Source organism: Caretta caretta, chromosome 2 (genome assembly GCF_965140235.1).
Source record: "Caretta caretta isolate rCarCar2 chromosome 2, rCarCar1.hap1, whole genome shotgun sequence".
NCBI lineage: Eukaryota > Metazoa > Chordata > Testudines > Cheloniidae > Caretta > Caretta caretta.
In genome coordinates, this window is record NC_134207.1 from 87387395 (window position 1) to 87874981 (window position 487587).

Here is a 487587-nt window from a genome sequence, read left to right on the forward strand (position 1 = left end):
CAGCCCTGCCCCCCCGTCCCCCTGTGGGCTGCACCCAGCTGCCACTCACCAGGCAGGAGAGCAGGGAGGGAGGCTCACCTGCAGCCTCAGGGGAGCAGGCAGGAGGTATGGGTGGCACGAACGGTGGGCTGGAGGACTCAGGAGGAGCAGGGGGAAGCCACACAGCTGGCAGCTGGCGAGAAGTGGCGGTTTCCCCTTCAAAGCACCTCTTCTCTCTGTCCGGCTGCGCGGCCGCACTGTGCTCCTCCCGCATCCTCTGTTCTGCGTTCGCGCTGCTTGCCGCCGCCCATACCTCCTGCCTGCTCCCTGCTCTCCTGCCCCCTATAGCTTCTGCCCCCACAGTCATCCCGCCCCACATGAAGCAGGCTACCTGAGTGCCCAGCCCTGGGGCTCCCTGTCATTGGGGGGCCCAGTGCTAGGGCACGGTATGTCTCATGGTAAATCTGCCCCTGGTTTTGGATGATGTTGTCAGTGTACTTACTAGATATTGATGAATGATACAAAAATTGTTGTGGATGGGGCTAGCAAAAGAGAATTCCTGGAAATGTTTTTTGCTTTTAATGAGGTTGTGGAGGGTTGACAGTCTGGGAACTACAGTTGTGATTCAGCAGAGCATTTAAGCACCTTCCATGGAACTTAAGCATTTGCCTAGGTCCCTGATTTAGCAAACCAACTGTGTACTCAGCAAAGCACTTGCATCTATCTCAAATAGATATGTGACTTCTGGAACAGCACAATCTTTAATATACTTATCCTTGCAAAAACCTTGGAAGGTAGGAACATGCCATTGTTCACATTTTACAGCTCAGAAACTGAAGCACAGAAAGATTGAGGGTCAGATTTTTAAAAACTCACTTTTAAAACCATACTTTTAAAAATTTGGGCCTGCCCTGTGCAAGTTCATCCAGGAAGTTTGTTTTCAAGCAGGGAATTGAACCCATGTAGCTGGGTTCCCAAACAAACGCCCTAATCACTAAAGTATCTTTTTCTCCATTGACTTCAATTAGATTTAAACAGGAACCTATGTATATGATTAAGTTAATCTATATTCATCAAAGCACTTCAAGCACCTTTTTAAGTGACTTACAATACTAGCCAGTTCCTCATATGCAATCACAGATAGTTTCTCAGAGGTTTCCATTAAAACAAAAAGACTTGGAGAAGTTATCAATACTGGTCTTGGTTGCATCAGAAAGTAGACAGGAATAGAATTAACATTTTGAAAAAATCTTGATAAATGTTTAAAATATTAAATACAATTTTGACTATGTGACTCTAGGGCCATGTATGCTATGAAATATCCCAAAGTATATTTTTTTTAATATCTGTATTGTAATATCTGTAATGTCTGTATCCACAAAAAGAAGAGGAGTACTTGTGGCACCTTAGAGACTAACAAATTTATTTGAGCATAAGCTTTTGTGAGCTCCAGAGAACACTTCAATCTCTCTGGTCACTCGATTACAGACCTAAACATCGCAATATTACAACAAAAAAACTTCAAAAACAGACTCCAGCGAGAGACTGCTGAATTGGAATTAATTTGCAAACGGGACACCATTACAAGGTCCTGATCCAGCAAGAGAACTGCACAAAGCCCTACATGGGGCTGTGCATGGACACATGGGCCTACAGACTTGGTTCTTTTTGCAGGATTGGGGTAAAAAACTGTCAAGTTCTGAGGCTGTTCATTGTGAGGCCATTCAGAAGAAAATGATTTAGTTTCCTGACTTGCATACCAGAGCTAGCAACTAACATGATGAACAGTACTCAATGTGTTATTATCATTAGCATCAGACTGGCTTCCTAAAGGTTGTCATTTTTATTTCCTAAAATACCTTCTATAGCCTGTCTGCCCAAGAATTTTGAAAATCTGTTTTAGAGTAATTCCAGTTTATTGTACTATGCCAGCAAGTTTATCATCTTACTAAACTGAAATAAGACATGATCTGATGTAGATGTGGCTACAAACACAACCAGTAATGTAGAGTACAAGCGTGTGGAATGAACAAGTAGTGTGTGTGAGAGAAGGGCATTTTGCACTTGTGTGTTGTTATTATGCCTTACTACTACATCCTGGCGTGAGTGTTGACAATTTACCGGGAATAGCTAACCCCGATTTGTCCTGGTGATTAAATTAAGATGCAATTATTTATTTGCTGGAAATTAGAGGTGCAGCAAGAGAGACTGTACTATTTTTCCAAAGCATTTAGTTGTCAGAAGTAATTAACTGATCATATTTTAAAAGATAATCATTCTAATGGACAAGAAACAGTTTGAGCTTTTTAAATAATTAGGATTTTTAATAGACAAATGGATATTTCTTAGAAGCAAACAGGTTAAGTACATTTTGGAGTTACAGGGGAAAAAATTAATGTCTGTTCCACAGATATCCTTATTTCTGCAAATGAATGAGATCTAACAACCTAAACATCTCTTCTTATAAAATAAGTTATTTTGCTCTTACTGTACTGCTATTCAAGATTTGAAAGCACTAACACTTTGGTTTTCTGGGGTCTGATTCATTTGTACATTACAGCTGCTTTGAGCAACAATGGTGGTGCAAGCTACTGCAAAATGAGCCTTACATGGCCTCTGAAAGATCCTCTCCATCTAGAGATCTTATCCACTGGAGCAAAGCAACAACAGCATCTCCTACCCCACCTCATTCCTGACCCACCAGCCAAAAAAGCATGTCCAAAGAAAAGAGGACATGGTCAGGGCTTTGCTCTGCCCATCTGAACCATGGCTGCTAGACTGGCCTTCAGGGCTCCTGGTAAGCAGCATAGATCAGAGAAGGTAGTCTTTTAGGCCTAGGTTTGGCCCACAATATGAGTAACTGAAGAAGTATGGGGCTGAAAAAGTGGCTTAAATATACCTTCCCCTACTTCGGGACTTGCACCAGACTGTCTGTGGCTGGACAGGAGAATCTAGGTCTTTCTGGTTTTCAAACAGAAGTGGAGCTGAACCGGAAAGTTAGGAGGGACTTGGGGGTTTTTGGTGGGAAATTTCTTCTCAAAACCTATGTTGAAGTGTTCTGATATTGGGTTTAGCCTACTTTACAAATGCAGGAAAACAAGAAATTACAGATCTCAGTTCTTGATTGGGATTAAGTTTGCTGAAGGAGGCTGGATCTGGGTTCTTAGATAATTTATAAAATACTCATTATCCTGCTACATGCTTACTATTATCATTACATATGAAAAGTTTTACTCTCTTCATCCCAGTAAAGCAACTTTTTTGCCCTTCAGCTATTTCCATCCTGCCAGTAGCTGTGCTATCAAAGACCTTGCCATTAGTTTATAAACCAGTATTTCTTCCAGAGCTGATATCGTCAGATTTTCCTAAACAGCAGATAATATTGAAAAGTAATATTAGCACTTCAAATATGACTATCTATCATACTTATATGGCACCTGTTACCAGAATGCCTCATAATTTTAAGGTATATATATCAACACTCCTGGAAGTAGGGAAATACTATTCCTCCATTTGTAAATTGGGGGTGGCGGGGCAGGAGAGGAGGGGAGGAACTCACCTCAAAAGTATTTAGCAATATTAAATCAATGGGAGTTAGGCACCTACATATTCTTGAAGAACTAGGCTAAAGCCTAGATCCTCAAATATTCATGTGCCTAACTCCCCTTGTTTTCAAATATCTAATTACCTTTGAGGATCTAGGCCTAAGAAACTTGAACCCAGATCACCTGAGTCCCAGGTGAGCACCCTAATCACTGGGCCATACCTCTTCCCTTACAAGTCCTCAGTGAATCTTGTGTGGAATACAGTCATTTTTATTAGTCTTGCAGTCTCATATCTCTAATATGATCTGAACCTTAGATTTTTTTCTACTAACAGAGCAATGTGCTGCTTTCACAGCTGAAGAGCAGAAATATTTTTATGTGCATGGAACTAGTTGCCAGTTATGACAGCACAATCAGATCAAAAAAGCTGCCCAGGCATAGAGGTAAACATCTTGGATTCAAGGTCAGAGAGCTCTGAGCTGTGAATAACCTACTTGAAGTTCAAGTAGGGAGAGAGATGGCAATAACTGCTGACATTAGAATTAACAAAGATTGATAATGTTCTATGCAGCTGGCCACTAAGAGTAATCACACTACCCCACATTCACTCCATCTCTCAGAGAAAAACCCTGCTGAGGACTGAAGCAAAAGTGCTAATTAGAGATGGGTTAACTATTCATAGTCAATTACTGACTCATCAAATATATCCTTTTTTTCCTATTGTAAATGGTCCATAAAGAAATTGAGGGACTCTCACATTTGTTTCTTAGTCTATATTTGACTTTTTTGCATGAACATATTTCAGTCTATCACTCAAAGTGTGTTGGTTGTGAGGATTTCATATTCTAGATTTACTGATATACCTGTGTAAGCAGCCACTTAAATAACGTTCTTGTTTCTGTTCTAACTGGATAACAAGGAAGAAGGACTCAGTAAGGTAATGAGGGTGTAAATCACTCATGGGGAGATAGGGTGCAATTTACACAGAGGTAGGGTTGAAGGCAGGATTACAGAACTTTGGGACTTAATATTTTTTTCTTTTCTGAGCCACACAGGCATTGCCTGCTATCACTGCTAGAAAAAATGGGTTATTGTAATATTATTGGCTGGGATAAGATCCGGAGTTTCTATGTGGTCACCATCAGATGAATTGTTTGTGGCATGCTGAGGTATTACCTAAACTATGAAGGAGAAGGCCAGACTCTTATCTGTGAACCTAATTGCTGTTAGAGCAGATCCTATCCTATCCTTCTTCATCTCACTTCATTAACTGCATTAAGGGCAGAGCTTTTTATCCCTGGTAATTAGGAGACCTTCTCCATCATGTGGCTTTTTAAAGCATTGTGATACATCCCATATACCGCAATATTTCTAATAATGCCTTGATTGCATTTACTGGTCATCCATTTTCTAGCACTTAACAACATTCACCACAGTAATAGCCACACACAGCTTAGTAATCGCTTGCTTTGTCCCAGCTGTAAAGAATGCAGCCACATCCTTTCCCCCCCTCCTATTTAATGAATTGTCTCTGTGTCAGTTGCCTCCTTAGGAGTTTCAGGAACACTATCCACCACTATGCTAAGTGTCCCAACCCATATAGAATGCTATTCCTGTGCTCTAGTACCACTCCTCATAATCACTGTCACACGTGTGTGTACATGAGTGTAATTTCTCAATCCCAACTATTTGCCTCCTAAAATCTGAACTCCTGAAACAACAAAGCGAACCTAGGCTGGTTGTGTGAGCGCTTAAAGTGTGAATATCCTTCACACAAATGCACACTTCCCCCTCTGAAAATGTGTCAGTAAAACTTCACTTGCCTAAATGCTCACAGAAAGCAGATAAAAAGGGATTCAAATGTAGTCAAACCCTATTTCATTTCTACACTCTGTGAACGTATGGAGATTTTTTTCACACTTCCTCCAATATTGATGACAGCAAAGAGCGTAGGTATGTAGTATGAGCCTGAGCATGTATGTTTATTTTTAAAAAAATTAAAAACACTGTCTGTTCTGTGGTGGTTCTGATAGTTATCCTGTCCTGAAATACTATATTATTGTGTAAATAGGTAGTGTTTCAAAATCTAATGACCATATTTCTTATTCCAGCTATAAAAATAACACGTAAGAAGCAAAGGAAAGTTTTTATAGATGTGAACAAACTTATACAGATAATATTGCAAAGTAATTTGTTAGCCTGTATCAAATACAGAGACTGAACCAAAGCTCATTCAAGTCAATTGGAGGAGAGAGGGATAAGGACAGGCGGAGAATATGGGGCAGAAGGGTTTATAACCATTAGTGTACACTGCTCCCTAGAATCTGGAATTGAACCCGAGTCCTTAGTTTTTACATTCCTTTGCAGTCACTTTCAGAGCTATTTACTATGTGAACTGTGTGTCTTATCCACTTCTAGTGGCTGTTCCACATAGTTCTACTACCAGTTACTCTGTTAGCTCAACTGGTAGAGATCTCTGGTGTAAATGTTGTTCTGAATTATACCTGATAGGTCATGCGCAGTTCGAGTCTAGGCTGAGGTACACGAATAAAGTCCACAACTGCAGAGTTCCCAAAGATATTAAGTTTATTATGCTCGAGCGTGGTGCCCCCCTGCTAGTCAGAAGGGAACCCCGAATGCAGGTTATACAAAGATTATATACCTTTTAGCAAAGCATGTTGCCCTCGTGCATCGGAAACCTTAGCCAATAGACAAACCCTTCCCTTATCTACCACCTATCCTGCTAGGTACATTCCCCATGCTAAACTATTACTTCAACTACACAACATGGCCCTAAAGCAATGCACCAGTAGCCTTTCTTATCAGGATGGGAGACTCACATCAAGGCCAGGAGGCAGGGAGTTAGGAACAGACAAAGAACAGAAACCGGGAGTCGAGACAGGCTGGAAACAAGGTGGGGGGGGGGGTTCCACAGGAATGCAGTATCTAAGGAACACTCCTCCTGGTGCATGATGTGCTTGCTTTTAGACAATGGTGGGCCCCAAACCAAAATGGAGTCACATATGCTAACTTTTCCTTAACAGTGTAAAGATCCAAAACCTGCTAACGACCAAGTTTGGAGTCAGTATGATTCTAAACAGAGTATCTATGTTTCTCTCTCTCTCTCTCTGTACATATATATTTTAAAGTAGAAAATTGCATTCAAAATATATGCACAAGGAGCTGAATTAAGGCAAGGACAAATTTTCTTCTGGTGTTTCCTAGCTCAGGAGTGTTTGATTTTTTTGCATTTTTAATGTAATACATATGTGTATGAAATTGAGTTTGGTCTAATTCTAGCACCAATAATGTCATAATTCACTACCACTAGGCAATCTTTACTTAAGAGACAGCCAGAGCAGTGATTTTTAGGACAAGATTAAGGTCCTTTAGCAGAAATATGTGGGAAATCTTGTTCAAAGCCTATAGGAGCTGTGCTTGGGTATGCCTCATTTCAACAGGAACTCTGGTGATTCAACACCTCTGAAAATCAGCCCCTTTATTTGGGTGCCTAAACGTGGACTGAGGTCCCTAAGTTTAGGTTTCAAAGTTTAAAAATATTCACCACTGCATTTTTCTCTTTCTTGCTTTGCGGGTTCCTTTTTCTGTGTGTGTATATGCCTTCCGTGACTGGCCTGGTGAAATAGCCTGGTACAGTCTAAGGATTTTAATATTCTACTTTTGACTTTAGGGTCTCTGTCTATCTTCTAATATTTTCTTAATTTACCCTTTCTAAAACTTAATACACTTCTAGTTTCGGCAGACTCCTTTTTCCCAAAGATAATGAACTTAATTATGTTGTGGTTACTGTCATTCCATGGCTGATCTATGGTTACTACTTGAGCCAATTCCTAAATGTTACTTCAGTACCCACTTCTCTTATGCCCTAGAACTATCTACCTCAGGTACTTATATGAACCCCATTACCAATTTTTGTGTTTATCCAGCTGTGCTTAATTAGCTTGTCTCAGATAAAATGTGAAGAAATTTCTGGACATTTGACTAGATAATATGCTGGTGATTGAAGTAATCTATTACTTCTGTAGTATATTATTAGTTGCCTCTGATGTCTCAATATTTCACACAATATTTCACTCCTGATCAGGAGGGCCAATAGTAAAATGGTACTAGTATGTTTGTTTATATTCCAGTTGGCTAATGAAGTTATCAGGTACTGAAGTAAACTAACATTCCAAAGCTATGTTTAAATAACTTTTAGAGTGGAAAAAAATAACAAATTCAACATGAATATTGGAACATCAGCATCAAAAGGTTTAACATTTTAATAGGATGATTATCCAAAGTGAACTTCTGAAACTTAGCTCATCATTAATTTTAAACATTGCTGGAAGACATCCTAGGTATAATTGCCTGAATTATTGAATTTTCAGGTTGTGGTGAATGAATATTCTTTTCAAATTAGGTATCTGCATAATTTCTATTTGGGTGAATACAAATCTGAAATCAAATAGCAATACAGCATACAGACAGCCTGATATTGCAATCACTCACATAATTAAATAGTATCGTAAGTTCCAAAGGGACTATTTTCATAAGTAAGGCTTTTCAGGATCGGGCCCTTAAATGGCCACTGCCTGCAGCCATTTTAAGGGCCCTGCAGCTGCTTCCTGTTACCTCTGCTGTTTCCTCCCTCTCTAGTATCCTTAAACTAACTCCCTGCTATTGCTGACTTCCAACCTCTTTTCTTCCATTCCCTGAAACCACCCCAATAAGATTTGGATTCAGAAATCCCCAAATACCAAATTAGTTATCAAACCAATTCAAGAGTGAATGCATTCCATACCCATATCTTTAAAAGGGAAAATCTGGACCTATGTAAAAACATTTTTACCACACTTTTTTGCAATGAATTACAATAGTAAGGAAGTGTCTTTTCTGAAACTAGTGTATACAAATTAAATAAACGAATAGGTCTTTTTTTCCATGTATTTGTTCCAGCACTGTAGCTGTCTAATACACTCTACTGAATAGGCACAGAGGCTTATCTTTTATGACCTTCCGGGACACAACATCTGAAAATCAAACTCTCCATATAAGAAACAAAATCCCAGAAATGAGCTATGCTGCAAAATCAAATGTCATGCTTCTTGTAATGTTTTATCATCTTAGTTTTAAATGTTGCTTGCAACACCTATGTAAACAGGTGATTGCAGTGACTGCATTAGAACTCAGCTATTCATGGAGCAACTTTAGTCAGGGGTGGAAGTAATTGATGATACACCATATCAACACTAGAAATAGAACTAGGTTAAGGATGCAATGTTAAATCACAAAACTCAGGAGCTACCTAATTATGGAATGAGTGGTTATCTCTCTGGAAGACTTCAGAATCAATCATTTTCCTCCATCCTGATGTAAGTCACATAGAACAACCATGGTAAATGCTGTCGATGCCTAATCACATTAACTCTAATTCATGCAACTGTGTATAGAATTATGTTGCCCTCACCATCAGATCGCTCTCTATTTGTAATGTGACTATCACCATAACTAGGAACCCAAACACTCTTTGAGTAGCTTTACACAGCAATGTTATGTAATGCATGTATCTTGTTTTAATTCACCAAGATACAAAACCACTTGAATATATAGGTTCCTGGCCCCTCCTTCTTATCTCTCCAAGCTCAAATAGTAGATGTCTGGTTTTGGATCTGAAGAACAAGGGTTGTATTCAAAGCACCCCAAGTAAATGTGTTGTGCATAGATAGCATTAATGGCATCCATTATTTGCGGACAAGCATTTGTTGCAGTAAAATCTCCATCAGCATAGAGCCTGTCCCCAATTGCCATGGTAGGATACACGTTCTGTACTTCTTCAAAGGGGAGACTGCAGTCTACTCAATCATCAACTCCAGTTCTTTTTTTTGTGTGTTTAAGATTGTATCAGTACTTCCACTAAGACTCCAATTCTGCACTGTGATCCTTATGAGGATACTGCTGCATCTGTACAGTGCTTTGTCTGCTTGCTATCAATTGCAGGATGAGGGCCTATCTTCTCTTCAGTGAGCAGGGGAATATTGTACTCTAGGTTAGCTGCACAAGTTCTCAGACCAGAGACAGGTGGTTTTTTCCCCCTCACATTCAAATGTCTTGTTTATAAAACTGGCTTGATTTAAAAAATAAACATCCTATTTATTTATTACATCCCACTATCTAATATCTCAAAATGGCACAGAGTTTAGCTTTATATCTATAGAGCATAACACTGAAATTTGTATAACTCTGGGCTGCCTCTGCAGGTTGTAGCAAAAATGTATTTGAAAAACTTAGGGGCTTTGAAAATGAACATTTGCTGGCCCTGTATTCAAATTGTAGATGAGCCTTTGAAGCATCTAATAAAAATATATTGCAAGCAGCTGTGAAATTAAACTGTAAAAACAGTGACCTCCATATCTACAAATGACATTGTGCTGTTTTGCCATTAGTCCCCTATCATGTGCTTCCCTAATAAGCTGATTATAAGTGTCTCTTTCTATGTACTGTAGTAATTATGTGATTAAATAATTCCTGTCAGATTTTGGCTCCCCAAAAAGGAATTAATATGCTAATGAAAATAAAAAGAAATTATAGAGAAAATTAACTAACTTGCCAACAACAGGAAGTCCACATTAAATAGCCCATTGGAATCAATTGGAAAAACTTTCAGTGACTTCAGTGGGCTTTGTCTGGTCTTAATGGAAATTCACAAACTATAAATAACCATAAGTGATTACAATTAGTGATATTCTGAGTTTCAGTATCTGGAGAGTCATCCTGCCTTTTGATTCGGATTTCCAGGCACAGTCATTTACTCCCCAGTTTGGTAGACATCTCAAAAATGAATGTCTATGGTAATGTAAATAAAAATGCATCACTGTAGCACCGAGAAGCCATTTATGTAGTTCATATTAACAACAAATTCTGTCTCAGGTAAGATTTAAAACCTCCATGCCTCTAATATTTTACCCGTTTGTGGCTATCTTGCTGGCTCTTTGTCATCCTCCTATAGGAGGAATCCTGCATAGTCCCATAAACATGACATAATTTAGGCTTTCAGATCTCAAGTGTAGAAGGTTCTATTGCCCAGGGTCCAGGATACGTGGGAATATGTTTCACATTTATACAAGGTCTCAGAATCTTTATCTATGTTAGAATTTTCACCTAGGTTGGAACATTAATTCCTTTACTCGTACAAACGCTGTCAAGGGCATTTTAATGAGTACACCAGGTCCAGAATTTGGTGGAACATACCAACCAAAAGATACCACTTCTCCAGCAACATAGTAATGCCAGATTCTATGTTGGGGAGTTGAGTATTAAGTGAGTCAAAAGCGCTGCTACTTAACACACCTTCCTACTATTTTGGTATCTAGATACTAATAGGTTCAGGGCATATAAAGCTACATTGACACAATGGATTGAACAAATTATATTCTGTACTTCATATATGTATATGTATGTGTATATATATACATACACACATATGACATAAGGCAATAGTTAGATACTTGAGTATTTGTGACCCTTAATTGCCTACTACTTATAATACATAAATCACACACTATAACAAAATAAACTGCAACTCACTATTTCATTTTTTAATCAGTCATAATTGTGACACTTCAAATGTAAATGTACTGACATCAGTGGGTCAGTAAATAAGATATCATTCTACTTTAATGTGCTTTTGAGAAGCTTGTGTGATGTGCAAGCACATGATAAAGGATGTACACACAGAGTGAATATTTTAAAAGGCTTAACATAAAATGCAGTTATAGTACATAAACAAGAAAAGCAATACATTCTTTCATCACCTTTTGTTTTATCAGTATTCAGGTCTCTTTGCAGCTCCCACATCTGAACAATAGCTGAAGTGGATCTCAAAAGGTGACCTGCAAATAGATTTATTTTAATCAATTACTTTATCAATCAGTAGCCTTAGAATTGTGTAAATGTTCCAGAAGGGTAAGCTAAGAGGGGCATATCCCAAAACTTCCTTTCCCTACCCACCTACCTTTTATTTTGGTCCTGTGACACCCATCTCTACCATAGGTGTCCAGATGTGCATTAGTCCATAACTATTTAAGGAAGCACTTAAGATATGGCCTAAAGCCCACTATAATCAATGGGCGTCCTTCCAGTGAGATCAGTGGGTTGTGAGTTGGGCCCTACAGTACATGATTAAGTCCTATTGACATCAGTGGAACAAAAGAACAGGCTTAAGTTTTCCTAAAAAAGGATGGCTTCTTGAACTGGAGCTTCAGTGATGCATCAGCACATACTCTGTTGGTGCTGTCCAATCAATCAAGAAACCCTGCTGGAAATTTGAGCTGGTCAACAGGGATCGGGTAAGTCTATTTGAAGTCTATTTGAAGGATTTGCATAGCTCCCAAAATATCATTCAATCTCTCAAAGGCTATAAAATATTTAATAATATTTGAAACATCAGCAATCCCATTGAAGTTCTTTAGTATTTGCAAAGTCCATGGTCATGTGACTACTCAAAGCATATAACATTAAATATGTGCACTGGGTTACTTGGGACTACTCACAGACCCTGTCTAGCAACACTTTTATGAACATGCTTAAGTCAATCACTTTTCAGCAAAACACTTAAGCTCATGCATAAAGCTACACATATGCTTAAGTGCTATTGTTGAATCAGTCAAGCTTGTGCAATAAGCATTTGCAGGAGTGAGATCTTTAACCTCTCTTCCACCACCACCGCCCCCCGCCCCTTGACATAGTGTCACTGTGCACGCAGTCCCAGATTGTGTTGTATCAAGCATAGTGTTTTAGTTAAGGCGGTGGTGGAATTTTCATTGAAAGCCCCTTTTAGAGGAGTTTATAACTCAAACTTCTTGTCTAACATGATTTCGTTTTATGCTTCTAGAGTGTGTTTTTAGCAAAATTAGATTTATACTTTGTTGGCTATTTGTAAGTTGGAGAAATATTTTTTTTATATTAGATTGAAATGTGTAAAAATACCAAACTAAGATGCTGCGCTCTCCTTAGAGGTGATTAGAATCCTCATGTGAAATCCTGGCCTTCCACAAATCAACTGCAAAATTTTCATTGACTTCATTGGAGTCAGGATTTCACCCCTCAGTTCCAAGGAATTCAATGAGAGCTGAGGCCTCTGAGCTGTTCTAAGGATGAGGCCTTAGAAAAAGAATGCTTTCTATTTTAAAAAATATTTGTTAGGTCATCAAAGCCTAGATTTTTGACTCACTTTAAACTTTATATGAAAAGGAATGTTATGAATGTTAGCAAATTGGCAACAAATATTGCTTTTCATAAAGTAGCTTGACATTTATTGTACATTATGAATATATTACAATGGTAATACACCAGATCCTATGGATTTCAGTATGGATGATTAGCATAATAGCTCTATAATATGCAACACATTGGCATTCTAACAGTGCCATGTTAGACTGTGTCAATGATCAACGCATTAATGGAGTTATACATAATGAAATGATGCATCATTTCAATAATCCACACACTACCTGCTTTACTTTAGGCAATGCTAGAGTATTTGCTTTGCTAATGTGTCAAGGTGTACTGAGAAATACTAGAAGTTCAGCGTCATGGTGGTGTTAGAGACATTCAGATCTTGCTTACATTGCTTAAAAACTGAGTTATGAAGCAAAGCTTAAAACCCAAACCCACACACAGAATCATGGAGCCAAAGTCTTTTCTGCTGATGGATCTCAGTGATGTTACACTGGGACATCTGGTCTTTGGTATATTGTTTTTAAAAGTTAAAAACAAATCCAAAGGAAATTAACTACAAACACATCATTAAAACATTTAAGGTTGTGGTAGTATTGACATTAAAAAGGCTAATAAGTTCTCAGTGGAGACTCCCTCACAATAACATGTAACACGTAAATAGATGTAACTCAGTTGAGTTTCAGCTCCCCTGAGCTGCACCCTCTAACTCCAGACGAATTTGGGGCAATGTGCATAACTATTTCAGAATCTGAGTTAGAAACTGGAAGCTCTATATCATTGGAGAGGGAGATTCCTGGTTTCATAATGGGGGACACAACATTCTGCTGCTAGCACTGGAATATTACGAGACAGTGGACTTTAAAGTCATGGCTGTTTTATATACAGCAAATCTATTTTAGGTAATTTCTGGGAATGTTTTTATTAGCTTCAATTTTTTTCTCCCTCTGAGGCCTGTACAATTGGTTCAATGGTAACTTAGGCGGAGGGACATAGGAAATGGAAACTTTTTTGAGAAATCTCTAAAACATTTATCAGTTACGGGGTTTCTTTATAAAATGTGGCAAATTCCTCCATGACATGGCATATACCTTGCCTGGCAATGAGGGGTGATATAAAGGCTTCATCAGTGCTCATTTGGAATAACTGATGTTTACCTTTTGCCACTCTTGATTAATTCAGGCTAATAAAACCTTTATCCCACACCATATCATCACTCGATTCAGCTATCCGAAATAACTAGGTTTAGACTTCAAGGTCTTTGGAGCAGGGACGGCCTTAACATGTTCTGGGCACTAACCTAGGTAATAATTAATAAATAATGATAGACTCGATTGTATTGGAGAACTTTATTTATGCCCCTGATTCCAAGGGAGTCGTACAACATTTGAACACTTTCAGATGGATGAAAGTCTGTTTCATGTCAATTGATAAACAAGAGTAATTGATCAAAACTAGAGCTGGGTGAGGACTTCAAATTGCATAATTTAAAAATACAACTTTGTGTTCAGATTCTTGTAGATAAATTCTGGATTAAAAACAAGACAGGTGTCACTTATGTGAATGAAAAAGGTGGGTGTCAGATTTGACACAAAGTAGCATGATATTGGTCTATGAAAAAAATGTAATTTGCAGTCCAGGGAGAGAAAATGAGACAGCATATGGGAATGACATATTTAAGAGAATATTGAATTGGCAGGGACATGTAGTCATTTCCACCCCTCTGCTTTATGGCCAGATAGAATTAGTTGTTCCTAAACCATCCCAAATAGATGAATACATCCCATAATAGCAATTTCATGACTTGCCTTCTCAGTTTGTTCCATTTCCGGTTTTTCTTGCTTCAGCTTTAACTCATTCCTTTTTTGCTCTTGTTGACTAGTGAGAATTTTTCACCCCTATCTTTGTTATAGCATTTCTTGACATATTTGCATATGTTGCATATTCAGTTTACTTTTTCCTCATGATAACTTTTATTTTCTAAAACTTTTATCTTTTTTAAAAAATTCTTTCCAATCTGTATGCCTCGTTTGTTTATTTCAACATGGTGCCCAAAGCTGAATATATTATTCTAAGGATGTTTCTTCATTAGGCTTGTGTAACACTCTAGAAGGTGTAACTTTAGCACTTATTGGGGACGGGATGCCACAGGACATTGCTAGAGAGCTTCATAACCTTTTGCCTGTTGGCAATTAGTTTGAATCCAGCCTAACTCACTAGGGATTACACATTTGTGTTCCCATCTAATGGATGTTGAGGGCCTCTATCTAGAGATCAGACTAAATAATCATAACAGTCCCTTCTGGCCTTAAAATCTATGAATCTACATGAGGTGATTTTGGAGGATCTCAGCTGCAACTCCCACATCACAAATTCATTACCACGCTTTCTACAACTGACAGACTCTGCAGAGAGGCCAAGAATTTCATGGGCCATGGTGACTGAACTATCCCTGTTATCCCCAAAGGAAGTCTTAGAGTTGAGGTGTGCCCACAGGGCAGTGTGTGTAGGAAGCATGCCCTGTAGATAAACAGGTGCCTTCTTTCCCCAGGACTTCATGAGCACTAAATCCATACCTGAAGTAGCCTCCTCAGAGAGCTAGACACCTGCTCCAATTGCTGGGTTTGTGGGAAAGATTCCCGCTTGTGAGACATATTAGAACTACTCACATGACAATGGCCAGGCTGTGAGGAGCACTGGAATTGTGCACCAAAGGCTCCTCATAGGAGCAAATGGGTAAGGAATAGGCAGGAATAAGGCAGCGCCATGACACTGGCAAATGAAAGGAGAATGCTGCAACCTTTTAAGGGCTGTAAGTAAACTTCTACTTTCATGTGACAGGGGAACCCTTGCGATATTTCTGAGACAGTGTATTGATTGGTCACTGCCCTTTCCTAAAGGCACAATCCTAGCCCTAATTAGTTACATCTTTGACCTAAAGTACAATAATGCATGGTCCCCCTCCCTCGCCCATTTTCATCTAAATATTCCTTACTGGCTTCTCCTGAATGTAATATTCTTAGTTCATTTCAGAAATGCAATAAATACATGCAGTTAAGGCATTAAATATGAAAAGCCTTAGTGAAGCGACTCAATTTATAAATGATTCAACAGGCTGTATGCTGAAAAGCATCTATTTGAAACACATTTATTATTAACTTTACAGTTTAGATGCCTTTCCCATAAGGCAGTCATTTATTAAATATTAATTTGTTGTAAGTCTGTCCAACGTGTTTGTTTGCACAACAACAAATATTGCCAAATAATGACTAAATTTCAAAATGTTCCAATCAGTAGCAATAGATAATAAAGTTCTGCTATGGTTCCAGGCAGAAATGAGGCAGGCTTTCAGGTTAAAGAACATATGTTGTGTAACTAAAGCAAAGAATAATTATGAAATGTAATAACCAGCGCTAAATTGAATAAGAGAAATATTGGTGGCTGTACCTTATAAATATTTATACTAAAGGAAATTTATAATTCTGAATCTTTAATCTGCTAGGGGAAACTTGCAAAATTCAAAAGGCCTTAGTCAGCTGAAAGACTGGCTTCTGCTTCAAGGAAGTAGTGCTGGCTGGCTTCCTGAGTTATGTATCTGCAAGAGCTGTTTCATAATCCTCTTCATAATTGCCAGTTCTTTCCAAGTGAATAAGTCTGTGCATTTACCCTGTTTGTTCACCTATATGCACTTGTTTCCAGTGGAATGACATTGGTGATTATTTTTGTCTTATTGCCTCATTTAACGTCAGCCAAACATGGAAGAATTTAAAGGAGTTGGCTGTTTCAAAAATGAGTTGGGGAGAAGGACAAAGGGGACGTGCTGCATGGAGATTACACGTATTCCAATCAAGGGAAGGAAGAAGAGGAACAACACCACAAGTGGAGTTTTGAACCCAGAACTTCCCCCTTTCCCTAATTTTCCAAAACAGAGCAATCAGGTGTGAATCTCATCCATCCAAATGAGATGGTGTGGATTCAGGAAATCTCCTATCCCTCCCAGGCATGATTGTGTTTAAATAATCTTGCTCCATGACTTTTCCAAGGTGTTCCACCTCTTCCCCCACAGCCTCCCACATTTATGCCTCCCTCTCCCCCATCAGAACCCTGGGAAAATCAGTCATCTTTTCCCCAAAGTTACCAGGACCAGCTGTATTATCTCAGCAAGGGTGGAAGGTTGGATCAACTGAGCATAGAGGAGATTGTGTGCAGCAGGAGGAGGACTCATTTCTATGAGCAATTCCACAACTCCCCTTGTCGAGATTTTGGTTGGTGGTTGATCTTCTGGTTTCTGACTAAATTTTCACTATCCAGGCAGACCTTCCACAAAAGTGGTCACTATCAAAAATGTTTCACACCTCATTAGGCCAAAGGTACATTTGGTGGATTGGGATTATATTTTGCAGTAACCCTTTCTTTACCAATTGACATCTGGAAATCATGTACATCGATCAACTTTCCAGAAGACTCAGCAAAACCAGGTAACGTTGTCTAACACTGGTTACAAAGAGATCAAACCTCAGTGCAATCAGATGTCTCTGGCAAATGCCAAAAGAGCAAAACACAGCACAAAAACTTCATTCCAAACCTATGGAAGGAACAGGTCAATACAGGACATTTAGATTGAAAACTAAAAATGACATGGCAAGGAGGAAGCCATCCCTTTTTATCCAGGTGGAGTCACTGGAGCGCCACAGAGCTGTTGGCACCAGGGAATCAAACCTGTGTCTGGATCTCCCAGTTAAGTGCCCTAATCACTAGTTTATTTCGTGTGTGTGTGCGTGTCAACTTCAAATGGTCTTGATTTCACATTGATGTGGAACAGGAAACTCTTGAAATCTTTTTTTTTTTTTTGGGTAGGATGGGAAAACAATTTCCCACCCAACTCTAGTGTGGCACAGTATTCCCCTCCCCCCAGCCCGGATATCTCTTATAGGTTTAAATTTAAATGTCAGGCTTTCTTCAAGGTCTAATAACTATGCTTCATATTTCTTGGGTTTTTTCCCTTTTATCCCATTTTCTGAAAATTTAAGTAACTCCAGTGTTCTGAACAATTTTATAAATTGCACATGTCTAGTATGAAAAACATGAAATATAAAATCTTTAATTTCTCCAAATATTTAATAATAAATGTTAGGGCTAGGGCAAAAAAAATCAATTCTCTAAATTTTCATTCTTAATCAATAGCCCACATTATGATCTCACTTATAACACTGCCAGCAACTGAAAATGCTTGAGGTTGCTATCCTGCATGGTAAATCCAGACAAGTCTGGAGAAACCCCTATGGATTTACAATTGTGTAAATGAGATTGGAATCTTATCAGTTCCCATTTCCATCCAGTACATATTACACAGATGCATAGTTCATGATCATTGCCACTACCATGAGATGTACATTTGCAGTGGAATATATTTTCAGTCTTCCATACCAAACTGGTTAAAGAAAAGGCACGTGAATCTAAAATCAAAGGCTATAAAGGGAAACCTGTGCCTGTCCTGAATAGACATTTTAACACTTGACTGTGGCATTTGTACAGTGTTACATGATTGAATTTGTCAGTAAAAAACATTTTCCTTAATTTTCATACCACCTCAAGGGAAGGTAATGTCTAAAATCTAATAAGGTCCTGATTGGGCAAAATGAGTCCATGGATTCGGGCTCACATAAGTTATGACCTGAAGGGGGAGACCCCCTGGGCAGTAACACAGACTAGGCTTTCTAAATTCTTTCACTTCCTGGGTAGGTAGGTTTAATTCCCCCTCCTATTCAATCACAATCAATTGTCCTCTTAGGGTGCATCCAGTGCTCTACAATGGAGGCAGGTTATTTCCCAGCTGACTGAATATCAGTAGGATTGTAAAGTTTTTCCAGCCAGAATTTCAGTCTCTCTCCTTGTTCACCGCTCCATTTTGGATGTCAGCTGTAATAACTCCTGCTGGTTGCATAATTTAAGGTTGTGATTGTGCACAAATGTGCAAAGTAGAGTAAGTCCAGAGGATTCATAGCTGAGAAATGCAAGAGGCAGGAAGCCATTTAAATAAGCTTCCATCCCACGGGAAGCTATCTTAGCTAGACAGCAGTGAGTGAGATTTGGAGGTGTGGCATGGCAAGGTCAGTAGCAGGCTGTGCATTCTGCTAAATACAGTGGTGTGCTGTAGATTCCACCCATCTGTGGGCTCCTGAAACACATGCAACTCAAACTGCCAAAGATTGAGAGAATTACCTTTGGTGAAGATTTACAGAGTATGTGCCCTAGAATGGAGGCACTGATGGTAGCTCCACAGTTAACGATGTGTGGAGAGTTGGACTTAAAACAGAACTCCCCTCTTGCACACTTTAATGAACAAATTTAGTCTCCAAATTGATCACACTGACTCTTTTAAGGATAATGAATTTTGTCTTTTCTTTTGTAAAACATTAACTTTTACAGATGATGCTTTTTAAAATGGTCCCTCTTTGAAATTTGATCCTGTTTTTCCTCACATTTTTTGGTTTCTCTAGCTAAAAACCAAACTCCTCTTTCTCTCTCATATGCACAGACAACTTTTAAAATAAAATACAGAGTTGTTCTCCTTATTCAGGGTCGCCTAACTGAGTCACACAAAGATTAGCTGACAGATCTCTTTCATCAGCAAATTCCATTTTCTATCACTGCCAGCCTGCCTCACTGACTCACCAGCTCCACTTTCCAAGAGACTGTAGGCAGCCAGGTTGGACAGCAGAGGATTTAGGGAGTGGCCTGTGATGTGACCATAACAGGAAACACTCTTCACATCCGGCTTACCTCAGGCAAGAAAAGGAGCAAATAGGTGGACTTTATATGCTGTACTCTGAAGGTCAACAACTTGGTCTCTTACAAAAGAACTAGAAGAGCGAGTTCCAAGGTAAAGGACACTTTGCAGAGAAGGCCTGTCCTTTGATCCCCAGTAGCATTACTAAGGACTGTTACAAGCCTTTCTTTCAGCTGAACTCAGTTGTTTGGAGAGTACCTAAAATAACCAGAATATGCATAACTCCATAGATTAATATAAACACCATTAACTGCATTCAGAAAGCAAATCAAAAGTCAGGGCATACAGAGCATTCTGTGTAGGTATATTCCACTCAATATGCCCTGTACCTATACAGTGCTTAGTTGTGTTTAAAATGTCAATTTCCCAGTAGACACATATGCTGTATGTCTTAGATGTATCTATAAATGCTGTCCTTAACCCTCTTCAAACCACAGTTCACAAATTCATGTTACATCTGGTGTTTTATAAGATTCTAAAAACTTGGCTAATCAGGGGGAAGGATGGTCTTGTGAGTAACGAACTAGACTTAGAATCATGAAATCTGGATTATCTGGTCTGATCTCTGCTACAGACTTCCTCTATGACATTGAACATGTCACTTAGTTTCTGTGTGCCTCAGCTCCCCATCTGTAACATTAATCACCTCTCACCTTGTTATGAGGACAAATTCATTAACATTTGTGAGTCACTCACACAATATATATAAGCATTTATATGATAGTATAGCTCATTGTAAATGATTGAAATTCTGATTACAAATATTTGCAACAAAATTTCACAATCTTGTGACCAACTTTAATAGGTGGTACAAGAAAACTTGCAAAGTAAGTTAGTAGGCTTCAATCATACCTTTAAAGCATACCTTAGTGCTGATGAGTCTGAAATGATGACTAATAGAGAATCACAGAATCATAGAAGATTAGGGTTGGAAGAGACCTGAGGAGGTCATCTAGTCCAACCCCCTGCTTAACGCAGGACCAACCCCAACTAAATCATCCCAGTCAGGCCTTTGTCAAGCTGGGCCTTAAAAACCTCTAAGGATGGAGATTCCACCACCTCCCTTTGTAACCCATTCCAGTGCTTCACCAGCCTCCTAGTGAAATAGTTTTTCCTAATATCCAACCTAGACCTCCCCGACTGCAACTTGAGACCATTGCTTCTTGTTCTGTCATCTGCCACCACTGACAACAGCCTAGATCCATCCTCTTTGGGACCCCCCTTCAGATAGTTGAAGGCTGCTATCAAATCTCCCCTCGCTCTTCTCTTCTGCAGACTAAATAAACCAAGTTCCCTCAGCCTCTCCTCATAAGTCATGTGCTCCAGCCCCCTAATAATTTTCATTGCCCTCTGCTGGACTCTCTCCAATTTTTCCACATCCTTTCTGTTGTGGGGCCCAAAACTGGATGAAGTACTCCAGATGTGGCCTCACCAGTGCCGAATAGAGGGGAATAATCACTTCCCTCGATCTGCTGGCAATGCTCCTACCAGTGCAGCCCAATATGCCATTAATCTTCTTGGCAAAAAGGGCACACTGTTGACCTATATCCAGCTTCTCATCCACTGTAATCCCCAGGTCCTTTTCTGCAGAACTGCCACTTAGCCCGTCAGACCCCAGCCTGTAGCAATGCATGAGATTCTTCCGTCCTAAGTGCAGGACTCTGCACTTGTCCTTGTTGAACCTCATCAGGTTTCTTTTGGCCCAATCCTCCAATGTCTAGGTCTAGGCCTATCCCTATCCTCCAGCATATCTACCTCTCCCTCCAGTTTAGTGTCATCCACGAACTTGTTGAGGGTGCAATCCATCCCATCATGCAGATCATTAATGAAGATGTTGAACAAAACTGGCCCCAGGACCAACCCCTGCAGCATTCCACTTGATACCGGCTGCCAACTAGACATCGAGCTGTTGATCACTACCCATTGAGTCCAATTATCTACCCAGCTTTCTATCCACCTTATATTCCATTCATCCAATCCATACTTTTTTAACTTGCTGGAAAGAATACCGTGAGAGACTATATCAAAAGCTTTGCTAAAGTCAAGATATATCATGTCCACTGCTTTCTCCATATCCACAGAGCCAGTTATCTCATCATAGAAGGCAATCAGGTTGGTCAGGCATGACTTGCCCTTGGTGAATCCATGTTGACTGTTCCCGGTCACCTTCCTCTCCTCCAAGTGTTACAAAATGGATTCCTTGAGGAACTGTGTCATGATTTTTCCAGGGACTGAGGTGAGGCTGACCAGTCTGTAGTTCCCCAGATTCTCCTTCTTCCCCTTTTTAAAGATGGGCACTATATTTGCCTTTTTCCAGTCTTCCAGGACCTCCCACAATCCCCACGAGTTTTCAAAGATATGGCCAACGGCTCTGCAGTCACGTCAGCCAACTCCCTCAGCACCCTCGGATGCATTAGATCTGCCCCATGGACTTGTGGATGTCTGGCACCTGTTCTTTCACCACTAAGGGCTGCTCACCTCCTCCCCCTACTGTGCTGCCTAGTGCAGCAGTCTGGGAGCTGACCTTGTCTGTGAAGACTGAGGCAAAATAAGCATTGAGTACTTCAGCTTTTTCCACAACCTCTGTCACTAGGTTGCCTCCCCCATTCAGTAAGGGTCCCACACTTTCCCTAACCACCCTCTTGTTGCTAACATACCTGTAGAAGCCCTTCTTGTTACCCTTCACATCCCTTGCTAGCTGCAACTCCAATTGTGCTTTGGTCTTCTTGATTACACCCCTGTATGCTCAAGCAATACTTTTATACTCCTCCCTAGTCATTTGTCCAAGTTTCCACTTCTTGTAAGCTTCCTTTTTGTGTTTAAGCTCACTGAAGATTTCTCTGTTTAGCCAAACTGGTCGCCTGCCATATTTGCTATTCTTTCTGCACATCGGGATGGTTTGTGCCTGTGCTCTCAATAAGGCTTCTTTAAAATACAGCCAGCTCTCCTGGACTCCTTTCCCCTTCATATTAACCTCCCAGGGGATCCTGTGCATCAGTTCCCTGAGGGAGTCAAAGTCTGCTTTTCTGAAGTCCAGGGTCTGTATTCTGCTGCTCTCCTTTCTTCCTTGTGTCAGGATCCTGAACGTGACCATTTCATGGTTACTGATGCTCAGGTTGCCACCCACTTCTATTTCCCCTACCAATTCTTCCCTGTTTGTGACCAGCAGGTCAAAAGAAGCATGGCCCCTAGTTGGCTCCCCCAGCACTTGTGCCAGGAAGTTGTCCCCAACACTCTCCAGAAACTTCCTGGATTGTCTGTGCACTGCTGTATTGCTCTCCCAGCAGATGTCAGGGTGATTGAAATCCCCCATGAGAACCAGGGTCTGTGATCTGGTAACTTCTGTTAGCTGTCCAAAGAAAGCCTCATCTACCACATCCTCCTGGTCTGGTGATTACATCCAAACTTTTAAACTCCTTAAAATAGAAGTTTCATTGAGGTAAATGTGCTGCACCTACAGGAAGAGAACACTTCATTCCTCTCTCTGCTGTAATCCCCAATTACCACTAAAGCTCTGTCCTCCACCAAAAAAACCTCATAGAAAGAGAGCCATAATTAAAAAGGATATTCTAATTTTTAAAAAATTGACATTATAAATCTTGGTTCCCTCATTCCTTAATGATGTACGTACACCACTATAAATAGGAAATATACCATGCATACTCTTCTGCAAAAATACTCTATGCAAAATCATACAAAACCAGTTAGCTGTGTCTCTTGGCCTACAGCATAAGTATCAACACACACTGTAAATCTGCATGTTTCTCTCATCGTCTTCAACTTAAATCAATTGTTTCAGAGTAGTTAAGCAGCATATAAAATGTTGTTCCATTTTGTATAGGTCTGTCAGCATTTTCTAATAAGAGGGAAAGTATAAACTCTCTTTTTTTTCCCCCTGCAACCACAGATTCTGTGGGAGGCAACATTATGCTATTTAAAGCAACATCCCAATTTTTTCCTGATGCTGAAAAGACACAATGTTTCCATTAATAAAAGTTGATGTTACTGTATTTATGCTGTACTTTTTGCTACTGTGTCTAATTCCTCACAGAATTTGTGAAAATGTCTTTGGTTGATATAGATTGAAATAACATTAACCTGCTTTCCACAGCTAAGGTCAATGGGGCTTTTGCATTCACTGAAGAGTCAAAACAAAACTTGTTAATTTAGAGTAGCTAGTATAAACACATAAAGTTATTATTAACTCTTGTGCTTCCAGGCACAAAGTGATAGAGAGCAAAGGTCAGGAAGAATTTTTCCCTCCCATGGTACTATGCAGGATTATACAATTGGTTGTACTGTTCTTAGTGCAGCTTACATATTAGAAATGTCATATAAAGTCTGTTTCCTTTCATAGTTTCCATCAGCATGCCAGTTGCTTCTCATGCTCTGATGAACTCTCCTTAAACAACTTCACACCATAAAGCAAACCAAAATGATTGACTTTCTGCTATCCTTGCATGTTTCCGTGTTTAAATTGCATGGATCCATTTGCATGAATCCACTGCTGGCAGTTGGAGTTATTCAACACAAACATAAATGTTTTTAATTTATTATTAAGAACATAACATAAGAACGGCCATACTGGGTCAGACCAAAGGTCCATCAAGCCCAGTATCCTGTCCTCTGACAGTGGCTAATGGCAGGTGCCCCAAAAGGAATAAACAGACAGGTTATCATCAAGTGATCCATGCCAATGGATCCATGCAAATTAAACACTGAAACATCCAAGGATAGCAGAAGGTCAATCATTTTGATTTGCTTTATGGTGTGAAGTTGTTTAAGGAGTTCATCAGAATATGAGATGAGTTTCAATGCATAGTATTAGAAGCATATAAAATACAGCTTTTCTTAAACTGTTCTTGGGTTGCAAGGAATTTGCTTGATAGAAGACCAGCCTGATATTTGTCTTACTCAATTTGAATGGTGGATTGCTGCATGAGCAGTTGCTTTAACACAGTCAGGCAGCTCACAGAGCAAGGTGCTACTCAGCCTGAGTGAGTATCAGAATCTGGCCCAAAATTGTATAATGGAATATTGATAATCCATTTTGATGTAGTTAGAAATGGTGAGTTCAAAAATCATATATTGTATCAGAAACTCCCTTTTAATAAACTTTTTTCTCTTGTTCTATTTAATTAGAAAATAAAGCTGAATGACTTAGAGCTATCTAGAAAAGGGCAATGGTAAAATATGCATATTTCCTTGTTTCCAGTTACAGGCAGGATTTTTAATTATGGAAATACATATCAACTTTTAGCAATCAAATACAGATAATACACAACTCAACCAAATATAAAAAGCAGAATTAAACGTAGCCACAGTAATAACAATATCTAACCTATGATTCAATGTATAATTGAATATATTTCTGTATCTTCCCCAGCTTTCAACTGTTTAATCCGAGCACCTTTTTTCAAATCTTTCAAATGAAATGTTTATTAACATAGAAATCACCACGCAAGAAATTGCTTGATAGCAATTTGCATAAATGAAAAGCATCTTTGTATTATAATTTACTCTACTAGAAAATTAATTTTTTCACATGTCTACCCCCCCTCTCATACCTCCCTCCTCCCCCCTCTCCTTTATTTGGAATCTCAAAGAATTCCAGTATATACACTTGGGGCAGCTGCATGGCCCAGCACATGCTGTTCTAGTTTCAAGTGCTTTAATTGCTCTCAAAAGAGCAATTAGCTATCTGCTCTGCCTGATAAACGAAATATATGTTTTTCTAACAATGATGTAATTGAAGCCATAATGTACAATTTGACGTAAAAATTTTTAAAAAAAGATGCCAAAACCTTCATGTTTGAGTAAAGAAACTTCAGTTTGCAAAACTTTAAGTACCATAAAGAGTAGCTTGCAAGGTGAAACATATTGATTTGAGATAGATAGATTACTGTGTTAGAGTTTTTAAACTGAATTAAATATAGTAGCAATCTACAAATGGTGCCAGGTTAAAATATGGTTATTATTTCTTTTCAGTTAGAAGAAATAAATGTGTCATCTCATCATAATGATGAATCTTGCTGTACTGCAACACACATCAAAAATGGATATCTGACAATGTACCTCTCAAATGTACCTCCTTTCAAGGGATATTGTTCGTTTTAACCCCAGCTATCTACATTCCACATAAATTTGGCATGCCTTCATTTTTATCGTTAAAAATATTTACATCAGGAATAAAGACAGTACAGAAAGGGTTCTTTACACTAAACAATAAACTTCCCGTGCTTTTTAGTTTCCAGTATGAATAATTGTTTTGTCCCTTATTTTTGGGTCTTGGCCAAATGTTCCAGGCCAGATGCTCAGCCAGACTTACTTCACTGAAGTTGCATTATACTTAGGTCCTTTTGTGTTTTCTTTCTTATCTCAATACCTCTCACCTTGCTTATACTCAAATGTGGCACATATGTATGTTTGTATATTGGAGGAAAAGAAAGAATAGTGTGAGATACAAAGAAAGAGTAGAGGACCATATATATATGGTACAGTTTCAGTCCTCTACTCTTTCTTTGTATCTCACACTATTCTTTCTCTTCCTCCAATATACAAACATACATACTCCCTTTCAGTCTTCCAGGTAGAATGCCTATGGGGTGGTTTTACTCCTGCTGTTTCAGTACACCTTGTTTATCGACACTATTTTAATTTTTATGTTTTGTTTGAGCCAGAAGCTCTGTTGGATCAACTAGAAATGAAACTTTTGCGTTCCTCAGTTCATGTAACCTACAGGAGCTGTTGCAGTGAATGATGTGTTAAATTAAGATGACAAAATATACATTTCAAACCAAAATATCAAAACTGGCCTCTAAAAGTGCACTCGGGCTATGCCTTATAGAAATTACTAGTGGTTTTGGAGGCCTAACCTGAGACTCCTTAAAAGCTCATGATTTTCAGAAAGGGCTGATTTCTTAATGTAATGCCTCCAAGGACCACAAATGGATGGTATGATACTCACCCTGAGATGTGGTGAAAGATCTTGCAGTCAATCTACTCCCTGTGATCTCTCTGACAGCATTGAACAGGCTGAACGATGGATGGACTACTGGTCTCATCTTTCAAAGACATATTGCATTTAAAATATTTGGGATGAAAACCTTCCTCACTGAAATAAATAGGTAGTTGCAGTGGGGCTAGAATTTCACCCTTGATTAAGAAATAATCCATACAGACAACAGGGTATTTGGTGAAGCAGTTGACCATTCAGAGGACCATGCTGGGGGAATGGGGAAATGTTTTGAAACCAAAACACAAATTACTTTGTGTAACATTTTACAATTAAAAACTTCATTTCTTAACAGTAATATACAATACACGGGGGGGGGGGGGGGGATGTTTCATCCATGCATAATTGTTCTGTGGTTAACACACACAAAAAAGATCCTTTCCTATGGGATTTAGGTTTCAAGCATAGTATAAATCTAGATTACTGGATATCACAAGGATCAATTTCTGTGTTGGTTCTTTCTGTGAATGGAGGAGAACCAAGACTAGGCCAGGACCTACATGATCCTGGAGATCTACACACAGAAAAAATTCTTGTTCATCTTAAAGCACTTTATAGATGTGAGAATTGTGAAAGAGTGGGACCTAAACTAGATTTCAGTCCCATTGATCTTAAACAGTTACTCATTTTAAAATGACACTTCAAAAAACCAAGCCAAAACAAAACAAAAAAAGCCCCTGCCCTTTGAGTTGAAATAGTTGAATTACCTCTTCAGTAGGTAATGATGCTCTGACCGTTTAGCTTTTACTGTTCCATTCAGTCATTTGTCTTTCACATTAAAACTGATTAGTGTATTTATTAGCTATACTCTAAAGAAATTCTCTGTAATACCTTTGCTAGTAAGCCCTTCCTTACCATTAGTTAATGATGAACCTTTGTTCTTATTTCTGACTTTACTTCAAATAGTCTTATAGCATGAATCCTTTTAATTCCCATCAGATGCTGTATACTTCAATGACGTCCCCTCTAAATCTCCTCTCTTCCATTAATACAGACCTAGTTTCTCAAACCTTTTTGAAAAACTGAGATCATCAGGTCTCTGTATTATACAATACTGGTTGCCCTCTGCTGTAACTTCATTTCTACAACAGCCTTCATATAATAAGGTGACCCGAAATGCCTATAGCATACCAAATGTGGCCTCATTAGTTTCTTTTATAATGCTCAAACGCTGCTTTTTTTCTACTTGTACACAGATCTGTGAGTCAAATCAGCTATTAGGTACATGCACCACCACTGAACTAGTGATTGTGAGAGCATAATTTGTCTCAGTATCTTTGTTAAACACCTGGTGCTAGGAGGTTTTTGCTTTTTATACAGAAGTATAGAAATTAGAATGAGAAAGGACTAGAGTATTCAGTCTTTCCCTTGTTGATGCAGCATTGGTCTTTACCATGATATAAGTGCAAAGTGTTGTTATGACTATTGTTGGATGTTGTTACAACTTCCAGTATATTGTATAGCCTGTTTCTAAGCATACCAAAGGAAGGGACTCCCACTCATTCCTTGGGAAATGTAAGAGAGCTCATGGCTAGCACTGTTTTACATATGCTATATAATTTTCACATTCTTTCACATTCAACCCATTACCCCTAATTATATCCTGGTGTACTACCCTAAACAATACTTCTTCCCCTCGGGTTTACAGTCTTCAAATGTACATAGGCTCCTATAATTTCTTCCTTTCATCACCGCTTAGCCAAGCTGTGCATATTTACTTCTTATAATCTGTCCTGCCAACCTCTTAATCATCTCTGTTGCTCTTCTCTGCACTCCTTCCAATCAGTCAATATCTTTTCAGTAAGCAGGTACATTGAACTGAACAAAACTATTACGGGTGAAGTCACAGTAGTCCATTTTAGAGAGGGATTATTACTTCTCTGCTCGGTGATGAGATCCTTCACAGCCCAAAAATGTACAGGCCTTGTTAGCTTTTTCTATTCTTATACTAGAGAATACTCTAGTTTAAACTCAGACCCACAAAATGCCAGACCCACTTGTACTCACATGGAATTTTGGTGAAGAGGTGTCAGAATCCAAACCTGGAGCTGGATCTGAACTTAGACACTAATTGTTATCTTCTATCATAGTATGTTCTATTCCGGTACTTACACTATGCCAATCACTGAGTACCTAGCATGTTTACTATGATATCTTAGTGCTTATGTAACTCATTGGTCAGTGTCTATTTGTGTCATCAAAAGGATATGAATCTGTTACAGCCCCTAGCTGGAGACCCTTGCTCTTCAGTATAAGTTGAAGGAGACCCAGGTTTTCAGCTCTTGAAGTCCTGGTTCAAACCTTGCTATGGTGGCCAAGATGATGGCCATCAAACCTATATGTGAACCAACCACTCAAACTTTCCAACAGGGTTATGAAATGTTTCAAATTTGGAAGGGATAAAAATCTTAATGAAATTCAAGATGCACTAAACTGTAGAGAGTTATGAATGGAAGAGAATGGAAAGATAAAAAATGTAAAATTACTTACAGGGGTGAGAAATGTTGGTGGACAATGTTTCAGAGCAAGGACTTGTAGAATTCAGGCCAAAGTAAGGCCCAAGGTTGGCATGCACTTTTGTACATATTTCTGTGGGTGATATTTTGAGCATTTAGATGGCTCAATACCTATTCACAATCACAAACATCCAATTTGCATAAGCCATTACTGTAACTGTATGTGCAAAAGTGCACACAGTATCTGACCTCACTTATGAGCATCTGGTTCAAATGTAGAACACGTGGCCTTAATGTGGCTGAAGTAAATTTCAACCAATGAAAATAAATTCCTCCTTATCTCTGCTACAGCAAGCACACAGAACATGTAGGGATGCCATACAAACTTGGAAAACCATTTTATGATTGGGGAAGGATTGGACCTATACAAACTACTCATGTACTGCAGGTGTCCAACTGTAAACTCCTTGCTTTCTTGTGGGTTTATCATCAATCAAGGCACTGTCACAACTAAGTACTCCTTTGAAGGCTCTCACATGGTGTGTTAAGTTTTCCACATCTAATAAATCACTAAGTAGCATATAATGTGAATTAGATGACACATACTTCCAAATTACAAATCAGTGCTGAGCATGGGATCACGAGTGCCAGGGAGCGGGCAGTCACACTAGGACATACTCACTCATTGTTTTTGGTTTTGTTGCTCAGCTATGTTGATATTGTCAGAATTAAATAGCTTACAGGGTTTTTTTTTTCCAAAGCACTATCGTTTGACATAATCAAAGAGAAAAGAAGTACACATATCCACTAAACTCTCTTTTTTAATTCAGAATATTATTTAAATATTACAAAACCATGAAATGCAAAGGCAGGGCCAGTGCAAAGAGCCATTTCTGTCTGTGGAAAAAAACAAACACATGCCCAAGTCTCCCAGCCATCTTGACTATAGCTCTGCTAGCCAGCAGGTTTTCTTTAACAGGATTTGTGTGGCCATCAACTTTCCACTGCTTAAAAATGTACTCTGTCATGCCTCTGTAAAACACAATTTGAAGAACGGAGAGAGAATCAAATCAGTAAAAATGGAATGGAAATTGGCAGCATCAGAAACCACGACAGTAGATTTTTTAGAAGTCTTAGCAGAAACAATGGCAGGCATTAAATATAAAAGAGCAACATGGTTCCCCTGGGAGCAGTTTATTTGTATATGAAGAGAGTAGCAGCAACTCTTCAGCCAGAAACTAAGTTGCTAAGTTTCACCAGTAAAATCAAAGCAGTTTTTTTTAAGGATTTGCATAAAATAGTTAAGAAAAACACAATTCAGACTTGCTAACCTATAAAGAATAATAGGCCAAATTGTGTTGGATGTGCACTGATCAGGATAATGAGGATCCTAATGAGATAAACCATCTGCTCTCCTCCAAGGTGGACCAGCTCTTCTGAATCTTGCAGAATGAAGATGGTGGCAGGATCCCATTTCCACCCTGCCCCCTATGTGGTGGCTAACATATGAGGGGGCAGTTCAGATGAGGAAAGCAGCGAACACAGTGGTGCCCTGTTTCTGACAAGAGGGCACAGGATAGGAGAGGGTCCCTGCACCCTCCCATGCCTTTGTGCAGCCATGCATGCACGAAGCCAATCTGGCCTAAAGGATTCTGAGCCACATTTTTCAGAATGGGCATTATCCAAATCCCAGTGAAGTCAATGGAAATGCTTTCCCTTGTCTTCAGTGAGCTTTGGATCTTCCCCATGTGAATTCATGCAAGAGTATATGTATCTATCAAAGAAATATGTACTGGAAAGGCAAAACAGAAGAGTTCATCTGTGAGTTGGATAGCATTAGTCACCAAAAGTCAACAACAACAAAAAATCCTGTGATGCATTTCCACCATAAATTCTACTACATGACGTATGGATAAGTAGTACTATGTTAATGTAGTTCTAGAATAAATGGTGTTACTGAATAGAGCTGGGTGAATAATTTGCAAGAAATAAGGGTAATTTCACTGAATACGTTTTTTTTCTTTTTTTTCTGAACTAACTAAACTCACCACAACTTTTATGAATTTGGTCAAAAAATGATTTTGTGTGAACAAATTCCAGCCCAAGGATTATTTAATGGTCAGTGTTTGCTTTTGATGGAGTGCTCAGATATTGAATCACAACTGATTGGGCACAGAGAAGTGTTTCTTTCCCAAGACTAACGTTTTATAAAAAAAACTTTGGATTTACCCCAGTTGAATTTTGTTCAGTCACAAAATAAATGTGTTTTTGTAATGAAATGAATCTTGGGTCTGGGCCTAAACAAACCTTCACTTACACAAGGGCTGGCGAAGACTGAATACTAAAGGGCGTCAGCACAGTCAACATACAATTTTATTTATATATATGAAATAGTTGTGTCTAATTTTTGTTCACTGTTTACCCAGTTCTAATACTGACTAAATAGTAACTGTTCTTCCTGTGGTGTATTGGCATGGGAAGGCAGTATCTTCCAAAGAACTCACTTATGCCACTCTATTCATTAACTTCAAGGGGATTACCCCAGTAAACCCTTGATCTTCATAACAGCTACTTTTCCCATTGTTTCTGTGAATATCTAATCCTAGATATTCTCAGGTCCTGAGAAGCTGATGTAAAATGGATAACACTTGATGAGTTTTATGCTTGCATAGGCTCAAGTCATGTTGGTTCCTATGTCTGTCTTTAGTTATAATTTTTGCAGAAAATAGTACCAGAAGGTTGTATAAGACTTTCTTCACTTTCTTAAAGAGAAGAAATGCAGAAGTGTAAACTTGAAAATGGAGTCTTCGAGCTATCCCCCAGAGAGACTGTGGGCCACATAAAATACATAAATAGGGACCAGAGAGCAAATCTTCACATTTTATTATTTTCTCCTCCCTACCTGCACCCTAACACCACATAGCTGTAATGTCACAGGATCAAAGCCACAGAGTATCTGAACAGGACTAGGTTCTCTTTAGAGAGATTGAGATAGATGTAATGTTCAATGACAATACACTTGTGGTCACCAAAATGTAAAAGGCTGGGAGGTTAATTTCATTTTGTTCAATAAAATCTATATAATATCTAAATATAAACCTAATGTTTGTTGCTGGAAAGAGTCAATTGATAGAAATCAGTAGCGGTAGCTAACCCGAAAACATTGATAGCGTCACAGTTTCTTAAACCAAAAAAAAAAAACCCTTATCGCTGATGCCTCTCTCTTTCTGTTGTTGATTTTTTCTTTACTGAACATAACCATCTGTAGTAGAGTGTGGGGTACAATCTCACTGCAATAATATTGTTGTTATATTACAGATTGGGTATTGTCTAATTCAGGTGCCTATGGAAACTGAGGATGAGTCAGTCTCCCCACCTCACCATAAAAAGAACAGGAGTACTTGTGGCACCTTAGAGACTAACAAATTTATTTGAGCATAAGCTTTTGTGAACTACAGCTCACTTCATCAGATACATGCAGTGGAAAATACAGTGGGGAGATTTATATACACAGAGAACATGAAACAATGGGTGTTACCATACACACTGTAACGAGAGTGATCACTTAAGGTGAGCTATTACCAGCAGGAGAGCAGGGGCGGGGCGGGGGGGGAATGACCTTTTGTAGTGATAATCAAGGTGGGCCATTTCCAGCACTTTACAAGAATAGTAGGAGGGGAAATAAACAAGGGGAAATAGTTTTATTTTGTGTAATGACCCATCCACTCCCAGTCTTTATTCAAGCTTAAGTTAATTGTATCCAGTTTGCAAATTAATTCCAATTCAGCAGTCTCTCATTGGAGTCTGGTTTTGAAGTTTTTTTGTTGAAGAATTGCCACTTTTAGGTCTGTAATTGTGTGTCCAGGGAGGTTGAAGTGTTCTCAGACTGGTTTTTGAACGTTATAATTCTTGATGTCTGATTTGTGTCCATTTATTCTTTTACTTAGAGACTGTCCAGTTTGGCCAATGTACATGGCAGAGGGGCATTGCTGGCACATGATGGCAGATATCACATTGGTAGATGCGCAAGTGAACGAGCCTCTGATAGTGTGGGTGATGTGATTAGGCCCTATGATGGTGTCCCCTGAATAGATATGTGGACACAGTTGGCAACAGGCTTTGTTGCAAGGATAGGTTCCTGGGTTAGTGTTTTTGTTGTGTGGTGTGTGGTTGCTGGTGCATATTTGCTTCAGGTTAGGGGGCTGTTTGTAAGCAAGGACTGGCTTGTCTCCCAAGATCTGTGAGAGTGATGGGTCATCCTTCAGGATAGGTTGTAGATCCTTGATGATGCATTGGAGAGGTTTTAGTTGGGGGCTGAAGGTGATGGCTAGTGGCGTTCTGTTATTTTCTTTGTTGGGCCTGTCCTGCAGGAGGTAACTTCTGGGTACTCTTCTGAGTCTGTCAATCTGTTTCTCCACTTCAGCAGGTGGGTATTATAGTTGTAAGAATGCTTGATAGAGATCTTGTAGGTGTTTGTCTCTGTCTGAGGGGTTGGAGCAAATGTCGTTGTATCGTAGAGCTTGGCTGTAGAAGCTTCCTGGGTCTTCCAGACAGAACAATGGATATGCAGCTTCCATCAACACCAAGGCCACTTCCCCAAACTGAGGGATTTTTAGAGAAACTAAATGTAGTGAGAGGTATTGCTTGCATTTATTCTTTTTCTCTGTTTTTATTATAAATTATAGCAATATTTAATGTAATTGCAGAAAACAGAAAAAAATACCATCCAAATACTAGTACCGAGCATCTGTTCAGGGAAATGGGGTCACTTTCCTTTTGGCATTCTAAAAGGATAAGAATGGCCATACTGGGTCAGACCAAAGTCCATCCAGCCCAGTATCCTGTCTACCGACAGTGGTCAATGCCTGGTGCCCCAGAAGGAGTAAATCTAACAGGTAATGATCAAGTGATCTCTCTCCTGCCATCCATCTCCACCTTCTGACAAACAGAGACTAGGGACACCATTCCTTAACCATCCTGGCTAATAGCCATTAATGGACTTAACCTCCATGAATTTATCCAGTTCTCTTTTAAACCCTGTTATAGTCCTAGCCTTCACAACCTCCTCAGGCAAGGAGTTCCACAGGTTGACTGTGCACTGAGTGAAGAAGAACTTCCTTTTATTTCTTTTAAACTTGCTACCCATTAATTTCATTTGGTGCCCCCTAGTTCTTATATTATGGGAACAAGTAAATAACTTTTCCTTATTCACTTTCTCCACACCACTCATGATTTTATATATCTCTATCATATCCCCCCTTAGTCTCCTCTTTTCCAAGCTGAAAAGTCCTAGCCTCTTTAATCTCTCCTCAGATAGGACCCGTTCCAAACCCCTAATCATTTTAGTTGCCCTTTTCTGAACCTTTTCTAATGCCAGTATGTCTTTTTTGAGATGAGGAGACCACATCTGTATGCAGTATTCAAGATGTAGGCGTACCATGGATTTATATAAGGGCAATAAGATATTCTCTATTCTATACTCTATATTCTCTATTCCTTTTTTAATGATTTAGGAATCATTAAAAAAGGCTTCCCCAAGTCTAGCTACAATCAGGGATAGGCCTGAGCCACAAAAATTGGCTCTGGAAAAGAACTTCCCTGAAATTGAGTGCTTGCTTTTCAGATCTTGGGTGTTTACTTCCTGTTCACAGCTGAGGGATTGGTTAAATCCATCTAGAATCACAATGCACTTCTGCTTAAGCATCCATCAGAACAGATGATTCTGTGATCACAAATTCACTATTTTTCTTTTTTGAAATACTCTAGATATTTCGCTTGGTTAGGCTTTGAAAGATGAAGATGGCAAATCAGGAGTATTCTGTATATCAGATATGCTGCTGTATGTTAAATCCTTTGCTTTTCACAGAGTACACTTCCAGTCCTGATTACAGTTTTCTTTACAATAAGTGAAAATGGCTCCATTCACTCCAATGGAACAAAGTTGTTTTTTTCTCCAATTACATTCCCTTCTAAGAAAAAGTCTGTCTCAGTTACACTGGGTATCAAAATTTCTATCAGGACATAAAACAGTATGTAATTATTTTTTTCATTTACAGATAAGCCTTTGCCAGACATGCCTGAAGGCAAAGTTAGATGCAGCTGCTAGAAGATTTTTAAGGACATGAAATCTATAAACAATTTATATAAGTGCAAATTACTATTTAAATAGATCAGGGCATGTTAAAAGATTTTTCTTTTAGTCGAAAGAATGAAACAAGTAAATTAAATACTAAACAGAGGAATTGTGCACATGTTTTATTTGTTACAGACAAAGCTGGACAGATATTTAATAGAACTTCTTCTTTGACTTTATTTTTCTCTTAGGAACACTTTCAGAATGAAGAGAATATGTCCTACACCCTCAACAGGTGTAATTCAGCATTACTTTGAAGTCAAAGGAGCTACACTGATTTAGCATGGTGGCGGATGTGGCCCTATACAAACAAGGAAAGGCCAAGAAAGAATGGTAGAGTAAGAAAAAATGACTTTCAGAGTTGCCAATGAATAAAAAGTATCTAGAGTGGAAACTTTTGTAGCCTTTTAATATTAAAATTAAATTGAAACAATATAGAGGCACTGAGCTAAATTCTGTTGCTGTAAAGGGTTACAACTCCATTGCCGTGAATGGGCCTGTCCCCACACTGGCAAATAATTTGTAAGCTTAAGATGTATTCTGTAAGCTTTGGCAGGTCAGATAAATTTCAAATTCCCCAAGGAGGTTAATAATTTAGATCTCTAGGTAGGATATTTAAAGAGTTCATGGTTTAGTCTTTTCAGTTCTCAGGAGAAGAAATACACTAGATGAAATCAGTGCTCAGAAATATTTAATTGGTGCTAACCTGTGAAGCTCCAAATCACCTAATATAAAGATAATTCGTTTCACACAGGAAGATATCTTCAGTGACACATCACTGGCCTTACCCAATCTATAAAGGCATCTTAAACTGCTCTGTTCTGGACGGTTAATGCAAGGGTCCAGATTTGCAATCTATTTATCTTGTTCAGTTTCATTTACCCAATGATGCTAGTTAAGAAATAGAAATCCAAGCCAAAGAAGTACAATCCAAAGGGGGAAGAGCCATGCATTTTTCATCACTTGGGGCTAAATTCTGCCATTTAATCCCAGCACTGCACAGAAGGTGAGGTGGAACTTCACCTTACTGGGAGGAGCTCGGGAAGACACTGTGCCCCACAAGCCCTCCCTGAGCCCCCAAGTACATGGGGATCCTAGAGGATAGTGCAGCCTGCTCCCCGTAATGTGCTCAGCATGTGGAGCAGGCTGGTGTGCAGAGGTAAGGACCATGGCTCTGCCTTGTTGTGCACCCCCAGGGCAAAACAGAGGGACATGTCCTCTTTTTGATTTAATTGATTAAAGGACGGCAAAGATCTCTAGACCTTGTGCAGATGACCAAGGGCAGAGGGAGGGATGTGGATAGTTCCTTGTGCCCTTCTACTCACCCAATGCAACTGCATATAGGCCAATAATGACATGATCCCTTAGTATCTGAAGTTTGTACGCTCTTCTCCATATGCATATGTAATTTCCATTGATATTAGTATAGTCAGTTACATGCACGTCTCAAGAAAATAATAGACCCCGCCTGTGGACAGCGCACTTCCTGTGGCCATCACAGCAGCTTTCTTAACCTCCTTTGAGGCTGACATCAGTGTGCTCAGAGCCTTTTGTCCTACAAAATTTTGTAAAGCAGCACAAATAATGACCTCTTCTTTCATCTGCCCCTACACTTTGTCATGCTTGATCTTGAACTAGGATCCAGTTAAATTATCCAAAAGCAAAGGTTTTGCTTGGAACACTCAAATGTTCAAAGCCTTAAAATCATCTATTTATTTATTTTTAAATCAGCTGCAGTAAGAGCAGGTTTATCAAATGTTCTTAATGAAAACCAGAAAGAGTTAAAGCATCAAAATTATTGACTTAAGATTGAGTTGTATTAATCATTGTCCTATATGTGACTGTTGCAGTTCAATATTTTGCAATAATAATAAAGTGCTGTAGCAAAACTGTCAAGACAATATCTGTGCTACCTTATCTTGTCTGACACTTAAAGTTTTAACTACAGTCATATAACCATGAGGAAAATATAATAAACATCTGAAAGAATGGAGTCTTATCTAGAGACATGACTATTCAAAATGCAGCACAAGCAAGCTACCTCCTGTCGATTATGAGAATATACACTTCCTAATTTTAGCATATTTGTTTATTAGTTAAATCCAAATGAATTGTACCAGTTGTGCCAACAAACCTGCGTATTCAAAAAAAATTGAGCAATATATTAATTTGGTAAAATTTCTTAGCCTTACAATGCATGCCTGTTAATTAACACTAATCAGATAATTTAAAATGGAAACATCTGGTTATGTTACAATTCTAAAATATTTGAGGCTGACACTAAGTTCACACAAAGTCACACTGATGATTCTTAGCAATTAACCAATTTCAGCTTTCGCAAACATTACTTCTTAACATTTCAGCTGAGCTGTGTCCTGTTTGCCTCAATTGACTCTGAATGAATTGGCTTCTGCAATTAGCAGGTCCCCTAAATCCACAAATACCCCCAACTAAACAGTGTGTGGTGGATTTCATGATGGAACTTACTAACTAGAGAGAGGGGATATATCAATGAACAAGGAACTTATTTGGTGCCCACTGTAACCTTTAAGTGAGTTGGTCTCTGTCCCACAAGCTGAAAGTGCTGCCGTCACTTCTGCTCCAGGACCCTCATCACTCCAAGGACCGCGGCGAGCTTTTCCGGGCACAGCCCTCCGGCTGTGCCACACTCTGTGCGCCCCACTTCTGGGTAACAGTATTACAGTCCCTCTGTACAGCCACTTCCTCCAGGGCAAGTGGGGATGGGAGGGGACCGGGTCTACCCACTGCCCCAGGTCCCAGCCCAGGGATCCTGTAGATGGCTACCACTTGCTGCGTCCCCTCCAACTCAATTCATTTCCCTGGGCCACTTTTCCATGGCCCCCAGGACCTTCTTCACCCTTACCTCAGGACTTCAGCCTGCCAGTCTTAGCGGCTACTCTGAAGTTCTCTCTAGCTTCCCCAGTCCCTGCTGGCAGCACTGCTCTGTCCAGAGTCCTGGCACTCCTTCCTCCTGCTAGGAGCCTGGTTTTCTCTCCTGAAGCTCCAGGCAGCTACTGAAGCTGCCCTTCTTATATGGGTCAGCCCAGCCCTGATTGGCTGCTCCTCGCAGCCCCTCTCTGATTAGCTGCCTCCTGCACATCCTCTCTAGGGCTCTATTAACCTTTTATGGGCCAGTGTGGAGCAGATGCCCCATCACAGCCTCATACATCTTGTCAGTGGGGATTGACCTCTCCTTTTCCTGGCCCCCTTTTAGAGAACTGAGTCAGAGGGTTTGGGTCTCCTATGTCTGGCACGGAGAAGAGGTGACTCCCCCCTCCCTCCACTATCCAATTTGTTGCTGGATACTCTCAGATATAATTGAATCAAGTTGCGGCCTAATTAACCACATCCTCGGCTTCCTGTTTTTCTTGTGGCATGGATGGACAATGAGTACTAGTCAGTTTCCAAGGAAGAGTTAGTTGAAACATCCCAATAGAAATAAGGTATTCTCATCCATTTTACTGATGATACCTGTTTTATGTAATGCAAGACATGATATCAAATTGAAAAATATAGTAAGAGAAATAGCTTTCTCTTTAGATTTTGTTAAATGTCTATTAGAACTGAAGTCACAATCAAAGTGAGAACACAGGGTCTGATTTTTTTTAAGACACTAAGGGTACATCTACACAGCAATTAAACACCCGTGGCTGGCCCAGGCCAAATGACACAGGCTTGTGCAGTCAGACTGTGGGGCTGTAAAATTGCTGTGTAGATATTCAGGCTCAGGCTGGAGCCCGAACTTTGGGACCCCGTGAGCAGGGGAGCATCCCGAAGCCTGGGCTCCAGCTCAAGCCTGAAGGTCTACACAGCAATTTTTAGCCCCAGAGCCCAAGTCCCACAAGCCCAAGTCAGCTGATATGGATCAGCCATGGCTGTACTGTGGATGTAGACATACCCTAAGGTATACCTGCACTGCAGGAAAACAACCCTGTCAGAAGATTCAAGCTGCAGAGCTATACAATTGCAATGTAGACATTTGGGCTGTACCCCAGGCTCTGGGACACTGCGAGGAGGGAGGGTCCCAGAGGTTGGGCTCCAGCCCAAGCCAGAATATCTACATTTCAATTCAATAGCTCCACAATCCAAGCCCCCAAAGCCTGAGTCAGCTGACACAGACCAGCCATGGGTGTTTAGTAAGTCATACCCTTACTAACAAGTGTGAAGCAGTCGGACTACTAATGGTTGTAGGAGCATGATAGTATTACTTCTGAGTATCCGATGGAGATAGAAGTGACAGCTTTATGGAGTGATAGGCTGTGATATCGATAGCATTGTAGGCAGTATGAAGTAGAAAGCAATGCACACACCTCCCACTTACCTTATTTCCATTGTTGTAAGGCTGCACTTCCTGCCATTACCTTAACTTCCATTAAATGTAGTTTTTGTTGGTTGAAAGATATATGAAGGTGAAGTTGAAACACAATCTTCAAACCAGGAATTTATAAATACTGTACTAATGTTCTGTCATGAAGTGGAATCAGCCAGAAGATAATTGAGCTCTGCTGCATCAATACAGAAAACCCATAAATAAACTGCTAAAATTATATACAAGACAAAGAAGTAACACCACACAGCAGTGATGTTCTTCCAGTAGTTTAGCCAGAGCAAGGCAATATATTTATCAAGTATAATAATAATATAGTACACTGTGCTTGAAAAAAGTACATTTTGTTCCTGAAAACTATATGGACTACCTTGTTGATATAAACGTTCAAGTTTTATCATTTTGAAATGGTGGCAGGAGACCTTTGGCTTCAGCCAGTGGTATCGTCTCTTGATCAGTATGTATAGGGAGCAGCTGGGAAAGTTTAGGAGGCATGGGATGTAATGCTTTCGGTGTGCTAATGACATCTATCATGCATGTGTGGGTTTGCGTGCGCTCTCTCTCCTCCTAATTTGCAGGTGTTGTTGAATGTCTTAGTGAGTGAGTGGCTGAGATTGGGGCATGGATGACAGCAGTCTCAATGTACACAAGACATAGGTGAGAGTGGTAGTTTGAGAGAAGTTGTATCAAAAATTATATCTGCCTCTTTATATTGCAAGTGTTTTCCAGCAGCTTGTTGCTAGAGTTCTCCATCTGGAGGTATTTTTATATCCTCACCTGCTGTTAGATGTTCAGTATCTAGAAAGGCTCTTTTCCTTCTCTGTCGGACCAGGAGAATATGAACATTTATTTCAGAAGCAGGCAGGCCTTGCTACTTTAACCCATACTTTTGTCATTTTAATATTTCACGACTGGGGAGCCTTGTGTGGCACTAAATCATAAATCAATCCAGAAACTGAAGCTAGTACAGAATGCAGCAACTTATTTATTAAGAATGGTATCTTGCCAGGAGCACACCACACCCCCAGTACTCTGCGAGGGCAGTGTGGGCCCACTCAGGTGGAGGAGTCTGTCTGCACAGATCAGACTGCAGGATCAAGGCCATAGTTTGAAATGTGCTTTGTAGTACTTCAGAATGAAAGGTGCTACATAAAAATATCTTAAATCTAGAATAAGGTTGCTATTGAAGTATTGCAAGTTCAGCAAAGGAAAAAAGTAATCAGTGGAAGTTGTAAGAAAATACTGTTAACCATAACAAGACTATCCTGGTGTTTTGTAAGAGGATTTCACTATCACTAACATGTATTGAAATGCTGTGCATTGTTATGTGGTGGAGGTATTAAAAAGGTTGTCATGGACACTTACCAAACCAGGTTTGCTCTTATCAGTTTCTTCCTGCATCTCCTCTTTTGTCACTTCAGTCTTTCATAGTACACCATCTTTGTTATCTAAAAAGAATAGTTCCGGGTTAGATGTGTTTCCAACAACCTGTGTGGTGAACACTGATGCAAAGAATTCATTTAGCTTCTCTATAGTTTCCTTATCCTCAATTGTTTGCTTTATTCCCTGGTTTGCTTTATTCCACTGATCTTCTCTCAGAGGCTTCCTGATATACTTAAAGAATTTCTTGTTATTTGGTTTTATGCCTTTGACGATATACTGTTCAAAATTCCTCTTAGCCTCGCTAGTTTCCCATTATTTTATTGTGAATATGATATTGAAATAACTGTAGTGCCATCATATAACATTGTAATGGGCCATAATGTGTAATGATTCCCCTAATGGTTCAGGTTTGAAATGGAATAATTTCCCTAGAGTCATCACACCAGCATAGCATTGCAATAGAAACCTCTAGTGGGCTCCTTAGTCTTGAACTGAAACCATTACACCAATCAAAATCTCACAAATGACCTTCCAATGCCATTGGAACGGAAGCTGTGACAGGCTTCAACTGAAATAATGTTACCAATGCATATTCATTGTCTCACATTGTACCAATATCATAATAGGGTCTCCATAAAGTTAATCTGATGTTCTCATGAGATTATTGCTACGATGTGAACGCCCCTCTGAAGTGAGGAAAGAGTCAGCATTGCATGAAAGTTATAAATATAACTATTCTCCAAGGTTGAACATCAAAGTGGGTCTTGCTGTAATAGTTTTTTTTTAAACTTTCCACTACATGCATATTAAGCAAATATTAAACTCACCTTGACCTCCTTTCACACACAATCAGATTTGGAAAAACATCCAGATGGCTAATGTGGTTCCTATTTGAATTACTAACATGCTGCTTTAGACTTTCTGTCAATAAAAATTTAAAGCCAACTCTTCTTTGCGTGATGCAGGACTAACTGTCCTTAACTATTTTTGTTTTTTTAAAAAAATCCTTACCAAAAACTGTTTTGCTATTACATATGGCATGAATAAAACAATATAAAATTCCCCCCTCATTATAAACAAATTGTGATATTAGATGCATTATTTAAGTATTGGTGACAGTTACACTTAATGGAAATGTGCTATTTTTGTATAAAAAAAGTGATGCTTGAGTGCTGCTTAAAATTAAATGTAAACTACACTGAACACAAGGAATTCCTTGCATTCCAGCAACAGTGGAGAGTTAAGTTTTGTCATGTAGGCAAAAATAGAGAGAGAAAAAAACCACTCAGGAAATTAAACACTTTCTGTAAAGCATAATTCTGTCCAATTAAACAGAGGACGGTGACAGAAGCTTTTGCCATTAATCCACAAAGACCTTTCTTGGTGAAACTGAACTCTCTGTGACCTTCACAGAAAGAAACCATGTTAGTACAGTGTATAATGGTGAAATGCTACAATTGCTGTGCATTGCCTTTTAAACCTGAAGGCCTGAAAAGATTTAAAGACAAACTGTGCCGCAGCAACTCAATAGTTTTATTGTTGTTTTTTGGTGAATGACAAAATAATACTCTTTAGTGGGGAAAGAGGGGTTTTTTAAGGTTGTAAAATATTTCATATTGCATAAGAGTGGCAGCGTATCCTGTTCATTGTATACTTGGAACGTTAAAGCCCAGGAGAAGACTACACTGCTTATCAGCCTGTCCTTGTCCCTTCTCAGTGAGTCTGTCAGAGAAGTCCACTGAAATGTAGTATTACTGTTTCCAAAGGGCAAAGCAGGAGTGCTAACTAATTCTGATAATTCCAGCGTAATTCAGCAGTGAAAATCTATGGGTTCCATGCTGGGGAGTATCAAGCTGAACTTTGATCTAGACTTAATTCTTATTGAGGATAAAGGTGATATTAGGTGAAACCCAAAGAAAAATAAGTACGTCTGCTAATGTAGTCCATTACATTTTACTTTACTGTTAATTTTTTATCTTTTACTTCCATGAAGGTTGTTTCTGAATCTCTCTTGAACTGTGTACTGTGAATCCACTTGTGTTACAATCTAAGTTCATGTCAACATGCATCCCTTCTGAGGAACGTTTGACTAAATGACGTACAATCTTTTTAAAATTCCAAAGTAAAATCATGGGTCTGACAAGATGCCTGCCAAAGTCATTATTTGTTAACAGTGCTTTTAGTCCCACTTTTTCATATTTGCATATTGTCTACTAAGGCCCTGACCCTGCGATTAGATCACTAATGCAGACCCTTGTACCCGCAGAGAGCCAATGGGCCTCCGTGGGGGCAAAAGAGTTTACACTAACAGATTTGATTGCAGAATCAGGGGATTAGACTGCAAACTGTTTGTGAGCATGGGCATTATCTTCTTAACAGTCTGTAACAGACTTGAAAACAATTCGTGCTATACAAATAATGAATCACAAAGAAAAGAGTAATAATTTAAAATTGGTTTATTTTGATATATATTGACTTGTCTTCCTTATATTATCACCAGGAGTTTACTGCAATTCTATCACCATCCAAACTGTCACCTGAATTACTTTCTTCTTTTCTCCTGACTTTCAGGTATATTTTTCCTGGGCAGAATATTATAATTAAATGTTCTCTGTGACTATATAATCAAAGCTTAGGTCTAAACTAAATCCAGAATATTAGCACTGAAATGCAGTCTCACCGACATTACTCCAGCTATTCTTTGACATGTTCAGTTTCTGAGGGGTGACATTTCCCGTTCTATTTTTTCTCTCTCTGTGGGGAAGAGTGTTTCCTCCTTGATCACATCTTTGAGAGAACTGATAACATTGTGGGTAGGATTGCCTTGACAAAAATGTCACATACTCCACACTCCCTCACATGCTGCCCTCATTCATAAGCAACTCTTCTCATCAATACCCATAAAACCGATACCTTATCCTCTTTTAAATGCCTCTTCAAACCACAGCTCTGCCATGAGGCCTAGAAATCACTGCTGCCTAGATTGGCCTTGGCAAGCTGTGACAGCTGCTTTTCTGCTCAACTCCCTGTACTGTATTACCTCCGTTTCCCACCCTTCTCCACTCTTTTGGGTATGTCTGCATGTGAGCTGGGAGGTGTGATTCCCAGCTCGACTAGACATATCTGCACTAGCTCTGCTCAAGCTAGCACTTAAAAATAGCTGTCTGGCTGAGGCATTATGGGCAGCAGCTTGGGCTGACTGCCTGATTATGTCCTCAAGGAGTTGGGCGGGATTGTATTCAGGGCAGCCAGTCCAAGTGGCTCACCAAGCAGCCACAGGCACATTGCTATATTTTAGAGCTAACGTGGGTACATCTACGCAAGTGGAAATCACGCTTCTCTGCTCAACTGTAGACATACCTTTTGTCCTCCTGTTGCATCCAGTCTGTCATGAACACTGTGAACTCTCTGGCTAGAGACAGTCTTTTTTTACTTTATTTCTGTTCAGTGCCTGGAATGATGGGACCTGACCCTTGATTGGGGTCCTTAGAACTACCACAATAAAAATAATTTAACATTTTCATTCATTGTTATTTATTTATTATCACTAACTGTCAGACACTTTAAACCTTGTGCACTGTGGCTACTATGGGAGGAGACCAATGAGGGCTTTTTCAGAGTAATTTATTGATGTTCTCACATTTAAGTGAGTTGCCACCTCTGAAATTTCTCAGGCTTCTGGTTTTCCACTATATATAACTGCTTCTCCTACCCATCCTCTTGGAAGACCTCCACCTCTTTCTAATAATTGGTAAAGTTACATCTTAGTACATTTTTATGTCAATATAAAGAGCTGATTTCCATACAATATTGTCATATCATTCCCCTCATCCTCCCTTCCCCTACTTCAATAGCTGTCCTAATGCTTGGAGACTAAAAAGGATCCAGTGATGAGGTCTTCTCTGTAGAAATTATGACAGCAGGGAAGGGTCCTCATCCGAACATCTTTAGGACATCGGAGACCCTCTTTTAAAGGTTTTCAAAATATTATAAAAGATTCTGCTCACAAAAATTTTGTATTAATGCAAGAAAAGCTTTCAGCAATGTATCTTTGTGTGTCTGTCTTTCAAAAGGTCCATACTTATGAAGACCTAACTCTCTTGAGGTCAGGCCATCCTCCTAGGACTCCTCTGTTAACAGCATTTGAAAGCTGCTCTTCTTAGCCCTGGTAGGAGGTTTTCTCCCTTGGAAATGGCTAACATATCCTCCTTGGATCTGAACTGTGAATAATTGTTTAGTTTCATATGAAAAAGGAGCTTGGACGGGGGTGGGGGGGTTGGTTTAAAAAATGTGCAGCATTTACAGGAGCCTTCTCAATCAAAGTGTTTCCAGTAAAACACGACAAAGGAGTTTAATATCACACCACTTTCTCCCCCCCCACCTCCAAATTCAAGAAACAACTGGTAGCTCGACAGAGCACGTAACTGTATATGAATTTATTGTATACATGTTTCAGGCTATAATATATGTCTTCTTATTCATTACTAGTCCTAATATCTACTTATATTGTTCAAAAATGAGATAAAATTAATCCAGGAAACTGTAATTCTTACAAATTATATAAAAAACTATGCCTCAGGGAAACTACTACCCATCAGGTAGTAGTAATCTCCTGGGAAACAAAACATTGTTCAAATGGCAAATCTAACAGAACCTCTGGGTTTACTGGAATGAGATAAATAAGGTGGTTTGAACATATGCCATATGATTTAAAACACAGGTTTAAAACAAACAAAAGGAAGTACTACTTCATACAATGCACAGTCAAGCTGGGGAACTCATTGTCGTGGGATGTTGTGAAGGTCAGAAGAATAATGGGGTTCAAAAAAGAATTAGATAAGTTCATGGAGGATAAGTCCATCAATGGCTATTAGTCAGGATGGTCCGGGATGCAACCCTATGCTTCGGGTTCCCTAGATCTCCAACTGCAAGAAGCTGGGACTGGATGACAGGGGATAGATCACTCAAAATTTCCTTGTTTTGTTCATTTCCTCTGAATCTGGCACTAGCCACTGATGGAACACAGGATACTGGGCTATACAGACCATTGGTCTGACCCAGTATGCCATTCTTACGTTCTGATACAGTATTAAAAAGGCAAGAACAGTATATGATCCCTCAGAACTGTTAAATCAGACCTCAAGTATACTTTACACCTTAGAGCCGCTCTTTGTCCTTTCTCCCTCCCTCTGCCCATACCCACGCCTTTCTTTTAAAGTAGTATCTGCATAGATCATTCTAAAATCAATATACATGACTTTGCCTTTGGTAGTTGGGTTCATACTCCAACCGTCCTCCATCCACAAGGCATGGAGGGGAGTGCCACTCTACCAAACTCCATGCAGAAACCAAGACCTACTCTCATACTAAGCCCAATTCACCGGAGATGCTAAAATTGCTCACTGTTCTGTACATGACATCAATCTTCCTCTTATGGTCATCCCTTTTCTTTCCAGCATTCTCTGGGTCAGCTGAGCATTGTCCCTATTCTTTCTTGCATCTCTGCTCTGTCGTGAGATAGCTACTAATGTGGACATTTCAGTTATCAGAGTTCATACCCATTTGCAATGAAGGGACAGTTCAGACCTCTCAGAGCCTCTGTTTCTGGTTTTTGTCAGACATCACTGCACCTCTGTTTTGCACTCATTTCACATTTTGAAGGCTATATTCACTACTATTAGGGTAGTACTCTCTAAAGTGTTTGGGTTCTTTTTCAGTGAAAGCCTAGATCTTGGAGAACAACATCACCACCTCCAAGGAAAACATATCAGTTCCCCAAACCACCATAATCTTGTCCAATTTAACCTCTAATATTCAGTCAGTCAGACCAAACCAAACAACCTCTTTATGAATTGTAATCCTTCTTAGTAAATGTAGTTACCTATTAAGCTTGGCTTCTGATGAGAGTTCTGGAGCTTGGTGCTGGTCCATCCAAGCGGCCATAGCCCCAAGGAGAGTTGCCTCTAGTTGCTCTTTAAATAGTATGTAACATGGGAGCAGGGTTATGCCCTGCAGGTTTATCCCCTTAATTCATATTGATACCAGTAATATGTAAGGAAAAAAGTCATGATGGTTTTGCTTGTCTGAGCACAGAGCATTGCTTCCATCCATCACTGTAGACCATCTTTTGACAGAGATATGTCTGATTGCATCACATACCATCTGTATTCAGGGGTGCTGGAACAATTTGTGTAGTGAGGGTGCTGAGAGCCATTGAACCAAACTGTAAGCACAATGGAAACCACTTCCAGCCAAGGCGTATGGGAGCACCCCCACACCCATAGTTCCAGCACCTATGTCTGTATTCCCACTGTCAAACACCTTCTCACAATGTGTCAGACTCTCATAGCCCATCCTTGGATTGTGCTCTCGTAAGACAAGCAAGGTTGTGACTGATCACTTCTGTAGGTAACTTCCTAAATGATACAGAAAGTGTTAATGATTCATTAGGAGGGACTCTCCCCTCAGAGACAGTACTGAACCATTGTCCAAGTTGGTTGACAGCAGGCACTGAGGTGCTAAATTTTAGCTGGAACAGAAGGTCAAACTCTTAAGCACAGAATCTTATGTAAGCCATTTTTTTAGTTTAAAATATGTGTAGAGCTTAGTGAATTTCATCCTTCGTGTATACTGGATATGGGCTATATGTGGCTTATCTTCCTTCTTACAGTAACTCAATCTCTTATTCAGTCTCCCAAACCTGAAACAATATGTTGTATTGAAGATTATTTGAATTTTTAAATGTGTATTTATAGATTTTTTTTATAATGTGTCCTAAGAGGGATCATTCTTGCTATGCATGGGGGTGTGGTAATGAGAGAAAACAGACCATATTTGCTAGGAGAGTTAGATACATTGGGGCTAAGAATCAGGTAAGGCCCTTAGAAATCATTGCTCAGACCATTGCACTTTCTAATCTACATAAATGACTTACATCCAGGGACCAACCATAAGCTTAATATATATATACTGTGATGCACACTGTAATTGAAATAATAGTGAACATACAGCAAGCAACTCAATTAATTCATAGGGCTATGGATTTATTTTAAGCAAGCTAACATTAGAAATGAAATATGCTGGTAAATATAAAATAACAATGAAAGTAAAAAATAAAACAGAAACAAACTGGGAATTGCTGACAGTACAAATATATGTACTGAAAATAAGGATGACTGAGAAGTAGGATATGATTTTAAAAGAAAAACTACTTAAAGTGTATTAAAATGTGGAGACGAAGATTTCATTGTGGTGTCTCTTAATAATCTAGAGATGATAAAAGCCCCAATCCTTAGAAAATGAGTATCTCCTGTAAGGTGCCAAGCACCTTCAGCTCCAAGTTAATAGGAAATGAGGGTATTCAGGACCTTACAGGGATCAGGTTTATAGGGTTGGGCCTGATTAATTTTGATGGACATTGTTCTAAATATAAGACATGGAAAGATAAAGGTTGATTTCTGGATTGAATAGGTATGACTGAGGGAGACAGGCTAAAGTATTAATGTTCATAACCTAACAAAAAAGAGGATTTGAATGAAGTATATAAAATCTTACATGACACAAATGTCAGCTGAAGTTATTGTAACTGGCTCAGTGGGTATGCAGTAATAGAAACATACTGAATGTAAAGAGCAGCAGAAGGCATTTTCACAGAAAAATCTCAGTTGGAGAATGATCTATTAGAAAGGGTAGAAGCAAAATCAGGTGGCAGTGGTGGATTAAATCTCATTTCTACTCCTTTACCTTAAATGAATAATTTTAGAGCATTCACTTGAGTTCATGGTGAGACAGCGTGTGTGTTTCTACATTTTGACTATTAGATTAGTGCTAATTTGCTTTGTGCTATCATGTTGTGTTTGTTGAGTGCCTTGAGTTCCAGAAAAAGACCAGCTGTGTCAAACTTGATTACAGAAGAACCAGGACCAAGATTGTCAAAAGCGAGTAGTGATTCTGATTGCCTCCATTTTTGGGTCCCCAGCTTGAAAAAGGGGCCTAATTTTCAGAAGGTGGAATCTTAGCACTTTCTGAAAACCACCTCCTTTCTTCTATCTAAAGTTGGGCACTCAAAACTAAGGTCCTCAGAATCACTAGATTCTTGCAAATCTTCAACCTGCTGAATATTCAAAAGGATTCTTGTTAATATATGAATTTTGAAGAGTGTTGTTACATAGATATTGGACACCAGGTCCTTCAAGGAAAAGGAGAAAAGCTCCCCTTTCTCTCTCCTACAGACAACATAGTTATCTCATTTATTTTTTAGAATAAAACAGTTGGGGCCATTCCACAATTCAGTTCTAAGAGGAAAGCTTGCATGTGGTGTACAAACAGGATGTCTTGCCTCATGGTGTAAAGATAGCAAGGTTTAGCTTGATCTCTGCAAGTAGTGATTAACCCAACTGTGGCTGTCAGCTGAGAGCCCCTGGCCCTGGTTCCTGCAAGGCCACTTGGCCTCATTTTCCCCAAATGCAGCTGCAGTGACTAGCCATACAGCAAGAGCCTCTCTCTCAGACATCTCAACTCTGGAATGTATATGGCTTTAAAAATTAAGGAGTTGGCTCATGAAATAGTTCCAGTATTTGCCACTACTGTTATGTGCCCACATTGGTCTGCCCTGTCTACAGGCAGGCTACCACATTTTGAACCAGATGGAGTTTCTGGGTGACAGTCATGCTCTTGGTTGGCCCAAGGTACAATAGTCAACACATGTGCATAGGCCCAAGCACACACCAGCATTCATTGGAGGGAGTACCAGCAGGATGCCACAGAAGATGTATTCTTTCCTCTTATTGCTTTGATACCTCTCAGTGCTGCTAATCTATTATGAAAGATTTTGAACTTAGTATCTACTGGGTAGCAATCAAGTACCTACTGGCATCCTAGCTGCTAGCAAGGAAGCTACCTAGGGACAGCCTGTGCATGACAGGTAAGAGCTAGGATAGTGCCTTTGTTGCAGCTTAGCTTGTGGTTGCTGCCATGTTGGTGGTTTTTTGAATTACATGTCAGCATGGTTTATATAGGTGACCTTGTGAACAGAATCTGTTTGAAAATTGATATCATTGTGTGGAGTTCATTCTCTGGACTCCTGAGGGGAAAGGCATACTAGTGATGCACTCCTGAAAACCATGGGATAGTTCCTACCCTATTCAGCAAAGTACTAAAGCATATGCTTAGCTTTAAGCACATGAATTGTCCCATTGATCGCCTTGGAACTATTCACATGCTTAAAGTTAGGCAGTTTTAATTCAGCCTTCTGTGGTAAAATACTTCTAAATTATCCAGTATCCGCTCTGAAGCACGTTCACTCTGGCTTCTTTTAGGTTCCTGGGGCTGCTGTAAGAGATGGGGGTGGTTTCCCCACTTAACTCATGGAAATGTCTGGTGTTCTTAAAGTGTTATGTGCCCTGAAATTGACGGGATAGAAGGTGAGCCACCAACACTGGTAAAACTTCTCCAGCAGTGCTGCTGCCAGACATCAGTACTCAATATATCAAGCTAATTCAGGAGATGGAGCTTTCAGAGAACCTGGCAGAAAGTAAAATCTGGTAAAAGATATTATTCTGCTGAACCTACAAATTGTGAACCAACCATGTAAACTTGAGAGGACTAATGGAAAGTCCAGGCTCCAAGAAATGTTTGGGCCAAGCATAAGCATGGGTTTATAGAACTGACTGAGTCTGATAAAAACATGATACACAGGTAAAATCTTTCCTCTGCTCATCTATGAGAAGCTGAGTTGAATTTTGCTGTGTATTTGCCTGATACTGTTTTACCAGACACCATCCATGATATAGCATTACGTATGGATGCTGTGGCTTTAAGAAACTAATGTCAAAGGTACTGCATAATACCTGACTGAATTACTGGAATGGCCCCTCCTGGGACTACACCTGACTACCATTTGGAAGTTCAATTATTACAGATTGGCAGCTGAACTGCACAGAGGGATTTCCTGCAGGGAATTTACCATGTGACAACTGTGGCCAAGAGACAGCACTGGCTTTCTTTTTTCTTTCGGAGTGTGATTCAAGGTGCTGGTTGTCATCAGGGATTTTTATGTGACAGCTCTTTGTGAATCACTTTGGGAGGCAGGCTCCCGAATGCCGAGAGAGATACAGCAGTGCGCATGCTCAGGAGCACAAACATAGGTGTCTAGGGAACTTTTTACTGAAAAAATTGAGTTTATGCACCTATTGGTTTCCACAGGAGTTCTGTGCATTGCAGTGGTCCCAAAACTGGGACTTAGGCACCTAACTCATTTTTTGGGTATTCAGGCCTAAGTCTCTTGCACAGACTGATCATTATAGCTTTAATGAACCAACTGGAAATGTGACAAGGACATGTCTACAACATGCAGCATCAGCATAATAAGCAAGTCATCCGGGTTCAAAAACTGAGCTAAAATTAACTGGAAAAAATTTGGTTTAACGTTGTTCAGTTCATTACCCTTGTTGGTTTATTCTAAAGGAGAAGATAATGCACTGTTCCACAGGTATGCTGTAGCTTTAATAAATAGGTGTTAGTGAAGATATTGATAATGAGGCTTGCATAATAGCCATATATGGTGTAGAACAGGGGTTCTCAACCTTTTTCTTCCTGAGGCCCCCCTCAACATGCTATAAAAACTCCAGGGCCTAGTATGTGGGGTGGGCCCTTGGGCATAGGCATAGTTTTGACTTCGATTTGTGGGGCAGGAGCCGGCACAGCAGGGTCCAGGAAAGCAGCACAACCTCCACCCCCGATTCACCTAAGCAGGCCACCCAGCCTGTCTGGGTTGTGTGTGGTGTGGGTTCAGCTCAAAAAGTTTAAAAACTGCTTAGGGTACAGGGAGTGGGGTAGCTGGGGGTTGTGCGTGGGCAGGGGGTAGCTCAGGGTGCAGGGAGGGAGTAGCTAGGGGCTGTGCCGGCAGGTGGGTAGCTCAGGGTACAGGGAGTGGGTAACTAGGGGCTATGTGTGGGCAGGGGGGTAGCTCAGGGTGCAGGAAGGGAGTAGCTAGGGGCTGTGTGCCAGGAGGGCTCCCCTGTGGTCACTGCTCCCCAAGGGCTCTGCTGGCCATAGAGCCAGGTCCCCCGGCCCGGGCAGCTCTCACCGGCTATGTGAGCTGAGGAGCAGCCGCAACCCTGGGCACCAGTAGCAGATGAGGGAATGCCGTGGCTGCCTGTTCCATGACACCAGCCAGAGCAGCAGCTGCCCTGCACTGCCCAACTCCGGCTTCCTGCCTCTGGCCAGAGCGTGGGAAGGAAGAGAAGGAAGGAGGGTGTGTGGAGCTGCCCCTGGAACTGCCCCACTCTGGCACTGCAGTGGTGGGGGGCAACCAGTGTTCAGGTTTCAGCCCCACAGTGGGCGGTGCCAGAGCTGGGGTTTCAGCCCCGTGTCGAGGAACTTTGGGGCTCGCGGTTTTAGTCCCACGACAGTGGGTGCTGGGGCCTGGGCTCTGGGTTTCAGCCGCGGGGTCCTGCGGCCCCCCTGAAAGGGCTCGTGGCCCCCTGGGGCCACGGATGCCCAGTTGAGAACTGCTGGTGTAGACGTAGTTGGCTGAGTTATGGTTAATAAAACTCGCCAGTCTGGACAATTGCAATGGTCCTCTGGTCTGGTTACATTTTTAATATATAAACACAAATATGACAGTGACTTCTATGTTTAACATTGTAGTCACTTATTTCTTTGTGTGAATGAGCTTTAAACTTAATGGCCTTTCAGAGGAGTGGCCCCTCGGACAGTACATGATAGCTCAAATCAACAACTGTTTGATTGTCCTGATGAGGGACAGTGTTAATGGATGATCTAATGGTTATGGCTACCACAATGCAAGCAGAACTGAATGGTGATGGAACTACTCAAGTCTTGGTTCAGCAGGCCTACACAAAATCTGTGCTATTCTTTGAGTCTTGGGAGACAGGCCAGTCCTTGCCTACAGACAGCCCCGCAACCTGAAGCAAATACTCACCAACAACCACATACCACACAACAGAACCACTAACCCAGGAACTTATCCTTGCAACAAAGCCCGTTGCCAATTGTGCCCACATATCTATTCAGGGGACACCATCACAGGGCCTAATAACATCAGCCACACTATCAGAGGCTCGTTCACCTGCACATCCACCAATGTGATATATGCCATCATGTGCCAGCAATGCCCCTCTGCCATGTACATTGGTCAAACTGGACAGTCTCTACGTAAAAGAATAAATGGACACAAATCAGATGTCAAGAATTATAACATTCATAAACCAGTCGGAGAACACTTCAATCTCTCTGGTCACGCAATCACAGACATGAAGGTCGCTATCTTAAAACAAAAAAACTTCAAATCCAGACTCCAGCGAGAAACTGCTGAATTGGAATTCATTTGCAAATTGGATACTATTAATTTAGGCTTAAATAGAGACTGGGAGTGGCTAAGTCATTATGCAAGGTAGCCTGTTTCCTCTTGTTTTTTCCTACCCCCCCCCCCAGATGTTCTGGTTTAACTTGGATTTAAACTTGGAGAGTGGTCAGTTTAGATGAGCTATTACCAGCAGGAGAGTGAGTTTGTGTGTGTATGGGGGTGGGGGGGATGTGAGAAAACCTGGATCTATGCAGGAAATAGCCCGACTTGATTATGTAAAGAGTTGTCACTTTGGATGGGCTAGCACCAGCAGGAGAGTGACTTTGTGTGGGGGGGTGGAGGGTGAGAAAACCTGGATTTGTGCTGGAAATGGCCCACCTGTTGATCACTTTAGATAAGCTATTACCAGCAGGACAGTGGGGTGGGAGGAGGTATTGTTTCATATTCTCTGTGTGTATATAAAGTCTGCTGCAGTTTCCACGGTATGCATCTGATGAAGTGAGCTGTAGCTCACGAAAGCTCATGCTCAAATAAATTGGTTAGTCTCTAAGGTGCCACAAGTACTCCTTTTCTTTTTGTTCCACCCCAGTCTCTCCTCTGAAGTTTAATGGCCCAGTTAAGGTAATGTTGATTTTTCACCACTGGTATTGGGAACCAGAAGGAGCTGGATAGTGATGAAAATGCTCAAGTCACACCTTGAGAGCCCTTTGGTGATCTAAGATGCTTCTGTTCTCTAAAGAAAGCTCCATAATAACATGTAATAGCATTTGAGCCCCAAGAGCATTCTCAGAGCTATACAGAACATAGAGATAAACTTTACCCTGCTCCAGGAGCATACAACCTAAGAATTTCACGAACCCTTAACTGTCTTGATGGCTGAAAGACAATCTGCAACTAATGTACAGAGTGCTTTTACTGAACTATACAGTCCCCAGAATTCCCATACAGTGTCACCGACATACTGTGCTTTACAAGCAATGACAGAGGCAACATTGTTTAGAAAATGTATTGTTCAAGCAGTTTTTAAATGAGGACCTTGAACACGTTCTTAAGTCGGTAGCTGTAGATAGCTCTCATAATAAACCAGAAAAATAACTGATTTAGAAAAAACAAAGACAATGTTGGAAAATAGACTGTTACCACTTTCAGACTGCCACTAAACCTGCAGTTCCTGTGGACTAAGCTCTCTAGTTCTTATCTCAGCTGTGCGCTGGAGGAGGTGTTTCTAAGGCTTAATGCCATGGAGCTATTTAAACAAAATGTTTTCTGTCAAAAAGAGTCACAATGGCCTTTTTTTGCAGAGGTTGCTGCACATAACGTCATTAATTTTAATTTTCACATATTTGTAAGTGGCTTGTGTGAAGACAGAGGAGTGCCTCGTCACTGCTGCTAGTGCCACCCCCTCCAAGTTCTCAGCCCTGTGCCAGTTGCCACCAGTATTATCTTCCCTCCACCAGCGTGTATAGTAGGCCTCTGGCATGCTATGTTTAAAAATCTCCAGAGCATAAGATGCTAAACTTCCATTTGCCCTCTGTAATAATCTATCATCCAGCTCTGGGCTGATGTACTCCAGTTCATTTCTGGGAAGATCAGCTACTGGGGAATTATAGGATTTCCCAGATGGCTCAGTGGGAAGGAATGTAGGTAGATGATCATCAGTCACAGAACTGGACAGCACAAGTGAGTTGCTAACTGATGATGGCCTTGGTGTTGGTATGTCTACAGCAGCCACAGGAGTGGACTGTGTGCTCTGTGTTGTCGTGGTTGTGGAATTGACACTCGTGGACGATGATGGCATCCATGCCGGTACAAAATTGGATGCTGTGTGGTGGCTGATATCCATGAAGGTGCGGAGGGGATCAGATGGTAAATAGTTATCCTGTATGTGGTCACAAATGGGAGAAGACTCTTGAAGGAGCCATATCTATCTTCTTGTACAGTTGCTCCACATGATAAAATAAATAGTATTTTTCTATTCACCTCATACAAGTACTGTAGTGCAATCTCTTTTTTGTGAAAATGCAACTTACAAATGTAGAGTTTTTTTGTTACATAACTGCACTCAAAATAAAACAATGTAAAACTTTAGAGCCTATAAGTCCACTCAGTCCTACTTCTTGTTCAGCCAATCGTGAAGACAAACAAGAAGTATGGGAGATAATGCTGCCTGCTTCTTATTTACAATGTCACCTGAAAGTCAGAACAGGCATTCACTTGTCATTTTTGTAGCTGGCAATGCAAGGTATTTATGTGCCAGATATGCTAAACATTTGTATGCCCCATCATGCTTTGGCCACCATTCTAGCATATTGGACATGCTTCCATGCTGCTGACTTTCTTTAAAAAAAATAATGCGTTAATTAAATTTGTGACTGAACTCCTTGGAGGAGACCTGTATGTCTCTTGCTTTGTTTTACTTGCATTCTGCCAGATACTTATTGTTATAGCAGTCTCAGATGATGATCCAGCACATGCTGTTTGTTTTAAGAACACTTTCACTGCAGATGTGAAAAAACGCAAAGAAGCTACCAATGTGAGTTTTCTACAGCTACAGCACTCGATCCAAGGTTTAAGAATCTGAAGTACCTTCCAAAATCTGAGAGGGATAAGGTGTGGAGCATACTTTCAGAAATCTTAAAAGCACAACACTCCAGTGTGGAAACTACAGAACCCAAACCACCAGAAAAGAAAATCAACCTTTTGCAGGTGGCATCTGACTCAGATGATGAAAATGGACGTGAATCGATCCGCACTGCTTTGGATCGTTATTGAGCAGAACCTGTCATCAGCATGGACCCATGTCCTGTGGAATGGTTAAAGCATATCTACCTCATCTGAGTTATGGTGTTTTGTACATTTGCAGAACTTCTTTTTTGTCAGGAAAGACCGAGACCTTTCCTGTTTGCTGCTGGTTGTCTAGCACACCTTATGTTCCCTTTCCCTACATAGACATACACAGCCTCTTGTTAAGGTTTCCCAGGAGCATAGTCCAGTAGACATTTCCTGTGGAAGGAATAAACTGCACCAATGCTGTGCTTCATCTGTAGCCCACTGAAGTGCATGGAAATATTCCCCTGACTTCAATAGCCTTTGGATTGAGACTTATGTGCACTCATTAATACGTCACATTCCTGTATGAATTAGAAACCTTTGTAATATGTTTACATACTAAATTATTTTAAACCTGCCTTTGTCTATTATTTTAGATGTCAATATTCTGATTTGGTAAACACTCAGAGGGAATATGTTCCAACTAAGCTAACTTTTTCAAAGCCCACACTTATGGGAGATATGTGAATTTGCATAGGGTGTTGGGATTCCCTCTGAGACCTTTTCCACTTGGCTTATCCAGAACACCGTGTCCAGTTCTGGGAGAACACTTCATCCAGTTCTCTGGAATCCAAAACACTCAGTTTGACTCTGGCTCTCATCATTCAGGTTCCTGTATTTGGCATACAGCAAAGCTGTGCTGAGTTGATCAGACTCAAGCATAGGGGGTGGGTATAGGGCATACCACACATCCAAAGTTACACAGACAATCTCTTCCTTTATATACTTTTACACATTAGATTGCATTTGCTATACATTAAGTCACACATTTTTGGATTGGATTGGTTACTTTGCAGGAACCAATCCCTATACAGCATGCTCTGTCCATGTGCTGTTCACGTGGAACTTGACCTTTACATTCTGGGTTTATTGTCCATAGTCCCTAGCATCAGGGTGTTGCTGCTTATCTTAGTTAGTGCAAACATCCTGACTCCAGCATACTGTTTGTCAAGCTCCCATTTACAACTTAACCTTCCATTCACCTTCCCAATTATGCCCACTAAGAAATGAGGCAAGTTACTTATGCCAGGCCTACATAAGCTATTCTCTTTCATTATTTGAGGACTTATTCTTTTATTTTTCTGCATCTTGACTAGTACTCTGGGGTTGTCATTCAAGTTTATTCAGAGTCAATATACAGTGGAAATAATCAGGGCATGAAAGAAGTTCAATGTCCTGCTCAAACCCTGAGATCTGTTCTGCAAAATCTTAATCCTGACATTGCAGTACATCGCTGATGTGTTCTTTCAGTATGCTCAGTACACTCAGGATTCAACCTCTTTCCAGTAGCTTGAAATTCCCACATTTTTTTCTTCTCTCACAGTATGCCAGTGATTTTTATCAATTTTCTGCTATCTCACTGGCATGTCTGAAAGGGGCATCAGGAAGCCGGATGTCAAGTAGATGAACAGCACATTAAGCAATCCACAAAAACAGATGAGTAGGGCATTATGCAAATCTAATAGCTGAGTACATGAATTTCAAGCTTCCATCTGGTAGCTTCTCACATAAAACACTTATTATGGTGATGGCTGATATAGAAATGCTTAAATAATCATTAAGGCAGGAATATTTTTTCAAGCAGTAATGCAGTTATTTGGCACTTACAGCTCATTGATTACCAGCAGTAACCACACACAGAATTAAGATTGCATCATGCTATTTACTGAGTTGTTGATGACGGGCACTGCAGAGAAAAAGCCTTGATTACTGTGGGTTGCTCCACATCTGAGAAGTAAGGCCTCCTGGCCAACCAAAGGTGAAAATTTATTTTTGGCCACTGCTACCATCTGGGTGTCCATGAGCAGTGAGAAGTCCAAAAGGACTATGAGATTGTGCATCATCCTTTCTTAGGTCAGAACTTCTGTCGGTTCCTCAGGATGTCCTCTGCAATTTATTCGTCCAGTCTGTCTGTTGTGATAGAGTGTACAAATCCACACCAGGCAAGAAGGAGTTAAAAAGCAGCTTTGGGCTTGGGCAGCCTGTTGCATCTTGCAAAGCATGCTGTTCTTGGAGGAGGAGCCTTAAAAGGGAGAAGCCCAGTTCAGAATGGGCCAGGCCTGGAAGGTGGAGAGACCTCTTCTTGGTAGCTCTCAGGAAGGGGCACCATGCAGCAAACAGCTGATTAAGAGTTTCTGTGAACCCTGAATGATAACCCAGATGGCACTGATCCGGGGGGACATATAGGGCAGTTTCCTGCAGTTATCCTTGAAAAACCTTGTGGAATTAAGTTTTAGTATCTTTGGAATGCATTGGATTAAATGCAAAGGTTATATATTATTATGGGCCACAGCTGTATGGGGGAGATGTGATGTGAGTGAGTATGTAAACTCTGTAGGGTGTCATGTTAGGATCTTCAGAGGACTCTGTTGAGAAATGTGCCACTCAAGAATGGACTTTGGGAACAAACAGGGTCACACAGTTTGCCTGGGGAATCTCTTGGGAAAGGTTAATGCAAATTCCCTAACTCCAGTTATGCAAAAACCCAGTCTTTTTAAGCTAGTCCCTGAGGAGAGGACCTTTATTTCCTGATTGATCTTGAGACTCCAGGAACAGATAAAGGCCCAAGCCCTGTGAAGGAAAGACTGAATTAGTCAGGCTTGTGCTAGTTCTGAGCTCAGGCTGTTATGAACTTGTAACTACAGGAAAACACTTTGGTGGAGTTTGAAGGACGGACTCCTATTACAGCCATTATTGGAGTTGGGGGGTGATCTCTATTAAGTTCATTAGCACATGTGTGGGTTCTTTCGTTGTTTTTAATGTTTCCTCTGTAGTGCTTTACCTTACGAATACATGTGATTGTTTATAAAGAGCTCTGTGGTAACATGTAACTGCTGGCAATTATAGCTGTTTGTAGCCTTCAGAGAGAAAGCAAAGCACAGACTCTGCCCTCTTCAGGCAGTCTGGCTTGCTGGTTTGCAGTATGGGCAGGGAACTGTCCAACCTGGATAAACCCCTGTTCCAGAGGCAGAGATATGAAGGTTTCCGCCCAAGAGGTGAGAGCTGAGGACCTGGGAGCCAAGAGTGGGTGCCCTCAAGGGACCATGGAGGGGGAATACCAATGCAGTTGCCCTGAACTGTGACACCAGCCTACAGCTCGTCAGGCATCTCCTGAAAAGAAGGAGGTCAGGGAAGTGTTTGGATTATTTTTAGGGCTGTCAAGTGATTAAAAAATGTAATCATGCAATTAATCGCACTGTTAATAAAAGAATACCATTTATTTAAATATTTTGGATATTTTCTATATTTTCAAATATATTGATTTCAGTTAAAACACAGAATAGAAAATGTATAGTGCTCACTTTATATTTATTTTTATTATAAATATTTGCACTGTAAAAACAAAAGAAATAGTATTTTTCAATTCACCTAATACAAATACTATAGTGCAATCTCTTTATCATGAAAGTTGAACTTACAAACGTAGAATTATGTACAAAAAAACCTGCATTCAAAAACAAAACAATGTAAAACTTTAGCACATACAAGTCCACTCAGTCCTACTTCTTGTTCAGACAAACAAGTTTGTTTATATGTGCAGGAGATAATTCCGCCTGCTTCTTGTTTACAATGTCACGTGAAAGTGAGAACAGGCGTTTGCATGGCACTGTTGTAACCAGTGTCACAAGATATTTACGTGCCAGATGTGCTAAAGATTCATATGCCTCTTCATGCTTCAACCACCATTCCAGAGGACATGCATCCATGCTGTTGACAGGTTCTGCTTGATAATGATCCAAAGCTGTGCGGATTGACATGTTCATTTTCATAGTCTGAGTCAGATGCCTCCTGCAGAAGGTTGATTTTCTTTTTCGGTGGTTCAGATTCTATAGTTTCCACATGGTAGTGTTGCTCTTTTAAGACTTTTGAAAGCATGCTCCACACCTCATTCCTCTCAGATTCCCTCTCAGGCACTTCAGATTCTTAAATCTTGATTCAAGTACTGTAGCTATCTTTAGAAATCTCACATTGGTCCCTTCTTTGCATTTTGTCAAATCTGCAGTGAAACTGTTCTTAAAATGAACAACATGTGCTGGGTTGTCATCTGAGACTGCTATAACATGAAATATATGGCACAATGTGGGTCAAACAGAGCATAAGACATACAATTCACTCCCAAGGAGTTTAGTCACTAATTTAATTAATGCATTATTTTTTTAACGAGCATCATCAGCATGGAACAGTGTCCTCTGGAATGGTGGCCAAAGGATGAAAAGGCATAAGAATGTTTAGCATATCTGGCATGTAAATACCGTAGCTGAAGAGATTGCACTACTGTGCTTATATGAGGTGAACTGAAAAATACCATTTATTTTGTTTATCATATTTACAGTGCAAATATTTGCAATAAAAATAATAATATGAAGTGAGCACTGTACACTCTGTATTCTGTGTTGTAATTGAAGTCAATATATTTAAAAATGTAGGAAAACATCCAAAAATATTTAATAAAGTTCAATTGGTATTCTATTGTTTAACAGTGCGATTAAAACTGTGATTAATCTGTGAGTTAACTGCGATTAGTCGACAGCCTTAATTATTTTTGTGTTGTGCCTTTCCTGTGTTACTTTTCCTCTGAGGCCTTGTCAAGGTTCCTCCCCCACTCTGAACTCTAGGGTACAGATGTGGGGACCTGCATGAAAAACCTCCTAAGCTTATCTTTACCAGCTTAGGTCAAAACTTCCCCAAGGTACAAAATATTACACCCGTTATCCTTGGAATGGCCGCTACCACCACCAAACTAATACTGGTTACTGGGGAAGAGCTGTTTGGACACGTCCTTCCCCCCAAAATACTTCCCAAAACCTTGCACCCCACTTCCTGGACAAGGTTTGGTAAAAAGCCTCACCAATTTGCCTAGGTGACTACAGACCCAGACCCTTGGATCTTAGAACAATGAACAATCCTCCCAACACTTGCACCCCCCCTTTCCTGGGAAATGTTGGATAAAAAGCCTCACCAATTTGCATAGGTGACCACAGACCCAAACCCTTGGATCTGAGAACAATGAAAAAGCATTCAGTGTTTTACAAGAAGACTTTTAATAAAAAATAGCAGTAAATAGAAATAAAGAAATCCCCCCTGTAAAATCAGGATGGTAGATATCTTACAGGGTAATTAGATTCAAAAACATAGAGAACCCCTCTAGGCAAAACCTTTAAGTTACAAAAAAGATACACAGACAGAAATAGTTATTCTATTCAGCACAATTCTTTTCTCAGCCATTTAAAGAAATCATAATCTAACACATACCTAGCTAGATTACTTACTAAAAGTTCTAAGACTCCATTCCTGTTCTGTCCCTGGCAAAGACGACTACAGACAGACACAGACCCTTTTTTTTCTCTCCCTCCTCCCAGCTTTTGAAAGTATCTTGTCTCCTCATTGGTCATTTTGGTCAGGTGCCAGCGAGGTTACCTTTAGCTTCTTAACCCTTTACAGGTGAGAGGAGCTTTCCCCTGGCCAGGAGGGATTTCAAAGGGGTTTACCCTTCCCTTTATATTTATGACAGGCCTGAAGAGAGATGGGGAGGAAGAAGCCCAAGTAAGAAGCAGGAGGTCTGAAGAAGCAGACCTTATCTGCTGCTACAAGAGTCCTGGACAGGAACCCAGGATAGAGGGAGGGACTGAGTTCCCTTACAAACCACAAAGGAAAGATCTGGGACAAGCATCATAAATCCTAGTGACCCTAGAGGTGGGCTGGAGCCCCTGGCACAAGGTGACTGGACTGTTATTAGACTTGACTAACACTCCAAAAGGGGTGAGACTTAAAGTGAGCTCGATGGATGGGTGAATTACAAGATAAAGGGGGCCACCAGCTGACCCGAACAGCAGGTGAGTGAGGCTACAGAGTGGGAAAACGTGGCAAAACTGCACCCAGCAACAAGGCAGCGCTTTGGCTGGTAAGTCACTTTGTCATACTAGAGGTTGCTGCTTTTGACAGCAAAGAAAGTTTAAAAAGAAGGGGAGGAGAATCCCAGAGCTGACTGGTGATAGCTTTCACTCAAGAGCCATAAAACAATCAGGTAATTTATAAGGTGATGGAACAATACATGGTTTTACAAGAAATGTGTACACAACATGTTAACAATTTAAGACATGATAAATTAAGATGAATGACTTTGCTAGTTGCCTGAATGAAGTTCAACCCAAAAATGTTCCTAAATGAATATAAACAAATGTTTGATGGCATGCAGGAGTTGCCCTGTGACTTTGGACAAGAAGATGGATTGTTTTCCTAGTAAACTGAGGAGTGTGGATTACCCAGTGGTATTCCTGCAAATATTGAATTTGGGTGCTTAGGCATTAATTGCAGTCACGACAAACAAATGACAGTAAATTTCTCTGGTAATGAGATACCAAGATTAAAACAAGGGAGAGATCTAGAATTTGTAATGAATAGCTGGAATTTACTGAATGTTTCAATCCTCAGTCTCATTGTGGCTCATTCTTGGTGTCAGCTAAATTACACAGTCCTGATTCTCGCTCATTTCAGATGACAGAATTATCCAAGTAAGCATCTGCACCCCAAACTGCCTATTGAGTTGAGGTGGCATGTGACAGTGAGACAGGCTCAGAAGAGAGAGAACTAGAAGTAGCCAGGGCTTCTGACATCTTGCTGTTCCAAAATTTCAAGGTCAGTTTGTACACTGATTAGATCTCCCCCCCCCCCCCCCCCAAGATAAGAATATGATGCTACATCTTTGTAATGCCATGCTTTACCTCATGAGGATCTCAGTGAATTGACCCAGTCTTTCTTACATATGTATAAACCCACAGAAAACCAAGCTTCTGGACAAAAAAGTCAATGATGGTAGTGATGGTAACACCTTGATTGTGTGATTGAGAATATGACTGTTAAGCATTTCAGTGGATAAGTGTAAGCCTATAATTGAAGAAACGAATGACCTTTCTGCTCAAAATATCTTAATTTGAGCTGTAACTGGGGAACTCCTTTTTAAAGACTGAGCTCTTTGAACATATTTACCAAAGACTTTTCTGTGTTAAAATCTGTCATTGAACATCTATTATAAAATAGCTGTCTTCATTCCACATCTCTTAATTCTTCCACACAAGCTAACATGCAAGAAAGGAGGGAACATATTCCCGTATGTCTTTCTTCATCTCTCTATTATGCATCATTATCTTTGGAAGAAGACTAGATGACTTTGGATGGGGTACCCTGGAATGCACTAAACAGGTCAAGCACAACAGGATACAAACCTGGTTCTCCTCAGTGATGTATGGATTCAGAGATATGTCCTGCAAAAAGAAGGAAGAGAAGGAATGTAAATTAAAGTTCGATAAGCACTGGTGACAGTTCATAATAATTTTTCTGTTTCAAAGAACAGACTGACCCACTGATCTTTTTAAATTCAATAAAAAGAACACATCTGCTGTTCCCTAGCCAAGAAACCCTGAAAATACAGGTACAGAAAACTTTCAGAAAGGAAGAACTCAAATGGGAATCAGAGGTTTCAGAGTAGCAGCCATGTTAGTCTGTATCCGCAAAAAGAAAAGGAGTATTTGTGGCACCTTAGAGACTAACAAATTTATTTGAGCATAAGCTTTCGTGAGCTACAGCTCACGTCATCAGATGCATTCAGTGGAAAATACAGTGGGGAAATTTATATACACAGAGAACATGAAACAATGGGTGTTACCACACACTGTAACAAGAGTGATCAGGTAAGATAGCTATTACCAGCAGGAGAGCAGGGGGAAAAAACCTTTTGTAGTGATAATCAAGGTGGGCCATTTCCAGCAGTTGACAAGAACGTGTGAGGAACAATGGGGGGGGAGGGGAATAAACATGGGGAAATAGTTTTACTTTATGTAATGACCCATCCACTCCCAGTCTTTATTCAAACCTAAGTTAATTGTATCCAGTTTGCAAATTAATTCCAATTCAGCAGTCTCTCGTTGGAGTCTGGTTCTGAAGTTTTTTTGTTGAAGAATTGCCACTTTAGGTCTGTAATCGAGTGACCAAAGAGATTGAAGTGTTCTCCGACTGGTTTTTGAATGTTATAATTCTTGACGTCTGATTTGTGTCCATTTATTCTTTTATGTAGAGACTGTCCAGTTTGGCCAATGTACATGGCAGAGGGGCATTGCTGGCACATGATGGCATATATCACATTGGTAGATGTGCAGGTGAACAAGCCTCTGATAGTGTGGCTGATGTGATTAGGCCCCAGGATGGTGTCCCCTGAATAGATATGGAATGTGCATTTGGAATTCTACATTTTAAATAAGTATCTCTCTTCCCCTCCCCCGACACACTCACAGACACAGTTTTTTTCAGAACTAGTTACTGTTAAAGAAAAAGGTTTCCACAATTCCTACTGGATAGACTAAGAAAAGGGGTATGATAGGCTTTTGATTTGGGTTGCTGAGTTTTGAGTGAATGGGGCTGTCTTTGCTCTCATTTCTTCCACTGACTAATAAATATCCCTGTTCAGCACTACAATTTCTGTTGATTCAATAGAAGCAATCCCATTCCTCCATAAAGGCTAACTGGCAGGACAGGGGAAACCATCCTCTGTCCTGACAGACAGCACAAAGTTTCTCTGGAACCCAAAACGCTGTTGGTTTTGTTCTTTAATTGATCCAAATTAGGCTGCTCCCTCCTCCACAGACATCACATCTAGAAGAGTCACAGCTCCACTTAGGAATTGAGTGTGTGAGAATATGGTTGCTTGAATTATGTGTGAAATGCTTGAGAATACTTTGTATTTAGTAATCAATTAATTCCTCTTGCTGGGTTCAGTGGTGTACTTCACTGGATAGAACAATCATGCTTTCCATGTCTTTTCTGCTCTCATGTGATGTTAGAATCATAGAATATCAGGGTTGGAAGGGACCTCAGGAGGTCATCTAGTCTAACCCCCTGCTCAAAGCAGGACCAATCCCCAATTTTTGCCCCATATCCCTAAATGGCCCCTGTTAGGGGGCTTATTCCTTCAACCACTTACTTCCCTGGTCCTTCTCGCATGAACAGAGAGCAACAATACCCGAAGTCCAAAGGTGCAAACAATTCGATGTTTATTGGGGTGAACTTCCAGCAAGCATGATTCCAGTTTCCTTCCTTAGTATCCTCCTTCCCAGCTCTGACACCACAGAGCCTTACACCTGTGTCCCTGTTGCCATTCCTGCCCTTAGCCAAACATGATTCCAATTTCCTTACTCCCATTCCCTGTTCCCATTTCCCCCTTTAGCAAAACATGATTCCAATTTTCTTACCCCCATTCCCTGTTCCCATCTCCCCCACCCACCCACACCCACTTCCTCATTGACTACAGATTATATAGTAAAACTTGAGTTCTGCTTAGCTATACCTTAACCAATCATTTTCCTGAAATTTAACTAACCAATCCTAACATATTGTAACATGATTACGTAACCAATTATATCCCACCACCTTAATTAGTTTACACCCAGCAAAATTAATTATACAGCAGACAGGAACAATCACAGAACCAGACAGAGATTATACAGACAAACAATAGCAAAGTGGGAACTATAATGACAAGACAATACAGAAGTGAGGATTTCACATCCCAGCTATTGATAAGTGAGTTCTTGCCAGACAGGATGCTATCAAACTAAGTTTCCTTTTACATTTTCTTGGCACTTCCCTTTCTCTGGAGGTGATAGGAATACAATTCTGTCCTGATAGTGCCTTACAGCCCAATAGCACCTTATTTCAATGTGACTAGTTTGGAATGTGAGGATGTGACTGTTCGCTTCCCAGCTTATGGCTGCCTCTGCTTCTTAGCCAAAGGCCTTAGCCTAAGAACAGGGCCTCAGACTGTCACAGTAAGAGAAGGCCCTTACACAAGCAGACAGTGATTTTGATTCTTTCTTTTATACCTCTATAATTAGCCAAGTGATAAGAATACACCTAAATTCTTAGAATATAGGCCTTTACAGACAGGCCTGAATATCTATATCCTAACAGCCCCCTCAAGGATTGAACTCACAACCCTGGGTTTAGCAGGCCAGTGCTCAAACCACTGAGCTATCTCTCCCCCTGTTACTATAGGGGGCATAGAAAAGTAATCATGACCATTTTTCTTTAAGATTGTAGATTTTATTATCTTTGATTCTGGTATGAAAAAGCCAGTTTTTTAAACTATTGTTCTATTTTTAATTATCTTTTGAGGGGCAGGGAACAGACTTGTTACTCCAAATAAATAAATTTGTTTCCCCTCCCCCCCCCCCCAACGTTAAACAGCTCCAAGATTTTGGTTCAGCTGCTGAGAAGAGTTGTTTCTCAGCCTGGGCCTTGAGTCAGTAATGTACTTAAATATGTGCCTAACTTTAAGCTTGTGAGTACTCCAATGGAAGTCAATGGGAACTACTCGCGTGCTTAAAGCTAGGCATGTGCTTAAATATTTTGTTTTATCAAGGCCTTGAAAGTTAGCCTCATTTCACCATGTTAATGATCTTCTCTTCTCTCTTTTAAAAAAATGTTCATGTGAATTTAGTGGTTATGTACAGTGCCAAATTTACAGTAATTAGGGATGAAAACTTTCACACAAGGGCCGCTGTAGTACAACCTACTTCACATTGCCCACCTTTAGTAGTAAAGGTATAAATTAGTCTCCAGGCATATACAGTCCTTTTGTTTCTTTGATGAGACTACCAGCAAAGATATGCATTAATGACAAAAAATGTGATGGGTTTTTTTCCCATGTGGTAAGGACACGTCTTCCCTCGGCTGAGACCATTAATTTATGTATGATAACTTTTGACCACTAGCAACTCAGACTGGATTTGAGACAGAAATCAGGATGTAAAAGGTAATATATCCCTTTATCAATTTTTGGGAATACTCCCAATTATATTTTTAAATGCCCCACATTGATTCATTTCCCAGATAACATACATTCCATTTAACAAAAGCTATACCTTTTGATTGCACTTGATCTTAGGGTATAATAAATGAAAGCTTTTAAAAAGACTATATGATTGGGCTAATTTAGTGGCAGCTCATGGGCATCCAAGTCCAGGTTCAAAGTATAGTCCCCTCTATTCCGTGCTCAGCAGGTGTTAGGAGCTCTGGAAAGCATTATTGTCATATCCTAATGTGACTTGCTCAACTTGGGTCATAGCCATGTGAAGATTTAGGAGAAGACTGAAGAGGAAGGATTCCAGAACACCACCAAAAATATTATATTAATAGCAGGAAAATGTTTTAATGAGAAAATACACCTACAGATGGCAAACACAATTCTGGGTTGTGAACTCACTAAATATGTTTTATTTGAGCTAGGCCAGACTTCCTGTATTCAAAAATAAAACAATGTAAAACTTTAGAGCCTACAAGTCCACTCAGTCCTACTTCTTGTTCAGACAAACAAGTTTGTTTACATGTGCAGGAGATAATTTTGCCTGCTTCTTGTTTACAAGGTCACATGAAATTGAGAACAGGCGTTTGCATGGCACTGTTGTAACCGGTGTCACAAGATATTTACGTGCCAGATGTGCTAAAGATTCATATGTCCCTTCATGCTTCAACCACCATTCCAGAAGATATGCTTCCATGCTGATGATGGGTTCTACATGATAACGATCCAAAGCAGTGCAGACTGACACATGTTCATTTTCATCATCTGAGCCAGATGCCACCAGCAGAAGCTTGATTTTCTTTTTTGGTGGTTTGGGTTCTGTAGTTTCCACATCAGAATGGTGCTCTTTTAAGACTTGTGAAAGCATGCTTCCACACCTTGTCCCTCTCAGATTTTGGATGACACTTCAGATTCTTAAACCTTGGGTTGAGTGCTGTAGCTACTTTTAGAAATCACAAATTGGTACCTTCTTTGCGTTTTATCAAGTCTGCTGTGAAAGTGTTCTTAAGATGAACATTTGCTGGGTCATCATCCAAGACTGCAATAACATGAAATATATGCAGAATGCGGGTAAAACAGAGCAGGGGACATACAATTCTCCCCACAAGGAGTACAGTCACAAATTTACTTGACGTGTTTTTTTTTAATGAACATCATCAGCATGGAAGCATGTCCTCTGGAATGGTGGCCAAAGCATGTTGCATACCTGGCATGCAAACACCTTGCAACGCCGGCTACAAAAGTGCCATGCAAATGCCTGTTCTCACTTTCAGGTGACATTGTAAATAAGAAGCAGGAAGCAGTATCTCCCAGCAATGTAAACAAACTTGTTTGTCTTAGCAATTGGCAGAATAAGTAGGACTGAGTGGACTTGTAGGCTCTAAAGTTTTACACTGTTTTGTTTTTGAGTGCAGTTATATAACAAAAAAAAATCTGCATTTGTAAGTTACACTTTCACAATAAAGAGATTGCACTTTAGTACTTGTATGAGGTGAACTGAAAAATACTATTTCTTTTGTTTATCATTTTTAGAGTGCATATATTTGTAATAAAAATAATAATATAAAGTGAGCACTGTACACTTTGTTTCTGTGTTGTAATTGAAATCAATATTGAAAATGTAGAAAAATATCCACAAATATTTAATAAATATTAATTGGTACTGTGACAAAGTTCCTCATTTGCCTTGGTGGGTCCTGCGCCTATTGGCGGATTTGCTCACCTCAGAGGTTCACAACAGCCCTCAGTTTGGCCACTTTTGCTAGTGGCTCAAACCTGCCATTCACTCAGCTAACCTCATCACTGGCCAGCATGGGGAAAAGGAAGAACAATCCCCGCAGTCTCTGCTGATCCACCTAGTGGGTCGGGAGATAGGCCAGGGACCTTCCCCTCTGGTGGGACCCACAGTCCAAGTCAACTCCTCTTATATCCAATAGGGGGGACGGGGATGGGGCGAACCCGCCCAAGTTCCAGCCCATGGGCCTGTGGATCACAACTGTCTACTGTGTTTCTTGTAACAGCTGTGTGACAGCTACAACTTTCTGGGCTACTTCCCCATGGCCTCCTCCCAACACCTTCTTTATTCTCACCACAGGACCTTCCTCCTGATGCCAGATAGCATTTGTACTCCTCAGACCTCCAGCAGCATGCCTTCTCACTCTCAGCTCCTTGCACACACCTCACTTACTGAAGTGAGCTCCTTTTTAAAACCAGGTGCCCTGATTAGCCTGCCTGTCCTAGTTGATTCTGGTAGCTTCTTAATTGGCTCCAGGTGTCCTAATTAGCCTGCCTTAATTGGTTCCAGCAACTTCCTGATTGTTCTGGAACAGCCCATTCTCTTACTCAGGGAAAAGGGACCTGCTTAATCTGGGGCTAATATATCTATCTGCTCTCTCTCTACTGTAGCCTTCTGGCCTGACCCTGTCACAGTATTCTATTGTTATAAGTGTGATTAATCACGATTAATTTTTTTGAGTTAATCGCATGAGTTAACTGCGATTAATTGACAGCCCTACTTTTTAATCTTTCCTCATATGGAAGTTGTTCAATCCCCCTAATCATTTTCATTGCATCTTTTCCAATTCTTTTCTGATCTCTGGGAACCACAAATGCACACAGTATTAAAAGTGTGGATGTACCATCGATTTATATAGGGCATTATGATTGTCAAGGTTCCTTTCCCACTCTGAACTCGAGGGTACAGATGTGGGGACCTGCATGAAAAACCTCCTAAGCTTATTTTTACCAGCTTAGGTTAAAACTTCCCCAAGGTCCAAACTATTTTACCTTTTGTCCTTGGACTTTATTGCTGCCACCACCAAGCGTCTAACAAATATAACAGGGAAAGAGCCCACTTGGAAATGTCTTTCCCCCAAAAATCCCCCCAAGCTCTACACCCCCTTTCCTGGGGAAGGCTTGATAAAAGTCCTCACCAATTTGCATAGGTGAACACAGACCCAAACCCTTGGATCGTAAGAACAATGAAAAAGCAATCAGGTTCTTAAAAGAAGAATTTTAATTGAAGAAAAAGTAAAAGAATCACCTCTATAAAATCAGGATGGTAAATACCTTACAGGGTAATCAGATTCAAAACATAGAGAATCCCTCTAGGCAAAACCTTAAGTTACAAAAAGACACAAAAACAGGAATATACATTCCATTCAGCACAACTTATTTTATCAGCCATTTAAACAAAACAGAATCTTATGCATATCTAACTAGATTGCTTATTAACCCTTTACAGGAATTCTGACCTGCATTCCTGCTCTGGTCCCGGCAAAAGACAACACACAGAGAGAGAACCCTTTATTTCCCCCCCCCCTCCAGCTTTGAAAGTATCTTGTCTCCTCATTGGTCCTTTTGGACAGGTGACACAAGGTTGTCTTAGCTTCTTAACCCTTTACAGGTGAAAGGGTTTTTCCTCTGGCCAGGAGGGATTTAAAAGTGTTTACCCTTCCCTTTATATTTATGACAATGATATTTTCTATTTCTTTCTTAATAATTCCTAACACTCTATTAAATTTTTTGACTGCCGCTTGACCTTGAGCAGATGTTTTCAGTGAACTATCCACGATGACTCCAAGATCTCTTTCTTGAGTGGTAAAAGCTTATTTATACCCCATCATTTTTTATGTACAGTTGTATGTATAGATTACTTTTTCAATGTGCATTACCTTGCACCTATCAACTTTAAATTTCATCTGCCATTTTGTTGCCCAGTCACCTAGTTTAGTGAGATTCTTTTGTAACTCTTTGCTGTCAGCTTTGGACTTGACTATCTTAAGTAATTTTGTATTGTCTGCAGATTTTTCAACCTCACTGTTCATTCCCTTTTCTAGATCATTTATGAACATGTTGAACAGCACTTGTCCCAGGATAGATCTTTGGGGGGATTCCACTATTTACCTCTCTCCATTGTGAAAACTGACCGTTTATTCCTATACTTTGGTTCAGATCTTTTGACCAGTTAATGATCCATAAGAGGACCTTCCTTCTTATCCCATGTCTGCTTAGTTTGCTTAAGAGTGTTTGGTTAGGAATCTTGTCAAAAGCTTTCTGGAAGTCCAAGTACACTATATTGACTGGATCTCCCTTGTACACATACTTGTTGACTCCCTTAAAGAATTCTAATAGATTGGTGAGGCATGGTTTCTCTTTACAAAAGCTGTGTTGACTTTTCCACAACATATTATGTTCATTTATGTGTCTGGTAATTTTGTTCTTTACTATAGTTTCAACCAATTTGCCTGAAATTAGGCTTACTATCATGTAATTGCCAGGTAGCCTTTGGAGCCTTTTTAAAAAATAGGTGTTTGTGATCCTAGGGACCCCTGTATTTATACCCTACACACTGCTGCAGACAGCCTAGGTAAAGGTGATAAACAGGTCTGTCCTAAAGAAAGGAATGTGTGTTTACTTCAATTTACATATTAGCAGTGCACAGAGCCATTGAGCTTAACCAGCAAGGGCTATCCTGTTACTTGAGTTGAGAGACAGAGAATTAACCAGAGAGACCCCAGAGAGACACAGGAGACTGAATCCCCAGAAGGCATTCCTGCCTTGTAAGTCAAAGACAATCCCTCTTGGGGTTTAAGAACCAGAGAGAGACTCCAGCTTTATCCTTCACCTTAAGAGACAGAGAAGTAAAGTGGTTTGATCTCTGTGTTGAGTCCTGGCCAATAAAAAGCTGGAAAGGGGGTGGCGTGAGAGAAACTATGTTGAACAAAGACTGTGCCTTGCTAGATTTAGTTTTAGACTTTCAGATAAGTGTTTTCACATTTATTTGCTTGTAACCATCTCTACCTTTATCTCTTTTACTTGATGTCACTTAATCCATGCTTTTTCTACTTTTACTATAAACTCATTCAGTACTGCATTTCATGGGGAAGGTGTATCCACCCCAGTTATATTAATAAGCTGTGATGTACAGACCCTTTAACAAAGTAGTGAACTTAATATCTTTTGTGAAAGCACAGTGTTAGGGGAAGTACATTGCAAAGAAACATCTCTGAGAAGCTTGGTGGCTGGAGTTCACTGATTCATACCTGCTATGTGAGGCTTGGACCAGAAGAGCCTTGAGGAGTTTACTGGTGAGGAAGACAGACTGGTGTGGCATGGAGCTAACATACAGTCTAATCACCAGCAAAACTCACTCTTGCTGAGGGAGAGAGGTAACACTGTGGTTCACAGCTCTAGGTATCCCCAGCAGCATGTTATAGCGTTACATTGCTACCTTCCAGTCATCTGGTACAGAGACTGTCTTAAGCAATAGGTTAGTAGTTCTGCAATTTCACATTTGAGTTCCTTCAGATCTCTTGGGTGAATACCCTCTGGTCCTGGTGACTTATTACTGTTTAATTCATCATTTTTTCCCCAAAACCACTTCTATCAACACCGCAACCTGTGATAGTTCCTTAGATCTGTCACCTAAAAAAGAATGGTTCAGGAGTGAGGATCTCTCCCTCATCCTCTGCAAGGAAAATAATTCATATAGCTTCTTTGCAATGGCCTTGTCTTCCCTGAATGCTCCTTTAGCAACTGTGACAGCTCTTTGTAGGAACAAATTACTTAAAGTATTAGCTTTCTGCCTGTAATAAAAAACATGTATTTCTCCCCTGTTTGGAAAGGGTGAAGGATCACAGATCTCCCATAGTGTGTATCTATGTGGTAGGAGAGGCATGAAAATAGTGTTATATGAATCATAGTTCTCTTAGAGATTCAGTTAAGCTCACACAACAGATTGTCATTTCTCCTGTGGGTCTGCTAAAATTTTTAAAGCTGTAAACAATTACTTCTGGAGAAAATCCTCCATCTTTTGGCATGAGATAAATAGTTTAACCTAACTATACAGTAAGGCATAATATAATCTAGGTGCATAGCATTCTAGGTATGTGGGTAAATCCCGATGTATTAAGGCATGAAAATATACCCATAATCTTTAACATTCAGGGTGAAATCCTGTCCCCATTGAGAGACATGGCAAAACTTCCTCTGACGTATTATTATCTTGAAGTATCTGATATGTCTGGGTGGTATAACAGGAATCATGCATTATATGCCACATATTCTTTCTCTCTTGGAAAAAAGAAAATTTGTAAAAGCTTTTCACATATAATATCAGTCACTAAACAAGTAGCAATAATGCTACAGTTCAGCTTTTTGGCAGAATGCTAATAAAAATAGGATAATCAAATATATTAATTCTTCATGAAACAAATTCTTAGTGTTGAGCATTTTCAAGAGAAACTGAATGGAACAAAGTAACTAGGATTTGAAATGGAAAACTGAAATGGCAATTAAAAACGTATTTTGGTAGACTATCTTAAACTACAACACATACTCTCCTCCCCTTCTTATACACAAAGATATACATATAACAGGCCAAGCAAAATAGTGAAATGTTTGAAATGGGAATATTTCCTATACCTTATGGTCCTTGTTAACAATAACATGGGAATATTCAGGAGAAAATGTTACATAGAAGAATTTAACAGCCAAAGCAAAAACATGCCATAGCAGATTAGTTTCTCTTCAAAGAGATTTTGTGGCTCATAAAACAATTAAACTTTTGAATTGTTTTAATTACCAAGGAAAGAAATGGCAATATCATTCCTCAGCTTCTTTTTTGCTTTAGTTAGTTCCTGTAAGACACAATATTTACAGTTGGTGACATTTCATAGCTGTGTGAAAAATAAATGTAGAATTAATAATGCTCTATGGGTAGGGCATGAGAATGGGAGTCAAAAAACTAGAGTTCCAGTCTGGGCTCTTTCACGGACTTGTGTAATACAGGACAAATTAGTTAACCTCTGTACTTCAGTTTCTTAGCCTATAAAATGTGGTTTATGGTACCCACCCTTAACTCCTTTACAAAATATATTGAGATTTTCAGGTCTACATTGTAATAATATTATTCATTTGTAGACAGAATATCTATAGATTCTCTGTGTTTTGATTGTTCCATTTCATGCAGTCAATTAACGTAGTTGCTATAAATAATATACTTAGAGGGATGCCAACAGTTATTTTAGCTCAGGATTCTTGGGGAATTCACCAGTTTACATTGCGTAATATATAGCTACTGTCAGTTTATAATATCTTCTGAAATTCAGTCATTTAACCTTATCTTATCTCCAGAGCTCTAAGGAAAGAGGGAATAAGCTTTTAAAGACCCAATTGTCCCTGGCCCTTGCACAAGTTTGCAAGTGGGGAGAAGGGTGCAAGAAGATTTTTCACGTGTGTCCTTATCCTGCTTAAAGGCCAAGGACAATCTGGGGATTGTGTGGAGTTGTGTTGCCCCAGAGAAGGGAAAGGAGGATCATGTAGCTTCTCCTTGAGCTCCCACTGGATCATGCAGCTCCACACAATCCCCTACTCAATATTGCGCCAGCCATGCACAGTCCAGCCCTAAGTGCAGAGTTCAGTAGGGTTATCTCCATGTCCCCCTTCCCCCCCTTAATTATGCTAGCATCAGGACCAACTGTGCACCAATTTCCTTTGGGGTTGCCAGCTAGTGCTGCACAGAAAAGTCTGCCTAGCAGCATCCTTTGCTATGCCTGGCTTTAGTGTGTACCATCAACATCACACTTCTCCATAAGCACTTAAATGTTCAACAAAGAATAAGAGGAAACAAAGTTGCAGTGTCTCATCCATTTGCTATATAATTAGCAGAATTGTGATTTGTCTGCATGATCAATGATGTTATTCCTATTATATAGAACAGGGGTGGTCAACCTGAGCCTGAGGAGCCAGAATTTACCAATGTGCATTGCCAGAGAGCCACAGTAACACATCAGCAGCCCCCCCCGTCAGCTCCCCTCTGCCCCCAGTGTTTCCCACCTGCCAGCAGCTCCACTGATCAGCATCTAATCCGCCATTCCTGCACCTCCCGCCTGCCATGATCAGCTGTTTTGTGGTGTGCAGGAGGCTCGGAGGGTGGGAGGAGGAGGAGCAAGTGCACAGCAGACTCAGGGGAAGGGGCGGGGGCCTTGGGGGAAGAAGTGGAGTGGGGCTGAGGCCTGGGGCAGAGCCAGGGGTTGAGCAGTGAGCACCCTGTAGCACACTGGAAAGTTGGCACCTGTAGCTCCAGCCCTGGAGTTGGCGCCTATGGAAGGAGCTGCATATTAACCTCTGAAGAGCTGCATGTGGCTCCGGAGCCACAGGTTGGCCATCCCAATACAGAAAAATAAACTTTAATAACTGAGTTTCATGCCAAGTAAAAGTTCTTGGCTCCTGTTACCAATACAGAAAAATTGCAAATGCACGCGCTATGGCTCTTTGACAGTTTGTATCTCTATGTTCCCACTTTTTATAAAACTATAATGGATTTTATACAAAGAATACCTTGTGAGGTTTCATTTGAAAACTCATAATTTGCTGTTCATTATTGTCCTGGCAAAATGTGTTGCAACACGATGTAAAATTATAAAATTCTACTCTGTAACATTACTGAGACATATTCCTAATTGAGAAAAGTAGGCACAAACCAGTTCGTAAAAGACAAAAAGCAAACTGATGCCTCAGCCAGGAGTCGTCAAAATCAAATGGACCATCACCTAGTTAAGCAGCCATTCTTTGGTAGGAAAAGGAGTGTGCGTGAGAAATTTACATCTCGGTAAAGAAAACAGCTGAAAGTTCCCATCCCACAGACTTTCTGTCACCCGAACCCCAGCTGGAGGTGATTCTCAAAGAAAAGAAATGCTATAAGAAAGGAGAGCAAACTCCCCAGATTATCTTTCTCTTCACCTTTACTCACAGCAGTAACAATGCCTGAAGGACAAGGAAATCAACATTGAACTGGGAGAGGGGTCCTAGCTAAAAGGATTCCAATCAGTAAGACTGCTAAAGCATGTGGTGAGAGACACCTTTGCTTTGAATTCATTTAGCTTATTAAGAATGGTATTAGTTGCATTTTACCTTTTATTTATTTGTAACCAAATTCTGAATTTTATGTCTTATTATTTGTAATCACTTAACATCTATCATTCTGTAGTTAGTAAACTTGTTCTGTTGTTTTATCTAAACCAGTGTGTGTGGATTGAAATGTTTGGGAAACTTCATTTGGGATAACAAGATTTGTGCGTATCATTTTCTAACAACAAAATGATGGACTTTATAGGAACTTGTATTGTCTAGCAGGGTACTGGGCAGTACAAGACACACATTTCTGGGGGAAAGTCTGGAACTAGGAATTTTCTGTATTACTCTGTAATATAGTTCATGGCTGGCTGGCTGTAGGACTCATACAGCATAGCTAGGGGTGATTTACATGCTGGAGGCTGTGTGTGGGCAGACCAGGAATGGTTGCTCTCACAGTGATGCAGTGTAAAAAGGCACCCCACGCTGGAGAATTAAGGGGACACAGCTGTCCAGCCATCCGGATTGTACCGTGGGTAATTTCACAAGCTCCCTACCATAAATACATTTTTTAACAAAGTATATGTATATTGCATTCCAGAGCATGACCAAAATTGCCCACTCCCATTGGAAAACCCATGTGAGGGAGCTCAGAAAGGGGAAACCTCCATGAAATTAATTGGACTACTTGAGAAATAAGGTACAACCCACTGTGAACAAAGGTGGCAGAAGCTTCCCCATAATTAAGGAAGCATAATATTTAAAATATCACAGTAGTTTATGTACTGTTACAGACAGAGAGTGTAAGCTTGAAAGCTTGTCTCTCTCACCAACAGAAATTGGTCCAATAAAAGATATATTACCTCACCACCTTGTGTTTCTAATATCCTGGGACCAGCATGGTTACAACAACTCTTCCTGATCCTGAGCAGTTAGCATTTGTCTTATACCTAGAAACATGATGGTTTATAACCGTTATACATACATATCCTATGTATTAGAATTGTGACTGTTCATAGCACACATAGTAATATCATTTTTAAGCCTTACTAAGCTCTTGGCCTCTCAATATTTTGCAGCAATGAGTTCCAAGGGTTAAAAGCATTGTTAAAAACTGTTTTATTTGTTTTAAATTTGTGAACTGTAAACCCAATTGAATGTTCCCTTTTACTTGTATTATGACAAAAGGTAAATGGAAGGACCCAGTGTAGTTTCTGTATTCTGTTTATTATTTTGTATAGCTCTATCATGTCCAACAGTATTAAGCTCCAGTCTGAAAGAAATAGTTCCAATCTTTTCAATCTCTTCTCATCAGGAAATATTTCCATGCCCCTACTTTATTTTCATCACCCATCTCTGAACTACCCACCTTCTATTTCTGATCTATACTGACCAGAACTGAACGTGGGGAGAGTGAATATTAACTTTCATAACAGCATTATAATATGTTCAGTATAATTTTCCATCCCATTTCTCATTTACCCTAATGTTTTATTTGCTCCTTTGACACGATGACCAGAGATTTTCATTTAGCGGCCCATAATGGGTCCCCAGGTCTTTTCCTCAGTAGTTATAGTTAATTTAGGACATGCATGAGTAGTTCAAATTATTGTGGCTATTACCTTGCACTTCTCCACAGTGAGGAACTACTTTTCAGATATTTTCTTTTCAAATGTAAATGTGCTTATTTGTCTGACTACCCATAGGATTTGACTCTCCTGTGCGGGATTGGGGGCCCTGCAAATTGCACCCCAGTGGACCACGGGGATTTCCTGTGCCACAAGGGAGATTTTCACCAGAATGAGGTAGATAGTGTTTGCATTGCCTTTCTCCTCTAGGCATCCTGATTGAGGAAGGCAGTTTTCAATTGCAGCTAGATCTCCACAGGAACTCTGTTGGTGGAGGTTGCTGGAGGAATATGCTGAATCAGTACATTTCCCTGCTGAACGGGCTTGTTCACTCCCCATCCAGCATGGCTTTCTTTTGTGCTATGCTGGCCAGCCACAGGCTCAGTGGCAAGGCAGAAATTAAAGTCACATTGCTCACACAGGGGACTCTCCATTACTGGAAGTGCTGTACCCTGGGTTATGCTGTCAGAAACTGGCATCGTCCAGGGCTGGATTAAACTCATAATTTATAAGGGTCTGGGATCTTAATTATTTTTTACAAGAGCTTTTCAGTTCACCTTTGTAGCCTTTTGTACCTTCTGTAGTGTTTTGCATTCGGAAGAGGCCACATGCAGTTTTGCTGGCACTGTCAATATTTAAAAAGACAGTGATTACCATTTCTCCACTGCCATATACAAATTGCTTGAGATTTTCTGTATTTTATGGAGCAACTGAGAGACACAGTGCTAACTGTTGCATGGCACCGTTCAGTGATACTGCATTTAAACACACACACAAAAGGACAGGATTCCAAAACATTACCGTATTTGTCATCCTTATGTTGTCCTTTTGAATCCACATTCAGCCTTGTCTTCTTGTTGTTAAACTGCCTCATTGCCCCTTTGATACATTATAAATCACTGATATTCTATAAAATAATGCAATATTGCAGAAGGCTTTTCAATCATATGCATTTTTATTGAATATTTTTCTATTTGTATATAAAAAGTAAAGTCAGATCGTATAAATCCATGTAGCTTTAATTGAGTGGGGCCAGTTTTGGTCCCACTAATTTCAGAAGAACCAGGATTTTGCCCATGGTGAATATTAAAAAAAATTCCAATGAACCCTACTGGATCCACATGTTTAAGGGTCTAAATCCAAGATGCATAGAACACACTGAACTCCCATAGGGGTTCAGCAAGAGTAGAAGGTATACGGTACCTGTCGGGATCAGCCCGCAGTTGATAGTTGAGAACTATGACACAAATAATGCCCTTGACAGGATGAACCCATGTAGGGGACTGGAAATTTTGACAGTAACTCTGTTTACTACAATGTTCATGAAAAGCAAATAGAAAAAAGGACAGGGACATGGGTAAATCAAATTAAACTTTTCATATGACCAGATGGATATTTATGGTAATATTAATAGTCACCCAGCTCTATTTCATATTCTTCATCCATGGAAAGAAAACAGTCAGCTCACAGAGATGAGGAAGGTGAATAAACAGAAAAGAAAAGAAAAGAAAAGAAAAGAAAAGAAAAGAAAAGAAAAGAAAGGGAGATTTTCCCAAGGCACGAGTTACAGTTAGGTGCCTAACCGCCATTGAAAGTCCACAGGTGTTAGGTGACTAACTTCTATTAGTGCCTTTGAATATCTCTCCCAAAACTTTTCTTTACATTTCATTTAAGCTTTTAAAAATTACAAGTCATGCCAGCAGTGCTGATAAACAAAGCAATGAAAAATAGACACTGAATTTCACACGCCTTAAATTGGAAGTGTCACAAAAACTGAAAGTGCTAGATTCAACGACATGGTATATTTTTTCTGGTTTATCCAATTTTTTATCATAAATAATTGTGTATAGTTGCAAGGGCTAAATTATTTCCTTTCAGATTAGAATTGGGGTGAGCCATTTTAACTCAAGTGTACAAACTTTGGAAGCTTTCTATTTTTGGTACTACTCCCCTCCATTAGATTAAGGATGAAGTTAACCCTTTGTGCTGATGGCTGTTGCAAGGTTCTCCAAACAAAAATCCCTTGGTGGAATTACCACTGGAGTATTAACACAGAGAGGGTCTGCACTGATCTCAGATAAATCAGCACAACGGCGAGGAGAGATCAGAGGCAGACTATGGGAAGGGACACAGAATTCATGATTATGCAACCTGCCTACAAATTGTAGATTTAATTCTGTTCTCTTCAATCCCTCTAGAGTTTCTTGTGTAAATCCCCCTCATTTGAACTGTGTATATATGTGAATTACACCCTGAAAGAACAAAATTAAGCTGCATAAATTACATATTATTAGTGGAGTTGCTGTTAGCTTTATAAACTGTACAGCACCAAAGAGAGAGCACCTTACAATCATGTAATTTTTGTTTTCCTGCTTACTATAGCTGCTTGATTTTGCTGATTATACATCCTAAGTTATTTTTACCCTACAACCTTAACAAGATACAGTTATTATTACACACAAAAAGCTATGTTAAAAAGCATTCAGTTTGCAAAGTCAGCTTCTCAACAATTAGGAAATTTCAGCATAAGTTTGCCTGTGCAGCTTTAATTCGGCTCCCTTGGGCACAGGCATTATGGTACAGTCTTTAATTACATGATTGTCACACTGTCTGGAGTAGCTCACAGTTGAGAGTGCCAGTCTCAGGTCAGACTATCAGAAAACAGGGCAGACCCCCCAAACTGGTGGTGTACTATATAACTGGATTTCACCAAACAAGTAACAACTGTGCAGTCCTAGCTTACCATATTAGTTTTACCGCGGAGTCAGAAACAGTCCGCTTTAGTCTCTCCAGTACATCCTGGCACCCAGGCGAACTGGACTAAGTGATAAAACATTATTAAAACCCAAGAATCACCACACATTAGGTCACTCCTGACCCCAAAGGGCCAGTCACTTATCCCCAAATCGTTGGATGCTCTTAATCTCATACCAAACGCAATGCTGTAGCCAGTTTCTCTAGTAATTTAGCTAAAGATTTATTAGTTAAGAAAATCAAATGTTATTGTGGTTAAAGCAGGTAAAATACATTACAGGCAAATCAGAGTCCGTAAACCCAAATGGTAGCAGAGGTGTAGTAATCTGTTGGTTTTCCATAAATCTCTCAGGGGTATTGTAACAGGGCCTCCTCGGTCCTGCTTCTGTCTCAGTCAATAAACCATACAGAGACCCTTGTGCTGGTTCAACACCCTGTGCAGTTTATTTATAATTGAGTCCTACCACCTTCACAGCATACCTAGCACCTTTACAAGCAGAGGGACAGCAATCTCTCTCTCCCTCTCACTGCCTGCTTTCCCCCTTTGCTCTCCCCCTGCTTGTAATCTCCCTCTCTCCCTCTCCTTGCCTGATTTCCCCCTTTTCACTTCCTTCCTGTGCCTATTTGTGGGCTCTGGCTAATATCCTAGCAATCTGTAAAATATTGCAAGTACCTTAATAAAGCAATGCCTCTTCATAGTCTCATGGTGTACTTATAAATAACGGTAGGCGAGAGCTTTGTAAAAGCAGTCATCAGTAGTATTTTGTTTAACGCATTTGATTGCTTGAAGTAGCAGCCACCTGCTTTGATAGTGATGAAAGCTAAAATATATTGATGCTAAAATATATATATATATATATATATATAATCCCCTAATCAGGAAGACAAAGAACACTGGGAATTGGGATTATGAGTCAAATGAATCATCAGTGATGCTGTTGCTTAGTAATAAATATGATAGCAGAAAGTTCATGGTTCAAAAATAGTCTCCTTTTTTTCCTTTTGTATTTATTTACCCTAAAATCGTTATTTACAGCTGATAATCTCTTGCCTTAAGTGCCTCAAAAAGGCAGTCCTAAATGTAATTCAATGACTACAGATTCATTTCATAGTACATAAATAAAATTAATCAAAATCAGGCTTTCTGTAAAAATGAACAATTTAGAACCTGCACCTGTGGCACATAATTACCAGCTCTGGACCATGTATCACAAGGGCTGTCTTGATGCCTCCCTTACTTTTAATGATAAATGGTGCCTCACAAGTTGCCACACTAAAACAAATCTTTTTGTTCATTTTCTCTCTCTCTCTCTCTCTCTCTCCCTCCTTCTAATGTGTTCAGGACATGCTAGAAATCTTTAGAGCTCCCAGAGGGCTTAATCAGAAACAAGAAATAAATCCTTACTGCTCTCAATGTTTTAGACGATACAACGCTTCAACTGATAACACTACAAAACAACAACCCAGCCTCTCCAATGTTCAGTTTACCCCCTTTGGTTTGTGCTGGTGGAAAGCCCCAGTGCCAACTTGTTCTTGAAGATACCACCAGTGTGGACTCCAAGTGCTGGGTTCCCGAGGAAGATGTTGCCATTAAGGAGCCGAGAGAGCTGGGCATCAGGTTGGGCTTATTCAGATGCCAGTTTGTTGTATAGATAATCTTTACTTCAATAGAATACATTGGGCTGGACCCCAGAAGCCTAGTTGACTCAGAATTCAGTGGGGCAGGATTTGTCCCTTAAAGGATAACTGTTTCTCCCCTTAATGGGACACTTACGTGTCATTTTTTTTATGCCGCAAAAAGACACAGCCCTTCCCTTATCTCCCTGAGTCATATGCTGCATGCCATCCTTTAGGATGGTGCAATCTGCTCTTTCCGTGCATCCCACAACTTGGTGCAGAGGGGAAATGAGGCCACGGCCTACCCACTTGGGCCAATATGTGCCTTTGGAGGTATATGGAAGAAGTACTCCCTATACTCCCTTCTGTGGAGAGACTGTGAATGTGACTGGGTTTGTAAGGGGTACATGTGCCCTCCCTGCCCTCAGATCCAAGCAAGGGCTACTCACAGCCTGACTACTAAGGCATATTTTAAAGGCTAATACTTTACTTTTCATTTCTGTTGCACTTTTCTTCCACAGTGTCTTAAAGTGCTTTACAGACATTAACAAGTTAACCTTCATAATGTCCCCATGAAGCAGACAAATCTTACTATCATCCTATTTTAGAGTTGTGGAAACCAAGGCAAAGAGAAGTTAAGGGATGTGTCCAGTGATACACACACACACACACACTGTAACAGAGCAGGGAATAGCATAATGTGCCCTAACCACAGGACCATCCTTCCTTCTAAGGAACTACGTCTCTTCCAAAAACATGACACACACCGTAGCTTTCTCTAGGCCTTCACTGTCTTGACACAAAGAAAATCACTCCCATAACATCTTGAGAAATAAATATCTCACTTTCTTTCTGACTTGTAAGCTAAGAGATCTAGAATCATCTAGCAACCTACTATTCCTTACAAATTATCTTTTCTTAAGGCTGCGTAATGCACAGTATCTTTTCCCCTATAGATCTAAAACATGCATAAATGAAATAAAGAGGAAAAACCAAAAATGCTGCCACTTTAAGAGTACGAAAGACAACTTTAAATTAATTACACAGAGCGTGATCCTGCACCATTTAACTGGAGTTTTGCCATAGACTTCAATGAGTGCAGGGTAGGCCAGAGTACGTAGTATAATTATCCTATGTACTGACCTTCCTTCTATATGGCCTTCATCATTTAGTAAGTGACAGACTATGACTAAGACATTTTCAGCATGCTCAGTGGTATCTAAATTCTTTGAAGACTGAATGTATGTGAAGAACAATATGTCCAGAATGGTTACTAATGTTATACAAGGACTGATTTTTGTCCTTTTAAAAAGCTATGACAGAATCTGGACCTTTGCCCCTAGTTCATCACAACAGAAAATGTGTGGTATTGAGGAAAATGCCAAACTTTCTGTTTGAAAAGAGAATGCAGAAACAGGCTGAGCCAGAGATGTGCAGACTGGTTTGTGAGCTGCAGTACCTAATCTAAGTCAATAAGGATTTCATAGATGGCTATAAATTGGTCCAATAAAAGATACTACCTCATCCATCTCATCTGTCCAATCGATGGCTATTAACCATTTTTAAGGGTCTTCATATCTCACCGAGCTCTCTTTGAGGCCTGGTCTACCCTTTGAGGCGGTGGGGGGATCGATCTAAGTTACGCAACTTCAGCTATGTGAATAACGTAGCTGAAGTCAACATCCTTAGACCTACTCACCGCGGTGTCTTCACTGCAGTGAGTCGACTGCTGCTGCTCCCCCATCGATTCTGCCTGCACTTCTAGACTAGACATGATAAATCAAGCCCCGCTGGATCGATCGCTGCCTGCCAATCCAGCAGGTAGTATAGACATACCCTTAGAGAAAGCAGTGAAGCCAAACCTTATTGCATATGTGTGGAGGTAACTGGAAAAAAACTGGTCTGGGAAGCAGGGATGATTGCCTAGAGGAGGCATGCTGGGATACTGCAAGCAGACTCAGATGCAGGGACTTGATAAGAGATTTCTAGAACACAGCAAGGGAGTGTGTGGTCAGAAAATGATGCTAACAATCTGACCAAAAAGAAGCCATAGGAAGGAGAATGCTTTCAAGGGATGTAAACAACTCACCCTTCTTGTTGAATTCTGTAGTTAAACTGAAAATGTCTTCTCTAGTTTAGTTTATGACAAGTGCAAATCTAGCTATGTTAAGCAAACAGTGTCGTCAGTTATAATTCCATTTTCTCTTTATTTAATAGAGCTTGCTTTTGTTAAGATTGCTGTTGTATGAATAATCTTCTGCAGTCCCTCTTTAAAGAGAAGATAAATGTGTTGCCTGCAAGGAGCAATACTGAATAGTATAGGGTTCTGGAACCTGCACCCCTTTTTCCACCTCAGTCAAGGGGACTGGATGGAATTGTCTGCCTCCAGGGAGTTGTGTTTCCATCAGGCTGTGATGGGCAAACACAAGAAGAGAAGCGTGAGGTGCTGATAGTTGGCAGTGAAAATGGTAAATTAAAAAGGAGTTGCAAAGGTCGAAAACAATTATTGTCCAGCTCTATCAGAAGAAGGACAGGAGACTCTTGATATGGATTTAATCGGGCTGCAACTTTATTATTAGATGTCTGGGACACCCAGAAGATAAAAGTGTACAGTGCAGGAAACTCCATGTTCATTCAATAGTTGTCCGGGGGCTTCCACCAGCCCCCCTTCATTTTCCATCCCCATCCTCCAGCCAACTCATGGCTGGGACCTTACCATCCACACCCCCTTGTAGAAGATTTAAGGTGGGCTATAAAAATGGGGGTTGGCTCCCTGCTGTACCAATGATAGGACCTCAAACCCTCTCCCCGCATTCCATTCCTTTAACTAGCACCCCCTTTTTAAGTCCTTTAAGGCCATTTATCTGGTCACTGGATGCCCTTCCCTATGAAGTACCTGCACGGGATGTCCATCCCACACTAACAAAATATGTTGCAACATATAGCTTAACTTTCTTTCCTCCTCACCATAATAGGTCCACCTGACATCCTCTGTGAGGAAGGCGAAAAAACCCATTCCACCAAAGCCAATCTGGTAGTGAGGGAAAAATTCCCTCCCAGCCTCCCCTAAAAAGGAGTGACTAGTGCAATGTTCACAACAGGTCCTAAACCAACCTGATATTCGCACCTTGAGGAGAGGAAGGGTGGGTACTGCCCAGCCTGCTGTGTTCAGAAAGGGCTTTCAACACCAGAGCTTGCACCTTTTGAAGTCTTCCACCCTTACGTTCCCAGGGAGGGAGTCAGCCTCGCCAACCTGGCCACCACCCACTCTTTTTGAAGCAGTTTCTGACCTCCTTTCCCCCTCCCCTCCCGGCATAAAGTACTGCTACCTTCCTCCAGCAAGCCCAGACAACTTCCCTGCTGCTTCAGGTTTGGTCGTTACTCAATTCCAGTTGGTGAAATAAGACAAAGAAAACTAGTTCAAAGCTACTGTAAGAAACATAACTTAAGATTGGATAAACTGATAGAATAAACATGGATTGTAGGGGGAGTCTTCCCTAACTTATAGTAGAGGCCACAGATTTCAGACCTTGCTTGATTCTTAAATATGAGCAAGATCTATACAGTCAGCCATTTTTGAAGAAAAACCTCTTCCATAGTGGTAGTTATGAGTGTTTCCTTTCAGGAAATAGAAAAGTACTCTTCTCATTTTTAGTCTGATTCACTGATGCAGAAAAGGGAAGTGAAATATGAAGCCCAGTATTTACTTATACTCACTATATGGAAGAAAGTGTATGAAATTGCAATTTGATACCCCTGTTGCTTTGAATTTCTGTTTTTCAGCTCTAACATTTGAAGTCTTTATAATGCACAGACACCTTCTGAAATCAATAGTATTCTGAGAAAGAATAATACCACGTATGATGCTTCACTAATTATGTGGGTATTACATTTCATCTGCCTGCCCTGAAATCAATAAAAGTTAGCCAACTTTAAAAGAAAAGGGTATTTTTACACAGATCAGCCATGCCTTAAAGCTCCCCTGGCAACTCTTCCTTGTTCTTTTAACTCTCACAGCTGCTTAGAGTTTTCTTGTCTCATCTTGGACCACGTCAGCTTTTTATGACTCTTCCATGTTCTGATTCTCTCTCAGTTCATGCTAAACAGCTATATTGACACATTAGAAATATACACACAACATGCATGCATGCAGATACATGGTATTTTTAAAGTCCACTGTTTACAGAATGGAATGGTCCACCTATTAAGCTAGTTGCGTGGGGTCAGATTTAAAAAGATATTTAGGCACCTAAAGATGGAGATTGGCACCTAGTGGGATTTTCAGAAACACTGATCTGCATTTTAAAAAATCTTTAAAAATCTGTACCCACTGCCTGAAAAGTTTAATTTTTAGTAATGGGGAGATTATAAAGCGTTATAGGCTCAATCCTATCAATGAAAAACATGTGCAAAAGAGACTCTCTGCGCATAGCTTGCCCCCTCCTGCAAAGAATGAGGGCTAAATTGCTTCCACAGGAGCAGCTTTCCTTCCCCTAAGCTCTGCAGAGGGTCTGGACTTTTGTCCAGGATCTCTGACCAGGGAAGACGTGAGCAGTAGGCAGGATTGGACAGGAGGAGGCAAGATAGCCATGAGGCTAGGGAATGTATATTATCCTCCCAAGCAATGATCTAGAGCTCAGGAAGGAAAAATTATATAACCTGGGGCTGTAACATATTTCTGTGGCCTCCAAACTGTAGGATCCACAAGAGAGATCCTGAGGATCCTTGCCTACTGTGGAAGCCCTATTAACATGACTGCATTGGAGCCATGCTGCCAGGGACTCTGTGTGCGTATGTGTGTGCACATGCCTGGATCGTATCCATACCAGAGACCTAGAACTTGTGCAGAGACTCAGGACCTCACATGGATGGCCCAGAACCCTGGGGGATCCGATCCACAGGGCTTGTAAGTGAGCCCCAGGGTTTGTCCATGTAAGCTCTGCCTTTCTCCTTACACTTAGGGAGAAGACGGACTTAGGAGGAATCATCAGAAGGAAAAGCTGAGTGAAATTTCCTCCTTGTTACTGCCTCTCATAAGATTTCCCATGAATAATGTAAACCACGTCTCCAAAGAACACAGTACATCAAGGCAAAAAGCAGGTCATATGGGTCAAAGGCAAAGTATTTTTGAATGTTTATTTAAATATAAAAAAGAAATAAATGGACTAAAAAAAAGCAGTACAATTTCATTATGAAGAGACATTTGATAAAGAGAGAGGCTTGCCAATCCACTTTTTTTCAATACTATATATGTGATGAAGGGTAGTTCAGTTTCCAAGCATAATATTAGTTGTATATATCAGTTCTTAGGCTAGACATTTTTCCATGGCTGAAACTTCCCAGTTCTGACGAGCCATCTGTCCAGTGTTTCTCTCCAGTTAACTGTTAATCTGAGCAGTTAATAAGACAAGGCCAGATTCTGGGAGGTGCTAAGCACTTTCATCTCCTGATTGACTGCAAAAGCATTCACCATAATGGAAACTGAGGGTGGTCAGTGCCTCAAATGACCAAACCCTAAAAGCAAAACAGTATGTTTTGATTATTAGAAATAATATCATCTGCTCCTAGAAATGCTAGAGCAAGAGATAATGCCAAAGACTTATTCTTAATTAGATTGATTTGTCATTCTGCAAAGCAAACAAACCCCTTTAATATTTGTGCAGTTCCACCCTACAATAAACATCACTTACAACCCGGCTGCCCACAGTGCCTCCAAAGTGTTCATTTTGAGTAGAACCCAGTTGACATATATCCCTATGTTAGCTATCCAGAATTACACTTGGTACTCAGAAATAGGACTTGAAAGTGTATTCATATATTTACACAATTTAAAGCAAAATATGGGAGCACATATATTAGTATCTCTTTCCCAGGACCCAGTTTGAACCATTTTGGTTTTGTTCAATAATAAGCCACTTATATTTTAGCCAACAAGCCTTTAGCACTATTTATCTGAAAAAGCAACTCCAGTTTACCAAGATAATGTAATAATGCTTTATTATTATTTTGCACAATGTATTTCCTGAGTAGAATATATTGCCATTTGGGGGAGCAGTTAAATTTACATGTCATAAATCATTGTCTGAGTGTGAAGATTTTATTAGAGTAGATTAGCTGGGATATTTGAGTCATTCCGTTTTTAGCTCAGATATTAAAACTTTCTAAATGTATTGGGAAGACAAAAAATGTGTTATGTTGGGGAGGGAAAGCCCATCCCATCCAACATATGTAGCTATCTTAACACATATCTTAATATCTTAATTGTGTAGCCTGAGCTGAGTGGAAAATTGGTTGTCAGAGAAATAATTTGGAATACCATTCCTTAGGATACATACAAAAAACTTCAATTTCCAACACATATTCCTGAGGATACACATGGAACCAAGAAAGAACTTTAAATTAGGCTAATAAAAGTAATAGGAGAAGTGGGATATGGTTAATCCCAACTATCTCTCTGTAACAAAATGCTGTTAAATTTTATCCTACCAGCCCGAATAAAATTAGAGGAATATTTTGAAGTCTCTTGAGGAATAAAGAAGAGCATGCTACTGGGAGAATATCAAACAAATAATTTAGAGTAGGCGGACTATGCATTTTCAGAGTATTAATTTGAGCCACCCAGGAAAATATGAGCATTTTTCAATTATCCATTTTCTAAATTACTGTATCTAGCTGTGGAATATGTGTGATGTTTGAATAAGTTCTGGCTCCTATCTGAGATTTTAATGACTAAATATTGAATAAAATGCTTGTCACTTATAAGGAAATAATTCTGAACATAGAGCCATTTTGGATAATAGTAGTATAATTAAGAAAGACTTGAAAGGCTGCCACAAAAAAAGATGGAGAAAAGTTGTTCTCTCTTGCCACAGAAGTCAGGACAAGAGGCAGTGGGTTCAAACTAGTGCATAGCAGATTTAGATTACATTTCAGCAAAAACTTCCTAACTGTAAGAACAGTAGGACAATGGAACAGACTGCGTCGGGAGAAGCTTCTTCACTAGAGGTTTTGAAAAGGAGGCTGGGTTGCCATGTGTCTTCCACGGTTTAGACCCAACAAATCCTGCATCTTGGCAGGGGATTAGATTTGATTACTCTTGTGGTCCCTTCTAACCCTATGATGCTATGGGTGTATCAGTTTATTTTAAACCTTGAGACTGAACCTAATAAATCACAGATTTCTATTAAGTTTGGCAAAAAAAATTATAGAATTCAGGAGCCAAAAATAAATCATATTCTTCTTACACGGAGCAATTTTATGCTCAATATGGCCTGTTTGAATATCTGGGATATCATAGTATTTTGAACTATTTGGATAAATGCTTCCACAGAAATAGCAAACAGGCAACACTACCTGGTGGTACGTCTGTAGAATTCAAAAGGCCAGTGATTCAGATCCATTTAACAATCTCTTAGCAGTAAGAAAAGGAGTACTTGTGGCACCTTAGAGACTAACCAATTTATCTGAGCATGAGCTTTCGTGAGCTACAGCTCACTTCATCGGATGCATACCGTGGAAACTGCAGTAGACATTATATACACACAGAGACCATGAAACAATAGGGTATTGTTTCATGGTCTCTGTGTGTATATAATGTCTACTGCAGTTTCCACGGTATGCATCCAATTAAGTGAGCTGTAGCTCACGAAAGCTCATGCTCAGATAAATTGGTTAGTCTCTAAGGTGCCACAAGTACTCCTTTTCTTTTTGCAAAGACAGACTAACACGGCTGTTACTCTGAAACCTCTCTTAGCAGTCTTTGTAAGAATAGGCCTAGGCACTTCAGTCAATTATTGTGTACCTCTCCTCTCTCCCTCCCCCTCAAAAAGAAAAACTTGTAGGAAACACCTATGTTCTGCCCCATCTAAAGATCTTTCTGCATCAGGGGAAAGAACGACATGTTATTTGATCAGACAAAATGGCAGAATATTAAGGGCTCTCCTGTTATTGAAGAAGTACCTTTTTAAATAAAGACAATTGGCCGCTGTGTATTAAATTAGGGAGCAAATCTCCAAAGCTAGTGCTTTACACAATATTTTAATGTTCAATTAAAGAGAGGTAGTGTGGTGGGTTGCCTGCCGCACACTAGCCAATTAGAGAGGGCCGTAGGGAGGCTGTACAAGAGGCAGCCAATTAGAGAGGGGCTGCAAGAAGCAGCCGATCAGGGCTGGGCTGGCCCATACAAGAAGGGCTGCAGGGCAAAGTGGCTTCAATAGCTGCCCAGAGCCCAAGGTGGAAAGATCAGGCTCCTAGCGGGAGGAAGGAGTGCCAGCACCCTGGGCAGTGCAGTGCTGCTAGCAGCAATTGGGGGAAAACTAAAGATGGCTCTGGGTTGGTTGCAGGAATTTTCAGGCAGTGGCCATGAGGCAAAAGAGAAGAGAGTGCTGGAGGCTGCCAGAGGCTGCCAGGAACTGGCCCAGGAAAAGGTACTGAGAGGTTGAAGGGGATACAGCACGCGCCTGTTATCTACAGGGTCCCTGGGCCAGGACCTGGAGTAGTGGGTGGGCTTGGATCCCCCCTCCTCACCACTGAGGAAGTGGCCAGACAATTGACTGCAGTTGCCACTGAGGGAAGTTGGTGGATAGAGGACTGCAGTTCCCCTGGAAGGGCGGGAACATGGAGTGTGGCACAGCCGGAAGACTGTGTCCAGAAGAGGACACCGTAGTCCCTTGGAGTGACATGCTTCCTGTAGCAGAAGTGACGGCAGTCAAGACACCAACCTGTGGAGCTGATCTGCAAGAAGACCAGCAGGAGGTGATAGTCTGGTGAGTTGCAACCCATCACAGGCAGGTAGGAATTAGAGTTTTTCTTATCCTTCCTTAACTGAAATATTAGCATATTTCATATTTTCAGGAAGTATACCTTAGTTCAAACCAACAATAAAATTTCCGTCATAACTGGCACAAAGAGTTTATATATATTAGGGCTGTGTTGATTAATCACAGCAATAACTCATGCAATTAACACAAATATTAATCGTGATTAAAACAATTAATTGTGATTAACAGCCATTTTAATCAGTAGAATACCAACTGAAATTTATTAAATATCTTTGGATGTTTTTCTACATTTTTAAATATATTGATTTCAATTACAACACAGAATACAAAGTGCACAGTGCTCACTTTATATTATTATTATTATTGATTACAAATATTTGCACTGTAAAAATGATAAAAGAAATGGTATTTTTCAATTCACCTTATACACGTACTGTAGTGAAATCTCTTTATCATGAAAGTTGAATTTACAAACGTAGAATTATATACAAAAAAACCCCATTCAAAAACAAAACAATGTAAAACTTTAGAGCCTACAAGTCCACTCAGTCCTACTTCTCATTCAGCCAATCATTCAAGTTTGTTTACATTTACAGGAGATTTACAGTGCAGATATTTGTAATAAAAAATAAATATAAAGTAAGCACTGTTTACTTTGTATTCTGTGTTGTAACTGAAATCAATATATTTGAAAATGTAGAAAACATCCAAAAATATTTAAATAAATGGTATTCTATTAATGTTTAACAGCGCAATTAATTGTGATTAATTTTTTTAATCACTTGACAACCCTAATATATATATATATAAACAATGATTAGTTAAAAGCTTTCATTTAAAGAGAGTTGGTGAATTTCATTAAGAGCTGTCTTTATAAAAATAGGTCTATCTAATAATGTTTGGGGTATCAGAATCCTTTATTACTATACCACTTTAGATCTCTTTATGATCAATTTAGAGACAATGCTATTTTTCAATCTCAGCCCTTTTGAGAGAGCTTTTAAACCTGTTCCCTGTGCTGTCAAATATTACCCTTCTACACAAATTCACTGATGCTCGTTGAAAGAGAGCCTTTCAATTTTCTTCAGCTTCAAAGAACTCCTTTAAACTTGGACAGTTGTTTGACAGAAACCTTGTTGCCTATAACCTTATTTAACATTTGTCAAAATGTCATTGTTAGAGTATTGTCTATTAGAATGCTGATGCCCTTTCACCCCGGATAACTCTTTGTTTCTATGGCTGCATTGTTAACCAAAGTGAAACAAAATCAAAATCCTTTTAATTCTCAAGTTGTTGTTCTAATTCTTCAGAAATTACAGTTTCTGGCTGAACACAGAGGTACAGACTGTCCCCAGTGCTCTGATAATATCACAAAATTGCTTCTCTTTGTACAACAATTTGTAGCACAAGTAATATAACATTATCTAATATATGTGGGCCTGACCCAAAGTGCATTCCTATCAACGAGTCTTTCTATTTATTTCACTGTGCATTGTATTGGACCTCACACTCCTGATTCAGCCAGGTATTTAAATATGAGCCTAACTTTTTTTATGATTGTCTTGAAATAAGACTGTTCACTGATTCCACTCACATGCTCAGAGTTAGGCATGTGTTTGGGTAACTTGCTGAATTGGGACCTAAATGAATACTCATATAAGAAAATAAACGCACACACATAACGTAATGATGTTTATGTTACAAAGTACTGTTGCAGAAGAGTGAGAAAATGGGCTCCCTTTGCCCCGTCTCCTACCCCACTTCAATCCCCATGCTGGGGCAGCCAGTAAACCAGTAACTGACCATATATTTATAGGTATACACACGATTATTTTTTTTAGTGATGGTGGAAGAGCACCACTTCTTAGTTCAAGCCCCAAACCATCCTTAGCTCAAGCCGAAATCACAATATAGAAGTACTACTGAGAACCCAACAAAGGTTCTGTGGTATTGCACACTTAGCCATGCTTTTACTGAAAAAGTCCCACATTGTTGAATGTCTCAAGTCTCTTTTTATTGAACATAATTCCTCAAATGTATTTTGCTGTGGTCCTCTGTTGGTTTTGCATTAGCAGAAAAAGCTTCATCACATGCCTAAAATTAGGGGCGGTGAGATGACACTGCATCTAATCAGTTTTGACATTGTCTCTTGGAGCTTTCATGTATCTTCTGTTCCTCAAAGCTTAAATAAAAAGCAACAACCACAGCAAATTCATAGCAAAGTATAAAAAGCTACTAAGCAGCTAATGTGGTATACTTTAGTCATGCTGACTCACAGGTTGAGCCTTGATTATAAATGTAGACATTTTATCTTTAATTGTGCAATCAGAGATGGGCAAAAAAAAATTGTGAAGACGTGAAAGCAAATGGAAAATGTATTTCTGCCAATTTTCAATAAAGCTAAACCTTGTGAAGCCTCATTAAACTTTTTCTACAAAACCAAAAGTCATTTTTCATAGGGGATAAATGGTTTTCTCTGCAGAAAATGTCAAACTTTCTCAAAGACAATTCAGAACGTTCGCTTGAGATAAATATATAAAAATGTTACTTGTTCCCCAGAACAAATTTGTCAGTTTATTGATGGTGGGGAGTGGGGGAAGGTTTTTTACCAATGACAATGGTATGTATTTGCCTATGACCACTTTAAAAGATCTGTTTTACACAGCTCTAATTGCAATGTTGCAACCCTTTTGAATGCATTTTCATGGTCTCAGTGGTATTTTAGTGGTACAGTGAATATAAGATAAGATTGTTCCTTGCACTACATACCTGCATACTGAGGTTAGGAAATATGACACTCTCTCCCTGCAGGGGTTACACACCTGGCAGTGCAAGGTGGAGAGAAGCTTCCAGAGACCCAAATGCTCCTCTCCCATGCAGGCAGGTGTGGAGGGGCAGGGTATAAGCAGTGCAGTTGGGCCAGTGTGACAGGGGATGGAATTTGCAAGTGGTTTAGGAAAGTAGCAGATTACTTCCCCCCGTATAAGAGGGGAAGGGAGGTCAGGCCTCCAAGAGTCACAATTCCCAACCTAATCTGCTCCTGAAGCAACAAAACTGCACACTGCCCCTTACTCAAAAGAAATTATAAGCGTATAATCTAGCCCATTAGAAGCATGTATTATAAAGCATAGGCAAATAAATAATTTGTTAGGCTTTTATTTTTTGTTTGCTTCATTAATGCATTATTTAAATTTAATATTGTTTTTGTTGTGTGTGTATATATGACTGGCCCCTGCTCTTTCTGAACAGAATCCTTTCAAAAGACCTTCTTTGTTCACTTTAGCCTCTCAGTAGGGAACATTGCCCCCTTTAAAATCGTCACTTAAAATATCTTCTGTACACAGTTATCTTTTAGAGCTAGGAGAAAGGTTTGTCATTTACAAACTTACTAAATAAAACCAAAATTAGAACATAACTGATTGTTTATGAGACAGTTCTGGAACATCAGGTTTCAAAAGACAGTGATTACAATAGTGAAGAGCTATGCATATTTGTTTGACGATAATCATAAGTGCATTCTATTTACTATTTTTGGTAAACATTCCACATGCAAAAGCCAGTCAATTCCTTGCCTGGTGAGGACAGACTTTTATTTCTCTCTCGTTAACAAGCTGTGGTGTACTAAAGAGACAGTACATTTGAAAATAAATCATTCCGATTTCAGATCATTTTGAATAGATTTCTTCAAAAGGTTGTATTTTCTTATTTTTCTCAGTACAATCAAGGTTTCTCCACTCATACCTGGTTGAAATCAGATCATCTCAAAATTAGTCTACTGGAGCTATGTTACTTGTGAAGGACAAAGAGGACATTACAGGAATTATTATTCTCAATATTTATAGTGCAGTAGCATCAAGTGGATTGGAGCCCAGTTGTGCTAGCTAGACATTGTACACTGTAAAATTAAAACATGGTCCCTCCCCCAAAGAGTTAGTATCTTACAAGAAGTATCATATATGCAATGTATAAAGGAAGTGCCAGCTACCATTATCTAGGCCTCAAACTAGTCATCATTACACGTCTGATGTTTTTTATTTTATTTTTTATAGGCACTGTGGCAAACAGGAGAGAATTGTAGACCTACAGATCAGGTCAGGAAAGGTGTTCCTTATAAACAAGGCATTGTGGAAGAAGGCAAATATGACTGGATATGAAGATGGGAGATGGGGCTAGAATCATTGCTGGAATAGAGGTAGCTGGGGACAGTTAGGATATAGATTTTCAGGCCTGCCTGTAAAGGCCTATACTTTAAGAATTTAGGTATATGTTTATCATTTAGCTAGTAATAGAGGTATACAAGAAAGAATCTGTGTAAGGGCCTTCTCTCACTGTGACAGTCTGAGGCCCTGTTCTTAGGCCAATGCCTTTGGCTAAGCAGCAGAGGCAGCCATAAGCTGGGAAGCGTATGGTCACAGCCTCACATTCCAAACTAGTCAATAGGGCTGTTAGAAAAGTGATCCGATCTATCACCTCCAGAGAAAGGGAAGAGCCTAGAAGATGTAAAAGGAAATGTAGTCTGATAGTTTTCTGTCTGGTAAGAACTCACTTATCAATAGACACAGCTGGGAAACCCTTATGTCTGTATAGATGTAGTTGTGAAATCCTCACTTTTGTATTGTTTTGTCATTATAGTTCTCACTTTGCTATTGTTTATTTGCATGGTCTCTGTCTGGTTCTGTGATTGTTTCTGTCTGCTGTATAATTATTTTTGCTGGGTGTAAACTAATTAAGATGGTGGGATACAATTGGTTAGCTAACCATGTTACAATATGTTAGGATTGGTTAGTTAAATTTCAGTAGAATGATTGGTTAAGGTATAGCTAAGAATATTGATATGTAAATTAGGGGCAAACAGGAAGTAAGTTGGGATTCGAAAATAAGGAAAAAGGAACTTGGATTTAAGCTTGCTGGAAGTTCACCCCAATAAACATCGAAGTGTTTGCACTGTCGGACTTCGGGTATTGTTGCTCTCTGTTCATGTGAGAAGGACCAGCGAAGTGGGAGAGTGAAGGAATAAGCTCTGTAATAGGGACATATGGTAAGAGACAAGGCTGGAGCAGTTGGGAAGGCCCAGTTATGAAGGGCCTGAAAAGTCAGAACAAGAAGCTAGAATTTGATAAAGAGAAGGAAGTGGAGCTAATGGAATGGTTCAGAGAGAGGCGGTGATCTAGTCAGAGCAACTGGTAAGGAAGATGATCCTAGCTCAAGTAGCCATCAAATTTTGATATACCAAGGCTGAGAATGCTGTAGATGCAAACTCAGAACATTACAGACAGGAATATTTGGTTTACTATCAAATTATTTTCCTGAAAACAGCTTGGTCACCAATCTGTTACATCTGGGACATGTCCTTCTGCATGGGTCTGTGGCAGTTCTAAAAGCTAAGAATAAAGAACCAGTGAGAAGAGTTCCAGCCCCTAATAAAAACTCCAAACTGATTCTTCCAAGGCTGAAAACATTTAATTTAACTTAAACATAAATCTTACCCTTTTAGAAACTTATTTATATATCCCACATATACTTGTTAACAAAACACTGTCTAAATTGAGGTATACTCTAATGGTGGACATATTGTTCTGACAAAAAGGAATAATAATAGTTTGGACTAACTTATATGCCACCATACATGCAAAATTAACTAGTTACTTAAAAGAAATTGGCAGTCAGGCAATTTCCACACAAGCACATCAAAAAGAGTTTGTATGAATCAAGCAAGCATTTGGAAAAGCAGGGCCTGTAAAACCCTATTCTTCCCCGCAGATTCTTCCCTCTGATTCATTTAAAAGGAAACGGGTTGTAGGCCTGGTCCTCAGCTCATATAAATCAGCAGGGCTCTGTTGAATTCAGTAGATCTATGCTGACATATATCAGCTGAAGATCTGGACCTACATTTTTTAGGAGCTCATCTGTGCTAAGGTCCTACAGGAAATGTTATTTTACTTCAAAGGTCTTCGTGGAAGAACACTGATATGGTCAAATTATTTTTTCTGCAGGCTGCATGAGAGAGAATAACTTAAGCATGTTAAATACAGATCCAAACCTGGCAGATGATCAGTCCTGTTTGTTTCAGGTTTATATCCTTTATTTGTGAACCTTCCCTGAATTGGACTGTGGATGGAATCATGACTCATTCTGAACTAAAATGTTCTTCTTAATTGCTTGTGTTCATTCTAAAGTTTTAAATGCACAACCGTGAAAATGAGAGTATTTTTAGGCCATGATAAGATGAAGCTTAAGGGCTGCACTCATGAACTGGCTAAAATTCACTAAAATATCCATGTTTATCAAACAGTAATTCATGGTGATAATCGTGTAAATGTTTGAAAGTTGCATCTAATTATTAACATTTTTTTTTCCTTTTGGCATTTTATTTCCCAGTCTAAAATCAATAAATAAAATTAAAAGGCAAAATACTTTCACCAATCCATTATATCAGAGAAATAGCCAGCAATGAGTTTCTTTATTAAGTATTGATGAGGACGGTACAACAAAGAATAATTTACAAATTCCCCTTGAAATAAAATAAATTAAATAATTAAATTTTGCAACTACAGTTTTATGCTTCAACACAGAGAAGTCTCCTCAAATCCTGAAGATATCAAGAGCCCTTTATAACCTTTTATAAATATAAATTGTTACTTTACAGATCACTTTACTGGCTGTGTGTACGTCTTTGCCCAAATACTGTACTTTATATAATGAACCCTCAATTCTTCTGGAGACAGAATTCCTTTTGCACACACAACCCTCAGATGCCTAAATGAATTACCAGGGTGTTGAAGTCTGTGGGAGTCACAGGTGCTCAGGCCCTCTGACAATCAGGCCAGTTTCCAAAGCTAAGCCTTTAGCCATCCAAGAATTTTTTAGACTTTGAATAATATACTCTATAACTGGGATGGAATAACTTTATCAAGGCTCAAGGTTCATTGAATACTTTATCTCTCTCAGGTATATCACTAAAGCTTTGTCTTTATTAGAAAAAGTTGTTGAATTTAGGTAAGGGTTAGCTAATATATTCATAAACACTTTCCAGAAGAGGGGAGTGTGATGCCCCCCCGGGATGCAACCTGGAACTGGGGTACAGCTGAGCCCTCTGTTTTACCAATCTGGGTTCCCTGTCACACTGTGACGTTGTGACAAGCTGCAAAGCCCTCCAAGATTGCCCTCACACCAACATCCACAGGCAGGGGCCACACCCAGCTGTGTTCATGAGTGCTCTGGCCGGCCACTCATGAACTAATAAGAGAGAGGCTACCACCAGTCAGGAAGTAGAAAAAATACCATGAACCAGATAAAATAAATAGTGAACAATCATGCTCAAAGTAAAGTTTGTGAACAATAAACAGGCTGAAATTTGTTTACCTAAAATATTTAGCAAATATTTGTGAATAATGACAGGTTTCAGAGTAGCAGCCGTGTTAGTCTGTATTTGCAAAAAGAAAAGGAGTACTTGTGGCACCTTAGAGACTAACAAATAAGCTTTCATGAGCTATAGCTCACTTCATCGGATGCATTCAGTGGAAAATACAGTGGGGAGATTTATATACATAGAGAACATGAAACAATGGGTGTTACCATACACACTGTAATGAGAGTGATCACTTAAGGTGAGCTATTACCAGCAGGAGAGCGGGGTGGGGGGGGGAGCGGAACCTTTTGTATTGATAATCAAGATGGGTCATTTCCAGCAGTTGACAAGAATGTCTGAGGAACTGTGGTGGGTGGAGGGTGGGGAATAAACATGGGGAAATAGTTTTACTTTGTGTAATGACCCATCCACTCCCAGTCTCTATTCAAGCCTAAGTTAATTGTATCCAGTTTGCAAATTAATTCCAATTCAGCAGTCTCTCCTTGGAGTCTGTTTCTGAAGTTTTTTTGTGAAGAATTGCCACTTTTAGGTCTGTAATCGAGTGACCAGAGAGATTGAAGTGTTCTCCAACTGGTTTTTGAACGTTATAAATCTTGGCGTCTGATTTGTGTCCATTTATTCTTTTACTTAGAGACTGTCCAGTTTGGCCAATGTACATGGCAGAGGGGCATTGCTGGCACATGATGGCATATATCACATTGGTAGATGTGCAGGTGAACGAGCCTCTGATAATGTGGCTCATGTGATTAGGCCTTGTGATGGTGTCCCCTGAATAGATATGTGGACACAGTTGGCAACGGGCTTTGTTGCAAGGATAGGTTCCTGGGTTGGTGGTTCTGTTGTGTGGTGTGTGGTTGCTGGTGAGTATTTGCTTCAGGTTGGGGGGCTGTCTGTAAGCAAGGACTGGCCTGCCTCCCAAGATCTGTGAGAGTGATGGGTCGTCCTTCAGGATAGGTTGTAGATCCTTGATGATGTGCTGGAGAGGTTTTAGTTGGGGGCTGAAGGTGATGGCTAGTGGCATTCTGTTATTTTCTTTGTTGGGCCTGTCTTGTAGTAGGTGACTTCTGGGTACTCTTCTGGCTCTGTCAATCTGTTTCTTCACTTCAGCAGGTGGGTATTGTAGTTGTAAGAATGCTTGATAGAGATCTTGTAGGTGTTTGTCTCTGTCTGAGGGGTTGGAGCAAATGCTGTAGAGCTTGGCTGTAGACAATGGATTGTGTGGTGTGGTCTGGATGAAAGCTGGAGGCATGTAGGTAAGTATAGTGGTCAGTAGGTTTCCGGTATAGGGTGGTGTTTATGTGACCGTCGCTTATTAGCACCGTAGTGTCCAGGAATTGGATCTCTTGTGTGGACTGGTCCAGGCTGAGGTTGATGGTGGGATGAACAACGCTTCCTCAGCTCTCGTCCCCTAATGCCCCTACTCAACTTGTGCTACACTGATGACATCTTCATCATCTGGACCCATGGAAAAGAAGCCCTTGAGGAATTCCACCATGATTTCATCAATTTTCCAACCCAGTGGAAAACTTCCCATTGATTTAAGTGGGCTTTGGATCAGACCTTTTAAGATCCCTGATAATTCAGCCTTGTCAATGCCATGGAGATATATAATGTTATTAGTTGGTCCAGTTTAAAATAATTAAACATTAAATATTCACAGCCATGAGTTTTAATGTTACATTTTTAAAACTGGAATTTTACGGACAGATTTTTTTTTAAATTGCTAATAAAAAGTCAGCATAGGAAGTAAACTCTTATATGTGATTCCATTTCTCAATTACTAGACTCTTCATATGGCTGAAGAAAATCACCCTGGCCAGCAACTCCAGATGTTTAAGTATGTACTGAAAGTTTCTGGAGCTCCTTTTCTAAGTATCTGAGAAACATTGTATCTTCAGCACATTGACATACAGATGCACTGAGGTGCATGAAGTGTGAGAGGCACAAGACAAAGACTCAGAACCTTTGTAATTTTTGCAACTATGTCTTTCTTTCTTTCTTTCACTGTTTAATAATTACTTCACAATGAGTTGATAATTCAGAACCAGTGTATGACATACTAATAACAAGTTGGCAACTAAAAGGTAATTCTCTGTCACATCAATACAATACCTAATGCAAAATCAGACTTTTATAAAACAAGTAACTTTGAAGTCTGGGTGATGCAGTGAGTTACTAACTTCTCGCTTCCGAAGGGACAAGTTCCAATGAAAATAATCTTTGCATTTGTATAGCACCTTTAACTGGAGGATCTCAAAGCTCTTCACAAACACAAGAAAATACTGCGTCCTGTAAGTGGCAACAGTTCTTTCTATGCAAGGCGTTGTGAGATAGATAGTTCAGCCCCACTGTCAGATGGAATGGTGCACCATTGTGAGGAAACATGATCTTCAGCTGCAGAGGTAGGGGAGAATCTGAGGTGAAAAGGTGGGTGAAGAAGCAGAGTGATAGGTGAGAGGAGACATTACTGAATAGCAGGGGAAGTATAAAAAGGGTGAAAGCATCAAAACAGCAACAGGTGAAAAGAGGCGGGGAAACAACAAAATATGGGGAAGTGGAGGAGAGAATGCTGCTAAATCCTATAAATGGGAGAAGAAAAGGTAAAGAGTTTTCTTCTCTCAAAGAAATAAAAAAGTAGAAATACAGTAAAAGGGGAGAAAAAATCAACAAATAGCCAAAAGAAAACAGAACAGAAGGAGAGGAAGAAAATGGAGGCAGGAGACCAAGAAGGAGAGCAAGATAGATGGAACAGAAAAAAAAATAATAAAAGAAAAAGCAGTGGGGAAAAAAAAACACATGTAGCTTTTAGATTAGCACTGTAATCTTCATGTGTATGGCATTCCCTATGTTTTTAATATAAATTTAATTTGGTTGTGGCAGCCATGATGCTGCAAAAGGAAAAAGTGCAATCTGAGTGAACAGACCAATGATTTCCACCCACCTTCACAAAACGAATTCACACTCTTCTTCAGGCTTGCCTCTCCTTAATAGCAGCTGTTCAATGTGTTTAGTGATGTTAAGATCTAGTCAAGTGTCAGCCATTCATTTAAGACCCGCAAGTTATGTGATTGTGAACAGAGACAATGCTATATGCAACAATTCAGGAAGGCTTCACCTAAATCCCTGATCACAGCATTTCTGAGTATACTACTGCAGACCACTATCATGTTGAAAAATGTCATAATTTATTATACCTATTGTAGGTAAGCTCTATGTAAGTAAATGTAAATCAATATTTTTGAATAAGCAATTATGATGCAGATTGAGCATCACGTCATCGTCCCTCCCAGAAGACTAGGATAAGTGGTGCAAGTAGATTTTAACTCTTACTGGTATGGTACCGACCCCAACCTCACAAAAAATGTTCCTTGACTAGAACCCTGTGCGGATAAAAATTTATATCCATGGATGTGGATATCCGTGGATAGAAATTGGTATCTGCTGAACCTCAGGGCTCTCTTGGGAACCGCAGCAGCAAAAGGAGCAGAACATGGGGGCATCGCTCCCAGGAGCCAGCGCCCCGCCCCCAACCCTGTCCTCCAGTGCGGCTGTACCCCTTCCAGCCCCACCCCCAGACCTGTCTTCTGTCGGCGCTTTACAGACCCTAGACAGGAGACACAGCTGTGTGGAAGGGCTGGGGGTGGGGCTGGGAGCAGTATAGCCATGACGGAAGAGCTGCTGGCATGGGGCGCTGGCTCCTGGGAGCAGTGGCCCCATGTTCTGCTCCTTTTGCTACTGCGATTCCTGGGAGATCCATGTGGTTCAGTGGATACTGATTTCTATCCGTGGATATCCGTAAACATGGGTATAAATTTGTATCTGTGCAGGGCTCTATAATTCATTCTTGAAAATGTGTGTTAAGTCTTAATGGTACGGCATACCTCACCGTACCAGATTACTTGCACCACCTGCTATGAGACTACCAACTGCATAGGAATCGAAAGAATGCACAACTGTCCTGAAGTGTTTGAACTTTGGCATCTGCCTGCTGTGAACGAAATTAACTGGTTTATTTTCTACACAAGGAAAGCACTTGAGTGTAGTAATGTTGCACTAGTTCCTTACAGCTAGTGGCTCGAATTTTAAGGTGTCACTAAAAGCAATGAGACAGATTTTTAGAATGGGAAGAGAGACTCAGACAAGGAAAGGCAAGTGTGGCCTAGAATATTTTATTTCTTCTTTTTGGGGCAGGTGGGGGGTGCTTATTTTGGTATCTCAAACAAAGATTTGGATTTGAAACAAAGATTCTTTGAGGTGCCAAGAGTTAGATGTTATCTATGAGATCTGAGCTTCAACCAAAACTCAGACTGGAAAACCACCATTTTGGGGAGTGTTAGGAATATGGACCTGGATCCAAATTCCACAGCTGCTCCTTATCTCTCTATATGCCCCGGATCTAACCATGCTTAAAATATGGATAATTCACAATCCAGATACAGATCTAAATTTTGGTCTAAAACTAAGCTTTCTCTAACCAGTGGGTTCCCATGTCATAAATGTATTTATTCATCCCTGTACCTGTATGATAGTATTAGGGAAAACAGCTCTAAATTTTGGTCTAAAACTAAGCTTTCTCTAACCAGTGGGTTCCCATGTCATAAATGTATTTATTCATCCCTGTACCTGTATGATAGTATTAGGGAAAACAGCTATCAGACATTGATCAGTATTGTCAATCTATCACTGTCAAAAATAAAATTTTGCCAATCCAGAACTGAAAAAATAAAACTTCAGAATGATTAATCGTAAATGTAATTAAAGTCTAGTTGGTCCTCATCAGTCCTCTTTTATCTCTATGAATATGGGTTTCACATATATTGGTTTGCAGCTAACACTAGACATTTCCCAAATATTTAAGGGGAAGGACCTCATTCATGATAGGCTAGGCTAGGTTGAACGTATGAATGTAGCTTTGCAGATGCTTTATTTGCCCTAAACAGTCCCAATCCTTTCTTTAAATATTTGAATAAGCATGATTAGCATTTTCATTTGGCAAGGGAAAATGTTGAAACTAAAATGGAATTTCTCTCATCTTGGGCATTACAGAAATTAATCTGCAATTATTCTTCAAGTTCCTATAGAATGTATTTTTCAAGCTCCTTTCATTGATTATTATTGTGATATCTGCATATATTTAATTCTGGTTGATTATGAAGTTGCAGGTCATGTAAGGGAATGGCCAGAATCTTTAATAGAAAACCTTTTTTTCCAACCTTTGATATTTTTTGTTACAGAACTTTAATCTGCTCAAGAATCAATGTAGTAGCCAAAGTAATGTATTTTGCATAAATGCCTAAGCGATAGCAGTTTTAAAATTGAAAAGCACAATTTGCAAGAAAAGTACTGTTTTCCTTTCATAAGTAAACCTGTAATTAATTTTTCAACCTACTATCAGACTATTTACTTACTACAGCTCTTGGTATACAGTTTTTTGTTTGGCTGGGATTCTTTAGCATGGTAAGTTTAACAGCTGCAACTTTCTAAAGAGTACATTCTTTCAAAAATCAGGTTTAGCAATGAACACTGCTGTGTTCATGATGTGTTGCTTTTGCTGAAAGCAAAATGAAATGGAAATGGGGAAAAGGAGTTACTTAAAACAAACCTGTAGGTGATCTAATTGCTTGTTCATCAGTTTCCACTGCACAATGAAAAGGATGTTGGAAGCCTAGTGATGTATTTTGTAGCAGATTCATAGGCTCATTACTTCTCACTGAAGTAAATAGTTAAGCTTCTGTTGACTTCAATGGCAGCAGGAGAAGTTTCATTCTTGTCCTGGCATGGAAATTTATCAAAAATATACCAATAAGGTTGTTAACTATGTCATATGCTTGAATACTGAAAAACAGTTGAATTAAATAAAATATTGTAGTTTTCTTCAAAACCATTTCTGTTCACAACAACCCAACATTAACCCAAATACAAAATGCTATGGGGAAAAAAAATCCATATTTAAGGACAGAAATCAGAAAACTGTATTTTCCATATGTGAAATAGAATGGCTGGTTAAATTTTTTACATATCCTATTGAAATGAAGATGTACAGAAGCATATGGATTCAAATAATAAAAACAGATTCTGGGTCTCTCCCTGCAGGTAGGTTTACTTGGTGCAGAACAATAACATAGGCATCATTTCCTAGCTTTTATAGCAGTAACTCTTGTGGCATTTTGATGACCCACATAAAATTAAGTCAAACTGGGAAGCTGTCCTGACTTCAGAAAAGCTTCAAGTTGTTATTTCAAAGGAAATTAATTGTTGGGGAAAAAACAAAAAAAAATTGCTTAATTGAGGGATGCGTACTGCAATAGCTATATGAATCTAGAATTAGCAGCTTAAGAAAATACACTTCTAAAAAGCCTGGATACTTAAGATACAACTGAACAGAGTCTTATTCTTTTACATGGACATCTGTCTCTTATATCTATTTTTTAAAAAAAAAAAAACAAAATTCAACTCCCCTGGTTGTGCATCACATTTATTTTAGGAATACACAGATCACAAGAAATAGCAGCAGATTCAAACCAAAATACAAACAAAGTAAAAAAAAATTAGCGCTGTCAAATGATTTAAAAAAATTAATTGTGATTAATTGCAGTTTTAATCATACTGTTAAACAATAATAAAATACCATTTATTTAAATATTTTTGTATGTTTTCTACATTTTCAAATATATTGCTTTCCATTAAAACACACAATACAAAGTGTACAGTGCTCACTTTATATTATTTTTTATTGCAAATTACACAATCTCTTTATCGTGAAAGTGCAACTTACAAATGTAGAATTTTTTTTGTTACATAACTGCACACAAAAACAAAACAATGTAAAATGTTAACGTTTATAAGTCCATTCAGTCCTACTTCTTGTTAAGCCAATCGCTAAGACAAACAAGTTTGTTTACATTTACAGGAGATAATGCTGCCCGCTTCTTATTTATAATGTCACCTGAAAGTGAAAAAAGGCATTTGTATGGCACTGTTGTAGCTGGCTTTGCAAGGTATTTACGTGCCAGATATGCTAAACATTTCTATGCCCCTTCATGCTTCAGCCACCATTCCGTTTGTAAGTTGCACTTTCATGGTAAAGAGATTGCACTATAGTGCTTTATGAGGTGAATTGAAAAATACTATTTTTATCTTTTTACAGTGCAAATATTTGTAATCAAAAATAATATAAAGTGAGCACTGTGCCCTTTGTATTATGTGTTGTAGTTGAAATCAATATATTTGAAAATGTAGAAAAATATCCATAAATATTTATAGCAAGTTTAAATTGGTGCTGTAACTGTTTAACAGTGCGATTAAAACTGCAATTAATTGCAATTTTTTTAATTGAGTTAATTTGTTTTGAGTTAATCGCTTCGCCAATTGACAGCCCTAAAAAAAATCCATAACAGCATCAGAGTACTTTAACAGCTATTCATAGAAGAACTGCCAATTTTTTGATAAATTATTTCAATTATTTTTTTCACCTTCTTTGTGGCAGGTGACACTTCACATAGTCATATGAATATATGGTATAATTTCCCAAGGCACAGCTTGAGCCAAAGGAACTTTGTGATCAGAGAAAGAGGGGAGGCCAATATATGTATTAAAATGGTATAGAGAGCTCAAGAGAATCACAGAGATGGTTTAGTATTCATAAACAGACTAAATCTGAATTATGTTAAAACTGAATATATATATATGAATATGCTTTAGAATTGCTCTTGACTTGTAGATCTCCAACAAGAGTTGTCACAGAAGACACCTGCTCTTAATAGACAGAGTAATAGACATTGTGTTCAGTGCAGATTTTTTTGTGCATGTAGAGATTGACACTCAATTGACCGAGAGTCTGTTACTTTTAGGGGAACGATTTGTAGTTATAGTATTCATTTAACCACAACTACACATCAGTGTCCTCTCTGCAGAGCAATGTTGACTTTTTAGGTACTAGTTATATATTTAGGGTTTTGTGAGAAAATAGTGCAGTACCAGAGAAAGCATTGATCCCATTCTGATTATATAGGGACAAATTATTCCTGCATAGTGGGCAGAAAATTCCGTGAGTTTAACTTGTGGCATTTCCACCCTGTTACATAACCAAGCCTTGTCACACTGTAGACCTGAGGGGATTCAGCCATTGCAAACCACAGATCAGTCTCAGCAGATCCCCAGATACCCGTTCCATCAGTACAGAAGCTCTGTGCCTCCGTGTTCTATGTGACAACAGTAAAGACTCTCAGATGGAGCCATTTTGTTCTAACACTGAACAACGAACATTCTTTAGAATAAAAAATGTCTGTTCTCCCTGATGCTACTCTGAATCTTTGCATCATTGTAGAGTTCCTGTTCAGATCTCAGCCTCTCCGACCTGGCTTCCTGCTACAGCTCTTGAGAAATAGCACACACATTCTCACATCTGCACCCTCCGTGTTTTTCCTGTGTAAGTAAACAATTATTTTTATCAACAAATTAATTATAGTATCAAGATGAGTCACCAGCTGCATCACCTATGCAGATGTGGTCAGCTCCTAGCCTTGAAGAAGGTTTTGTCCAACCAATTCATGTGAGAGAATGCATTCCATAAATAACAGTAACAGTGAATAGTCTTTTAGCAACTCCACAGCATGAGCTGAAATCGTATTTTGAAAAAGAATCATTAGACTAGCTAAGCATTCTGAGATGCTGTATTGTAATTTATAGTGCATTTATAGTTGGGACTGTTCAGGCTAATAAGCTCTCAAATGATTGTATAGCCTATTGTGAATTAAAGAACAGAAGTAGACTACATGAAGCATATCAGATAGGAGAGAATTAATTAACAGAAGATCCAGATATTACAGTGGAGGTGAATAACATGGTTTATTTAGCTAATTCTTTAAAAATTATTATTATATTATATAGTGCAGAAGAACAAACCGCATCCAGAAAAGCAGCTGTTCAGATTTATTTTAGAAAGGCACGAACAATGACTCACTGGTGCAGTATTTATTGAAATGTAATACTACAAAACTGTATGGATTGAAAGAGCATTGTAAAGGAGTTGGCAAATATTCTAAGGGGCTGATTCACAACAGTCAAGATTGTCATACTGATGATTTTTTACAAAGATAATCAGTTTAAAGCAGCTGTTGATATCCACATAACCAATCCAGTTGTTAGTTAAAAAATCATTAGGCTACACACATTTTTAAAAGGGGTACAAGTGTTTATTAGAGACCGTTATATGAGGATTAGTAAATCCATGGCATGAGTACGGAATTGTTACTGAAGTACTGCTATAGCCTATAAAACAATTTAAAAAACTTTTATTTTGATTTACATGACACATACCTAGATTAATAGTAGTCTGTGGGCTGCAATAGATAAAATATGGGCCTGATCTTCAGAGGTGTTGAGCACCAGCAGCTCCCGTGGACTTCAAATGGAGTTGTGACTACTCAGCATTTATGAAAATCAAGACACATTTATTCAGGATGGTAGGGTGTTACCTGGGACTACTGCTTATTATGCAAAACTATGCTTTCTGTGGTCGTGTTGTCCTCCCAACACACACTCTACCAACTGTGTTGGCAGTTTCAACCACTTGTTGCGTCTTCTCAGACTTTCTTTTTGATTTATTGTTTGTTCAGCACAGACTGGGAATCTTACCACTACCATAATACAGAAGAATAATACATTCCTGAACAACTGGGTCAGTAGTGGTGATGGTCTGATTCTTAATATGAACTGATTCCTGTGTTATGGAGCAACTTACAAGTTGAGACAATCCTTATGAAACTGATGTGGAATTTTGGAACATTAGTAAGGTAACACCGGAGTTTGTGGATGCCAGGACTACAATACATACTTCTCAATAGCATGGTTTTATGACATTTTCATACTAATTGCTCCATTCCCTACTGTCCCTATCATCAACATTACTAGATTCCAGGGGTGATGGAATATAGACTGGTTCTGCAGGGGTTAGTGAGAGCGTTGGCCCTATTATTGCCCTGTGCTGGCCATTTTACATTGTTAGACAAAGTCTCTGAGGCTAGATACAGCCCATGGCAATGAGCATCCCAGCCCGGGGTGAGAGACTTGGGGTAGTGGGGCTCACACAGACACTCTAAAAATAGCTGTGTCAACGGTGCTTTGAAGTTGCATCTTGGGCTGGAGTTCAGGTAGTGAAGCCTAGGGAGCAGAGTGGGCTTCATAGCCCAACCTCCAACTTCAAAGCTCTTTTTACACAGCTATTTTTACAGGCTAGCAGGAGCCTTGCTACCCTGAGTTTGTTGAGCTGGGCTGGGAGGATCACCAGTGTGGACATAGCGCCCTGAGCAACATATGTTAGATCAATTTAAGCGGTAGTGTAGACCTGCCCTAATTTTTTCACAACGACAGTAACTGGGCTTTACACAGGTGTAATGTGCATGCATGTGGGTGGAGCTGGGAAGTAAACTCCATCCCTCAACAAATCAGGGGCAGGGTGTAGCTGAGACCATCTGACCACTCCCACGACCCTACATAGTCATGGCCCTTCCAAACCACTTGTGATGTGTACGTCAGAGACATTTCATCCACATAAACATGGACTCTCCCTGCACCCGGGCCAGTGTGAAGATCCCCAGCAACGTAGCTGCACAGCCACAATCTAAGACTGTAGTGGTCTTGGAGGGCATGCCCTCCATTTCCTGGTGAAGGTGAAATTCACCCTTAATGTGAAGTTTAAGTAGGGCACAGGACTTTAGGCAAGACATCTGGACAGACCTGAAATTTCACCTTAAGCAATTTCTCCCAGCCAGCAGACACCACAATTATGGTGCCTTACAAGGTGAAGGGTCAATTCAAAATACACAGTAGAGGGTAAATCTTAGCTCCAGAGTGAAGTGGGGAGGTAAAACAGAGAAACATTTATCCAGTTCCTTTCCAGCATGTGGACTGGATCCTATCTACTTAATCTGAAAGGGCTAAATCACATCTTCTTACTGCATTTGAAACATGCTGACAACAAGGCTTTGTTAAGAAAAAGGAAACAGTGCCACCTAACTGCAGAAATTGCTGTTTTTCATCTTTAAAGCTGCACAGATTAATATTTTATGTTTCAACAGGTTTTTTTGTTCAGGTAGAACCAGTTAATTTGTAATCATTTTTAAAGGTGTGTGTTATCAGGGCCCAGCTTTTCTAAAGTTTCACTAGGGGCATAGATGCTGAAACTAGGGGTGCTGCTGCACCCCCGGCTTAAAGTGATTTCCATTATATACCGGATTTATAGTTTGGTTCAATGGCTCTCAGCACCCACACTATACAAACTGTATCAGAGGGAATGCAACAGAAGTGTTCCATAGTTCAGCGTTTTTCAAAGTTTGGGTCGTGACTGGGTCACGGCAGGTAAGGCACTGGGTCGCTCTGGTCAGCACCGCCAACCGGGATGTTAAAAATCCCATCAGCGGTGCTTCCTGGCTAAGGCAGACTAGTGCCTACCTATTCCAACACCACGTTGCACCCTGGAAGCGGCCAGCAGCAGGGCCAGCTTCTAGACAGGAAGGCCATGGCGCTCTGCGTGCTGCTCCCACGCAAAGCACCGGCTCCACACTGGCCAATGGGAGCGGGGCGGTGCCTGTGGGTGAGAGCCATGTGGAGCCGCTTGCGTACCTCCACCTAGGAGCTGGACCTGCTGCTGGATGCTTCAGGCACTGCACGGTCTGAGGTGCCAGGACAGGCAGGAAGCCTGCCTCTGCACCCTGGCTGCGCTGCTGACCGGGAGCTGCCGGAGATAAGTCCGTGCCCCAACCCCACGCTCCAGTCCCCTGCCCCAGCCCTGAGCCCCCCCCCCCCAAACCTGGAGTCCCTTCCTGCCTCCCAAACCCCTCATCCCTGGCCCCACCCCAGAGCCTGCACCCACACCACCTGCCCCACCACCACCTGCCCCAGCTCAGAGCCGCCTCCCACACCCTGAACGCCTCATTCCTGGCCCCACCCCACAGCCCTCACCCCACACCCCAACCCTTTGCCCCAGCCCTGAGCCCCTCCCACATCCCAAACCCCTCATCCCCAACTCTGTTGGGTCACAGGCATCAACAATTTTCTTGAACTAGGTACCCAGAAAAAAAGTTTGAAAATCACTGCCATAGGCCACACCACAGCAACTCAGAAATTGCTTTGCATTCTTGAGGCAACCTGTTTGTGCAGGAATTCCATTTAGTTAGCAATGGGCCTAAATGAAAACCCATAGACTTTGGCACGGAGCTCAGAATGCAAATACTCTCTGTTCAGCTGTATCCCTAATTGTCATGTACTGAAATGGGCATATTTTGGAAGCTGTATTTCTGAAGAAGTAACATAGTCTACCAAAGAGAAAGATCATGGTGATGATTAAAAAACAAACAAACAAAAAAAACCAGGCATAACTAAACAACAACAAAAGTACTAGTGATTTTGAGTGCCTTAAGGCATCTTAAAGGGACTCGCTTTTCAGAAGGTGAGGGCTCAACGCTTTCTGATAATCAGGCCCCTTTAAGGTATTTCTGGTTGTGCACCCCAAAATGAATGCATCCAGAATCACCACTCACTTTTTAATATCTTGACCTATATATGCATACCTTTTGCTTCAGCTGTTTCCAAAAGTAACTCCTCTTCTTAAAATCATCCCTTGTGGATTCAGGGAAGCATAGGCTAATATGACTAGCTGCCTCAGTAGTCTCCGTTTGCTTGTAACATTCCTACAACTGGAACAGTGTGTGATGATCATCACACTATTTTCTAAGTTGAGCTAAAATATTGCTAGTGAAGGGTGAACCCAATGTTTAGGATTTGGGTTTGATTCAGTGTGATGTTTACCCAAAGCTTGATTGAATTTTACACATCTATGGACTAACTTCCCCCAAAAGGTTCTTTCTGTCGCTGAAATCTTCTTGGGGAAACCAGGTATGACCATGAGAAGAGGCAATACAGCCCTCTGTCCCCTCCATTGATATGCCCTTATGGGAAAGTCCAACCGAAAATGATACTTTTTATTGTTTTTGTGTGTTATAGCATGTAATAGGGAATTATATCCCTGCTATCCAATTCTATAGGCTGTTTCAAAAAATCTGCAAAACAGATATAATTCTTTATCAAATTTCAGGATTTTAAGTACTCTACACATATATATATATTACATTTCTGTAGAACCCTACAGATTATATCCCTATTAAATTCAATAGGACTTTTCCCTAAGAGTGAGAATTAGGGTTTTAAGGGAAACTAAAGAGTGGCTCTCCCTACTTTGTGTCTTGGAGGTTACTCTTTCTAATCTCATTCTGGCCCCCCAAAAAAGAGAAAAGAATGACTTCTGGACAATTCCTTGAACTAAAAGCCCAACTGAATTTTGCAGGAATTGGAAGCCAAACAGTTGTTCCCTGAAGGAGAAAACTGCTCCACAAATATTTCCCATTGCTAGGGGAAGGGTAAATGGTGGGTTGAGCAAAGTGATCAGGCATAGTGGATCAGCATCTTGTGAAACTTCATCATCTTCTGGCTTAAAAATGGAATTGGAATTAAAAAACAGATTAATTCAATAAAAAAACTAGACTAATCACATGCATGTTAACTTCAATGGCTTTTACAAGCTTGTGAATTCTGATGGTGAACCAAAATATTTATTTACTATAGTATCTATTTTCTCACACATACTTGACTCAAAGGCCAATTTAAAATATTGCACACATAAGTACATGCACACATACATACAGTTTATGCCCAGAACTTCTGCATTGAAACATACAGTGGTGATTTTTATGACCTGCAGTTAAGATTGCAATGATTTTGGTCTAAGATTGTGATTGTATCTGAAAAGTCAACAACTCTAGATATTTTTCCCATACAAACCATATACTCATAGATTTTTAAGAACAGAACGGATCATTATGAACTTCTAGTCTGACTTCCTATATAACACAGGCCATGGAATTTCACCCAGTAATTCTTGCATCAAGACCAACATTTCTGGCTGAGCTAGAAAGATAGCCAATCTTGATTTAACTACTTCAAATCATCCACCACATCCCAAGGTAAATTTGTGCCAAAGGTCAATTACCCTCACTATTAAAAATATGCACTTTATTTCTAGTCTGGATCTGTCTAGCGTCAGCTGTACTCATTTTTATTATTATTATTAGACTCAACCTTTTACAGTACCAGTGTTTATTAGATATTGCATCTAGTCATGTCATAATATCATTCATATATAAAAATACAATTTCATTTTAATGTTCAATAACTTTAGATTAATATTAATATGTTGAAGATCTTATCCCTCTGTGCAGCAGTACAAGTCTATGTACTACTAGGATATACACCTACCAAAAGGACTAGGAACAATAATGAAAGCATATTTACAACCGCTATTCCAGCAGAAAGAAAGCTGTGAAACAAAGCCAAATTTCATTCCAGTAAAATACAAGTTACATACAACAAACATATGTTTTTAAACCACACAAAAGGAGGACTTCATACTCTATGCACGTCACCCTAAATGTTTTATCAACAATCCCACCCATTTCAGAACTAATACAACTAAATGTATCACAAAATAAGCTACATTGTTATAGTGGTTTCAGAGTAGCAGCCGTGTTAGTCTGTATTCGCAAAAAGAAAAGGAGTACTTGTGGCACCTTAGCGACTAACAAATTTATTTGGGCATAAGGAAGTGAGCTGTAGCTCACAAAAGTTTATGCTCAAATAAATTTGTTAGTCGCTAAGGTGCCACAAGTACTCCTTTTCTTATTGTTATAGTGTTTTCCCATAAAACTCTTGTAAGTAAATTGCTTTAGTACTTGTGTATATCTTGTAATTTTTAAAGTGTTTTCATCTCTGACACCAAGGCACAAAACTTTATTTTTTGAGCCAATATGTCAATTAAATTGATTTAAGGTGATTACCTCCATGTCAATGAAATTGTAAGTGTAACCCTTCTGCCCGTCAGAGTTGGCAGCAACAAGGGCCGGGTTCAATATCTAGGGGATCCATTCCAATAACACAATGCAAACTGGCTCGAGCCCCCACCCAGTGACCTGGGACAAATATATACCACCCCCGCTGGGCGCCTCCAAGAGGCAATACTTCCCCTCTCGCAAGCACATAGTCTGAGTGTAGCAAAAGCCTTTTAATAACAGAGAGAAACAATGTGGCATTATGTTGGGGAAACACCACCAACAGGATTCATAACACAACTCATGAGCAAAAAAAACCCACCCCAAGCAAATTGGGGCATGCCCTTTTCCCTTTGGTTCTTGAGTCCAGCAACCCCAAATCACCCAAAGTCCCAAAAGTCCAATGACCCAAAAGTCTCTGTCCCTGGTCAGGGCAGCCCCAGATTTTGAAAGTTTATCTGCGGAGCTTTACCTCCCAACCTGGGTGGAGATGGGACGGGGGTAAGAGGCACCTTACATGATCTGAAGCTGACTGCCCCATAGCTCCATAGCTGCGCTCTGCTCCGCCAGCCGCCCCACGAACTCCTTCGCTCAGCTCCGCGGCCCACAAGCAGCTCCTGCCATCCACGAACTGCTCCGCATCGAACTGCTTCACCAGCCTGTCCACAAGGCACTCCAGCTGTCCCGCAAACTGCTCCACAATATATCTTCAGGCTCCCCCACTACTTAACACAACACTCAGTTATTTCAGCTCTTAGGTGAATTCAGCTTGTAGTAGGGGAGCCCCAGTGCTAGTGCACTGTTAGCCCAAAGTGAGCTCAGCAGCCTATAACTAGACTTCTAATGAAATCAAAATTAGCTCTGATATGCCACAGTGGAGAAAGAAGGAAGTGCAATTAGCATATAAGGCCCTCACTAAGGGGCCTATGCCACCAAGTATTAATACTTGTCCCCAGCCTCTCTCCATTCACACAATTTTGGAACCCATGACCCTTGCCTAGCGAGTGCTACTTAGTTGATGGTGAATCCCTCCATCATAACAAAAGGCCACGTACAGTTCCAAGCACAGTTCCCATAATCAGGGTAATAACAATTTATTCTTCCTGCCCCAATAACAGAGACACTGGGGATCCCACAGCAGCCAAAGTGACCATTTGGGCAGCTATGGTCTCATTCTAGGCAGGGTGGGTGTGCCTATGCAAATGAGATCGGCCCCTGAAGTTCTTTTCCACAACTTGCCACACCTCACCACCAGATGTCAGGGTGGAGCTCATCCTGACACTGCTTACATTGCCACACCTCACCACCAGATGTCAGGGTGGAGCTCATCCTGACACTGCTTACATCAGGAAAAAAGAAACATAAGGGACAAAGCTTATTTTTGTACTACTTTGAAAGTGCCGGTGTATACATGGCATCTTCTGACTCATCAGATGTTCTCCCTGAATATTCAGAGTCATGTTTTCTCACTTTACCCATTGAATAAGTTTTACTCTTCTTTATTCCTGTTAAAAGCTCATGCAGTCTATGGTGCAATGTGTAATACGCTCCATGCATAAACGGCTGAGTAAGTAGTCAGCTGTACTGGGCATTCGCTGAAGTTTCCAAGAGACCTTTAAGGGCAACCCCACGTGAAGCACTTTGCTGATAATCTAATCTGAAGGTGACAAAGAACGTAACTTGACCTTACTTTCATCCAAATCACACTCTTGACCAGACATCAGAAAAGGTAGGGGCTGATGGAATGGAGATGTAGGGCTGCGTACTACCAAGCATACTGCTAGGTATTCTGAAGACACTGCACCCAGGCTGTCTGTCTATCTCCCCTACTTAACAAGAGGATGATAGAGCAGAAATCTGCTGCACCCCACCTGGCAGAGCCATTGCAACAGATGTGCAATTGCCCAATACTAAACTCTGAGTCCTCTCAGAGAGAAAATAATGGAGCCTTATCAACACACTCTGTCTACCTGTCCCTGAGTCAGCAAAGGCATGCTGAGAACAGCTCTGGTGCTATGTGTGTAGGCAAGATACAGAAGTACTGGGTGATTACTGCTTTCAAATTCTCCAGAAAGGTCCAGCAGGATGAGTGTGCCTATACTTCCCTTGTCTATGCACAGGAGATCCATCTGAGTAACAAATGCTGTGTCTGTACTATGGCCTGGTTTGAGGCCTGACTGAGAAGGATCCAGGTTACTAGCACTGAGAACAGTCACTAGAGACTTGTTTTGTTTTGCTTGCTAGATTCTGGATTAGATTGCTTCAAAAAGAGAGATTAGTCACTAGGCAGTGGTTTGTGATTTTTTTCTAAATTTGTTTGTTTTTATTACTGATTTGGCTAATATTTTCAAAGACGTGATACCTAGACTACTGTCAAAAAATCTACATTATGTGGATGTATTCTATCAACTTTTTATAATGCATGCCTCTCTGATTTATGTACAAATGAACATGTTAAATAACTTTAGCTGTGTATGTGCAATACAATATAGTGCACAGTTTGTTCTAAATAGAAATCGAAATGAAATCTATAGGGCCTTTCACATTTATTATAAGGCCACTTTACACCTCTCTAGCAGGGTAAAGTAGCCTTGAAGTGGCTAAAATTTAGGCCTGGTCTACACTTCAGGATTAGGTCGATGTGTGTTGACCTAGCTGTAGAAGTGTCTTCATTTAAATTTGGCTCCCGCTGATGTAAGTACCTCTCTGCACCGATTTAGTAACATCAGCTCTCCAACCAGCGTAGGGTCACGTTGATGTAATTAGATCAACACAGTGTCAAAGTAGATATTGCATTGCTTATGTCGACTGTTACTGGCTTTCTGGAGCTGTCACACAATGCCCCACATTGACAATACAACTGATACAATGGTCCTCTCCTGGAGAGGACACGCACCGCCAGCATGAGCCAAGTGTGCACACACATAAGCAATTTTATAACTGCAGTGGCTGTATGCCAATATAAGTTAGTTTTGTAGTGTAGACATAGCCTTACATTTGCACTCACTTTAAGGACCCTTTACAGTGCCAGAGCAGTGTAAAGTTGTGTTAATATGAACATGAAACAGGAACACTAGGTTTTTGTTAACTAGCCATCAACTGCTGAATAACTAACAAGTAATATTTTAATGACAATATACATTTTCAAGTTTGATTCTATTTTTCTTGGTACGTAAATTAGTATATCTTTGATAAGCACATCTTTAAATGTAATTAACTTATTTGAGCTTTTCTTGGAAGATTGTTTAGCTATTATGCATGACCATTTTACCTGTACTGTATATAAAAACAAAATTAGAAAACCTCCAGTAATACAGACGCTCCCTGACTTACCCAATTGTTCTCTTCCGGAATGCCTTGCGTAACTCGAATTTTGCATAAGTCAGAAACGTATATCCGACCATTATGCAAAAAAAACCAACAACAACAAAACCTTCCTATTTCTAGCTTACGGAACTTTTTCTATGAGTGCGGATTTGAGTACACCGGGTCTTGCGTAACCCAGGGAGCGTCTGTATATCTGGCACTAAGCATGGCTAGTTGGGATTACAGTTTTTTGACATTAGAGACACAATTCTGCTTTATGATTGGCCCAGTAGCCCTGTGGTCACCACTTCATGCTATCTTAGAAACTAAATTCAATTTATTAGCCCTGTCACCAATTTAGCAGCTTAGCAGATGCTGAAAGCACTGTAGAGCTAGCATACACAGTCCTTGTAAGGGTGCATTTCTCTTCTGTGGTTCCTGTGGTTTTGCTAAAAACACCAGTGGTCCAATCTAGCTTTCCTTAGCCTAATAAAATTATTGCTAGTTGTGGGCTTGAGGAAAAAGGGATGAATTTCTCTGATGAAGAGGCAGGAAAAGGCCTACTTTATGATCACAGCAAGAACAAAATTACTGATCCATATGCACCCTTTTCTCAGTCTTTCTTTCTGTTCTTGGAGAGTAAAATCTATTTGAACTTTTACCTTACTCAATCCTTTGAATAAGTTTTTGCTTTTCTTTCAAGATGTATTTTTTTCTGCCTTTTAGGCAGCCATCTAATCTGAGGATCTTGACTGAAATCATGAAATCGTCTCTTTGCCAACAGTTCCAAGCTTCTGTCTATACCAGATATTATGGAGTCAGCCAAGAAATATTTGTCTTTTCACAGACTGATAGCACTGTCAGGTTGTGTTATCTTTGTGTCAAAGATGCTTATATATAGTCTCACTCAGCCTCTTTAATCTGAAAACAATGGAAGCGTGGTGTTGTTCTCAGCAGGTTATAAAAGCAAGAAAACACAATACAATGGAGGCACAATGATTTCTAAGGCTATATCCTTGCCACATCAGATTGATATCTCATGGGAGACTGAATTATATTGCTTACCTTCTGATGACTAGTCAGGTTGCTCCCTTGAGGTTAGACATTGCAGAAGAAATTAACTGGCGGAATACACTATTAGTGATTGCAACGGCTTATAGCCCACATGGCCCATAGTTTGCACTATTGTGCTATTAATTGGGACTGCAAAATCTTGGGTCAATAGTGTCAGTTTTGTTTTTGCTCAGCAATTTGAATCTGTGAGCATAAATTAGCCTGTATATCATGACTGAGGCTTTGGTAAGACCTGTTACAGACTCAAACCCTAATGGTTGTATTTAGTTATCAGCTTAATTCTCTATTCAGAAAGATTCCTTTGGCTCTTATTAACAAGTGTTCATTAAACTAGAGATTCTGTCCCTGGTGTAAATCCACTGATTTCAAAAACAAGATGGATTTTATCCATTGTTACTAGCTTCACTACCCAGCCATTACTTACTCGCACAAGCATTCTTGCTTCATAACAAAAAATGCTATGTTTGGGACCAATGACTTTTAGAAGAGGGTTGCTCCAAGAAATCATCCATCCATCTTTCTAGGCAGGGCACCCTTAAAGATATCTTCCAGTTTGAAAGACTAACATTTCTAGTAGTATCACTCACTATGTCTTGATGAAAATAGAAGGATCTTTAACAATAGTGCCTATCCCTTAGCTTTCTATCCATCTAGCTAATCTGTCTCCTAATCATTTTGATGCACTAACCATGCCCTAGTTCTAGAAAAAAATACTTACTTTTCAAAAAAGTTAGTGATCCACCTTTATTAAGGTAATATTCTAAGTCTTTCTGAACTATTGCCAAAGCAACATTTAATGCTTGCATAGTAGTTCTAAGGAGTTAAAATTGTATAAAAGATATTTCTGATGCTTAAGATTTTTGTTTGTTTGTTTTAAAGAGCACACCTGACAAATGCAGTAGAACAGAATAGATTAATTGCTACAATGGATGAAGGGAAGGTTAAGGACCAGCACAGGATATAAGTTAAGAACAGGGAGACATCTTCACCAGGACCTCGATCTGAGATATGTTTGGGAATGTAAATTTTCTGTATGATTTTGGTAGTTAGCACAGCCATTCAGAAATTTGGCTTGATTTCAGAACAATGGCTTTTGTCTGACTGCCAGGACAACCTGCTTCTCATTTAAGTGCTGCAGAGAACATGGTGATTTCTTTTAGGTCAGATTGCTGCGTGACATAGTGAGAACCAATTCAAGATTACTGGTGGCATTCACAGAGCTGCAAACAGTGGAGCACCACTCCAGGGATCGAGAAACAAGCACATACTAGTGAGATTGCACCATAATGCAGGCTTGGGTGATGAGCAGTGGCTGCAGAACTTTTGGATGTGCAAGACCACCTTCCTGGATTTGTGTGCTATGCTCACCCCCACCTCCAGTGCAGGGACACCAGAATGAGAACTGCGTTGACAGTGGAGAAGTGAATGGTGATTGCACTGTGGAAATTTGCAGTGCCAGATTGCTACTAGTCAGTGGGAAATCATTTTGGAGTTGGAAAGTCCACTGTGGGGGGCATTGTCATGCAAAGTGTACAGGGACTTAAATCGTTTCCTGCTATGCAGGACTGTGACTCTTGGCAATGTGCAGGACATAATGGATGGATTTGCAGCAGTGGGGTTCCCAAACTGCAGTGGGGTGATAGATGGTATACATATCCCTACGTTGGTACCAGATCATCTTGCCATGGAGCACATCAACAGAAAAAGCTACTTTTCTATGGTTATGCAAGTACTGGTGGATCGCTGGGGATGCTTCCCCAACATCAGTGTGGGCTGGTCAGGGAAGATACATGGTGCTCTCATCTTTAAGAACATGGGATTGGTCAGAATGCTGCAAGCAGGGACTTTCTTTCCTGACTGGCAGATTACCACTGGTGATATTGACCTGCCAGTAGTGGTCCTGGGGGACCCAACCTACCTCTTACTGCCCTGGCTCATGAAGCCTTACACCAGGCACTCAACAGCACCAAGGTAAGAGACAACAACTGGCTCACAAGGTGCAGAATGGCAGTTGAACGGGCTCTGAGTAGATTGAAGGGGCATTGGTGGTGTTAACTCACAAGACTGGATTTCAGTGAGAAAAATATCCCAACAATTATAACTGTCTACTGTTTCCTGCACAATATCTATGAAGCAAAGGGGGGAAAGTTGCCAGCAGGGTGGAGTGGCTGTCTGCTGAATTTGAACAGCCAGACCCATGGGCTATTAGAAGAGCTCAACATGGAACTGTATGGCTCAGGGAGGCTTTGAAAGAGTACTTCAACAGTGAGCCACAGTAATGTGTACTGTGCTCTACCTGGCCCTGCAGTCTGGGGGTTGTTAGGAATTGTGTGGTGCTTGGTGCACATCTATGAATACAACACTGACAATGCACCTACTAATTTTGTGTTGCTTGCTGTACATTTATGATTATTACACTGTGTTTGCAGCTGATCTTATAAGGTGTGTCAAAGTGTACAATCACAAGTAATTGGGTGCTTTCAGTATTGCCAGCCATTCTGCAACATATGTTGGGCACTAATACAGATGAATTATTTTCCAAACAACAGAATTTTATTGACTAACAAAAACACTTCAAAAAATTCTGTGCAAGATAAACTCAAATGCATTAAAACCTTAACACATTTATGGAAAAGAGCTTAAAGAAAAGGAAGGAACATTCATGTCCATTTTAGCTACACAGACATAAACTGTGGCTCTCAGAGGTCAGCGTATATGAAGCTGTGGTTGGCCTTAAGGGCCCCTGGTGTGGAGTGGTAGGAGCAGGGATGTGGCCCCAGATGCCACATGGAATGTTGAGGGCGGGTGGGTAATAGGGAGGTGCTGTACTGCAGTTCTCCATGGACTGCAAAGGTAGGTGAGCCCAGGATTGTTGAACCTGTATGTTCACAAGAGTCTGCAGCATCTGCTTGCTGCCAAAGAAGCCTCATTATGTCCTGGTGCATCTTCCTCTCTGACTCCTGGGCCTTTCTCCTGTCTGCTTTTTCCTTCTCCATATAATGTGCAATATTCATCCTCTAGGCCCCCAGATCATGGTCTGATGCAGCACTGGCTTGCAGGATCTCTCTGCGTCCTCTTATTTCTTCTTCTTATCTGGCTCAGGTGTTCCACATGTGTTCGGGGGGGGCCCTCCAGGCTGCAATGGCAGCAGATACAAATAACTTCCACTTTACATTGTGACTATACTGAGGATAGTACCCTCTGTGTCTTTTAAGATTCAGAACTCCCTTCTCAAGCTCCCCTAAAGTTTTACACAAAACATGCTTATCGACACTTCTGCTTCAGAGTCCTTATGTATGATGCCCCTCACAGCTCCAGCTATGGTGAGTGTGGGCTGCCAGGGGTGAGGGAAATGAGAAGGGAATTGCACAGTTGCATGAAACTATGAGTGATGGGCAATGGCAATGAATACTGGCACTGTTTTCCCCAGGAGGTGGTGATTTTAGCTGATACCTCACTCCAGAGGGTAACAAAGGCACAGAGAGCACAGCTGCTGCTGGTGGTCTCAAAGCTGCCCTGGGCCTGTATGCTGCTAGTCTATTTATTGCACTGGTGACTGTCAAAGTTATCACCACCTGGCATGGGAAAGTGTCCTACAGTAGAGGAAGAAACAAGGCTGCCGTCCATGGAAACCTTCGGAAGAGGATTGCAGAGGACCTTCCTGAATGTTTCATCGAGATCTCCCAGGAGGATTCCAGGGACTTCCCTGCGTACATAAACAAACTGCTCTACATGTCCCCCGCTCCATCCCCTCGATGCCTAACTCTACGGGACAATAAAAAGGAGATAACAACTCTACCTCTCTTTGTTGTACTGATACTTCTGCTAGTACAAGTAAATTAATGAAAAGTTGACAACTGTGTCCTGCTATGTTGGGGGTGCCATCACTGTAATGGGAAATACATTTACCCACTTATCTAAGATTCCTTCCCCTACATTAGACAAGGCTGTGCTTGACTGCCAAGACTGAGTGGACTGCGGTGGAGTCTCAAAGAAGTCCTGGCTTACAGCACAGCTGGATCCCGTGGTTGCCTGTTCCCCATCCTCTTCCTCCTCCTCATCCACCTCCTTGCCCTCACCGTTCATGCCAAGGGCCTGTGGTGGTGTGCAGGATGGTGGTTGAGTCTCCACCAAGTATGAGATGCTCCTCTTTCTAAAATCATCAGTTCTGCAGCTCAGCACCAGATCGACAGTTGGCTTCCCTGACCTTCTGGTATGCTTGCAGCAGTTCCTTTGTTTTCATGTTGCACTGCTGCTAATTCCTGTCATACGCCTTCTCCTGCAATCTGCTTGTGGATGTGCACATCTCTATGGCTGGTCTGTAGCTGTGCTTGAACATCCTCTTCTCCCCTCAGGCTCAGGAGCTCCATATCTCCTGTCTAGTCGAAGACGGAATGCCTTTGGAGCATGTAGTCAGCATGGTCTGCTGGGCAATTGCACACAATAATGGAGAGCTACTGTGCGCTGTCCAAATCTGGACAATCAGAAAAAGGCATCTCAAAAAATCATGGGGCTTTAAGGGGGCACCTTTCCAGTCTCCGTGACCCCTGGGCAGTGGAGTTCATAATTGTGACTAGAGCAGTCAGTGTCAGGTATTGTGGGATAGCTGCTGGAAGATGGTTAGGGTCAATGTCTACATTCACACTGTATCAAACTCAGTACGTCAACCGTGGCTCAACACCACTTGGTGGTGGAGGTGGTGTTACTATGTCAGCATAATGGAGAACTTACATCAGTGGAAGACAAATTTAGGTGTAGACACACGCACAACTAGGTCAACACAAGGCAGCTTACATCAACCTAACTTTGTCATGGAGACCAGGCCTAAGTGTCCAGTTCGGTCAGTCAGTTTCTCCCAGTGCTTTCAACTCCCAAAGAGGGTGGAATCCAAGGCTCTGCTGCTAAAGCAGGCTCCAAAAAGCTGTTGCCACTCCCTACCCAGCTCTTAACATCAGCTTTTCTTCTTGGTGCCACATACAGCTCATTCCCCGCTCTCCTGGGCTACCAGTGTCCTTTTAAACTGCTCCTCCACTGGGAACATGCCTTGCACCTGTTTGGTTCGGGGGGGAGGCGGGGGGAGAGATTCCCTAGACCAATATTGCTCTACTCCCCTCCCTGGTTCAATATGGGACCTATAGACCCCATCATAGTCCCTTTTACAAGTTTCAAAGAGGACTCCCTGATAGTTGCCATTTGAAAATTAGCCCTTCAGCCAGTTTTGATGTAAAGTAAAACATTAGGGAAATGTTAGAAAAAAACCATCCTGGTCCTTATTTTAAAATGTCTTTTTTCCCCCCACAAAAAATGAGCAAATCAATTCATCTTCACTGAGTACTTTAAATCGCTTGTTTGTTTGTTTTTTACTTGCATCATTTGTAGAAAGGTAAGAAAAATCTGAAACTTGTAAATTTGAAAAATGAGTGAACCATGTTTTCTGTCAAAATAATCCCAATAATTCCCAGACTGTGACTTCACATCACATTTCAATCTACAAGAATTTTATTTCTTATTGTTATGAACCTCCAGAAACAGGGATTGAAGTTGAAATATATTCTCAACTTCCTATAGCACTGCTACCAATATTATCATAATAAATTATTGTTTGCAGTGTTGTAGCCATGTTGGTCCCAGGATATTAGCAAGACGGGGTGAATGAAGAAATATCTTTTTTTGGATCAACCTCTGTTGGTGAAAGAGACCTGAAGACAAGCTCTGTGTAACCTCAAAAGTGTGTCTCTTTCATCAATAGAAGTTGTTTCAATAAAAGATATTACCTCACCCGGCTTGTCTCTATAATAGATTAGAATAGTTCTAATAATTTTTAAATAGGTTCCAAAGTGTTCTTTTAAATAATGTTTTATTATTATCATTATTACCTGTGGTAATAATGATGATAATAATGACAGGGTAATGACAGGGTTTCTGTCAACATAGGCAGCTTTGTTGAGGAAATCGGTGTTCCTACACTGACAGAAAAGCCCCTTCTGTTGGTGTAGGCTGAATCTACACTGTGGGGCTATGTCAGCGTTGCTATATTGGTATAGTCTCCATAATATAAACCAATCCTAATTCATACCTGATTTGTTTACCCACTGTGGTTCTCATGGGTCATCTTTGCCACCTTCTATCTCATTCAGAATCCATGAGCCCAGGCTTCACGGATCCCCAGGCCCTTGATACTGGTCATCAGGTGTCCCCAGTATTACCAGCCAGCTAGTAATGAAGAACATAGACTCTGTGTGTTTGGAGTAACTCCTCCCTTGCTCCTTCACTTCAAGGCCCAAATAAAGCTCGGCTGCCACCAGCAGCTAACCAGGAGCTTGGGAGCATGTGTAACTCCTTCACATCACACTTTATAATAACAAGAACTCATTGGCTACACCTCTGCTTCTATTTGTCTCACTTGGCTCCACCTCTTCTGCCAAACCACACCCATTTCTGTTCCAAAATGCCCGATCCCTGTACCATCATCTGCCTGTTTGACATACCTTATGCTGATTGGTTGGGCTAATGGGCCCAGTGAAAGAGCTGGGGCCTGGAAATAACTCATCACCCAGCTACTCAATCCTCTACCTTCCAGCGCTGCAGCGTCACAATTTTTCTTTCATTATCTGTGCACCAGATGGGGAACCCCTTCTTAATATTGGTGCGTAACTGTTCACCAGCATGAGTAAGAGAGTCACAATCTGACTCTTTATGATTAGTATCTGTACTGTGAGGGAACAGTCGTGAGGTCTTCATATCAGTCATCAATACAAATTTATTGTGTTTTATCTAGAGGGTTAATTACTGCAGGGTCTTAATCATAGAATCATGGAAGTGTAGGACTGGAAAGGCCCTTGAGAGGTCTTCAAGTCCAGTCCTCTGCAAGGCAGGACTAATTATTATATAGACCAGGGGCTCTCACCCCTTTTCTTTCTGAGGCCCCCCCAACATGCTATAAAAACTGCACGCCCCCCCCCCCCCCCGTGCCACAACAACTGGTTTTCTGCATATAAAAGCTAGGCCTGGCGTTAGGGTGTAACAAGCAGGGCAATTGCCTGTGACCCCACGCCACAGAAGCCCCCGCAAAGTTACATCGCTCAGGCTTCAGCTTCAGCCCCGGGTGGCAGGGCGCAGGGCCCTGGGCTTCAGCCTTCGGCTTTCTGCCTTGGGCCCCAGCAAATCTAATGCTGTCCCTGCTTGGCGGACCCCCAGAAACTTGTTCACGGACCCCCCAGGCAGTCCTGGACCCCTGCCTGAGAACCACTGATAGACCAGTGGTCCCCAAACTTTTCAGGGTCATGCTCCCCTGGGGGGAACACAGACTGGGTAAGGGGGTCAAGGCTGGGACCGCAGGGGTCTGGGGCCAGGGCTGGGAGCAGAGTCCCGGTTGAGGGATGTGGCTGGGGGTGGGACTGGAGCAGAGCTGAGAACAGAGCAGGCTTGCGTGATGCTCCCTCTCCACTCCCCGTGGGGGTTGGCCTGGGTTCTCCCCTCCCACAGCATTTCCCCACATCCCTCTGACAGGTGTTTGTCTAACCCAGAGGTAGGCAAACTATGGCCCGCGGGCTACATCCAGCCTGCAGGACCATCCTGCCTGGCCCTTGAGCTCCCGTCTGGGGAGACTAGCTCCCGGCCCCTCCCCTGATGTCCCTCCTCCCCCGCAGCCTCAGCTCGATGCACCACCAGCACGGCGGCGTGGCTGGCTACAGCTGGGCCACGTGGCTGGAAGCTCCTGCCACTCTGAGAGGCATGGTAAGGGGGCGGGGAGCAGAGGGGCTGGATAAGGGGCAAGGGTCCCGGGGGGCAGTCAGGGGACAGGGGGCGGTTGGATGGGGTGGAGGTTCGGGGGGTGGGCGGTCAGGGGACAGGGAGCGGGGGGCGGTTGGATAGGTGTGGGAGTCCCGGGGGGCCTGTCAGTGGGCGGAGGTGTGGATGGGGTCAGGGGACAGGGAGCAAAGGGGGTTGGTTAGGGGGTGTGGTCCCAGAGGGCAGTTGGAGCCGGGGAGGTCCCAGGAGGGGGCGGTTAGAGGACAAGGAGCAGGGGGGGATTGGCTGGGTCAGGGTTTCTGAGGGGAGCAGTCAAGGGGCAGGAAGTGGGAGGGGGTGGATAGGGGGCGGGGGCCAGGCTGTTTGGGGAGGCACAGCCTTCCCTACCCAGCCCTCCATACAGTTTCACAATCCCAATGTGGCCCTCAGGCCAAAAAGTTTGCCTGTTCTTAAAAATCTCCAGTGATAGAGATTCCACAACCCCCCTGGGAAATTTATTCCCAGTGGTTAATTACCCTGACAAGAAGTTTTTCCTAATGTCTAACCTAAACCTCCCTTGCTGCAATTTAAGCCCATTGCTTCTTGTCCTATCCTCAGAGCTTAACAAGAACAATTTTTCTCCCTCCTTCTTGTAACAGCCTTTTATGTACTTGGAAACTGTTTTTCATGTTCCTCCTCAGTCTTCTCTTCTCCAGACTAAACAAATCCAATTTTTCAATCTTCCCTCATAGGTCATGTTTTCTAGATCTTTAATCATTTTTGTTTCCCTTCTCTGGACTTTCTCCAATTTGTCCATGTCCTTCCTGAAATGCGCCGCTCAGAACCGGGCACAATACTTCAGCTGCAGCCTAATCAGCATGGAGTAGAGCAAAAGAATTACTTCTTGTGTCTTCCTTACAACACTCCTAATCCGAGAATGATGTTTTCTTTTTTTACAACAGTGTTACACTGTTGACTCATATTTAGCTTGTGGTCCACTATGAGCCCCAGATTTCTTTCCGGAGTACTTCTTCCTAAGCTGTCATTTCCTATTTCGTATGTGTGCAGCTGATTGTTCCTTCCTGTGTGGAGTACTTTCCATTTGTCCTTATTGAATTTCATCCTATTTACTTCAGAATATTTCTCCAGTTTGTCCAGAACATTTTGAATTTTAATCCTATCCCCCAAAGCACTTGTAATAATAAATAATCTTAAATGTTTAATAAAACATCTAAAATTAAATTACTTTTATGTCCTTATTCCCACTGCTCCCATCAATTTATAGATGGAGGTAGAGTGTCTTTTTCTAGAGTGATATTGTCCTTTTAATGTTTTCTTTCTTAAAGCTTAGCATTGCTCATGAAAACAACAGAGCTCATACAAGCTGTTTGGCTGTTTAGTTTCAGTATTCAAAGTCAGTTTAAATGGTAAAGAGGAAGCTAACAATTAAATTGGAGATCAAATAAATTATGATAATAAATTATTGTAGTATACACAGTCTTTAATTTATCTTGTGTACACAGCATGGAGAGTCACAAGTCTAGTTTATTATATGGGTTCTTCAATAAAAGATATGGCATCTATTGGAAAAACTGGTTTCTTCTCTTAATAGACATCAGCTACTAATACTCACCCAGCAATGTATCTGCTCTATTACTTGCTGGGTCCCAAGGTAAGCATGCTATAGTGAATGGAATGGAGCATCAGACCATTGGTTTTAATCCCTTTATCATTATTTATTTAATCCACAGTGCTTATCCTTTTGGTGATTGAAGTTATTTCTCAGATAATATCATCAAAGGAGTGCACCACAAAATTGATGTTTTTTTTATAGAGGATGATCAGTTTTGTTCATTTAATAAGCATTGAGGCCACCATAAAATTATAAAGAACTTTAAAACTGTAATCAAGTGGACAGAGCCAAAAGGCATTTTCACAAATGTTGTACAAGTCACTTACCCACGGTAATGGGGAAAGACTGACAGAATAGCATATTGTTTGAGAGGGCTGTTATTGTAATGAAGTTCTGCATAAACAGGATAGTTAACAAACTGAACCTGGATTTTTTGTATGATGACCTACAACTGTTGAGTGCACAGCCTTTGATACCATTGAACAAAATGTAGCTTTTGAGGCAGTAAGTGAGAATGGACTTTCTCAGCCTGTCTTCTTGTTGAACTGAAGGGGGGGATGATTATTTAACAATGAATGTAAAGGGGTCATGGCAGGAAATTGTAAGAAAGGATAAGCACAAAGTCAGAGACCAGATCAGCTATTTCATTTAGCCCTTCAAGATCTTAAATCTAAAACAATAGAACCTTTGAAAGAAGAAGTAGAGTACTCTCCCAAACTGAACAGGTTGTAACTAGAGAAAAGCAACCATAAATTAGTGATGGTGTACAGTCATTCACTGAGGCTCAGATTTTTAAAAGTATTTAGGTATTGCTGCACTCAGCATGGCAATATCTAACTGATTTAGAAGCCTGGATCTCATTTTCAAAAGGGATTTGGACACTTAGGAGCCAAAATTCCATTGACAGTTGATGGGATTTAAACTCCTAGATGTCTAAATCACTTTTGAAAATGAGATTTAGGGCTTGTCAACACTGCCCACCACAGTGCGGACTATGGGGTGTGAATTGCTGAGCACACCAAAGTGTTGCAATCTAATTGCCACATGTGGATGCTGCTGGCACAAACAAAAAGGTATCTATTTTCTGTTAACGTAGTCTTCTTTTAAACAGAACTATGTTAATGCAAACTAGATATCTTTTAGTTGCACCAGCAGTGTCAACACGGGGTAGTTAGATCGCACCACTTTGGTACCGTCTGCAGTTCACGCACCCATAATCCGTGTCACAGTTGACGGCAACTGCACCTGTATTTCCTCTCTATGGTCCATCAAAGACACCCATTCTCGAGCTGGAAGCCTGCCATCACCTCTCCTGGGTAATAATGCCTGGATAAAATCAAACTCTCAGGCAAAATTCACTTCACCTACATTAAAAGAAAAATATCCAATAATCCAGTTTTGCATAGGGCACTAGTGGTGGAAATGTGGGGAGAAAGTAGATTTAAAGCTAGCCTATGTGGCCACTTGATGATTCTTCTTGCACAGAGGAATTTTCCAGTGGCACAGCTAGTCCTACACCATGTCACACTCAAATCCCCAGCAGAGGGGAAAATTTGGTATTGTGACGAGGGAAAGGGGCAGTACTGGATTTGCACTCTCTAGCTGTCAGAATAGCCTGTTGTGGCTGCTCTAAGATGAAGAGACTCTGGGGTCCCTTTAAGTTTCATTGTGGGTGAAAATGGCCTAGGGATAGATACAGGACTAGATGGCCTCGGGATGTTTTACAGCCACTTTAACTCCCACCCTTTTGGGTCCTGTGCTGAATGGAGGTTGGCCAGACCCAGGAACTGGTCCTTGAGCTGCTCTAAACAAGAAAGTAGTGAGAGTCGGCAGTTTGTTTTTTTAAGTGTTATGCAATTTAGCCTCTGAGGGATACACACAAAACTCTCCATTGGCCAATATATGTGTTTATGCAGATCAGTGGCCCAAACATCCCTGCATGTGGCATGGTGGCGGCACGGCTGTTACTCCACCACAAAGGTTGTTTGGTTTCTATTTCAGGATATTCTTAGAAATCAGAGAACTGACCTATTGCCAAAGGGAAACACTTGACCCCCTGATTCCTGAGGATGTTCCCAAATGAATACAATTGCATCTCTGATACCCAAGTATGTCCTCCAATGGACACTCCTTGTTACTTGATAACTGACTCTTCACGAATTCTTAAAATGGGTCTGTCCTGATCTCATGTATTTCTTCCTTCCATCTGTCTTATCAACTTCTGTCTCTGTAGGCTAGTTATTCACTGCAGGAGAAGGTTTAAAGAGAAGTTGGAATAGCAAATTGTGTCCCAAACACACAAACTTCCACCTTTCAAAAGGAATCAAATTAGAATGTAAAAGTTATATGTATTCATCCACAGCTATATTTCTGAGGAAAGTATATTCTGCTGTCTCTATATAGTCTAATCAGAAATGTGATCCCACCATTGCATCTCAGCAGTAATAAAGATTTCACCTAACTCATGCAGTATCATGAAGATATTTAGGAGCCTAGAGATGCAGATAGGTGCTTACAGAGAGTTTCAAAAGCACCTACATACCTAAATACATTTTAAAATATGACTCATAGTCTGTTAGGAGTTCATTTATGGCTTGATTCAATTTCCATTAATTTTGCTTTAGGAGCCTTCACTGGGAAGTGGATTGGCCCCTAATGAATGAAAGATCCATAGTGGTATTTAATATTCTTCATCTTCTTCTTCTTCATCATCATCTTCAGTTTTTTTATTGATCTGAGTTTCTCCTCCTTGGTACTAATTTTTATAATTCAAAGTTCAAATGTCCAAAAATGCAATAATTGCCAACCTACCAGATGTGACTGAAATCCTGTAATTTCTATTGCACTTTTGTTTTGACTTTCCATAAGTTATTAAACCCTAAAGACTTGGTGGGCAAGGGTGTGGGAGAGAAGGGAGGATGAACTGTCCCCCTACCTTTTTGCAGTCCACAGAGGAGTCAGACATAGCTGCAGACCCTGCACTTTTTGTTGTTGTTGCAATACAAGTTCTTCAGACTAGCAATTTCCAGATACTGCATGCCTACTATCTGCTTGGACAAGATTTTCCAAGAAGACATGCAGGTTATTTAATGGGGTTTCATAATGACAAATATCTTCAAACTCACACACATTCAGAAAAGGTCAAAGCTATTTAACCAATTCGGTCACTGTGACCTTCAAAGAGTTTTAGGTGGTTGCGACTAATATCCTTTCAATCCTTGGTCTCTCTCTGCTGAAATGGCTAACAATAGTGCAAATGCAGTGGGGAGTGAGAGCCAGACTATTTTTTTACATTCCTGTAACCTTTATTTGCCATGTGAGGACAAGACTCTTTGAATATTGAGCTTAATATATTTTCCTTTAGTACTGTACAGTACCTGTATACCATTAGAGATGCAACATAAATAAAAGTCACTTGGATTTAATAACCTAAAACAGGCCCCATAACTCAGCCAGACATCTTCAGTACCAAGCTCCCATTCCAGTAGCTGGCTCAAAATCATACATGAGTCATCCTGTCATCCCACACGCTCCTTGCTGTCATATGGTCTGGTAATGTCAGCCCAGCCTGTCTTTGAGACCTGTGTTTGCTTTTTGTTCAAAATAGTATGTGTTAGACCTTCTAAAACCAGACACCTCTATCTGATTTATAGATAGATGGCCAAATTCTGGTTTCAGTTACACTTCAGCTATATAGCTGAAGACACGTCTTAACATGTCTAGACAAGGTGTAAGCAAGGGCAAAATGTGGACCTGAAGTGGCTAGTAAAAGTGCAAAAAAGATGATGAGAAATAAGGTGGGTGAGGTAATATCTTTTACTGGACCAACTTCTGTTGGTAAAAGAGACCAACTTTCAAGCTACACAGAGTTCTTCAGGTCTACAGCTAAATAAAAGATGGAACAGATTGTTTAGCATAAGTAGCTAACACATATTCTAACAGACCATTCAAGGCAAAGTGGGCCATGACAGTAAACACCCCGACAGTCATAGGACAAAAAAAGGGAGTTAATGGGTTTCAGATTGCCGTAATAAGCCATAAATCCAGTGTCTTTATTAAGACCATGATTTTTAATGTCTAGTAAAGTTATGAATTTAAGCTCCCAGGCTCATCCTTTGAAGGTGTGCAGGTTTCCTTTGAGGACATGGACTGAGAGGTCAGATATGGAGAGACTGTTTTGTGAAAAGTGTTTGCCCCCATGTGTCAAGCTCTGGTTCCAGGCCTGGTAGTTGGAGTGGTGTTCAAACCTGAATGGAGGATCGGGACTGGGCTGAGGGCTTCACTGAAAATGGAGTCTGGGGGACAGGCTCTGAGGTCAGAGTTCATAGACAAGCAACATCCGTATTGTAGTTGGAGTCCAGATACAGGCCAAAGGTTGATGCTGGGTTGGAGTCAGTCCAATGGTCTTGGGGGTCAGGAGTCAGATGCAGGGCTGGAGCAGGTCAGTAACAGGGTTGGAGCAAGGACAGAATAGGGCACGTACAGGGCTGGAGTGGGCTAGAACAAGGCTCAGGCAAGGCTGGGCAGGAACAGGAATGAGACTGAGGACAGGCTGGAAGCCTAGGGGAGCCTATAACACCACGAGACAGCAGAAGTGCCCTGACTGAATAGTGAAGTTGCACAGACTAACTTACGGGGTCAGTGAAATACCTATGCCTGAGGGTCATCTGACTGGGACCCTCATCAGGAAGCAGAATACCTGAGTGATGAGTCACTGCAGGCTCTGTTGGAGGAGTCAGTCATTGCAGTTGAATGAACAGCTCTGGTCTGGGTGCAGGTTTGCTTCCCAACAGAAAATATGGTCTTTTATCGTTTTTTCTGTGTGAGTTCATTCAAGAGCATAGTGATTGGTTTCATCTATATAGTTGTTATTAGGGCATTAAGTACACTGGATGAGGTACACCACATGTTGTAATGGTCATGTGTAGGACCCCTGGCTCTTGGAAGGCTTATTGTGGGGAGTATTGATCATTTTAGCAGTGGAGCTACGAAGGCAGGGTTTGGATCTGTTATTATGGCAAGGTCTGGTGCTCCTTTGAGCTGGTGTGTCCTGGTCTGTGGGGAGCTTACCAAGACTGGGGGATTGTTTGAAGGCCAGAAGAGGAGGGGTCAGGAAAAAATTATTTCAGAGTGTTATCCCATCAAGTATGGGTTGTAGATACCCTTGTACTCCACAGGAAAAATGAAGAGCCTCTAAAGCAGCTTGTTTCTCATGAACATGTCTAGGAGTCTGACAAGGTTCCTTCCCCATTCTGAACTCTAGGGTACAGATGTGGGGACCTGCATGAAAGACCCCCTAAGCTATTCTTACCAGCTTAGGTTAAAAGCTGCCACCACCAAAGTGTTACACAAAGAACAGGGGAAGTGCCCACTTGGAAACGTCTCCCCCCAAAAATATCCTCCCAAGACCTACACCCCCTTTCCTGGGGAAGACTTAATAAAAAATCCTCACCAATTTGCATAGGTGAACACAGACCCAAACCCTTGGATCTTAAGAACAATGAAAAGCAATCAGGTTCTTAAAAGAAGAATTTTAATTGAAGAAAAAGTAAAAGAATCACCTCTGTAAAATCAGGATGGTAAATACCTTACAGGGTAATCAGATTCAAAACATAGAGAATCCCTCTAGGCAAAACCTTAAGTTACAAAAAGACACAAAAACAGGAATATACATTCCATTCAGCACAACTTATTTTATCAGCCATTTAAACAAAACAGAATCTAACGCATATCTAACTAGATTGCTTATTAACTCTTTACAGGAGTTCTGACCTGCATTCCTGCTCTGGTCCCGGCAAAAGCATCACACAGACAGAGAGGACCCTTTGTTTCCCCTCCCCTCCTCGCCCTCCAGCTTTGAAAGTATCTTGTCTCCTCATTGGTCATTTTGGTCAGGTGCCAACAAGGTTATCTTAGCTTCTTAACCATTTACAGGTGAAAGGGTTTTTCCTCTGGCCAGGAGGGATTTAAAGGTGGTTAGCCTTCCCTTTATATTTATGACAGATTCAAAGCTCCATTAATTTATTTTATTTTTTCCTCCGAAGTTAATGTTGTCATATACAAGTCAGCTGTTGGCATTTTTGTGTGTGAAGGGCTAGATGTGATGGTAAATGAGTAAACACATTTCACTAAGGGCTGTAGTGGTTGTAGCTGTGGCTACCTGGACCGGTTAATAGAGTCATAGATTCCCAAGGCAGAAGGGACCATTATGAGTATCTAGTCTGACTTCCTGTATAGCACAGGCCGTAGAACTTCCCCAAAATAATTCCTGGACTATCTCTTATAGAAAAACATCCAATCTTGATTTAAAAGTTGTCAGTAATGGAGAATCCACCACAACCTTTGGTAAACAGTTCCGATGATTAATTACTCTTACTGTTAAAAATGTATGCCTTATTTCCAGTCTGACTTTGTCTAGTTTCAACTTCCAGGCATTAAATCATCCAGGGGTTCCCAAACTTGGTTCATGGCTTGTTCAGCTCCCATTGGCCGGGAATGGTGAACTGCTGCCAATGGGATCTGCCGTGCGCCGTGGGTTGCCCACCACTGTTTTAATGTGTGCCATGTTAGTCATATATCAGTCTAGCTTTTTAATCAAAATGGCATGAAGTACCAAGTCAAACTCCTTACATAACTCTAAGTATATTACATCATCTCTATTACATTTATCAATCAAACTTGTAATCTTATCAAAAATATTATGTTAGTTTGAGAGGAACTCTCTTCTGTAAACCCGTATTGATTGGCATTAATGATATCACCCTTCTTTTATTCTTTCTTAATCAAGTCCTGTATCAGCTGCTCCATTATCTTGCCTGGGATCAATGTCAGACTGACAAGCCTATAATTAACTGGGACATCCCATTTATCTTTTTTTTTTTTTTTTTTTTTTAATATTTGCACATTACCTTTCTTCCAGTGTTCTGGAACTTCCCCAGTGTGCCATGTCTTATTGAAAATCAACACTGATGGTCCAGCAAGCTCCTCAGATGGCATCTTATCTGGACCTGCTGAACTAAAATGGTCAGACTTTAGTAACTGTTGTTTAACATCCTCTCCTGAGATGACAGTAGTATGGCAATAGGTTAATAGTGTGCAGGAGCTACTGCAGCAAGCTTACTGTGAGACTGGTGACAGCTGAGATTCTCAAAAGTGTTTAGACTCCTGGGACTCAGGCACTTAAATACCTCTGAGGATCTAGGCCAGCCAGACCGGTGAACTCTCAGTGATGGCTTTAGGTGTCTAAGGAGTAATGTCTTGCTTCTCTTTCCCACCTTATCAAAAATAGAAGAGGGAGATTGTTTTTAAAAATTGGAGTTCTTGATTATCTGCAATAAAGCAATGCCAATGAAAATTTTTTTTATCTCAGTCTTTGACATGAACAGACTTAAGGATTATTGGGTTAGAAACAATACCCATAACACTGCACTTCTTTTTACTCTTATATTTCTATGACTTTCATTCTTTCATCCTGAGTAAATTTAGAATAGTTGTACAAAGTACCAAGACAGAAATCACAGCCCCACTCTTTAAGTAGAACCTTGATGCTGTTAAACTGGCTCGTTACTTTAGAACTGTACAAAAATTATCACCACCACTAGATGGCATTGATTCAGCATCCAAACTCAAAATATAGCCTTGACGTGAGTACAGCTGAATCTCGATCCATCCAGAGGACTAATAAGAAACGATCCAGAAATATTTAACCCCTTCACTCTTCTGTGAGTATACACTATCCATACTGAAGATATTTTTTTCTTCTTGCCTATACCAGCGTGTGGTGTTGTTGTGCATTGCTAAATAGCTACCATGCTTCAGTTCTGAGGTGGATGCATTTTAGTGGTGGATAGTACAGAAAACACTCCTTCCTCATTTTGAAGTTATGCAATCGCTGCTGCTCATCCAAGAGAACAGCTGAGGTTGTCATGGTCCAGACCCAAAAGCAGCACTGTACATGGTGAACATCATAAAATATTTCCTGGATCCAACAGCTCCAGAAGTGGGAGGTATACAGTTGTTGCAGCAATAATTCCAAGAGCTGCTGGTCTTGCTTTCTGGCTGTCCATTGGTCCTGCTAGAACACTCTCCACTGCCCTGTTGCAGCTGCCTCAATCACCGTGCAACTCTTCAAAGGCTTGAGCAGATTCTTTTCTTTCTAAGCAAAGAGCAAGAACTGACCATGCATGCTGGCCTCCATTTTCAGGAAAGGACTGGGAAATAGCACTGGTTCCTGCAGACTTGTGGGATTTTCCAAGGATTTAAGGTAGGTTGACCTCTTCTCCTATAATGCACATGGGAACATTGGCATTTTTCCTCCTGACGAACTGCATACTGTGCATTACAAAAAAGATCTTCACCTAGTCTTCACCCCAAAGAAAGCATAATTGCCATTCCCATTCCAGATCACAAATTCTGCCAACATCTGAAGCCAAATTTGTTGTAGATTACAGGCACGCGGGATGAGAGGCAGGATATATATAATTCTGGAGCGAGAGGATTCTATGTGCCAAAGGGTTGTCTTGGTATATAAATGGTTTAGGAGTGATGGCGGAGAAAATAGGATTTCATAAGGTGCCAGTATGACTCCATATGTGAAGCTTTTTAATAAACAGTGATGTGTTACTTGACATCTACCATCATTTCTGGATTTTCAGGTGTGTGTGTTATTTAAAGGATTATATCTAAAAGTTTAGCCTGGCCTGAGCACATGGAACACATGGCAAGGTGTGTTGGCTAAAATTCTTGCTCCTTTAATCAAAGGAAGGCTAAATTCTCTTTGAAAAAAAAAATACAGTTTGATGCCAGAGAGAGGAAACCATCTGGCTCTTTTTTTCATTTTGTTCCACAATCTGGGTCAGTGATTTAAAATATTTTATTAATTCCATATCATATCATGAAAAAAAGTTCTAAGCAAGTCATCTGGTCATATATGACCTTTTCTGTTTCTCACTAGCTGTACACCTTATTGAATAAATGCAATTTATAAATGGAAATATATAAATATGGGAAGAGTACTGAAAAGAACTCAAGGAGCTCTGTTAACGAAAAAGAAAAGAGGAAAGGTTTGCTCAGCAAAACTCACCAACCCTGGGAGAACATACCAAAGAGATCAGAAGCTTCCTAATTAGCTGACCAGTAGACTAATTTGTGTCAGTACATGGAATTAAAAACCGCAGATATTGGCTAAAAAATATGTGCACACTAAGATACATAACCTTGCTGTGTATATCTCCTAATAGTGTTATTGGAAGTTGTGTGTGGAATGAGGGGAGAATCTGCAATTTATTCTGTAACCTCTACTCATGCTGAGTGAAATCAATGGAACTACTTGCAGAGTCAGACTATTCAAACTGAGTAATGATGACAGAATGTGGAGTCCAATCAGTACCATATTCTCTCCTCACTCAAAACACAATTTCCAGTAACACCAATGATAGAATTAGCTTGGGTGTCTTCAGACCCAGGGATTCGTTTTGGATCCGTCTCTAATATTTTCAGTTCTTTCCCTGTTCACTTGAAGAAGAGGCAGAGTTAAAGATACCAGTGGCAGTTTATCACTTAATTTTACTTTGTAATCCAGAACACAAAAAGGGAGAGACTACTTGTTGAAAGATTGTTGTTAAAGGATGAAACTCTACATTTTCCTCATATAGCATGTTAAATAGATTCCCAAAAAAACATTCAGGAGCAGATTTGGAAGTGACACATAAGATGATGTAGTGAAGCACCTTATACCCATTTACTCTCCCTTAGGCCTACTTACACTTTAGGCCTACTTACGCTTACATCTTTTGTGTATCAGCATGCAAGGGAGTTTGAGTGAAATTTACATACTGAGAAGCAGTACCAGAAGATTTAAGCAGGTGCACATTAACGTAGGATGGGTGCTGTCAGAGGTGAGGTTAACAAGATATCCATTTGGAAAGTTTTCTTATGTTTGACCTGGACAATTGTAATGGTCAGTTTTCTGGACAGCCGGTCATTCTTTTAAGAATCTTTGAAATTTGAGATCAAATAGACATTTCTGGAAATGTACATTGGTCCATCTCTACTGGCCAATGCAGAGTTATTCTCTACAATGTTTTCTAACACCTTTTCCTATCATCTTTTGCTAACTGTCTCAAGTGGGGTGGTTTCCAGCATTTACCTTAGAGGACTACTTTAAGTTATAACAAATCTCACAGTTAGGAAATTCTGCTGATATTAAGATTAAAGGCTCTTAATTTCATTCCAGTACCTCCATTTTTTTACTCTACCTATTGTTCTTTATTTGGTTTACATCCTTCAAATATTTGTGGACAGATATCCCCGCTTTCATTCTCTGTACTTCTCTGTACTTCCCCAACCAGTCATCATTTAGCTAAAGTTTAGACAGTAGAGCAATATTATAATACCCTTAGTTAGCTGAGTAGTAGTGCCTTAATCCATTAATAGTCTCACAGTTTCTAGGGTCTTTGCTGCTCTTTGCCACCTTTTGTCTCTCCAGTGGAACTACTGGCAGAATACAGTACTACACGACATACAGGAATCAGGAATCAGAATCTGTTCTGAATTCACTTTAATCTTTACCCATAGATCAGTCTTTTCAATCAGTTAATTAATGTTGCTGCTCATCTCTGAATTCTCTAAAATTTGTCTACATCTTTCTGGCCATTGAGCTGTCTTGAAATGAATACAATAAAGATGCAGTCTCACCGAACCCATATTGAGGTGGAAAAGACACCTCTTTGCACTGTGACATGATACCCTTAAATAGAGTATGTAGCTCAGAATTATGTTGGCTTTTGAATTTGTCTTCCTTGTTATTCTTCAGAACAAGTCTTGTACAATTTGCCAGCTAGCAACTATTAATGAGTTACAATAACCCCTCTTTTTTGATCAATTGTTTTATTTACTTTTTTTCAGTAGGGATAGGTCTTGTAGATCAGACTGGTGAAGGTAATTGTTTTATGAATTTGTCTACAAGTGGCCAGAACACTTACATAAAACCAGGAAATATGTCTGGTTTTAAATCAGTGCATAACCCGTGCATGGATCAGTGTAAAACTTCTATTTGACAAGATTTCTGTAATCCGGTGTCATCATATTTATATCTACGGAGATTATCTCAACCTCTATGAAGTCATTTATTGCAATATTGTTTCACCCTCAGCCTCCTACAACAGGCATTACTCTTTATCACTCTTCTACATGCAAAAAGGGTTTAGTCTCATTAATAAAAACTGCCAGCATCTTCTCTTAGTTGTCCCTAGCCTTTCGTCTATAGATTAACGCTTATCATTTCTCCTTTTACATGTATCACAGCTATGAGAATTTTTAGATTCTGACTTTCAATTGATCATTTTCACAGATTTGTAATTTCAGCTGCTGAAGCTTCTGAAGGATTGGGCATTTTTAAAGTTAAAAACTGAACAAATTCTCAAGACTGTTCTATAATGCTTGTTTTTTGGATGTCACTGGCCAACCGCTAAGTAGCATTGCCACTGTAATGTTCTTATGCCTCTGAGCCATAGCATCTGTGGCAGTATGTGGTCATAAGCTCATGATCTTGATTTTATTACCCAATATTTTAAAAACTAAAGTGGAAGCAATTAAAGAATTAGAGATGTCCTCCACTGCACAGGGCATCAAGAACATATCTAATTTTAACTGAGCACAGCATTCAGAGAGTTTGGGAAAAGTACATATTTGTATAAAGTGTATGTCAAAGGAAATGACTCCCTTTCCATGTCTTTAACGTGACACTGTTGCTGTACCAGAAAAGGAGGACTTGTGGCACCTTAGAGACTAACAAATTTATTTGAGCATAAGCTTTCGTGAGCTACAGCTCACTTCATCGGATGCATTCAGTGGAAAAAAATGAATCTGAATGCATTCGATGAAGTGAGCTGTAGCTCACGAAAGCTTATGCTCAAATAAATTTGTTAGTCTCTAAGGTGCCACAAGTCCTTTTCTTTTTATCTGGACCATAGTAGTTCTCCGCTGTTTCAGAATGTGACAGAGGGCAGTTGCAGAATATACAGATTTCATCCTAAATCTCTTTGTTACATCCCTTTGCTAAAACACTCCTTACATAAAGAATAGAGAGCAATAGAAGAAGAATGCCTGTATCTATCAACTATAAGTGCCTGTTAATGGCTTTTAGTCCACCCTCATGTGACTGGCAAACACCTTCATCTTTGTGCAAAAATTAAGCCCACTCCCAAATTGGTGTAACAAGCATCCATAAACTTAAGAACCGTATTCAACAGATGTGACTCAAGCTACTAGCACAAGATAATTGAGGCTTAATGCACTAAAGTAGGAAGCAATATTACATGTAGACATTTGCATTAGATCTCTGAGGATGCTTTTAAAACTCAGCTGATCTAGTAAAATCAATTAAGCCTACCTAGTCAATATGTATCCAGGACTAAAAAGAATCTCAAAGACACTCCGATGAGTAAAAGTTTTTGCTCTCCTAATATACAATATACACATCATAAATTCTATTCTAATTATCTCTCTCTTTTTTCAAGGACTCAACATCTCCTACAATGCCTATGCTGGGAAAAATGCTGAAGGAAAGGAAAATAATGTCAGCTGGTGGTGTCATCCCTCATGGAAAACATTCTGAGGTTAATTACCAACTTTGTTGCACTTACAAAGTTTGCTTGAAAGATGATCCATCCTGGGAAGACATAAGTGTCTTGTTTTTCTAAATGCTATTCAATTGTGTTGAATGCTGGTGAATGTCTGACATCTGCCCCTTTCTTCCTGAGATTAAGCCCTCTGTGTTCTGCCAATAACAAGTCTCTTTTTTCCATTTATTTCAGGATCCACAGTATCTGTAGTTTTGGAAAAGTTACTCCTAGCTGTTTGTTTTTTTCCTCCTTGTATTTTGGCACCTAGGCTATGATTGTTTTTATAAGCTAACAAATATGCAGCTACAAAATCAGGATAAATAATTTGAACAGAGGATTTAATATTAATTTTAATCTCGTACATTTTTTGCCAACCCTCCACTTTTCACTTATAGGGAAGCAGACAAACAAACTTGGCTTAAGGAAGATATCTCAACTATATTCTCAATATCCATCATCCCACAGCTTTCGCAGTTGCCATGAAATAATTACCAGTTTTTACCACCCAAAAGATCATGTTTGACTAGAGGTGAATTGTGATTTGGTAATGGGGCTATGTAATTTGTATCTTCAGCAAGATTTTCAAGGTCAATGAAAATTCACAGATTTTTTTAAAACATGCCAAAAAAAATCACTTTTACCAGATTTTATAAAAATGTCATAGTGTTTGTTTTTTTACAGCACTTTATTGTATAATGGACTAATTTTGTGCAGTCATAGGGAAATAGCCCACCATATCTGTAGCTGAAATCTTGTTTGTGTATATTTTAGAAGGACAGCACAATAAAACTTGAAGAGAGAAGGTGTCACTTCTGTGTTTAAATGGCTGTGAACTGAAACATAGATAATATTTGTAAGTATAATGGTTGAATAATTCATAGTTTAGAAGTCATGCATGGCAAGAGAATATTTCTCTTATAAAAATTTATTATTTAGGATCTATTGACTAGGAAAACATATTAGAGGTTTTTCCAATGGAAGAGCAGGGGAAATATAAATAAAAAGAAAGTCAAGGAAGGGTATGCAAGATTCACATATCAGGTAGGCTCATATATATAGGAGGCACTGAACAGAAATTCAAGATGGAGAATTGTAGGTAAATTCTTTTGAATATGAATGAATAATGAGATATGAAATAACAAGGTACAGAAATGAGAGACAGAGCCATCCCTTGGGTATGGCGAATTGGGGAGACTGCTCCGGGCCCTGCGCTTTGAGGGGCCCCATGCTTCAGTGTGCATGTGTCATGCAGAGAGCACTAGGCTGGCCCGGGCGAGAGATTAGGGGTGCCTGGGGGGCCAGGCCAGCCTGGGGGTTGAGGTTGGGGTTTGGGGAGCCAAGCTGGCCTGGGGGGGCTAGCAGGGGGCCAGCAGGGGGCCTGGTGCCAGCCATGGGGGTCGGCCCTGCACTTACCACAGGGAAGCACATGTTGTATTTCTTTTTCTTGCTCGGCATTGCAGGGCTCGGGCTCAGTCTCCAGCAGTGGCATCAGCAACCCCAGGCCTCCCCCTCCATCCCGCCCCACCGGCTCCTGGCATCACCCAGCACCTCACCGGTCACCAGCGTCCTAGCACCACCGGACCATGCCAGCACTAGGCTGACCCCATCCATTGCCCTTCCACCCCAGAGCCCTCACTTTTCCAGGACTCCCCAGCACAGGTGCTATCCTGTGACTCTCCATCATCTCTCGCCCCACCAGCACTGGTATCCCCTCCCCACACCAGATTTCACCTGTATAAAAAATGTTAAGGGGGCCCATAAAGGCTGATTTTTCCCAGGACCCACACCCAACTAGGGCCTGATGAGAGAGCCGGGGTGGGGGGGAGGGGGGTTTAGTAAGACCTCTGGACTATATAATTGAGTACAAGGAAAGAAAGAGTTTTTGCGCTCTCTCATCAAAAGATATTGCATAGTCACATATTAAAGCACATTTTACATGGCCTGCTTACATCTCTATTCAGCAACAATTTAGCTTTGTGGTCCATGAGGGTCAATGTCTTAGCATCTATTGATCCTCTCTCAAAAAGTAACCATGGCAACAGAATGCCAACAGCAACATTCTTCTCCACTCCCGTCAGTTCAAAGGCTGTTCGCTACCACAAGACGGGTTATATGACATCAAAAGACTCTATTGGGAATGTTAAAGGACACTTACAAACACATTAGGTGAGATAGCGCTTGCCTATGTGACGATTACTTTTGGCTAGAGTCTACACATCTCAGGCTTCCAGATTAAGCAGCACTATAATCCACATTGCAAAACAGCTTGTTCTAAAATAATACAAAAATGCCCTGATTATTTATGAAATATCCCTTTCAATTCAAAGACATAAACAACTGTAAGTAACAGAGAATAGTAGGCCACCACAGGCTTTTTAAATACAGAAACATCTCCAGTTACTTGGAATTTGTGACTAACTGTTGGAGTTTGCTGATGCAATACAGTGGTTCTCATCCAGGGGTCTGGGGACCCCTAGCAGGTTTTAAGGGGGTCCACCAAGCAGGACCAGCATTAGAGTCACTGAAGGCTCAGGGCAGAAAGCCAAAGCCCCACCGCATGGGGCTGAAGCCTGAGGCCTTGAGTCCTGCCACCTGGGGCTGAAGCCAAAGCCTGGGGCCCTGTGCCAGAGGGGCCCCCACAATGTAACTTTGTGGGGGCCCCTCTGGCACAGGGCCCCAGGAAATTGCCCTGCTTGCTACCCCTAATGCCGGCCCTGGCTTTTATATGCAGAAAACCAGCTGTTATGTCACCGGTGGGCCGTCTAGTTTTTATAGCATGTTGGGGGGGCCTCAGAAAGAAAAAGGTTGAGAACCCTTGCAACACAATATTCTTTTTAAGTTTCAATTTTATAGACAGCATTTCTCATTACTGCTATGAAACATAATGAAGGCCTGTCATTGGAGAGCTGAAGAGAGACCATACTATGTATAAATGTAATAGAATACTAGCTCACTTTAGTACTGTGACAGGTGGTAGATCCGCATTATGAATTATGGCATTGGAATTTTTAAATATATATTGTAAATTGGACAGACATATGGTGTTTTGATCATACTCTAATAACTTATGGAGATCTGTACTGATGAAATAACTTTACAATTTCCCAAGAGAAAATCTGGTGCTATTCTTTCTCCTGGACTCCATTATTTATGTGTTTTGGTTGAAATTTACCTCTGTGGATTTTAGTGTTATGGAATAAACTATTTTGTATTTTAGATATATACCCATACATGTTCAAATGCTTTAGTTACTAGAAGCCAACAGTACAGCACTCAGAGGGAGCCATAAAAAAACTCTCTAAAAGTGATTTAAAATTGTTTTTCTATTCCTAGAAATATTACAGGTTTAAAATATGATTTCTCAAACCCTTCCATGGCAAAAGCCAACTGCAGGGTCCTGTTGAGAAGCTGTGAATCTACCCTTACCAATGGTGTATAAGTGTGTGTGTGTGTGTGTATGTGTGTATACTGCATATACACAGACACACCCCATTAAAATAAGTCATAATTGCTTGCAATATATGCTTTGGGATATTTGTTTATTATGCAGCAAGACAAACTTCTTTCTGACAGTTAGATCTGTAAGTGCCTTCACTGTACAGTCCATAATCTCCTCCTTTGTTTTGACAGCACTGATTTAGTCATGTCTCGTATGAGACTAATTACAGATGAGATAGGTACATAGAGATATAATCAATAATAAGTAAGTCTGTATGAAAGTGTTCAATTTAGATGTTTGTCTTCTGGCTGATATAAGTTAATTTACAGTCTACATGTTATAGAGCAGAGAACATATCCTGTACAGTCCACTCCATTTTGTGTCAATGCCCAACAATGTGTCATTGCTAAAGAATGTGCCCTTTTCAGAACTAATGAAACCAGAGATGCACCACAGATACTTGAAAAAAAATAAATAACCATGATAGTGTTTTTGTAAAGGGGCAAAGGGAGGTTGCTGGCTCATGAGAGAATTTGTTTGGCGTTAGTACCAGCTCTAAATCGTGGGTGGACTACCTGCCTTTCCTTCGTAGGCAAAATTCCCAGTGACTCTAACGGAAGGTTTGGTGGAGAAAAAACAAAGGGGAGCGGAATCTAGTTAATATTTTACTGATGACAATAAATAATTCTTTTTCTAATAGCAAACGTGGTCGTGATATATATTTGAGATTAGAAAGGCAATATGTAAATCAGCCTTTTAAAGGAAAACTATCATCTTGAACTTTTTTTAATTTGATAATTTAAAAAATCAGTTTTCTGATAGCGGGTCTCTTTATTAGTATTTCCTAAATTAAAAAATATTCTTTGGGGAAAATAATCAGGATTTTTTTCTTTTCCCCCTTTGATGTTTAGAAGGCTCTTTTGAGCTGGAAAAGCACCATATTAATTACGTTGAGGCTCAACCCCTTCTCTTTCTTTCTGTGCACATTCCTTTCTGCTGCCTCTCCAGTTTCAATTTTGCTGCTGCTATGATTAGTAAACATCCTCTTGCAGTGTCTGTGGAAGATAGTCCATCATCACCAAGGCAGTGAAATTGGCTGGCCCCACCCCTATCCACCTGCTCAAATTGAAGAACCAAGTTGGTGATGTTTTATTTTGACAGAAATTCTATGAATCTGAGCAAACGTTATTTTATTGCACTATTTAGAGGTCCCAGTTCTTTTTAAAAGAAACAATATTTGCTGTTCTCTCTGCACTACATTAAAGCTCTGCCTCTAATAGTGAACAAAACACTTAAAATAGAATTAAGTGTGAAAATCTAATGGATGTATCAGAGAGAGTTCTTCAGTTCTAGTTCAGATCTCATGTGCACAGTTATGTGACAAAGCAAAGTTCTTTCACTAGCTTTGTTTCTTTACTGGGTATTTATACATTTTTGTGTTCTGATCTCATCATACATCGTTCTAATGAATGCCTAGCTGTATGTGGGATCCATTCTGATCCCGCAAGCAAGGCTCAAATAAAATGACTTTGCTTGAAGTGGAGATATTCTTACCCACAAATCAAAAGCAGGGTCCGGAACACCCAAACATAGAGGCTGCAGACAGTTACTTCTGGAGCTAGGGAGAAGGAAAGGTAGACATAGCCCACTTCTTGCTTCCTGTGTGGGTTTTGCACAAAGGCTCACTGGCCTTGTCCCTGGTATGTCTTTCCACACAATGAGCTGAGGAGAGATCTCTGTTGTGTGCATGGAAGTATGGATTTCCCATTACTTTCCCTCCCCATCTCCCCTTCATGATGCATTAGACATGGAATTTTTAAGCTGCTTTTTGCTCCTTCTTTACATGCATCAGGCCCCTGTGGATGTGGCTCTTAATCCATTTGATAGATTTACCCCATGGCCATGATGAATTGTAACTGTTTCAGTAATAAAGGGTCTGCAGAGCAAGTGAATTTCAAGTTTATTGTAGTTCTTATCAAATAAGCAGATACACAGGCTTCACTATATCTAAGAACTAATGTACATCACCTGCACAATATATATACACTCAGTCATCTGTATAGACAAGGCTAGCAAAATGCTTCAGAGGGTTTTCTGAATATTTAGTCTGCCAGCCTGCTGCACAACATAACTGTGAGTTCACTTTTGAATAGAGTAAAATGTTAATCATGCCGCGTCAAATTTTTCCTCTGGTATGATTCTACCGAAGCAAATGGAGTAACACCAGGAATGTATTTGCCTTGTTGGCTCATACTGCATACTTTTGTCTTGTTACACTGTCCACTGATAGGTTTCAGAGTAGCAGCCGTGTTAGTCTGTATTCGCAAAAAGAAAAAGGAGTACTTGTGGCACCTTAGAGACTAACCCAATTTATTTGATCATAAGCTTTCGTGAGCTACAGCTCACTTCATCCGATGAAGTGAGCTGTAGCTCACGAAAGCTTATGCTCAAACAAATTTGTTAGTCTCTAAGGTGCCACAAGTACTCCTTTTCTTTTTGTCCATTGATAGTATACTAATTTTCTTGCTATGGAATTTAGTGCATCTTCAGTCCTTGTTAAATATGGGAGGGTTCATTGCTTAAATGTGAGCTTGTACTGTTATATGAATTATAAAGCCAGATTTTTGATGGATGTATTAACAATAGCTTCCTTAAAATGGAAAGATTCATTTAAATAAAGATATCTTTCCTCTTAATCCTATCCTTTCCTGTCTTCTCTCTGATTAGTACAACTCCGTTGCCTTCCCTGTTTCCTAGACTTCCAACTTCAACATGATTTGCAACTCCTCTCTCCACACTCCCTGATACAGGTTTTCACGAAGTCCTGTCACTTTCTCACCTAAAATCTGCTTTCCTGTCTGCAATCTCTTCCTTTCAGTTCTTCAATCATTTCTTCGCTTTAATCTAACCAAGACACTGGAGCCAAAAATCTTTGTTTCTTGCTACTTTGATACTAGTATGTCCCACTCCTTGAATCCCTTCACTAGCTTCTGTACAAAGTGCAATTTTTTTGTCTTCATCTTCAAATCTTGGCTTCCATCTTTACCTCTCTCAGCGTTCATTTTCTTTTATACCTGCCCTTGTGCCCAATGCACTGCCCAATCCTTTCTCCTTAGAGCTCCCTTTGGTTTTGTGTAGACTGGAATAAGAGGTCATGGTTGACACTGTGTCAACCACAGCATTGCTGTAGTATGTGGACACAAGCTAATACTCTTTAACACATGTTAACTTGTTGTGGTCAAGTGTAGCATGGAAAATTGCTATTGAAGAACAGCCAATTAGATGGGTATTGAGGGAAGGAACAGAAGTATTGATGAAATGGACCCTCCTTAGACTTCCATGTGCAAATATGAGAATTAAGAACATAAGAACAGCCATACTGGATCAGACCAATGGTCCATCTAGCCCAGTATCCCAGCATCATTCTGACAATGACCAATGCCAAGTGCTTCAGAGGGAATGAACAGAACAGGTAATTGTCAAGTTGCCCATTCCCAGCTTCTGGCAAACAGATGCTAGGGACACTTCAGAAAATGATTTTGCCTCCCTGCCTCTCCTGGCTACTAGTCATTGATAGGGCTATCCTCCATGAACTTTTTTGAACCCCATTATATTGTTGGCCTTCACAACATCCCCTGGCAATGAGTGCCACAGGTTGACTGTGCATTGTCTGAAATACTTCCTTTTGTTTGCTACCTATTAATTTCATTGGATGACCCCTGGTTCTTGTGTTATGTGAAGGAGTAAATAAATAATACTTCCTTAATTCACACCAGTCACGATTTTATAGACCTCTGTCATATCCCCTCTTAGTGGTCTCTTTTCCAAGCTGAAAAATCCCAGTCTTTTTAATCTCTCCTCATACTGAAGCTGTTCCATACCCTTAATAATTTTTGTTGACCTTTTCTGTACCTTTTCCATTTCTAATATATCTTTTTTGAGATGGGGTGACCAGAACTGCACTCAGTATTGCAGGTGTGGGTATACCGTGGATTTATATAGTGGTATTATGACAGGTTTTGTCTTATTATGTCTTATCCATCTATTTGTGAATATCTTGTTCCTGGCTGTTTAGCGACTCAGACTGTTCCTTGGGCTAGTAAATTTTTCAGGTCTTGGAGAGTGCTGCAACGGAGGTGAAGTCTGTACTGATGAGCCCTGACTCCACAGTGTAAAGAAGTAGAAGCCATTGGCTAAGTCCTTTGAACATCATAGCTGCAGTAGAGTGACTGGGAGAAAGGAAGGAGAACCAGGCGCTGGCCCCAGAATATCTTTATAGCTAATGAACTGCTTTCTTATAGTTAAATCAGAAATAAAATGCAGAGGTAAGTCCCCGAGGACAAGGGGAAAGTTGCCAAGGCTTCTGGAAACTCCAGCTTAACACAAACTCAGGGCCAAGGGAAGGCTGTTGGCGGGAGAGATACAAGCCACAAAGCTGCCAAAACTCAAATCCAGGGTAGAGAAAGCTGGCTGTAGGAGAAACCCTGTTTCAGGGCTGAAGGAAATCCAACGTACTGGCTCAAAACTAAGTTACCCTTGTGTAATGATATTTTTATGGAGTATTAGTGATACTTGTGTAACCCTTCTGCCTGTCAGAGTTGGCAGCAACAAGGGCCGGGTTCAGTATCTAGGGGATCCATTCCAATAACACAATGCAAAACCGGCTCGAGCCCCCACCCAGTGACCTGGAACAAATATATACCATCCCAGCTGGGCGCCTCCAAGAGGCAATACTTCCCCTCTCGCAAGCACAGAGTCTGAGTGTAGCAAAAGCTTTTTTAATAACAGAGAGAAACAATGTGGCATTATGTTGGGGAAACACCACCAACAGGATTCATAACACAACCCATGAGCAAAAACCCCACCCCAAGCAAATTGGGGCATATCCTTTCCCTTTGGTTCTTGAGTCCAGCAACCCAAAATCACCCAAAGTCCCAAAAGTCCAACAACCCAAAAGTCTCTGTCCCTGGTCAGAGCAGCCCCAGAGTTCAAAAGTTTATCTGCAGAGTTTTACCTCCCAGCCTAGGTGGAGATTGGGGGAGGGAGTGAAGGGGTACCTTACGTGGTCCAAAGCTGATTGCCCCACTTCTCCATGGGGCTCTGCTCCGCTCCGCTTCACCAGCCATCCCATGAATCACTCCACTTTGCCAGCCGCCCCCATGAGCTGCTCCAGGCATCCGACAAACTGCTCTGCTCCACCAGCCGCTCTGCTCTGCCAGCCATCCTGCAAATGGCTGTGCTCCAAGAGCCGCTCTGCTCTGCCAGCCGTCCCGCAAACTGCTCCACGATATATCTTCAGGCTCCTCTACTACTTAACACAACACTCAGTGATTTCAGCTCTTAGTAAGTTTAGCTCTTTTGTGACTTCAGTTTGTAGTAGGGGAGCCTCAGTGCTAGTGCACTGTTAGCCCAAAGTGAATTTAGCTCAGCAGCCTGTAACTAGACTCCTAATGGAATCAAAATTAGCTCTGATATACCACAGTGGAGAAAGTGCAATTAGCATGTAAGGCCCATACCACCAAGTATTAATACCTATCCCCAGCCTCTCTCTAGTCACTGGGTTTTGGAACCCTTGCCTAGCGAGTGCTGCTTAGTTGATGGTGAGTCCCTCCATCATAACAAAAGGCCAAGTACAGTTCCATTGTCCTTGATTCACATAATCAGGATAATAACTGTTTATTTCTGCCCCAGTAACAGAGAAACTGGGGCTCCTACAGCAGCCAAAGTGACCATCTAGGCAGGGTGGGTGTGCCTATGCAAATGAGATCAGCCCCTGAAGTTCTTTTCCACAACCCACCATGACTCGCCACCAGATGTCAGGGTAGAGCTCATCCTGACTCTGCTTACACTTGCTTTTTGCGTGTGTGTGTGTGTGTGTGTGTGTGTGTGTGTAATATATAAAATACAATATAATTAAGTGTTGTACTTGCAGACTCCAGAGTACAGGACCCAAAAGAGAATCTGAACTCTAAAACGTAGAAATAACTGAGTTCTGTTCTACTGTGCAGATTTTGTTTCAGTCTGATTGAGCCCTGCTTAGTTCAAGCTGTTGTTATGAGGAAGTGATAGTTTACATCTCCCATCTTGTGTACTGGAAAATTGGCAGCACTACCTCATAATTCGTCACTTCTTGTGAGTCTGGGGACAATGTATCTTGAACTTCAGGGCAAAAAATTATGCTAAGATGTGAAAGCAAAATGTCGTGTTCCTCTGAACGGAATCAACTTTACAAATAAGATCAGACAGAAACCTTGTCTAAATATTCTACAGAGTTGGAGATTTTTTTATAGACATTAAATTGTATAACTCAACTTTGCACCCTTGAATGTTTCACATCTAAACTGTTCTGCCTTCTGATTAATTCTGTGTCTGTGAGGAGATGAGTTGTGATCCGTAATACATACTGACATAAAGAAAGCTTTTGAATCGACAATATTCACAATCAGGAAATCTCGATAAGTTTTCATTTCTGTCTTAAAGTTGCAGTGTGCATTCCTCCCAATGAAAGTATCATAATGTAGAATATGATGATGACAGGGATCTTTAGAAAGCACAATACAAACTAATCAGTCCTTTAACCGTCTAGCAATTGCACATTGGTAATGTGGTTAGTATCTGATCAATGGCTAAATCATTACTCTTTTTAACAGCAAGGTTTGGTTATTTACAAAACCAGAAATGATTGCTAATTTATGAGTCCATTGCTCATCACATATTTTTCATACAATTTAAAATTTTTCCAGGTTCCCCAGGAGAGGTGAATTTTAAGATATGACTAATAGTCTGTCTTGCATCTTGTGTTTCTCAGATACTTCTAGTCATTCATGATGTCGTGGTGTGTGTGTGTGTGTACACCACACCCTCTGCCATGTAGGATATCAGACCTTCTCAAGTATGTGTCGTAGATTACTTTTTATAAACTAATGCAGCTGACAGATTCTCCATTAACTTGAATTGTATCTTCATGTAGATTGTAATATACAATTTAGACTGTTAATTGCTTCGGGAAAAGAATTATGTCTTTCTACTTCCTTCTGCAAAGTGCGTCACATATTTTTGGGTGCTAGAAAATAATAATAATAATAATAATTAATTAATTAATAATTTAAAGAGTAAATAATTAAGAGTTTTAAAGTTTTGAGTAGATATAATTTTGACTAGTGATTATTATGACTCAGAAGATATATATTTGTAGTTCCTCTGTATAAAGATGCCTGCAAGATTGGGATAATGTTAGTACTCAGATACCACTGCCATGTAACTAGGACCCTGAGTTCTTCCAAAGAAATTAGCCTCAACCATCTTTCTTCTGTTTTGACTATCTTTTAGTAGGTTAAAAACAAAGCCTAATACTCTTCTTTCTCACTCTTTACAGGAATTGGGGATACAATACCAAGATCTGTCTCTTGCTTTCTTCACATGGGTTCCTAGATGGTGACTCCATGACTTTAAAAGAGTAGATTTCTCATCTTCCTGTCTCCACAATGTGCACCTAGCTCCTCTGTTCCTCCACCCCATGCTACACCTTTTAATTCTCTCCACCATCCCAGAACTCAAAAGATAACCTCTCTGACACCTCCCACGCTCAGACATGGCCCCAGAACCAGACTTTCTTTTTTCCTCACCAAAGCAACAGAATATCATCATTTTTCAAAAGGAAGTGTTTTTCCCCCTTTTCCCTTCATTATGCAGCCTTTACTGCAATGGGACTACTCACATGGTTAAAATTAGACACATGCTTAAATTACATTGCAGAATCAGGACCTTAACTAGATAACATATTTTAAAGCATTGTTCCTCCTAACAGTATATATCATTTTGTCTGGCCAGCTATAATTTCATTGTTAGGGACTCCCTTTAAAAGTCTTCTCGTCATTATCTGTAGGTGGCAGAATATACAATGTAATATACTGTGCTGGATCTGTCTAAGAGTATGTCTTCACTACCTGCCGGATAGGTGGGCAGCGATCGATCCAGCAGGGATCAATTTATCGTGTCTAGTCTAGACACGATAAATTGACCCCCAAGCGCTCTCACGTCGACTCCTGTACTCCAGCTCTGCGAGAGGCGCAGGCAGAGTCGACGGGGGAGCGGTAGCAGTCGACTCACCGTGGTGAAGACACCATGGTAAGTCGATCTGAGTACATCGACTTCAGCTACGTTATTCACGTAGCTGAAGTTGCATAACTTAGATCGATCCCCCCCAGTATAGACCAGGGCTAAGTTTCCTTTCCTCCTACTGTGGTATACGAGCCTCAAAATCTGCTACATTTTGTTGGACCCGCAGATACTGTTAGCAAAATTTTAGCAATTTCACTCATCTATCCAACAAGACAGATTTATAAGTAGAGAGCCAGTCATCAATTTGAGGAAAATCTCTCCCACTTGGGAATAGTAATGACCCTTGTACCCCACATATTCACATATTATACCCCAAGGCACATATATTGTGCCTTGGGGTATAATACTTTTGCTTTCAAAAGTCCCTATGTGTTTCATACATTTCTTGAGTACAGGAAGAAACCATCTCTGAGAGTCTTTATTCTGACTCAAAGTGGTTAAGTCATCATATCTCTAATGGAACAAAACCAGCTAAGCAGGGGCCTCTTCTGTTTTGTCACAAAAGACAGGCAGTGGACATACTGGTGGAGATTATCATAATCACATATTACTGAGCCAAGAGTAATAGAAGTGTTCCATTTTACATCATATCTTGCTTTAATATAAGCAGTTCAAGTTTCTATTTTGATTATTCTTTAATTTAGTCTTTTAGTAGAAAGCTGGTATTTAAGTATACATTGGACAAAATAATGTGAATCACCTTTGTAATTAAATAGTACATAATAAATAAAACCTAGAAATTCACTGTTCCAGTATCTTTCCAAGTATCAAAATTAGGCTGACTTGTCTGAATTCTCTGGATCCCATTTGTTCCCCCTTTTAAAGATAGGTATTATGTTTGCCTTTCTCCAGTCCTCTGGGACCTCAACCATACTCTGTGTATTCTCTAAGATAATTGCTAATAGTTCAGAGCTTGCTTCAGCTAGCTCCTTAAGTACCCTAGGATGAATTTCATCAGGCCCTGCTGACTTGAATTCATCTAACTTATCTAAATATTCTTTAACCTGTTCTTACCCTATTTTGGCTTATATTCCTTCCCCCTATGCTAATAATATTATTTCTGTTTGGAATCTCGTCACCACTAACCTTTTTAGTGAATACAGAAGCAAAATAGGCTTTAAACACTTCAGCCTTCTTGATGTCATCAGTTATTAGCTCTCCTTGCCCACTAAGTAGAGGACCTACAGTTTCCTTCAACCTTCTGGTGCTCCTAATGAATTTAAAGAACCTCAAATTGCTTTCTGTCTCTTGCTTGATGTAACTCATTTGGTGCCTTAGCATTTCTGATTTTTAGAGCCCTGCGCAGATCCAAATTTATATCCACGGCTCCACGTGTGGCCGCTGCTCCCTTCCACACAGCAGTCTGCATCTCCTATCTGCGGACTTGCAAGCCACTTGCACACACGAGTGTGACCAGGGACAGCTGCTGGTGAGCCTGGTGCCTGCCCCAGTGGGCAGGGTTAGGGCTGAGGCTGTGTGCGGTACAGACACACCGGAGGAGCTGCCAGCATGGGGCACTGGCTCCTGGAAGCAGCAGCCACACATGTTGCTCCTTTCACTGCAGAGGTTCCTGGTAGACCCCTGCAGCTCTGTGGATACCAATTTGTATCCTCATCCATGGATATAAATTGGTACCTGCACAGAGCTCTACTGATTTGTCTCTACATGGTGCACTGACTTTGAGTTCTAAATATTGCCGACTGATGGGCAAGGAAGATGATCTTAGCAAATGCATTTTTGAATGGACTAGGAGGGAAGCAATTTTTTCTTTTGACAAGAAATATGAATTATGGAGGAGTCCCCAGAACCTTTGTCATATCAAGCCAAGAAGCAAAGATATTTCTTAAGATTATACTCTAGTGCATATTTCTTGGATGCTATATTGTAAATATACTAGTTCTTGGAGGATGATATTTTGTTTAATAAGTCTTTTGTGATCATGAGAAATATATTTATATGACTAACTATGTCACATATTGTTTGAATTAAAAAATTGGTTATTTGGGTTCAACAGTGTTCACGAAGCCAGGCTTGCTGAGTTTAACTTCCGAAATTAAACCAGGAAGGAAATCTGCAGTTTCACCCTGAGAGAGAGCGAGGCTATCTCATGTTGTGTCTGGGCTTTGGAAATGAGAGTCAGGATGTTTTGGGGCTGCACTGAAAAGAAATAAAAACTCATATATGAACCATTATTCCAAAGACAGCATTTATGCATCATAGAAAAGCTTTCAGTTAACTAGAAAGAGAGACTGAAACTGTTGTGATCTGAAACACTAGGCTGTTAAAACTACTTAACATGAAATAATTATGCACCTGCTTGTAATTAGAATGATTCATTGCTAGGAAGATTGCATTATGGTGTATAACATGAATAAATGAGCTAGGAAGACATATTATCATGCAAAAGGAATTTTAGAAGAGTGTGTTATCATTCTGTAGCAATTGAATTGACATTGTTTTACATGCAAGTATAGGAGGAAATATATAATAAAAATGGAAAGGCTCATGGATAAAAACACTAATGTCAAAGTTCATTTCACATTCTATTAATGAGGGACTAAAACAGGCTCTTTGCAATATATAGCTGATGTATATATTAATGTTAAATAAAAATTACATCCATAAGATAAGCTGTTTAACACTCTATTAAAATATGCATCCATTTTTTAAGTTTTCACTTCAGGAATCAAACAACTAACAGTTAATGAAAATCAAGCCTAGTCATTTACTTCACATGAATGAGAGCTTGCACATCTGGCGCTACAGAGGCAATCTGTGTGCAGAAGAACTTTGCATGGTTCGAGCAGAATTTATTATTACTAAATGTTCATACTTTGAGCATTGCCTAGTAACATTTTCATAACAATTCTAATATAAAACACAGTACCAAAGGTTTGTTAGAAATTGTTATTGTTTCAGAGATTACTCAAAGCTGGTTTGCTGAGTCTGTAGTAATAGCAATCACCATATAACACATTTGAGGGTTCTTCTGCCAGTCCTCTTCTCAACTACCAGTATGGAAAATCAGCTTCATCTTTTGGCCTATGCCAACTCTATGCCACCTGTTGAATCCTCTGCACCAGGAGAATCTCCAGTCAACCAGATAAAATGTCAGAGTAGCGCAAAGCAATCAAAATGTAGGTGGGGAATAGGAACTAGCCCACTGACTGTAGTCAGTGGTTTTCATACTTATTGGATTGTGGGGGTTTTGCCACAGGTACATATATACATAAGTATCTGCAGGATCAGGGCCTAAAACTGAAATGGCACCCCAACCCCCTGCCCTAACCTTCATCCCAAACCCAGAGCCCCCTCCTGAGCCCCAAACCCCTCTCTACCAAGAGGGCTGTATCTATATCCTGGAACGGCAAATGATGCTGCAGGTTCTTAAGTTATGTCATGGCATATCCCTTTGGCCACTTCAAGATCTAGAACTTAATTGTAAGGAGTTTCTGGTGGCTGGGTTTCAGCATCTCAGTCAAGAGCTATAAAAGATCCTGTAACCATTGCACTAGGCAGGGCCTATGTATCCCTGCTCGAAACCATGGGGCCTTCTCCAGCCCATGCCCATTCCACCTCTGCTATGGGCTACCATGTCTGTCTACTTCACTGTGGAGCTGCCATGTTACCAGTGGCATACAACAACAATCTTAGTCATCGTCCATCTCCTAACCAATATGGCACATTTTATCCCTTGCTTCACCCAGGAAATGGTTTGTGTCTTCCAGGAGAACAACTTTCATCATCTCCACGGATTGCCAACATGCATCATGTCAGACCATAGTGCTGTTTGTTTCCTAGTTTTTGTGGGAATTTCTAAAGCTTCTAGAGATTGAGGCTATCCTCCCATCTGCCTACCATCCACAACTAATGGACAGATGGAGTGGGTCAACCAGATTCTCAAGCAATACCTGTGATGCTTCTTTAACTATCAGGATAACTGGTTGTCTCTGCTTCCACGTGCTGAGTTAGCTAACAATAATGTTCCTCATGCCTCTACTTAGCAAAGCCTCTCCCCATGTTGGTTTTTGTTGTTGTTGTTTTGCCAGCTACAGTTTTCATCCTTGCTTTCACAGGACATCCCCATGAACTCCCCAGTTCCTGCTGTCGCAGATCTAGCTACCCATCTCCACCAAGTACAAGGAACTCAAGGTGAAATTACAAGCAGCTAAGGAAGCATATAAACATCATGCTGATCAGGACTGCCAGACCATCCCTGACCTTGCCGTAAGAGATAATATCTGGCTGACCACACAAAATCTTAAATCAACTCACCTCTTGGCCAAACTGGACCACCAATATCTGGGCATTATCAAGATTGAGGCACAGATCTTAAGCCCAGCAGCAACAGTAGCTCACAGCATAGATGCTGGAATTCGGGGGCATAGAGGGTGCTGCCACACCCCTAGTTTGAAGGGGTTTCGGTCAGATTCAGGGTTTACAGTTTGGTTCAACGGCTCTCAGCACCCCCACTGTACAAATTGTTCCAGTGCCCCAGCTCACAGGCTGCTCAGCACCAGGGCCGGCTCTAGGCACCAGCAAAACAAGCAGGTGCTTGGGGCGGCATTCCAGCGCCGGCCATGCTGCCCCTAGAAATGTGCCCCCGTCGCCCCAGCTCGCCTCCGCTCCGCCTCCGCCTGCTGCCCCGAGCACGCCGCCGCTGCCGCCCCACTTCTTCCCTCCTCCCTCCCAGGGTTGCTGCACGCGTAACAGCTGTTTGGCGCAGCAAGCCTGGGAGGGAGGGAGGAGAAGCCGAGCGGTGGCGCACTCAGGGGAGGCGGCGGTGGTGAAGCGGAGGTGAGCTGGGGCGGAGAGTGGTTTCTCTACACCCCCCCGTTACTTCCTGCATCCCCCCCCTTGCTCACCTCCGCTCCGCCTGCTCCCCTGAACGCGCTGCCTCTCCCTCGCCTGAGAGGGAGGGGGGAGAAGCAGAGCGGCAGCATGTTCAGGGAAGCAGGTGAAGCGGAGGTGAGCTAGGGCAGAGGGTTGCGGGGGGGAGCCGCAGGAAGCAATGGGGGGGGAAATGCGGCACGCCCGGGGGAGGAAGCGGGGCTGGAGATTTGGGGAAGGGGTTGGGAAGGGGCAGAGTTGGCGCAGAGCCGTGGGCAGGGAGGGGGGCACACAAAAAAGTGGGGTGACCAAAAAATTTTTTGCATGGGCCGGCAAAAATCCTAGAGCTGGCCCTGCTCAGCTCTCACATTTGTAGATTCTGTCTCCTTGTGCTTACCTTGCTTCCACCCTGCTCCAACCTAGATGCTATCTTTACCCAGACTCGCTACAGCATAGATCCTGCCCTGCTGCAGCATAGACTCAGCCTTGTTCCGGTCCTGTCCCAGCCATGCTTCCACCTCGGAACCAGCCCTGCTCCTGCCTTATCTGACTTCAGGTAATCTGGTTCTGACCTTCAACTCCGATTCCTGAGTTTGACTCTGTTTTGACCCTTGGCTCTGGCCTTCAGACTCTCACTCTGGTGCTGACCTTTGCACCACCCTCTGAGCTTGATTCCTGCTTCGACCCCTAAGCCAGACTACCTAGGACCCAGTTTTCTAGACAATATATTATGCTCAGTGTTTCAATAAATGCAGATTTGCCCTTATGTAGGCATAGAAAAAGGAATGGTGCAATACAGAGGTATGTCTCAAGAAATCAAAAAGTTCTTTCTATGGAAGAAAAACCTATTGTCAACCACATGTGGAAGATGCTGAGAGCAGATGGATATTTAATAGCATTGTCCAGATGGTATCCCAGCGACTAATGTATCTTCACCATTTGGTTGTAGTTTACAATGCTGTATCTTATTCTTTAATATTTAATGTCAAGCATCTTGGATTTTAAAAGATTAATAATTCAAAGGCATTAAGAGATACTTAAAGCCCTGTAAACTGCCTGCAAACGATAGTTTTTTCTCAGAAGGAAAAAACCCTTGCAGTATGTGTAATTTTTTTCAGTGCTTAAAACAGAAAAAAAAAATGCTGTAGGTAGGGTCATGCTGTTTAATATGGCTTACAGTTTGCTTTGTGATTTGAGAGCCTGCTCCAAAGTTCATTAAAGTCCATGGACATTAGATCAGGCATTAAATATTAGGCACTTGAACTCTTGTTTTGGTTAGTACATCAAGTTGAACAATGTAATAAATACTTGACTTAGGTTTCACTGATATTATTTAGATCAATTTATTGTTTATACCTGAGGAGCCCTTCCTTTGTGCAACCACCTATGAAATGTATCCTTAGTCATTGAAATTCCTAATGTCTGTTTTTTCAAACACTGTGAGGTAGATAATTATAAATGTGTTTATAGATATAAAATTACGTACAAATTCATCCCCAAACAATGCCTGTGCATTCAGGAGGGTGTTATACGTATGAGTGAAGACAGAATTTGGCTGTGGAAGTTTTGTATAATTAGAGACAGTGGTTTGATTCAGATGTAAGTAACTACCTCATTTCAGTGTTGTCTAAGGGATGTATGCCCAAGGAACACAAAATATTAGGCACTTATCCATCAAAATCCTATTGTTTTAGCTCTTTCTTTAGGCCTTTCTTGAATTTCCATTATTTCCTGTGGGAACTGAAAAACATCCTTGAAAGATAATCTTATCTAGTATAGATTCTATATCTTATCTAACACATGTCCTCCATGGATGTGCTTGTATTTAAAAAAAATGGTCTGGAAGCCAAAATTAGTTCAACTTTTTATGTAAACTATTGTTTACAATATGTCCACTTTAAAATGCACATTTTACCGGTATTTCATGATTACCACTTAAATTACTGATATATTTTAAAATGTCCTTTTGTCATTAATACGTGCTGCACAACCTACTTGTGTCAGACAGCAGAAAATCTGACCCACTGGCAAGCAGAACTGGTCAAACTATATATCATAAATAATATGAGTTATGAATGTAGCCCTTTCTTTTGTTATCAAACCATTCATGAACTGAGCTTGAATTCCTCTGAAAATATTTCAAGGAGTCTGGTGGCACCTTAAAGACTAACAAATGTATTAGGGCATAAGCTTTTGTGGGTAAAAAAACCCACTTCTTCAGATGCATGGAGTGAAAATTACAGATGCAGGCATTATTTTACATCTGTATTATTACATCTGTAATTTTCACTCCATGCATCTGAAGAAGTGGATTTTTTTACCCACGAAAGCTTATGCCCTAATACATTTGTTAGTCTTCAAGGTGCCACCAGACTCCTAATTGTTTTTGTGGATACAGACTAACACAGCTACCCTTCTGATACCTGAAAATGTTTGTTATGGGTAAAAATTCACTGAATAATTTGTATCAATAAGTTAAACACTCTGAGTTGTCCACACAGAGTTCACTCTGACTTTTCATTACTTGTTATTTGTGCTGTGCTGGGTTTATCACTTATGTCACATGGCGCTGATTCTCAGACCTTTTCACAAATACTCTGGAGTTGTCTGAATAATTGTAAATAATAATATGGCCCCACAAAACTAAGCACGGTGCATTTATTTGCAAATCAGATTTTCTCTTACTACTCCCCAGCTCTCTACAGTTAAGTATGATCTGTACTTTGAGATGTCATACAAGGTATATAGGAATGATTATGAACCAGATAACCTCATCACTGTTCAGGGCAACTGCACCCATATTCCCCCTTTGTGCTCCACCAACGGCACCAACTCTAGGCTCCTGGTTCCTCAGTCATCACCTCTCTTGGGCAGGGACCCATGTCTCTCTCTCTCTCCCTCCTGCGAGAGGTTTTTCTCTAGGTTTTTCTCTAGACTAGGGTTTTTCCAGGCTGCGCAGTTCCCCACTGTAGCGGGGTGGTCACCCCACTCTGGCCCGGAACGGTTAAAGAAGCCTTGGGGCGGACTGTGGCTGGGAAAGGCTAGGCTGGTTGGGGAAGCAGCCACAGCTGTGGCCAGCTCAATTAGGGCCCAGCTGGCCCTTATAAGAGGGCTGGGGGCCAGGAGCTGGAGGAGTCTCACTCTAGCCCTGGAGTGGGAAGGGCTAGCTGCCTTGGAGCAAAGTACCTGAAGTGGAGCAGTGCTGGGGAAGGGCAAAGGGAGCTGGAGAGCTCCAGCCTGGTAAACCTCCAGGCTTCAGGCCTTGTTTATGGCCAAAAGGTACTGGGGCTGCAGAGGGGCAGCCCAGGGATAGACAAAGGCAGCAGGTCCTAACCGCTTGCCAATGATGAGTGGCCGTTACACTGCAGTCTGCCCCAGTGAGTGGGGGTTAGATGATGACTGGCAGTAACCACTGAGGCAAGGTGGGTTTAGAGGGTGGGGGGTTTCCCAGGGAGGGGAGACCCAGAGTGTGGGGGTTCTGCTGGGGCAGAACCCCAGGCTAAAGGGCACTGGAGTCTGGGAGGGACATGGATGCCAGCAGCAGGCGAGACACCAGCCTGCAGAGGGCGCTCCGAAGGCTGGAAAGAGTTTCCCAAGACGATCAGCAGGAAGTGCCACACCAGTGAGTCCTCACCTCGCTATACCCACCTACCTTGTTATAAATCCAGCAAGCCAGATTGACTAAATAGGCCTGCATCTGTGCTTTGCTTGCTCGTCAAAGACTATGAACATCCTAATTGCCAGCAATTATGAGTTACCACACAGGTCTTTATAAGAAAGTACATTTATTCCTTAGGTGAATGCATTACAGAGAAAACATATAAAAACAATAAAAGTTCCTATATCCATGCTAAAGGCTTACCAGAGGTCACCCCTCAGTCTTATAGGGCCTCAGTAGACCAAAGTCCTTCCAAACCATCCCAAGAAGGATTGGAGCATCCTTAGAGAGAAAGTACTGTCCATTTGCTGAACCAGAAAGAAGGCCCAGAGTCAGTGTAAACTTTGGGGAAATAGCCTAAAATCCTATCTTTATCTGTTGGTCTCTGGAAAATCTAGTTTGAAGTAGTATATGCATGCCGGTCTAGGTGGGATTACAACCTGACTGATTTAACTTAATCACCCTCTCCTGGTTTTAGTTCTTGTAGGAACTGTGGTAGCCCTTCCCCATAGAGTAGAAAACAATCTTACACAGACCATTCAAACAATGGACCCTAAACGTACCGCATGGCACTGCAATATTTGTCGCACCTTCCCTTATAAAGAAGTTGCATACAATTATACCTACATTTAATACCATGAGATCTTTCAAGGATAAAGCAGGAAATTGCCATATCTGTCACAACCCCCTCTTTTTACAGAACAACCTTCTTGATTGTTCCTGTTTGGAAGAGGGTTTTTCTCTTCTCCCACTTCATGGTTGTCCATGAAGATAAAGATTATGCTTCAAAACTTCGTGAATAAAAAAATGTTACAACCAGTGGAAGAGTCTTTATGCACTATGGACTATTCTTTTCTATCCTTCCACTGTAAACAGTATCTAAGAGGAAAAATAGTAAAGTGTGGGTCTGATTCCTCTCTCACTTAGGTCTTGATCCAAAGCTCACTGCAATCAGTGAAAAGACTGCAAGGTGAAATCCTGGCTCCATTGAAATCAATGGCAGAATTCTCACTGAGTTCAACAGAGCAAGGATATTGCCCCAGCCCCTTATACCAGATTTAAGGAACCAGGTCCATTGACTTCAGAAGAGCTATTCTTGATTTACATTGATGTAAGTGGGAGGGGAAACAGGCCCTATTCAGTATATAGAATAGTTTTAATTAGTTAACATTAAAAAGTCCCTAGAATAGTAGCATTTGAAGATGCCCAGGTGTATTTGAAGATGAGCATTAATACATAGCTCCCAAGTTGAGAGCACCCAAGGCATGTATTTACTAATCCAATAATATGCAATTTGTTGTGTCTTAATACTATATTCAATTATGAAATTTCCAATCAGTTTATTAGCACAGGATTTATGTGTATAGCACATTAAACTATTGACAAATTCCATGAGAACCCTCCTATCAGCACTTTATCTGATGTCAGGAAAAAAACGTGCCTGCAATAAGTAGTTTGTAGAAGTCACTAAAAGGTCAGAGATTTCAAGCTGTGAGACACGTTCAAGTTACAATCCACAGACGAAAGAGCTCTGGAAGGCTTGAAAAGTAAGTTCACCACTGTGTCTTTTGTCTAAAATCAATTATAATTTTCGCCCAGTATGATTTGTACTGACTGTTTCTATTGCAATTATAAGAAGATGTATTGATACACAAGTGTAACCAGGAGAGAAACAATCTACTGAAATCCATGAGAGGAGGGAAGGTTGAGAGAAGAAAAAATTAGAGCCTGTAGGACTTTTCTGTGCTAAACCAACAACCTAAGGCTATTTAAAAAAAAAAAAGAAAAAGCCAAGATTTTCTAAAATGGGAGCGTAGACTCCTAACCCTATATTTTAGGGGTTGATCCTATAAGGTGCTGAGAACTCTAGTCCCGCTGTAGCAAAGCAATTAAACATTGCTTCACTTTAAGTTTGTGAATAGTCTCATTAAAGTCAATGAAACTATTCATGTGCTTAAAACTGAGCTGGTGGTTAAATGGGTTGCTGGACTGAGGCAAGAGTACTCAACACTGCAATATCAGGTCTTTAGGTACCTAAATAAGTGAAAATAGTTTTGAGGTCAGTATATTGGAGAAATCTGTGTGCAGAAGTGATTAATCCTCTGTTTTTTGGGGAGGAAAATAAAACCTGTCCCTTCATGAAAGTGAATAAGAAGCCAGAGCTGGCCAAAATTTTTCATTCAAAATGTTCTTTTTCAATGAAAAATGGAGGGGTTTCTTTCTTTCTTTTTGCATTTTCATCAAACACTGAAAAACAAAAATATTTTGATTTTGGGCAACCAAAAACCAAGTGCTGATTTTCTTTGTATATTTTTGCTGCGTTGATAACTCTCACAATTTTATCTAGTGTCTTGTTGTTTTTCTTAAAGTCCCAGCTCCTGGATACATGTAATTATGAGAATGTGAGCTTCCATTTTTTTAAAAAAAATTAAGTTTCTTGTCTTCATGCCTTCAGAGAAAATCTTGAAAATGTGAATCATAATGGTTCAAAAGCCAGAAGGAATGACAAGAAACACCAACACTATGGTTTTAAAATGAGATTTTTTTTAAAAAAAGTCTCCTGATTTTGGGTGCCTGACATTACTTTTGATTGTTTGGGGTTAACAATACTGTTATCCCCTGACTTTTTCAGGTAAAAGAACAATGAAGCAAGAAAGAAGAAATGTAAAGTCCCTATGAAAAAATACACAGCATTTGTCTTCACTGACAATCTGCATTGAGCTATGAGGAAAAACAAAGCTGACGTAGGAGTGGTGCTTAAAAATTTAAAGGTGCAGCACCTATGACATCAGTTTCTCAGATTAAACCCCACACTGTGCTGACAGTACAAAAAGCAAGGAAAAATACAAAGTGAGGGCACTTTAGAACAGGAGTAGTGCACACACAGACACACACCCTTTAAAAATAAAATCACATGAATATTAAAAATTATTATAATGGAAAAAGACAAGTTCAGCATAGTCACAAGTAGCAACAGGGAGTATGTGACTATACTGATCTCTCGTAGTGCCAGCAATTTTCTAAATAGAGTATATTATCATGCAGTTACAGCTCTTTCTTTGAGGAATCTGGGGCACTGTCCTACAATATTTAGACATTTAAAATTCATGTAAAATGTATTTACAGTCATTCCACTCCGGTGTGCCCCACACAGCTCTTAATTTAACAAATTAGCACTTCCAAATGAATGATCCAAGTCAGACTGGTGCTCCAGCCTGCATACAGGGCCAGCCCAAAACATTTTGGCACCTGAGGTGGGGAGCTCAAATGATGCCCCCTTGCTTGGGCCAAAACTTTAAACTCTGGGTCCTAGTGGCCCCCCACACACATACAGTCTGGCACCTGAGGCAGCCGCCTCAGTTCACCTCATGGTAAGGCCAGTCCTGCCTGCATAGTATACACTTCATAGGGTGCCCCAAAGCTGCAGATGCAGGATTTCACTGATCACCATGGGAGCCACAATGGAGCACTTGGGAGCACTTTCAAAAGGGTCTTCATTAGTGAACAGATGAGAAAATAAGACAAGTAGCTGGGTCCTTGCTAGAATTTTGATCTTGAGCTGCTAGTGATGATATTCACTAATTTAGGGATAGGTTATGAACTCTTTCAACCTGATGGAGAGTCACTTTGATTTGCCACTATGAGTAAGGAGTTCAACAATCTTTCCTTTGTGTCTCTAATTGACAATTTAATTCTGGTTATGTATATGAAGTAGTCATAATGCAGACTGTGGGAGAAAGTAACTGCCAGCATACCCGGCACAAGCTTGCACAATACTCTGCACTGTATTAAAAATGTAATAGTTTGGTTTCTGCATAGCAACCACAGCACAGCAGCTGTGCATATAATCAGCAGTTTCTGTTTGCTCCCATTGCTGCCAAATTTTAACAAGGACAAAGGAAGGAGATGGGCCAAGCAGTAAGAATAGAGTGCTACACACCGTAAGAAAGAATAGGGATAAGAACTACAATGTAGGTGCATGAATTAGGAGTCAATGAACTGAGGTGGTGCTATATATCGACATCCCTCAGATAGTTGAAACCTACTTCCTTCTCTAATCACCATGCTGCCTATAAGGAAAAAATATCAAACTATGTGTATGAGAAGGACTGCAAGAATCAGATAATATACTAACAGCAGAGTTACTATGCTAATAACTGTGTTACACCCTGGAGTACGACCAATGTGAACTAGGTGTTTTCTAGAAGCCTGAGCTGCCTTAAACTGCGGAATTTTCAACAGACCTTTGAGCAGTTTAAAAAAAACTACTGTACAGACAGCTGGGCAACCACTCTGTAGCTGAACAGACCGCAATAGCTGGAAGTCAGTCATAATTGTTACTACCACAGCAAGACCATGATCCTATATTGTGGAGAGGGAGAGACACTGGAGAAATCTTCCATATTTACTTGGAATGCCTGATACATGAAAGATCCATGCTGATAGCACAGAAAAAGATGAATATTTGATTTCTTGCATAATAGAAAAGGAAAATACTGTCAGTGCCACCAGAGTTATCACAACATTGCAAAGTGCATATAACATCTACTTGAAGCAATAACACAATTATTAGAGCTGGACAAAATGTGTTTGTTTAGTCATAGAAAATGTTGGAAAAATTGTTTTCATTTCGTTCAAACTTTTCACAATGATTTTCCGTCTTTTTGACAAAACTGAAACTTTTTATTCAAAAGGAATATTTCTGTTTTCTTCAGGAAAAAAAATTGTTTTGAATTTTTGTTCCCCCCACCCACACAAACACACATACATTTTCTTCTCCAATAGGAAAAAAAAATTAAAATTTCATTCAAAATTCATTAAAAATGAAACATTTTATTCACATTGAATTGAAACCCCAATTACAAAATATATATATATTGTCAAATTTCAATCAACTGAGATAATCAGCCTGGAATTACACAAATTAGTAGCTGAATCCTGAGAAAACTAGCCAGACTGAAATAAACTATAATTTACTAGTTGAGTGACTTTGTAAAATATTTCAAAATCTATTGACTTGTTATATTTTATTACAAATTTAAATTCACTGTCTTAGAGGAATTAAACTAAGCTAATAAGGGGAATAGATGGGTATATTTACAGATGTTAAGATCTTCTCTGACCTCCTGTATAATACAGGTGTGCCACTTCCCAGGGTACCAGGGTTGTGAGGAACCTCGCTACCATCTGCCTCTTAGTGTGAGGAAGCCTTCTCTGTGCCAGCTAGGGATCAGCTCCCTGACTGCACCAGACATCGGCACGAGAAACATAAGAATGGCCATACTGGGTTAGACCAAAGGTCCATCCAGCCCAGTATCCTGTCTACCGACAGTGGCCAATGCCAGGTGCCCCAGAGGGAGTAAACCTATCAGGTAACAATCAAGTGATCTCTCTCCTGCCATCCATCTCCATCCTCTCACAAACAGAGGCTAGGGACACCATTCCTTGGACCTTACCCATCCTGGCTAGTAGCCATTTATGGACTTAACCTCCATGAATTTATCCAGTTTTCTCTTAAACCCTGTTATAGTCCTAGCCTTCACAACCTCCTCAGGCAAGGAGTTGCACGGATTGACTGTGCACCGAGTGAAGAAGAACTTCCTTTTATTTGTTTTAAACCTGCTACCCATTAATTTCATTTGGTAGCCCCTAGTCGTTATATTATGGGAACAAGTAAATAACTTTTCCTTATTCACTTTCTCCACACTACTCATGTTTTTATATACCTCTATCATATCCCCCCTTAGTCTCCTCTTTTCCAAGCTCAAAAGTCCTAGCCTCTTTAATCTCTCCTCATATGAGACCTGTTCCAAACCCCTAATTATTTTAGTTGACCTTTTCTGAACCTTTTCTAATGCCAATATATCTTTTTTAAGATGAGGGGACCACATCTGTACGCAGTATTCAAGATGTGGGGGTACCATGGATTTATATAAGGGCAATATGATATTCTCTGTCTTATTATCTTTTCCTTTTTTAATTATTCCTAACATCCCATTTGCTTTTTTGACTGCCGCTGCACACTGCATGGACATCTTCAGAGAACTATCCACAACGACTCCAAGATCTTTTTCCTGATTAGTTGTGGCTAAATTAGCCCCCATCATATTGTATGTATAGCTGAGGTTATTTTTTTCCAGTGTGCATTACTTTACATTTATCCACATTGAATTTCATTTGCCATTTTGTTGCCCAATCACTTAGTTTTGTGAGATCTTTTTGAAGTTCTTCACAGTCTGCTTTGGTCTTAACTATCTTGAGCAGTTTAGTATCATCTGCAAACTTTGCCACCTCACTCTTTACCCCTTTCTCCAGATCATTTATGAAAAAGTCCTGTGACTGACCCTTGGTGAACACCACTAGTTACCCCTCTCTATCCTGAAAATTTACCATTTATTCCTACCCTTTGTTCTCTGTCTTTTAACCAGTTCTCAATCCATGAAAGGATCTTCCCTCTCATCCCATGAGAATTTAATTTATGTAAGAGCCTTCGGTGAGGGACCTTGTCAAAGGCTTTCTGGAAATCTAAGTACACTATGTCCACTGGTTCCCCCTTGTCCACATGTTTGTTGACCCCCTCAAAGAACTCTAATAGATTAGTATGACATGATCCCCCTTTACAGAAACCATGTTGACTTTTGTGCAACAATTTATGTTCTTCTATGTGTCTGACAATTTTATTCTTTACTGTTGTTTCAACTAATTTGCCCGGTACTGACGTTAGACTTACCAGTCTGTAATTGCCAGGATCACCTCTAGAGCCCTTCTTAAATATTGGTGTTACATTAGCTATCTTCCAGTCATTGGGTACAGTAGCTGATTTAAAGGACAGGTTACAAACCATAGTTAATAGTTCTGCAATTTCACATTTGAGTTCTTTCAGAACTCTTGGGTGAATGCCATCTGGTCCCGGTGACTTATTACTGTTAAGTTTCTCAATTAATTCCAAAACCTCCTCTAGTGACACTTCAATCTGGCAATTCCTCAGATTTGTCACCTACAAAAGACGGCTCAGGATTGAGAATCTCCCTAACATGCTCAGCCGTGAAGACTGAAGCAAAGATTCATTTAGTTTCTCTCCGATGACTTTATCGTCTTTAAGTGCTCCTTTTGTATCTTGATCACCAGGGGCCCCACTGCTTGTTTAGCAGGCTTCCTTCTTCTGATGTACTTAAAAAACATTTTATCATTATCTTTTGAGTTTTTGGCTAGCTGTTCTTCAAACTCCTTTTTGGCTTTTCTTATTACATTTTTACATTTAATTTGGCAGTGTTTATGCTCCTTTCTATTTACCTCACTAGGATTTGACTTCCACTTTTTAAAAGATGCCTTTTTATTAAACACTCCCTTCTAGGTCTCACAGGCCCTGCTGCTACTCTATAGATTAGCAATTGGCACATCTCAATGTTTGAACCCCCTGAACATCTTCCTGGAGTGTCCAGCCACTGGTCCACTGGACACACACTGTAGTCAGACTCATGCTTCCAAAGAAACAGTTCCACCTCAGATCACTGCTCAGCTTAACGCACACCATTTATATATGTTTACAATAAAATCAAGTATACGTTTATTTAGCAAAGCATAGAGATTCAAATAGTAGCAAGTAGAAGTATTGGACACATGGTTACATATAAAATCATAACGTGTTTCAAAGCTTAATCCTTAGACTTAGTTTGCAAAATATTTTCATGTGTTGTAGAGTGTTGCTCACCCCAAATCCTTGCAGTGCTTCTTTCGTGAGACAATCAGGGTGTTAGTTTGCCTCCTCAGTGAAGGATCCAGTGTGTCCCTTTGCACTTCAAGATATACCAGAACAATCCCTTGTCTTTATTCATAAACAGGATACCCCCTGCCATTTGTTCCTTCTGGTAGATTTCATCTCTTGTAGATTTCACAATCTCTTAACTGGCACCTGGCTCAGTATGCAAATACATTGCGAGGCATGTAATGCACAATACACAAATGGCCAGACAGGGAGATAACCTCCTGCCTGAAAGGAACATATCTTAGGTATGACACATGAAGAGAAGGGAGTTACCTCACAAGTGGATATCTTAGGTATGTCACCCTGGTTTCCTGCCTTAACACTAAAACCTTGAGAATATACTTTTCAGTATAATATAATTCCTTAAATATTATTTGCACACACATTTCACAATGATTATGATGACCAGTGGACTGCTGATTCTTGGTAGGGACCTCTCATTCCACCCTGGGCCTTTGGTGAACTACTATACAGATATCCAACCCAGGGGATCCCTGTAGAATCCTATGCACCCAGTTTGTCCTCTACCAGATGGCACCAACAGGTCCCTGGGTCACAAAGGGCCATAGAATTTTGTCTAGTTACCCCTGCATTGAGCCCAATAATTCGTGTTTGATTAAAGCATATTTTCCAAAAAGACATCCACTCTTTCTTTGAAGCCACCAACAGATGGAGAATCCACCACTTCCCTGAGTACTTTGTTCCAGTGGTGAATCACCCTCACTGTTAAAAATTTGTGCCTTGTGCCTTGTTTCTAATTTGAATTTGTCTGCATGAAAAGATAGGCACCAAAGCCCAGATCAACAAAGGTACTTAGGTGCCTAAATACCAGCCTTAAAAACCCAGTAGCTTGTTCATTGTTAAAGTGTATCATGCGATTCAGAACTTGTTCATTCCACAGCAGGTCAGATAAACAGAGCCACCAATGCTTCATCAGAATGCATAGTAGAACCGGTTGTTAGGACAGAACATCTGAAACAACCCACAGTCACAACAAACACTGTGTGTGTATTACTCCACACTAGCTGATGATGTGCAAATAACTTCAAGGTCAGTTCAGAATAATAATTGCATGAATTTTGAAGAAAAAAAAATCTGAAACTAAGGCTGACGAAAGTATGAAATCATAGCTATGGTAACTAGGGACCTTCAAAAAAAAAGATACACCCAGTCAGATACAAAGATGAGATAAAGATAATAACTGAAGGTTATTAGAGTGTGACAGAGGGAGAGACTCAAAATAGTCAAAGCATGCTAAGTCACACACTTGATTACAGCTTGATTTTTAATTTACTTTCCTTGATATGTTGTTGTCTTTACGTTCTTACCATACCATGCTATAACATAACAACCAAGGCCCACTTGTCATTTCAATATGGCTATGATATATCTGTTCTTATTTGTTAGGAGGGATTTTGTGATATTTTGTTTTCTGTATTCTTATGGTTTGGGTTTTATGGCCCTGATCCCGCAATAAATTGTGTGCGGGCGTCCTGTGCATACACATGGCATCCCACTGAAGCCAGTGGGACTCCAAAGGCACAGGGATCTGCTCACCTAAAGCTCATTACAGAATCAGGGCCTAAACTGTTGTGTTGGTTTGTTGTGTTTTAAAATATAGGACAGTACTGAGGAGCTCTGTAAATCAATGATGATTGGGGTAACATTTCTTGTGACAGAGACTCAGCTGTATGCACAAGGGGGATTCAACACCAAGGCTGCTGGAAGACACACGTCATGCATCTCACTGGCTCTCCACCTTGCAGAATGAGGGACACGATTTGGGCTGCATAGTGTCACACCAGGTCTGGCCATTTCCTGGCCCAGATTAAGCAGCCATGGAATGGACTGTGGAGTACACTCTATTACCAAACTCAGACACAGGAAAAATCTGAATAATTCCACTAATTGTAAGTAACTCACTTTAAAGAGAGAGATTTAAGGTCAGACTAGTTTTTTTTTTAAAAGTCATGTTGTTCTCAGCCTGCAAAAAGTTAGTGCTGTGGGAACAGATGTGATTTTGGTCTCTCTGTTTCTACACATGGACAGTGCTGTTCTATAAATTGAGCACTATTACGTGATGCAGCTGTGAGGAAACAAACTATAGGAGCAGAAAGAGATCAACCAGGAGAGATTAATGGAAAAATGGACTCTAATGTGTGTGCAGAAATGTTTGGTAGTTTTCAATCTAGTCCAAAAACACAACATGCAACTTGAGACGCCCTGAACTGGAGAAGTAGAGAGGGTGTAACTAAGGCTGCACAGTGCACTCACGAGCTAGGGTGACCAGTATAGCAAGTGTGAAAAATCGGGACAGGGGTGGTGTAATAGGTGCCTATGTAAGACAAAGTTCCAAATCTCAGGATTGTCCCTTTAAAATCGGGACATCTGGTCACCCTAGACAGAGCTGTGGGGTGGATCTTACATGGCTCATGTTCATGTAATACATATTCGTAATCTTTTGCACCAAAAGCAAGATTTTTGCATTCTTAAAGATTAAATTAATGCTCAGATTAAAAATTAAACATGGGTCTAATGGCTTAATTGTGAATTCTATTCTTGAGTTAAGAACAATAAAGAACCCTATAAAAGCAACAAAGACAAGCCTTTGGGATGGAAAGACTTTGTTGTCCTCATCAGGATATCTGGTTCCAGACGCTATATAGTACTTATTGTTCTGTACAGGTTGGCTTGTACAGGCACCTTCTAGTCTCATGGTTCTGGTATTCTAAAAAATTACATTCCTAGCCTGAGTCCACAGACTTGTGCTAGCAAGGCTAATGCTAGCATGCTAAAAATAGCTGTGTAAATGTTGGGCGCAGGCTGGAGTTTAGACTCTAAAGCCAGTGGGGAGGGAGGCGTCACAACCCAAGCCACAGTGTCTACACAGCTATCTTTAGCGTGCTAGCGGAAGCCTCACTAAGAGAAGTCTGTGGATCCAGGCAGGAAGGTTCACTCCCAGATGCCGTATAGACATACCCTAAGGGACCAAATGCCAGCTGTGACTTGGCATAGCCTCCCCACCCCCACCATACCGCCTCTCTCCCCCAGCATGCTTCCTATCACAGCAATGGTGAGGCACTGAAGCTGTCTTTCCACCAGATGAGAATTCTTCTGCAGTGTGGGAATTCTCAACTTAGCAGCTGTGACCGCTTTCCCTTTTGTGCTGTGTAAGGGCAGAGAATTTTGTAGCACTGCATTTCTACACATTTTGTATGATTAAAAGTTAGTTAAATATTATTGCAATCTATTGATTGTAGGGGTTTTTTACTGGTTGCTCAGTTTTCTTCCCTCATACTTGATAGGGAAGTTAGCAATTTCCTACTGAGTGGAATTTAGAGGGGAGATTGGCTGTGTATTGGTCTTAAACATGGAACTATGTTTTCCTTAATCTCTTTCTCCATAACTTCCCCTGTCCCTACCTCCTCTTTGCTTAATTAGCTATTGTCTTATGTCTGTTTATTTATCTTCATGCCAGTTTAAACAAACCAGATCATCACTATGTTTGTCTAACATTTTAAAACTTATTTGAACGGAAAACAAGCTGTTGGTGCACAACACAAATAAAATACATAAAGGAATCCTTCTGAAGCAATTTTCAAGAAATTGGAATCTAGCTCCAAGAGTTCTACATTAAAAGTAATCATCTCAGGAGGCAGTGATGTTCTGGATTTCTCCTTTTTCAGATTACAAGCCAAATGCTGGAGTGAACTGGTTCAACTACACTGAATCTGATTTATGCCAGCTGAGATTCCCAGTCCTACCAGTTTAGATATTTCTAACCAGGTAACCCAAAGTCAAGAGGAAAGTCTATGCATTAGATTAATACATTCATTGCTTTCTCACTCTGCTTTTTGCCCCTTGTGAGTATTTTAAACTGCAATTGGTATTAAAATTTAGCTTTTTCTAAAATATTTTTTCCGTTCTATTCAGAACTTTTTTTGGCCTAAATAATTCTTTAAACATTACTGACTGTGACAGGGCACAGAAACCCTATTTTGGGTTTGGCAAACAAGCAGTTAACTCCCTTCTCAAGCCTCCAGAAGTCTACTCTGTAGAAACAGTTAGAGAATAAAACAGGACTCCTGGCTGATGATAATGAGGAGCTAAGGGCTTTCATCAGGGAATCTTATAAATACAATTCCCTGAGAGCCATAGGGAAGGGTTAGTATAGAGCAAATTAAACAAGGAGTTAGAGAATGACATTGGATTATAAGGGATTCTTTTTGTTTTCTGTTTTATACCCTTGTGAGCATTTTCCCCTTTTGCTTTTGTGGTCGTGCTGCTGCTAAAACCTCCTTAGCTCACACTGTTGAGTCAATAACCACTCAGGAAAAAAGTTTTCTCAGGTAAGATTTTTGTTGTTGGACTGGGCTGACTGATTTATGCCAGTTCACGATGGTCATTAACATCTGTTCTAGTACTAACACGTTGCCACTGATTCCATTTCAATGTTGCTATCCAGTCCATTTAGCTATTTATGTTTATGAACATTGCAGGAGTCTCTTAATATTAATATACTGAATGTGTGGTTTTCCTGGAAGGAGACTAAGGGCCTGAACTATTGGCTTTGAATCAGCCTCCAGAAGAGAAGCCTATCAATATGCCTGTCTTCCCTCTTATCCCTTTGTTTACTTTGACCACTGGCAACATGAAATTCCCTTCCCCCTCCTCCCTTCCTGGAAAAGGAGATCAAACAGAGCAAGTATGATAGGCCTCAGTGCTCTACGGTAGGACTCAGGGTTGAAGGACAGAATCCCTTCCTTACTGTTAATGGGTTTAATACAAAATTACAGGAACAGGTACCTCATAGGTTTACACAGTGTAATGATGCTCAGTGGTTGTAGCTAGAATGATTTCTATAGAGATATACTGTGCTATTTTTGGTCTACTTTTTAAAAAAAATCCCATTTATCTAAACTGAACACTTGAGAATAATTACTGTAAAAATTCCAAAATGTGACTTCCCAAGAATGTTTTACATGACCAATTGATATTTGATTTGAGCTGAAGTTGAGACCTTCATAGATTTTTGTTTTTGTTTTTTATCAATATTGTTTCGAGTTGCAAGAGCAAAGACAACAAGCATGCAGTGCTGACTCTATTTCCTTGACATTTCAGTTATAAGGTGCGGTTATTCCGTTCTGCATTTTAAGGATAATATTTAATGTTGTAACTTGGTAGAAACAAAGAGATGATTATTTGTGGCTAGCCCTAAATTACTCATCAGACACATTATCTGCTTTCAGGATCTTTCCTGGTTTCTTTTTTCTAAGAGAAAAGTTTAGACCTCAAAGCTGCCCCACTGTCTTCCTTTGAAAGAATGTGCATACCCTTGTTGTCAGCATTGCCAGTCACAATGCTTATATTGTTCATGTCTTTCTAATGGATCCTATACTTACTTTTAACTCATGAATAATTTCTATATTTAGTGATGAACTACACCATGGATTAGACAGCATCATTTGTGTAGTTTAAAACATAAATAGTGAGCCTGTAAATAATCCTCCAGTCACTATTGCAGTAAATATCACATTTTGATGCTACTTCAGTGAAAGTTTTGTCCGCCTTCCCAGTCTAAAGGCTAAATTCTGTACCTACATATATTGATCTCCCAAATTAGCAAACCTATGTGTTCAGTGCATGTACTATGCACAATGAGAAAACATGTGTGAAGCAGCCAATGTGAGTCACACATTGGCATAGTCTATATGAGGAGAATATGCATAGACCAATGGTAAGCCAGAGGCATATGTATATAAACATATGAGCTCCCCCCCGCAACCCATATCCCCATCTCAGATTTAGTACTCAGATTTCAGTGAAAGGCTTTAATTTATCATTCACAATATACCATTAACACTGTCTCACTCAGAGAATCCCTAAACTTTGACAGTCTCCAGACTCTTTCGAGCCTACTTCCTCTCGCCTCTGCTCTTCCTGTTAATTACATGCAATGTCATAAGATTGCATTATGCCATACCAAAAATAGCCCTCCATGGCTCCTGTTATGGACAGCATGTGGAGCTGCCTCCCACAGTTATGAGTTATGTGGGAGCCATAACATGAGTGGTCAGTTTCCAACTCACTTGACTGTTGTTGGGCTCTCAGGCATGTGTCTGCAAACAGCATCTGTCAGAATTTGGTCCCCCACCCTTATTTTCAGGGAAGTTTTAATATGGATGTTTAAACAAATACCATTTGAGGCAGAATGAAATGCTGCATGAGAGGTCTTAGCCTGGGTGCAGATGTTCAGATATGTAGTCTGATAAAACACACACATACAAACAAAGCTGCTATTATGACAAAAACATTGTTACTTTTAGCTTTGGAACAAGATTGATTTGCAGCTGCAAGACAATTTGTTCTTTCTAGTTACTGCTGCTGCTCCAAATTCAGTAGTAGAAGTCAAAATATTCCAACAGCATTCTGTTTGGCTGCTAAATGGCCATCATAGTGACATATTTCCTTTCTGCAAAGGTAAATATTGACAATGAAATGCTTGGAGTGCAGCTTGTACAAAAGTATTTAAAGTGAACATCCTTGAGTAGTTTTATATAGAGAGCTGTATAGTGTATTGCACAATTATAGACGTAAGGAGAAGAGAGAGAGCGATATAAAAATATGTTTTAAGTAAACTAGAGGCATCCAATATGCCTTTCAGTTTCCAGAGAACGTCCCCTAACAATAGCAATTGTACCTTTCACATTTACAAGCTATCCTGTAGCAAACTTTATATGCACAAAGGGAGCACATGTTCCAGTCATTTAAAGAAAACCTGATATGCTGTCCCGGGAAGTTACAGCAGGCCATAAAGACTGGTAAATCCTTCTGAATATTGTTTTTCAAGTTCAAAAACAGTTTTGTTAATGTTTATTTGCCCTCCGCCCGCCATTTTCATGCGCTTCTGCACTTTCTGATTTCACCTAAGACTGGATGCAGACATATTAAAATAGTGCAAAAAAGGCTGTTCTCACAGTATTACCAGCTCTGCCCAAACTAATAGGCGTCTAACATTCTTTGAAAAAGCTCCTTTCTGTGGAATTTTCTAATTAATCTTCAGCATGGAGAAGTTTATACAAATTAGAATAAGAAGTATACCTGCTTGTTACATCTGAATTATTTGAAGTTCACCCATCACCTGTGGTATGACATGTTCTGTGTTAATGCTCATGCCATAATGGTACAATACACTAATATGTCGCAACATATTGAGCTCTGTTTATGCTACAGCAGAGATGGCCAAGCATAGTAGCATGTATTGTAGACAATTGTATATGGACAGTATATTGTTTAATAAGCACTCAGTAGTCAGGTTTGCCAGGAGGCATGTCAATCTTATGAAATCCTCAGACATTCACTTGAATTTAAGTCTGCTCTGGCTTCTGGGAACATGTAGTTTCCAGTAGGCATAGCTAAGTGTTTGCATTTTAAATCCCACCCTCACTGATTAAAGTGCACTAGCATATTGGCCATCATACTGACTAGACTGATTAGCTTTTTGCTTCAGTCATGTGCTGGTTGGACTTGGCAATTTTGGTGATGTTGGTGCCTGCAACGATTCTGCATTTGGTGACTATTCAGTGCTGGAGCCTATAATGATTTTCCTGGCACTGATGCATGTTCTCTCATGCTCTTATCTGTCCTTTGCAGAAATAAGATTTTACCTTTTTTTATTGCATCAGTGGATGTCAGGGATGCCTCAGTTACATCTCCCACGGCTTTAACTCTATTACTTTATCTGCAGTTGCTCAATTTATGGCCATAACAGATCAGTTCCGTGAATCGGCTTTTTTACTTTTGAAACTTGTCTTTTCCTTCCTCACTGAAAAATCTGCCTAAGTCCTTTTGTTGTGTTCTCAAAGGTCCCTCTCTCGAATTAAAACATCCTCTAGTAAAACTGTGCAATTACTCTTCAAAATATCTTGGGAAAAGCACTAATAACTGGCATTTGCTTAAATTTATAACATCCATATAGCCAAATGAGAGCATGATACATCTCAATCTGTTTGCTAAGTACATGTCTTGCAGTTAATATTGAAGAAAATTTGCTTCTGAGAGTTTAGCTGCTGCTACTTCAAGAGATTTTATTGTTGTTTTAGTTCTGAACATGAAACAAGCTTTGCTTTAAACTTCTGTACAATATTACATATTTTCCTTGGAATAACATAACACTGTGCTTGTGTATCCATTTTAAAAACATGTGTTTTTGCAATTGTTTGTCTATATTTGCCAATCTGAAGCAGTTCACTCTGCTGACATTGTACCTACAGATTCATAGATCTCAGAACGAATCATTGTGATCATCCAGTCTGATCTCTTCTATAACACAGGCCATAGAACTTCCCCAAAATAATTCCTACAGCATATCTTTTAGAAAAACATCTAATCTTGGTTTAAAAATTGCCACTGATAGAGAATCTCCCACAGCACTTGATAAATTGTTCCAAAGGTTAACTAGCCTCACTGTTAAAATATTATAGCTAATTTACCGTCTGAATTTGTCTAGCTTCAACTTCTAGTCATTGGATTGTGTTCTACTTTTGTCTTCTAGACTGAAGAGCCCATTTCGTGTCAATACTTATTAACTGTGATCAAGTGACTCCTTAACCTTCTCTTTGTTAAGTTAAGTAGCTTGAGCTCTGTTGTATTAATGTAGATAGAATGTATAGGTCCAAACAGTCAAAGGTGTTAACATAATCCAGCCACTGTCCAACATTAAACAGTTTTAAACAAGTTTCGGGGTTTGGTATACAGAATCAGCCTGCTTTGGACCATGGCAAACACACCATTGAAAATTCTTTGTAATCTTCTATTGAAGATACAGAAAAAGAAGGAAAAGCAGAGCATTTGAAATGCAAAGTATTAAACAAGGCTTCTGTTTAACAACATTTCTTGTTCCCTTTTCCTTTAGTTGGAGAGGGTTTTTTTGAAGGAAAGCCCCTTGTTTGACAGTCTCTTAGATGGCATCAGAGGGAAAAGGGAAGAAGTTAGGTGAGGTGAGCAGAAGCTGTCGTTGTTGTTGTTATGAAGTTCAATCCCATTTCCTAGAAGACAAAACATGACCAAGAGGGAGATCAAAGAATAGCAAAGATCGAAAATGCAGCTTCAGTCTCTGGTGTTGACTTTCACTTGCAACCTTACCGATAGAAAAACACAGGCATGGCACACTATCTTATCAGCCATTCAGAGACCTGGCAAACTTGTATCAGAATTGGACTGTTTGGGGCATTGCTTTTCGATGACTCTTTCTGGTCACAGGCTTACAGCCATGTGTGCTGGAACTAGGGGTGCTGGGGATGCTGCCGCCCCACCAGGCTTGAAGTGGTTTTCATCATATACAGGGTTTACAGATTGGTTCAGTGGTTCTCAGCACCCTCACTATGCAAATTGTTCCAGCAACCCCACTTACAGCAGTGCAGCAAAATACACTGTCTTGGCCAGCTAAGTCTTAGACAGCAGGAAAAAGGAGAGGAATAGGAAAGAGAAGAAATAAGGTGAGAAAAGGGAAGAACACACAAGTCTCCCATCCCAGGTGGTGGTTGGGATTCAGCTGGAGCTGGTAGAGGTGGCAGTGTCATCTGGGTCCCTCTCTCTGGCAGGACACTTCTCAGGATTAGGATGAAGAATGTCCGGGTCCCAGGAGATGGTGATGATGGAGACCATGATGGTGAAGTTTGCTCCAGTAGCCAATTTTTCTCCCCAAAGTCTCTTTCTTTAAGGTTCCAAAAGGGAGTGGGGTAAACTACCTTATCCCCTCATTATTTTGTCCACCTGTTAGGCCTAATTTTCAACACATCAATTTTGGTTCATTGAGTTTTGGCTCCACAATTGTCTTGTTTGTCAAGCATGCTCTGACCACAGTCCTTGAGTTGTATCAGTAGGCCTTTTTGTTTGGATTAATTCAATCGCACCTTTTCCCATCAACATTTGTTTTTATATGTTATTGTGACATTTAATGAACTCACACACTTTTTACAGCTGAGCTCACAATTAGGGTAAATTTTTAGGGCCCAATTATCACAACTCCTCCTTCAGTCTATCACAATAAGACATGTCTTCTAATTCTTTAATCATTCTCGTGAGTCTTTGCTGAACCCTCTCCAATTTGAGTCACTGCTTTGCTGTTCTCTCAGCTTTACCTGTGAGATAGAACTTTCAAAAATATTGTTATCCATTTCATTTATGAACTAATTCATATTTGAACAAAAGTTGAGTGATATCATTGCTCATTTCTTGAACTATCGAATATGCAAGAAATATTGCCTGTCAGAGAATCTTTTATGTCTATTTTGATTTTTATTTTGGTAACTTTCGTTTCTAAATTTCCCTTTTTGAAATTATGTCTAGCTTCTCCTTCTATACCAACTCACTTAAAGCTCTGGTATGCATTTCATTAATTTCTCTCTCTAAAAATGGTATACAGATCACAAAATAATGCTAATTTATTTAATCTTAATCTAGGTTTGTGAAATTAGCAGAACCAATCTACCTAAAGGTGGTTGGAAAAAATTCCAATTCAAAAATTTTCACTAAAAATAGGGACAAATTTTATAACGCTTTTTCAAAAAGATCTCTATTTTTCAACCAGCTGTAAACCTGCCTTTTATTATACGAGTCACATAGTGCTCTGAGTTCACATATGCACAAACATATCAGTGGGTTTTATTGCCTTTAATTTACAAATATAAGTCTCCTAATGTCTCTATGTAACATATTTTTGGATCAGCAATGCCTGTCCTATATATCCATAATCTGTGCCAAGTTGTCTCTTCAGTGTATACTATATACATATTATTACAGCACTATACTATATACCTGCAGCTGCTAACCTATCACATGGAGAAATGTCATTGCATACACTTTTGTTGCTTTCTCTGCAAATGTACAATTTTGCTTTAATACTGAATCTACTCCTAGTGGTTTGCTGCATTTAAGAACATGAATATTATGCAGAGAATTTATTTTGGTTTTAATTTGATTTTCTCTAACCTTTAAGCAGCTTTGTTTTTCAGCAATCCAGGTTTTAAATTTATGGGATTGTCTTCCACAAGGTATATTATTTTAAGAATTGTAGTCCTCCTGGTGCCCAGGAAACAAAAATCAAATTTAAGGAATGTCCAGTGACAAATGAAAGACATAGTCAATTTGATCTGGAGGCATATCGGTCCATCCATAGAGAAAGATGTATTCCCCTTGTTCTGTGGCATAATAATAATCTTACGTGCTGCAGGATTTGTATGCAGCGTTTTGGAAGTGAAAAACAAACCACCACCTTCTTTCATACCATTCAGTGTGTTTCTCCATCTGACAAGTGAAACATGAAAAGGCTTTTTGAAATCTGTCCAACATCATCTTGCTAGACGATGAGGGAAAATAGTGCTGGGGAGGAAACTGAAATATTTATTTCATTGATTTATAATTGACATGCCTATCACCATCGTCTGAATAAATGAATTACATTAAGTACTAAATCACTAAGCTAGTTAACCAGAGGTAAAGATTTCACACTCTCCCTTCCCCCAGACCCACAGGTAAAACCTGAGAAAAGGGTTTTACACCATACTCTAAAGTTCCACAAATTCTGGCTGTGTCTGGCCAATGGGGGAATCTAATTCCAGAATGGAAACCTTCCACTGGAAACACCACACATTAAGTAGAGATTTATTCCAGCTCATGCTCCATTTATTATCAGTAGCCTGATGACTGGAGACCCTTGCAATTTATATCCTTGCTAGTGTAACTATAGATCTTACTCTTTTTCATATAAGAGTCTTATCCCTTTTTAACTCTTGCTATACTGTTTTCATTAATGTGTTGTGGGAAATAGCTTAATTCTTTAATAGTATGTTGTTCCAAATATAGAATACAACCATAACAGACATGTGAACAAAGTGAACCCTGGTGCAGCTCCATTGAGTCCCTTACCTCTGAAGTCAATATTTTGTTAACTGTAGGACAACAGTTCTGAAACATGCTGAAGCTAAGAACCTCTTTTCTAATATGCGGGTGGGAGGGAAAGAACTTCAGCAGTGAAATTAAGCACAACTGTGCATAATATGGGGGTGGAAGGATAGCTCAGTGGTTTGAGCATTGGCCTGCTAAACCCAGGGTTGTGAGTTCAATCCTTGAGGGGGCCATTTAGGATCTGGGGCAAAAATTGGGGATTGGTCCTGCTTTGAGCAGGGGGTTGGACTAGATGACCTCCTAAGGTCCTTTCCAACCCTGATATTCTTATGAAAATCAACTAAAAAAATCCCAAATGCTCTCCTCGTACCCCTTTAAAAGGCTTCAAAGGATGGTGGACTTCAGTTTGAGAACTTCTGTACTCACATCCAGGTCTGAAAGGATCCGAACAACCAACACAGTTCCCCATTGGGCACTTTAAGGGGCCAGATTTTTGAAAGGGATGCTGGGAGTTTGGCACATGAAAATCACTCACTTCCTGTGAGCTAAATGGGAGCTAAACAAATCTGTTCCCACATCACATAGTAGTAAACTAAAACACAACCACAAATTCTAATCTGAGCTATAAGGCAGGCACTTCATCCACTAAGCTTGTACCTTTGCTCTGTGAAACTTTTTGCAAAATGTCATTACAATGACCACAGAATTATAGCCTCTCAGATTCTCTAGTGATGAGCTCCAGAGAAATGCCTCTATCTAAATTAAAGCAATGAAATGGAGACCCTGTACAATCTGAAATGCCTACAGTCTGGGTATCAGAATTTTGGGAAAGAGAGAAAACACCTATGTTATATTTTTTCAACACATCCTAGTGGGAAATAACTCATATGTGCTTTTTTCCCCAACACAATTGATTTTACTGATAATGATTATTTATTTGGCTGATTATCCTGTTTGGCTTGCTTGTCTGAAGGGTAAACATCAAGCAGAAGTGATTTTGTGAACATGCCCACTTTACAAATTGCCTGATCGTCCTCCTATGAGTTTGCAGAGAAATAAGAGCTTTTTCAATTGAACAACTGTCTCCATGAAGAGTTTTGAACACAGCCTGCCACATCAGCCTGCTTCCTTGCTAAAGGCACCACTATGGTTTCAAGAATGATTTCATACATTTTCTTCTCAAACCTCATCCACCTTCAGTGGGACGGAAACATTGATGGAGTTTGGAGCAGGATAGCTTGAGACCATCCTTTGTTAATTTGTCAGCAAATTCCTTGCAGTAATGTGCTGTTATGTTCAGTGCAGTCTGGGATCCATTGTGTCTTCTGAACTCTGGTATTTCAACAGGCTGAATCATTTAATCAGCCCACTTTTTGCAGTTCTTTTTAAAAACAATCTAGTGGCTTGAATTGCCTCAAGAGCTCTCCACTCTGTTTTTCTCTGTCTAATATCTTAATGCCAGTTTCAAATTAATTTGACACAGGCATATCCATGATTCTACAGAAGCAGCACATCTTTACTGTAAAAATAAGTGCTTGAACTGAGATGGTAAAGTATAGTATGAACCCAAATGACATACCAATTTATTAAGTTTGAGACCCCAAGAATTCAAAATCTCCACTACAACTGAAGAGGCTGCCTATTTCAGAGCTCCTTCAATGAAAGGAATGACCTGACCAATAAGCATCTACCTTGCTATCTCCCTACCATCCCCCGCCCCCTTCCCAAATCCTGCTGGCCATGTTGAGCCAATTTCTCCTAAGGGACCATTTCAATGACCATAAGTTGGAACAGCCCTATTGCTTGGTCCCCAACCAATCCCTGGATCAGTGGAAGTAAAATATGGCTTAAGGCCCAGACCACACTCATCACAGTTAAAGATTAAGCCCTGGGTTTGCCAACACCTATTGTAGCGCTTCATTCTTCCCCACCACCCTTATTCACCTCCATATTTACAAATGCTCAGCACTCTCCTGATCTTTCCTCCAATTAGTTACAGCATGCACAACAGCCATTGGCCACTAAGAACCAGACTTTTATGTGTGTCATTAATAGTTACCATTTCTAATTAACTGTAATGGTAACCAGCCGTTTTAGTGGCAGCAAGAAAGGATTGTCAGGAAACAAACAGTATAGAGTACTCTGGCATTAAAACGTAATGCTAAGATGTGCTCCACAAAAGTGTTTGCTCAAAAATGCCTTTACACACACAGTTTTCATAGATATTGACCTCAGTGGCAAAACTTCCACTGACATCTGTGATGGGAGATCGTGTCCTAAGTGAGAAAAATTGGGACACAGAAAATAAAAGCAGATTCATAATAAATTGATATTGAAATATAAAAGATTAAATCAAATCAAGCAATTTAAAAATAATAAATCCTTGGGGAGAGATTGATTGCTGAGAATCTAGTTACACTGATTAATGAAAAGAAAAATTGCTCTATTTCAAGCAAACTGAAGTCAAATTCTGTACAAGAGTGACTTGACCATGAAAGGTCCCTATGGTGTTACTGTGTCAGAAGGCATAACATGTCTGTGGGCATTTTTTCCTTAATGTGGCCAAAGTCACCAGATCAATTCAGTTTGAGGAAATAAAGGCCCAGATTTCCCCTCCCCATGGAAAATCCAGAGGGAGGTGCAGAAGAGGACACTTGGGAAGGAAGACAGAGAACTTGATTTTCCTCTGAATTTTTTTGTTCCCTCCCATGCAAGAAGCCAAGTGTTTACCTTACAAACGCTTGATGAGCCACACACATCTCAGGGGTCCACTAGAAGTCACTATGACACAGAGACCTTATGACTTGAACCAGCTCTTGAGCTCCATTCTGCCACCTCAGCTCCCTGGAAGCATAGCTCCAATGGTATCCCCCACAGCTGTCCCTGGCCACACAATTTAAAAAACAGATCCCACAGTTTAGAGGGGTTCTGTCAAAAGTGCCATGCTCTAATAACTTTGCTTTGGATTCCTTATGAAGAGACTAAAGGGACAATGTGTCTGACCCCTTCCTGTCCTCAGGCCACACCCTCCCGGGTATAGTTTTGTGAAGGAAGTTGATCAGCTATGGCTGCAGAGAGAAGAGACCCATGCCTAAAGGACCATCACCATGCATGGATCAGCGTATCACAATCAGGCTCAATTCATGTGTCAAGGAGAGCAGCCTTTTGCAAGAATAAAGTCAATGTAAAGGGGGGGAATCATCTTTATCCAGAAAATTGCTATTTTCTTGCCAGTTGTAACACAAAAATAGCTCAAATAATTTATTTCCCCAAAACAGATGAAAATGTATTCTTGGGTAGAAACTTGAAGCCAGATTCTGATCTCACCAGCATAAATCTGGAATAACTCCATTAACTACCCTGGATTGACTCTTGTGTAATTGAAAGCAGAGTTGTGCTCTTTATAGGTTAAGCTTCAGGATGGAGCAGCTTTTATAGACTAATTGGAAACTTACTGAAAAAAGAGGATTCATGATGGAACATGCTGAAAGAACCATAACTTTGCACAGGCCAAAGAATCAAGACACAATAACACTACCCACCAGTCGCTCAGCCAAACATGTGGTTAGTGCTAGACAATGAATCTAAGGGAAACAAAATATGATTAAGCCAGCTCTTCAGAACCAGTTGGCAGCCAGGACAGTCAGAGTCAAAAATACCATTTATCAAGCAGTGGCATTTTCTTAACGAAAAACAAGCTATTTGTTAGCAAAAATTCAGTGCAAGAACTGACACCAACAAACCTTAGCAATTAGAAATGAAAGGTTTGAATAGCACAGTCCTACTTCACAGGAGTCATTTGTAATATGGGACCTACATTCAATGCAAGGGACATAGGAACATAGGGATTGCCATATTGGATCAGACCAGTGGTTCATCTAATCCAATATTCTTTTTCTGAGAGTGGCCAGAATGCTTCAGGAGACGGTGCAAGAAACTCTGCAGTAGATTGTTCTGGAATAACCTGTTCATAGCCAATAGCTCTCATCACCCAGAGGCTAATTTATGGCCTGAAGCATGAGCCATTTATAAACCTTCAAAACTTTTAGATTATTTATTTTAGCAGGGAGTCGGAAGGTCAAGGGTCTACCTTCTGCTCTGCCACAAATTATTGTGTGTGGTCCTGGGTAAGTTGCTTAACTTACAGAGGCCTCATCTGGAGTACTGTGTCCAGTTTTGGGCCCCACACTTCAAGAAGGATGTGGATAAATTGGAGAGAGTCCAGCGAAGGAAGTATGGGCTGGATGAATGCACTACAAGGTGGGTAGAAAGATGGCTAGATTGTCGGGCTCAACGGGTAGTTATCAATGGCTCCATGTCTAGTTGGCAGCCGGTATCAAGTGGAGTGCCCCAAGGGTCGGTCCTGGGGCCGGTTTTGTTCAATATCTTCATAAATGATCTGGAGGATGGTGTGGATTGCACTCTCAGCAAATTTGCGGATGATACTAAACTGGGAGGAGTGGTAGATACGCTGGAGGGGAGGGATAGGATACAGAAGGACCTAGACAAATTGGAGGATTGGGCCAAAAGAAATCTGATGAGGTTCAATAAGGATAAGTGCAGGGTCCTGCACTTAGGACGGAAGAACCCAATGCACAGCTACAGACTAGGGACCGAATGGCTAGGCAGCAGTTCTGCGGAAAAGGACCTAGGGGTGACAGTGGACGAGAAGCTGGATATGAGTCAGCAGTGTGCCCTTGTTGCCAAGAAGGCCAATAGCATTTTGGGATGTATAAGTAGGGGCATAGCGAGCAGATCGAGGGACGTGATCGTTCCCCTCTATTCGACATTGGTGAGGCCTCATCTGGAGTACTGTGTCCAGTTTTGGGCCCCACACTTCAAGAAGGATGTGGATAAATTGGAGAGAGTCCAGCGAAGGGCAACCAAAATGATTAGGGGTCTGGAACACATGAGTTATGAGGAGAGGCTGAGGGAGCTGGGATTGTTTAGCCTGCAGAAGAGAAGAATGAGGGGGGATTTGATAGCTGCTTTCAACTACCTGAAAGGGGGTTCCAAAGAGGATGGCTCTAGACTGTTCTCAATGGTATCAGATGACAGAATGAGGAGTAATGGTCTCAAGCTGCAGTGGGGGAGGTTTAGATTGGATATTAGGAAAAACTTTTTCACTAAGAGGGTGGTGAAACACTGGAATGCGTTACCTAGGGAGGTGGTAGAATCTCCTTCCTTAGAGGTTTTTAAGGTCAGGCTTGACAAAGCCGTGGCTGGGATGATTTAACTGGGAATTGGTCCTGCTTCGAGCAGGGGGTTGGACTAGATGACCTTCTGGGGTCCCTTCCAACCCTTATATTTTATGATTCTATGATTCTATGAAGGGCAACAAAAATGATTAGGGGTCTGGAACACATGAGTTATGAGGAGAGGCTGAGGGAGCTGGGATTGTTTAGCCTGCAGAAGAGAAGAATGAGGGGGGATTTGATAGCTGCTTTCAACTACCTGAAAGGGGGTTCCAAAGAGGATGGCTCTAGACTGTTCTCAATGGTAGCAGATGACAGAACGAGGAGTAATGGTCTCAAGTTGCAGTGGGGGAGGTTTAGATTGGATATTAGGAAAAACTTTTTCACTAAGAGGGTGGTGAAACACTGGAATGCGTTACCTAGGGAGGTGGTAGAATCTCCTTCCTTAGAGGTTTTTAAGGTCAGGCTTGACAAAGCCGTGGCTGGGATGATTTAACTGGGAATTGGTCCTGCTTCGAGCAGGGGGTTGGACTAGATGACCTTCTGGGGTCCCTTCCAACCCTTATATTCTATGATTCTATGATACTCTGGGCCTCAATTGCCCAATCTGTACAGCAGGGATTAAAAAAAAATGTACCTACCTCACAAAGTCATTGTTAGGCCATTAACTTTTGTTTGTAAAGAGATTTGAGGTTCTCAGAAAGCACTATAGATGTGCAAAGTATTATTGTCTTTTCTTTGGTGCAGGGACTGCATCTTCCCCTCCATTTGGAAAGCACCTGTTATGTTTGGGGCATTGGAGCAATGTAAATAATAAATAAAAATAATATTTCTTTAACAGCTGCTCCCTTAACTCCAGACAGCTATAGCGGCACAGGAGCTAGCGAACAGAGCTTTAAACAGGGGAGTTTCAGTGGGAATTTGTATTGTGGTGCTTGTTTGGGGTTTGTTTTTGCTGTGGGTCTTGGTGGTTTGGTGTAGTTTGTGTTTCCCAGATTAACAGGATTTAGGTGGGAAGGCTATGACAGATACAGAGGTAGCAGAGGGAGTGAACCATGTAGCGGAAGACACAATGAAGATGACTGGATGTGGAAGCTGTGGTATGTACATGATCCTGGAGGGGGTACCTGGTAAGAGTTTTGTCTGCATGAAGTGCCGTCTGATAGAGCTGATGGAGGAAAAGATCCGAGGTTTGGAGATGCAAGTGGAAAGTCTGGTTGAGTTTAGAAAGGGGTTCGAGCAGATTATGGAGCAAAGACATGAGGTATCTGAAGGGAAAAGCTCAGACTTACAGATGGAAGCAGGACTGAGGAATTCTGAGGGGAGACTGGGTGAGGAAAGTGGTCAGTGGAAGCATGTGACTAAAAGAACCAGGCAGAGGAAAAGATGGGCTAGTGAAGGAGAAATAGAGTTCAAGAACAGGTTTGCAGAGTTGGAAAATGAAGAAGGGGCTCAGCAGGTAGTCACTGAAGGTGGAAGGGCAAGAAAGAAGAGAAGAGAGACTAGTCCTATAGGAAAAGGGGAAGAGTCAATGGAGACTACACCAAATATGAGCTCCAGGAGGATACAGGGTGGGTTGAAGAGGATTACAAGGGAGAATAGGAATGGAAAGAACTTGCAGCCAGAGGGAACAGGGGATAGACTGAGAATAGCACCGTCACCAGGAAAAGGCAGGTCTATGTGATCGGGGACTCTTTACTGAGAAGAATAGACAGGCCTGTAACCAGAGCTGATCCAGAGAATAGAAGGGTGTGCTGTCTTCCAGGTGCTAAGATACGGGATGTAGACGTGAGGTTGAAAAGGATCCTAAAGGGAGCAGGAAAGAATCCCCTAATTACCCTTAATGTGGGAACAAATGATACTGCTAGATTCTCGCTGGAAAGTATTAAGGGAGACTATGCTAGGCTGGGGAAGACGTTTAAGGAAATCGAGGCTCAGGTAATCTTTAGTGGGATTTTGCCTGTTCCTAGAGAAGGGCAACAAAGGTGTGACAAGATTATGACTATCAACAGATGGCTTAGGCAGTGGTGCTATAAGGAGGGCTTTGGGATGTATGGCCACTGGGAGGCATTCATGGACAGAGGACAGTTCTCTTGGGATGGACTTCATCTGAGTAGGGAAGGAAATAGACTTCTAGGATGGAGGCTGGCACAACTGATTCAGAGAGCTTTAAACTAGGAATTTGGGGGAGATGGTTGGGAGATGTCCAGGTAATCTCCACGCCGGATTTTAGCATTGAGAGGGAAGAAAACGAAGTAAGAAAGGATACAGCCGTAGGTAGAAGAATGTATATAAGGAGGAAGAGCAGTGTGGATACCATTCTAATAGGTTATACTGGCTGTAGAATGACCATGCCTAATAGGGTACAGAATGTGAGAGAGGCCAAACAGCAAAAGTTAAGATGTTTGTACACCAATGCGAGGAGCCTAGATAACAAAATGGAGGAACTAGAGCTACTGGTGCAGGAAGTGAAACCAAATATTATAGGGATAACAGAAACATGGTGGAATAGTAGTCATGACTGGACTACAGGTATTGAAGGGTATGTGCTGTTTAGGAAAGACAGAAATAAAGGTAGAGGTGGTGGAGTAGCATTGTATATCAATGATGAGGTAGAATATAAAGAAATAAGAAGCAATGGAATGGATAAGACAGAGTCCATCTGGGTAAAAATTACATTGTGGAAGAAAACTACTAGAGCCTCTCCTGGGATAGTGCTTGGGGTGTGCTATAGACCGCCGGGATCTAATTTGGATATGGATAGAGCCCTCTTTAATGTTTTTAATGAAGTAAATACTAATGGAAACTGCGTGATCATGGGAGACTTTAACTTCCCAGATATAGACTGGAGGACAAGTGCTAGTAATAATAATAGGGCTCAGATTTTCCTAGATGCGATAGCTGATGGATTCCTTCATCAAGTAGTTGCTGAACCAACAAGAGGGGATGCCATTTTAGATTTGGTTTTGGTAAGTAGTGAGGACCTCATAGAAGAAATGGTTGTAGGGGACAATCTTGGTTCAAGTGATCATAAGCTAATTCAGTTCAAACTGAACAGAAGGATTAACAAAAATAAATCTGCAACTAGGGTTTTTGATTTCAAAAGGGCTGACTTTCAGAAATTAAGGAAATTAGTTAGGGAAGTGGATTGGACAGAAGAATTTATGGATCTAAAGGCAGAGGAGGCCTGGGATTACTTTAAATCAAAGCTGCAGAAGCTTTTGATTGCCTGGATCCCAAGATAGGGCAAAAAATTCATAGGCAGGAGTTGTAGACCAAGCTGGATGAGCAAGCATCTCAGAGAGGTGATTAAGAAAAAGCAGAAAGAATATAGGGAGTGGAAGAAGGGAGGGATCAGCAAGGAAAGCTACCTTATTGAGGTCAGAACATGTAGGGATAAAGTGAGACAGGCTATTAGTCAAGTAGAGTTGGACCTTGCAAAGGGAATTAAAACCAGTAGTAAAAGGTTCTATAGTCATATAAATAAGAAGAAAACAAAAAAAGAAGAAGTGGGACCGCTAAACACTGAAGATGGAGTGGTGGTCAAGGATAATCTAGGCATGGCCCAATATCTAAACAAATACTTTGCCTCACTCTTTAATAAGGATCTTAGGGATAATGGTAGCATGACAAATGGGAATGAGGCTATGGATGTAAATATTACCATATCTGAGGTAGAAGCGAAACTCAAACAGCTTAATGGAACTAAATCGGGGGGCCCAGATAATCTTCATCCAAGAATATTAAAGGAATTGGCACATGAAATTGCAAGCCCATTAGCAAGAATTTTCAATAAATCTGAAACTCAGGGGTTGTACTGTATGATTGGAGAATTGCTAACATAGTTCCTATTTTTAAGAAAGGGAAAAAAAGTGATCCAGGTAACTACAGGCCTGTTAGTTTGACATCTGTAGTATGCAAAGTCTTGGAAAAAATTTTGAAGGAGAAAGTAGTTAAGGACATTGAGGTCAGTGGTACATGGGACAAAATACAACATGGTTTTACAAAAGGTAGATCGTGCCAAACCAACCTGATCTCCTTCTTTGAGAAAGTAACAGATTTTTTAGACAAAGGAAACGCAGTGGATCTAATTTACCTAGATTTCAGTAAAGCATTTGATACCATGCCACATGGGGAATTATTAGCTAAATAGGAAAAGATGGGGATCAATATGAAAACTGAAAGGTGGATAAGGAATTGGTTAACAGGGAGACTACGGCGAGTCCTACTGAAAGGTGAGCTGTCAGGCTGGAGGGAGGTTACCAGTGGAGTTCCTCAGGGATCAGTTTTGGGACCAATCTTATTTAATCTTTTTATTACTGACCTCGGCACAAAAAAGTGGGAGTGTGCTAATAAAGTTTGCGGATGGTACAAAGCTGGGAGGTATTGCCAATTTCGAGAGAGACTGGGAAATCATACAGGAAGATTTGGATGACCTTGTAAACTGGAGAAATAGTAATAGGATGAAATTTAATAGTGAGAAGTGTAAGGTCATGCATTTAGGGATTAATAACAAGAATTTTAGTTATAAGATGGGGACGCATCAATTAGAAGTAACGGAGGAGGAGAAGGATCTTGGAGTATTGATTGATCATAGGATGACTGAGCCGCCAATGTGATATGGCCATGAAAAAAGCTAATGCGGTCTTGGGATGCATCAGAAGAGGTATTTCCAGTAGAGAGAAGGAAGTTTTAGTACCGTTATACAAGGCACTGGTGAGACCTCACCTGGAATACTGTGTGCAGTTCTGGTCTCCCATGTTTAAGAAGGATGAATTCAAACTGGAACAGGTACAGAGAAGAGCTACTAGGATGATCCAAGGAATAGAAAACCTGTCTTATGAAAGGAGACTCAAGGAGCTTGGCTTGTTTAGCCTAATTAAAAGAAGGTTGAGGGGAGATATGATTGCTCTCTATAAATATATCAGAGGGATAAATACCGGAGAGGAAGGGGAATTATTTAAGCTCAGTACCAATGTGGACACAAGAACAAATGGATATAAACTGGTCATTGGGAAGTTTAGACTTGAAATGAGGCGAAGGTTTCTAACCGTCAGAGAAGTAAACTTTTGGAATGGCCTTCCAAGGGAAGCAGTGGGGGCAAAAGACCTATCTGGCTTTAAGATTAAATTCAATAAGTTTATGGAGGAGATGGTATGATGGGATAACATGATTTTGGTAATTAATTGATCTTTAAATATTCATGGTAATAGGCCCAACGGCCTGTGATGGGATGTTAGATGGGGTGGGATCTGAGTTACCACAGACAATTCTTTCCTGGGTATCTGGCTGGTGAATCTTGCCCATATGCTCAGGGTTTAGCTGATCGCCATATTTGAGGTCGGGAAGGAATTTTCCTCCAGGACAGATTGGAAGAGGCCCTGGAGGTTTTTCGCCTTCCTCTGTAGCATGGGGCACGCGTCACTTGCTGGAGGATTCTCTGCTCCTTGAAGTCTTTAAACCACGATTTGAGGACTTCAATAGCTCAGACATAGGTGAGGGGTTTTTCGCAGGAGTGGGTGGGTGAGATTCTGTGCCCAGCGTCGTGCAGGAGGTCGGACTAGATTATCATAATGGTCCCTTCTGACCTTAGTATCTATGAATCTATGAACTACTATGACAAGTTGGGGTGGAAGCATAGGACTGTCTAGGCTTGTACTAGGTCACTTGAGGCTCAGTAAATACCTTTGCTGGGGTGGCCATTCAGAGTAGTGGGCATATCATGTTGGCTGTATTAGAAGACCTGCTACCATTAGACTTCCTCCAGACTTGTGCCTTCCATTTTCCTTGAGTATGTAGAGGTTGTGGCTCATACTTTTGTAACTACTATAAATACCACTGACTGTTTTTCTAGTTTGTTCAGATTAGCACCTGTTGTTGCCTTTCTCGAGTGACCTTCCTTACCAGATAGATGCCAATAGTTGAAAGCTACTAATAGACCCAGAAAGTGGGAGGAAAAAGGGGTATGGCTTTAAAGGATTGAAATGTTTTGCATTTGATTACCCTCCCCCCATAACATTCTGTAGGTTCTCCTGAAGGGTACCCATCTTATTTCCATTCTATTTTCAATTTGCAGGTCCCTTCATAAGCCTTAGTAAAGGTTGTCACTTTAGTGTCAGCTTCATCTCCACAAACCTGGTAAAAATATGTTGCATTGGGTTACCGAGCAGAATCACAGAGATGGCCATTCTGGAGCTCTGTAAAGAGCATTGATTTTTGATACATGGTAGTTAATGGAGCTAAACAATACCTCTTGGATTGGATAATTTTATAGTCTAATTCCAGGCATCTGATTGCCTCTCGCAGACTATGAGTCCATCTTTGATATATATCCAGAAGAGATAGCATCAGACTAAGGCTTTTCAAAACTAATTATTGTAGACTTGCCAGCCAGGTCTGATCATTGTGGGTGCTGTAGCTGGTGATAGCATGCTATGTTTTGGTTTATTTCTCTGTTGCTGTATGTCAAGGTTCCTCCCCCACTCCGAACTCTAGGGTACAGATGTGGGGACCTGCATGAAAAAAACCTCCTAAGCGTATCTTTACCAGCTTAGGTCAAAACTTCCCCAAGGTACAAAATATTGCCCCCGTTGTCCTTGGACTGGCTGCTACCACCACCAAACTAATACTGGTTACTGGGGAAGAGCTGTTTGGACGCGTCTTTCCCCCCAAAATACTTCCCAAAACCCTGCACCCCACTTCCTGGACAAGGTTTGGTAAAAAGCCTCACCAATTTGCCTAGGTGACTACAGACCCAGACCCTTGGATCTTAAGAACAATGAACAATCCTCCCAACACTTGCACCCCCCCTTTCCTGGGAAATGTTGGATAAAAAGCCTCACCAATTTGCATAGGTGACCACAGACCCAAACCCTTGGATCTGAGAACAATGAAAAATCATTCAGTTTTTTACAAGAAGACTTTTAATAAAAAATAGAAGTAAATAGAAATAAAGAAATCCCCCCTGTAAAATCAGGATGGTAGATATCTTACAGGGTAATTAGATTCAAAAACATAGAGAACCCCTCTAGGCAAAACCTTAAGTTACAAAAAAGATACACAGACAGAAATAGTTATTCTATTCAGCACAATGCTTTTCTCAGCCATTTAAAGAAATCATAATCTAACACATACCTAGCTAGATTACTTACTAAAAGTTCTAAGACTCCATTCCTGGTCTATCCCCGGCCAAGACGACTACAGACAGACACAGACCCTTTGTTTCTCTCCCTCCTCCCAGCTTTTGAAAGTATCTTGTCTCCTCATTGGTCATTTTGGTCAGGTGCCAGCGAGGTTACCTTTAGCTTCTTAACCCTTTACAGGTGAGAGGAGCTTTCCCCTGGCCAGGAGGGATTTCAAAGGGGTTTACCCTTCCCTTTATATTTATGACACTGTGTTTAATCAGTCACAGTTTGTTTACAGTTCATAACATAACTGCTCAGAGTAATGTCCATTATTGTGTTTGTTTAGGTTCTCTCCTGGGTCTAATGCTTTCTATCTTGATTGCCTGACTACCTTGTCATGAACATTAGCATAACATGGCTTGAACTACTGCTGGCATTTGGAATGGAAAATGTTAGGTTCTTAGTGACCTCCTTCCATGCTGAGAAGCTGCTTTGTATGTACCGCTGCCCTCTACCTAATGCAATATATCAGACCTGCACAAATACTTAAGAGGGTCCTTCTGCTGGCTGAGCTAATGGGCCCAGAGGTGTGGAGAATCATACTCAACTTGACTGGTTTCAGTTTTCATTAGAAACTGGAAACGAAACCCAGATTTGCTAAAAGATTCACAAATGTGTGTGTACCTTTCAAACAAAATCAGGCCAGTTTACGTTTTCATATGTAGGTGAATTCATTGTTTGTCATGCTTTTGACAAACTAGGGGAAACTAAGTGGTTCAGAATTTGATGAAACTCAGTAAGTTGGTGAATAAAAGAGGTCATGCTATCTTTACAGTGAACTGGCAGCTTTTATTTTATCACTAAACCTTTTGAGTATTTACACATTTCTATTGCTGAGGAAGTTTGAAGTGGCGGGAAAAGCATACACGAGTATATACTGTGCCTTTGTTTCATGGTATTGTCTGCTACAATGTGGAGCTTCCTCTCACAGTGTCAAGTGTCTAATATGGCAGATGGATTAGCAGCGGCTCATAAACAGATCCTCATATCTGGCACATTAGGTATTTCAATCTGCAACCCGCCAAGAACCAGACAGATGTTCTTGGGAATATCCCACATCTGCTTCATAGAAACAGAGAGAACTCTCTACTGGCATTAATAGTAATCATACTCCTTTGTAATAAGCTCATTACTTGGGCCACAGCTGCTACTCCTGCCAAATCCATACTCCAAGTGTGAATCTCCACTACATTCTCTAAAAATGGAAGGAAGATTGTTGGAGCTGGAATGACAGGATCAAATTGTCTCATCTGTGGCAAATGTTCCAGAATTATTTGCTCTACTAAAGTCCTAGTGCTTTCACAGTTTGTTTAGTGACTGCGGAGAAGGGAGAGAAACTAGGAATGTGTTGTTCAATGGGCAATCATTGCTATTTTTCCTCATATAGGCAAACAGCAGCATATTGCTAGCAATGCACGACTTGTACATTAGATAGTGTCTGAGTGAAGGTTTGCCAGCATGAATTCCAGGCTTAGCATGTCTCATTGTTTTATCGCAACTACAGCAAGTAACTTTGGCCGCACAGTTGAAAGCCTGAAAGAATCATGCATCACATGAAAAAGTACTATATAAGAGCCAAATATGTTATCAGTTGTAGTTTGTTGTTGTATTGTGTTCTAGCACTTTTATAAGCACATACTCCAAGTTGTCTTTTAGATGAGCCTACTGCACATATCCATGCATTTTGTCTGGGTGTGGTGGGGAAGAGAAAAGGATTTGCAATTCTGTTCACTTTTCTAGAACTCACATTCTCCTCTGATTTTCCTCTATTTCAAAATCCCCCTCTTCTTATACCATACCATATCACAACCACTATCATTCAGGCTAATGACTACTGGACAATAATCCCCTCTAAAGCACTCTGCTCCTGCAAGAGCTGGAAGTCCTTCCTTCTCTTTACCTCAAAGCTTATTGGACAGAAAAAGAAAAGGATGTCAAACTATTTTTGGTGTGGTACCCCCAGCCCCATTTTGGAGAAGAAGGATGTAATGAGAAGCCTATGAGCAAACGTAGCAATGGGCTAGTAAGATGACACTTCCCTATGAACATACAAATATTCACGATGTAAACAGATTAAATATGCATCAGATGGACTACATTTTCCAAACAGTCTGCCTAGATTGCACCATATAAAATTTGCATGCACACCTCTCATTATGGATGTTAATTGTATATTGAAAATGAATTTTGTAGATGGCCTGTGTTTTGTAGATGGCCAGCGTGTTTCTTGTTTGGCTTGTTGCAGCTTCTTTTTTGATCAGCTCTCAGCAAACAGGGGCAAGGCGGGGGAGAGAGTCAGGGGTGCACAACAGGCCCACCACAGTCCCAGACTGCACGCTGGTGGTGGGGGAATCTAGTCATATAGAGTGTTTCAGTTCTTAGGGATTGGCTTGTTTTGGCCTTGTTTTGAAATGGGATTAGCTTGATTTTTGGCTTATTGTGAAAGTTGTGGTGCTTATTTACCACGTGAAAGTTGGCAACTGTGATGACAGGTCCTAATTTGACATCCCAATCTGCTTCTTCCTCCATATCTGGGTGCTTGACCACTGGCTCACCTCTCAGTAGTTGGCTAAAGTACTGCCTCCATATATTTTATTGTTCTGCTGTCTTCATTATTAAGTTACCCTTGTTGTCTTAGACTGGCTGGTTACTGTTTGTTTTTTCTTCTGGACAACTGTCTAGTAATATTGTACAGTGTCTTTATATTGTTTTGTACTGTGGCGACCTGTGCATCTGTTGTCATTTTGTCTGTAAAATCTTGTTTGTGTTTCCTAGCAATTTTTCTGACCTCTTCATTACAGCATATTCCCTGTTCAGTTTCTGTTTCTGAGTTCTTGTTCTTGCTTGATTTAGTTTATTTGATTTTGCAGCTTTCTTTTATTTTCTACAGAAAATCTTCTAGATTTCTTTCTAAATCTCGGCATTTCTTCGCAGGTTTTGGTGAGTTTCCTTACATGTTTCCATTTGCCTTCTACTGTTCCATCATTTTCATCTTCTGGGGCTTGGTATATATTCGCTAGCACAATTCTAAACTCTTGTTATGTTGTCTGTTTTAGCCTGCTGATGTTATAACATGGGAATCTCTGTTGTTCAATTCCCTTTTTTGTTCTTATTTTTATTCTCAGTTTGCTTGCCACTAGTGTGTGGTCCATTCCTACATGTTCCCTATCCCTATTACGTACATTTTCTCAAGTTCATCTCCATTTGCACCAAATTGTAAAGTGATCAGTTTGATTGCCTGTTCTGTGGTCTGGTGACCTCTAAATTGCGTTGTGAAAAGTACAATGAGGGATAATAGCTCCTCCAGTGACCAGATAATTCATTCCATAAAAATCAGCGAACATGTCACCATTTTTGGTCATTTCACTGAGGTCTTATTGCTCCATAATTACATCTCTAGCAGTATTGTTGTTCCCTACTTTAGCATTCATGTTTCCATTTATTCTTTGCATGACCCTGCTATTATGCTCTGTAGCAGTTTGTAGAAGTTTTCTTTTTTCCCCTGACTAGCTTGATTTCTTTGGAATATAGCATTGAACAGTGGACACTTTCTGGAACTTTGATTTAAATCATACTGTTATAATCCTTTCTGAAACTGGTGCTCAGTCTATCAGGCTTTTATCTGCTCTCCGTTATAGTATCAGACCCATGCCATCTCTGTGTGAATCATTCAGTAGCACAGACTATAGTACAATGTGCCCAGTTGACAAAGTTATTTCTCCTGATGTTACACATCTCATTTTACTTGGGCTTAGTATACCTAATTTATATCTGTCTATTTATTTTGTTATTTGGACCATTTTATCAGGCTCATAAAGTGTCCACATGTTCCACATATCAATTTTGATTATGAATTTAGGAGAGAACAAATTCATCAGAGGAGTAGCTTGCTTGTGGATTTGGCTACTTTTTATCATCTTCTGTCTTCTAGATCTAATTGAATTAAGGTGAACCGAGTTTCAAGTTTAGGTAGTAAAAATCTAGAATACATTTTTCCTGCCACATCTAATAGGTCTATACAAAGCAGGATTTTTTGTCCCCTTTTTTTAAAATAGGAACTATGACACTAGATTTCTAGACAGATAGAATCCATCCAGAATGATTCATGACAGTAAATAATTTAGCCAAGATTGGGGATCACCAATCAAGAGTCTCCTGAACAACTTCAATGGAGAGAAAAATCTTCCTCTGGAGCTTTTCCTTATTATTGGGCTAAAATAAATGACTGGATTTCACTGTCTGTTGCTGAAGGCGAAAGTGGTAAATCAAGGAGAGAATTCCTCATTGCATCAACTATGGTAGAATTAGATTAATGATTCCCCAGCCAGTTTTTTTTTTAAAAAAACCTGGCCAAAATATGCTATCCAGGATTCATCATTAATATGGGGCTCCTAAACTGGAGTATACCTACCAGAGCAGAGGCCGCCATCTTCCAAAATATGGAAGAATTTTTAGTTTTTGCTGCTACTTCAAAATCATTGTGCACTGATCTAACATGTTTTTGGTTTTTATGATATAATAAACCTTTATAACTTCTTGTGGAGGCTACTAAATTCTGAAGTATATTAGGTGAGAGCTTTTATCTTATTCTATTAGCTATGAGTAAGGCTAAGATTTTGTCATGGTTATTTTTAGTAAGTCACAGACAGGTCCTGGGCAATAAACAAAAATTCACGGAAGCCATGACCTGTCTGTGACATTTGCTGCTGCAGCTCCATGGTTTCTCCTTCTGCCATGGTGGCTGGGAGCTGCCGGATTCCCCCCAATCCTCACCCCCTCATGCGAGGCTGTCACCTGTCACTGGAACCCTGCCGGGGCCCTAGGAGCTGCCAGCTCCAGTCCCCTGGCTCCAGGGCTGAAGCAGAAAATGTCAGGGATGTGACTTCCTAGACATAGCCTTAGCTATGAGCACTAGAGAAGACTTTTCCTTCACACCGTCCACATCACACCAAGAGTGCTTATTTTTGAAAGAATTTGGGGGATTATTAAAACCAAAATCTATTTGTTTATAGACAAGTGGTTGTAAGGACTTCACCAGCAACTACTATGATTCACAAATTTGAAAGGAATTTTTGGACTTAATAATTGTGTCTCTGGGAACTCTAACATCAGCGTCTTCCTCCTCTAAATAATTTCTTATGAATGGCAGGGGTCCATTTTAGTCTTTTACAAGCACATTACTCCAAAGGAGTAATTAAGGCATCTTCACCCATTAGAAATAAAAGGGCACATCATTCATAATTATAGAGAGAAGTTGGTGGTCATTATCTGACAAGAAAGTAAAGAACAATCCCTGTAGAAAGACCGATTAATGATAGGGATAAAAATATAATCTATAACATTACCACCAGTCAATGTAATAAAATAGAACCTAAGAGTTATGAACACCTTGGGAATAGAGGTTGTTCTCTGAAATGTTCGTAACTCTGAACAAAATGTTATGGTTGTTCTTTTAAAAGTTTACAACTGAACATTGGAATTTAATATAGCTTTGAAACTTTTACTATGAAAAAGAAAAATGCAGCTTTTAACCATCTTAATTTAAATAAAACAAGCACAGAAACAGTTTCCTTACCTTGCCAAAAAAAATTAAACTTTCCCTTTATTTTTTAATAGTTTATGTTTAACTGTTTAAAACAGCACTGTACTGTACGTTATTTGCCTTTTTTGTTTTTTGGTCTCTGCTGCCTGATTGCGTACTTCTGATTCCAAATGCAGTGTGTGATTGACTGGTCAGTTCATAACTCTGGTGTTTAACTCTGAGGTTCTACTGTATCATAGAAACAAAGAATCATAGAATATCAGGGTTGGAAGGGACCTCAGGAGGCCATCTAGTCCAACCCCGTGGTCAAAGCAGGACCAATCCCAACTAAATTAAGTTGTACGGGTAAAATATCCTCCTTTATCCCCATCATTTCTTCCGTTTGCAGGTATCAGATTAAATTTATCTAATAAAGACTTTATTTTTTTGTCTGGAGGTGTTAACCACCTCATCACTGGAGTTTAGAGAGGGAAGTTCCAAAATCTCCTCAATGTTTTACTCGTTGATACTGCGTTCATTTAAGGACCTAATCAAGCATTAAAATCTCCCAAAATAATTAGATGAGCCATTGAGAACTGAAAACTACCACATGAATTTGCTCATCCAGGCATTCCCACAGAGACTCAAAATAAAATGGGGAGGATATGGGGGTGAGGGAGGGGGAAGTAAACATTTACTACTAAAAATTTAGAGATTAGGAAAAAATGTAAAGTATAGGCTAATCAACTACACAAAGAGCAGTTTGGTTTCTGGGCTGGTAGAGACACAATTGAAGGGTTTATTTAATTTTATATGTGTATAAATAAACTGTTAAGGGTACTAAATTGTATGCTGCTTTTATATATCTAAAGATGGCATTTGATTCTATTAACCAAGATAAACTTTGGGGGGGAATTAAGAAGTATGGGTATTGATCTAAGGCTTTTGCATATTTTGGAGACTCTACACCAGGGCAATCTGGCTAGGGTAAGAACTAAAGTCAATAGAGAATGTGTTAATGCTTTCCCTACTTTTGAGGAGCACACCAGGGTTACCTTCTAGAGCCTCTTCTTTTTGATTTATATATTAATAATGTGGGGAATGTTTAAAAGGAAGATAATTTCTCAAATAAAGGGTAGATCTAGACCGGTGTTATATGTCGCTGACATGGCTGTTTATCACAAACTCCAAGAGGCCTCCACCAGTTATCTTGTTTTTCCTCTTATTATGATTCTCAAGACCTGGTTCTCAATTATAATAAGACCAAGATAATGATTTTGGGAGAGAAGCCTGTGCAAACCGAGTGGAAGATAGAAGGCTACTTTGTAGAACAAGTCTCTGCTTTTACTTATTTAGGGATAAAGTTTCATTATTTGGGGCATTGGTCCTCTTATCATAAAGACTTCAAACACAAGGTCCTTAGTTCTGCTCAAGGGATACTCTGTTTTATCCACTTATCTGGTGGGAATAGGGTTACCCCAGCACTAAGAATTTTTAATGCTAAAATAATATTGCAGATGCTCTATGGGTCTGAAATTTTGTTTAGGGCCCAAATTCTGGCCTTAGATTGTTCAAAATAATTTTTTGAGGATTATTATTCCAAATTCTACCCCTGTCTTGTTGTAAGTTGTAAAGCTTGTATTGGTTTTCTTAAATTTTGGTCTAAGATCTGTACTCTTCCAGATTATATATTGCCCTATCTTTGCCTTCAGAAGATGGAGAATTTATTATAGCTAGGTTGTTTTTTTCTGTTACTCACTGGCTATCAATATCTTTGAATCAGCATAATCGACTATTCAAGCAAAGTGACAGGTATTCCCCAACAAAACAATTTGGCTATGACTCCCGATTCTACGTTTGCTTTTAGGTTTTCTACTTTGAAGATGGCCCATGTTTGTGAACCATATTTGAATGCGTTGTCAAATCCTCTTTTACGTAAGGCATGTACTCAGTTAAGATTCCAAACCATGGAAACTGATGTCCTTAAAGGTGGATATGGACAACTTCCTTCACACCTTTGTGTTTGCCCATGTAAATCTGGAGCACTGAAAGACATCCCTCATTATCATTTGGATTGTAGAATTTTCCAGTTTGTGTGAGCATGCTGGAGTTTACCTCTTTTGTATAAAAAAAAAAAAACTTTATTGCCATCTCAAAAGATTGTTTTTAGTATTTTCTCAATCCCTGGTACTAATCACATCAGTGGCAATTTTTGCCATTTTAGCATTGTGCCATAGAAGAGAGTTTTTATTAAATTCCAATTGACATTTTAATGTATTATAAGTATTACATGGACATTGGTGTTTGGTTTTAATTGTGTATGTTTTTCTTTTTTGTTTTTGCAAAAGACCTATGCCATACGCGATCTAATACAATTGATTTAATGTGAGTGACATTTTTAAAGCTGAGCAGTAGTGTAGGTTTCTATAATGGCATTTTTACAGGAGTGAGTCATTAGCCCACACCCAACCGCCCCGACAAGGAGGGCCAATGGACTGCCTTTAGTCTGGGTCCTATATTTCCACCTGTCTAGCTGAGATGACCCTACCAGGAGTTATGTTCCCACCAGCATAGCTCTCTGGGTCACAGGAGCACACAAGCCTTCTCACCCTATCAAGGTGCAGTGCATGGGGAAGAGCTACAATCCTTATTGGACTAAAAAAATGAACTGATATGATAGTGGGACTTATCACTTACATAGAACAGATTGGATTATGAGTACATGATACTGGTGGGATGAGAATATGAATAGATCGCACAGTGAGGCACTTTATGTACCATAGCATTTTCATTTTGATCTAATTTTGGAGAAGCAGAATTGAGAAAAAGCCAGAAATGTCTGCCACTTTCTGAACAATGGAGTGTGTTAATGTTTGTACATGATGGAGCCACTTTCCAATTTTCACATGTGTAACATACATAAATACCTTAGCTATAATATGAAGAATACACGGAAGAGCAGGCTATATAACATTTACAATGTGGTTTCACTTTTTTAAGATTGGCATTATGGGATTCGATGTGTACTGTCTCTTCATGATTTCCAGTTCATATTTGCTTTCTTTATAAGTTTTAACTCAAATGCAGACTAAGGCTGAACTCTGAAAATCAAGGTGAGTTCTCTCTGGCACCACTAACAACAAATATTCTGTAATCGTAACTTGGTTAACACCAGGCAGAAGAGAATCCAGCTCTATGTCCTGTAGCTGTGTTGGCTTGGCAGAACTAACAGGAATAAAAACTAGTAAAAACTTAATAATGTAAGAAAATATGAATGAATACACATTGGGCCAAATTTTGCCTGTGAGGCATTGGACTCCAGGGAGGGCAATGCAACTTCAGCCTGCCTCACAAGATGTCCATGTCCTGCCACCCCTTAAAAGAGTACATAAATGGTGCTAGCAGTACAAAAGATAACGGGGCTGTGCCATCATTTGTTCCTTTTCCTTCCCATCCCATTTTTGGAGCGGATTGAACCCCTGGGGACAGTCGGAAGAGATCAGTCCCTGTACTTAGGAGGATGACCACTGCAAATGTGCTTGACGTGGACTCCTCTGAGGGGAAGAGTCTGTCCTAACAGAGAGAGACCTGGGAGTGGCTTGGGGAGGAGGAAAGGTGACACTCTCCCCTTGCAGGATCTGGCCAAGAGGGAGAAAGTGAGAGTAAGAAGGTGCCAGTTTATTTAATCACCTTTCAGAGTTAAATTTCACGTTATCAGTTAGCCAAGCCAAATAGTATCACATTAGCTCTATAGTGTTCATTGCCTCTTGTAGTAGTAATGCGCCGTGAACAGTTTGCTGAGTTTTTTGCAGTATGTGACACTGATTTTTACCAGAGATAAGCAGATGACGACCCAAAAAAAATGAAATAATATGGATGAAAGAAATGTTCACAGGAACCTGGTAAAATATGAATAGTTGTAAAAGTATTAAAGGTTCATCCATACCTGAAAAGAATGACATTCTGGGGTTTTATCATTTTACATCAGTGAGATATTTGACACAGGAATGCTTAACGATAATCATTGTTGGTTTCTGGTTTATGTTTAACCTTTATATGAACTAACCAAGAACATTTGGGAATCGTTTTTATTCTGAAATAAAATTAGGCAGCTGGGGGAAAAGTGCACAGAACAGTATTTGTGATGTAGAAATTGATTTGCAATGAATTTTACAGTTGGATTTTCCTCTGATACGGAATCACAGTGGAATAGCTTTCATTTATGTTCACTAGCCATGTGAAAGGCATTGGAATAACATTTAAGGGGTGAAATTTTTAACTCCAGCAGAGGTATGCACACAGGATAAATTGGGGTTAAAGGTAGCATAGAGCTCACCTTTGCACTCCCCTTGTGCTCCTGTGTTTTTGTCCCATCCTCCCAGCATAAATTAGAAGGTTTGTGGCAGACAGCATTCATTTGTTGCAGTGGTTCCACATCAGTACAGGATACATAATACCACATATAGGGAATAAAAGATATATATACTGTATGTATACAATAGATAGTGATGCACCTGTGCCACCCTGGCTTTTGGAGAGTTCCTGTATTCTTTATTGAATAGCACAGGCTTCTCTTTAACTAGCAAAACTTTGTGGGGGAGGGGGGGTTTGCAAGTGATTTATCGTGGGGGAAGTTTTCATGTAAAAGGAATAAAAGATTTTGAAAATTCAAAGTAACTTTACGAACACAAAAGATGGTCTGAGATGTTCGTAAAAGCTAAATTCCTTGCGGTTCACCCATGCCTGCTCAAGATGGTATTAAATACGCAATTACTAAAGTAAAGTTCCAGTAAAATATTGTGCTGGAAACTCCATTTATCTACTGAAAACTCTAAGACATTTTAATTTTATTGTGGAATTTTTCCTTTCTGAAAAAAAAAGCTGGAAAGACGCCTGTGTATATTTTCACTTTGGCTTTAACAGTTTTCTTGTCACAGGACCTTGGTCTTGTTCAGAAGCTCATAACACATTTATTTTCACTGAAACATCACAAACTGGATTTGGTTCTTTCCATCTCTAATTTCTACGACTCTGAGATCATTTAGTTTTTATGGGAGCTCTCTGTGAGGTTTATGCTCTCAATGATGTTACAGCAGTGTGAAGTCTTCTAGTTTTGCAGCTACACAAGAGGAAGAACTCATGGTCAAACCATTGTTTACAAGTGCAATCTGATGATACATTGCTAAAATCAGACTAATAATACGTGAGCAGTAGTTTCAAGGACTAGTTAGATCACTTGAGGATACGTCCCAAGTGATTCTATGAATTCCCAAATAGAGAGAGATTATTAAAAGAACACTGTCAAGGCAAATAGGCCTAAAATTAGACCTACCAGCTGTGTTTTGGTGTACAACTCATTTGTTCCATTCTTCTGAGCAGGTGAACTACAGAAAAATGCAGAGCCATGCTGTTTTGAGTACAGCAAAACCCTTCTTACTTACAGAATGGAGCAGAGAGAGAGAGTAGGACAGCATTCTGTCCACAGTGTGTTAGTGAAGGGGTTGTCAAGTAGAAATGTTGAATTTTATCACTGCTGCTCTCATTTGTGTGAACTAATCAATTTTCCAGAATGCAAAGGATTATTCATTTCTATAGTGGGGCAGCTGCCCCACTCTGGCATGGAAGGGGTTAAAGCAAGCCAGAGAGGCTGCGCAGAGCCCCAGCCAATCATGGAAGGGCTTACTGGGAGCCACTCAAGTGGAGGCTTGAAAGCAGCCTATCAGGGCCAGGCTTGGCCCTATAAGAAGGCTGCAGGCCAGAGAGGAGCAGAGTCTCTCCCTGGAGGGTAAAGGGAGAAGAACTGGCTCTTAGAGAAGCACCTAAGACAGAGCAGAGCAGAGCTGGGCAGGGTCAGCAGAGGCTGGGGGAGCTCTAGGCTGACGCTGTCAGACTGGGGCCCTGACACAAAGAGGCAGAGAAGGTGCTGGGAATAGGGGGAAGTGGCCCAGGGAAGCTGGCAGTGGAGGAGGGCAGTAAGTGGCTGCCACTAGAGGGTCCCTAGGTCGGGGCCCAGAGTAACAGGTGGGCCTGCCCCCCTCCCACTCCCGCTTTCCCCTCACTTGCTAGTGATGAGAGGGGCTAAGCCAGACTGCAGTTTGCCCTTGGAGGAAGGGGCTAGTCTGAGAACTGCAGTCAGCCACTGAGGCGAGTGATAGAAACAGAAGCTGCTGGTCCCCTGGAAGGGGGGTTGACCCAGCAGAGTGGGCACAGCCAGAGGGCAGTGTCCAGAAGTGGATGCCACGGTCTGGAAGTGACGTGGGTCCGACTGTGAGGATGGTGGAGACTGAGAAAGGAACGGAGGGCGAGACACCATTAGTGAAGGTACCCTGCTGAAAGAGCTAATTCCCTAGCCAACCAGCAGGAGGCGCCACTGTCTGCACCCTGTTACATAAACTCAAAGAACCGTGCTTTCAGTAGCAATCAGAATTCACAAAGCAGGAAATTCCTACCTTTCTTAGACTCCCTGCCACAACACATCTCTGATAACTGTGATGGACCAGGAACACTATAACTTCTCCACATCTCCCTTTCTTTATAATAAAAGATTGGTTTAGAATTTAAGTTATAATGTATATACACACAACGATTCATAATAAACATCAACTAAAACTATTTGCACTACTATGCTCCCTTATCAACTGCATTTAAATAGTCCTAAGTAGTATGCTAAAGATCAAATCTTTGAGGGGATCTGATCAGCCTTTCAGACCCGTTCTCACTTCTGTTGTATTTGTGTGTGGAGTTCCCTGTGGAGGGAGCTCACTTCCTGACAGAGAAGTGCAGGTTCCCAATTCTCTATTTGTTTCTTTTGCTTTTGTTCTCTGCCAAACGCTGAATTTGTTGTTGCCAAACTTTTATTTCAGCATCTCATTTTTGAAATTCCTTCAGGTCAGGCTGCATCAGTGCCACAGGTAAAAGTATCCTTAGTCGTCTTCCCATCAGAAGTCCTGGTGGAGATAGTCCAGTCACAAGGAGTGTTCACTGATATTCCAGAAATGCTTTATATGGATCCACTGATTTTTGCAGAAGTCTTTTTAAAGCCTGCAGTACTCTCTCCACCTCTCCATGGCTCTGTGCGTATGATTGTTTCAAAGGTAAATTGAGGCCCACTATCATATCTGAGGACTTCAGGAACTCCATTTCTAGCAGATATTGACTTTAGTTTTTGGATCAACTATGCCAATGAAGTCTGTATAAATATACCTACGTATATCTGGAGAAATAATTGACTACAATAATGTATGTGTGTTCTTTCCAGAAAAACAGAGCTATTGCTTCCCACTGCCAAGGTCTGTGAGGCTTTGTAGAAAGTAACAGGTTTGTGATTGTTTTTAGTTTTCCCTTGTTACAAACCTGGCTGCCCTCTACTAATGTCTGAATTTGCCTACTCAGACCTGGCTACCATGCAGTTTGTTGAGCACATGACCTGCACTTATTTATACCTTGGTGTCCCTCGTGGATTTTGGAAAGCATCTCTTTCTGAAGTACTATAGGGATTAAGAATGCATTGTCCTTTCAGAAGCAGGCCATCAGCCATGTGAAGGTCATTTTGGTCCTGACAATATGGCATTAATTCTACTGGAAGTTGATGTCTTTGCCCCACCCTCTTTGGCAGAATTGAGTCAGTTTCTGGCAAGTGTCCTCCTCAAGCTGTTTATATCTAGTTTTCTGAAGTCAACTGGCAGACGGTGGAGTTGCAGCCAGCACAAGGTCAATATAGACCTTGACAACTTTTTCTAAAGCCTTTTCTTCTTCCATTGGTGGTGGTTTAACTGGGGATCTAGATGGAGTGTCTGCTGCTATGAGTGCTTTCCCTGGTACGGGTTCAGTAGTGATGGACAATCTTACCAGCCATAGTCAAAATCTTTGAATCCTAGGTGGAAGGTCATCCAGTGGTTTTTAAACCAATAATGATACTAAGGGCTTGTGGTTTGTTCCTATGTTAAAATCCAACCCGAAAAGATATGCCCTGAACCATTCACAGGCTCAAATGACTGTTAGCACTTCCTTTTCCACTTGAGCATACTGCTGCTCCGTTTTCTAGATATGAATGCAACAGTTTCTGGTTTCCTTCTGGCTGCTATTGTGTGAGCACTGATCCTAACCCCTATGAGAGATGTCAGTAGTTTTATTTTACTAAATGTGTTCTGTTGTGTACTCCCTCAGGTCCACATATTGTGACCAAAAAGGAAATCTCTTACAAGTTTTGATAATGAGAGATATTTGGTAAGAATTTCCCAAAATGATTTACCATGCCAGGAATCTTTTTGTAGCAGAAACATCTCAAGGTTTTGGTAAAGAGAGTAATACCTTCAGTTTTCTGTGTCCAGCTGAATTCCCTGTTTGCTAATTATGTGTCTTACAATTTTTAGCTGTGCCTTTTCACATTCACATATCCCAGTCAGAGTAAGAGTGGCTTGTTGGAAGCACATCAACACTGCATGTAGTTGTTCATCATGTTCATTTTTATCTCTGCCATACAACAACAAACCAAAAAATGAGCTGCATGGCAAAAGATGCCCAGCAAACCTGACACGATCTGAGAGATTCTTTTTTTGGACATATTCTGGTGCTGAAGACACACTGGATGGAAGATGATTGAAATTATACCTTCCAAATAGGATGATAGTTAATGGTACACATTTTTTTTTATTTTTTATTTTTTTTTTTTATCAAGGGGGATTTCCCAGAAGCCTGATGCTGTAGCATCTAACTTTGAGAAGACTTTTGGCTCTGATAACTGAACTGATATCTGGTCAACTGTGGGAAGCATGTGTCTTTCTCTACACATGCTTTTTATTAAGTTGTGTAATGTCCACACAAATCCAGGTTTTGCCATTGGGCTTCGGTACTACAACCATCCACACACACCAGTCAGTAGATTCTTCTGTCTGGGAAATAAACCCCAGATCTTTTATTCTCCTTAATTCTTCTTTGACTTTCCCTCCCCAGAGTATAGGGAAGCATTGTGGGGCTGTGAGAGCAAAGGGAGTCACTGATAGTATCAGTTTTATTTTGTATTCCCCTGACAGCTTTCCTAGCTATGTGAAGATAGTTGGATACATCTTCTATATAGTTTGCTTTCTGCAATGAATTCCAGTTTCTCTACTAAGTGAAGTCCTTATATTGCCGGAAACCTTAGAAGGGAGGTTACCAGTTCTTGTATTATATATTATTTGTTAAAGAACCTTTTGTCCTTTCTCCAGTTTCCCAATGAACTGGCCACAAACTTCCAATATATTGTTACTAGCTCCACTTACAGTCTTATTTGAACTTTGCAGATCTCCATCCCGGGATCAATTATAATTTTTTTTAACTGCAATGACTGCTTCCCCATATCAATTTTAAATTTAAGGTTTCAACTGTTTAGTTTCATGCTTGTGGACCAAAGTGTTGTCTGTTCTATTGAGGATATATTCCCTAGTAGTATGGACTCATTATCATCTGATAACACTCCTCCTTGGATTGTTTCCACTATTCTTGGTGACCTGCATACTATTGCAAAATGTCCCATTTTGTGACCTATCCTACATTCTATGTCCTTTGCTGGACATTGCTGTCAGTTGTGGGTTGATGTCTTGCCACATTTTCCACAGCTTTTCCAAGTTTCCCTCCTATTAATGTTGTTTGGTCTGCTAGTATCTAGTTGTGTGCTGTTCTTACCTTGTACATTTGGTCTGACTGTTCCTTTCACATTTCTCTTTACTAGGTCAACGTTGCCTGATGCAGTCTTCCCTATGTTGCTATGTCACATTGCTGTTTCTTTATTGTTTCTTGCATTCTCATTTTGTGACATCTGGGTCTAACTGAAGCTGTGCTAATAAACTGATGTTTTGTATGCCAACAACTATCCTGTCATTTATTAGTTTTTCTTTTGAAGTTCCATATTTGCAATGTTCAGTGTGACTATGAACTGCAATAATCAAAGTCTCAGCTGTTTCCCCATGTTTCTTCCAGCTCTGGTTAAATTTGGTCCTTTCATATACAATATTTTGTCTGTCTAGGAAATGGGCATCAAAAGCATCTTTCACTTTGGTGTATTCTATCTTTTCCTCATCAGTGCCGGGTACAGCACACAGGATACCATCATTTGCATCTCCCATGGCAAATCTCAGGGTACCTTTCTCTGTTAAACCTGAAGCCATGTTGAACCACTCAAATCTCCGGATCCAGCAAGGACAGATGGTTCAGTTACCAAAATTAAATTTCTCTAACAGAGCCTATGCACTATGGACTCCATTACTGCACTGAGACAGGACAATGCCTCCTTCTTGTGCAGCTTTCACAGGTCTCCTCCCTGATTTTCAGCTGTTTCCACTCACTCAGCACTGGGAGTCTCTATTCTTTCCTTTACTCCTTCTTTACAGAGAAGGATTTACTCACTTCTCATATCTTGTAGTGCAAGGACATAAATACAAAGAACCATGCCACAAGCAGTAACTACAGAACTCCCTGACTGGGAAGTCTCCTCTCTTTATTCAGCTCCCTCTGCAACACATCCTGGTCCTCTTTGGTAACTATGTAGGACCATGAACCCTGTAACCACTCCAGACAGTCATTTAAGTCTTGATACTAGATATGTACTGAAAACCTGATAATCTTTAACTAAACATGTACTGAAAGGCTTGGAAAGAATTGAAACTTTCTGTCAATTGTCAAATTCTTCAATGTAATACTTTACAACAACATGAAGGTAAAGCAACATGTCATCCAGAAGACATGGGAAAGTGTGTATAATATTATCTCCTCTCAGAGTCAAATAAAAAGTCCTTGCCAATTACCTGCAAGTAACTTTCTTCTGACTATCCACATTCTCAAATTTAAGCCTTTTGTTTGTATGTCACTCTTCCGCTTACACCCTGGGCCTCACCTTTTTAAAGAGCTACTGTAAGTTACACAGGCTTCTAATGGCCCCAAGAGACCCAGATATTGCTGGCGTGCATTAATATCCTGGCCACATCTCCTTCCCCCAGCCAAACTCCCTACGTTCCATGCAGGGAGGTGGGTTATCTAGGCGCCACTACAGCATCTCCGGGTTACCTGGAAATACCCCAACAATGGTATTTCTGATATTTCTGTGGCCAACTGAGTCTGCTTGAGGGCAGATTTCTTCCAGCTGCTAAGCTGCCCTAACTCGTGGGTGAATCGGGCTGAGTCTTTGGAAGGTGTACAGTATACTAAGAGAGGCACTAATAACATCAGTGAAATTACTTAAAATTGTTTGCATTAATAAATTAAACATTTTACAAATGTTATTGAACAGGACAACTAAGTAATAGCCTCAGAAGAAGGTTTTACTTCTATAAAGTCCTCGTTCACCATATGGTCAATTAAAATTATTCAGGAAAACTGAGATTTTTTTGCTGTTACAAACCTGTAATAATGTGTATTATGATGATGAGCAGTGTTTACCGTAATAAGAGTAACATTCAGGTTAGGAGAGATCCACAGGAAGCATATAGAGTTTGGTTCTGTTACATTCCTAGGTCTTAAAAAAAAACAGCGTCTATTTTCTCATGTTACACTTGCCACATGCTGGGCTAATGTATTCTGTTATTTATCCTGTAGCTGAATTAAGTATAAAAAGACCCTCTTTCTTTTCTGTGTGTTGTAAAGGTAATAGGGAAGCAGTCTACTTGAATTCACAGTAGGTGAGCTATGCTGATTCTTATGGATGGTTAGCCTGATTAGTATACTAGCCTCAGTGAAGCTGTAAACTGTTACCTCAGTTTTAGAGCCTGTGTGAGATGCTTATTGCGTGGAACCATAAAAGCTAATAACTCAGGGGATGTCAATTCTGTCCAAAACAGAGTAAGTTAAACTATTTTCCAGGAGGGAGCCCTCTCACTCTATTTTTTGTGACTTTGGGGTGTTGCCATCTTGTCAGCTTTGAATCACTATTCACTCTACACTGGGGACAAAACAGTGAATTGACCCCAGGTGTATGTACTGTGCACATAAAGGCACAGAAAGAAAAAGCCTGAGAGGTAAACAATTTAACCAACTTAGCCTCTGAGCATTTGTGAGCACTAAGAACCCCCCCACACACAGAACCTCTGCCCTATCCTACCGCCCCTGTCCCCTGACTGCCCCCTGGGACCCTCTGCCTCTTATCCAACCCCCCAGACCCGGCCCTCTTACCATGCCGCTCAGAGCAGCGTGTCTGGCCACCATGCCGCCCGGCCGGAGCCTGCCAGGCTGCCCTGCATGAGCATGCAGCCCCGCCTCCCAGAGTGCTGCCCGCGCAGGGGCATGGCTGCAGGGGAGGGGCCCGGGACAAGTCTCCCCGGCCAGGAGCTCAGGGGCCGGGCAGGACAGTCCTGCGGGTTGGATGTGGCCCATGGGCCAGAGTTTGGCCACCTCTGGTTTAGAGAAATGGTATTTCAAAGTAAAAGATGGGTGGGAATGTATAACTGTGGGGAGGGCATTTCTTCAGAGCAAGATTGGCCCTGCAGCAGTGGTCGTTTTAAATAAATATGTATGGAAATATAGATCAACGGTGATTTATATTCAGTCCTGGATATGAATCTAATCTGAATATATAATATGAAAATTAGTGGTATATTTTGTGGGTCCAAGCAAATAGCATAAAAATCCAAAATTTGTGTGAAAGATTTACATAAGTTTCCTAGTGACTTCTGTCCCTCCCATCTAAAGTTCCACTTACTCTTCATCCCTAAGGTGGGTCCTGCTAGTCATAAGAGGCCCTCTGGCTGCCAAATTCAGCTGTCCTTGGTATCCTTCTAGCTAGAAGCTACCTAGGAACTGTCCCTGAACATTATCATGTGGCACGAGGGAACACCGGGGCCTCTTTACCCATGGTGTGTTGGTGTGGACAAATGTCATTATGGTACTGAGCACAACCTCTCTATTTCAAATTTAAGGATTTTTAACTGTGGATTGTAGCGCAAGAGGTCCCACCAGTCTACCAAAGAATTTCAGGGACCTTTTGGTTGCAAAGGATTCAAGGCTGTTTTGGAGCAAAAAACTAAACCAAAATATGAACAGATATAAATATCAGCCTTTTTCCAGAGGTCAACAGTTTAATCATGTGAAGGAAGGATGATCTTGTGGTAAAAGCACCAGACTGGAACTTTGAGATTGGGTTCAGTTCCTAGTTCTGCCAAAGACTATAACACTAGTCAAGTCTTAATCTCTAAAATGGGTATAATATGTCACTACCTAAGAGAACTGCTGTTATTTAGTGATTGTGATGTGCCTGAGTATTGTGTAAAGGGTTTGGAGCATATAAATAGATAGAATGCTGGCTTCTTCCCTTTAGCTATCAACTCTTTCAATATCTCCTTGAATAAAAGTCTTTGTCTTTTAAGATACTATTTTAATGCATAGGAAAGATGTGCAATACATTTTAATAGGTCCTTTCTGAAGATACTGTGTATATCTTGGGCATTCAGGAGTTAAACTTAATTTTCTGCTGAATTTGCTAAAATTCTAAAACAATTATCTTGTGCTGTGAAAATGTCATGTTAAAAAAAGACATCAGAGTAGAAAAATGGATAGATTTTTCTCTAGCACATATGGATTCAATTTCAGCTAGAAATGAATCTCATACTGGAAGCACATGAAGAGACCACTGAGGAGTCAGAACAAAAGAGCTCTTAAATTATAATCAGTCATTCTATCAGCCTGTGATTATAGCAAAATGTTTTTGTTGTAAAACATTTGTCTGACACATGCTTGTAAAGCTGCCAAAAAGGATGTCTTTCTAGAACAAATCAGACATTCGCCTCAAAAATGGGTGTTCTGTTCTGTTTAATTTTTTCATATATATGATTTGTTTAGTTAATACAAATGATTTAGAGCATCATTAAAAAATAGTAACATTAAAATTGCTCAAAAGGCTCAAGTAGAAAATAATTACAATTTTAGATATTGGCCTTTAACTTAATTTTCACAATGGGGGACATTAAAAATTGAATATTCACTGCCCCAGCACCTACAGTGACCACTTTATCTTCCTGTACTTGGAACTGGAAATAATTGCTGTACAGCAAGCATGAAGGAGTGGCAAATGATGAGTTTTTAGTGTTGCACCACCATGGCCCTGATTCTTAAATTCAGCTGAATTGTGAATTCCCAGATCAGGAAATGTGGTTATCCCACAGTAACTGGTTCTGAAGTTTGGATTTACAGTTCCTTAGCACTGCTGGAATGGTGCAAATCAGCTGGACTATACTAGCTAACCTGGTCCTTATTTTTCTCTATTACTATTCTGTGGTCCCAATGCATCTCTCTTCCAAATGAATGCAATGCAAGTGAGCAGAAGTAGATCTTCTGGTGCCATTCCACACTAGCATGCACTCCAAAATACCATGTTCTCACACCTATACTTTGTGCAATTGTGCTGTTGGGGGCCCTCCACAGGGGGCTGGGCAGGATCAGAGTGGCCGTTGAATACATATAAATGGTAATGATTGTGCTGACTGATCATACCATTTCTCGTGGAGGATTGAGAGACTTACTGTAAGCAAAGAAAGCCCAAAAAGGAAGTGAAAGTGTATCATGAGCTGTGAGAGGCCAGTCAGAGGCAGCAACAGAGTCAATACAAAGGAGCTTTAGCTGAGTAGGAGTTAAGTGCTGAGTAAGCCCTGCATCTTAACAGAAAAAGTATGTATCAGAAAGTGAAATTGCTACAGCAGACTCTGAATGCTCTGTAGTAAGCTTTTGGATGTTAAAGAGAAGTTGGGAAGGAGGAGAATGGCAAAGGTATAAAAACTCCTCCAAAGCCAAATTAGGATCTTAAAAATAAAATTAAAACAATATAAAATAATACAATATATATTAATATATGGGGCACCTCCTTAGCTGAGTTAAATAGTCATAGTGATGCTGATTTACACTAGCTGAGGATCTAGCCAAATATACAACAAATTAAAGACAAAATAATCAACTGGAGCACTTAAATAGAGACTAGAAAGATTATATGAGAGACAGAAAATGGAAGAATTGTTCAATCATGACTTTGTTTCTGTCTTTACAGAGGAAATGGGTAGAACACTGCTTGAGCTAGGAATCAGTCTTCGTGCAAGGACAGAAAAGAAGCAATATTTAGTATTGTACAGATAATAGAATTAGTTAGAGAAAAATTTGCTTAAAACAAACAGCGCACCAAGTTAAGAAAATATCCACCCGTGAGCATTGAATGGGAGAGAGAGAAGGAACCAATGAACCTTTTGAAAGACATAATTAAAAAAAAATCACTAAATTCAGGAACGATCAGGATAAAGACTTTTTCTTTTCTTTTTTTTTTTTTAAGGAGAAGCAGAGATGGGGGTGGGGAAGAGACAATAGCCCAGTGGCTGTAAAGAAATTATTGGGAGCTATTTTAAGGCAGGTAGTGGAGATAACATCTTGAGAAAATCAGTGTGTATTCAAGCAAGGGAGGTCACTCTAACCAACCTGTTGGGATTCTTTGACTATATTGCTGCCAGGATAAATAAGGGAAATTAAGTGGATGTAATTTAATTACCTTTTCAAAAGGTATTTAACACAGTTCCACACCTGAGATTAATGGAGAAGGTACAGAGCAATGGATAAGAGCTAAAGAAGGATGCGCTAGAGAAAATTGTCTCAAGAAGGAGACAACATAGGCTAGCAACACATGGGAATTCTTCAAGTGGGAAGAGGTAACAGTTTATAAGAGAAGTACCTGCGGGGTCCATTTTAAGACCTCTAGGGAGATACTGAGTTGTAAGTAATTTGGATGAAAGTATTAACAAAAGGGTTAGATTCTTCAGGGCAGTGTGGCCATGTTGTGCCACACTGCCAGCATAAATTTGTTTAAATCATTAAACTTGTTTAGCCATCCCATTCCCAGGTGATGCTCTGATGGTTTACTCTGACCTGTGGAGTTTTTATGCCACTCCCTCTTCCTGCTGCTGCATAACAAGGAAAAGGAAGCATGGCTGGAATGTCCCGGTACTATGCTGATCCTCAACAGTAGTAACAACTACAGCTAGTCAGAAAAGTTTAAATTTGTGGGAAAGGGTTGGTTTTAACTAAATGTTCATTAGGTAGGTGTCTTAGGTCCAGGATAGGATCTTTGCTCAGGGACACGGAGAGAGAGAGTCCACTCTAGAAAAGCCAATATCCCAGTGGTTGGGGCAGTCACCTGGGATATTCAGGGGAGGTCACTCTATTTTCTTTTGGAGGTGTTCAACAGGAACATTTTTGAAAGTTTTGACAGATGGGAAATACATTTCACACTTAGCTCTAGTTACAGTCTCCTGTGGCCATTGATAACATAAATTAGAACAGCTGTTGGGCTGCTCTAGCTTGGCATAGGAGCCAGGATCAAGGGAGGGTAAAGCCAGGCCAGCTTTACACACATGCACACATTCCTGAGCAGCACTCTGTGGATTGGCTGGACCCTATCTTTTAAAACTGGAGGCAAATACATTAGAACTTCAGTATGGAATTCAAAATTTAGGGGACATAATAGGGAAATATATCAGAACTTTTGATAAAGTTAAGAAAGCTATGCAATGTTACTGGGAAGGGTATTTGAAGCAAAAACTGGGTTCAAGAGACATCTAGACCTGTTATTAGAGGAGAAGTGAATTGAGGAGTACAATGAAGGAAGGAAGTAGGTTTAAGATAAAACAAACAGTAAACAAAAACAAGACCAGGCATATTGAGTTGGACAGCCTTTTCCTGTCACAGTTCCTAAAATGTTCATATGCTTCCTAGTCTGCTCTCTAATCATGTACTTCACTTGAAACGGCACACCTAGTTCTGGTGTTTTTCTTTCCATAAGTATGATAACTACTGTTGCTGCTCTCTGCCTTTCCTAAAGAGTAAGTTAGCAATTTCTGAGCCTAAAGGAACAACAAACAATTTATCAGGGAAAGCAATTTATTTACCTGAGGCTATTGGTCATGAAAATGAGTTACAGAATATCGATCTATGGGATCATAATCCATCTTTGCACTTTTTTTGTTCAGTGAACTGTGGAGCAAAGTATTATTTTTAGATCGTGCATGGCATATGTGAATTACATTTATAATATTACATACTGTACTGTATTTACACAAGTTCCAATACATTCCATGCAGCTCTTTCACTGAGAAGTCAGAAGTTTATCTGTTTTATCTCCTGTGTGTGTAATAATATAAAAAAAAGTTTAGTGATCAAGTTCCTATTAACCAAAGGCTACTTTATGAGTGACTTATTAGAGATGGTATCTCTATTGTTTGGTACTGTAATTGCAAAAGCACAAAAATCTTGATAATCATTAAAAATTGCAGAGGAATTTGTTTCATGGTAGTTTTTAACTTTTTTTAACAGTTTGCAGTACACAGCCTGCAACTCCAAACATTCAATTAAGCAAAGAATGCTGGTACACACAATTGACATAGGAGTAAGATTACGTAGTAAGGGACAAATTACCTACAAACATTCTTAATGGAGTCTGCCACATTCAGGGTATATCTGTCTGTGCACACAAAACCCTGTATTTGTGGTACAGAAAAGAGCATTTATACTTTAAAGTTGGATACCTGTTCACCTAACTACTGTATGCACAGATACCAGTATCCATATACAAATACATAGTAATGCACAAATTGATGGCACCGGTGAATTTATCCATTACTGGAATGTGACCAGCAGCACAGAGCATTCTCCAACTCTTAAGCATTTTTTAGTACCTGACTCAGATAGAAGAGTGCCACCTACAAAATCATCACTCCCTGTATATGAGTGTTCTTTGGAGCTCTTTCATCCAAGCACTGACCTGGTCCAATCCTGTTTGTCTTGTGGGATATGACAAAATCAAAACATGAGACAGGTAGAAAGAGAGCAGTGCATCAAATTGAGCTCCAATCCTATTCCTTCAAGACACAGAGAATTAATAAGGAGATGGATGAACCTCAGGACCTTTAGGTGTTCAGTTGGAATAAGGATCCAGAAGTTTTGTATGTTCATCCAAGCTTTATCCAAACTCCTGAGTTTGCAAAACTGGTCTGGATACATTGTGAGAATGGTTTCAGAGTAACAGCCATGTTAGTCTGTATTCGCAAAAGAAAAGGAGTACTTGTGGCACCTTAGAGACTAACCAATTTATTTGAGCATAAGCTTTCGTGAGCTACAGCTTCATCACATCGGATGAAGTGAGCTGTAGCTCACGGAAGCTTATGCTCAAATAAATTGGTTAGTCTCTAAGGTGCCACAAGTACTCCTTTTCTTATTGTGAGAATGGGCTTTCTGGTGAACTCTCCAGCCCTTCTAGTGATTAGAGCAGGGCACAAAACTTAGAACTCCTAGATTCTGTTCTGTATGCTTCAGAGTGATCTTGGAGAAATCACTTTGAGCCTGATTCTGATCTTAATTGCACTAGGGTAAACAAGGAGTAACTTTACTATTGTCAAATAAGTTATATGACATTAAAATGAGTCATTTGGGTCTCAGATTGTCAATCTATAAAATATTTATAACACCTTAACTGGCCTCCCACCCCTCCTTTAATGAATGTTAATTAATTAAATCCTCTGATGAAGGACACTAAATACATGAAAGGTAGGGCCTTGGTCTTGCATTGGAATCCAGTAACATGAACATATCAGCCACGGTGGAATACTCTTGACATCAGTGGGGCTGTGTGCATGAGTTTTTGCTAGCAGACGTGAGGGATCATGGGCCTCAAACCTGAACCCCCCACGGGGTACTCAGGCACTGCTCAGACCATGGCGACCACCTAGCAGCTCCCTAAACCCTTTGAGAGGGGGGCTAGTGAAACTCTACTCTTGAAGGGCCAGGCCTACAAAGCTCCTGAGAGGGGTTGATGTCCAGCCCCAACTAGGATGCACTATTTAACCAGAAAGAGGTACAAGAAGTTGTCCGAACAACTAGGTGAATTCCTGGCTGGCTGCTACTATGGACCATGCGTACTTGCCTGACTCCTGAGCCATGCCCCTCTGCCTGTTCCTGCCTCCAAGCCTGTTCCTGGTTCCTGTCCTCCTTATCCCAGACCCCCGGCTGATCCACTTTCCTGCCTCACTCTAGCTCCCTGTTCCTACTCCTGACTCTGATTCCATCTGTGACTCTTGGCTTGACGGCTGACTCTGGCCCTGGTTCTGACCTTTGGCTTGTCACCTGACTCTGACACTGGCTCCTGATTTAACCATTAGGCATGACAGCCAACGTCCCAATCCCTACAGTATATCTGTGTTTGCAAGATTGGGGCCTGTATTATTAAAGCTAATACTGTGAGAGCAATTCCCTGTGTACCACATTAAAAATGTGTCTCCACATGGTAGAAGGAATAAACCACACATGAACAGAAACTTTGTATGTAATGGATGTTAATGTTCCACATCACTCTTAGTGTTTCACAACAATGTGTAGGGGAAATGACTGGCTTTCTGAGTGCCAGATGCGAATGGATGTAGGGGGCCATACATAACAAATGTCTCAATGTTTTTCAGGAAGGTCCCTGATTTTTGTATGAAAAATTCACCCTCATCCTTCCTGACTCTTGTGACATTAATTATTAAGGACAGGAATTTAAAACCAAATGAGAAAAGTCAGGGGTTTTTTTGAAGCAGAAGTTTATCTTTTTTTAAAAGGTTTTCTTCATTCAGACCCAACTCTCTTGTATAGCTTCCTGCATCCTTTCCTCTTTGTTTCTAGTTGGAGCCCCTTGTCTGATCTTTGATTATTTTCCTTGATTTGTCTCTCAGGGCGTAGGTGGTATATGAGTGGGCAAGGCTCAGTTAGTCTGGCACAACAAATGAAAGTAAAAATAATCAGCTGAAAGGATGAAGTTCCTGCAATGTATAATACCCAGTGTTGAATGGCACATAAGTGTTAGCATATTTATGTTTCTTGTTTTAAGACACAGTGAGCCACGTGTTGAGCTGTGGGAACATAAGTTTGTTGCATATGAAAGCCTGCATTTGCATTACCAGATTTGGTCACTGCGCATGAAAACAAAGAGTCAGATTGGCTACTTAACTGAGGTATGCAAATACCAGATTTTACAGGTGCCTGCCCATTTTTGTACATATAACAGTTAGGCCTGTAGCTGAAAACATGGCAGTTTTATATGTGCCTAAAGAAAAAGCCCATGATTTCTGTAATTTAGGTATATCCCTATATCTATGCATCTACATCTTTGCTGAGACATGTAGCATAACATTTAGCCCGATGACACAAGAGATGTGGCAATATAATAGACCTGACCTGACCTGAAGCATCTCACTCATCAGATTGTTTCTTTGATTAGGATTAAAGATTTCTAATTTACTGGTATCTGATCATTTTTGATCTGCCTCCTCATAAGTGAATGAAAAATACTAACTTGATATATGCTGAAGTATACAGATTTGATGCACATCCCTTATATTTGCCAAATCTTAATGGGTTTTTGGCTCCCCTCTTCCTTTCCAAGCTCCTCTTAGGAAAAGTCCTAAATTTGTTTTTTTGGGCCTGGTGAAGATGAGGCAGTTTGAAATGTCAGAAGCAAAACCAATTGCAGTGGTGTAATGAAACAGCTGTGTTCACAAATAACCGGAGGAGAAGGAAAGTCTGCACATGGTGTTCAGAAGAGACCCCCAGAAGAGAAGGAAATAGCCACATCATGAATGTAGCAAAACAGAGGTTCTTTAAATGTAACATGCAAAGCTCTGCACCACGTGGGAGTTACACTATGCTGTTACCTGGTGTACTCTACAACGGTAGTGGCACGAAGTGCAATATTGGTACATACTGTCCTGGTAAAATATAAGAAAAATCTCTCTGTGGGAGTGCACTTTTGGACAGCCACTAGCAAATGTAAACTTCTCTTTGCCAGGTTATTAAAAATGTGGAAGGTGAGCCTGAGATATGCTCATGGACAGAACTTATTAACTCATGGACAGAACTCATATGCTCATGGACAGAACTCTTATTAAACCACCTGTCCTTTCTGAATGCCAGGGCAAAATGACAGGTAGACCCATTTACAGAATCCGAGTACCAAAGTTCTAATGCTGGTTACTGTTGATGACCTTTGAAATATATGGGGTTAGTAAAAATGTTATGACCCCAGATCAGAGAAGCCAGTTATATCTTTCTGTTTAACTACAATGACTCGTTGGATCAAAATAGTAACAAGAAAAGTATAGTAACAACAAAAATAAATTAGTTACCACAGTGAGAGGATCCTTGTTGATAAGCTACATCCAGGCCCATTTCATTCTCCAGTACTCCAGTGACAAATGGTTGGCGCTGTACCTTCCCAGAATGTTCCAGTCCTTAAAAGTGTTGTAACCACACACAGTCACTCCTGTCAGCAGGGTTTGTACAGAGTTTAATAAGGGATATACAGCTTGTTGATGTCGCTGATTTTTCTCATCCTCCTTTCCTATATACTGGTAGTGCTTGTCACAAGGTGCCTGGCCCCTGTGATTAAAATAAGTCCAGCTTCCTTGGGCCAGAGCAGGCGCTCTGAGTTGAGCCAATTAAAAGGGTGGAGTTGCACCTCGGCTATAAAGGGTCGGAGGGCGTTTCAGTGAGGGCAGAGCTAGAAGGAGGAACAGAGTGAAACTATAGGGAAAGAGGGAACGTAGTTCATGATGGGTAAGAAGACCTGGTGGAAAGTCTTGTTTTTCCTTTGGGTGAAGGCAAAGAAAGTCAGGCCAGCCCTTGCATCTCCTCCAGCTGCTCAGAGAGAAAGGAAGGGATAGAACCTCAGGGAGGAGCAGCTGTGCCCAACTTAGGACTGGGTGGAAGATTTTTTGTGTATCTGTTTTTCTGGAAAGTTGTTAATTGAATAAAAAAACAGACCCCCAAGAAAAGCTGTGATTGGATGGAAGAGACGGTGTGGAGTTTAAGGAGCCCTAAAGAAGGGGAAAACAGAGGCAGGGCACTAGAGCGGTACCCCCGGCCACAAAGGGGTATTCAGGAGGTGGCTGGCTCTGTTACAGTGCTAAATATTTTTGTAGCGACTGTATCTGTGCCCATTATCTAAAACTCTGTGGTACACCCAAGTCAGGGTTGCCAACCCTCCAGGATTGTCCTGGAGTCTCCAAGAATTAAAGATTAATCTTTAATTAAAGATTATGTTATGTGATGAAATCTCCAGGAATTTGTCCAACCAAAGTTGGCAATCCTAACCCAAGTACTTTAGTAAACAATCCTATTGGATCAGGAAGTCTAGCCATGCAGCCCCCAATTCCATAATCCCACTCATATTTCCTCTCCATGCCAGTCAATTATAATTATTATTATAATTGTTTAATGCTATTGCTGTGGTTGATTTTGAGCACCCAGAAGTGTGTTAGGCGATTCACAGAAACAATTAGACACAGTCAGTATCCTGAAGAGATTGCAGTCTATAATCAGACATGACACAAAAGTTGAAAGTAGAAAAAAAGGGATAAAGTAAGGAGATGCAAGAGATTTCCAATAAGATCATGTGGTTACTCATCAAGGCATATATTTACTGCAACCAAAGCTATCAATGAAGCCAAACAACTAATGCTGTTATATGGATCCATTGTTATATGCTAAGGCAGCCACTTACACCTCTTTCTCCTAATGTCCCAAGACAAAAATGAGTCACCTGGAGATTTGGCATCTTCATTATGGGAAATATTCCACTGATAGATTAATATGAGGAAACTGAAGAAATTAATCCTTCGTGTGACCTTATTTTGCCTCAGTGGAGTTACGTACCAAGGATGATTTTAATCCACTGAGCCTAAAGACAAAGAGAATGTGAGGAAAAACAAAAGAAAATTAAACAAATAGAGAAAAGATTGACACATAGTTACTAGCAAAAAGTCTTTGTAATGGCCGAAGAGCAGATTTTTGAATAGTGTTATAAGAGTTAGAGAGTTACAGTTGCATAATTGGCAGATTCATCCTTAGAACAGCATAATTTTCTATCGGCAATATGCAAGGCAGTGCAAATTTTAACAGTGAATTTCCAATGCGCCCAGACATTGATGTATCTATCCAGTCTGAAGCAAAATTCCTGGCACTAACTGGCATAAAAGCAATGCCTTCTGCTTGACCTCTTCCAGACAAATTGGTAATGTTCCTCTCAGACTCCCAAGCCTATGATTCAATGATACCATCCACTGCTGAACTTTCTGCTATCAGTCTATCATTACATGTTTAACCCATGGTTGTGAGGCAGCCATCCAGCTGGAGCTGTGGCAAAGGTTATTTTTAGTGTTTGTTAAGGTATTTCAGTTAACAGGGTTCAACACTGTGTCTTTGAGCTAACCTGGAAACATATGTCTGCTTAGCAAAGATACATCACATGTATTTGTTTCCAATGAAAAAGCCTGTGTGGCTTGCCAGTTATTAAGCAGCACTTTTTCTGCTCGTCCCTAAACCTTCCGTTAATACTAGCACGCATAGTGTGCAGAGAGCAGAATGATCAATAGCTATGTGAAATGAAGATTTGCCATTTATATTTACAGTCTATTGTAGGTCAGACAATGTATTCGCCCCTTCATCTCTTACAAAAAAATCTTGCCCACTGCCAACAGCATATAATTCATCTGTTTCCTGAAAAAGTCTTGTGGTTAGAGCACAGGACTGTGAGTCAGGCAGCATGGGGTCTCTCTCTGGCTGTGCCACAGATTTCCTGTGTTTTCTTGGGGAATGTCATTTAACTTTTTTGTTCCTAAATTTCTTCATCTCTAAAATGGGGTTAATAAAGCTTCCCTATTTCACAAATGTGTTGAGAGGCTTAATTCAACAATATCGTAAAGCACTTGGAAATTGTTGAATAAATGGTGCGGCAAAAGTGAAAATTATTTTATTGGTTTTGTTGTTGTTGTTGTTATAATATTTCAGTTCTTTGAATGCTCTGTATATTAGAGAGCAACCATAGTATGCTCTGTTTATTAGAGAGCAACCACAGTAATTTGTATAGGTATATTGAAGCTGTTCAGTATTTAATTTGAGAGCATTCTCCTCTTGTCATTCGTAGCCCATATAAACTGCTGAATTTAGTTTACATAATTAACAAACTTTGCAGATCAAATTATAGTTTTGTATTCACACAAATTTTACTTCATGCTTTTAATGGGCCATCTTCAGACCTGATTTAAGCCAGCAGAAATCCAGTTGCACTTGCAACAGAACTAAGTTTGATTCATTAGCAAATGCCCTGGAATGTTATATTGACATGGTACGAAATTGGCATTATGAAAATAGGAATATTAGATGTTGGAAGACCCTTTGGTGTAGGGATTATACACATGGGTTATAAGAAACTTGCATTCTAAATCTCACTTCATTTGCAGTTCTGTTACAACCCCATAACCCAGATAAGATGCACGAAAGTTCACAGGCCTTTTGTCAAGCCTGTGCCAATTTTCAAAAATCCATAGCGTCTAAGGCCAGAAGGGACCATGTGATCCTCTAGGCTGAACTCCTGTCTAGGACAGGCCATATAACTTCCCCAAAATTTTCATCAAGTCTGATCCAAGTTATGGTTTTCTTTAAAACAGACATTTGGATTAAGAAAACAAACCTCTATTGTGGGAGCGTGGCTAGATTTCTCTTCAACTTTCAACACCAGTGACTGTATGCTGATGGCGGCAAGCATACAGAAAGGTGTAGGAGTGAATGAAGAAGCACTCAGCTGAATCCACTCATTCCTATCAGCTAGAGTGCAGAGTCATGACTTGGACAACTGCTTCTCATCACCCTGTTCCTTATCATGCAGAGACCACAAGGCTTAATTTTCTCTTCACTCCTCTCTGACATCTACAAGAGCTGTCTCAGAAAGATTGTGAGATGCCACGGACTTGTGTGCAAGCAATATGTGGATGACACTCAACAGTATGTCTCCTTCTCCACCCATGAAGCTACCATCATCACCAAGATGCCACCTCATACGAGGAGTAATTCACTCAAATTCAGCCTAAGAATGACAGAAGTGAACTTATTGGGAAACACCTTCAGAAACTCAAGACTCGGGACATCAGACCACAGATTGTCAAAGCTATATGAAGATTCAGATCACGATGGGCTCTTCAGTGCTCCTGGGCATGGAGATTTTAGCAGTGGTGAGAAATGTCGTCTTCTGTTTTTGACTGGCCAGGAGACTTTGTGGCCTTTCCTTTTGGGTGAAGGACCTAGTCACAGTGGTCAATGCTTTTGTCTCCTCCTGACTTAAACAACCACTACCCTAACTTAACTGTTTACATGTTCACTTAAAAGTCCTGGTCAGGGTCCAATCATAGATTAGAGACTGCCCAATCTTGTACAGCTTTCCAATACAATAGGAGAGATTCAGGTTAGACTATTAGCCTTTTGGGACTGAGTTTTATGAGCAACAAGACCCCTGACTATGGATCTACTTGTTGGAAGAAATCAGATGGAGCCCACTCCTGACAGATTTAGAGTGAAGTCTAAGCTATACATTAGATAAACCCCTCCCCAAGGAATAACAGTTGTAAACAATTTAAAAAATAAATCCTGATTCTATTGATTCAGACATCCCTGTAACTAGACAGAGAGAGAGAGAGAACACTTTCTTCTTGACACTTTTGCCATGTTCACTATTTTATTAGGTACTTAATACACTGCCAAAGTGACAGATGAGGTACAAATACCACAGATGGATAGCTAACTCATACAGTCTTCAGAACACTATATATTCTAGTTCAAAATGCCTGTAAAAGGACTTAACTTATTATGTTTAGCTGAACATATTTGTAAATCTGTTTAAGCATTGATTTGGTGGGGTGTTGGAAAATGGTAACATTTAAAGGTTAATTATAACATCACAACTACGTGGCCGTAGCTTAATACAAGAAAATGGGACATATCCTCTTTTAGTCTGAATTTTTGTTTTATTACTGCCCTGACATCATGCAGTGTATTATATATACACCTGCATGTTCATCATGCCTGACCATTATGTTTGATTGTTGATGATTCTGGTACCATGAAAGATAGTGATAATTATACAAAATAGTGATAAATATGTAGGGCTGTTAGCATTTGGATACACCTATATGGTAAACTAACCCTCTCCTTATTTTACTTTATAAATGTCCCTGGCCCTAAGAATACTTTAATTAAATTTCATTTGTGTTACTGTCAGTTGTTCAGAGCCTATTTTAAAACAACACATTTAAAGCATATTGGACTAAGTTATGTTGTAAGTTACACCAGTATACTCTGGAAGTAAGTCCATTGCAATGAATGGAATTACTCAGTCTTACACTAGTGCAACTAAAAGCAGAATCTGGCCTGTTGTTTTCCTTTTATTCTTCTCTTTTTGGCTCTATGAACTCTATGAACTCCTGTATTCAGCCCCAAATAAATACAAATTCAACAATGCCAGCATTCGTGACTGTCTTTGTGTTAATTTGGTCCTCTCTTATTCTATATTTTAAGTCACAAAAATGCCAAAGGATATTTACCTGGCACCCTGACAAGATCTTAGAAAGACCCCTTCCTCCCTGCTTGTATATGGCAAAGTTTCTTGCAGAGCTCCTGGGCTGCACGTTGCCAGACAAGGGCACCTCTCCCATGTTTGAGGCTACAGCTTGGCAAAAATGCCTGTCTGACTGTTTTACTTTTCCTTCCCCTGCTGTACACAAATTCCTACCCTGATCTTGTTTTTGTTTCTTTTTTGGGGGGGGGGACTTCAGAATGAATAGAAATGTATGTTTTAAAATAAGTATCAGCTACTTGCTATGTCTTGCCTTTCCAACTTCAGAGTCCTATACCAGATTCCCATTTTCAGCTTCAGAAATATTTGAGAGGAGAAGCCAACCTCTCCCACAAGTGGTTTGTTTGTTTTTTTTCCCCAAGCTGAACATCCTACCACTCCTTCTGGGTAATTTTACTGCTTCAGAAAAAAAACCAACCACAGCATTCAGTGGTGATGTCAGCTGTCCCAGATGAAGCAGTTAGATCAACATGGCCTGAAGGAGATGAGTTTAATGGATGAATGGAAGGATATAAGCCCTTTTTAAACTATGCCTACAGAAAGCCCTGCTCCAGGAGACAGATTAAAGTATTTTCTGTATATAGTCAATATGTGAACAATGCTACATGAGTAGATTAATATGTCCTAAGGAGAAGCAACTTTTGAACTCCTAGAAAATAAACATGAATAGTCTCTAAGCAAACAGCTTTGCAACTTGCTCTTTAAGTACTTCATTTTATTCATGAAACTACAACTATTGATGTTGTTTTAAGATAAAAGAGTACATGATTATCCAATAAATAAAATATGTCCATGTTGGAGTTCACTGAAGTATGATGCCTGATTAAGTTCCTTGTTGGGACTTGGACTGAAAACTGTGGCATTATAATTTAACAAAGATTAGTTTTTCATTTTAGAATCTAATTGAAAGTCTTTGAAGCATCACCAGATGTTATGATGTTTAACTTCTAAATGCTTCACATAAATAGCTTCGCTGCTTTAGCAGTTGTAAAGTCCGAGCTCTGTTCTTTCCCGTTGTTTTTAACTCAATTTAAAAATGTCAAAAATAAAAAAATTAGTAAAGCTTGTTTGCTTCTGGTTTGGTTGGTTGGTTTTTGCTTCTGAAAATTTTGCTGTCTTCTACCAGCAGTGGCCACACCTCCTTTTCCCTATACACACAGAGTCAGGTGCACAATTGCTCACCCTCTCAGGACAAACGAATATATTTATCATGACACCTCAGTAATAGGGAGCAAGGGGTCAGAAATTAGTCTTACCTTACTGAAGACCTCTCTTTTCCTATTATATAACATACTCATTCAGGGTAAAAGGCTGAGATCATATTGGCAATTTTCTGGACAGAAAGACTCAGTTGACCTCTGTTCAGAGCTATTTTAATGCTTCTCTGAATCAGCCAGCAGGTGAATGGTGGAACATTTATCTTCCATAGTCCTCAACTCCTACCAGAGAGCTGTGGACATTGCTATAGCTTAATAGCATTCCAAGCCATAACAGACTCATGGGACTGTTTGAAATGACCAGATTGTTTTGGTATGACATATAAGGATGACACTTTCTGCCTCCAAAAGCTGCTTTTCATCTTAGTGAAAAATGCAAGGCAAATGACAGAAGTTTCACTTTTTTTGCAATGCAGCAAAACTACTTTTTTCATATGTCATTGCTGGCTTGAGGACAGGCAAAATGTGGGGGAACCAATTCTAGGATTTGAATTTGTGTATCCTCCTTCATTCTTTTGACTTAACCACTTAAAAGTGCTGAGTGTTATCTGGTTTCCCATTAAAACTGAATCTAGCCGAAGTTTGCATAAACTGTTCCAAAAGTTTTGCAAAATGTAGCAAACTGTTTGTCAAGGCTGCTCTGAGTTGAAAGTTAGCAATGAAACTTAATATGAGGCAAGTTTTCCATGGTTTGTGGTTTAAATGACAACTTTTCACATCTGTACTCCTTTCTAGACCCTGATCCTTCAGAGATTCATAAATGTGCTGAATGGGACTGTTCCACATGCTTAAATAGCACATGTACAAGTCTTTGCAGGATCAGGGCCTTACATAGAAATTTCCCACAGTACTCCATGGAAAACTCTTATTGACTTTACAGGTAAGAGGATTAAGCCTCTTGTGAAAATGAGGTCTCCCTAACCTGCACTAATTCTATTCGGTGAAAAACTTTATATGAAAAAATTGCTGCAGAATAGTTTTTATAAGCAACATATATCATTTTTTCCATAATACATCCTTATTCATATGATTAATGGCAATAATAACATTGTATCACCATGACTTACAGATCTATGAGGACAAGATCCATACTCCAAGAAGCTTACAGTATAATTTAGACAATAAACATTCTTTTGTCTGTTCTCTGCTTAAAAGGAATTTTGACCAGAAGAAATAAAAGTACCTATACATTTAGATTTTAAAAGTCTGTTGGAGATGTCATAATTTCATGTTAACAGTTACTGAACGGCTTTTACTTTCCTTCTGTGCACTTGTACTTTATGTATAGAACCTATATAGAGACACTGCTGCACAAAAGTTTACAGCTTGAGCAAACTGTTGCATTCATATAAGGACTCAAGATGGGCAGACTGGTTGTGAAAATATAAGAACTAGCCTTCACTTTAGTCCCAACACTTTCAAGCCAAGTTCTCAAATGTTGGGCCCCTAACTCCATACTTAGCCACATAACGAACTGACTTGATTTTCAAAGAAACAGAGTACTGGAAGTCGTTTCCCCATTGGAAGACTCCCTGGGAAGCCAAGTTTGTCAATTTTGACCTAAAAACAAAATACATTTTAAAACTCAAGGCCAGATCCTTAACTGGTGCAAATTGACTTACTTCCATCAATGTTAATGTACAGTATGAGGATCTGGCCTCCAGGATTTCTATAGTTTCTGATTTGCTGTGACTCCAGTCATACAGTGGTCACCATTAATAAAATCCTCACAATCTTATCTTTTGCCTAATTAAGATTACTATGAGTATTTGCAAACTCTGTGGTACAATTGATTATTTGCAACTGACAACTGATTGCAAGCATTGCTATTTTTAAATCACACTGCTACTATATGAGTACAATCATGTTTTTGATTCAAACAGGATTTAATTTTTTTAGAACTCAATGGATTCATAGATTCCAAGGCCAGATGAGACCATTCTGATTATCTAGTCTGACTTCCTGTATAGCACAGGCCATAGAACGTCCCCCAAAATAATTCCTAGAGCATACTTTTAGAAAAACATCCAATCTCGATTTTAAAATTCAATGATGGAGAAGCCAGCACAAGTCTTGGTAAATTATTCCAATGGTTAAATACACTCAGCATTAAAAAACTTACGCCTTATTTCCAGTCTGAATTTATCTAGCTTCAACTTCCAGCCATTGGATTATGTTATACCTTTCGCTGCTAGATTGAAGAGACAATTATTAAATATTTGTTCCCCATGCAGATACCTACAGACTGTAATCAAGCCACCCCTTAACCTTTTCTTTGTCAACGTAGACTCAAAGAACTCAATCTATTTATCACAATAGGTCATATTTTCTAATCCTTTAATCATTCTTGTGGCTCTTATTTGAACCCTTTCCTATTTATCAACATCCTTCTTGAATTGTGGGCATCAGAACTATACTCTTACTTTGCTTAAAAGTCTGCAGAGTTGTCAGTGAGGGGAGAATTTGGCCCTCTATATACTGTACTCTTTTATTATTGCCATATTACTAGATCAGTTAAAACTTTGTTTAATGGCTGATTTATATCTTTAGTTGTTTTAAATCTGAGCAGAGTTTTTAGGGGGTTTGATAATATATATTCATCTGTCCTCAAGAGCCATCGTGGATATAAACATTTTCTATCTCTGTTTTCTGAATGTGCATTGACTGATTAATATGTCAAATATCTATTTGTACCTAAGCCAAATAGATGTTTGCTTAGAAGTGACAGACTAACTTGTGCACCAACACACTATAAATCTCAGTCAAATCTACTGTTTGTTTTGCGCAAGGAGAAAATCCCATTTATTAAACATGTGCTTCTTTTTATGTTGTCTGTAAGATCCTGTTTCCTTTATTAAATGTTATTAAATATGAAATGTTTATTTAAAGCAGATATACTAAAGCAGAAGGCACTAGAAATAATAATACAAGTATATTGCATTTATAGGGTGACTTTCATCCAGACATAATGTAAATTACACAAAGTGCTATGGGTGATGGGAAGGGGCGTAAGGGTAGTTTTTCTGGGGTTGTAGTCAGTAAAATAAACCTGTTTCAGTTTTGAATTCTCAGGTCTGGTCTCCACAGAGAGGGCCAATGCTGTCTCAACTACAGCTTCCCATTTGGCTCCTGCTACTTTCAGTATTTCCCAACTGTCAGCTGCAATGTTAGCATCTCAAAGTGAATTTTAGAGGATGCCTTTCAAATTATGACACTGGGCTCAATTTACTCCTGCTGGGACAAGGAAATGCAAATTTCACCTCACGTACCAACAAGGGAACCTAAATCTATGCAGGATAAATCTGGGAGCCCAAAAGGTAGTGATTATATGACCACTCTCCCAAAAAGTTCTGCTAGGGGATACCAGCTTAAGGTACAGTCAGTGATCCATATGGCTCATTCATGAATCAGCCTAGTTGATACCCCTCCACAGCCCAGAGATCAAGGAACATAAATGTGGCTTTATAGCCACCTTATCCCACCCATCCTACTCAGGACTTGTGACAAGCACAACTCACTCATACCAGAGGATGAGATGTTTTGACAACTCACTCTTATCAGAGGATGAGGCATTTTGATTCAATCTGACTCAAAACAGGATAGTTAAAGGTTTCTGTGTTTACTTTCAAGGTCCTCCATTGGTTTTCTGGGTTGAGATTCTATGCTGTGCCACTAAGAAGCACAGCACAGAATTCATAGCCCATTGCAGGAAGGGGGCAGGGATATTAAGGTGCCATCCCCATCCTTGTCTGCTCTGGGTGCAGAAGAGGCCCACCAATGTCATTTAAACAATCCTGCACCAGGGTTCCTCAAAGTCAAAAGGCACTCTTATGGCTGTCTTACGCAGTGCCTATACTGGGCAAATTCTCCCCCAGCTGGAACTGGGCCACTCCAGCCCTTTTACACAAAATAAAAGAAGGCGCAGGGCTGAGGGTCTCACCCATGATACTTAGAAATCAAAGAGAGTCATTCAATTGAATTCAACTGGTGGTGCTGATTACTATAAGAGTAAGTGTTTATTTTATTTTTCATAAAATATTAGGGCTGTGTGAAATCAGAGTTTTCACATTGCATTTCAGCTTCACAAAAGAGCTGCGAAGTTTTCTGGGGTAGTTGCTCCAAAATAAGGCCATGATTCTATTTTTGAGTGTAAATAGAGACATTTTAAATTTTCATTCCAACAGCGGTCAAATTTTGAAAAATGAGAAATATCAGACTGGTGCATGTATTTATGATAAACTGCCATTTCACAAAACCTTCATTATCAGTGAAATTGGGGGGGCCATAATAATAGCTCTTTTCTGTGAAATTTTGTGGAAAAATCTTTATTATTTTCCTACTGCTCTTTTAATTATCCATCCAGCAACTATTAAAAAGATTGTTGAAAGTCTAATACGTATTCAGTGGAAAGTAAAGACAACTCTTTGCAGACAGCTTGTAGAATTAAACTGACCTAAATAAATCAGGTTTATTCTTCCCTGGTTATTTAAACAGACACATAGTCCATTTAGGTTTGAGTAACAGCCCTGTTAGTCTGTATTCGCAAAAAGAAAAGGAGTACTTGTGGCACCTTAGAGACTAACCAATTTGCGCTTATGCTCAAATAAATTGATTAGTCTCTAAGGTGCCACAAATAGTCCATTTAGTTTATGAATCTTTCATGTAGGCATTATAAATTGCATTCCCCCTCTCCTTCCTAGGGCACGTTGTCTTTTAAAACACTGCTTCATTCCCACGTTGCTTAGCTGAAGAATGATTTCATTTCATTTTGCTCCTTGCTGTCGTATGAGAAATCCTAATAAGTCTGCCCTTAGTTGAGAAGAAACGAAAAAAGAAATAACCCAAGAAGAACTTGTCCAGAGCAGCTGCCCTGAGCCATGTAGGATTACCTCGGGTTTCTGGTTTCCTAAGAAACAGGGATACTTCCCCCACAGAGTTTTGTTTGTGGGCGGTGGTTTTGAATTTATGCTAATTTAGCTGTCCTGACAGGAGAAAGAGCCATCTCACTTACACAGTTCTCCTCACAGCAAATGGTAGTAAGAGGCTATTACAGTGTAAGGTCATGCATTTGCTTTTGTGACGGGGTCACTTGATCCAGCAAGTGAGTAAATGCTGGTCGTTGTCTTTGTCACCAGACAGTAGGGAAGACATGTGCCTGGGATAATGGAGATAAAGGACTCGGGCAGCGTGGTTCTGACAGCCTACCACTCCTACACTCCATCTAGGATACCAATAATCGAACAGAGCTTTGTGCCAGAGATTTCCTCCAGCCATTCTCCAATCAGCAGGTAAAGCACGAAGGATTATAACGGGTACTGTGCCATTAAGTTTTGTCTGAGCTGATTTTGTTTTGCAGTCATGTTTCCTGCTAGTATGTGAGGCAGTTTGTTGATGTTTTCAGATCACTTTGCCATGTAATCATCACTTTATTATTATGCATTATGATTACTTTCCTGCCGTGGGGAACTTATGCAATTCACTTGTGGTGTTCTCGTTTAGAAATAGAAAACGCAAGTGCTTATTAAGTTTTTTTGTACAAGAGAGAGACCAAGTTTACTTGCTATCCAAGATTAGCAGCAAAATATTCCCTTATAAACAATACATAAATCTATCTTCTTCTCAGTTTATCTTTTACCATGCTATGAACAGTTAGAAGGGTTCATGTTAGGTGAGACAATTCATCAGAAAATTCAATCCACTTTTGGATTCCACGTTGGTTTAAAAAAATACTTCCTATGCTTTCCCCCTCCCCCTCCCCAAAAAAAAGATGAGGATCACGTCTTGCTTTTCTTGGGACGTTGCAGTTGCTGATTCTCATGCAGACAGGCACACAAAGTGAGGCTACTTCTTTAAAGATGTCATCTAAATGAGAATATTTGTTTTAAAAGGTTGTATTGCGATAAATCAGGTATTTCATACAGATTAATTTGTTTAGTTACATACTGTGCACTTGTCCACCTATGTGTACAGTTCTGACATAGCAAGACAGTCCTGACAATTTCAATAGAGATGCTTTTATTTTGGTAAATCTGACCTTTCTCTTAAATATAGGTGTATAGATTTACACTACTTTCTAAACATTAAAATTTATGAATGTTTCTATTGTCAGACAAAAGTTTAGGGAACACTAGCATTAGAAATGCAAAGTTATTTTATGGCTTAACTGAATAAAATGAAAACTAAAATATGAGGAAATAGTGGGTGTCGTTTATTGTCATTTTGATGTAGTTTAGAGTTGTTTAGAGTCACAGATCAATATTTTTCATTTAAGAATGAGCTCTCTGCGTTCTTAACAAGAATGCTGCTAAGTACTTCATATTGTGAATTTTACAAGATGCTATTCAGTTTCAAATTTATCATTTAGTTTAAATGTACATGAAAAGATGAACATTTCAAGCATCCTTCTGTTCTTTGTTTTTACTGTCCCTAGTTATCTGATGCGGATAACTTCTTTGTTCAATTTAAATGTTGCCTCACAGCAGTAATAAATACACAATTTCATTTTAAGAAAAGAAACTTATCGTATTGTTTTGGTATTCAAATCATAGAATGATGGTTTGGTATTCAGTTAGTGGTGATAATGTTGTTTGTTTTAAAAAAGAGCAAGTTAATTGGAATCTCAATTTTGATTTGTGAGCTGAGCAATGAAAAAGTGGTTGTCTCTTATCATGTCACATACTTGTGTTAATTGTTTCAAAACTTGTTGAAAGTTCAGCTGGTAATGTGTCTGAATCCAAATCACATATACATCACTTTGAGTTCCTGAAAAGAAAGACGATATTGGTGCTTTTGAATATTTTGGAAGCTGTTGCCATTAGCCAAAATTGTATATATGACTTTGTGATACAGTCTCCCGTTTCTCGTCTTTCACTTCCTGCAGCTGTCTGGGAGCAATAGCCAGATTCTGCCATATGGCCAGTCAGGGACTCCATCCATGTTTCCAAAGCATTTTCCAAGAGAGGTTTTATTAACTCAGCATGTAGCCCTGTGGAATGCAGAAGGCATGAAGGCAAATGCACTGAACGTTTCAGCAAATGGTAGAATAGTCTCTAGCTTAATTCCTGCTTCAACTTCTGAGAGTTCTGTACTGCATTTCAGCTTCTAAATGGAGAGCTCGGTTGCTATCCTGTAGCATGAGATTCTCTAGTATAGAATATTTCTGGTTTTGTTGATTCACAGTCTAACTTCCCTGACTCCAGTGTGCGAATTCCATGATTCCTGAGGACAGCAATCTGTAAAAGTATTTACAGACTGTATCTACAGAGTCAGAGGCCACCACATATCTTGTGTTTGATAACAAAAAATAATTAGGAGCTTAGGCCTTGAGTCCCCTCTATCCACCTGTATAAACCCAATGAAAGGAAGAGTGGAGTAAGTCAAGATTTACACTGGTGTAAGTGAGAACAGAATAAGGTCCTTGATTACTACCCTTTGACTTATTGGCTATTGAGCAGTAAATCCTATTATCTTGGGAATTGGGATGTTTCATTTCCATTGCTATAAAAATGGAAATGAAAATATCCAGCACTTTTCTTGCCTTGGAGAGATGACGTGTTGCTTTTATCAGAAAATCAGCCCAAATGAGCCCAGCGTGAGTGAAGGAATGCATAATTGCACAGTTTTATAGCTTTATGTCTGCCTTTCAAAAGAAAGAACAAGTTGCTAAAAGGGTCCAAAATTAATGGTTTGATACAGAGATAAGGAGCTTGTTCCTGCTCTTCTTTACATGAGTGTAAATCAGGAGTAATTCCTTTGACGTTAATGGAGTTACACCACTGTAAAATTTGTGTGAGAGAAAAATAAGGCCCAAATATTTTACTTTAAAGATTTTACAGTTGTCGTTACTCAGCACCTCTGTAAATCAGGGCTCAGTAGGCATCGTTGAATAATCTCGGCCTACTGCCCTTCCCCATGAAAAATTCCTGTTGACTTAAATGGTAGTTCTCCCTGGCAGTCCCATTCCCCCCTATGCCAGAGTAACTCAGTTTTTCAGGTTTCAGAGTAGCAGCCATGTTAGTCTGTATCTGCAAAAAGAAAAGGAGTACTTGTGGCACCTTAGAGACTAACAAATTTATTTGAGCATAAGCTTTTGTGAGCTACAGCTCACTTCATCGGATGCATGTACAGTTGTTCAGTCAGAAAGCTATGGTTTGCTCCCCTAGGGAAGTAGCCTTGAACCCACTGCTCATCAGAGTGATGCAGATTTCAACAATCCATCAGAGGAAACAGGCCTCCACATAGATGCATTGCTGTCCAACCCTACTTATCCTGCCCAGGTTTGGACATTTTCAGGGCCTGTCCCAAACACAGGCCCCCAGGACACCTTCTAACTACAAGTTTCACAGCACAGAAGGCAAAGCAGTGAAAGTTAATACAGCCTCATATTGCTCTGCATCGCCCATGGGTCTGAAGGGAGAGAATGTGGAGGATCCGAACTTACTCCCCTAAACTACCACTCCTGCCCTTGGCCTACCTCCTCCAGGCCTTTAATAAGGACTGCATGATTGGATCCTGGGTGCCATACCTCCCACAGAAGTCAACTGAAAAAATTGATGTCAGAATATGGTCCCTATAAGGTAAAGAAAATGCTCCTCACCTATCCATACCATTCATTTGAATTGCACACTTTCTTCCTTTTATTTCATCTGCAGAACTTCCCTTTGACATCTTTGGAAGTTCTGTACATGAAATGCATGCAGATTTTCTTAAGGGGAAAAAGGGAAGTGAAAATAGTAACCTCCATGAAGTCTCATTAGAAAAGTGTTTCCAAAGATAAATGTACTGATTTCAGTGTTTCAGTTCCAGTAGAGGGAGGGCACCCACAACACCCTTCCTGGGAGTAATGTAGGGAGATTTTCTCATTGTGCTCAGCCGCCTATGCTGGATAAGGTGAAGGAGCAGTATGGTTATAGCCCTGCTTCCACCTCATCCTCTCTGTCCTATTTGTCACTGCGTGTACTCAGGAGGGTGCTAGGAGACAGCCCCTGGACTCAAAGGAGCACAAGGATTGTGCCCATGCACAGCTGCTATGTATGTGATGCAAAGAGGGACGTTCCAGCAGTCATCCATGCAGCAGCCGGATTCAAAGCAGTCCTAACTGGGTCAGGTTAAAGGTTAAGCTTGCTGTATTTAGATTCAACTATAATGGCTAGACTGTGGTTTATTCCCTCATTGCTAGCATGGCTACCAATGAAGGACCCGATTGTGCTGACAATTACACCAGTGTAAATTAGAAGTAACTCCACTAAAATGAATGGATATGAGATCAAAATCAGACCAAAGTGGTTTATCGCCGTAAAATGAATTTAAAACAGTTTCTAGAGATGAAATCACCGTGTTATACATTCATTGAACATCCCTATAACAAATAAGCATTTGGGTGACAAATCCATAACTACTGACTTTATGAATATACTATGCAAGAAAAGAACAAAATGAAATGAGAAATGATGTTCAGCAGCACCCTCTTAGCAATCTGATTAGTTTGCACTTTAGTCAAGAAGAAAGTTCTGAGATCTTTCAACTGTTTCAGGGAAAAAAATCCTTCTCATTTTCTTCAGGCTCAGCATATCTCCTCCTCCCACTGTCAGACAGGCAGCACTAAACAGGAGAGTCAAAAAAGAACCTGAAAAATGACTTAAGTTATGCAGTTGTCTCAAGTTACTTGGCAGCAGTTTCCAAGATTCTTGCTCAGCAGGACCTCTTCAAACAGATTTGGGGGCCCCTGCAAAACCATTAAATTGGGGGGAGGGGCTCTGCATGGCACAAAATTTTCATGCAATGTTCTTCCCCCTCACTTCTCTGCCCCAACCTCCTATGTGATGTGACTTGGATGAGGGATAGGTATTGTAGCCTGAAATGATGCGTGTGGCCCCGGTGGTAATTAGTGAGATAGTGAATGGAGGTTTCTGTTAAACAGAAGGAGGAGCCTGTAATGGGTGTAAACCAGGGTTGTGACGGGGGTGGGGGAGCTCTAGTTTTTCTCACCACAGAACTATATGAAGCCATGCATTTTCCATGACAACAGAAGCACTTAGCGTTACACTATTATTGGTGGGCTGTGCGTGTCCTGAGGGTGGGGGCCCTGTGGCTGGATGTCTGGCAGCACTGATTGAGGGGCCTAATTTTTGGAGTTGTATACAAATGATGTCAAGAACGTCTTTTGCTTAGGTGCAACGTAAGCAACCTTAACTATTTTAGACATTTATCTCATTGTACCGTAAACTTTCTCAGAAGACAAAAATTGAAAAAAAACATGAAACAGTCTCTTTTTCAAGAACAAATCTTGAAACAGATTTCTGGGCCTTTCACAGGAATTAAAGTCCCAAGCCTATAAAATCAAAATTTAAAACTGCAGTAATCAAAAATAGTAAAAGAAATAGGGGTAGGAACTGGGAAACATTAAAGTTAAATGAGCAAAGGTTGGGGGAACACATACTTTATAGGAAAACAGCAGCTTTTGACATATTCCACTGACTCACAGTTACTAGCAGCTTCCTAAAATGGGTTTTAATATATATTTCAGCATGTTGCTATGCACTATTATTAAAACATTTAGCAGGAGGATGCATATAAATAAGCCAGACAATAGTAGACACGTTTTTCCTGTAGGCTTTAGAAATACCTACGGAATGTCCTCTGGGACTCTCACTAAGGAATGTGGTATTTATAGTCAATTCTTCATGTTATGGTTGAAACTAGAGTTGGCTTCTCTGGTTTCTTTTTAGTGTAGTGCTCCTGCTGATCTCCCTGGTACCTCCATGTGCAAAGCTGATGGAAAACATCTGGCACTGTCCCTTTGATCATTTTGTTTGGTTGAGCATTTGGCCAGCTGCCCCATTCATTTTTAACTAAGTCACTTATCTCTGATTACATGATGGTTGGAGTTGCCTGCAAAAATGCTGAGATCTGAAAGCCCTATGTAGGCACCTTTATATTGAGTCTGACATAGTTTAGAGACAGCATAACAAAGAGTAAGAAATTAAGAAGATTGCTGTATTGGTTTTTGCAAGACAGTTCATAACGATTCACTGTGAATGCTGTAAGGTGTGAAAATTATGTAGGAATGAAATTACAATATATTATTTCTTTAAAAAAAAACTTGCTAAAGAATTACTAGTTAAATTTGGGGCAAGGTTCAGTATATGAAACAGAATCTAATTAATATTTTAATTATACAAACACAGGGCCAGATCCTAAATAGTGCTGAGCATTCCCAGTGAAGTGAATGAGTCCCAGACCAATGGCACCAATCTTTTCCAATGCAGCACTTGTTTTCCACAATCTGTTTCAAGTGCCTGATAAATTGACAAATGTCCTGGATTCTGACTTCTTGTAGAATTAGCAGCTACCAGTTTTACCCTGGCAGTTTTATGCTCTGATTGGCCAGACTTCTCAACTGGGGAGTGAAGCAAAACTTATGGAAGTTAGCGTAGCAGTGGGAATAGTTGCCATTATCCTGCATTTCAGATACCATAGTGATGAGAACCATATAAGATCCAGGTAGTATGAAAGACTGGCAAAGCAGCTGGCCCATCAATCTGCCTCCCTTCCTCTTTGCCTTGTGACTATGCTGCAGCAGCTCTCATGGAACTGCTTCTAGATCTGCTACAGCTGCCAAGGCCCCTTAGAGAAGAAACAGCAGGAGTTTGAGCAACCAGAGGAGGGACAAGATGGTAGCTGGGAAATGGGGAGCAGCCACTGATGGTGGGAAGTGAAGTTTCCCTTTATTTGTGCTAACAACTCTCCCGAACAGGGTACCTCCCTAATCAATTCTCCTCTCCATGGGCACTTATAGCTCTCAGGAATATTGTTGAGGGAGGAGACCATATACCTCAACAGGAATTTGCACTAGTACTGTGTTTGCTACAGAGATACCATTTGCAATTAACACTGACGTTCCATGGATTGCCTGTGAGTTCCCAGGTGATTTAATACCAGATTATTTGAAACACAGTTCCTTTCCCAATGCACTGCTGCTACAGTTGAGGTCAGAAGCAGCACTCAAAAGATTCCCATCCTCTGGGGGTGAGGGTATCTCCTCAACTCAGGAATTCACTTCTTCTCTCATCCACAGAGCCTGTCTTTTCTCTCTACTGTTGAAGGAGGAAGGTGGGGTGAACAGTCATTGGGGGGTTACTGACATATCTGTTCTGAGGAGGATTTTCATGTTTGTGTGATGTATGACATTCAAACACTTTGAGGTTGTAGGATTTTAATATGTGTAAAGCCAGTCAGTGCTTGGCATGGGAATTTACTCAGTGTTTAGGAGAGGGAGAGGGAGGGAGGGGGAGAGAAGGGGAAAAGTTACATTGCTGTAGCGAAAGGCCTATGGGCATTTTCATATAGACTTTATCTGAGACTTTATAAATTGGCTGTAAAATCCCTTACTGTAGAAAATCGGTCTTGGCACATGACTGATTTTTACAAATATAACAAGCACAAATCCTTTTGCTGATGCTGGACCAGTACTAGGTTTACTGAGGTCTACAGAATTTGGGGCACAGAGAAGAGTTTTGCTAGATATAGGAGGAAAAAGGACCCGTGAATCTATCTGGAATGGATGTCACTTACCAGGTCAAACCTAACAGAAGCAAGAGGCTTCCTGGAAAGTTGTGTTTTTAAATGACTTTATGCCCAACCGAACACATTGGGCCACTGGTATAGTTGACTACACAGCTTTAGGGGGGTCATTCAGGCATAAAGCCTGACTCTTCACATTTTAGTGACGATAATAAAAAACACTGTCTTGTCAGCACATGAATTTTGGACGGGAAAGAACTCATTTACACCAGGTCTGAATTTGACCCACTGAGTGATGTTTTCCTGACCTGCTTCTTTATGCATTTAGCAGGCATCAATAACCATGCTATTACCTAGGCCACAAGGGTAGTGTGCTCAAACCCCGGGGGAGGAGATAGAGTGCGCGTGTCAGTCAACATCAACCTCTCTGACCAATTAAGGGATCTGAAGGAAATTTCATCCAGTTTCCTTTCCTGGACAGATGACGGTCATGATGGAAGGCCTAAGGGCAGGAAGGAATTTAAAAGAATTTAAGAGAAACTGAGAGGGATGCTGTCAGGCCTGGACAAGAATCACTGGTAGGGAGTAAATCTGCAGTTACTAGAAACAATAGTTGCACAAAGACTAGTGTCCTTTATTTGTATGGATTTTTTTTTTTAAGAGCACCTTAGAGTAAATATAAGGAACTATAATGTGATGTTGGAATGAGACTCCTCTAATGCTCGGAATGACTTTAATGTAGAGAAGCAAAGAGACACAACTATAACCCGCTATGTCTTCTTTTATGACAAAAGCAGAATCGCTCTTCAGAAACTTCCAAAAACTGGGGAATTCAAAGTTAAGGCTGAGATTTCATTTTTAACTCATGTTAGTTTAAAAATTAATGGCAGAATGAGTTCAGTAGGGATGAAGTCCTACCTCGACTTGAAATGCCCAGTTCGCTGTTTGATCTAATACTTAACAGATGGTAGAGTGGAAGATAAAATGGGATGTGGGCCCTGATTTTCCACCATAGAAATCATTGGAAGTTTTGTCATTGAATTCAATGGCAAGAGGATCAAGTCCTTGAATTGTTTTGTTCCCTTGGAAGATAAGGACCAGATTTTATAAGGGTATTTAGATGCCTAAAGATGTGGATAAACACCTGGTGGGATTTTTAATAGTGCCCACGTACCTAACTCCTGTGGTGCCCTAAATCCTTGAGGCCCAGATTTTCATAGGAATTTACGCATTGCTATGTTCAACATTGAAATGCCTAATTGACTTAGAAGCCTAAGTCGCATTTTCAAAAGTGATGTAGGCACTTAGGCCCAGATTTTTAAAGGTATGTAAGCATTACTCTTAAATACCTACGTTCTTATCCAGTACTTAGCGAAAACTCCCACTGACTTCAACAGAAGTCTTGCTGAACAAGGACTCCAATATGAGGGCTTAGGTAATAGGACATTTTAAAAATGTATAAGTAGGCCTTTCTCCTTTCCCCCTACTTTCCTCCTATGTATTTAATTATCAAATTCCCAAGTTTTAAAATGTGATGTAGCCCAGGAGCAAGGGTTGCCAGGTGTCCAGTTTTCAACCAGAATGCTTGGTCGAAAAGGGACCTTCTCTTAAAAATCCGGTCGGCAGTGCTGCGTGTCAGAGGCAGGCTAGTCCCTACCTGTCCTGGAACCGCGCTGCACCCCAGAAGCAGCCAGCAGGTCCAACTCCTAGGCAGGGGGCCACAGGGCACTGGTATAGTGCTGCCCCCAGCCCGAGCACCAGCTCCACACTCCCATTGGCCAGGAACCGTGGCCAATGGGAGCTGGGGGAGGCAGCGTCTGCGGGCGAGAGCAGTGAGCAGAGCCTCCTGCCTCCCCCACCCTCCTGCCTAGGAGCTGAACCTGCTGGCGGCTTCCGGGTTCAGTGTGGTGCCAGGACAGATAGGGACTAGCCTGTCTTAGCCCTGCTGTGCTGCTGATCGGGAGCCACCCAAGTTAAGCTCGCACCCCAACCCAAGCCCCAACCACCTCCCCTAGCCATGAGCCCCCCCCCCCAAACTGAGCCCCCTACTGTGCCCCAGAGCCTGCACCCCCAGCCAGAGTCCTCACCCCTTGCACTCCAACCCTCTGCCCCAGCCCAGAGTCCCCTCCCACACCCTGAACCCCTCATGCCTGGCCCTAGCCTAGAGCCCACACCCCCTCCCAAACCCCATCCACAGTCCCAACCCGCAGCCCCCTCCCACACTCTGAATCCTTCGGCCCCACCCCCAGTCTGGAGCCCCCTCCTGGACCCCAAACATCTCATCCCTGGTCCCACCCCAGAGCCCGCACCCCCAGCCCAAAGCCTGTACCCCCCCACACACACCAGCCCCCTGCCTCAACCTGCAGCCCCCTCCCATACTCTGAATCCCTCGGCCCCACCCCCCAGCCTGGAGCCCCCTCCTGCACCCAAACCCTCATCCCCAGAGCCTACACACCCAGCCAGAGCCCTCATCCCTTCCCGCACCCCAACTCCTTGCCCCAGCCTGGAGCCCCCTCCCTCACCCTGAGCCCCTCATTTCTGGCCCCACCCCAGAGCCTGCACCCCCAATAGAGCCCTCAACCCTTCTGCACCCCAACCCCCTCCCCCAGCCCAGTGAAAGTGAGTGAGGGTGGGGGAGAGCGAGCCACTGAGGGAGGAGAATGTAATGAGCAGGGGCGGAGCCTCGGGGAAGGGGTGGGGCTAGGGTGTTCAATTTTGTGCAATTAGAAAGTTGGCAATCTCCCAGAAGCAGAGAAGTAATGCTACTGGTAGTGGAAAATCTTTATTAAAATTGGGTGGGGGGAGAGGGGGGGGAGTGGAACGGAACTGAATGCATTCTCGGTAGATTTTTCTGAGACTTGACTCTTTTGGCCATTTTGGACCCAGGTCCTCTACAATTCACAGAACACATGACAGAGATCACAACTGTTCTGCTAACAAAGCAAAATTATTGTTAACTTGAAGATTCTTGAAGCACATTTGGAACTTTCTTAAAACCATCTGCTGACATGGGTGAATTGTTGCAATTTTAAAAAACAAACAAACAGTATGTATACTTCTATACAGTTTTCCTTCAATAATAGAAGATGTCCTGTGTCTTGAAAATACCACAAATAAAAAACTCTCTCTATTTTTAATCATAAGGTAAAAGATTACAGGGTTGACTCTGCAGCTGATTGCTGTGATCTGAGCTGTGTTTCATCACAGAAAGCTTTTCCCTCATGGACTCCACATCCTATGATTTTTGTAAGTGTATAATTTTAAAAGGAGGACCCTGGCAAGCCATGCTTGAGGTTAACTCTGTCACACTTGGATGAAGTGAGATAATACTTCTCACTTAAACAAGCCAAAGCAGCTTGTTTCACTCTATACTGTGCACATCTGAAGTTAATTCTGTCATACTCTGTATTGTAATGAGTGTACATAGTTTTAGCAATCAAGAAATTGAAAGTAAGCTTATTACCACAGGATGCCATTGGGGCCAATAACCTCGCAAGATATAAAAATAGGTTTGGACATTCATCTGAATAACAAGAATATCCAACGTCAGAACAGCTCACACTAATAAAAATTCTAGAAAAGATATTAAATCTCTTGCCTCAGAGTTTACGCTAATCTCTATTATTAGGAATTAGGATCTGAACTAATTTGTGGGAAAGATTATCCCATGGATGCCTAATGTAAGGTTTCTTTCACTTTTCCCTTGCCAGTGTCAGAGACATGATACTGGACTAGATGGAGCATATATCTAATTCAGTATGGTGATTCCTATATTCCTAGATCATTTTGAAATATATAGAACAGGCAAAAAAGTGTCAAACAAAGCAGTAAAAAATACAAAAATGTGCAATCGCATACCAAGCACTTTATTAATAGCAATAAATCTGTGGCCACTGCAGACTCCATGTTTGTTATCACTAGGTTGCACAACAACAGTGGGATGACTCAAATCTCCCTGTTCCAAAAGCACAGGCTCCCATCACTTGAGCTAAAGGAGAGTTTCTTGTTAGCCGGGTAGAGCCTATGGCTGCGTCTACACTGCAAGCTAGGGGTGTGATTCTCAGCGTGTGTATACAGACTTGCAGGTATTCAATGATATAAATCGTAGTGTAGCTGCAATAGCAGCGGCTTTATGGATTAGCCATGCCAAGCATGAACCTGCCTGAACCTCAGAGGTACATATTCAGTATGTCTAAGCCACGCTGACACTGCCCATGCTACTGTGGCTACACTACTATTTACACTCCAGCTCACTCTGATCAAGCCGGCCCAAGTATGTGTACACAAGCTGGGAATCACACCCCTAGCTCATAGTGTAGATGTAGCCTCTGACACACAGTTAAGCAGTTCTGATTCCATCCAACAGAGATCAGTGATTCCCATGTGCACACTCATGCACACACAATTAGGTGTCTCATTAAACTATTCAGAAGATTACAGAGTTAGTTGGATATATAAGTCCTGCTTTCATACTTGAAAATTTGGTAACGAGTTACAATCAAAGGATACTTTTTTAAACTAAGGGCTTGTCTGCACAGTGAGGTAATGAGCACTATGGGGGTGTGATTTTTTTTTTAAGAGTACTAACATGTTTCACATTAATTGGTCCATGAAGACCCTGCTGGTGCTCATTAAATGTTCCTTTGTATGCTTTCATGTAGTGCTGTTTTCTAGTACCGTAGATCAATAATCATGGTAATTTATTATACATTTTGTGTGAAATCATGGATGATGTCTGTAAACCTAGTGCCAAATACACTATTTAGTCTTTTATTATTATTAACTGGAAATTTAAACCCAGACTTTAGGGATGCAGATTTTAAACCGAATCCAGATAAAATATATTCAGGGACTTTTAAAATAAATCGATCTAAACATTATCTTAATGTTTGGGGATGAAAATGGGACTATAACTTAATGAAGAGGTTACGAAAATTCTAATTTTATATTGAAATAGTTGATTAGTTGCTATTTGGAATTTACTTAAAGCATATTTGAGTATGTAAATATGGCTCAAGGTAAAGTCCCTGAGTATGCTTTTTGAATTGTTTGTAATGTTTTACTAATTTTCAGTGGTACAGTTATATGTATATGTAAAGCTATATATAAAGAAATACCAAACTTTTATAAAACTCCAAGATAGTTTTACATATGCTTTTATGTGGCATTTTTATTTCATATTGAAATGAGTGGGAAAGAAACAAGCAAATGAAGGAAACACTGCAAACAAAAAGAGAACTTATTATTTATGTATTCAAAAAAGGACCCGAATTATATTTGTCTTAAACTTTTGAGAACTTATGTGGTAAATCAACATCCACCTTGTAACACAGTCTCCAAAATTTCACCTGCACAAAACATTCTCATTTAGCTGTGCAAACTGGGCAGTTAGAGAGCTAACTACCTGATCTGAATGCACAAAAGTGGATTTAATGCCGGCGACTGACTGCATTTACAAAATTTGTTGGCAAAAGTTTGTAGGCTGACTGGAAATGTGGCCCTCTATACCATTACTTTTAAAACAGGATGTTAGCGATTGATCTTTCTCTTTTGTTTTGGAGCGTCTCAGTTGATCGATGTCTTAATATTACCTGAGGGCCAGATTCTGAACTAGTGTAAAACTCCAGTGAAGTTCTTCTGGATTAACAATGGTGGTATCTGAGGTCAGAATAAGAACTGTTGGCTATACGTATACCTATAATAATATATATAAAATCTTTTGGTTAGATTGTTTTTGCATTTTCTGTGTCATGTAAAGAGTAGAATTTTGATTTCCCTAAGAAATAGTTCCTAAAATTTCTATGATTTTTAAACAACCTTAGGATGCATGTGTACATTAATTGTGGTCACCTCCATCATGTCTAACAAAATCTATTTTCTAATTAAGTATCATTAATGGAGGAGTACAATGACATTTAGATAAAGCTGTAAGCCAAATTCAGCCCTTATGTAACTCTATTGAATCCCAAAATGAGGGCCCATAAACTTTATTCTTGTCCTATCATTTAACTCCTTGGTTTCTACATGATTCAATGGAGTTGATACTGTGCTGCAACTATGCAAAAAACAAAAAAGACATTGACTACTGTAAATACGGATGGCAAATCCTTACTCTTCAGTTACAGGGGCATACCCATTGAAAGCATGCCTGTAATTCTATGGAGGCGGTAGCGTTACTAAGAACAGATTGGATTTTTGAGCCTGCCTCAAACCCAGCCAGCTGTAGTTAAAGCCGCAAAGGCTGACAAAGTACATTCCTAGTTGTATCAGCACAGGGGAGGGCAATATTCATTTATCGCCTTTGAGACTATCCCTGATGAGTTCCCATCACTGGGTAGAATTCACAATGTATCCAGTCCAAAATGGGACCTCAGGCTGTGCAACTGTTTTAATGTCAATAAATCAAATGCTGTGAAGATACATATTTGTGGGTGTGCTGTGAAGATACATATTTGAAGATACACTAAATCCTGTATCTAACTACATCCCATGACAGAGCTTCACTGGATATAGTAAAAACAACACTTGATAAATATGCTTGAAAGCTGTTAAAAAAATTACGTTTGTAGAACTTTAAATTAATTGAAGCAGTTTACACCAGGCACTGATAACTGCATACAGAGATGTGGTAGCAGAGAATGCTTTTTCTGAGGTCTTCATAGAGAAGATGTTTTCATACTTCTGCTGATGTTTGCCACTTGAATTTTCACTTGCAAAAACTGATATATTATTGAATTACTTTGTGGGAAATTGTTTTGTGATTTGGCTGTTTCCATATAATAGACTAGATTGTCAGGCTTCCTGGAATGAAGACACTGTTAATGAGTTTGAGCATCCTGCTTAGTCTGTATCTGTTCTGGTTTCTGAAAATTATTGCTTTACACTGTGCGTCCTCACAGCGGCTTAATATAAATATTACTTAAGCAACTCTTATACAAATATAACGTTGTCTCATTAGCATAGTCACTCCCCTGGTGGGAAGATGATAGGCATAGCATTTACTTCTCACTGTTTTGCTGTGATACCCCTTTTATTTGAAATCTCAGAACATGAATATTCAATACATAGGGCAATCTATAAAACAAGAATCCTGTTCCATAATCCAGTAAAATAGATTCAATGAAATATACTCTTAAGCTATTGCAGAAGCAACTGGGTAGGCATCAAGAGTAAGTAATACATAACATGTAGCCTTTTATATACATTGAAGAGAACTATCATATTCTTATGATAACTAGATGGATGTGAGGGATGAAAATTTTTAACCCTCAGTTTCCACTTTTCATTCGAAGACAAGAATTTTATAAGCTTGCAAGATTGCTGTAATGAATTGTCCTTTAGAAAGTGTAAACAAAGCAGCCCTCATTGTTTAAGGCAATATTCCTGATGATGAGCTGCTCCCACATTAAAACATCTAAACAACATCTAAAGCCCGAACACAAGATAAACATTTCAGTTGACAAAACCTGGAAAATCCTATTCAGAATCGTAACGTGATCAGCAGATCACACGGGTTCTGTTTGTAGAATAGACGTGGTTTTGTTCTATGCTTTAACCATTGAACTGATTAGATTATAGTGTAATCTTTGGATTACAAATTTGATTGCCATCAAACAACATTTAAGGCCAGATACAAAAATCATTAAAATCAATGTGAAAACTCTCATTGACTTCAGTGGGCTTTGGATCAGTAGAGCCGTACACAGATACAAAATTTGTAACCGCAAGCCGTAAAAATGGGTTCGCAGATATAAAGTGGATAGCCGCAGATTTCCAGGGTTTTCTATATTGGTCCCTAATGGCCTAACTTTAGCTCTGTTAAAATTGCTGCTAATATCTCCTTATCCTTGGTATGTATTACAAAATCTGTTTAATGCTTTATATTATTCATTCCATTATCTGTAAAAAATTAAGTAGGTTTTTATTGAATTCATGCAAAGATTTTACCTGATTTAATAGAGAATTCTGTCTTTTCTGTATAATACCATAGATTGGTTTAAAAATTCTATAGAAAGTTTATCATTCTGTATTAAATTCACTGGGACTCTTCTGTAAGGGTCAGGAAGGAAAAAGCAGATTTCCATGATATTTTTTTTTCTGTTAGGTTCAACATACAGACTATATATATATATATATATAGTATCTCTCTCTCTCTCTCTCTCTCAATATTATCACAAGTTAGCACTGGATTCAGATATCCAAATAAAACAATGAAGCAACACACGCTTTCCTTCCTATTCTGATTGCATCACTGGCTAATAAAGGCATTTTGTTTTAAAAACTTCCTTATGTGTCTCTCACAGTGTTGTGTGTCTGCATTCCTGTTCATTTGTATGCTTGATTAACTGAAATCAAATACAATGAAGTGTAGCTCCAAGCAGCCATAAAAGCCCAAAGTGAACAAATATAACAACGAGAAATCTGCATCGCCATCCTCAAGGGAATCATTGTTCAGAAGGCAAAGGAACTGAAGCGCAATCATGTATCTGCTTTCCTTGCTGTCATTTTGTCACTGTTCATGGGTTTGCTCTTTGGTGACTTACCATGCTTCACTCCTGTTTGATTAGAGGTGTGGAGAGGTAACAAAAGATTTGCTGTTTCAAACTTGGAAATGTCTCCGCTTCCCACACATCTGACCCCTGGCAGGCTGCTGGAAAGAGGTGGCTAAGTTTTAAGAAAGTATGTGAGTATTGTTTTCATCAAATTATGTGTTTAATATTTTATTCTGTACCTGTAAAAGCTCCTTTTGCCTCTCACTCCCTGACTTCTTTATGAATGCCTCTTTTCTGTTATTGAAATTAAACCCTTTACTTAGGACTTTAAGAGGATGTAGAAATAGAGTTTCACTCCTTCAAACTGCCACTATAACTCATAGGGATACTGATCGTTCAAGTGTTTCTGATCGTAGGCAATAATTTACTGTAATGAGAATATAGTTGCTGGGTGACTAAGGTGAGAAGACAATGGATTCGGAGTTTGCACTGATTTGGTGAGGAGCTATGCCATCCTAATGATGTTTTCTTGGATATATGTCTTGTATAAAATAAAATGAGGACTTTGCAATCAGTGAACGAATATAAAAGTAAGAGCAAAGAAAAATCTTTTGTAAAGGATATTTGCTATTGGTTAGTTTAAACATGAATTTACAAATGGAATAATAACTTACTGAAAGGCCATTTTTGTAACTGTTATTTTATACATTTGGATGATGGTATTAAGCAGGTGAGGGTTATGCAGTGTATTTTTAATGACACCAGCACAAGGTAAACTAGCCAACATTTAGCACAGTGAGCTGCATTTGATATCTGTGGAGTAGATCTTTCTGGCTAAATATAGTCTTGTGAAAGGCTACACTAGTGAGCAATGAAGTGAGGAGCAAACTAAAGAGGTATGAGGTTGATAAACGAATGCTCATACAAATCATTGTAATCAAGATGTGTTTGTAATAGATTTCACCTACAGTAACCAGTTTTGATCTAATGATTGATTTAATCAATGAATGGATAATGCACTTGTCAAAATCCAAACAGTTGAAAAGGACGTAATACTGAATTACATGAAAAAGCTTGTTTGGGGTTTGGGTTGCCAACCCTCCAGGACTGTCATGGAGTCTCGAGGAATTAAAGATTAATCTTTAATTAAAGATTATGTCATGTGATGAAACCTCTAGGAATATGTCCAACCAAAACTGGCAACCTTATTTGTGTCTAGAATATTAAGTAATGTTATATGGAAATCTAAACATGTGGCTGAAGCTTATGGGTATAACTGGGTTTCCCAACAAATCATACAAAGGAAAAAAACCAGTGTTTGATGGAAGAACTACTTATAAAAGGGTCAGCCTATACAGTCCTTTAATGGCCAGGGTGAGAAATGATTTATTACACTGTATTTGAGATCTCTCAAACCATATGGTATTAAAATAGGAAAGTCCTGCTTCCATAGAATTTCTGCTGACAGCTTCTCAGTTAGCAGAGCTCTCGTGCTAAGTGCCAATGTTTACTTAGCTGAAATGAGGTTATTTTGCATGAAGAAAAGGATCAGGTACTTTCTTGGATAGACGTTGTTTATGTAAACACTATTACAGAAGATCTTCTGAAATACTTTATTCTAAGCAACTTCTCAGAGTTTTTGTGAACGTTAAAGCCCATATCCTCAGCAGGGGTAAACTAATGTAGTGCCATGGAAGTCAGTGGAACTATATTGATTTACATTATGGCTGGACTGGGCCCAAATTTAATCCTGGTGATGTATCCCACATTCCCTGCACTACCTACTTGGAATGAGTGAGCCACAAGGTGCTTTTAATTCACAAGGAGCTGACGCGTGACTTTGCTGTGCTATGCTGTGCTGCCCTGGAGCAGAGACTTGTAGAGTTACAATCTGCCTTCTGGCTAGGAACAGGATAGTGGAAGTAATTCAGGGCCAGATTCTGCCACCCTTTACTCACAGAGAATAGTATTTTACTCTGTGAGTAGTGGCACTGAAACCAATGGCAGTATTCAGAGAGTAAATCTCCCTAAGTAAGAACAGCAGAATCTGGCAGAAGGGTATTGTAGAAAACAGAGTTCATAGAAGATACAGCAATGCTCCCAAGCTGGAACCATCAGGATTTGATTAAGCAGGGATGAAATTATCCAGATTTCTAGGTGCCTGCATATCTTTGACAATCTGCCACATGCACAGTAACCAGAACTACTTTCCAAACTTAGAGCCAGATTCTGATCCCCTTATTCATGTTGAATAGTACCTTACTCCACAATTAGTCACATTTTTTTGTTTCAGTGGGAATGCTTATGTAGTAAGGTGCTATTCCATGTAAGTACAAGAGGCTGGATCTGGCCCACAATTTTCTGGCTACTGACAATGGGCCAGATTCAGACACCCATACTCATGGTGAATAACACCTTAGTCTATGAGTGTTCCCATGGGACCTCAAAGCGACCACTAGTGGAGCAAAGTGCTATTCTGCATGAGAAAGGGCATTAGAGCCTGGCTCAATATCTGTAGTTATGCAAGCAAAGTTTTTTCTATCAATTTTCCTTTACCCTTTATCTGTCTTGTCTGTTTAGCTTGTAAACTCTTCAGGGTAGAGACCATCTCTTTTTCTGTGTTTTGTCCAGGGCTTAGCACAATTGGGACCCATTCTCAGTTGGCCATGAGGACTTCTAGAATACAAATAATAAATAACAACAGCAAAGATAACGATACATGTTCTACAGTCTCATGCTTCAGAGCATAAAGCAAATGCCCTGTGTGGCCAGGGAGGAATGTGTAGAACTGCATAATTGGATAGAATAGATGATTGTAGGAAAAATGAATAGAATGGTTGACCTGTAGCCTTCATACCTGCTGGAACCATAAGTATTTTTCATGCTAGGTGTCTTGTACGTGACAAAGCAGGGAGAAGTGCTTCAAAATGCAGCTTATTGCGAGAAAATGGCTGAGCTTTGCTTTGGTTCTTATTTTATATGAAACTATTAGCACATCCTTAACAAACCCCCATGCATTTACAGATGTGCAGACATTTCCAAACTATCTCTGGTCTGTTGGAATGAGATTTAATTGAAATTCTTTCTTCTCAGCTAAAAGGGACTCAGCAACTGTGCTTGAGAAAGTCTTTTTCTTGGAATATACAGTGAGTATAGAAAAAGAAAAGGAGTACTCGTGGCACCTTAGAGACTAACCAATTTATCTGAGCATAAGCTTTCGTGATCTACAGCTCACTTCATTGGATGCTCACGAAAGCTTATGCTCAAATAAATAAAGAAGCTGAGATCCTTTTCTTTTTGCGAATACAAACTAACATGGCTGCTACTCTGAAACCTATGGAAAAAGAGTTATTCCTTTTTATTTATTTTTTTTTAGTTACATGAAAAGGTACACATGATGTTTAAAAGGCTCAGTGGCAAGGCACTCACCTTAAACCCTGTAAATCATAATGTGTTATCAGACATGTGCCTCTAAATTGGTTGTCTCATGTTATCCTTGAATAATGTCTAACTTGCATAAGCTGTTTCACAGGAACATTCATGAATGCAGGATCTCCAAACGTTAAAAACATCAGCTCTCTTTCCTTGTGTGTGTTAAATTCATTTAAGATTTCTCCCCAAGGCTGGGCTAGCATTAACACAGTCATGAAAGGAATGGCCGTGGGCCCTCGCCAGTTCAATTCCAGTTTCACAAATGTTGAAATGTACTCCAGAAACTTGTTCAGAAGCCCCACTGTGTAACTCACATGATTGCTCAGTCTAGTAAGCAAAGTGGTGCTACAGTCTACTTGGAAGATATATGTATTCCCTAAGCTGAATGGGGGGATGAGCTGGTTGACTCAGTGTAATGGGAAACAGAGCTTTGTCAAAGCGCAGAAGCTCAGCTATTACTAAAAAAAGTCCCTTTCTTAGGATGCTCATTGTGGAGGCCCACTGGTGGGAGCACGTGGAGTTGTCTGCTGCCCAGGCTATCCCATCTCTATAGAGAAAGGGCTTCAGTTAGCAGAGCTTTCAGTCTGGCACCTCACAGGTGCATGCACTTGAAAAGGCTGCATAAAGCAAAATATGGAGAGTTTTTTGAGACATTTTTAATCAATCAGTTTTATCGGTCCTGCATTCTGGCGCCAATCATGTAAAGCACTGCCAAGCACGTGCTTAGCTTTAAGTGCTTTATTGAGTCAGTGTCAGAGCGCTCAGCACCTTGCAGGATTGAACCCTTGTTTTGTTTTTCTGATTTGCAGAAAAGCTCTGGTCAACGTGCAGTGTAATGCTTTGATTTTGACAAAAATTGCTGTGTTATTTTTCAATATTTTATTCGTATTTCAGATTGGCCCCTTAATGGTCAGGACCAAGCAGAGTCAAACCATGGGTTGCCAATGCCACTGGTTAAAAACGTTTCCCCCAACACTGGTCTGTGTATAAATCACAAAATCTAGGCCCTGGTTTCTAGAGGACTAGACTGTAGCCTGAGCTGAAGTTTTTCCTGTTTCTAAAAATCCTTGTTACTTGTATTAGAATTGAAAACTCCTAAAGCTCAAGAATAAAGATTTGTGGGAAAATATCTTGGTACAGATCTTTTTTTTTTTGTGGTTGGACTGAATAACCCACACTACCAACTGGAAAACACACATTTCACTTCTGAACCCTTTCACTCTCCAAAGACTAGGTTGTGCCTTTAGGCCAAGCCCTGAACAAGAGTCAGGGAAACTGCACCATCCCAGGAATGGCCCCAACAGCGGCTGTGCCTCAGAGACAATGCCTCAGTCACAATTCCCTCCCACCTTCCCTCTTGGAGGGGGAGAGAAGGGATAGGTAATTATTTATGGCACTCAGGTGATAAATTGCAGTCATCATGCACCTTTGATTACCTTACCTTACCTGCACTCTGCCTGCTAGTCTACTCACCAAGATTTATTCTAACAATCCAAATAGCTGACCATCCTCAAACAGCAGTTGTTTTTTTAAAAGGAAAAAAATCTTTCCTTCTTCAACCTCCACTTCCCTGCTTATAAAATTACATTGGTCTGAAGCCAAGGAAAGACCGTATATTGTCCTGGGCCAGTGACAAGTTTAAGGTGCGATATCTCAGGATCCACAAGCATTCGAAATGGGAGCTTTGTGTTACTGGAAATTCCTAACTGGGACACGACACTTCTTATATACGTAGAAGGGCCCAAGATACCAAATTTTTAAAAACCGCTACATTTTTGCTTATGGCAAAGGCACTTTAGATATTTTGCAGAAGTTTGTAACTTAACGTTTTATTAGTTGCAATTTCTTTCTGTCTTGGAGATTTGTGCAGTTTGAAAAGGAATTATTTCATCCATCTCTGAAATGCAGGTCTGCCTGGAGTGAAAGATGACTGCTTACTTAGGCTGCAAATTCTTTAAGGCAGGGACCATCTTTTTGATACATGTATGTACTCTGAATAGTACAAATGAGGCTCTGATCTCTGATTGAGAACTCTAGGTGTTATCAGAATACAATAAATAATAATTTAGCAGCACACAACAAAAAATATATAGAGCAAGGAAGTAGTATATAACAGTTGATTGAAACAACAGGGGCAATTTAAATAGGCACTAGACAACTACTTATACTGAAATTTGGCCAAAACACCAGGAATAACACTGCAGTATTGTTGCTGTGTTGGTCCCAGGATATTAGAGACACAAGATGAAGAAGAGCTCTTTGTAAGCTTGCAAGCTTGTATCTCTCACCAACAGAAGATGGTCCAATAAAAAATATTACCTCACCTGCCTTGTCTCAGGAGTAACACTGATATTCCTGCAAAAATTACCATGATATCTTAACAAAATTGTAAAGACTTGGGCCCCTAATTGAATATACCATCTGTAAAAGGGGACCTCCAACAGTATAGGACCTGGCCTACCATCATGCTGGCATATTGATTCAGTACTAGCTCTGAGAGAAGAGTGCTACCTCCTGAGTCACCAGCACATGTTAAGATTTCCTTGCAGGTCTTCCTTCCAAGTACTTACCTTGGCATCCCCTACTTAGTTTCACAATTTCACATCCTCAGATGTGAGGGCTGCAGACGTTAGCTGTTGTACTGCTTCACAGAAGTGCTTTGATGGTTTTAACATTTGGAGCAAGGTTGATTTCTTTCTCCTCCTGTGCCAGAGTGCAGAGTTGTGCATTGTGCTCACCTTTGCCCTTCTCATTCCAGATTGACACATTTCAGCATTTCATGACTCTTTCGTTAGTAAATGATGCACATAGTCTTGGGGATCTGGGATTAAGAGGAGCTTCCACTTTGACAGCCCACCTTAGAAGTGCTTATACATGTTGTTTCTTCGGCTTTGTATAAATGTGTGTGTTTGAAAATGAACATGTCTTTTTGCTTTTATTAGCAGTCTGGTCTCTACAATATAAAATTGAAACCATTTGGGTGTGACAGTAATGACCAGAAGTTTGGGCCTGTTTTGTTATATGTACCTATTAGAGTGTAACTCCTGTTGCACCCAGTCAAAACTTAATACAGCAATAGCTATCAATTGCAGTGGGAACTAGCATGAATATTGTGGTCAGATCCTAGCCTCTGTTGCATTCTCTTTGCATTGCTCTAAGAAGGCAAAGGGGATGGATGTGATGAGTGTTCTGAGCCTGATGAGCCATCACTGAACCTAATGGATCATCGGAAATAATTCCCTGCAAGTCCTAAGGGTCCAGCCAATCCACAAGTTAGGGTTACCTGATTAGAACCTAAGGTAGGTGTATAGGCTCCCAATGAAAGCAGCCATTCCAGTCTGTTCAATGTCACAACCTTGTTGGGGATAGTCCCAGTTGCCTGGTAGTTCTGATAGATTGCTTTTCCTCCAGCCATGCCCAATCACCCAGCTGCCCTGGCAATGAAAAACCAGCTTAAAAAACCAGCTGGGGATTTCTTTGTGTGGGATAGGCCTGAGTGTCAGAAAGCCAGTGTAGCCCAGCCCATACTGCCTTCTGATTTCCTCCTGTGGCATAGGGGGTATTCTGGGTGATGTAGTAGGGTTGGAAAGCACTACACTCTTGCATCGCAAGAGCCTGTTTGTTAAAGTGATTCTGTGACAGTGAAACATCCCCCAAGGGGTGAGTCATTGCTGATGGCACGAGTTACAGGATCCCTAAGGGTGAACTGGCCCTCATTATGCACTACTGAGATAAGGGGCAGACAGGTGATGGAAACCCCGCCATGTGTGTCAATTGTTTCTCAGCTGTACCTGAGTATTTGGCTCTCTCTCTACATATACCCACTATCAATGTAACAGGTTTCAGGGTGGTAGCCGTGTTAGTCTGTATCAGCAAAAACAACGAGGAGTCCTTGTGGCACCTTAGAGACTAACCAATTTATTTGGGCATAAGCTTTTGTGGGCTAGAATGATGAAGTGGGTTCTAGCCCACGAAAGCTTATGCCCAAATAAATTGGTTAGTCTCTAAGGTGCCACAAGGACTCCTTGTTGTTTCCACTATCAATGTAGTGCTTGAGCATATCCCAAGTGTTCTAAAAACTTGAAACTACAGGAGTATATTTCTCTTTCCAAGAGAGAGGAATAGTGTGATTATTTTTGATGGTAATGCTGTATGTGTACCTTATGGAAGGAAAGCCAAATCAAAGGGATAGTTTAGCATTTAGTCCTGGCTTCATTACATTTTGATTCTGAAGGGAATATTTATGTATATTATACTTAATATGTGATCTTGCCAGGGTTGGCACCTACCATTGCTTCTAATATGGATGTTTTCACATCTGCTATAAACAAAAGCTGGTTGTTATCTTGCGTTATGGCAGCCACATGGATACCAGCTCACACAGTCTCACCAATTTTATCTACACAAAAACAAAAAGCAGACTATATGAAACATTAGTACATTATAAAGTCTGGAGAATGTTGTCTGCAATTACAGTGATTGGTTAATGAGGCTGTCACTGCAATTATGGAAGTGCTTCCAGAATCCCCGGCCCCCACCCCCATCTGAAAATTTATGTCTTATCACATCTCATGCATTTTGCCTTCCTTTGATCCACTACTTTCACTGCACTTTCTAAAAGTTTTGTTCAGCAGCTTTTTCTTACAAAAGCACTGGTTGTGCACCCACCACTTTCTTATATTCCGTGCTTGCATTGTTGAAAATCGTTGCACAAACACATGCCAGTATTCAAGAGTGGTTTGATATCAGAAGGAACGTTGCCAGGGGAACAGCTGCAGATTCAGATAATCATGTATCCAGCATAAGGAATATATAAGAGCAATAACATTACCATTTGATTGGTTTTCCCAGGCATCGCAGTTTGATTTAAAGTGAATGTCAGGAACTGATACTGAAAATCCCAAAGATACAGTTATGTTAGACCTGAAATTGTGGTGATTCTCTTGGTTTAATAACGGTTTATAAATCTTAGTGATGGGCTTGATCTTGTAAGCATGCAAAATTCCCATTTTGGTCTATGTTTTAAATAGAACAGGAGTACTTGTGGCACCCTAGAGACTAAAAAATTTATTTGAGCATAAGCTTTCGTGAGCTACAGCTCACTTCATCGGATGCATTCAGTGGAAAATACAGTGGGGAGATTTATATACATAGAGAACATGAAACAATGGGTGTTACCATACACACTGTAAGGAGAGTGATCACTTAAGGTGAGCTATTACCAGCAGGAGCGTGGGCAGGACCTTTTGTAGCGATAATCAAGGTGGGCCATTTCCAGCAGTTGACAAGAACATCTGAGGAACAGTGGGGCGCGGGGAATAAACATGGGGAAATAGTTTTACTTTGTGTAATGACCCATCCACTCCCAGTCTCTATTCAAGCCTAAGTTAATTATATCCAGTTTGCAAATTAATTCCAATTCAGCAGTCTCTCGTTGGAGTCTGGTTTTGAAGTTTTTTGTTGAAGAATTGCCACTTTTAGGTCTGTAAATCGAGTGACCAAAGAGATTGAAGTGTTCTCCAACTGGCTTTTGAATGTTATAATTCTTGACATGCCCCTCTGCCATATACATTGGTCAAACTGGACAGTCTCTATGTAAAAGAATAAATGGACACAAATCAGACGTCACCCCCCACTGTTCCTCAGACGTTCTTGTCAACTGCTGGAAATGGCCCACCTTGATTATCACTACAAAAGGTCCGCCACGGCGCCACACTCCTGCTGGTAATAGCTCACCTTAAGTGATCGCTCTCCTTACAGTGCGTATGGTAACACCCATTGTTTCAAGTTCTCTATGTATATAAATCTCCCCACTGTATTTTTCCACTGAATGCATCCAATGAAGTGGGCTGTAGCTCACGAAAGCTTATGCTCAAATAAATTGGTTAGTCTCTAAGGTGCCACAAGTCCTCCTTTTCTTTTTGTGAATACAGACTAACACGGCTGCTACTCTGAAACCTATGTTTTAAATGTTACAGATAACCAAGTGCATTCAATGGGCCCATTTCTCCATTGGGCAAAGCGGGTGTAAAATATTGCCATTCTAATCTGTTAACTGGCAACTGTAATTGACTGCAAAAAGTCTGTGCTGTGCCTAGCACAGTGGGGCTCTGGCCTCTAAGAATTCAACGAATAAATAAGGTGCAAGACGGTGGAGAATTAGGCCTTATGAGCTAGATCCTCAACTCGTGTGATTCCATTGACTTAACTGACAGCACTGTCGTATGGCTGTGTGTGTATAAGTTTCCACCTTTAATTTTTTATCTTGTTAAATATCCTTTCATTACTTGTGATGTTTTGTTGTGGGGCAGATTGTTTCCTTAGGTAGTTTTCAAATGTGCTGCTGAACACTCTTTTGTAAAATAAAATGAAAACAAAAACAAAACCCACATTCTGAATGGCTTCCAAGTGCATGTCTACTGTTTGGCCTATGTCAAGTAATGAATAAAATTTTAGGCACACTGAATCTCTGCTCATTACACACTAACTTCATATGGCAGCCGTTTGCCTTATATTTTTTTCTTAAGGAAATTTCTTAAGGAGTCCTGAAGATTAAATATTAAAAATAATGAACATTTTCAGAAAATATTATATATACTATTTTTCACCTTAAAAACTATCTCTGAAGCTTACACCAAAATATTAAACTTTCTTCCCTCCTTGTCAAAATTTCCTGACTTTAGCCAAGGACTTTGAGAAGTCACTTTAGCAAAGCACATTTCATGATGTATTGGGAAAAAAAATCCCTTGGGTATATTGCAGTAGCTTAGCTGATTAAGTTAACATCTAATGGAAAAAATTATACATTACTTAGTTCAAATTAAATATTCACCATATGGAGGGGCAAAATCTTTGATAAATCATGAAACTAGCCAATTCTTGAAATGCTGAGTGCCAAGTGAGTGCAACCCTGTCAAATCCAACTGATATTTTTCCACTGATGTCAGTGGGGCCATTATTTTACTCCTGGGTTTGTTTGGATTGAGACAAAGTTCCCATTTCCCTGCTCAAACCCTGACAGTCTTCCAGACTTTGCTGAAATAGTGTGTGGATTCTCACTAAGTCTGAGAACTGGTTTTGGTCCAGCAGCTGTCATCACATCTTGTGAGTGGGTTCTCCCAGGGAACAGAGGTGGGCACTGGTCAGTCCAGTGGGGTAATTCCAACTAGCGCACAATGTTTGACCAGAGCCCAGATGACCAGAGCCCAACATACAGACTTCCAGACCTGACTGAACTCCACACGCTTTTTGCAAAGCCACCAAAGATCAGATGTCTAGTGAGCAGCATTAGGGCAAAGGAGAAAGATCTGGATGGGTTGGGGAAGTAAGGAACATGATGGGAAACAGAGAAGGGATAGGAAGAAGATCCAGCTAAGCTCTGGATAATCATCTAGAATGAAACCCTGGTCCTATTGATATTAATGGGCATTTTACCATTGATTTCAATACAGCCAGGCTCTTGCTCATTAACTTTTGGGAATTTATGCAAATTGTACCTGCAAACCTTTTCAGGATCACACATCAGTTATGGCTGTTAGACTATTGCTGCAGATGAACCCAACCCAAAAATCATTTGTGAGTTTGGGGAATTCTAGCTCTGGATCCATATGTGTAGTTTTTAGCTCAGTCCCATTTCACACAATGAAAAACACATCTGAATTCAGAAATGCTGACAAATAATACTGCCTTTCCATCGTCTTGCCAACTGACTGATGGTATCAAGCTTTCACTCATTTCCTCCTTATTTTATGGTTTGTTTCCATCACTCTGTTGTCTTTCTTCTCACTTGGGCCCAGAGTGTTACTTGTTCAGTTTTTAAAGAAATGTATGGCTTGTAGGGAAAGTAATTTTCCCCATCTGACTTTGCTTTGTGAATCTTACTATATAAATACTATGGATTAGGATAGCCAGTTTCTCCATGACATGGCTTAAAGCAAAATGAAGAAAGATAACCCCTCATTATAGAAATCTAATGAGAGAATATTATCAGAAGATCGTGAACCGGAGAAACGTTAGTTCTGAATTGCTAAGGTCATTGATGTTTTCCTCTAAATGTTAAGATGCATGCATATTTTGTTTTTAAAAGTTCTAGATTGACTTAAAGGATATTTTGTTTGCCTAATGTGTGAAAATCTCCCAGTTTGTACAGCTCCTTAAGTTGTTTCAACATCCATCCGTCCCTATTTCAATGCCCACTGAAGGCAAGCTCAGTACTCTCATAGTTAATTTACTCTTGAAGAAGGTGTATCCAACAAGCAAATTAATTCGTCAAGGTGACCTTCAGAGCCAACATTTTTACTCCAGATAAAGAATGCCATCTCAGCTTGATTATGAAATTCAGCTAAGTGAGCAGGCAGCAGCCCTTCTATAAAACACAGCAGCATGGCAAAAGAAAAATTACTCCTACAATCAATGTGAATTTTGTTTTCCACTAGTCTTCATCTGCTGGCACTACATATTCCCTCAGTCTTTCCTCTCTTTTGTCATGCTCTGTAAATCTTCTCCTGTTGCATGACTAAAAAGAAAAGGAGTACTTGTGGCACCTTAGAGACTAACCAATTTATTTGAGCATAAGCTTTCGTGAGCTACAGCTCACTTTTATGTTTAAACCGGCTTGTGGGTTAAATACTTTTAAAATCCCTATTTCATACACTGTATAATAGTACAGTGATTGGCTTTCCTAGTCAGAGCTGGGACTATAATTCAAGTTTAGCAGTTTCCTGTTAATCACAAATTCCTGTTAAGATGTTTGCAAAAGTCCCCCTGCAAAGCCCACTGGATGAGTTAGATCTTTGGAATCATAGTAATGGAGGGCTCAGTCCTGCAGGACCCCAGTGGCATCCGTGGGAGGTTTGCCTAAGTAAGGGCTGGGGAAGCAAGTGATGTATTTCTATGTTCTATCACAATAGTTACTTTAACATATGTCACTGTAACAGCGTCCCTGCAGAGCCCCCCTTGGCTCCTGTCCCCACTGGGCTGAGAAAATCAAACCGAGACCTTTAGGTGCAGTGCCCGCCTGGTGCTTTTATTTACAAGCTGTGCTCCCACCACCTTTCCTCCATATACATAGTCCCCTTCTTGCAGTCCACCAGAAGGAGAGAGGGGGGCCAGCTAGCTGGCTGGCTGGCGCTGGCGCTGGCGCTGGTGCTGGCGCTGGCGCTGGCGCTGGCTCGCGCTCGCTCTCTCTCTCTCTCTCTCTCTCTCTCTCTCTCTCTCTCTCTCTCTCTCTCTCTCTCTTTCTCTGCTTCCCCTCACTGCCTTTCCTCTTTCCAGCTCCCCGCCCCCAAACCCTGGCTTCCTTCCCCTGGGGCTCTTATCCAGCTCCGGCCTGATGAGGCAACAGCTGTTCAAGCTTCCCCGATCAGGGCCAGGTGGCCTACCCAGCTCCAATTCACCTCCCTTAATTGGAGCTGGGGTGATAGAGGGTTGGCTAAGCAGTTTTCTGCTTACCACCCTGTCACAGTCACCTATTAATATTTTGGCCATCATTTCTTCCTCTTTATTTCCTCTAAAGGCTTATCTTGAGGTGTTTCACTTATCTTTAAGTTTTGGGACACTGTTCTTTCACTCGAATGAAAGCAGATCTGGAGCCTGTGTGGTTAATGGATCCCAGAGTTAGTGTAAAATTCTGTTATGCAAGAGTCTCTGATTTCTGCCTGTTGTGAGCTGGGATAGACAGATAGACTATGTTGAGCCTCTGTAAAGGAAGCTGTAGTGATGTTTCAGTGCAAGCTGCCATATAAGTTTATGATTGTGCCGGCTTCACTTTTTGCAGAATAATTAGTGAAACTAAGACTCTTCCACATCCTTTCTGGAGCTTCATTTTCATGCTCTTCAGATATGATCTGCTCTAGGAATTATTTTGGAAGAAGTTCTATGACCTGCATTATGCAGGAGGTCAGACTATATAACACAATGGTTCCTGCTAGCTTTGGAATTTGTCAACCTATATATGAAAGTTTAGCAGAGTCCTTTAAGCCAGTGGTTTTCAAACTCTTTTTCTGTCAACCCAGTTGAAGAAAATTGATACCCACAACCCAACGGAGCTGGGGATGAGGGGTTTGGGGTATGGGAGGGGCTCAGGGCTGGGGCAGAGGGTTGGGGTGCAGGGGTGAGGGCTGTAGGGTGGGGCCGGGAATGAGGGGTTCAGGGTGTGGGAGGGGACTCTGGGCTGGGTCAGGGGATGCGGGTTTTGGGGTGCAGGAAGGGGCTCTGGGTTTGAGGGAAGGCTCAGGGCTGGGGCAAGGGATTGGGGTGCGGGCTTAACTCAGCTGGCTCCCAGTCAGCAGTGCAGCAGAGGTGCTAAGGCAGGCTTCCTGCCTGTCCTGGCACCGCGGACCACTCCGCACCCCAGAAGCGGCCAACAGCAGGTCCGGCTCCTAGGCAGAGGTGCACAAGCAGCTCCGCACGGCTCTCACCCGCAGGCACCGCTCCCACAGTTCCCATTGACCTGTTCCCAGCCAATGGGAGTGCAGAGCTGGTCCTCAGGGTGGGGGCCCCTCCACCTAGGAGCTGGACTTGCTGGTGGATGCTTCTGGGGTGCAGCACGGTATCAGAACAGGAAGGAACTAGCCTGCCTTAGCCGGGCAGCACCGCCCATGAGACTTTTAACGGCCCGGTCAGCGGTGCTGACTAGCGCCGCCGCGACCCAGTGCCTTACATTCCACAACCCGGTACTGTGTCACAACCCGCTGTTTGAAAACCACTGCTTTAAGCAATATCACAGTAACCTTTGCCTGTTAAAGTGGGAGCTCTTAATTACTGTTTATTGCCCAGATTCATCAGCGTACTAAAGTACATACCTAACTTTAAGCAGAGGAGCAGGTCATCTATGTACGCAGCAATAAAATAAATGATGTTTTTTAAAGGTTTGTGTCAATTACATTTCTATTATGTGTCTCATTTTGTTTAATTCTGAGGAAAATCATACTGCAAGACCAGATTCACTGGTCATTGATACCTATTAAATTCTCAGCATTACTGCTTCTGAAATATTACACCCTTTTTTCCCTGTATAAACAATCTTCAAAATCAGCTCAGAGCTTCTTGGGCACATGGCGTGAAAAATGACAGTTCCTTAAAACAACTTTTCCTGGACTGACCAATGAAGGCCTTGATTCTGCAAAGAATGTTGGCAGGCAGACCTCTGTGACGTGCAGAGAGCCACTGGCTTCAGTGGGGCTCCAAGTGGTATAGTCGTCCATTATTACTTATTTCTATTTATTATATGTGCCTAAAGGCCCCAAAAGATGTCATGTCCCCATTTTGCTGGGCATTGTACAAGCACATAGTAAGAGACAATCCCTGCCCTGGAGATTCTAAGCACCCATATGTGAGCTCCTGCCATGATTGTGGCCCTGGAAATTGTTAAAGGGACAGTATTAGGTTAAAGTGCATGGGCCACATTCTTACAACCGTAATTTGTTACTAATAACACCTTAGATTATTGTACGCACACTGTCGAGAATGTTGAAATGTTCAAACAAATACTGTTTTCACTGAATTTTGAAAAACAATCATGAAAACATTTCTCCTAATATTTGATCTTGTTAAAAGTTATCAATACAAAACCTAGAACTGGGTTTAAAATGACCTGACAGTGTCCTTTTAATGTCATCGTTTATCCACACAACAGGTCCCACACAAGCGGCAGCATTGCTAGCTTTCTAGTCCTTTTATCCCACCACTTAACTGGTGAGAGAAATCCTCTAAGGATGGGGGAGTAGGTCTGTCTCCATGACCTTCAGCCTTGAGCTTCTCAGTTAGTGCCTGTGGTGATGGTATTGTAATATGGGTACCTGTCTAGGTGGGTATGGACTGAGACCACCGCATTATTTCAGTAATTACCAACTCAAGCTGAATTCATAGCATGAAAGCTTATTGCCAATCTTCTGAGCCATCCAGGTCCCTGCAGCTCATCCTTTAAACTAAAGCATGACTAGCCAGTCCATAATCACAAACGGTGACAAGCAAGCTGCGTTCTTGATCCCATGGACAATAATCTTTAAAATCCAAAAAGATTTATGAAATCAAAAGGCCACATAAAGACAACATTTTATGAGATGAGACTGAGAAGAGTTTTGATTTCCTGTATAAAAATTTACAAGAAAACAATTTAAACTGAAAGGTGAATTGCAAAACAAAATCCCATTTTTTTCCCCTTTTCTGCCCCTGCAGATGTATAATGGCCATCACAGAGATTGTTTCCTCCTATTTCTTTATTTTTTTTCTGCTGGTGTTGGGTTGGTTTTTACATTAGAAATATCAGGTTCTGTCTTCCTTACTTTGTTGGATGACTTTAACAAGGTCGCTGGAGGCCCTGAACAGAGATTTCACATGAGGCTGTAACCAGAGTTTCAGCTCTTCCTCCTACAACTTGGGGGTGGAAAGGGTAGAGGAAATGTGTCTTAGACAGACCTGTTTAGATAATTAAACAGACTAGTAAAGCTGTTTTTCTTAAATATGTTTGAACATTTGGAGTACTTATCTTGTTTGAAAGCTATTTATTGGTTCTCCTTTCGGCAAGTTGACAGACTTCAGTAAGGAATTGTTTCCATGGTGTATTTTCTAGAGGTGGACCCAAGCCAAAACCCGGATCCAATCATGCACAAACTTCAGAAGTTTTGGATCTGGATGCAAATGTTGTGATACAAACCCAGCTCTGTTGTTTTCTTAATGTGAAACCTGTTGCATGTTCTCTAAAAGCTTCCTTGTGTTCTAAGTGTTCGGCTGATCTACTCTCTTGGACGCTTTCCTGAAGCAGAAAGGCTTTCGCATAAATGTTAGATTTTCCTGTAATCCATGTTTTTGGCTCACTTTTCTTTCCCAGATGGCATTTTGTACTGAAGTTTTGGATTGGGTGGGGTTGCAATATCAATACAGATAGAACTCTTCATTACGTTCGATGTGGTCACTTATTTATGATTTTTTAAAATAACATTAATGGGAAATGCCTTACATCCTTTCAATGGAAAACAAATAAATTAGCCCCGCCTTTCTATTTCACTCACACTACAGTGTCTCTCATGAATCACAGAGCTACTACCAACAGATTGTGCTTTTATTTCTCCTCTTAGGAAATGGATGAAAGGTTTAAGTTCTGACACAAACAGGAAAACACACTATGAGCATTTATCCTGAAGGCATCAACTCTTTAAATAGCTACAGAGTAGTGTGACTCTGTTTCTCACAAGGGCCAAAAACTCCACTGCTCTTTGTGTCTCTAGTCCTTGTATGACTAGAGGCATAAAGCTTTATCCTATCACAGTGTGTTCAGATAGCTTTCAGAGTGTGCATGTTTGTGACTGTAGGCTGGGAAAGGATTTACTGCCACTGGAGGCATGAAGAAACTTGGTTTCAAATATATTTTGCTCTGTTCCTTTAAGGATATCATAAGTGAGACTTTATTCGGCTCCAAGGTAAGGTTTACAGCATTTACTAAATGAATAATTTTTCAACCTTTCAATGTTCTCTCCTTTCTTGTTTTTCTTCAACAAGCAATGACGGGACAGGGAGAAAGCTGTCAAAGATATAACTAGTGGAATTTTCCAGCTACACAGGAAAGGAAAGGGGGGACAGAATGATCCACTGTAGAAAAACAATTGGATGCATTGTAAGTGAAAGTGACTGCAAGACAGGCATAAGTGTGTGTTTTGTGTTTCCAAAAGTGTTGACTGAATGTAAAGAAAAACAAAATTACTTGAAGGTCTAATGTCATGAAACTTTTAAAGATCCTATTAATATTGCATGTAGCTTCTACAATTACTGTACTGTTTATGACAATTGTTTACCTACAATACAAGTTTCAGTAACTGCCTCCTGATTTACTTCTTGGAACAGAATTTTTGCTTCACATAAAATTACACAAAAATTTCCCTATTGTGTAACAGAAATTCACTTTCTTGAATTTTATGTTATATTGTAATATGTGACATATATGACACTGAGGTATTTCTGAATGTTGTGACCTGATTCTGATTTCGTTTACACCAGTTTCACACTCTGTTTATTTCAGGGGAGTTATTCCTCATTTACACCAGTATCAGGGAGAAAAGAATTAGGCCCTGAGTCTTGAATGGACCACAATATCACAAGTTACACAGCTAGATGAGAAACAACACATTTTAAATTCACAGATGCATTATCCAGATCTACAATTTCCAAATGTTCATTTAATCTGAACTTATTTAAAATGTAGTTCAGCTCTGAGTACTTGGAAGTCAGGATTTTCAAATATTGCAGACTATTCTCTAAAGGACTTTTTTTACCTAAAGGAATTTAAATCTGATAACAACTAGGTGAAATCCAGAAACGTATGTTGAAGATCAGTTAAAAAAAAGTTTCTCATTAGTACAATGTGAAATTTTCAAGGGACCTATAAACTATCATATGTCCTTGTCACTGTAAATCTCCTCGTTCTGGGGAAATGTAACTCAGATGACATATGTCTTTTTTGAACGAATACAATATTTTAAAAGAAAAGGAATTGAAAAATGTATTTATAAAATTAAGTAAACAAATATAAAAATATACCCATTCTTCCCCATTGCCATGCTCCCCACATTCATCTTTTATTTCAACATTCCTTTTGATTTCTATCACACCGATTGGCTAGCTTGCACAGCTCTGGTACCATTTCTCTTTAAGAGCACAGCTTTGGAGCCATGGGAAAAGTGTCTTTTAACAGCTCTAATGGCCACAGGTGTACATGCACATGCTAAAATGGTCAACACAACCATCCCTTCTCCAGAATCCCCTGAGCCTGGATCATTACCTGCCACATAAATATTCATGGTAGATACTTTATCCGGGGAGCTCCTTGAGGAGTTCTTCCCCTATTATCCTGTATGTGGAAAAGGTTGTGCCCACCCATCGAATAGCCACAGGACCTGGCCCCAAACCTGGCAGTTTACTGGGAATCCACTGGAGGCCAGTGCCATCAGTGGTACCCAATACTGCAGAGAACTCCAACAGGGTGAGTATTAATGTATTTCAGTTATCTATGCTCAGGAAGTTGCAGCAGGAGACACTTTCTCTGTACTGTGCCCAGGCCTGACATTTGACTGTGAAAGATCCAGGCAGCTGACCACACTGGAGCAGCTGACTTTTGCTAGCTAGTTTCTTGATTAAATTGCTTAGAAAAGGGAGAGAGATTAGACACTGCATAGAACTTTGCGATATCTCTGGTGAGCAGTGGTTTCCTTAGTACCAGTCAGACTATTGCATGTTTTAAGATGAGTAGTGGTTTCCCCGCATGAAAGGAGGGGTTGAAAAATTGTTGTTAGAGGTTCCAAGAGCTCACTGCTAGAAACATGTGCCGGGGTCAGTCACCAGAGGGGGTTCTGATTGCCCTCTGTGCTTCCGTGACTATTACATGTGTGGATGTAATGTGTGGATGAATTCTTAGAAAGCAAGGACATTTTTTCCCTCTGGTTATGTTTTAGGCTTCCTTTCAATGGTCTATGAAGCCATCACAGATGTTGGTGAACTTCATCTAGCCCATCCCCCTGCGCTGAGGCAGAATTAAATATACTTAGATCATCCCTGAAAGGTGTTTGTCAAACCTGTTCTTAAAAACCTCCAACTATCCTTATAGTTGCTTAACTATCCTTATAGTTAGAATTATTTTCCTAATATCTAAGTTTCCCTTGCTGAAAACTAAGCCTATAACTACTTATTCTCACTTCAGTGTATCACTGTCCTCTTTAGAATTGAAGTCTGTGATCATGTCCCCCCTCGCCCTTCTTTTCTCAATACTCACATCCCCAGTTCTTACAACCTTTCCTCATAGGTCATGCTTTCCAAACCTCTTGTCAATGTAGCTCCAATTTGTTCACATCTTTCTTAAAGTGTTGTGCCTAAAACTGGACACATTACTCCAGCTCGTGCCTCACCAGTGCCACGTAAATGGAACAGTTGCCTCCTGTGTCTAATGTATTACACTCCTTACGTCCCAGAAGGACATTTAAGGTTAGACTTCCTTATAACAGGAGTTGCTGTGCTCTGGGGCTAAGTGGAGGCGGTTCAGGTTTTCAAAGTGATTTATGGTTCAGCAACATTTTGCATGGTTTAGCCTTGCTGCCTCAATGAGGAAGAAAAGTAGGATTCCTTTGGCACTGTCATGAGACAGGCATAGACTTATAGAAATTCTCTGGTGTTTAGTGATACATTGTTTGAACATAATGGCCAGATCCTTAGATTTTGTAAATGGGCATAGCAACATTAAGAATAAGGTGACACAATATTTTATTCAAACATTTTAATTATCCTGTATTAGAAAGCCTCTGCTTTTATCTTAGAACCATGTAAAAACTTGTCAATTATTTTGGAAAACTCTACAGAGTGAAACCTATTCAAGAGAATGTAGTTATGAGGCAACCTCCTGTTTTGAGACGTATGCCACCCCCCAAATTGATTCCCAAGTATATTGAATATATTAAATATAGTTCTGCTCCATCTTTATTTTAAAGACTACTGCCATTAAACAACCAATTTCTGTTGGTCCCCTGAGATATGTCTTATGTCTCTGCATACATGTTATCTAGACTTCTTCATAAGGCTCATGGAAGATTATGAAAATATTCCTTCCCCCAGTTATTTTGTTCTGATCTATGTTATGTATTCATATAGACGTAATAATCTTCCCCTTAGGACATTGTTCATGTATTTCTTAAGAAAAAAAAGATTAACAGCACAATAAAATACAAACAGCCTTACTCTGCAGAGCCCTTGCAGAAATCCCAGCCAAGTAAAAAGAATAAATAACAGCTGTGCTAATCAAAGGGAAGTTTTAAAAGATAAGGCTAGAATTTAGATATGAAAATACCCACAAAATGGCAAGCTTAATGTCCACTGAGTAGGAATTTCAAATAGAATGCACACTGCAGTTTAAAGCTTTAGGGTAAAATTTTCCAAAGTGGGCCAGTGATTTTAGGAGCTTACATCCCATTTTCAAAATGACTCAGGCACATATGTCTTTTTGACTCTTGGTGCTGCTGTATTGCAGTCTGTGCCTTTAAGAGCTGAGCTTCCCAGTCACAGAGTCTGAGCAAGGCACTATTAAGCTCTTATTATGCACAGCCAGTTAGAACCAGATACAGAATAAATTAGATCTCTTACAAGCACCTTGCACACTGAGTGATCACTGAATACCACAGGTGAGCCTTAGGCTCCCAAGTGCTTAAGTCACTTTTGAAAATGGGACTTAGACTCCTAAGTCACTTGAGCACTTTTGAAATTTTTACCCATAGTCTACAGTCTTGTCTGGGATTCCAGGAACAGGCAGTGACCCATCAACAGCAAATTGTAGACTGTAGCAATAGTAGCTGAAATAAAAGAGGTAAGGCCCAGATCTTCAAAGCTAGTTAGGCGCCTAACTTCCATTGATTTTGATGCCTAAATATCTGAAACAACAAAACTCACAATCAACCTAATATGTTTACAGGAAGGCAGAGTAGTGACCTCAATTTGAGTGAAATAGAGGAGGATGTGTTAGTCTGTTTTAAAAATCCTGGCAGAGGCATTTTGAATCCATTGTAACTGACATAAATATAGCCCTTGCCTGGAAATTCTCCAAAGGAGAGAGTGTTATAACAGTTCAGCCAAGGTGTATTATAACAATGGCATGGATAAGCAATACAGTGTCCTCATGGGAGGATAGCATTGCAGATTTGTAACATTCATAGAGCACCTGCATAGTCACCGAGCTGATATGATCATTAAAAGATGGATGAACACCCTGAGAATGTTCACCCCTAGCATGCATCATGGCACTTACCTAGACAAGAATGGAAAGAGAAACATGGATTTGTGATGATAGGGAGAGCAACAACAACTTAGTTTTACCAGTCAGTTTACATTTGAGCATTTGGACATGATCTACTATGTTTGCATAGTGATATTAATTATTTTTTATGGAACATCTAGTCAAGAATATGTGGTGGGTTAACAAAGCTCAGTTAGAAGCTCCAACCAGGCAACACTCTAAAAGCAGAAAGAGCTCTATTCCATGGTCTGCGGCACTTTTAAACCACAGACTAGTGATTCCTTGCTCTATAGGGCTAAGCATGGGACGGGGAGCCAGGAACTCTTGTATTTTAATCCTAGTTTTGTGATCGAATTGCTGTGTAACCTTGGACAAGTCACTTTATTCCTCTATACCTATAATACAGGGATAATAATGCTTACTTACCCAACTTTCCGTGTACGGTGACGATTAATTAGCTCTAGTACAGCGCTTTAAAGATGTGAAGTGCTCCTGATTATGGCTAGGATGATATTTTAGTTATTACTGTTTCAGTGATATTGCTGCACTAATCCAGCAAGCACCAAAACAGAATTGTTGATGTTTAGGGTCCAATTTTCAGTTGTAGTGGAGGAACACTCAGCACAGCCGAAGAGGGAATATTCAAAGGTCCCTTTTGCACTCCCATCAATATTAGAACTGGTCCATGCCAAGCTAGTCTCCCAGTACTGCTGTGAACAATCTGAAGCTTTCTACAGGCTGTCATAGCAGCCGGAGCTCACCCAGGACATTGATGCCTGGGATGGGTAGTGTAGAGGGTTTCTATGCCATTAGAAGGATTCCATTTCCCAGAATACTTCAAATTGGTATTTTGTATATTTAAAAATGTTTGAAAGCTAAAATAACATGTCTGGATCTCAATCTAGTATTAGAATCTTGAATACTTCTCTTGGAACAAAAGCCCACTCCCCTCACAAATTTCTAAGAGCTAGATCCTACGTCCATTGAAGTCAATGATTAAAAAAAAAACTTCAACAGAAGCAGAATTGCACTGCAAAGATATAATACTTCCTCATGAGAATATTTCTGCTGACTACATAGGGTTACATCTATGAGTTAGGACTGCTCACATGAGTAAAGGATTGCAAGATCAGACCCTTAAAGTGATCATTTTTTTATAAAGATTAGCATTCTCTCCAGCTACAGAACCTTCAAAGAATCTGGAGACAGGGTAAATAGTTTGCTTTGAAGTAACTGGCATGCTGCATACTGTAGCCTTCAGAGCCCTTCAGCATGAAATGTTTTTGGTAGATCTTTAAAGAAAATAAGTAGAAAAAATACCTAGCCAAAAGGTTGTGGGATGTGACCACTATTAAGGTAGCTGAGAGAAACTGGAAGGCTGTGGATCACCCTTTGGTATATGGTTTCCTATGTTCCCATTTAAAATATTTTGCTTACTATGATTTTATCCTTTTATGGATGTTATAAAGAAGGGTAATATGGCCAAGTAGTTCCGGCCCACGTTGGAATCCAAGTGGTTTGGAGCCATTGCTGAATCTGTTGGCTCTTTAAATCAAGCCCATTTTATGCTGAGAAACTCAGTATGAATGATTCAAGCCCAAGTTAGAAAAATAACATTTGGAATTTAGGGTGTTGCCTTGACAATACCACACGCAGAAGCAATTCTTATGGTAGTTTTGCACAGGCTGAGTAATCACTTTAACACCACAGATGATCATTTATTTTGATAAGTTCCCAGTTTATGAGAAATGGGTAGCCAAAATGTAAGAAATGCTTGTTTTCTATCTTTTTCTTCACACCTCTGTTGAAAATGGAAACACACAATAAGGGAAGTCTGATTCTCTTGACATTTTACACACATAGGAACCAGGGAGTGTAATTTGTTGGAACTCTATGACCTTAAACTCCATTTTTCTTGGCTCCCCTGTTTCCCTGCATCAAGTTCAATCATCATCTTCAACTCTACTCCTCCCTGCTTACCTGGCTTTGTCTCCTATTGTGTCACTCCACCCACCATCATTCTGTCTGATATCAGCCCCAATCACCCATTTGACAACTTCTGGCACAAACAAATATGCGTATGTTATAAATTGAACACCCTCCCTGCACTTCTATGTGACTCTACCCCATCTTCTCCTTTAAATATCTCCTCAAGACCAATCTCTGCCCTATACCTACAAAAAATGCCAATTAATGATGGCTTGAGTGGTAGATGAGGTTAATTTTTACTTACTTTATTTCATTCTAAATTAAATTACATTTAATAAAACCTAAAAATCTGACATTTAGGAGCATAAACAAGTCAGCCCTCATTGTTTCCAGTTTATCTCAGTTCTAATTTGGCTGTTTATATATAGACTGTGGATGAAATCTTGGCCCCACTGAAGTCAATCGAAAAGGTCCCATTGACTTCAATAGGGTCAGGATTTCAATCTGTATCTTTATATGGCTGAGCTGTTTGTTTTGTATCTTGACTTTTTGGCACGTAAAATGCTTTAGATACTTTGGGGATAAGGTCCACATTAACTACCTAGAAATACAGAGAGATAAAGAGCTAATAATCCATTCTTCTGCAGTTACCATGTTAGATTATTGTTTTTCTGTAGGCAAAAACAGAAGCAGATTGCAATGAGGTAGTTCTTCTAGACATCATAGCTACATTGTTTTTTGTTAAGTAGTATTACCAGCACTAGTACTGTATATTCTACTCGGCTGATTTGGGACTCTTTCCAAAGTACTCTATAATCCCTACGAGTGTACTTGTGTAACATAAAATAGAACTATGCTCGTATGTTTATTTGGGTAAAAAACTTTCCAACCAAGTTTTCATTCCATCACAGTGACCCAATATGCCATAAATTACAGTACACCATGGAACAGAGAGCCTATGGGTTAAAAATTGTTCTATGGCAAACCCAAAGCTGTTGGATAGCAGAGAGAAATGGTGAGAAGTACATCTGTTCTTAAACTTCTTCCCAATTGTAATAATCTGATGTGTAATTAATACAATGAATAAGGGCATTTTTGGTTTTTACATATAAGATCAATTAAAGTCAATGGTTCTATGACACTCTACAGTTATCTGAGAATCTGGCCCAGGATTTTTATTGCAACAGTCAATGTTGTCTCCTCCTCTGTGGAAATATTTAACAAGAAGTTCCCCACCAAAGAATTTTTTTAGACGTCTTCAGAAATTCCTTTTTGATTATTTTACATTCTTTCAGGCCGACCCTGCAAACAGTACTGACCATAATGCTTGCTAATGTAATGCAGGGTATCTGATAGGAATCATGCAATGTGATTAGTAGTTAATATATGGTGAATTCTAGTGCTTAGCCCCTTACTTGAAATATATTACTGTGAAAGTTGCAATTGCAATTGCCAGAATTAAAAGTAAAGGTGAGAAGTGAATGGTTATGGAGCCCTGAGATTTGAAGTGAATGGATCAAGGGATGCTCTAAATGGATTTTTGTAAACAAAATTACATTTTTAAAGCTGTCATAGGGACTGCCTACCTACGTGTGTGAGCAGGTCATCACAAACCAAGTCTATCACACTTAAAAGTCAGACTCATGGAAAATTGTGCTGTTGCCCCCTACACACCACCCATATAGTGAGGCCCAGCAGTTGAGAAGTACAAAGGATCACATTGTAAAACCATATCAAACCTTAGAGTCCTAAAGGGTTGAATTAGGGGTGAAATACCCTTGCTTTTCAGTGTTTCTTAGGGCCAAATTCTTTTCTCAGTTACTATCTAATGACAGTAATAATAGTGTTTCAGTGCTAAAGGGATAGCTGCATTAGAAGTACCTCAAGTATGATAAATAGGTACCTAGATAATCTTGCACTTGCAAACAAGTATTTCTGCATGCAAATACAGTAATTAAGTGCAAATTACCATACTTGCCTGGACAAAATTAGAGGCTGTACTGAGGATGATGGAAAAATTGCCCCTAACTGTGATTTTGCCACCATTTTATGTGTTTAATATTTCCATGTTTCTCCTTTTTTGTGCAAACTAGCTGGTGATTCTACTGGCAAAACAAATTTTTAACAACCTCCAGTGCACAAGCCCATTCAGGTTTTACTTAGTCTCCTTCTTTGCTTGTTGAATTATTTAAACTTCATCTGTTCTCTAGACTCACTAGATTTGTTGCAGTTTGTAGCTGTATTGCGTATATGTTTTAAATAATAAGTCTGGCTAAATGTGAGCTGCTGGCAAAGCCTTTCCATCCCATATTATGTGGTGTGAATAGATTCCGGATCAGTCTGCAAGTTAGCCCACTCTTTCTAATCTTGTTCATGTTTATAATTGCATACAAATGCACACACATTGCTATGCTGTGTCTATAATGCAGTGTGACCACCTATAGGTAGTGCAGAGGCTAACCATCCAATGGGTGCTTGTGCTTCCATAGGTTTTTTGCTTTCCTCAGATTTGATGCCTCCCAGAGCTCTGGGAAGCAATGAGTGGCTGATGCACTGCCTTTCAGAAAGGTTCAGTGTGACCTTTTATCCTACGTGTAGGGGAATACATTAAGGCAAAATGTTCGAAACTGAGGATTACAAGGACAGTAATTATACAAAAGGTGAGTTCACGATAGTCAGACTTCTTAGGAGGGCTTTCAAGCAATTAAAAAAATGCAATCATGATTAAAAAATTTTACTGCACTTAATCACACTATTAATAATAGAATACCATTTATTTAAATATTTTTGGATGTTTTTCTACATTTTCAAATATATTGATTTCAATTACAACACAGAATACAAAGTGTACAGTGCTCACTTTATATTATTTTTATTACAAATATTTTCCCTGTAAAAAACAAAAGAAATAGTATTTTTCAATTCACCTAATACAAGTACTGTAGTGCAATAGCTTTATCATGCAAGTTGAACTTACAAATGTAGAATTATGTACAAAAAACCAACTGTATTCAAAAATGAAACAATGTAAAACTTTAGAGCCTACAAGTCCAATCAGTCCTACTTCTTGTTCAGCCAATCACTCAGACAAACAAGTTTGTTTACATTTGCAGGAGATAATACTGCCCACTTCTTGTTTACAATATCACCTGAAAGTGAAAACAGGCATTCGCATGGCACTTTGGTAGCTGGCGTCGCCAGATATTTGTGCCAGATGCGCTAAAGATTCATATGTTTTTTCATGCTTCAACCACCATTCCAGAGGACATGCATCCATGCTGATGACAGGTTCTGCTCAATAACGATTCAAAGCAGTGTGGACAAACACATGTTCATTTTCATCATCTGAGTCAGATGCTACCAGCAGAAGGTTGATTTTCTTTTTTTGGTGGTCCAGGTTCTGTAGTTTCCACCTGGGAGTGTTGCTCTTTTGAGACTTCTGAAAGCACGCTCCACACCTCGTCCCTCTCAGATTTTGAAAGGCACTTCAGATTCTTAAACCTTGGGTTGAGTGCTGTAGCTATCTTTAGAAATCTCACATTGGTACTGTCATAAATATAAAGGGAAGGGTAAACCCCTTTGAAATCCCTCCTGGCCAGGGGAAAGCTCCTCTCACCTGTAAAGGGTTAAGAAGCTAAAGGTAACCTCGCTGGCACCTGACCAAAATGACCAATGAGGAGACAAGATACTTTCAAAAGCTGGGAGGAGGGAGAGGAACAAAGGGTCTGTGTCTGTCTGTGTGCTGCTCTTGCCAGGGACACATGTCAAGGTTCCTCCCCCACTCTGAACTCTAGGGTACAGATGTGGGGACCTGCATGAAAAACCTCCTAAGCTTATCTTTACCAGCTTAGGTCAAAACTTCCCCAAGGTACAAAATATTACACCCGTTATCCTTGGAATGGCCGCTACCACCACCAAACTAATACTGGTTACTGGGGAAGAGCTGTTTGGACGCGTCTTTCCCCCCAAAATACTTCCCCAAAACCTTGCACCCCACTTCCTGGACAAGGTTTGGTAAAAAGCCTCACCAATTTGCCTAGGTGACTACAGACCCAGACCCTTGGATCTTAAGAACAATGAACAATCCTCCCAACACTTGCACCCCCCCCTCTCCTGGGAAATGTTGGATAAAAAGCCTCACCAATTTGCATAGGTGACCACAGACCCAAACCCTTGGATCTGAGAACAATGAAAAAGCATTCAGTTTTTACAAGAAGACTTTTAATAAAAAATAGAAGTAAATAGAAATAAAGAAATCCCCCCTGTAAAATCAGGATGGTAGATATCTTACAGGGTAATTAGATTCAAAAAACATAGAGAACCCCTCTAGGCAAAACCTTAAGTTACAAAAAAGATACACAGACAGAAATAGTTATTCTATTCAGCACAATGCTTTTCTCAGCCATTTAAAGAAATCATAATCTAACACATACCTAGCTAGATTACTTACTAAAAGTTCTAAGACTCCATTCCTGTTCTGTCCCTGGCAAGAAACAGCATACAGACAGACACAGACCCTTTGTTCCTCTCCCTCCTCCCAGCTTTTGAAAGTATCTTGTCTCCTCATTGGTCATTTTGGTCAGGTGCCAGCGAGGTTACCTTTAGCTTCTTAACCCTTTACAGGTGAGAGGAGCTTTCCCCTGGCCAGGAGGGATTTCAAAGGGGTTTACCCTTCCCTTTATATTTATGACACGCCCCCCAAATCTCAGCTAGGGTGAAACACTGGCTGGGATTTCTTCCTGGAGCTCTAGGAAAACAGAGTTAATAAGACACATGCATCTCTAAATATACTACCAAGTACATAAAGACTAACAATATTTTCCACATCTCAAGGACGATTTTAACCAGTTGATTCTGGGAAACTTTCACGGGAGAGTGCATCAGCCACTTTGTTAGAAGCTCCTGAGATGTGTTGGATGTCGAAATCAAAATCTTGGAGAGCTAAACTCCACCGAAGAAGTTTTTTGTTAGTTTCTTTGACGGTGTGAAGCCACTTTAGTGCAGCATGGTCGGTTTGCAGGTGGAAACGCCGTCCCCAAACATATGGGCGTAGCTTTTCCAGAGCGTAGACAATGGCATAACATTCTTTTTCAGTGACTGACCAGTTGCTTTCCCTCTCAGACAGTTTTTTGCTGAGAAACACTACAGGGTGGAATTCTTGATCAGGTCCTTTCTGCATTAAAACTGCTCCCACACCACGCTCAGATGCATCTGTGGTTACTAGGAACGGTTTGTCAAAGTCTGGGGCCCTTAGTACAGGGTCAGACATGAGTGTCGCTTTAAGCTTGTTAAAGGCCTTCTGACACTTTCCGGTCCACTGAACAGCATTTGGCTGTTTCTTTTTGGTTAGGTCTGTCAGTGGGGCAGCGATTTGGCTGTAGTGCGGTACAAATCGTCTGTAATAACCGGCCAAGCCTAAGAAGGATTGAACCTGTTTCTTTGACTTTGGGACAGGCCACTTTTGGATAGCATCCACTTTGGCCTGTAGGGGGCTGATAGTTCCTTGACCCACCTGGTGTCCAAGGTAAGTCACTCTGTTTAGGCCTATTTGACACTTCTTAGCCTTAACAGTTAGTCCTGCCTCCCTTATGCGCTCAAGGACTTTTTGTAGATGTTCCAGGTGGTCTGCCCAGGAATCTGAAAATATGGCCACATCGTCAGCGTAGGCGACTGCATATTCTCCTAATCCCGCTAGGAGACCATCTACAAGTCTTTGGAAAGTGGCGGGTGCATTTCGCAGCCCGAAAGGGAGTACATTAAATTCATACAGCCCGAGATGTGTGATGAAGGCTGACCTTTCCTTGGCAGATTCATCTAGCGGTACCTGCCAGTACCCCTTGGTTAAGTCCAAGGTAGAGATGAACTGGGCCCGTCCCAGTTTCTCTAATAGTTCATCTGTGCGTGGCATTGGATAGTTGTCTGGGCGAGTTACAGCATTTAGCTTACGGTAGTCCACGCAAAAACGTATTTCCCCATCTGGTTTGGGAACTAGAACCACTGGAGATGCCCATGCACTTTCAGAGGGGCGGATTACACCCATCTGTAACATATCCTGGATCTCCCGTTCTATAGCAGTTTTAGCTTGAGGAGACACCCGGTAAGGTTGGACCCTAATTGGGTGAGCATTACCTGTGTCAATGGAGTGGTATGCCCGTTCAGTCAGTCCTGGGGTGGCTGAGAACGTTGGCGCGTAGCTAGTGCACAGCTCCTGGATCTGCTGTCGCTGCATACGCCCAAGGGTCATGGAGAGGTTCACCTCTTCCACACCACCAGCACATTTCCCTTCGTAGTAAACACCTTCAGGCCACTCAGCGTCGTCTCCTCCCTGGGCTGTAAACTGACAAACCTTTAATTCTCTGGAATAAAAGGGCTTTAGAGAATTAATATGGTACACCTTAGGCTTTCGGTTGGAGGTGGGGAATGCTATGAGATAATTAACAGCTCCCAGGCGCTCCTGGACCGTGAATGGCCCTTCCCACGATGCTTCCATTTTATGGGCCTGGAGCGCCTTTAAGACCATGACCTGGTCTCCTACTTTGAAGGAACGCTCTCTGGCATGTTTATCATACCAGGCTTTTTGCTCTTTTTGAGCATCCTGTAAGTTTTCTCTAGCAAGGGCTAAAGAGGTTCGGAGGGTGTTTTGTAGGTTGGTTACAAAGTCCAGAATGTTAGTTCCTGGAGAAGGTGTAAATCCCTCCCATTGCTGCTTCACCAACTGCAATGGCCCCTTAACCTCACGGCCATATACAAGTTCAAATGGGGAAAACCCTAAACTGGGATGTGGTACAGCTCTGTAGGCAAAGAGCAACTGCTGCAATACTAGGTCCCAATCATTGGAGTGCTCATTTACGAATTTACGTATCATGGCCCCCAAAGTTCCATTAAACTTCTCCACCATGCCATTTGTTTGATGGTGGTAAGGAGTGGCAACCAAGTGATTTACCCCATGAGCTTCCCAAAGGTTTTTCATAGTTCCTGCCAGGAAATTAGTCCCTGCATCTGTGAGGATGTCGGAGGGCCAACCTACCCTGGCAAAAATGTCTGCTAGTGCCTGACACACACTTTTAGCCCTGGTGTTGCTTAGAGCTACTGCTTCCGGCCATCGGGTGGCAAAATCCATGAAAGTCAGTATGTACTGCTTTCCTCTGGGTGTCTTTTTCGGAAAAGGACCCAGAATATCCACAGCTACTCGCTGAAATGGAACTTCAATGATGGGGAGTGGCTGGAGAGGGGCTTTGACCTGGTCTTGGGGTTTTCCCACTCTTTGGCACACCTCACAAGACTGGACATAGGTAGAAACATCCTTGCCCATTCCCTCCCAGTGGAATGATCCCCCCAAACGGTCTTTGGTCCTGTTCACCCCAGCATGGCCACTAGGGTGATCGTGGGCTAAGCTCAAGAGCTTGGCCCGGTATTTAGTTGGAACTACCAACTGTTTCTGAGGATGCCAGTCTTCCTGGTGTCCACCAGAAAGAGTTTCCTTGTATAAAAGTCCTCTTTCTATAACAAACCTGGATCGATTAGAAGAGCTGAGAGGCGGTGGGTTGCTCCGTGCCGCCGTCCAAGCTCTCTGGAGGCTTTCATCTGCTTCCTGTTCGGTCTGGAACTGTTCCTTTGATGCTGGAGACATCAGTTCCTCATGGGATTGTGGACCTAGGCTTGGTCCCTCTGGAAGCGATATAGGGGATGGAGCTGTTTCTGTTGACTGTGAACCGCTCTCCGCTGGTGCACTATGTTGGGATTCAGGCTCCGGCTGAGCCTCTTGGGTCAGGTTATCGGCTGCTGCCAGTTCAGGTTCGGTGGGGCCCTCTGGTGTTGAGGTTGCAAGTACTGGATTCAGTGCTGACACGGGGTCTGGTGTTGGTTGTTCGGCTGGTTCCGGTTCTGGGACTGGTTCCGTCTGGGTCTCTGGGACTGGATCCACTACTGCTGTTGCAGACATTGGCCTGGGGTCCAGGTCCATCACCTCTGACTGGGTCCTGATAGAAGTTTCCGGAACAGAGCTAGGCCTCACGGCTTGTTTAGCCTGGCTGCGGGTGACCATTCCCACCCTCTTGGCCTGCTTCACATGATTGGCCAAGTCTTCCCCCAACAGCATGGGGATGGGATAATCATCATAGACTGCAAAAGTCCACATTCCTGACCAGCCCTTGTACTGGACAGGCAACTTGGCTGTAGGCAAATTGAAAGAGTTGGACTTGAAGGGTTGAATCGTCACTTGGATCTCTGGGTTGATTAAATTGGGGTCCACTAAGGAAGCATGGATAGCTGACACATGTGCTCCGGTGTCCCTCCACGCGGTGACCTTCTTCCCGCCCACACTCACAGTTTCCCTCCGCTCCAAGGGTATCTGGGAGGTATCTGGGCCTGTGGACCTCTGGTGTGATTCTGGTGCAATGAACTGTAATCTGTTGGGGTTCTTGGGGCAGTTGGCCTTTACATGCCCCAGCTCGTTACACTTAAAACATCGTCCAGCTGACGGGTCACTGGGGCGAGGAGGGTTGCTGGAGAACGGGGTGGTGGGACGATAAGGGGTCTGGAGGGTTCTTTGGGAGGTAGGTGGGGCTTTGGGTGGCCCCCGGTAATAGGGTGTGGTCTGGGGTGGTCCCTTCTGGTCTCCGCTCCAACTTCGACCAGTTTTCTTCTTCTCTGCCACCTCCACCCATCTGGCTCCAATCTCTCCTGCCTCAATTACAGTTTTGGGTTTCCCATCTAGGATGTATCTTTCTATTTCCTCAGGAACACCCTCTAAGAATTGTTCCATTTGCATTAGGAAGGGCAAATTTACTGGAGATTCAACACTTGCTCCTGATATCCAGGCATCCCAATGTTTTACAATGTGGTAGGCATGTCGGGTAAATGACATGTCTGGTTTCCACCTTAGGGCTCTGAACCTCCGACGAGACTGCTCGGGTGTTATCCCCATTCTGACTCTCGCCTTGGATTTAAACAGTTCATACTTGTTCATGTGTTCTTTAGGCATTTCAGCTGCCACCTCAGCTAAGGGTCCACTGAGCTGCGGCCTCAGCTCTACCATGTATTGGTCAGTAGAGATGTTGTACCCAAGGCAGGCCCTTTCGAAGTTTTCTAAGAAGGCCTCAGTATCATCACCTGCCTTGTAGGTGGGGAACTTTCTGGGATGGGAAGTGGTACCTGGAGAAGGATTGCTAGGGTTTGTTGGTATATTCTGCTGGGCCTTTATCCTCTCCATCTCCTCCACATGCTTCCTCTCTTTTTCCTTCTCCTCCTCCACATGCTTCCTCTCTTTTTCCCTCTCCTCCTCCACATGCTTCCTTGCCTCCATTTCCCTCTTGTGGGCAGCCTCTTGGTGTTGTTCTGCCTCCCTTTCTTGTTCCTTCTTCAGCTGCATGAGTTCTATCTGTCTTTCATGTTCCCTTTGTCTTTCCTCAGCCTGAAATTTGGCTAATTCGAGCTGTAGTCGAGCCGCGGATTTTTCCATTCTAACCTCTCTGTTTTTACTAACTTTACACCCGAGGTTTAGAAATAAACAAACAAAACTTGGCTGTAAAATTTTGCTGTGCTGGAATAGAATACCTATTCTCTGATAGTGATTGTCAGCCTACAGAAAAAGACAATTCCCTTGTCTCTGCTCTGGGCCCAAATTAAAGCAAAAAACCTCCAACTACTTGGAAACCTGCTTACCCAGCCCAAAGGAAAAAAAAAATTCTTTTCAAACCTGTGCTCCTTGTAAAACAAAACAAAAAAAATCAAAATCCTAAAAAAAACCCTGCCACTTTTGTCTCCAGGCAAATGGGTAGAGCACACCCCCCCATTTACTTTTAGGAAGAAAAGAAAAAAAAAAAACCTCTGGGTTGGAAGACTGTGAATTTCCCTGCAGGAGTTAAGTACCCTGCCTCCAGGCAAAGAAAACCTGCAATTCACAAGATAATCCCCTTTTGTCTCTGCTTGGCCACAAAGCAGAGAGAAACCAAGCTGCTTTCAGTTTCAAAGCTGCTTTCTGGACTTTCTTTCCAAAGAAAAAAAATTTCCTTTTTAAAATCTGTATTTCTAGTTCAAAAAAATCTCAACTGGATCTCAAATGATTTCAGGTTAATCCTACCACTGTGCCACCATGTCAAGGTTCCTCCCCCACTCTGAACTCTAGGGTACAGATGTGGGGACCTGCATGAAAAACCTCCTAAGCTTATCTTTACCAGCTTAGGTCAAAACTTCCCCAAGGTACAAAATATTACACCCGTTATCCTTGGAATGGCCGCTACCACCACCAAACTAATACTGGTTACTGGGGAAGAGCTGTTTGGACGCGTCTTTCCCCCCAAAATACTTCCCCAAAACCTTGCACCCCACTTCCTGGACAAGGTTTGGTAAAAAGCCTCACCAATTTGCCTAGGTGACTACAGACCCAGACCCTTGGATCTTAAGAACAATGAACAATCCTCCCAACACTTGCACCCCCCCCTCTCCTGGGAAATGTTGGATAAAAAGCCTCACCAATTTGCATAGGTGACCACAGACCCAAACCCTTGGATCTGAGAACAATGAAAAAGCATTCAGTTTTTACAAGAAGACTTTTAATAAAAAATAGAAGTAAATAGAAATAAAGAAATCCCCCCTGTAAAATCAGGATGGTAGATATCTTACAGGGTAATTAGATTCAAAAAACATAGAGAACCCCTCTAGGCAAAACCTTAAGTTACAAAAAAGATACACAGACAGAAATAGTTATTCTATTCAGCACAATGCTTTTCTCAGCCATTTAAAGAAATCATAATCTAACACATACCTAGCTAGATTACTTACTAAAAGTTCTAAGACTCCATTCCTGTTCTGTCCCTGGCAAGAAACAGCATACAGACAGACACAGACCCTTTGTTCCTCTCCCTCCTCCCAGCTTTTGAAAGTATCTTGTCTCCTCATTGGTCATTTTGGTCAGGTGCCAGCGAGGTTACCTTTAGCTTCTTAACCCTTTACAGGTGAGAGGAGCTTTCCCCTGGCCAGGAGGGATTTCAAAGGGGTTTACCCTTCCCTTTATATTTATGACAGGTACCTTCTTTTCACTTTGACAAATCTGCAGTGAACGCATTCTTAAAATGAACAACATGTGCTGGGTCGTCATCCGAGACTGCTATAACATGAAATATATGGCAGAATGCGGGTAAAACAGAGCAGGGGACATACAATTCTCCCCCAAGGAGTTCAGTCACAAATTTAATTAATGCATTATTTTTTTTAATGAGCATCATCAGCATGGAAGCATGTCCTCTTGAATGGTAGCTGAAGCATGATGGGGCATACAAATGTTTAGCATATCTGGCATGTAAATACCTTGCAATGCTGGCTACAAAAGTGCCATGCAAATGCCTGTTCTCACTTTCTGGTGACATTGTAAATAATAAGCAGGCAGCATTATCTCCTGTAAATGTAAACAAAGTTGTTCATCTTAGCAAATGGCTGAACACGAAGTAGGACTGAGTGCACTTGTAGGCTCTGAAGTTTTACATTGTTTTGTTTTTGAGTGCAGTTATATAACAAAAATAATCTACATTTGTAAATTGCACTTTCACGACAGAGATTGCACTACAGTACTTGTATGAGGTGAATTGAAAAATACTATTTCTTTTGTTTATCATTTTTACAGTGCAAATATTTGTAATCAAAAATAATATAAAGTGAGCACTGTACACTTTGTATTCTGGGTTGTAATTGAAATCAATATATTTGAAAATGTAGAAGAACATCCAAAATATTTAATAAATTTCAATTAGTATTCTATTGTTTAACAGTGCAATTAAAAGTGCAATTAATCATGATTAATTTTTTCTAGTTAACCGCATGAGTTAACTGCGATTAATCAACTGCCCTACTTCACGAAAAGATTTCCCTGCAATCAGCATAATAAAAGATTATAGTGACAGAGTCCTCACTAAAGGTAATATCATACACTGGTGGAGAAATTACTGTGTCTAGCTCATCACAGCTACTTACAATACAGGACAACAACAGAAAGGGCAGTACAGAGCTGGAGCTATCAATGTTGCAAGAGGAAGTGGTGCGTGCTATTTAGGGTGACCAGACAACAAGTGTGAAAAATCAGGACAGGGGGTGCAGGGTAATAGGCGCCTATAGAGAAAATACCCCCCAATATCGGGACTGTCCCTATAAAATAGGGACATCTGGTCAGCCTAGTGATATTATGAAAATGAAGACTGGAGAAGCATCAGGGATAGGTAACATACCAGCAGAATTATTAAAGGCGATTGGTGACTGTGATGTTGTTCTCATGTGGACAATATGTAATGATGTATGGATGACTAGAAATTGGCTGGGTGATGGGACAAAGGGAATCTTTCTGCCCTTACCAAAGAAAGGAGACTCCAGAGCATAGTAACAATTTATTCTTACCCTGATATTTCACGCTAGCACATTTCTGCTCTACATAATCCAGGATCAGATTAAGCAAATGATATAAGCAGAACTACCCCCAAAACAAGCTGGTTTCAGAGAGGGATGAGGCATAATAATGAACATCCATCACATCATTGAAAAATTCAGGAACTATAATCACTCTTTGATCCTGAGTTTCACTGACTACTTAAAAGCCTTCAACACCGTCCAACATGACCCTCTTTGGAGGGTACTGGCAGACGTGAGGATTGTAAAGCATCTCATTAAACTTAGTATAAGTCTCTACTGTCCACAACAGACCATGCTGCAAACAGCCTCAGATGACAGTGTGGTTTTCCAATGGGCAGGGTGTGAGGCAAGAGTGTAATCTATCCCCAAGCCTTTTCAACATGTATACAGAATTTATTATGAGACAAACCCTGGAAGGTTTTGACAAAGCAAATGGACCTGGGATTTCCAGATGCACACCTCTTAACTGACCTCAGATATGTTGATGACACGATGCTCTTTGCTACAGCCACTAATGTAATACAATGAATGTTGGCATCTGTTAAACCATTTAGTGAGGAATATGGACTATTCCTGAATGAGGCAAAAACAAAATACATGCATGCTGATATGATTAACGAAAACAAGATGCAAGTAGACATTCCAATTAACAGTCAAGTTAAGTCAAGTAGATTAATTCATTTATCTGGGATCATATATATCCACCCAAGGAGACAGTTCCAAAGAAATCAGAAGATTAAGAATGGTTCGCTCAGCTGTGGCATCCTTTATGAAAGCTTGGAAAAACTGTGCCATCTCAAAATTTGATTGGTGAAAAGCTTAATTTTTACCAAAGCAATTTATGGATGTGAATCATGGGAAATTAATGGTGCTGACAAGAAGAAAACTGAAGGCTTTGAGATATAGTGCTGGCAAAGACTTTTACTTATCTCCTGGACCGAAAAGATGATAAATGCTTGGGTTAGAAATATTATCGGAGAGAAGCAGACCCTGCTGTCAAAAATCAACAGGTGCAAACATATGTACTTTAGTCACATCAGGCGTAGGGATGGAAATAACCTCAAGAAAGTTATAATGAAAGGAATGGTGGTGGACCATCGTAACAGGGTAATTGACAGCCAGTGAGGAGATGGATAGATAGTGTGCTCAGATCACTGGGAGGTCAGCTGCTGAGTGTTTGAAGCTAGCAATGCATAGAGAAGGCTTCTGAAAATTCTGCTACAATGTCACCAATATTCAGACATGAATAAATGGCTTTTACTATTTACTAAGAGATCAGATTGTGACTCGCCTATGCACAAGAGCACGGTGTTGGGGAAGGCTCCTTCCCCTCCTTACCATTTGTGCAATACCATGCATAAATGAGACTATAATAAATAAACACAGGAAGAGAGTGTTATCTAGTGGTCAGAGCAGAAGACTGGGAGTGGGGGCTCCTAGATTCCGTTCCTGGCTCCACCACAGATTCACTGTGTGACCTTGAGCAAGCCACTTAGCTGTGTGCCTGAATTTATCCCCATTCCAAATAAAATGTACATTCTTCACATATAGAGACCTAATAAACTAATGCTTGTAAGACACTTTGATAATCTAATGTTATGTGCGGGTTTCATTTACAGTGAAACCTGTATGCAAACGCCTGTATGCAAACACCCAGGGGCCAAAAGAACTTACTTCCCTTGCATTTATGATCTTGAAAACTGTTGAGGATATTTAAAGTGTTCACATAAGACAGGATTTTGCAAGTTGGAAGTGATGCCTAGGGAAGGCTTCATTAACTATGATAACTAATTGTTATTTTAACTATATCCCTTTAGATCTAGGCCTAAGGTACAGTCCTAAAACTTGTTCACATCTGAATTTCATAAAACTTTTAAACTAGCACATTTGGCTTTTAAATATAAATTCTACTAAGTAAAGACGCTTCTTAATATGTTTGTAGAAAGCATCCTTTTCCAACCCACCAAAGCAAAAAGGAAAGTTGTCAGAGTGCATTCTTATTATTGATAATACACAGACTTCTTATTCTGAATCATTCAGGATTCAGGCATACCACTGAGGGAAAGCTTTGTTTTGGGGGTGAGGAGGAATCGAATACTTTCCAGAGCTTGCAGTGAGTGTTATATGCTACTCCTGGTACATTGGGCCTATGGGTTTGGTGAGAAAGCTAGTTTAAGACAGAGTTGGGTCAGTGTGCCACTTCCTTCCTGTCACTCCCTGTCCTTCTGGGTCATTATCCACCCCAGGGAGCACTTAGAAGGAATAGTCTTTATGCTCCCCCAAGTTCAAGGACTCTGATTGTGACTGGCCTTCACGTTGAATGCTTATTAACAAAGGAAGATTCATGACCATTCTCTACTGCTTTGCACAGGCCAGGCACAGGGTATTCCTTATTAATATATTAGCAAGATCTCAATTCCTCTTTCTGAACATGTCATATAAAAGCTAGTTATAGTTATAGAGTAAAATGTTTTTATTAACTGGTGGCAGGTAACATTTGGGCACAAACATTATAGCAGATCCTTACTAATTCCTATTAATGACTGAGAGAATAGGTAGATGTTTTATGATTTAGCAAATGAGCATAATATCAAAAAATCAAGAATACAACATGACCAAATGTATTTTGGAGGTGGGAAGAAAGGTCTTGAAAGATAAAAGTATTAGTTACAGTATTTATTAGAATACTTCATAGCTCACTAGTAAATGTGCAACGCTGACATATTGTGTGTTTTGTAATAAAATATCAAGTTCAATGGCACTTTGCTGAAAAGAGTGAATGTGATTTTGTGGGCCCAGTTCTTACAAGGTCTTGGACTGGACCCTTTGTGAAAATCAATAGTGAAATCCAGTATGAGCAATGTTCTTGCAGTGTCTGTTGTGTACTCTCATGTTGTTTGTCATCTGCATGGTAATGTTACAATGGTGATTGAGTGAAGTTTCATTGAAGTTGGTGGGCAAGATGGATGCCCTTCAGTCAGGATAAATGTAAGCAGCAGATAAGCTCCTTTTTTGGAGTAAAGGCTTCTGAAACAATAGGAGCCACCACACAAAGCACAGGCCACATGTAAGGCTTGTCAGAAATAGAGCTATGTGAGCAGAGGGGTTTAACTGGTCATTTGTCTGATGGAAGTTTATGTGTCTGTAAAGCAACCAGGAACAAAGACAAGCAGCCAAATATCCTAGTAGACAACAAGAAAGATAGTGAAAGCAAGGCCCTGAGAGAAGGTAAAGAGAGCTGTGTAGGCAGAATACTAGCTGGAAAGAGGCTTGGAACTATGGCCAAAGAAACTGCCGTCTATTGTTTAATTCCTATTATGTTCCAGGAAACAGGACTTGGTGTACACTTTGTAAATAAACAGGATTACATCAAATAAATAGCTGACTCATCCATTTTAAGACCTAAAATATTAGGCTCAAAAGACATAACAGTACTCACATAGGCCAACTTATTGCTTTACACTGGATATCTGTATCGTAGGTCTGAGAGACATTTGGTATCAGTTGTTCTCTTGGAAAACAATACATGTATCTCAAAGTAGATTTTAAATGAAACTGGTAAAGAAATGTCAGCTTTCTAACAGCTTATAATGAAGTTGGTTCACAATTCACAGGGGAAAGTCTCTTATATGATTTTTAAGTGCCCACTACAAAGCTTTTTTAAAAAAACAACCTGGCAGCTAGAGAGGGCTGAGGGGGCAGAAGTGCATTTTTTGTGCATGTGTCAGAAATTCAGGAATTAAGAGGTTTGGGGCCAGATTCAACATTACCCTACACAATTTTCTGTGCCATTGAAGGCATGCTAATGCTCAGTAGATAATCTAGCTACTCAGACACAACATTGATGAATACTGCACGTGACAAGAGATCCTGATGCTACAGTAATTGTGAGAACTTTTACTCTTCATCTTCCAATGACCTTTTCCCATCAGCATTTATGCAGACTAATTGTGGTGCAGCATACTCAGTGGTCATATGAAATGAATCTTTACAACCACACAAGAAGGATGTCCCCTGTCTTTGCTGCCTGAATAGGGTTTAAATGCAACTTTTGAGTACAAGGTGTTTTCATTGCTCTCCTTCTGTTTTATAGATTTTTTTCACCACCCATCACTTAATTAAATTGAAAACACAAACATTGACCTATCATTTCTCAGCCGCTGAACAATAATTAGGTGTCACCAAAACTAGCCCTTTGTGTGTGGTTTGATTAATCTTTTCCAGGGGTATGTGAAAAGAGCTGCTTATTGGATTGGCTGAGCAGTATCAAAATCAATGTGTGTGATTAAGTTCTAAATTGTTTATTGGTTTCCTACAGAGAGAAAATAAAATGTATAGAAGGTCTGATTCACCATTACATTACTTCATTGTTAGAAGGTAACTCTGTCAGTTCCCCCGTATTCTATGGAAATATCCTGTTTCCTTGCAAAAGTGTTTTCAGTGGGAAACTTAACATGATACCGTTGTATTTTTCATTACTGGCAATTAACCCTTTCTTCTGTAATCAATGATGAGTGAGAGCGCGGCCTTGCAGCCAGTTCTTTTACCTTCTTCAGTGCCTTTTGCAAGTTTTGTAAATCCCAACCCTGAAAACTATTTCATCCATTTTAGTCACGACACTGTAGTGTGTGTTTGATGTTTGCAGCCTCGTTTCTCTCTCCCAGCATTTTCTGCGTTGTCTTTACTTCTGTCCAGAAGATCAGGGCATGAGCTTCTCCTCTTAATTTTTGGTCAGACTGTTATCTGATCAACTCATGCCTGCCTGTAAAAAAAAAAAAAAAAGTGGGAAAGGAAGAGAGGGTAACTACGGTAGGCTAAGCTTAAACTTTACTATTGCTACTCCTGTGTCATTACTTCTTTTCAATTGTTTCTTAAAGAGCAACAGGATCAGATCAGTAGTTTAGTTGCCTAATAGCCAGCAAGAAAAATAAAAAACCTACCCCATGGATTGGCTGAAGGGTAGAACTGACTGCTTCCATTGTTCTCTGGTGACTTAGCCTCAGCTGAGCTGTTACTCTAGGAACACTCACATCCAGTGTGCTGAGTCAGTGTCTTTCAAGAGTGAGTTAAAAGTGATGGAGAATATAGACCTGCTTTGCTTCTCCTGGGATATTTTTTCTGAAACTGTTTTGAAAAACATTTGCTAGAAGGAAATGCAGACAAGCACTGCTGTCACTTACAGGCAAAAACACTTCCTCCAGGACCAAAGGTCCACGTATATGGGTCAGTAAGGCAGCTGAAAGTCTACTTGAATACACATGCTCTTAATAGCAAGCATCAGAATAATGTGCAAACCTGCAAACTTCTGTTGTATACCAATAAGATGCATGTGTCACTGCCTAATCTTTCTTGTGATGTGAATCTTACACAGCATGATTTAATCTGAAATGAGATAACAAACCTCAAATATGCAACTCCTGGGAGACTGTTCTTCTGATTTTCAAAATTTGTTCTGTACTTTTCATGTTGTTCTGAATATCTGTTAATTACTCCGTAACCTTGGATGCATTTGGTAAATGTTGGTTGTCACATTAGATGTTGCCGTGCTACTCATCTGTTTTGCATTTAGTTTTTTTGTATGGTAATGTTACAAAATACCATATTAGCTGCTGTTGAAACCACCAACTCTGTACAGAATCTTCCTAATATGGTGATGTAAGGCCTCAGTTTGAGTTAGCTGAGTGTTGAAGGAGTCAGAGCCCAGAGATCAGACTGGTGTGGTGCTCCAGAAGTGCAAGGGTCATGGTCAGTATTCCACATACTGGGAAGGCAGGAAATGTTTGAATTCCCTGACAATGACTAAAAGACAATCCAATCCAGTCAGTTATGTTATCTGGGAACATGTTCTGCTGCCTCTTCAACATAGATTTGATTGCAAGAATGAAAGGAGTATTCATTTAAATGATAGTTAAAGGAATTCTGACCTGATGTGTGCTTGATTTTTTGACAAAGGTTTATAACAAAGATACTGTTCTTTGAAATGGTGTCATGCAGAAGCTCTTTTTAAACAAGAATCTTCACTTGCATTTTAATTACAGAGAAGGGAAAGATGTCTTGTAATAAAGATGCTAGACTGGGATTCTTAACATCTGGTTTCAGTTCCTGGCTCTGCTACAGACTTCATGTGTGACCCTAGGCAAGTCACTTAATCTCTCCTGACCTCAGTTGCCCATCTGTAAAATTGAGACAATAATGATTTCTCCTAATCTTTGTCTATCTTGTCTATTTAGATCAGTTGTTCTCAAATTTTTCTATCCTGGGACCTCTCCCCTCATTCAGCTGGGAACCCTCTCCTATTTAACACTATGGGTTGGGTAAAGTGGTCACAGCTTCCTAACACCCCCCTGAGCATTGTAGCACCTGGCTAAGAACAACTGCTGTCTCATAAGCTCTTTGGAGCACAACTCTGCAGTGCCAAGTACAACGGGGCCCCAGTCTTGGTTTAGTCACTATAGAAGTGCACCTTCCATCTGCTTTATGTTCTGTATTAACTTCCAGAACATCAGATCAGAAACATTAGTAGTTGTATTGATTTGGCTAGCAAACACTGCCTCCCCTTCAGAGTTAAAGAATTGGGGATACTTGGATTGCCTATGGTGTGTTTTATTTTAATAACTAAAACTTTATTAGAGCCCTCTGTGAGCTATTGCCACATGTTTTTTAAAGACTCTGGGATTTATTTACATTTTTGTGTTTCTTGCCAATGCATGGGGCCGGGGGAGGAGAGGGTGAATTTGGAAATAACAGGGATAACAGTTTCCACACAGAGCCGTATGATGATTTCACTGGTGACTCAGTCATCTGAGGTTTTATGACCTGAAGCCAATTGAGATGCTTTGGTCTCACCAATGGACAAACTTCATGGAAATCACTCAAATAGCTTTAACCACTTTGATGTCATGAATGCCCCTTGTATTTTCTTGATTGTGTCTTGCCCTTATTAAAACAATAATGGTTACTGTTTGTTTAAACCACTAGCAGTTCATGAGAAAATATGTGGAAACACTGACTACAACTTTGCTCTTCCAAAAGAGCATTTATCAGAATAATAACTTTTTTCTGCTTTTTGGAAATATTTTCTTCACCCATCTGAAAGCTTAAATTCCTTCCTTATCATCTGGCTAGTGGCAAATGGTCGTGTTTGGCAAGCATACTATTTGTAATGTACATCCCATAATCAAAGAGAGGCATGGGACAGCAGCTCTGCTTTACCTTGTAGAAGCACATATCATGTCCACAGCTGGAATTTGTTGTTCCACTGTTTCCACTGCTGATCCCTAGCCTTGAGCTCAGCTCTGGGCTGCAGCACTAATCGGCTTAGACCACCCAAATGATCAAGGAGTGCTCCGGCATCCTCAGAGAAACAGCCAGCACCCCAGCTCAGAATAACTACACAAGAGGGGAAGAATAAGTTAATTATTTGGCATTAACTCATTTTGTCTGTAAATCCACCATGAAAACAGTGATGGGAGGGGGAACCCTGAAAAGGGAAATACACTTTTATGGAGTGAGATATTTGTGGGTTTGAATAAGGGGTTGTTGGCAAGATCATGACACACTGAAAAGGAAGAGAAAGGGAAATTGCATTTCTATCAATTCAAGTAGGTGAGGACTGGATGGCCCTGTGACAGAACCTTCTTCTCCAGTTCCTGGGCCACTTCTGCCTGCCACTAGGACCCTCTCTCCAAATCCCATTGCACACTTAGTATTTATTGTGTGTATTACAGTCATGCAAAAAGGCCCAACTAAGATCAAACATTCGTTGGACATATAGTAGACATACAGAACATATACACACATAGTATAAGACAGTCTTTGCCTGGAAGAATTTAGGAGCAGACCAGACCAGACTGAGTAAAGCGGGAAGGGGAAATTGAAACACAAAGAAGTAAAATAACTTGCTCAAGGTCACACAGTAGAGCAGTGATAGAGTTGGGAAGAGAAGCCAGGTCTCCTGAGTCCCTGTCCAGTGCCCAATCCAGTGCTAATAATCAGCACTTCACAATTTAAAAAATATATTTTTATTAAATCAAAAAACCAAAATGATGACAAAGGTAACCCTAAGATTGTGACTGAAACTGCGAAATGAGAAAATTCAGAGTGAAGACTACCTTCATTCTGTCCTTCATTTCCACCATTATGTCCACAGCCCACCTCAAAACAGAATGAGTTGATGCATTGACTGTAAGCTTCATCTTTGTCTTTTTTCTGAAGTTCTATCTTCTAACACAAAGATACAGTGTTTCCATTTTTTATCATTATCTTCTTCCAGAAAATCCCTCCCTCAGTGCCGAAGAATTAACAGGATGCTTTCCAATGAGTCCTTACATCCTCCCATGTTCAGCCGTTCCAATTCTCAGGCCTCTGTGGATAGCACTTCAATGGAGGATTTCTGGTGTGAAGTGGAAAGTATCAAAGAAAACAGTGAACAAGGACAAGAAGAACAAACACTATTAGAAGTCAAACCAGCTGATGGTGAGCGTACAAATTCCAAACTTGCCCTCCCATATTTTACTTTGAATAAATTCTTTCACTGATGTCCAGATCTCCACTCCTCCAAACTCCCAGCATTGATGTAATGAATGTACAGATGGGCTTGAGCCACAAAATGCGGATTGGAACTTTGATTTCCTTTAAAATCAGAGGGATTCACATCTGGAGGGTTGGCTTGGACCCACCCATCCATCATATTAATCAAGAATCACAAATGTTCCAAAATGATACTGTGTCCAAAGTAGCTCCATTTCTGAATTTAACGTCAACACAAAGTAAGTTCTTGATATAGATATAGAGAGAGACTTACTTAATGTTGTGTTTTCAGAAATTTGACACTCTGATTTCTGGAGCAGATTTTTCTGAATTGATCTTACCCATGTTTCAATAAGAAATAAGTGAAATGGTGCAGCTGAGAAGAATTTAAACATAACTTCATCCCAAACATGAAACAAACCAAAACTGAATCCATCTGAGGAATAGAAGAAGTCCAATTAATCTTTTTTTGGTTTTCTTTTAATTTCTTGTGTGTGTCCTCTTCCTTGTTTTAGCTATGACCTGAAGAGGAAGTTGTGCAACACCCAGAAAAAGGGGTTTATTTAAGCATTTTCAGTCTGGATATCATTCAGATGTGTGGGCCTGTTTTTATGACTTCCAAACCAATATCTAAACCAAAGAGCGATTGTTTGGATCTGTATTTTTGGATACTCATGTCATCCAAACATCAAAACTTTTTTGAAATTCACCCATCGCTAATATGAACCATACTGAATGTGTTACCATTTTTCTATGCCATCTCAAAATAAATTACCCGTGGTCTTTTTCCTAATATATTTGAAAATTGACATTTGAGATGGGGCGTTTGATATTTTACATCTGTTATTATTACACAAGTCTGTCACAATCCAGAAGCAAACTGTACTACTTTATCAGAAGCCTAAGCTGCCATAACATCTAGGGTTATATTTTAAAAGCACTGTACCGTGTTCTTTCAATTCTTTTTAAGAATTAGGATGTTACTGGCTTACCGCCACATTCAATGCAATTTAATTGCACTCTTTAGGTACCTGAACCTTTGTGGAGTCTAGGCAATATCCGAGCTGTTTCCAATTATCCTCATTCTCAGAAACATCACAGTACACTGCTGTTAACTGAAACGTTCACAACTATATAGATTATTCTGCATTCTCAGGTTTATCGTTTGTCTGATTACGTTCCTGTCTCATAGATTATTTTTTGTTCTCTCTGCTCTGAATTAAAAATGAAATTGCAGGGTAAAATCCAATACATTTCTACTCTACACTTAACTCTCTGTGTCCTGAATATTGTTGCTTTCAGAAATATATTCAGTGAGGAAGTGCTCATTCTAACTACTGAGCATGAGGAAAATATTTGGTATTGGACCAAAAGTCTTTGGAATACTCAGTTATAATTATAAATCAAATTTCGATAATACCAGTACTGCTTACTAATGACCAAAACACAAGAAACCCAATGTGGAAATCTGTTAAAAAGAGTAAAAATCTTTTGATACCTCTTTGAGGAAAATGGGAGAGGAAGAGAAACAGATGGTTTGAGGAGGAAGTGAAGGGGAAATAGTGCCCAACGTAGATAATAATATTAGAGACAAAATAATCCTTCTCTCATGATTATATGTTTTCAGAAAGATCAGAGAACTTTCATACTATTGACATTAGTAACCAAGGGCAAGAGAGTTCATCTTGAGAGATACAGGGTTGAAGAAGTGGGGCGTACAATGAACACAATACAATTAGTGACATCACAGAGGGCTAAGCAGTAGCCTCACCAACAGGTACATGGAGGCCCCTGGCTGCAGGTTTGTCATCCCATCAGCAATAAGGCATGAGGTATTTAGACATATGGCTGTGTACCATGGAATTGGAAAGCATGGAATCACCAGAGGCTCCAAAATGTAGGTTCTTTGCATTTTGGAGAACTGGGGCGACTGCTAGAGGTTCATTTCAGACCTGCACCCTGAGCTGAGCAGAGACACTTGGGCAAAGCTGAATCCTTAAAGAGTGGTATGAGAATTTAGGAAAAGTTGAGGCGAAAATTGTCATGAGCCTTAAGAAGAAACATCTCTTTCCTAATAGTCTCTGAAAGAAAAAGGAAGTTGTACATTGAGGATTCTGGCTCCCTATCATGGTTTTGTCATTCCTACTTCACTGTTGTTTGTACGTGCTACAGCTGGACAAATGATGAGGAAAACTATCCACCAACCTCTTGGTGACATCTAAGCAGAATATCTTTTTGACTATGCTCACACTCCATTTTACTATTTTTTAGGCCTGTCAGTTAATCGCAGTTAACTCACACGATTAACTCAAAAGAATTAATCGTGATCAAAAATTAATCATGATTAATCGCAGTTTTAATTGCACTGTTAAACAATAGAATACCAACTGAAATTTATTACACATTTTTGATGTTTTTCTACATTTTCAAATATATTGTATATTGTGTATATTATTTTTTATTATAAATATTTGCACTGTAAAAATGATAAACAAAAGAAATAGTATTTTTCAATTCACCTCATACAAGTACTGTAGTGCAATCTCTTTGTCATGAAAGTGCAATTTACAAATGTAGATTATTTTTGTTATATAACTGCACTCAAAAACAAAACAATGTAAAACTTCAGAGCCTACAAGTGCACTCAGTCCTACTTCTTGTTCAGCCAATCGCTAAGACGAACAACTTTGTTTACATTTACAGGAGATAATGCTGCCTGCTTATTATTTACAGTGTCACCAGAAAGTGAGAATAGGCATTTGCATGGCACTTTTGTAGCCGGCGTTGACCTGCAGGCTCTACAATTTTACATTGTTTTATTTTTAGTGCAGTTTTTTGTACATAATTCTATATTTGTAAGTTCAACTTTCATGGTAAAGAGATTGCACTACAGTACTTGTATTAAGTGAATTGAAAAATACTATTTCTTTTGTTTTTTTACAGTGCAAATACTTGTAATCAAATGTAAATATAAAGTGAACACTGTACACGTTGTATTCTCTGTTGTAATTGAAATCAATATATTTTAAAATGTAGAAAACATGCAAAAATATTTAAATAAATGGTATGCTTTTTTGTTTAACAGTGGAATTAATCGTGCGATTAATTTCTTTAATTGTGCGATTAATCGCGATTAATTTTTTTAATCCCTTGACAGCCCTACTATTTTTTCATTGGCACTGTGAAAGTCAAGTTTGGTTTACAAACGTTTTCTTGGAAAGAACATTTCAGGTGAATTTAATCATGAAACTGGAACAGGAGAGGATGTAGATGGAGCAGCAATGTATGCAGATGAAAATAGAGACTGTCAAAAGGAGGAGTGAGAACAGCATGAGATTCATCAGCTCCAAACTCAGGCAGGAGGGAAAGGCACAGTTATTAGTCCTATTTGTGGAAGTAAGCTGTTACACCAGATAAAGGGAGTGGATCAATAAATTGGTCGCTCTGCCATACACACACAGCCGGGAGATTACGTTAGATATGTTTCTGGAGGTTTGTGGAAAGGTAAGCAAGTTAAGCAACAATGTCAATGGCTCTTACATAAACTCCAGCAATTTAATTGTTTCTTTGTGCATCTCACTGCCAAAGTGCAATAAATTGTGTCTATCAATCTGTCTACAGATTGATAGACACAATTGTACAGGTTCTGGTACATCAGGAAGGAAAATTAGAGCAAATGTGGAAATGCAAGTGTGCTATTAAGAAAATAATATGTTAAGACAGAGCTCATTGACTAGCTTTTTTACTCTGAAAGAGAATATTAATCCATTTCCTCTTTGACGTATTTGTTTGTATTGCCTGTTTATGAATCAAGGGTGCGGCCTCACCTGGAATATCCAGTGCAGTACTGGTCACTGCATCTCAAAAGGATGTCTTGAAACTGGAGGGGATTACTGCCAGCCTTCCTTTGTCAAATGACATCATCCATACAGGACATATGTGGGACTGAAAGGGGTTTCATTCATCTTCTTTAATGAGGGCTATTGTTTCGTGAAATTTCTAGGCAATTATGGGCAGGCACTATGCTATCTTCTTCACAATGCTGTATTAATGCACCTTGAATTAATGGGCTTGAGTTACCACTCTTCTGCTGTTCTTCTCCTAAATATCATCTGTGCAGAGACAGCCAAACTGAGGATTGTGTTCAAGACTGACAAAATGTTGACAAAACTAAATTTTACTTACTTGTGTGGCCTAAGACAGATTGGAAATGGAGCCTTCCTGAGGGAAAGGCTGGCACACTAAACCAACTGTGCTACCTCCAACCCATCCCATACAAGACATATTAACACTCTCACTCCTTCACAGAGGGGGAACTTGAAGCTGAATGGCTGCAAGATGTGGGCCTATCTACGTTGATTTCGGGGGCTGAAGAAGAGGATGGGCAAGCCCTGCTGTCCACACTGACCCGCACACAAGCTGCTGCAGTACAAAGAAGGTACAACACCTACACACAGACTATGAGGAAGAAGAACAAACACAGTGTCAGGGACGTCCGAGACATCTTTGGAGTTAATGACTCTTCTGTAAGTGGCAAATACTTGGTAATGGAGGGTTTTGAACTTTATTCTTCTTTATATTTCTATAGCATATTAATGCTTCAACCAGGGATCTCACTGTGCTAGGCATTGTAGAAGTAGTAAATGATGGTTCCTGCCCCAAAGAGCCAAGTCTGGACCTTTTTGATGTTGTATAAGCAGAAGTGCTACCTTCTAAAAGGAACAATAAAACTGGCTAAAATAGCTGGTGCAAAGTTTTGCAACTAACTTATAATGTAATGCTGTGTCTGTTGCCAACCTTCATTCTGCAATCCACTATCAAGACTAACATTTACTCCCTCATATTTTGGATATCAGTGAGTTACTTTTGGCAGTTGTGCAAATTTTTGCTGGCTTCTGAGGACACATGCTATTTACTCAGCAATCTTAGCAGTGAAGTGTAATGAAACAATAGGGAGCAAGTATGCATAAGCAGTTAAACACCTGCAGGCTTCTTTGTGATTGTTTCATTGGGAACCTTATTTCCCTAATAAAGCAAATAGAAGCCCATTCATGATTCATTTGTTCGGGAATGAACTTTTCTTCTGTAGGGTCTCATCCACTTGTCCCTGAGGACAGATATAGAATTACCATTGCTTATTCCCATGCATTGTATCTACATGGATTTAGTTGATCATGTGCCCTAAGTCTACATACTAAAAACTCAAAAGCAGCATGCATGAATTTAAATGAGTAACTCCTGTTGTCCTTAATGCGGATCATAGTTAAACTGCCAAGCCCTGTTTTAAAAATGTATAGTGAAGCTTATATTGTTGAAAAATTGTAAGAAACTGTCTTGTTCCATGAAATTATTCAGTCCTTCTCATTTGTTTATTTTTTCCAGAAGGTTCATGCTAATAACCTGCAAAAGTCCATTAAACAGACAAAGTACAGCTGCTTCACCTTCAAATAGGAGTTCAAAAGTAAAACATCTGGAGAATTAGCTTAGTGGTCGCAGTCTCCAGTTTAAAATAGCCTCCCTGGAACCACAGGTTCATATCCCAGCAAGATTGGCACAGCACCACATCCTCCAAGTACCATGGTTTCTCTTGGTTAAGACTCCAAAATCCCAGACTACTTTGCCCAGACATTAAAGATCTCATGGCAATTTTTGTAAGATTAGGCATTCTCCTTAGGAGAAATATCTATTATCTGTCTTAAAGTTCTGGGTTTCTTGTCACTTTTTTCAATGAGGTATTGGAATGTTAATCACCCTATGAAACATCTTAGATACAATATGTATGGGCAGAATGTGCAGTTCCTGCAGCAAAATGAACTTTAATTACTCTAATAAAAAGCAGTCACCAGAGAAAAAAGTTACACTAGTGCTTTTTGTTGCACAGAGTGTTGAATCTGATGATCTTCTGTTGATCTGCTGGTCTTTTTCTTGTGTCTCACTAATGAACTGGAAGTCCCAGAACTATGTTAAAGGCATGGTCTTCAAGTTTTCATTGTACAATTACCGTTTTAAAAACTGAGCCCATCTAATTGTTCTGCATTGTGAAAGTCGAATATAAGATTTAAAAAAGGAACTGTTATGACAGTCTTAGGATTTCTCATTCTTTCTTCCCATGAAATTGTTCAGTTCTACAGAATTCAACCTATATTGCTACACACTTATTGTAGTCGCAGCCATAGTTCGCACATTCATCTTCATTACTATAGGAGAGAGATCTGAAGGACAGCCAGGCAGCAAACTCCCATTGAAAGTCAATATGAGTTGGGCTCTCAACTGCTGTGACATTGAAAATCTCCCTCTGTGTGACTAGCTGCTATGGGATTTTGAAAGACTTATTTATCACTTCTCCGGTGATTAGGAGACATGTAGGGAATGAATGTTGGCAGTTTAGTGCACGACTGATGTACCTTGGCTGAATCACTGGTATCAGAAAAATCATCTTTTCTGCAAGAGTTTGCGTACTAGTCTGAAAAGCCATGCAGGATTTTTAATCACCTCTGCCACATAATGCCACATAAAGAGTTAGTCTCTCCACATAACAATTTGTGTACCCTCTACATTAAAAGAAGAGATGCAGTCTTCATCCAGCCCTCTAGGCATCATAAACACTACAGCTGCCCAGAGGAGCGGGATACAGGATGGATAATTATCGTCTACTCTTAATGATGACGAAAAGGGTGATTAAACCACAAGGTGAGATTTCTTTTTATGAGAGTGACTCACCTTAGCTTTGCCCAGTGGCAAAAGGAGAAGAATACAAATGGTTAGCATTTGGGCTGCATAAATAGCTACAAAGAGCATTCTGCCTTTCTTTTTCTATTTTTAATTTACTTCGTTGTCAGCAAGCAGAGACAACAGGCACCAGGGGGAGGAAAGCATCCTAGGCAAATTGCCAGGTTTAGTGAAGTTTTCCACACTACATAGAGAAGGAAAAACTGGGTTTTTAGACTCATTTGAAACCTGTTGCCCCAGTCACTTGCATAATGAGTTGGAGATCTTAACACCAGGGTTATCCAGCCAAAAACAGGCATAAAGCCAGATTATGAATGATCCCTGGGTGGGTGCACAAGGAGGGGAATATGGCACAAGGAGTCCTTGTATCCATGCTTAGAGGCTAGCCACAGTTACAGATCCTTCACTCTGCTGAGCACAGGACTACTCCCAAAAGAGCACAAACCACCCCAAAGTTAGTGGCAAAAAAGTGTAACTCTGTTCTGCCCTGTTCACAGCCCTGTTCTGCCTCCCGTCGAGCCAGAACAGCTAACCTGGTTAGAAATGGGAAACATGCTACATCCTTCTAGGGCAGGGTGCAATGGGTGTGCCATCCAGGAACTCCCTGAAGCTTCAAGGAGAATAGTGCTCCCTTGAAGCAATCACTCTCCCCTGGATAAGGCGATTCTGTCCCACCTCTAAAACAGAGCTGTGCACATCAGGCCCAACTGGTCAAATGCTGTGGCACGTCAGTCACTGTGGCCGGATTCTCATGGGTGTTGAACGCCAACAGCTTCCATTAAGGGCTCTAGGAGCTGCAAGCGCTCAACAGATCTGAAAATCAGGCAATCAGGCCACCTGTCAGTAAAGTCCAAAAGTGGGAAGCAAGTTAAGCTCCAGACTAACGAAGGACCTGACCCTGCACCCTTTGATAAGTCAAACTCCTCTTGATTGTCAGAGGAGTGTTGCTCAGAGTAGTGAATGAAGGACCAGGATCTAATTTAAAAAATAAATCCCTAACTAAACTAGAGGCATTTGCATGAAAAGGCATTTGCCCTTACAATGCTTGGAACTATGAATCTATCAAAAAGCAAAGGCAGCTAGCAGCATGAACAGAGCTTTCACACTAACATCTCTTTAGTGTTTATGTGTCTTGGCTGCAGCGCTGACATTAAAATGTTGCCTTTGTGATGCTCTGATGATTTTGTTTTTATATCTTCTGTACAGTGGAAAGCGTTTAAAGGAAATGAGCACTTCCAGCTCCACCTTTTTCTTGCTAGTGAGATTTCCTCTTCCTGTGCACATAGTGCAAGTAAACACTGGAGGCATTTTTAACATCAGTAATGACTTGATGGACAACTAACTGGGGGCCAGAATCAGGATACCTGCTCTGAACCAAATCCTGCCTTTATGGAACCGCATCCAAGTCAATGGCATTGCACACACGTAACGGGGGGGGAGGGGGGGCAGATTTTGGCTCACTAGGTTTAGTACATTTATTGGAAAATTAGCTTTCTAATCTTTTGTTTTTAAGGGACACTATCAATACATACAAATCATGTACTAACAAAAATGGAGGAGATTCTCTGTCCCAATCTGCTCCCTTTTTCTTGCTTAGGTGGTATAACAAGCAGAAACCTCCTGTAAATCCCCTATCATGGTACAGTCCCCTGCTCACACAGAGCCTTTGGAGTTGACTCCTACATGCCCCTGCCTTTACTGGTGAGGAGGCAAGAAGCTGGAATGTGATACATTTTAGTTATTCCCAGCATTGTTTATAGGGGATTGCACCCAACAGACTCATATTAGAGCATCTTGCAAGCTGCTCTAAACTACACTGAGGTTGAGGCAGAGAGTAATTGATCCATAGCTGGGTCCATAATAATCGCCCTTTCCCGAATTGTATGCCCAGCAGAAACGGGATGCAACAGAGAGAGTGCCCTGTCAGCTTTCCCTGTGTATAACACCTTATGTTATCAAGGCTGGAAGGATTTTACAAATCTAATTCATGTTCACCATTTCTTTTATTTGCCTACTTTTTGCATTTCACACAGCTTGTCATAAAACATTTATTTTAATGCTGGGCTTTTAAAAATCATAAAATCATGCTCCCATATTTCATTTCTTTTATTACATAGTCCTTGCTTTTTAATGGATTATTGTTCAAAGGAAACCTTGTGACTCAAATCCTGTTTGCTATCAGGTTGGTAGCCTATTAAATGGACTCTCTCAGGAGAGATTTTATTCATCTTACATTTGACTTTGTTATCCAAATAACTCAAAGGATAAGATTGTATAAAACAACTGCATAGAATCATGGGACTGGAAGGGACCTCAAGAGGTCATCTAGTCCAGTCCCCTGCACTCATGGCAGGACTAAGTACTATCTCATGATCTATTCCAAAGCTGCTAATCACAAGGGCAAATTCAGCACATAAAAATGTGTCACACCAAGTGAAAGTTACCCTTTGACTTTCAGCTGCTGGTTTTGTGTGTGTGTGTCTCACTCTCTCTCTCTCTCTCACACACACACACACACACCATTTTTACACAGTGCAAAACAATTTTCTGGGCAAAACCAAACAAAACTAAGCAATAGGAAAGAGATTTTTTTTAATTGTTTGCTGCTCTCTGATAAAGAACCTGTGTCATTCATGTAACCCCGGTTTCCACACGCTGTAGCCAAGGGGAGGAAAATGTTGCAGTGCATTTTCAGCTGGTTTTGGCCATCCGTTTATTTACTTGTTACATTTCCAATCCTGCAGGGTACTGAGTGCCTTCAGTTTCTGCAGCCCCTCACTGGGAGTTGAGGGTGTTCTGTTCAGCACTTTTCAGGAGGTGCACAGCACCTTGCAGAATGTGACCACAGTGATTAAAAGCAAGATGAATTACACATTGATAGGAACCTTTAACTTGCTGCAAGTATCTGAAGCAATTTCATTAGTTAATTTCAGTCATTACATAGGGGAGAACTCATTAGCTGTGTAAAGCTGTGGCAATACTCACTGACCTCAACATGATCCACATCTCCAGCCTGAAGAAGATTACCTGCCCAGGCTGGGTAATGAAAATCTCTCTGGCAAATCAGAATGGATTGTTTAAATTTAGTGGCAAAAACGTAAGCTGGGATTGATACACTGTTGATTGAGTTGTAGAAGTGTCTGTCCACATGCCTTTAATTTCATTGCGGTCTGATCATATTTCCTTGCCCATCAGCCCACGTTTGAGACAGCACCAGCGTCACCAGTTCCTTCTAATGGTATCCAACTTCCGGGACAGAAGCCAGTTTGGAAATCAGTGAGTTGTGAGTATGCCAACCTGTAACCAATATTCATTTGTTCATAGAAATGAGAGCGAGAAAGTACCTTTGGGGGTCATCTGGTTAAGCCACTATTTTAGGTGCTGAGACACACTACATGCTTTTCTTTAAGATTATTACTATTATTAATAAACATTTATATCATGGTAGTGCTCAAAGTCCCCTGTTGTGCTGGATGCTTTACAGACATAGAACAGGGCCTGTAGTCTCTGATCTGTGGCCCAGTCTGCACTACAATTCAAAATATGTAAGTCAATTCCTGGGACCTACTGCCATAATAGTGTTTTGTAAAGTGTTTCATAACACAAAAAGAAAAGGAGTACTTGTGGCACCTTAGAGAAGTCTTTTTGCCACAAGTACTCCTTTTCTTTTTGCGAATACAGACTAACACGGCTGTTACTCTGAAACCTTTCATAACACAGTTCGCTCTGTCTATCCGATAATTGGAAAGAGCGATAGCACCTGTATGGCAAGAATGATGTTTGAACCTCTGGTACTGCCAACCCCAAGTGTTCAAAAATCATGAGTCGGGTCCCCAATAACCATAACATTGGCTTAAAAATCCTAAAATTGAAATCATGATGATAATACATTTTGGGCTCACTTTATTCATCTTGTGTCTAAGCCTTTAGGGTGCACTTGGGTCACGTTTCTAAGCTGCCTTTGAAACCTTGAGGGCTAAAAACTTACTTTTTATTTGAATAAAAGCTGAGATTCCTACCTAGTTGCACAAATCCAGGAGCTGGGACTTTAAGTATCATGAGACTCATGATAAAATCATGAAAGTTGGCAACACTAGAATTCATTCAGGCTAATACACTTTGCAGTCTATGGGGACAGGGCATTTCTATAGTAGAAATTTCCCTCTCATGCCTCCTAATTCTAGTGGGCAACTAATTTCTGGAACAGAGCAATAGATCATCTTGTCTTTTGGTTCCTGGATTCTATTAAAAATTCCACTGGGGCTGGCATGGCTTTGCAAACCAGATGGTAGCATGCTGAGCCCCGTCTGCACAGGTTGTGCCTGTTCTATGTTTTTTATGCACCAAGAGCAGCAGTAATGGGAAACTGTAAGGAAAAAAAAAAACCCAGTGTAAACTATGATGACCAGAGAAACAGTGTTAGCAGCACTTTTCTATCCAGAACTTTAAAAAGAAAAAAAGATTTTTCACTGAACAAATGCAGAAATAGTTTCCCTAGCCAGGATAGACAAGATCATTATGCACAAATGTGATAATGAGGATGATTCTTCTGCTGACCAACAGAAAATTACAGTTTAATCACCTTCTGCACAAATATTAACAGCAAAAAATCTAAAATAAAAATAGGGCTTTGATTTCAGAAAGTACAAGGGCTTATTTCCTCCATACAAAACAGGAACACGCATTATTGTTATGCTGAAATTCCCCTGGGAAGCTCTTCCCTTAACACTTCCACAAGCTTTTTGTTTCGTTTTTACCATTTTTAATGTCTCTGCACCAAACACAAACAAACCTTCAGTATTCATATATAGTCTCCCTTGTTTTCAGCTAATAGCTGTCTAGACTGTGGACTAGATAAAGACAGCCCATCAGTAACAGAAGAGCTATCCTATGAGGTTTCTTTCTCAGAATCCATCACCGGGGTCCCAAAAAACAGAGAACGGCAGAACAACCTGAGATTCAAAAAGGATGATTCTGCTTTGCCTGTAAGTTTAAACCCCTCGTATTTACTCAATAGTTCTTCTTTACCCAATTCATTTCCTGCTTAATTTCCCCCACTACAGTGAAGTCTCTTAAGATATATTGGATTTCCTTCAATATATGTGTTTTAATACTTTATATATTTGTAAAGGCTTCCTGCTGTGTTTGTCTGTCGCCGACCACGCAGCATTCCCAATGAGGCACCAAAGCCAAAGCGTGTGCTTAGTCATGGACACATCTTCTACCCAACGCAATTTAGCGTACATACCCCAATATTTAAAAATTGTATTGCATTGTGTCGCCCACAAACCTTTCGCATAAAAACAAAGATCTGGCACTGAGAGTGGCAATCCATCTTTATTACTTGAACTACTCCCTTTACCTTTCTTGACATGGGTTTTAAATTTCTGTGTCTGAAATCTGTTAGACTCAGACATGAGAGGAAGAGTGAACATTGGTTCTGTTCACTAGTAGCACAGATTATCTCAGATTAGTATTTGATGCAGGTACAGCATAGGAGATACCAAATCAGTAGTCAGGGACAAAAGATTATTGTCCAGCCAGGTATGCATAGTGTAGTCTATCAGTTAGATGGCATTCTCCCTCCTAGCCAGCTGGCAATTTATTGATTCCATCAGCCTCTAAGGGTGGACCATTAAAACAAGTCCATCATCTTGAGAGGAAATGTGTGCCCTGACCCCCAAACTTGAGGGTTTCATGATCAGTCTGTGACAAGGATGTAATCACAACCACCGTCCCGCCATCCAATAAAAGCCTAAACACTGGCTCCAGACATTAGCCAGACGTAAGAGTCAAGCCATTAACTCAGTGGGAGAGTCCCACAAACGTCACATTGGCCATGAGATCCTAAATTGATCCGGACTAGTTGTCGTCTGCATGGATGCTGAATTCACCAAGAACAATCAGTTTGTGTGTGTCTAGCACCACCAATGGAGAAGACCTAAGGAACCTCAAATTTTCATATTGCAGTAGGGTGATAAGTATCAAGTAGATTACATATGTCATGGAGTACAGTCTGATTGCTCTGTGGTGATAATAATTTGAGCAACTTTGGGGAATCAGGCTGTCTCCCTAGTTATCATGGTCCTGGCATACTGAACTTTCCTCCTTGGTCCTGTTACTAGAAAACCTCTACCCTTCCCCTAACCCTCACAATGACATTCCGCCCTCAATTTTAGAGATGTTACCTATCCTGCACCCTCCTCCAACCATAAGTATGGACCTCCTAACTGGCATGGCAGAGCAATCTGGGGCAAGTAGTATACAGAAGGCGGCCTTGTACTGATGGGTACGCAACTGAATAGTTTCAGAGACGTTCACAGACGTGTTTCAAGTGGACAATTTTGCATGCAAAACTGTGGGTTTTGTGGAAAGCATGTAGTGTCTGTGCACACACATACATAGAACTAAGCAACTCTGGGAGAAAGATTGCCTCCTTAAATACAATCTCTTCCAATGCTCCCGCAGGGATGATACACCTCCACACCACCCCTACACAGGACTACGTTCAAACTGCACAATCTAGCCCACTGATAAATGGAATGTAATCCTAGATGTTGAAGAAGTAAAACACTATTAGCACATCGAGTCCATCCAAATACAGTACATAGTCCCCCACACAGTCGATGTGTCAGATAGTAAACTGACGCAACGTAGGATCTGGAGCCAAATGCCAGGAATCTAATTTCTAAAAACCACAGAGATTAAGTACATTCAAAATTTATTACAACTTTAATACTGTATAGTTCTCTAACTCTGTGGTTTGCTGTGCTCTATGCCATAGATTCCCAGCGCTGCTCTTACAAAGAGAGACAGGCCCAAACCTCATGTTAAGACTACATCACATCAAAACACCTCTAGGAGATAACAACCCACCAAGGAAAATCACAGTAGTGATTTTTTTAAAAATACTTAGTCTTTCCTTTAGCAAATGAGGCTTGCAAAGAGGCCCTCTCGTTCCCTATTCCTCCCTTATGTCCCTATATATATATATATATATATATAATTTTTTCACATTTTCAGAGTGATTTAATATGCTCTGTTTGAGGTTTCTTTTCACCTGTTGAAACACTGCAAATGAGATTGCCTTGTGTTTCACACTTTAGGTACATCAGCAGTTTTACTTTGCTTCACTGGTTTGTCATTACAAAGACTCTTATCATATGTTCTATGAATGAAATAATAGAACTTTTAGATTTTGGGGGTCATTTTCTATACTTCCCAATCTTCCCTATTTGGCCAGAGGATGATGGTATCTTGCAGTGCTTCCTATTTCCCTCTGTTTAGGATCATTACCTGCTTTAAAGAACACTGGGAATGGAGTGTTGGAGATCCTGGCCTCTGGAACTCACTTCCTCTGTGGTCAGTTGGAGCTTTGTCCTCTGTTGCTTTTAGAGCACAATGCAAGATGTATCATTTTTGTTTGCCTTTTCCTTGACTATTGTTTCTCTGTTTGATGGCTTTTATTGAGAGATGAGTTAAAACCATAAAACCCTGAATACATTTTAATTAAAAGGGAGGGAGGGATTCACATCCCTAGAAGGTTTTAGTTCCAAGTTGGATCCCCAAAAGTAGAGATGGCTTGTAGCACTATTTATTTAGTTAGTGCTTATGACTGGTTTGGATTACATAATGATGCCAAGGTTCCACAGAGCTATGCACAGCACAAGTTTTTATAATATTAACAATGATAATGACATCAAAACATATGAATAGAGCCCTTTTTCACTTTTTTTTAATAGCTTGACAGCAGGAAACATCACATATCCTGATGCAGCAATATTCTATTTTCATGTCCCAGAAGTTGCAAAGTAGCATTCAATTCATGCAAATGATCCATGGATTCTACTTTCATACGTGTTCCTTGGCCTTTTAACATTTATGTTTCATAGTACTCACCCTAAAGCAGTCCTGTATAATAAGTCAAAGTCAGTGCCTATGTAACACCAGCATCACCAGTCATCATTGGCCAGGGTCAAACTTGGGACCTCTGGAGCTTAATGCATAAGCCACTTCGGCATGAGCTAAAAGACACCTCTCTTTTAGCCAAGGCTGTAACAAGCTTATCAAGCTCTAGCTGGCCTAGGTGCCACTAGAGGGGGATAGAGTGCCACAACAAGCAGGCATGAGTTACATCGAGATGGAATTAGGATTTAAGTGTTCTGTCTTTCGAGTAATGTGCTCAGAACATCAGACCGTGCTTCCTTCAAAGTGCAAACAACATATAGAGCTACTTCCTCCATCACTGATATGCAGCCATTTCTGTGATGAAATGTTGCTGCTGTTTAATAGCACCAAGCAATATTGAGGAAGAATTTAAGGGGAGAGAGGTGGATTATTAAATTCTGTTGGAACTAGAGAGGAAAGTTTAGTTAGAATATAGTGTAGCTAATTGTTGAAAATTGGAATATGTCCAGGACATCAGGGTTAACATGCCTGCTTTTGTGAAAATTGCCAAGAGATCTATAACTGAGCACAAAGGATCAGGTGCTCAGTTGTACATTTCAAATTAAAGTAGTCATTAGCACAAGGTTCAGACAACATGCAGGAGCATGGGTTCAGCTCTGAGTTAGCTCACCCATCAAATCACCACCACGTGACTTCTTGTAGCACCAGGACATATCTTTTATTTTATTTTTTTTTTTAAAATGCCTTTTTCACAAAGAGTAATTTTAAAAACTAAACATTTCTCAAGCATGTAAAATAAAACCCTATTTACATATACTTCTTGTAGAAATTTATTATTCGAAAAAGCCAATTTGGCCTGACAGAGGTTGGAGACCTATCTCTTGAAGACATGAAGAAAATTCGCAATCTCTCTCTGATTGAATTAACAGCCTTCTATGATGCTTTGGGAATAGAACTAAAGAGGAACCGAACAGAAAGAATCAAAGGACGAGGTAAACGTGCAGTGGTAGCTGGCTGACAGGTGTCTTGTGATTTGTAGTACTTAGTAAGAAGATGCTTATTAGGCTCCACTTTCTCTCTTTCTTTTTACATCGTTTTCAAAAAGAAAATGGCCTTTTTGGAGTCCCTCTCACGATCCTGTTGGAAAACGATCAAAAGAAGGTGCCTGGAATAAAAATTCCTCTCATCTTTCAAAAAGTGAGTAGAACAAAATCATGTGTGGCTTGAATTTTCCTCATTAGCATTGACACTCAAACAGACATCAGATAAAAGAAGACAGACTTTAATGGCTTCAGGGTGTTGGCAATTTATTTCTGTCCATATGTTGTGATTTAAACATCTTATGAGACTTAGATCAAAAAACTGTTCTTGAATATCATGCATGCTGGGAGTTTTTCAATTTGGGGAGTATATTTATAATATATTGCACAGGAAATGTACAGAACCAACTGGATAGGATTCTGCTCCCCTTTTCATTTGACATGTAGATCAATGAAATGTTTTTGAACGGGGAGCATTTATAATTTCACATTATTTCAAATTGCAGACCTGTTGATTTATCTGAGATTATCAGAAGTGAACTAGTGTCATCTGAATGAGGTGCATAGAGCCAAGAAGATGGTCATTCAACTGAAATAGTGTGACGCTACAGTGACATCCAGTGTATGGCTCAGTTAGACACACACCTGCATGTACACACGCATACACACACACACATTTATATGGACATCCAGTTTTAAGATTAAAGTCACATTTAACTGTAAATACCTCCTGAAAGAAAACAAAGAGCTAGTATCAATTAATTTAGATAGTCAATTTGGCACATTTGTTATTAATCTCTGTATTGCCAGCAATCAACTTCACTTCATTCCTCGATAATTTCACTTTGGGAAGTTATAGAGCCATGCAAATTATTGATTTTTTGATATGTTGGCTGACCAAAAAAAAAAAAAAAATTATTTGGGGCCAAACAAAATGGTTCAATTTGACCCTAAACAAAATGTTTCATTTAAGTTCTGAGGATTTTTACCTTTATTCAAAAATAAAATTGAAGTGAAATTTAAAACAAAAAGTCATTTTGAATCAAAAAATCAAAATGTTTCATTTTGCAAATGACAAAATGTTTTTCTTTTTTTTTCAGCCAAAACAATTTGGCAAAGCTGACATAAATTCATGACATGTTTTCATCAACCCAAAGCTGTATTTTTGGTGAAAAAAAGTTTTGTTTAAAACATTTTGTCCTGCTGTAAATCTGATACCGTGTTAAAGAGTGTTAGTGATAGAGCTGGAGGAGGGCAGTTCGTAATGAAAATCCAGAGCCATGTGAATAAATGCAACAAAATTAGTCTTTTCCCACTTTTGCATTTTGTCAAAACAAAAATACTCTGCACTGAATGTTTGTAAAGAAGAAATGCTGAGACCAGAGAGGTCTATTCACATTGCAAAAGAACTTTCCTAAGATTATTTTCTTGTCTAAGTTCTCAGTTCTGACTACACATTTATTAATAGGCTTTTCTATGGTGCTCATCACCATAATAGTTGAGCATCTCACAAACATGAAGGAAAGTATCCTCATAGCTCCATTGTGTGGTAGGGAAATCAGTGTGACTTCTTGCTAAGAAAGATATTGTGCAATGTAAGGATGGCCCCATTATTATTAATTTATTATTAGAACTACAGAAGTTCCAAGAGTCCCAAGTTAGGGGGCTCTTGTTGTACTAGGAGTTGTACAAACACATAGGAAAACATGGTTTCTTCTCTGAAAATTCACAGTTTTAGGAACACAGAGCAAGTTCTGATTGATTTGCTAATATGGGTATTTATTATTCTTGATGATAAACTAGATCATCAAATGGTTTTTAGGGGAGGCAGGTTGCTAAAAGGTAAATAGTATTTTTAAAATGCTGCTGTTGCATTTTAGCTGTTGCTCAAGCTTGAGGAAACGGGTTTAGAAACGGAAGGAATTCTTCGAGTTCCTGGATCTGCCTCAAGAGTTAAGGTACCTGTGTTTTCTCATTCACCTTCTTGTAACCAGTAGAGTCTGTACAAAGTGGCAAAGTTTGTATAGAGAGATTCTCAGTCCCATTATTACCAGCAAAAACAGTGGCTTGTCATTTGCTTCCTGAAACTGAGGACCATAACTTGGCATGGTCTAATGTTTTATTTAGAGGATACATGGACTCAGAAGTGCAGCTCTCCTCCACTAAACCTGTGAGGAAGGCCCCTCAGTTTAGAATTTATCTGACCTCCTGGTCTCTCAGAACTGCTGTGATCTCACTTCTTTTATTTTAGCTTATTTCAGAAATACTGAGTCACTAGACTGAGGTTATCAAGGAATTTAAGCTAAAGATCTGACTCCATGTAATTTTAAGCTTCTTGTAATATTATTACTCATTTGTCCTTTGATTGGAGTTTTGGGGTCCCACATTTGGAACTGTGAGAAGTATGTCCTGCTGCTCAGTTTGATGAAATGAAGTACTCCATTTTCATAGCACATATGAGTAGGATTGGGCCCACTGGCCTGTGCTTGTAACAGTCAGTGGCTTTGTTTGCCCCCCCAATACGTACCATATTATTAGCAAGTAGACTATAATAATACATGCCTTCCTGTAATGCTTATTGTAAATTAATACATCCGTCTTATGGTATGAAAAATGAGGTTTTCTCTGAGTGACGAGAGTGATGTCATGATATGTGGACTCTCAGTTCATCTTAAACACGAGGCCATTATTAAAGAAAGTAGCAACAAACTAAAGAGACAAACAGCCTTTCACACAGCTTAAGTTCTAGCTTTGTCTTCCTTGTTTACCAGAGGCCCCACCTGCCTGGAACTCTATACAATACACAAAGACATCTTTCTAGTGACTGAATAATATACTGCAAGTAACCTATTGTTACAGATGAGATTCACAGTTGCCAACTTTCATGCGGTAAATAAGCACCCCAACTTTCACAATAGGCCGAAAATCAAGCTAATCCCATTTCAAAACAAGGCCAAAACAAGCCAGTCCCTAAGAACCCCAACATTCCTATTTCCCCCGCCCCCCGGCGTGCAGTCTGGGACTGTGGTGGGCCCGCTGTGCAATCCCTGACTCTCTCCCCGCTTTGCCTCCCCTTTTTTTGCTGGGAACCAATCAAAGAAAAGGAAGCAACAAACTATAACAAGCAACAGGCCAAACAAGCTACAAGCCAAAAACTAGCCAACAAGCAACTCACAAGCCAATTCAGCCAAAAACAAGCCCAATTTCTGTGTTTTTTTTTCACAGGTTTGGCATGTCTGGTGAGATGACTACAAAGCAATGCTTAGTAGCTCTGGCACTCAGACCATTAAATGAGAGAACAGGTCTAGACCATAAAAAAATCTCCAATAGTTGGTTCTCATTCACTTACAATCATTCGCTTTTGCCTGGCATTAATAACTCAGTATCTTTGTATTTTTTCCTTTGGTTTATACATTTTAAAATGATTCCTGCTCCCCTGGCTATAACTGAATATTCCACCAGCAAAAAAAATAACCTTCCTACATATAATCAGTTAGGCTTCCCAGTACTGTGACATCTGCACAGTGTAAAACAAGAGTGCTTCAGAAACTTGGAGAATCCTGCATGTTCTTTAGCTGGTTTGGTCACGTGATTAGTAATAGCTAATAAAATATGTGACAAGAGGAGGCTTTGTGTGAGAGACCTGTATAATAATGATATGCTTCTATGACGCTTCCACACTGAGCAGTTCATTTCACGTTTAAAAAAACAAGTGAGGAGTTTGCAGAAGGTAAATATGTTTGTTGGAGCTATGCAGATGAGGGATGGGCCATTCATGGGTGTAGAGGGAATCAGATGGGGCCTCATGATATTTACTTTGGATAGGGCCCTGCAAATTTATGTCTGAAGATAACTAATGCCATAGGAGGGCTTGATCCTGCAAGGTACTGAGCACTTTTTCGTGCTGAGCACCTCAACTCCTCCTGACTTCATTAGGTGTTCAGCACACTCAGCACCTTCCAGGATTGAGCCCGGAGCCTGGACAGAGACTCTCCAGCTTCATGATTTCAATTGCCATCACTATACATATTTTTTTATTCTTTCACTTTTTCTGTACATAATGTAGACTTTCTGTGGGGTTTATGTGACAGGGCTGCTTTGTATCTTTTCAGAGGAACAGCCGTGTTAGTCTGTATTCGCAAAAAGAAAAGGAGTACTTGTGGCACCTTAGAGACTAACCAATTTATTTGAGCATGAGCTTTCGTGAGCCACAGCTCACAAGTGAGCTGTGGCTCACGAAAGCTCATGCTCAAATAAATTGGTTAGTCTCTAAGGTGCCACAAGTACTCCTTTTCTTTTTGTATCTTTTGTTAGTTAGCTTTTGTAGTCTGTGCACATACTACACACTCTCTCATTCTGCTGTTCCGACCTGTACCCAGAGCATCACTTGGTGCTATGCGTCTGACTTTCCTGTACCGGGTGGTAAGTCAAACATCCACATGAACGATCTCATGTGTTTTATTTGAGTCTTTATTCATTTAAGTGTGTCCAACAAAGTCAACCAGTAGGGGATAGAGGGAAAGCTTTTCCTAAGCAGTTCCAGATTTCATCCTTCAAAGCCATCGTATATTATTATGACATGAATATTTGAGGGCATTCCAACTCAACATTAGTTCTTGTTTTTAAAAATCAAAAGCATATGGACGTACTTAAAAGTTACTTTTTTTAAATAACAAAAAAAATAGAAGAAATAAATACAAATTTTCCTCTGCCTCTAAGATGTGTGGTATGCACTGAACCAAAATGTATGTTAAGCTACTCTCTTGTAAGCTCAGAAACAAAATGAAAAAACAAACAAAAAAGACTGTTACAAGAATATATTTCTAAAAACTAATTACACACAAATGAAGTGTATATGTAGAAAGTCGATGTCTCTCTTCTCAGTTCTCTCTGTTTCTGGGACCTTCCTTCCATTCTTGAAAAACTAAACTGCAAAATCTTGAAAGCTCTTTCTCTTCCCTTGTGGTTATAGTGAAGTGATGGGCCTTGCTCTATATTTCGCAGTCAGGGTAGTTAATCCTGATGTTTGAATGGATTAGGTGCAAGAGATGTGACTGTAAAGGAGGTTGAGATAGCAGAGAATGCAGCCAAAACAGCGTGCTAGTAAGAATGGTATTGTAACACTATACACCAAATCCTGAATGACTTTATATTTCCGTTTGTGCCAACAGTTTCACTTCATTACATGTAGTGGCATTTGATATACAATTTCCTTCCATTGATGTGAGGCATGTTAAGCACACTATTTATTTTTAACAACTCTTCTTTCTGAATATTTTCTTGCCGATTGCTAATGCAGATTTGATGAAAACATGATTAAAAACCAGCACATGAAATAGAGAGCCAAATCCTGCTCAGTTAAACAGTCCCGTTGAAATCAATGACATTCTTTGTGTCAGTAAGGCAAAAGCAGCTAGGAGTGATTAGAAAAGATACTTAATTTTAAATGTGATGATTATGAATGAGAAGACAAATAGTGAAACTCTTACAGCCAGACAAGGCCATTTTTCAAGAGATAAAGGTACAAACCAGACTGCCGTTTGTACGGTCGTCTTTGGAATATCAATTTAAAGAAGCTTTCCTTTCTAGCTTTCTAGTAGAGCAACAATCTGTTTAAATGAAAATTAAGTTAGTATCTTTTGCCTAGGCTAGTACTGGCCCTCCTATAACACACAAGCTTTTTTTCTTAATTTATATTGGCAATTTTTGTCCTCTTAAGAGGCGGCAATTTAGCAGTTCTTTGTGTTGCTGTCTTCAGCACTATCAGACAGTGAAATGTTCCTCTTCACTTAGAACTTCTTCACATTCAGGCTATCAGTGGAGAATATCAATGTAAGGTGTTAACGTCCCAATCCCTGAATCTTATTAACATATCAGATGGAGTTGTTTGTTTGTTTGTTTGTTTTTGCGGGGAGATTGGACTTTCCAAACTGTAATCCAGAGGTTGGGCCAAATTCTGTTCTCATGTGGTACCCTGCTCTCTTTATAAAAAGAAAAGGAGTACTAGTGGCACCTTAGAGACTAACCAATTTATTTGAGCATAAGCTTTCGTGAGCTACAGCTCACTTCATCGGATGCATCCGATGAAGTGAGCTGTAGCTCACGAAAGCTTATGCTCAAATAAATTGGTTAGTCTCTAAGGTGCCACTAGTACTCCTTTTCTTTTTGCGAATACAGACTAACACGGCTGCTACTCTGAAACCTGCTCTCTTTATGTTCACCATCCACACACATGTGGGGTTTTTAACTACTTACACTTCAAAGCTGATTGGACCCTAGTTCTAGAGCACAGATGCCAGAAAACAATTGGTTTAAGTGGGAAGCCAGGATAATACAATAACTATTTTACCTGCCTGCAGGTTTTGGCCAGAGTTGTGTCAGAGTACTGAACTGGTACCATAGAGGTCTTTAAAATTGATCAAACAAGTTGGCACTTGTCTGAAAAATAAGCCTAGAGAAGAAAAGCAAGGACTTCTGTCTTCCAAAAAGCAGCCTAATTGTGACCACACATGAGAAAGCTACTGGGGGGCTACCGGAAGCAGAGCTCTATATAGCTCAAAAGCTTGTCTCCCTCACCAACAGAAGTTGGTCCAATAAAAGATATTACCTCACCCACTGGTCTCTCTAATGGGAACTACTGGCATATACAAAACACATGCAGATTAAATGACTTTGAGGATGAATATCCTAGTCCCTTGTGTGTAAGGGTTAAAACCTCTTTCGTGTGTTTTAAATAAAGAAAACAAACAATGGTGTAGAAATGTTTGTTCAAATAACTGTTCCATTTCAAATTCTATACTTCACAAAGCTTTCTTTGTTGCTCATGGCATTTGTGAGATGAAATAAAGCTCACCAATCAGAAGCTGTAATTAAAATCAGTCACTTTCTTTTCTCTTGTAGTATCTCCGTCAAGAAATTGAAATAAAATTTCATGAAGACACATTTGACTGGGACCAAGTACGAAACAATGACGCAGCAGGACTGCTGAAGATGTTTATAAGAGAACTCCCGAGCCCCCTCTTCACTGTAGAATATCTGCCTGCCTTCATCACACTAGTGGAAAGTAAGTAGAAAGAAATTAGTGTAAATGGATACATATGAAAAATACAAAATTGCTAAAGAAGAGAAAAGAGATTGCCAGTATGTCATAACTATTTTGGTTTCCTGTAAGCTTTCTTTTCAAATGGTACTTGGCATATTTGACTAAACATATAGAAGTACCAGTTAAATAGCTATTTAAAGCAGGCTGTGGTAAACATTGCAAGCACATAGTGGTTGAAAACTGGCTTTTGTACATAGATTTTACCATATTTCATTCACACGAACTATACATTTAGTGAATAAAAATTCTCTCCAGTGTAAAATCCAATCACCACACTATAGTTATTATTTTATTAGATTTTGTTTTCTTTCATGAAAGATTATTTTTATCAGGATCTTTGTGTAAGAAATGTATTAACTTGCGGAAGGCTGCAGGTAACTAAGTTTTGGGTCCTAATTTTCCTGTGCATTCTGATTCTGAGCCACTTTTTCTATTTTCAGTTATAAGAATGCAGTAGTGCAGATTTTACTTAGTGAATTCCTGTTGACTTCAGTACAAGACTTGTTTGGGTTAGGGCTGAATGAGAAGAGCAGAATGGTGCCTTTATTGGGTAAAATGGTAATAGACCCTATGTTCTTATAAAGTCAGATTGTGACCAAGCAGTCTGTGTATGTTCAAAGAAGGAGGGAAGTTCTAGCAGTTTACTCCATCTTGCAAACTGCACACAGGCTGGTCATGAGGCTCACTTGAGTGCATGGAGCTAGGACCTCCTGGGGGAGAGTATGAAGGAGGTGAGATTGACGAGAAATGACCGCACTCTTCACCCCATAAGTAGTAAAGCAGCAACAACATTTCTTCTTCCTCCCCCTACTCACCCATCCACTCTTCATGTTAGGGAGCTCCAGGAGTCCTTATGCTTCCAAGAGTCACATACTGCACTCAGAATAGGCTTGTGCCTTTAAGGCACGATGGCCCTTAGAAACCTACACTCATGCTATACATTTTTATAGAGAGCCAGATTTGGGACTAGGCACAAGAGTGAAATTAAAATAAAAGAAGGATAAACAATGAATCTACAATCTAATGGCAGATGGGTCCAGTAAATCACTTAACAAAGTTAGTCTGAAACTATTCTGAAAATAAATTTTGCCATATCATCTTGAAACTGAGAAGTACTATATTATAGAAGTGTGATCTGATATACAAGGCAATCCCACAGTGACATCAAAGAGGAATTGGCCAGTAACCAGCACCGAAGGATTTAAGCCTTAAGTGACCCGGAGAATAGGTTATTCGGGGAATGTCTCCCCAAAAAGGAGAGATTTTTCTAAAGATCCCTGCACCCTGTAAATCCAGAATTAGAGATTAAAAACTAAGTTCTGTGTATTAGTATCATTAAATGTCTTCCTTCCTATTTGCCCAGATTAGTCAAATATAATTACAGGTCCACGACATGTAAGGAAAAAAATACCCATTAAACTTAGGACATTTCTGGTGAAAAGCCAACATTTAATTTAGAAAAAGAAATGAATGCCATGTATCAGAGCAGCATCTGTGATTCTCAGCACTTACTGCAGCAAGTACCCTTGCCATCTACAAAAGAAGTCTCTGCATCATTTCTCAGTATAACCTTTCCCCTTTAAATGTAATCCTATAGTTTGTCTTTATGGCCCTGTAGTAGTTGAAGATGAAAGCAGAGATAAAGTTCCAGATGCACAGCTACAGGGTAACTCAAGAGGGTGGGTGAAAAAGTGACCTTACTACCTCCCTGATCCTGTGGTAACTATATGCCATCCATTCCCAAACAGCATTGCCCTAAATCAACAGAAGGGAGGGGTTTGATAGAGGAGCTCTATGCCCTGGTTACACTGTTGGTGTAGTTGCAAAGTAGCCTCGCCATGCATTTCAGAGTTCTTTCTAGCACAGATCTAATGGTAATTATGACTTTTAAAATATTAATTATTATATTCTTAGAAGTCTCCAAGGTCAAGTTACAGTTACAAGCTTTGCATCTGTTGATCATGTTGTTGCCTGATGCCAACAGGGATACAGCCAAGGTAGGTGCTTTGTTTGATGATTCCTGCATCTGTATACTTTGACTTTTAAATGAGAGTCAGGGTTTGTTCGTAACAGCAAATGATCAGAATCCTCATCCGCAAAAATATCCATGTTGGTTTGTTATCATCATTCTGAAAAGTTCTCCAGTTCTCTGGGGAACATCTAATGGAACACAGCTGGTTATGATATTTATTAGGAATAATATCTGTTATGGATATAGCCCCTTGCTTAATAGTGAATGATTCACAAACATGTTTTTTTTTTTTAATGTATTAATTATTGGCAGGTATTTGCCAGATAGTTTGGGTCAATAACATTCAAACTACGGGCTTTTGCAGTGTTCTCTTTGACGGTTCGCTAATTACGTATGTCATGTACCCATTTATTTCCAGTTTTATTGCATGTTGATTTGTGTGGATTTCTTTTATGATCGTTTATAATCATGTGTTCCCAATACTACATATTAGTAGGGCTCCATAGCCAGCTGAGTAGGGCTCCATTCTTGGAACTGTCACCTTGTCCTACTGGGTGACCTCAGACAAGATATTTCATCTCCCTGTCCCTCTGTTTCTTTGTCAGCAAAATGGGGATCATGACAGTGACCTCCTTTGTGAAGCACTTTGATTTCTACTGATGAAAAGTACTATATAAGAAATAGATAATATTAATAGTAGTTTTTGGCCAAAATCCATATCCATGAGCAATGTTTCACAGGGCAGTCTATGGGCCAATAATACTAATAATTACTGATGATAAGTTCTTAAATGAAATAGAATTAGAAATACTAAAGGTAAAAAATGAATGTTCCTATCTACCCACCTGTAACAAACCATAATTTCTGTTGTGTCATTTCTGAGTTTCTAAAAATGTGTTTATCATACACGGGCAGTTGTTTATATACTGTTCTAAAATAACAAACTGGCAGAATTAATCCCCCGAAGAACTCCCCAATAACAACAACAAAAGCTCAGCCTACTCAAGTGCACTCATTCAAGTGAAAGCCTGAAAAAACGGATGATTCTTGCACTGCGCCCAAAAGGGCAACAAACTACCCTTGATATTGGCACTGACATGCAGCAGTGATTTCTAGAGTTGAAGCCCACTGCTGAGAACTCCTTACTTCTATCATGCGAAAGATAACATCCTGGGCCTGTTGGCAGAAGTTCCCCAGGCGGAAGTGAAGGGTTGGTACTTAAGCAGAGAGGTACTTCTTAAGGTAGTCAGGACCCAAACAATGTAGGGCATATAGATCAAAATCAACATCTTGAATTGTATGTGGAGACCAGATAGTAAATAGCATAATTTATAGAGCAGAGATGCAATATGCTCTCTCCAGGAAGCACTGCTAAGTAAGGGCCTAATCCACAGCCCATTGAAGTCAATGGAAGGCCTCCAATTGGCTTTAATGAGACTTTAATGACTCTGGATGAGATCTATTCATGATATATACTTGATATATGAGAGATGGCTGAGTGGTCTTCAGGGACTGACCCATGTACAGCACATTGTAGTAGTCCAATCTGGACAACACAAAGGCATAGATAGCTTTCCTAAGTACCGCATCCAAGAGGAGAGATTGCAGCTTTCTAGCCAGGTGCACGGTGAATTTGAAAATGTTGTATTGATGTTGTATTTCATGATGCGTTATGAGTGGCACTGCTTTTCCCAGGCCTTTCTGCAGTTCCTGAAGAAGATAGTGGCTAATGAAGGGAAAAACAAAATGAACTTATGGAATGTTTCCATGATTGTTGCACCAAATGTCTTCATCTACAAGGGCAAACATGCAAACCAAGAAGAGATGCAAGCAGCAGCCACCACGGCACACATAGTGAGACTTTTAATTAAGTACCAGGACATCCTGTGGACAGTGAGTAATGCTGACTACAGTATATGTGTTTTGGTTCCCATATTTGTTTTTCTAGGTTTCAGAGCTGAATGCAGCAGCCACAAGGAAACATGCAGCAATATCTGCCTGGAACACCCAACTGACAATGGTGAAATTAATCTCTGTACAATGCTTTGGTCCATTAGCCTTGTGTTCGCCTGCTATGCAAGCTTGAGAGAGCATTAATATACTGTGATTAGATTAATGTAACCACCAGCTAGCTTTAAGTCAGTCCAAAATTCTGTTTGTAAGCCATTTTCAGAAGGGGTTATTTCATGTCTTCAAACTTGGTAGTTCTTTTACTTACATCCATGTATGTGCAGTGTGACATTGTGTTTTTACTTCTACATAGCAAGTGTGAGACTCTTCACTTTTATTGTATTACTAAAGGGAGGACGTGAAAATAGAGGTCAGCTTTACTCATTGGCTTGTCATTCTTTCCTTAACCTTTTTGAGGACTGGATGGAGTCATTCATTTCAAGGCTACTCACTCAAATCCAGTCCATGTCAATATTGATCAGAAGTCGTTACCATCTGGTGGCTTTTGGTGGTCTATGTGAATGTGCTGGCAGTCTCACTTCCTTTTCTAGGAGACAAAGGATGGCCCAGTGGTTAAGGCACCAGTGTTGGACCCAGGAAGTCCCTGCTGTGCCATAGACTGCTTGTCTGACCTTGGGAAAACATTTAGTCTATGTGTGCCTCAGTTCCCCATCTGTCAAACAAGGATAATAGTACTTCTGCTCCTCACAGGATGATGTTAGGATGGCATTACAGATTTGAGGTGCTCAGGAACTATGGTAATGGAGGACATGTAAGTCCCCAAGATAGATCTAAAAGATACTATTGCAATTGGCATTGGTAAGCATCCTTATTGACTGCTTCAGCAGAGAGGTCATAGATTGAATGGGCATGGAAAATGAATGATCATTTCATCCCTTGTGGTATCTGAGTGATACAGGGGAAATTTGCCCATGCTGTACTTCTTCTGGGAATAAACAGGACTCAATTTCCAGTGCTTTTAATTTATCATCTCTCACAATCACTGAAGTCACTTGGCGGGGGGGGGGGGGAGGGGAAGAGAGGGCAGGGGGAAGGTTTTCCCTCCCATCCTTTTGCAGACACTCAGCCTTGGCTTCCTCTCTCTAGGTCCCATCCTTCCTGATTTCTCAAGTGAGAAAGATGAATGAGGCTACAATGAACAACACCAAGAGACAGATGATGTTTGACAAGGGTGTGAGAAGATTGCTGAGGAGAAAGACCATGGAACGAGAGAGACCTGAAAGATCAGAGGTGCATTAAGACATAACATTTTTAAATGGTAGCTTTGAGTTCCATCATGTCGCCATGTCTTTTCAATCCCCCTGGTGCTTTCTCCCGTGCATGGGAAAAATCTCCTGTCAAATTTCATAAAGCTGCTACCTCATCCAATTCAAATCCTTCCTTGAAATCTACCTCTGTTGCAATACTAACAAATCACTCCGCTCTGGCATTGGATTAGGCAAGTGGCAAGCTCTCACTTTTTTCCTTCAATTAAACTGTTTATTTTCTACCTCATCTTCCACCCACCCCTTCCCCATCTGACTATTACATCCTGTCTGGCAGAGACTGAGAGGTCTCTAGGGCAGGGACTGTCTTTGCTCTTTTCTGTACAGTGCCTAGTACAACAGGACACTTCCTATGGGGTTTTCAGGCCCTACTGTAATACAAATAAATAATAATAACAACAAATAATAATAATTAATATGTTTCTTAGGGGTTTGTGAGGCAAATAAGTTTTTCCAGAGAGGAGCAACGTGAGTTAAGATGTTAGAATAGTAAGCTTTATATTTACAGAAAAATGTTTTCATTTAAAATAAAAACACCCTTGATTTGGTAACTTAACTTTAGAATCTGACAAGCCTGAAGCAAATTGGATTTTCATGCGCGAGAAGCTGTTTTGGGACTTGTGCTCCTGGGGCTTGACATGTTGCTAAGACAAATAACAGAGATTTTGTGTGGAACTGGTTGGGAATTATTCAACAAAATGTTTTTTCTTGGAAAGTGCCATTTTCTCTGGAAGGTTTCCTCAGGTCCAGGATGAAATTTCTGGTCAAAACAGAGAGAAACCGACTCACTCCAGAATAACGTGGTGGTTAGGACGTTCACCTAAGATGTGGGAGGTCCAGGTTCAATGAATAAGAGCTCCAAATAAGGACAGCTTCAATAGGCAAGAGTGGGAGAGACAGACACTGGGTCTATATCCTAGTGGCTAAAGCACTCACTACAAATGTAGGAGAGCAGGGCATGGAATTGAACTGCATCTCCTATATTCCAGGTGAGTGCCCTAGTCAGAGGACTATTGGTTCTCTCTTCTCATATGTTTTTTCATGGAAAATCTCAAAAGGTCTATTTTTTGTTCTGATATGGAATGAAAGCAAATTCCAAACCCCCAGAATCTTTCATGAAGTTGAATTCTTGTTTTCTGACTAGCCTTAGTTCTGTGCTTGAGTTCTGCAAGGGAGGATATTAACTGAATTGGTCTAAAGTACCCCCTTTTGGCCAATTCCTCCAGTGGTGTTTTACAGTATGTGTTCTGAAAGAAAACGAGGGCTGCTCTTTACAACAAAATGCCGAGTGTTCTGATGAGAGTCAGCAAATTCATGGAATTACAATAGATTAAGTGGTGGGCCTGCTTTAGAATAGATCAGCTTTACCTGGATCTGGGCTAGGTTGCCATGTACCCATGCATTTGTCTGGTTGGCTATGGTTCTGCTGCTTGGTGACAAGCCATTGAGCAAAGTAGTCATGCTCTCCTGGTGCTTTGCACGCAGCAACCTGTTGCTGTTCGTGTAGTAACCTACGTGGCCAGGGATCCTTTGGGCCTCCTCCATTGCTATTTAGAAGATGGGAGAATGAGGAGCTGCTTTCCTCCATGGACCTTTGTCAGAGGAGAAATTGGGGAGCTGATCCAGGGCTCTACAGCCCTGGCATAGACTTGAAGAACAAGAGAGGAGATTAGGGTTTGAGGGAAAGACGTCAAGGAGCTGTTCACACCGCAGAAGAAGACTGACAGCAGCCAGTCTCAGAGTGGGTCAACTGACTGGGGTTTGCAGGACTCACAACATGGGGCTAAAAAGACTTTTGTGTAAATGTTCAGTCTCAGGCTGTAGCCCAGGGTCCAAGCACCTGCTCTATTCAGCCTTGTAAGTCTGAGACTCGCTGCCACGAGGGTATTTTTGTAGTATAGCCATATGCTAAAAGAATATGGGAAACAGAGAGAGTAGACATTGGGGAAGAGAGATGAGGAAGTGCTTTATGTATGAGTCATTGATTAGCCTTTACCCACTCAGATGTTTGGAGAGCTAACACAGGTGTTTTGTGAATGGCATATACATGTATGTGTGGTGAATATCTGTTTTAAATGTTGGTACAAGATACTGCATTTTAGACTTATGTTCATACTATAAGTGATGGGACAAAACCAGTTTATTCTGGGAGAGAAAAATTATAAGTCATCCAGATACCTTTAGCATTCTGAAATACAAGCTGGTCAGCAGATGGCAAAAGTCTTTGTATCTGACAAGTAAGGGAATAGGCATTCCCAAGTAATTGGAATAGGGGAGGAAAATTGGGGGTGAATAATGGTTGAATAAGTGAGTTAAATTTCAAAGCATTTAATGTAACCAGCATCTTTCAGATGTTCTAAATTATGCAGTGATAAAAGTGGCCGAGAGACTGCTATTGTTCTCTACTCAGGGTGGTATTAACTAGATTAGAATTAGGAAGCAAGCTTTACTAATTGATTTATCCTGCCATTAACCATGGAAGAATGAGTAAACTTTTATAGTTGATGGTCTGAACTCTGTACAAGGTCATATATCAATTAAGAGGAACCATATGGGATTTTATTATTTTGCTGTGTATAAACTTGGATCTTGTTGAGGTGGTGGAGAGGGCAAAGAGTGAACTCGGTCTCCTTGCCTGTGGGGAATTTCTTCTTTAGAAAGGAAGAAAGGATATTTTCAAGTATATAATATAGTTTTTAAACAATTGCCTGTCCACTGGTTTGTGCTATAGGGATCCCAGTTAACTTCTGGATTTATTTCTGGCTGCAATTAAAAATCAGAGATTATAGTATGTTCCATATGTATTTACATAAAGCATGCCACAGTATTTGATTTTTTTGGGTGTCATTAGTCCCCCTTCCGTCTACATACAAATTATACTAAACCAGGGTTCAGAGCCAGGACCCCAGGGGGATGAAGGGTCCAAGCCCGAGTCAAGCTGGAACCCAGGGTTCAAGCCCTGTTGCTTTTGCAGCGTAGACACTGTCTCACTGAACTTGTGCTTTAGGAATCTACCAAAAGTATCCCCACAGTCCCATGGGGTCAATTTTCTTGTCCTCTGGACAGTAAAGTTTGGTGGACTGTCATGTTTTCCCATGCTGTTCCCCGAATAAAGGGCTAGAGCAGCCATGTTGTAGCGGGGCGCTAGGAAGTCTGGGATATGGATGTAAATGCTGGAGCCCCAGATTGGGAGCCAGGTTTCAAGATTTCCTAACTTGGGGTTACAAATGAGTGTAGACAATCAAGCACTAGGTTAACAAACCCAGGGTCTGCTAATTTGAGTTCTTCTAACTCTAGGCGTACACTGCAGTGTAAACATAACCTTTGTGTACTACCTTGTTAGATAAAATATATAACTATGTGAATATACGAAATATATGATTTGTAGCTCATAGATTTATTGCTCTAATGATTCAGGCAATCCATGTCATTAATTTTTAAAAGTAAACTTGAAAGTGCTTGAATAACTGCCCCGGAGCTGAGCTATGACAATATATAACTAAATTTACTCTGCTGAATATTGACATGAGGGAACTGTCATTTTTTTTCCCTGTGTCTGCAGACCCACATACCAGAGGGGGTGATAAGAGTTTATGCTCCACTGCATTCAAAAGTGTCTATGGCAATTCAACTGAACAGTCAAACAAAAGCCAGAGACATCCTGGCTCGATTTCACTGTGCAAACAGGTGGGTAAAAGCAGGAGGACATTCTATTTTTCTGGAGTAATATCTTCACAGTCATTAAAGAATAGGCTGTCCCTTTTCAGAGGCCCCATTGTGTTGTTAGAATGCTTTCTTTTTACACTGGCAACAGTAATTATGGTAATGTCAGTCCATAAGAAATTCTGATTGATTTCTGCTCTTCAAATTCTACTTAATAACTGGCACCTTTACAGAATCAATCTGGCTTCTGTTATGCCTGTGCTGAAAAATATTTTTTTCTAGGCTTTCTCCAGTCATAAGCTGGAAAGATTGTCTTAAACCCTAATGCAAATGTTAATGCTTTTGTTATTTGTGCAAATGAATACCAGTGTTAGTATTTATAAGAGGTAGAGCAAAAGGAAGTCTGCTAGCCCTATTCTGAAAGTCCTTTAGAAAGTCCTTTGGTGCTATTACATAGTTCTGTTCTTAAAATAAATCTGGCATAAATTGCCTGCAGTAATCCTTTGTTGTATTGATAATACAGGTTCACTAGTTATAGCTAGCATAACAACTTCTACAACGACAGTTCTAAGACGATAATAACCCTCTCCATCATAATAATGTGACATGGCAATTGTCCTTGTTACTCTGTTGATATATTAAGACTTCTAAAAGTAATCACAGAAACAGAATGCAAAATAAGAGATCAATTGGATGTGTGAATTCCATTGCCTTCAATGGCACTTATGCACATATGTCTGAGGGCAGAATTGGCCAAAAGGCTTTATGTAGGAGAAAAAAATAAACTAAAATAGCAGTATATTCCGAGTTCTGCCATCGTTTTAATGTATTTGTTGCTCCAAACCACCATTTTTATTTTACAGAGTCCTTTTAAAACCACTTTTAATAACAGAATAACTATACCATCAGCCTGACATACTATATACCACCAGTCACAGATAAACTAGTTCCTACACTAATTTACACCCCGTAGAATCCTAATCAGTTCAGTGGAAACTTAACAAGGTAAAAATTGGTGCAGAACCTGGCCTATTATAGGCCAGTGGCTCTCAACCCTTCCAGACTACTGTACCCCTTTCAGGAGTCTGATCTGTCTTGCGTACCCCAAGTTTCACCTCACTTAAAAACTACTTACTTACAAAATCAAACATAAAAATACAAAGGTGTCACAGCCTACTATTACTGAAAAATTGCTGATGTTCTCATTTTTACCATATAATTGAAAATAAATCAACAGGAATATCAATATTGTACTTACAACATTTTAATGTATAGCATATTGAGCACTATAAAGAAGTCATTGTGTGAAATTTTAGTTTGAACTGACTTCGCTAATGCTTTTTATGTAGCCTGTTGTAAAACTAGGCAATATCTAGATGAGTTGAAACTTGATGTACCCCCTAGAAGACCTCTCTGTACTCCCAGGGGTACACATCCCCCTGGTTGAGAACCACTGTTAGAGGCTATAGCTAATTCTGCTATTATAATATACTTTCCATTCTGTAGACAATATTCTATAGTGCTGAATGAGATATAAATGCTTATATTCAGTACATAAATTTGTTACTACTGGAACAAGACATATAGAATTCCTTGTTTGATTATGGTATAATGGTCATTTTCAATGTATGCAATCACAATTATACTATAAAAGACTAAAACTCAATTTCTTCTCCATGATAGCCATGCATCATCAAAGAACACGAAAGTCCAGATCCAACGTTTATATGAAATTGGAGGAAACATAGGTAAACATTATTCTTAAAATTCAATTCTAAATTCTTCTGAAATAACTCCATTTGTTTGATATCTTTACAGAGTAGAATCTTCTATACTGCAGTCCATCTGCAGAATGAAGGGCAAGATATAGGGTCTAATCCAAAGCCCAGTAGTCAATGGAAAGATTCCTGTTGACTTCAAGGGCTTCAGAAAAGGTTCAGTGACCAAGTTCAGCTTATAACAACCTGATAAAGACATTGCCACAGGACCCATAGTCAATGTCTGTGTTTCTGCCAAGTTCACCTGACCTTTTGCTTACTTCTCTCCCACCTTCTTCATGCCTTCCTCCATGTAATCCCAATAGTTAGAGCACCCTTCTTCTCCTTGCTTGCCAGCAAATTCCGTCCCTACATTTAAATATTTTCTCAAATCTCTTTTCTCCCTTGATACCTTTCAGTGAGACCCTCCCCAAAGCTTGAGATAGAAACACAGTGGTGCCTGTGTTTATTTAGACTGTAGTTCCTTGGGACAGGACTATATCCAAGTTCTGTATAGTGCTGAGCAACCTTTGGAATAAATAGGATAGTAAGAATGCATTGAAATTAAATGTGACCTTACCCAAAAGGCCAAGAAACAAAGCTTTTAATTCAATATTATACAACTAAGTTGTTTTCCTTTTTCCCTTCTTACTAAAGATTATTTTGGACTATGTTTTATATCTTTGCTTGGGCAGTGCATGCCCGGATGGGAGTATATCAGCACCGTAGAGTTTATTTTTGATCAATGCCAGTAAGAAACAGTATATACATATAGGCATAAGAAGGAAGGTTATTGGTTACAGTCCTAAGCTGAGAGAGCCATGCAGAGTAAGGACACCTGCAATTATGTTCATGGCAACAATATGATCCCTGTTTATAGTGAAGCCACAATGCTGGTGCACTGAGTCTATAACTACATGGAGTGCAAAGAATTTTCCAGGATCACCAGCAACTGACAGGAGATTGATCATTAATTAGAAACAATGTAGAGCAGATTTTCAGAAACACCCTTTTCTGTACTATGATAAAGCAGAGAAACTGCCAGCCAGCACAGCAAAGGTTAAAGAGAGCCTTTGGGCCCAGCTAGCCCCGCCCAGTTAGACCTGCTGCCAGTGGCAGGCAGGCCAGCTCGAGGTTTTTTGCCTCCCCAAGCAAAAAATTTACCGCCCCAAGCTCCAAGAGCGCAACTGCCTAAGGGAAAAAAAAGGGGGGGTGGCCGGAATGCCGCCCCTGGAATTGTGCCACCCCAAGCACGTGCTTGCTTTGCTGGTGCCTAGAGCTGGTCCTGGTGGCAGGCCTGAGAGGGAGAAAAGAAGAATGTAGCTCAATTCAGGGCTGACTGAGAAAGAGGCAGAAGGTAGCTGCTTCCCTGTCTGAGGGGAAGGAGCACTAGCCAGCCAGACAAGGCAGACAGCAGGGAGTAAGCACTGTCTCCCCAGCCAAGGGAGACTGCAAAGGAGACCTAGGAGCCTCCAGCACCTGAGGTAACTGAGCGAGAGAACCCCCAGAGACATTGTGGGGCTTGCCCTCACCAACATGCAGCTGCCCCACCCAAGGAAGCCTGGGACTGTGGCAAGGCACCACCCAAGAGAGGACGCTACAGGAAGGAGGCTGCCCAGAAAACTGGACTAGAGGGGCCATGCCCCAAACTGAACAGACTGGTGGCAAGTAGCCCAGGACAGCGGATTTTGACTCCCTACTGGGAAGGTCCCCTGCCATTCAGGGGTTGATCTACACAGGACCCTGGGCTGGGACCTGGTGGAGAGGGTGGACCTGGGTGCCCCTATTCCCCTGGCCTTAAAGACTGTACCTCCTCAACCAAGCAGTGGGGCTGAGTGCCGTGTGCTCTAGCCACTAGGCAACCCAGCCCTCCAAGCCACCTGTTACATGCACATTCAAGTTGGAAGGTGCACTCACAAAACCTGACTTGCTTCTGTACAGTTTGGAAACTTGCTCAAGCACAAGTCTGAAAATCTAGATCTGTTGGATTTATCAGCATACTGAGAACAATATATGAACAATTATTCTTCATTTTTGTTTCAGGACTGCATTGTTTGGACCCAGATGCATACATGTTAGATGTTTACCGTGCAAATCCTCAAGCAGAATGGGTGATAAAACCAAAATCAAGTTGAAGCTTGCAAAGATATCACATCTCAGTGATTTGGAAAAAGCCAAAAAGATGGCAACGATGCTTTCCATCTCAAGATGACCTGGCCACAGATGAAACCAAAGCATTTTTTATTTTATATATTTTCCTCCCAAGTACTTTACCATTGAGCCTTTTCATATCCCAGATAGGTAATGAGAGCTGTTACTCCAAGTTATGGAACATTATACAACGGTGACACAGTCACATGGCTTATATTTGTGCCAGTTCTTCAATAGACATGAATGAGGAAGGAGCAGAGGTACTTAGAAACAGCTTGTGGACCTGAGTATTTTTTTCACTTCTTGACTTGATGCTGAGAAGACACATTTCTATAAACAGGTAACACAATGACATCCTAGAATGTAGTGAACGCTGCCGACTGCAAGGTAATGCAAAAGAATCACCACGGTATGCAAGAAGGGAAACGTATCTATTAAACATGGACTGTGGGAGCTGGACTGACAGCAGTGCCACAATGTGTTTATGTGATAAACTCGAACCCTTCTTTCAAAAGCAAACCAGTTTATAAAGTAAAACGTCCATTGTTCCAATATCTGTGCGGCTGACTCACTCCTCATTAGTAGCTGATACTGAGGAGAAAGAACTACTGTGTAAAGACAAACATACTGTTTATGTATGTTGTACTGTATATGTTACTACTATCAGCCTTCTGATACATCTCTCTCCGGCGTTGACCGCGTACCCATGTATTTGTAGCACCACTGCCTCACAAATTAAACAATATTTCCTTCTCCCTCCCTCCCTCCCCTACACACACATGTAAAAGTGATGGGGCTCTGAGACAGCCACTAGTCTTGCCACTCCAGTTTTCACTGACTAGTCATGGCTTTAAAATGGTTTCTGCTTAATTGTCTTAATATGTGTGCTGAATGTCTTAAGGGCCAGTTACAGACATTACCCTTTCTCCAGAACCTAGTCTTTTCTCATTTTCGGGCTAATTGTTTTTCCTTCGTCTGTTTTAGTTTAATATGAAAGTAGTTTTTAGTCTTGTCAGCAGTGTTCAGAAGAAAGATCTTGCCTGACACTTGTGTCCTATGGCAGGGGTTTTAGGTTTTCCTGTTCATAGAGATGGAGAAGAAGAGTTTCCGATGAGAAGTAGGATTTATTATTATTATTTAACATTGCCATTATTGTAGTGCCTAAAGGCCACAACCAGGTTGGGCCCCACTGTGCTAGGCATTGTACAAACAAGTAATAAATAGCTAACTCTGCTGCAAATTGCATGCAGTCTAAAAGATGAGATTTAATTGGTCAAGACAGACAAACACAGGCTGGGATGGGGTTGGGGAGACAGTATAACAAATTTATTTACTAGAATATGCTCCACTCTTAGCCAGTCAGTAGCAGTGCTCAGAGCTCTCCAGCTGGCTAGGTATGATCAGGCTGTACTCTACTGCATGCATAGACATATGCTTGCAAGAGATGTGGTGATGCTCTAGAAATCACGAATTTCTTTCTCATGCTGCAAAAACAGGAAGTTGTCAGAAATATCCTTTGTTAAATTTGAATGATATATATTTACTGTATGATAAATTCATCTGTAGTATGACCTGTACAATCACTTTGGTGGTTTTTTCCCTCCATGAATTGGCCACAGGAATATGGAGAGAAAGAATCTTTCATTTATGAGGTAGCAATCGATAACTGTTACGAGCTGTGTCCCACAAATAAATGTAAAATATGTTATCTTGATGACAGAGCATGTAACTTGTGATGGTTTGCTACATCTGTGTAATTACTATTGTTATATATTTTGAAACCTTACTTTAGGTCTCAGATTACTATATATCATGCCCTCCACTACACCCGTGCAACCTTATTGGTGGTACTTAGTAAGCGAAGCCAACCTGTGGCATATGGAATATTTCACTTTTTGAGTTGAGCATATAGGGGGCAGAATTTGGTTTCCTTTCTTCAAGCTACAGGGTAGGATGAAATTTAACAACATTCGGTACCCTCACCTAAATTTTGCAAAATTGCTTTTCTTCAGCTCCAGGGCATAATATGAATCTCTGCCCAATTCTAGCTAGGATAGTTCTAGTACAGCTGTAATAAAAACAACGTATTTCTTGTTTTCACAACTCTTTAGTCACGTGTCTTTGAGAGATGTGGGCCAGTGGTTTGGCCACAAGACTAATAGCTCAACTGTTCTAGTACTAATTTTTACACTGGTTCCTGCTGTGATCAAGTCACTTAATCCCTCTGCCCCCATGTTCTTAACTATAAAATAGGACTAATAATACTCTTCTCAGGAGGGGAGCATAAGAATTAGGTAAGGTCAAATTCTGCTCTCAGATATGTGCATGCAAACCCTGTGAGCTGAACAGGAGTTGTAAAGATATCTTATAAAAGGATAAACAGCTCCTAGGGATTTTATGTGGAAAATCCCCCTTGAATGTGAAGAGCAGGATAGAAGTACTAAGTAATATTATATTTATTACCATTGAAAGGGTTTCTATGATTTCACAGAAATCCTGCACATCTGCTAAATAATTTAAAATGTAGAACCCAAGATAACATTTTCTAAAGTATATTCAAACGCCTTCAATTTCTCCACCTTGTCCCCAAGCATTCAGACTGTAACTTACTCTATACGTTTTGGACTCTCAAACGTAGATTCCACTGGAAATCTTCCTAAAATAAATACCGCTGTGTGTTACAAATGAAGGAAGGCTGCTTGGAATACCTTAGCCACTTCCCCTCTTTGCACAGGGACAGAAGAAAGCCAAATTTGATTTAAGTAAATCCATCCTTTGATACTGGAATGATTACTTTTAATTAAAACTGTCTGTCACTTTAATCCACATAAATATAAGCAGTTTGAATAGATTCTTCGAACAGTATACAGACTGGTAATATAGGGCCAAAATCTTGCTGTCATTGAATTAAAAAGTAAAATTCCAATAGACATGAAGGAGAGAAGGAACTAATTGCCTAAGTCATACTTATTGTAGTTGGAGTTGTTACTTATGTTTTACATTGGCCACATTGGCTAACAGGAAAACAAATATTACAGTCAAAATGTTCAAACATGGGGTCTTGACATTAGGCCTACCAGTTTGAAAAGGTTGGCTTAGGTTTCTGGATTTCCGCTTCCATTAGCAGCAGTTTCATTCAAAGTTGTTACATGTTGGTTTGTTAGGTAACAAAATTGTGCAGTGAAATATTAATAAGGGACTGAACATGTTTAGGAGTAGAACCTATTCAACAACCTCCAGAGATGCCTTAAGTGTTTACACGCTCCATTGGCTGCAAAAAGATCATTTTCTGCATCAACACACTAGCTATAGAGAAGTATGTAAGAAGTAGTTAGAAACATATTGGAACAATCCAACTCCTTTTCATATTGCTAATGTCTTTATAATGTGTATATACACTGTAAACTACCTCACTGCATTTGCCAGGAAAAAACATTCTGGCTTAGAAGCATTTTATTCCAAAGCGTCCTTAGTAGTAGCATTGCCTACTTCTACTTGCCTCACAGCCTTTGATGATGCTGCATTAACAATGTTTCCTTTCAGTGGGCAAGATCTGGAAATCAGCCAGTTTTAAAAACCAGAATGACATATTTCTTGCTAAGAAAGAAATTGCACACCGGATGCGTTGCCTCACTCCTTGATCTTATACCTGGTCATATTCAAAACAACTGTAGTGAATCATGGGGGATTTGAATGTTAGGTAAGAGATCCGTTTTTAGAAACCCTAACTATGCAAAAAAACCAAAACAAAACAAAAACAGTTTTCCATAATAGGTCATTGCCTTGGAAAATAATATGATGCCATTAGGTAAATCAAATGTTTGTATGTATGTTTTTCCTTACCTCTCCTTGTTAGAATGTTGACTGTTTTGTTACAATAAATTCCACTCTCTGCATAGTAGTGTATTTGTAATGTAGAACATGTACATTGTATTTTATCCATGACAAAAATAAAAACAATGTAAACTAACAGTCTCATTAAAATTCTCACTGCATTTTTAATACATGGTTACCTGGGAAATGAGTCCATTTTATTTTAAAAGCAGCCCCTTTGTGAGAGCACTTAGGGAAGTGCATGGACAAATTTAGTACAATAATAAAGGGTCTTCTATACTGACTAAGGGATGGCGGGAGTATTAAATTTTGGTATAGAGCAAAATGGAATGGAATAAAAGCTAACAGAGAAAACAAATATGAAAGAGAAAACAGATAGGAGGATTCCAGTCATCTGTTAAGTTGCCCTCCGTATAGTAGCATTATTTGCTTTATATTGTCACAATTATGCACTTCATAGTATCTGGTTCTTTTCTTACAATTAAAATGGACAACTACTACACCACATGAAATAATGCACATTCTATTGTATTTTCATTGTCTGGTCCAATTTTATTTTTATTATAAAAGACCAATATACAATACAACAAAATACTGTCAAGCAAACAGAACACGCCTTGTAAACACTGATTAATCAAAGTTTCCAAAAAAGAAAAATACCCAATTAATAGCTGTTAACATTTTAGTAGAGGTATTGGTTGTACAAAATGGTTTTAGTTAAAAATGTAAGCATAGAACTTCTAAATATATTTGTCCTGAGTTGGAAAGTAACTGAGAGACATGGGGTTCTCATTTAAAAAAAAATCAATCACCTCTTCATTAAGAAATTTAAAAACCTATCTCGATCCCCAAATCCTTCCCTGAAATTTAGTGCTCAGACCCAGGGCACGAATGAGGAAACACGCCATGCAGGTCAAAGGCTTTGCTGAAGTCATAGGATTCTACCAGTTGGCCCTTAATCAGCTTAAGGTTTCTCAAACACCCATGGAACGAGTTCTTGCTTGTCAGACAGTTTTGCTTCATATCAGCTGAAAAAGAAAATATGAAATAGCTAGAATGTGCTTCTTTTGGAAGGGGATGGAAGCTGCATGTGAGAATGATAGCAAGTGCCAGGCTTACAAATTATTCATAAAAATCATTGGACATAAAAAGAGAGCCAGCAGAGCACCAGCCACTACCAGCATCAGTGGGAATTGAGAATGCTCAGACCACTCAGGAAGTGCTCAGTGCTTGCAGGCTCAGACTCAGAGTTTTCAAAAACTGCCAGGTGGCTTGCACCAGCCAAACTAGATGGGCAATTCAGACAGCAGTAGGGGAAAGAAATCCACCTCAGCCTGAGGGAAGGGAGGTGATAGCCATGCCGCAATCACTGTTACAGAACAAGCTGGTCTGAGCCCAGTCTATCTTCTACCAGGACATTACAGCTGCTAGATCTGCAATACCTTGTACTCTTTTGGCCTTAGTTGCTCCCCCAGTCCATCCCTTCATGCTGAACTACATGGAACTGTTTACAGAGATCAGCTCTATTGCATGATGCAAGAGGTGAAACAGTGCACTGAATGCTTTCTGCACCACTTATTATGGTAGGTGAGTATCTCCCTTGTCTGCACCTATGATACATATTTCCAAGAGGAATCTTGCTAGAGGAACAATTACTATTGCATTAGCACCATTTAAACAAACATAACCCCCATAAAACCTTCAATGGAATCCTAGGAGATCAAGCAGTAGCCATGCTTGATGGAATCATTCATTAGTAGCTGTAAACTATCTTGAGCTCCAACACTGCAAAGTATTATTCCAAAGCTTTCCAAATGCTTAAAAGTCATGTTTGCTCTGTAGATTTCATCAATCTAAGCTCTTCATAACAAGTAGGCCTTGTGACATTACACTCCATATTCTTTATGGAAATATGCTTATAATATGGATATGGCATAACAGATATACTTTGTGCAAGATGGCTCATGTAAGATATCATTGGAAAGGTTATGATTTACTGAATGTGATTATCCAATTTGCATGCCCATTTCTCATTTCTGTATCTGAAGTTAGGAATACTGACCATGTATCTATATTTCAAATGTGCTACTTTGGGTGTCACCCACAACTAACCTTTCAGGTACAACAATGCAAAGCCAGACAGGGCTGATGGCCCATCAGCAAAAGACAAAGGACTGTGGAAGAGTTTAGTCTTCCTGTGGACGCTCCAGACAGCCTACAAGTATTGGCTGCTACGACCCTGCCAAGACATGGGACTGAGCCACTCGGTGCTGGAACCCCACCCCCGGAATGCCAGCGTTTTTCCACTGGAAGACAAAGGGGTCCAACCCATCACAGGCCCAGCTGTTCTAATAATAACTGCCGTTTCAAAGAAAAATGTATGTGGGCGTTTCACACTTTGTTTAATAATTCATCATCGTCTGATGTCTATTCAGGCTCAATAGAAGTATAGGTATTAAAAAGCTGCAAATAAATATATTCACCCTGCTTGCAAAGTAGCCAATTTTCTGATGTTACAAATGCAATCTTTTTAATGGCCTACAGTACAGTTTAATTATGGCCTACAGTACAGTTTAATCTTAAAAGCACTAAACTCTATTTTTCTTGGCATTATTATAATTTAATGACAAATATTTATATGAAAAAGAAAATTGTGCAGAGCAAATGAGACCTAATGATAAATTTACACCTGGTGTCTATCTTGGCCTGTAGAAACAGTCCCTTGCAGACCCAAGTATGACCCTCTCAATGACAACTGTAAAGGTTTCACTGTCGTTTGTAAGAGCAACTCCTAACTCACTACATCTAACACGTTGTCATAGTATTTATCTATCAAAAATGTCATGTAAGGTATCAAATAAAAGTTTATACCATACTGGTCATCATAAGTAAGGTTACATTTTAGTCAGAGGTATATTTAGTAAACGTCACGGACGGGTCACAGGAAGTAAACAAAAGTTCACGGCCTGTGACCTGTCTGTGACGTTTACTAAAAATACCTGTAACTAAAATGGGAGGGGGGGCAGTCCAGAGGGTGCCACGGGTGCTGGGGGAGGTGGCCGGGCACCCTGCTGGTGCTGGGGGAGAGGGCTGGGCCACGGTGCACTGCCCAGGATGCCTGCTGATGAGGGGGCGGGGCGGGGGTGCTGGCAGGGCTCCCTACTTGGCTCTGTGTCCCTGCAGTTCCTAGGTGGCGGAGGGCACAAGTGCTGGCTGCCGCAGCTCCCATTGGCCAGGAACCGAAGGGGGTAGGGCCTGTGGGTGCGGGCAACGCAGAGCTCCCCCCCGGCCCCTCTGCCACCCAGAAGCTGCAGGGCCATGCAATTGGGAGCCCCCTGCCCCTAGCCCTGAGCCCTCTCCCACAAACCCAAACTACTGCTGCTGCTGGCCCCTATCTTTGTTAATAGACTTCACTTTGTTTTATCCTAAGTAAATCTCAGTGCTGTAACATTCAGCAAAGCGTGAATGCTGGTGTGTAACCTGGTGTGTACACTGTCTCTTTGGAGGCAGCAGACTTGGTAATTACTGAGAGTGTCCAGTGATGGGGCTGGATACCATGGAGGAGCATTCTTCAAGGGGTCTGGGGTGTACCAAGCTTTACCTGCAAGGCAAAGTAAGGGCTGGCAGACTCCTGAGAAATCTGTCTGGGGTGCCTAACAAGTGGGGATGACAGGGAGCTGTCACTCAGCTTAGCATCAGCAAGTCTCTCTCTTACTAAGGCAGAGGGGTAACACGGTCACCCGCAGTAAGTGTCACACCAAGTAGTTGGCACCCTCCCCTCCGCTGCAGAGAGGGAGGGATCTCAGAGAACAAGCACAGCCCCATAATGCATCGTGCTAGCCATGTAGCGGGTGTGGCCACAACAAGTGCGGGTGAGCATGGTATAAATGCCTACACAGATGGTGGGAGGGGCAGTGGGAATGCCTTGATATGCCCGTTGATACAGCACACCCTCACAGGATGCTCCGCACGTGAGGATCCTGTGTCGCCTCAGATTGAAAAGTGGCCCCGTTCCATGGAAACCCCAAGGAAGGGAAGTATTTCACAGGGTACAACTCTCCTCCAGTGTTAGGGTTGAGACTTGGCAGGGCCAGTGTAAATTGACACCATCTTGTGCCAAATTCAATAGATCTCGTTCAATAAATCAAAAGAATTTCTGGCAGAATCAATTTTTCATGACCGGAGTTAACCCATCCCCCACAAAGTAAGTTCTGGAGACTCAAAAATGTTAGTAGGATCTTAGCGTAGCTGATCTCACATTACATTCACTAAATTATTATGGTCTATGCAGTTTGTGAACTGTTAGCTATTTAGTCAGAGAGAAATACTACTGTACATACCTGGAAAGCCTCCAACATAAATGGGATTGTTTGTATCTGCAGATGTTGACTGGATGTGGGGATTATCAGCCTGAACCAAATTCCCATCAATCATCAGAGCAATGCGATGCTTGCTTTTGTTTGCTTGAAGCTTGTGCCACTTTCCATCACATAAGCTATTTGCACCTTGTGGTTCATATGTGGCTGTTATTCTGCCAGCTCCATTGTTGACATGGAACAAAACCTGAACAAATAACCGGATGCCAATAATGACACAGACAGTAAGAACACGTGGAGCAATCTGATTGAATAAAAGCACAGTCATGCTGCTGCAAAGAGTCCTTTTTTTTTTAAATAAATGACTGATGAGTGACCAAAGCCCAATAACCAATTTAATAGATGGTGTTTAAATCCTTATTAAAGTATTTTCTAAACCTAACCATGATACATTCAACAAGCTAGGCATTCTTTATTTGAGATATAAATGTTTGGTATAAATATGGGGACTGGTTCTTCTACGCCAGTATACTTCCACTGACTTAATAGGCATTACACCTGACTTACACTGGAGTACTAAGACCATCATGTCCAGTAATTGCTTCAATATGGCAGCAGTTATGTACAGGATGAGAAACCACTAGGTCAGTGCCAATATGTGCATGGATACAGATGTATGAATGTGTGCTTCTATTTCTCTTTTTTTTCTTTTTAGTTTAAACAGGCTAAAAGACAAAATTTTTGTGTTGACCTTCAAACATGTAAATATTACCCAAAAACAAGGGCAAATTGGGAAAAATATTTAAAAGCAATGTATTATTTACTTATTTATTTTGTACTGGAGTGGGGAATTATGTACTAATTGCTACAAGGTACTTTCTGTGTAACTTTCTGAATCATAATGACCAGTGAGACCTAGAACACAATTAATTACCCGGAGTACTAACCATAAAGATTGCAGTTCCCTATAATGGAGGCATGGCTAGCAGCTGGTCAATTTTGTACCTGTAAAAAAGATGGGAACTCTGACCTCAGACATAGCCAGCTCTAGGAAATCTTCAATATTTAGATAAGCAATTTTGTTGGCATTGTCTGCAAACGGATAAATTAGGGTGTGGGATAAGGAATTGTTATTCTATGGTAATAGGGTAATGAGCTCCCTAGTCAATGGCATTACATGTAAATTGGTTCTTTTTTTTTGGGATGAAGAAGATTTTAAATTGTCTGGGTGGCAGATAATGAGAAATTTCCTGATGTACAGAGGGCTGAGCTGAACAGCCACAGGCTCCCTCTCAAGAGAACCCGAGGACTATTGCAATTAACATGAGGAGGCAGAAGCCTGGCTCTTGCAGTGAGCTTAGACTACTTATTTATTCATGGTACAAATTAGCAGATTAACTCCTTAAATTATGTCATTTTTGTAGTTGGCAAATATTTCCCTTTTTTAATCTACTGAAATAAAGAGATGTTTTTATATGCATATCCCCTGATTCTTCCCTGCAATGTTCCCACTAGCTTTGGGACTCTCAAAAACCTAACGATACTTTGGTAATGCTACCACTTTCCATATTCATTAAGGTGTCCAAGGATGCAGTGTCCATTCCATTACAACTGAAGAGATGATAGTTGGGACATGAAGCCTTAAGGTTGAGGGTATGTATGGGGGGAAATAGTGGTGGACACTCCCACCAGCGCACACGTCTCAGATAAAGGCATAAAAGCCTCCACCTCCATAAAAAAATCACTTAATGGAAAAACATTCCCTGTAAATTACAACAGTGCTTATGAGATGGCTTGGTTCAAACAGCCATTGTGTTTTCTTTGGGTTCTGTTATTCTGAGCTGCTTCATGCTTCTCTTCACTGCTGAAGTATCATTAGGCAGACTCACTGAAAAGTTTTAAATAAATAATGTTATTAGCTTTTAGCTTTGTCAGTTGTATACAGAAAGAAATATAAATTCCAAAATATAATTTATATTTGAAAAGTAATCACAGAATTTGTTTTTAATTCAATTTAAAAGGCCTCATCTGTTTACATTAATCCTGTTTTAGAGATTTACAGTTCTCCTTTGTTTTAACTGTAACCAAAAAAGGGACTAAATCTTGTACTATTTTCTTTTCCTAAGTAAAATTAAACTGATGGATTTCTAAATCAGCTTTATAAATAACTAAGACTTCTAGCAAAAGAAACAGGGAAACTTAATCCAACATTCTTACATATATTTTCCTCTAAGCTCTTCAGCCTCATTTTAAAAGAAAATGATTGAATACTGAATGGTGACTCATTCCATTTCCTGGCAATTTCTCATCTCAGAATAACAATAGGACTTTCACCTATGCTAACAAAATTCTTGCTAAGACACAGCAGCTAAACACTTTCTGCAAGAGCATGCTTGGGTAAGGGCAAGTTTAGCTTAATTGAAAAGGGTACCAACATATATGAAAGGTATTTTGCTGGTCCAGCAAACAGCATATACAGTATAGTAGCGAGTCCAACTAGAAAGGAAAGCACAAACTCTTCAGGCTGACATAAGTACTATGGTCAGTAATTATAGGATGAGGAGTCTCCGTGCTGCTTCACATTGTGGTGAACCTCACGATGTGAGCCCACCTTCCTTGTGACCAAATGTTTGCCTCAGATTATGTGTTGTATTTATGAATCACAGCAACATCTTTGTTTCTATCACATTGCCTCCTGGTCTTTCGGTTTAATCACTTATTACTGATGTAATGCTCAACACTTCTGACTTTCCCATTTTGCACAAGCCTTGGAGAACTATCCCTAAATTCAACTCCCCTAGTGAGTGTCCCCTACATATGCAACCCACCTTGCCATTCACAATCTCCAGTCCAATGGCATCTACTTTAGCACTACTGATTCCAAGAAGAACTCCATTCATAGCCATGGTGCGGAACTCAAACGTAACGTTCACATCAGATCGGACTTTATAACCTTCTTTGACTGAAAAATAAACGATAAGCATAAAGTAAAAGATTAGGAATGTGACAGATATGGCAATGTTCTCCAATATCTTTGTATCGTATTGAGTTTATGTATCATTGTGGGCCAGGGATTGTATGTAATTCCATGGGAGAGAGTAACCACAGCCCCTCCAGGAACTAAGAACAGTGGGCAAATTCTCTCAGGTTGAAACACCCCCCCAGAGAGTGGCAGCCTGTGGCAGGCTTGCCTATACTAGTTCAAAGTGGATTCTCCAGAAGCCAACAGACAAATAAAGGACTTTTGAATAAAAAGCCAGAGTTTAAACTGATCCAAGGCCTTCTTTCTGATGTAGCAAACAGATAGAACCCTCTGTCCAAATGGGGGTGGGGGGTGTCCAATCCTTAGGGAAGGGTTCAAAGGACTGACACTGGCCAGAATCCTTATGGAAATGGTGGGAGTGATCTCTGGTAAACTTATTAGTGTGTGTGTAGGTTCTTTATTATTTTTAATATGTTATTTTTCTATAATGCTTTTACCCTAAGAATAAATGTATTTGCTTAGAGAAAACTGTTTGGTAACTTATCACTGTGAGCAATTAAGCTGTTTATGAAAGACTGGCAGTAGGGAGGCAGCATGGAAAAGCTCCGGCAGCGGGGAAGCCTTTCCCCACTGCCTGAGCTTTTCCCTGCAGTGAGGAAAGATTCCATCAGTGGCACAAGACACCATACTGCTAAAAACAGCATTCCTTGGGTGTGTAGAGAGATGTATAGGGTACATATCCACAGGGTTTAAGCATGTCTTTACTCCCATAAGCAGTACCTCACCATCTACCCTGCTATTTATACCCCTCCTAGGGGGACATGCAGTGCATGTACTCTATATACTGGTGTAAGGAGAGTGCAGTGTAGACATACCCTAAGAGAGGGTGCCATTGCATGGAGGGGGAATACAAGTGCAGTTGCTCTGAACTGTGACAAGTAATCAATAGTACATGTGATAATTAATAGGCATGATAACTAACCTGAATGGACAGGGTTTTTGCTGAGTCTTTGGAAAGCTGTTTGTAGACTATAATTCAAATTCAGAAACTATGTGTAAAGTGGTGAGAGTTAAAATTCCCTTACATGCGGTGAAGTTCCCTTTCACTCATTTAGACTCTTACATCAGTACCCTGGGCTTAAGCAGATCTAAGGGAGTTTACATTGGTATAGTTCAATATGTTGACGAAACAGAAAAAGTCAGAGGTGCTGGAACAATTTGCATAATGGGGGTGCTGAGAGCCACTGAACCAAACTGTAAACCCTGCATATGATGGAAACCACTTCAAGCCAGGAGGTCTCTCAGCACCTCCAGTTCTAGCACCTATGGAAAAAGTGTAAAGTGAGCCCCATCCTTTTTCAAATTCACTCCCTTATACCTTCTGATTCTTCAGCCTTTAAATTACACCAGTTTAAACTCTTTTACACACACACACACACACAGAACTTTTTTTTTTCCCTCAGTTGGAGAAGAGTTAGGTCTTTTACTTGTGTCAGAGACTCCTTTGCAGACTGCCAGTCATTGGCAAGTGGGAAGAGGGAAGTCTTGGACGTAAAGGGGGAAGGAGTTAGTTAGAAATACATACCCAGAATATACAATAGTTGAATGAAGTGTCATTTAATTATGTTCATTGCATCTAAGCATAAACTTGATGGGTTTTCATTAGCACTAATTCAATAAGCTATTGATTCCATTAATGACACTTACCTAGAGCAGCAAACCCGCTTCCATCAAAGAAAGTGCCTTCCTGTGCTGTTGCATAGCATTTATTCACAGCAAGGATGGAGACAGGGCTCTCTTTGTCAAGTTGCTTGTTGTTAATCATCACACTGCCAATGCATGCAGGGATACTGTGAGTGACCTAAGCGTAGTGAGATATAACAGTTAATACATAAGGCAAATTGCAGGCTGATCTCTCACAGCAATGCCTGACATCACTGTAAATTAAGGATTCTCTGAAGACAACATTCAGGGATTTAAAGCCCCAACATAATTATTTATACAGTGCCGCAAATGTACATGATGCCTTATAGCAGTAAAAATAAATAGAGTATAATCAAAACAGAAAACAATCCCTGCCTAGAAGTGCTAATAGTCAAAAACACATGCTTGAGAGGCCTGCTCCAGGGGTTTGCCATTGCCATTAATGGGAACAGAGAACAAGCCCATAAATTAAAGGCGCTTGAATTTGCTTCAGTACATTATTATGAAAATCACTAGTATTTTTCTAACCACTGTTTTCATTAAATTATAGATTCAAAATGTTAACATCTTTGTTAGCCTGTAATACATTAAATCCAATTATGGAAGAGGTAAGTGTCAAGTTACAATACACAGGGCGGCAGAATTGCCATAGAAACAGACCATCTAGTCCAGTATCCTACCCCAGTCAGTGACCAGTACCAGATGCTATAGAGAAAGGTGAAAGAAACCTGTACTGGAAAATTATGCTTCCTAACCCCAGACAGTTGGGGCTTAGTTTATGCTGTGAACCATCTGGGTTATCTCTTATACATTTTTAACTAAGATATTTTCAAAAGAAATCTTACATTTCCAGTATTTCTAGCTGTATAATCTAAAGGAAGCCCTCCCAGATAGAGCTTCCCTTCCACATCCAACGTGTTACCATCTCCCAGAGCATTAACTGCTGCAGATTCCTGTCCATCGACGGTGATTATGCCTTTTCGTTTAACATACTCTGTCTTTACCTAAAAGAAATAGCAAAGTTTGTATCAACCTGCTGCCCACAATAAGAGTAGGCAAGGTCCATTTCTGAAGATGATTTCAGAGGCTAGCTTGCATTAGCATACTGTATTTGGAGTTACTCTGAGAAGTCCTCCACAAGTTGAGGTTATTTCAGAACGCAACAGCATTAATGCTCAAGGGCCTTCATCCCCAAATCGCTGACATTCAAACACTCCATGGCCTGCACTGATTGCCTATTGTCCTGTGAGTGCATTTCAAGGTCTTGCAATTAGTATTTAACGCATTAAATAAAAGAACTAGTCTATTTTAGTTATATTTAAGGCAGCTTCAAAACTGTTGGTGGGGACCATAATTCTGGAATATTCTGCCCCTCAACATACACTAGAGCTTGTCTGTGGTGTCTCTGACTGTAGTGCATCTTTACTTTCTTTGTGTGGTAGTTTATGTTGTTTTTTGCTCTACTTGTATTAGGCATGCAAGACAATATTCTGAGGACTTCCGGGATGGACGTGGAAGGTGGCACCTCTGTGCCATCCATCCCCACAGATGCCCCCTCAGGTCTCCAGGCACGGAGAAGAAGGGCAAGGACTAATGGGATGTATATTGTCTTCTCCACCAGCCTCAAGGAAAATTCACGCTTAAGTTAATGCTGACAGACTTAGTCCTAACCTTTGTGCGTAACTCCGGTGCAGCGTGAAACCCAACCTCCTCACAAAGGGAGGAGCCTCCCAGAGACAAGGGGGTCCAGTGGAGCTCTGCTGGCAGGGAACCAGAGAGAGGCAAGGTACAGAGATACAGGGCCTCTGCACTGAAGGCCCTGGCCTCCATTGGATTCTCTGACATCTGTGGCCAACACATATGCTTTCTCTACATTGCACCAACCCCTACCCCTTGATGGAGAAATCTGCAGAAAATTCTGTGATGAACCTGCTAAGCAGGGACTACATTTCCTATCAGCTCCCTCCCCACTGCACATTCCCTTCCTCCCGGCCAGGTAGGAGGAAGGATCCTGAACAAGGAAATGACTAGGCATCTTTGAGAAGCAGCAGTGACTAGCGAGGATCTGCAGAGAAGTTGGGTGCAGATAGGAACCCCCAGGAATTATGGGCAGAGCCGTGTGTGGAACAAGCTGCGTCTGCCAGACACTACAGCTGGGCGTAGATCTGTGTAGGGCTTATAGGGGAGCAACAATGGCTGGAGAGCGAGCCAGTGCAGCAAGGCCCCAATGAGAGACACTAACTGAGCCTGCCCTGGAAACCTGCAAACTCTTATTTGCTTAACTAGGGACTGGACTGGAGAGGGAGACCCAGGCACTAGGCATGAAGATCCCTGACTCGACTGGACTGTCCTAGGGCTCTAACAAGAACTGCTACAGGTTTCTTTGAACTGTAGCTGTTTAAGCCTCTGTACCTATGGTATTTGCAACCTTTCCCTTCCTTCCAGACCTAGTTAAATACCCCTTTCCCTTAACCACATGTCTCGGTGATCATTGGGATCCACAAAGGCTAGCACCAGAAGGCCTAGCTACTGAAGCATCTATGATGTTTGCCTCCAAATCATGGTACACCTAGCACACTACTGGCATCTTAGCGGTTCGGTGTATTCCAGCCCTGAGCAGCCCTAATAGTTACAACTCAGAGTTTCCAGGCCACTCCGAAGGATTTTCTCATAGAAGGGGTGATTGCTGCTTTGGCTTATTACTCCTCTTTTCATTAAGTAATTGTCTCTTAATAAGCTGAAGTACTTTATAGGCTATTAAGTGCAGGACTCACTTCACAGTTAATAAGAATAAAAAAAGAGAAGTTCATTATTCAGGTATTTGAATTATTTCAGAACAGTGGCCAAGTCCTGCATGCAAACACTCTCGCTAATGTGTGGGAAAGGCAAGCAAAATTGACCCAATGACTGCAGGTGAGTTCAAGCCTCTTGGGTACCTACCGTGTGCCATTTGCCATCACTGATGGCAGCAGGGTGAAAGGCTACTGCTTTTCCTTTTCCAAGATCAAATAAGAAATAGAGTTGTCCCCCATGAAGCTGAAGGGCTGCATAATCAATCTGGTTCTGGTGAGCCAGGTAGTAAATCAGGCCACTAGAGGCATAGGTTCTCAGATTCAGCTGGACAGAAAGTCTAGACAGTAAAAATAGAATATTTTTCAAATCCTTGTTCTGTAGTGATAGAAAACTTCCCTTAAGACTAAAAGTTATTGGTTTAAAAAAGGATCAAAGTAAATTATAACCCACTGTATATGTTTGAAAGCATGACCAATAGAGTTTCCACAATAAAAAATAATACCATATATCAGAAACACATGAACAGCTTGTCACAGGCTGAGTGGGCTCTTTAAGGGGGTTGGATTTAGCTGCACCTTGTGAAAGGCTCAGGCCACCTCTCCAGGTGAGGGAAATGAGCCCTGGGCTAACCTGGTAGAAGCCTGTGACTCATAGCCAGGCCTGCTGGGATATATAGAGAAGCCTGAGTTCAGGGAGAGACTGAAAAGATCAGGGAGATGCTTCTTAGCACACAGACAGATATCTAGGGAGTGTATAAGAGCAGGGTGGGAAGGCTGGATACCAGCCCACTGGAGGAAAAACTGAGCAGGTGGACTCTCTTTAGCTCTCAGGACAGGTGGTCTGAGGAGTGAGTGCAGAAGGGAGCTCCTGCAGGGGATCCAGAGGGAATTGGGGAAGAAGTTTCTGGAATAAGACCTGGCTGGAGTATTTTTGTACTGGGAAGGAAAACCCTGTGAGAGATTTAGAAGCCCACAAGGGGCACAAAGGACTGCTATGCCTGAAGAGAAAGTTTGGGAGACTCTGATTTTGAGTTAAACTATTAATTTATGTCAATAAAGAAGATCCTGGGAGAGGAGCGTAGTTACAATCCACCAGGTGCGGTGCTTTAGTTGATAATGGCAGAGTAAAGAAAGTGAGGCAGAGGCAAGGTCTGATGCTGGGTTTGGGGAGAGACACCACTCCTTCATAAAAATTGTTCTCTTTGTCTTGCATTTAGCTGCATAAATGTGTTATGTGTCATTCAAGATGTACCTACTTCCTTCTGACGGTAGACTGATTAAAAGGCAGTACTATGTGGCTGCCTTTAGCAAGGCCAAACTGGTGGGCACTGGGAACATGATCTGGTATTGAATCCTGTGCACACTGTCCCTGTTAATGAAAGAGCTTCATTAAAGAGAATATTCCACAAGAGATATTAAAATATGTTGTTGCTTAAGGAGTACTCTTTTATGGTGACATAGCTGTGCTGTTTGCTCCATGTGCAACTGACACACTGGAAAAATGTGAAGTGTACTGTAACAGCAATCGCCTGAACTCTCAGACAGTTGGGACATTTGGCAGGCACAAAAAAAATGAGTTATAATGACTAGACCATGCTTCACAGCACTAACACAAAAGTCTCTGCTAGTTAGGTGTTCTAGCTTTTGATTTATTAATTTACTTCCAGTTTATTTGTTCATTAGTCTCTCGGCCTTTATCAGGGGGAGGTCAGAGTAGAATTTTGGTGTGAAATTCCTTAGCTACTCTTGGTGGAGATATATTCTCATCTATTCAGAGCATCAATAGCTCTGAATCAGAGTATGAAACAAAATTATACTACAGGTCTCAGACGGCTTAGCATTTCTTTTTATAGGCATGTGGTATAAAATCCACAAAACCTATGTCCCCGTCCCACATAAAAACGATTACCAGACACTCAGAAAACACTCAGTCATAAAGATATACAGCTCCAGAAAGAGAAAAGTAATGCTGCATCATGTCCTGGGGAATATAGCCCACACAGGTATTGTGTGAACTACACAGAGGCCCAAGACCCACAGGTAAAGACTGTGATACTATTATTGATCCTCTGCCCCCTCAATGGTCCGGGTTTGATCCTCAGCAATGAAAGCATGGCAGGGACTTGCAACTGTATGCACATGACCACTGAGTTTTGCATGGTGACATAACATTGATTCAATCAACTTTAATTTGCACTGCAAATCTCGGCATAGATCTACTTTGGCAGGAGAACATGCCAATAATAGCAACTACTCTCTAACGTCACCTGCCTTGAGGTCTATATCCCCCTTTTTTATGCAGAACTCCTCAGTTGCAAGTGTACAGGTGGCTGATCATTGGCACACTTAACTGCATTTCCCTTCCTCATGGCCTTCAAGGTGTAAGGCCCAGAAGTGACTGCTGTACAGAGGTATAGTATGATATACCATTGCTTTTTCCCTTACAAACCATCTTTTCAAGCCCTTGTTCATGTCATTTACATTCAGCTCTATCTCTCCATGACAAAGAAGGGAGGTAAGCATATGGCTCTGTATTTGGGGCTAAGAAAAACACAGCTAGGATAGACCTTGCTCCCCCCTCAATACTCACTTTGCTGACAGGGGCAGCATGCACTAAGTTTGTAGTATTTACTCTCTTAATTTCGGTAAGAGGCCGCAGAGGAATTGGCAATGGCTGCAGTTCTGGTTGAATCTCAATATCCTCTGCTTGTATGGCAGATTTAGGCTTCTCTGAAAGCAAGCAGCTGTCCATATCCACATGCTCGTACCTCACCGCAGTGGTGAAATCCAGAAGCCTGGGTTTACAAAGGAGAGGGCTTTAAGTAGATGACAGTACTTTACAAGAACTTACCAAGCTGTCAATGGGTGAAGATTTGCACATCAGTGGAAAATGTTTCAAAAGGGTTAAGCACAGTGGGAGAAAATCATTAAAGAGTATCCTCTAATTCTACACAACAATGTTCATGTAACAGTTTTCTTGGCCAGCTATCTTATTTGTGCATGCAAATCGGATCACTGGGAACCCAACTATGTGGGTTTGTGCAATGTATCTGTATGCATTAAAGGCACTTCTGAGGCTGACTGAATATCTGAAAATGTGGCCAGCAATACTCATTGATGCAAATTTGATACTAATCTCTTTTGCATTTTCCTATTTATTACAGAGTGCTGGCAGAATGCTTGCCCACAGCACACACACACAAAAAAGAGAGATATGGTCCATGCCCTGGAGATCTTATAGTCAAAAGCAACAGTTTACATTTTATATACACAGGCCTGCAGTTCCATTCTCCAAAAGAGTGCTGCCATTCATTTGGACTTACTGCATGTTAAAGATCAGATTTCTAATACAGCCGTAAAAAGATTCTGTCATCTTGAACCCAGAAATGCCCTCTCCTGCTGGAACCCCACCAGCGTAGAAGTTGGAAATATTCATGGGGCTCATTTCTGCCGACAAGCCAAGTCTCAGTTCTGCAGGATTACTTTCATCCACTTGTACTGTTATCATCCTAAAAGGGTGAAGCGGAAAATCATTCAACAAGGAACTTAATTTCAATGTCAGGAATGCCAGGTGCTAAGAAATAAAGATTCAGTGGCTCTAGAACGCTTTTTATAGTGGGGGTGCTGAGAGCCAGCAAAACTGTAAAGCAATGGTCCCCAAATTTTTTACCTTGTCCTCCCCCCCTCATCTGCACCCCTCTCCCATCCCCTAGAGTTGGGAGCAGATAAGTGCAGCACCCCCCACACCCTAGTTCCCACGCCTATTTAAAGATTCAGTGCTTTTGATAATCCACCTAAACTATTTACAACTAAAGAGGTTCTTTGAATAATATTTTAATATTTAGTAGGATGAATTTGTTGAGTAGCTTTAGAAATGTGACGACTAATCCTGTTACAGGAGTAAATTGGACATGTATGTTTCTTAGTCAAATAAATAGTCAATTAACTGTCTACTTTTTCTAGCAATATTTAGTACATTTTATTCAGGTGGTCCAGACTGTCTAAAGCTTTCAAGAGAGCTTTCATGCACAACTTAATCAGTGGCTGTATGCAATTACCATATAAATCAGGACTCTTTCAATAACAACAGAAACACACAACCCTGATTATTCCACTGAAATGAGCTAGCCAAGCCAGTTCTTCAGGGAACATGGTGAACTGAAAATGACATACAGTAATTAAACGAGTGATACTGTTCACAGTCACATGTACCTCTTATTCCGGATCAGGATAACAGAATGTTCTTGCCCATCACTGTATGTTCCATTTGCAGGCTGGAGGATGATTTTTCTAGTACTTGCTCTGTCTCCTGCATTAATATACACTGCAAGATGACCATCAATCAGCATGATGGAAAAGAAGGGCTGTGGAGATTTAATCATTTAATTAATTTTTTTACTGCAACTTTGTTTTCTTTCATACCCTATAAATAATACTTAAAAGGGTGATGTGGTCAAATCTGCCACCAAATGTAGGTGTTATAGACAAACTCCGATGAACTCCACAACCAGAAGAAAACATCCATCATTTATTTTATTTATTTGTTTTGTTTATTTTTAAAATTTCAGTGGAAACAAATCAAAAATAAAATATCAAAATATAAACTGGCCCCTGCAGTCAAATACTGTAACACTGTGACAGTGAATGAGAACAGATAACAGCTAGAGAACTAAGCCTTCTAACTAAAGAGACATGAAAGCTGGGAGTCCCTCTGTCCATGGTAAAAGCTCAGGTAAAAACGCAATCCCTTTATATCCCCATAAGATAGTGCTAAAGGAAAGGATGCTGGGATGCCGTCCTTGGACGCTGCTTGGGAGCTCTATCTTTCACACCAGCCTCCAGATAGCAGATATTCGATAAATTTGAAGCCAACAACCACCACCTTCTGCTGGAAAGGGAAAGGAGCATTGTCTCTCCCTCTGTTCCCCCTCTCATTCCAGAGCCTCTTGAATGTTGTAAGTTGAGTGGGTGTCTACTATCCTACCCTTCTACCAGCCTCCTGGCTGCTACAATCAGATATCTGGGGTGCCTTCACCACTCTACTTCCTACCCAATCTCTGTGTTTGAGTCTTCCTCCCCACTGCCTGCCTCTGTTGCTGTTCATAGCTTTTCTAAGTAGTAGCAGGATGAAACTGACTTGATTCTTTTCAGCTTCAACCTCTCCACATAGCAGCAGCAAAATCAACAATGCTCTGGTCAGTTTTCGCTCTGCTTCAATTCTGCAAAACCATGAGCAGCAGCAGAGGTACTGGAGTTGTCTGTCTGCAGATTCAGGAACACAACACTGCACTTGTTTACCTTTGGCTGATATTTGGCTCATATTTCTTTGCAACCATCAGGGCTAGATATATTTTTTTAATTTGTAATGCAAGTTTACATTCTGAAAGAGTTGATATCATTTGCTTGAGAAAAACTTCCTATTCACTCCCCAGTGGATTATTTTCTAGCACTGCTATCCAGTTTATATTCTTAAACTAAGCAGGTGATCAGACATGTAGAAGCAAAGTTGTGAAAAAGTATTTAAGGTTTAAAAGCAGTCAGTACTGACCAAATGTGCTTGTCTTCGTCGTCGCTTCTCCATTCCTTTGCTGAGACCAGCCAAGATGATGCCACTACTGTTCTTAGTAGCAAAAGTTACCATCAGTTCTGATTCTGGAGACAGGGACTTAGGTAGCAACTCAATGTAGCCATCATTCAAGATGCTAACACTACGGATAGGCTGTTTTGCAAAAGGAGAGAGATAATTGATATTTTTGTCCCCTATGAGATGTTGAATGTGAAAGAACAATAGCAATAGTGGACTAATTGATAATTTATCAACAAAGCAATTCACTTCTACTCTCTACATTGCATCACAAAACACTGATTCATTGTTTAATCCACAGCAATAATCAGATTATAACAACCTAAGAGAGCTGCCAGTTTCCTACCTCCAGTATGCACCCTTTTCTCACACCATATGAGTTTTTTAGCAAGTCAAAGGTAGAGCGGGATATTTCTAGGTTCTTAATGCATCCCACATATGTTCTGCTGTTAAGCCCTTTCCTGAAAGAAAAAATTAGTTTCCATGGTAAAAACAAAACACTGGTTTAATAATTTTAATTGGGATTTATTGAGGAAAATGTAAAGTTACATTATTCAACAGAAAAAGGAGAGATTGATTTAAAGGGCTGATCCTGCTCTTTGAAATCAGGGTTAGTTTTCTCATTGTTTTTAATCGGAGCAAACTAGAGCCAAAATGTAGCCACACAACATACATTAAATCTTATCTGAACTACCAAATCCAGAGGAGACGGCATTAAAAGCTGGAACACACAAATGTACAACAATGCACTGCAAAACCAAAGTATGACTCATTTCCAAAGCTTGGGGGTAAATCCTCAGCTGCAATGACACAGCTCAGTGAGGGAGGAGGTAAAGGCGCTCTATACCACCTATCCCACCCCTTCCTTCTTATTAGAGCTGTCTGGTGCAAGTTAGAACAATCTAAGAACTGGTCTAACTTGCACTGGCTCATTGTGGCTTCCTAGGGGTTCAGCTGTGGGCACTAATTATCCAGGCACAGAGATGCCATGTAAAAATCTAACTACCTTATTTGCAGGAAAAATCAGATATAAATTTTAGAGCCATTATATTCAGGCTGAATTGAGTCAGCTTGAAGAATTGACCAGTGTGGGTGTGTAATAGAGAAAGCATATGTTGTAAACTGGAGACATCCACAAATTCTTTTTTTTAAATGGCTCCTATTGGGATATTTTATTTTTGGTCTTCCTATAGTCCAAGTAATGAGAAAGAGTTGCAAAAATTCCATTTTAAGAGTTTTTAAAATGTATGCTGAAGAACAGGTTTTTTTCCATTAACACTAGTTGGAAACCATGGTGTCTACATAAAGTTTGCATGCATTCAGACTATGGTTTTATTTGATTTGATTTTACACTTCAGGAACACAGACTGATTTGGCTATTTTAAAAGGAAACAAGGCCCTCACTACTCTATCTATATGGTATGTTAAAACCATAAACATTATAAACAGCACTGGAGTAATGACAATTGTTATTTAAATAAGAGGAGTAAAGTATAAAGACATCAGCATGGACTACATCTAGTATATGGTCAGTTAATCCCTGGCACTTAGTGGTTTAAATTAGGTAGTGTGGTCTAGAGGATAGAGCACTGGACTCGGACCCAGACCCAGGAGACTTGGTCTGTTTGTGACTTGGGGGTGAGGAGGGTAATGTCACCTCTCTGCTTCAGTTTCCCCATCAGTAAAATGGTGACAATGATGTTTACCTCCCTTTGTAAAGCACTTTGAGATCCACTGATGAAAACAGTTAAAAATAAATAATAATAATGGCCAGCTCCTCAGCTGGGGTAAACTGTCATAACTTAGTACCTTCAATGGAACTATACATTTACACAAGCTGAAGATCCTCCCCAATACTTACAAACACGTAAGCAGAGGGAAAAAACAGAAGGAAGAAAGAACACTGTACCAAGGGTGACCAGATGTCCGATTTTATAGAGACAGTCCCAATTTTGGGGTCTTTTTCTTATATAGGCTCCTATTACACCCCCACCCCCTGTTCCGATTTTTCACATTTGCTGTCTGGTCACCCTAACTGTACCTCACAGCCCTAGATCTTGGCAGTCCACCAATGTAAATTGGGTCCTTATCTGAGCGATTGAGGTCTGAGGCTACGCCAGGGGATTCTCCTTGCTTGGTTTCTTTATAATTAAGATTATATGCATCCATGACAGCCAAAACTCCTGCAAAGAAAGAAAGTAAAGATCAGCAAAATAAGACATGATTTTCTAGCGTGGCAATATTTTTGTATGAAATGTACAATAATTTTCCAAGTGAAATGAGTACATGTATAGTCATTTTTTCATTATAAAAGTTTAACCTATTTTACTCTCAAGATTTTAGATAAGCTAGCCAGTTCTTTTACCAAAAACAAACAGATTTTGGAGAAACCAACAGAAAAGTATCTATGTATAATAAATAAAGATACGATTCTGTCATTCATGACTTCTTCAGCTACAGCCTGCTGCAGCAGCGGGGCTGGAGCAGCTGTCAGCCCCTGCCCAGGAGCAGCAGGACTGGAGCAGCGGCTGGTGGTCAGCCCCCGCTGCAGGAGCAGTGGCCCAAAGCTGCAGGAACAGCGGGCTGCCACTGCAGAAGCAATGGCTCTGGGCCACAGAAGCAGTGGCCAGTGGCCACTGGGTCAGCCCGCAGGAGCCAGAGCAGCTGTCTGGAGCTGCTAGAGCAGTGGCCCACAGCACTGACCTGGGCAGCAGCTCAAGAAGTGGCCTGAGGACACCAGAGCAGCAGCCAGAGCAGCAGCCCAAGGGGATGCCAGAGCAGCAGCCGGAGACGGAGCCGGGCTGGGTCAACCACCACCGCAGGAGCAGTGTCAGGACTGGAGCAAAGGCCAGTGGTCAGACCCGATGGGGTTCCCACTGTAGTCCTTCCCTCACAGACAGGTCATGGGCTTCCATGAATTTTAATTTATTGCCTGGGTCCTGTCTGGGACTTTTATTAAAAACACCCATGACAAAATCTTAACCTTAATGATAAACTACATTTATTGTTATTATCCCTCAGTCTTCCATCATGGGGATTTAAAACAAAATAGCCCCTCTGTGAATGGGCACGCCTTCACTCTTCTGGGGAGGAGACTAACAAGCTCTTCTGCCCTGTTCAACACCAACAAGGGGCACTGCAATGCTTTTTTTGCCTGGAGTGGGTGGAGTTTTAAAAGGGAAAACTGTCCTACAGAAAGGAGCAGTGAACAGGAGGAGGGCTGCTCTGCCTCAGAGACTGCTGACAGCAGAGACAGGCCAGCTGAGAGAGAGACAGCAGCAGGCCTCACCCCTCCCAAAACTGCACGGCCCAACTACAAAGCAGTATGCCCCAAGAGGAGGGGCCAGAGATTGAGCCCATTAAAAGGCAATAAATGTGTTGACAGAAGAAGCCCAAAGGGTTGAATCCAGAAAGACTGCCTGATTGCCAGGCCACCCTTGCCTTTCTTTGTTTTCATCCAGATTTCCCTCTCTAAGGGAAAGAGAGAGGAGAGGACCTTTCTTTTGGCTGTTTGTTTTACTAAGAAAACCCTTCATGTGCTACAAACTGTGGGGGAAGGACATTATAAATGAACAGAAGTAGGACATTATAAATGAACAGAAGTGGGGCCCCTGCTCCCCCACACCTTCACAAAATCTTTAAACATAAAAAGGGAAAAGCTATTGTCTAAAATGTATCCCCATGAGTCACCAATAAATCCTGACCACAAATTGACTCCGTAGGTTTGGGTAGTTAGGAGTTTTGCTAAACCCTCCATAGAATTCCTGCATTTTAGGTGCTCAAATGCACTTGTTCTCCTTTGGCTTTCCTTAACATTCTCGCAGTGCCTAAGAGCGCTGTCTTCTGGAGGTCACCGATCATGATGTCTTGTATCCTAATGTGTTCTTGAATTTTTCATTCGTACGCTTAGGGATTGCTCCAAGTACTTCAGTAATCACTGGGATTGTATTTGTTCTCTGTATTTGGTCTCCCATAATTATTCCACTTCGTGGCAGAGTTCTTCATACTTCACCATCTTCTCTTCTTGTGGTTTTTTTTTTTAATGTTTCTGGCTGCTAGTATGACAATATTAATTGCCATGTTCTTGTTTGTCTTTTCTACAAAAACTGTTTCCAGCTTCTTTGCCTGCACCGTTTGGTCTGTGAAAATTGCCAGATCCCATAAAATCTTAACCTCTTCATTCTCTAGAGCTCTTTAAAATGTGGTGATCAGAATACCACATGGTTTATTTAAATCTGTTATTTGGCTCAGAGGCTCCAATGAAGCCACTTGATGATCTCACTGTGTCTGGTCATATATTCCCTCCCAGCTCCCACAGGAGCTCAACACGTCCTGTTTGGAACATATTCTGCAGTTTGGAGAGTAGTTATGTTGGTCCGTTTTGTTTCCAATGTAATTAACCTTTAAGGGTGCACTTAGAATGAGGTTCTCTGTCTCTCTCGAGGTATCCTTTTACCACAGTTCAGGGAAACTGCACCTGCATTTCCCTCTTATGATCCAGCAAGGGGCTCCTCATTACTGAGGCTATATAGTTGTATTGTACCTGGAGCTTAAGAAAGAGACAAACAATAAACACATGTGGTGAAGGTACCTTGGTGGACCTGTGTGCTGATTAATTCACCCAGAAGGTTTACCAGCCAGGGTTTTCCTGGAGAGGAAAAGGGAGCCCATTCACACCCAACAAGAGGTTTTTCTGTGGTCACAAGTTCATCAGCTGTTAGCTCAGAACAAGCCCCCTCATGAATCTGGGAGTTACTCCTTTAGGCTGTTATTGCCTTTTGATCGTGGGAATAGGTAATTCAGAGAAAATGGACCACTCCCCATGATAAAGCTTCAAAAGATCCAGTCCAGATGTGGGCTTTTTCATTTCCCTCCTTGCAAGTATTTCCTAGGAAGCTTGCTCAACTCAGAGATCATTCTTGTCTTAGCCCTTTGTTGAAAAGAATCCTTTGAAGCACATAACACTTCTGCTACCCATTAATCATGTCTCCCAGACAAATTACACACAATTCACAGTAACACATAAACATTTACATTTTTAATACAGTGAGCTCCTAAAATACTTAAACTTAACAAGGTTTAACTTAATTCAGTAAGGTTTGTCCAGCATATTGCAGGAAGTTGTCATATCTGTCACACTGTCACGCCTGCTACAAGCCATGAGTTTGCTAATCTTTGATCATTAAAGGGTTCGATCTCTCTTCATCACTCTCTGTTTGCTGATTTCTGTGTAAATCTTTCAAGTTTTTCTTGGGCAATTTGCTTTCTCTTTTCTTTTGTGCTTTCTTGGGCTGGGACACATGCTTTCGGCCACTGCTTGTTATTGTGATCAGAGGATCTTCACTCTGGTTGATTCCTCATTTAATTTGCAGTTATATTTTTCATTGTCTGTAGCAAACCTTTTTCTCTATCATATCATCAGACGTACATCCTATCCACCTCCTGACTGAGATTCATTACTCCGTGCATCACCAGGAGCTTTCTTGTTTGGATGTCAAATTTTTTCTTCTCTGGATTCCACTGGATTGCTCCAGCAGTGTATGGTACTACTGGAATCACCACATATTAATTCGGATTAAATTCTTCTATGTGGGTTTTATCCTTAGAGCCGTTCTTATTTGTCTGTAGTATTCTTTCCTCACTTCTTCTTTAACTTCTTCATGTTGTTACTCAACAGTTCCCAGATTCCAAGGTATTTAGAGGCCATGCTGAGAAATATCTTGGATAGTACCTTCGTTAACTTGTATGTCATCTGACTGTACCACTTATTCTTTACAAACACCAATGCACATTTAGCCACCCTAAATCATAGCTTTATGTTTTTTTATTTATTTATTATTATTATTATTATTATTACAGTAGCACGTAGAAGTCCAGTCATGGACTAGAACTCCATTGTGCTCAGAGCTGCACAAACACTGAACAAAATGATGGTCTATGACCAAAGAGTTGGACTGCAATGCATAGAGTAATGAATATCAATCAAGACAGGGATGGGATGTAAAGCTAATGATAGGTCAGAGAGAAAGATCTGCTATTAACCCTTATGGACTCCTCTTGTGCACTTATAATGGGGCTGTGGAGGAAACAATTGACTATGAAAAATATAGCCATGTTCCAGTGTTTAAAGACTATTTAAATGTGTTTTCCTTTCTTCCTACACATCACACATAAAAAAAACCTAACAAAGGGAATAATATCAAGGTCAAGCTTCATTCACGCATCAGAGTGCTCATATGCCATGCAACTAACTGGCATTGCCATTACTTTCAACAAGAGAGCACCACAAAAATGGCTGTCAAAGAATGAATGTGCAGTGGGAATTACCAGACAAAACTGGCATGGAATGGTGACATTCCTAATGACTTCCGACACTCATTTGTAAAATGATAAACTTTTACTTTTTAGTCTGTGTCCTACCTTGCTTCTTGTTACGACTGAATGAGATTTTGTACCATGTTCCATTATTGTAACGATTTTCAGTTTTAAGCGTAAGAGGTCCTGAACCAAGATCAACAGTTAATCTAACTTTGCCATCCACGAGCTCTAGGGACAGGAAATCTCTCTGCAGAAAAAAATATACAGATACACTGAGTTAAAAAAAAACATATGTAATAATGAATACTTCAAAGATCTTGGGATATCCTTATTAAAAATTGCAAGTGACTAATGTATCCAGAATATCTTGTATTCTGGGCACCTACTTTTCCTATGTTCAGAAAATCTAATCTCTTTAATACCATTTTAATAATAATAATAATAATAAATAATAATAATAATACTAGTACTAACATTAAGTGAGCAACAATCAGCGAAGCTAGAACTCTGTTTGCCACGGAAAAACACACAATTTGCATTTTTACAGAGAATCTAGTTTTTACTACTGCCATCTGGGGCAGAGAGTCCAAGCCCCAGGGACCCGTTTCATTTCAATTGCAGAAAAATGTGGATTTTAGGTTTTTTTAATCGGATAATTTTGCATTTTTTATCACGGGAAAACTAGGATCCCTGGTAATAATACTCTGGAAGGCTATCCCCATGTTTGGATTTTTTTACCCCATCAGGCTATTTTTACCCCATCACTATGAAGGGTGGTCTGACCCACCATCAGGATTGGTTACCCCATTTGCTGAAGCAGGTTTCAATAATAAATGTCACATATACATTTCCTTTGTTGATTTGGGGCCCCTTGATAATATCTCCTCAGATTACCACCCTTTTTTAACATATTTTGAATTATCATCATGGACTAATACTCCATGGAGAATATTTGTATTTTAATTCTATTGCTTCTAAGAGATTCTCAGAGGTCAAAATCATATAAGATATCCATGTCACAATACACAGTGGTAATTGGTTCCAAGACAGAGAAGTAGAAAGATGGGGAAAATCAAACCTTTACAAGGTTAGTTTCCAAATACAATTTTGATCAGTGTAAAATCTCAACAGTTTTCTTACGGTGCCATTAGAAGCAAGATACAGCAGGAGCCCATTAGGTGAGAAGGTGCTGAAAAACATGATTATCTGAGTCACAGTGGAGCGGAGGGCCCTCTCCACAACTGAATATCCACTGCCGTCAAAATGAAAAGAAGTATCTTCATCCTGTGGGCTATACAAATGAAAAAGAAGTAGCTGAAATGCTGAATACCACAAGACAGATTTGCATTTTTCCAAACACAGTATTTCATATGCAACCTCGGAAAATGAAATCAGTTGGGGCAGCCACTAGCAACATAATTAGGAAGTGAAACCATAGAAGGAGACTTGAATCTTGTATGCCATGAATAATTAAAGGATTCCAGCCAAGGGCCACTTTTATTATTGAATCTCTGAATATCTAGTTTAGCTTTGGGGGAGAATTTACACAAGATAGAAAAACCTCTCTTTACCCCTCTTCATAATAGAAAAAACAAAACAGTTCCCAAAGGAAATAATTAATTGCTACCACTCTGACTCTCAAACTTAAAGAATACCATGCATTTTCCCAAATTCCTTGAATAACTGGATTTACATTACAGAAAATATTCTGTTATCCTTTTTTCCTTGCAATGTTTCTTAAAAAAACACATTTTTATACATAATCATGCAACACCCTCTGCTGGTTCTAAATGGAAAATTCTACAAAAAGTTGTTGCCAAACCTATTTCATTTCAAACCTATTAAGTCTGCAAACATTTAGAGATGTAAACAGAAAACACTCTTGTAAAATGGTACACTGACCACCAGCGTTATCTACTGGTGAAGCAGGGATATGGCAGGATATATCCCTTTTCCATTACAATTCTGTCTTGTGAGGTCTGTCCCTGCTTTTGTGGCTCAGCTCCCTCCCCAGCCAGATCACACATTCCAGTCCACCCTTTGGGGGATATATAAAAGGAAGTCTGATATCGGGGAAGTCTTTCAGTGCCTGCAACAGCTTCAGGGCTTTCTCCTTAGTCCAGGGACTTGGAGTTTGGACTCTTGAGCATTCAGGGTTTTCCCCTGCTGGATTCCTCACCAGTATAAAGGGCCCAAAACTATTCCTTAATGTCTTGTTTTCCAGCATGGGATTTGTATACCCCATTGCATACCCTTCCCCAGGTCTTGTCTTCTGCACCCAGGTCCCCACCCTCTCGTGAAAACTGCATAATTCTGGGGTTGGCATTCTTCATGTTGTTCAACCAGCAAAGACAGGCATGGTCTGTTACTAACAAAAAGGGGTTTCCCAGCAAACAGTATCTTAGGGCATCTACAGCCCATTTCCCAGCTCAGGCTTCCTTTTCTATGACTGAATAGGCCACCTCCAATGGGAATAGTTTTCTATTTATATAGAGGACTGGTGGTTCCTCCTCTCCCTCAACATCCTAGGAAAGGACTACTCCAAGTCCTACATCAGAAGCATCTGTTTGTAGTGTGAACTTTTTGGAAAAGTCTGCATGAAAAAGTACTGGTTCTTGACACAGAAAATCTTCTAGAGTCCTAAATGCCCTGTCGCAGGCCTCTGACCAAACGATTTTCTTAGGACTGGTATCCCTCACGAGGGCTGTGAAGGGTGCTGCAGTTGTGACAAAGTCAGGTATGAGTGGTCTATAATAGTCTGCTGTGTCCAAAAAGCATTGTCTCTGTTTTTCTGTTGTCAAGATGAAGCAGGCTGCTAAGGCCTGTACTTTGCCAATTAGTGTCCATAACTTGCCCCTCCCCACAGTGTAACCGAAATATGTAACTTCCCGGTTTGCCATCTTACATATGGCCAGGTTCACAGTGAGTCCAGAACTCTCAAGGGCCTGTAGGTGACATGTCATATGTCCTCTTCCATGGTGTCCCACATCTTTCATGGGAGTGGTCACAGGTTCTCATGGACCTGTTGTCCTGGTTTAATGGCTACGTGACGATACACAAGGTGAGTCCGTTCAACGTGGAAAGGTTGAAAATATGGAATGGAAGGATTCAATTAGTTTCTGCATTTGGGCCTCCTGCTTTGGTTGAAGCTCTTCCCCCATCGCTATGGCTTGGGATTCTGGGGTCTCTGGTGCTTGAGGGCCTAGTTCAAGTGGATAGGGTGTTATGAGGAGTACGTCTTGGTCTTTACAGGCCTTCAGAATGTTGGTGTGGTATACTTGAGTTTCCTTTTTCTTCCCTGGATGCCAGATTTCTTAGCTGACTGATCCCACTTGTCTCACTACCTCAAATGTCCTCTTAGATCACTTTCTACCTAAGTTCTCTTCTTCCCCACAAGGTAAATTCAAGAATCAAATGAAAGTTTCTGCCCTTTGCAATCAGTCACCAGTCTCTCCTTTGCAGGCTTTGTCAGGTCGGTGATGCCAGGTCTCTAGCTGTAGAGTTCCTGGGCTATACTTCCCCAGAGCTCAGAGAAGAGGTCTGCTCCCTTCCACTGCCTGGCTCCCAATAAGTGGCTCTGCTTCCTTTTTAAACTCACCTCCAGCTTGTATAGGCTTTGCAGGAATAGCAGGGCAGTGTCACCTGGGCCAGAGCTACTCCTTAACCCCTTGTTCTCCAGTGTACAGTTTGTACCCCCCATCACAAGTCCACAACCCCTTTCCAGAATAACTGTGAGAGTGGTAATAAATATAATAGCCACAAATTCGGAGTGGACTTTTAAAATAATGCTTTAGACCTCTTTCTTTCACTGGGAAGGAATAAATATGCCTTGTTTGAAATGATTACACAAACCAAATATTCCAAAAATATAGATGTACATTGGTAGTCATTAGTTTCAATGGACAAACACACACAACCAATGTGAAAATATATGTGGCAAGTTGTGGAGCCATGTGATCAATTGTAGAACCATATCATGAACAGAAAAAACACGTGGTAACTAAATTTGAATTTAGTTTTTACCACCTTAGAATTCCTCTAATAATCAATGCAGTACTACAATTTGCACGAGTTCACCACACTTTTTAACTAACATACAAACATATATAAAAGGTTATGACTATATACAGACACTCCCACTCTATGCTTTTCAGGAAAACCGTGGTCAAATCACTACCTTCCAAAGCATCCATTGCATGCGCCCTCTCTTTTAATGTAGTTCCAAAGACCAATAGATTTTCCGTTCAAGGATGCCTCTCCCATGCATCCTTTAAAATGAGTCACCTTAACAGCAGGAGATTTCTATTAGAAAGGAAACATATTAAATGAATAAAATTAATGTTAAATACTTTGGAACTTCTCTATCCAACTTCTCCATTCAGTTCTAATTCATGTTAGGGGAAAATCATAACAGAAGAACAAAAAAAAGTTTTAGCATTATTATTAATAATCAGACTTTACATCGCGGTGGAAGAGTTTTGCAATAAGTAAAAAAGAAAATGAAAAGTCCTGACCCATTTATATTCAATTACATGGATAACAATGACAAATTATAACAAGTCATGGAGGATAGGAAATGAGGAGAAACAGAGGAGAAAGGAAACTACTTAGTATGAATTAACACCTCCTATGCACTCACACTCAGCACTTCAGAATTACCATTTTAAACATAGTTTCCTGGGGATTTTTATAATGAGATGATAGCTCTGGATACCATTTTGCACCCTTGCCTTTTGTGCAGCATACCTGACAATTATCTCTTTGGAGTATCCAATTGGAGCGATTATTTCTAATTGAAAAAGTATTTCTAGCACGATAAAAACCTTTTACAGTATAGCATTTTCAGATTTTCACCTTGATTTGCCCTCCAAGTCCTCCAACAAATATTAGTGTTGATTTGTTTACATCCAGTACAGTAGCTGTCCCAGGAGCAGTTGCAGTTTTACTTAAGGACTTCTGATTAGAGCTCGTGTCCTCTATGCTCAATGTACCAGTTTTCCCAAACCTGACAATCACAAATACAAATGGATTAAACGCTTTCAGAAATTTCCGTGCACGGTCCCCGCTTACTACTGCTGAACTATTTCTTGCACTGAGTAACTAAATCGCCGTTACTCTTCTACGCTGCACTGAACCACACTTCCACATTAGGTAAAAATTCATTTGAATTACTAGCAGAAATTGAACTTTCATTTTAATCCAGTTTACAGAATAAAATATTTATGTTACTCACATTAATGTGTCCTGGTCTATCAAGAGGACGCCTAGGTGCTATGGCAATACAAATAAAGAATGAATGAATGAAACCTCTGTTACCTGGTTATATGTATTCTGTGCCATTTGTTGTTGTCAATTTGAAAATTTGGATATTCCAGTCTTGTTGCTCCTGAGCCCACATCCCAAAGGAAGGCCACCTTACCACGTCGCATCTCTACTGCCATGAAGTCACTCTGGAAAATGATGATTCTTGCTTTAACGCATTACATAGGGTATGTAATTTTGTTTTGTTTAACAAATTTCTTTCCAACTGGATGACTATAAAATCTCATATCTGTTTCTAAAACTTTTCCTTTATATCCTACCTTCATGGATTTGTACGATGAGCCAAATCATGCCTAAGGCTGCGAGTTTGTCACGGAGGTCACGGATTCCGTGACTTTGCAGAGGCCAGTGTGCCTGGCTCAGGAGCAGCTCGGGCAGCCCCTGCACCAGTCGCACCGGCTGCTGCTGGGGCAGTCTTGGGCCACCACCCCTCCACACCTCAGCAGCAGAGTTTGCGTGTGGGAGAGGGCAGGGGGTTGGGGCCTGGGATGAGTGAGGCAAGCTCTGAGTGGCTCTTACCTGGGGGGCTCCCAAGAAGCAACGACATCCCCCTTATTCAGCTCCTATGTGGAGGCGTGGCCAGGTAGCAGCTCTGCACGCTGTCTCCACCTGCAGGCACTGCCCCCGCAGCTCCCATTGGCTGCGGTTCCTAGCCAATGGGAACTGTGAAGCCAGCACTCTGGGCAGAGGCAGCATGCAGAACTGCCGGGCCACACCTCCGCCATGAGCTGAGTGAGGAGGATGTCGCTGCTTCCGGGGAGCTACCCAGGTAAGCACTGTCCAGATCCTGCCTCACCCTGTCCCATGTCCCAACCCCCTGCCCCTTCCCACACCCAAACTCTGCTGCTGCTGGGAGTGGGGGGGAGGCACGGATCGAGGTAGGGAGCCTGCCAGCCCCGCCTCCCCAGCACCAGTGGGGGTTCTGGGCTGTGTGCCGCCGCCCATCCCCCATCCGGGCTGCCCGCCCCACTTCACCTTCTCCCCCCTCTTACACCTGGAATGACCTCAAAAGGTCAATGCAGAAATAACAGGAACATGAAGCACTGGAGCTATGTAAACCGTGCATCTACTGGGATGGTGGGGAACTTGCCAATGTGCTGTCATGGGAGTCCTGCCTGATACCAGATCAAGCACCCTGACAAATGGTGAGTCCACCTTCTGGAAGAAGGATTCCATGCAAGATAATGTGCACAAGATCACTTTTATCTTGTGTGAGTATTATCCCATACATTGAGCAAGGACCTCAGCATATGACCAACAGAGCCAAATCTTGATTCCTCCGGAAGAGCAGGGGATGACCCTGGCAGCAAAACCAGTGCACTGTGTGGGTGTGTGGTGCAGAGTGAGGGGAAAAGGCAGGCTTGCTGGATCTTCTGCTCTTATCCTCTTTCCTGAAGGCTGAGGTGGGTGGCATGTAAGGATCTCTGGGGATTACATCAGCCCTACCATGGTCTGGGGCAGGGGATCATTTCCCTCCTTCTCCCATATACATCTGCCCAGTCCCTAGTCTGGCTACTTGGTATAAATAAGAATGAAAGTCAAATATATTATATATTCAGAGTATACTTTTAGTGAATCTCCACAACACTTTGATGAAGTAAGCTGTAGCTCAAGAAAGTTTATGCTCAAATAAATTTGTTAGTCTCTAAGGTGCCACAAGTACTCCTTTTCTTTTTGTGAACACTTTTAGTGAATCTCCACAACACTGAACTTACATTGCCACTGCTACCCAGGTAGAAGAGGAGGTTGTCAGGTTCAGTTGTTTTCACATTTAATGTTAAGATGTTGTAGTTAGCAGAAGAAATTTGCGGTGAGTAGGCACGAATACAGTCTCTATCTGCTGAGATTGCAACTTTAATCTGGAAAAAAAAAATGGTACACTCTGTGTACACAGCACTTAGCCCTGGAATACAGATTTAGCCTTTGTCTAGCTAAATTCAAGCCACGTGTTGAGACAACTTCATATGATTCTAAATATTTGGCAGTAGGATTAGCTACAAACACACACAACTATTGACTGGCTGGATATGAGTTGAAAAAGAGTAGTGGTTTAGACTATATAGAATAGGGAAGAAAGAGGTGCCTCAGAAACTACTGGTCTAATCATGGGATTTAGAGCCAGAAATTCATCATCCAATAATAAACCTTGAGCTTGAGGGCACATATGAGGAAAAACACCATATTAATAACAAAAAAGACTGGAAGTCTTGAGAAAATGTGAAAGGTCTCAGGGTAATAAAAACAAACAAAATACAACAAACCTTTGGGTTTACAGACAAAAACAACGTAGCTAAAAATCAAATAGTCAAAGCATCTGCAAGAAATAGCAATCACAGAATTTCAAATTACTAGCAAAAAATTAAGTAATTCTTTAGAAAATCTGTTTAGGAGCCATTTAAAAGTTTAATTTAATAAAGAAGCACTTACATGGCAGATTTCTGACTCAGATTATCGTTGTTACAAATATTGGGCTCATTGCTGCAAACCTTTGTGCACTCTGGTAACTTTAGTAGTTCTGTTGACTCACATATATGAGAGTTTGCATGATCTCTAGCCCATCTCTATTTCTAGTAAAAGCGAAATCAGATTGAGGTGCAAGAGAACAGGGTAGCTCATCTTCAATGCTCAATTCAATATTACCTCTAGAAATAAGTTGCAATGAGAGAAAACCCTTATCTTCACCAAATTCTCACAAAAATAAAAGGGAATAATATGAGTCTTTAAAACTGCAAGAGAGGATTTTACTCATAAAAGTTATACTTTTTTCCCTTAGAAACTTCTGTAGTCTATGATACACCAGGAAATACTACTTCCATTGTTCTATACCAGACTCATTAACTTTCCATGATCAGTAGATTGTGAAAAAGAAGCATTCATGTGTATGCTGGGTTTTATTGAAAGCACCAAAAGCCTGGATAATTTTTGTCTTTTAAATCTAAATTTTCCTCTGCCTTAAAATGATATGCCCAGGCTTAAATCAAACGTATGGGGAAATGTTACTGGTTTCAAAAACTCTCTTTGTGTTCTCATGATAACAAGATATAGTTCATAATGTGGTTTAATTGAATCTCATCATAATCCTTTATATCACTGATAAATCCATTCCAGCCTCTCACACCAACTTCCTTCCAAAGGCCTGGAGATGCCCTGGAAATACTCCCTTAAAAATAAGAGGCAATGGGGAAAAAAGAACAGGGAAATAAAACCTCAAAAGCTCAGTGCTCTGACAAACCAGAAGGCAAAGAGATCATAGCTCAAAGTCTGAATTCACACCAAATGCCTCAATATTGCAGTATATATGATATTGAGAACACCAATAACTTCTGTTACACCAAAGAACAACAGGATGGGTGGGTTAAAGAAGGGAGTATAAGGCTTTTTGCCTTTAAAATATTTTTTGTTGAGGAGGCACAAGAGAAACCAATGAACCTGAAGCTAGAAATTTTGGGAAAGATGTACTTACAGATGCTGCCTGTTTGCGGGCTTGACTGATAAGCTCTTTAATTTCAGACAGATTTCTGCTCAGGTTCTCTTCCAACATTTTCAGAGGTTTCAGCCTGTCAAATAAAAGATTGGCTTGTGCTTCCACTTCTTTAACTTGTCTTTCAGCTGAGGCTGCTGCCAAAATAAGAATGAGACGTTCAGACAGATTGAGAGGGAAATTCACTATTCATTCCTGGAATGCACTGGCCAAAATGGGATATTTGGAGTCATTTATTTCAGTAGCTTTAAACATCTGAGAGAAAAAATATACATGTATAAAAAGCTTATGTGATTTCTATGTATTCTGTTTAAAAAGGAAGTCTACAGCTAGTGCATTTTTATTTAGTCAGGCAAAAACTTTCAGTCCATCACACTATCCTTATTTTAATACTAATTAAGTTTTAATATTAGCATAATTTCTACATGCAATGACATTTCTACTGTGCAATGAAGCAGCTAACTTACCAGCTTTTGAGGAGTCCATTATAAGTTCATTGGTTTTCCTCAACGTGTCATTAACCCTGGACAATTCAGAAGAAGTGTTTAGCAGCTTTTGATTGAAATCCACAATGTGGTTTAAACCAGCAACAGCACTTGTGTTAGCAGACACAGCCAGCTCTTTTGCTTCAAAAAATGTGTCATTGGTATCTGGAACATATTTACATTTAAGGATTATTTATATATCCCAATTATCAGAAAAGTCATTTTTCTTAGAGGTTTCACAGAGTCACATAAGTAGAGACGGCAGGGCCAGGTTCATAACAAGTATTTCAGGCTTGACAAAAAGGAATCATTCTTGGCATTCTAGTCTGTAGTGTTATACTAACATGTTCAAAGCTTTATAATGATTGTAATTGATGGCAGAAGTTACATTTTCAAAGATTTATAAATTGGCTGAAAAAAGTTATTTCCTGGCTGAGCCCTTATATGTAAATATAATCCTCTAGAATGAACAATTTAAAACAAAACACATAAATAAGCATAGGGCCAGATTCATGATATGCAACAACTCTCAGGGCATTAAGAAAGCTCAGGTCAAATGGTTAGAGCTGGTCAGTATTTTCTTATTTAGATTTTTCAATTATTTTTTTCTTCAACATTTCAACCAGCACAGAACTAATAAATGGTAGACTTCATTCTGTCCGTACGACACTTTAAAAAAAAAAAGACATTTGTGACTCTGCACCCCATATTCTTCACAGCAATATTATTATATGAGATTATTATGGCATAATTACGATGCATTTTGTACAAGACGGGTCATGTGAGGTATTACTGGAAAAGTTATAATTTGCTGATATGGTTATCCTATTTGTATGCATATATCATTTTTGTACCTAAAGGAATATTGACTATGAATCTGTATTTCAAATGTGCTTACTCTGGGTGACATCCACAACTAGCCTTTCTGGTACAACAATGAAGAAGCCAGACAGTGCTGATGGCCCCTCAGCAAAGACAATGAACCCTGGAAGAACTTAACCTTCCTGTGAACATTCCAGACAGCCTGTAAGTAATGGCTGCTATGACTCAGCAAGATATGCAAGGGCATGTGACCAGGCCACATGACTCTCGACTCCATCTTGGGATGTCAGTGTTTTTCCACAAACTGAGTTTCGGACAAAGGGTTCCAGAAAAATATGCTAAAGCTATATAAGGCAGGGTGTGACATTATCTATGGTTCTTAACTCCCCACACACAAAGACTCCTGGAAACACCTGAGGAACAAAGACTGAACTGTGGGAAGTGCTAGACCCAGGCTAAAGGGATTTCTAGGTTGTGTACGAAAAACCTGGGGATTCCAAGCTGTAAAACAAGTGCAGTTTGTACTTTGAGAATCGGCAGCCTGCTTATTGACCATTAGTCAGGGTGAGAGATTATTAATGCAAATCCTATCTTTCTAATATGTTAAACTTAGTATGCATTTTTGTTTATTACTAGGTAATCTGCTTTGATCTGTTTGCTATCAGTTATAATCACTTAAAATCTATTTTATGTTTTAATCTAAACCAATAAATTTGAAGTGAAGTGCTTAGGAATCTTAGTTCAAGTGGCTATTGCATTTCCTCTCCACATTGAGGGGGGAGACGAACTGGATAATAAATGCATACTGATTGGTGTTTGGACAAGGGCAGGACAGTAGAGCTTTGGGGTCCTAGGCTGGGAAGCTGGTGGTTCTTTTGACTGTAGCCTCTGTATTGTTGGTTCATGCAGTGGCTGGTCAGAGAGCCAGGATGTAACTGCAGTTGTGTGTGTCCCTACATGTGTGAATGCTGGTGGAGGTGTAGGACCAGGGGTGGCTCTGCAGCTTGTCACAGCAACACAGCTGTGGAGAGGGAGCCCAGGCTGGTGGGTCAGAGAGCTCAGTGGTACCTCAGTTCCAGGTGGCACCCGGGCAGGAACCCATCACAAGGTTATCTCTCTATTATGTAGGATCCAAGCACCAGCTTTTCAAAGGTTTGATCTAGATGGTAACTGTTCAGATCAGAACCCCATGCTCATTGCTTTTAAAACAGCTTGATTCTCCATTACATCTCTGCTATGCTCAGAAGTAGTGGATGGATGCAGCCACAGAGAAACGCTTCCGGATCTCTCATCCTGGGCCATCAAGCCCTGGAGAAACCCTACTCTTAATTTCTGCTTCTGACTGGTGTAACTTACACCAATGGCAAATCAGACGGAGTGGAGCCCAGCTTCACCACCCATCTCCAGCATGCCTTTCTCCCCTTCATGCCAGGGCTGGGGTAGAAGCTGACATAATAGGCAGCTGTGTCACCTCTATGCCTGTAGCAGGGATTCTCTCTATGCAGTGGACAAGGGTAATCCAGTTGATACAATGTACTTGAACTTTCAGAAAGCTTTTGACAAGGTCCCACACTAAAGGCTCTTAAGCAAAGTAAGCAGTCTGGGGTAAGAGGAAAAGTCCTCTGATGGATGAATAGTTGGTTAAAAGATAGGAAACAAAGAGTTGGAGTAGACAGTCTATTTTCACAATGTAGAGAGGGAAATAGCAGGGTTCCCCCAAAGATCTGTACTGGGACCTGTGCTGTTCAACATATTCATAAATGATCTGGAAAAGGGGGTGAACAGTGAGGATAGTTAAATCCAAAGCTGACCGTGAAGAGTTACAAAGGGATCTCACTCAATTGGGTGACTGGGCAACAAAATAGCAGATGAAATTTGGTGTTGACAAGTGCAAAGCAATGCACATTGGAAAACATAATCCCAGATATAAATACAAAATGATGGGGTCTAAATAAGTTGTTACCACTCAAGGAAGGGATCTTGGAATCATTTTGGATAGTTCTCTGAAAATATCAGCTCATTGTACAGCAGCAATCAAAAAGCTAACAGAATGTTAGGAACCATTAGGAAAGGGACATATAAAATGACAGAAAATATTGTAATTCCATTATATAAATCCATGGTATTACTACACCTTGAATATGCATAAAGTTCTGGTCAACCCTCTCAAAAAATATATATTAGAACTGGAAAAGGTATGGAGAAGGGCAAAAAAAAAAAAAATGATTAGGAGTACGGAACAGCTTCCATATGAGAGATTAAAAAGACTGGGACTGTTCATCTTAGAAAAGAGATTTTGTGAAGGCCAAAAGTATAACTGGGTTCAAAGAAGAATTGGATAACTTTATGGAAGATAAGTCCATTAATGGCTATTAGCCATAGTCAGGGATGCAACTCCATGCTCTGGGTGTCCCTAAACCGCGGACTGCCAGAAGATGGAATAGGATTGCAAGGGATGGATCACTTGAAATTGTTCTGTTCTGTTCATTCCCTCTGAAAAAGGTGGCACTAGCAACTCTCAGAAGACAGGATACTGGGCAAGATGGCCCATTGGTTTGACCCAGTGTGGTCACGCTTATGTTCTTGTGTCAATTAGTAACTCAACCCTACCATTTAAACATAGCTTTTTATTTTCATTAGTGTTGCATTTCGATGCAGTTTAAGATCCCGTATTGTGAAACGGGATGTTTTAAAGCCTGAGAGAAAAAATAGTGCTCTAAATCTTGACAAACAGTGCAAATCTGGCACCAGCTCTGGAAGCCTTACAGATAATTCCCATAACTGAAGAAACATTAGGAGAAGTATCATATTTTATTTTATTTTATTTCATTTTCAATTCTACCTGTGAGCTTCTATGAACTTTGGGGTTGTTCTTAGTTGAAAATATTGACCATTTTAAAAAAAAATTATAATTCTTGAATGGCCTTTGAACAACATGGAAAGTAAGAGAGCAAGGGACCTTTAAAGTTAAATGAGTCCAGCATTTATATTGTCAAAAACATTTAGATTTAACAGTTAAGATAGATGGTGCAGTGCAGCTGATTTTTCAAACAGACTGTTGTTGTGGGAAAGAAAAAAAAATTAATCTCCAGTACAGTTTTTTCCATTTAAAGCCGATTAAGAATTTTAGGACCCGATTCTCTTTTTGACACAGTATAGTTTTGCACCAATATAGTTCTGTTGCCTTCAGAGTTACTCCTTATTTACACCTGTGTGAGAGGAGAATCAGGCTATAATCTTTACATCACAATGCAGTTTCACTGTTTTCCATGTTAATTAAACAAATGGAAAACATCTAATTCAAATTCCTGTTAAGGCAAGAGGCTAAATCAGCCTCCAGTCTGATTTATTGCTAGGCTGCTCTACCGGACTTCAGGAAGGACTGTATTGTGTTTGTATCAGATGGCGTTGAATTAAGGACATGTATGTCAAGATAAATTTTACTTACCATTAGGCAATGCTCGCAGTGCCAGCCATGAATCATTAAGCTGGTTAGTAATTTTATGAGCACTCTCCTGAATCTTTTCCACTTTTTTTTTCAATCCATTCAATCTAGACACAAGGCCTGTTGGAATAAATAGCTGTGATTGTTCTATGCACATACAAACGTTAGGATCATACAGTCCAGACTAACCCTAAAATTTAAAAATATTTAATAAATTCAATAATTGATCCAAGGGAGCTTTTTTGTTTTCTTAAACAGAACAGATATTTCAGCAAATGCACAGAAGTGCAATATGAGTATGGTATATGCTTCACACTGCATGTTGATCATATCCTCAGTTACTCTATCACAAGTCCGTGAGGATTCACTCAGAATTGTCCTTCTTGGTCAGGTCAATCAGTTTTGGTGGGAGAAGAGATGTAGGGAAGAGAAGGTTGACTTTAAATAATTGCAAAGGAAAATTACTTTCTTCATTTGCCAGCACAATAGAACAATAACTAAATGTATCTGTGATGCATTGTTTTAGTCTTTTACTGTATATACCTGACTATATAAAATGTTTAACTTTAACTTACGTTCATTTAAAAAAATTTATAACTTTGTTAACAGTACAGGAATAATTCTATCAAATACCATTAAAATTGTACAATTTATGAAACTGACCTTCATTTTTCCTCTTCAGATTTTTTGTTTCATTTAGAAATTTAGAACTAAGCTGTAAAGCTTCTTTCCCAAGAGAATCAAGAGATTCCTCTGGCTGAAAAAACCAAACAACATTTACTATATGTGAAGAGAATAGGTTCAACTGAAAGAATCATAGAATCATAGAATATCAGGGTTGGAAGGGACCTCAGGAGGTCATCTAGTCCAACCCCCTGCGCAAAGCAGGACCGATCCCCAATTAAATCATCCCAGCCATGGCTTTGTCAAGCCTGACCTTAAAAACTTGTAAGGAAGGAGATTCCACCACCTCCCTAGGTAACAAATTCCAGTGTTTCACCACCCTCCTAGTGAAAAAGTTTTTCCTAATATCCAACCTAAATCTCCCCCACTGCAACTTGAGACCATTACACCTTGTCCTGTCATCCGCTACCACTGAGAATAGTCTAGATCCATCCTCTTTGGAACCACCTTTCAGGTAGTTGAAAGCAGCTATCAAATCCTCCCTCATTCTTCTCTTCTGTAGACTAAACAATCCCAGTTCCCTCAGCCTCTCCTCATAAGTCATGTGTTCCAGTCCCCCCTTAGAAGAAATCCTAATTATTCTCAGAGAATGGAGAAAATGACTCATTCACTTTATGTTCTATTGCTTTTTAAAATATATTATTTGTCTAAGAGTGAATAGAAAATCCAATTTCACAAACTGACTATAGAAGGCAACAACTTATGTCATAATAATAATACAAAAAGAATTAATCAGATATTATAATGAATCTCAGCATGATGAACATTATTTACTTGTTTCCAGCAGTGCTCACAATGTGCTATGCTTTTTCTAAATGTGGAATAAACTTTGAGATGGCAGAGCTGGGCAAAGGGGTCAGGGTTGGACAAGAGGCTGAACCAGGGGAAATCAACAAATGCATCAGTGGAGGTAAGAAAAAAAAAAGGGCTGAGGGAAGGACTGACTGAAGTAGAGAAGTGATGGGTATTTGAGGGCTGCAAATCTGAGAAAGGCAAGGAGGTATGGGACTAGTGGGTGATGCTGAATTAAATAAGCTGGTGTTTGAAGAGAGAAAAGAAGAGAGAGAGAGAGAATCCTGATATTGAGAGATTGGACCGGGAGCAGAGTTTAGTGAAGTTAGTGGGAGTGAATGGGGAGCTGGTCCAGAAATGAAGGTCATGCAAGGAGAAGAGGGGAGGAGATCGGCAACTCAGACATCAGAGCCCTGAAGCTGAAGTAATCAAAAGATAAGAGTAGGAAGCTGTGATAAGAGGAAGAGAGTCAGGTGTTAGGCAGGAAGATGAGTTAGAGTAATGACTGATGATGGATACATGGAGGGAAAGAATATCCAGTACAGCACTGTTCTAAAGTGGAAGAGGAGTGGGAAGAGTACAGAGGGAGAGGCTGAGGGTGGCATCCATGGAGATGACTCAGAGTAGGGTGTGTGAGAGTTGGTGAGACTGGCTGCTTCAGAAGTGTCAAACAAGGAAACAGATTTCAATGGTTGCAGGGAGGTAGCAGCATATAAACAGGTATTCAAAAAAGAATCAGAAGCAGAAGGTAACTTAAAATCCCAACATGGATACTTACTGAGTCCAAGGGGTTAGTTATAACTCTAGAAGCATCATCTGCCAGATTTTCTGTTCTTTCAATCAGATTTGTAATACTGGAGTGGGCATGGACAGCATTTGTTGCATTCAGAGATACATTTCTTACATTTGAGAGACCACTGCAGTAGAAAAATATTATCCATCCTTTACGCAAGTGTCTTAACCAGGCAGCATGTTTCCAGGTTTTGAGTTATCATGTGTACATGTTTTCAGAATACATAAGGCATTTTGAGAGATGAGCAAATTACACAATGTGTTTCACTTGATTTTTTCTGGCTGAAGTTCTGGCCTACTTCAGGGTTTGCTTGTTTTTTACTCTTTGTCTTTAGTGCGTTTTGCATTTTTAAAACCTTATGATCAAATGTACTAGTTTCCGTTAAAGAAAAGCAAATTACACACACTAAACAAAAACAAAACAGAAAGAGGGGATTACAGATTCAGTGTACAGCAACATAGATTTCAGGATAGAACTGAAAGATATTCTAGGTCAAATTCTCCCTGCTTACAGTTGTGCAGACACACTGAAGCCAATAGAGTTGTACAAGTTTTAGCTACAAGCACAATTCTCTGCTTTCAGGCTTACAATACACTTGTACTTTGTGATCAGGCTTCACTTTAAAAACTTATGTGCTAGTTTTAAAAGGTAGGGCTGTGAGAACCGTAGAAGAAAATGGGGATGTCTGGTGTCTTTATTTTCATATCAATAATCAGAATGTCTTTCCAGCTAATAACTCTTGGTGTTGGTATTGGATGAGCTCTGAGAATATAAGGAAGTTTTTAAAAGTGCTTCTATATGTAACCTTGAAAGTGTAACCTGCCCATTTCTGAGGATTATGATGCTATGAGATGGGAAGCCTAACAATCATCATAGTTTTTTGATGGAGTTCTTGAATGTGTTGACAAAGAAGTATTTATATAATGGACATAACCTTTTCATGATAAAAGTAATTTTTCTTTCTTAAACATTTGAGTATTTTTCACCACTGACTGATATATAAAGAAGCTAGATCACATGGTATTCACTGAACATTTATTAACTTAAAAACTAATCACTTCACAAATGATCATTCATGTGAATTGTAAGACTAAATCAACCTATTCTGCATCATTAATAAAAATACCATTCACTTCATGAAAAGTAAAAGTAATTAAATTTATTGCAGTTTTAAATTAAAAAAATGACCTGCTCCCTTAGCGGACTAACCTATTATCTATTTAAATTAAATCTGGCAGTAAATTAGATGAAGCATCTATTGAGTTCATATATCTTGGTGCGCTCACCTGTCTAGCGCTTCTGCAAGTTTTTGACATTCAGCTGCATGATCCTCTGCTCTGTAGACTAGATCAAGTGCTCCCCTCGTGGACATCTGCATGACCAGGTCATCTACATGATGCCTTAGTTTGGCATTCCAGAGGTCCAGTCCATCTCGATGGATCTCTAGATTCTAAACATTGAAATTATTTCCTTTATCAATTAATCAAAATGCAATTCACTATATCAAATGAATGTTAGACAATTTAGTAACTTACTGACGTAGAGTTCTTTACATCTGTGGCAAGGGCAGCAGCAACATCCATCAACACTTTCCCCTCTTTAATTAGCATGATGGAAAGGTCCTTGTTTTCTTGTATGTTTAGCTTTTTATCCTGTAGCATAAATCAATTGTTTTATGGTACTCTGTAATGTCAGCTGGTGCAGATGAACTCATCTACTACTTAACCCTTCCCGCTTTGAACACATTGCATTGTTTCTATTTGATGTACTTGAATATTACAAATATTAATATTTGTAAAAGTCTATGGATTCATTTCAGTGTGAAAAGTGAGGTATTTAAAACACGTTATGTATCTGATACTTATTACACAACAATGCGGAATCTCCAGTCTTACATTTAACTCTGCCAGGTTGCTGTAGATAAGAAAAAGCAGACGGTTGGTTTCATTGGTGTTAGTACAAGCCTCATTCACCAGGTCCTGGGCTTCTTGTAGTCTGATGTTGTGGTTTGTTAAGAGATGGCTTGCAGCTTTTTTTAGTTCTGCAAGTTCCTGCTGGGGTTTGAGATACTCTTTCTGAACCCGTAACAGCAACCTCTCTGCAGTGCTGATAAACAGAGAGCAAATAGTAAATAAATGTAGGAAGAGAAATTTAGGTGTATTTTCTTAAGGAAGGAAGAACTGAAAACAGGATTACCCAAACTTTGCAACACTAACAATTGCAACTAGCTTGCACATAACCTTATACCAATTTTTTTCATCAACAATACTTACAACCATAATATTTATTATACTTGTCTCACCACTGATAGAAGACGAGAAATTACTGGTTTGCGTTTGCAAACAATACAACCTTGTGGCTTATCAGCTTAGTCCTTGCCCTGTAGTTACAGAGAAATGAGTACAGTAAGCCACTTCTGAGGACCCTTTGGACTGCATTTGGTTCAAAAGCTCCATTTGGGATACCTCTGATTTGAAGGCCTGCATGGATTTCATGCATCTGGAAAGGTTCCATGTCCTACCTCAGACATTTGCAGTTTAAACATTTTTAATCTAGGATCATCATGCCATGGTATAGGAGGCGGCACTGGAACATACTGATAATCTGAGCAGCAACAAATCACCGTGACAGAATGGATACATCCCAGGGTTCTGAAGGAATTTAAAAATAAAGTGGCTGAACTGCTAAAAAAACAAAAATAATAATAATAATAATAATAAAAAAAATGCAATCTCTTATGAAAATCAGCTATCCCACTGGAGGGAAGTAAGTATTGTGCCTATCTTCAAAAAATGGTGCTAGGTGTGATTTTGGAACTACAGCCCAGACCCAGGGAATTAGCCAACAGCTAACTGCTTGCAGTTATTCCATGATAATCCATTACTGGGATTTTTGTACTTTACCCAGAAGCATTTGATACTGCCCACTATCAAAGGGAGGATACTGAACCTAAATTGGTGTGATCCTGAATGGCAATTCCTATGTAAGATGCACAGTGTAGTCCCTGCTATGACACATACACAAATAATTCTGATTCACAGTTTTATCCTTTAATCTGCTTTCAACTGTTTGTACATTTCCAATTATAGCAAACCAAGCCTGGTTTACAGTGTTATCACAAACAAAAGAAGAAATACACTGACTCTTTCCTACTAATACTAGATATGGATATGCATTTATATTTTCATACTACTGATCCACGGTCCATACCCTCAAAAATCGTTGTTTCAAATTATAACAAAATACAGGAACTGGTAGAATGAAGCTACAATGCAGTATTTTACAAGGCAGTATTCCCCCAACACTTGAGTGTACCGTAAAAAGGTTATACTGTAGTTCAGGAATTTTGTCTTATGTAGTAAATTCAGGCCTGGTCTACACTGGAGGGGGGCAGGAGGGGAAATCAATCTAAGTTACGCAACTTCAGCTATCTGAATAACGTAGCTGTCAAAGTAGTTAGATCTACTTAATGTGGTGTCTTCACTGCAGTAAGTCGACAGCTGACGCTCTTTTGTCGACTCCGCCTGCGCCTCTTAACCTGGTGGAGTACCAGAGTTGACGGGAAAGCGCTTGGCGGTTGATTTATCGTGTCTAGACTACCCCTGCTGGATCGATCTCTGCCCATTGATCCAGCGGGTAATGTAGACAAGCCCTTAGAGAGGCTTAAGTTAGATATTGTTTAATGATATATCATCATAAACAAAATTTACCAAGTGCCATGGGGTAACTATCTGCTGCCTGACAAATGCATTGTCCAACTGCTTATTTAAATTAGCTTTGAATTTGTAGCTCTAGAGCATTATAAATTCTGTAAAGCAAACTCTCATGCTGCTAGCATAAATCTTATTAATTCTCTTCTTAGTGTGTGAAAGGACACTTATCAGATAACTTTCAGAAATTTCTGCTGAAAGCCTACAATTGAAAAAGTTAACTTACAAATGCCTTTGTTTAACAGCCCAAACTGCAGTAAAAGTCAGAAATATTTTGTTATTTAATGGTGTGTTCTCAAACACTTTCATAAGGCCAGGAAGCTATTCCAAGACCTAATTCATTATAACTATAACCAGGTTTTATTTGTAGTCCATTTTCATGGCCATCTGGCTCTTACAGAAATTAATAGACAGGACCAAGCATGAGAGACAGGTGAGCAACACTATATTTGGGGATCACATATATAAATCCATGGTATGCCCACATCTTGAATACTGCGTACAGATGTGGTTGCCCCATCTCAAAATATATATATATATTGTGTGACGGGGCAAGGCCAGATGGCTATAGAAAAGTAGTGGGAGATCGATGTATTAGCTCCAGGCTAAACAAATCCCTGGTACCAGGATAAGTGAAATGGCAGCTGCTCCAGGTCAATTAAGACACCTGGGGCCAATTAAGAACTTTCCAGAAGACAGGAATAAGACTAGGTTGATTGGGACACCTGATGCCAATCAGGGGCTGGCTGAAACTAGTTAAAAGTTTCCCAGCCAGTCAGGTGGGTGTGCATGTCAGGAACTGTGGGAGGAAGTTGCGCTGTTGGAGAGGCTGAGTAGTACACACCATATCAGGGACAAGGAAGGAGGAGGGTGAAGTGGAGCTTGAAGAAGTGAGAGCTGCTGTGGGGGAAGTAGCCCAGGGAATTGTACATGTAAGGTGTCTATAAGGTCAGCTACCATAGCTGATACTATTAGGGTCCCTGGGCTGGAGCCCAGAGTAGAGGGTGGGCCTGGGCTTCCCCCCCCACCTTTGCCCCCTGATTAATCCTTAATTAATTAATCCTTAATTAATCCTGAGACTGGGAGACAACAGAGACTATGCAAGGAACGATAACTTCTCCTCACCTCCCTCGCTGGCTTATGATGAAAATGGCTCAGTAGACTGTGACCCTTGTCTCTAGAGAGAGAAGGGTTATGTGCAGGGTCACAGTGAGCCTCTGAGGTTAGCGAAATCTGCCAGAAAACGCGGGACCCACGGAGGCAAGGACAGAGCTTTGTCACAATTGGAATTGGAAAAGGTTTAGAAAATGGCAACAAAAATGATTAGGGGTATAGAATGGATTCCGTGTGAGGAGAGATTAATAAGACTGGGACTTTTCAGCTTGGAAAAGAGACAACGAAGGAGGGATATGACTGAGGTCTATAAAAACACAAGAACAAGAAGTCACCACATGAAATTAATAGGCAGCAGGTTTAAAACAAGCAAAAGGAAGTATTTTTTCATACAATGCACAGTCAGTCTGTGGAAATTTTTGCCAGAGAATGTTGTGAAGGCCAAGACTATAACAGGATTCAAAAAAGAACTAGATAATTTCATGGAAGATAGGCCCATCAGTTGTTATTGGTTAGGATGTATAGAGATGGATTTCCTAGCCTCCGTTTGTCAGAAGCTGGGAATGGGCAACAGGGGATGGATCACTTGATGATTACCTGTTCTGTTCATTCCCTTTGGGGCACCTGGCATTGGCCACTGTCGGAAGACAGGATACTGGGCCAGATGGACCTTTGGTCTGACCCAGTATGGCCATTCTTTTGTTCTTATATTCACATTAACATATGAAAATATAACTATTCAATGGGAATACACAGAAGTAGGTCCAAGTCCACGAGGGAACTTCTAATGGGCAGTAGCAGGGTCCACACAGACAGTTCATGCACAACACGCTAGTGCACTGTATATTTACACCCTAGCTTGCCGGGCACTAACTCTCCATTTAGACAAGCCCTGACAAGTATAGACAAACATTCTTCCCAATCCAAAATATTTTAAAACAAAGGGTGGGATATTCAAAAGCATTTCAAACTGGTCTACTTCTGTACCCATTAAAGTCCAGGGTCAATTCTTATTGACATCAGTGGGAACAGAGTTAAAGCAATAAAGGGCATTTTTGAAAACCACACTCAAATTCTGAAAAATTTGGTGGTTAGATTTCCCAACTCTGGCAATAAAGAATCTAAAGCTGTCTTCAAGAAGAAACAAATAAGAAGAAAGCAATGTGAAATCAAAGTTATGACTTAGAATAAAAGCTGAATGCTCAAAATAAATGCTGAGGTTTCACCTACAAAACATATGCCACATGTGCATCCATACCAGCAAAAGACTATTTCCTTCCCCAGATGGGCTTGCAACAGGAGGTTGACTGGAGGCCTGGGGGAAGAAATGTCCCTACATACATACACACACACACAAATTACTACAGCCCTCAGGCTACCGTAACCCCTGTTTCTGCTGTAATCCCACTAGGGGACAGTGAGCTGTGGAGCTGCACGATGGCATATAAACCTGTCCCTGTCCGGGGCTGTGCTCAGAATCCTGCTGTGCTTGAATGTGGGAAGAACCCCTGTGGAACTGGGAATGGTGGTGCTTAGAGATTATGGAATTCTTACATGTGTTTCAGAGATTTGATCACGCACCCTCCAGTGCAGCAGAACAGTCATGCTGCATTTGGGGCCCTACAGAGCTATGGAAGAGGGAGCAGAACTTTGGTCAGAGATAGTAAATCTATCTCAAAAGCAAATAGACACTTTCCCCTGTAACACAATTCCATAGTATGTGCATCAAGACCCTAGTCTGGAGCCCATTGAAATCAATGGGAGTCTTTGGATCAGGTCCCAACTGTGCATTGAGACTCTATTTAAACTATGGCCAACTCCAGGCATTTCAGTTTCCACTTCCCCTCATGACAGAGCTTCATAAAATTTTGCCAATACTAAGGAGACACTGGACCATTTTTTTCCTCTCATAGATCCCTACATGAACGATAGATTGTCCATGAATAGAGAAATATCAATAAGACAGTAGGTTTACTTTAGTACAGTGGTGACATTTTGATCCTGCTGCATGAAATGTCTTCTGCGCATTGCTTCCAGCATGGTGGAGATATCTTCCTGCAGACTCTGAGATGTACTGTTTGACAACTGGAAATTCAGAGCCAGAGTCTCATTTAAAGATGTGGCCACTTCAGCAAGTACTAAGTGGGAAGGAAACAATTCAGTCAACTCACTGAGACAATATAAGATGAATCCCTTACCCAAACAGCATAAACACCCTCTCTTTGCAAACAGTTCTCACAGATTTACAAAGTGAATACATTTTTAATTCAATAATGTAAGTGGCCATAGATTACAATCAGACACATTACCTTTGATGGTTGTATACATGGTGTCAATAAATACAGTCAAATGTCGACTCTCATTCATGGTTCTTTGAGTTGCATTGTTGAGCTGCCATCCTCTCTCCAATATTCTAGTTAACTAGCATAAAAATAAATAAATGAACGTTTATGATAAACATTTTTTAAAAAAAGCAATTTTAAGACTGATTATTGCCCTCTGATAGCTTTTCCACTGAAGGAAAAACATTTCTAAGGTTATCATTGAATTGCATGAGAAAATGATTAGAAGTTCTTGAGGAGACAGAACAAATTGGTTTGGTGGATTTCTAGTATCTGCCAAGCAGATGTGATGAGACACCTTCATTAAGTATTCTGCCAGTCCCAAACTCAAATATCAGTGAAAAACTGTTATCAAAGTTGTTGTCACAATGAATATTATTACCCCCAAAAGGAATACTTTAACATTTTTTCCCTTTGACATCAATGCTATCTTAAGAAAACTACTTTCAAGACATGGCATCTCTGGTAATTATAGCAATATGGTCACCACTGCAGCTGTTGAATGAAATTAGAGATTTAGGAGGGTATATGTGGTCAACAAATGACATCAGATATGTCCACTGAAGGATATTTCTATTCTTTTTTATTCTATATTTTTATTCTTTAGGAGACAAAATCTTACTCAAGTAAATCGTCTTACTTCACTGGGAATTTTGCCTGTGTAAAGACTTAATACAGACTTTAGGATTTGCCCATTTATTTAAAATTTGTTCAATTTACACTGAAATCATTTTGTAACAAAATACTACAGCGAAATTGAAGTGTAAGACTTCTTGGAAAGTGTCCAACAATGACAAAAGGTTAAATAAGCCTTCTGGGTCAAAACCAATGAAAAGAAAATATTTCCATTTCTTACAACATGAACCACTGAAGGATCATGATACAAAAAGAGCACTTTACTGAAAAGTCTTCTAACAGAAAAACTATAACCCTTCTATAGGATTTTTAATCATTCTGTAGAATTTAAGAGAACATTAGATCTCTGCTACAGAATTATACAGAATAGCACAAAAACCTGTTGTATCCTTTATTAATTTTTAATAGTTTTTAGAGTAACTTCTATACAACCCTATTACCTTTCTATAGAATCCTGTTGCTTCAGCTCTGTTACATTCTATAAAACTTTTCCATAAGGGGTTCCGAAAGATCACTCTGTTTGGCTAGGAATGAAAGTGCAGGGTACTTGCCTCTTTGTGCAGTCGATCTGTGCCTCCTGATATATTCACAAGACCTTCTTTTGCCATCTCCAGTGAATAGATTGGATCCTCTCTAGACAATAAAGACTCCTAAAAAGAGTAACGGATTGACATTTAAGGTCTGGGGGCTTTTTAGTCCAGCCTTCATGAGGTCACCACCATTTTTGTGTGCAGAAAATTGTGGATGCAAATAACTATGTGCACAATTTAGGTGTTTACGTTTAAACACCTGAATCTGCTGCGACATAAACTAAGCTCAGAAGTATTGCTGGTGCACAAAGGTAGGCCATTTTTAAAATTAAGGGCCAGTTCTCTGGATCCATCCAAGTCTGAGGATGTTCACTAGTCCTGGAATTCCAGGACAGGCACTTCTCTATGTATAGTTTGCTAACTTACTCTGCATATCTAGAATTACTGTAAATGTATACAAAATGACCTGAAGAAGAGGTCTTTGTAGCTCGAAAGCTTGTCTCTTTCACCAACAGAAGTTGATCCAATAAAAGATGTTACCTCACATCCACCTTGTCCCTTCATATTTAGTACAAACAAGGGTGTCACAAAATATTGCTTCTCAAAAGGTATTAAGAGATGTAAGATATAAAAGGCATACACACTTGAGCAAAGTGTGGATTTCTAGACAGGTGTGAGAGTCAACACCTCAATGTCTCTTTAAGTTAGCGTATGGCCAGTATGGTCCAGTTCCGGTTTCAAATATATAGTTCCCCAAACTGATGAAAGCAGTAAGCCTTATAGCAAGGAACGCTGGGAAGACATATCAGGGGACAAAAGTGTCCCTCCCCTCAGAACAGGGAAAGGCTAGGGAAAGACCAAGACCTGCTATGAGTCTTGCTAAGCAGACAGACAGACACTTACTCACTGGGAAAGGGCCGGAAGCAGTACCTCTGGGTTTCTCCAGGGCAAGGCCCTTGGAAATCCTGGCAGTAGCTTTTGAAGAAGCTAGTGAAACAGCTCAAGAAGAAGCCTAAAAACAGCCAGCTTGGTGGTTAGGTAAGTCAACTGGGACCAGAGGTGAAAGTAACTCTGCAGCTGGTAGCTCAGGGGTTATTTAAAGGGCCCGGGGCTCCTAGCCACTGCTAGCACAGCCAGAGCCCCGGGGCCTTTAAAACTGATTTAAAGGGCCCGGGTATTTAAAGGCCCCCCCCCTTTCCAGTTGAGGCCATGCCCCCTGCTCAGGACTCCGGCGTAACGGTAAATCCTTTAAGTTACTTTCACCCCTGACTGGGACAGGAGTGATATTTTAGCTAGAGAGACAGAGATATCCACATCCTGAGAGGAGAAACTAAGGACTATGGCAGAGCAGAGTAAGTTTAGCATTGGAAGAAGAGAAGCAGCAGAGCTGGTGGTCTCTACTTCATTGTTGAGAGTCCCAAAACTGACACATATGGAAGGAGGAGGATGGAAGAGGTCCCTCTCTTTGACTCTAAGGGACTAACAAGGGGCTTTGATGCAATACAATGGAGAGGAGACAAGATTGACAGACCTTGTGACTAACACGGCTGTTACTCTGAAACCTGAAAAAGACTGGATATTTTTAAAATTTTGTTTTCAGTTGGATTTACTTTTGTTTATCTCAGAAGGGGTGCAATTTTTAGGTTAGCCAGAAAGAGAAAGAAACAGGTATGTCTGACATCACTCAAAGGGAAGGTAAGCAGTTGTTACCATTTTATTCTCTAAAGTTACCAAATAATTTCTTTAGAAGCAATGGTTAGGAATTATTATGGCACAACATGAACATGACAATCTGTACTATAGCCATAACCCTGGCAACTATCCCAGAGTCCAAAATTCCATAGAGGTTTCTTACAATTTTTTTGAAATTCCTTGAGCATCTCAGTTATCAGTGCAGTGACAGCTGGTTTAGATCATTTGACTTAAATGCCAAATATGTGCACTGAAGGCGAAATTGAAGCTGATGTTATTTTCACAAAAACTCTGTTTTCATTTTAGCAGTAAAGTGCTAAACATATTATATGGTTTTAAAAGTATATGCCAAAAGAGATTATTTTCCTACAAGAATACAGAAACAATTACAAAGTAAAAGCTAATTCTATTATTACACAAGTATTCAAATAGTACAATATTTCTATAGAGTTGGTACATAAAACAATGGCAACATGATTAAAATGAAAGGGTAAGATGATCTCTGACCAAGCATAAAGCTGTAATTGAATCAAAGTGATCCTCTAATATCATACACATAAAAATATTAAATTACATCCTTAAGTGTTCAATCTGGATATCATTTATAAAAGAAAATATTATTCTTCTAACTCAATTTCATTTTAATTTGCAGCATCCATCAGCACTAGAAGTCTCACTTTATCATGGATTTGTCAAGATATGACAGAATACAAAGAAAAATGTGGTTTTACTTATACTTTAGAGTTTGTCTCACTACAGGTTTCAGAATAACAGCCGTGTTAGTCTGTATTCGCAAAAAGAAAAGGAGTACTTGTGGCACCTTAGAGACTAACCAATTTATTTGAGCATAAGCTTTTGTGAGCTACAGCTCACTTCATCGGATGCATACTGTGGAAACTGCAGAAGACATTATATACACAGAGACCATAAAACAATACCTCCTCCCACCCCACTCTCCTGCTATGAGTGGGGTGGGAGGAGGTATTGTTTCATGGTCTCTGTGTATATAATGTCTTCTGCAGTTTCCACAGTATGCATCCGATGAAGTGAGCTGTAGCTCACGAAAGCTTATGCTCAAATAAATTGGTTAGTCTCTAAGGTGCCACAAGTACTCCTTTTCTTTTTGTCTCACTACAGTTATTGCTGAGTAGGTACTTTTCACTACACACTCTTATTTTAGCAGCCGTGAAGCACGGAAGATTCTGTTCCAGCAATCTGCATGCCTTTTACACTGGCTTTGTGCAGGGACAAAGACCGGGCTACATGAACCTAGTTTTTAATGTGCCCCTACAATATTTTAACCGAATTCACAAAGTTGTAATGCACCAAGCACGTGAATACATGGAGTATCACAGATGGAAATACAATATAAGTGAGTTAAGATGGAGCAGTTGAGCTTCTCCTTAATGAGGATTAGGCTGTTCATGCCTCAAACTCTTTACTGTTAACACACATTTCAGGGATCCATGGAGAAAATTTAGCCTCAAACATTTAGGCACAGGTTAAGTCTGCACACACAAAAAAAGTGCCACACCAAAGGCAAGGGACACCAGAACTGTGACAGGGCAATGGTAGAAATTCACCAAAGAGTCAGTCCTGTAGTGCTTTTTTTCAGCTGCTAAGTTTCTTCCCACCCAGCCCAACCCCTCCATTCTAGAAGAGCGTATCTGTTCCTGTTCAGTCATGTGTAGCAAGAATTGTTGTTCCTAAATGTTCCCCAAAATTCTTTGCACCAGCTACCATCAGTGTTCCCTCTAATTTTTTACGTCCACGTGCAGAATGAATTTTGTTATGTGCACCAATATGGAGGTGATGTGTGGCGGGGGTGGGGCCAAGAGGTTCAGAGTGTGGGAGGGGGCTCAAGGCTGGGGAAAAGGGTTGGGGTGTGGGGAGGTGTGGGCTCTGGCTGGGGGGTACGGGCTCTGGGATGGGGCCAGGGATGAGGGGATTGGAGCGTAGGAAGGGGCTCAGGGCTAGGGCAGAGGGTTGGGGTGTGGGGTGGTGAGGGCTTTGACTGGGGGTGCGGGCTCTAGGGTGGGGCCAGGGATGAGGGGATCAGGGTGCAGGAGAGGGCTCAGGGCTGGGGTAGAGGATCGGGGTGCAGGGGGTGAGGGGCTCCAGCTGCAGGGGAAGGCTCTGGGGTGTGGTCGGGGATGAGGGGTTTGAGGTGCAGGCTGCCCCGGGGCTGCGGCAGGGAGAGAGGACTCCCCCTAGCCTTCTCTCACCCCAGCAACTCGGGGCTGGGTAAGAAGCGCCTTTCCCTGGCCGCGGCAGCTCCAGTGGGGCTGGGCTGGACCGGGCCAGGGGAGGGGCGCCTCTCCCTGGCTGTGGCAGCTCTGGCAGGTCTGGACTGGGCTGGGCCAGGCCGGGGGAGTGGCACCTCTCCCTGCCTGGGCAGCCCTTGATAGCCTGCTGCACGGCCACACAGCTTAGAAGGAACTTAGGCTACCATGACAGCTTGTTGGCAGCATCTCTGCAGCCAGACTTTGGGAACTACAGACCTCCACCACAAACAGGGCGATTGTTTTAAAGGAAGAATTTGATTGTAAGTTCTGTGGGGCAGAGATTGTCTTTTGTTCTGTGTTTGCACAGCGCTTAGCACAATGGATTACTGGCCAACAACTAGAGCTCCGAGGCATTATGGTAATATTATTTCTAGTAATAGTAATGACGCAGAAAAGAAAACAAGAAGGTTGCTGAGTCAGAAGAATGTAATAAAGCAATTGTTCGATAGTATATTCCAGAGGTGGGCAACTACGGCCCACAGGCCACATCCAGCCCCCAGGACCCTCCTGCCTAGCCCCTGAGCTCCTGGCCCAGGAGGCTAGCCCCCGGCCCCTCCCTTACTGTTCCCCCTCCCCCGCAGCCTCAGCTCACTGCACCGCCGGCACAATGCTCTGGGCAGCGGGGCTGCGAGCTCCTGGGGCAGCACAGCTGCAGAGCCTGGCCTGACCCGGTGCTCTGTGCTGCGCGGTGCATGGCTGGCTCCAGCCAGGCGGTGCGGCTGAAGCACCACCAGCCACCAGTGCTCCAGGCAGTGCAGTAAGAACAATTGCTTTATTAAGCTAGTAGGAGATTGGATTGGAAGCAGATGACTAGATATGTAGGTAAGTTTAAGACAGGTTGTTTCATGAGTGCACTCCATAAACATGGGCTTTGGTGTCCCATCTCTATTACATTCTTCTGACTCAGCAACCTTCTTGTTTTCTTTTCTGCATCATTACTATTACTTACAATCAAATTCTTCCTTTAAAACAATCGCCCTGTTTGTGGTGGAGGTCTGTAGTTCCCAAAGTCTGGCTGGTGGTGAGGTTGGATAGAGGGCGGGTGAGTTCGAGTGGGGGGGTGATCAGGGGGAGGGGGTGTGGATAGGGGTCAGGGCAGTCAGAGGGCGAGGAACAGGGGGCTTGAATGAAGGCAGGGGTCCCGGGGGGGGCAGTCAGGAAGTAGAGGGAGATTGGATGGGGCAGCAGGGGGCAGTCAGGGGATAGGGAGAAGGGGTGGTTGGATGGGGCAGGGGTTCCGGGGGGGCAGTCAGGAAGGAGAGGAGGAGTTGGATGGGGTGGTGGGGGGCAGTCAGGGGCGGAGGTTCCGGGGGAGATCAGGGGACAGGGAGCGGGAGGGGGATGGATGGGGCAGGAGTCTTGGGGGGGGGAAGGGGCGGGCCGGGCCAACCCTGGCAGTTTGGGGAGGCACAGCCTCCTCTAACCGGCCCTCCATACAATTTCCAAAACCCGATGCGGCCCTCAGGCCAAAAAGTTTGCCAGCCCCTGGTATATTCAGTTCAATGGTGGGGAGGATTAAGGGAAGCCCAAATAACATGCAGTTCTGGGACTGAAATCTTTTGACATTCTGAAAAATCCTATCTTGTATTTGTTTCCTGGTATAGGTCACGGAGGAAAGCACCTATTACTGTCAGGCAAGCATAAGCAAAGCAAGCAGCCAACGTGTCCCATGCAAGCTCTGTAATGGACAGGCAGGTCATATTACCCTCTTCAGCAGCAGGGCTCATTGGGAAAGAAACAACTCACTGCCAGGTCCCTTACTACCTTCAGCAATGGGACCAACGGAGAAACCAGTTCATGACTTGATTTTCTACTTTCCTGTAGTGTACAGGTCCCTCAAGGTTATCCCTGTTCTACTGAAAACAAATGGCCTGTCTTCAGCTGGAGTAAATCAATGTAGCTCCATAGACTTCAGCTGAGGATCTGGCTAAAAATATAAAGGTGAAACATGGGCATGGTAATGTGGTACAATAATATATATTGAATACTCTAATTTATTAAATATTAGACACAAGAAAACTGGTACAATGTTATATAGACATCTGGGGAGGCTCAGGGAATAAAGTTTGACATTCTGAAGGCAAATTTATGGTCCTATTCTGATCTGATGTACACCAGTTTTATACCAGACACCATTCTAAAGCCATTAACTTTAAGAATGTTACTCCTGACTTACCCCAAAGTAAGTGAGATCAGAACCAGCCCTAAGTTTTGCTTACAAGGTATCAGTAAATATTTCCATTATTTATTGTTTACCTTCAGGTATTTTGTTACATTCTCCACATCTGCCAATATCCCATATGGTGCAAAGGTAACACCAGTGAAGTTTACCGAAAATATGGCTTTGTCAAGGTGATCCAAGTCATTTAATAAAACACCTGTGCAGTCATCATTGCAAGCTGAAGAAATCATTTTAAAAAAAAAGGGAGTAATGTTACGATAAAAAGGCATTCGTTGAAAAGGAAACATTAATTTACATATAACATACATTTACTTTGTGTGTTAAGAAAGCCTACAAATAATATTGATAGTATGCAATATTGTACATTCTGTAGTATGTTTTAAAAACATAGCATCTGATTGTGACCACACCACCCCCACCACACCAGTTTAACACCAGTGTAAGTCTGAGGGGTCAGATCCCCTCACTTACATTGGTGTAAATCCAGACTAATACCATTGAAGTTGATGCATTCATACTGCTTTGGAGAGAGAATCAGGCCCAACGAAACATATTCTATGCTGCTGTAATTTCATTGGCTCCTTGCACCCCTCTGCTCCACTGACCAGTCATGTAAAAGTCAGGCAGAAACTGACCTTACATTAGTAATTCAGCGTAAAAGTAGGTTAACGTGCAAGCCTGATCTCTCTTTTTTTTACTACCAAGCACTTCACACCCACACAAATGCCACCTGACCACCACCAACCCAGTGAGAGACAAGAAAAAACACCTACAAACACATTCGTTTTCCACAAGGATGTGTCTGGGTTCACATGCATCGCACAGTTGTCCTGTCACACCCTGCTTACAAAGGCATTGTCCAGATATGTGATCACAATTATTGTGACTCGAGCCACTTGGATTGCATTGACATTGTTGACAGCTGCCACCAGGCATTTCAGGATTACCATAATAACCTAGAGAACACCTACAAGGGACAAGGGGGACAAGGGATACTGAAAATTATTTTAAAATCTATTAGCAAAAAACCCTCTCTTTTTCATTATCACTAGCTGATTTAAGATCATGTATAGGTGATTGAGGCACATAATATATTTGTAATTATCAGTCTATGTATAATAATCTACAAATCACTCTAAGCAATTCCATTTTTTATAAAAAAGCATCACATGCAAATTGAGTACTCCATTAAAGGTACAGACACGTGTAGGGCTTGTCAAAAATCTCCTGGAGCGTAAATGTATCTCACCTTTCACAGTATTGCCCTTCATATCCAGTGAGACAAGCATCGCAGTGGAAATCATGACCATCTTTCAGAACACAAGTGGGACTAAAGCTAGAGGAAGAAAGAGTTGCTAAATAACAGATACAACCCAAATGCAAGACCATACAAGTTCAGACATCTGCAGTCTTACCAGGTGAACACGACATTTAAAACACAAAATATTGTACGCTGCAGTGTCGTTCATTCACTGTGATGTAGTGTAATAGAGTTTGTGCTGTGAAATCTTTGTGTATCTTGGAAATATTTATAAATTCATTGCTCTTTGGTAACTGTGTACTACGTTAGAGTCTCAACCTATATACTTCACTAAAAGGTTAAAGCCCGTGTTATGTATTCAATATAAAAGAAGCTCACTCAAACAGCCCGATATTAAGCTCAGTTCACCGTGATGGAGCTGCTTAAATCTTGCCTCTTGTCCCCCCAGAGGAATTTCATCCCTGCTTGAGGGAGGACAGTGTTTCTGCTGTCATCCTCCCTCAGTTGTTCTGCTGTGGAAAGACATGTTTAAGTTGTGATCAGGGCTTCATTGGAGCCATGCTGATGAAAGACACCAAAGGGAAGCTCTAAATCGGTACCTATCCTGTCTTCTTGAGCCAGACCACACTAGCTGCTCTCTTCTTAGGCAGAGATAATATGCTGCAGGCTCCCTAACAAGAAGGGATACTCTGTGCCACTGTGGGCCTTCTGCCAGGATCTGTGCCAGCACACATTGATGTGCAGATCCTAAGTCATTTTGGACCATTATCCCTGCCCATTTTACAGGTGGGGAAAGTGAGGTAGGAGGTTGATTGTCATAGCCAAAGCCTCACACCTCACGAGGACTAGGATTAGATTTCAGTAGTTCCTAGGTCCCGGGCTTGAGCTCAGTCATCCGTACATATTGCCTTTCAAGCTTGAGGTTTCTGGAAAAAGAGCTTGTGTGTATACACAGTAATTTCTCTTTCAAAATAAGATGAATTGTCCCTCTGTAAAACAGATAATGGTGAAACCTCATACAAAAGGCATTCATTCACATTTAGAAGCTTAAAGTACCAAGTGGGACTAGGCTTAAATTAGTGCATGTCAGAAACAAGACCTCTCCAACAAACCCTTCTATTTGACAGAGCATGGATCTAGCAAGCAACTTAACTGACTTATTCTATCCCACTTTAACAATTCAAAATCCTCTGAGGCTGGATAACCCCAAGTACAAGGTTCAGCCCTATACAAGGAAAAAAATAGATGACATGCAAACCCCTGCAAGCAAGGAGATATAATAAAGACAGGTCCCTTTATTGTCAGGGTGCTAGCAAGCATCAGTGTAGTGATCAAATGCACATCAGAGTTCAGAATGTTTGGTTACCTCGTCAGGTTGGTTCTGGGACAGGCACAAAGAGAGCAGTCATTGACAGATCCAATTACTTTCCCATAGTAGCCTGGGGCACAAACACTACAGTGCTCACCAGCTGTGTTATCTCTGCAGTTCTGGTACACAACAAGAAATTCACACAGTTTAAAACAGCAACAGGAATTTTATCATCTCTCCAATCAATAAATTGGTGCAGTCTTTACTAATCATCTTTAATATCACCGTTAGCCAGCATTTTCTGTGCTGAAGATCATTTTGTGTTTCCACAAATGAGCCGATCACAAGCATGCTTTATTTCCCCTCAGTGCCCTGCCAACCATGCTGACCTAATTTATTTCCTGATCCTCAGACGTTTTTGATATAAACTACTATTAATTCAATTAGGGCCAGGAAATGACGGTACTAGGGAAAAAAGCTATTAAAATAAATGAGCACCTGATGGAAAATTCAACTGGCTTACCTAGAACTAAAACAAAGTTTCAATAATCATGATAACTGTGAACGACAAAATATTCATAAATGAAGCCTGCACACCCACTGTTTAATTAGTCCATACATAATTAGATAGCAAAGAAAATATATTATTATTATAAATTATATAGTGTCTTCTTCTACTAGGCAATGCTAGACAAACCCTTCTATTTCATAGAATCATAGAATATCAGGGTTGGAAGGGACCTCAGGAGGTCATCTAGTCCAACCCCCTGCTCAAAGCAGGACCAATCCCCAATTAAATCATCCCAGCCAGGGCTTTGTCAAGCCTGACCTTAAAAACTTCTAAGGAAGGAGATTCTACCACCTCCTTAGGTAACGCATTCCAGTGTTTCACCACCCTCCTAGTGAAAAAGTTTTTCCTAATATCCAACCTAAACCTCCCCCACTGCAACTTGAGTTTGACAGAGCTGGATCTAGCAAGCAACTTAACTGACTTATTCTATCCCACTTTTACAATTCAAAATCCTCTGAGGCTGGAGGACTACATTGTCTAGTAAAAGACTAGCTAGAAGACTAGTTGAGGCTAGTGAACAGTAGTAATGCAAGATACCCCTCAGTCTGAGACCAGCAGAGGTCAGAAATGGCCTTAGGGATCTTGCTGCTTGGGCCAGTGGAGATCAGGTGTTTTAAAGAAGTGAATTGCTTGGGCTTCAGAAAGAAGATGAGTGCCTTTTTTTAATTTCTCCTTCTGACTGAAACTCAATTAACATTAATCTTCCAAGAGGGTTACTTGTACACACAACCGGAGGTTGAGGGTAGGAATGGCTGACATTTACTGGAGTAACAAACTTTGGACCTATAATTTGTGGTCTTAGACTAAAAAGACGGTGAACCCCAAGGTGCTTTCTGACTCAAGCTTTAGAGTTGGGTTAGGCCTGGCAAAGCAAGAACTGCTAACAAGCCTGAGGGACTGTAGGAAATATTTTTTGTAAATGTGAATTTAACATGCAATTCAAAGAAAGTAAGCCAGCCTTGAAAAGAAAGCACAAGTTACTTCAAAACCAAACACAACAGAGAAAATTATAATTCTTACAAAAGACTGTCTGCCCCTTGTACAGTTTTGGGGGTGAGGGCCAGTATATTGCTACTTTTCATCTTCCACCTTTAGGTGCCTATGCTCAGCTCAGCAAGACCCAAGGACTGGACCTTTAAATCTCAGCAGCAAAAGAGAAAATAGGTAAACAACTGTCTGGGACATACTAAAAAACAAGACAATAACATATAATAGGAATTTCATAATTTTGAGGACATTCAGTGATTTCACTGAAGGAAACAAGTAGTATTACTGAGGGCTGGTCTTCACTACAGGTAGATCGCACTGCTGCAATCGATGCAGCAGGGATCGATTTAGCAGGTCTAGTGAAGACCCACTAATTCGACAGCAGAGCACTCTCCGGTAGACCCCAGTACTCCGAGAAGAGTAAGGGAAGTCAACCGGAGAGCGTCTCCCGTCGACGCAGCAGAGTGAAGACTCCAGGGTAAGTCAACCTAAGCTGCATCGACTGCAGGTATATTATCCACGTAGCTGGAGTAGCGTAACTTAGGTCGACTTAGCCCCATAGTGAAGACAAGTCCTCTGATATTTTCCATTATTACCTTTAAATGTATGTATCCCACTGGAGTGTCACAGCCTCATATGCTTTAGAAATTCTTTCCTGAGTGGATAGACTATGGACGTTGGATGTTCTGGCAAAACCAACACAGCAATGGAAATGTACGTACCAGGCACTTTCCTGTTTCCAGATTACAGGTCTCACTGTGGTTGTTGCACTGACATGGCACACAAGGTGCAATCATTTGGCGAGGCTCTTTTACATTCAGATCTACATGTTTCGCCCTGTAGTACCCCGACGCACAGCTCTGCATGGGCAGATGTGGGGTGGAGCAGTGAATAAGAAAAAAATATGGGGATATCTTTTAAGATGTTTTATCAGAAATAAAGACACACCGAAAGGTACTTTGTTTGATAAGCAGCTGCGTACCTGACATGAGAGTCCAGCGTAGCCAGTAGGACACTCACATTGCTCTATGAGATGTGCTGTTTCTCTGCCCAAATGCATCTCCTCAGCCTTCACTGCAATTTCCATTGAGATATTTGCAATTCTACAGGACATGTTTAGATGAAGAGTAAGAGAACATGAATATATTAGTGAATAAAGCTGAACCCTAGCTATAAAGTTCAGATCCAAACTTTTGTAAAGTTCAAGGGTGTTTGGATCAGATATTTTGGTTCGGCACGTCAAAGCCACAGAGTTTTGATGCAGAGATAAATTTTTTCAAAATTCAGGAATGTACTGATGCGGGGGTTTGGTTAGGGCCCATCTCTGTTAAGTATGCTCTTATTTCCTAGCAGACAAATGCATGTGGTAAAATATCATCTCTCTACCATTTTTAGTTCAAAGTGAATGCAAAGGGGGGGGGGGTAAAATGCTATCATTCTGATTTGGACGTGTTTTACACTGGTAGTGGGGCAGCATACAATCAGGCCCAGCGTTTTTACATTCAATAAAACTCATGTTTTATTTTCTCGTGGAAGGGCTTGTTTTTCATTTGAAAATTAAAAGTATAGCAATGCATCAGTACTGCAGTGAGTCAGTCAATAACCATAAGAGTAAGATGGGAGACAGTTCATTTAGGATAGCGATGGGCAAACTTTTTGGGCCAAGGACCACCTCTGGGTGGGGAAATTGTATGCAGGGCCAGGGCAGGGGGTTGGGGTGCAGGAGGGGGTGCAGTGTGCAGGAACGGGTTCGGGGCAAGGGACTGGGGCAGAGGAGGGGTGCAGGGTGTATGAGGGGGCTCAGGGCAGAGCGTTGGGGTGCAGGAGGAGGCTCAGGGCAGGGGGTCGGGGTGCAGGAAGGGTGCGGGGTGCGACAGGGGGCTCAGTGCAGAGAATTGGGGTACATGGGGGTGCAAGGTACAGCAGGGGGCTCAGGGCAGGGAGTTGGGGGGCAGGGGGCAGGAGGGGTTCGGGCTCCAGCCCAGCGCCACTTACCTAAAGCGGCTCCGGGATGGCAGTGGCGTACACCGGGGCCAGGGCAGGCTCCCTGCATGCCTGCCCTGGTCCCACACTGCGCCGCTCCGGGAAGTGGCCGGAACCACGTCCCTGCGCGACTCCTGGGGGAGGGGGGGCACAGGGCTCCATGAACTGTCCTTGCCACACCTCCAGGTACCTCCCCCGAAGCTCCAATTGGCCACGGTTCCCCGTTTCCAGCCAATGGAAGCTGCGGGGGGCAGTGCCTGGAGGCAAGGGCAACGCACGGAGCCCTCTGGCCTCTCCTCTCACACAAACCCGGGACCCCAGGGATGTGCTGCCGGCCGCTTCTGAGCACAGCACGGGGCCTGCGGCACCACGGAGGGGCAATCCCGCGGGCCAGATCCAAAGCCCTGATGGGCCGGATCCGGCCCATGGGCTGTAGTTTGCCCACCCCTGATTTAGGAGATATATAAGTGCCTCTGCTGTCCAAGTAGACAAGTCATTGTGCTTCTTTATGAGCTTTCGTACTAATACAAGCAACAGTGACACTTAGCACTTCACAGAAAATGAAGGAATTTAGAAGAGATCCTGCTTCTATTCAAGGCAATAGGTGCTTATGCTTTATGTTAAAGCTTTAACTTTTTGAATCTCATTGTCTACTGTTATTGAATAATTAATGTCTGACCACGACCACCCACAGTCTGACCCCACCATAATTTCCCACAAACTAGTAAAATTGTAATCAATGACATTTTAAAAAGTGTTTTAAACCCATCAGTTTACACAACTGTGAAAATTTTAATTTGATAAAAAGTGTAAAATTATACATCGATGTTCTCCATAGAAATTATAAAAAATAAAAATTGAAATCTGACAAGCCTTGTTAGGACTGTTCCTAGGTTAAGCTAAAATTAATACAGCCGGTTCAGAGGATGCTTTACCTGCTTTGCTGTAATCCTTGGCCATATGATGCCTTGATAAGGATATACTCAACGTTGCTAAGCACTGACATGAAGTCAGAACGTGTGACAGATTGGTCAGACACAGAGTTAAAGTATTTCCACACATGCTAGGAGGAAGAGAATTAATTTACATTAATTAAAGCAGAAATATTCATGGCCACATACTTGTTTAAAGGCAACAATCTCTCCCCTTCATCCCTCCACCCTTTGAGAAATACATTCATTAATCGCGGTGATCTGGTCGAAGGAAGCTGAGTGCATCTCATTCTAGAACATATATGCAGCAAGAGATTGCCAGAGAGCAATATGAGGTGTTCCTTTCCGCCCTTTGGACTTGGCATACTGGTCCCAACACATTCCTAGTCCCTGCCAGGCTATGAGTCAAACCCAAATGTTGATATCCTTTCTGACAGAGCAACACAATAACACTAAACTGCCACACTGGCCCAGGAAAACAACATTCAAGGGCATTTCATTTGCTAATACAGATCTCAATCTAATTTTCAAAAGCTTCCCATAATCAGCATTTTCAAAGCATTAAATAAACAAGTGAAGAAACTAACTTTCAGTTTAATTCCCCATTTATTTTCATGAAGTGACATTAGTCAGCCATTTTTCTCTTAATGTGCATTTTACTTCAAGGGCTTTATTCACTGTTTCATTTTAAGTCAGATATTCATTTATCAAAACACCCACATAAATATTTTTTTCTGGAAAAGGCCATCTTTATTCACCTATATAATCACCCCTATATCACGCCATCTTTGTTCAAATTGTTTTAGCTCACCTCCTTCATTTCTACTTCCTCCTCACTTCTTACTCCATTTTGTGGGGCAGAGATATCCACATAGATGACCAATTTACTGGTGCGACCCCCCTTTATCAGAATCTGTGGTTCAAAGTTTGACGTGCCAAAGCCATCCAAAGCATAAAAGGCAACAATATACTTCAGTTTTCCTCCATAGGCCATGAGCTGTTTGGATGATACATTACTGAATTTATTCTCTCTAAGGATACCGGTTGAAAATAGATCACTGCCATCAGAAGACTTAACTCTGTCAGTTCTTTGAAGAATTTGCTATAAAACCTATAAACTTAAACTCAGAAAATCCTGCAACAAAATTAAATACGCATTTCTAAAAAGTAGTCATATGTGTCTTTGTTAGGCTTCCGCTGTTTCAAGGTGTGCCATGAAATTTCATTTAATTCCTCAGTTTTAAAAGTTTATAGAATCTATTTTCTGTATAAAATGTCATGGTTGAAGTCTCTTTCAGGTTATTTATCAGCAACATTTCTTCCGCATACTAACCCTGAAAAATACCACAGTGATAAAGTATTGATGCCCCCAGACTTAAGAGACAAGTAAAACCCCATGGGAAGATGTACAGTGTGAATTGATAGTTATATATGCTACAAATCTGACAACTTTAAATTCAGAATGTTTCAACTCTTTAATTGCAATAGTTGATTTAACTCAGAAACATGTGCAATCAGGATAAGACACCATTATGATAAAATGACACTTACTCATGTTCTTAGCTGAAATATCTCACCTGGTCTCCCTGGAACTGGTCTGGTAACCTCCAATAAAATGGCTCAGTTTTCAAGTGTTCTCTGACAGTTGTGGCATCCAGTAAAACATCAGAAAACTGAGAAAACACACCCTCAACTGTTCCAGTGAGGTTACTTTGAGAAACCACATGCAGAATGGACTGATCTGGAGTTAAGGTTACCTACAACACCAGGAACAATAGAAGCACCCCACAATATTATTTCATCTAAATTTAATGTACTATAAACAGTTTCAGCTTATGTGAGATTTTTAAAACTCTGTTTAGGAGGAATAAAAATACTATAGCCATGTTACAAAAATGGAGACACAATCTTTATAATTATCTTTTAAATTTTTGCAGAAGTTTAATATGTGCTTTTAGAAATAGGAATACCAATGCTTAGCTTTCTTAACTAAACTTTTTCTTCTTCCATACTCTCCCCACACCTTTTACATACATGAGAGAGTGAACCAAATTCAGCTCAGAATGACAGAACTATGCAATTTCATTCAAGTCACTGTGGTGGAAGAAAATTGGACCCAAAAGTTTAAACTGCTTTACTTACCGGAATTCTCACATGGTCTTCTAATTCTGAGCAAAACTCTGACAGCCCAAAACAGAAACATGGAGTGCATCCTAAAGGATTGCTAGCACGGAGAGCAAAGGTTCCAGTCTTGCATTCACTGCAGTGAAACCCAAATACATTTTCCTGGAGAAAAAATACATATGTTTACATTTTATTGCTCTGCAAGTTGAATGAAAGATGATCTTTTAAGAAAGGCAATGCTTCCCTGCTGTACAAATGGTGTAACAACAAGTTTATAACAAGTATTGTGACTGTTCAGTGTTACTAGTAGCAGTTGTGCAGTAGATGCAATTTTTCCATTGCTATACATTACTGACATTTTTTTAAACACAGCTAATTTAATTTCAAGCAAAAATAAAACATTGGAATATTCTAGTAAAAATTAGCAGCCACAAATTTAGAAAAAGATGGAAAAAACTGACTCTCAGTTAATTTTTTGTTTCTAATAAACGGGATGACTCACAGAGGAGAGTATTGCTCAGTGTGAGTTAGGATGGCAGAATCTGACCCTGGATGTGCTTCTGTGAAATGAACTAGTGGGGTCAATCTGCTTCCTAACGGATAGAGTTCACTTTAAAAATAAAAACCAACACAACTTACAGTTGGCACTGATCAGCCCCCTTCACAGCAGCCTTCAGAGAGAGGCCTTCTACCCATTTCTACAGCTCTTTTGAGTGTGGCCACTTTCACTTATATGGAGAAAAACTTTTTTCTATCTTTACTGACTTTTAGATGTAGATGTTCACCTCTTCGGCATATTTATATCCCTAATTCTACTGGCACAGGCACATCTTTAACATTTTGGGGATACAGGGTGATATCATAGATCTCACTAATATCTATGTACAGGTGAGCCGCATCGTACGCACATTTAACTTACGTGAATTCAACTATACGCGCTCGTGGGGGGATCAATCTAAGTTATGCAACTTCAGCTACGTGAACAACGAAGCTGAAGTCAACGTACAGTACTTAGATCTATTCAGCGCGGTGTCTTCACTACAGTGAGTTGACTGCTGCCGCTCCCCCATCGACTCTGCCTGCGCCTCTCGCGGCGGTGGAGTACAGGAGTCGACGGGAGAGCACTTGGGGGTCGATTTATCGCGTCTAGACTAGAAGTGATAAATCGATCCCCGCTGGATCGATCGCTGCCTGCCGATCGAGCAGGTAGTGTAGACAGCCTCTACGCGTTGTTCAAACCTCCCACTGAAGAGGGACAGCCTTGTGATGAGAAGGAATTCAAAGCCAGACAAGGTTGGCTTAACAGTTTTAGGAACCGCTTCAACCTCAAAAACGTGCAGACTACTGGTAAAGCTGCATCTGACAATGAAGAGGCAGCAAAAGCCTACCCCGAAAAATTAAAGAAAATCATAGAAGAAAAGGGCTACCTTCCAGAACAAGTTTTTAATGCTGACTAGACTGGGCTCTTCTGGAAAAAGTGCCCAAAATGCCCAACCACACTTACAGTTCAAAATCAGAAAAACAAGTCCCTGGCTTCAAAGCAGCTAAAGACCGTGTGACTGTGTGGTTTTGTGGCAATGCAGCTGGGCATTTAATAAAGCCGGGCTTGCTCTACAGGGCTGCAAAGCCCCGTGCCCTAAAAGGCAAGAACAAAAATCTCCTGCCTGTGTTCTGGCAATCAAATAAAAAGGCTTGGGTGACGGCAGCATTATTTCTGGATTGGTTCCACAAGTGTTTCACTCCGGAGGTCAAGCAGTACCTTGAAGAGAAAGGACTTTACTTTAAAGTGTTGCTGATCGTAGACAATGCTCCTGGCCATGCTGCAGCACTCCGGTTTGCGATTTAAAGGATTTTCAAGGGTAATTTTGACTATACGCGATTTTCACCTTACACGCTGACTTTAGAACCTAACCCCCACGTAAGATGCGACTCCACTGTATTTAAACGTATCTTTTAAGGAGTGCATTTGGTTGCAATGGAGAAAGCTTAAAGTTTTACATTTGCCTAGTAGCTTTACATCATATGAAAGGATTTGGGTTTACATTAGTCAGTTTCTCCCAATCTTTATAAAGCTTTTTTGATCTATTTCTGAGGGGGAAAGCTTTTATGGTAATAAAACAGGTCTAGTAGTCAGAATCTTTGTTGTAGTCCCATCTCCAATAAAAACTTCCTGTGTACAAGTAATATAATGTTTCTGTGCTTCAATTTTTCCATCTGTACAAGGAGGATAATACTACTTAAGACACCTATCTCACAGGTATTTTGTGATGCTTAACTAATTAATTTTTTTATGTGCTTTGATATCCTTGGATGGAAGGAAGTTGTAGAATTGCAAAGTCATAATAGAGGACTATATATTAAATGGATTTTTGGAACAAGGATATGGAATAGGAGCTTGCTCCATCCATTCCACTCATCGACCTGGTATTGCAGTACCTCCAGGAATGGTGCATCTTCCCTCGGGGGAGACTATTGTGGTTAAAAAATAGAATCAGTTGAATTCATTACACCAGTACTGACTTGCACTCTAAATATATTCTATGGGTAGCATACCCGAGATCACGTACTCAGAGACACTTTAAAAACTCTTGCACCCCAATCTGGGTCTATGCTGGTTATATACTATGTATGTATCTTGTGAACCTTGTAACCGATACTTGTAATCTCTCATAACCCAAGCCTGACCCCAGATGTATAATACCTTCCTTCTTAACTTGTGTAAACTTTGATTTTAAACGTTAGTTTTAATAACAGTTTTTATTTTATTAGACTAATTTGTTAATCAAAATAAGTTATTTTTGATTCAGGCTTGTATGTATAAATGCTTTCTATGCAATAGCTATCTCTACAAAGTGGGTAAAGCAATAATTATCTGCCAAAATGGAGAATGGAGGGGGGGATGTACTTGTATATTACTAAACCATCACCTTCATCAGAAATTGTTCTCCCAACTATATCCATTCAGGTGATGCATTCTGAAGGTTTCATACCAACAGCACAAACTCCCTAGAGTGTCTTGGAATGAGACAATGTATTTTTCTCTGGCCTTGGGTTGAAATGTTATCTCTGCACTACTAATGAGGTTAGAACAATTTTTCTGTACTGATTTGGTTCTCTCTTGTGTAATACACCTCCCAGAGATGCTCTGACAAAATATGGAATAAAAAATTATTTTCAGTTATTGGGTAAAAATTGTTATTATTTATGCTATTGATGAGGCAAAAATCACACAGGAAATAAAACATTAAATAAAAATGGAATACAAGGAACTTGCATAATTAAAACTTTTTGGTGTGATATTCTTGCTATTGAAAAGCTCATTACATAGATAACAGGTGAAATCCTGGTCCCCATTGAAGTCAGTGGCAAAACTACTATAAGCTTAATAAGACCTACAAACAAACATTCTCAGAACTCATAGCCAGCCTTCTGTCTTATGATAATGGGCTTTTGTACCCATTATGAAATAGAGAGGAGCCTATTAATGAAATATGAAAATAAAACAAATGTACCATCATTCATTTCTGATCTGCAATACTAGCTGATGTCCCAGAGGGCACTGTGCACCATAAAAAAGATTGTCACAGAAATCTTCTTGACCCACATTGTAAAATTTACTTTTAGAACACATGGATTTGCCATTCACCCAGTTGCAATAAATAAAGAGAACAAACCTGTGTCTGTGTATGTGAATTCAGTACTGCAATTTTACTGCAGTTGTGAAAAATTCAAAATCCTATGCAAGACTATAAAGAATCCAATCATTGTTCTGTCGGAATGTACTGTGGGAGTTTTTAAGCTTATCAAGGATTCCTCATTCCAGCTAGCTAGAATCTACCTTTTATGGGTGACCATACATATGGACCTGATCCTGGATTCCTAATACAGAAAAATCCCCATTTATTTCTTTGAGAGGTTTGCCTATGCAAAGGACTGCAGGATCATGTCTAATAAGCTAAAAATAAAGTTATAGGGCAATTTAAAACAATGGAACAAACAAAAGACAGCAATCTCTCACTCCTGTTGAATATTATACCTTGCAGGCACAAATGCCAGTTTCTTCTTCACAACTACAGACTCCTTGACTCTCATCACATTTGTCTGCTTTGGTGCCACTCAAGTCACAGTCACAGGAAACACAATCTGGATAGTCCCTATAGCCTAAGGCACACTTAGAACAATCTTCTCCTCCAAATTCATCTTTACATTGGCATTGACCTGTCTGTAAGTCACACTGGAGACTGGTTGAACCGACATCACTGCAGTCACAGGCCTAAAAAGAAAAATAAGAAAGAATTTTAAGTTCTCATAGCTCATGTACAGTAGATATTTAGAAACAACTTTGTTATAACAAACTGCATGGTCAGTTTACAGTGGCAAATAAAAAGAAAGCAACATTTGCCAACAGTTATTACACAATGATATCTGATATAAAGCAAGGGTTCCTAAATGGGGAGCAGTGAAAAGAAAAAACCTGATATTTCTAATAATATATGGTAAAAATTGAGAAAAGTTGTGTTTAAATACAACCACTAAGTTTTTTAAATACAGGCACCAATTTGCATTTACTTCAACCTCTACCTGTATGGCAAAAGTATAAGAAAAGGAAGCTAAGGTATAAATCACTACACTGTAGGAAAGAGAAACACACTGTACTCTTATAACTTGACTATGCTTTTACTCAATCCTTGACCCCTCTTCTGGCTGTTTAGTGCCGCTGAGCACTGCGGAAAGCTGCCCTGAAGGGGAAAATGAAGATTTCCCCCTAATATAGGGGATTCCTGGGGTAGGACAAAGCCAGCGCTGGCTGGATGGCCTTCACTCCCTTATTCCACCTCAAGGGTGCGTTGGAGTTTACCTGAGGTTGGAAGGGACCAGGAGGAGTGAATGGCATTGCACCAGATCCTGGCCTGGAGCAGGGATTACCTGCAGCTGATGTAATTTAGCTTGCACTAAATTATACCAGGGGCCATTTTAGGCCCAGGCTGGCCTACAATGGGGAGCAGAAAGGTGCTTTACAGCTTAGCTGTGCCATGTGTAAACTCACTGCTGCTGAGGATTGAGCCCAGAGTGTATTGCTTGGTGCCAGGACTAAAGTAATTTATAAAATAGAAGAAAGAGAAATGCAAAGAGTTTAGCAGAAAGGAGTGCATAATTTCTGTGATGGTTCTATGAAAAGGCAACATTCCATTTTTGTAGCCTGGGAAGTCAGAAAACTTCCAGGGTTTGCTATGTGTTCAACTGTATCAATAAGGCACTGGCCCATTTGGCGGGGTGTGAAGTCACACCACTCGACGGGGAGACCCAGGAGGGTCTGTGCCTCCCAACTCCTCCTATGGCTCAGCAAACACACACAGAGGTGAGGCACAATCCTGCACCAAATATTCAGAATATTAGCTGACGATGTAGAGATTTACAACTTGGTTGCCAAACAAGCAAGCAAGAACTTGTTATAAATCAATGAGATTGCAGGCTTTATTGAGAGATTACAAAAGAAAAGGAGTACTTGTGGCACCTTAGAGACTAACAAATTTATTTGAGCATAAGCTTTCATGAGCTACAGCTCACTTCATCGGATGCATTAGTGGAAAATACAGTGGGGAGATTTATATACACAAAGAACATGAAACAATGGGTGTTACCATACACACTGTAACGAGAGTGATCACTTAAGGTGAACTATTACCAGCAGGAGATTCGGGGGGGAAAGGGGGGGCGGGCAGAGGGGAACCTGAGGGGGAACCTGAGGGCCCCTCAGACAGAGACAAACACCTACAAGATCTCTATCAAGCATTCTTACAACTACAATACCCACCTGCTGAAGTGAAGAAACAGATTGATAGAGCCAGAAGAGTACCCAGAAGTCACCTCCTACAGGACAGGCCCAACAAAGAAAATAACAGAATGCCACTAGCCATTACCTTCAGCCCCCAACTAAAACCTCTCCAAGGCATCATCAAGGATCTACAACCTATCCTGAAGGATGACCCATCACTCTCACAGATCTTGGGAGACAGGCCAGTCCTTGCTTACAGACAGCCCCCCAACCTGAAGCAAATACTCACCAGCAACCACAAACCACACAACAGAACCACTAACCCAGGAACCTATTCTTGCAACAAAGCCCGTTGCCAACTGTGTCCACATATCTATTCAGGGGACACCATCATAGGGCCTAATCACATCAGCCACACTATCAGAGGCTCGTTCACCTGCACATCTACCAATGTGATATATGCCATCATGTGCCAGCAATGCCCCTCTGCCATGTACATTGGTCAAAGTGGACAGTTTCTACGTAAAAGAATAAATGGACACAAATCAGACGTCAAGAATTATAACATTCAAAAACCAGTTGGAGAACACTTCAATCTCTTTGGTCACTCGATTACAGACCTAAAAGTGGCAATTCTTCAACAAAAAAACTTCAAAACCAGACTCCAACAAGAGACTGCTGAATTTGCAAACTGGATATAATTAACGTAGGCTTGAATGGAGACTGGGAGTGGATGGGTCATTACACAAAGTAAAACTATTTCCCCTTGTTTATTTCCCACCCCGCCCCACCCCCCACCGTTCCTCAGACATTCTTGTCAACTGGAAATGGCCCACCTTGATTATCACTACAAAAGGTCTCCCCCTACCCCGCCGGTAATGGCTCACCTTAAGTGATCACTCTCGTTACAGTGTGTATGGTAACACCCATTGTTTCATGTTCTCTATGTATATAAATCTCCCCACTGTATTTCTCACTGAATGCATCTGACGAAGTGAGCTGTAGCTCACGAAAGCTTATGCTCAAATAAATTTGTGTCTCTAAGGTGCCACAAGTACTCCTTTTCTTTTTGCAGATACAGACTAACACGGCTGCTACTTTGAAACCTGAAAGATTACAGTAATTTGTTACAATCCTGATTTTTAAAAAATTAAAATTAAATAAATGCAACAATTGGACTGACTGCTGTACTGTCCATAAATTCTATGAAGTACTAAATTCTGGCAGTACTTTTCAGGTTTATTGTCCTTGCAATTCATCCACAAGAATCACCACTGAAGTCAACTAGTACAAAATTATGGGACTGTGTTTACTGAAATCCCAGACATGTTATGATTACATTAAAGCTTGGCCCAGTGCCTTTTCCGAGGGGTGGAAGGAATTAACTGGTTGAGGTTAATTGCCTAAAAATGAATACTCTCCCAGTTGGTTACTGCTCCACGGGAACTGCCCTGAGCTGGCATTTGCACTGCTTCATTATAAATTTTTAGCTTACATTATTGGTCCGTTGAGAAGAGGTCCTTCCTGGAGCAATAAAAAGACTAAAATCTTCTGAGCTCAACATTCCATGCTGTGCCATTCAAGCTAATCATCACCATAGCACTTGGAATGAGTTACTTCTCCAGGCATGAAACAGGAATCATCCCATAACATTGATTTAAATAGAATGTTAATCTAATTTTATGATGGCAGTATTGACATTAGTCAGTCTGCACTGGTCACTGGACTAACTCGGCAACAGAGACCTCTAAGCAAATTATTAATGCTTAAATAATTCGTTAACAGACAATAATATTTATATAATGACCTGAGTGTGAAACACACAATATACATTAGCTATTTTAAAAATGAATGAAGTCAGACGTACTAGATTTGATTGTTCTTAGAAGCACAATATCATGTCTATTCTATAGCACAGTAACCAGATTTCCTACTGACAGTAACTATTGTAGATTCCAAAGCTACGGCACCATTGGCTAGAGACAAAAAGCATACGGCAAACTTTTAATAGGGCCTGTGCTGTAGCCCAAAGCACACACTCTGACCAAGATTTTCAAAGATGGATGCCTAAAGCTTAGGGTTCTAAATCCATATGTAGGTGCCTATTTACCGATTTAAATTGTTGAGTGCCCAGCAGTTTCCACTCAAATCAGGCAACCAGGAATGAGGCATTCAAAACTTGAGGCCACTTCTGACCAACTTACTTACTGGCAAATCCCTTACTGCAATGTGAATTTCTTAAAATAATTGCAGGATTTTAGGAAGCATACAATACCATACAGCCATGTTTAGGATCAAGACCCCAGTAATTGTCCTCGCAGAGTTCACATTTTGGTCCTTGCGTGTGAGGGGGACAGATGCACTGACCAGAATCCTCATTACAGTTGTTCTGAGTATGAGCACAATCACAAGCTGCAAGAGAAATAGGCCCAAATGATTAGTTTTGCCATTCATTGGGCTCCTCTCACCACAGCTGGGCAACAAGGTGAGTTCCAGCTGCTGTGACTACAGTTATACTCTGCTTGATGCACCATGAATAATACTATTCATAGGAGTGTTGACAGCAGAATAGACTCCATAGCCTTTACTTTTTCAACTCTTTTCCTTCATCTGCTTAAGCACTCAGATACAATGATGAACCCTATAGAATTTCCTATGAATAAATTTTTAAATAATGGGCCAGATTCTCTTCTGTATCAGAGTTCTGCTTGGTGCAGGGAAGGGGAAGAGGGGGTGGAAGGGAAGCATCAGTGAGCCAGTTAGACTGTGGGCAGGTCTGCACCAGTCCTAGGGGCTGTTCTGACTCACATCATGGGCATATGGTCCCTAAAGGACTATATGCTAGTAGACGATTGGTAGAATGGAGTGGTGTGGAACAACTCCCCACGCCCAACGCAACCCCCTGATCTCCAATGCAGAGCAGCTGGCGCTGCCAGCTGTACACCAGTGCAGTGTTCCACTCCACTCAGAGAATTCTCCAGTGGCCTGCTGCTGCTAGATTCTGATCTGTGTGGTGTGGAATGGAAATCAGTATGTGGCCCAGTAAATCTGCCCTAGGTTATTCAAATATTACAGTGATAGGCATCAACAGAAGAACCTGGACTGACAGATAGAAAATTGTAGATTATCAGGAGGTAGGGTAATGTTTGAAAACATACTATAAAAATTGGAGGGACTGTTAGACATGCATAATTTAAGGGACTATAATAATGGGATTTTTTTTTTTTTTTTTTAGAAAAAATTAGTATCAGGATAGGTTACTTGCATATATTAACTATCCTAAATATTATGAAAAATGTAAATTCAAACTACAAAAAATACAGAGTTTAAGAGATCCGTTTGAATGTTTGTGGGTCTTTTAATATACAAAGATTTAAGTCTGGAATTTTCAAAGAGAGTTAGGTCCCTTTGAAAATTCCAGCTTTAATTCCTAAAATATATACAGCTACACTATCTCCTCACATTACATATTACCCACTATTGTATTCTGTGAGACACAATGGTGCTATTTTCAGTCAGATACAAGGAGACTTTCCTTTGGTTATGGTGTATATGAAATGAACTGTCTAGCATACTGGTCTGCAATAGGATTTGCTTACTTTTGGATTAACATTTTATCATCGTACTATGGCTAAAAGTTGTTTTACAACCAGGTGGTGATATTGGAAATATAATGAGTGATGTAGCCTCACAAGTTGTGTAACACATGAAATGCAGAAAAAAATTAGGGAAGAGAAGAAGTGCAAACAACTATATAACATTATTCACTTTTAGCGTTTACATTTTGGGGGCAAAGAGGGAAAAGGGGATTGTTGCTTTCTGTTTTCTCTGGAGGAGTGGAGACATTTTGGCAAGAGATTGCCGAATAGTTTAAAACTGTACATTTCTCTAGCAATTTTTTTTATTATTATTATTTCTTGATATTTAAAAGTCATCTCTTCTTACAAAGACTCCAAAAAGGTTTTTTTTTAAATCTGTTTAGCAGAAGTATGAGGGGACCATTCCATTGTCAAGGATTTGTGAATATTTCTTAAACTGACCTTTCCTGAAGTGTAACATAAAATACTGTGTTGAAAGAAATCCTCAAAGTGAAACAAACTCTGAGGAGAACACAGATTACTGCTTACGTGTACAGCCACCATCCTGGAATGCATAAAAGCCATGAGCACAGTGATCACACTTCTCCCCAGCCACTCCTGGTACACAGTGACACTGTCCTTCATCATTACAATCCTCGGAGACTGAGCCATATTGACTGCAATTGCAGGGAAGGCAGCCAAGTCCAGTATTCAAGCCATAATAACCATTCTGTTGGACAGGAAGGAAACCACGTTTCAGCTAAATTTCCAAACACACTGAAAATGCAAAAGTATTCTCTCCCTTTGATCACTTCATATTATCCACTCCTGCCGCTTGACCTGCATGAACGTTTGCAGGCTTTGTTTGGCTGCGGGAGGGGGTAGAAGAATCCCCAACATTACTCATTTACTGTTCCTCTGTATGTAGGAATGTTCAATGATCCCACCTCCTTCAGAAGACCCAGAGGAGGGAAAGATTCTTTACCTTACAGGACACAAGGCCTAACATAGTATGCTCAGGGCCAGAAATGCTCTAATATCTTCTAACCTCATCTGTTAAAGAGATATTCCCAAGGTTTTTCAGTGTACAGTTTTGGATTTTTTTTTTTTCATTTAAACACTTCCCTGAAGTGGTGAAAGTCCAGTCATAGCACAATTTTGTTAATGCATCAGGACTATACAGTGAAATGGCCCACTCCTGGTTCACTGTCCAAGCTGTAAAAATGCAAACAGTGAATGAACAACATAAAAGGTGACAAGTAAATTAAGATTAAAGTTCTCTCATTAGGTAGGGCTCTCTTAGGTGGAATGCCACAGGATTCTTTGCTGTCACCACTCTTATTCAGTGGGTATGTGAGGCTGTTAGGAGACTTAATAAGAAGAAATGGGCTGAAGTGTTTTTAGTATGTTGACAATGCTCAACTTTATATTTCTATGTCATCCAGCCTAGAGAATGCAGACATCTCTTCCAGCATCACAGCATGAATGAGAGCTAGTTGGCTGAGACAAGGTAGTTGAGGTAATTGCTTTTATTGGACCAATTTCTGTTGCTGGAAGGCACAAGCTTTCAAGTTACACAGAATTCTTCTTCAGGGGTGGGGAAGGAAATCAGAGTGTGTGAGCTAAATACAACACTGTAAACAGCTAGCTGGCTGAAATTCAATTCAACTTTTGTCAAAGACATCACCTTCCCCTTCTGACCTCCTTTATATGCAATGATATTATTCACTTTGCATTTAACTAGGCCAAAAATTTCCTCTTTGCCATTGCATTTTGAACCTGATGTTAAAAAATGTATATTGGTGATAGGGGGTTTCATTTCTTACCACGCATGTATCACATCTTGGTCCAATCACATTTGGTTTGCAGTGACATCGGCCAGTCTCACGATGGCAAATGTTTGAAAGGGAGCTATTCACATGGCACTCACAGACTTATGTTAAAGAAAGAAGAATAAAAGTGTATTAATGCCTATGGATATGAATTCATTATTATACAGAACAACATATCTCTATATAATGGACAAATCCGACTGTTGTCTCCCATGGGTTAATACATTTATGTGCACATGGGTCAAACTAAACAGAAAAAGTTGTGTAGTATTGAGCAGAGATGCACAAAGTAAACCAGAGAGATGTACCCTATTGAAGAACCCAAATACTAGACGTAAAATTACAACTTTGTGCTCATTTACATTTGCTCTCTTCTCCCCACACCAGGAATATATTGTAGGGAACACATAATCCTACATTTGCAAGGGATGGCCTATCAGATCATGTACATTTCAAATTTCTTTGAGTTAAATTCTGCCTTCTATTATACCAGTGTAAATTCAGTTTAACACTGATTTCAGTGAGGTTATTCTGGATTTACACTTGGGTAACCAACAGCAAAATCTGGCTTTATGATTCCCAGTTTACACAGTTGAGTTATGTTGGTGCCTGTATTGAGCTCTGTGAACACAAAGATATATTTGACATGTATGGAATGTATGCAATGAATCTGCATTCATAATCAGAAAGAACATAGACTTTGCACACTTACATGTTGCAAAAAATATTTTTCTGATACTATTTTTTCTTACAGGGTAGGGGCAGTTTATCTCTGCTTGGAAATTTTAGATGTGTGTAACTTGCTTTGTAGTCAGATCTCTTATTACTTTACTGTAGTTTACATACAGTATTCAAGCTATAGTTTTAACATTATTGCTTTGAAAGTGGACATTACTTTTTTAAACACTCCCCCTTGCTGTACACCCACAGCATTCTGGCCAGGTGTCTGTCATGGCCAGCATTCTTGTGACAGAGGAATACCACTGTCCACAAGTGTCTCTTTGATCCAGTCACTGCTGTTCTTAAATCAGCCGGAGCCGTTACTGTTTAGCAACGTGAGTGTCTCCCATCTCTAGGAAAGAAGTATGCCACCTCTATAGCTCTTCCAGTTCCACAAGCAACACACCAAGACAGGAAGTGTCTGGTACGGGTATCTTGAATGTCAGTGCTGAGTGGCCCACTAACTGAATACAAACAACAGCACAAGGTCAGGTGCACCTAATACATTTTGGCACTGCCCATTTCATCAAATTCTTATGTGATGACCCCCAGCAGTGAATCAGCCAGACATGCACAAGCTTAAGTGTAAACTGGGTAACAATGTAACCTCACTGCTGTAATACTTGCTCACTCAAGCCCTCTCTACGCTTTGTTACCCTGACTTGTCAAATCACACATCTTATGCTAGACCATAAGCTCTTCAAAACAGGGATAATGTCTTTCTGTCTGTTCTGTGAGGTGCCTGCTACATTTCTGGATGCTTTCAATTATAACCATAATAGCAAGAACTTACCATGACAGCTTTTAGCAATCACGGCATCCCCATAGTACCCATCAGCACACTTTTCACAGTGATGGCCCTGAGTGTTTCTCACGCATTTCAGACACTTTCCTGTGAGTGCATCACAGTGGCCATCTTCTGTTGGATCTATATTGCCATTGCAGTCACAAGGAACACATGACTCTCCAGGCACCAGTGGATTTCCGTAGTAACCATTAGCACATCTGTACAATAGGTTGAAAGCTGTATCAGACTGAATGCAGGCATGTCAAATAGTTACCCCACCTAGCAAGTTTTACTATTGATCAATATTTATCCAAAGATCCTCTGAATAAAACCAAATGGAGATATAATGAGAGGGGAAAATCCATATTTTCTCAGGAGTATTCTCATACACTTGATGTAAACACTTCTTCCCCAGATAGATAGATATCTGTCTGAGGATAACAATGATACAGATTTTTCCCAACATTGCAGTACATACCTTTCACACCGTGATCCTGCATAGCCTGGTAGACACTTGTCACAGATAACTTCACCTCTATTGTCCATGTGGCAGGTGGGACTGAAACTATCAAGAATATTTTGAGGGGGGTCATTATCAATGCAAAGAGTTTCAAAACTCTGTAATTTGTTTTCAAATGAATAAGATTTACGATTTTTAGCTTCCTAAAGTCTGGCCCTTTCCTTATTAAACCTATCATGTCCCTTCACCTCACGTAACTTTTCCGATGCAACACTGATTCTCAACACTGATTTTGTCCTGATTCTCATTTATACTAAGGCCTCTTTACTCTGCCAGAATGGAGTAATGTGGCCCAAACGTAAACAAGAACCAGGGCCTTCCTGCCACAATCCAGTATAAATCTAAGCCCGTGTAACTTGCATCTTCTTCCAGTCCCCTCAATGTGTAAATTACACCAACATAGGTTCTCCGAGCTTCACCTATGAATTTGGCCTTCCTCTGTCTGCCTGACACAAGGTATTTCTAATGGGATACATTTTTCCTCTACTTTCATGTCTTTCTACCTCCCCTTTGGATTTCATCCTCCTTTTCTTTATCCTCCTTTCTGTGTCCACCATCCAGCTGATGTTGCTGAAGATGCAATTGAAAATCTTAGGCAAGCAGCTTACTTGTTTGTATCAGTTCTTAGTGGGCAGGCACATGGCTGGCAGTCCTCTGGCATTCCTCGGGATGGAGTTCCATAGAACCCTGGCAAGCACTGATTACAGGAAAGTCCTGTAGTGTTGTGTTGACAAGCCTGTGAGACATGGAAGAAATCTTTTCATATTTGTTCTTGATGGTTTTTCATCCCCAGAGGGATCTCGGCATAAGTCTTTATGCAACATTGCATTAAGATTCAAGGAGAGGACATGAAGAACAGAGCAGACCATTGAAAACAAAGTTAGTTTGTCCACATCGATAACAACAATTTCTAACTAAACCCCCTCCAACATTTTAGAATGCCCTAGATCTCATTAGACAAAAGCATTACTTATACACAAAACTAAATCTATTCTGATAAATGTATACATGTGCAACAACAAGCCTATTACATATTTCATTCTTGTTTATAGCCATTATATATTTTTTGGTTTAAAATTCGGAAAAACTTCTGAATGCTAAATCCTCCCCCTACAAGGAAATGCTTAACTCCCACTAATGTCACTCAGTGGACTTGCAAATATATCTGAGGGCAGAATCTGCCCTACATTGTGGCATAATTCTATTCCCATTCAGTTCAATAGGAGTTTTACCATTGACATGAATGGGGGAGGGACTGATCTCTTATTAGCTAACACACAGGGGGAAAGGATTTCTTTATCTTAGTTATGATTCTAAAGCTATTACCAGTTCCACCGATATTCTTCATTTCAAGTATAAGACTGGAATGGACTATGTAACTACACCCATTGAGAGCACCATTCAATAAACAATGAAGTAAATTCTGCAATGAGAATGTTCTTGTGACCATTGCTCTATCTAAATATACTGTAAAACTGCACATTCTGCCATAGCCAAATGCTCTCATAATTCCTAAAAAGATGCTCAAAACACAAACACATTGAAAGATGACTTACAAAGCAAACACCATGAATATCACATTCAGATGCATGGCCATTGCATTCACAGGGTTGACAAATACCTCCAAAGAGTATTCCACCCACACGGTAGTACCCAGAGAGACAGGACTGAAGAAAAAAAAATACAGCATAGTATGTGTTAAAGAACATGTTAGAGAATTATTAAAGAAACCCCTTCTGAAAACATACAGCCTGCTTCTGCTCTCACTTACACTGGAAGTACTGTGGTACTATATACGGTTGTAACTCCACTGATATCACTGATTTGCACTGGTGTAAAGAGGATAAGAATCAGGTCTATAAAACATTGATTCAGCCCTTCATCCACTTGAAGGAGGTAAAATAAGTTCTGTGCAGTTACATATGTAAGACTCTTTCTTATGAGACAATCGAAACAGACGTTCTGTCTGCTTTGCATAGTCATTGAAGTTCCAGTGGTGCTTTTCAAAAAGACCAGTGCTTCGCACTGGCATTACTTGCTAAAAAGTTCCCCTCTGCTCTGCCACTGATGCCATCCTCAATAGTCTCCTGTTCCCAGGCGGTATGTCCATGCCTTCTTATATGATTCATCGCATGCTTGGAATGTTCTCACCATGCCTAGTCACCAAGCTGCCTCCCTCATCACATAATGCTCTCCAATAAACTCAGCGCTGACAATTCAATGTCACAAAATGAAAATGGAATTTTGTATAACTGCAGGCTCAATTACCGCACCATAGCAAACTTAGGGAAGCTTATACAGCTACTTTCAGCTCCATCGTTGATGTTCTCCGGTACATCATTAACCTTTAGTGTTTCCAAATAAAATTAAGGAAATGCATTATGATGCCATATAGTGCCTCTAGACACTAACACTTATGATGTATATAGAGTAGGCTGCTGACCCCATGTGAGAAGTTAAAATACAGTATGTATGTCAAACTGGATATATAACGTTTTGCCAAAAACACATTTTTCCATGACAGTGTAATTAAAGACAATTTGTAATAATTAGATGGTTTTAAAATGTGCACACTTTGGGCACACATAAAACAGTCTGAGATGTTACCTCGCAGGAAATCCCTGTGTAACCTTGAGGACATTCACACTGTTCCACCTCTGCTGCTGATGCCAGATCGATAGCATTAGCGTTTGCTGTATCCAGAGTGACAGAGTCCAGCCTGTGACCAAACAGAAAGCCATCACAGCACTTGCTTCCCCAATGTTCATTATAAACAGAAGGGTTTGCTCTGAACAATAAATCTTTTGGAGAGAACATTGCTAAGTGCTGTTTCAGGATGATGTCAAATAAAGACCAGACAAAAATCCCTGTTTTTAAAGACTCAGACAAGAACTTTATTTATAAATCGAATAACTTCAAGATGGGAATAAGAGCTGTTAACTGAAACACAGTGGCCAAAGCCCCCGCAGTGGTCCCATTATCTGTGTTATCCTAGCATTACTACTGCACCTCAGTGCCCTCTGTTGTGGGGAAACGGTATCCTTAACTGAATATTTGCATTTCAGTTTCTTCTTTGCTCAGGAAAACCAGGCACAACTGTTTGGGTAGTCTCAGATTTTTGCCCAGTAATTAAGATAATCCTCTTCCAGTGTTAATAACTTTAACCTGCCCCATTTTTCCAAACTAACCCAGGAATCTGGGATGTAAGGCTAAGATAATGGCTTCATCACAGAGTTGAAACAAAAAAACCCAACATTTGTATGTTCGATCTATTAGACCATGCCTCAAGTATTTACACATCACTAATGTAGTATCAGCCTTGCCCGCTGATTCCCACCAATGTGTAAAGAGGAAGGCACAACCCCCTAATGCAAACAAAGGCATTCTGCCACAGGGAGGCACTCCTTCCCAACCACAAACAGGGTGATCAGAACAACCTTGTGTAGCCAATCCAGAATCATGAGTAGGCCAAGCCTTGAACACATTTACTACCACTCCACAAGAGCGGGTGCCAAAACAGCTTGGCCTGCTTCATGCACAACTAGCAAACCCAAATTTGGTGACTCAAAAATACTACCATATTAAGGTAGGAGGGAGGAAGGCCATTGGCTGGGCCCAGGGAAAGAAGCAAGTGCTACCTTGCAGATGGGTCTCCTTTAACATCCCTTCAGATGCCATGCCATGCCAGCACCTTAAATCAGCCAATGTTGGGCTTGCTTCCTACATCCCAAAATAAAACAACTCTATTGAGTGTTCAGAAGGTGTTTCCTTCTAACAAAACACCCTCCCTCCTAGAGACAAGTGTCACTGCAGTGGGGCTGTAGGCTATTCTTTATAACACTGAAAACGTTTCCACTACAGGATAACTCAGAATCAACTGCATATTTTTTTTTTTAAACACATGACAGAAATATTTATTTTGGGATGAGACCAACCATGAGACAATTCAGCTCACAAGGAATTCTTTGGGAGGAAATTAAAATCAGGTTTCAAATGGAATATCTTTTGCCAACACCTTAGGAATAGTGCCAAAGTCAATGATGTTTAATATACCTAAAATTATCAAAGGCATATGAATGAATCTGAATTTTCTCTCTTCACTCACCTGTATATGGCTCTTTTTGCAACGTTGTAATTGGCCCTGATCAGAAGATGAGTCACATTTGCTAAAACAGTCATCAGCCTGTCCCGATCTATAGCCTTTTTTGTATTAAAGTCTATTAAGTTCTCAGACACAAGCTTCACTGTATTAGAGTACTCCTCATAGGGTTGCAATGACAGCCCCTCAGATCTGGTGCTCAAAATCTGTCCATTGCCCTGAAATCAAAACAGATACATTAACGGACAGATATAGGTTTAAGTTTAGGTGCTAGGGTGTAAGTGTTAGTTAACAATGATGTTTATTTTCAGTCCACACAATAAGCTACTACTTTCCATGCACTCCGAAAAACCCTGTAAAGTAACTGTTTTTTAAACTTTTTCACTGCTCACTTCACAGGTAAACATATTCATAAACTGCAAGGTCTCTGTAGAGATGCCTGACAGTATGACATGATTAGGGTGACCATATTTCCCTATACTGAATACGGGTCACCTGGTAAAATTATTTGTATTCAAGTGAGTTCAATGGCAATCAAATGGAACTGTGCAGTACAAATGTTCACATTACCATCAAGTTGACTGAAAAGAAATACTGCGTAGCTGGATTATTTTTATTTACCTTATCTTTAAGGCTTTAGGGTTCACACAAGGAGAGGTCACACACACACACACACCCCTCTCTCACAGGGTGGCAGGGGAGAGAAGCGACCAACCCTCCCTGCCCGGCACTCTCCACCTTCCATGCTGGGACCCCAGGACCGACCTGCCTCTCCTGGTACCTGGCACCATGTCTTCCTGACACAACACGTGTGTGTGTGGGGCGGTGGGTAATGTATGCCCAGATTTCTGCCAGGGTTCACACCAGAATGTGGCCAGCAGCAGCTTTTGGCACTCTACGGGAGGGAAGGAACAGAAGATGCTTCCAGACACAGGGGAGAGGGATGACCTGGCCCATGTCTTTGCTGAGCTCATCTCTTCTTTTTCTCTCCCCCTCCTTCCCCCCACTGGAAGTAGCTTGTCCCTTCCTGCCCACACAGTGTGGAAAGGCAGCTAACACCTCCAGGCTGCTGCTGGCCACTGACATAACCCAGCCGCCTCCTGTCCCCCAGCTACAGCACGGGGAGGAAGGGGTTAAGCTCTAAGGATGCATTGTGCACCAGGGCCCAGGGAACCTGACTGCAGAGGCTTCAGCAAACCAGCCAGGCGAGGGTACCTAGGGGACAGCACAGCCCCATACTCCCTAGGGTCAGGACCCAGGGCTGGGGGGTAAGAGAAGAGGGTGCTAAGCCTCTGCCTGGGGGGCTGCTGTGATGCCGGCAGGGTCGGGGGGTGAACAGGCGGTAAATTGCTTCCCCTCTCCACTCCAGAGCTTAGCTGATGAGCAGAGAGGCTTCCCCATGCCAGCGCTGTGCGGGGGTTTAACACGCACAGGGCTCCACTCCTCCTGGCCAGCGCCCCAGGTCAGAGGGTCTTGGGCTTTTCCAGGGCGTCAGCCCAGCCAGAAGCAGTGGGGAAAGGAAGGAACCTACTGGCCAGGCTGCTGGTGAGCTGAGCACTCTGACCAAGGGCTGGTTCTCCTCACAGCACTGGGAGCAGGATACGCCCCACCCGGGGGGTATGGAGGTGCAGCGGGGTTTGGTGGGGGTGAAGGGGCAAAGCAGGGAGAGGACAGCAAGAGGGGGGGCATGTAAAGGGCCGATGGGTGGGCAGCAAAGGAGACACATAACTGGCCACTGCCTGGTGCCTGTCCACACACACCAGCCACTGCAGCTCGCAGTGCGCAGTCAGCGTTGGCCAGAAGCAGGATGGCAGGCAGGGGCCTGCTGGCTGAGAGACGAAACACAGCAAGAGCTCTGCTGATGGACCAGCAGAGAGAGCGGCCATCCCCATGCACTGCATCTTTGCCCCGCCACCAGCCTTGCACACCCACCCCCATAGTCAGCCACTGGACCCCCCCACTCACTGCTGGAGGGCGGGCGGTTGGCAAACAGGGATCCAGCGAGTAGCAGGACCCGCCAGTACTGATGGGGGAGAGATGAAAATACAGGACAATTTGCCTGTTTTTAAGAAAAAGACAGGACACCTGCAGGAGGGCTTAAATAAGGGACTGGCTCTATAAAAACAGGACGTCTGATCACCCTATGTGACATGATGGGCATGCATCTGTCCACGCACACACTACACTTCGTGCATATAAGCCAGCAAAAAGCCACAGATTTGCCATTCTCAACAATTGACCATAACACATTCAACCCTCTGCAGCAGATCCTGTGGACACTTTTAAAGAAGCTTATTCTAATCTTATCTCAGGTTTTACACAATCAAAAATGTAGCTAAATTGAAATGACTATTGCAATGTGCTTTACATGGAGATACATCTTTAAGCCAGTTACGGTATGTCTATACATAGAGCCCAACACAGATACAAATTTATATCCGTGGATGAGGATATCCCTGACTATAAATCAGTATCCACAACCGCAGGGCTCTCCCAGGAACCGCAGCGGTGAAAGGAGCAGAACATGGGGCTGCTGCTCACAGGAGCCAGTGCCCTGCGCTGGCAGCTTCTCTGGCGCAGCTGTACCATCCCCAGCGCCCCAGCCCTGCCCCTGTCCCTTCCACGCAGCTGCCTGCAACTCCTGTCTTAACACAAGAGTGCAACCAGAGACAGCTGCCAGTGAACGTGGAGCCCGCCCCAGTGGGTGGGGCTGGGGGGTAGTACAGTTCTGCTACTTTTGCTGCTGTGATTCCTGGGAAAGCCCTGCGCTTCTGTGGACACCAATTTATATCCGCAGATATCTGCATCCACAGGTATAAATCTGTATCCACACGGGGCATCTATACAGCAAGCAGCAGACTTGGGCTCACTAGGCTTGTGCTACGGCGCTAAAAATAGATGTGTAGATGTTCAGGCTTGGGCTGGAGCTTGGACTCTGAAGCTCACCCCCTTCGCTAGGCTTCAGAGCCCAAGCCTGAACATCTACTCCGTTATTTTTAACATAGAAGTGCGACTGTAGACCCAGGCTCTAAGGCTCACTGCCACGGGCTTCTCCTTGCTGTGTAGATGTTCACTACATGTTCACTGAGACTGCAGCTCACTTACTGAGTGGAGCACTTCGCTGCAAACATTTATCACCAGTGGCTCAAGAACTCAACTGGCTACCTACTAGTTTCTGGGGTAGAGTTTAAAGTGTTGATTATGACCTAGAAAGCTTTACATGGACTGGGACTTGCCTGAAAGACTGCTTTACTTCCCACAATATAAATCCACAACTGAGAACAACTGAGGTGCTTCAGCTGGATATCTTATATTGTAAAGGAGATGGAGCTGCTCACAGGGCATTCTCTATAAGGACTTTAGAGCTCTGGAACTTGCTCCTCTCCTTCATTCAAAATAACCCAAATTTGGTGAACTTCCAAGCAGGCTTGGAAGAGCCATCAGCTTGATAGGGTTTTTGGAAAGAGCTGAAGGTATGTTTCAAGAATGATGGGGGATGGAAAGCACAATTTATTTTAGCACTGCTGAGTAGAGCTGGTTGGAAAAATTCCAATGAACCATTTTTTCCATAAGAATTTGCTGATTTGTCAAAATCAAAGAGTTTCATGCAGATGCCTGGATTTCAGTGAAGTTCTGACAGAACCTGTGCAGGAAGCCGATGGAACACTGTCTATCAGGTTTCCTTGGCTGCCTACCTTGAGGGCTGATGGACAGCCAAGAGCCTGGAAGCCCTGCGAGTCCCAGCTGCCGGACTTGTGGCTCCTTGGCAGCCTGGACTCCCAAGGTCCACATGGACTGCCTTGGAGTCAGGGTTGTCAGGGCTTCCAGCACCATGTGGACTGTCTCATAGCTGGAGTGCCATTCCCTTTCAGACAATTTAGAACTGTTTGGTTTCCATTCTGAATCAGAACGAAACCAAAATTTAAATATCAAAATCCTCTGCAAAACGGAATTAACTTTCCCTGCCCAGCTCCACTGCATTATGCTCTAAGATTCAGTGTGTGAGTGCCTAGAGATCTTGTGTAGGCATCTTGTTAATTATTACATAAATCTAAACCAATAAACAAATAAATCTCTTTTACAAATAAGAAAACAACCTATTTTAATTCCTGGTGTAAACAGAGCTCTGTACATGTAGTAATCACCACTTTTGCTCAGCTCCATATATTTTATGTTAACATGTACTTATTTAAAGGTAGTCAGAGACTGAGTGCCCAGGATTAAAAATAAATGATTGGAAAGATTAGGAAGTTGAGCAATAACATTTTGTTGACCTTTAATAATTAAGCTAAAAACTGGTGTAAACATTATTTTCTTTTTTTTAATCTAGCATTGCATACCATCATTCCTCTATATTTTTGGGGAAAGCCCAGTTAAATAAAAAACTTACCGCAATGATAACATCCACATTAGATACCATATCACTGTCCACACTTTCCATTGGAATATCATAAGACACAGTGTACTTCAAGTACCCACCAAAGGCAGTGAGCTGAAATTATAAAATCCAAATCTTAAAAGAAAATTAACAGCAATCAATGTGGGAGGATAGCTGCTGACAAGCACAACACACATGCAGCAAACTAAACAGAGGATATGGCATGTTCTTTTGATCACTTCAGCAGTGTTTACACAGTAAGGGTTTGATCCCCATCTCACAACAGTGAAAGTCACTGGAAGTGTAACGTGGCATGTCCCCATATCTACAGAAGTCTTGGATCCCTGCTGTGCAATTTGTGAAAGCTAGCAGCAGGTTCTATAGAACTGCAGTGATGCATTAAACAGTGCATTGTAAAGCCTCCAGTATGAATTCCAAAAAACATCACAAGTTCAGACTACTTTTTAGCAAATGGGCACAGTGTACTGAAGTTATTCAAACTTTTTGAAACATTCTCTCTGATAGATCTTCAGCATTCCTATTTCTTTTTTAAACAACATTTGGACCTTTTAGCCCTGATTCTGCTGTCACATACACCAGTAGAAACGGAGAATAGCCCCACTGAAGTAAATGGAGTTTCATCAGTAGAAGACTGGTGTGAGACCAGAATTTCACCAACCATTGAATTAGACAAAATGTATCTTCCAGCTAGGCACTTTTGGGTCATTATGCACAGGCACTGTGTAGTATAGCCATTTATTTCATCGCTGTATGAAGAACGTAATAAGGTCGAGGCACAGAAAACCATTGTTTTAATATGGATGACTGGGTGTACTTGCCATAGTTTAATAAAATAAAACATCAAATAGATGTATGTGTCTGGTTTAATTACTTAAAAAGATATATTGTCAGAGGTTTTTTTATTTTGGTTTTTTAATAATTTATAAAAATTCCAGTTTCTGACAGAGACACTTTCAAATAGTATGTCCATAATTTGTTTCCAATTCCATTTTTTAAATATTAGTAAGGTGTTTTTTTCTGTTATTTTGTTTTTAGGTATAAAAGTGTCTTTTCAGCAACAGAGAAACTGCCTATACACAGGAAACAAGGAAACTGCCTACACACAAAATGCAGTCAAAACAGTGGGGTTTTGTTGGTTTTTCGTTTCCTCTTTCTTTAGCTTTCTTTTTCTTTGTTTCCCCATCACTGATTTATTTCAGTTTTAGAAATCTTATGTTGTTATTACAGGTGGGACTGATAGCAACATCTGTTATAAAGGTTGCCTGACACTTCCCATTATAAGACTCTGTTTTTAGTTGCTGATAATTTTGCCAAACTTTATCTGTTTAGGCAGAAATTTTACATGTTAGACATCTGCATCAGGTTGCCTTTTTTTTATTTCAGTCAAAACAGTTCAGCTGTTTCCAAGAATGAGGCTAGGGAAAAATATGCCATTTTGCCTACATCAGTTCTGGAGTCCTTTCATTTGAGGAGCTATAACATCCCCATGCACTGGAGCTGGGACTTGATATTTATCATGAAAATTACAATTTTGGTCTCAATATCTTATACCTACTCCAGTTATAAATTACCCACACAAAAAATTAGATAAAAAGTACATATTATTAAGGTTGCAAAGTCAAACACTCAAAAGTTAGGAAATGCCAGGATCAAGGTTCCCTGTGCAAACTTAATTTGGCCCCTTGTGTGTATGCAATTTTTAATTCCTATTGTCTTCACAAGACCTCTTGCATGAGTGCTTGACTTTGCAACCTTAATAACATTCTTTTAATATATTTTTGTTTGTGATTGCTTAGGTTTTTAAAAAGCAAACTGAAAAAACAGAAATTTCATCATGTGGAACCAAAATGATATTCATGATTAGGTTTGGCAAAATGTGTGTGTGTATATATATACATACATACATAATTTTGACTGATAATATTGATGTTTCTTTTTAAGCATTTTTTATTTTTATAGATTTAAATTTTCACAGTTGGGTAATTGGGGGGGTCAGAGACAGTAATTATTTAATGATGGCAACAATGAGATTTTAAAAGTTAAAGCTTTATGATCATTAAAACACAAATTGTCAACATCACATGTCAAAATACACAAAGTAAAAAAATCTTAAATCAAACTATAATCAGCTCTCAAGCAGTATTTTGCTTACTGAGCCTATATGTAAATTTTGATTATTATCAATGGAAATTTTTTTCATTGGTGTGCGTGTGTACGCGCACGCAGTAAATCAGCATTTACAGATAAAAATGTCATACTTCCAAATGTACACGATTCATCGGCAGGAACCTGTAGATCCACTTCACTGACCTCTAACATGTAATTTTCAATTGTTTTACATTACATGACAAAGTCTCTTTGGGAGAGGGAAGGTGGGTGAGGTAATATCTTTTACTGGACCAATTTCTGTAGGTGAAAGAGATAAGCTTTCATGCTACACAGAGCTCTTCTCCTTCACCAACAAAGGTTAATCTAATGAAAGATGTTGTTACCTCACCCACCTTGTCTTTCTCATAACCTGGGACCATGACGGCTGCAACAACACTGCAAACAAAGTGTCTGTAGAACAATTACAGATTGCATGAAATGACAAACTACAGGTGACAATGTTTATTAAACAAACATTACAATTGAAAAATAATAATGTTCCATATTAAAAAATAATGGAGAAACTAAAAAAAAGTTGTTGAACATATTTAGGTGAATTTACTGTGTATTCAGTGTTCATTAAAGGTGAAAACTTTCTTTTCAGTATTGATAGTTTACAACTACTGTTAATGAGCAACACAGAGCTTTTTAGAGCAATACGGCAAGAAAAAAAATATGAAGAGTCTGGACTAGAAGTCAGCTTCTTTTTACTTGGGAACTTACTTTATTTCCTAAGTATGGCTCAGGTGCTGACCAGTAATAAGTGGATTTCAGTATTTTCACAGCTGCCGTGTTGTTGACACTTATTTGACGGGGTCCAGCAAACTGGCCTTGTTGGGGCTCCAACCTCTTTTCAGTGTACAGATCAGTCACCAGCCACCCAGCCATATCTGACACCTTAGAAAAAGAAGAAAGCTAAATTAATGAAGTCAGACCTACATCACTGGGTAAGTCATCACTATATGTAAAACTTCACTTGTGACAGTAATACAAATATGAAGGGCCTGATTCTGCTCTTAGCTAAAGGGGTTTCTAGCCAGTGTTAAGCCGCAGACTTCATTTGGATTGGGACAGAATTACATCAGCGTAACTGAGTGCAGAAGCAAGTTCACTGTATTAAGAGTATAAACTGAATGAACAAATGATAATACTTTTCACTGATGTAGCACCTTGCATTCAAAGATCTCATTAACACTTGACAAGTACTGCACCCACAGTTAAATACAGGTCCATTTCCCCCATTTTACAAACAGATAGCTGAGGTACCAAAAGCTACTTGCCCAAGGACACAGAGGAAGAGTCAGGAATAGGAACCAGTTCTACTGAGGGGAAGAGTTATACACACACATTAGAATTTCGGTCAGTAGAAAGACAGAGAGATGTGGAGAGAGTTAAAAAGAATATGATGTATTTTCTTCTACTGTTTTTTTAGTACACAAAACTTTTGGTGCTAGATTTTGACTAATCCTGCAAACTACGCAAGGGATGAAGGTGGGGAAAAGAGTGCCCAAGGAAGTTGTTCCTCTCGTTGCACTTCTGCACGGGAGCTAGTGGCATTTATAGTCCTTTTATTCCCTTAGCAAAAAGACTGCATGAGACTGACATCTGCAGTTGCAGTAGGCTCCAATCAGCAGGAGCGTCAGGGCATGGTTTTGGCTCCCCTCTTCACCGCCCGGACAAGCTCTTCCACTGCAAGGAGAGGGAACACTGCTCTCTTTCAAAGGGTGTAGCAGGCTCTACAATAGCCAGTAGTTCCAAAAGCACTGGGATTGAGTAGGGTATAATGACTCCAGCAGCTCCAATGGGGGCTGGGCTTCTTTATAGTCAGCAGGCCTCAGGATTGTGATTTTACAGCCACAGTCCAGTCCTCTGTGTGGATTCCAGAATTTTCAGTGAGATGGGCTGTATGTTAAGAGGAAATCAGAAACACATTTCTGCAACTGCCTGAGGGAATCTTATGGAACATTAGGTCACAGCCATAGTATTCTACCTGACTGATGGGCCATGCAAGGCTGTCACAGACATCAGAAACCCCAAAGCAGAAGCACTCCGTACAGCCCTGAGGATTCCTTTCTTGCAAATTGTAGAATCCTGGTTTGCAGCGGTCACAGTTTTCGCCGTCTACATTTTCCTGTGAATAACATTTGTTTTATATCAGCACTACATTGGTAGTAAATATTGTAGATTAGATGGAATTTAGGTATAACAGCATTCAGGAAGATATAAAACAAAGCAGACTTCAGCACACTAGGCATATGTTGAATAAGTCTCACTGAGCTTAAAATGAGAGCTGGTCAGAAAAATTCCAACAAAACACTGTTTTGCTGGAATTTCCTGATTTATCTAAATCAAAACATTCCACACAGATGATTCAATTTCAGCTAAGTTGCGAGAGAACCCAGACAGGTTTTGAAATCTCCCCACCAGCTCACCCATCTGGCTCCTTGGAAGTCCAGGTTTCCAGGGTTTGAGCCTCCAGGCAGCCCACCAGGTAGACTGCCCTTGAGTCGGGAACCCCAGGGCTTTCAGGAGCCATGGTTCCAGGAAAGCACACCGCATGGACTGCCCCAGAGCCAGGATCCATCCCACCATTGCCAAATTTCATGTGCTAAATAAACATCCCGACTTTCACAATAAGTCAAAAATCAAGCTAATCACATTTCAAAACAAGGCCAAAACAAGCCAATCCCTCAGAACCTCAACACTCTATGTGACTAGATCCCCCCGCCCTCCCCGGCATGCAGTCTGTGACTGTGGTAGGCCCGCTGTGCAACCCTGACTCTCTCCAGCCCTTGCCCCTGCTTGCCCCCTGCCCCTGCTTGCCAGGAGCCTATCAAAAAAAAAAGAAGCAACAAGCTACACGCCAACCAAGCAACAAGCTACCAGCCAAAAACTAGCCAATAAGCAATTCACAAGCCGATTAAGCCAAAACAAGCCCAATTTCTGCGTCTTTTCCGCTGGTTTGGAATGTCTGCTTCATCCTCTTTTTTACAGAATTTTAGACATTTCGGTTTACATTCTGAATCAGAATGAAACCAAATTTTAGACGAAATAGAGTATCTCTGTCCAGTTCTACTTAAAACATCTGGAGCAGTCGGGATTTGAAATAATCAGCATAGAATTCATTCGGTATTCAGTCAGGAAATGCAGTGTAATTGAATTTTGGCATTACTGATGTAGGAAAAGAAAACATCTGCTCCTACATAAAACATTGTACCCTAATGACAAGGTGTCATGCTAGGACTCTCTCATTAATGAATCAAACTATCAGTAGCCCATCACATAAACTCCCAGTTTTGAGGTTGACTTTTTGCAGATTTAACTGCTGTCATTGAAGTGAAAACTTCTGAGAATGGCAACTTATATGTATGGTATGAGAATGAGCATCTCACACCTGCAGCACAGGATTTGGGGCCTGATCCAGAGCCCAGTGAAGTCAATGGAAAGACTCCCACAGACGTCAGTGGGCTTTGGATAAGGCCCAAAGATTTACAAAGTCGGACCATACTATGCACAAGCTATAAAAAGGTTGTGATTTTGGGCCACAGTAGAAAAAGCCAGTTTAAAACAAGAACTTTTTCAGTTCCATAGCAACAGCACTGAACCTTATAAGACATCTGGGGTATTGCACTGATAATTGCAAGTGTTGACACATTGGGCCGGGTACTCAGCTGCCTAAAGAAATCCTTGGGTACAGTGTTCCCTCTAATTTTTCCCACAAATGTGCGGAATGACACATCACCTCCATATTGGTTCACATAAAATTCATGTGGCGGGGTGAGCCGAGGAGTTTGGAGTGCGGGAGGGGGCTCAGGGATGGAACAGAGGGTTGGGATGCGGGGGGGAGTGGAGGGGGTGAGGGCTCCAGCTGGGGGTGAGGGCTCAGGGCTGGGGCCAGGGATGAGGGATTTGGGGTGAAGGTTGCCCCAGGGCTACAACCAGGAGAGAGGACTCTCCCCAGCTCTCTCTCCCCACAGCAGCACCTGGGCTAGGGGGGAGAGGAGCCACTCCCTGCCGCGGCAGATCCAGGGCTGGGGCTTCAGGATAGGCACCTCTCCCCTGGCAGGTCCGGGCCAGGGCTGGGCTGGGGCCAGGGCGCCTCTCCCCCGGCCACAGCAAGTCCTGGGCTGGGGGAGAGGCATCTCTCCTGCTGCAGCCTTAAGCAGCGCTTAATAGGCTGCTACGCAGCCACGCAGCTTAGAGGGAACTTAGCTTGAGCGGTGTAGAGCTGCCAGAGTTGCTTATACATAAGCTCTCCTCACAGCATAGGTGGTGCAGCTATGGCAAAAGGTCTATTTGTCAGGGCACCCCTATATCTCAATGATCCCCAGGCACCGGAACTGCCCTTTGGAGAATCATTTAAATATCTGCATTGATATGTTGGCAGTTAGCATAAAGTAGAGCAGCCCTGAGACTGATTGATTACACCATTGATTATCCCAGCAGTCACACCACTCCAGGACCCAGGTAGCATACAGCTGCCTTACAGCTACCTTAGCACACCACTTTCTCAACATGCAGCACATGTAGTTTAGTCAAAGCTCAAGAACTGGATCTGGGCTTTTATTTCTACTGTTTGCACAGACTTGTCATATGAAAAAGTCATTTTTATACATCCTACTGATGGAAACATGCTTCCAATAGTGAAAATATGGAAGATTCCTGTTCGCATTCTTCTCCCTTCACTCCCTACTATTTGTCAAGGAAGACGACTGCAGTAAATCCAGTTTGATATGCATGAGGTGTCATGTACACAGATACTGGTATACTGTAAACTAGGATATAGCTTTGAAAGTGAAGTCCTACTTGATTTTATATTAAATATTTTTATTTTAATTCCTTAATGTATTCCTATTGTATTTGTGGAACAGAGGACCCATTTTCTTCCCTTCAACTAAATTCCTATAGACCCTAAAAAAACACTGCTGAGCAATTTATTCACCATAGACAGACAATTTTTGTTGAAGAAACAAATAAAGAGTATTAAGTAACTCTGCCCTCAGATACGCTAGTTAAATCCAGATTAACTCCATTTCTGTCAGTGGAGTCACTCCTGATTCCAGAATTACCATGGTATAACTGAGAACAGAATATGACCCTTTGTAGTCGGTATTTAGTCACTCACAACCCTCAGCAAAATGCCTGAGCCTCCTGTTGGCCAGATCACCACCTGTAAATTCCCATGGATATGAATTAGTTGTGTGAAGTTTTCATAACAAACATTCTAAAAAGGCATGCTGCATGCTTTTGTTACTAACCTATGCCACTGCTGAGTTTTGCAAACCTTAGGAAAACCCAGGGTGATTTTCAGGCCATTACTTTGATCCAAATGTGCAACTACCTTCTTACTGTCTGTAAAATTGCCAAACCCAAGTGCTGAAAAATCATGAGACTGGCTTCAAAATCATGATTTTTTTTGTACAAAATAATAAATTCTGGTTTTTACATTGGGTTTCCATCTGGTTTCTGAGTCTTTTGGGTACATTTGGGTCACATTTTCAAGTTTTTCTCTATAAGCACGAGGGCTAGACATTTTGTTTTTTAAAATGAAAGCTGTGATACTTATCTATTTACATGACTCCAAGAGCTGGGCTGTCAAGAAAAATACAAAATATCACAAAGCTCCTGCTAAAACTGGAGGAGTTTGTCAATACTGTGTTTTCAGTCTCCGGGGAGTTAGAACGCAGTGGCCCTCCTCATCTCTACTTGTTTTCTGGGGCAGAAAACTCGTTCCTCTCACCCAGTTCTGGACCCCTGCTACTCCCAGTGCCCCTTGGCTAGTTGTCTGCTGCTCTCAGTGATCTAACTTTCCGAAGGCCACATGTTAAGTCCATTCCACCAATGCACAGAAAACACACCTGATTCTTGTCCAAATTTGAACCAGCTGACTTCATTGACTACATATGTTTTACTTCTGATTTATACCAGAGTAAAGCAGCCATTAGTGTTTCTTGTTTAACTTGGCCACTAAAGCTGCTTCCTATTTGCAATCTGACTTTCTGTTTGTTCATGTGTTCAATGTTTTAGATCAGATAAATTATGCAAGAGGTCAGAGCAGCTTTACAAAAATTGTCATGTCAACCACTGTTTTGTTGTTTGCTTGTTTTTTGGCTAGTGTCATACCTGGCCAAAAGAAACAATTTGCTACCTTTGCTTGCTGAAAATTAAGTGTAACGTCTTCAAATATAAAAACTTTCACATCAAAGTTCTGCAGAAACCACATGTGCATGAAACTTAATGGGAAGTTACATTCACTGATATTACAAATTTGCATTTGCCCAAGAAAATAGTCTGCAAACCAGGTCTCTAATTTTTAAACATCATTTTACAGTTTATGTTTTGTAATTAAATAATTAAAATAAAATTAGTTTTTAGGTATAGGTCTCAATTTAATTTTTCAGAACTATTACAACTTTTTTTCAAATATATAGAAATACATAGTATAAATTAAATGTTTTCAATATATCCTTTAACTGCTCAATAAGAATGATAGGTTTCAGAGTAGCAGCCGTGTTAGTCTATATCCACAAAAGGAAAAGGAGGACTTGTGGCACCTTAGAGACTAACAAATTTATTTGAGCATAAGCTTTCGTGAGCTACAGCATCCAATGAAGTGAGCTGTAGCCCATGAAAGCCTACGCTCAAATAAATTTGTTAGTCTCTAAAGTGCTACAAGTCCTCCTTTTCTTTTTAATAAGAATGATGTACTTTAAAGACCACCACCAACCTATCCACAAAACACACACACGTTGTTCTTATGCAGTCTGGCATTTGCTTTTATATGGAACTTTCTATCTGGAATATACAGAGGCATGCTACACAGCTTATCACAGCTTCTCTACGATAACAGAAATATGCTGCTAATTCTCATTCGAATCTCTGTCAGAAGGACAATGTTTAAATCGCAGTTACTTGCTATGAAAGTATGACATAATATACGACAAAAGTATGAAGTAATTTCCTTTATTAAAACTGCACTTACAAACCCAGCTACCGATTTCACAGTAAATCAAAGTGAGACTCAGCAGGTCACTTACCTTGCAAAGACAAGGTTCTGTGCAAGGGTCATCGCTAATGCTTCCAACCAGGCTGCAGTTACAGTGCACACAGCTTGGGTAGCCCTTGTAGCCAAATGCACAGCGATCACATTTTTCTCCTGTGTAACCTTCTTTGCATTGACACTGACCTGGCTGAGTCCCTTGAAATATAAAAATGATAATGAAAAAAAAAATGAAGGGTTAATAGAAAACTGGGGGTGAAATATGGAATAGTGGGAGAAGCAATGTAACTGTCTCTTTTATCAAGCTATACAGCTCTAGTCACATTTTGCACAGATAGCCGGGATATTACCAACCCCGTACATATTTTTTTCGTGTTAGAGTACTAGACCCACAGAACCTCTGCCAGGAAAAAAATCCACTGTATCAATTCACTGTTTGAACTAATATATGTAACAGTATTAGGCTCCAATCCTGTAACTTGTTATTAATGAGCAGAGGCCTCTACCCATGCACAAGAAGTTGCAGGATCAAGGCATCTTATACTCCTGTAGCATGTTTTATTTCCTGTCTTCCCTCCCTTTTTGGGTATTTACTGGCATTTTAATGTGATACCTTAACAGCACAATGTTTCCTCACCCTTGGGCACCTGAAGTTTACAGAAAAAGCATTTCATTGTCCCTTACCATGCTGAAGATCAGAATGATCATCATCCTTAATGCAGTCAGAACTCAGAGACCCAAATGGGTCACAGTCACAAGGATGGCAAGGGTTATCTTCATAGGGAGAAATCTGAAACAAATGGTACATTTTAACTGTCATATTTGTAAACTAATTAGTGGAAATAGTAAACATTCATCACTGTTTCTTGCCACTGAAACTAAACTAAAGCTTCGTATAACAATGAGATTTTCTCTTTAATGGAGGTTAAATTTCTCTTTGAGAGCCATCCCCTTGCTTCAAGGTGGCTCAGGGCCAGACTAAGGCAATCTGGAACCATAAGCACACAAGTCATTTACTGCCTAAGAATCAGACTTAAGCCGGTATCTCTTCAATGCTCTTTAGAATAAGGAAGCAGGGGTACATGCAACATGAGACTTACTTCTCTCTGTGAAGGACTGTGCCTACTACCTAACTATACTTGAACTATACATGGCCTCCACTCACACCTGTGCTTGAGAACATAGACCTGAGCTCCCTAATGTGCCCCGTGGATGAACTTGCTGAATCAATGCCTTATCTGGAAAACAGAAAGTTCCATACTGAGGAGAGTAAATGTCCTTGCTACAGGAGGTTACTCACTTGGCCACAGTACGTCCAGATGTAAGGAAACCTACCTAGATTGCTGGAAGTAAAACGAAATTAATTTTCTAGTGATGTTTATCCTTTTTAGCCAGATTGTAACAAATGTATCTATGTATCTGATGAATGAGGGCAGGGACAGAATTTCTACTTTAATACAACTGAACTGGAAAGTCACTATAAGGTATAAGATGTAGATGGGCCCAAAAAGAGCATATGCTATACATACTTACTAAATGAAATATTGAGAAGAATACTGTTTATTGCAATAGCTCATCACTTCTACAAGAATCACATATGACTATAAGAGTTATCTTTAATTACAAAGGAATTGGGACTGTCCTTTCAACATGCTAGAGAATCAGCCTAAATTTACTCGGAAACTGCAAGACTGGTATCTGAGCTACGAAGAAGACTTTACAATTTTTAGTCACACTCTAAGTGTGGAAATTAAATTTAATAACATTCAATGGATTGAAATACGCATATGACGACATTTATTATTAATCAAAGCAATCAGCTGTAGTTTGAGAAATCTTACTTTATATGGCCGATAGTATCCATCAGCACAGATTTCACAGTTGATTCCAGTAGTGTGTTGAGTACAGTTTATACAGACTCCACCTCCTATGAACTGTCCATGAATATTTATGCTCCTATTCTGATCTGCCACACCCTGGTTATAATAACAATCTTCTGCCTTGTTATGACAGTTGCACTCTAAAAAGAAATCGCAAAGAAATACATTTTATTTACATTTTCTAACAGTTACAGCATATCCAAAATAAAAAGAGTAAAAAATACAAGTAGAACAGTAAAGCAATCCATGTCAGATGCTTTGCTTTGGCTGTGCTGTACAAAAACAGTAATACCCATTTATCTCATTCCTGGCCAGGTAACTTTTAAAACAATCACAGTGTTAGCAACATTTTTTTTTAAATGGTGTTCTGTAGCTCACGTTAACCCAACCTTATCGCCCCTTAGTGACTTGTGTAATTACTAGTAAGCGTTCTTACATCTTTAGCATTCTACTTTACTGAAGACTATCAGCTTAATTCCTCTCCTCACTTATACCAGTGACTAATGCCACTGAAGTCACTAGAGCTACACCAGTGTAAAACATATTTAAGTGAGAGGAGACTTGGGCCTGTATACTAATAAAATATTCTACATCTCTAAATGCAGTTAGTCTCTAAAGGTTCTACTAGCCGGGCTGCTTCAACTGGAAAATGAACTATGCCAAATAGGCTCCTAAATGTCTGTGGCTTGCTCCAGGCATTAAAGATGTGAAGTAAGAAAATGTGGCTAACAAATCTTAGCAATGTGTGCCAATAGGCAACTATTGGGAGAGCCTATGCCATTTTATCAGACATTCAGCATAGTTTGCAATTTATTGGCCATTTAGATTGCTTTTTCAGAGTCTTCATGTTGTAAGAATGACTATGTTTAACTAAGACTGAATTAGGAATTTAACGATATTTAAGCAACAAGCAGCAGCCATAATTACCAATGTGAAAGTGTTAAATTTCATTGTAGCACAGTCAAACACTAAGTCTCTTCTGTCTGATCATCTACGAATGTCATTTCCGCAGCCTCAACATTATTATTGATCTATCGTATCTAATAAAATATTATTATTTCAAAGGAAATCCAAATTATTATCATCTTATGATTTTTGACCATACCTTCCACTTCTAGTGTGTGGTTTGTTTGTTTTTTCACTTTAAGAAAACGACTATTTCTAGTACCTGATCTAGTCATTCCATTGATTTCAGTGGGAACTGGATTAGGTCCTTATTGAACAAAACTGTCAACATTTACGGACCCATTAAGCACCCCAACTTTTGTAACTACTTACTCTCACATTTGTTGCCAGCAGAAATAGTTCCTGGTCTCCATTGATTTTGATGGTAACCAGGGCAACACTCATTACAGCTCTCTCCGCATGTATTATGTTCACACTGGCATTGCAGTTTCTAAAAAAGAAATTGTAGAAATTAAAAAAATAGGCCATTTACCAAGGTCCTGAAAACTCAACCAAGTGACTAATATCAAATCTACTCTACCACAGAATTTTAAATACCACAACTGTTTTGCAATTTTATAGACGTGCTAGAACCCAGTTCTGCTACCTTTATTGATGTGAGAGGCCCTTCCTCAGGTATGTATCTTATCGGAGCAAGTCCTATCACTCTGCCATGTGAGAGCTGCAGGATCATGTCTTTAGTGCCTTTGCTACACTCAAAAGCATTGTTTAAATTTAGGCTCTAGGACAAAAAGAGTTCACTTCCAAACAAAGTGCATTACCTGAGAACAGTAGGTTTAGATAGTGAAGGGAAGAAAATTACAGCACGGAGACAGAATGAAGAATAAAAGCACATATTATAGGCCTGAATTTACAGCCCTTTACTCAGAGGAGTAGTTCTACAGAGTTCAGCATGAGTAAAGATTGCAAAACTTGGCCTGTAGCATATATATATATATATAGCTTCACTCAAAGGAACCTTAAGATTAAATATGAAGTAATATTATCAGTGAACATTTTCTCTTCCATATATGTGATTATCCAGCTGTATCAAAAAGTGAGCGGAAGAAGAGGACAAAAGGGAAAACATCTATATCTGCACTTATAGTATTAACACCAATTCAAATTTTCTGTAGAAAATATGAAACAAGAGAACTGTGCTGGAGGGTAATTCTGCCCCTCATTTGTTCAAAAGTTATTAACTGGAGTGTCCTTCCCCATATGTACCTGAGGCTGGATTCTGTAAGTGTTCCTTTCATTGAACTCCCACTGAAGTCAATGAGAGTTCCACCCACAAAGTATTTAAAGGATCAAACATTAAGGGTTCAATCCTGCAAAGATTTAACCTGCGTAATTTTACTCATGTGGGTATTCCCATCAAAATCATGAGACTACGTACATGTGTAAAGTGCATAAGTATTTGCAGGATCAAGCTTTTAGGCCTCATTTCTGCAAGGTACTTAAGTGTGTGCCTAACTTTAATCAGACTATTACTCCCATTGATGTCAATCGGACAATTCACGGCTTTAAGTGAGGGCATGCTTAAAGTTAGGAACCTGCTTTAAATACCTGCTGAATCGAGGCCAGAATTTATATATGTTCCTTTCGATTTTCCCCACAATATCTTTCTCTCTCTCTCTCTGTGCAAAGAACTAAACTTTTTATTCAAAAGACTGTTTTGTGAAAATAAAAATAACTAAAGCATACCTTTGTGGTTTCATCCAGTGGGCAGCTTCGAGCATGGCCATAGCAAATACACATGCCACCAACAGAGATATCCTTTATTGAATAGTAATACTGGACAAAAGTAAGTTTGAAAAGGAAGTGAGTTGGAAACATTTCAGGTTTCTCTTAAATTCTAAAGGACAATAAAATATCAATATTGTATTGATCTGAGAACAGATATGTTCCAAACAATTTGACATTGGATATCTGAAACCTGGGCAAGCTTGCCATTTTGCAAATTTTTAGATCTTTTTCCCTGTAGTCTTTATTAAATTAAGAGACAAATTCTAATTATGGATAAGCATGCACAACTCCTTGATTTCAATGGTTATTTGCACTTGTGCCTTAGCCAGAATATGACTTCAAAAATCCACTTTTGCCATGCGGGATGTCAGATGACCTAACAGAATGTTTTCTGGGTAGCAACATAACAACCTGTAGACTTGAATTTTAATTTAATTTAAATCCTGGCATTGTATGTTCTCAAAACTGGGGATTCCCAACTTTCATTCAAAACCTGCTCATGAACTTCCCTCACACAAGCTCTGAGCTGCTAGTTTTGATGTACTGTATTGCTCTGCTCAAATGTTTAGCTTAAGGAACAGTAGGACAGCGAAGTACCAGATGCTGTGTGTGATGATGTGTATAAGCCCCATGTATCTGGACAGCAGGGAAGGAATTAATTTTCAGAACAAGAAAGAGGCAGGATATGATGCAGCTGGATTCAATTACAGCTTCAGTGTAAGCACGTTTGGCAGGCACTTCACAGGGATTGTGAATAAGGTCTTTCCAAGAGTTCTGGGGAAAGGGTTCAAGACACTCAAGTCTAAGGCCCCTAGAGGCTGCTGGGACAGACGCAGTAGGTGCTCTGTGTGTACAGACCAGTTTACTGACAGGTTTTTTTGATTCTCTGAAAGGAGCTGGAGCAAGCTAGCTCCTTTTCTTCTTTCTTTCTTTGGTCTGATCTGCAGAAAGGCCTCAGTGACTTCAGTTGAACAGAGACTCCTTACACTATAAGGGGACAGTATACCTCTATAGTCTATTGCCTAAATACCAACGCTAGGAGCCTGGGTAATAAACAAGAGGAATTGGAATTGCTCATTTATTATCTTAAATTCGATCTAATCGGTATTACTGAAATCTGGTGAGATGATTCACACAATTGGTATGTTAAAATCAATGGTTGTAACTGTTTAGGGAGTATTGAGTGAGCAAAAGGCGGGGGCTTTTAGTCAAAAATAGCATTACCTGTTTCTGAGTCACTGATCACTCAAAAAAAATAATGTTGAATGAGTATGGATCAATATCTTAACAGCTAAAGCGCAAGGATATTAGGTGGTATCTGCTAAAGACCACCAAATCATACTTGGGAACGGGATGACTGCTCCTTATGCGCCTATTTATAATGTGTAGGGGAAAAAGAGTGTGAGATCATAGCAGACTTCATCTGGAGTGACATATGCTGGAGGCCTCAAGCTGCGAGTACTAAACACCCTGGGAATTTCTAAACATTATAAATGACAATTTCCTAACTCAGAAAGTATTGCAGCCAACATGGTGGAATGCTCTGCTAGACCTTGTCCTAAGATAAAGAGGAACAGAACTAAAAATTAGTGGCAGCTTAGGTACAAGTGATCATGACTTGATCACATTTGTACTGTGCAAACAGAATCAAGTCCAGATCAGTAATACATATACTTGGTGCTTTAATGGGGCCAATTTCACAAAGGTGAAAACAATTATGAGTCAAGCTGGGAGGAAGAATTTAATCAGGAAAATGTGAATGATAATTGAGAACCATTTAAGAACACTTTATTAGATGCCCAAAAAGCTACAATCCCACAATCGAGAGAAAAGGCAGTGCTGGTTAAAAAACCAACCTCATTTAGAGGGGGAAAAAAATATATTATATATAACAAATAGAAGAAAGGGAAAGTGGATAGTAGTGAATATAAATTAGAAGTTAGGAATTGTAGAAAATAGAAAAGGGAAACAAAGGAACACATGGAGAAACTTATGGCCAGCAGAGTTAAGGACAAGAAGAAGATTTTTAAATACATTAGCAACAAAAAGAATTCTGACAATGCAACTGAGCCATTATTAGATGGAAATGGTAGAATTATAAACAATAATACAGAAAAACCAAAAGTGTTCAATAAATATTTCTGTTCTGTATTTGAGGTAAAACCAGATGATATAGTTTCTTCATACGGTAAGATATCACTCTTTCAATTCCACTAGTATCCCTGGAAGATGTTAAACAGAAGCTACTAAAGTCAGACATTTTAAAATCAGCAGATCCTGATAACTTGCATCCAAGAATTTTAAAACAGCTGGATGAGTAGTTTACTGGACAGCTACTGTTGATTTTCAGTAGGTCTTGGACCACTGGGAAAGTTCCAGAAGACTGGAAGAAACCTAATGTGACAATTTTTAAAAAGGGTAAACAGGATGACTCAGGTTTATAGGCCTCTCAGCCTGACATCAATCCCAGGCAAGACAATAGAGCAACTGATACGGGACTCAATTAATAAAGAATTAAAGGCGGGTAATTTAATTAATGCAAATTAGTATGAGTTTATGAAAAATAGATCCTGTCAAATTAACTTGATATATTTCTGATGAGATTTCAAGTTTGGTCGATAAAGATAACAGTGTTAATGTAATATACTTAGACTTCTATAAGACATTTGACTTGGTACTGCACAACATTTTGATTAAAAGACAAGAAAGCTATAAAATTAACATGGCATGCACAAAATGAATAAAAATCTCGCTAAATGACATGTCTTAAAATGTAATTGTATACAGGGAAGCATCATCAAGCAGGTGTGTTTCCAGTGGGGTCGTGCAGGGATCAGTTCTCAGCCCTACTCAATTTAACATTTTTATCAGTGACCATAAAGAAAACATAAAATCGTCACTGATAAAGATTACAGATGACACAAAAATTGGAAGGAATGGTAAATAATGAAGAGGACACATCACTGATTCAAAGCGATCTGGTTCACTTGGTAAACTGGGTGCAAGCAAACAATCTGCATTTTAATATGGTTAAATGTAAATGTATACATCTGGAACAAAGAATATAGGCCATGCTTAGAGGATGGGGGACTCTTTCTTGGGGAGCAGTGACTCTGAAAAAGATTTGGGGGTTGTGGTGGATAATCAGCTGACCATGATCTCCCACTGTGAGCTAAAGAGTTAATGTGATCCTGGGATGGATAAACAGGAGTATCTTAAGTAGCAGTAAAGAGGTTATTTTACCTCTATATTGTGATTGATGTGGCCACTGATGGAATACTGTGTCCAGTTCTGATGCCCACTATTCAGATGTTGATAAATTGGAGAAAGTTCAGAGAAGACCCATGAGAATGATTAAAGGATTAGAAAACCTGCCTTGTGATATACTCAGAGAGCTCAGTCTAATTAGGTTAAAAAAAGCAAAGGTTCAAGGATGACTTGATTACTGTCTATAAGTACCTACATGGGGAAAAATATTTGATAATGGGCTCTTCAGTTTAGCAGAGAAAGGTAAAACATGATTCCATGGCTGCAAGTTGAAGCTAGACAAATTCAGACTGGAAATAAGGCATAATATTTAATGGTGAGAGCAATTAACCAATGGAACAATTTACCAAGGTCATAATCTCCATTTTTAAATCAGGATTGGATGCTTTTCTAAAAGATATGCTCTAGGAATTATTTTGGGGACTGTTCTAGGCTTGTGTTATACAGGAGGTCAAACTAGCTGACCACAATGGCCCCTTCTGTCCCTGGAATGTTTGGATCTATTAAAAAGCAAGGGGACACACACACAAAGATTCCCCTTTGAATTCAGATTTAAAGTCTGGTGATATTTTTAAAGGGAGAGATCCTGTTTATTGGAGATACTCTCCACATTCCCCTCCCCTCAACAGATGAGGCCCTCCATGCTGTATAGTCACACAAACAATCAAAAGACTTTAGCAAGTGAATTCATTAAATCATTGATGTTTTACCCAATGTGTCATGGTCAAATAAAGAAGGGGAACAAACAACTAAATTATAAAGAAGAAAGGGACTCACTGGTTAATTTTTGTACTACTGCATCCAGTTAAACTTCACAGGCAGCGTGCCCTAGTCAGTGAACTTACTCTTGGCTGCGTCCCTGACTCCCTGTGAGGTCTTGAGCAAGTCACTTCAACCTCTTTGTGTCTCAGGGAAGTGTAAAATAGGGATGTTGTGAGGATCAGATAATATTTCCAAGTTCTATATAAATGGTTTATATTAATATTAATAAATACCCTTGGGCTTAAAGACAAGTTGGCAAAAGGATCCATCCACTAGACAGCACTGTAATTCACACCAGGTTCTGTTTTCAAGTAATATATTTCATGTATCAACACATTAGCAACTGAAATACTTAATACACCAAAAATTACTGTACACTAACATGAAATGTAACTCATATATTTACTTTTTGCCTAAAGTGACATTTTCATCAAATAAAATCACATATTTACCTTTGCTGATGAAATGTTAGCAATGCTACCTCATGGTTAGTAGCTAAATGGCAATTCATCCGAAGGAAAAAAACAGCTTTGAAAAATCTTTCTTGGGAATAGCTGTCCCCTGCAGGCAATGTAGTAACATTACAGAGAAGGCAACGTTTACTTAACAACCTCATGAAATCTTACTTATCGTGAATGTTGAGGTTCAAGTCCTTCATCAAGACGGACAGTATTTAGCCTTTACTGTCCGGTGTGGTGAACCATAGATACAAAAGATCAGCTTACCCTTCTGGTAACAATGGGATCAAGGTCTTTAGGATCATGGTGGCTAAGAGTCATGAGGTCAGCATTAAGGGTTCTAATACGTTGCAGGCGAAGACGGATGTATCGTGCAGAGGTAAATTCCAATAGCGTTTGCGAAGGATCATCAGCACTAGGTCTACCATTGATCAATGAAGTGTGAATCTAGAGAGAGGGACTGACTTCACTATATGCTTAATTATAACCCAATTATGATAAAAAAAAAACAACACATCTTTCTGTCAAGACTTAAAAACCCACAAACAAAATGGGGTTATTGGGTACAATGTATCAGAGATATCAAATCAATTCTGCATTCTGTTCGCAATTTCAGTATTAATAATATTAACTGCCTGATTTATGAGTCACATCCTCCTGGAACCACCATTCCCAGAATCCAATGTCTATAGGGCACTTTTGGTGGGACTTCTGCAGGGTCAAAAGAAAGGGGTGGGAGAAGGAGCATGCTGAAGATCATTCCTTGCCTTCTATGCACTAGTCTGGATCTACTAGATCTGGGACCCTTTCTGCTCACAGATGTGGAAGACACTCTGACAATGAGAAAGGAGTACAGAATTTATCCCTCACAGAATGTCTCTTGTGCAATTTGTAAAGATTTATATGGTAAGATGTAAAACTAGCTGTTCACTTTTTCATAACTAATTTGGTTTAATAACTGTGTTCTCTTTATAAGTATATTTCCTCATACACAGAGGTTTTTTCTCCTATATTTTCTCTTTTAGTTATATTTTTAGTTTTGTCTAATGCAGCAAAAAATGTTTCAACAGAAAAAAAATTTAAATAGTATTTTAAAAAAATATTACTTCTGTAATAAGGGAATATATGGGCTTTCTGATACCCTAGCCCACCAATTAAAGTTTCTCGGTGTGTCCAAAGTAACAGCCGTGTTAGTCTGTATTCGCAAAAAGAAAAGGAGTACTTGTGGCACCTTAGAGACTAACCAATTTATTTGAGCATAAGCTTTCGAGAGCTACACGAAAGCTTATGCTCAAATAAATTGGTTCGAAAGCTTATGCTCAAATAAATTGGTTAGTCTCTAAGGTGCCACAAGTACTCCTTTTCTTTTTGCAAATACAGACTAACACGGCTGTTACTTTGGACACACCGAGAAACTTTAATTGGTGGGCTAGGTTATCAGAAAGCCCATATATTCCCTTATTACAGAAGTAATATTTTTTTAAAATATTATTTAATTTTTTTTTCTGTTGAAACATTTTTTGCTGCATTAGACAAAACTAAATTGGTTAGTCTCTAAGATGCCACAAGTACTCCTTTTCTTTTTTCGGTGTGTCCAGTTTCACCCATTCTGGACAGCCCTATGATAAATACTTGATTCAAATATGCTTGACTTAAAATCACCCAAGGCTCATCAGGTTTTCTTTCACTGTGGGAGCCAAAACTGGGATTTCAAATGTGAAAAAGGCAATGTTTGTAAAACTTCAATCCTTAATTGTGCGTACTCCAATTTTATTTTAATCTAGAAGATTAGAAGAGAATTTACTGGTTTCTACTAAACAAAGGGTTATTAGCAACCTCCATAGGCCAAGACTGGGTTTATTACCACATAAGGAGGACTTGTCACAATAGACTAACCACCGATTTTAATGCATCATTTCATTATGTTGCTGCCTCTCTGAAATAAATTACATAAGTACCATGAATAGTCTTGGTTAAAGAAAGAACAATCAACAGTGAGCCTGCACAATGCACAGCTCTTTTAATTATGCTCTGTCCCTGAAACAATGCCAGGGCTTGTTTTCCAATTCCAGCTGTGCAGAGCAGAGCATTTCAGACAGCATTTGCAGCTTTATCTTACAAAACCAGGTGCTCCTAAATAAGAGATGTTCTTTTTTAAATTAAACACCTGGATGTACATAAAGTCTCTATGCTTTATTCTTTCAAGATGAAGTACCTAATTCACAATTAGTAGCCATAATCAAATTATGTGAAGAGAGACAACAAAGAGTTTATAACTAGAATAGGCAGAGCCAAAGATATTTTTTCCTAACATTGTTTTAAGTTGTTATATTGGTAAATGAAACAGAGATACTATCATTAAAGGCATCATAACAATCCAAAGCATCTGACAATGTTGGAAGGCATAAATTGTGCAACTGTAATTTAAAATTTCTGAAACTTGCAATTAGTCCTCATTCATGCTCACAAATGACAAGTGCAAAAACAGACAGCATACCTCTCCATGTTCTAATGGAACTAGCCTGGAATAATAAGAGGTGCAGATCACTTCGTCATCTCTCTTGTAAGTAGGAGGCCCAAGTGTTGGTGTTACATTATAACGAGTTAAGCACTCTGTGTCACTAATTGCATAATACTGCCATGGTTTGAACTCCGTGCCATCCACTGAACGTTCCAAAATCCAGTTTCCAGGTCGGGGAGCATTAGCAGCTTTGATTATGACATATGCAACTTGAAAGATCTAAATAAAATTCAAGCAGAAACTATTAACACTTGATACTACCATAAAAAATAAGCACCAGGTGGTCAATTTGGTTGTGAAATGAACATTTTAAGAAGTTTATGTATTTTGCCTGGGAATTCAGTAACATTTGCTAGGAGCAACTTTGAATAAAGCTTTCAGTACAAATATTTGACAAAAACCAACACAATTTGTCATTGGTTTTACGAGAAGTGCGAATCACTTTGTTGCAAAATTCTAATATCTGACCCATGCAGAAAGTGACCAGATATATTTATTGCATCATTTTATGATTCTGAGTTGAAATATTTTTTTGATCCATAGTAGCTCAGGAATAGCTGGATATGTTTCTCACAGCTTTGGTGGCATCCACTCTCTACAGTGAATTTTTCTGAGCATATGCAAATGGGACACCATTATTTTAAATTTGTCTGGTGACATTAATCCACTCAGTAAAAAGTGTTTACACTCTGTTCAGTTTTTAAAGCCCTGTATGGAAGCTCTTCTGTGCATTTCCTCCCAAATATTTTCATCCTATGGTGCATCTGCAGATATATTACAGTAGATGTGAAGTCATTTATGCAATATCCTTATCTAAACAGAAGCACTGAAAGGTAAATAAATAAGATTGTAAAGTACAAGATGAGCAATACACATATGGCATCATGCCCCTACTCAGACTAAGAATGGCAAATCGTTATAGATTTTGCATCTTAGTTTGAACTATTTCTTACGGGTTTATACTCAAAGCCAGATCCTCAGATGCACTACAGCAGCATTCAGCACACTTGAGAGAAAGGAGGGGAAGGGGAGAGGCGGCTTTTTATACCACCTTTCCAGCCCTCAATCCTGTGGACTGCCAGGAGCCAAACCAGTCCCAAGTGCAAGTTAGAGCAGGCTTACAGCTAACTTGTGCCAATGGATAACGGCTCCAAAGGATCCACTCCGTCAGCCAGGATCACTAAGTACATCGGGTCTAGTTCCACCACACCCTGCTCACACCACAGTACTTCCATCACCCCTCTTCCACTCCAGAATACAGCCTAAATGCAATAATGCATAAATTAAGTTTTTGAAGGTTGATAAGATAGTTGCCAATAGTTTAATGTTCTCTCTATGTTACAAAGTCACAGTAAGACAGAAAAAAAAAACGTTATTTAATCACTATGTGGGCAATTTAGTCAACTGCTTTTGAACACTGCCCCCACTCCCAAACTGTTTTTCAGGTGCCTCTCTCTCTCTCTCATATATCTATATTTGGTTGGAGTGGGGGGTGTGGGAGAGAAAATAATTTTGGCCAAAATGGAGCAGTTCATATGCCAATGCTAAACTAGTAATAAAACAAGTTTGATCAGGTTTGCTTTGGGTGTGAATATCTTCTTATACCTTGATACCCACTGGACCTGATTCTTTTCTCCTGCACACCAGTTTTACTCTTTGGGCCAGACACTCATCAGGTGTAAATAAGCGTACTTTCACTGGCTTCAGTGGAGCTTAAGATGCTATTTTGCGCCAACAAAGAATCTGGACCACTGACTTCAGTGGAGTTAATTGTGATTTGCATTGGTGTCAGCAAGAAGAGAACCAGGATCATGGCTCATAATTAGTAAGAGAAAAATCTACAGAGTTTTAAACCCTCTCTACTACAGTACAGTTTTAAAAACCAAACAAAGTCAGTGATTACCAAGAATATAAGGCTCTATATAAGAATATAAGCCTCCTAGTCCATTGACGGGTCCCATTTGAAAATGTTATTTGCTACCAACAGGCTCCTGCAGTGAAAATCATATACTAACATCTCCTTTCAGCATGCAAGGGAACAGAAATTGAGCAGAAGCTGAATTGGGCAACTTCAGTGTTCCATACACAGCAGCCTGATTCTGATCATACACTGATTTTATCCTGATATAATGGACATCAATGGAGTTACACCTGGTGTATGTAAAAGGAGAATCAGGGGTATTAGCACTTAAGTCCTTGTCTGCTCCAACTTAAGTCCATAGGAGTTTTGCCATTTATTTCAGTGGGTACAGTATAAGTCCCTGAAAGGGAATTTTTGATCACTTTAGAAGACAAACAAAACTTCAAGGGTTTTGTGGACTTATCCTGAGAGTTGCAGAACATCCACAACTCCCTTTGAAGTCAATTAAGTTGCTCCAATGAGTAAAGGCTGTAGATTGGACCCCAAATTTGTTTGTAACTATAAAAAATGATATTCACTCCCTTTGCTTTACTTGAAACCCATTATACTTTTCTTTTTACTCACTGTTGGCTATAGTCAACTAAACTGCCTCTTTGCTTATTACACAGTTGGCTGAACAACAAATGAGCTACTTTTGATTACACAGGGTTTTTTCTAAACCTGTTATAGTCTCGCCAAACTGCAGCTGATGTGGCTAGTTTTAAATCCAGTTTCAACAAGCAACAATAACAAGTTACCCTTCATCACACACTAACTGCAGTCACTGCAATGGGAATGCAAATAAATAATATTACAAGAATATGCAAGTTTAATCTATTTTGATTATGAAGTTTCTTGAGGGGGCTCAGTCAAGCAAAGGAATTTTCACAGGGGTTATGAACTTATATTGTTCACTGTAATAAAGTGCATGTTATTTAAAGTCAACACTTTGAAACGTGGTAGCTGATTTTGGGTGCCATACTTGAGACCTCAGGGGCCTGCTTTTCACAGGTCCTGAGTGCCCAGAAGTCCAAATGACCTCCATAAGAGCTTAGGATGTTTGATACCTCTGAAAATCAGGCACAAGACATCTGAAGTTGGGCATCCAAAAATGGAAGTACCACAAAAAAACTGGATGGTTTTGAAAATGTGGTTGCATATGCAGAGTCAGCCTATGTGTTCCTCTCCCAATCTTTCTCCATTGGAGCGTATGGGTTTCACTCCATGTAAACACATAGTGTAATCCACATACCTTCTGGGTGTGGTGTTCTGCCCTATCTAGTGGCACCGAGACCCCTGAGAGAGAGAGAAAATGGGTCTGCTCTACAGCCTTAGCTAAGAGGCAGTTGACTTTCAGCTCACGTGGTCGAGGCTCATGCACTAAGCTCCGGAGGTCCCAGGTTTGAGCCCGCCTGCCAACGACCACGGTCTGTCGGTATTACAAGTGTGGGCTCATCCAGGATTTCAACTGGGAAGTCTCTGAAGCTCAGGGCGTGCTTCCTCAGCTACGGGAAGTATGTAACCCACACATCTCCTGGGTGTGGTGTTCTGCCCCATCTAGTGGCACAGAGACCACTTAGCAAGAGAGATAAAGTGAGTCTGTTCTACAGCTTTACCTAACAGCCAGTTAGCTCCAGAGGCCCCAGGTTCGATCCCTACCGCCGATGACCGGGGTCTGTCGGTGTTACCATAGCACTCAAATAAATAATTCTATGGCCTGTCCCCTGCCCTGCCCTCACCTCTATTCTGTCTTCCTAAGTGAATTCAGAGGACACAAAACATCAACAACACAGGAAAACTTGGCCGCTTTTTAAAAAAAGATTTTTAACTGAATTCTTAATGAGAAATATTTGTATTAAATATCGTAACAGAATGCAATGCCATACTGTACATTTTTATACCATCTTGATATTTATATATCTTTGCTTCTTAAAATATGATAACCAAGGGCAGGAGTGCTCCTGCTACCCCTGTCTGCATCGAGAGGCTGCCTCCATAACACTGTTTCCCCCTCACTGAAACTCTGTGGATGCCTCTCCACTGGGGATTCATAGAGAAGGGACGACACAAATTTTTCAAGTTAAGGCTGGCTCAGGGGACCCGCCACACTCTGAACCACCACCCAGATTTGAAATCTATCTGAGAGTTAATACAGATCCAGCTGCTATTGAGCAGTCATGAGACATCCAGTCATTGCCGCATAGTTCCTATAGAGGCTGTGCTGCCAGGGAGAAGCATGAATGAAGCATCACACAGACACATTCATCTATATGGACATCTTCAGCGTCCACAGATGTGTGTGGTCCCATCCCTGCAGAACCTCAACATCCAGAGGCTTGTGAGGCCTGAGGCTCTCTAGTCTCTGCAAACACTCCCCACTCCCAACTTGAGTGGCTACTATACTGCAAACTCTGTAAAATGAAAAAAGAAAAGGAGTACTTGTGGCACCTTAGAGACTAACCAATTTATTTGAGCATAAGCTTTCGTGAGCTCAAATAAATTGGTTAGTCTCTAAGGTGCCACAAGTACTCCTTTTCTTTTTGTGAATACAGACTAACACGGCTATTACTCTGAAACCTGTAAAATGAAAATAATTTTATACAATTCTCAGAATATTTTCTAGCAAGATTTTTTTATTTTATTAACTCTTAAGGTTAACAACACTGCTGGTGATTTACAAGCTTCCGCACATACCCTTTCAATCATTCTGTGTCTACTAATGTCTCATGATAAACTAGTTTGCACAGCTGTGCTGTGAGAGCTAATCATTTGCGCATTTTAATTTGACTTTGCAACTTTCCCAGAACTGATTTCCTCACTGGACTACAAGGGTAAAAAGGGCAAGCCAAAGCAACTTAGTGATCCCCAGGCAACTATGGATTGGAAAGTGTCATTTTACATGCATTCAGGACCCAGGGCAAAGACCAAACAAATAACCTTGTACTAAAAAGAGTCACAAGTTTGTAGATGCAATGAGCCCTAAGGACCTTATCACTAATTTCTGTTTTGTATAGCAATTTTCCAAAATTGCCAGCAACTGTTGGTATTATTTGTTTCCCTAAACACAGACCCAGCTGGATGAGGTGCATTTTCATTCTTTAAACAGAATTATTGCCATTTTTAAACTAAAAAGTAAACTTTTACCAACCTAATCCTCACGCAATTTTGCACATTCCACAGCTCAGGAGAGTGAGAGACTAATTGGACTGGCAATAGCCAATGCAGCAGATGCTATTTGAACTTCCTCCAGAGATTTTTGCCATTGCTCTAAAATCCTGACTTGTTCCTTTCTCTGCAAGTTTAGCTCCAGGCCTCTATTGCATAAGAACTCCCAGTGGTGCAGTAGTTTTCTGATTTGCATAAATGGAGACTACTGCAAAAAGAGGCCACAAAGCCCTATTTCTTTTGTAACCAAAAGTACTTGAGCCCCACTAACCAGAAATGAAAGACTAGTATAAAAGATTAACCTAACCTGGGCAATTCTGATGTCCCCAAATTTCAGGAGTGTTCTATTGGTTATATAAACAGGGACCAGCTGGAAAATTCAAATCTACTTCCTAATCCAAACTTCACCAGATTGTGCCAATTCACTCCCAAAAAGTGAATATTAAGACACTCTACTGAATTTCAGGATCTTATTAACTGTCCTTTTGCATATCCTGCTAAAACCACAGTAGTGTGATGCCTACCACATAATGCACAAGACTGCACAATAAATGAGCCCTGAAGTATGCACTCGATTTTGCAGACTGGTTCCTACTAGTCTTAATAAGTTATTTTAAATCTTCCCTTCAGGGTAAGAGCACAGAAACATGTACCTTGAAACTCCAAAAAAGGCAATTTAGAAAAGAGAATAGTATATTTTTCAAAATCCCTTGAAAAGGCTTGTGGTTAAAAGATATACAAAGGGCAACAATGCTATGCCTTTTTAATGCATGGCAAAATCCACTCTTCTTAATGTTGTAAGTACAACTAAACCTTGTTACCAGAAAAGTCTGTTATGCTTAAGATTCAGACTTTACTTGCAAAAAAATCTAAACTAAATTTATGCAAACTTTTAACAAACAGAAAGTGCTGGGAGACATTCCTAGCATCATCCTGTACCCTTCAATATTTGTTTCAGAAACTATGATCGTTTCAGGCTCCTATAAGAAACTCAGAAACCCATGAAGGAGTGCTTTCTGGTTTTTACTCAAAGAAGTTAAAGTGACATTATAGTATGATGTAATCTCAATCCAAAAAAGATTCTAAATTCCTGAATTAGCTTTGTTTTACAATATTGATCCTTCAGTTGATTTCAATCAACAAATGTTCTAAATAATGATAAGGGCGAACACCACACATCTGTTAAAAGAGTCCACCAGTTTTAAAGCAACATAAAGATTCAAGAGGTCTCTTGGTTTTTGGTACTGTTTCTCTCCCTCTCTGTGTGAAACTTGCAAGCTGCTAATTGTGTTATTACATCCTAAAACAGAGTCTGTTCTCAAAGTAATACTTTGTAACAACAGGTTTCAGAGTAACAGCTGTGTTAGTCTGTATTCGCAAAAAGAAAAGGAGTACTTGTGGCACCTTAGAGACTAACCAATTTATTTGAGCATAAGCTTTCGTGAGCTACAGCTCACGACATCTGATGCATTCTGTTTTTGTAACAACAGAAACAGCACCCAGAGACTCCCCGCCCTTTTGTTGTATTAACAATTGTGATTAAAATAGAGATAGAGAATGTATGTGGATGGATGCTTGGTGCGGATAATAACTGAATGATCAGGGAGGTGCCAGCCTAAGAATCCAGTGTCCATCAGCCGAAGAAGGCGTCAAGTGGAAATAACCAGAGGACCCCTGGAGGGCAGACTGCAATCCACCCAACAGCTTCAAGGATGGGAGAACCAAAGAACAAGATAACATCTGGCAGCACGAAGCCGTCAGGAATGTGCCATCTGCTGATGATTCAGCAACAGCATGATGAAGCAATTCCCATAGACTGGCATAGGAATAAATTCCTATAAAAATTGACTCTAGAAAGTCAGAACTTTGGGGTCTGATTCTGCAAACCAACTTCCAGGAGCATCAGATGAGCATCTGACAAAGCCCTGCTTCCTCCTCATGTCCAGGCCACCTGGCCAGTGGCTTGGCATGAGCAACTCTAAGGCTGGTAACTATGGCCTGGTCTACACGGGGGGGAGGGAATCGATCTAAGATATACAACTTCAGCTACGAGAATAGCTATACATATGTATATATCTATAGACATATAAAGCATCATACAGCTGGGTCCTGACAGGCTGAGAGATATGCCATAATACTGTGTACCTAGTTTTATGATCCATGTTGCGTACTGATGGTTTATAAAGGACCCACTTGGCTGGCCCTACAAAATGCTTAACTTTTTCTGCATGTAAAAAAGAGATTCCAAAAAGGCAAAGACCTAACGAACAATATAACCATCTTATTAGCCAGCACTCTTCTTTTAACTAGCATCTGTCACCCTGCTGTTCTGCCCAGCTGTGTCTGGACTACAAAAACACAGGTGAAAGCTAGAACATAGTTGATTTTTATTTCTGCTTCCTGGAAGCTCCCACCAATAGAACCCAGTGAACACATGGCAGCAAATCCTCAGCTGGTGTCAACTGACCTTAGTGGACTGATCACAATTTACATCAGCTGCCCCAGCGTTGAGGCAGAGTGGTGTATAGCATGCCTCAACACTAAGCTATACACCAGGGGTGGGCAAACTTTTTGGCCTGAGGGGCGGGTAGGGAAGTCTGTGCCTCCCCAGACAGCCTGGTCCCCACCCCCTATCCGCCCCCTCCCACTTCCTGCCCCCTGACTTCCCCCCTCAGAACCCCTGCCCATCCAGCTCCCCTGCTCCTTGTCCCCTGACTGCCCCCTCCTGGGACCCCCCACCCCAAACTGCTCCCCCCGGGATCCCACCCCCATCCAACCCTCCCTGCTCCCTGTACCCTAATTGCCTTTATTAAGGTTTATAAAATAACAGAATGGATGATAAATAACAGTTATTCACATCACAAAACACTTAAGTTTTGTAAACAAAAATAAACTGAAACTAATTTAAGATATGGGAGATATATGGCACAAATCTTGGAATCTAAAGAAAGTAACTGACAGTACTGATACTAACCACAGAGAGCAATGTACATAGTTACAGACATTGATTCTTCATAAAACTCTGAAATATTCATTAAAATAGAAAATGCAAAATACTACTAGAGAATATTTCTAATCCATTCACAATCAACCTTTAGAAATAAACATTTACCAAAAATCCCTAAAATTATTCATGCATGCATTAAGTTTCCTTTGTTACCCTTTACTTGCACCGATTTGCTCAGTATTAACATTCTGAGCAAATCAACAAATCAGTGCTCTAATAACTCATTGACCCCAAGCAATCTTTATTAACCAAAATCCTTCCTTGTGGAGTAGTAATTTACATGCATGTTACATAGCCCTAAATGTCTTTTCTGTTTCCAGTGCTCTAAGGAAACACAGAGGAAAAGCTTCTCAGAGGAGAAACTTCTCAAACCAAATTAATGAATCTGAGCATGTATCAGAAGAGAAAAGATATGTATTTGAGGCACCATCAATAGTGCATAGACCAGGGAGAATAAAGGAGTAAGAGGGCAGGTCAGCTGGTCTGTTTTCAGAGTACAAATATTATGGGAAAGCCATTTGGCAGAGTATTATGGGAGGACAAAAAGCTAAGGCCCCCTTCTGCTACTTCCTTCCTGTTTACAAACCAAACATAATGCAAACTAGGCACATAACAAGAAATTCCCATCTAAATACTCTGTAGCTGACAAAAGATATTCTGTGATTATGTTTCCACAATGCTGTGCTGCTTCCTAATTAAACAGAAAACTAAATTCTAGCTCAGCCCTTGCTTCTTTTTAAAGCATCTCAGACAAAGCTTCTATTTCAAAGCTTTCTATTTCAAAACTGCATTGCATAATGGTCCAGAGCGTCCTGGCAAAACCTTGTTAACAACTGTAATTCACAAATCTGCATTTTGTCAATGAGCAGAATTTCTCCATGATTTTAGACGTGTTCTAGTGTTACCAACCCACCTTGTGGTGTTAAGGATCAGTGAGTCCTGATTTTCAAAGAACTTATGCTGGGCAATGAAAAGGTTCATTGAAGACTGATAAATTTTACACACACTCTCAGAAGCACATTTTTAAAAAAATAACCAACTGTTCCTTGAAATTGGTTTTCTCATCTTTTTTGTGGAGACCTGTCATGCAATCCAAGCCCTCTGGACAAGCTGGCAAAAGGTTCATCGAGCCTCAGACCTAGGAGAGGTGCAGGAGACAGGGCCGGCTCTAGGATTTTTGCCACCCCAAGCTAAAAAAATTTTGACCGCCCCCGTTTTTTTTTGTGCCCTCCCACCCCCAGCTCTGCCCCAACTCCGCCCCTTCCCAACCCCTTCCCCAAATCCCTGGCACCACCTCCCCCCCGGGCATGCCGCATTTCCCCCCCACGCATTGCTTCCTGCAGCTCCCCCCCCGCGCAACCCCTTGCCCTCGCTAACCTCCACTCCACCTTCTCCCCTGAACATGCCGCCGCTCCGCTTCTCCCCCCTCCCTCTCAGGCGAGGGCGGGGCAGCACGTTCAGGGGAGCAGGCGGAGCGGAGGTGGGTGAGGGTGGGGGGGGAACGCAGGAAGTAATGGTGGGGGGTAGAGGAACCACTCCCCTCCCCAGCTCGCCTCCGCTCCACCACCGCCGCCTCCCCCAAGCACGCCGCCGCTTGGCTTCTCTTCCCTCCCTCCCAGGCTTGCCGCGCGAAATGGCAACCCTGGGAGGGAGGAGGGAGAAGTGGGGTCAGCAGCGGCGTGCTCGGGGGAGCAGGCGGAGGTGGAGCGGAGGTGAGCTGCGGCGGCGGGGGCACATTTCTAGCGGCAGCATGGCCGGCGCTGGAATGCTGCCCCTAGAAATGGGCCACCCCAAGCACCTGCTTGTTTTGCTGGTGCCTAGAGCCAGCCCTAGCGGGGGGGAACCTGGCAGCATGACTCCAAGCTGCATTGTAAGAAAACCACCGAGCCAGTGCCGAGGAACTATCTTCACCACAGATAGACCTGGTCTCCTGTGATTTCCCCAGATTCTGTGAGTTTGGTTAGGTGGGCACAGGACCATTGCTCATTAATCAGGGGTATAAGCCCTAGGCCCTAGAACAATTTGGGGGGAAACTCCACAATGGACTCTCTCAGAGTTTTCTTCTCTGGAGTTCCCTCCTGAGTACAAGATGATCAAAACCAATACCAGTAGAAGCAGCAAAAAGTGGAAAATAAGCCTTCTTTTACCCTATGGTTCAGCATCAGAGCTTAATGGGATCATTTAAAGGCTAAAGTTAAGGGTAGGCAATTTTTTTTTACCAAAAAAAAAAACGGGGGAGAGGAGGAGCAGGTGGGCAAAAAAATTGCCATAAGCTATGTTAGTGAAATATTAAGTTGCAAAGTAAGACCACAGTCAATTAATCCAAAAGCTACTGTTCTGACAGCAGTGTTATCTCAGTCCCATCGCATGTGTGTATCATTTTTTATTCCTGAGAATTCATCCATGAAAAGTTGTGTACTTGCATGTTTAGTTGCTCTGGGAAACATGACTTTGAACTTCTTGTTAACAATTACATTGTATTACCACATTTTTGTATTTAATGTAAATAAGCTCAAAGACAGAAACAATATGAAAAAGTTGTCATAAATTAGATAATGTAAAACTAACTGAAAAGTTTACATTCTGAGAACTATTAAACAATAATTGACTTATGTTCAGTTATTCTCAAAGCCAAAGTCACTCTCTAACTTACTTACTTCCTCCAAAATCCAGTACCTTGATTATCGTATTTACTGCAGATCAAAGGCTGCATACTGCACTCTGTTATCTTACAATCGCCTCCAAGCACTTTTTGGCTAGATCTTACTCCAAAACGTTTACTCCCTTTATTAAAATATCCCATGTTCATCAAGGGAGAGTATATGTTTTGGTAAACAGACAATTTAATTCCCATTTCAACCCCAACTAAAATTTCCAACAGCATCATTGTCAAAGTAATATGCTTTTAAACAAATTGATTGACTGACAAAACATGGTTGTTTAAATTAAGTAGACTGATCCATCAGATCTTACCTTCATCTAAAGGCTGTAATGACTGTATAGTACCTATTTATAATTAATTGTAAATTGTCTGGGTCCCTAAAAACTATCAAGTACAGCTGCAATCATTTTATTAGGCTTATGTCACATAGAAAATAAATTCTTTTACACATCTGGTATTACTCACCTGTCTTAGATCCAGGGTGATGGTGACCCAGTGGTATTCCCTCCCATTCTGAATGCTGGGACTTTGCCACCAGTTATTCGTACCATCTATAGCATTGGAGATAGGGTGCTGTTCTGTTTTTAAATAACAAAAAAATTCTCTTAAGAATAAATGTCATTATCTTATTTTTTCTTAGTATTTTTAAGCTGCATGCTGAATATTTTTCTCCTCATAACAATCATCCATAAAGCATGTTTAGGGTGAAATTGACCCCTGTGCAGAAAATCATTATTAGGCCTATCCTCAGGGCTAAAGTGGTACTTCAGCCTCATGCTGGCACTCTGCACAAAGGTCAATTCCATCCACAATGATACAGACCAACATTAATAGGTATTCATGGCAGATATGTACCTTACACACAGACCTGTGAAAGTGTGGAAAGGGACCAAAAAGATATAACATCATAAACTTGCCTTTGGGGTTAGCACTGTTGTGGTCGCACACCCTGCACTGTGCATTGCGTAGAGGTCGGCCCGGCACATGTTCCACAAGTTTGCAGAACATCTCTGGTCCCTTCTCACCACAGGTGGCATTGGTGTTGATATGAGCATGGCTAGCCAGATTTAAAATAGCAGGAAACAAACCTTAAAAAACAAAAATGAATACCAATCATATAATAAGACGATTGATTAAAACAAAAATTGTTGGCTACACATGTGGTCATATGGGGTTTCACAGCAAATGTCTGCCTCACCATGTATGTCCTAGAGCAGTGGTTCTCAGAGTGTGGGTCAGGACTCCAAAGTGGGTGCAACTAGCTAACTAGCTTAGACTTGCTGGGCTTGGGGCTGAAGCCCAAGACCCACCGCCCGGGGCCAAAGCCCGAGGGATTCAGCCCCAGGCGGTGGGGCTCAGGTTACAGGTCCCCTGGCTGGGGCTGAAGCCCTTAGGCTTCGGCTTTGATCCCTTCCCCACCCAGGGCAGTGGGGCTCGGGCTTTGGCTTTGGCTTCCCCACCCATGGCAATGGGAATCAGGCAGACTCAGGCTTCGGTCCCCCCTCCTGGGGTCGTCTCATAATTTTTGTTGTCAGAAGCGGGTCATGGTGCAATGAAGTTTCAGAATCCCTGTCCTAGAGAGTTTGGAAAATGGAAAAGATATGCTGAGAATAAGTTACCTTTATGAAATGAATTCTGCATTGTCTTACAGATAGTGTAAGAGTGCAATAGCATTATCATTCCATGTCATATCTGGACCACCACTGAAGAATAAAATAGTTATTTTTAAGGGCAGAAACTGAAACCTATTTTCACAGTATAAACAAATGAAATCCAAGAGGCAAATTTAAAGTGCCTAGGTATAAGACTTACATAACTGGTACCCCATTTCTGTGGAAGGTGACTTTTAATTGGAATTCACAGATGCAGAAATACTAATGACTTGGGCAATGTACTTTGAACCTCGAAGCTTTATTTGAGCTCCTGTACATCCCCCTAAAGATTGAATTTTAGGCCCTGGTTCTCTGCTCTTCTGCAGCCCTATAAAGCATAAGGAGGATTCTTCATATGTTGCCTCCCATCTTCTGCAGTTTGTGGCATAGTAGTAGAATGGCACGTGTTTGGAAAGAGAGAAGGTATTAGCTGGAATGCAGTGAGCTCCAGCTATTCTGGGCCCAAGAAATTGTAAATGAGTGGTAAACAATGGTTTATACTGTCACCATCTTGCTTCAGAACAGACCATTGATATGAATGGGGACAGTTTGCACCACTCATTTATTGCTTCCACTCAGAACAAGGCCCCTGGACAAGTTGTCTGCGTGAGATAAAGGGGTAATTGTTAGTTTGAAGGTAATAGAGGATCATTAACCATAATCCAATCACTAGAGGGGGACAGAGACCAACTTCGTACACAGCAAAACAGTGTAATAACTGATATTTGAAAAGTTACCATCCCCAAATTAATAGCTAATAAATTTTTTTCTAATGAAATCTTAAACTCTATAGAAAACCAAAGGTCACTACAGTAGTGCTGGTATGGGGGTGGGTGGCTAAATCTAACCTCTGCTGTTATAGCACAATTATCCTTGTAACAGGCATGCTGTCCCTTTAAGGCAGGCTACAATATCATGACCCTATTCCCTGTTCAGCACAGAACCAAAGCATTTGGGGGTTTATAATTCCCAGAGGCAATGTAAAATGTATGAGAATTTGAGAACGAGAATAATAGGACACTACAATGAACAATGCTGGGAAGAGTGCAGATATAAGAACAGGGTGCTTATTTGTATAAGAACTAAGCCACCAGGTGGGTACTGGGATCTGCCATGAGCTTTTTTACTGAGAGACTAGGAAAGAGTTTGGAGCACTAGGGAAATGGCTTGGGACAACCTAGGGAGAGGGACTGGACATGCAGACAGATGGCTGAATATGATACCATGAGGAGGAGGTATTATTTTGGCTAGAACCTGAAGGCCAGAAAGAGCTAACTCTTTAGAGGGCAATTAAGGGACTGTGGCAGAGTTAGAAAAGAGCCTTGGTGGAAGAAAAGTGGCAGAGAGTTGGTGACTAGACCTGATGCTATTTCATGGCTGAGGGCCCTAAGGCTGGAGTTTAGATGGTTTAACACCCCTTTGGATTCTGAGGGGTATTGCTTTTGTACCCTAGTAATGGGAAAAATAGATAGACCCTTGGGGAATGCCTATGACCTTGGAAAAAGACAGGGTGAAGGATCTGAACTCTTGTTAGACTGGCAGAAGTAGATTTTTGGTGTAGCTGGAGGGTTAAACTACACTCCCAGCAAGAAAACTGAAAAAGTAGCTACATCTGACAGAGAGAAGGTAAGTCACTGTTACAGCCCCTTAGTTCCTTTTTTCTGTTTTCCAACTTTTCTCTATAAAATGTACCCAAGCAAATTAAACTCACTTCAAGGTGATAATACCGTTTGTGATAATACTGTTTGTGTTTATCAGGCTGAGATTTGCCTGTTTGTGTTTATCAGGCTGAGATTTGCAAGTTGCTCCCTTTCCCCTGCAGACGTTAAAATCAGAAGTAACTTTGGGAAAGAGAAACAATTCTGGAGTTCAAGGCTGTGTTTAAAGATTAAAAATGATGGGCCACAACTAAGACCCTACTCCCAGATCAGATATGGCATATTAAAAGTGCCGGAAGCAATCATGACAGGTTTCAGAGTAACAGCCGTGTTAGTCTGTATTCGCAAAAAGAAAAGGCGTACTTGTAGCACCTTAGAGACTAACCAATTTATTTGAGCATGAGCTTTCGTGAGCTACAGCTCACTTCATCAGATGCATACCGTGGAAACTGCAGCAGACTTTATATATACACAGAGAATATGAAACAATACCTCCTCCCACCCCACTGTCCTGCTGGTAATAGCTTATCTAAAGTGATCATCAGGTGGGCCATTTCCAGCACAAATCCAGGTTTTCTCACCCTCCACCCCCCCACACAAATTCACTCTCCTGCTGGTGCTAGCCCATCCAAAGTGACAACTCTTTACATAATCAAGTCGGGCTATTTCCTGCATAGATCCAGGTTTTCTCACATCCCCCCCACCCCCATACACACACAAACTCACTCTCCTGCTGGTAATAGCTCATCTAAACTGACCACTCTCCAAGTTTAAATCCAAGTTAAACCAGAACATCTGGGGGGGGGGGGGGGGGGGGAGGAAAAAACAAGAGGAAACAGGCTACCTTGCATAATGACTTAGTCTCTATTTAAGCCTAAATTAATAGTATCCAATTTGCAAATGAATTCCAATTCAGCAGTTTCTCGCTGGAGTCTGGATTTGAAGTTTTTTTGTTTTAAGATAGCGACCTTCATGTCTGTGATTGCGTGACCAGAGAGATTGAAGTGTTCTCCAACTGGTTTATGAATGTTATAATTCTTGACATCTGATTTGTGTCCATTTATTCTTTTACGTAGAGACTGTCCAGTTTGACCAATGTACATGGCAGAGGGGCATTGCTGGCACATGATGGCATATATCACATTGGTGGATGTGCAGGTGAACGAGCCTCTGATAGTGTGGCTGATGTTATTAGGCCCTGTGATGGTGTCCCCTGAATAGATATGTGGGCACAATTGGCAACAGGCTTTGTTGCAAGGATAAGTTCCTGGGTTAGTGGTTCTGTTGTGTGGTATGTGGTTGTTGGTGAGTATTTGCTTCAGGTTGCGGGGCTGTCTGTAGGCAAGGACTGGCCTGTCTCCCAAGACTTGTGAGAGTGTTGGGTCATCCTTTAGGATAGGTTGTAGATCCTTAATAATGCGTTGGAGGGGTTTTAGTTGGGGGCTGAAGGTGACGGCTAGTGGCGTTCTGTTATTTTCTTTGTTAGGCCTGTCCTGTAGTAGGTAACTTCTGGGAACTCTTCTGGCTCTATCAATCTGTTTCTTTACTTCTGCAGGTGGGTATTGTAGTTGTAAGAAAGCTTGACAGAGATCTTGTAGGTGTTTGTCTCTGTCTGAGGGGTTGGAGCAAATGCGGTTGTATCGCAGAGCTTGGCTGTAGACGATGGATCGTGTGGTGTGGTCAGGGTGAAAGCTGGAGGCATGCAGGTAGGAATAGCGGTCAGTAGGTTTCCGGTATAGGGTGGTGTTTATGTGGCCATTGTTTATTAGCACTGTAGTGTCCAGGAAGTGGATCTCTTGTGTGGACTGGACCAGGCTGAGGTTGGTGGTGGGATCGAAATTGTTGAAATCATGGTGGAATTCCTCAAGGGCTTCTTTTCCATGGGTCCAGATGATGAAGATGTCATCAATATAGCGCAAGTAGAGTAGGGGCTTTAGGGGACGAGAGCTGAGGAAGCATTGTTCTAAATCAGCCATAAAAATGTTGGCATACTGTGGGGCCATGCGGGTACCCATAGCAGTGCCGCTGATCTGAAGGTATACATTATCACTTTAGATAAGCTATTACCAGCAGGACAGTGGGGTAGGAGGAGGTATTGTTTCATATTCTCTGTGTATATATAAAGTCTGCTGCAGTTTCCACGGTATGCATCTGATGAAGTGAGCTGTAGCTCACGAAAGCTCATGCTCAAATAAATTGGTTAGTCTCTAAGAAGCAATCATGTCTTTACTGCTGTACCAGAGAGGCTATTTCTGAGGCTGGTCCTGAAGGGATTATTTTTTCCAGTTATAAAGAATTAAATTCATGATTATTTCAATAAAAATAATTTCAATTGTATTCCCAATAACATATGCCTTCTTTCATTAGTTTCTCAAGTTTCTTCAGCACGTATGAGGAAAGCTTTTAATAGCAGTGTTTTGGTTTTCTAAGGCAGAGCTAAATATGACTGCAATTTAACCAAAGAGTCTTTGTATGGTAATTACACTCCCATGAAAAGCCTGAAGGAACTATTTTAGTTCAGTTTAAATCTTAACTTCAGCTCAAAATGTGGCAAAATCCTAATGTATTGAAACACAATCTGAACAGTGATCAATGTGTTTTCAACTGTATTGTATTCAAAACATTAAAGAGGACAGGAGGGAGAGGAGCTATAAGCTGAATCAAACATAGTCCTTATTTCTTGTTCTCATTAGATGTTTTAATCAGCAGCAGATGGGTATTTCTGTAACACTGAAAATTTGTCAGTCTCATTGATATCTTTGCATGCCATGTGCTGAATATGGTCCTGATCCTCCTCTCACTTACTCTGCTTTTACTCCTGAGTTACTGGTATAAGCATAAGAAGAATTTGCCCTTCCTTTTATTTTTTTTCTGAGAAATATAGATGGCGCCTATATGGATGAGGCGAGAGGATTAGACAAATATTCCTCATTTACATCATTTTCCAGTAATCAGAAGTCTCTAGCATTCAGTATTTGCTGTCAATCACTTAGGCTTCCCAATATCAGCCAGCCTTCATCAGCTTTCTGTCACCTCCAGGGTCATTCATTACACTGGCTACAATTACATGTGACACAACCTACCCTCAATGACCTCCATCCACAGCTTAAATCCATGGATTTGTGCCAAGGAAAAAGTAAGGCACTAAAGAGAGGTGCTGTGTGAAAATTTCATTCCAAAACCTCAAGTCACATTAGGATTGAGTTCAAAAACTGTAGCAAAGTAGTGTTTCAGCTGAACCTCTTCCAGCCCTCCCCCATTCCTCCTAAGCAAACATTTCACTGGTTTCAGAGCCATAATTACACTGATAATGAAACTTGTGACAGTTGATCACATGGTGGGTCTTTCTGAAGATACAAACAGAGTAACAGAGCTAAAGTTGTTGTTTAGCAAATGACCCAGGGTTTGATCCTGTAATGCTGAGTATTCGCAACTCCCAATGGGCCAAATTAATCTCTGGTTATCCTTCAAACCAATGAAGTTAAACTATAGATACGTTTGTCCACTGGCAATTTGGTGGGAGTTGAAGGAGTTTAGGAATTGCTCCATAGTCAGCAAGGTCAAGCCCTCCATGAGTACAAATCAATCAAAACCAGATATGAGTTTCACAGCTTTATATTAGAATGTTCCGTTCTAAGTTAAAGTGTTCTTGTGCTACTCAGTGTGATGAGTTCAAGGACTCTCTCCCACCCCTACTCTGCCAAAAAGAATCAGTGAAATATGCCATTGTTTACAGTCTTGGGGGCAGGTAGATGCTGTCAGAACTAGAGAGCCCAATAAAGGCAAAAGGGTAACTTTGAAGTCACATCACTCTACAGCATCTAAGGCACCATAAGATAACTGACCGTCTGGAGAAAGATACTGTGTTTCATAAAAGTAAACCTGTCTGCAACTGTGTCTAGATTATGAAAGACATTGATCTAACTTAACCTTTTCTCACTAAAATCCAGTACAATAGAATGAATTAGATCTATCAAATATATTCTCCTCAGGAAGAAAAGAAGTTTCACATATTCAATTCTTGTTGTTTTATCCTATTAGATTAGAGTCCATTATATCGTTGACTTGTGTACATTTTGCAGGATGAATTTCCCAGCTATACAATTTAAATTGGTTGGCTGAATTTCATTTGCTAAAATAATTAACGAGGGATTGTGTCTATTTCCCAATTGTAGACAAACATCCCACATAGAAATGAATATCTTTATTTAATAATGCTGTCTGTTCTTTTTTTTCCTTTCCCCCCTTTCTGCTTTACAGCTGCAGGAGTTAGTGCCCACCACATTAAAAGTGACAACTATGAGAAAACAAGGAAGAAAGAGACCCTGCTGTTAACCTAAACAAGCATACATGGTTCTTCTGATCATTGTCCAGCCCTTTACATAATAACACAAATTTTGTCTTTCATTTGTTCTCCTTCGGTTACTCAGCTGCCCACTTGTCCATAACAAGAGAGGTTCCCACAGCAAAACACTGTGCAGTATCAGGAAATGAATAGTGTTCAAAATACACCAATTTGACCTTGAATAAGATCTACACCTGGAATACTAAGTTAATACCAAACTGAAATGTACTTCTTACTCTAAGTATTCAGACGGTGGCAATTTTGAAGCCTACCACTCTTGTTTGTAATGACTTTGCCTTTGTTCATGCCCATCAATAAAAGTTAGCACAAGGAGGCTAAAGAAATGAGCAGCTGGTACCAAAATGGTGTTACCAAGCAAGCAAAGAGAACTAGATGTCCCTAGTAGCAAGGATTGCAATCTGGATGTGGGAGAGCTTTTCACATTAACGCTTGACCCATAAAAATGCTGGATGACTTGGCTGAATAACAGAGAAGAATTAAGAATCAAATACTTAACTCAGCACACAGCCCAAGTGGTTTTCTTCAGGGACTAGAGGAAAGAAGGAATCCACCCACCCACACACACAGAGATTGCTGTGTGGCAACACTGCCACAGGGCCCCTCAGTAAATGCACTTCCCTTCCACAGTGGAACATGGCCAATAAACCTATGGAGCAGCAAATCCACTCATGCTGCATCAAGGTTCCTTCCCCACTCTGAACTCTAGGGTACAGATGTGGGGACCTGCATGAAAGACCCCCTAAGCTTATTCTTGCCAGCTTAGGTTAAAACTTCCCCAAGGTACAAACTTTGTCTTGTCCTTAACAGTCCTTAACAGTATGCTGCCACCACCAAGTGTTTTAAACAAAGAACAGGGAAAGAGACCACTTGGAGACATCTTCCCCAAAATACGCCCCCCCCCCCCCACAAGCCCTGGAGAAGGCTTGATAATAATCCTCACAAATTGGTAGATGTGAACACAGACCCAAACCCTTGGATCTTAAGAACAATGAAAAAGTCAATCAGGTTCTTAAAAGAAGAATTTTAATTAAAGAAAAGGTAAAAGAATCACCTCTGTAAAATCAGGATGGTAAACACCTTACAGGATAATCAGATTCAAAACATAGAGAATCCCTCTAGGCAAAACCTTAATTTACAAAAAGACACAAAAACAGGAATATACATTCCCTCCAGCACAGTTTATTTTACCAGCCATTAAACAAAAGAAAATCTAATGCATTTTCTAGCTAGATTACTTACTAATTTAACAGGAGTTGGAAGGCTTGCATTTCTGATCTGTTGCCGGGAAAAGCATCACACAAACAGACAGAACCCTTTGTTCCCCCCTCCCCCACGTCCAGATTTGAAAGTATCTTGTCCCCTCATTGGTCATTTTGGGTCAGGTGCCAGTGAGGTTACCTTAGCTTCTTAACCCTTTACAGGTGAAAGGGTTTTGTCTCTGGCCAGGAGGGATTTTATAGCACTGTATACAGAAAGGTGGTTACCCTTCCCTTTATATTTATGACACTGCCCTTGCTTCTTTCTCACCGCTCTAAACCCTTGCCTGCTGTGGCACAGAAAGAACAGCTCCACAGCACTCAGAGGTAGCGGATCCCTCGAATGGGGTCACCAAATCTTGATCCCTTTTTTCCTGCAGTGCCACCCCCATTCCACTACACCAGTCAGGGTCACCACTGCACTTGCCATTCTTGCCCCCAAATCATTTCAGAGAATTGGCAGGAACACAACTAATGTTAGCCAATCAGATGTCTTTGTGCCTCGAGCACTATCAAAATGCCATGATCCACAGGATTACAGACTACAAATCATTTTCATATAGATATGCACACCCCACACCAAATTATTCAGGAATTGTATGCCTAGGAACATAGGAATTGCCATATTGGATCAATGTACTGATCCTGGCCTCATCAATGGGCAGTGCCAGATTATTCAGATGAAGGCACAATAAACTCTGCAGTGGGCATAATAGAATAAATTACTAACCCCAATAATCAGAGGTTGACTTATTCCCTGAAGTATGAGGTATTAAATCTATTCCAATTTTTGTTTGTTTCTTTAATCCTTATAATGTGACTCTGGATGCCACAGGTGTCCTATGAGACGATTACTGAAGTGTCTGCAGTGACCTAGGACCAGGCAGAGAACTGAAAATAAGGAAACAGTAGCACCTGGAGAGCATACAGAAGTCAGAAAGTGCCAGTGGCTGGATGCCTAATAAAACCTGAGCATCCAGGCAGTTTGGGCGCCCATTGAGGAGATTATATTTTCAAAGAACATGCACTGCCCACACACTGCTTTGAAAATTTCCCTTGTGTTTTGAGCCACCAGTGGGGTCAACCAAATGCTCCTCCAATTGTTTTACTGTTTCATGCCCCCAGGCTCAGCATCAATGACTAAGAGGTAGAGAAATAAAGAACAGCTTTGTCTTGTTCCTCTCCCGAGAACAAAAGGAGCTGAGCAAGGCAATAACAGAAAAAATACTCAATATTAACGTGAAACATGCTTTCATTCTAGCAAAGAGGAAACTCAAAAGTATTGAAACTCAACTAATACCTGCAGCCTCAGGCACCCAGGATAGAAATGATCTGTTTTACTTACACAGTTCAGTGCACTACAAGGTTATAACCTTTCCTGTATGGGAGCACTGGGGAGAGAAGAAAAATGCCCAGGGAGCAAACACGTAGCCCTCTCTCCTCAGTGCACCCAGCTCAGGAGGCCGCTATATAGGTTTTAGGTTCAGAGCACAGGTTGAGCATGTGTGCCTGGAACAAGGTAGGGGTGGAGCATGGAAGGATGGAGCATGGAAGGTGAATGTACCTATTCTATGGGTGTAGCAAAGGGCACTCCTTGCCGCACTCCCCAGTACCCAGAAGGTATATTTATTAGGCTACTCAGGTAGTAGTACTCCACATTCCCCTTAAATCAGGAGCGCCCAGCCTACAGCCTGTGGGCCATATACGGCCCACCAGAGCAATTCATAAGGCCCGCAGACTGGTTCAACACAATATACAAACAGCCAATTCATTAGCATTTTGTTGTCATGTTTTCATCATTTTAGTTTTCACAAGTGGGTAAATAGACAATACTATACATAGAAACTACCTGTCTGAATACATATATTTTAAGTTCAGCTTGTTGTGTAAGTCAATAAAGGTAACTTTAAATCTTATTAAAATATGTAGAATCTATTTGACCCACACAAGGTTGTTCTTAGGTTTATGTGGCCCTCCTGTGTAATAAGGTTGGGCACCACTACCTTACATGAAACTCCTTTGTCACAAGTCCCAATAGAGTAACTACTGTATAGATATTACAGATCGTAAAATGCTGATTCATCAAAATATTCCGAGAGATCATACCAAAATTCCAATGGAAATCAGGCAGGAGTCCCTGGGGAGCTGGGCAGCAGTTTCCCACCTGGCCAGTTGGAGGGCCATTCTATACAAAATTGTGAGGTTTTTTTCCCCATTCCACTGAGGAACAAAAAAGGTTCAAAATTTCAGAAGTTTTCACAGAATGAAAAATCCCCGTTCCTTCTCAGCTTGCAGCGCAAGACACAATGAATGTATTGGTTTTATTTGATTTAAGGGAATTTAGCTCTTTGGACAGATGGTTGTAATTTCCCATTTTAGTTAAGTTTAATTTAGAAAATCAAAATAAATCAGAAAAAAATATCAGGTTTTTTTTAAACTTCGCTGTTTTATTCATTGTGTTGAGAGATAGCCAGAACAAAAAGGCGGAGTCTCAAAAACCCACAGCGCTTCAACAGGAGACTTCCCATTCAGTTGTCTGTGCATACAGCCTCACAGAAAGTGGGCTTAACTGAGCAGTGTATAAAGCCTACATTATACTCATAGTCAGCGTTGTTTTAAAGCTCTCTTTAGATCCAAGAAGCAAGAATGGGTCCAAGCCTGCTGCTGCCAAGAGAAAAACAAGGTTAAAGAGGATTGAGCGCCCTGGAATTCTAAACTTCAGATTCACCTGCCTCCCCTTGCTGGCAAAATAGCATAACTCCATACAGCCTTATAGACCCAAACTGGTCTAGGAAACCGCATCTATCTTAGAGGTTTGATACTGCCACTTTTCATCATAGTATCTGAGCACCTTCTACATACAAAGTATTCATCTCAGATAGAGCCTCATCTCTTTTGCATCTAGTCAGTTTTATAACAGACAAAATACTTAAACCTTTATGTTAAGATTTTCAACATTGACTAGGAGATTTAGTCAAGCAACTCGCATTCATTTCAATGAGATATGGGTCTACATTTCCTAGTTAGCTCTGAAAAATTCAACATTAATTTCCTAATACTGTGTTCTAATGCTAATGCTACACTTCAATTTATGCTTTTTCCACACTGGCAAGTGAAAGACAAAACTTTTGTCATTCAGAGGTGTTAAAAAAAACACACACCCCCAAAAGACAAAAGTTTGGTCGACGACAAGCACTGGTGTGAACAGCGCTTTGTCGGCAGGAGCACTCTCCTGCCGACAAAGCCACTGCTGCTTGTTGGGGTTGCAAGTTTTTTTGTCAGCAGGCAAACAACAGCTACACTGCGTGCCCTTTAGTGACACGGCAGTAGTAGCACAGCCATGTCGCTAAAAGCTGCGTAGTGTAGACATAGCCTTAGAGAGTCTTGATTTCATTCACATTCCTCGGTAAAGATTTATCAGTACTCATTATATATTCACTATCCTTCAAAATAAATGACAGCTGTAAATACTGATTTTTATAGAAGCCTGCTAATGCCTGGACTGCACAAGTATTCTTTGAAAATGCTCATCTAGTTTCCACCAGTATTACAGTTCTTTCCAAAATGATGCCTGGCAGTAATATCACACATCTTGTAAAACACAGATTATGTAATATTATTTAGGCTATGTCTACACTAGAGACTCAACAGCAGCACAGCTGTATCGATGCACCTGTGCAGCTTAAGACCTCCCATGCAGCTGCTCTATGCAGACAGGAGAGCTCTCTTCCATTGGCATAATTAAACCGTTGCTAATGAGCAGCGGTAACTATAGCGGCGGGACAGCATCTCCCACCGACAGCACTGTCTTCACCGGCACTTCTGTCAGCGTAATTTATGTCAGTCAGGGGTATGTGTTTCTTCACACTCCTGACTGACAAAAGTTTTACTGACAAGAGTGCAAGCATCCATTTCCAAGACCTTATGATTACTATATGTAAAAATTTAAAACATTATTCTAATAGAAAGGATTAATATCAGTCACGTTAATTATGTTATTAATTATGATTATTACTATTAATTATTAATATTATTTTAAGGGCTCTTGTACAAGAACAGGATATGTATTTCTTAAAAGCACACTTTCTTTTGGTGGTCCTTTTGTTTGTCATAATTCTCTATTTTGCAATTTCACATTTCATTGACATGGAAATGAAAGGTATGACATCAAGAGAATAAAGAATGTTAGTAGGTCTTCCTACTATTTTCCTACTAATAAAAACAGGACAGGGATATATGGTGTAGAAAATACAATATATAGGTAGAATTATGCCTAATTAGAAGAATTTTCAAAGTTTTCCGATAGATCTTAGTGGCTCTTCAGTGTACTGTTATATGCATTTTTCTGTCACATAAGGACCAGACTTTTTGTAGATGCTGGCCACCACAGCGTCCATTAACTCCAGCTGTAATTATGGGTGCTAAGCACTTCTGAAAACCAGGCCCTGAATACTATGTACTTTATAAATGCCTTAAGTCTTGTAAATTGTGCGCCATTTTGCATAAAGTATATGACTATAGTATTAATTATTTTTTCATGTTATAAGCAGTTTCTTTCCAGGTAGGCAGGGCTCAGATACACAAGGCAAGTTTGCAAATATATTATATGGCTCAGTTACTGTAACACTCATAGCATTCTCTGAGATGCTCCCAATTCCATGCATGCACAGGGCCAATTAGACAGGCAGAACTGCAGAGTCTCAATGTGCGGATGAGATGATGGTGTAGGGAGGAGGGGTTTACATTTATTAGGAACTGGGGAAACTTTTGGGAAAGGGGGAGCCTATACAGGAAGGATAGGGCTCTGTTCTGGGACAAGTCCTATTCAACATATTCATAAATGATCTGGAAAAAGGGGTAAACAGTGAGATGGCAAAATTTGCAGATGATACAAAATTACTAAAGATAGTTAAGACCCAGGCAGACTGCGAAGAGCTACAAAAGGATCTCTCAAAACTGCGTGACGGCAACAAACTAACAGATGAAATATAATCTTGATAAATGCAAAGTAATGCACATTGGAAACCATACTCCCAACTATACATATTAAATAATGGGGTCTAAATTAGCTGTTGCCACTCAAGAAAGAGATCTTGGAGTCATTGTGGATAGTTCTCTGAAAACATCCACTCAATGTACAGCAGCAGTCAAAAAAGCAAACAGAATGCTGGGACTAATTAAGAAAGGGATAGATAATAGGACAGAAAATATCATGTTGCCTCTATATAAATCCCTGGTATGCCACATCTCGAATACCGTGTGCAGATGTGGTCACCCCATCTCAAAAAATATATATTGGAATTAGAAAAGGTTCAGAAAAGGGCAACAAAAATGATTAGGGGTATGGAACGGCTTCCGTATGAGGAGAGATTAATAAGATTGGGACTTTTTAGCTTGGACAACTCTTTCTGTCCTTATCTGTGAAATGGGAATAATAGTAGTTCCCTACCTAACAGATGTCTTGTGAGGATAAATATATTAACTTTTCAGATTCTATGGTAATAGGGACCATTTAAGTCTTAGATAGCTTCTCTCAAGACAGGGATAATTGATTTGAGGCCTCTGTCCTATATTCCAGGAAAGCTTGAGTGGTTTAGGGAAGAAAAAACCTATTCATCCCAGAATTAGAAAACAAAGAATTGTTGGGACATGAACACAACAACAATTATCTGCAGTCAGTCAGGAATTAGATCAAGAGAATGACATAATATTTTCTGGACTGTATATCAACACATACAATAAAGATTCAAAGCAGATCTTTGCCAGGAATTTTACTGATTCATACTGCGGGGTAGCCAGTTGATTCCTTTCCCCTTCCCCACAATTGTTTTGCCCTTTCTGTGCTGTCAGTAACAAAGAGAGAATTTGCCAATGAATAAAGCAAATGTGACTTGGAAAAACATAGGGAACTGATATCAGCAGTAACAATGGGCCTTTTTTACAGATTCAGTTTTCAGAGCACAAAAATACATGAAGGGGTCTAATTTCATTCACAAATTAGTGTTCTAAAAATCTAAAACAGTCAGCAATTTATAAGAAAGAGGCGATGTTCAAGTTGTTCACCAGCAGTAGATCTTTCATTTATTGAAAACATTTACACAGAATACACAGCAGCAGTTGTTCCTGAGACTTTCAAGCACTGGAGGAAAACAAAGGATTATAAAGGGCAAAAAGCAATCAAATGTTAAAGACCACTAAAATGTATAAAATGTGGAACAGTATTATACTTCACAAGCTGAGGTCACATTCCTTATACAATTCTCAAAGACAATTTTCCAAAGTACAGCTCTTAGCTTTAATTGTTCTTCCTTGCTCCAATTTGTAACTTACTAAGTTCAAGAGAAGTATTGAACCTATGAGTCTTGATGCTAGATTCCCCCATTGTAGTTAGTAAAATTATATCATCTATGCCAGCAGTGACATAGGTTCCCCAGACCTTTTTTATTGAGTAGTTTCTTATTGAGTAGTTAAGGGCCCAATTTTGTAACATTTATTCATGTGAGTAATCCTGACTCAGAGATGTGAAGCTTTGCAGAACTGCCCCTTGGAATGGTGAAAATCACAGAAATTTGGTAATTGTAACAGCAGATAATTGCAAAAAATAATCCTCTGTACTTTTTCTACAGGAATACAAAGCAAGAGCTTCATGCTATAATGTCTGGTCTATCTTATTCTCCAGTTTGTACAGCCACTGCACAAATATTTGCATCAAAGGTGGCTTTAACCTATTTTCAAACCACAATATTCACACTGTGCTTAAAACAGCAAGTAACCAATTATATTCAACCAGTTTAATAAAAAGTAATAGTCTTGACATGACACAAGTTGACTGCTCTGCTGTAACATTACAGCTAACTGAATCTCCATTAGAGCAACAGAGATAGGGTGACCACACATCCCATTTTGGCCAAGACAGTCCCCTTTTAAGCCCTGTCCCGGACATCTCAACTTTTTTGGCAAAAATGGGCATTTGTCCCATTTGCTCTTGTCAACTGATCATCAGCCCAGCAGGGCTCAGGCTGTCACCTCAGGTAGCGTGGGGCTCAGGCACCCCCGGTCGGCATGGGGGCAGGGGATCCTTGAGGGGTGCGCTCAGGCCAGCCCAGTGCGGGCAGAGTGTGCGCTCGGGCAAGCAGTGATGCCAGGCAGTTCAGGCCAGCCCCACACAGTGTCCCATTTTTACTTTGGGAAATATGGTTACCCTAAACAGAGAGAGCCCCACAGAGGCTCAGATAAGGGGTTGGTTTTAATACATAGCACAGTTTTAAAACTTTATATATAAAATAAAAACCCCAAACCAGACCATGACCATCCCCTGAAGATGGCTCCATTGTTCCAGTGTAGTTCTTTTTTAATATCATAGAACAGATCTGGCTAGTATAATGTCAGTTGACCAAAGTTAGTTGTATGCAGGGTTAGCTTCCATTCAGACCCAGGCAGGATGTTTTTTAGTACATTCTGCAGACAGCTTTATGGTTCTCAGATTTGTAAAAGGTTTTGCAGGTTGCATTGTAATAATTTGATAGGCATTTCAAAGGGAACTGCAGAGAATTCACCACATTAGTTATGCCAAAAACACTTTAATTTGAATTCTGCAATCTGCTAGAATACCAACAAACCTCAGAAGACCTAGGTCTCTCCCTCCCTCTTCCCCAAATCCAATGTAAGTGACAAAAAAGGCTTTTTTGCCTAAAATGTCACACTGTTGCTACCAACAGTTCAGTTCCATCCCCAGCAGCAACAAAGGGAGCTAATGTAGACAAGGCATTGGCAGCTCCTGGTGTTGTCTAGACATGCTCTGAACTGGGTTAGAGGACATGCTGAATAATGCCACAGTGTTTGGAAATGCATTTGAAAGCAATTGAACGTTGCAACATAACAGAGAAAAAGCGTTATCTCAAATTCAAGCTGAAAATAGAAAGTGAAGTTAGCAACGATGTTGTTTGTTCAAGAATGATCCTAGTCAGCTTTACCATTTCTCCCCCCCCCGCCCCCCCCATATATATATGGGTCATGAAGGTTAAGCTTTTTCTCTACATTCAAGGCAACAGTTATGCCTTTCACAACATGCCTTCTTTCAAACTCTCAAACGCCAGCCAACTATTTCAAAGTTAGAATATAACAAAGACTATAGAAAAAAGTAAGTTTGTCCAAAACACTGTGAAATTCTTTTAAACAAGTCGGTGGGCTAAAAAGTGAACTTGACATCACAAATGACAGAAAACTAATGGAAAATAATAAATTATATTAATTAAGCTTTAATTGTTTATTGGTGAAGTTTACTAAAGGAAAACAACCTGTTCTTCCCTGGTGAAAAATGCAAACATTATTTGAGTCTCTTCCCCTACCACATTTCAAAGCAGAAAACAATAGAACATGACCTTATTTTTAAAAGGGGCGCTCTACAGCAGGTGGAAAATAGAGTTTTATTCCATTGGGGTCAGACTGTACCCCAAAAATCCATGCATAGGAGGGAACACTTCAGGTGTGACTCCTGCTTAGCTGCCTCTGCCACAATATCCTCCTCACTATAGAACCCCACAGAAGGTGTTGAGATCTGCAAAGGGAGAAACATGGGCACTGGGCTGTCTGGGGGTTGGCAATGGTGGGCAGCCCCTATCCCCACTCTGGATTTTTTGGGATTCCCCAGGAAAGGTCATATAACCTGAGGCTGTAGTGCCTTCCTTGCTGAGCACCCCTCCACCTCAAAATCCCCTGTTGGGGGTGCTCTTTCCTTGCCAGGCAGTAGAGAAGGCTGTCGGGGGTGGGGGGGCAGGAAAGGAAAGTTCTGACACATCGGTGATTCCCCAGGATCTGCGCAGATGCTTGGGGAGACTACAAGTGTGGGAGCAAGGGCAAATCTCATCCTCATGATGGAATGCCCAGGGAAGAATTTCATAGGTAGATCCTTGCATAGAGGTCCTCCTCTTTAGTTCCCTCCCACAGGATTTATTGCAAGAAGGGAAGACCCAACACTTCACAATTAAGGGAAAATAGGCTAATCTATTCTTTTGCCTCTAACTTTCTGTCATTTGTTAGATGAAATGTACTTCGCCTCCCCCCCCCCCCCTTGCCTTGTTTCAATTCAAATCAACATTTGAACATGGGACCTCAGCACAAACATCTACCACTAGAGGTATAAGGCTTTCTCAGTGCAGTGTGTGCCACAGCTAAGACAGCAGCTTCGGCCCAGGTTTTTAGAAAAATGCCCAAACATTTTTCAGGGATGGAATAAAGAAAAAGGAAAAAGCAGAGAGTTTTTAAACAATGTATAGCTCTGCCCTGAACAGAGAAAACAAAATGCATCTGTAGCCTCAAGGCTTTTTCCAAATTTCAAAGGCCTGATCAAACAGCAGTGAAAGTATTAAGAGTTTCTCAAAACAAAACAGAAAAAAGGTGGCAAGATTCTTTTATGATGGGAACTGTTAGGCAACTTAAATATTGGAGCTGCTACCAGTGCCAGATCCCTTTATCATCTTAAAGAAGAATTTGCAGATGTGCCTAGTAAGAGATACAATGAACATATTAAAAAGAGAATGGTTGGGCAATAAGGCAGACGTGGGAATGGGGAAGAAAAGATAAATCTGGAGAATGACTCATTCTCTGATGAAATCTTAGCCAAGAAATTGATGATTCTGTTGGTGATGAACAAACATTTCAGATATGTAAATCAATTGTACATATCAAAGTCCAATTTGAAGTCTAGCTTTTAAATGTGAATACAGCTAGGGCTTTTTTAAAATAAATGATATGAATGTACTTAAAATGACAAATTACATTCAAACCCTCTAATAAGACTTTGTGGCCTCCCTAATTGTCTTTCTAGCCAGGATACTCAGATACTCTACAAGATGGTTCAGATACTACACTGATGGATGCCAGGGAAAAATTAGATAGGTTTCAGAGTAGCAGCCGTGTTAGTCTGTATTCGCAAAAAGAAAAGGAGCACTTGTGGCACCTTAGAGAGTAACAAATTTATTTGAGCATAAGCTTTTGTGAGCTACAGCTTCATGCATCCGATGAAGTGAGCTGTAGCTCACAAAACCTTATGCTCAAATAAATTTGTTAGTCTAAGGTGCCACAAGTAGTCCTTTTTTTTTAAAATTAGATAGTCAGTGTTCCTCCCTCTAAGTTAGTCATATGGGAATTACTCCAATACCCGCTGAAGTCAAGGGAAAACCTTCATTGCTTATTATCTCAACATCATCCATTTCCCCCTTTCTCCCATCAATCATACCGCATCAATAGCATTGCAGCACATGGGCAAGTTTGGGTGTTAACAAGTAGTTCAGATTCTTTTCTGGACTTGTTCTATCACTGACAACAAACTGCTCCATCTGTATATCTAATTTTGGAAAAGTCTGTTAGCAAGCCACTAAAATGTGGGGAAGGCATATTTGGTGCTATTTTCTGTAATAAAATCAGTGCATCTAAAAGAGCTATATAAGGTACACAGTGAGCAGCATTTAGAAATTATTAATTTAAAAGAAACCCTTTAAATACCTTTTTTGGATGCACAACAATTCAGTAACACATTAAGGGGGAATATGCGAAGGAAGAAACAAGAACAAAAAGTCAGCATTTAAGCAAAATCAGATAATCTGATCGGACGTAAAAGTTAGCTAATTTGCAGGTATAATTTTAACAGCTGCCATGCATTTACAAAGTATCATTTCAGTATTCCTTCCCTCAAACTACTCTTAATTCATTTCTTGTAAGTACTGATTCTTAGACCATGAGCACTGTTCAAGAATCTGCCTGGAAATGGTTTCTCTGGTATTTAAACCAAAGTAGTAATAGTATTTAAACCAAAGTAGAAGAGCCAAAGGTTGACGGACAGGCAACTTGCCAGGGAACAACAAACCTGCTAGACCATGAAATTAGTTTTTGCTTATTTTTCCACATGCTGAGGAGCCTATATCTTCCGATTCTTTTTACAATAGCACTAGCTTTTTCTCCCCCCCCCCCCCCATCCCCGAAGTCACCTTAAACTCCAGAACGTCTTTCACTACAAAACTACTAGTAAACGTGATATCTGGCTATTAAAACATTTTACTGAACGGTTTGTCAGTTTCTCCTTACATTCTGGGTGTGAAGGGGTCTTACCTAACAATTCATTCTATATTACCATTGAATTATGAGACTCTGAACAATAGGAAACTTACTGACCATATTGCCAGACCTGTTTTAGGCCAGCTTTTTAAAACTTGGATGCCATAAACTTAGGCACCTCAATAATTAGGCCTCTAAAAAAGCAGCCTGACTTTCAAAGGTGCTAAGCATTCACATCCCATGCCTGTTAGGCACAGAAGTTTGAAAATATTGGAATTAGTTTTTTATGTTAAATATAAATACATTGAAATATTAGAGGTTCACCCACAGAGACTCCCCTATGCTTACTGCTCTGGGGAAGGCATCATTTATCCTACCGCACACATTGTTTTCTGCTATTGGTCTTCAACCCAAGGGGCAACCGTCTTCTCTGTACCTGAAAATCCTGTCTTGTTGGATCATATTAAAGAAGTTCTGTATTAAAATCACAAATGAGTTTGATTCCCCATAATTTAAATTCCAGGGTATTATTAATTAAGAGGTCTCTTGGTTTTTGGTACTGTTTCTCTCCCTCTATGTGTGAAACTTGCAAGCTGCTAATTGTGTTAGTACGTTCTAAGACAGAGTCTGTTCTCAAAGCAATTCACAGAGAGAGAGACTCAAAGCAATACTCTAACAACAGAAACAGCACCCAGAGACTTCCCGCCCTTTTGTTGTATTAACAATTGTGATTAAAATAGAGATAGAGGATGTATGTGGATGGATGCTTGGTGTGGATAATAACTGAATGATCAGGGAGGTGCCAGCCTAAGAATCCAGTGTCCATCTGCTGAAGAAGGCATCAAGTGGAAATAACCAGAGGACCCCCGGAGGGCAGACTGGAATCCACCCAACAGCCTCAAGAATGGGAGAACCAAAGAACAAGATAACATCTAGCAGCACGGAGCCGTCAGAAATGTGCCATCTGCTGATTGATTCAGCAACAGCATGATGAAGCAATTCCCATAGACTGGCATAGGAAGAAATTCCTATAAAAATGGACTCTAAAAAGTGAGAACTTTGGGGTCTGATTCTGCAAACCAACTTCCAGGAGCATCAGATGAGCATCTGACAAGGCCCTGCTCCCTCCTCATGTCCAGGCCACCTGGCCAGTGGCTTGGCATGAGCAACTCTAAGGCTGGTAACTATGATAACAACCTTGCAGAACCTCTGTGTGTGTGTGTGTGAATAAATATGAGATTGAATGGAATGTTATAACTAGAACTAACTGCTTACTATGATTCTTTCTGTATTCACAATAAATGTGGTATTTTGCCTTTTTCCCTTTAATAAGATCCTGCTGGCTTTTATTTTATTGGTACAACAGTCTGTGCTTGAACCTGTTTCTACTGAAGTCGATGCAAATCTCCCTCTCTATGCCTGATTCTGCAAACACACAGAAATAAGGACCACAAAGACTTGAAAACAAGAGTTTTGACAAGAATTTTAAAGGTTTAAAGTAGTAGTTTCCAACCTCTCCTGTACCGTGACTCCATATTACCACAGGTAAAAAAAAAAAAAATCGGGATATCTCCTCTCATTTATCCATAAGGAATGGGAAGGTATTTGTAACCCCCAAACCTATTGGCATCTCCCTGGGAGGAGAACCCAGGGCTGACAAAAAGTGACAGTACTTCAGAGGGATCGTAAAACATGTAATGTTCTCTATCAGATTCATGTAAACGAGTTATTAAACAGTCATACGTAACAATGTAAATGCATATTTTGTGTATACAATATTTTGAACTTTTCTAATTTCAACTTCCTACTTTCGAGAACACGACACTAAATAATCAGTGTAAATTAAATTTCAGTTTTAAAATAAGTGGAAAATCTCATAAGAATCAGTAACTGTTTCAAGTGGTAGTGTCTCTGCATGACGCTATAAAACGATAAATCATCTTGTAGATCGGTGTATTTTGAAACATGTTCTCTACAGATGTACAAGAAGAATAAAGTTTTCCTTCAAGCAGCAGCAAGTCTGTATAAGCGCTGAGACAGAGGGCAAGAGCCTCAGTGGGTATAAATGGGCACAGCTCAGGACCTGGCCCAGAGAACTGTAAAATAAAATAAAATAGTATATGAAATCACTGCATCATTCCCTTATCTTTGATGTCAAAATCTCCCCTCTTAGAAAGAAGCTAATAATTGGGCAAAAAGCGAGAGAGTAGGACACCACAAATCATGCCCGTGAATTGTTTTTCAAAGGTACCAGTTAGCATATATATTACACATAGCCTCCTTCTGTTCTTGGTTGTAGAAAGTAAAATATGTCCTGCCCCTTTTTTGCTCAGCTATTTTCTCCTATTTTCTTAAAACAACAGTGACTAGAGAAGAGCAGGAAAATGGCTAAGTTTCCAAAATAAAATGTACATTTACATTTTCACACTTTACTTTAAAGTAGAATTGTATACTGGTTTAGTTCCTGCTGGAGTTACATAAATTAATTGCACATGCTCTTGTGCATATAGAGAGAGCTCGGCATCTCTGTACATTTAAAAAAATATAGTTACAAGTCACTTTGTGAACATTTTTTGTATAGCGATTTCAAACACTTTACTTCATACATCGAAGGCACCTGTCTTCATGCAGGACAAACTTCCCAGCAAGTATAAATATTAAGCGATTTTGGATTTTAGGGCCAAAAAAATAAAGGGGAAAAAAATCTGGGAAATCTTTCAAATTAAAAAAGCATGGAAGACCGCTCCTCCCTATCCCCCACCAAAGCTCAAATAACTCAGGCGGCCACATGGAATTTTCATCAAACCTCCAAAAGTAGTTTGCCTTTGTCCTGAGAACAAGCATGAGGCACTTCAGACCAAACGATAAGTTTTTTAGAAACTTGTGATAGCCTGAAGACAGGGATTTGTCTTTCACTTAAACTACAGCAACACTACTGTGATGCTATCATATTTTAAAAAATTTAAAAAAAAAAAAGGTAAAACACACTTTGGACTGGATCCTGCAAACCCTTAGTCATCCAAGCAGCCTTGCTTACTTCATGTGGGAAATGGACTACTTGCATAAGGAAAGGCCTGAAGAATTGCGTCATTAAGTTTCAGAAGTTTCAGGCAGGCTCATCAAGGACTGAACAGTACCCTTAAGGTTACACATGTTTAATAGGAGGAAAATATCAATTCCTGCTCTATGGTACACTGAATTTCTTCTTTGTTTGGTCATATTCCAAACTGCTTTTCTCTCAGACAGGGGGATTACAGTCCACTACATCATTCTGGGGGTCATCTTTACATCACTGATGAAGCCCTCTAATCCCTTCCCTGTCACTAGATCAACGCTTCCTCCCTACCAAAGTACAGGATATACAACTTTACCCACAAAGATTGTCATCAAATGTCACATGTTGCATCAGTTGCTATGTGTTACTTAGTTACTCCCTTAAAATCAGATACTACTGTGCCACTTCCAGGGACTTGGGGTCTATTCACCCTTTAATCATAATACAGCTTGGCTTAAAGTTCACCATTCATCCACTGACCCAAACCTCTACTTTTAAAAATCAAAAAATTCCTGTTTGAGTGCTGGGTGAGTAGGCTTCTTTTCCACACAGAAAGGCACAATAATAAACACTCTCCATTTAAAGTTTCTCTTTGTGGGGAGAAGGATAGGAGAATGTGATATGTAAAATATTATTCATTGAGATTTCTGTCTTCTGAACTACCGAGTAAACAAGTCCAGCTTTCACCAATAGAGTTTGACTGAAAAAAAAGAGAAACTGAAACAAGTCTCTCATAGGAATTGTGGTAGTGGATCACACCTGTAGAACATTGTCATAACCATACAGCTAAGGGTAGCCTAGAATTCCTCCTTACCTATAAGGGGTTAAGAAGCTCAAATAACCTGGTTGGCACCTGACCAAAAGTACCAATGGGGAAAGAAGATACTTTCAAATCTGGGGGGTGGTGGGGAGGGCTTTGTTTGTGCTCTTTGTTTTTGTGTTCTCTTGGGAAGCAGAGAAGCACCAGGTCAGAAAACTCCTTCTCCAATAAACCGTTCTAAAGTGAGTCTCAATATTGCAAAAAGAGTAAGTAAATAAGGCAGGGTGTGTTAGATTACCTTTTGTTTTCAACTTGTGAATTTTCCCTGTGCTAAGAGGGAGGTTTATCCCTGTTTTCTGTAACTTTAAAGTTTTGCCTAGAGGGGAATCCTCTGTGTTTTGAATCTGATAACCCTGTAAAGTTACCTTCCATCCTGATTTTACAGAGGTGCTTCTTTTATTTTTTTTTTCTTTATAATAAAGTTCTGTTTTTTAAGAATCTGGTTTACCTATTTGGCTGGTATATTATTCTCAAGCCTTCTCTGGAAGGGGGTGTAGGGCTTGGGGGGATAATTTGGGGGAATTAGAATTCCAGGTGGACCTTTCCCTGATTCTTTGTCGAAATCACTTGGTGGTGGCAGCATACCATCCAAGGACAAAGGATTTGTGCCTTGGGGAAGTTTTTAACCTAAGCTCGTAGAAATAAGCTTAGGGGGCTTTCATGCGGATCCCCACATCTGTACCCTAGAGTTCAGAGTGGGGAGGGAACGCTGACAAACATCTAATCCAGTGTCTGTTTCTGACAGTGGACAGTTGACTCAGAGAAAAGCCCAAGAAACCCCCCAGCATGTAGATGTAGGGCAATTTGCTCCCATCAAGACCTACTTCTGATCACTAGTGGTTAGAGAATGGCCTGTTGTGCCTCTAGAAAACATCACAGGAAATCTGCACAATACACTGCATAGAATAATCATTTTCCCTCATTACAATTCTGATGCAATATACAGGAGACCAAAGTCATCCCTGGTGTAATCACTCTGAAGTCACCGGGGATTAATTTGACCCAAATGTGCCTTTGGCAGTGACAGACTCATTCAGTAGGCTATTGGCAGGCACACTATAAGCATACTTCAAATAAGACAAACTATGATTAGGCTTGAAAAGATTCAGATTTTGATTTTTATGAATCTTGATAAAAATCATGAGTGTTTATTTCCAAGCACCTACACGTTACTCAGATTTTTGAATTAGTATTTTTTGCATTTTCTGGCTAAGAGATTAACAGTTCTTTGTCAAACTCTAATGGCTCTAAAAATTTACATTCATAACTTTTGATAAAAATATTTGATTTTTTGTCACAAAGCATGATGGAATACTGATATTTTCACTAACCCATTAACAGGCACAGGCTTATTAGATTTCAAGTGATTTTAAAAAATATTTCTTACTCTTTAAATTAAGCACATAAATTGTCCCACTAAAGTCCACAAGCCTACATATGCTTGAATCTAGGTTATGTGCCTAAGTACTTTACTGAATCATGGACTTAGTGGTTTATATTTATTTATTTATTTTGTGGAGTGGGGGTGGAGGAAGATATGAACAATTATTCAGTAATTACAGATTGGCAAACCCAGAGTAACTCCCCTGAAGTCAACAGAGTTACACTGATTTAAAAAAAATCAAACTCTGGGCTCTTCAATGTTCTTTGAAAAGTATTTTCAGATAGTGGTAATATGATAGGCAGTTTGCAATCAGCATAGGCAAATGAATGGAATCCTAGAATTTTAAACAGCATAGATTTCACAACTCTGATTTAAACCAGGTTTTCTGTATATCCTAACACAACTCAAACAACCTCCATTTTAAACTTCCCTCATCTAGCTCTTCTAATCCTGTTAAGTAGAAACAGCATGATCACTAGAGACATTAGGATACAGTACAATTAAATGTATTACATTTTGTCTTTAAAAGACAAATACTGTGTGTGTGTGCGCTCGTGTGTATACACACACATACAACTCACAGTAAAGAAAAAACTCCACATAGCATTACACTTACAGCTAAAGAATACAATAGAAACAAGGGAGTGACAATAAGAGTTATGAGGAGAACAAGTTAATTTCTAAATGTTACAGTCTGGTACAAGAGATAAACTAGGTGTATCAGCTTCTTATATATTAAAATAAGGAGAGTTAACAAGAGAAAGCCAGATAACATACTTTGCTATTTTTCCATGTTTTATATTAGTAAGTTTTTCCATGAACAAAATACTTTACACTTCACACAAACCAACTGCTAACACAAGAATGGTAGAATTTCCACCACTGGGCTGCCATAATGTATATGTCAGTAAAGAAGCACAAATAATGGTCCACTACTGTTGTTTAATGCTCACTAACTACCTCAGGTCAAGTAATTTTTGTCTTGATACACGTACACTATTGCAAATCTGTAGTAACTCTACTGAAGTCAATGAAAGTACAGTCATATAAAACCAGAAGTGAGCCTAATTCTGTCTTTGTACCAATGTCATTCCATTAAGTAAGTCCTGATTTAATGAGTAAATGTGTAAATGAGTTCATATTCAGGCCCATTGACTAGTACAGAAAAGCTTAAAATCAAACAGCTCCATGCCAATTATTCCTGAAAGAGCTGGACTCCTGGGCAATTCCATCACAATGAAAAGGCCAACGGCTGATTTACACACAGGTCTTTTAAAATGTTTATTTGATCTGTTGAATTAGGTTTTCAGCTGTGGCACAATCCCCAGAACTCTGCATGGAGGCTTTCATAAATGTAAATAAACTAAAATCTCCAACAGTATAAATCTAAAGGGAACATTAAAACTTTTCATGTTAATTTTATCTGCATTTATGTTCCTTGGGTGAATTCCTGTCCCAGAGAAGTCAATGGGACTTTTCCCATTGATGTCATTAGAGCCAGGATTTTGCCCATTAAGTCTATTACTTGTACAGTCCAACGACAAAATTTGTTAATGATCAAACCTAAAGTATGGAAGCTCTTTTGAATTATGCTGATCTTCTATACTACTCTTCATCTGTCTTTATATTTTTAAAACGTCACACATATTTTCCTAATGTGTCATATTAACAAACTAATATACTTTGGAAAAATTGAAACATTCTTCACCCAAGATTTTCCTTTTTCAGGAAATCTGTATTTTTTTCCATCCAGTGTCTGACTTGTGTTATACAGATCAATCACAATTCAAAAACCAGACCCCTTGAAGTCTTTATGGAATTAACTGTACAGTGAAATTATTCTTAAATGTTTTTTGGCACTGGTGAAATTTCCAGTATAAGTCATTGGGCTGCATCTTCTAAGGTGAGTAATAAAATAGGAATTGTAAGGTCTGATAGGACTTTTTTCTTTTAAGAAAAGGAACAAAAATATGCAATACTTCACACTTTGTGCTCTGCAAACTTCATTATATCTGTTCTCTAGTAGCCACCATTCTGTCAGTTACTGAAGCACTGGATAACAGTAGACTTATTAATATATTGTCTAGACTTCTTCAAACAAAATGAAACTACTGGATGAAACAACTGGTAAGTCTCCAACACTGCATATTTTTAAATGTGTGCTTCTAATTTATGCAGAATATCTCCCAATTCCTAAAATCACTGTCATTTTCTCAGCATTAGAGAAAAGAAGTAGGATACAGGGAACACCTAATTTCAATATATGAAGACTAAAAGCTCAATTCATTTCTTAATTACTCCAGTTTTACACTGTTGTAAGTGCAATGTAGTTGCACAGGGAGTAAAAGGAGGTTAATGCAGTGGTGAATCGGACCCAAGGAATCTATATATTAGTACAATGTTTGATAAAGGTGCTGATACAGTTAGTACCCTATATAAAATAAAAAATCCACAGGTCACTCAAAGCTTTTAGAGATGAAGACAATTTGATTCAACCTCTGAGAAAAGGCCTTTTCAATTTATTAACTGGATACACTGACCACGGGAGACTCTCTCTTCTCGTCCCCTTTCCTTCCCACCAAGCCAGCCTAAATCACTGCAGACTGATAGCAAAGAAAAGCTTAAACAAATACGATAGACTCTAGAGGATGCAGAGAATGTGTGTCTATCTCCAAGGTCACTTACAGCTAACAGTAAAAACAAAGACAGAATTGAGGGGGAAATAAAGCCTTCATTTCAGGAAGGCAGTTGCTTAACTATGATGACTTCTCATGTGGGAATCAAAAGGTGGGCTGGGTCTCGCAGAACAATGAAAGAGTTCAACAAAATGATATATCTTATATTTGTAAAACTGTCTTCAAACACAAAGCTTTAATTGAATTTACCGGAAATTGGTCAGGGAATGTCCTTGACAAGGACCTTTACTGTTTAATAAACCATTAAAAAAATCTTAATATGTTAAAGCTCATAAAACCACTGCAGAAACTCAGTTCTACCCACTGTCTGCACAAGAAGAAAGTCGCAGAACCAATATGGAACATGGCTGTTGGGGGAAGCACAGAAGGGGAATAGAAATATCAACTCTGTGGCATGCTCCTTTTTCCTCAACTCAGTAGGTGTCCTCTGTGGGTGTCTTACAGGCTTTTGCCACTCGGCTTAGGCCAGGAGTGAAACTGGGTAAAGACAGAATGACAGACAGACAGCTGCAGCGGCACAGGAGCCAGCAAACAGAGCTGTAAACGGAGGAGTTTGAGTGGGAGTTCTGTTGGAGGAGAAGGTATTTACTAACAGGACTTGGGTGAGAAGGTGATGACAAATACTGAGGCAGCAGTGGGAGTGACCCAAGTAGTGGAAGACACAATGAAGATGACTGGATGTAGAAGCCGAGGCATGTACATGATCCTGGAGGGGGTTTCTGAAAAGAGTTCCATCTGCATGAAGTGCCGCCTGATAGAGGTGATGGAAGAGAAGATCCGAGGATTGGAGATGCAGGTGGAGACTCTGGTTGAGTTTAGAAGGGGGTTCGAGCGGATGATGGAGCAAAGACATGAGGAGACTGAAGGGAAAAGCTCAGACTTGCAGATGGAAGCAGGACCGAAGAACTCTGAGGGGAGACTGCTGGGTGAGGAAAGTGGACAGTGGAAGCGTGTGACTAAGAGAACCAGGCAGAGGAAAAGACGGGCTAGTGAAGGAGAAACAGAGCTCAGGAACAGGTTTGCGGAGTTGGAAAATGAAGAAGGGGCACAGCAGGTGGTCGCTGAAGGTGAGAGGGCAAGGAAGAAGAGAAGAGCAGCTAGTCCTGTCGGAACAGGGCAAGAGTCAATGAAGATAACACTAAATATGAGCCCCAGGAGGATACGGGATGAGTTGCAGAGCATTGCAAGGGACAATCGGAATCGAGAGGACTTGCAGCCAGAGGGAACAGGAGATAGACTGGAGAATCGCACCACCACCAGGAAAAGGCATGTCTACGTGACTGGGGACTCCTGAGAGGAATGACAGGCTGAGAGGAACAACAGGCCTGTAACAAGAGCTGATCCAGAGAACAGAAGGGTGTGCTGTCTGCCAGGTGCTAAGATACAAGACGTGGACCTGAGGCTGAAGAGGATCCTAACGGGAGCGGGAAAGAATCCACTGATTGTCCTTCATGTGGGAACAAATGATACGGCTGGATTCTCGCTGGAATGTATCAAGGGAGAATATGCCTGGCTGGGATGTATGGCCACTGGGAAGCATTCATGGACAGAGGACTGTTCTCTTGGGATGGACTTCACCTGAGTAAGGAGGGAAATAGACTTCCAGGATGGCATAACTGATCAAGAGAGCTTTAAACTAGGAATCTGGGGGAGATGGTTGGGAGATGTCCAGGTAATCTCCACGCCAGATTTTAACATTGAGAGGGAAGAAAACAAAGTAAAAAAGGATACAGCCGTGGGTAGCAGAATGGACATAAGGAGGAAGGGCAGTGTACATACCAGTCTAATAGGTGATACTGGCAGTAGAATGTCTGTGCCTAATTGGGTAAAGAATGTGAGTGAGGCCAAACAGCAAAAATTAAGATGTTTGTACACCAATGCGAGGAGCCTAGATAACAAAATGGAGGAACTAGAGCTACTGGTGCAGAAAGTGAAACCAGACATTACAGGGATAACAGAAACATGGTGGAATGGTAGTCATGACTGAACTACAGGTATTGAAGAGCATGTGATGTTTAGGAAAGACAGAAATAAAGGCAAAGGTGGTGGAGTAGCATTGTATATCAATGATGAGGTAGACTGTAAAGAAATAAGTGATGGAATGGATAAGACAGAGTCTGTCCGGGCAAAAATCACATTGGGGAAGAAAGCTACTTAGAACCTCCCCTGGGATAGTGATTGGGGTGTGCTATAGACCGCCGGAATCCGATCTGGATATGAGACCTCTTTAATGTTTTTAATGAAGTAAATACTAATGGGAATTGTGTGATCATGGGAGACTTTAACTTCTCAGATATAGACTGGAGGGCAAGTGCTAGTAATAATAATAGGACTCAGATTTTCCTGGATGCGATAACTGATGGATTCCTTCACCAAGTAGTTGCTGAATCAACAAGAGGGGATGCCATTTTAGATTTGGTTTTGGTGAGTAGTGAGGACCTCATAGAAGAAATGGCTGTAGGGGACAAGCTTGGTTCGAGCGATCATGAGCTAATTCAGTTCAAACTAAATGGAAGGATAAACAAAAATAGATCTGTGACTAAGGTTTTTGATTTCAAAAGAACTAACATTAATAAATTAAGGAAATTAGTTCAGGAAGTGGATTGGACTGAAGAACTTGCAGATCTAAAGGCAGAGGCCTGGAATTACTTCAAGTCAAAGTTGCAGAAACTATGAGAAGCCTGCATCCCAAGAAAGGGGGAAAAATTCATAGGTAGGAGTTGTAGACCAAACTGGATGAGCAAGCATCTCAGAGAGGTGATTAAGAAAAAGCAGAAAGCCTACAACATGTGGAAGATGGGAGGGATTAGCAAGGAAAGCTACCTTATTGAGGTCAGAACTTGTAGGGATAAAGTGAGAAAGGCCAAAAGCCATGTGGAGTTGGACCTTGCAAAGGGAATTAAAACCAATAGTAAAAGGTTCTATAGCCATATAAATAAGAAGAAAACAAAGAAAGAAGTGGGACCGCTAAACACTGAGGATGGAGTGGATGTTAAGGATAATCTAGGAATGGTCCAATATTTAAACAAATACTTTGCCTCACTCTTTAATGAGGCTAACGAGGAGCTTAGGGATAATGGTAGGATGACAAATAGGAAGGAGGATATGGAGGTATATATTACCACATCCAAAGTAGAAGCCAAACTTGAACAGCTTAATGGGACTAAATCGGGGGGCCCAGATAATTTTCATCCAAGAATATTAAAGGAATTGGCACATGAAATTGCAAGCCCATTAGCAAAAATTGTTAATGAATCTGTAAACTCAAGGGTTGGACCGAATGACTGCAGAATTGCTAACATAAGTTCCTATTTTTAAGAAAGGGGAAAAAAGAGATCCAGGTAACTACAGGCCTGTTAGTTTGACATCTGTAGTATGCAAGATCTTGGAAAAAATGTTGAAGGAGAAAGTAGTTAAGGACATTGAGGTCAATGGTAATTGGGACAAAATATAACATGGCTTTACAAAAGGTAGATCATGTCAAACCAACCTGATCTCCTTCTTTGAGAAGGTAACAGACTTTTTAGACAAAGGAAACGCAATGGATCTAATTTACCTCAATTTCAGTAAGGCATTTGATACGGTTCCACATGGGGAATTATTAGCTAAACTGGAAAAGATGGGGATCAATATGAAAATTGAAAGGTGGATAAGGAACTGGTTAAAGGGGAGACTACAACAGGTCACACTGAAAGGTGAACTGTCAGGCTGGAAGGAGGTTACTAGTGGAGTTCCTCAGGGATCAGTTTTGGGACCAATCTTTTTATTACTGACCTTGGCACAAAAAGCGGGAATGTGCTAATAAAGTTTGCGGATGACTCAAAGAGGTACTGCCAATACAGAGAAGGACCAGGATATCATACAGGAAGATCTGGATGACCTTGTAAACTGAAGTAATAGTAATAGGATGAAATTTAATAGTGAAAAGTGCAAGGTCATGCATTTAGGGATTAATAACAAGAATTTTTGTTATAAACTGGGGACGCATCACTTGGAAGTAACAGAGAAGGAGAAGGATCTCGCAGTATTGGTTGATCACAGGATGACTATGAGCCGCCAATGTGATATGGCAGTGAAAAGAGCTAATGCGGTCTTGAGATGCATCAGGCGAGGTATTTCCAGTAGGGATAAGGAGGCGTTAGTACCATTATACAAAGCACTGGTGAGATCTCATCTGGAATATTGTGTGCAGTTCTGGTCTCCCATATTTAAGAAAGATGAATTCAGACTGGAACAGGTTCAGAGAAGGGCTACTAGGATGATCCAAGGAATCAAAACCTGTCTTATGAAAGGAGACTCAAAGAGCTTGGCTTGTTTAGCCTAACCAGAAGGCGGCTATGGGGAGATATGATTGCACTCTATAAATATATCAGAGGGATAAATACCACAGAGGGAGAAGAATTATTTAAGCTCAGTACCAATGTGAACACAAGAACAAATGGATATAACCTGGCCATCAGGAAGTTTAGACTTGAAATTAGATGAAGGTTTCTAACCATCAGAGGAGTAAAGTTCTGGAACATCCTTCCAAGTGAAGCAGTGGGGGCAAAAGACATATCTGGCTTCAAGACTAAGCTTGATAAATTTTATGGAAGGGATGATATGATGGGATAGCCTAATTTTGGCAATTAATTGATCTTCAACTATTAGCAGTAGGTATGCCCAATGGCCTGTGATGGAATGTTAAATGGGTTGGGATCTGAGTTACTACAGACAATTCTTTCCTGGGTGTCTGCTGGTGAGTCTTGCCCACATGCTCAGGGTTTAGCTGATCGCCATATTGGGGTCGGGAAGGAATTTTCCTCCAGGACAGATCGGCAGAGGAAGGGGTTTTTTGCCTTCCTCTGCAGTGTGGGGCACAGGTCACTTGCTGGAGGATTCTCTGAACCGTGAAGTCTTTAAACCACAATTTGAGGACTTCAATAGCTCAGACATAGGTTAGAGTTTTGTTACAGGAGTGGGTGGGTGAGATTCTGTGGCCTGCGTTGTGCAGGAGGTCAGACTAGACGATCATAATGGTCCCTTCTGACCTTAAAGTCGGAGTCTAAGAAGAAAGTAGCAGAACCCATACGGAACATGGCTGTTGGGAGAAGCATAGAAGGGAAATAGAAATATCAACTCTGTGGCATGCTCCTTTTTCCTCAACTCAGTAGGTGTCCTCTGTGGGTGTCTTATAGGCTTTTGCCACTCTTGGAAGGCTTAGGCCAGGAGTGAAAGTGGGTAAAGACAGAATGAGTCAGTGTGCATGCACTTATAGAAAAGTCTCATCGAATGAAGCAGAGATTAAACCAGCAGGGTTTTACAGAAAATACTATAAAAACCAGATCATCTTCTCCTTTGATAAAAACCATGACTCAGAGAGACCTACCCACATTGTACTGTCGGGGCAAACAGGAAAAAAATTATAGGGGTCTGCCCACACACTGGGGGCTCCTCATGGGAAAAACAAAATCTTATAGAGGGATTGGCCCCTACATTTTCTGCATCTACCCATTTGCAAAGGGGGGGTTGAAGGCTTATGTATTGATGGTATTATATCAACATAGCTATGCTCCTACATGGCTTCTGGTTTTCATGTAAAATTTTAAGTGTAATCAATTTAACTATAAAATAAATCTATTTCCTAATTCTAATTTCCTAAATCTAATTCCTGTAAAATTTTACATTCATACTTATTTTTAATGCCTGACAATAATGTATCATGAACTTTGATTTAAGTGGAAATATGCCATTTTTTTCTCAACAGAGCAACATTATTGCAAAAGCATACAAATACAACATTTAATTAAAAAGAAATAGTAGAAGTAATTACTGTAGCAGGAGCATTAGTCATTATACACTAAGACAGATCTGCCTGCTCTTTATAATATGAACTAGTACCCCATAAATAGTCCCACTGAAAAGAACTGGAAATTAAAAGACCAAAATTCAGTGCCCATTCTATGGTACCTGCATGTATCAGCATTCTTGGGCAGCTCACAAAAGTAGAGAATTGCTTACTGATGTAATTTTATTAAGATGATGTTGAAGTAAAAAGAAAACGGTACAGAGTTTAAGCATAGAAGTTTCTGGTTATGAGGGAATAAGATACAGACTATCAAGGGGTGCGAAATTCGGTTTAGTAACGGGTGGCGTAAGGAATACATAATCTGCAATCTCCCCAATTGGGGGTAAAAGTTTAACGGGTCAAAGTACAGACATTGAGATATAGGGGTATGTTGTTCATATAATGGCTATTTTCAGGTGTGGAGTATAATGAGTGGATACGATGATGAGGATGGATTTACCCTCATTTGGTGGGATTTAACGTTCAGTGAGTTTATGGTTCCAGTTCATATGGTCCAATGGAAAAAGTCTCTCAGTCCCTTTCCCATAGTTGGTGCACGATATCATACCGGCTCACACCTCCTGGTACTGTCGGTGGCCGGGAAGGTGTTCAATGTAGATGTCCCTGGACCATCAGATGGTGTCCGAGATCATGAGGCACCGCATGAGCCGCTAAAGTAAGATGTAAGGTGATCACTAATGGACCTCAAACACACATAGTTTGAGAGTATTCACGCAACTGTGCTACAGGTTACTATAAACTAATGAAAACTCTTCTAAATCAAAGAAGAACTAGGCTCTCTCATTTTGCAGAGCTTCTCTCTAACATAGATAGTATACGTAATGACAGGTTTCAGAGTAGCAGCCATGTTAGTCTGTATTCGCAGAAAGAAAAGGAGTACTTGTGGCACCTTAGAGACTAATAAATTTATTTGAGCATAAGCTTTCGTGAGCCACAGCCCACTTCATCGGATGCATTCTGATGAAGTGAGCTGTAGCTCACGAAAGCTTATGCTCAAATAAATTTGTTAGTCTCTAAGGTGCCACAAGTACTCCTTTTCTTTCTATAGATACTATAGTTCTTTGTCCCATCAGGAAGGCCATCTCAGCATGGAATGACTCAGCCTTTTATCCCTTTATAAACAAAGACATAGAAAAAAGGAGACAGGCTCTGTCTGAAGATCCTTGCTTTGTGTGAAAGTGCTGTAAATACCAACAACTAATCAAGATATGCTGATAATTTACAGGAGATACACTTTTCAGCCTTTAGGGCATGAAAAAAAATATTTATGGCAGACAAGTGGGTTTTTATCTTAATCTTCAGCCTACTTAGAATGCATTCACAAGATTTTTCTCCTTCACATACCTTTGTACTCTGTGGGTAGAACAAAGACCATGTTGCTCTTTAGCTTTGGCTTTCTTTTAAAATAAAATAGAAGGAAAATGTAAAAGAAATAATATGAGCAAAATTTGACATTTAAGGATACACTGATTAGGGCTCGCATTTAATGTTCTATTTTAGAAAGTTTCTCATCCAGGAGTGTATCTTGTTCATCAGATACTTCTGCCCAACTGTTTTTTATTGTAAGAAGATACATGGGTTTTCAGTCTTATCGTGGAACATCGATTAACTCAAATAAATTGGTTAGTCTCTAAGGTGCCACAAGTACTCCTTTTCTTTTTGCGAATACAGAACTAACACGGCTGCTACTCTGAAACCTGTCATTCTGTCCCTGACTTATCGCACCTTTTTAGCTCATCATTTCACTGTTCTTAACTGCAGTTTGCTTGCACAACTGCCTTTCTGAGATTCCCATATAGATTGAAACAGAGCACTCAGTTTCTTTTCCAGATGTCAAGGGATTTACAGCTTCTTTTAATATTATCTTAACAGGATTTTTAAAAGTATATGATATTTATATGGATAAAAGCATATCCAGAATTACCATATCTAGAGTTACAATAATAAATGTTAAAAAATAAACAAGAGCATTGGAAGAGATATAATATCTCCTGTTGGAGAACATAAGCCAACTACTGGCATTCAGAAAGAAACTTTCCCTAGGAGTCCATCATCACATAACACAAGGTTTCTTATACCTGCTTGTGAAACATCTGGTACTTACCACTGCTGGAAACAAAATATGAGATTAGAAGGATTACTAGTTTGAGCCAGTATAGCAATTCCTAAATTCTTATGACATGCTTTTTCATTCTGCACCATGCAATATTTAGGGACATATTGTCCAGCACATCTTGAAAGTTCAAATTGACTTTTTTGAAAGTGTTACAAAAGTTGGTTTAAATTAATTCCAAATTAAAACATAAAATTCACAATTTTGTGAAGGTCTGAAAGTGACCCTGTCATCATATAAAACATGCATTTGACTAGCATGTAGTTATGCACAAGGAAGAGTATGTGCCTATACGTGTGTGCTAGATAGCATACAGAGACTTCCCTCATTTGGCACAGATGATTGTGAATGGAGAAAAGGCCTAAATTACTGATTCCAAATTCCCAGGTCCATGGACAGCAGCTGAATGACCCACTGACATGCAGCTGAATAAAGCTGCAATCTACAATGTAATCACATTGGAAGTCACCACTGCTACCTGCCTATAAAAAAGCTGCTTTCTTTATTGAGAGATTGGGTGTTGAATCTACAGAAGTAACACTACAACAGTTTGACAAGTAGTGGGAAATCCAATTCAATAAAAAGAATTAGGTCCATTAATTACCTAAACAATGTTTGTATGCAGTGTTGTTGTAGCAATGTTGATCCCAGGATATTAGAGAGACAAGGTGGGTGAGGTAACATACTATATTGGACCAACTTCTGTTGGTAAGAGCTTGAAACCTTATCTCTCTCACCAACAGCAGCTGGTCTAATAAAAGATATTACCTCACCCACCTTGTCTCTATAATCAGTGTTTGCCATTCAATAACCAAGAGGAAAAATTAGGATAGATATGCTACCAAAATACCTAATAAATTTAATGTGTATGTAAAATATACATCTTATATGGAAGAAACCTTTCAAATTTACACATAACAGTGTTTAGATTACTGATTGAAAGACTATACCACAGAATTTTCTTTACCATGCTGTGTTTCTTTTTTACACAGGAGACAATAGAATCTTCTGACAAACCAACACAACTATTGTATTCTATAGTTTCCTGATTTGCTGTCAGGAAATATGCAGACATGTACTGAAAAGCAGGAAATGCTGAAGAGATAATTTTATCAATGGTATTTTCATGGGCATTCTAAGCTAATTTTTGTTTTGTGATCTCAGCACCAACTGTGGTCTAGTCTTTCAAACCTTTCCAGCAGTGCAACAAACCAGGTTTTAAGATTCCCTTGATATTAAAAAGTACAGATATTCTGAACTTCAGCTGTTTTTACTTTCTCCAAAAGTAATACAATCATTTGTATTGCCATAACATTCCTTGCATTTTTTTGGATTAGTATCATGAGATAAATAATGGAATGTTAAACTTTTGTAAGACCATTATCCACCAGATGGGTTCTGATATTCACCACTTTAATGGTATCATCCACATCAACATGCAAAGAAATCTGTAAGCTAATGGAAAGAATGATTTTCTGACCCAATCTTTGAAAAAGAAACACAGAAACAACCAAGCGAAAGAAAGAAGTGGTTACAGTAACCACTAAATAAAACTGACAAGATGAGGTTTAGCTACAATCAAATTTGATGGAATGTGTAATCTCCAACATAAAGTCAAGATACATTTCATCAGCAAGTCTTCAGATTACTGTGTAAAACATTATTTGAAATATTAATAATATACCCGTTGCATTAATTTACAGAAATTTTTGCAATCTGACCCTTGAGAATTTGTGTGTGTGAAACTTAGGGTTTCCACGTTCACAGTTACTTGCCCTCTTGTAAAAGTGTAATATTTTTTATTACTGTTTATGCTGTTAAAACTATATGCTAATATACTTTAAATGGCAGTTAATACTGAAAGACTTTGACATTTTAAATGTCCTGATGAATTGCACTTATATATTCTACCTAAATGTCCATAACATAGCTATAGATTTTGCCTTGCCTTGTACTGGTTTGTTTGTTTTTAAATAGACTGGTCATCTAAAGAAGTACAGGTAAATTTACTCAATGCTCTCACATATACATGGATTCAGAATTTGACAACATATATTTGGGCTCAATCCTGCATGCCTTACTCAGGCAACAGAAGTTTTGAATGTACAATCATGGTAATAAACACATCTGCAATGTGTAAACTTCCAGATGCCAACATATGTCTATCTTGAATGCCATACTTCAGCTTACTGATTTCATTTAGGAAAATTAAGTCCTACATATATCCAGCATGTAGCCAGCATTTCTAATTAATTTCTTCAGTAGAGACTTAATTATGACCACTAAAATCAATCAGAGTTTTGCCGCTCACTTCACTGGGAGCTGGATCAAGCCCCAGATGAGAGTTTCTGGTCCATAACTAACACCATTGCAAAACAGTCCCCAGAACTCGAGAAATAATAGTGGCTCTGTAACTTTCTCTCTAACTTTCTAAAGGGGAAAAAAATCTTCACTGGTGAGCTTAGACCTAAAGAAAGAGTATGAGAAAGTTATTAGAAAAACAAAGACTTCTAACAGATGACTCCAGTAAGTTTAAGAGTATAATGCTGAATAATTACTCCAATTTACATGTGTAAAAGACTTCAGTCCTCATTCTTCATATAGCAATTGTCTAGTTTATGTAAATAAACCCTGCTCCCATGGACTACCAAAGCATTTAACATTAGTCACTAGGGAACAACAGCCCTTTCCACCATGAATTTGTAGGATCCCTGCCAGCAAAACCAGTGCAGTTCTGATGTGTAAAGGGGATGGTGGGTGTGGAGGTTAAAACTAATACAGATCATGGAGAGGGATCCATGTTCTCCCAGCTCAACAAAAGGCAAAATGAGTTTGGGGTAGGCCAAAGGCTGGGCTGAGGTGAGGGCATGGTAAGAGAATCAGGAATAGGAAGATCCTTTGGTCACTTTCCTCAATGAGGGGACACCGTAGAGATACAGAGACCATTCCAGCTAAGTTTTCTCCTATTCAGGTCCCCAGTGTCTAATCAAGAGATGGAAACTGGGACTGGGGACTAGATTGATCTCCAGATGTTAAAAAAAAGTCTTTAATATTGATCTAAAGCAGCATGCATCCTTCATAAAGGCAGTGATTCCAACCACTAACAGGGAAGGGCAAAGCAAGCAAATAGTCTAGAGCCCTGCAACCTCCTGGGGAATTGGCCCCCTGGGCTGGGCAAAGCAGTAAACAGGCTGCAACTCTTGGGAAGGGCAAAGCAAGTAAACAGTCTATAGGTCTTACTTCCCTCTGGGATGGGACCTAGACCAGGCAGCAGCCTCTGGGCATGACCTGCCAAGCAACACTTCAAAAGTAACAGAAGGAGATGCCACAAGCAACCATACCTACTACAACTCTGGGCAGAGTTATTCACTATTAAAATGCTTTTTAAAGAATCATTGCAAAAGCCATTTTTGAAATTGACCAGCACTAGCTTATTTCACTGCCAGCTAATATTTGACCTCCTCTTATGCGCTCAGCTCCACTTATACATGGAGTTAGCTACTTCTGATTTACACCAGGAAAAGTGAGGAAATCTTTGTGCCGGACCCTCTTCCTCCAACTAAGAGTACCTGGGGGCAGGGACCGCGTCTTATCTGTCAAACATCGACTGCAGTGATGCTCAAGGGGGCAGGGGGATTATAGGAGTGGCAAATATTACGCCTAAAATGATAAGGAATTCAGACCCCGGGGGAGTAAAGCACTGTGGTTAATCTCTGCACCCACCCAGTCAACAGCAGCGGCACATAAGTATTTGTGTCCTCATCTAAAGGGTGTGTAGTTTCCCAGATACCACGATAGGCTCCTTATAAAGGTAAAGATAAATTAATAATCGCAAAGCCACCCTGGTATACCGGCTTGGTCCCCTAAACGCTTCCCCTCGGCAATAGCAATGCCTAGCCGAGCCTCTGACTTTGCTAAAGGCCATCCTTTCCAGGGGACACGGGCTGATTCACTGGCAGCCCAGAGCCGGCTGCCCCGTCCCCTTTCCAGCCGGCGGAGCGGGAGGAGGGGAAAAGGCGGGCCCCAGGGGCTAGGCAGGCTCACAATAGCCCCCGGAGCCCCAAGCAGCCGAGTGGCGAGTGGGGGGCAGGGAGAGAGAGGAGCCTGGTTCTGGCTGGCTGCCTCTCCTAGGAGACAATGCAAAGCGGGCTTTGCGGAGAGAGTGTGCGCCCCATTCATTCCCAGCGCCCAGCCCGCGTGTCACTGCTCCGAGGGGGATGGGGCAGCAGCCGGGCTTTCCAACAGAAGTTTAAAAAGTGCTCCAGGAACCCGCGATGGCCCGTCCCGAGAGGGGGCGAGTCGCCCCGGCGGCGGGGGAGGGAGCGAGGGCGCCTTGCCCTCGGATCGCGCCTCACTTCAAAGAGCCCCTTGGTGCTGCAAAGCCGCGGGGCGGCCCCTTTGCCACGGCAGCAGCGAAGCTGGGCAGCCCCCACCCCCAGTGCCAGCAGATGAGGAGATAAAAGAGCTACCGGGGCGGGGGTTGTGATTTACAGAGGCTGGGGAGAGATGGGGCGATGGGAAAAAAGGGCGAAGAGGACAAAGCTCACGGGAATGGGGAGGGAGAGAGATCAAGGACTGAAGGAGAAAACAAGAGACACTGAACCATGCTCTTCTTCAGGCCCCTCATTTCGGGTCTGTCGGACTCTAGGCGAGGCCAAACACCGTGTGCTCCGAAGTGCGAGTCTGATACATTTCACGATGCGGGTGTAGACAAGGGCAAGTTGCATTTTAGTCCGGAGCCGATCACGCTAAACCCTGGCGGGGAGCCTTATTGCTCCGTCCCCAACCGAGGCCAACCCTCCTAGGGGCCGGGGTAGCTCCCGATTTTCGGGATATTGGAAGCAGAGCTGCAGCACAGTATTCAAGAAAGCAATTCCGAGCCCGTCCCGCCCCCCGTCCCCCAGAAAGCCAGCGGCGCAGCCACCGCGGAAGCGTGGCCCGGCCAAAGCCAGCGCAAACAGCCCCCGCGTGCAACAAGTTCCCTTCAGCGGCTTCCGCCAAGCGCCCCCCCGGTCTGCGCTCTGATCTCCCAGGCTGGGGGTTGCCGGGCTCTCACCTCGAAGCTGGCACTCCCCTGCCGCCCACAGCAGAGACGCCAGCAGCAGCCATCGGCAGGAGCAGCAGCAGGGCATCTCCCCCCCGGCTCATGCAGCAGCAGCGGTACCTCAGGCGGCTGTGTTTGCCCTGGGGAGCAAATGCTTCTTTTACGCTTTTCCCTCCCGCTCCAGGAAAACCCACCTCTCCCCTTCCCTTCTCACCCTTTCTTATCTCCCCCCCACGCTGCACAGCGAGTGAGCCTTCCATAGCCAGGCGCGGAGAGAGGGCGTGGCACGAACCTCTCCGAGAGGGGAGGCTACTGCAGAGCCCTGGGCTTCAAGGGAGGGAGCGGGCCAGTGCTGGTGGCTGTAAAAGCGGCACGTTCCTTGCACCCAAACTCCAAAGCCTCCCCGGCGTGAAGCTCCGATCCAGCGTTGCTTCGGAATTGATTCTCCGAGCTAATACTGCGTCTGGAACCCCCCTCTCTTTGGTTTGCTCCACCAGTAGCTGTGGTAGCAAGAGACGCTGAGTTGGGGGGCGGGGTGTAAGTTCCATGTGCGGAAAGGTTGCCGAGCTCCTGAGAGGGTGAAATAGTGTAGCACTAGGCAAGGCTCAATGGGGCGCCTTATGGTCTCGGACGCCATCCGATGGTCCAGGGACATCTACATCGAACACATCCCCAGCCACCGACAGTACCAGGAGGTGTGAGCCGGTCCGACATCGTGCATCGACTATGAGAAAGGGACAGAGAGACTTTTTCCGTTGGACCATATGAACTGGAACCATAAACTCACTGAACATTAAATCCCACCAAATGAGGGTAAATCCATCCTCATCATCCTACCCACTGGTTATACTCCACACCTGAACATAGCCATTATATGAACAACAGACCCCCATATCTCAATGTCTGTACTTTGACCCATTAACCTTTTACCCTCAATGGGGGAGATTGCAGATTATGTATTCCTTACGCCACCTGTTCCTAAACCAAACTTCACACCCCTTGATAATCTGTACCTTATTCCCTGATAACCAGAAGCGTCTATGCTTAAACTCTGTACCGTTTTCTTTTTACTTCAACATCTTAATAAAAGTGTCTGTAAGCCTCTAACGATTTAAGCTCAGCATCCCCTTTAAAAAAAATATCATTTTACTAATGTAGTCAACAAGTGATTGCTAGTAAAATATATGTAATAAGTGTGTAACAAGGAGTAGAGTAATAAAGTTAAGAAAGGGGTCATTAAAGCTGGATATCAGAGAAAGCTTTCTGGCAATGAAATCTAAGGAACAGGAAATGGTGGAAACCCCATTGTTTTCCACATGTAAAAATAGACTGGTTTCAGAATAGCAGATGTATTAGTTTGTATCCGCAGAAAGAACAGGAGTACTTGTGGCACCTTAGAGACTAACAAATTTATTTGAGCTTTC

The 487587-nt window shown here is 40.5% G+C and overlaps 2 protein-coding genes and 1 pseudogene across 11 annotated transcripts; 2 read left to right on the top strand and 1 right to left on the bottom strand.

The window, feature by feature from the left end:
• The first annotated feature begins 229392 nt into the window (after nucleotides 1–229392).
• Nucleotides 229393–329004, top strand: ARHGAP28 (Rho GTPase activating protein 28). 7 transcript variants are annotated; one of them, XM_075125309.1, is made up of 15 exons: nucleotides 229393–229698; nucleotides 289218–289420; nucleotides 293783–294000; nucleotides 299399–299486; nucleotides 301031–301188; nucleotides 304938–305103; nucleotides 305217–305308; nucleotides 307032–307109; nucleotides 312052–312214; nucleotides 314168–314250; nucleotides 315921–316079; nucleotides 317283–317426; nucleotides 321024–321148; nucleotides 322808–322872; nucleotides 324925–329004. In XM_075125309.1, exons 1-15 carry the CDS (start codon nucleotides 229574–229576, stop codon nucleotides 325014–325016), a joined length of 1959 nt encoding a protein of 652 aa, XP_074981410.1. In that variant the 5' UTR covers nucleotides 229393–229573; the 3' UTR covers nucleotides 325017–329004. The 7 variants fall into 7 exon arrangements, with proteins under 7 accessions (XP_074981410.1, XP_048696269.2, XP_074981411.1 ...); XM_048840312.2 differs by having other exon boundaries at nucleotides 229395–229698; nucleotides 315921–316118; XM_075125311.1 differs by lacking the exon at nucleotides 229393–229698 and adding an exon at nucleotides 245293–245615 and having other exon boundaries at nucleotides 315921–316118.
• A 391-nt stretch (nucleotides 329005–329395) lies between these two features.
• Nucleotides 329396–486610, bottom strand: LAMA1 (laminin subunit alpha 1). Of its 4 annotated transcripts, XM_075125308.1 has the most exons (64): nucleotides 486176–486393; nucleotides 479446–479656; nucleotides 446137–446307; nucleotides 445685–445797; nucleotides 434462–434704; nucleotides 432232–432411; nucleotides 427436–427525; nucleotides 426062–426179; nucleotides 424745–424923; nucleotides 423588–423693; nucleotides 422941–423101; nucleotides 417894–418034; nucleotides 416627–416800; nucleotides 413747–413848; nucleotides 409363–409574; nucleotides 407865–407976; nucleotides 406814–406924; nucleotides 405866–405993; nucleotides 405216–405302; nucleotides 404744–404955; nucleotides 403225–403331; nucleotides 401948–402128; nucleotides 400096–400232; nucleotides 396081–396317; nucleotides 392063–392206; nucleotides 391498–391677; nucleotides 390732–390917; nucleotides 389924–390051; nucleotides 387988–388108; nucleotides 387728–387865; nucleotides 385505–385626; nucleotides 384127–384213; nucleotides 383651–383844; nucleotides 382952–383094; nucleotides 376740–376838; nucleotides 375520–375631; nucleotides 375186–375348; nucleotides 370283–370493; nucleotides 369923–370039; nucleotides 369674–369837; nucleotides 368373–368511; nucleotides 366782–366875; nucleotides 366122–366238; nucleotides 361834–362016; nucleotides 361349–361503; nucleotides 359601–359744; nucleotides 357880–358013; nucleotides 357418–357568; nucleotides 356741–356865; nucleotides 353704–353854; nucleotides 352666–352810; nucleotides 348287–348428; nucleotides 346592–346706; nucleotides 346210–346380; nucleotides 344874–345025; nucleotides 343985–344170; nucleotides 343252–343456; nucleotides 341918–342030; nucleotides 340810–340999; nucleotides 338715–338873; nucleotides 337873–338026; nucleotides 336011–336144; nucleotides 333207–333429; nucleotides 329396–329894 (listed from the first exon to the last, which is right to left on the bottom strand). In XM_075125308.1, exons 3-64 carry the CDS (start codon nucleotides 446225–446227, stop codon nucleotides 329734–329736), a joined length of 9174 nt encoding a protein of 3057 aa, XP_074981409.1. In that variant the 5' UTR covers nucleotides 446228–446307; nucleotides 479446–479656; nucleotides 486176–486393; the 3' UTR covers nucleotides 329396–329733. The 4 variants fall into 4 exon arrangements, with proteins under 4 accessions (XP_074981409.1, XP_048696265.2, XP_048696266.2 ...); XM_048840308.2 differs by lacking the exon at nucleotides 479446–479656 and having other exon boundaries at nucleotides 486378–486610; XM_048840309.2 differs by lacking the exon at nucleotides 479446–479656.
• LOC125633157 (U2 spliceosomal RNA) lies at nucleotides 394373–394502 on the top strand (annotated as a pseudogene).
• Nucleotides 486611–487587: the final 977 nt, after the last annotated feature.

Coding starts and splice junctions, on each gene's coding strand:
- ARHGAP28 (XM_048840312.2), top strand. CDS start 229,574: ATGGAGATAAAGGACTCGGGCAGCGTGGTTCTGACAGCCTACCACTCC. Junction 307,110..312,051: donor GATCTGCCTCAAGAGTTAAG/GTACCTGTGTTT, acceptor TTTCTCTTGTAG/TATCTCCGTCAAGAAATTGA. Junction 314,251..315,920: donor CCAACAGGGATACAGCCAAG/GTAGGTGCTTTG, acceptor TGCTTTTCCCAG/GCCTTTCTGCAGTTCCTGAA.
- LAMA1 (XM_048840309.2), bottom strand. CDS start 486,251: ATGCCCTGCTGCTGCTCCTGCCGATGGCTGCTGCTGGCGTCTCTGCTG. Junction 418,035..422,940: donor CAGAACCTTGTCTTTGCAAG/GTAAGTGACCTG, acceptor TGTTATTCACAG/GAAAATGTAGACGGCGAAAA. Junction 346,707..348,286: donor CCAAGATCTAGGGCTGTGAG/GTACAGTTAGGG, acceptor TTTTTCTTTCAG/GAAAGGGCTTAACAGCAGAA.